A 576,716-nucleotide genomic window follows, 5' to 3' on the forward strand; every position below is an offset into this window, starting at 1 on the left:
GGCCTCTATTTGGATTCCTGGGCTCTAATTATTTTCCAAGACTACCAATACTCTTAAGTCCTCAACCCACTCCTATACTCTCAGATGTAACAGGCCTGTAATCCTAGCTACTGAGGCAGGAGGATCACAAATTCAAGAACTTCTTAGGCTAGAGAGTGAGTTCAGGGCCTGGACAAGTTGGTACTAATGTGTGCCAAAATATAAAGTGAAACAGGACACATTTCTCTATGTTCTGGGCTCAAGCCCTAATACTGTGCTGAGAAGAGTTTCAGATTGTGTTAACATGGACAAAAGACAAGTTAAAAATGCCACCCACAATACCTAGAAATGCAATATGAGATGGCAGTGTTCAGTTCAGTAACCCATACAATCTATTCATAACTGGTAGACAATCTGTGAAGAATATGTTAATATTCACGATGATATCTTTTGAGAAATTATACTGCTTGTATTCTTTTTAATTATTCAAAATGATTTAAATTTAGCAAAAAGTTTCAGAAAGGTATACATAATCTTCAAGCTACCCTACATATAAGAGCAACTTTTTAGGAGAATGCTTTTTGTGCAAATGATATTGTTAATTCCAAAATTTTACCGTGAAGAAAATGCTGACTTCTTTTTCCGAATCAGCAGGGCAGCGAAGATGAAGCTGTAATGTGATATGGTGTGGTCATTTACAATAGCACACCAGCAATACTCGCTTAATCCAAAACACTGTCGCTCACTAACTAATTTCTAAAATAAATGTCAGGTTGCCCACGTCTCTGCATGGCTGAATGCTTTACAGAGATGAATACCATTTTCTTCCTTGATATTGCTTCTCTCTGGAGCAACTCACAGACTAATATTAGGCAGTTATGAAAATTCCAACTCAAATACAGGAAACCATGTTTTATATTAGACTAGCAATATAAGCACTCTTCTGCCCTCTGCTCAGGAATTTAGGCACTTAGTTTCTATTGTACTCGAGTTAGGGAGAGTTATGCATGCTGATTCCCTCCATTCAAATGTGATTACTCCCTCTTCGTGTGGGTAGTAACTGGGTTTGTCATTTGGTTAAACCGCAGAGGGTAAGCATGTCTCTTTGCAGAAGACTTTCTGCTCTGGTGGTTTGTAGAAGCTCTCCATCTAATAGTTTTTCAGCCTCTTAAGTGGAAATCTGTCTCAGGAAATTAAGGGGGGAAAGGAGAGCAGACAGTAGTGGATGATAAGCTATTGGGAGGCGCAGTAAATATCGGAGGGAAGTGTAACTGAAAAGAGGGGGATCATTTAGTGCTATTAGGTGACAAATCCACTTGGACAGAGAGCTATTATACCTGCAAATATAGAAAAATGATAATGTTGACATCTCTTCATCACACAATCTGCGTCATTAATAAATGATGAAGGATAGAACGAGTGAGAGAAATAATGCCAACACTACATCACAGTAGCACGGAAGCTCTAGGGAAAACTAGCCAAAAATGAAGGCTCAACTTAGCACCACTGTGGCGGGAAGAGAGTTCATGCTATGCATGAGAATAGCTAGATAACTTTATATTATCAGAGAAAATCATCGCAGGAGGAACAAATGCTCAGGAAGAGAAGAGGCTAGGTCAGGAAATGTTGAGAACTGTTGGAAGTGGTGATGGGGGAGGAGGGTATATTTAAACAAACAAAACCTTTGCTCTTACTATAAAGACAAGCCGCCTGCACCACTCTAGGGTACAGAGTGGATCAAGGTTATATACTTGCCCACTTCCTAGTCCTGAAAGAAATGACACTACATTTAAATTCCCCAGAGGATTTTTATCTTCTAGAAAACTTTCCATAGCTACTCTATCTGATTGTCCCTGAAATGCTTCATGGGATTGTAAGTCCAAGTTAAGAAAAGAATAAAAGTCTAAATGGGACAGCCTGTGTCTCTGTGAGGACAGGATCGGGTCAGTGAAGCTCTCCAAGGCTACACAATTTAAAGAACAGACTGGGGTGGCTGCTGCAAGAGCATTAGGTAGCAGTGTCCTACCATTCAATGCTTCAGTGCTGGGATGCCTAAGACAAGCTGGGCATGTGGCTGCTAAAGAAGATGGTCGCTTCCTTCGACTAGATTCCAGCAATGGAATATATCCAGGAGAGTCAAGACACACCCACCTCTCTACTCCATGCTTCTTCTAAGGCAGGGATACAGGAACAAAGGCTGAAGTCCTTGGTGCCATCTTCTTGCCAAGCAACAAGATCGGAACAAGTCACGTGGGTTCAAGTGTCCAGATTTTGGGCTATGTTTTAGGGTTTCTATTCCTGCACAAAACATCATGACCAAGAAGCAAGTTGGGGAGGAAAGGGTTTACTCAGCTTACACTTCCAAATTGCTGTTCATCACCAAAAGAAGTCAAGACTGGAACTCAAGCAGGTCAGGAAGCAGAAGATGATGCAAAGGCCATGGAGGGATGTTTCTTACTGGCTTGCTTCCCCTGACTTGCTCAGCTTGCTTTCATATAGAACCCACGACCACCAGCCCAGGGACAGCACCACCCACAATGGGCTGTGCCCTCTTAGTTGAGAAAATGCCTTACAGCTGGGTCTCGCAGAGGCATTTCCTCAAGGGAGGCTCCTTTCTTTGTGATAACTGCAGCTTATGTCACGCTGACATAAGAGCCAGCCAGCACAGGCTACTTTGGGCTTTCTATTATTTAAAGACAAGCCTAATCTTATAGAAACATGCTATCAATTCCTAAAAGATAGAACAGCAATCAGAATTTTTTATTTTTTTTATTTTTGGTCCAAAGGGCGCTCAAAAAAGTGAATTGCTAACCCTGGTTAATGCCAGGTTGATTTCTTTCAACTCCCACAATCTTAGCCTCTTACACTGAGTACAAATGAGGTTATTGATGATACATTGGTAACCGAAAGACAAAGGGTGGAATTCATTGTGATTGGTTTCCGTACATTTGCGTATGTGGAGGATGAAAGACTCAGAAGTTATTTCTGAAAATACATACCCCGACATCATTGGGTGACGCCTTTTTTTTTTTTTAGTATTTTTTTAAAAGATTTATTTATTCATTTTGTATATGAGCACACCGTGACTGTCTTCAGGCACCAGAAGAGGGCATCAGATCCCATTACAGATGGTTGTGAGCCACCATGTGGTTGCTGGGATTTGAACTCAGGGTCTCTGGAAGAGCAGTTGGTGCTTTTAACCACTGAGCCATCTCTCCAGCCCGGGTGATGCTTTTAACATGCCAGGTCTCTGGCTGTCAACTGACCAGAGGGCTCCTGACTCCACAAGACTCTGGATAATGGAACTGAAACTCTTAAACAATGAGGGATAAAATAAGGATCATTCTTATCTTCAAATAGAGCGTCAATTTCCTTTTCCTCTACTCCAAAGTAAATCACCCCTATGGATAAGATAAAAATAAAATAACCTTTTAAGTTAGCAAATTAGAGTCCTCTTGAATTTTTAAGTTTATTATTGTAATTAGTGCTTACTCGTGATGTCTGTGCTTGTTTGTTTGTTTTGTATGTGGGGGCATAGTGAATGTGGGGGAGCCGTTTCTCTTTCTGCCTTTTGAGTGTTGCACAGATCAAACTCAGGGCAGACTGGCAAGCTCCTCACACACTGAGCAATGTCTTAAGGAAAAGGAGTCTGTAGGTGTTCGCTGGAAAGGAAAGGCAAGTTTAACTACTCACATCGACAGAATGCAGTGTAGACGTACTGTGAGGAAACTGGTATGTGCCTTCCGATGTAAGACCGGACTAAGAAACTCTACTAGTATCATTCTTCTGTAATTGGGAGGCACATTAATAAAATGTTAGAATGTTATTGTGTCCTTGCAATGTATTTCTGGAATTCTTTGTACCATCTACTTGCTGCCAATATTTCATTATTTCTTCTCTCTCTCTCTCTCTCTCTCTCTCTCTCTCTCTCTCTCTGTGTGTGTGTGTGTGTGTGTGTGTGTGTGTGTGTGTGTGTCTCCCCTGTTCTCTTATATATTATACCCAGACAGCAGTTTCTCCTCACTCATTCCTCCCAGTCCCTCCTCGACACCTCCCATCTCCCCAACTCTTCCCTTCAGAAAATAGCAGGCCTCCCAGGGATATCAACTGACATGGCCTAACAAGTTACAGTAAGACCAAGCACAAACCTTCATATCAAGTTTGCACGAGGTAACTCAGAAGGGGGAACAGGGTCCCAAAAGCAGGCAAAAGTGTCAGAGACACCCTCCACTCCCACTGTTAGAAGTCTCACCTAGAAGAACACCAAGCTATACAACTGCCCGACCTGCGGGGGTTCAGTGGAGACCTGGGAGGGGGAGAAAGAATGGGGACAGGAGGCACAAAGAAGGAGAGCAAGTCTATGGTCTGATCAAGCTCTCAAACTGTATTTCTGGGCTGTGTCTTATAAAGACAAGCAAGCGAGAAGGCCACACAGGGCCCAGGACCAATTTCTCTACTTCACCACTTTCCCATTGTTCTTTCGGTTCCTGTAACCCTAAACTTCAAACTGTAGGTGTGCTGATGAGAACAGATAACTGGCTAGGTTTCTCAGTGGGCTTGGCTCCCGGCATACAACCATAACTATATACAGAGGACCTAGCTCAGATTCATACAGGACCCCTGATTGTCACGTTAGCCTATGCAAGGCCGTATGATTCCTGCTTAGTGAATTCTGTGGGTTCTTCCGGCGTCCTCCATTCCTCTGCCTTCCTCTTCTTCCTTGGGGTTCCCAAAGCTTCACCTAAAATTTTTGATGTTGGTCTCTGCATCTGCTCCACCAGTTGCTGCATGAAACCTCTCTGATGACTTTTTTTTTTTTAATTGAGAAGATATCTTGTCATATAAGCCAGGTTTGCCTTAAAGGCGTGGTCTCTATCTCATCCTCCTCAGCTTCCTGATGTTTGGACAATGCCACTACAGTCAGCTATTTTCATAAAGCGTCGCCAACCGTCGCATTCCCATAGTCTCTTCTGGAACGATGTTAGAGAATATAGAGTATGGAATCGGTCGGAGAGCAGTGAAGCTCTAAGGAGCAAAACTGGATAAGACATACATGCTCCCAGGTAGGAAGAGCTCACAGAGCTTAGGGTTTAGTACTTCCTTCCGGTCTCAAGTTCTCTGAGTGACAGGCGATCTTGCATCTCTTTAGCGGAGTACCAGCTATGCGCTAACCCAGTTACATTCAAAAGGAGGCTGAAGGGTCTGATCCATAAATGGCGGCGAGATGCAGAGGAAAGGCAAGGGGGTAAGCATCCTAGCCACAGTCATCAATGAATGGCAGCAATACTTGTAGAGAAATCATCTTGTGTATTGTATGGATGCCTCACCTGTCAATCAAAAGGCCTATGGCCTATGGCTTAGGAGAGAATAGAGGTGGGACATTGGGAGGAAAAAGAATTCTGGGAGAGAAGGAGGCAAGGAGAGTCCAAAAGGAGCTGAGGAACAGTCGCTCGGTACCTGAGCACAGGTAACCAGCCGCATGGCCAAGTGTAGGTTAAAATAAATGGGTGTCTTTAGCTATATATGATCTAGTCAAAGTAGAGCCCAGCTATATGGCCAAGGTGTAAATATATTTTGAGTCTGAGTCTTATTTCTGAGAGCATGAGGCTGGGAAGAATCTGGGACCGACTACAAGAAATATTCAGCAAGAAACATGAAGCTCAAAAAATACGAACATTACTTAGAAAAGTTTGTGCTGCAGCCAATTAGCTTGGGGTAGCCAAATCCCCAGACAGCTCCATAGCATTTGCTATCACCCCATGTTTCAAACTGAAAGCTCAAAAAAAGAAAGGGGGGGAGCGGTTTTAGATCCTCTGCTTTGTTGGGGGAAGACTGGGAATTTGCAAAGAGCAAGGTCTTTTTTATTTAGATGTATTTATTTATTATATATAAGTATATAAGTACACTGTGCTGTCTTCAGACACACCAGAAGAGGGCATTGGATTTCATTACAAATGGTTGTGAGTCACCAGGTGGTTGCTAGGACTTGAACTCAGGACCTCTAGGAAGAGTGGCCAGTGCTCTTAACCACTGAGCTATCTCTTCAATCAGAGCAAGATCTTCATTCCCTGTAAATGTCATTGGGTTAGCTTGAAGTGCTGGGGACATCCAACAAACAGTTTGACCTCTTCACAAGGTGTTTGAAGTCTGTGTTGTACGATGCACACTTAAATAACAACTAACTCAAGACAGCACTGTGTAAACCTCGAGACCCAATGTAATAGCTGATCCTAAAACTAATTTGGAGTTTGAAGTTGTGTCAGAGTGTGGGTTGCAGAGATAAGGAAGCCTTCTGAGAGGCTCTGCTTCTTTTCTTAACACAACCCATCTCCTGGCCACGCTCTAAGAAGCAGAGGCCATGGCTTGCCATAGGTGCATGTTCTGCTTGCTGAGTTTCCCCAAAGCTAAACTCTGAAAACAATAGAGGAGCTGGCACGTTTTAAGTGGCTCGATTTTACTTTATGACTTTCTCTGGTTACTTCGATCTTCTATCTCTAAGTTCGTTTTGAAGAAAATCAATTTGAAACACCTTCCTTGGAAAGACACAGTGCAAGCCCGGCCTTCAAACTCCACACCTTACATTTGGCTAAATGGCCTAATCACAGTCTTAACATAATTCTCCATAAACATAATTCTCAAAAATCATAAGAAAGCGATGATATTGTTGTTACTGTAAATAAGTGTATTACAATGCTATTTACTCAAATAGTAAGTGATCTTTCTAGTTCCTCTTGATATATCCCCTAGTTAATAATGTCAATATTTTCTTAAATTATCACTGATTTAATTTAACATATTTTATAACATCTATTTAAACATATTTATTATATTAGTATTTATATTAAACTAGGTATTAAACTAGGTGCATGCTTATAATTTCACAACTTGGGAGGTCCAGGCAGAAGGATCAGGAGTTCAAAGCCAGCCTTAGTCCATATTTCACAATGTAATGACAGAGGTTAAATTAAGTAAAATACCTAACTGCAGAGCGAGTGGTGGATAACATGGCACTCTTATGACCTGGTGCTTCGCCCTTGGCAGGAGAAAGGTCGGATAATGATTTTGAATGTGCCGAGGAAGAAAATAGCCCCTTGGCCTATCTTTCTTTTGTTTTTTCTTTCTTGAAAAGGTCTCAGTATGTAGCTTTACTTCTCCTGGAACTTCCCAAGGAGGCCAGACTGGCCTTGAACTCATAGTGATCTACTGCTTCTGCATCCTGAGTGCTGGGATTAAAGTGTGGCCCACCACGCCCAACAGAGCCTTGAACTTTTTAATGAAAAAATAAAATAATAATGAGACATATAATGCCTCTCTGCATAGGGAAAATATAAAATCTTCCTTCATTTCAAAATGGAAATAAAGTCAGGCATAGTAGTATATAACTGTAATCCCAGGCCTTGGGAAACTGATCCAGGAAGATAAGGAGTTCAAAGCTAGTCTGTGTTACATAGAAAATTGGAGGCCAGCCTTGGTCTACACAATAAGACTGTGTTTCAAAACAAACACATGCAGCCGAACAAAACACACTGAGGTAAAAGTGGAACAGTGTTAATACATTGTATCAAGGTATACAAGGACAAACTCAGAATCCCTGGACTGGGGAGACAGCCCAGCCAGGAAAGTGCGAAAGTGCACACTGCACAAGCACGAAGGACCGGAGTTCCGTCCCCAGTACCAGAGGATGCTTGTGTTTGTCCTCTGGCTTCAGCTGCACATGCACACATGCCCTCAGTCACCGACAAGATGGACACTGGGCTTGTTTTCCAGACTGAAGATTTTCTAGAGCATTACTTTGATCTGTTCCAATGGGAAGGCTTTAATGTGCCCCAGGAGACAGCAGTCGGCTGCAGAAGTAGATATGGAACCTGCTGCCACCTGAGGGACCTCTCTCTGCTTATAGCTTTCTCAAGTTAGACCACATGCCCAGATTCCTCTCGGGTCATAAAGAATACAGGGTCAGGACGTTACCTTTAGAAGCTTTTAAGCAGCAGGCTTAAAAAGGGCAGGGCTGGGAGTGAACTGCGTGGCTCTCTCAGCTAACATTCTACCTTATTTGTGGTAAGGACCCAGATATGCCATCAGCCTGAGCTACCTGGCAAAGTGCACTTCAATTTCAAGCTGATGCGTTTACTCTCCTGGTCTAAAATGGTTGTCAGCAATTTTATTTTAAATAGAACTTGCAGTTGCTGGCCTTTTAGAATATTTCATATGAACATCCTAAAGTGCTGTATGAAGATCATTTCATTTATCCTTATAACACCTCTGGAAGAGAGAGTAGGCCACAGTGCTCCCCCTGCCCCAACATCAGCATGATTGAAACAAAAGTGCACAAAGGCCCAACACCGATCGATCGATCGATCTATCTATCTATCTATCTATCTATCTATCTATCTATCTTTCTTTCTTTCTTTCTTTCTTTCTTTCTTTCTTTCTTTCCTTCTTTTTTTCTTTCTTTCTGTCTGTCTGTCTTTCTGTCTTTCTCTCTCTCTTTCTTTTTGGCAGTTTTTTTTAATTGTATTTTTTTTATTTACATTTTAAATGTTATCCCCTTTCCTGGTTTCCCCTCCAGACACCCACTATCCCATCCCTCCTCCCCCTGCTTCTATGAGGGTGCTCCCTCACCCATCCACTCACTCCCTCCCACCTCCCTGCCCTGACATTCCCCTACACTGGGACATCAAGCCATGACAGGACCAAGTGCCTTTCCACCCATTGATGCCCTTCAAGGCCATCCTCTGCTACATATGCAGATGGAGCCATAGGTCCATCCTTGTGTTCCCTTGGGATGGTGCTTTAGTCCTTGGGAACTCTAGGGGTTCTGGTTGGTTGATATTGTTGTTCTTCTTATGGGGTTGCAAACCCTTCAGTTACTTTAGTCCTTTCTCTAACTCCTCCATTGGAAACACGTTCTCAATTCAATGGTTGGCTGCAAGCATCCACCTCTGTATTTGTCAAGCTCTGGCAGAGCCTCTCAGGAGGCAGCTATATCAGGCTCCAGTCAGCATGCACCTCTTGGCATCCGCAATATTGTCTGGGTTTGGTGTCTGTATATCGGATGCATTCTCGTGTGTGGCACTCTCAGGATGGCTTTTCCTTCAGTTTCTGCTCCACACTTTGTCTCCATATTTCCTTTTGTGAGTATTTTTGTTCCCTCTTCTTTTTTTTTTTTTAATTTATTTATTTATTATATATGAGTACACTGCAGCTGTCTTCAGTCGCACCAGAAGAGGGCATCAGATCTCATTACAGATGGTTGTGAGCCACCATGTGGTTGCTGGGATTTGAACTCAGGGCCTCTGGAAGAGCAGTCAGTGCTCTTAACCACTGAGCCATCTCTCCAGCCCCTTGTTCCCTCTTCTAAGAAGTTCTGAAGTATCCACATTTCGCTCTTCCTTCTTCTTGAGCTTCATGTGGTTTATGAATTGTATCTTGGGTATTCTGAGTTTTTGGGCTAATATCCACTTATCAGTGAGTGCATACCATATGTGTTTTTCTGTGATTGGGTTACCTCACTCAGGATGATACTTTCTAGTTCCATCCATTCGCCTATGAATTTCATGAAGTCATTGTTTTTAATAACTGCATAGAATCCCATTGTGTAGATGTACCATATTTTCTGTATCCATTCCTCTGTTGAAGGACATCTGGATTCTTTCCAGCTTCTGGCTATTATAAATAAGGCTTCTACGAACATAATGGAGCATATGTCCTTGTTATATGTTGGAGCACATTTTGGCTATGCCCAGGAATGTATAGCTGGATCCTCAGGTAGTACAATGTCCAGTTTTATGAGGAACCACCAAACTGATTTTCACAGTGGTTGTACTGGCTTTCAATCCCACCAACAATGGAGGAGTGTTCCTCTTTCTCCACATCCTGGACAGCATCTGGTGTCACCCGAGTTTTTTTTATTTTAATCATTCTGACTGGTGTAAAGTTGTTTTGATTTGCATTTCCCTGATGACTAAGGATGTTGGACATTTCTTTAGGTGCTTCTTGGCCATTCGATATTCCTCAGTTGAGAATTCTTTGTTTAGTTCTGTAGCCCCCCCCCCCTTTTTTTAAAGCTCATTTGATTCTCTGGAGTTTAACTTCTTGAGTTCTTTGTATATACTGGATATGGGCCCTCTATCAGTGAAGGTTTGGTAAAGATCTTTTCCCAATCTGTTGGTTGCCGTTTTGTCCTTTGCCTTACAGAAGCTTTGCAATTTTATGAGATCCCATTTGTCGATTCAAGATAATTTCTTGATGACCTGGCCAAAGCTCATGCTGGGCTGTAGAACAGGGTTGGGAGAATTGTTGGTTGTCTGTCTGGGGGAAATACTTTCTCAAGGGCAACAGAGTTAGAGCAGGGGAAGAGAGACTCCAGAACTAGTCTGCAGTGATAAGCTTCCTCCTGTCCAGTTCTGTCTTTATCCAGTTCTCCAGTTCCCTGTCTCTTCTGGAAGGGAAGAGGTGAAAGGAAGGCTTAGAAGACAATGTGGGGGTTGGGGATTTGGCTCAGTGGCAGAGCGCTTGCCTAGGAAGCACAAGGCCCTGGGTTCGGTCCCCAGCTCTGAAAAAAAAAAAAAAAAAAAGAACCAGAAGACAATCCGTGCCCAGGAAAGGTTGGTCCTGCAGGTTTGAAAGACCCTGGGTGTGGTGGAGCACAGCACTTTAACCCTAGCACAGAGATCCACAGAGGCACTCACCTGGTCATTCAGAAATATATTCAGTAAGCCTTTGCTTTATTATTATAAATGAAAGGGAAGTGGGGGAGAGAGGGGAAAGGGAGTGAAGTTTGTCTAGAAATTTTGAGACACCTAGAGCTCTTTGAGGTGACCTCAGATCATGTTACTGATAGATTTGGGGAATTGTGATTCTCTTACTCCCTTTAAAGTAAGTTTTTGTTTCAGGAAAACAAAACAAAACAAGAAACCAAAACAACAGCAACAAGAACCCAACTTCCTGAAAGTCATATAAAGAAAGAAAAGTAAACCCCAGCATCTGGATCCCACCCAGAACTTTCTATCCTAAGAACAAGAATATTTACCAGGGGGCTGGAGAGATGGCTCAGTGGTTAAGAGCACTGACTGCTCTTCCAGAGGTCCTGAGTTCAAATCCCAGCAACCACATGGTGGCTCACAACCATCTGAAATGAGATCTAATGCCCTCTTCTGGTGTGTCTGAAGACAGCAACAGTGTACTCATAATATATAATAAATAAAATATTTTAGAGAAAAAAAAAGAATATTTACCAGGTGTGCAAATGAAAGCCAAGTCACCACTTGCTTGAATTCTTGTTTTCTCCACTGTCATTTATTGGTGGGATCTGACCAGATCAGAAAGCTGACAAACAATTTCCCTTACCTGTGTAAGGGTCCATGATTCACCCAAATGATATCCCCAACTCAAATAGTATAATGCAAGAAAAAAAAGAAGTTTTATTCTGCAGAAGTCCAGCATGCTGGGGTCTCCTTTACCAAGATAGAGAGATCACCAAGTGAGCTCACAGGCTTGATTTAAGCACATTAGGGAATTCCAGGGTAGGTGACCTCTATGCTAATCTGTTGGGCCAACTCTACTGACATTCCAGAAGTGGGTGGGGTGGAAACCGTTGCTGGGGAAGACTGGAAACTGCTGCTGGGGAAGACTGGAAACTGCTGCTGGGGAAGTCTGGAAACTGCTGCTGACCCATTGTCCTTGCCTCAGGCCAAGTGGCAGGGCAGCTTCTGATGGCCGAGCAGTAGCTGCCTGAAGCCTGGGGGGGGTGGTTTGTAACTGACTTGCCATCTCCCTTCCTGGATTTGTCCAGTTCTTAGGCCTAGTCTTCTAAACTGCCAATTTGAAGCCTGTCATGGAGTCAGCCTAGCCTTCTCATCTGCTCAGTGACAACAAAGTGCTTTCAAGTTTCAAAGGTTTCCAGGACCACAGTGTTGACAGTCACTTCTTCCTCTTTTGCTTCTAGCTACTGAGGTCAAGCATAAAGCATGATGTTACTTTTCAAGTGGGTCTCTTGCATCTCTGTGGCTACCACCATGCCTTCTATATCACGTTTTTGACCAGCTACCTCAGGTGAAGCCAAACCTCAGGTGCTTCGCTTACAATGAGTCAGCAGCTCTTGGCTTATTGGACTGTGTGGTGGTTTGCGTTAGAGTGGCCCCCAAAGGCACATAAATTTGAATGCTCATTCAGGAGGGAGTGGAACTCTTCCATAGGATTAGGAGGATTAGGAGTTAGGAGGTGTGACCTTGGTGGAGAGAGTGTGTCTCTAAAATGGGCGTTGAGGTTTTCAAAAACCCTACACCCCCAGGCCAATGGGGTTTTTTGGCCTCTGGCCTCTGGCTCCTACTAGATCGATCTCTCTCTCTCTCTCTCTCTCTCTCTCTCTCTCTCTCTCTCTCTCTCTGCGTACAGATCAAGATGTAGCTTTTTTCCCCCCCATCTTTATTAACTGGAGTATTTCTTAATTACATTTTGATTGTTATTCCCCTTCCCAGTTTCCGGGCCAACATCCCCCTAACCCCTCCCCCTCCCCTTTTGTATGGGTGTTCTCCTCTCCATCCTCCCCCCATTACTGCCCTCCTCCCAACAATCACAGTTCACTGGGGGTTCAGTCTTGGCAGGACCAAGGGCTTCCCCTTCCACTGGTGCTCTTACTAGGCTATTCATTGCTACCTATGTGAGGTTGGAGCCCAGGGTCAGTCTTTGGGTAGTGGCTTAGTCCCGGAAGCTCTGGTTGCTTGGCATTGTTGTTCATATGGGGTCTCGAGCCCCTTCAAGCTCTTTCAGTCCCCTTTCTAAGATTCCTGGCCTGCACTTCTTTGCTTCATCCATCTTATCTAGTTTGGTGGCTGTATATGTATGGGCCACATGTGGGGCAGGCTCTGAATGGGGGTTCCTTCTGCCTCTGTTCTAAACTTTGCCTCCCTATTCCCTGCCAAGGGTATTCTTGCCCCCCCCCCTTTTTTTTTCTCGGGAGCTGGGGACCGAACCCAGGGCCTTGCGCTTATTAGGCAAGCGCTCTACCACTGAGCTAAATCCCCAACCCCCTTGCTCCCCTTTTAAAGAAGGAGTGAAGCATTCGCATTTTGGTCATCTGTCTTGAGTTTCATGTGTTCTGTGCATCTAGGGTAATTCAAGCATTTGGGCTAATAGCCATTTATCAATGAGTGCATACATGTGTGTTTTTCTGTGATTGGGTTATCTCAGGATATTTTTCAGTTCCATCCATTTGCCTATGAATTTCATAAAGTCATTGCTTTTGATAGCTGAGTGATATTCCATTGTGTAGATGTACCACATTTTAACAATTACTCCAGCACCGCCTGCATGCCACTGTGCTCCCCACTATAACACCAATGGACTAAACAGACCTCTGAAACCGTAAGCAAGCCTGCAATTAAATGCTTTCTTTCATAAGAGTTGCTGTGGTGATGGTGTCTTCTCACAGCAATAGAACTAAGCCGAACCGATTCCAGGCTCTTTGGCATAAAACAGTAGCCCTCTAGAATCAGTCTGCACCTTCACATTAGCTAGGATTTTGTACCTGAGGGTACACTCCACAGTGGCAGAGAAGGCACAGTGGTGGTAGTGGCTTCAGCCTGTGATAGCACGAGCATGAAGCTCCTTGTTCATAATTGGGGGGACATGGAAACAGAGAGTGATGTTTCTCAGGTTGATTTTTTTCCCCTACCCCCCCCCTTTTTTTCTATGCTCGACCACTACCTATTTTACATCCACAATAAGGTTGCCTTCCTCCCCCTGGTTAAAGGGGGAAACCTGGAAATGCCTTCATAGACACATCCAAAAACATGCTTCACTAATGCCTTATGTATTTCTTTTTATTTTATTTTATTTTTTTTCCTTTTTTTCGGAGCTGGGGACCGAACCCAGGGCCTTGCGGTTGCTAGGCAAGCGCTCTACCACTGAGCCAAATCCCCAACCCTTTATTCTTTTATCTTAGGAAAAAATTGTGTGTGTGTGTGTGTGTGTGTGTGTGTGTGTGTGTTTTCTTTTTGTGTGGGCATGTACATGTGGATGCCAGAAACATCTTTCTCAATTGTTTCTCTTCCTTCCTTCCTTCCTTCCTTCCTTCCTTCCTTCCTTCCTTCCTTCCTTCCTTCTGTCCTTCCTTCCTTCCTTCTTTCCTTCTTTCTTTCAATTTTATTTATTTTTACTTTAAGTAAATGGTGTTTTTCTCCATGCATGCCTTTACAGTGTGCATAGCTGGTGCCTGTGGAGGCTAGAAAAGCATGTTGGATTCCCTAGAACTGGAGCTACAGATGGTTGAACCCACCATGTTGGTGCTAGGAACTGAACCTGGTTCCTCTACAAGAGCAACGAGTGCTTTAACCATTGAGCTTTCTCTCTTGCCCTTCATTTATTTTTTGAGTCAGAATCTCGTACCAATTGGGCAAGTTCAATCATTTGTTTATCTATCAAGTCCTGTGAGTTCTCTTGTCTTGGCCTACTCACCTGAGCTTACAATTGTATGTTGCCATACCCTGCTTTTAATATGGCAAGGGTTAGCATTCATATTGGCGGGGACTGCATGGCAGCAGATGGCCAGAACAGAATCAGAGATCACATCTTCAACCACAAACGCAAAGGGGCTGGAGGGGGAAGGAGGAGGAGGAAAGAGTGCAGACTGGAAATAGGAAGAAGGCATGACTCTCTTTTTTTCTTTTTTTTTTTTTTCCGGAGCTGGGGACCGAACCCAGGGCCTTGTGCTTGCTAGGCAAGCGCTCTACCACTGAGCTAAATCCCTAACCCCGATGCTAGTCTCTTCTTAATCACCACTAATTTCTTAGTTCCAGCTAACCAGCATCATTTGTCCCAGTAGTTTCCTTCTCCTCTTGACTATAAAGCCAGAGACACATGGCTGAAGCTGGCTGAAGCTGCCAAGTTCTATTGCTTGTTGGGGCTGGAACCCTAGCACTAGCTTCCTCTTTTCCAACTCCTTCACAGCCTAAGCTCAGCTGCCCGATATCTTCCTGTATCTTACTCTGTAGGTTGACCTAGAACTCAGAGATCTGTATGTTGTTCCCTAGGATTAAAGTTGTGTACCACCATGCCTGGATCTAAATTTAGCTGGGTAGGATCTTTCCCCAAAGTCCCACTCCCTTATTTGTTATCTCCTTGAACACAGGATTCAGCTCCATTCCACTTCTTGGTATCTTTAATACTGACCCATATATTTTATATTTTTCCTTTCTCAGTTTGATACGCTTGTTTAAAATGCTCTTCATGAGACTTAACCAGAGAACGAAGTCCATGATGGGAGTGTCTGAGACCTCCTTTGTCAGTGCAATTAAACTGAGTTTCTTTACCTTAGCCTCAGGAAGACTCTTCAGACAAGGGCAAAAAGTAGCCATGATCTTCACCAAAATATCACAAAAACAGTCTCTGGGCCACATATTGAAATTTTCCACTGAAACCTCTTGGGCTAGGTCCACACAATTCAAGTCACTCTCCGTAACAAAACCTTCCATATTCCTACTATGGTAGCCCATTAAGGCCTATTTAAAGCATTCCACTGCTTTCCAAATCCAAAGTCCCAAATTCTACATTCTTCTAAATAAATTATGGGCAGGACTATACCCTAGTATCCAGTACCAACTTCTCAGTTAGGGTTTTACTGCTGTGAAAAAACACCATGACCAAGGCAACTCTTATAAGGACAATATTTAATTAGAGGTTCAGAGGTTCATTCCATCATTATCAAGGTAGGAGCAGGCACGATGCAGGCAGAGCTGAGAGTTCTACATCTTCATCTAAAGGATGCTAGTGGAAGACTCACTTCCAGGCAGCTGGGATGAGGGTCTTAAAGCCCACACCCACAGTGACACACTTCCTCCAACAAAGCCACACATCTCCTAACAGTACCACTCCCTGGGCCAACCATCACAGCCAGCTTTCCTAAGATTAGCCGCATGTCAATGTTAGCTGATATGATGCTGTATTCCTATAATCCAAACACATGAGGGGCTTAGAAAAGGGTCCGAAGTTCAAGGCCAGCCTGGGTTAGACAGTGAAAACCACTTAAGCAACCTCCCATTCCTAATAGGAGTATGTCCACAGGTGTGGTAGAGTAGTCCTTCTCACATAAGAAGAAATTGTGTTGGATACAATAACTTTATTTTGGTGAAGCAATTTGAGAGACTCTTTGTTTGGTTTGGTTTTTGAGACTGGGCGTCATAAAGCCCAGGCTGTGTAGCAGAAGATGACTGAACTTCTGATCTTCCCGCCTCTCCTTCTGAAGTGAAGGATTACAGGCATGCACCAGCACCCCCAGTATCCCACAGTGCTGGAGTCCTAATGGGTGTATGTACTGCATGTGCTCCTGATGCCAGAGGAAGTCAGAGAGGGCATCAGATTCCCTGTAAGTAGCATCACAGAGAGACATGAGCTGCCTCATGTGCTCAGAACAGACCCTGTGTCCTCTGCAAGAGCAGCAAGTGCTCTTAACTGCCCAGCCGGCTCTCTAACCCCTGTCATTTGTGTTTTAAAACTGAGTGAAATGCGCTTTCCATAACAACATTTCTACGTTGTGCCGAATGCCCAAAGAGAATGAGCCATAGCCAGCAGTTCCCCGGACCACAGTCAGCAGCCACTTCAAGCTCATAGAGCTGAGGACTTTCTTCACTCCAGTCAGAAGAGAAAGATGGCTCCATTTTGCCAATGCTGTTTCTGGTCTCCATCACACGGCTCTGAGATTTGCGTCCAGCAGCTGAAAGCAGCACAGAAATGCATTCAAAGTCATTGTGTGGGTTTGTGCCTTGATTTGTGTTTTGAAGTTGGAAAAACGGTTTAGAGCTCCATATCTCAGCTTGTAGATAGCCTCATTTTTTGGTCCTGAAAAAAAAAACACCCAAGATTACATATCACAAATGTAATATCAATAAATACAATATCATTAACGGATTATACTGATACATGATACCTATAGTCTACATTTTTTATTAAAAAATTTGATTCAAATTAACATATCAAACCATTCAGGTACTATCTCACAGGAAAACCAAGGCTGATTTCTGGAGAGCATAGTAATTAGCACACATTTCCTCTGAGAAAAGTTTAGGGTCATTTTGTCAGGTATACCTCGTTACTAGGTTTTACTCTCACACTGTAGCCCAAGCCCTGAACCACAGGTTAGAACAGCACCAACGGCATAATTTAGCACCAATCCCATTATTTCCCATACTTTGTCTTTCTTCAAATTAGACAAAGACAGTAATCCACCTACTCTGACTGTTACCACAAAAAGCCTTTCTGAAGAGGCACTAAATATTTTTAAAAGCCTGCTATTGTGATGAGGTGATCCCTGGTATAAATAGCTCTTCATCTCTATGTCTGATAAAACAATCTCGGGATACAGCTGACGTGTACCCCTTTAAAATAAATCTCCTGTCAGGCCGCTGTGTGTGCACAAGGGAAGGAGCCCCATGAAACACCCGGAGTAATCAGTGCACACAGGCGCACCCCCAGCAAGCTGCGGACTCATGTCTGGCTGGTAATTTAATGACACCTCCAGGCATAAACAAAGGTTTATTAGAACAGTAAGTAAAGGAGTCCTAAACACTGGTTCGCTTTGAAAATTGTCACGTTCTGCTCTTGCAAGTTAAGGAAGTTTGTATCGGGATGCGGAAAGGTGATTGATGGCAAAGCAGCTGTTAGCACCACTGAATTCAGAGCCTTACCATCACCCCAAGCAAGTGAGCAACTTATGTTTGAATTCAAAGGTCTTTATTTTTTTATTTCTGGGAGGAGCATTGCGACTAGTGATGAACAGCGCCCCCTTTCCAGTTCTTTTTTTTTTTTTTCCTTTTCCTTTGCCTCCTACTTTTATTTTCACCCTCTTTATACACAGTTCCCAACACCCTTTGGGATGGTCAAATACCACTAGGGGTTTTATTTTCATGAGAAAAATAACCAGTGGATGCACTTTCATGTAAGACGGGCAATTCCATGACTCTACTTGAAGAAGCAACTTTGCAAAGTTTGGGTAAGGTGGCAAGAAGTTTAATATGGTATCCCCTGCACCTGGGGTGGATGGGTTGGAGTAGCTGTTCACTTTAATCACTGCTCTTGGGCTGGAGAGATGGCTCAGTGGTTAAGAGCACTGACTGCTTGCTCTTCCAGAGGCCCTTAACTCAATTCCCAGCAACCACATGGTGACATGGTTCACAACCATCTGTAATGCTGTTCGATGCCCTCTTCTGGTGTGTCTGAAGACAGCGACAGTGTACTCAAATAAATCTCTTTAAAAAAAAAAATCACTGCTCTTAGGGTCACAGAGGCTTAGTATGGTCACAGTAGCTGTACTTTCGATCACAGTTCCTTCACTGGGAGTCATCGCTCCACACGGGATCATATAACTGGTTTGGGATAATTGGCCAACAATAAAAGGATTGTGACTGTGTGACAACTGAATGTTAATTCAGAATCAAATGCATAAGGGCTCTGAGCTGCTTCTGGCAGCACTTGCCCGTGGTGTCTAACAACTTCACTGCAACCTCGGTTCTCAACATACAACATGCAGGCTTCATTCACACTATGCTAACCAACGATGCCTGAAAACTCCTCGCTCAGCTTCGACCTGAGACTTTCCATTCCATGGTAGGGATTGCAGTGTTTTTACCGTACATATAAAATCTTGTGCTTCACCGTTTTCTGAACATTCATTCAGTGAAAAGCAACGAGAGTTGACTACATACCTACAACACGACTTACCTCAATTTCCTCCAATCACCTTCTCTACGGCACGCACACCCTGTTTCTTTATCGCATCGATGCCCTTAAGTCCTAATCTCCTTGAGGTAAAACTGAGGTTTGCCCTTGTCTCTATGTGACTTATCTTGCAAATGCACACGTTTTTGCAAAACTCATTGCTTCAGTACTAGGCATCAATCTTGACTCGGCAGTGGTGGCCTGGTTGGCTAATAGGGTACGGATAAGAAGCATCCTTAATTTTCAAAGAAAGACTCCGAGGCTGTTACCAATATCATTGCATGTTTCTCTCTTCCTCATGCATATGTATGGTGCATGGTGTATTTGTGTACACAGGCTCACGTTTGTGCACGTGTGCATGCGTGTGTGGGCATGTACCTGTGAAGACCAGAAGTTGACATCCGATGTCTCCCTTTGAAGCAAAGTCTTTCACTGAACCTAGAGCTCATAGATTCAGTTAGACTGGCTGTCTACAGAGCTCCAGAGATCCCCCTATCTCTGCCTTCCCCCTTCCCCAAGTGCTGAGGTTACAGACATACAGAACCATTTTTACCTGGGTGGTAGGGATCTGAACTCAGGCCCTCATTCTTGTATAGCGAGTCCCTTAGTAACTGAGCTCTCTTTTGATCCCCAGTGGAATAATGGAATTTCAGCAGATAGACCATATATCTTCCCTAGGAGTTGACTTGGGAATTGTGCTGCAGTATCAATAACTCACCAATAGGGGCAGGTACCATCAGCTGTGTCTCTGGTCCCTCTCTCCCCCATGAATGACAACACAAGTATTTTTGAAAGCTCTAGAATTCATTGTTGTTGATGTTCTCCTAAAAACCTACCAATCTGATCAAAAGCTAAGCCAAAGAAGTAATTTATTTATAAGATTTTTTTCTGTGGGTTCTGGGAGAACTACTTGACTGTGAGACAATATATTGTACAGTGCTCAGCATATAACTGGCTAGCTTTTTAGTAGCTTTGTCTTAGTTAGGGTTTTACTGCTGTGAACAGACACCATGACCAAGGCAAGTCTTAAAAAGGACAACATTTAATTGGGGCTGGCTTACAGGTTCAGAAGTACAGTCCAGTATCATCAAGAAAGGAACATGGCAGCATCCAGGCAGGCATGGTACAGACAGAGCTGAGGGTTCTACATCTTCATCTGAAGGCTGCTACTGGAAGACTGACTTAAGTGGTCTTAAAACCCACACCCACAGTGACACACCTACTCCAACAAGGCCATACCTCTAAATAGTGCCACTTTCTTGGCCAAGCATGCTCAAACCATGACAAGTTTAAAGGGTTATTTTAGTGACAAACTTTCCTATAAATCTTTTTTTTTAAGATTTATTTATTTATTATATATAAGTACACTGTAGCTGTCTTCAGATACACCAGAAGAGGATATCAGATCTCTTTACAGATGGTTGTGAGCCACCATGTGGTTGCTGGGAATTGAACTCATGACCTCTGGAAGAGCAGTCGGGTGCTCTTAACCGCTGAGCCATCTCTCCAGCCCCCTATAAATCTTTTTCTTTGTGGTAGTTTACAGGGACTTGCACAGCAAGTCTGTTTTCCCTGGGGCCCTATTTCCCTGCCTTTAACAGTTCTAGCTGTGGGTGCTGGAGAATCACTTTGAGGCATGGCTGCTGGATTAGTGACATTTTTTTTTGACATAAGAGAATCTAAAGACCTCTGAGCAACATCTTCTCTGGATCTTCTAGGCTAATATTTTAATCTAAAACATTTGAGTTAAATATTCTCTAAAGGCAAATATTGTTTTCTCATGTTAAAAAAGAATATTCCCTCTGAATATCCAGAAAGCTGTACTGGTGGCCAGAATGGTAGGTAGTGCTTGGCTCCTATATTTACATATATATACATATATACTTCTGTGTGTGTGTGTGTGTGCCAGTGCAGGTCTCAAAAAGAAAAAAAATTGCCCTAACATGAGAGTAAAGGTTAATTAGGGGAGCTCAGCAGTGCCCCGGTTTATAAAACTCATTTTATTAAATTTATGTCCCATATTTCCACCACAGCATATTGCTTTCTGCACTTAAAATCCAGGCACGAAGATATGAAATTATTTTCCCACTCCACCATTGGCTTCAGGGGACAGGGTCCTGATTTCACCGAGGTCTTTGGTCTTCCTGCCCTTTTGTGCCTTATTCAAAATTTTCAGCAAATTTGACCTCTCAGGAGATACAATTTCCTGTTAGCTTCCTACTGTGCATCTCTGTTTACATGGTAGGGCTCCGTTCAGAGGTAGGAAGGTGCAGAATGGATCTTAGGTGCCGAAGCAATATCAAGCAGAATTTTAGCTGCCTGCATATTTTACAACAGGGACAATTTCCTTGTTTGAGTCTTAGCATCTAACTCTTATTTTGGGGTCAGGAGGTCCATTCTGGAATGACTTGCTTATAAAGCATGGTCTATGAACTAGTGTGAATATTATTTGGTTAATTCTATAAGATGCCTTTGTTTCCAACATTAAATTATGTTACTAAAGGGGGAAAATGAATAAGTAAATAAATAAAAGCCAAACAGCAGAATTCAGAAGACTGAGTTGTCTTGTGGGAAGGTGGTTATCTACAATGATAGAATGCAGGAGTGCCCTCCTCTCTTTCATTTGTGTTAGCTCAGCCAGCAGGAAAGTAATGATGTTCATGAAATCATCCTTTCTGAGAATGATGTTCTCGTGTGGACTCTGTGGTCCTGGAACTCACTGAGTAGACCAGGCTGGCCTCGATTTCAGAGATTCACCTGCCTCTGCCTCCCAAGTGCTTTGATTAAAAGTGTGCACCGCCAGGCCTGACTTCATTTATAATTTTTGAATCGTGTTTCAAAGATACATTTGTTAGGTAGCTGCTCATAATGTATTTCTCAATACCAGCATTGTTAAAACTAGAGGCCCAATTGGAAAATGGGTATTTTGAACAAGCCACATCACATTCAGTAAAATAAGCGAAATGGAATATGCATGACTTTAAAGGATTTCAGTGGCCAGAGGTGATAAGAACCCTCTGAGGAAACGCAATAGCCACTGAGTGTGCCCACACCCATCCTGCCCTTCGCTTCCCTTTGTTGAACTAGTTCAGTGTTTGTGAAAGACTTAGTTTTTGGAAGGACATCAGGGTGTGGTCCATGACTTGTTTGCATAACCAGGTGCTAACTCAGAAGGTAGGTGACAGGAAAGATAGGGTGATGCATTGAGTTCTAACTCAGTTTCATTCTTAATTTCGTGTTGGTGCTTCCGGAAGTTGGTGAGGGTCTTGGGATGCTAGGAGCATTGTTGGTGAGGAGAATGTGTAGTCAAGTCAAATGGAGAGTCAGGTTACTAAGCCATTCTTATTACCTGCTTGCCTCAGTTTTACCGTGCTCTCCTTGCCCTGATGTGTTTCTTGTCTCATCAGAGGTCCCAAAAAGGCAAGTTTAAGTGACTGACTATTAATTGAAATCTCCAGGTTTCTGAACCAAAATAGATCTTTCATCTCGGTAAGTTAATTTGTGTCCTATTCTGCAACAATCACACAAAGCTGGGTAACAGAAGTTCAGAACCGTATCTTAGGAGACTGAGTAGCTTGAAAGAGAACAACTGTGGCTCCACACTGCTCCCCTTCAACATTGATTGTCCACTTGTGTCCTGAGGTGCTTGTGGGCTCATAACTACATTATTTCCTTGAAAATTCAGACACATTAAGAGAAGTAGTGTAAGAGACAGAGAGGAAGTGGAAGGAGTGAGGGAGAAAGATGCTTCTGGCTACTGGGTTGGAAGAATAGAGAAAGGGGGAACAGATTTACTTGATGAATATTTGTTCATGTCATATACCAAGAACGGTTAAAAAATGGCATTTTTTTAAAATTTTGCTTGTGTTGTTTTTCTTCTTTTTTTTTTTAAAGATTTATTCATTTATTATATGTAAGTACACTGTAGCTATCTTCAGATACACCAGAAGAGGGCATCAGATCCCATTACAGATGGTTGTGAGCCACCATGTGGTTGCTGGGAATTGAACTCAGGACCTCTGGAAGAGCAGCCAGTGCTCTTAACCACTGAGCCATCTCTCCAGCCCCATGTCATTTAAGAAGAGAGGGTGAGATGGAGTTCTTATTCTCAAGAGTTTATGTCCTAGTGGGGAGAAATATAAGCAAGCAAGTAGACCTTGTCTATGGAGGTAATAACCTGAAGCCACGCCCCGCAGCATGGACCTGGTCTGTTCCTGGCTCCTGTGTACAGGAGGATGCCTTGAGCTCAGAGTTTGATAGTGAGACACTGTCCTTTTTATTATTAATTACATTTGTTGCGTTTATTCTTTGACAACAGAATACATGGTGTGTTCTGGTTGCTCTCTGCCATCTTTCTTATCTTTCTTCCACCCTTGTCAATCCCTTCCCCAAATCTTTCCCTATGTTCTTTCTTTGGATTGTTTGCTTTGTTTTGTCTCCATGACCATAAATTTGGAACTATTCATGGGAGGCTGGTAGACCCACAACTACGGAGAGTGGCGACTCCATTCCAGTTCATCAGTGCCAGGGAAGGGTAGACACACACAAGCCTTTCCTGGTTCATGACTGTTGACAGGGCCAGTTGTGTGCAGGCCCACTGTGGGGGAGATAGCGGCTGTGAAGTCATGACTGTAATGGCTGTGTCATTCCAGACGATGGTATTTCCAGCCCTGTATGCTTTGTCAGGTTCTTGACATTCTTTCCAGCTCCTCTTCTTTGGTGATGTTCTCTGAGCCTAAGAAAGAGCTGATGAGACCCTGCCTCCTCCCCCTTCTTCTTCTTCTTCTTCTTCTTCTTCTTCTTCTTCTTCTTCTTCTTCTTCTTCTTCTTCTTCTTCTTCTTCTTCTTCTTCTTTTTTAAAAAGATTTATTTATTATATATGAGTACATGGCAGCTGTCTTCAGACACACTGGAAGAGGGCATCAGGTCCCATTACAGATGGTTGTGAGCCACCATGTGGTTCCTGGGATTTGAACTCAGGACCTCTGGAAGAACAGTTAGTGCCTTAACCACTGAGCCATCTCTCCGGCCCGACCCTGCCTTTTTTTTTTTAACTTATTGATTCTTTGTGAATTTCATACCATGCACCCCGATCCCACTCACCCCATTGTCCCTCCATATTCACCCTCCACTGCTGCAACCCCCAACCTCCCAAAGGAAAAAAAATTCTCTCCATGGAAGCTGCAATGTGTCATGGTGTGTCACACAGTACAGCCTTTTACCCAAATAGCTTTACTTGCAAATATTCATTGCAGTGAGTCATTGGTCTGGTTCGAGGCCTCTGGCTTCTACTTCATGATCAATACCGAATCCTTACTGGGACTCCTCTCGGATATCCTGTTGTTGCCCTGTGTCATGGAGATCCTGCAGTTTTGGATCTGCAGGACTGGTCCCTTTGCATGCTCCAGCAGTTCTTAGATGGGGTAGATGTTGACCTGGGCCAACTCCAAGCCTAGATCTGGGCCTGGATGCTAACTGAGTTGGTCAGCCAGCCAGCTCTCCTGCACCCACATATTCAAGGCCAAGAGATCCTGTCTTTCAAAAAAGGAAAGATATATAACCTGCTGGCCAGTGGTGGTCCATGCATTTAATCCTACCACTGGGAGGCAAGGGTGGTCAGATCTCAGAGTTTGAGGCCAGTTTGGTCTGCAGAGTGAGTTCCAGGACAGCCCAGGCTACACAGAGAAATCCTGTTTCAAAAAACAAACAAAACCAAGCAAACATGCCCCTCCCCACCCCACCTCCTCAAAAAGAAAAAGACGGAAAAATAAAAGGACACTAAGCCTCTAAGAAGCAGGAGATGTAAAAGACGCTTATGTGCCCAGTGGTATTGGTGGGTTTTGTTGACAGGGCACAGCTTCAGACAATGGGAAGGAATGAGCTGACTTGTGATGGGAGAGGGCCTAGCCCATTCTGGCTGATTCTATCTCTGGGATAGTGGTACTGGGTTCTATGGAGAAGCAAGCTGAACAGACATGAGGAGCAAGCCAGTGTACCCTGCATGATCTCTGCATCAGCTCCTACCTCCAATGCCCTGACTTCTTGGGCGATGACTGTATGGACTATGGACATGTGAGCGGAACAAGCCCTTTCCTTCCCAGTTTGCTTTTGGTCATGGAGTTTTATCGCTGCAATAGTGACCCTAATTAGGACAACATCCCAGGATGAAGTGAGTTGGAAGGCCCTGGAGCCAGCATAGTCGGTGAGTTGGAGCTTAGCTGGAGTTGAGGCAAAGAGAGAAAGGAACAGGTGAGGTGAAGTGTGTGGTGGTGGTCAGATAATGCTGGAACTTTGGAGTGACTCTGAGAGCCAGGCGGACGGACCCTTGAACCCATAGAGACAGGGTCTTGTGTTCAGACAGGCAGGAGCCAGAGGGGAGTTATGAGGCTGTGGGGTGGTTCAGCCAAGAAACACTGATGGCTGAAAAAGGTGAGAACGGCGGACTGCTGAGAAGCGGCCTACACATTGTTTGAAATGAGAATAAGCAAGATTCATAGATGAATTAGATGTGGTTATCAGGAGAGAAGCTCAGAGGGTAAATACTCTATGTTCGTGTAAGCTTAGGAGTGTCGAACTATAGATGAAGTGTGTGTGGGAGAGCTCAGTAAACTGGGGTGATGGCATTACATCCATCGCAAAATGGGGCAGGGATGGCTGAGTGGTGATGGTGCACCCCTTTAATCCCAGAACTCAGGAGGCAGAGGTAGGCATAGCTCTGTGAGTTCTGGGACAGCCAGGGCTACACATAGAAACCCTGTCTCAACAACTACAACAACAACAATAACAACAACAACAACAACAGCAGCAGCAGCAGCAACAACAGTAGTAGTAGTAGTAGTCGTCGTCATCGTTGTCATCGTAGTAATTTTTAAAAATTGGGCAAGGAACATACAGGAAAGGAGGGTTCTAAGTTGCCTGGGACATTACACACATGAGAGACATCATTCCTTTGTATGGTGCAGGAGGTTGGTCCTATGTGTTTAGAGTCCTAAAGGGAGGTGTGGGATATAGAGCAACATTTGGAGGCTGTGCAGGGAGCAGTCATTTAAAGCCAAATAATAGAATTAGATCACCTGAAGAATGGATGGGTGTAGAGGAGAGGTCTGAGCACTGAGTGCTTTGAGGCTTTTGAGTGAGGACATCTGTCATGTAGGAGGAACAAACAGGGATATGGCAGGAGGACCTAGGGAGACCACAAAGAGGCCATCAGAAGTGACTTGTCAAGACACATGTTGCCCATCGTGGAGGAGACGCAGGAGACACAGGTGTCACCATTAGTGTGCATAAGGTCCACAAGTGTCACTGGTACTGGTCCTGGAACTCCCAGGGTGGGAGTACAGACAGCAAGTCCGGCCCACAGCTGGGAAGGTCTTTATAAAGGAAAGCAGAGAAATCAGTACTTGGAAAAGTGCATGCAGCAGAGAATAGGAACAAGTTTGAGTGATGGGGAATGGGGGTCACATGGGGACTGTTATGTCCTGGAAGTTCCCCTCAAAGGAGCAGAGAGTTTGTTCAGTGTGGGGAAGGAAAAAGCTGCATCTGCACTTAAGGAGGGTATGAGAGTGGTCCATCTGAGCACCTCTGACTTCTTAGTCAAATCGTGAGTTAGCTCGTTGTGGTGAGGGTAAAAAGAACAAAGACAAAAGTTGGAAGAAAGGAAGAAAGGAAGGAGGGAAGGATGGAGGATGGAAGGAAGAAAGAAAGGACGGATGGACGGAAGTAAGGAAGGATGAATGGATAGATGGATGGAAGGAAGGAAGAAGAAAACACTTCTGGGGAAGAAGGGAGAAATATATCCAGCATAGCAAAACTCTATTTTCACTGTCAGGCCCTACTTGTCAATAAACAAAGGGTAGATTTTCTTTCAGTGAATTTCAACAATTCAGGAACAGGTGGGGAGGGGCGGAGGTTTGAATGTAACTTGAAACAAATACATTTTGGGGTAGGAGAGGAAGGACTGAGTTGGGATCTGCTGTAGTGATCACCGTATTGAACGAGAGAGACTTAATTACAGAGAGTTAGCCGAGGATACAAGTGGAGGATAGATTGATTGGTGAGTGTTTCTCCCATGGGGATCAGAGTGAGCTGGAGGGTTGAGGGTGGTGGGAATGTGTGTATTTGGAATTGTCATTATAAGGAAGGTGTTACTATGAATAATGACGAGACCCAGGTATGACTGTGGAGCAGGTTGGGATGGCATAAGCAAGATAACATCAACAGCCTGCGTGCGAGATTCTTGCAAAGCTCTTTTCAGTGGTATTGACATAGCCCATAATTAGATTACCATCGGAGAGGCTGTGCTTGTGGGTATTTGAAGAGTGGGAAGAAGTTACTCGGATGTCAGTCCACTTGATAACAGAAAGTGCGTGCTGTGTGGAAGAGCATCTGAGCTCGAAAGTCTAGGGAACAAGTGACTGGCAGCGAACACTCATGGCTGAGAGACAGAGAGGTATGGTATGTAAAGAAGACATCGAGGATACATGGACTTTTGATGGTAGAGTGTTCCAGTGGAAATGGCAAAGCATCTACATGGTAGGGAAATGTCTGAGACTGGATCTGGCAAAGAAAGACAGAGCTATGTGGGGATGCACCCTATAGCAAGAAGTGGTAACTATGGCTTCTCTTTGTGTCTGAGATGAGTCAGGCGTCTTTTCATTGAGGAGAAACTTCCAAGACAGAATGCTGGGTTTTGAGACTAGTGTGAGAGAATGTAGCTTGTACACAGGCTTAAGTAATTTTAGAGACTTAAAAGAACATGGCCAGGAGCTGGAGAGATGGCTCAGAGGTAAAGAGCACTGACTGCTCTTCCAGAGGTCCTGAGTTCAATTCCCAGCAACCACATGGTGGCTCACAACCATCTGTAATAAAATTGAATGCCCTCTCTGGTGTGTCTGAAGACAGCTACAGTGTACTCACATAAAATAAATAAAATCTTTAAAAAAGAACATGACCAGTAGGTGGCGGTGTTGGCCCAAGATAGTCTGGTTGCTGGTTGTTCAAAAGTAGGCAGAGGAGGTCACAGACTGAGTGGGAGGGAGAGAAGGCGATGCTCTCAGTAAAATGAAAAGGATGGTGGCAGGTTTAAGTGGTCTTGCTTTCTGAATAAATCTTCTACTCTTAAGAATATTTATTTTCATTTTCTGTGTATGCGTGAGTGACTATATGTTTGTATATATACCATGTATGTGCCTGGAGCCCATGGAAGCCAGAAGAGGGCACTTTATCCCCTGGTACTGGAGTGGCTATCCGCTGCCATGTGGCTGGTGAGAACCAAGCCCAGGTCCTTAAGGGCAGCAAAGTGCTTTTAGCCATTGCCCCATCTCTCCAGCACCCTCACACCCCTTAATAAATCTTTCTTAGGATAGCAATTACACATTTTCAGAAGTTCTGTGATGTTTTAAAATATTTGAGTGAGAGATAATTACAGAGACATACAAAATGCAAAGAACAGGGCTTTCACTTTGTATTTTGAAAATAGGGGAAAAGAGAGGAAAAACCCTGAGGACCTGCATGGGACAATCCAGAGGCTTGACTGGTGAAACTGATTTCATTTGGTTCCTGAAACCACCCTGTGTACAACAGATGAAGACATTAGAAATCACCAACCAGTGCTGGAGAGATGGTTCAGTGGTTAAGAGCACTGATTGCTCTTCCAGAGGTCCTGAGTTCAAATCCCAGCAACCACATGGTGGCTCACAACCAACTGTAATGGGATCCGATGCCCTCTTCTGGTGTGTCTGAAGACAGTGACAGTGTACTCACATACATAAAATAAATGAAATAGAAGAGGGGGGCAGAGGAGGAGAAAAAAAGAAAACTAGTCACCACCAACCAGAGGCTCAGCAGTTAAGAGCACTGGTTGCTTCTCCAGAAGGCTTGTGTTGGTTCCTGGCACTTAAATGGTAGCTCACAACCACTCATAACTCCAGGTCCAGGGGATCCAGTACTGCCTTCTGATCACTACAGCACTGGGTACACACAAACATACACACACACACACACACACACACACACACACACACACTCATACACACACTCACACAAGACGCTCACACGCTCGCACACACACACTCACACACACTCACACTCACACACACACTCACACACATACACTCACACACACATACACACATTCTCACACACACTCACACACACACTCACACGAGCACATACACTCACACACACTCACACATGCACATACACTCACACAAACATACACATACACTCACACACACACACACTCACACACATTCTCACACACACTCACACGAGCACATACACTCATACACACACTCACACACGCACATACACTCACACAAACATACACACACACTCATACACACACACACTCATACACACACTCGCACACACACTCACACATGCATATACACTCACACAAACATACACACACTCACACTCACACACTCATATACACACTCTCACACACACAGACGCTCACACGCTCACACACACTCACACACACTCACACGAGCACATACACTCATACACACACTCACACACGCACATACACTCACACAAACATACACTCACACACACACACACTCAAACACACACTCGCATACACACATACACACACATGCATACAGTCATTCACAAACGATAAAAACAAATAGATCTTTAAAATTTTTATTATTTTTATTTTAATTTTTCTTCCAGTGTAATATTTGTATTAATTATTTGTGAATTTTATTCAATACACACCATCATGCTTGCTTCCCAGTCCTCCCAGGCTCACACTTTCCCTTGCCCTCCCAAACAAAAACAAAACTGGGAAAACCCACCAAGTTCGATTGGTGTTACTCATATACTCCCTGGAGCACGAGCTCCCAGTGGCCAGCTCCTTAAGAGGAGCTGAAGTCCGTCCTCCACCAGAATCGGTTAACCGTGAAGAACTGCACTTCAGCAACTTTTAAGGATTCTCTTCAAGAGCTGGACTGTGAGTTCTCTGCACCCAAATCCCGTGGGAGGGAGAGCTAAACCTTCAGAGAGTCAGACACGCCTGGGAAACCAGAAGAGACTGCACTCTGTGCACATCCAGACGCCAGAGGAAAACACCAAACGCCATCTGGAACCCTGGAAAGAGCGGCGCAGATCTTCCCGGTTGCTGCCGCCGCGGAGAGGACTTAGGCAGTACCCCACGAACAAACTTGAGCCTTGGAACCACAGGTCCGGCACTGCAGTGTCCCAAGATATCTGCTGGGTATTTTGCCAGAAGTACACATTCCAATTCTGTGGCTGTCCAGACAAGCCACCTCAGACTCCATTACACTTAGATCTAAACATAAAAGAACACACACACACACACACACACACACACACACACACAAAAGTTACACTGTACTACAAGATCAGATTTTTTAAAATGTGCTCTTGGATTTAGTTTGCAAGTATTTATTGAGTATTTTTACATCTATGTTCATGGGGAAAATTAATCTGTAACCTTGGATATCAGGGTGACTGTGGCCTCATAAAATAAAAAAAAATGTTCCTTCTGAAAAAAAAAAAGAGCTGGACTGTGTGTGTGTGTGTGTGTGTGTGTGTGTGTGTGTGTGTGTGTGTATCCCAGAAGCCTTCAGTGTCTCTCATTCTTGGTTTTAGTTGGTAGTCATCAATACCACTGTAAAAGAAGTGTCCTTGCTCATAGCAGCTGGATCGTGGACGGGACATTCTTTCTGATGGCAGCATGGTTGATGGACATGGACATGAATCACGGACCAAGATATCAACCAAGTGCCCCAGGAGCATGGGTCATGAGTGTCATCTTTTCTTTCTTTCTTTCTTTCCTTCCTTCTTTCTTTCCTTCCTTCTTTCTTTCCTTCCTTCTTTCTTTCTTTCTTTCTTTCTTTCTTTCTTTCTTTCTTTCTTTCTTTCTTTCTTTCTTTCTTTCTTTTTCCTGGAGCTGGGGACTGAACCCAGGGCCTTGCGCTTGCTAGGCAAGCGCTCTACCACTGAGCCAAATCCCCAACCCTTTTCTTAAGTCACGGACTATTTTCTCATTGCCTGAGAACACATGCTGTTAACACATTTCATTCTACTTGCTCTAACAAACGTGCAAATAAAAACATGTCCCTCTTCTGTGCGTTTGACTTGGGATGTAGAAGGCTGAGCATCAATGGTGGAAGCCACAATGACTTTCTTTCCAGGAGACTTCTCTGGAGGAGGCTCAGAGGACTCATGAGCTCTAGTTGTCCATTACCTGAATAGGGCAGGAACAGGTAGAAAATCCCAGATACCTTTGAATAGCTCAAACATTTCCATTCGAATGTTTCTACGGAGAGCTAGCTAGCTAGCAAGTCTCCCTTCACCTCCAAGCAGGAGCAGCCCTTGCTCATTGACGTCTTAAGCATCACCCACAAGATCCCAACGGACTTGTTAGAAGAATTGTCATGGTCTCTAGCCATGAATAAGAATGACTTCAGATACGGTCTTTCTCTTACCCTCTGTACTTCATGGGATTAATTGAACTGAATAGCCAGGGTTGTTAAGTGGTTGCTAGTAACAAGTAGAATTCTTAATTTTTAAAGGATCCACATTAAATACATTCAATTCTGACATGCTGCTTTTATTTAAATGGTTGGAACTTTTTTAATATTAGTACAGGTATGCCTTGATTAAATATCCTGACAGGGGTAGGGAGATCTCCTGGCAATGAAATTAACGTATAAAGAAAATATCCTACAGCTACCACACACAGCAGATATGCTCGGTGTCTATTTGAACACTTGAAATGGCACATTGCATATGATGCCATACCCCGGCACACATGCATTCAGCTACTTGGAGGATGAATCAGGAAGATAATGAGTTCTGGAATTCAGGGCTAGTTTAAGGTCAGTTTGTGGAATTTTGTAAGACCCTGTCTCAAATGAAAGCACATTGCGTAAGAGTATTACGAGATGAACAAAGCCAAAGAGGTATGATTGGCAGCCTGTCCTTGTGGGAGTTGCTGATGTTGTGAATCTGACGTTACATCTTGGGCAGATGATCGAGAAAGAGGCTTTGAGTGTGTTAAGTAAGGAAGTCAATGCTCCTGCCCAAGATAAGCAGAGCGTGGTAGGTTCATGGGCAGTTAGTTATTTTATGGTGGCCTTGAAGCTCTTACCAATTTGGCAGCACTGAGGCCTGGGAAGATTTTCACCAGGTAGGTCAGTTTAGGGTAGAGTGTAGGAAGTCCACACGACCTTCACCAGCACGGGCAGAGCAGCTCCCTCCATTCAAAAGGGTGAGGTAACAAGTGTGTCTCGTCGTATCCACTCATCTGTCCCACAGGGCTGGAGGACAGGACACACATGATTCCTCCTGAGTATCCAGGTTGACCAAATGCCTAACTGAAGCAGACATTAAAGAACATTGTTTAAGAATCTCACCTTTGTGGCTTGGGTTAGAAAGACAGATAGGCTAAGTTGGCAACCTTTCAGGGAGCGTGGGGTGTTTACCTCAAATAGATGTCCCTACGGCTCGTGAAGATGGAGGTGACATTCAGGGTTGGCCTTCAAGGGTCTCCTGGTCCATGAGACGGCACCTGTGGCTGAGTGATCTCTCCACAGGGTTCCACTGCTGTCGGGGCCACCCACTGCCTTTCTTAACGTAGCTTCGTAGCTTCGGCAAAGAAAAGATTAGCTATAAACCGAGGAGTTTAGGGCCATGAATACCTTCCTTTCAGGGACAGAGACAGTCAGGACGTGGGGGAAAGGAAAGCCTTTGAGGGGAAAGGAAAGCCTTTGAGGGCAAAGGGGGGCAAGGTAGGATTCCACTCCCTCTCTCCAAAACAGAGAGGGCTTCAAGCCTCCTTTCCCCGCAGAGTCAGATAAAGTGATACAAGGTCCAGCTTTTTCCTCCAGGCATCGGAAACCATCAGGGAATGCAAATGAGTCCTCTCTGACTCAACTCAGTGAAGAACACTGTCCGGACCACGTGTAAAACCGCCCAGTCGTGAACAGGCATTTCCTCTGAGCACTGTGGGCAGGATCTATTCCAGCAGAAGAAAGTTTGACTTACAAGGTAATTAAAAATGAAAGCAATATTTTTTAAAGCATTTTCTCAAGTTAACAAACAAGATTGAAATTGGTTTCAGTTGCTGAATTTAAAAAAGAGAGAGACATTTAAGTTGGTCGTTTAGGGAAAGCAGTGTAAATAGTGGGGAGATGGTTGTGCACTCTGATCACATTGCTGGGAAGCCTGGATTGACAATTTTTAGGCATGAGTCATCTGCCTACATGCAAATCGTAGGATCAAAATGTTTGTTTACTTGTAAGCCCTTAAATGACTGCTTAATGGGCAGGACTGGGGAGATGGGGCAGTGGGTAAGAACACTTCCTGGCAAACATGAGAACTTGGGTTCAGATCCCTAGCATCATGTAAGAAGCTGAGTACAGCACCCCTGAAATGTCAGCATCAGATTGCAAGAGGAGACGGGAACATCGTTGGGGATCGCCGGCTATCATCCTAGTCAAATAACCAACAAGTTCTAGGTTTCTCGAAAGAACCTGTCTCAAAGGGAGCTCTGAGAATCTAAGTTGGGAATCACAACATCTATGAGTTCTGCAAACACACGAGCACACTGACAGTGGTTTGGGAAAACTAGCTTATTTTTCCCTTAGAAATAATAAGAACAAAAGTTTCATGTCAGCCAGCAGAATCTTGGGCTTATTCTTGGGAGGAATAAAAGCAGAGTCTCATATATTTGTATGTCCCAAAATAGAGTCAACACATGAACAACCAAGATGTGGTATTTATACATAATGAAATACTATTCAGTTTTATAAAGCAGTGACATTCTGACACCTGTTACGACATAGGTAAGCCTAAATGGCACTGTGTAAGTGAAGTGTGCTGGTCACACAGCCCACAGACAGTATGATTCCATTCTATGCAGCACTTAAAGTTGTTAAATTCTGAAGCAAAAAAATGGATGATGGTTACTGAGGGTCAGAGGAGAGAGCAGAATGTGGAGCTAGTGTTTAAGGGTAGTGGGTAGAGAATTTCAGCTCAGATGACAAAAATGCTTCTAAGTGTGGTTTCTGGTGGCAATTGAACACCAATGTAAATGTGCTTAGTACCACTGAACTCAGTACCACCAAGCTTAGAAGCACTACATACAAAGAATGGAAAGTTTTGTTACATAAAATTTACTATTAAAAAAAAGGAGGGCAGCCATCTTCTAGTAACTCACCAAAATGACGAACACAAAAGTAAAGAGGAGAGGCACTCGGTATGTGTTCTCTAGGCCTTTTAGAAAACATGGAGTTGTTCCTTTGGTCACGTACATGCGACTCTACAAGAAGGGTGATATTGTAGACATCAAGGGAATGGGCGCTGCTCAAAAAGGAATGACCCACAAGTGTTACCATGGCAAAACCGTTAGAGTCTACAATGTCACCCAGCATGCCGTGGGCATCATTGTAAACAAGCAGGTTAAGGGCAAGATTCTGGCCAAGAGGATCAATGTGTGGATTGAGCACATCAAGCACTCGAAGAGCAGAGACAGCTTCCTGAAGCAGGTGAAGGAGAACGATCAGAAGAAAGAAGAAGCCAAAGAGAAGGGCACCTGGGTTCAGCTGAGTCTCCAGCCTGCGCCACCCAGAGAAGCTCACTTTGTGAGGACTAATGGAAAGGAGCCTGAGCTGCTGGAGCCCGTTCCATAGGGATCCACGGCCTAATGGACAAAATGGAAATAAAGGACCCAGACTGAAAAGTGTTTTCCTTAAAAAAAGAAAGAAAGAAAAGAGAATGAGCATGTTAGTTTTTGGTAACTGTAACAAAATATCTGAGGCAACTGGCTGAAAAGAACAGTCTCATTTTGCTCACAGCTGAGGAAGTTTCAGCCTGTAGTCCTTTGACCCCATTGGCTTTGGGCCCGTGGTATGATCACACCATGGTAGGAAGCATACAGTGATGACTTACTATACCTCCAGGCTGCATGTGATATTGAGCTACCCAGTTATTCCAAAGAATCAAAGGTTTGCTAAGTAGTTAAATTACAAATTGAGGACAGAGTGTTGTTACTGTTATATCTGAGGATGTGAAATTGATGTGGAATTTAGCCTCCTTAAAGCAGTAGAAAGTAAGAGATGATGTGGTGGGACTGTTCGTGACAAGGTTCATCTTTGAGTGTGAGAATTTCCTGATGGAGAGGAAGTAGGTCTTTTAGCCAAGGGTAGTGATTCACAGAAAGGAAGTGACAAATTTGGACCATATAGCAAAACTTTGACTCTAAATAAATATATGTACAAGTTAGTGTGGGTGGAAGGAAGGGCTGTGTGCATGCGTGTGTGTGTGTGTGTGTGTGTGTGTGTGTGTGTGTGTGGTGTGAGGGTGAGGAGAGAGAAAACGAGAGAGAGAGAGAGAGAGAGAGAGAGAGAGAGAGAGAGAGAGAGAGACTAAGCAGAAGGTACCCCTTAGGCGCTGTCACCTTGTTTAGAGATGGAGCCTTTTATTAGCTGGCTCTTGCCAATTTGGTAGGCCTGTGGGTCGGTGAGTCTAAGGATCCACCCGTTCCAGGGTCCTGCGCTTTTTAAAATGAATTCTAGGGATCAAACTCAGCTCTACATGTTTGCACAGTAGGGCCTTTACGAACTGAGCCATCCCTATACCCTACACCTAGAACTTTCAGTGAGAGAAACTTCAAGTGTGTTGAATTGCTGACATCTCAGATTTCTTGGGCCATCTCCTCAAAATATTTGCTCCTTTATGAACTCTCCTCCAAGTGTTATTTTGAGAAATCCTGTATATTCGGGTATATTTACAGAGTTGAATAATATTTCAATACATTTTTAAAAGACAAATGTGTGGCCTTTGGCCTCCCTGGGCATGGATGTTATCATGTTCCAATCAAATAAAAATATCTATCTTACTTGAAAAAGAAATCTTTCATTTTAAGCTCTCTGGAAAAGTTTAAAACAGAAAAATATTATTTCCTTAGAAGGGCTAATAAATAATTCAGATCAGCTATGAATTGTGACAAAAAGTTTTCCTTTTTGGAGAATCTCAGCCCTCTTCCTGTCATGGATTAGAGTTGTTTTGTGGTTACCTCACACCTAATCATGATGCCTTCCAGAGGTGTCTCAAATACCCCTCTCTCTTCCCCTTTCCTTCCCTCTCCTCCCTTCTCTTTCTCTTCTTCTTTTTAATTTTAAATCTTTGTTGTTTTGGTTAAATTTAGTCTACTCTCCATTCTAGGGTTTACCATTGACTTCTAAGTTTGGCCAGTGAAGACGTAAGGAATTATGGTTGGTTAAAGGATGGGCATGTGATCCAAATGATGTGAATTATATACAGTCTCTCTCTCTCTCTCTCTCTCTCTCTCTCTCTCTCTCTCTCTCTCTTTCTCTCTCTCTCTCTGTCTATCTTTGGACATGAATCAAGGACTTCACACATGCTAAGCCAGTGAACCAGAGATCTAGGTAGGGACTAGGGGAGATAGAGGCCCCAAGGCCATGCTCCCAGAAATCTATTTCCTTCAGCTAGTCTCCAATAAAGGGTCTAGAACTCTCGAAGCAGCCACTGCCAGCTGGGCACCAAGCTGTCAACACATGAGCCTTTGGGGGAGGGGCACTTTATACCCATCCCTAAGAGCTGGTAATGTCATTACTGTACTGGTGCTTACTGGAAAATTGTTATTATTTGGGATGCTGGGGGTTGAACATGCTACTGACCTATTTTTTTCAGCCTAAAAACATTTGTGTGTAATAGTGTATACATGCAGAATGACATATATTCATACCTTAGAGTACATGGCAGCATCTCGGTGGCTCTTCCTCCTCTGTCGAACTTTTTGTTGTCAGCATTAGTATTTTGGGTGCTGTTTAAGTAGAAGCCACAGGCACAGGAGCGAGCTTGGAAAAGCCATTCTGGGCTACAATTCTCTCCTGTGATCCCGGAAGCTATCTCTCCCCTTCATCAGTACATGATGTCTTGCTTACTTGCTCATGCCAACTCCTTGAGTAATGAAATTATCTCTACAGTTTATCCCTTTATTTCCAGCACCTCGCACAGCGACTACCACAGTGTATGCTATAGTAGATATTTTGTGGAATAAATAGACGTTATAAGTAACGAATGTTAACTAAAGTGTTAGTTACAAATAAAATGAATATACTGTATCAACACTATTATTTATTATTTTATTTTATGTGTGTTTATTTTTTGTCTGTATATGCGTGCGTGCATGTAGACCATATACATGCCTGCCTGATTTCTGTAGAGGCCAGAAAAAGGTGTGGGATCTACTGGAAATGGTTATATGGGTGCTGGGAATTGAACCTGGATTATCTGGAAGAGCATCCAATGCTCTTAACTGCGAGCCATCTCTTCAGACTCCTGAAGCCATTACTTATTATTTCACGCTGTCCATGGCTCTACCAAGACCAACTTCCAAGTGCATTTCTTTGCCTGAGGGTTTTCTCTGACCATCTAGGTCTCAAATGAGAGGGAACGAATGGCCACAGCCACCACCGTTAGTCACCTCCCAATAGTCAGGGGATATTCACGTCATGTGTCTAGGGGCCACTCTCAGGTGTTCCCAGGATTTCAAAGCAGGATTAAGCCTTAGGTACTTATAATGGTAACTTACTTGAAAATACAGGGGGTATAGCTCAGTGAACTGCTTCCTCTACTGTGCTCAAATGCCTGGGCCGAACAGCTGTGGACTGAGCCTCCAGGACCTGGGCAGTAAAGCAAAGCCTCCCTACTTAGAGTCATTCTCTCGAGCCTTTTCCTGAAGCCATAAGAATCACCCTTACTCCCACGGCAGCAGTTTCCTTCACCGCTGCCAAATACGGCTAAGCAAATGTAGGATCCAAGCACAGCTGGAGCCAGGTGAGCCGTGGCCACACACAGGCTTACCTGGACTTTAACGTGGTCCAGGACGTTTCAACTCAACCCATCCCACCCTGTGGCGCTGGTTTCAGGAGGTTTGCTGCCTTCCAGGTTGGAGCAGCAGAAACCAGTAAAGCGCAGTCTAAGGCTAGATGCGTCCCAGACTCTCAGGGAATGGGGAAGAGGCTGGCTGCATATCCATCCAGCTCAATGGAAATTGTCAAATTTAGTTAATTATCGTGAAATGGATACAGCTGCCACCATGAGTCCGTGACACTGGCTGACTGTTACGAGCTTTCACTCGTTATATCTTATATCCGATTAATTGAATATGTTCATGTATTAATTGGGTTAATAAACCTTCAATCTGTTTTCTCTGTTTGGAGAGTCCCACAGAGCAGAGTGGTCTCCCTTGGTGAGCTTTCAGACTCCTCCAACAATCATCTGTTTTTTAGATGACCATGCTGGCACCTGTCTACCCCATCAGTGTGCCTTAGGGACCCGAGCCTCATTATTTCTTAGGGCGAGCTGAAGAAAATTATGCCTCGGAACTTGCCGCGATAACACAGGACCTCGGACACTGGACCCACCGTGAGCAGCATCTTGTGAGGCCCTAAATCACATTTCTATTTTATTTCGCTCTACCTACAAGCACGTGACTTGTGCAGGTATGCACCGCCGTGATGGCGCACAGCCTTCAGCGGAAGCCCGCCTCATCGCTCCTGTCGAAGGCTGCTGTTCACATAGCAAAGCCCACAGCTGCCTGAGGATGCCATAAATGCTGTTATTCCATACTAATTGCTTCAGAAATTTGTGCTTTTCTTTCAGGAAACTGTTCTGCAGAGATCTTTCTGCCTATCCATGATGATACTTATTTTCCCTTCAAGTTACATTATCTGATCAACTGTGCTTCAAACAAACAAGCAAACAAACAAAAGTCAGCCACATTATGTGAGTTTAACATATATCATTTCACCCATGTTTTTATATTTTGATTATATATCCTTGAACTTATAAACAACATTAGATGGTGTCTTAGTCACTGTCCTACTGCTGTGAAGAGATACCAGGACCAAGGCAACCTTTATAAAAGAAAGCATTTAACTGGGGATTTGCTTACAGGTTCAGAGGCCTAACTATTATTGTCATGGCAGGGAGCATGGTGGCATGCAAGCAAGGGATGGAGTAGTAGCTTAAAATTCTACATCCTGATCTGTAGGCAGAGTGGCAGAGAGCCTGGGCTCGCCATGGGCTTCTGAAACCTCAAAGCCCAACCCCAGCACTACACAGTCTCCAACAAGGCCACACCCACTCCAACAAGGCCACACCCACTCCAGCAAGGCCACACCCACTCTAACAAGACCATATCCATTTCAACAAGGCCACACCTCCTAGTCCTTTCAAACAGTTCCAGTCTCTGGTGACTAAGCATTCAGATATATGAGCCTATAGGGCCATTATTATTCAAACGACTGCAGATGGCTTTATAAAAATTTTTATTGTGAGAATAATAGTAGTCTCTATATTATCCTATCACTTGCCTTGCTGTTTGCTCAAGGTTATATATGTTTCCTTGGCATCTTAGTCACATAAGGGAGTGCTTACATTGAAAGTTCTAATTTGCATTCTCAGTTATGTTTCTCAGTCATCTTAAGCCATTCGCTGCCCCTGTCCTCCCCTTAAGAACATTCAACTCTGCTGGAACTACGTACTAGTTCAGGCTGGGCATATGTCAGTGGTAGAATACTGTTTAGCATGCACATGACTCGGGTTTTATCCCCACCCTAACATTTTTTTAAAGTTAATTTTTGTGCAAGATAAGGGATAAGGGCTTACTTTTTTTTTTTTTTCGGAGCTGGGGACCGAACCCAGGGCCTTGCGCTTGCTAGGCAAGTGCTCTACCACTGAGCTAAATCCCCAACCCCAAGGGGTTACTTTTACTCTACTATATGTGGCCACTCAGGGGAGAAGAAAAAGTATTAATGGTCTTACCTAACTGTGACTCCTATGACCTACAAGACCAGTGTGCCGGGTAAGATGTACAGTAGTGGCATTACTATTAGTAAACAGTTGTTCTTTGATTAGATAGTCCACAGGAGGGAATACGTACCTACCGTTGTAAACCTGGTTAAAAACCTGTGTCAGGGCAGATCACAGACCCTAGTGGGAATCGAACACCGTTGTTTAGCTGAGATCACATAGCACTGAGTTGCCTTCTCAACATTTATGTTTATGCCCATAGATACATGTTACCCTCCGCAATAATCAGACAAGCCTCTCCTCCCGGTGGTCATCGGTGAGTAAAGAGACTCATGGCTGTAAATGGTGCTGAAAATAAGTGACAGATGAGTGCTCAGCTCTAATAAGACACTTAGACCATTTAGGGAAGATAAGGGGAATGGTGAGGAGTCAGCTTCTGGGCAAGACTGTGGTTGTAATCACAGCTCACATCAGCTGAGGGAACCTGGTCCGGACCTCAGTACAAATGGGTATGTCCATGTCCAGACATGGAAGGAAGAGGGGCTCGGAGGCCTGATCTTTCTCTCCCCAACCATTTGCTACCAATAGATTAGGGTGAGGGACTCATAGTCTTCTACTGTGACCTACAGATGACTTCATCAAACTTCATTAGAAAGCTCCAACCCAGTATTCTCACAGACTGCATGGTTAATTGAAACAGATCTTAAAACATGTCCGTGTTCCAAACAACACTGTTTCACTCTGGCCCTCTTCTCCCTCTGGCTCTTATAGTCTTTCTGCCCCTCTTGACCGATCATTCCTAAGCCTTCAGGGGAGTGGGTGTGACATAGATGTCCCACTGGCATTTATTCTCTAGGCAGCTCTTTTAAAAGAACTGTGTAGGATTTCTTCCTTCGGAAAGGCTTCTAAATGGGAACCTTCAGTGAACAAAATGTGTTGCCTCTGAAGCTTCTTACAGGCCTCCCGCCATTGCAGAAGACTCGAAGGCTGCCAACTGCTGCAGGCGTACATGTTGGTTCTCAGAAAGGACATCTCCACCACCTTCCTTTCTCTCTTGCATTGCCAGAACAACTGGGACAGGAGATAGGAACAGATATTTGGCAAGATTCTCAAGTTGCCAGAGGAATAAAGGATGAGACGGAAAATTAAAATTAATTTACACCTGGGAACGTTGTAACATTCCTTAGTAAAGGGAAGGAAATTGCAAAGAGGTAATTAAGCATCTAGCCCTGATGGGACCAAACCCTTTTCTCTGTGTTCACATACTTAACTATTGAGTGGGTGCACACAGTGTCTAAGGCAGTCTCAGAGAAGTTTTACCGCAGCGTACAATGAACTAAAGTTTAAGAGGATAAGGACATCCTATTTCGATGTATTTTTTGGGAATTGTTACTGGTCAAAATAGTATTTTAAAGTTATGTACTTGCACCCATTTAGCAGCCAAAAGAGTTCAAGGGAGAAATAATTAAGAGCATAAAAGTAGGTACTCCACATCCTGCTGGGAGAGATCTGGTCTCCCAGGAGCGCTGACATACAGGCTTGCACTGTCAGGCCACTGTCAGAAAGAGCAAGACCAGCTAACACCAGAGATAACCAGATGGCAAGAGGCAACTGCAAGAACCTAAGCAACAGAAACCAAGGCCACTTGGCATCGGCAGAACAGAGTTCTCCCACCACAGCAAGTCCTGTGTACCCCAACACACCGGAAAAGCAAGATTTAGATTTAAAGTCACATCTTATGATGATGATAGAGGACTTTAAGAAGGACATAAATAACTCCCTTAAAGAAATACAGGAAAACAGGTAGAAGCCCTCAAAGAAAAAACACAAAAATCCCTTAAAGAGTTACAGGAAAACACAACCAAACAGGTGAAGGAATTGGAAAAAGCCATACAGATCTAAAAATAGAAATAGAAATAATAAAGAAATCACAAAGGGAGACAACCCTGGTGATAGAAAATCTAGGCGAGAGATCAGGAGTCATAGTAACAAGCATTACCAACAGAATACAAGAGATAGAAGAGAGAATCTCAGGGACAGAAGATACCAACCATAGAAAACAACACAACAGTCAAAGAAAATGCAAAATTCAAAAGCTTCTAACTCAAAACATCCAGGAAATCCAGGACACAATGAGATCAAACCTAAGGATAATAGGTGTAGAACAAAGTGAAGACTCCCAACTTAAAGGGCCAGTAAATATATTCAATAAAATTATAGAAGAAAATTTCCCTAATCTAAAGAAAGAGAATAGAATAGATTGGACCAGAAAAGAAATTCCTCCCATCACATAACAGTCAAAACACCAAATGCACTAAACAAAGAAAGAATATTAAGAACATTAAGGGGGGAAAAGTCAAGAAACATATAAAGGCAGACCTATCAGGATTAAACCAGACTTCTCACTACAGACTATGAAAGCTAGAAGATTCTGGGAAATATCATACAGACCCTAAGAGAAGACAAATGCAAGCCCAGACTACTATATTCAGCAAAACTCTCAATTAAGGTAGTTGGAGAAAACAAGATATTCCATGAGAAAACAAAATTTACACAATATATTTCCCCCCAAACAGGGACTAAACAAAGCTGCCCACTCTCTCCCTACCTATTCAATATAGTACTTGAAGTCCTAGTCAGAGTAATTAGATAATAAAAGAAGTCAAAAGGATACAAATTGGAAAAGAAGTCAAAATATCACTTTTTGTAGATGATATGATAGCATACTTAAGTGACCCCAAAAATTCCACCAGAGAACTCCCACAGCTGATAAACAATTTCAACAAAGTGGCTGGATCTAAAATGAACTCAAACAAATTGGTAGCCTTCCTCTACTCAAAGGATAAACAGACTGAGAAAGAAATTAGGGAAATGACACCCTTCACAATAGTCAGACATAATGTAAAATACCTTGGCGTGTTAAACAAGCAAGTGAAAGGTCTCTATGACAAGAACTTCAAGTCTCTGAAGAAAGAAATTGAAGAAGATCTCAGCAGATGTAAAGACCTCCCATACTCATGGATTGGCAGGATTAATATAGTAAAAATGCTCATCTTTCTAAAAGTAATCTACAGATTCAATGCAATCCCCATCAGAATCCCAAGTCAATTCTTCACAGGATTAGAAAGAGCAATTTGCAAATTCATTTGGAATAAAAAAAAAAAACCAAAAAACCAGAATAGTGAAAACTATCCTCAACAATAAAAGAACTTCTCGGGGAATCACCATCCCTAACCTCCAGCTGTATTACAGAACAATAGTGATAAAAACTGCATGGTATTGGTACAGAGACAGGCAGGTAGATCAATCAAATAGAATTGAAGACCCAGAAATGAACCCACACACCTATGGTCACTTGATCTTCAACAAAGGAGCTAAAACCATCCAATGGAAAAAGACAACATTCTCAACAAATGATGCTGGTTCAACTGGAGGGCAGCATGTAGAAGAATGCAGATCTATCCATTCTTAAATATTTGTTTCTATTTTTAAATATTTATTTATTTTATTTATAGATGGTTGTGAGACACCATGAGGTTGCTGGGAATTAAAGTCAGGACCTCTGGAAGAGCAGTCAGTGCTCTTAACCACTGAACCATCTCTCCAGCCCAAATCGATCCATTCTTATCACCCTGTACAAAGCTTAAGTCCAAGTGGATAAAAAGAAAAACCAGATACACTCAAACTAACAGATACTAACAGATACTCCACATAAAACCAGATACACTCAAACTAACAGAAGAATAAGTGGGGAAGAACCTCAAACACATGGGCACAGGGGAAAATTTTCCTGAACAGAACACCAATGGCTAATGTTCTAAGATCAGTAATCGACAAATGGGACCTCATAAAATTGCAAAGCCTCTGTAAGGCAAAGGACACTGTCATTAGCACAAAACAGCAACCAACTGATTGGAAAAAGATCTTTACTAATCTGATAGAGGGCAAATATCCAATATGTACAAAGAACTCAAGTTAGATTCCAGAGAATCAAATAACTCCATTAAAAATTGGGTTACATGTGGGTGTTGCATGAATCATGCATGGATGATGAGTACAACTTTTCGAGTCTGAGGTCCACATCAAAAAAAAATTGGGCTACAGAGCTAAACAAAAAATTCTCAACTGAGTAATATTGAATAGCCAAGAAGCACCTAAAGAAATGTTCAACATCCTTAATCATCAGGGAAATTCAAATCAAAACAACTCTGAGATTCCACCTCACACCAGTTAGAATGGCTAAGATCAAAAACTCAGGTGATAGAAGATGCTGGTGAGGATGTGGAGAAAGAGGAACACTCCTCCATTGCTGGTGGGATTGCAAGTAGGTACAACCACTCTGGAAATAAGTCTGGAGGCTCCACAGAAAATTGGACATAGTACTACCTGAGGACCCAGCTATACCACTCCTGGGCACATACCTGAAAGATGCTCCAACATATAACAAGATCACATGCTCCACTATGTTCATAGAAGCCTGATTTATAATAGCCAGAAACTGGAAAGAACCCAGATGCCCTTCAACAGAGGAATTGATACAGAAAATGTGGTGCATTTATACAATGGAATACTATTCAGTTATTAAAAACAATGATTTCATGAAATTCATAGGCAAATGGATGGAACTAGAAAATACCATCCTGAGTGAGGTAACCCAGTCACAAAAGCACACATCATATGTATGCACTCACTGATAAGTAGATATTAGCCTAAAAGCTCAGAATACCCAAGACAGTTCACAAACCACATGAAGCTCAAGAAGAAGGAAGACCAAAGTGTGGATGCTTCAGATCTTCTTAGAGGGGGAACAAAACTACTCGCAGGAGGAAATATAGAGACAATGCGTGGATCAGATACTGAAGGAAAGGCCATCCAGAGACTGCCTCACCTGGGGGATGCATTCCGTATACAGACACCAGACCCAGACACTATTGGGGATGACAATAGGTGCATGCGGGCAGGAGCCTGATATAGCTGTCTCCTGAGAGGCTCTGCCAGAGTCTGACAAATACAGAGGTGGTGCTTGCAGCCAACCAATGAACTGAGCATGGGATTCCCAATGGAGGAGTTAAAGAAAGGACTGAAGAAAGCTTGCAACCCATAGGAAGAACAATATCAACCAAGCAGACTCCTGAGAGCTCCTGGGGACTAAACCACCAACCAAAGGGTACACATGGAGTGATCCATGGCTCCAGCTGCATATGTAGCAGAGGATGGCCTGTTGGGTATCAATGGGAGGAGAGGCCTTTGGTTCTCTCAAGGATCTATGCCCCAGTGTAGGGGAATGTGAGGGTGGGAAGGTGGGAGGGATTGGGTAGGTGGGTGAGGGAGCACCCTCACAGAAGCAGGAGGTGGGGGGATGGGACAGTGAGTTTCTGGAGGGGAAACTGGGAAAGAGGATAATGTTTAAAATGAAAATAAAAAATATCCAATAAAAGGAAAAATAACATTAAAGTATTACCAAATCCATGTTAATTATGTTAGAAAAATGCTGTATAAAAACCCATATTCTAGGACTTTGGACTCACAGAAGAATAGCTATGATTCTAAGGCAATATTTCATCAATAAAAAGGAAATCCACAAGATGAGTATCTTACCATTGACATAAAAAAATTACAGGTTACCTTCAAAAGATTCTGAGAGCCACTAGCTACCTGGATGATGAGTTTATGTAAAAGTTGAACAATGAGGACCATAAAAGGGATCAAAGATCCTGAGAACGGATGCCTGGGGTTCACTTTACTCAATACAAGCTTCTGTGCATGAATCAACCATGTAGCAGGACAGCTCTGTTCAGTGAACTCTCCATCGGCATCAGGAGGTTCAGTTGGGCAATGTCTTATCTCACTTTCTTAGAGTCCTGCCTACTCTTCAGCAGCATAAATTTGTTCTTGTGGCAGTTGAGTAGCTGGTATCTTTACCCATCCTCCACTGTCTCCAGACTAGCATCTTAAATCACTACAATGAGCCTTATAGCCTCTGTGTGTTCTCCCTGCCCCAGTCAGGACCTCTCTCATGCCTCCGTCCTGTTCTTTTAGAATTTATTTTCATGCATGTGGATGTTTTGCCTGTGTGTATGTCTGTTCACCAAATGTGTATCCAATGCTCTTGGAGGCCAGAGAGGGCATCAGATCGCCAAATTGGAGTTATAGACAGTCGTGAGCTGCCATGTGGGTGTGGGAATTGAATCTAGGTCCTTTGGAAGGGTAGCCAGTGCTCTTCACCATTGAGCCATCTCTACACCCTCTCTAGCCCTGTTCTTGGTTCCTTTTGTTTTCATAAACACATACAAATTTTTTATGAGTAGTGCTGCACCTTTATGAACTTGCAAACTGCTTTCAGGATGGCACGGGACAATGGCTACGAGAAATGATAGGCCTGTCAGGCTACACTCGATTGCTCCCTAACCGTAAGTTTGATCAAGGGTGGTAATAGTTGAATGGATTGCATTTAAAACCGACTCAGAGCAATGTCATACTCTGACTATAGATTTCTTATAAATAGACTTTTATGACGACTAAGGAAATTTAGACTGTATGAAAGAAAATGTGTTCTAAGCTAAAGTGAAATGTGGCATGAATCAACAGCCCTGAATTTTGCAATATGAATGCGTATAGCCAGTGATTCTTGCTAGAAGCTGAACCTTATTCAGGATAGCCTCAGCCCCTGTCTGTCTTACTTGATATCTCTCAGATGTAAGGGTCTCGGAAGCCCACACAGTGCAGTTCTAGATCTGCACATACATACAAATATTACTCAGTAAAGGCTGGATCTGGAGCCAGAGTTGCCTGGTCTGCGTTTACTGTCAGGCTTGAGTAAGCCTCTCCTCTGTCCTATGAGTTTCTCTGTGGTAAGATGGTCATTATATTTATTTATTGTGCATTGCAGAAATGAAGCATGGGCGAGTTTATCAAATATCAGTGTAACTGGTACACACTAAACTCTAATTACATACTGTAATTATACCTATATCTATGATCGCCATCACTGTTTAGAGCAGGGAATGGAAAATGATGGCTCTTGAGCCAAATCTGGCTTATCCAATCTCTATAATATGCAAGCCAAGAATGATGCTTACATATTTAAAAGTTCATAAGCAAGAATAAGAGGGAAATAGCCATCAAAGATATATGTGGCCCATAAGTTAAGAATCATCTGTTAATTAAGCTGGCCATTTTCTTGACCAGAGGGTGATTTTTTTTTTTTTTGGTTCTTTTTTTTGGAGCTGGGGACCGAACCCAGGGCCTTGCGCTTCCTAAGCAAGCGCTCTACCACTGAGCTAAATCCCCAACCCCCAGAGGGTGATTTTTAATTGGAATCTATTTACAATTAATGCAATTACTGGTCCAAGGTTTAAAACATCCACATGACTATTAATTTTGTTTATTACCTGAGAAAATTGTTCCCCATTACTAACTCTCAAGTCTTCTTTGGAGTTCACAGGACCTGTTACATTTTCATTTTTTCTTAAAAACCAACAAACAAACTCAAGCCAGGTGTAGTGGCTCATGCTTTTAATCCCAGCACCCAGGAGGCAGAGGCAGGCAGATCTCTGTGAGTTCAAGGCCAGCCTGGTCTACAGGGTGGATTCCAGGACAGCCGGAGCTATGTGGAGAGTCTGTCTCAAAGCAAAAGCAAAACCTGTTAGTAGTTATCTCAGGATGACATCATGAGCCTAAACATAGTGGAGTTTACTGAGCATTAGTACTGTGTCACCTCTGCATAATGATACTCTCAGAACACTTTATTTAATGCTGTCTTAGCCTTCTTTGCTCTAGTTATAATAGATTTTAATTCTGTATAGAGTTTTGTTTACTCCGTATTCATTTTTTTAATGCTCTCTGTGCTCCTCAAACTTCAGGGCCTGACTTTTAGGCCTTTTCTTTTCTGAAGAACTTCCTCTAGAATTCCTTTGGATTTGGTTTGGTTGCTGAGAAATTCTTTCCAGATTTGTCTGGAGCGTCTTTCGTCTTCGTTCCAGAGTCTATCGTTCGGTTACTGGGTCACAGATGGCAGTCACCGTCTTTTAGTGCCTCACACACACTGAACACATTGTTTTTGAAGTTTCCTGTGAGTCTTGTTGTTCCTTTGAAGTTCCTGTGCTCTTTCCTCTGGCAATGTTAAGATTTTCTTTGCTTTCAGAAGTGTTCCTGTGATTGCTTAAGTATTGTTTCTCTGTTTTATCCTGAGAGCTCGTGAAGCTGTGGTTCTTTTTGTATCTTCATTCTCTTTTCTGGTTAGTTCAGATTCATATTCCAGTCAAAAATTTTATCTACTGCGTGGCCTAATTTTATACTAAATTTGCTGTTTCATGTACTATTCCACTTACTTCTAGAATTTTCTTTAGTCTTTTAGGGATTGAAGCTGGCATTTAGTTTTTTAATATTTATTTATTTATGTATATGAGTACACTGTAGCTGTCTTCAGACACACCAGAAGAGGGCATGAGATCCCATTACAGATGGCTGTGATTCACCATGTGGTTGCTGGGAATTGAACTCAGGACCTCTGGAAGAGCAGTCAGTGCTCTTAACCGCTGAGCCATCTCTCCAGCCCAGGCATCTAGTTTCTTAAACCACATTAATTATGTGTATTTAAAAGCCCCTATCTGTCTAGGCGTGATGTCAAGAACATTTAAGCCAAGCTTTTGGGAGGTAGAGGCAGACAGATCTCTGTGAGTTCAAGGTCAGTTTGTTCTTCACAACAAACTCCAGGACATCCAGGGTTGCATAGGGATACCCTATCTCAAAAACAAACGAAGTAAATAAAAGCCCATACCTGATCATTTAAATACCTGGACTCTTATTGTAGTTAATTTTATCATCTATTACTATTTTCTGGTTATTTGGCCCTATTTCCTGACATGGATGATAATTTTTCTTTAAGTTCTTCAGGACTTCCATATGTCATTTTCAACTTCTATATTGGCTATTCCAGGCATCATCTCCCCCCCCCCCCCACATGTTCAAGCAGACCATATGAGTCTCACGTATCCTTCCACTGGTGGATGTGGAAGAGAGGCAATTCAGGAGGGCACCAATTATGTCAGAAGAGAATTCCAGAAAATTTATTAGGCATAAAATATGTCATTTGCGTTTATTCTATAAAATTCTGAACAGTACATTGAATTCTATCAGGAAAAAAGTGGCACATTTTTATGCACGCCACTGATAAACCCTGCATTTGACATTGTTGTTAACTAGACATGCTAACAGCATTTGAGAATGGAAGCAGGCCTTACAGCTAGCAGGGTGGACGGCATGGGAGCTAAAGCAATGGTGCAAGCTGCATGAATAAATGGTGCTCTTATGAACACACACAAGACCGTGCAGAGATAAGAGCGTGTACGCTCTTTGAACGCTTGACGGTGTTCCAAAAGCTGCTCCATTCTTACAGCGGGGCTATGAAACCGGTGAGGAACAGTCATGAACAGGAGGAGTAGGAGGTATTGCCAGCCTGTGTAAAGACTGGTTCCATACACGCACAAGCAGGCAAGTATCTATCCTAAATCCCTGTCAAGAAATCACTGTGCACCTCCCGCGGTCATGATTTTATAATAACATATACTTCGGGATCAGGTTGGCTGTGCAGACAAAGGCTATGCAGACAAAGCCCGCATATTGGTTGAGCGATCCTCATAGGTTTCTCTCTCCTGTTGGCAGAGTTGAGCTTTCAGGGGTTTGAAATGCAGCCTTTGCCTTTTCACCAACGTGAGTCCAGAATCTGGCAGAACTTCCAGTCTCAAGATTATAAGACAGCAGAATATTTTATTCTGCTCTTCTGGCCCAGAAAAAAAAATACACTGTTGTATGGGGGGAAAACAGCCTCCCTCAAAAAATCAAAACAAAATAAAACAAACAAACAAAAAAACAGAAAACAAAACCAAAACAACTATGGGCTTGATATCCTGAGTTTTACATGAACAGTCACAAAACTTCTGGCTCCTCCTCCCAGGCATGCCCTGTGCCTGATGATGTGTCAAAGGGTTTCAACTTATGCCTCAAATCACCAACATTCCAGGTGGGATACAAAAGAGCCTTTGACCTTAGCTTAGCTAGAAACATCACTTTTTCTAAAGTTCACAGTTTCCCCAGCTCACCATGCTCTTTAACACTTTCATTGTTTTCTAGTTGCTTTTTGCTTGTTGTTGATTTCGTTTGTTTTGGTGGATACAAAAGGCCCCAGAGGCTCATATATTTGAAAACTTAATCATCAGAGAGTGGCACTGTTTCAAAAGATTAGAAGGATTAAGAGATGTGGCCTTCTTAGAGGAAATATGTCACTAGGGGTGGGCTTTGAGATTTCAAAAGCTTGTGGCAAATCCAGAGTGTCTGTCTATCTGTCTGTCTGTCTGTCTGTCTGTCTGTATCTCTCAGAGGATGACCTGTCAAAGGCTGTGTGGGGGTGTGGGGAGGGGAAAGATGTACTCATGATACATTGTATAATTTTGTGAAATTGTTAGGAAATAAATGAAAATATTACTTAAAAAAGAGAACAAGAAAGAAGAATGTTTTAGTCTTCCAGGTTCCTCCATGATGCATTTCAATTTGAAGAAATGTAACCAATTGGCTTAAATGTAACCTGGACCAGCCAGAGAGCAAGCATTCACTGAACCGAGGCCCCTTACACATTTGTAGCAGATGTGCACCTTGGGCTTCATGTGGGTCCCCTAACAAATGGAGCAGGGACTGTCTTTGACTGTGTTGCCTGTCTTTGAATTCCTTTTTCCTGCTGCACTGCCTTGTCTGGCTTTAGTGGGAAGGGATGCGCTTAGCGGCACTTGCTGAAGCTTGATGTGCCAGGGCAGATTGGGACCTGTGTGGGGCTTTCCCTTCCTGAGGAGAAGGGGAGGGGGTAACAGGGCAGAGATTTATAAGGGTGGAGTTGGGAGGAACGGAAGGAAGGGGGTTAGGATTGGGATGTAAAGTGAATAAATACATTTAAAAAATGTAACCTAGAGCCAATTATTAATGAAAGGACACTAAGAAATGTTAGAGAATGAAATACGGCTCCCATCAGTCCTAGATCAAAATGAGGCAGGCAGCTCACGTGAATGGCTCACTGCTCATGCTTCCTTCGGCTGATGGAAGAATGTAGTCCACACCAGGGCAGTTTACACCTTTACCCTGAGGTATGACGGGATAGCTGAATTCATATCTGTAAAAGAAAACGAGGCAGAAACAGTGTCCTTCCTGGACACTCATGGGCGTGAAATGAGTGCCTTCCTTGAGAGTGAAGTACTGTGTGTCCTGCCTCCATTTCAGTTTCCTGTAAGTGACATGGAACGTGGAGCCACCGGTCTTCCTTCTCTGCCACCAGGATCTGCTTCCATAGCATTTTACCTGACCATGTCATGTGTCTCAGCTGAAGGACGGTCAGAGTGGCACTGCTGGGCCACCTAGAGTATGAACCCAACTGCTGAACATTGTTTTTAATTAAAACATAGTAGTGTTTAAAAATTCTCCAAGTAGATGTCATTTAGGAAATAATTTGGCTGGTAATAGAGATGCCATTTTAACTTTCTTAATAATGTGTCACTTTCCTTTAAAATAACCGAACATCCATTCGTTCTGAAGTAAACATCAGGGAGAGAGAGTGAAGACAATGCCTGATATCACAGCTCTCATTCCCTCCTCTTACCCGTGGAAGCATGTGGTCAGCAAAGACAAAGGGAGATTTGCAGAAGTGATTTAGCCTGTATTTAAAGGGTCATTTTGTGGGATGCCTAGCTAAGCATGTGGTAGTCAAGACTGACTCCTTTTATGAGCTGGTGAGCTTTTCTGCATTTCAAAGATGCACCATAAAACCTAGATGGCAAAATGCCCTCTGATACCTGTGAAATATCATTCCAATCTGTGAGTATTACCACGCTCGTCACAGTGAATGGGTTCAGCTGGTGGGTCAGTTATTTACAGCACTTTAAATGAGAGACGCCATGAATCTTACATGACAATCACACACACACACACACACACACACACACACACACACACACACACACACCTACATCCAAATCTAAACATGTATCGAAGTCTGGTACTAAGGAGACTAATGTTTGTTGTTGATAGTTTATAAAATTAATCTTAACACTGTCATGCATTAACAAATGAAAACCAATTTTCATGATTCGGACAACAGCAAACGCCACATTGTTTTGCTACATTTGCTTCCCCATTAAGCATTTCCTCATGTTGTTAAATGTTCTCCGAAAGGGCCGATAGTGGCCGAGCATTCCTTGTTAGCACAATTGCACTATAAAATGGGTTCTAGTCCGTTTCTGTATTTTTTTTTTTTATTGGTTCTTTTTTTCGGAGCTGGGGACCGAACCCAGGGCCTTGCGCTTCCTAGGCAAGCGCTCTACCGCTGAGCTAAATCCCCAACCCCCCGTTTCTGTATTTTACACGTGTAAGTTGTCTCAATTTTATACAGCTAGGAATACCTTTTGTCCTTTTAGCTTATGTTTTCTTATTTTTATTTTTCACGACTTTTATATATAGAGAGTAGCACTCTATTTATAACCAAGACTTCTTGGAACCTTATAGCCCAGGCTAGCCTCAAACTTATAGTCCTGCTGCCTGTGTCTAAGTGTTAGGATGACAGATGTGACTCACCAAACCCATGGCTTAAACAACAACAACATCATCAACAACAATAATAATAACAACAAAAAGAAACCCTACTTCTATAAGAAGGTCCCAGAAAAACACTCAGAGGGAGAAGTGACCTCCTAAGGTCTATGATAGGTTTTCTGTGGTTGTTTCTCAGTGTCCTTCCTGTCAGCCAGTAGTGCATGTTTGCTATGGTTTGCATGGTGGAATCTCCCCCACACTTCGTGTGTTGAATGAACTTAATAGCTGATGTAATAGCATTAAGAGGGATGATGCTGGCCTGGATGTGTTAATTCACTTGGTAGAGTGCACAAGGCTCCAAGTCTAATGTCAGTGCTGCAAAAAGAAAAAAAGTAGAAAAATGAAAGAGAGATGAGCCCTTTGAGTGATTAAAATGACTGGTGATCATTGAAACAGGGAGCCATTTCCCACTTCCTGTGCACTGGGGTCCTCAGAGATGAGCCATTATGATTGGATGAGGGAAACTCAGGAAGGCTGTGAATGGTGAGTTGACTTCTCATCCATGTGAGGACACGGTGTTCTTGCCCTCTGTCCTCAAACCAGACAGACCAAAGTGCTCATGTGTCAGCACGTGATTTCGGACTTCCAGCTCCTAGAACCTTGAGAAAAGACTTCTGTTCTTTATAAATAATCTGATCTAGTTATTTTGTTATGGTAGTAAGGAGCCTCTAAGGAGCTGAGTATATTCTTCAGGCTTATATGTTACATATACATAACTTTATGTTGGATGTACCCAAATGTTTTGTGTATATGTGTATCAGTGTGTCTTGCATATATGTTATCAATGTGTTTTGCATGCATGTTATCGGTGTGTTTTGAGTGTATGTTTATTATAGTGCTCAGCCTTTTAAGACTATCCTATATTTTCTTGGGTTATGGCTTCTGCCTGCTGCCTCTACCTCTTTTCCATGTTAAGCAAGACTAAGCTGACACATATGCAAACTAGCAGTAAAATGGGCTTTCACGATCATTTCTACTGAAGACTGTTAGCTTGGTTTTGCAATGACCATACTATAAAGGTATTGATATTATTTTACGGTTTGTCCATCATATCTCCAATAACTACTGATGTGGTCTGCCTTCTCGGTTTTAAAGAGACTATTTATAAAGTGGTCCATCACTGTTTTAATTAGTACTTGTCTAATACTTGGTAAGATTTGGAATTTTCCCTAGCCTATCTAGACCTTAGCTTTACCAAACCTGTAAACAACTACCGAGTTCTTTGTTGGGCTTTACTGTTGGATCTCTTTTTATGTTGTTTTTCCAGAATACTTCATATAATGAAGGCTTTTCCTCATGATTTTCTTCTCTCCATTTGTCACCTGAGTTCATTCTTCAGAAGAGAGCAAGCAAGCTTTAGAGTGACTTTAAGACTTGACATTCATGTCCTTTATCAGAGCCACCATTCAGTCAGCCTGCAGCTACATATCAGATACCTTCCGCACCCAGGGCCTAGTGGCAGCCTGTTGAGTTCACAAGGGGATGTTCTTACTTTGTCTACAGCAGCCTAGAGGAGACACGTCACTGGGGAGCTGGCCTTGTTTGATGGACAAGAGCAGGCGGGAGACCTGGGAGAAGAGACGAAGCCTGGTTTAAGGCTTGATCTGCTGAGGGTGGCCTGTCTCTCCTGTAGAGATCAGATGCTGAGCTGCATGGCAGTCTGTTTCAAGACTGAGAGATTGTTAGCCTTCGGTCTCCAGAGGCTGCTGCTGCTGTGGGTATTGTCTGGTAGCTCTCATTACATGCTTAGTAAATACAAGGACATATGCTAAGCCCTTTGCGTGCAGCGTGCCATCTAATCCACTTGATAACTCTGAAAACCAAGAGGCAACGCTGACACCTGTCTTCCTTCACAGAGTCAGAATCTAATCAGAGTCGACTATTGGCTGGCAAGCCAGAGAATGTTAACTTTGGGGGGAAAATGCCACAAATTTATAACCTAAAGGGTTATTGGTACCCTACAAGACAGCACCATGAGAAGGAACTTAGGGAAACAAATGACCTCGGCAGAGGTTAAGAAATGATTGTGTTGGGCTGGAGAGATGGCTCAGCGGTTAAGAGCACCCGACTGCTCTTCCAGAGATCATGAGTTCAATTCCCAGCAACCACATGGTGGCTCACAACCATCTGTAAAGAGATCTGATGCCCTCTTCTGGTGTATCTGAAGACAGCTACAGTGTACTGATATGTAATAAATAAATAAATCTTAAAAAAAAAAAAAAGAAATGATTGTGTTAAGAACACACGGAGAGAGCTAGTGAGATGGCTCCGTGGGTAAGTGGACTTCTTCCAGGGGTCCATGGGATGCTTGCCAGCAACCACAAGGAGTCTCACAACCATTTGCAATTCCTGTTCCAGATTCAGGAATACCCCATCTCAGAAGCCTACAACTGTTGGCTCCAGAGAAATGACACTCCTCTTAGATTCACAGTCACTGGCAATGTGAGCTCACATTCCTGTCTCTCAGTCCCAGCTGTAAGTCTTAGAAACGTAACAGCCTAAGAGAGTCACACCAACAGTGTGGTGCGGGTGGCGAGTGTAAAGTCTTTATTACATACATGAATAATACATATGTGATATGTAATATGTAATATGGGATATGAAATTAGAATATAGAATTATATGTACTATAGACTACAGGCAACGGAATACAGAATAATATATTATATAATGTGCAATATGTATAATGTGTAATATATAATATGTAATATAATATACAATATATATCACAGGTCACAGCTTTGAATGAAAGTAACCTAATATTTTTACACTGCCCAGCAAAATCAGTAATCACTTGACAAACGTGGAGAAACATGGAAAAATACAGGATCAAAGCAATTAAGGTGTTTCAAAGAGACATTCTAATAGTAACTGCTTGTGCGGCTTAGATTAGGTATATAAATGGTAGCCAAGATGAGCAGTAGTGTAGCAGGATAGAAATATATCCAATGAGCACAACCTTGACTTTGGCATCGAAAGAAGGACCATAGTGGGCCCGAGACATCACAACCTCTATCGTAGTAACACTGAGGATGGGCGTCTTTCATGCTTTTATGTACTGCATGCTTGTCAGGGCGCTAAAGTAAATCCACGCTTTGGACTCCTGTCATGCAAATCAATTCAGATACAAACCTGCAGCTTCACTTGGCAGTCATGCAGCTAAATCCCATCTTGAGGATCTGCACCGTACGAACATCTGTGATGGAGAGAAAGGAAGAGGGAGACAGTAACACTTTGGGGGCATACAAATATAATTTTGTTTGTTTTGTATACTTATGCATGGATGAGATTTACAGGGATATCATGAGACATACTATGACATATCGAAAAAAGAAAATGACGGCCTGGCAAGATGATTCAGCCAGCAAAGACGCTTGCCACCAAGCTTGAGGACCAGGGTTCGGTTCCTGAGACTCACATGATAGGAGAGAATCAACAGCTGAAAGTTGCCTGCCAACCTCCTCACACACGAAAGGCAAGTGCACACCTGTGTGCACGCACACAATAGCTAATACATAGAATGTAAGAATATTAAAAAGGAAAAGATAAATGTCTAAGGGTGAGTTTGTCATCGATTATAGAAGGAGGGGGGGAGAGAGAGAGAGAGAGAGAGAGAGAGAGAGAGAGAGAGAGAGAGCGAGCCTACAAGCAAGTGAACATGTTTTATTCACTTACTTCATATTTATATAGCTGAGAAGTATTTATAATCTTTGCAGCCATCTTATTAGCATTTCTTCTTAGGTGTCTTCTGTTTCCTACAGAATGTATGCTGCTTTGTTTCTAAGCCATCTGGGGATGGGAAAGGAAGGAAGGAAGGAGGCTTCACATCCTTCAGATGCGTGCGATTTGACATGGGCTGTAGTCCTCTATTTCCTGGTGGCTTCCCAGCAGATGTCGCAGTCATGGCTTTATTCAATTCCTGTTGGATGTCTGCAAATCTCTCCTTTTGTAAGTTTTTCCTTTATCTCTGGGAAGAGGCAGTGAAGTTTGCTTTCTGCCAGGTGGCTTTGATTCCTCCCTGAGCCTGGGACATCAACAGAGCTCCGGGGGCAGTCCCATGTGTCTCCCTAGCAAAATAAAAAAAGAATACACAGTGAGGGGGAAAAAAAATCAGAATCGAGGCACTGTGTCTCATTCCCAACACCCTTACAAAAGGTCTGGTGCATGATTAAAGGTTTACAACCTGATTATCTGTGAAGAATACCACTCTAAAGACTTTGGAGACCGAAAGAAAGAAAACCATGCTAGCACTAAAACAAATCTGATACAAGGAACAGAAGAATGCATCCACGCAGTGAAAATGCATGGTGAGGCGCGCACAGATTCTGCAAGGCATCTGTGAGTAAAAGATCAGGTTGAGCACAGGGAACAAGCTACTGCTTTTAAAGGGCCATTGTTTTTGTGAAATCCTTGAGGGGTGGGTGAGGCAGCTGTCCAACCAAAGTCTGTTACAGAGCAGCGAATCTTCCGGACACCTGTAGGTACGCATCCCGCAACACAGGAGCCATCTGATGCCTGTGCTCCTCAGTTGACACTACTCCAAAGAAGTTGCACAAACTCAGGCACTGGGTGCATCTATAGATACGAGAGGAAGGTCTGGGGGTGTTTAAAGAAGATGTGGGTTGGGGTGACGAGGAGAACTGTGTCCTTTGACAAAGGCACAGCCTCGAGTTGGCTTCTCATTGGCAGGCTGCTCACATCTCACTGTCATTGAGTGGAGTGTGTTTCCTTTGTCTAAAGCGTTTGAGTGGTTATGAATAGTAAGAGTAGACCATCTGTAATTATTTTTTAATTATTAATGGTTTTGTTAGATCCTTTCCCTTTTACATTCCATTTCTGTTAATGTAAGTTAAATCAAATGTACTTCAGTTCCCAAGCTGCTCCCCAATGTGTTTTTCATTGTTCCATAACACTACTTCAGCTGTCTGCGAGGTGTCTCTGAAAGAGCCTGCCTCCACAGAGCCACCCTTACCGTGCTAACAGAGCCAGGTGCCATCTCAATGCACATCCAGTATGTCTAATACACAGCATTAGTCTTGATCAAATCCTCAAATTCCCAGTGGTGTCCAGCGTCAGAGTCATGGCATGTGCAAAAGCTTTCGGCTCTTAGCCACTGTCTCAAAGGTGAACACAGGAACATCTATTTTTATTTGGAGCCCTGGGTGAAAGGTCTTTTTAACAGTTTACATGTGCAAAGGTTTGTTTGTTTGTTTGTTTGCTTTTCACTTAACTGGAAGCTAAGTGAGGAGAAAGGGGTAAATTTGAAAAGAATTAGAGGGAACAAAACTGGTGTCCGAGTTTAGTGGTCTGACTAAAGGCTTGGCCGAGTAATTTAATCAGAATAAATACTTTACTTAGTATCTGGAAATTAGGAAGATAACGACACTGAAGAATGCGCGGGAAAAAGCTTTCCTTTGAGAGAAGAAGAAATCCACCATTTAATCAATTTTTCATCACCAGCAGAATGGCTTTTGATGGCACATTATCCCCTTGGAGAAGCAGTTCAGGGCCTGCTATTTACCATGGGACCTGGCTTCAGATCTACTCTTAAACATCCAACAAATTCAGGCACAATAGTCTCGGTGAACAAAAGACAAGGAAGAGAGAGTGGGTGAGATTTTAAGTTTTGTTTTATTCTATATAACACTCAGCCTGAAGATTGCAGTCTAGGAAGAAATGGTCAGGACTGGTCAGGAGGCAAGAGGACTGAGGAGAATGAAAGGTCTGAGGTGGAGGAGGGCAGTAAGCCTCACGGAGTCTTACTTGTAAGGGGGCAGCTATGTCTCCAAAAGCACACAGGTAACATACAGTGAACCGAACACAAAAGCTACTAAAAATGACCGGATAAATTATGCAAAGGGATTTCTGGATTTCTTTCAAGTAATTAAGTTTCGATTTCTTACATTTATTTTTGTTCCATGAAACACAAGGCACCAATGACTGCAAAAGTCTAAATTGATTGTTCCAATACTTTCTGTTAGATTTCGTGACTGGACTTAACTTCAAACAGAGGCAAATACGCTAACTAGACCGTGGAAATTCCCAGGGATGAAAAATAGTTTACCTGGACGGTAGACCCAGGGGAGTCTGCAGGAGGTTAGGAAGAAGGACTTGGCCTCTGCCCTTAAGTTTTCTGGGAGAGGAAGGAAGGGGCACATACCTCTCCTCCCCCCCCCCCCCCCCCCCCGTGAGTGAGTGAGAGTGTGTGTGTGTGTGTGTGTGTGTGTGTTGAGAGTGTATTCAGAGGTATGTGGATTCACACCAGCTCTTTGCACAGTTGATAGAGGAGGGGGTCCTCTCTGCCCACTCCTGGCCTCCAGTATTAGTCTTGTCAGAGGATCCAATCAGCATCCCCTCCTGGTCACTCTTAGCGGCAGCAAACTCACTAGCGGCAACAGCAGGGATGGACCCCTGGGAGGCCCAGGGCTGCAGGCTACCCTCCTCCTATTACCAGAGAGGGCTTTTCTTGAAACTCGTCTCTTTCCTCGCCAATTAAAGGGAGGGCCGTTGTTTTCATTTTCTTTTTCGTCCCCCTTTCATCTTGTAGTCTTCTGTCCGGTATAGAAGCCTTACGTTTGACTCAGGCTCAAACCTCCTAGCCACCTGAGTTCTCAGTGCTAGCCCCGCGTAATTTTGACCTCCTTTGCCCAGTGGGTTCAGGAGGTGGGGGATGGAGGAGGTGAGCTCTTTAGAACCTTCTGGGAAGTGCCATATGTGGAGAGATCTGAAGGCGGCTAACCTCTAAGGGGAAAATTAACCCAAAACCCTAAGAGCTGTGTTGAACAAGGGAAGGCATCTCGGTGAAACAATTGACCTCTCTTTCAACATCTAGTACCAGAAGTGTCCTTTCCTGGCGTTTTCACAGATCCTTGGTGTCCCAAGAACTCTAGTTCTTTCCCTCCTTCTTTTCTTTTTTTCTTTTTCCTTTTCCTTTTTCTTTCCAGGTACAGCCAAGGCTCAGGAGTTTTATCACTCCCCGACATCTCAAGTCAGTGTCCGGTGAGAGTGTTGGGGGCCAGGGTTCGTCATCCTGCAGAATCTGAAGCAAGTTGGTTGATCACCTTGCATTTAATGACCTGGAAAACGGGACTTAAAGAGACCGTCCTCTCTTCCCATGCTCATTTAACTCCAGTGTGTTGGTGCACTCAATAGGGCAGATTTGTCTTTTGAGAAATCTTTCTTGTAGTGCATTTCAATTCTGTTTGAGATACAAAGAAATCACACTGCCCTTAATAAATTAAATTTTAATAAAACACATTAAGTCCAGTAAAATATGAATGTGCTACTTAAAATTTGAATAGTAAATTAAGACCCAGGAAGGAGGAGACAGTGGTTTGTCCCCCTGGGATGGCTTCAGGCATCAGTCGATTTCTGGGTAGGGGGTGGGATAGAACTTCAGGGACCCTGCCTGCTGCTGCTGCCAGGAATCCTTGGTGGACTCCTCTTCGCCTGGAGGGAGGCAGTTCACATCTGTCTGCACCTGGCAGCGGATGGGACAGAAGCTACTGTCAAACAAAGAGGCTGGGTGGGAAGGAAGAGAGAAACCCTGGGTCTAATCACACAGCTGATATACTTCTCAACAACAACACCCACCCACTTCGATTTGCCTAAGTAGGTGTGTAGGTTGGCAGACATAGAGTTTTGGGCAAGAGGGTTTACAGACGACTGTATCTTAAACAAGTTTGTAATCTGGGTCCAATTTACTGGCTAAGGAGTGGGTAGGGTGGAGTTGGGGGTGGGGGTGGGGTGAATCTGGATTCTTTTTCTCAGAGCAGCTCCCACATTCTACAGCTGCTGAAGTACTTTCCAGCAAAGCTGGTGGGCAAGACTGAAATGGGTTTTATTGATATGACCATAAGGATGTTGGTATTTTGGACACTCCTGAAGGGAGAGATGGCAAGACTGGCAGTCTTGCCCATGAAGGAAGACTCGCATTTTCTCTCTAATGCAAGGTAACCACTTGCTCATTTTTCACCTGGAGTAGGAAAAGAAGTGAAACTCTGACTTGACTCTTAAAAATGCACGGGTTTTCTAGAAGGAAGGAGACAAGGGGACCATTTCCAAGAGACAAGAAACAATTTCTCTCCAGTCACACTTTAGTCTCCACTTGGTGATTAGTTAACAGAGGTGTTTCCTTTCTTGTCTGCAATTAGAGATAACACTAAAAATATCTCAGAGCTGAATAGTTATTTAAGACTAGCTTAATGAGGTATGGAATCCAATCATCAGAAAAATTGTTTCATGGGAGTTTTCTTGCTCAAAGAAATAGTTTAGCCAATAAATTTCACATTAAGCAAAGTTTGTCCAGTCAGTTCATCAGTACCCTCTCTATTTCATGAATTTATCACACTATCTTATTTACCATATAAAGTGGTGACAAGTGTTTAGCATTTTGGAGATCAGTTGTCAGTTGGTATTAAAATCAAGATTAATTCACATTAACGATATGCATTTCTCAATACTCCCAGATGACAACATACATTAATACAACTATTACAAGTGATTAAACACAATGAAAGAGGAGGGACAAAGAGAGGTTCAAAACACCCCAAATATTTGATTTTGCAATTCAAGTTCAGCAGACTGTTGCCACAAATAGTGTTTGGGCAACTCCTCAGGGCTGCTTTTGACTTTACATCTAATTAGACACCTAATGAAAGAGAAGAATTCTTTCCCCGTGTGGTTTTCCTCCTTAGTATCTGTGTGCCTTTATTCATACACATAAACACACTATTTAGGAGTTGAAATACCACAAAGTATTTTTCCCTCTTTCTTTCTATAATTCACTCACTGTAACTATCTGGGGGAACTAGATGGATGAAAACATTTGTCTTCCTGCTGTTTCCTACTCTGCCCAGAGTTTCTTTGGGCATGTGGTCCTTACTCAATATGGAGAAAACACACCCACATCTTTTAACGGATTTTTATTAGGCATTTGAGATGCTCAACAGTTTATACTAATTAGACCATCCAAAGCCTTTTGAAGATTAAGCAAATTGGACAACCCTTGTTAATTAGAACATAATTTGAAGTTTGAAATTATATCACTGATGAAGTGGTCTAATTAGTATGGCGATATGTTAATGGACCAGTGAGACACCAGCAGTGGAGTTTGGCATGGACCTCTCTGAGGCACGCACAAAAATTCTCTCTCTTCTACTGGCATTAATAAAAGATTTCTATAGACTCCAGCTTTTTCACGATGACATACAATTTATATACACACAATGCCCACAGTGCTGTTCATTTTTTCACTATTATGAAAACTAATAAATTCGTCAAGCTGAATTAAGCATACAAATCAGACGAGGCATAGCAGATTACACGGTGAAGCTCGGTGTCTCCCGAGCCTAAATGAAATTTCAATCTAATAATTCCTTCCTGGCTGGGTCATAATTTGTTTAGAGATGCTGTTGTACTTCTTTCAAAGCGCCATTCACACTATAATTAAATGATACTCAAGCTTTTAACTTTGATTTATTTCATTTCGCGAAGCTTGAGACAGTGAGAACTGCACAATGTTATTTTTTTTTTATTTCCTTGAAAATTACCTTGGCTGCTGAGGTAGAAATTAAACACCTAAGCACTTACTTGAACAGTCTTGCACACAGCCACGTTCTTTCATGTCAACGCCCCCCTCTTTGAGTCCCGTGCCCAGGCTTCTCAGGGCTCTCAGTGGAGAACAAGGCTCGTAGGAATCCCCTTTGGCTACTGTTTATTATTTTCCTTTACGCAGGGGAAGAGAAAGGCGGGCTCCAGACTGGCGAAGAAAAGCGGCAGAGATTTAAGCACCACGGACAGATCCCGACGCGCTGTAAAAGCTGAGGCTTTCTTTGGGGGGGGAAACTCCGACCACTGCTTTCCTAACTTGAACCTGCCAGCCTTAGCCTGGATGAGGTCAGGGGAGGATCCGCGGTTTCCTGCTCGCCGCTACCGCCGCAGGGCTTCCGGGTGCTGACTCCCGGAGGGCTCTCCTTTCCACGCTTGCCCTCCACTTTGTTTTTGTCCTAGAGCGTGCCAGTGCCTCTTAGGCCTGCCGCCTCCTCTCGCACCTGCTGGCCTTCCCAGGCTCCCACGGCCTGCACCTGCTCCGGATCACCCCTGTCCGGGACCAGCCACCCGCAGGTCCTCACCGTTGTCTGCACCTAGTGTCTTCCGCGCCCTGGAAAGATGAGAGTAGCCCCAAACACCGCAGGACGTAGAGGAAGGATGGGAACGTGAAGGAGAGTAAATAGGTTGTGTTTGGGGGGTTGGAGCTGGGGAGTGGGCCACACTGTCTGCTTTTGAACTGGAACTCAGAATGTGTGTTCACTTCCAGGAAAAGTGGTTTGCACTAGCACAAAAGTGTAAGCTAAAAATAACCTCTGCACACAGCGATTGTGGAAATGAAGATAAGTGGGACTTACGCCAGCCTCTCTGTGTGTGTGTGTGTGTGTGTGTGTGTGTGTGTGTGTGTTTGTGCGCTTGCGTGTGCGCGTGTGCCTGTGTGTTTGTGTGTGTGTGTGTGTGTGTGTGTGTGTGTGTGTGTGTGGTGGTGGTGGCATTCGGCAGCACATGCGCTCTGTATTGCTGGCCCTTCTCTTCCTGTCAGTTGCGCCTTTCCCTTTGATTGTAGTTAATGAAGAATAATACATCCAGAGTCAGGGTTTGCCAGGGGATCCTCCCAAGTCCCAGCTCATCCCGTACTGGACATAGGGAGGAGGTGGAAAAAGAGAAGGGGGTGGGGGAAGAGGAATCTGTACATGTGTTAGAGGGGGATATGCCCATAAAGGGGGGAGTCGCATGCGCACACACGACCCTAACGGGCTGTGTGGCTGTCCAATCCGCTGAGAGCTGAGGGAAATCGAGGGAGAGAAAGCCCTGCAGCCGGGCAGACCCACGTCTTTCTGCACTAGGCACCCGCCGGGCGGTGGGATGCGAAGCCCGGGGCTGACCTCAGCACCCATCAAGGCGGGAGCTCAAGGCAGAGCGGAGGACCTGGGTCGCCGCCGCAGCGTCTAGATCCTCATCAGTGGCCCGCAGCTGGGGAATCGGGGTCACTGGAGCTGACGGGAGGGGAGGGCCCCTGAAACTTAGTGGTAAGCAGAAGGCAGGAGAGCAGGTCGCCAGGTAAGGTGCACCTCACAGTACAGGGCCAGTCGCGTCTTGGAACGCAACTTTTAGGGGGAGTTTCTTCTTCTAGTGAGGCGGAAATCTGGCAGAAGCGGCGGGAGGGGCTGGAGGCTGGCATTTAGGTGACTGGCACTGTCGGGTGACCTGAAGCACGGACCTGGCTAGTTGGGTGGGGTTGAGCTGGGGCGCGATTGGAAGCAGGAGTTGCAGGCGCGGCGTAGGAGTGGTAACAGCTGAGCGCGTGCCGGGGCAGGGAGGGCAGCGATCCCGTAGCAGAGAGAGAGGGGGGGGGGGCGGTGCAGGGAGAACTGAAAGGACCAGAACCTGGGGGGAGTCAAGGGGGAGCCAGGGCGGGGAGAAACCCACCCAGAGCTAGTGCTTCCTGGCAGGGGAGGGCGGGGGAGGGAAAGAGAGGGGAGGGCGGGCGGGGGGGGGCAGGCGCGGGAAGAGGGGACTATAACTCCACGGCCTCGACGAGCTGGGGCACTTTGGGGCGCTGAGGTCTGAAGCCAGCGCCACCCGGAGCAGGGCAACAGCTTGAGCAGACCCAGCAGGCGACACAGAAGCGGAGCCAGACTGGGAGAGCCGAGCCTGGAAGCGGTGGCCGCTGAGCACAACTTTGCCGTGTTGTTCCCTCTGCTGCTCCCGCCGGGTACTTCTCCGGAGGGTCGGTAGCTGGGACCAGAGTGAGCCAGCGACGAGCGCGCCGCGCAAGGAAAGATGATGATGATGTCCCTGAATAGCAAGCAGGCGTTCAGCATGCCTCATGCCGGCAGCCTGCATGTGGAGCCCAAGTACTCGGCGCTGCACAGTGCCTCCCCGGGTTCCTCTGCGCCCGCGGCGCCCTCGGCCAGTTCCCCTAGCAGCTCCAGCAACGCTGGCAGCGGCGGCGGCGGCGGCGGCGGCGGCGGCGGTGGTGGCGGAGGCCGGAGCAGCAGTTCCAGCAGCAGTGGCAGCGGCGGCGGCGGCGGCGGGGGCTCGGAGGCGATGCGGAGAGCTTGTCTTCCAACCCCACCGGTGCGTATGTCTGCATAATCACCGCTTAAAGGCACATTTTGACAGCCTCCTTTATCTGCTTGATGTTTTTTTCATGTCTGCACAGCAAATCACCCCACACCTCCAACCAATCCCCCCCTCTCTTAAGTATTCAACGGGTCTTGCCTTTCATATTAATTTTTATGACCTGGGATGCTGCCTGTGCGCGTGTTGTGTTGTGTTGTGTTGTGCTGTCTGTGGCTCACTTTCCTCCCCCTGCACATTGGCTTCTCGCGCAGGCTTCTCTTCTCTTCTCCCGGCCGAGTTTCAGGATCCTTGTCGTTATTATTATTTTAACGTTCTGGGAATGCTGTAGGCACGGTGGCGGTGGCGAGCCCTGGGCCGGGGGCTTCCGGAGAGAGCGCGCACAATTCCCTGCTGAGCGTAATGTGTGCCTTCTACTTACAATTGCAGAGCAATATATTCGGCGGTCTGGATGAGAGTCTGCTGGCCCGTGCCGAGGCTCTGGCCGCCGTGGACATCGTCTCCCAGAGTAAGAGCCACCACCACCATCCGCCCCACCACAGCCCCTTCAAGCCGGACGCCACTTACCACACCATGAACACCATCCCGTGCACGTCTGCCGCTTCCTCTTCATCCGTGCCCATCTCGCACCCGTCCGCTCTGGCTGGCACCCACCACCATCACCACCACCACCATCACCACCACCACCAGCCACATCAGGCTCTGGAGGGCGAGCTGCTGGAGCACCTGAGCCCCGGGCTGGCCCTGGGAGCCATGGCGGGCCCCGACGGCACGGTGGTGTCCACTCCGGCTCACGCACCGCACATGGCCACCATGAACCCCATGCACCAAGCAGCCCTGAGCATGGCCCACGCGCACGGTCTGCCCTCGCACATGGGCTGCATGAGCGACGTGGATGCAGACCCGCGGGACCTGGAGGCGTTCGCCGAGCGCTTCAAGCAGCGACGCATCAAGCTGGGAGTGACCCAGGCGGATGTGGGTTCGGCGCTGGCCAACCTCAAGATACCGGGCGTAGGCTCGCTCAGCCAGAGCACCATCTGCAGGTTTGAGTCCCTCACGCTGTCGCACAACAACATGATCGCGCTCAAGCCCATCCTGCAGGCGTGGCTGGAGGAAGCAGAGAAATCCCACCGCGAGAAGCTCACCAAGCCCGAGCTCTTCAATGGCGCGGAGAAGAAGCGCAAGCGCACGTCCATCGCGGCGCCCGAGAAGCGCTCACTGGAAGCCTACTTCGCCATCCAGCCAAGGCCCTCCTCGGAGAAGATCGCGGCCATCGCCGAGAAGCTGGATCTCAAGAAAAACGTAGTGCGCGTCTGGTTCTGCAACCAGAGGCAGAAACAGAAGAGAATGAAATACTCAGCCGGCATTTAGGGACCCTTCTCCAGGGATGGCCCTTTCCCTTCGCCCTCTCTTTTCTAACCCCCCTCTTGTCTCTCCTGCCTCTTTTCTTTCTACTTTGGCTATCAGAAACAATTCCGGTAAATGTGAACCCAGACCAAGTCAGGAGCAAAGAAACAAGCAGCTGAGCCCAAATCAGAAAGATTGTGAATTGATTTCGCAAAGTGAAGAAAAAACAAAATCACAAACACACCACAAAAGGAATTTGTCACGTTGTAACAGAGCTGTCCCTTTTAAGCGCACCTCGACTGCTCAGCTTCATCAGAGGAAGTGTGGAGCTGGTTGTCAACAGGAAGACAGAGGGACAAGCTTCTGAAAACCCCGCAAGAATGAGCAAGTAAGATTTGTTTTTATTCTTACAGACGTCACCTTGTTCACGTTTAAAAGTACACTTTGCAGCTATTTTTCAGAAATAGAAATTGATTCAGGACTGAAACTCGAAGCTAGAGTTGATGCTTAATGTGACACGATAGAGACGCCTCTAAAGTATTTTGAATTAAAAAAAGATGGCAGATTTTCTGCATTTACACTGTATATTATATATATATTTTTATTGTGGTTCTTATCGCTTTCTTCCTTCTCTAAAGTGTTAATACTTACGAAGGAGTTGCGCCTGCTGTGTTCACTGATCTTGACAACTATTATTAGATTATTGCCGTACAACCTTCTGTAAATTATTAATTTATCTCTCTGGCAACTTAATTTTGTGCACATCCTAACTAACTAAACTTCTTTAGTCTGAAAAATAAAACCGGCGGATACATATAGGTAGTGATGCTCAAATGTTCTTTTTTCTTTTTCCGTCTGATGAGTTCCCTGGAGTTTCACAGCTTTCCCGCTTAGACTGTGTTCTCTTCGGCCTAGTTGTATATTCTCACTTTGAATGAAGATTGTTTCCTCCCTTTGTTTTTAACTGGTAGCGTTCTAATTTGTGAGCTGACACTTGATAATGGATGTCTTAATCGTGTAGATCTGATTCACTGTCCGAAGTCTTGTTTACTTCCTTCCATATTTAATGGGGATTCCCACATTGTCCCCCGCAGCACACGTGCTCTCTCACTCACTTTACAAGCCTACACACAGACACACAGTACACGTCTCTAACAGAAGAGAAGGGGCAGTTGGAGGTACGACTGATAACCAGTGTATCCTTTTCCAGCCTAGGTGCGTTCTCCACTTGGTGCTTACTCTGCTGGACTCAAAGATTTCACCCAGGTATTTCAATCTCCCAGCTTTTAGTTGCTTTGTGGCTACATTTGACCTTTATAGGATCCTTCAGTTTTTCCTTTTAGGATGTTTGTTTGTAGGGGAAAATTTTGGAACTATAAGAAAGACAGTGCACTGCCTGTAAATTCACAGTGTTTGGTAGAATCCTTTTGGAGCACACACACAAGAATAGGTACACAGCGACTGGTACCTTCTCTATTGTAAATATTTCATTCAAAATGATGCACATATAAATATATTCTTACAGAATTTGCTGTAATTGTTGATCCATTTGAGGCTCTCCAAAGTTCTGAGTTCTGTATATGACCTCGTTCCTTGTTTTTGTTAATGAATTATTTACTATAGTAATGTATTAAGTTATTTTGGGTGTTGTTTCATTGTCTTTCATCGAAGAGATGATTTTAATGTTTTATTGGCAAAGTATGCTACTTTTTTCATTAAAATATGCTATTAATATTAAATGACTTTTAAAACGTGATGCAGTTTTTAATCATTTATGTGGGAATTATTTTGGTGCTGATTCTTTTAAAAGACAGGAACACAGAGAGTGGCTGCTATTAAAATGTGGCTTGGACTTTGTAAGAGGCAACTCCCTGGGAAAGGCTAAAAGAACAACAGGGTTTATAATATCACATTAATGGTCAGAGCTCATCTCACAGGGCACTTTGCTTTTTAGCTCAGATGAAATCATGATGTCTGGCTCCAGATAGCTCCTCTGGAGTCCTTTCTTCAGACTTGAAATAATTCTGTAAAGAGAATCTTACAAAGCCAAGGTCAGATGGAAACTATTCCAGCCCTTCTTTCCCACTTCCCATGGGGCAAAGGAAGAAAGGAACTCAGCCCACATTTCAGTAGCTGTGGGAGGGTGGGTGTGGCAACAGGGGGGGGGCAGGACTTGGTAAGCAAGGAGAGAAGTTCAACCCCATAGTTCTCAGTTCCTTAGCCTGTCCTGGAGATCAACACACAAGTCATAGTAGAAAGCACCTGGGGTTCTGGCAGGTGAATAAAGTCTCTGTCTTGGGGTTCTCTGTCTCTGTCTTTTTCTATCCCCCATAACCTTTAAGGAAACTAACCTTATTGCAATAGACAGGGTGTGGCTGAGGAAAATCCTGGGTAGTTAAAAGGAACAAATTTTTGTCCCTTTTTGTGACTTTGTCTGGCACAGGAGCTGGAGTAAGCCTATTAAACATTGATGTGGCCGTGGGTTCTGCCCATTTGGCACAGTCACTTCTTTTTTGAATCCTACTTTAAGACAATTCCTCTCCCATTAGAATAATTTTCAGGTCCTTCACAATAGTTGGGCAATGTATTGGGCTTTCAAAGTTTATATTTTCTAGTGAGGCTATGATTTGTATTTTTACACCATCTATAATTCATGGAATTAATTGGCAAGGAAACATTATATTAATGTATAGATTAAACAAGAAGAAAGAAGCAGGTACTGACCTGTCCTGAACACACTCGCTGAGGGTAACTCTTGTTAACTATATTGGCCTTCCCCACATGAAACTGCCACAAGATGCCTCTTTATTAGGAAGAAGCTAAGGAGACAGCCCACAAATGTATGAAAATTGTTACACTGGCCCAATTTGGGATTAAATGCTTCAGTGGAACTGATTATTATTTCCAGACAGAACAAAAATAGTTATAGAAGTTGGGTGGTACATGCGTGGAGAGACCATTTCTTTTATAGCTGAAACAAAGTACGTGTCACAAAAACAAGATCCAAGTGTCCATTTAGAGATGCACTTACTCCATAGGTTTGGAAGAAAACATGGACATATAGTGTTTTAAGAAAAGAAACTGTAAATGTAGGCACAGTGCCATTGGTGGTTTGGTTTTAGTCCTGTGTTTAGGAGGGCAGAAAGTTCTGTCTTTCATTTCTGTTCTCATCCTCGGTTTCAGGTTTCCTGAAACTTTTTAAAGACAGCTCTAAAAGTCTCAGTGGTCTGCGAAGAAACTTCAGCACCATGGCCAGTGACCGTGGGCTGAGAAGGCGGTGCTGCTCCAACAACTGACCAGCTAAAGAACTTTTCACTTGTTTTTATTTATTTATTTTTCCTCCACTTCGGACCAGAAATAATGAGAGCAATAAGTTGAATGTGTAGCATGCCACACTTTATGATATGAACTAGGAGTGATTTCCATAAGTAATAATTTTCGTCTTCTCACATGTGTGGGTTTTAAATAATGAAGGTGGAGATTAGCTCACCAAGAGAAGAATTAGATGACAGAAGATTGATTAGTGTGCTAGTGTCTTCGAACGACAATAAGCCATCTCTCAGTATAATCACACAGAAGCACTGAACACAAATATTTTTTGAACAGAGATAAAATAGGTATTTATTCTTCTTGGTTCATTTTGAAGTATAAAGCAATTTACACATATGCTTGCATGGCCAAAATTCTTATGAATTGGAGAACTTTTCACTTCGATAGTTAAGACTGAAGTCCTGCATTTCCCTCTAATTTACCAAGTTCGTATATTCCTGAATTTCAACTCATTTATCCATTAGTAAGAGACTGCTTCAATGTGTGTTTTATTGAAAATTAGAATTTTAAAAAAGCAAACATATTCTGAAAGCTTTTATTAGTGAGAGTTGCAGAGATATTCAAAGCCAAAGATTTGGAAAGAAGAAAGTTGGGCTTAATAAAGGATTCAGAGGTAAGAATAGACTAAATTAAGCAAATTCTTGAGAAATATTCGTTTGGTATTGACAGCAGAATCTGTCTGAAGGCTTTGCTGTATCAATCAAAGCCATCAGCATTCATGACTAATTTTTTTTATTTTCCCTCAAGACCACAATTGCTGTCTTATGCAAAGAGATATATTATGGATTGACTTAGCAACCTTAGTGATCCCAAACCTATGTATCTAGTTTCTTTTTGTTAACTTCTGTAAAAGCAAATGATTTGATCTTTTTGTGTATATGACCACATAAATCCACATTGGAATGAAAAAAAATCACTAAAATGGGCATGATGGTGCACCCTGTAATTATAGACCTCAAGAAAGTAACATGGAAAATCAAGAGTTCGAAACCCACCTGGAATACATGGAGTTCAAGGCCATCTCAGGCTCCCTAGTAAGATCCTGTTGCAAAAAGCAGAAAACAAAGCAACATCACACACACACACACACACACACACACACACACACACACTCACACACTCATTGATATCTAAGTACTCTAAGCCATACAGTGTTATACTGTCCTGGTGGAGGTTATCGATTTCACCAACACATTACTTAAGGAAAAATAATGAAGACATGAAGATTTGAGTAAAGTAATTAAATTTAGAAATCCCTCTGTTATTTATGTGAAATACATTTGTCGATGAATAACAGGCATGATGATGCCTTGCACTTATAATCTGTTCGTGTGTGCAGAGCTGAGGCAGGAGCGTTGCTGCAAGCTTGTGGCCATCCTGGGCTACTTAGTGAATTCCAGGTCAGTCACAAAACCCAACTTCAAAACAAAATGAAGCAAATCAATAAGAAAATAACATTTAAAGTAAAATAAATAATAGTATATTGTAAGTTTTTTTTTTGCATCATTTAGTTTCTGTGCTTCTTTCCAAGATAATTGAAGTGGAGGTGTGATAAGCTAAACGGCTTTATTTCAAACTCCACATGGAATTATTAATTTTTCATGTATTGGGAAAACTCTTGAGGGCGGGACAAGAGCAATGAAGGACAAAAAGTCCCGCCCTGTTTTATAAAACATTCTGTTTAGAGGGTAAGCCTCAGACTTTCTAGGCAGGTTCTGATAAAGGCTTAGAAACTTGTTTCTGTAATTACTTGGCCCAAGTGATGTCTAACTTTAGGCAAAGAATTCACACTACAGCGCTCAACTTCACTTTCTTTTTTTTTTTTTTTTTTTTTTGGTTCTTTTTTTCGGAGTTGGGGACCGAACCCAGGGCCTTGCGCTTCCTAGGCAAGCGCCCTACCACTGAGCTAAATCCCCAACCCCTCAACTTCACTTTCTATTGTAGCTGGCTGCGAAGGGAGGGGCTGCCACAAAAAGTCGGTCTAGGTGGAGACTGCTCCCGCACAACAAAAAGGGGGATGAAGGTTTCTGGTTGGCTGTGATATCTCTGAAATCTACATTTGTCAAGAGACAGATTTATAGCATTGAGAAAAATATTGCTAAATTTCCCCTGCTTCGCCCCTTTGGAAGAGTCATTCCCAGTACTGAAAGTCTATTATGAGCGAATTAATAAATTACACAGCGAATTATTAAATCCAGATAATTACCAGGAATAAGTAAGTAATCATTAGTTATCTCAGCTAATTACTGTGGGTCAGAGTCAGCCAGAATGGAAACCCTCCCCGGGAATTGAAATTAACTTTGCACGGCAAGTCTCTCTGCTTGACACCCTCACTCGGCAGGCGCACGGCAGCTCCCCTGTGAGCCAGTCTTTCTGTTTAACTTGGAGAGAATAGAAATAAAATTAAGTGGCAATGTGATAATAGGAAACCGCTCAGAAAGCAAACTGTGGGTTTTATTTCGTACTTCCGTGCCTGGAGAGGAAAAGGTTTATTTACACCAGTTTCAAAAAAAAAATTTTTTTTAAGCACCCTTGTTGAGCTGTGGCTCCAGGAAAACACCAGCACAGACAACTACAGTCTCTCTCTCTCTCTCTCTCTCTCTCTCTCTCTCTCTCTCTCTCTCTCTCTCTCTCTCATACACACACACACACACACACACACACACAGAGAGAGAGAGAGAGAGAGAGAGAGAGAGAGAGAGAGAGAGAGAGAGAGAGAGAGAGAGAGAGAGAGAGCGCTGTGAAAGGAGGTGCAAAGAAAGATAAAATTGTTACTCTTTTCCCTTTTATCCTCACAGTGGTGGTGGAGGGATTGGTGATGAAAATGCCACCCAGGTATAATAATCTGCGTGTTTGGGTAACAATACACTTTCCTCTTGCTACAGGAAGACCCAGTTCTGTGTGCATGTTGTCTCTAGTTCATCTCTTCACCATATGCTTCATGAACTGGCGTCACTTTTTTTTTTTTTAAATCTAGCATCACCTTCTGTATCCAGCCTCTCCTACTCTCCCCACCCCCTCTTCCCACCAAGCTCCTAGGCCTTCCAAAGAGCAGAAAAGAGGGTGAAGCCTGGTGCCTGTTGGAAGGTAGAAATGAATCCGTGTGATAATGTGACTGTGTGTATCACAGGTCTGGGAGAGCCCGGGTATGTGAAGAAAACGGCTGTTAATATATTAAAATGAGGGGGAAATCTAAGAGGGCTCTCTAGCTCGCTCTCTCTTTTTATCAATTGCAATTAGATGGACGGTCTTTCCGCTCGTTCCCTGCTCTAGTCTGGGATGATAATAAAAATTTAATGAAGCCTGGGACGAGTCGAGAGCTCTGTCGAGGGACCGTGGAATAGAATATTTTAACTGTACATTTATACCAACTGTCTAGCTTCAAAGACGTGACTGCTTTTAATCTCGAATTATAAAACCACAGACTTGAAATTAAATATTAGATACCCTCGGATCCCCTTCCTTTCTGAAATATTGTCACGACTCTGTTTTCCTCCATCGCCTCGGAACACACGTTATCTTGGGTCTCCAATTACATTTCCGTGAATAATAGATGCCTTTGATAGGGTATTCTAGAGCTTTGTGTGTGTGTGTGTGTGTGTGTGTGTGTGTGTGTGTGTGTGTGTGTGAAAATAGAGTTGATGCAATATTAATTGGCTGTAGATGTTATAAAAATGCACAGCCCCCTTTGCAGGAACAAATCGATGGGCTAGGGGTGTGGGAGAAGATGATGAAGGCGAAGGTTTCCCCCAGCGTGGGTCACTTCTTCGAGAAGGGGACTTTTCAAAGAGCCAGTAAGTAAAAAGACGCCCTAACTTCCGGAACCAGCAGCCTCAAGCGAGGTCCAGCGGCCAGGACAGAGTAGAAAAGGTGGGAAGAAGTAGCGGCGCGCTGAGCAGCCACTAACCGAGGCTTTCTTTTCTTTTCTAGGTTAATGCTTGGGCGCCGAGGAATCAATATCCTCGCCCCACTCTGTGGGCCGGACACCTTACTGTGTGCGCCTGCTGGCCTTGGGTTGTCTTCTTGTTACAGGGTTCGGGGATGTGCGGTGGCAGACAGTTGGGAGCGGAGGGAGGACAACGAACAGAGCCACCCTCCAGTGGCTAGGGAGCCTTCACTAGCTCTGGGCAGCCTCCCCAGAGCACTGGGTAACCTTACCAGGCGCACAGCCAGAATCCCGCAAGAAAGAGAGCCCCAGATCCTAGCTCCCTTGCATTTTACTAATCACGTCTATTTAAATTCTAGCGCGGTCTGCCTTGCTCTCCCCGGGAAAGCTCTGGAGAACTGGACCCATCAATTATTCTGAAAAAAAAAAAAAAAAATCCCAGACTCTGCGAGGCTTCCAGCCAGCCAGAGGGAGGCGGCGGGAGGAGGTGCCCACCCTCGTTCCCACCACGCTCTCTCCTCTCCGCCCCTTCCAGGCGACCCTTGGGTGGACACTTAACTTCAAGGCTCTGGAGTCCCATGGGGCTTGCGCATGGTCTCTGGGGGCGGAGGGCGTTCGCACTTATGTGGGCCGAGAGGGAAGGTGGTACGAACAGGTTGAGACCCGCTTTGTTTTCCCTTCACCTCAGTGGCCAGGTGTCAGTCCTCTGCAGAGACACCCAGCTCTTCGCCCGCACCTCCGTCTGATGCTCAGTTTTACCAAGTCCCTCATGCTCCCTTGGTGGTTGGGGACTGTCGGGGAAGGGCTTAGGGACTGCGTGGCTGCTCCTCTGTTTTACCACTCTGCCTTGGGTACTAGTTCAGAAGTCTTTTAGGAATGTCGGATTAACGCTCCCTAGCCTGCTCCCCACCCCCATTCAGTCTGTGGGATGCCCGGAGGCCGAGCAGCAAAGCAGCAATCCCTGGTGCGCAGCTGGATGCGCAGAAAGAACCCGGGTCCTTGTAAAGTAGAGAGGCGGGTGAGCTTGGCTAGTAATTACTGCTCCCCATCCCTGCGCAGCCTCACCCGCCCCCACTCCTCACTGGGTCTGCAACCATTACTCCACCTGTCACTTGGCGAGAATAAGCTCCCTCCCCCCACTTGGCTGTAGCTGAGAGCGTCAGTGTCCCTTCACCCTCACCCTTCCACTGGGTCTAAATCACATCCTTACTTTTTTTCCTTATGTTTATTAGTACCACATTTCTCTCTATCCTCTAACTTTTTCAATTTTCTGACCATGGGAGGGGACTCAAAGTCTTTTGTTGTTGTTGTCGTTGTATTTTTTTGGGGGGGGATATATTGGTGAGTGGTTTTGTTCTGAGCATCATTAGCAAGGGCTTTGGTCCTTTGCAAGTCTTCCTGAACAATTTGAAAAGGGAAGACAATGAGAACTGTCGTCCTATGAAAACTGATATTTTTATTTTTACTTATTTATTTATTTATTTATTTATTTATTTATTTATTTATTTATTTATTTATTTTTGGAGCTGAGGACTGAACCCAGGGCCTTGCGCTTGCTAGGCAAGCGCTCTACCACTGAGCTAAATCCCCAACCCCGAGAACTGATATTTTTGAAAGGAGCCAGCTTACTTCTGAAATGACTAGGAGGTGCCATTCTCCCTCTCCAAGCTTGAAAGCAAATGCGTTTGTAAATTATTGAAAGGCTTAAAACTGTAAATCAACACACCCACCAGTGTGCTTCTCTTACTGTACAGTTTGTGCACTTGGAAGATCTTGATGATGAAGGTTTCCAGGCTTAATCAGTGGGAGAGGAAAGACTGACAGCCACCAGGCTTCACCATCCTGTGCCCCTTCTTGGCCGCTCTGAGAACTTGTCGGTCTGGCATGGAGGTATAAGTGGTGGAAGAACCCTTTTGCCAAAAACTGATCGCCTTATGGTGAAATTTCAGTGACACCCGGGGCCAGGATGTAAGGGCTTTCCTGCTGACACTTGTCCAGACTGTGCATCTTTCCTGCTGCATTCCTGGTGCTTGGCCTTCCTAGTTATCAACTCCAGGGGGCTCTGATTAGCTATCCTGGGGTGGGAGTGGAGTGACTGTCCCTGGTGGTGACTAGTCAGCCTCATAGTGTGACACAGTCAGGCCTGGGTTGTAGAGGTGCTTGAGCCAAATCACTTCACAAGAAGTAGAGACAGGATGCGTGTTTTACATGGTGTGGAGAAGGGACAAAGTTTGCCAAATCTTTTGCAGGCTTGGATTTGAAGTCATTCAGAGATTCAGACACTCAAAGCCTCGACTTCAACTCCTATTTTCACACACAATGCTCTCCTACAGTACATTGTAGGAGGATGGAGGCTCATGAGTGTAGCCTGAGAGAACTCCCCCCACCTCTACCCCCACCTCTACCCCCACCGTGAAAGTTTAGACTCGCACGGAGTCTCTTCTCATTCTAACCAACACCCCTCTTCTCTAGTGAACACACTGAAGACTCAGGTCTATTTCTACCTCTTTGTCCCCAGTGCATCTGCCGGTTTTGACTTTATCTGTTACAGGCGTTCTTGCTCAATCATTGGTCCTTATTCAGAAACCAGCGGTGACGTCTAAGTGCAACACCTTTTAACTCCAAAGGTGAAAAACATCCCTGCCTCTCTGAAAACTGGAAAGCACTGTTGGCCATTGTGATCAGCAGGGATGAGGGATCTCAGTTAGCTCAAGGGTTCTTTTCAGCGAACTTGATTCAGAGCTTCAGGGCCCCCCCCCCTCCACAAGTTTATATTGCCTTCCAGGGAGGGCAGGCTGGCTAACATGTTGCTTCTGGTCTTATTTACCAAATGTGAGAGTCTTATCAACAGTAACCAAGGTGGCTAACTTCCTTCGGTTCCTGAAGAGGAGTCCTTCTTCACCTGATATCAGGATGAAGGCAGCTGCTTTTCTCCCCTCACCAACATTCTGGAGTCTGTAAGAGAAGGAGAAGCTGCCTCTAACTGGGCATTTGGTTCCGTCTGGGAGAGCAGTTTCAGGGGAGCCTGTGCTGGTGCTCTTAAGTAAGCTCTCACCTTTCTTAAGTAGCGCAATAAGTGAACTCAGAGAGACTGCTTGGTAACTTGGATTTTCTTCTATCATTTCTTCACCTTGCAGTTTTGAGAGGTTTTAATCACAGCATTGTTGGAGGGATTCCTTCCTTCCTTCCTTCTTTTCTCTTTCTTTTCTTCCTTCTTTCCTTCCCTTCTTTCTCCCTCCTTTCCTTTCTGTCATCCTTTTCTTTCCCCCTCTTTCCCCTTCCTTCCTTCTTTCCTTCCTTCTTTCTTCCTCTCTTTCTTTCTTCCTTTTGTTTTTTTTTTTTTTGAGACACGGTCTCGCTTTGTAGCTGAGACTGGCCTTGAACTCATGGAAATGCACCTACCTCTGTCTCCCACCTGCTTGGATTGAATGTACCACCATCCCAGCTTATCCTTCCATTTCTTAAATAATTTAATTTTCCCTCAGCCTATACTGCTTTTCTTTCTTTCTCTCTTTCTCTTTCTTCCTTTCTTCCTTTCTTCCTTTCTTCCTTCCTTTCTTTCTTTCTTTCTTTCTTTCTTTCTTTCTTTCTTTCTTTCTTTCTTTCTTTCTTTCTTTCTTTCTTTCTTTCTTTTAGTAAAACATCCCCCTCTAGGATTCACTCAGAGATTCTGAGCTGGATAAGAAAGAGGGAGAACTTGAGGAGGCATGGTACAGAATCTCTACTCTCCCCAAAGGGACTGTGGGGGGTATGATCCTTCTTCTACCTCCCTAGGTTACTATTACAATGGAAAAGAACAACAGGGAAATAGTCCCAGTGATACAGGGCTTCCCTGCAGCATGCAGAGGATCCCGTTTCACCAATATTGTGAGGAGAGGAGCCAAAATGCTCCCTCCCCCATAAGTTGTAATTAGTTTTGGTAATAAGTGTTGATTTGCTGTAAAGAAAATGATGTCTCCAACACGATGGTCCATTAACTGTAGATGTTAGGAGGAAGGAGGATTTCTGAGCTAAAGTGTCACAAACAGTTGCTTCCCACTGGGAAAACTTAGCCACCTTTCTTCTTGAAACCAGGTGAGACCAGAATTCCATGGTTTTGCTATTCACATTGTGATTTAAATAACTATTAGCTTTCTTTTTTCAAAAATATGGCTTCCTTGTCTGATTTTGGCACCAGAATACAAGACAATCCAAGGCAGAGGGAAACTGGAGATTTTCCCCATTGCTACAAACTTAGCAGCTTAGAAATTAGTGGGTGGAAAAAGAATGTCAGGATGTTTCTCCAACATCCTTTATCAGGAGAAATAGTTGTAATTGGGGTCTGGGGTTTAGAAGGCAGAGCAGTCAGATTGAATGGAAACTCAGAGCAGTCATATTTACTGGGCCTCAATCGGAAGCTATTTCACAACTTAGTAATGATGGTCAGAAGCAACCTTCCACCACAACACTTAACTATGGCCACTAGGTATCCGTTACTGCAAGACAAAATGATTTAATCGGACTAGAAGTCTCTTTAGTGCCTAGTCCCTCACCTTTCTCCTCCCCTCCCCTCTTCTCTCAGATGGATGAGGAAATCTTAGAAGCTTCTGCCACTTATTGAAACAGAATTTTGCCATCAGCTTTAGTGTCATTCATGAGTTGCATATAAAACTGGTCCTGCCCAAGTCTACACTGAGTCATTTAGAAGACAGAGAATCCACATAGAGATAGCACTGTTTGGCTTTGCAGCTGGGGTAAGGTCAGGATTTTGTTTGTTTGTAATTTACAATCAACAGGCTGTTGACAAGGCCAAGCAGGCAGGCTTTCCGGGTTTTGCAAATCCATTCGTATGGGTCCAGTTCTCCAGTGTTTTGCCTTCTCCAGGAGAGGGTAGTATCCTTGAAAACTGAAGCCAAATGAACGAAGTGTCAGGAAGTCTAGTTTTAGACATAACCTCCTTCCAACACATGGCTACCAGCAGAAACTGGGTGGAGAGAACAACGTAGAGTGCCCTTCCCCACTAGCTTCCCATAGATCATCAGAAGAGGTTAGGAGGAACAAAGAGCTAAGAGTCTGGTCACACAGCCATTCGTGGTGATACCTTAAGACTTATTGTATAGTGTCTAAATGCAGAAGAACAGAGCAGGCTACGTGAGGGAATGAGCCTGAGGGCTCCCTCACTTCTTTGTCTTAGATTTCTTCCGGCCTTTCCCATAGGCATTACTCTCAGATTTTTGTTTCTCCTCCCTCCGCCTTACTACTGCATCTCCATCTTCTTTCTCCTCCTTCCCACCATTCTTTCCAGCACACTTTTACAGACTGTGAAATTTCGTGCCAAGCTAGGGGGAAATGATCTCAAGCAATTTCACATTAAGCAAAATCTCACCGGATCCTGAAACGTGATGCGTGAAGCTCAGATCCCAGCTTTGAGGGGTGATGTTGGTTGGAAAGCACGTGAGACAGATTGGAGTTCTGGGAAAGAGATTAGAGTTCCAGAGAAGAGCAGAACTGTGTGACTATCCTGGGTCTTGGGTTTAGGGTGTTGGGAAAAGAGAAAGGAAGAATGAACAAGATATTCTCGTTCTGTGACACTCTTAAGCTTAGTCGAAGAAGGCACCAAGGACTCTCTTCTTTTTCTTAGAGAAACACACATGGATATGGTTTTATATTCACTACTCAAAGACCCTGACTTTTGGGTAGAAATGCCATCAGTTGTCTCTGCCCAGCTCTTTTGCAGATGTATTAATCATAACCACAAGGATTGCTAAAATGGCAAGGCTCTCTTCGCTTTTCAGTTTATACAGAACAGAATCATTTACATAAAGTCCTTAAGGCAAATAACTGTTGGGGCTCTAATTTATATCTGATCGAAAATTAGCCGTCATTATGCGCTCCATTAGCATCGTCTTTAATGTGCTTCTAAGCACCATTTGTCAAGCGGCTTGTTAATATCCTTCAAGTCTTTAAAGTTGAGAGCTCATTAAAGAGTGCGCTCTGTTATTGATGTAATTTAGATGAGTTTGGAAGAGCAAGCACACCATGCCTTGAATGGGCAACCTCCAGAAACCAGGGCTAAGGGGCATTTGGTGACCAAGTTCAGAATCAATGATTTCCTATATGGCTCCTAGTTCCCTGGACAGGAGCAGCTTTAAGCCCTCTAAGGAGTCTTCCATGGCCCACTCCCTGTCTGAGAGTCCACCATTCACCTCTCCAGGAAGACCTGTGTTGCTTTGAATTGCCTTTTCTTCTCAATTTATTTTGCTGAGCTCTCAAAGAAGGAGACTGTTAAATGGGTATCATTTGTGGGAGAACTCCATAGTGTAGTTTCTTTTTTTCACAGCTCTGCCCCTGTTTAGCACCTACTTAGGAGATAGACCTCTTTATTCCCCATTGAGAGAACTCCAGGCCTGGAGACAAGATGTTGCCCTTGAACCTATTTTGACTGAGGTATAGCAAACCCGCTTAATTATGTACATGTTATTACATTATCTATCAAAAACCCCATCAGAAGAGCATAAAGGCCAATAAATTATCCCAGTTATTCATCTAAAAATCCATATATTTTGTCATTTTCTTTCAGGAGGAGATTATGTTAGTGTAACACAATAAAGAAAACCATTAGCACAGCTAGAAAATTGCAACTGAGTGCAACAATAATTCCACGGGCAAGAATAAATAACAGTTAGAAAGTGGCATTCCTGCCTTAGATTTCCTCGGGTGGAGGCTGTAGACGCTTCCTTTCCATGCCAGTCTTGACTTTATCAGTGAATCTTGCTACCAGAGGCTTAGTTACACCTCCCCTCTAACTCTTACATTAAACAATTAAACCCCCATAATTTCTGAATCCCCTCTTCTATTTCTACTCTAAATTCATTCCCCCTCCTGAGACCTTCCCAGGACTCAGAGATTAATGCAGATAATGAAAGACATCAGGAGTTTTATTCTCCCCTCTAAATTTCTGAGATTCCTCCAGCTTAGAAGGTTGGGTGCCAGGAAGGCTCTATTCTGCTAGAGTGGAAATGAAACCGTAGTTTAGGCCGTGGGGGAGGGGCGTCCCAAGCCCTCCTGCTCTTCCTCGCCCCTTCTTTCCCTCCCTCTGTAAGAATAATCTTTCTCATCATTTCTGGAACAGCGTCTTCTCTCGCACGTCCACACCTTAAAAGAGTTCATTACACACACAACAGAGACGGAGAACGGAGAAAGAAAGATATAATAAGATCAATTTAAGGACATATTGAGGTCATAGAACAGCACAAATACTCAAGTGCTCTGTATAATGTGCGGCGGGGATTTTGGGCAGTTTTATTGTGTGGTTAGGATCCTCATCTCCGTTGTTTTTTACAGGATTCCTCCAGGCTAAAGTAATAAAGCGAGTAATTAGAATGCTAAAGACAGATGTAAATAACAGGAACGAGACAGCGCTGACAGATGAGCGGCTGGGTCAGGAAAAGAGCCCAGTTGGTGGAAATGACACGGCTCCACACTCCCTCCCCCGCCCCCCACCGTGGGCCTCTGCTCTCTCTGGCCGTGGCCTTAGGCGGCCAGCTGGGGACACAGTGGTCAAAATTGCACTGGGAGGTGAGGCGCTAGGGGGTGTGTGAGCCTCGGGAGTCACAGCCAGGCCACTGCTCTGCTCTGCGAGGAGGACGCAGCGTGGGGCTCCCCGGACAGTCTCGGGTCTCCAGGTCTCCCAGGTCACCACCCTGAGCCTCGCCTCGGTCCAGCTGCCTTCTGCTCTTTCTTCCCAGCCAGCTCGCAGCAGACCCCTCAGTCCAGCTATAGCCCAGATCCGAGGAAACCACCCAGGCGTCGTCGTTCCACAACCCTTCCATTCCCTTCCCTTCATCGCGGAATCCAACAGTTTCCACAAGTTACCAGAAATCACAGGAGAACTCCCAAACCCTCACCTCCCCTCTGGCCCCAAAAAGCAATCCTTGTCCCCTTTGAGCAAAAGGTGTAACCAAATCTCTGGCTTTTCCAAATCTGACCCAGCGATTACTCTGGAAGCAAGTGGAACGATTTCTAAGAAAGTGAGTGAATTTCGTTCTCTACACAATCTGGGTGGAAGAGCAGCAGGGGCTCAGTTTGTTACTGAAATTTTACAAAAGGGCCAGAGCTACTCAACCATTTTAATCTCTGGCACCAGAGGATGAACAATGAGATCTGATTAAAGCCTCATGATGAACAGGTCCTCAAGTCTCATGACAAAACCCCTTGGGCCATGTTCAGAACTGGTGTGTAACTGGTCTCTTATTTCCTTTAGAAGAGCCTCAGTGTAGACACGGAGGCCTGTTAAGGTGTGCTGCTTTACCTTAAGGCTAATTCCTGGGACACTGCTGCCAGTGGGCGTGGATGCTGTCTAAACAGACTAGCTTTACAGCATGAAAGGCTGTCTAACACTCTTTATAAGCAACAGACCCCAGAGGGAGCCATAGTCTACCAGAGAGCTTCCCTAGTATCTACTGAGAAGGTTGGTACTGGGGTGGATTCAAACCTGCTTGTGAAGCAGAGCCTTACACAGCAGTCCAGAAATCCCTGCATGTGGTCTAAGTTAGAGACATTAGCTATAAATTCGGTGGAGAAAAAGAATCCCAACACTTCACCCTATTCTTAGTGGTAGGGGGTAGAATAATGGGTTGGGGTAAAATAAGGCAGGGTAACTTGAGATCCAAGGATGTTTTTGGGTTTTGAATACCTAATCAGTCCATAGAGCTTTCTCATTTCCTCCCATCTGTTACAGATGCACTTCTCAGTCCATTCCCCACCTACCTCAGACTCTTAGCATCTCCTCTTGGTGTAACAATGTTTGATCATCTCTTCCTTATAAGACCTAAGGACCCAATATGAGCGAACTCTATATTTTTGTCTCTCGGTGTTGACCTTAACTTCCCTCTTCTCTTTAAGCAAGCAGAGCAATGGCTGCAGTGTGTCCACGCAGCTGGCGAATGCTGACAACGTTCCACTGAGACTTCTTAGGTGTGCACAGCCACTGCCAAATCGCTGCCTTTCAGATCACTGTAACTAGGACGAAAACTACATTAGTACGGTCAGGTGAGATGGAGAAATCACAGCAGCATTGGAGGAAAATCGGTAGCCTCCTTTGGACAATCAGTTCCTGTCCTTACCAGGCTGGCCAATGGCAGACACTCTGACTTGGATAGGACTAGAGGACTTAGGACTAGAGGACTTCACTGTGCTCAGGGACAGACAGTCTAGAGAAATCTCCAGTTATCACATTTGATTTTTGAGAAAAAAATGATGAAATAAAAAACCCCAGTGAGTTTTAGTCTGAGGATCTAAAATACAAAAGATCTATGATCTAGAATTCTTGTTTTGCTGTCTTTTTTTTTTTTAAGATTTATTTATTTATTATATACAGGTACACTGTAGCTGTCTTCAGACACACCAGGAGAGGACATCAGATCTCATTACAGATGGTTGTGAGCCACCATGTGGTTGCTCGGATTTGAGCTCAGGGCCTCTGGAAGAGCAGTCAGTGCTCTTAACCGCTGAGCCCTCTCTCCAGCCCTCTTGCCTTCTTTGACAGCAATCTTTGTTTATGCTCACAAGGACAAGCAAGCTTCAAGCTTGCTATCTATAAACCAAGTCCTGGCGATGGTAGAGGGATGGCAGTAATGCCTTAGAGGAAGTTGCAATGCAAATAGAGTAGCCACTGGTAGGTAGGTGCACATTCCTAGGCAAGCTGACTACTCCACTGGGTGTAAGGTCACACACAGCCAAGGTCATCCAGGGGAGGCTGTAAGGAAGAGTTAGCAGTCCATGCAATTGCTGAAAGTGTTTCCTCCTTTGTGAAAGGTTCCTCTTCTCTGGGGAAGGTATTTCCTGTGTGCAGAAATTCTGTCTGCTGTGGAAGTTCCCAGCCCTAGGTTGTGATTTAGTGATTGAAGAACACACTTTGAAGGGTAGAAAAGGAGTAATGCCCGCAGAACCCGAGTCAGAGTGTTCTCATGCCGAAGCTTTGGTTACAGTGTGGTGCCTGCTTTCGTTGGGCTGTGGCGTACAGTGTATTTCTTTCTGTGTGTTTTAGGGAAAACACTTAAGAATGCACTTTGTGACCAGCCTTCAGTGAGAAGTCTTTCCGAGTCCCACCAGCCTTGCTGATTTATCAACGTTTTGTTCCACTTGAAACTTTGTGCATTCAACACTTCTTGGAACTCTTAATGTCACCAGCGTATTTTATTCTAAGGAACTGAAACTCCTTTACAGGTGTATATTCTAGGCTGCTTGAACACTTCATGGTCTCTGACTCGGTTTTGAGCAAATATATCACCAACAAACGTAGTTAGCTACGTGTTTAATTAAAGCAAGTCCCTCTCAGCTCTAATACTTCCTCCCCCCTCCTTCCGTCTGTCTGTCTTCCTTCCTTCCCCTTCCTTCCTTCCTCCCTCTCTCCCCCCTCTCTGTTTTTCTTTCTTTCTTTCTTCATTAGAATCATTTCTCAGCCTGTTCTCTCTCTGAGCGCTAAACTCTCTCATGTTTCCTATTGTTGCATTTCATTGTACTTTGGAATGCTTATCTAACTCTGGAAGGCACACACACACACACACACACACACACACACACACACACACACATCCTGAGAACTATAGCTAGAAGACTGAGGTAAATTAATCAATGTGCCTTTTGACCAAAAAGATATAACCTCTAGCAACTCACTTTTCCAAAACCTGATCTAGCAATCCAGAGGGAAGGCAGAAGGCAAATACTGCAATTCCTGAGTAACCTTCACTTTCCTTCTTTCAAATTAAATCGCTGAAAAGCCTGGTTCTAGTTTGCTTGTGAAAATTAAAAAAAAAAAAGGTCAATACTGTGTAACCTCTGTCTCTGCTACAAGACGACAGCTAGGTCTGCTGTGGGTCTCCAGATGGACGGGCCCTTCAGGTGCTAGAATCTCACAGGCAACACCGGGAAGAGCAATGTCTTCCCCTTCTCCTTCAAGACATTCTTAGGATTAGTCTTGGCTGTGCTGGAACTTGCTCTGTAGGCGAGGCTGACCTCAGTCTGGCTCTAGATCTGTGGGGCCAGCTGCCATAACAGCTGCATCTGGTTCCGGCAGCAGAGAGCAGACAGCATCAGGGAAGCCCCGATCCTCGAATCTGCCTGCATCCAGTCCTAATGCAGCTCACAGTGACACACGGCCACTCAATCGTTGACTGAAGGCTGAGCTGAGCCACTTACAGAGTGACCTGACAGTCAGGTGCTTTTCTTTCTTGATGTCAAGAACTCATGATGGGGAAGGAAGACTTAAAGTTAATAATCAGACATTCCTGGTCAGAAGGTTGAGGTACCCTAATGAGACTATTTGGGGAAAAAAAATGAACTGAAAAACAAACAAACGGAAACAAACAGTAAAAGCCTGATGATTGAAGGAGTTAAAAGCCTGTGTGATAGCACGGCTTTCTTTGTTTCTCTAACGCATGCTGTTTGGATCCTCTGTAGCCTGAAAGAGGCCCCTGTAAAAGCAGTTATAGGAAAATAGAATTCTCTGGAAGAGGTTCAGTTTCTGACCTACACAAAAACTCGATGGGATGTGTGAGTTATTTCTTCTTCTGGATAAATGGGGAGCTCTCTTTTTATTGGATAAATGAGGGCAGCAACCCCTGTAAATCTCCCTCTCTGCCTTGCCTGAGGTTTAGGTTAAATTATAACAGTTTTTTCGTCCATTATGGATCTTATCAAACACTTACCAGGTGGTAGTCTAGTGTTCTCAGCTTGCTTTTTCCCACTCACTGCCCCCTCCCTTCAACTTGCTTTAAAAAAATGGTTCTACATCATTACTTTCTATCTGCTACCTGACTCTATCACACTGTGATAGCCTAGCTCAGAGGGCGTGGCATGCGCCATCTTGGATCTTGATGGACCTGAGTTCAAATGCTGGATGAAGTCAGATTGGAAAACTTTCTAGTCATATGATATCGCAGGGGAAAAACTCTCTATGAGTTGTTATTTTTTTTTATCTCCAGACTTACAGTGGTCACTTTCCTTATTGTTTCAATTATCATTTGAGACATCATAGTGTTTAGTGTATGTATGTATGTGTATATGTATGTATGCATGCCTGTATTATGTATGTATTGATTCATTTAGAGGCAGGGTCTCTCTATGTAGCCATGGCTGTTGTGGAGTGCCCAACGTAGATCAGGCTGGTCTTTACAGAGTTGTTCTTGCCTCTGCTAGGATTAAAGGCTACCATTCTCAGCCCTGCATGAAATGGTGCATTTCTAAATATTAAATAAAGATTTGTGTTTTTCCTTTTTATTTTTTCCCTTTAAAAAAAGTCTTTATTTTATTTTTATGCATGTGAGTACACTTGTTGCTCTCTTCAGACACACCAGAAAGGGAGTCGCAACCATGTGGTTGCTGGGATTTGAGCTCAGGACCTCTGGAAGAGCAGTCAGTGCTCTTAACCACTGAGCCACCTCTCCAGCTCAGTGCTTTCCCTTTTTATTTTGACCTTTGCATAGTGGAAGTGTTCTGGATGGTGATTTTGTGTTGCCTTTTGAGAACATGGCAAAGTAATCTTATTTTCTCAATTATTTCATCTACAAAATATAGGCAATAATAATTGTATGTCCTTTTATAAAATTTCTTTATGAAAGACCATCAGTGGGCTGGAGAGATGGCTCAGTGGTTAAGAGCACAGACTGCTCCTCCAGAGGTCCTGAGTTCAATTCCCAGCAACCACATGGTGGCTCACAGCCATCTATAATGGAATATGATGCCCTCTTCTGGTGTGTCTGAGGACAGGTACAGTGTACTCATATAAATAAAATAAATCTTTAAAAAAAAAGACTATCAATGGATATACAATTTTTAGCAATATTCGTGTATTACCTAAGAATCACTTCAGAAGGGCACACGGGTCTCCTACAAAAGATGGCTCAGGAGGCTGGGATACCATTTCTAGTTTGGGTGATCAGCTTTTTGCAGCAGTACCTCTAAAATGTAGAATTTTACTAATGTTCTAGGCATAAACTTAACACTTATTTCTTGAGGAAAGTGAAATTAAAATAATTTACCTCCCCATTCTGCTAAGTGGTTCTAACGCATATAGAAAAATGTGAAGTTGGTTGCCACTTTGGCTTCAGGGGCACGGTGCTGACCTAGGCATATTGGCTGGGTGAATGGAAAGCTAAGATCTAAGCAGTGGCTGCTTGCGTCTGGGTGGTGAGGCACCCACACAGCATAGCCAGGCTCCGGAGTCCAGCCGAGACTCCAGGTTGCAGGGGGCTGGTACCCTGGGAGGAGACGCTGACATCAGAAAAAGGCAGGGGCTGATGTTGCAGGGGTGTTTCACATGTGTTCCCACCCCAGGGATGAAATGGACAGAGGATCTGTCCCTGTTTAACTTTTGCCTTGTGAACTTTATATGGATTTTGCAGGTGTGGCCTGGAAGGATTTGTAGATTAGGGCATTCACCCATTAAGTACCTGGTTCGAGGCCAACATTGTCTTTCATACTTAGTGATGCTTTCTCTTTTATCCAAGATTTTTAGAAAGGTTATATTAGTAAGGGAAGCCCCGATCATAATTCCTTTCCTTGAATTTCAGGGAGCTAGAATGGTTATATTCGTAAGGGAAGCATTTCAACTACGTCTGTTGACTTTCATTGGATTTCAAGTATTCTGAAACATGTTGGGAATGAAAAACACACCCTAACTTTGAAAATCTAACCGTTCTTTGGGAGAAACACAAAGAATAATTTAAGGATGCTTGTGTGCCCACATTCTATGGAAGTAGAGTACAATTAAAGCCTGTTGGTACCTGTAGGCTGGCATCATGCACCTCGAATTAATATAGGCAATGGAAGATTTTTTTTTCTCTTTCTTCCTCCCCTCCCTTTTAGGATACAGGTTCTCTGTATGCAGGCTGGTCTTGAACTCCTGATTCTGCACCAGACATTCCAGTGCTGAGATTACAGCCACCATGGCTCTGTTAAATTGTAACTATTCGTTGAAGTCACCAGACTTTAAATACAAGTGACAGACTCTCAGTAATTCTGTGTCTTTTAAGGTTGACCCTGAACTAGAGAAGACCAATAGTTTGCCTCTTAAGTTAGCACATATATTCCATTTCAATCAATGTATTTTTTTGTTTAATCAATGTAGTTTTCCATACATTTGCTCAAGAACTTTACTCACATTAGTAGCAAATATCATCAGCTAAAAGGAAACATAAAAACTCTACCCTTCATCCTTTAACGAGGACAGACAGACTGTAGTCTTGACTCACAGAAAACAGTATCGTCACCGGAAGATCCAGGCTAATGGTTCTGGCCTACAATCTCAGTCACTTGGGATGTGCAGGCAGGGGGATTCCAACTTCAAAACTTGTTTCATCTGCAGTGAATTCAAGGCTTGGGCCTTTAGTGAAGCTCTGTCTTAAAATGGAGAAATGCAGACCGGGGCTGGAGAAAAGGCTCAGTGGTTAAAGGCATGGATGGTTCTTTCACAGGACTCAAGTGCAGATCTCGGCACCCACACAGGACAGCTCCCAATTGCTCCTAACTCTAACTCTAGGCGGAATGCCACACCTTTGCGGGCACCCTCACGCAGGTGGGCATAACAGCATGCGTACCCACACATACGGAGCTAAAAATAAATCTTAGTATTTCAAAAGTAAACAGAAGGCTGGGAACGCCACTCCGTGGTAGAGCGCTCGTTCAGCATGTCCTAGACTTTGGGTCAATCTGTAGCACAGAGAAAACAAGAGAACACAATGAAAAGCGGGCAATAAATGGTTTCCGCTCTGTTCACTTTATAAAGCTGGTATCGTTTCAGTTGATGTAGGTGCTGGGGATGAAGGCCAGGACCTTGCTGGGGCTGTTTACTAACCTGCCTGCTAAGCTGTACCGCAGGCTTCGGAGGGAGTCAGCAGTCAGCAAGGCAGGGTGCTGTTTATCCTTTATCCTTCTTGTGGAGCTGTGTGATCGCATTTCCTGTCCTGTTCGTTCAAAGATATTTCTCTTTTATTGTTTAAAAAAAAAAAAGAAAGGTTAGTTCGTTATTTTGGGGAAAATCTCTCATCTGGGGGAGACTGGAGGTGAACGCTTGTTGCTGTGCACAATGAGAACCGTGCAGCACCGGTGATGACGCGTACTCAGTGATGACGCATACGTACCGTGGTACAGTACCGGCAAAGCTCAGTGATGACGCATACTCAGTGATGCTGCATACGTACGGTGGTACGGTGCGGGCAAAGCTCAGTGATGACGCGTACTCAGTGGTGACGCATACTCAGTGATGACGCATACGTACCGTGGTACGGTGCCGGCAAAGCTCAGTGATGACAGGTCAATAAGTCCCAGAAGCTTATCTATGCCTCACTTGCTTCTACAATGAAATAATTTGGCCGCTGAATTTGCTTCACATTCTTTAGGACTTGGCTGGGGGCCAGGCCACTAAAGAAGGCAGCATGGAAGCCAGGGAGGGAGAATTAGTTAAGCTTTTTGCTAATCTACATTTTACTTTTAGAGGGATGTATAGAGAGATTCCCAACATCTGTTAGACGTCAGCCACTCAATCCCGGCCACTCAATCCGGGCCACATAGCACCTGTACCTGACGAGGCTTAAAGCCACATTTACGGAGCCTTGAGGACGATGGGATACACAGAGTGAGCCTTAGCATAGACGGAGCTGAAGAGCCTAAAACAATTCGCATAGACCTGGAGGGAACAGACACCTCAAGGGGCTGAATTTCACTCCGCTCTGTGTAGCTCGCTGCTCTGGTGGGCCTGGAAGGCACAGCCTCTTATTACTGAAATAACCGAAAGGCATTCAAACTCACTCAACTCACGTGTTTGCCCATAGCTTAAGCCAATGCATCCATTCAACTTACGCCTGCAACTTACTGCCCTTTCGGGGTCTTTAGTAGGTATAGGTAGGCTCATCCATAAAACCTTCCTTACAGTTCCTACTTCTCAAAGATCACAGGTGTGTGTGTGTGTGTGTGTGTGTGTGTGTGTGTGTGTGTACATGTATGGTGTGCTCACCTGTACAGAATCTGTGAGGACCTCATCTTTTTGAAATGTAATCTTTCACTAGTGCTCACTCAGCTAGTCTGACTGACCTGTGAGCTCATGGGATCTGCTTGTGTGTATGTGTGTGATTGTGTGTGTGTGTGTGTGTGTGTGTGTGTGTGTGTGATTGTGTGTGTGTGTACATGTATGAGTGTGTTCACCTGTACATGACCTGTGAGGACCTCACTGTTTTGAGATGTGGTCCCTCACTCAGCTCATCTGGCTGACCTGTAAGTCATGTGCCACTGCTCAGACCTTTATGGAAGTGAGAGAGCTCTGAACTCGGGATCTCATGTTACAGGCAGATGGTTTTGTCAATTGAGCCATTCTCCAGTTCCTCCATTTCCTAATTCTTGTTTTGTTTTTAAGGCAGGGTCTCACTTTGCAGTTGTGGATGTTCTGGAACTTGCTCTGTAGACCAGGCTGGCCTCAAATTTGCAGAGATCCACCTGCCTCTGCCTCCTGAGTGCTGGGATTAAAGGTGGGCACTCATTTTCTAATTCTTCTGTGCCACAGTGTGAGTTGTCATCTACTGAAGTGGCCACTGTCTCCAAAGCTAATGCTTAAATAAAATACTGCTATCACAAAGCAAGGAATGCTGAGTGTGGACATCTCAAGTTGCAATCAAGAGTAAAAGCAGCAGCTTACCTGCTGGAGACACGAATGGAACAGCTTATTGTCCACGGAGCGTGATCTATCTACCCACAAGTAATAGCCATTTGGGTCTTGGGCTTTTCAGTAAGTGCAGACCACACATGGTGCATGCCATGAAGTAGACAGTCAAGGACTCGGCTGTCAGCAAAGCTCTCACCGGGTGATGTTTGTTCTGTATTCTATTGTAATGAAGGAGGGCAGAAGCATGGACACAGGGAAGGGCTCTACGAGCTGTCTGGAGGATTTATTATGATTGGAAAAATGATACAAAACAGATGTCCAAGTTTGTGTGTTTTTCAAATGACAAAGTTTTAGTGACTCATTTCTTTTTCATGTGTGTGTGTGTGTGTGTGTGTGTGTGTGAGAGAGAGAGAGAGAGAGAGAGAGAGAGAGAGAGGGAGAGAGAGGGAGAAAGAGGGAGAGAGAGGGAGAGAGAGGGAGAGAGAGAGAGAGAGAAAGAAACAGAGGCAGAGACACACACAGAGGGGGGAGAGATGGGGGAGAGGGAGAGAGAGAGAGGGAGAAAGGGAGAGAGAGAGGGAGAGAGAGAGGGAGGGAGGAAGAGATAGAGGCAGAGAGAGAGAGAGAGAGAGAGAGAGAGAGAGAGAGAGAGAGAGAGAGCTCACTTTGCAGTCAGGCTAGCTCTAAACTCAGAGCCTCCTGCTTCTGCCTCCACATGCTTGGCATATGTGAGGGTTACTATGTCTGTTGAGGTGACTCTAAAATCCAGTTCCTGTGTTGTGGGACAGTAAACAACTCCCTTGGGCTTTCCTTCTGCTTCTTCCTCTTCCCCTCCTCAAATGCTAATTTCTGTATCACAGTCTTCACAAAGTTTCCCCCTTAAACTCCCTTTCATGTCCCCACATAGACGATCAGAAACCTATTTTATGCTACCATGAGTCTTTTAATTGTGCCTACATAGCTAAATATTGTTTCTGTGAAAATATTAAATGAAAGTGATTCTTTTTGTTTTTAGTGCTAGCACTTTGATTTTATTTATTCTTGAGTTTGAAGAATTAGTCTACATAATAAGCACATGGATAAACTGAAAAATTTCAAATTCCATCATGCAAGAAGGACCCCAGGGAAAGAGAGTTAGCAAGCAATAGCAAAGGATGTTAGATTCATTGTGCTCTATTTTTGAAACGTTTAGCTAAGGCTTGGTAAAAAGATTTCCATAGAATAATAAAACGTTACAGCCAGAAGAAGTTTGAAAAATGGTTTACTCAGAAGTTCTGTTACAGGAGCAGAGACTTATCTCAGGTCATGTAGAAAATAAGCTATACCGTCAGTCCTAGACTTCAGGCACAAGGAACCATCATTCTATGACAAGCTCATAAGGAGTTAATCAGGGCAACATACAACAAAACAAATTATCCCAGACATCAGCCCCCACGTTTGCACGTCCAGCAGTCAGGTTTGAAGCAGCATTTCATGACTCTGAGGGACATGGGGAGCTTGATGCAGACGGAGCAAGGGCTGGGATCCTGTGTCCCTGACATCGTCCTTTCCTCCTTTTCCCACCTGGCCTGGTAAACCTCTGGACTAAAAGGTATATTTTTTTGTCGTTATTTTGTCCTTCTTTTTCAAGATAAGATTTCTCTGTGTAACAGCTCTGGCTGGTCTAGAACTAGTTTTCTAGACCATGCTGGTCTCGAACTCACAGAGCTCTGCTGCCTCTGCCTCTTGAATGCTGGGATTAAAGGTGTGCATCATCACCATGCAGCTAGAAGTTAAGTTTTAATAACCCTCTCCGTTCTCGAGAGTGGACCCCGAAGAGTAGTTTGACTCACAATGCCAAGAGATTGTGTTTAGTCTAGAACAGAGAGTGTGTGGAATGAAACAGATGGGGTCAGGAGATAGGAAGTCTAAAGGGTGGATACGGCTTTGGATCTGACTTTAGTCGTTCAATGTCCTAGCTGTTTTTGTCCCATTCCACATGATTTAAAGTCTTCCTTACGGACACCGCTGACATGCTGTGTGCTGTTAATGGTGCTGATCCGCTGTGGCTCAGTGCTAGACCACCAGGAAAGCACTTGTGAGGGTGCATGAGTTCATTGACTCAAGCCTTACCACTCTAGCAGCAAACATATATAGTATATGTTTTCATTCTACCTTACATTGATGCTAAGTATTAATTATGCCTACATCAGTGTTTGGCTACCATGGATACCATGCTTAGAATTCCTAAATCGGCTATAGGTTTCTAGAATCAAGATAAATAATAATAATATAAAAACAATGATAAGTGTATTGCTTTTCTTCTCCAAAAGCATTTTTAATTATTGATTCTAGAATACTAGGGTCAAATTACTGTTTTTTCTTTTCTTTCTTCATCTTTTTTTTTTTTGCTTTATTTTGTGTTTTTGAGACAGGATTTCACTGTGTACCCCTGACTGTCCTAGAACTTTCTCTGTAGTCCAGGCTGGCCCTAAACTCACAGAGATCAAAGGGCTGGGATTAAAGGCATATGCTATCATCCCCCCCCCCCCCAGCTTTTTTTCTTTTTCTATTATTGGCTTGTTGGCTAAATCATGAAAATAATCTTGTACTGGGGCTGGGCATGGTGGTACATTCCTTTAATCCCAGCACCTGAGAAGAGAATGTAGGTGGGTCTCTCTGAATTCAAGGCCAGCCTGTTCTACATAGAGAGTTTCAGGCTAGCCACAGCTGCACAGAGAGACCCTATCTCGAACAAACAAACCAATCAATCAACCAAGCAAAAACCCCTCTAAAATCTATATTTATTTCCTCTTAGAGTGTTCTGTGTATTATTTAATTTATGCAATGCTTGTATTTTATGTGGCATGTCATTTGAAGATATGTTCAATTTATTTCAGATTTCCTGGGCTGCTTGGTAGATAACATTGGTCTGAATGTCTCCTAATCCCACCTGCTCAGAGGAGAAAGGGTTTGGGGTTGGGGGCTGAGGATGTGGGAAGGATTGTGGGAGGGGGTGACGGGAAAGGGCAGGGAAAAACATGTAAAGTGAAGAAGTAAAAAGTAAAATTAAAAAAATGTAAAACTCTTCCATTATAGGCCAAAAGAGAGGCAGAAGTAACATTATTTCACTTAGTCTTTCAACAGCTGTATGTTCCGTCCCAGACAGAAGCTGATGAATAAGATTTGAGCTATACTATGTTTCAGTTTCTGGTGCCAAAGACTTGTTTTGGGGCATCGGCAGTTGGTTCTGTAAGAGGTGTCAACGGTGGTCATCACGCCCTCGTTCAGTGCTAATTGTCAGTCAGGTGACACAACAGGAAACAACGGGCAGAAGATGTGAAATTGAATGGAAAAACGACAGGAGCCTTGTCATTGGTGGTCGTGTGATTGACAGGAACAAAAAGCCCTCCTATCCCAACCCCCTCAACCCCTCCATTCTTGCTTCGCCATACTTTATACTTTATACACTTTTTGATACTGTTAATCGAGAAGAATGGAGATGCGACACAATCGATTTTAAAGTGTAGTTTTAAAATGTGCTTATTTTTGGTGCTGAGAATGGAACTCAGGATTTCACACATGGAAAAGTCATCATTTACCACTGAGGTACACCACCCAGCCTGCTTCACAAGTTTCATCAGGAAAAAGATGTTTGAGATAACGATTTCTGTTTTGTTCATCTTTTATTTTCCTAACACTTCCAGGAAGCTTCCACATCAGCAGCGTGCACTAGGGCAAGACTTAGTATCATATTTAAAACCCTCGTTTTTCTAGGATCCCTCCACCTCAGCCTATCTCTACATTGTGGGAGCAGGAGACGTAGCTCTGCCCCCTTATCTTCTGTAGCACTTGGGAGAGCGGGCCTGCACCTAGTCTGGGCAAAGGCACAGATGGGCCAGCTGGAGGGTGTGGAAGCAGGGGAGTTGTCTTAGTCCCTCACAGGCTGTAGCACTTGAGAGAGTGGGGCCCTCACATTGACTGGGCAGCACAGTGGAGCTGGCTTAGGAGGTCTGGGTGCAGTGAGCAGGCCCCGGGATGTGAGAGCAGAAGAGCTGGCTCTGTCTCTTGCCAAAGGCAGAATTGTGTGGTCCAACAGAAGCAGTGCTGGAGAGGTTGCCCTGGTGCTGTGGATATAGGAGAGACGGCACATTGAGCTCTCATCCAGGCCCACATCCAGGCTCTGAGTTGGCCCATCCCCCAAATCTGTATCATCTGTGAATGGTTGGGACAAATAAGGGTCAGTTCTGCTGTTCCAAAGTTGCAAGATTTCCATGGCACAGGGCAACAACAAGATAAATGGGAGAAGTCCTGATAAGGATCTAATATTGATGGTGTCACAGAAGCCGGAGACCAGAAACCAGAGCAATGACTCATTGCAAGGAACATTCACAAGTGAAGATGTATGGACAGAGGGATACACTGTGGGACACACTGTGACACACTACAGCTTCCACCATGAGATGTTTTTTATGTGTTGGGGTGTGTGTGTGTGTGTGTGTGTGTGTGTGTGTGTGTGTGTGTGTTTTGGGAGAGGTTGTAAGGGTAAAGGGCAGATATGAGGGATGAGTGGAACTGGGGTGCATGATGTGAAACAAAGAATCAATAACAAGTTATGTGTCTATTAAATGCTGTAACAGGAAGCTCAGACCTTCCCAATAGGGAGTCTTTGCTGCCTGTTACTTGGTGTTCTTTCAGTGTCAAACAGCTCATTGCTGATTAGATCTGACTTAAAACTGCAACTTTTTTCTTCAGAATACAAAGCAGATAGGTTCTGAAAGAGCTTGTTGCCTTGTTCTGACAAAATACTTATTTGCTAGTGGATTTAGCAAGTGAGGAGAGAGGACAGTGAGCATGTCGGATCATGGATGTCCACGAGTCAAAGGGGTTGGCAAACCGCGTTTGTGCCAACACACTGCCTTGGATTCCTTTTCCCTTTGCAGTCGGGGAGCTAAGGAATGATTCCGGCTGGTTGCACGATGTCTCCTCAAATGGATGACACACACAACACAAGCATGCGCATCTACACAGAATACCCTCGCTCACAGTTTCCCCTCTGGCTCTTCTTAAAACAAGCAATTTATTCTCAGCAGTTTTAAATGTAAAATCAATATTTCTAACAAAATAGTTTTACACTTTTCATTTTTATGTATGGACACTCATCAGAAGAGAATCCAAATGAGTTTAAATTTAAAGATGAAACTATTAATAGAAACATTCTGGGGACTGGGTTTATAGACTAGTGAAACTTTTCCTTCATCATCTAGATTTTAATTAGCAGGTTCGCTTTCAGGGAAAGAAAGCAAACCAACTGGTCATATGAAAAAAAATGCACCTGGAGGTCGACGAGATGTCTTAGTGGGTAAAAGCAGTTGTCACCAAGTCTAACCTTGAACTCAACTACAGGAGTCCACAAAATGGAGAGAGAATAGACTCCTAAAAGTTGTTCTCTGATCTCCACAGGAACTTTGTGCCACTTGATCCCTGTCCCCAATAAACAAAGTGTTCCAAAAAAACATTTTTAAAAAGCATGTGACCATTGGGAAATAGTTGGAGCAGTTTGGTGCTTTTCACACAAACACTGAGAGTTGGTGTGTGTGTGTGTGTGTGTGTGTGTGTGTGTGTGTGTGTGTGTGTATTTGTGTGTGTACACATCTAGGGCCTCTTGCATTGTAAACACATACTCTCCCACTTCTTAGCACCCAACACGGAGCCTCAACGCTGATAGCTGTTCATGGCCTGCTTTAGTAGAACACAAGCTAAGAACCTTGTGGGGTCCAGAATGCAGGCATCCACCTTCCACAAGCTGCTCGAATGCTTACAGTGAGCCATCATGAAGATTGTTTTCTACAGACTTGGAGAAATGGGATGGTGAATTTCTGAAAACAAAAAATTGTAACAGTTTACAAAAGTGACGGTATGAAGTTAACTGGCTTTTTCAGTATGTTACAAAAATTTAAGGAACTGACTAAGATAATTGTGCCTACATTCACATCTGGGCCTTTATCCCAGCCCTCCCTTCACTCTCACTAGAGTTTGTTGCCCTTATCTCCTTCATTGTTCCCTTGTGCAAACACAAGCAGTAGGATCACATGTTTTATTTGTCTTCTATCATGTATGGTCTTCATTTGTGCTGCTTCAGAGCCTGCATTCATGTGCATGTGTGCAGGTGGCTACAGAGGCCAGAAAAGCAAGTTCAGAGATCTTCCTGAGCTGGATCTACAGGTGCTTGTGAGCTGCCTGCTTGAGTGCTGAAAACAACTGGAATCCTCAGGAAGAGCCCGGAGCATCCTAAACCCTAGTGCTGGCCAGTGAACACCTGGTTCCTAGGTCTATTCCTGAATGGTTGAAAGCAAAGGGAGAGGGTTGTGTCTGAAGTTCTCATGTAAGACATTAATCCTGCCCAGAAGAGCAGGGTCCTCGTGTCACAGTCTCTTCTTAGAGGTCCTGCATCTAATTATGGTGATGTGCAAGCACATAAGCTTTAGAGAGGACACAGGCATTCAAGCACAGAACAAACTATGATACTGCTCTTCATGCACTTATTCTTTTCCTCTGAAGAGCGTGTGTCCTGGTCAAGAGGCCAAGTAAGTTTGCAAGATCATTCTCAGTCTTGTCTTGGTCACCTTGTCTTTGCCTTTCTTTCCTTCTGCCCTCCCCACTTTTGTTTATTACTGTGCAGTACCACATTGTGTGAACTTACTACTGCTTGTTTAACACTTTTTCTGTCAGCATAAACTCTGGATCTACTTAATAATATTGTAAAGTGAACTTATGTGTGTGTAATTTCTCATTTCTGTAGGCTTGTCTATAACATGCATTCCTGGACTAAAACCAAAACAAATCCATGGTTTATACATGAGTAGTTTTGGAAATAGTAAAACATATCTTTATGTTACAGAATATTTGACCCTGTTTCTGGTTAGGGTGTGACTCAGCCCTTAACACACACCTTTATCCCCTCTGGCTGGAATACAGACACACCCTTAGCACACACCTTGAATCCCAAACAATGAAGGTAAAGTTAGTTTATAGAAGGGAGGACCCATTTTTGAAAGTGGTGTCTAGTTGAGTGGTAGACAAAGTGATGAATCAGAGAAAGATTTGACAGAATAGGATATGCCTAAGTCTCACTAGAAGAGAGAGGAAAGGGAAGCTACTTAAGGGAGAGACAGTACAGGAAGGAGAGAGTGCAGCACAGGAATACATGGAGAGCAGCACAGTAGAGTTGTTGAGAGAGGGGTAGAGCAAAACAGAGGAAAGAGGCACTTTTACCAGGACAATTGTACTGAGACAGAAGAGAGAGAGAGAGAGAGAGAGAGAGAGAGAGAGAGAGAGAGAGAGAGAGAGAGAGAAACAAGCTAGACACAGGTGAAGACAGAATGAACCAGAGAATGAGAAGGAGCCAGCAGATTAGAATAGATTGGCAGAGTTGATACATATGAGGCAAGCAGAGCGATTCAGGAGAGGCTGAGAGGGAGAAAGCACATTGGATCAGTTAGCGTGGAGAAGAATTTTGAGCCGGAACAGCTGAGTTGACCAGCCAGCAAGAGATCAGAAAGAACTAGGAAGGGGTGAGCTTATTCAGCAGCAAGTCTCATAAAGAAAACATTCTAGGCCTAGATAAGATTACATGGAGTCTAGAAACTTCCAGGACTGGGACTAGATTAGCGGACTGAGGCAGTAAGTTTCAGAAACATCAATTAAATCAGGTGAGTTGTTGGGGTCTGAGACTTGTTCAACAAACCACACATTTTTGTCAGTTAGACATGGATGGTTTATTGAACGCACACCCAGATACTGATCAGATCAGGGGCATTTCTCAGGGCAGCCTTATAAAGGAAAAAATCCCACAAACTCCACAATGAGCTCACATGCAGGTGTAGGAAATGTTGCCCGGTGGTCAGTTCTGACTCAAGGTATTTTGGCTAGCTAGTTAGAACAGTTCTGACATTTATTCTGACTGGTCCTAAGGGGAGCTTATGGTTGTGGATTTTTTTTTTTTTAAGATTGTCAAGTTTCAGAACATACAGAACCTAGCAGGGGACGTGGTCAGCATGGCCCTGCTCTGAGTCATTATTTCTGTGTTAATGACTCAGAGGCATAGTACAGCAGTGATATGAAATAGCTGGCAGGCTTGGAACAAAATGGCTTCAGCTCTGTGGGGACTGGGGCAGGGGGGAAGGGGGTGGGCTCAACAGAACAAAAGTTACTTTTACACTTTTCATGAAAGAGAGAGGAGCAGGAAATAGTAAAACATACCCTTTATGAAAAAGAAAGGAGCAGGAAGTAATAACAAAAAAATCCACAAGTCACAGTTGGTGTGGCTAAGTTCATGTTTACAGCTCTAGGAAAATGTCACTGTTATTTGCTGTGTTGATACTTGTACCAATGATGCCTAAAGAATGACGGAAAAACCATGGGCAGACGGCAATAATCAGGATAGGCATAGAAAGCTATAGTGGGACAGCGGTCAGCATGGCTGCCTTTGAGGCTGCCTTTGAGGCTGCCTTCAAGGCTGTTTATAGGCAAAGCATCTTCCTTGCTTTGTACCCAAGGTCATCAAATAAAGAAGCCAGTTACCATGAAACATGAAGAGTACATGGATTTTGACTGAATCTGAACTCTTGAATTCACTTCACAGTGTGTGCTGTGTGGCAAAATGTGGGGTCTGCACAGAGCGCCCCAGCACCAGGAAGCCGAGTGGGAATCTGGGCTGTATGCTAAGCTCATCCCCTCTGTTTCCTGTTTTACTTCAAAGAATGAGGAGCAGGAGGTGTGTGGCAGACGCTTTCTTCCAGATGAACAAAGTGAGCTTGTCACTTCAAGAAAATCAGTTATCTCTCTTTTCTTTTTGCCAGTAATAATTTGAGTTTTCAAATGAAAAACGAATCAGAATTTTGGAAAACATTTTTCTTTCATCTTGAGCTTGCAAGCTTCAAATCACTTTCTGATGAGGTTGGTAGTGATATTATTGACTGCAATTAAAATATTGTACAAAGAAGTTGGTCAACATTTGAAAGAGCTGCTTAAGTTTTTGAGTCAATATTTTCCAAAGGATCAATGCTTGCTGTTATAAAAATCGTGTATGGCTGGGCTGGGGATGTATGTATGTCTGTATGGCTGGAAGAGTGCTTGCTTTGCACGCGCCATATCCTGAGTGAGTGACTCTTCAGCACCATGTAAACCGAGTGTGCTGTTGAATGTCTGAAATCCCAGCATTCAGGATACAGAGGTGGGAAGATCAATCCATTCTCTGTTACTCAGGAAATTCTGATCCACCCTGGGATAGACCCTGTCTGAAATAAACAAACAAATAAAAAAAAACCCCATTATGCATGCTTTAAACGCAAAGTAAATAGGGAAAGTTTACTGCTGTGGCTTCAAATTTTATTTTGCAAACGACATTTAAGAAATTATCACTCCTCCACTGCTGGTGGGATTGCAAGCTGGTACAACCACTCTGGATGTCTGATAGTTTCTCAGAAAATTGGACATAGTGCTTACTACCTGAGGACCCAGCTATACACTTCTAGGCATAGACCCAAAATGTGCTCCAACATATAACAAGGACACATGCTCCACTATGTTCATAGCAGCATTATTTATAATAGCCAGAAGCTGGAAAAGAACCCAGATGCCCTTCAACAGAGGAATGGATATAGAAAATGTGGTACATCTACACAATGGAATATTACTCAGCTATCAAAAACAACGACTTCATGAAATTCTTAGGCAAATGGATGGAACTAAAAAATATCATCCTGAGTGAGGTAACCCAGTCACAAAGAACACACATGGTAAGTACTCACTGGATATTAGGCAAAAAGCTTAGAAAACCCACGATACAACTCACGGACCACATGATGCTCAAGAGGACGGAAGACTGAAGAGTGGATGCTTCAGTCCTACTGAGAAGGGGGAACAAAATAATCAAGGGAAGTAGAGGGTGGGAGGGGCTTGGGAGGAAGAGAGGGGGAGGGGCAGGATCAGGCGCGGGAGGAGATAGAGGAGATGTACAAAGGGTTAGGGAATTGAACAGAAGTGTGTAGCAATGGGGGATGGGAACCAGAAAGTCCCAGATAAAGCAAGCGCCTCCTAGGACCCCACAGGGATGACATGAGCTGAAATACTCCACAAAGGGGAGGGAGAGCCTGTGAGAACTGTAGTTAAGTGTATATGGAGGTGAGGGCCGGCACAAAATAAGGCAAGGCCTGTGATTGGCCAGTGAAAAAGTAAGGTGGGGCTAGAGTTTTTGTGAGGCAGGAGAGAGGGAAGAAAAAGGAGAGAACCAAGATGGAGGAGAAGAAGATGACCCAGATCTGAGCGGCCTTAAGGGATGGAATTTTATAGGACAATTTGTCTTATTTAGGTGGCCAGATTATATTATTATCAAGTGTTTGTGAGCTTATTGTGTGGACATTTTGTGGGCTGAGGACTTACTGATAGAAATCTGATTGCTAAATTACAAGCTTATTGAGTTCTGATTTTAACAGGTTACTGGGAATTTTACTATAACCACAGCGGGTGGATGCTGGGAATGTGAGCAGAGTCCGCAGTGAGAGAGTTGCAAGGGGGGCGGCTGCTGCTGGGCTCAGAGAGTAGCTGGCATAAGTGAGATGGCGAGTTCGGTTGAGACGCTTTGCTCTTTGAGATGAAAATACCCAACAGATGCCATGTGGTCCACTGGAGCCGGCACTGGCCTGGGTTAATAGAAGCGTTTTTATTATTTACCGCTACTCCAGAGGATAGGCACGCCCCCTCCCACAGAGGGAGGGGCCACCCACCCATTTCCAAAATTTTAATCCAAAATTGCTCCTGTCTAAAGGAAATGCAGGGACAAAGTGTGGATCAGAGGCTGAAGGAAAGGCCATCCAGAGACTGCCCCACCTTGGGGGATCCATCCCTCATGCAACCTCCAAACCCAGACACTATTGCCGATGCCAAGAACTGAATGCTGACAGGAGCCTGATACAGCTGTCTCCTGGGAGGCTCTGCCAGAGTCTGACAAATACAGAGGTAGATGTTTGCAGCCAACCATTAGACTGAGCACAGGGACCCTAATGGAGGAGTTAGGGGAAGGACTGAAGGAACTGATGGGGCCTCATCTAACATCAATGGGAGGGGAGGCCCTTGGTCCTATGAAGGTTTGATGCCCCAGTGTAGAGGAATGTTAGGGCAGTGTGATGTGAGTGGGTGTGTGGGTCGGGGAGAACCCTCATAGAAGCAGGGTAAGGGGAATAGGATAGGAGGTTTGCAGAGGGGAAAATGGGAAAGGGGATAACATTTGAAATGTAAATAAATAAAATTTCCAATTAATAAATAAATTATCACTCATAAAATTGGGGGTTGTATTGAAGGAGATGTTCAGTGACACCTGAAAAGCTTTTAAATAACCCACCCTTCTCCACTTGCCTGTGCTCCCTTCTCCAGCTGCCAGTGCTCCCTTCTCCAGCTGCTAGTGCTCCTGAGGGTGCATTTTCTTTACAATAATCCACCATGAGCAATCCTTTACAGGAGTGACTGTAGACAAATGTGACCTTGAACTCACAGATGTCCTCCTGCCTCTGAAGTAGTGACTTTTATTTTTTCATTTAGGATCCACCAGGAAGCACATTTTCGGCAGTTCCTTGGGAGCTCTTCCAGTGGGGAACACATTGGAGATGACTTTGGATGGGTGGGATGGTGGCCTGAGATTGCCCGTCAGTGTTGCAAGTAGCAGTGGGTTATAGGTAAGAATAAAGGGTCAGTGTCAGTAATGTCAAGGGAAGCCAGAACACACAAGGACATCAGCTCAGCTCAGCTCTCATCACTTTAGACATGCAAAGTAAAAACTGCAGATGAGAACATAGGTGTGGGTAGACATGGATGCAGCATTAGCTTCTGTGGAAGAGGCAGAAGCCTAGGTCTATGCTTCCTTTTAAGAATATGCCTTAGGATCTCTGTGAGTTTGAGGCCAGCCTGGTCTAGAGTGACTTCCAGGACAGCCAATGTTGTTACACAAAGAAATATGTCTTGAAAAACCAAACCAAACCAAACCAAACCAAACCAAACCAAACCAAACCAAAATGACCAAAAAACCCTCCCCAAACAACAAAGACCACCCCCCCTCAAAGAAAAAGGGAAAGAGATTTGCTGTCTTAGGGTTTTACTGCTGTGAACAGATACTATGACCAAGGCAACTCTCATAAGGACAACCTTTAACTAGGACTGGCTTACAGGTTCAAAGGTTCAGTCCATTATCATCAAGGAGGGAGCATGGCAGCGTCCAGGCAGGCATGATGCAGGAGGAGCTGAGAGTTCTACATCTTCATATGAAGACCGCTAGGAGGAGACTGCCTTCCAGGCAGCTAGGAGTAGCATCTTAAAGACCATGCCCACAGTGACACACTACTCCAACAAGGCCACACCTTCTAACAGTGCCATTCCCTGGCCCAAGCATATACAAACCATCACATTTCCTTATTGGGATTTTTTTTTTTGCCCTTGTTCTAAAGCTATGGCTTTTGTAAAAAAGAGCTATTTTAGCTGACATCCAGAGACATTTTGCAGGATCTGTGGTACAAGTGAAAAGCTTACCATCTCCCTGATTCCATGCATACGCTACACATCGTTGAGCTGAACAGTCATTATGAAATAGAAATCTGCATTCTCTCTGTACTTCGTAAGGGAAAACATCTCAGTACATTTATAATGCTGAAAGGCTACTGTCTGTTGGAAGAGTAATGCAAGCATTCTAAGAATAAAATACAATAATTAATAATGACTGTGAACACTTATAGCTTGTTATACCAAGTGATTTGGCCTTTCAAATTATAAAGGGAGAAGGCAGCAAATTAAAATTAAAGGATAGTATTCACAGAGCATATATTAGGTAACTTAACTATTATTATGTGGGCATATATATATACATATATATTCAAAATAATACAACACGCAAAGGCAGAAACATTATCACAACGATTAAACTTAATGCTTGGAGTTACTGTGGGAACATATAGATATGAAAGAAAATAGCCTTTAAAACTATGCTTATAATTTGAGAGAAAATTATTTAATTCTATTTAGTTCATAAGTTGCCCCTTCCTCCCCGACCCTGTCTTAGCAGCCCTGGTTGCCTGGGACTCACTGTGTAGAGAACCATTTGCTTCTGCCTCCCCAGTGCTGGGATTAAAGCTTTGCAGCACCAGACCTGGCTAATTTATGGACCTTTCCCTCTGAAGGCCTCTTAGAATTTTTTTCATATTGGAAAGAATGAATATAAAGCAAAATGTTAACTTTGCCTGTTAGACTTTCCCATGGCTCTGATGGTGACAGCCCAGGCTAAAGCATTCGGGATTGTTCAGCACACAGCATCCTTCATGTAGGGTGGACACTTACGTCAACCTAGCAACCACTGCAATCTCTGTGAGGTTGGGGGCTAGCCTGGTCTACAGAGGGCGTTCCAAGACAGCCAGGGACACACAGTAAAATCCTGTCTCGAAATTTTTTTCCCCCTATGTCAAGAAAAAACTCAAACCATGTACGACATCATCTGTGATAAATCACCTTTGATCTAGATATTAGACAATATAAAAAAATAAGAACAGGAAACAAAGAACTCCTATGGCATCATAATCTATCAGCCTCGTGACAGAGAGAAAACAGTGGGTACGAGAGGCTGGTGTGTGTGTGTGTGTGTGTGTGTGTGTGTGTGTGTGTGTGTATGGGGAGGCAGTTGGAGTGGGGATGAAGAGATTAGACAGCTGTTTGTTAAAGAACACAACATTTCAGTTAAATAGAGGGAATGAGATCAAAAGACACCTTCTGCATTTCAATGTGCAGAGTTGAAATGTGCCTATAAGCAGGAGCCACATGTACACTGGAAAATGGCTGAGTGGACTGTGTTTCCTCCATGAACAGTGAAAGAACACACAGGTTGAAGAGCTTGACTGAGCCATTTCACAAGGAACTCATGAGCCAAAACAGGGTGTGGCACCCTATGAATAAATACTTTCATTTGCTAATTCAGGACAAAAAAGATGGTGCAATTTCCCTGAATAATTTCCTTCTTGAAGAATTTACTAAAAAGTGTATCAACTGAGCCTGCTGTGGCCTAGACTGTCACTCCTTCAGGCAGAGGCAGGAGGACAGTGGATTGAAGACCAGCTTGGTCTTCCAAATAGAGACAAATCCATAGACTTTGAAACAAAACAAAACTCTCATGATAGCCTGGAGTTAACTTGTTTTATATATTATTTCTCATAAAACATGCAATTATCTTTGAAAGTTTCTAATTTAATCACAACAAAGATACTTTGACTTTGAGGCTAACACAAAGAAATTCAACCAAAGGGGAATGAAATTAAGACAAAATTATAAAAAGGAATGTCTTCTGATTAGAGCCTGGAAAAATGTGAATTTCTTTTATGCAGTAAAGTTATTCTTGTCACATTTGGAAGCCGGAAGCAGGAGAATCTCAGGTTTGAGGCCAACCTGAGACATATATTGAGTTCAAGGCTAGCTTGGTCTACATAGTGAAACTCAGTGTGAGAAACAAATAAATCAACAAATAAACCAGCAATTAACACCCTCTAAATTCTTTATTGTGCATTTTATCTGCTGTTTGGAACGATTTGCCTTGAGAAGCTAGGCAAAAACATGTGCCTTAAAAAAACAACAAAAAACCCCATACCCTCCCCCCCCAAACAACGACAACAAACAGAAAACGAGATAAGTATGTTTTTAAAGATGACTTTTTATTTTTACTTTATGTACATGTGTGTTGGATGCCCCGTAAATGGAGTTATAAACACTTGTGAGCTGCCATCTGGGTACTGGGAATTGAACCTGGGTCCTCTGGAGGAAGAGTCAATGCTCTTAACCACTGAGCCATCTCTCCAGCTCCCAAGAAAAAGTAATTTAAAATTAGGTGGTTAATTATTAAAAATTGTTTGGAGAGAGGGTCTCACTGCCTAGTCCTACTTGGCTCCATTTTCTTGAAGGGTTAACTGAGGGATAAGATCCTTTCCGCAGTGGGCAGTGTCTTCTACCTGCAGGCAGGATCTACAGAGATCGGAGAGAAAACAATGCTGGTTTTGCCTGCTTTCCTTCACCACTTGCTGGTGAACACATCTACTCTACAGTTTCTACTGCTGCTGCTGCTGGAGCACAGCTTCTTCAGGCTTTCTACACGGGTGGAAAAGCAGTGGCTTTCCAGGCCTCAAACTCCAGATCGGGACAGCTGAGGTGGCCAGCCTCGTGGACTAAGCAGCTACTGGGCTCTCAGCTACACAAACATGCAGATAGCCATGTTGCATTACCCAACCTGCATCATTCGCATTGATCCAGTAACTCTCCTTTATAATATATATTTGTTATATTAGCTTAAGCTCTCTAGGGAACCTTAATATGCTGTATCTTCACGTTTGAACATTCTTTTCTAGAAAATCTTACTTTCAGAGTTGTGGTTTGAAGTCAGGGCTGAGCACATCCTATACTACTCCACAACTCCAGAGCCAACGGTTGTCTACTTTTTCTTTTTCAAGAGCTAGGGACACATCATATTTGGTAAGCAGTTCATCTCTGAAATCGGTGCAATCCTTTGTGACTTGATTGTCCTTTGATGGCTTGGATTTCAATGTTTTCCCAAAGCCTACACTAAATGATTAACCTTAGCCTGTGAGAATACTGAGTGTCCTTCCAGCCCATGCCATCCACCTTCTTTGAGGTAGGCTCTGTCTTCGGCCTCCAATTGGTTCACTAAGGCTAGACTAGCTGACCTCAGGGATCCTTCTGTTCCTGGCTCTCAAATGCTGGGCACACAAGGACACAGCACCATTTCTGTTTACTTTTACATAGGTTCTGGGAATTGAATTCAGATCGAATCATCAGCTGAGCCATCCTACTAGCCTTAAACCAGGAAGAAGAAATGAGGTGTTTGCAGTACTAAATTGTTATTTAAAAGCTTTACAAAAGGATAGGGGAATCCTTAGTTTTTAAAATTATTTTTGTATGTATTATTTAAAAATATACACATACGGGGGCATGTGTGCAGAAAAAATTTAAAAATACAAAAATATATTAAGATATATTTCTAGAGATATGCAAAGCTCATAATTGAATTTGGGTCATTAAAATCCTCTTTTTAGAATAAGCATGGTGGAAGACACCTTGAATCTCAGGGTGGCAGAGACAGGAGAACGTTTGTGAGACTCAAGCCATCCTGGTTCACGTAATAAGTTCCAGGCCAGCCTGAGCGCACAGCAAGAGCCCATCTCCAAAAGGAGAAAAATATTTAAAAGCTGATATTTAATTTATCACTACCACCACCACCAGCACCAGCAGCACCACCATCAGTGTGTGTACATGTGTATATGCGTGTGTATTACAGGTGTGCACACGCCACAGTACATTTGCTTGTTGGTTCTTTCTTCCCATCATGTGATCCAGGGATCAGACTCAGGATGCCTGCTTTGCGCAGCAAATGCTTCTCCAGTACTCAAACATCTTGCTGGCCCTAAGAATCCTTTTGTCCCCTTAATATGTGTAAACATTTGTAAATAATCACAAGCACAACACTGTGTTCAGTCTCTATGTGGCCGAGCTGAACCTACCCTGCAGTCACACACTCATTTTCGTTTTATTTAGAGTCAGGTTTACTGATGTGTAATTTGCACTGTAGAAGACACCCTCCTCCATCTGCGTACAATCTGATTAGACTTGACAAATGTTCAGCCCTCGAAGCCACCATCCCGCCCATCCTGTTCTCTACCCTCTGCTGGCTACGGGTTTCATGGTTTTTTGTCCCATTGTTTGTCCTTCCTAGAAGGCTTTAGAAGTAAGCACTTTGGTGGCTGGCTTCTCGTGCGTAGTGTGGAGCTTTTGGGGGTCATCCTGGTTTGTTCACACATGGCTTCTTTCATTTTCACCATGGTTTTAGTTTAGTTTTGTTTTATGAATGTCCACCAATCTGATTACTCATTCAGTGTCACGGACAGCTAGTGCCAGCTTTTAGTTATTATGAATAAAACACTACAAACACTCACATAGAGGTCTTGATTGTAGGCGCATATTTTCATTCCTTCTGTGGAAACATCTCGAGTGGGGCTTTCTGGGCCACAGATGCGTGCTTAGGTTGTAGGGAACCACTGAAGAGTTTTCAAGAGAACGTGTCATTCTGCTTTCAGACCCACCACTTTCTGAGCCGTCCAGTCTGCACGAGTCCTTGTCAGCACTTGCTGTCGTTAACTCTTTGTTTAGCTATTTTAACAGACCTGGAGTGACATCTCGCTGTGGTCTGAATGCACAGTTTCCCAGTGACTAAAAATGATGCTGCAGAGGTCTTCACAGGCTTAGTTACCACACAGGTATGCTCTGTGGGGAAATGGTACTCAAAGTTTTCCCTTATCTGTTACGTTATGTCTTTTCTTATTATTGGATTATAAAAGATCTTTATATATTCTCAATTCTAGTTCTTTATCCAATGGGTGTTACAAATAACTTTTTATTTTTATCAATGTGGGTTATGCCTTTTTCTTCATTTTTTAAATTTTATCTTTTTTGTGTTGTTTCTCTTTTCCTTTCTTTCTTTTCCTTCCTTCCTCTCACCTCCCCTCCCCTACCTTTTCCTACCTTCTTTCCCCTTCTTTTGCCCTCCCTCTCTCCTTCCTTCTCCCACTTCTTTTTTTCTCTCTTTCCTCCCTCAAATCTTTGTTTTAATTTATTTGAATGTATAGATGTGGATTTTTGGATCATATGACAATCACTCATGCATGCACACATGCACACAGACATACACAAACACACACAGACACACACAGATACACACAGACACACACACAGACATACACACACATAGACACACACACACACACACACACACACACACACACACACACACACACACACACATGTACCTGCCATACTGTTTCCCCCAGATGGCTCTGTCCCATGTCACCAGCCAAACACAGGTGGCTAGCTTGGCTCCTGTTTCCTGTGTGTTTTCTCAACTCTATTTTCTTTCTTCTTTGAGTCAGGTCTATGCATTGTCTGTTTCCTGTTAGATTGTATCTTTTTATCTTTTATTTAACTTTATTAAATTGTAATTACTGTAAAATATGTTTTTGTAACACAATCCTTTTGCTGTTGTTACCTTTTCTCCCACTCTGTTGATTGTCTTTTAATTTTATTTTATAAAGTTATTTGTTTATGTCTTTAAAACAGGGTCTCACCCTTGTAGACCAGGCTGGCCAATGTAGAGCAGGTTGACCTTGAACTCTTAGTTGTCTTCTTGCCTCTGCTCCTTGAAAGTTGGGACAGCAGCTGAGAGTCACCAAGGCGGGCGTTTTACTTAGTGACCTTTTCTAATTAGCCACATTTGTAGTAGTAGTCATTCCCATGCCTGGCCTTAGCTTTATTATGTTTTAGAAAGATCTTGCGTGCCTGGGCTCACAGAGACTGAACTGACAATCAGGGAGCCTGCGTGGGTCTGACTAGGACCTCTGCACATGTTACAGCTGTGTAGCTTCATCTTCTCGCATGACTCCTAACAGTGGGAGCAAGGGCTGTCTCTGACTCTTTGCCTGGTTTTGGGACCCTTTTCTTCTACTGGGTTGACTCATCCAGCTTCATGAGGGGAGGTGCCTAGTCTTACTGCAAGAGGATGCTTGATACCCCTGGGAGACCTGTTCTTTTCTGGAGGGAAAAGGAGAACGACTGAAGAGGAGTGGGCTGGGGGGGTGGGGGAGGACCGGAGGAGAAGAGGGAGGGGAAACTTTGACCAGAATGTAATGTATGAGAGAATAAATATGAAAATTAAACCAGAAAGCTGTTTCTCAATCTGTGACTAGAAGGGTGATTTCTCTGTTCAGCTGTTTGTCTATAGTTCTTTTTCTCTTTTTTGAATATTTTCTTTTTAAGCTTTATTTACTTTATTTATGTGAGTACACTATAGCTGACTTCAGACACACCAGAAGAGGGCATCAGATCCCATTGGAGATGGTTGTGAGTCACCATGTGGTTGCTGGGAATTGAATTCGGCCCCTCTGGAGGAGCAGTCAATGCTCTTAACTGCTGAGCCATCTCTCCAGCCCTGTCTAGAGTTCTTATGCAGATAAGAAGATCCACTTATGCAGTTTCAGAGCATCCACTAACAAGTCGGCCATCTTTTATTTCATTTTTTTTCAGACAGGCTTTTACTATGTAGCCCTCCCTGGAACTCTCTGTGATGTGTGCCTTTTTAGATCTGGAACTCACAGAGATTTCTCCTGCTTCCCCTTCCCGAATGCTGGGATTAAAGGCACAGACCACCAACCACTTTCAGCTTACCATCATTTCAAAGTGCCTGCTTTATTACATGTTAAACATTTTAATATAAATTGAGTTTTCTTCTCCTGGTTCACCAGTTTGTCAGCATCCATTTTAATAGGAACAAATAGGACATTTTTGGAAAAAGACGACCCGATTTCTCAGGAAGCTCTAATGTCTGTGATTGCTAAGTTCTCAACACCTCTGCCCTTCTCCAGGTCTCATCCTAGTGTCCTGTAATTCCCATCCGCTGAAGGCAGACATCTGGGGCAGACTCAGAGAGGGAATTACATTAGATTCTGTTTTTAGGGTGAGAACCAGAAGACACAAGAGACTGGGATGTTGTGGAAATTGGCTCACATCCCAGGAGAACCCACTCACCTAATACACCGTAACTAAGTGTTTTAGTGTGGGCACCGACTCATCTGTGTCACAGTGCTGCTGAATCAACCCCCTCCTGGGCTGATCACAGCACCTTTGTACACCTGAATGCTCTCTGAACGCTGCATTGTTCCAGGATTAGCCTCTCTGCAACTGCAAAACGGAAGGAAAATGCCCTGACCGTGTTGAAAGGGAATAAGGTCTTTATTCTTGGTAATGCACTACCTTTATGGATTCACCTGAGGGCCTCCATAAGCTCCAGAGGCAACCCTCTCAGCTTCAGTCTTTCAGTTGCGAGCACACCAGCAAAGGTCCCTGAGACCGATGGATTTTCCACTGTCTCAGTGCACATGGGTATGTCAGGCTGTGTTCTGTCAGCCAAGCACGCCATGAATTTAAGTTTCCTCACATAAAGCAAATGGAGCAGCATTTAGCAAGCCAAGCCCAGACTGCTCGTGGCCCTTTGTGTATGCTGAGGTTTCCTTGGGATTTTAGCAGACTATCGTGTATGTATTCAGCGTGAAAGATTTCTTTAACTCGTAAATATCTTGCAATCAAAAACAACTTAGATTAAAACTCCTGGAGTTCTTGAGTAAAGTGTATGAGGAGACATTCTAGAGTTTATTTTATGAGTAACTGTTGATCGTTCTAATCATTTAAGCTGTACTTGATCTTCATAAACTTGCCATAGTCACGGCAGAATAAAATTCAATAAAAGCAACCCTAATCTTTTTTATAACTCCCTATCACTTGTTTCGTGCTCCTATCTAACGAGGTCTAAGGCTATAGCTAAGTTTCTTCTTGCTCTGATGTTGAGTCACTGGAGTTTCACTTTATTGATTTTCTGGAGATCTGAAATAAAATAAATGATGACATTGACTTTTGCATTATGATAGAAAGTATAAAACAAGTCGCTGTGAGAGAGATGTTGGCATCCCATGTACACAAACATTCCTTAAAGATGAAAATCCCTCAAAGTACAAGCTCCAGAGCAAGTCTGTGGTGGCTCAGGAGCAGCATTTCAGCCTTAGTTTAGTAAGCACTAGGTCATGTGTTATTGTTGCTAGGAACAGACTGTGTTTGGCGGGGACAGGTGGCTCAGCAGTTGAGAACATTGGCTGCTCTTATAGAGGACCTAGGCTTGGTTCTGGGCACCCACATGCTGGCTCCCAATGGCATGCTACTCCAGTTCTAGGGCATAAGATGCCTTTCTCTGGCCTGCTAGGGCATCAGGCATACTCATGGTGAACAAACATACATCCAGACAAAACACTCACACACAGAAACAAAATCAACCAACCAACCATTGAATCAGTCAATAAAAAAGATAATGTTCAGTATCCCACAAAAGTTGAAACTTCATAGAAAGTACCTTCTTGTTTCCTCCTGAGCGTCTGGGAATTGATATATGTTGTCTTCCGTGGCTTTTCTAGCCTCCCCTAAAAGAAAAGGAAAACAAATTCAAGCTCTTTCCTGGATGGTTTCTATTTATTGTGCGCTGGTGTTAATCCCTCTGAAGGAGAGTAAAGACCACGGACAAGTATTTTGGTCAAATTAGGCTTCATTTTCTCTCAGACAGGGCTATATTCCTAGAGTTGGCTTTGAGAGAACAGCCCTGAACGCAGGAGAAATGCAAACCCAGGGGTTTCTGAAGGTTTTTTGTTATGTAGGACCTTGTCAGAACATCTCAAAATTATGTGGCAGAACCCAGAAGGTAGAGTGAAGGTTATAGAGTGTGGAACATGCACATTCCAGAAGACGGGTCCAGCTCTGGCCGAACAAGTTTACAGACAATGTGAACGAACTTAGTCTGACCTTGTGACACGATGGCTTCTGATCTTACGATGCAGGCAGGGAGGTCCATCATTGGAAATGCCTTTTCAGTGAACGCAATCCTTAGCACTTAAATAATAAGGCTGCACACATCACTGGAGCAGGTTAGATGGTCCAAAGATGGCCACAGCTGTACCCCACCCCCCAATTCAACAATCCTACAGCATGACCTTAGAAACCCTTCACCAAGAAACACAGTCTCGTTCATCCTTTCTTGAAATCAAACTATCCTTCAAATGTATATATATTATATAAAATTATACATATATATGCATAATTTTGTGTATGTGAGTACACTGTTGCTGTCTTCAGACACACCAGAAGAGGGCATCAGATCCCATTACAGATGGTTGTGAGCCACCATGTGGTTGCTGGGAATTGAACTCAGGACCTCTGGAAGAGCAGTCAGTGCTCTTAATCACTGAGCCATCTCTCCAGCCCTCCTTCAGGCTTTAAAAAACCAAGAGTTTTATTAGAAGTGACTGTGTGCACAGCTTCCAAGACTAGTTCAGGAGAGGCCTTCAGTTTCAACCCGCCTGTCTTAGAATGCTTCTTTCAGAGAAGGCGAGGTCAGCGTATGGGACGTTCTTCCATCCCGAGGCTGCTTTGCGGGGCACTCTGGGTCCAGCAGAGAGTCCCAGATAGGCCCAGCCGCCTTGCTGACTACAGAGTTGCAGAGTGTGAGAACCAACCCTTGGCTGACCCTTCAAATTGCCCGGTTTGTCATCTGTGATACAATAACACTGGATGGGCCACTGTTGTTGCTAAGATGACTTGTTAAAATGATACTCAAACACTGTTAATTTGGGGAGCAATGTAAGTTACTCAAACAATAAAGTCAAATATGGCAAGTCTGCCTGTGTACCAGTCTGCCGAGCTCTGTCGATTGCCTACGTTTCTTCCATATCTTTTCCTTCTCTTTTGACTTGAATCCATTGGGACGAACCTAGAAAGATGCTCTATCCTTGGCTGTGACGGTTTTCAGGAGGCTCCCAATTTCCTATGTTCTATTTTCGAATATGGGGAATGTGAAGCTTGGCATATTAATAGTACCCCACTTTCTGTCTTCCCCCTGCTTCCTGAAATTCCCTTTGGGTTTTTGAGAGTCCAGAGACCCTTTTTGTCCCCGTTTTTGCTGATGGCTTTGGAGATGAATGTGGCCTCCATGGGCCACCTTTCCTTTAGCACACTTATCCTCTTTTATCTTCTTAACCCCTTGTTGACAGACTGTGCAGCCAACCACTCGTGCTTGGCTTTCTCCATCGATGAGTGGGATGGTTTGTCCTCACCGTACTTGTGTTCCTGATTCCTTGGTTCTATCCTTTACTCGCCGCAGCCATCGCTTCCCCTGGCCATCTGTAGAACTGACCATTACCGGCTCGCTCCAGTCTCAATTTCTGGCATCAGTGACTTAGCTGCCATCTTTATTTTTCTGGATTTTCTTTCTCTAACTTCAGCAATCCTGCTCCACAAGGCTCTGTAGCCCCATCACCTTGTCATTGCTGCTTAGCATTTACCACCTTCTCTCCTCTCTTCCTACAGTTTCTCTCTTCCTCGAGGCTACTCTTGAACTCTGTACCCACTTCCTGCTGTATCATGTCAAACCTGACACATTGTCACCTCTAGTCAAATCAACTTTCTGTCCGTTCCACTCCATGACTCGCTCGTTCCATGCAGCTGGAGCAAACGTACATTCAGGCAGAGAAAGCTCAGGCTGAGTTTGTGGGCACAAACAGAAGGACCACTTATTGCTGCCAGACCTTCCTATTAAACACTCCTGATCGGATACTCTGTCTCTGTTAGACAGCTCTTTAACTCTCGAAGTTTTTCAGCCCTCGTGCTGAATATTCATTCTCGTTCAGTAACTTATTTTCCAATTCCATATTAGAAATGAGTCACACTAGGAAGGACATTCTACAGGTTTTGTTGCCAGAGTGAGCCTCAGACCTGCATGTGCTCAGTGCCTTCTGTTTTCTTCCTGCTACTACAGTGGAACTGCTTGCACTCCTTCTGAGGTTGTATTACTTGACACCTACCCTACATTCCTTCATTCCTTGTCCACACAAAACATGGCTCCCATAATCCCTTCTGCTTCTTACTTAGCAAGTTATTTTTTTTTTTTAATCCCCAACCCCCAGCAAGTTATTTTTTGTATAAGATCCGATACCCGACACTCCTATGAAAGAATACAGCTTGCCATGGTGGGTGAAGGCACGGAGGGGAAGTGATTTGTAGTCAGGAAGTAGAGTAGATAGGAAGTGGGGCTGGACTATAACACTGTAAGGCCCACCCTTAGTGACTCACTTCACTCAGCAAGGTTCCTCCTCCTAAAGGTTTAATAACCTTCCTCAACAGTACAACCCACTGACAGGAGCAAGTGTGCAAGCCGGAGCCTACCAGGGACACATCACTCTCAGGTCACAGAGCTCTGCTTTCTAATAGGTCTTTTCTATCTGTGGATAAATATGAAACAGAGTTCAGATCTCTAGGTTTCCAGGAACACACACAGACAGGGTTGTGTGGACTGCACCTGGGTCTGGTGTTAGACCCCAAGTCTGGTATTAGACCCAAGGTCTGGTGTTGACCCCCGGGTCTGGTGTTGGACCCCCGGGTCTGGTGTTAGACCCCCAGGTCTGAGGTTAGATCCCCAGGTCTGGGGTTAGACCCTGCAGATTTACTTCTCCTTGCATCTCTACTCTTTCTTGGTCTTTTTATTTATTTTTAAGTGATACAGCCTTGGCCCCTGAGCTCACAGAGATCCACCTGCCTCTGCCTCTGCCTCCCAAGTGCTGGGATTCAAGGTGTGCCACCTTTTCCTTAGCCTGGAACCTGAAATAGTTACTCTGTCGCTCAGATCCAGTCATGCAAAGATTAGCAAGACTTTGATGCAAACATTCTTCCCTGGAAGAGGGTGACTTTGTCCTCACACAGGACATTTGGAAATGTCTGGAGATGCTTCTTTTGTTATAACTGACAGAAGGAAGTGCTACTGGAGTTTAGCAAGTAGAGGAACTGATGTGCTTTCCTCAGGATCTAGTGACGCATGGGGCAGGCAAGACCTACCTCTTCCCCATAGATAACCCTTTCTGAAGAATGATACCCAGACTCAAATAGTATGTAAACACAAAGAGTGTTTTATTCTGCACAAGTCCAGCACGCTGGGATCTCCCATTATCAAGACAGACAGACATCCAAGTGAACTTGTAGGCCTGATTTAAAGCACATTAGGGAATTTCAGATTAGGTGACCTTTATCTGTTGGGTCTATCTCTGACATTCCGTTACCGGAGTGTGGGGCCTGGAAACTTGCTGGGGCAATCTGAAAACTGTTGGCTGAGGAAGTAGCTGAGGAAGTCTGGAAACTGCTGCTGACCCATTGTCCTTGTCTCAGGCCAGGTGGCGGGCAGCCTCTGAGGCCTGGACTTGCCTGGAATTGCCCAGTTCTTGAAAACAGAGATTTAGGTCTAGTCTCCAATTTGAAGCCTGTCATGGAGTCAACCTAGCCTCCTCACAATAATATAAGGCTGAGAAACCCTGTCCCAACCCTTATGCTCATGGGAACATAAGGTTAAAAACCATCATCTCCGTGTGCCCATGTGTTTTTGTCCTGCGTTAACAATGCTCATGTAGAACGCTCACTGCAGGACTGGGGGATAAGGAATGTCCATAATCTTAAGCTACTGTACTTTTAGGCTCCCTCTAGTAGGAGCACAGCCTTCCTCATAACTAATATGCCCTGCTCTTCTCTTTGAGGCTGTGTTTCACTGTGTACCCCTGGCTGGTCTTGAACTCTCCTATGAAGACTAGGCTGGGCTTAAACTCAGAGATCTACCTGCCTTGGTCTCATAAGGCTGGGATTAAAGGTGTGACCACTGCTCCTCGCTGCTTTATTTTAGATAAGAGCCTCCTTTGGCTTTACAGTTGAATGCTTTCCTTGCTCCACGACATATGGAAACACCCAAGCCTATCTCAAGCTAAGTTAAATTTTCTAAGATAGGGTTTCAAGCAAGGCAAGCACCACAGGATTGGGGTCTCAGGGCTCCATCACTCCCGAAGCTCTCATTTCAGTCCTAATCCAGCTCAACCCTGCTATGTGGCCAACTCTTCAACTTCTGATCCTCCTGCTTTGACTTCCCAAGTGCTGCTGGGATTATAGGTATGAACCCCCACAATGGATGGGTTCATACGGGGCTGGATTGAACCCAGGATTTTGTGCACTCTAGGGAAGCACTCCAGCAACTGAGTTACATCTCCAGTTTAGGTCTTGGATTCAGCATTCCTTTTAGTGTGGTGAATGCAATGGTGCTGTAGGCTGCAGAAGCCTTCCTTGGAGTGGTCCAGTTTGTTTTCAGTCATGTGGTATCCACTTCCCAGATGCTGAAGGAAGATGATGTTCACTCTGGGATACTATCCATAAAGGTTCTCTGAGAAGAATAGTTACACACGTTGCTACTGATATTCTCCTCCACTCGGCTATTGCTACTAGTGGAGCACAAAGGCGTTCCGTGCTGTCTGTGTTAGGAAGTCTTGGCAATGGCTAATTCACATATGGAACACACTTATCCCTCAGGTTTTCTGATCATCTTTTCACATGGACCAAGGTGAGCACCATAGGACTGAGGATTCCATCGATGCTGAAACACTCTGCTTCAGGCCCAGGCCAGGTTTTGGGCTGTGAGTCTGACTCAGGGAGTGACTCAAAATGTTTGACCTGCAGGGCTTCGGAGATAGAAGATTGAACCAATCATTGACAAGAGGCTCCCGGAAAGCAATAGAAAGTGCAGTGGTGATATTTGTCCCTGTCTTGTTCCATTTCTGGGGAAACGAGCAATTCTCTTTTGATAACAGTGAAGGAATCCTTATGTGGTGGATTCTCTCAAGCAGGCAATGGGGAACATGTATAAGTCATTATAACATCATCTGCTGTTTTCTGTGACGGAACAAGCCAAACAGTGTTGAATTGCAGGCATCTTGCTGTTTTGTCCCTTTGTTTGAAGGCAGTGGTGTATAACCTTCATGCTATGGAGGGTTGGGTATATATGAGACCTTGAAGACCTGCTCTGTGGATAGGTTTGGACTGAAATGGAATGGACACTCCCTGGCAGTTTGGTGACTAGATAGGTAGATTAATTTTTAAAATTTTGTCATGCAAAACATTTTTAGTGGCCATATTCTAGAAAAGGGTAAATCATAACTCACCCGTAAAGGTTGTGTCAGGGTTTATAGACTAGACCCCTGATAATAGATTCAACCTTTCCACAACAAATCAAACGTATTGTTGTATGCTCACATGAATATACAGTAGTCATTACCTTAAATTTAAAACTCACTGTAGGCGGCAAACCCAGACAGCAGGATGTGAAGGCTGCATTGTATCAGTGTGGTCTGCAGAGAATTTCTTTGTGTGGGTTTTGCCGGGTTGAAATATATGCTGCAGTTCAGAGCTAAAGGGATTACTTTTGAATAGTCATTGCTGGGGTTGATTACATTCGTCGATCATATTTAGCTGGACCCTGCAGGCTATTATTCCATTAGCTAGGCTGGCCCTGCCATTGTCAAAAAGTTGATCACCTAACGTTAAAAGACCATGCTTTCTGTTGACCTTATCCAAATGCTTTATCAAAAGGTTTCGTTAAAGGAAACTTAGATTATGTGTTATGGGGCAGATTAAGGGCAGATACTGTGTATAAAAATGCCTTTCTCATTGCTGAAGATTTTTTTTGTCTTTCAGCACATTTTATTTGAAAGCACAGACTTCAGGAGACACGGCAACACACTTTCGCTGATAGCAATGTCTTGGAAAGGGATTTCTCAGAAAGGAGTCCTTTTCTTTCCCAGCATGCACTTACCTCACACAAAATTAACACAGTAAAAGGAAGCTAGTTCATCAGTGGCAACAGTGAATCCACGATGCCATGAGGTCAATATGATTTCGCAAGATAGTTTCCCTGGAGAGCCCGACTTGCCTTGTATTTTGAGAAATATATGTAGGAATTGAAAATTTGCCACTCATATTTGGTAACCAGAAAAGAATTTGAAAAAATATACAGACTTCTATCTGTTTATTCCTTCTTTAATGGTTGTATATCTTCAGTTATTTAATTACCACAGTTAGATGATTTTAATGAAATAAATATATATTTTATTAAATTAGAATCCCATCATCAGTATAAGGCACATTTTGTTAAGCTCAACTTTTAGTGTATTTTATTATGAATTATCCACTAGTAAGTAACAAAACATAAATATATCTTTAGAAAAATATTGAGAAGTACAGTTTTAGTATTTAAATAATATAAGTATAATTTTTCATTCGGATCATATAAAAGCTGACTCCTAGGAAGAGAGACAGCCAGGAAAGCATCACATGAACAACTAGGCCTTGAACTGTGATCTCGGAACTGGTGCTGGCTTGGCACACTCTGCAGGTGCTCTCTGGCATGGTGTCCCTTGTAACTGATGGTGTGTGAAATGGCTGGTCAGCGATACAGGCTTGGCCCCTTAGCATTGTTCTCCAATCAAAAGAACTTCTCAGTACACAGAAGTTCCAAATGGTTCTTACTCTTGATTTTTTGTTTGTTTTTGTTTTGTTTTGTTCTTTGCCTCTAACTTGACTTTCACAGTAGAGAAATGGCAGTCAGTCAGAAAGGAAGAGATGGCATGTCCAATTGGAATTCTGACAACTGTTTAAAAAAGTGTTATTAAGAGATAAAGGCAAGATCCAGGATCTACCAAAGGATATCAAGGGCCCTATGTATAGTGCAAAGAAAGATACAACCTTATTATCACCCCTAGGGCTGACTGGTAAAAGGAGAGGTTGAGAGACAAAGATTTAGAAAAAGGATCACCTGAGAGAATGCAGAAGGAGGAGTTAGAAATGAGCACAAGTGGAGCCTGGGCTAACAGCGGTCAATTGCCCTCTCTCCTGAGTCCCCTTCTGAAAACACATCAAGGCAAATGTAAACTCAACGATGTTTGAAGACAACGATTATCAAGAACAAACCAGCGATCACTGATTGGCAGAATGCAGGCCGTGTGACCCTCAGTGGCTCAGGCTCTCTTTGAATTTTCTGACTTCAGGGTGAGTGAAGGAAAATCCAGGAGCCCAGCCCAGCTCCGAAGCTAAAGAGATAGATGGTCTTGAGATTCTGGGGATACCAAAGCAACTGGAGTTTGTAACCACTGCCACAGTGTACTGAAAGTTGATGTGTCCTTAGATATCTGAGATGAAGCCTATTCAAGATGAAGGTTTGAAAGACGCTCAGGCAGAAACTGACAGCACTCTGACCTTAGACCTCCTGACTTTCAAACTGTAAGAAAAAAACTCATATCATATCATATCATATCATATCATATCATATCATATGCCTATGAGATTAAGGCCCTCTGTAACATGGCAGCCAAAAGAGACTGAGAAAAGGGTACCAGAGAGGAAAGAACCAGAGACGAGAAGTCTGGAGATCTGTGTAGGTAAATGAAATCTCAAGTATTTACCCAAGTACAAATCGGAGCCTTTTTTTTTTTTTTTTATTAACTTGAGTATCTCTTATTTACATTTCACGTGTTATTCCCTTTCCCGGTTTATGGGCCAACATCCCCCTAGCCCCTCTCCCTCCCCTTCTTTATGGGTGTTCCCCTCCCCATCCTCCCCCCACTGCCGCTCTCCCCACAACAATCACGTTCACTGGGGGTTCAGTCTTAGCAGGACCCAGGGCTTCCCCTTCCACTGGTGCTCTTACTAGGATATTCAATGCTACCTATGAGGTCAGAGTCCAGGGTCAGTCCATGTATAGTCTTTAGGTAGTGGCTTAGTCCCTGGATGCTCTGGTTGCTTGGCATTGTTGTTCATATGTTGCACATATGAGCCCCTTCAAGCTTTCCAGTACTTTCTCTGCAAATCAGAGCCTTTAATCTGAGGCCAGAGAAAGAAAGCACCGTGTGGATACAGAATAAAGTTCATGGTGTCCACAGAGCTGGGACTATTCACTCCGATCAACAGCCATGTCAGGAAAGTTTCCCAGGTCTTGGGACTTGCTTTGCTATGGATAATAGTCACCCCAACATTAGGCCTCACTCAGACCCTATGTAACAGATCATGAAAGATCTTTAAGACCAAAATGCTCCTAGGTGACTTTACCACATCAGACCAAAGCTCAGAAATATTTATGGGAATAGAAAAAACTACACAGCACCAAAAAGGGGGTTAATGTTTGCGATGCCTGGGATCCAGGAAAAACAAGACAGACAGATAAAATTACCCACGTTGACTCAGTCAGGGCTGAGGGAGAGGCATTTAAGATGATCACTGTAATTATATTTTAAACACTTAGAGTGCTTAGAAATACAGAATGCATAAAAGAAAACATTTATGAATGGGAAGATAGACTGACAGGAATGACTCAAAGAGGGTTAAAATAGGAACTTATTTTGTAAGCTGTAGGACAAGCTCACGCAGCCTAATAGAGTTTTTTCTGCCTGTCCATGTGAATTTATTCTGTGATCCCATGTTAAAGCCTGGGTAAAATGTTAAGGCCTAGGTAACTGTTGCCTGTCTAGCCTGCCATTTTGTGCTGTTACTAGCAAACTTTTTCATGCTCTAGTTGATTGCAGATTCTGTTATGTTCTGTGCTTTGGGTTTATTGAAAACTAATCACAACAGAGGTCAGTTAGAGTTGCTTTGTGTAGTTAGCCATAGTAAGCTTGGACCTGAGCCAACTGGCAGGAAGCATTTCCTGCACCGTGTATGAGCTTTTATGGGTTTTTGCTTTTTTAAGCTGCTCCTGGGATGGACCCCAACATAAGAAAGACACGTGCACCAATCTAAGAAACCATTTGGAATAAGACTTCCATTTTGAATAGTGGTTGAATAAAATCTAAGTTCCCAAGACCTCCCTGGGAACTGACATCTGCTTGACAGAAAGAGACATGTATGTGGGTAACTTACGTTCTGGTTGGCAAGTCAAGTCTCCTGCCACAGCTGAATACCTCAACCAATGAGAACAGGATACACGCACAGCAAAGACATGTTCCTAAGTTCCCTATCTGTAAATTCTGATTGGTGAAACAACTTGGCACAGATGTTTGTGGATTTCAAGACTTAAGAGATCTGTAGGACCCTGGTTCACTGTCACAGCAGCTCCTGAGTCTGACCTGTGGCCCTGATCGACCAGCCTTGGGGTGTGGTGTTTAATAAATCATCCCCATTTCACTGAGATTGGTGTCAATGGTTTGTGAAGTGGTCCCAAGACTTTAACACCCAGTACTCCACACCCAGAGAGTACTGACCCTACATGTTCCGAGCTGCTAAAAAGAGTGCAGCACGCTCACGTATAACATGGATATGCTGAATCAAACAAGATGGCGTGGGGCCGCACCAAACTTCACCCCATCACCTAGAAGACAGAATGTAAAGGAGAAGAATTCTTCATGTCCGAAGTCTTTTCTTTTAATATTTTTAAATGGTAGTTGATCACTGGCAATGGAAGCAACACAAGGTAAGTACTATACACACACTGTTGGAATTCTGGAAGAAGATGGAAGGATACTTGAAAATATTTTAAGAAATAACAACTGAAAGAATTTCAAGATAGATGAACTTCATAAACATACAGCTCTAAGAAGGTCGCCAAAAAGAAAAAAAAAGGTAAAAAGGAAAGATTTGTCTGTCTTAGAATTCTATCCCTAGAGAAAAAAACTTTCAAGAAAGAAGTTTCAAAAAGGACCTTTCAGATGGACAACAGCTAAAGCTATTCATCTCCAGGAGACCTGCCTCACCAGAGACAATAAGGTCCCCAGGCAGACAGAGCATGGTGACCAGTGGGAATCTCACTCTGGACAGAGGACTGGTGAGTGCCAGGAAGGCCGAGTACATGAGAAGTTATAAAAGAAGTTTTAAAATGCATTAAAGAGCAACAACAGGGGCTGGGGAAATGGCTCTGTTGGTAAAGTAAGGGACTGAATGTGGATGCCCAGCTGTTTTTAGTGTTGCGTCCCAGTGATCCCAGTGATGGGAAGACAGAGAGGTGGATCCCTGGATCTCTCTGGCCAGCTAGCCACAGTGAACATGTGAGCTCTAGGTTCAGTGTATGCGTGGCATGGGTACGCACACGTGTGTGCGCGTGCACCACACGCATGTGCACACAGATGCACATACACATGCATGCATCCCTAAATACATACATGTGCATATAAAAATAAGTATACACATATACTACACACAATACGGTGTGGTGTGAGATTTGTAACAGACATAAACACCAAAGGCCCAAGAACAGTAGTGCCAAGGTGGGCTGGGGAGAAACACAAATGAGGGCACAAACCTGAGTCAACGGGAAAGATCACACGTGTAGTTGTTATGACTTTTGCCTTTACACTTTAGCTTACACATTTCAATTACTTCGGTTAAAAAGATTTGCAAATTAACATTCCTCCGATCTGAAAATGAGAAACTCTGTCTCTAATTCAAACACTGATTTGAAAATTCACGTGTTTTCTGTATTTCCCAGAAGCTCAAGAATGAGCCAATGAATTCAAAGACTGTTGCAGTCTTATCCATAATTTGCCCAGACAAACTGTGGGAGGCGTGGTCCACCCATATGAGGTCAAGCTTTGCTAGCTACAGTTACACTTTTCTGGTTTCATTATGAGAAACAGAAGTTGGAAAACACATGAATCCCATGGCTGTGCTTTCACAAATAGGCTGTTTTAGAGTAAAGTATTATCTAGAAGATTTTTCAACAGCTACTTATGAGGGTTATGACTACAGTACAGTAAATTTACACAGCCTGATGAGTTTGGAAATAAGTGGGTAACTGAAACCATTAACACAGTTTATGTGTAAACACATCCATCAAGCAGATGTTGTCTTTAGTGAGTAATCCAGAGATGTAGAATGAAGCTCAAAAACTGAATACCCCAATAGGCAGCAGGATCCTCATTGAAAAGCCACTGTCCATACAGTCTCTGGTCCCAGTAGTCATAGTTAAGTAAACTGGACCTCAGGAGCAGAGAGTGGTTCTTGGAAATGCCTTTCCCTTTGAAAACCAAAATGAATTTCTACCAAAACTAAGTCAAAACCTTATAGATTCCTATTTACTTATTTATTTGAATTATTTGTTTATTTTATGTATCTGGGTAAACTGCAGCTGTCTTCAGCTATATGATTGCTGGGAATTGAACTCAAGACCTCTGGAAGAGCACTCAGTGTTCTTAAGCCATCTCTCCAGCCCCACCTCTTTATTACTTATTTTTTCATAAGAATGAATGAGTCTATGTAAGGCAATGCCTGTGGTAAATTATGAAGAAAATCCATCGTCTGGGCAATGCATATTTTCTGTGATCTAAAGCAGTGCTTCTCAACCTTCCTAATGCTATGACCCTTTAACATAGTTCTTATGTTTGGTGACTCCCCCAAACCTAAAACTATTTTTGTTGCTATTCATAAATATAATTTTGTTATTGTTGCGAATCCTAATGTAAATATCTGTGTTTTCCAATGGTCTTAGGCAACCTCTACAAAATGGTTGTCCAACCAACCCTCGAAGGGGTCACAGCAGGTTGAGAACCACTGATCTAAAGTGTGGCCTCCAAACAAGCGGCCTCATGTTATTTAGAGATTTTTAGCGGCAGAATCTCAGGCCAGGGCCTGTAGCTCAGCTGACAGCGTGCTTGCCTAGCACACACGAAGCCCCACGGTGATCAGCACCGAGAGGCAACACCTGCAGTCCCAGCACTCCAAGGTGGACTCCAAAGGCCCGGGAATTGAAAGTCATTCTTGTTGACCAAGAGTTCAAGGTTAGCTGGGAATACATTAGACCCTGGTGCAAGACAGACAAACAGACAGAAAACTCTCAGAGCCCAATTTTAATGCAGCAAATCAGCATGGCATCCTAAGATAGTCAATCGGCAACTTCGTGTTTGAAAATTATCATAAACTAGCTCTCAACTGCCTAACTTTGGGGGAGGATAGTGCGCTCAGGAAAAGGTGGGACAGGAGATGCAGGCATCCCAGGAGGCTTTCAGAGCATAGGTGCTAAGAACATGTTCTAGGAATCAGTTAGCATTTTATTTAAACCTCGCAGCCCCTACAGGCGTTGTTCATTTGCAGACAAGGGACACAGAAGGCCGGTGGTAGCGTTAACTTCAAGTCTCACATGGCTGATAAAAAAGACTTGTTGGACATTCAGACCTATGTCCAGCTATTCATGTCGCACCCATGAACCCCCGAAAGGAGAACGAGAAGCCACAGAGCCGCTCAGGTGAGTAAGCTTTAGCTACGTTGATTTATGTGACTTTGTGGCAAGAAGAGCTGCCAGCAAGCTTATTCAGGTCCTAACTGTCTCTTAATTGTTTAATTTCTTGTGTTTGAGAGGCTACTACAGCACTTACAACACCAACAAGAGCAAAGCCCAGACTCAAATCAACCCTTTAAAGCCATCAGTTTGCCATGGCAGCAGAGCTAGGGGGACGCCTAATCCCGGGTTGCATCCTGTAGCTTACCTTTGTTTCATTTTATGTTAACTCAGCTTCTGATGGATTCAGCGTCAGGAAGCCAGAAGAGGAGGGAATACGGCAATTTATTCACGCCTTCACTGGAGTTTCACTGCAGACAGGAAATTTCCCTGAAAATGCAAATCACTTGGTGCCACACAAGTGTGACTCCAGCTGAAGCACGCACAGGAAAGTGCCGTCCCAGGCTAATGTTTTTATGCTCTGTGATCGAATAAATCGACCCACTTATCACACCATCTTCACCTAAGTTTTATTTTTAAGCCCTAGACGAATGTGTCTAGGGGTAGTGGGGGCTTTTCTCTAACGCTCAGAAAATGAATTACACTTGTTAATTTGACTTTCAATCCTAGATATATCAAAATAAATACCATAAACAAGCGTTGAAGAAATCAATCTAGATCTGTTCAATATAAGAATGATCAAAAAGGGATTTAGGAAGACTCTCAGATGTAAAGCACTAATGTGCACACTAAGCCCTTATGTAATATGACTTTTTGACATGATCAGTATAAGGATGAAGGAAACGATTTCTGAAGGCAGAAATGGCGAACTTTTGTTGCATTAAGGAACAGTCCCCTGAAGGCCCACCTACACACGGCACTAATGTGGACAGGTGTCCCTGAAAACATCTCGTCTTTCATCACGACATTCTTCTTAATTCACGGGGCATCGTATCACAGTTTTCCTATGTTACACAAAGCAGCAATTACACACAACAAGTGTAGGGTTAGTCTTTAAATATGGATGAAACACATTCTCAAAGCTGGGATAACATGAGGGAGCGCGGTCCTCTATTTTGTTTCAGAGAAAGTTAAGGAGAAATAAATGTCATATACAAAAGCTTCCAAAATGCATTACTGCCATTTCAGACTTGGGGCCCAAGTAGCAAAAGCCAACTTTTTTTTTTTTTTTTTGGCCTGAGCATTTTTTCTTACAATTTCATTTGTATTAGGATGAATAAGACAAGAGTTTTCTCACTACAGCACAACTGAGAGACAGGACTCACTTTTCCAGCTGGGATGTGGGTTGTGTTGACTAGGTTGTCCCATAGACGGTCACGGTCACTAGCTGGTCTCATGTGGTATTTCCCATCCACTCCTCATCCATTCAACAGCCGGCCATTGAGCACCCCCAGGGAGGAAAACGCATCTGTTCCACAGAGGACCAGCTCAAATTGGATGGATGCAGAAGCTGATGTGTGGGGAAACTGAGACCCAAGTCAGCCATCTTAGATCAGGGCATAGACTTCAGGAAAGAAATGAAATCTATGTGCTATGAATTTTAACTGTTAAAGTCATTGCATTCAGCAGGCAGCTCGGATTTCTAAAGCAATTACTGACTTTCACTGAGTTCAGATAAATGCTCATCTCCTCTGAGGAAGAGCACACCTGGGTTTCCCACTGGGATCCAAATGCTTTGATAGCGTGGATGGGTAAAGAGTTTTAAAAGAATCACAGGAGTGATTGATTAGAACATCCAACACCCATTTTATATCTGTTATGACTTTATTTATGGATAGATAAGAAGTGGTCATTTAATAAAATATTTTACATAATCTTTAATTCTGTATATGTGTGTGTATCAATGTGTTGGCATGTACCCGAGAGTTTAGATGTGGGCATCCTCATGTGCGTGTGAGTGAGTATCTGTGCATGTGCTTGTGAGTTCCGATGTGTGCAGAGACCCTCAGTATTGGGTTCAGAGCTTCAGTTACGGTGTCTGTAAGTCACTCAATACGGATGCTATACACTGAGCTTATGTGCTTGGAAAAAGCAGTAGAAGTTCTTAATCACTAAGCCGTCGCTCTGGCTCCACTAGAGGCCACTTAAAAATGTTTTCTGGCTTGAACACTGACTAATAATCAGTGTTTTGAAGAAAACCTTTCAGATTATAGATGTTTCTGCTTTTAACTATTATATTGACCTCTCCACTTACAGTACCTTGTACAGTGTTTTAAATACTGTATAGACTAGATTTTTTTCTTTTTTTTCTTTTTTTTGTGGAAACAAAGTCTGCCTATGCCACTCTGGCTGGTCTGGAACGTGCTGGGTACACCAGGCTGGCCCCAAACTCACATTTAATTAAAAAGTGAATGCGGTTTATAGTTTATTACTTGCTTTAAATGTACTAAAATATTGAACAACACGTATCAAATGCTCACTAAATAAATGTCTGTTGAAAGACAGAATAAATATGTCTATTAAGATTTCAGACAAGAGTACAAAGTTGCATGAGAAAAACAAAGCTCTTAAAATTTTGCTTGAGGCAGATTCTACATACAGTCTGGTAAGTGGGTAAGAACAGATTTAGTCATGTGTGTGTTTCTCTTCTTGCTTTTGTTACAGACTCTCAGTATGTGGCTCAGGCTGGGATCCTTCTGCTGCGGCTTTTGACATCAGGATTACAAACACAGGCACCAGGCTTGACAGGAGGCAGGTTGGAGAATTTGTTTTTTTCTGTTGAATACTTTATTTGGTAATTTTACAGATAGGTGAGAAAATGTCTAGTCCCAATTTCTGAAGTGCTTCAGAGAAGAAATGGTGGTTTTAATGTTCAACTTTTTCGAATAACTTACAACAAGGTTTTGCTTTCTGTCATAACGGAAGAAGGCCCCAGACTCACTAACACCTCCATTTTCATCACCCAGTTTCTTTAAAGGGTTAGGAGGTACTGAGGCACCTTCCACAAGAACTAGAGGTTGCAGTGTGTGTGGTCATATGCAGGAGGAGGAAGGGACACCAGGGGTTGGATGATGGCTGACCCTTCCTATGACTGACCTTCTTTGACCTTCTAAGATTTTGTTACATCATGGTTCAGAATGAAAAGTGTTGTCTCCAAAAACCAAAAAATACTTTTGTATAAAGACATTATACGAATTACAGTCTCATGAATGGGATGGAATTACCAATTCTAACACACTGCATTCAATGCTGACAGCTAAGGGAGGATGACTTTATAGATAATCTCATGCCAATCAATTAAGCTGGAGAAAAATTTGATAATGTTTTAACCCCAAGAACGCCATTATATTTATATTTCCATCCCTCCCGTCTTTCATTGAGATGATGGCCTGTATCATTTTACCATTCTGTAATCTGAAAAACTGGGAATGAAGACCTGAACACCAGGGACAGGAGGGGAGGCTTAGCAGTTAGGAGCACTGGCCTCTCTGTCAGGGAACTTGGGCTCCCAGCAAACACATGGCAGCTCATAACCACACGTAATTCCAGACCTAGAGGATTCAATGTCCTCCTCTGGCTGCCACTGGCTCCTGTACATATGTGGTGCACAAAACCACACACAGGCACACACACACACACACACCAAACTTTAATTCCTGATTAAAAAAACCCATGTACTAAATGTAGTTTAAATTTCGGTTCATATGTCCCCAAATTGGAGCATTTCACCACACTTATTAGGGAAGAAAGTAAACTGAGTGATAACTTCAATGAAAGCCCTTTTATTTATTTATTTTTGTTTGTTTGCTTTTTTTTTTGTTTTCTACTTTGAATCAGTTAACACTAGGATAGTGCCTACTTATATTAGCTATAAGGTGGGAAATGTCATAAGAAATGAACTTATAAACTCAACTGAAAAGACATTCTAGGAAATGTTAGAGCTTGAATAGTATAGAAAATTAGAGTATATCCATGTAAACCACAGTGTGATGTAGCAGACTCACACATCATCTAGGTCACGTGGTAGTGGGAGGTGAATTTCTGTCAGAGATCTTGAGCAAACAAAATTCAGTATAATATAAGAATAGCCCTTTTATTTTAATATCTAAATTATCCTTAAAAATCTTTTCCTTATACAGTTTCTGATTAGTTATACTTCTTACTCAGGTTGGCCTGTTCTTTAAAAAGTATTTATTATATTTAAGCATATTTCTGTTATCATTTTTCACATTTAACTACCACTATAAGATTTTTCCTTTTTCTTTGGCATTTGTTACCTTGCTCAGGCTTGGGTGGTATTTTTCACTACGATAGCTTACAAATTTATTTGGAATAATGTTAAGTGCCTACTGCTTTATCCAGACCACTGGGGACTCTGTGAGGCCGCTCTTGCTAAACTATATGTCATACAAACAGTAAAGGGCTTTGAACTATGGGAAGAAAATGAATAGAATAGTCCCTGTGTATTGAAATTATGGAAAAATTTTATTAGCCCTTTTATGAAAGAGTAAACAGTGGTCCCTAGAAATCAGTAATTACCCCTCGTACATCATATGCCTTGCTTTCGAGGGTAGTTATTGCTTCTGTAGGTGAGGCACCTGCATGGGACACTGCTTCTAAGAGATGGCGACTGAAGAATGTGAACGTTTCCACCCCCAGCTTCTTATTGTTTCTCCCCTAGAGGCAAACACTGCTGCTGTTTGAGCACATTCTTTTCAGAAACAGTCCGTGCATTTTAAAAGGATAAAGAATCTATATTCATATCAACAGTAATATGCATGCTTTCTATTTGCACAGATGTCAGCACGTGATGCTCCTGTTTCTGCACAGATTCACTGTGTTTTGGGCTCTCTCTTCCTAAATGCACCATTTTCTTTTGAGCCATTTAGGTTCGCAACAAAATCGAGCAGAAAGAATTCCTTATGCCCTATCACATACATGTGTCCTATCATATACAGCCACTACCGCTCCCCAGAGTGGTCCATTGTTCCGACTCACGGACCCACACTGATATATCGCCATCCCAGTTCTATAGTTTAGAATACACTTTTGGCCATTCCCACATCTTGCCTTCAAATTTATTATAAACCTCAGTGTGTAGTAGGCACGGAGGTATGCCTGAATGATGTGTGGGCGTATGCTTTCAACCTACAGGTGTGCATGTCCATGCCTAGAAAATCATAGGAATTTTACCTAAAGAAAGAAGAGGGTACCTACGTGGTAATTTCTTTAATGTGAAACCACCCAGTCATGTTGCTGGGGCTCAATATGTGGATAATTTGAACACTTAGTATTTTAAGTATAACATGGTTTTCAGCATTCTTGTGAGTTTCTAAAGATTCTACTTCTTATTCCCAGGAACCTAAAATTAATTTACTGGCAATTTGGACAAAGTAGGAACGAGGGTATCAGAGAAAAGGGAGCTGGAAAGGAGACAGGGTCAGCTGACAAGGGTTAGGAGCCCATACACTGTTGGAGTGAACCAAGGGGAACAGTTTGGAAGATGCTGGAGAAAGACTGGGGCACTGTGCAGTTATAGGCACTAGAAAGGCCCAGGGTTAACTAACTATGGGAATAATTAAATGAATATGATAGGAGACCAGACCAGTGAAGGAGACAAAAAAGTGAAGAGTAACCATGTAGATTTTTGAAGGTATCCAAACATATCAGGCTGACTGATGGAGTGGCAGTCAACCACGGCTAAGAGCTTCAAGGAGACGGGGTGAGGTAGCTGGGTACAACCAGAAACATCAGGATTATACAGATTTATAGAGAGCTACAGATCATGTCTTAGGCAGTCAGAAGTGGTGAATAAGGTCAAGGTTATATCCCAAAGGACTTAAGAACACAGACAGAGATGCTTCTGTGGGAGCTGCAGAGGAACAAAGACTTCAGGAGCCAGCCAGGCTCTCATGACACAGGAGTGTTGGGAGTAGGGAGAGGGTATCATTTTGTCTGACCACGAGTGGCTGACTACTCATGGGAAGTGTCCCCATAGGTGAGGATTTGGGAGAAGGGATGAGTAGAAAGGATATGCGGATGAGATTAGTCAGAAGAGGCTGGGGAGATTAGAGTTTGTCCGTGTCAGCGTGCAATGCGTGTCAGCGTGCAATGCTTGTAGGGACCACAGGACAATGAAGGCACAGGTGGCAGTGGACCTATATTCTGAATGATCTACTTCAGAATGGACTTGACATGCTAGGAAGTTTACCATTATATTTTGATTAATAGTTAACTATTTTGATAAAATATGTGCTTTGAATACTTCTGTAAAGCTGGCATGTGGAGCCTGTGTAAAATAGCGGCATCCACGACTTGTTCATTTCCACCCATTTTCTTTGAAAATATAGTAGGTTAACAGTTACATAGGACTTCAGTGAGTATATTTAAAATATTATTAGGCCTATTATTTAAACATACTTGTGCTGACTTTAAAATATTTTAAAGTTTGTTTGTTTGTTTATTTATTTATTTTATTATTTTTTTGCAACAGGTGGAGACTAGGAGATTCACAATTGGTCAGAACGTGGAAGTTAAGTGAGCCTGGGGTTCTCAGCCGTGAATGACACATGCTCTGCCTACATCTAGATGCAAGCTCTTCAACTAAGGCTCAGGGGAAATAGAAGAATACGGAGTGAGAAGATTCAAAGAGCCAGAAGGCCAGGATGCCTGTGAATAAATCATGCTCCTTGGACATGACTTGGAAAAGGCACCCACTAACTCTCAACACTATGGTTGCCTGGCCAAGACCACCACACCAGCTGACATGCCAACTCGGACAGAGACAATTTCACAGGGCTCTACTCCTAGGTGAAGAGCCATAGGAAGTCAATCAATATGCAGAGTTTCAAATCTCTACACATGACAGAGCTGCTAAATGCTGGTGTCACAGTTTGGACCCCAGGTCACCTGACCCAGCCGTTAGCATTTTGGATTACTTTGTTTGCTGAATGAGCTCTCCCTCCCCACACTTCTGTCTGTGTCTTTCCCAAACTCTCCTCAGGGGAGTCTGAGCATCCAGCTGAAGGGAATACTTTTTCTTCTCTTAGTGAAACAACATCGTGTTTCATATTTCCTATAGAAACTGCTAAGAAGTGAAGGCCAGTTATGCTGTTCTCCTTTCTCTAGCTGAGGAGCCAGTGAGGGTTCCAGGGTAGCCTTTGGGTGAAAGTGGACACACATCGAACTCAGCTGGTCAAAGTCTGACTTCTAGGTGCTGACCGAGGGCACAGCTCGGTGTGCAGCTCGACCTCCTGCATTTGAAAAGCAACAGCAGGGGAGGGGGAGTTACAGAACTCAGGAACACACACACACACACACACACACACACACACACACACACACACACACACGGGTAGGCACATGCAAACTCTGGGGAAGAGGGCTCTTAGCATTCCTCTCTTTCTTTGAGGGCAACTGACTCCTTGAACATGTCAGAGCTGGGATGGTATCAGTATGTGTGTGCACGTGTGCGTGTGTGTGCGTGTGTGCGTCTGCAGAATATACATCTCCAAAAGTGAAAGGCATACTTCAAAACATTGAAACAAATCTTTTATAGCAATGTGACTTCCTCCTCCTCCCTCTCTTCCTCCATGTTTCCTTCTTTCCTTTTCCTCTCCCCCCTTCTTCTTCTCCCCTTAATGTAAACAAGTCGATTGTAGTAAAGTGAAATATCGGAATTATTAGACGAGGCTGCATTTGCACAGGGTCTCCTAACGGCGTCATCTCCCTTTTTAGAGAAATGTTAATGGAAGCATAAAACCAACTAAGATAAGTAGATCCCAGTGGAAAGCGAGTTTGCCTAAAGCCTGAGCTAGCTCCTAGCTTGACCTCACAGACCGCTCACCCCTCAACTCCTGCTGCCCTTCGCTCTTCACCAACCTTAGTCACAGACTGTTCCTGGCAGGAAGAACCAGGCAGCATCCCTGAAGATCATGTGGAAAACATGCCCTGAGACACAGTTAAAATGATAAACATGAGATGTTTGTTTTCCAGAAATAACAGGAAGTTTCACCCGTGAAGCCTCAGCAGTAGGACTGCTTAAAGAAGACCTATTGAAACAAATACAGCACCAACGGGTGTGCTAACATGGGAAGGGGGAGCTCACTGGGCCCTACCCCTAGACACAGAACTAGAGGCAAGGAAGGAATGATGAGTGGGGAGAAATAATCCTCCCCAGGGGCGAGCCCCCTAAACAGTCATCGGATACCAAGAGGTCAGCCCTGAAGTCATATCCAGGCCAGCAAAACTAAATGGGGGGGCAGGTTGCATTTGTATATTTAAGCATTTATACAGAAATAAAGAGAAAGAATTTGAGTGGGAGCACGGTGGGGGAAAGGGATGGGAGGAGCTGGAGAAAGGAGAGGAGGAAACATATACAATTATATTTTAGTTAAAACAATACAAGTAACTTTGAAAAAACATGTCCTAATTGGACTTTGTAGAATGAAGGGTGGGAGTGCACAGTCGATTTCACGGAGACTGACGTTTTATTAGAATGTTTCAAATGTTTCAAACGCTCTGCAAGGGGAAATTCCTTTCACCTCCTTTACAGATCACTGAAAATAGGAGGCAGGCCTGGCGCCACCCAGGGTTCAGCCGTGCCGTTTTCAAGCTCCAAACAGATATTGATTTTCATTTCAAACTCTAATGCCAGAATTAGCAGTGTCAGGTTGAATTAGAGGTGGATGGTTGGGAGCGCTCACAAGCAAACGGTGGGCACAGCCAGCCTGCTTCTTCTGGCCATTCCGCCCCCTTTCATGCTTTAAAGGAAACGAAGCACAGGACACAGGACCCCCTTCAGGTTTACTGCACCCAGAGAGGCGTTTAGCTCAGCTCCACTCCTAGGCCTGTGTAGTGAGTCTCTCCTCCAGGTTCACCAAGGGGTGAGTGTGCAGAGTGTGGGTCAGCCTATTGATGGGAGGTAGCCATGTTTCATACTCCTTAGGAGGAAGCTTGCCTGCATCACTGTTGATATGAGCAATCTTGTGTCTCTGGAAACTTGAGGTCTTCTGATACACAAAGACGGCTTTTCTGCCTGCCCTCCACTGCCTCTCTTGTTGTATTAATGGTTTCCATAATTTATATGTCAGCACAGTCAAGTATCCACAGAGTGGAGTGGGTGAAAACTACATGGTATTTTAAGGCACATTGTGCAAGATTTACTATTAAAATGTTAATTCAAGGTCGGTTATAGGCACAAGACAGGACTTCCTGCTCCTGTACCCGCAGTACCAGGCTCTATTGACAGTACCTCAGACAGGACAATGTCATTTCACAGTGGATTCCTCCTTTCATGTAAAGAATGCCACAACAGGAAAAGCCATTTGCAAAGAGATTCTTTGCTTTCTGTACTGCAGTTGGGAAGCACAGCTAATTCGCTCTGTCAAACTCCCAGCTCAGCGATTGATGTTGGAGAAAGCTCAGTCTCCTAGAGTGAGTGGAGTTTACAGACTAGCCTTCAGCTTGCAGATCCTCTGTGCCAGCCTTAGGGGAGGACAGATTTTATAAATAAAATATTGGCGAACAGCAGTAGTCACAATATTATTACAAACCTAAAGGAAAAAAAAAAGATATCAAAGGGTTTGGCTGCGCGAGCCAGCAACAAGTCAGTACTGACATCTCTGAATCAGTCAGGGCTGGAACAGAATGCAAGACTAAATATTCTCAAAGAGAAAGTTCTGGATCAAGAATTAGGGGCATGAAAGATGTCGGAGTCTAAATAGACTTAGGACTGATTTTTTTCCACTGGACTCAACATTATGCTGTTAGGTATTTTATTTGTGAAGCAATTACACACTTTGAGGTGAGCACTAGATTCTGAAAATTGAGCTGTGATCCTGTTTTCAATATGTAGATATAGCAAGATACTGGCTGATCCGTTAGTCCTGGGTGATTGTAGTTTGGGTGACAATGTTCATTGTGGTAACTTTTCCTGAAGCAAATGTGTGTGGGGGTGCAGTTACCCTCTCCCCCAATCCTGGAGGAAATGTGGCTATGCTGACAGGGAAGGCCCACACATCTCCAATTTCACAGCTCAAGGTAAACATGGCATCTCCTAGGAATGACCTGAAATTCAATTTAGTCTCGTATCACAGATGGAAATACAGTTCAAAGACTGACCAGAACCACGTGTCCACTATCCTAGAAGTGAGTTTCCTTCTGGGAGCTGTCATCCAAAGGGTCTTTGATCTGAAAATGAGCAGCGATCTCTCAACTCATCTCATTGGAGTTGACTGAATTTCAACTTGTGTTTAAATAGAGTCAGACCCTGCAGTTTTTTTTTTTTAGCAGACTTTAGTCTGGTTTTTATGTCTATTCTAGTATTTTTGTGTGTGTTTCTATTATCCATGAAGTTCAAAAGATACTACATATCAAAACCAGAATAAAAACTGTCTATCTGGAGTTGACCATGATTTTGTGCAGAGTGGCTGGAGTAAGAAAACCAAAGATCCATTGCTTGTGGAGGCAGACTCAGGACTGAAGGAATAAGTCCATTCCTGTTAGGATTAAGAAGGGCAGGCCCAAGTGGAGAGATGGCTCAGGGGTTAAGAGCACTGGTTGTTCTTCCAGAGGACACAGGTTCTATTCCCAGCACCCACATGACAGCTCACAACTACCTGTAATTCAAGACCCAGGGAACCTGATGCCTTTTTCTGGCCTCTGATGGCACTGCACGCATATGACAGGCAGACATACATATACATATACACACACACATATATATATATATATAAAATCAAAACAATGATATACATGAAAAAGAGAGAGAAACATTGTCTGTCCCTGAATAAGCTCATGTACAATGAAAGCTGTCTCCTAAAACAGTTAAGTGAAATCATACTTCTAGGCGGTAGGTGTCTGCAGACTGTTTTGATCACTTTTCATGGTTTAGGAAATAACCCTCAATTAAAAAATTTAGAGCAGGTCAATTAAAGAGCAGAGGGGAATAAGGTTTAGGCTGATTATTCTCTTTGTCACGTGAATGGAAAAGAATTCATGTGGTCCTATTCTTCAGTAATTGGCCAGCGTTCTTGAGCACTCACACTGTCCATTTTGTATACTGCACATAAAATTAGTTTGAGATGAGACCCGGATGTCAGTGTAGGATACTGAGCTTGGAGGTCAACACTGCCTTGTATTCCTCTAGCTAAGAGGTGAACTTTGCAGATATTAGCTGTGCACTGTCTCTAAACAGATTTTACTTTTATAGGTTTGTTTCCATTGCTCCCTTTACTTAGTCTTTCTTGAGTGTGGTATAACATACATAATTTCAATAACCAGAGAATGTCTCTGTACTCAAAGCCACTTGCTGGCTGATATTAGGTAATTAATGGTGATTTATTTGAATTATAATTTGAGTGGAGCTGATTGGTTTTAGGACAATTGCCTTAAAATAATTTTATTGTTGTTGTTTTTGTTTGTTTGTTTTGTTGTTTTTTGGTTGAGTCTTGGGCTCAGATCATTGTTTTCTTTTTTTCCCCCTCTTATTCTCTTCCAGGCTTTCTCACATCTGGTGTCTTACATTAAAATATTTTAAGCCTTCTTTTATAGGATGTTGACTGTTTGACCAATAACAGTTTGATCTCGGATCTATAGACCTTATCACATAACAGCAGATTTGTGAGCCACCATGTGGTTGCTGGGAATTGAACTCAGGACCTCTGGAAGAGCAGTCGGGTGCTCTTAACCGCTGAGCCATCTCTCCAGCAGCAGATTTGTTTTAAGCACATTTATGTCCCAGTGCTTGATTGTGTGAATTTAATGGTGGCACATCGTATGCAGCAGGAGCAAAATAAGGCTCTCAGCAGCGTCTCTACTCTATTGGAGCGATTTCTTTCTCTTTTTAAAAAATGTTTTTAAACCTTTAGTTTTATTTATGTGAATGGATATTTTGCCTATGTGGGTGTTGGATGCCCTGGGCCTGGAGTTACAGATGGTTGAGAGCTGCTATGTAGGTGCTGGTAATTGAACCCAAGTCTTTTCTGGACAAGCAGCCAGTGCTCTTAACCCCTTAGTCATCTCTCCAGCAGCTGCTCTCTGTTGCTCTCTCTCCACGTCTCTGTCTTGGTCTCTATCTCTGTCTCTGTCTCTGACTCTCTCTGCTGGTCTCAATATCTCTAACTTAGAAAAATCTATATTCTGTAAAAACCAGCGATCTCTTTTGTCCCGATGCTGATACAGCACAGAGAGAAGCCTCTTCCCAGGCAAAGTATGTGTGTACAATTACTGAACACACAATTCGGGTTTGCGAGAGCTGTGGCTCCATAATTTGTGGTATGGTTTACCTTGATTTCCAGAAATCATGAAGTAATTAACTTGTGTGCCTGTCAAGACTTGGATTCAAGAGCATTTTCATGGGCCAGACCCCTCTCAACAGAGATTGTTCAAGTAATAGCAAGATGTATATTTTCAATTTCTGTTCATAAGTTCACATATGCCTTGTGAGGAACAAGGCACTATTCAAATGTATTTATATGTATTATGATAGTTAAAGACTTTAACTACTAAAATAGTCATGAAAGAATTCAAAGTTAAAATGCAGATGATAAATTTGTCTTCTCAGCGGACACAGACTTAAAGGTTGACTGACTTGTCTAATATTAAGGCATACAACTGAAGAATAATTTGCCATGTTTTTCTGATATGCTTTCAAAATAGAGAACACATGCACACACACGTTATCATCACAGATATGGCTTAACAACAGTGAGCGTCCCTGGAAGGCACGAGGCTCTGTGATCAGTACTACATGTTATATGTTTATATACATGTATAAATATTTGTGTGCATAGCCATACAAGCCTTATATAGGCACAGGATCCACATAGGTTACCAGAGTTGACAATCAAATCCAAGTTTCGCTATCATCACTGAGCTGTTCCTCTTTCGATGGAGTTACTTTTGTCTCTTATGACTGAGGAGGAGATGAAGTTTTCACAGTGACCCATCTTTGCATCTTCAAGAGTTCAGCTCACCTCCTTGGTTATCCAGAATTAGGACATCAGGCACTCTGGTTCCTCTCACCTACTTTTTTCTTATCCATGTGACTTTCAGCCTCTTACGCCTGAGAGACCACTCAGTTTTTCTGTTCTGCTTCTGATGTCTGCCCATTCCTCAAGAATGCATGAGCTAAGTTAAGCCATGAGATCTTCTAAATCTCTTTATGTTGAAATTGGTAAAGCTATCTATCTCCTCTTGGATGAAGATTTTCCTGACACATCTGTACCCCAATTTGTTTTCTCCTATTTTAGATCTTACTAAATGCAAAGATTCTCATTGCTAATACACTGGCTCTGAGTCCAGCTTACCTCATGGAGGTTGTAGACTCCAGTTTCTGTTATCTCCTCAAAATGTGGAACAGAGGACAGTAATTGTCTAATGCTTTTCTGATGGATTTAGTTGAATGCTAGGTCTTAAAAATATATAGTCATGGGGCTGGGGATTTAGCTCAGTGGTAGAGCGCTTACCTAGGAAGCGCAAGGCCCTGGGTTCGGTCCCCAGCTCCGAAAAAAAGAACCAAAAAAAAATATAGTCATATATATATGTATATATATATATGATCATCAATTTCCACTTTACACACACATATATGTACTAATTTTATGTGTACATTTGCCTGCATGTCTGAATGTGTTATATGTGTGCCTGGTACCTTGAGAGGCCAGTAGAGGGTGTGGAGCCCCATCATGTTGGATTTAAAGATGGTTGTGAGCTGCGATGTGGGTGCTGGGAGCCAAACTGGGTCCTCTACAAGAGTGGCAAGTATTCTTTTTTTTCTCTTTTCTTTCTTTCTTTCTTTCTTTTTCTTTTTTTTTTGGAGCTGGGGACTGAACCCAGGGCCTTGTGTTTGCTAGGCAAGCGCTCTACCACTGAGCCAAATCCCCAACCCCGAGCGGCAAGTATTCTTAACTACTAAGCAACCTTTCAGTTCCTAAAAAGTCCTTTTGGAGACTAGGTAAAAGAGGACAGGGGGCACATGACGAAGACAACACAGAGGCAGCATCAGGTTATCTTGGTCACCATCTAAGTAAGGTGAGTCACAAAAAAGGAAATGGAAGTTGGACTGTAGGCACTGACTGCCCAACGTGCACTCACAGATTTTACTAGGATGCGTCTGAGTTTCCTCTGAACATATTTCATGTTCACATATAGGATCTTCATTTTTTATAGGTTGAGTCCATGCAAGTGCTAAACTTTGTTCTTGTGAAAGATCCCACTCATTGGCAGAGCTGATGACTGCTAAAGCCACATGTCCAGATGAACCCAATTAGTTCTCTGCTTGTGGCCCGCCTGGGAGGATGAAGCAACCCATTGACCTTTCAAGAACACAGATTGGAGAAGCCTCCTCAATAGGTCCCTATGTTGACACATATGGCTGTGAACTTCTCATGATTTCTAACACGCCGAAGGAGGGTTTGCAGGAAGCATTCAATCACATTATGGTTGGTTACATTTCAAGAGTGATAGAGAGGAGAAAATAGACTCCCATTCGTAGCTATTGTCTTGTGCCCGATTCTTATTAAAAACAGCACATTCCTGTAGCCCAGAGGGCTGACAGGTTCTCCCTAAGCAGGAGTGCTGCTTGAAGCTAACCTCGAGGGGCTACTGAGAGAGTCAGAGATGCTGCCTGCCCCTCTCTGCGGGGGCCTGGGCGGGAGGGGCAGGGAACATGTGATTCTATCATGTTGCCAAGCCTCCGTCACCCCAATAGACAGGCTTTCTTAAGACTGCTGACTTCCAGCTCTATGATTAATTGGTTTCTAAGTGCGCCACTAAGAATAATTGATCCGAAAGGGAAACGCCTTTGAATCAGTGTGTGAGGTGCGTACACCCTCAATATGTTAGCTAGCGTTTTTCCTGTTTTGTTTTTATCATGTTCAAACATAGGTGTCGCTTACTTCTATTTCATCACTTGGGCTTGACATTCTATCCAAAGATGATCAAAATACAATACAAGGATTGCTGCCAGGCGAGGGTCTTAACAACCTTGAGTGAAGTAGCGCTTGGAGACACTGCTAAGGCGCTGAATAAATTCAGTTCAAACGAGACGCTCGTGTCCTGAGGTACCGCTAATGCGCCTGCTTTTTTATTATTGTCTGAAGAAAGTGACAGCGAGTGTGAAGACAGGGTTTTGTTCTTTGCTTTTCCACGAAGATCGTCAGTTTCCACTTTACCGCCTTCACCTTTCATGGACGAGATGCTAACTCTAACATCAGCAGTCCTTACGTGCTCCTGTATGACAGAACTTCCTTCGCAAAGCCTTGACTAATGTTATATATCTATTTTGTCTACTATCTCATCACATAATAGGCTTAGAAAATCCAATGAAGTTAGATTTACACAGTCAGGTCGAGGCCAGCATCAACTGAGCCTTTTGACACCCTATCTAAAAAAATTAATAAACAAACAACCAAATAAAGACAAAAATGTTCAAGTTTGGAAGAATTTTGGGCTTACTTAAAATGTTTTGGGAGCTGGAGAAATGATGGTTAAAAGTACTGACTTTCAGAGGATCCAGGTTCAATTCCAGTACCTACATAGCAGATCACAACTGTCTCTAACTCCAGTTCTAGGGGATCTGACACCCTCACACAGACATACATACAGGCAAACCACCAAGGAAAATAAATAAATCAATAAAAAATACAAAATAAATAAAAATAAATAAATAAACAAATAAAATAAAATATACAAAAAAGTGTTTTGGTCTTACATTGGGGATAAGGGAGAGAGAGGGAGAGAGAGGGAGAGAGAGAGGGAGAGAGAGAGAGAGAAAGAGAGAGAGAGAGAGAGAGAGAGAGAGAGAGAGAGAGAGAGAGAGAACACTAACGAACCCTGGTAGGCTCTGGTATAATGTAATTCTGAAGATTAAGTGTGAGGCTGGGCACAGGCCAGACAAACGACCTACAGTGAGCTATGTCATCAGCTCTTTATTCTCAGCAGAGATGACAGACATACAGAGTAGTTCCGGGAAAGCCAGGGCTACGTAGGGAGTACCTGTCTTAAAGAAAAAGGACAGGCAGGTGTGCTGGTGCTCGCCTTTAATCCCAGTGTTTGGGAGGTAGAGGCAGGTAGATCTCTTGAGTTCAAGTCCAGCCTGGTCTAGAAATCAAGCTCCAGGCCGGTCAAGGCCACCTCGTGAGACCCTGTCTCAAAACAGGACAACGGCCACAACAGGGAAAGAGAGCTAGCAATCCAATTTTCACAGAAGTAAATTATTAAAACAATTGAACCATAGTTTAAATGCCCACTCATTTCTTTAAAAGAAACAAGAAGTCACAAGGAAATGTGTTTATAAAGTGCGTTAGACTTTCCACTTACCATTACCTAAATCGAATAATGGAATGAATTTGGTGACAAAGCTCTAATTTTTACCTCGTGCACAGTAAGTACAGGATCGCTCAGTGATGATGAAGGATTCTCGTGTCAACATACTTGCTAGCTTGCACTCCAGTCAACTGTGTGTGTCATGTGGCCCTAAATCAAGAGCATCTGGGACAGACAAGGTCCAGAAGATGGGCAGACCTGAGCTTCAGCTAGGACTCACCATTTCAAATGATGATACTACTTTCTGGCAAACAGATGCTTGGTTGAGGAGGGCAAATTCAGAGATAAAGCAACTGTCAATACTTTTGACTAGAGTGTAAAGCGCCAGCCGGCGGGAGGGCTCTGCTGCTCAGAGCCTCGGCCACACACATGTGCAGGTCAGTAGCTTTATCCTTGGGGTGGACAGAACACTCAGGGAACGTGTGAACGAGGACCAGAGAGGGCGGAGCTGTAGTCTTACTTAAATCCAGTCTCTTTGCATATCTCTGGGGAAGAAGTGGGAGGGGAGGGGAAGGGAGAGGGGAAGGGGAAAGGGGGAAGAAAGGAAAGAGAAAGATATAACAAGCAAGCAGATGGTCACACAAATGTTTGCATTTAAAAACTTATGTCAGTAAACTTAAAGAAACACCCACTTGCCAACTCTCCAACTTAGACCATGGATGTGCAAGTAGGTAGTTTTGTCACAGGAAGAAATGCATTTGGTCAGGTCAGGATCACCATGTATAATCTGGGTCACCTCTTCTTGCTTTTTGTTTTTGTTTTTATTTTATTTTTTTTGTAGACTTATTTTTTTATTCATCTCTCTGTGAGTCTGCATGTATGTATGTGCACACCCATGTAGGTGTCTTTAGAGGCCAGATGAGGGCATCGGATCTCTTGGAGCTGGATTAACTGGCATTTGTGAGCCGCCTACCGGATACAGGTGTTGGACACCCAACCCTTAGACTCTGCAAGAGCAGGAAGAACTCTTAGCTGCTGAGCCATCTCTCCAGCTCCTTGAAGCTATTTTTCATGGTCATCTCTCTTGATTTCTATACCAATACATGTTGCTAAATTGAAGTTTTCTAATCTCATCTCCCAGTATTGATGGATATGCAGGGGTATGTGAAGGGGACGGGAAGGGCCAGGTACTCAGAAATGACTACATATTGTATAGACTTCCCATCTGGTAAAAAGAACAAAAGAGGAAGACTGGATTGTTAAGTCCCACTGCAGCGATTTTCAGAACGGGTGTTAATGGCTTTGGGGACAGGTAGACCTTTGTTAAGAGCGTAAAATCATTCCCTGGATACAAATGGCAAATATTTTTTTCTCACTCTGTCTAAGGAAAACCTCTAGTTAGGTTAGAAGAGATCTTGTAAAGGTTGGGAATTGGGAAGAAGTCAGACAGCGGGCAGAAGTGTGCCTTAAAGCTAGACATTCAGCAGCGACTAAGGCAAAGGCCAGTGAGGAAAGCCATTGGGAGGTCCCTCAGAATCATTCGCTAATCCCGATGCCTGTTAAACCCCAAAGACCGCAGATGACCAGCCATTGTGTTAGCAACATGACATCACAGAACAACTCTGCAGATTCCTGGGAATCTCTCAGAGCACGAATCACCCCCAGCTACAGTCACCACGATGGAATGTTCTCTCATGACCCTAGAACAAAGATTAGTGCCTTGGTTTTTAGTTCTCTGCGTGTTTACGTGTGTGTGTGTGTGTGTGTGTGTGTGTGTGTGTGTGTGTGTGTTTTGTGCATGTTCATGTGTGTGTGTGCAGAGGCTAGAGGTTTACAGCAAGTGACTTCATCATGCTCCACCTAGCCTTTTTAGGCAGAGTCTCTTGTTGACTGGCTCACTGGCTGGCTAGACTGGATGGTCAGTAACATCCCTCCCCCTGTGCTTGGGTCCCTTTGTCTCCATCTCAGGGGAGTGTGGCGCCACATTCAGCATTTTATTTGGGTGTGGGGACCTGCACTCAGGATTTACACTTGCAGAGTCACACTTTGCCTGGCTTCACTGAAAGGGTAGGTCCTGTGTCCTCTCAACCTCTGGTTGGGACACTGTGGGGAGATTACTTAACAGCTCCAAACCTTCTCTCTCTTACTGAGAAAGAGAGCTTCCCCACCCTTCATATTCTTTGTTCTGTGTTGACAACTGCACTGCATCCCACTAGTTCTGTTCCAAAGGCCAATTCCTGATCGTTCTCTGCCTTTCTTCTTCTCCAAATGAAAACTGAACACTTTGTCCCATTGCTTCAGGCTTGGCAAATATGACTGCCCACTAATAATTTGCCTCTCAGACAATAAAATGCCTTAATTCAGTGGAAGCAGACACGCCTTCTTAATCACAACCCACATTTATATAAAGAGTGTGGTTTACACAGTGAAATCTCAGTTAATCCGTACTAAGTAGGACCCCACTGCCTACACTTCCTGGGTTAGGGGTGGTAAAACCAGACACGTGACTGTTTTCTCAAGGATGCAGGCAGAACTTGGGACTCAAGTCCAAGGCCAGCTACTGCTAAGTCCTGATTGTCATTACTGTTGTCATTACTAGGACGCAGAGAGAACACTGAGAAATACAAGAATTTCCTAGTTGGTGACTGATACCACTAAATTAGCCATGGAGAGGTGCTACTTGACATTCACAGATGTGTGTGCTAAGGCGAGCTATTTAACTTGCCGAGGTCTCAGTGTTTTGCCTTTACAATGGAACTGCTGGACAACGTAACGCCTTGGGCCCACTGCAGTTTTCAGATGCTATGATTTGATGAACACATAGACACCGTCCTTGCAGGTTTTAATGTCAATTTCCATTTTCCTTTCATTTTGTTTCAGGTGTACAAGGAATTTGTAGTTACTGGAGAAACCCGACAGTTTCAAAAATGTTTTATAACATGTCAAGAAAAAAAGCAAAAATAGAGACAATCGAGGATTCGACGGTGAGGATTTAAACAGGCTGAGTTGTGTCAACAGAGCAGCACCTCCCGAGTTATTGTGCTGTGTCTCACAATGCTTTAGGATGGATATATGGTAGGGAATTGGTGTCAACATCCGACCATCCCAGCAGCTGAGTTAGCCTGAGCTTTCAGAAGTGTCACCAGTGTGGAGACACCAGCATCGACAGAACATGGATTAAACTGTAAAAGTCCTATGTGAAGCAAAATCAAGCCATGCATTCAGTACAGACATTGCCCAAGTTCAAGTTCTTCTCTCTGTTTATTATTATTAACCGTTGGATAAAATGCAGTGCGATATCAGACAACAGGCTAAGGGCAGAGTTAAAGGAAAAGATGCTGTTTCAAACTAACCGCCCCCTTCCCTTAACACGAGGCTGGCCGAGCTATGAGATTGTGATGGAAATATTTGAGCTGGTGTGTCTGGAAAAAAAAATACTGATCATTTCACTCTTCCTGGCTTTTAATGCTCCAGGGTTTTGGAGACGAATAGGAGTAATAAGTTCACTTTGCAGGATTAATGCAGTCATTCTTTATCATAAGGGCAGAGCATTACCTCAATCTGATTTTGCTACAAAATGGTTCAAAGTCTATTTTTAATGATGGCCCTAATTTGTTAACACCTTTTACATTATTAATCCCCTTTATATCCAAGTAGTTATTGCATGTCATAACAATGTATCTATGCAGGGAATTTAATAGTGTTTTCTAGATGTCAAGAAAAGGCTTGTTCCGCAAAATGCTATTAAAACTGATAATGAGCTAGATATTTGCCATACAAACACTGAAATTACTATATCAATCAGCATTGGGCCCTCTTATTCAATAAACAGAAATTAACCTATTAACTATGCCCAACTTTCAGCCACAAAATGCTGTTTTCAGCCCTGCTTTCCAGTCCTACTCTTTACTTTCTTAAAACCATGTTTTGTCCTAAAGTCTCAGAGTTTTGAGTAAAATTTCCGTGTTAATGCTGGTGGTGCAGACCCTGAACAGGACATGAAATCGTGGGTACTTTCACAGCGACCGTGGCTGTGAATGTTTTTAACTTTCTTTTAAGGTAGGCACCTACTTACACACAAAAAATTAGATTCTACCAGATAAAATAACGAAACACGCTTTTAAATTGTGCTTTCAGATTTTTCTAGATTTCCACCACTTAAGATGAAGATTCCTTTAGTAATTATAGATTGTGGCTGCCGTATCTCTATAAAAAATTAGGAAAGGTGGCTGCCCAATATGGCATTCAGATGTTAAGTCAGAGACAGAGCATTTATTGCTCATAGCTCCAGAAGAAAGCTGTGTATTCCAAGATACATTGTATAAAATCAGAGCCAAAAGAAGGCCTCATTCCTACTGCGCCTTACGCAGCCCTGGGTAAGTGGTCGGGCAGCTCCTTCACTGCGCAGATTCAATTACCCTCTTAGTGACACTCAGTGGCACTGGGCTAAAGATCAATGCTGTACAGCAGTGTATTGGAAACCGGGGTGAGTTCTGACAGTACTCTGCAGGTACCTACAGAGAGCTTGCACGTCTTTGATTGTATTTGTGATTTCTGATTTTCTGGGCAACATGACACTACACATCTTATGCCACTTGGAGTCGGGCAATGTTGATGTTTAAATCTTTTTTTTTTTTTTTTTTCGGAGCTGGGGACTGAACCCAGGGCCTTGCGCTTGCTAGGCAAGCGCTCTACCACTGAGCTAAATCCCCAACCCCAATGTTGATGTTTAAATGGTGAATTGAGAGATTAGATGGTTGATTATGTGCGTCAAAAATACTATTTTGTGTTTGCGTTCCATCGTTTGCAGAGCTTCGGGGATCTGTTTTCTACAGGTCCTTTGGGGCAGGCAGAATGTACAGGGTTTCTATTGAGTTAAAAGGCAGATCTAGAACAGTTAGCTGATTGGTTAAGTCAGTATGGGTATGAGGGAAAGGGCCTAAGACATGGTATCCCCGCTTATTATTAAAGAGGCTCTCAGTTCTGGTTACTTCCTTGATCCACTAGGGGAAGCTGATACATTGTTGCAATGTCGCTCAGTTTGAAGCCTACACCCCTTGGTATGAAATCTCTCCATCATATTTTTAACATAAAGATATGGGGTACCCTGTGACACTTTTGACACGTGCACATAGTATATACTATTCAAGTTAGGGTAAACGTATCTATTTCCTCCAACATGCATCTTTTGTTTGTAATGAAAGCATTCAGTTTTCTTTCTTCTAGTTTTAAAAATGTATCCATTCTATGACTGTCCTCAGTAGTCAATCCCTTGCACCCAGGAATTATAGAGGGTTTAACCAGGGCAGAGGGCCCAGGGATCTTGTTAAAAAGCATACTGTGGTATGCTCTTGGGGAACCTGAGAGTCTGTTTCAAAAAGGCTCCTGGACTCTAACAGGCAGAACTCTCATGCCGAGTATCAGATCACCCTTCTTTAACACCAGGACTCCATGGAGACCTTGATGGGTGAACAGCCTATCTCCAGGGGCTCTTTCTGATGTAACAATGTACTTCCTTGGTTGGCCCTGTAATTACTTTGACTTCATTGGATCATGTATGGCTTCCCAGAAACACATTCCATTTGATCCTAAACTTCAGTTCGTTCCAAGTTAAATAGTCTTGTAAAAGCATAGTCTCTAGTTAGAACATTTGGGAATAAGGATCAGGTAAGGCCTAAATAGGAGTTCTAAGAATAGATTTACGAACTAGCTTAGGGCCAGATATACCGGTTCAGTCAGACACTAGTACATGACCTCGTGTGGCTAAGCCTTGGTTCTTTAGTGTGTAAAGTGGGAGCAGTGTTAGTTGCTAAGTACATCCAAACCCTGTGTATTTGAGAAGAGCAGCCACCTCACCTACAACCAGCACCATGTCTTTGTAGACGAGACAATGATGCTTGCAAATTGCTAGGCATCCGGCTGAGCCTGGCGTTGCAAGGGCTCTATAAATCTTAGTCATTATTTTGTATTAGTGCTAAAGTCTTATCTGTTATTATGTCCAATTAGTACATGGCGCCCTGATTTGTTGATACCCTAATAAGGACAGGAACCATTGATTAAATAGACTAATCATAATCTTGGGTGAGGGAACAGGCCTTAGAGGCACATTATGAGAATCTGCCTAACAGCAAGGAGCAAAGCTTTCTTGATTAAGAGACACACAGACTTCGGCTGTCAGTTTTATGATCAGTTTTTGGTCAAAGGTCCCATGTTGTTTGTAACAAAACGGACACATCTGCCAGAGTGATGTGCAAAGTTAAGTCATAGCAAGATTGCAAAACATTAACTATATCTTCCTGGATGCCAGTTATTAGTAAATGTTCTACAGCAATCCATTCATTAGCTTTGGGAATTGCTCATTTGGTTAGTATTTTCTTTTTCTTTTTTTTTTTTTTTGGTTCTTTTTTTTGGAGCTGGGGACCGAACCCAGGGCCTTGCGCTTCCTAGGCAAGCGCTTTACCACTGAGCTAAATCCCCAACCCTAGTATTTTCTTTTTAAAGAGATTTCCTCCTTTTTGTATCTTAAGAGATACATTTTTGTTGTTGTTGTTGTTGTTATTGTTAAATTTTGATACTGAGCTTTGGAGCTATGGCTTCAGGCACGCTAGGCAGTGCTCTCCCCCAGTTACACTCCTAGAAAGTCGTAAGGTTTTAAGTGTGTATAGCTTAAACTATATCCTCTCACATGCAAAACTTAACTGTGGAAAGGATATAAGGAGATACCTTGCCTAAACAACCCCCAGGGAGAGAGATGCACACAGGAAGAACACAGGACTGAAATATAAATGCCAGGTCTTGCTCATGCCATACTTCAAGTGTCCCAGGCCACTTTGGTCCTAGGAGACTCTGTAGAGGCAGGGCAGGAAAATGCCTTCTTTCCACATATATGATGAAAAAAATCTATTTTAAATTATGTTTTTGGTTTGCACTTCATTCTGCATCCTTCCTGGATGAATAACTAGTGTACTCTCTTCTGCGTCCCATCTCTGAGCACCCCGCCTCTATAAGAAAGTCCTTCTGGGGCTACAGGAAGTTTGCTCCCTGTTGACACAGAGGGAAATAGGCACATAATACCATCAGCTCATCCAACTCAGAGCCAGGACCAGAGACTCAAACTATTGCTCCTGCCCCCTGTTCCTTCTTATGTCCAACCAGGGAGGAGGCTACATCATTCTTATTTTTGTGTCTTAGATGGTCTTTTAAAATTGAATTCATTCATTCATTCACTCATTATATGTACAAGTGTGTGTTTCTGTGTGTATGCGCACAAGTGTGCGAGTGTTTGTGTGTGTATACCTGCGAACATTTCACAATGCATCTGTAGAAGTCACAGGCTGATCTGCAGGGGTTGGTCTTTTCTCCCTCTCTATGGGCCCACGGGAATAAATTTAGATTGGCAGGCTTATCGGCAAAAGTGTCTTCACTTGCTAAAGTTCACTTCCATTTTGACATTTTCTTTCTTTCTTTCTTTTTTTTTTTTTTTTGAGAACCTATTTGCAGAGCATTCTAAATATTTCTTATTCGAAGAGAGAAGTTGTAAGACAGAAAAAGAAAAGAGGTTGAGTTGTAATGCCCAGGAGAGCTTCTAGACGCATAGAGATGCTCTAACATAACCTTCCTGTGGCCTTGGTGTTGCTCTCCATGAAGCTGTTTATGACGCATTTATCTGCACCTCATGGGCCATCTGTTTTTCCAGCTGTAGTTTTCTAATCCTGGCCCTGCCATACCCCCACTGCAGCACCTTCGACATGTTTGCTAAGTTTGGGCATGCTTAAAAGTTCACCAGAATGTTTGACAGTGTGCTTGTGAGGCTCTCCATGTTACAATAGGTCCTGTAATACATAAGCGATGGGCTAGCCAGCGGGCTTCGCACTTCAACTGGACTCGGGGTGAGAGAACAGACAGATGTGAAGATGACCCCATTCTGTTGCTTTTGGAAACTAGAAGGATGTATAATTGAGAGGAGTTGGTTGGGTAAAAATCAGAAAGCTCCATTGGTTTTCAGATGGTTGTAAAGTGTCTCAGTGAAGAAATGAGGTGGACAGGAACCTTGGGGACCCACCTCCACACACACCTACGCACATCTGGGTGGCACCTATTACAGGTTCCTCTTCAACGTGTAATGAGTTTCCTTCAATGTGATCCTTTTCTTTATCTCTCCTCTCTTTTTCTTTAGAATTGGGCCATTACTCTAATATTTTAATTTATATATTTAGCGCATTAATTTGTATACTACTTTACTACCAATATTTATTTAGAGTTTTAATAATCTGTCAAGAATTGCTTTAGTTAGCTATTTCCCTGCTTTTGATATTTTAATATCTTCAGATCTATTCAATTATAGGAATTTTCTCTCTTCCTTTTGGGTCTTCTTTTGAGGACCTCTTTATTTATTTTTAATCAACTATTTATTTGAAGCATTTTAATTCTATTTTAGGCAGATTCATTTGATACAAATCGCATAAATTCTGTTCAGGGTTATTTCCTGGGTGCCAGCTTTTCAAAATGTCTCTTGTGTTTGTTATTATCACAGAGACCTGTGGTTCTCAGCCTTCCTAATGCTGCAATCCTTTAATACCATTGGGAGGAGATAAAAGGAACCTGTCTTAAGTACTGCCATTTTGACTTCGGACTCCACTTTACCTAAGCTGACCAACCCCCTCTCTAAGCAATGATAGTTACCCAAAACATAATGACTGTACTTAACATCAGAAAGAAGAAATGAATTTGCTTGGTTGGGCAAAAACACTTATATTCAATGTCAGTTCACAATGATGGAACCCTAGGGAAAGTCCCTAGTTCCCGAGTTCTGATTGGTGAAAATTTTAAGTGTAACTTGGCACCGAGGCGTGAGGGTTTTATGCATATAAACCCTACTTTTATGCTTCAGCCCCTACTCAGGGTTGCCAGAAGAAACAAGGCTCTGGAGTTCTTGTCTGGTGGCCCTGATCCATCAGCCACTCTGCCTATGTGGAGGGAATAATAAAAGGTTTTATTGTCTCAGGAAACAGCTGGAGTTTTCTTGCCCCTTTCCTTGTGGCCCACAACAGACACAGTGTAACAAATGCAGTTCTTCAGGATGTGGTAACCCCAACCATCAGACTATTTTTATTGCTCCTTCATAGCAGTAATTTTGTTACTGTTATGCATTGTAATGTAAATATCTGTGTTTACCTCCATGAAAGGGTAGTTTGACCCCCACAGGGTTTGTGACCAACAGGTTGAGAGCCACTAGTCTAGATGGTCCCCACTGTTTAATTGTTGTTAATTGGATTTATTGTCTTTTAAAAATATTTTTTGAAATTATACTATAATTGCATCATTTACCTCCTTCCTTTTTCTCCCCTAACCCCTCTGATGCACTCCCCTTGCTGTCTCTCAAATTCATACCCTTTAACCACATTGTTAATACACACACACACACACACACACACACACACACACACGTGCACACATACACGAACACTCACACGCACACACACAGGCATACAAGGATGGATTTATTTTGTAGTACTTGTTCTTGGCACTGTCATCTCCCACATATGGTACCTTTGAAATTTCATGGTAACCTTGGCATATCTAAAATTTTACCAGAATTTATGATAGTATGCTGGTGGGATTTGGGTAAGCAGATTGTTTCCACAATTTTTAAAAGCTCATCTGATTAGATTCATGGCTTATCTGAACAGGATTCACTGACTGTCCACATCTACTTTAGATTGGGCTCATCCTTTTTCTCACCACCTAATTTCATTTTAGACCTGTCCTATGATTCCTTCATCTTCGCATTTTAGAATCTACTTCAGTGAGGATCACTTAGCCAGTTGGCTTGTTTTCCTGCAAATGTCTTTACCCTACCCATGGTCTTAAGGTTTTCTGTGTTTGCCATTCAGGGTTGATCGTGACTTCTCTTGTTAGAGGGGCAAGGTCCATGTCCTGACATCCATTACTGTCATTTGATAATGTGTCATCTTGTCACGCTCTAGTGAAATCTTTGCCTTCTGGCTACTATTCAGATCTTTGCTTTCTTCGAAGTTCTGCAGTTTTACTCTGAGGTTTCCAAATTGTGGATTTTTTTTCTCTTTGCTTTAACTGTGCTGTGAACCTCATTTCTTGGCCCTTTTCATTCTCAACCACTGGACTATTGGGCATTGCTTTTCTCCCCTTTTCTCCGGGTGTAGCTCCCCAACTTTTGTATCACAAGTATTTTTAATTTTTAAAATAGGATTTATTTATTTTTATTTGTATCTGTACTTGTATGTATGTATGTATGTATGTATGTATGTATGTATGTATGTACATATATGCACACTTGTGTGCCTGGTGCCCACAGAGCTAGAAGAATCTGTTAGATTCCTTAGAACTGGAGTTAAGGATAGTTGTGAGCTGCCATGTAGGTGCTGGAAACCAGACCTGGGTCCTCTTTAAAAGCGACAAGTGCTCTTAATGCCTTAGTCACCTCTCCATCCTGTACTGCATGTTTCCTGTCTCGGGTGGTAACTGTGTGTTGGCAATATCTTTCCTTCTGTCCAGGAATGGGCCCCATTTTTACGGCAGGTTTTTTTCTTTATCAGCTTTCTTTCCATTTATCTGGGTCCCATCTGAGGCTTAGCGTATCTGAAGGCTTATTAAAATTCCTTTTGTATTTCATTGTTTATCATATCATCTTCTCTTTGGTATGAGCTCTTAATTCTTTCTTTTGGTTTTTGAGTATTAACTTAGTGAATCCAAGCCTGCTTTAGCCTGGATGTCTTCACATTTTGAACTCCAAGAGCGCCTCCCTTGGAGGAGAAGCGCCACAGAAGCTGATCGATCCTTCCTTAATCAATGGCCACTGTCTCAAGTGGCCCCTTAGCGTGGCTTTGGAACAGCCATCTACTGTCTTAGCTCACGTGCCCTCTCATTCTAGAAGATAGACGGTTGTGTGTCTGCCACAGTTTGGACCTTGCATGTCCTCTAAAGGGGAAGTCTTCAGGTGATTTAGGCTGTCTGTTCTTAAGGAGACTGTAGGATCCTGGACCTGTCCTCTTCAGCCCATCTGCTTTGTGGCCTTGAGATGAATGAGTTTTCCCACCTCAAACTCCTGCCATGATGTGGTCCATCCCCCCCCCCCCACTTCATGCCTGGCTGGGCCCTAACAGCAGCACATCTGCCTGGATGGAGCCTTCAGAACCGTGAACACAATGCTTTTCTCTTCATATGCTCGCTGATTGTCTCAAGTGTGTGACATAGTAGCAGAAAGCAGACTAACACAACCTTCTGTCTCTCAATCTGATCTCTACGGTGATGTTTTCCCTACTGCACTGTGGTAGCTGACACATTTAAAAGATGACTTTGAGAAACATCCAGTATGTCAGCTCACCTAGCTTACCTTGAACCTGCATTTCGGTGTGAATGGAGATGTGTCTGTCCATGCTCAAGGCTAAAGCCAACACCGCTACTCTTAGGTGTGTCCCATCTGCCGTGCCTCAACAGAGACATTTCACTTGTGAGTCTCTTCTCTGTTTAACTGTACTTTCTTCCATTTCCATTGGCTCTTTCTCAAACCATGGCCACCAACCCTGGGACCTTTTCTCCTGCCACCGTGCTTCTGATTAGGTTTCTCCTCTGAAACCAAGCTGACTTCTTTTCTGTTTTGTAAGCATGCAGACACTGTGGTTTTCATTGAAGTTATTTTTCTTTGAAGTTCTGCATTTTAGAAGCATTCACCATATTTCAATGGGAATCAAATGCCCCATGGTGGCAATGGTTTTCCTGTGAGCCACCACACTTTCCTGCCCTCTTCCCTCAGGAACAACTCAGAACACCACTTATCTTCCTTTTCTCACTATACTCAGGCATTTTTCATAGAATATCACAGATTCTAGTACTATGCATAAAGTATATCCCCACCCCATCTTGAATGTGATCCACCAGAAAGCCTTGGTCCTGAACACAAACATGTCTCAAATCTCTCTGTTCCTCCCTACCTGACATTACGTTAGTGTTACTACCCTGTTGCCAGCCAAATTTTCAGAGGAACAGTTTCAATATGCTGTTTAACCTTTTTCCTTTCTATTCATTTTTCTTCTGGTAGGAATGAAGTTGGGATGAATCCTTTCCAGTTTGCACTCAGGATTTGCCATGCTGCTGTTCTGACAGAAGCATCCACAAGTACGCCGAACAGCAGCTCCCGGGGTAGGGACAACGCTCTGTGGCAGAACCTGGGCAAAGTGGGCAAAGTCCTGTGTTCATCCACAGAACCACAAAAACCAAATAAAAAAAACCCCAAGCAGCCATGCTGCCATTTCAAACTTAATCACGTCTGGTGTTTGTACCTGTATGTGTATGGATATACATTTCTACATCCAAGAGGACATGAGCTGAATTCATCTCTAGAAGTGTCGAGAAACTGAGTAACCATGCAGAAGCATTTAGAGACGCTGTTTCAGTCTTTCTTATGGGCAACTGCCCTGAACAGAGAGGGAAGACCTTGGTCCCATTACCACTTGCTAAAAGTTAACTTAAAGATAGTATACAAAAACGAAATGGGGCTGGGGATTTAGCTCAGTGGTAGAGCGCTTACCTAGGAAGTGCAAGGCCCTGGGTTCGGTCCCCAGCTCCGAAAAAAAGAACCAAAAAAAAAAAAAAAAAACCGAAATGAACATCTAACTTCACAATTGTTGTGTGAACAGTTTAGAGAAAGATTTGGTAATAATTGGTCTTGGCACTCTGTCAGTGGGTATTGCTGTCCGGTTTGTGCTGTTTCCTCTACGGTCTGCTTTCTTCCAACTCATTTCCGAAGTTTTCTGAATCATTTTTACTTTTCCTAATGTTTAGGTGGGGCTTGAGGACGTAATCGAGACTGATGCATTTTTAAAAGACATGCGCATAAGCTCACAGACAGCTTTTGAGATACGCTATAAACTGAACTCAAGCAAGATCTAAGGCATCTTAAACTGTCTCCGCTGCTTAAAATCTTAGAGCCATGGCACTGGTTTTAATATTTAGCCAATGACCTAGGTGATTTTTAAATAAAAGTAGATTATCTGCTTCATCTTTGTCCCAATGTGCTGCCGAGGTCTAGGGTTGGAGACCAGGTTCTAATTAAGGAGATTAGGCACCGTATGGCTGAGTCTGGCCATCACTCCATTCATGGTAGCTGGCTCCCAGCTATGGGGAGGCTGCCAAGGGCTCACTTTACTTCCTTTACATTGGTTCTGAATCTTTACTTAATGGAAGACTAACCTGGAAGCTAGTCAAAAATCAGACTGAGTTTATAGGTTTTCATGGAGACTGGAGCCACCTGCTATATCTACTACCTCTAGAGCTCCTTATAGCTAGGGCTAGAGAGCGAGTCTTAAATTCAAACAATCTTTTTGGCTGATAAAGTGTTATGTTTTACCCCTACCTGGGCTTAGTAATGACAGTGTAGCTACTTGGGATCCTAGACCTGCAGAGATTCTTAAAAACTGGAGTGTTTTACAGTTTGAAACTATTACACATATTTTATGTCTGTGTGGAATGCCAGGAGAGTACACACTATCCTAACAAAATTTTTTTAGCCTTAAAAGAAAGCAAGGAACATTTAACTAAGATAAAAATAGTATCAATTTTTCCCCCCTTCCCCAATAGTATCAATTTTTAGCAAAGAAGATTAAAAAGAAAATACTGTTTAAAACACAGTTATCTACTGTCTTCTAAAACCCCCTTACTTGAAACAAGTCTGACACTACAGTTTGCGGTAAATCTTTGCAAATATTTCAATTAAATTTAAACAGTTGTGAAAGGGTAGTATTAGAATTATAAACTTCCCATATGTTCTTCTGAAACTGCTAGAACCTATGTTTCTCCCCAAACTGAGCTTTGTGGAATTCTTTTCACAGTGCTCCTGGGGAGCATATGTAAGGGAAGGCCACAGTGTTAGCCGTGGAGGATGTGGGCAATTCATCAGGCTGTCTCTCTTTAGGACAGAGTATGAGCAAACGAACAGCACTTTCTGAGTTTCACGTAGTGTTTGTATGCATGTGTGTGTCACAGAAATCTTCATTTTTTATTACAAATTCTTATACAGCTTGAATGGCTAAAATGCTTCACAAACACGAAACGCAATGTAGCACTTTCCACTTGCCGTTTCTAGGGGTTATCGCTTAGACTTGTGAAAAATGTACTAGCAGCATGTATATAAATTATCATAGTTCCAAGGCTCTCTTACTTACTTGTTTCAGGGTTTTTCTGTTAGTGTGTTTTCTGTTGCTATACTGGTCATTCAACTGTATGTAATGAACCATGGGCCACTAAGGAATGCCGAGAGCAGGAGAAACAGTCTTCCCCAGGGAAGAGAACAACACCACCAAATGGTCAGCCTGAAAACATACGGACAAGTAACATTCTGAGACTGAACAAGTTGTATTTACATATTTAGGAATATATTTATGTGTGCATGTTTGTGTGCATGTATGTGTGCATGTATGTTTGCATGTGTGTGTATATGTATGTGTGCATGTATGAGTGTGTATATGTAACAATAATTAATGAAAAAAGAGACTGACTTTGAAAGAGAGGAAGGAGGGGTCTAGGGGAAGGTTTGGAGGGAGGAAAAGGAAGGGGAAAATGATATTACTTATATTAGAATCTCCAAAAATAAAAGAAATAATTAAAAATTACCAAAGGCTGGGTTCTTTATAAGGAATGATATTTTGGAACAGTATTGGTTCAGCTTCTGATAACGGCCCATCTGGTCTGCATCAGATCATGGCAAATGGCTTCATGGTGGGCACACATGTGAGAGGGAAAGATGGCCCAGCGAGACAGGAAGCCAGAGACACAGTGGCCAAGTCTGCTTTTTTTTTTTTTTTTAAATAAGAGCTCACTCTTCTTGGAACCAATTGTGGCCTAAGAGAACCTTAATGCCCACCTTCTCCAAGGCTGTTCTCCTTGATCTAACTGGGTCCTCGCCACCTCCTTTTCTAAATGAGCTGCAGAGGAGATGAGTCTGGTCAGACTCTGTCCCTGTCCACCCAGTCAATACAAGTGACTTGTTCGGTGACAAATCAGAAAACAAAAATCAGATGGCCAACGATGATAGGATTGCAATTAGAGTTCACGACTTCGTGTCTCCCTATAGATAACTTCTTGTTTCCTTCCGACTGTGGCGTTTGTGGATTTGTGGGTCTCACAAGCATCACAATGCCCTAGCAACTTTGTTCAGAAATACACCTGCCGGTATAACAAAGAGTGCGACAGAATAGAAACTGACAACCCTGTGTGATAGGAACTGCTAACTCAGAAAATGCACCACTACAGGGCTTGGCCCCACCCAAGCAAGACATGCAAACAATATGAATAGTTTGGTAATTTCACCCTGAAGCGAGTTAACTTGAGAATCAAGCAAACAAATTAGGAAAAGGAAGTTAGTCACAGAAAGTTTCCTTTTAAAAAGACTTCTGAAATTGAGATTTGGAAACCACAATAAAATATATGGCTGATCCTCATAGTCCAAAAACATATGATGGTTGAAAAAATGGATTTGGAGTTTAAGATTAAAATCCTGAATTGCATGTGCCAATCCGGTAGAATAAAATTAACGTGAGGACTGTGACATGAAAGATTTATTCGATACAAGCGAGCACTGTATAAGACAAATTCTCTATATTTGGGGTTTGGTAGAACTTCATTACAGGTGAAGTCAGAAGCATGCTATTCCTCAATACTGCGTTAGCTCAACTTATTCACCTGTAGTGTAGGTATTCCAGAAAATGAAATTTTATCACAGCAGTACTTGGAAATGTTTTGCCTTTGGTATCTTGAGGAAATGAAATCTTCCCTGCTGTGTGCCAGGAAATGCTGCAAAAGCCATTTTATGCATGTAGAGACTGCTTAAGGAACTCTCCAAGACTCATAGAAATAGAAAGAAGATTTGCTGGTGAAACTGAACTCGATAAAGATTCCAGCAGTGAAGGGGAAACCCTGAGTTTTAATTTTCGGAGAACAAAAATACAAAACAAAAGCCACGGGCAAACCTCAAGACCAGCAGGCGGGCGCATTCAGGGCAGTGCCACTCACCCAGGAGGCTGCACAGACCGTGGAGACGCACGCTGTCCAGTGACATCTGGGACACAATACCTTTATCCATGAGCCTCAGGGGATGATAGTGCGTTGCAAGTCTAACTTTATTTTTATTCTATGAATCCATTCCTGAGAGTTACTCCATGCCCATGGAAGATACTTCACTGTCCCTTGCTCCCCTCCCTTTCCTCAATAATATTTTTCTTTTTTACACTTCTCCTCTCTATGGTATCTTTATGCAGAAAGAACAATCTTTACGTTGTATTTTGACCTAACTTGTGTTCCCAAGTTGGGCAGCCGCAGGGAACACCCATGAGTATAAGGATTTGAGGTTTCAATCTTTCCTCATGGTTGGATTTCTGAAATGTACCAGGCTCTGCAGCTCAGATGAAGCTCATCCAGAGACTGCGGGCAGGGAGAGAAACACCCTCATGGTTTTATTAACATGGGAACCAGCGATGTTTGTCCTCTACGCTTGCAGAAATAGTGCCATGTCTTAGGCTACAGCTTGGCAGCTTTAACAAGTTCTTTCATTTTTTTCTTTTACGATAAAAAGAGAAAGATGGGCCCACAGATTGGTGAAAATTTCAAAAAGTGATTAAATTAGGTCTTTACCTTTACACAATGCATATAACTGGCAACTTAAGACGTATAATCATTAACCTTCCTCAAGACTCAAAGACTCAAAGAAATTAGATGCAGCCATTAGCACAGGTGCTTCAGCCAGCTCTCCACTGAGAAAGGACTGAAATCTCTGTCATACATAGAATGATGTGACACAGAATATAAACAGATATTTCATGTAATATACATGATACCATGCACTATGTACATCCTATATTCGCCATATTATTTGCTATGTAATAGAGGGACACTGTTTAAACCACATCATGTATACAAAGACAACACACAGTAGTAACACAGTAATACAGTCTCCCATTACTTTCCAGGATCTTGTGAGAAGACAGCTGGTAAACATTTTCAGTAACTTAAATGTATCTTTGTAACTACCAACATCAAAACAAAACAAGGAAAAAGGCAGATGTTGGGGAGGTTGTGGGTGTGCTTCTGAAGTGTCTTTGAGTCCTTGGCAGGAGCTGTGGCCTCAATGTTCCTGTCCCCAGACGCAAAGTTGAAATCCTAACTCTCAAACTGATTGTGTTCAGAGTGGGTTCTCTGGAGGGAGCTAGGCTACTCTTCCTCGCAGACAAGGGTAGGCACTAGAATACCTCTTCTTTGCTAAGTTTGTTCCATCCTTCCAATCAAGGGCAGATTGGAAATCAGGGCCTTTTGTATTATTACTAGCGTTCTACATAAGTGTTTCCTTAGATTTCCCCTTAAACAGATTAACTAAATTAAAAATTTCCCATGTAGTTGAGGGAGGGACACCAATAGAAAACCTGTGTGATGTAACATGAGGCCATGGAGTTTGCAAGGACTCTAGGTTCAAGCCCACCTCAGACGGGTCAAGAATTCTATACACTTGGATGGGCAGATGAGGAGCGAGCAAGTAGAACGAGGAGAGACACTATTATTTTCATCTGCTTACTGACTTTGTCAGTGAGTTTACAACTCATTGTGGGGCAAATAAATACATCTACGAGAGACAGCAACAGCAAAAAGAACAGGTTGGGCTGGTTGAAGCCACCAGCATGTGATGGATGGACAGGGAGGGATTTCTACACGTTAATAAACAAGAGATCTTAAAAAAAATAGCCTCTTGTGCTCTAATTGCCAGTCTGCTTGCCTCAGTCGCATCCTGGGAAGAGATGGAGAACAGCTGTTAAAGTCTCCTTTGCTTAATGACGCCTCTTTGGACACAGCTATTGGGTCATTAGAGAGCCTTCCTTTCCCACAATCTGACTCAGAGTCACAACCTTTGCTCGTGTGTCCTGTTTTCCAAATGATCAAACTTTATTATAATTCTCAAAATTGTTTTTAATGATTTTTTGTTTATCTTTTGAGTTGTCTGTTTGCAAAATCAAAACTGTGATCAAATAATAAAACCATTACCATTTAATTTCACATAAGGTAACAGCAGTGCTTTTTAAAAAAAAATGGCTAAACTAAGGTCAGAGTTTAAGTATTTTACTGAAGGTCAGTAAGTGGGTATAACTGAGAAAAATCACATTCTTCCCAACATTGTTAAAGAACAGATGCATGTGTGCACATATGTGCCTCTCACACATGCGTGTGTGCACATATGCGCCTCTCATACATTCTCTAGGATAATAAACTGGGATACAAGGAGAGCTTTTTCATGAATTGCTTTCAAGCCTTTATCCTGTTTAAGATCGGCTGAGAAGACACCAGGTGTTAAAGCAAGATGGCTCCCCTCTGTCCCTCTGCTGCACTGTGACTGTGAGCTTCACTCCCTTGCAGGTATGTGTGAGGTGTAATGAGTGCTTGTGTCTACTACCCTAGAAAATCATGGTATTGCCAGGTTTACATACATAATAAGCCTATGTTTGAAAAAGTGCTTTAAATGAATACCAAGTCAATTTGTGAAACTGAATCCATTCCACTCACACTACTTAAAAAGAGCACGTAGAGCAGTGTTTTTCAACCTGTGGGTCCATCCCCCTTTAGAGGTCAAACAACCCTTCCACAGTGGTCGCCCAAGGTCTCCGGAAATGCAGATACTACATTATGGTTTGTAGCAGTAGCAAAATTACAGTTATAAAACAGCAAAAGAAACAATTATATGGTTGGGGTCACCACAACATGAGGACATGTATTAAAGGGTCACAGCATTAGGGAGGCTGAGACCCACTGAAATGGAGGGGCCAGGGAGATGGCCCAGGCAGCATAGCTTTGTCATACAAGCATGAGGGCCTCTGCATAATCAAGGGTGACTACAATACTCATGGGAAAGGTTGGGCATGCTGTCATGCACTTGTAAGTACAGTGCTGGGGAGGCAGATATGGGACAGTGTCTGGGGTTCATTAACAAGCCCTAGATCCCAGTGAGAATCTGTCTCTAAACTAAACCAAACAAATAAACAAAAAGAGAAAAACAAAAACCACTGTCACACTCAAGACTGACATCTACGTATGTACACACACACACACAAATCTGAAAACTATGGCTGCTTATGTCCGCCTTTACAGACACGGATGTAAGAATAGCACCATGTTCTGCTCCTCTGACTAGCTTCAGTTCAAAATGTTCCCACTGCCTGTGGTCCCCTGAGCTGTCCAGTTCTTACTGCTGGGGGGGGGGTCCCCTGAGCTCTCCGGTTCCCACAATAGCAACTGTCCCACAAGGAGTCCAGTCTTGAGCATCTGAGATTCTGTAGGCTCCCCAACTCTTCTGGTCATTGATTTATCGTCAGAGAAAAATGTCCTCTGACTTCTATGGCTTATTCTAATACCTGGAGACCTTTGACCAGTTCTATGAGCTATTTCCTGGAATAGTAGAGATGAGTGCAAATCAATTATCTGAAAAATCTGCATAAAATGTAGACGCCAACATGTAAACTCAGAAGACTGTCCTTTGTAAGGCAAAAATAGAAAATAAAAAACCTGGGAATTTCATACTAACACAAGACAGGTACTGTGTTTGCCAATAAAGACCTAGGATACGGCATGAGTTTGAGCATCTCCAAGCTTAACTAGCCAGAATGCAGAACTTTAAAACAATGTGAAGATCCCTGCATGTGAACAGTGTCTTACTGTATCGGATACAGCAGTCCATTCGGGTTCTTTGAGATTATTCCCCAAAAACTTAAAAATGGGACTAAAAGAATTTTACTCAAAATACTGCTCAAAAAATTATGTGAGATAGCTGAATACTCACATATTATAATTTCCACATTGTCTTAAAAATAGTGTGTGTGTATTTAGAGATAGCCTATCACTAGTTAAAATATTTAAGGCGAATATTCGAGTCATACTCACTAAACTGGGGAAACTGGTCTACACATTTGTTTGCTTAGGCTCAAGTAAGTCCCATATGCTGAGGTTTTCTCCTGTGTTTGTCGATTTTTGACAGCTGTCAGTTTCCAGGTCTGACTGCTTTATCTCAGCCTTGCCAAGGCCACATTAGTATCTTCTGAAAATGGGGCGTGAAACCTGCGGTTCCCCTGTCCCAAATCAATTACCGCATTCTTAAACTGGCAGTGGTTCATCTGTGGGCACAGAGGCAGCCGGCGGGGCGCTCATCGGAGTATAATGTCATGTGTAGCAGGGGAGAGAGGAGAGTGTTTCCTGCTTAATGGGTTGGTATTAAGTAGGTGGGAATGGCTTCTAATTAGCCAACAGTTGCTGTGTTTTCTTGGTCCCCTCCTCCTGCCGGTCACCAGCTGCCAATTGGCCCTCGGTTCTGGATTGTTTTTTCTCCTTTTTTTTTTTGAGTTCATTGCTCATTGCGGTGGAAGCCTTTGTCTAAGAAAGAGGGCTTCCAGGGTCTCAGCTGCCTGGGTGCAGCTTGCAGCCTACGATGAGTAGCAACTGTCAGTTTATTTTATCTCAACCTTTTCATCATCCTGCTGAAACTGATCGACTGAACCCACCTGAGAGACCTGAGGATTCAGTACCTACGAGTCATTAGCGGGACGATGCAGGGGAGTGAGTCAACGCAAGGCCTCCTGAAATACAGTCCACCTTAATCCCATGTTGCCCCTGGAAAACACGAGAAATCTGGCCCCTTTGTGGTTCAAAGCTGAACTGAAAGGAAATGCTTCTTTTCACATACATATATTTTGCTTTGGCCAAGGTTTTGCTACAGTGATCTCGCTATGGGGAGAGGACATATACAGTATTATTCCAGCCACAGGTAAAGCAAATATAAAATTGGACATTTTACAGAATGACTTTATAACATGAGGGATTAAACCCCACTCTTTACAAACATCCAATGAGTGGGACTGGAATCTTCTTTTGTAAGCTCGTGATATATGATGTTGTTTTATTTTATTTTTTATATTTATTTAGCATATAGTGTGTACAGGTGCACACACACACACGCATTCACGCGCATTCATGCGCATCCACGAGTGTGTGTTTGCATGAGTGCCACAGCACACATGTGGAGATCAGAGGACAACTCCCAGGAGTTTTCTTTCAATCTACTGGTTCCAGGGATTGAACCCAGGAAGTCAGACTTGGTAACAAGCACCTTAATGTTAACACTGAGCCATCTCTCTGGCTCTGATGTAGCTCCTCTGTGGGGCTTCCTGTGTTTCATTTTACTACTAACAGGGGATGATTCTCCTGTATAAAAATCATTCCCAAAGGAACCATGGAACCTGTGGTGTGGTGAGTGCATTTAAAGAGACTAGCTGTCAAGACAAGAAAACCCCGCTGGTACAGTGGGGGATAGAGCACAGGGAAAACCAGTGGCTGGCCAGACTACTGCACGTGGTAACACGCAGAAGTGTGGCATGGCAAACCGATCATATTTAGCCACAGTCAACATGAGCAGAGCAGCTTCTGAGGGGGACAAAACTGTGTAGAGAAAAGCCGATCATGTTAGGTAAATTGGGACGTGCGGCAAGTATGGACTCCGGATTGGATCTGGAGGTGGCAAGTGTTCCGGGAACCCCACACCACAATCAGATTGGCTCTGAGTGGAAAACAGATGAGATGCTTGAGCACCTAAGGCAGCACGTGTGAGAACAAAGGCACTGACCTGGGGGGGCTTGCTACATCCCACCTGTGAACTGCAGTCACTTCCTGTAGAACCAATCTGCTAAGGGATGCTATCCTTCTAAGGGAAAGATCCAATGAGCTGTATACATTTAACAGAGGGAATGAGTCTGGAGACGAGAAAACCTTGTTCAAATAACTAGTACATGGGTTTATATATTTTAGTGAAGTGGCGTATTGTCATGAGGAAAATTTAACTGTGTGATCAGCTAAGATATTAAAGAAACTTAAGAACAGTTCTCATATACAAGAATCAAGCTTGAACAGAGAGGAGCAGAAAAGCAGGCTGTTATATCTCACCATTAGAAGTCTGTATCTGTTAATTCCCAGGGCCCCAGAACACTCATAGTAACTGTATGCCAGTCCTATAACCTTGGTACAAATGACCCTTGCATTCAACCTTGAGAAACTGCCCAGGGCTAACGTGAAGTTTAAGTTTTCACAGGTCATCTTAAAATGCCACAGATTGTCCTGGCTCACCCAGGGACATTTTTGACTTTGATGCTGTTTACTTGTTTGCTTGTTTGTTTGTTTGTTTTTTCATCGATAGGACTCTCCTTCTTGAAACGAGAAGACCTGAAGGGGAACTACACAACAGAAGAATGCAGACTGCTTTACAGGTAGCATACAATGTGCTTCGTTTGTCCAAGGTTTGGTTCAGTTCCTTGTTCTAGTCAAAGCTGCTCTTCCACAGAGCAGTGCAACCAGTCTGTTTGAAAAGTCAACCAGTGTGGTGGCCTCCCACCTCTGGATATTTTCTCTAACATTTATTACAAAATTCATAACATTCACTGCGGTTTACAAGAACGATTGACCAAATGCCCCAACTCCCTCCCTTTCCCCCTCTCTCCCCTCCTTCCTCTCTCTCTCCCTCTCCTCTCTTCCTTCTCATAGACCTTCACCTTCTTCCCCCTTTGCTTCCTCTCTTCCCTTGCCCCTTTCCTTCCACTCACTCCGTCCTCCTTCCTCCTCCATTCTCTCCCTCTCTTCCTCTTCGCTCCTCTCTCCTTCTCCTCACTCTTTCCTGTTCCGTTCTCCTCCCCCACTTCTTCCCCCGCCCCCGTCCATTCCTCTCTGGACTTGCTCCAGTCATATTGGTCATCTTGCTGATCCATGAGCTAGCCTAGCCTAGTCTTCCCTGGATATGACCTTCCCAGAAGAGCTTGGTTTTTCCTTTCCCATGTCTGCTTTGGGGGACTTCTTGGAAGTTTCTATCTAGAGCAGTCCCCTGCACCACTGATCTCTCCTCCGCCCCCGCTGACTTTATGCACTTGGGTAGGAGGTATGGAGATATGCTCACTGCATGTGTTGGAAAGAGACTCACTTTCCTACCTTACCTGACAGGTAGCAGGACTCTTCCCAGTCAAGATCCACCTGTCTGCTTTGTGCACACTACACTTTGTGTCAGGAGCCAGGGACCTGAGTGATGTGGGGCTATCAAGACCCCAGTCCTGTGAGACATGGCGCCAGGTGGGGCTCTGTGCTGTAAAACTTCCTTAGCATTTCCCATGACAATAAACTAACCCACCAAAATATATACACCGTTAAAAACATTTTCCTGTGGATTCCTTACTGTTATATAATCTTGGATTTGATACTGCAAACCTGAAAGATTTGCTACCTACAGTTTTGTTTGGGAGTCACTCTCTTAGATCCCGGTTATTAAGTCTGTATACATATTTATGCAGACCTAGGCTCCCCTAAGTGTGATTATAATTCTATGTAATTGTTGAGTTATCTCTTCACTTTGATTTATTCATGAATGCAGGTTTCCATTCAGAAGTATATTTAATTTCTATAGATAGCATTTATTTTATTTTGTTTTTCTTTCTTCAAATAGGTTTGCAAAAGAGTCAACGGGAAACCTTGCCGATAATCTTATCTTTAATGAATTACATTTTACTGAGAAGGCTACTCAGTAGAAAGTAAAAGTTTTAAAAAAAAATTCTGTGTCGGATATACAAAGTGACAAGATTATGCATAATTATCTATGAAATTACACTTGCTTGAGCTTGAAGATTTTTAGCCAGGAATACTTAATAACATTGGCATGGTTAAATGAGACAGCAGAAACAATAGGAAAGGCCTCAGGGCACGGTCATCTATTTAACCATCCTCTTGGATTTTCAACATAATTAGTCATATAATTGTGTGCCTAAACTTAGTGGATCCATGTAAGTAATTATCAATTATTAAAAAGCAGTGCTTGTAATGTTTTTCTCGGCGTCCTGCCAATCAAATTACCAAGGAATATACTAAGTTCATGTTTCATCACAAAAATTTCCAAGTAAAATGGACTCTGAAGCCTTGGGTGGCAGTGAATGAGTGGCGGGTCTGTAAATTCATTTAGATGAATGGTAGCTAATCTGGCCTCGTGGACATCTGTGTTTCCAGGGAGCATTCTTGCTGGCCAATCCTAACATCATTGGAGGACCTGCCAGTGGCACATGGTACCACAGTACTTCTGAGGGTTCAGGAAGAAGGTGCGTTCAAGTCCAGGTATGTCCATAGTGACTGCAAGATGCGTTTCAGCAGCACTGACTCTGTCCAGGATGGACTGGGGATAAAGGAAGGGATATACATGCATTTTGTCTTATTATATTCGGGACCGGTGTTTCCTTTATGGTTTACATTGTGCTCAGCCTCAGGAGGCTGCCATCATCCATGAGAAGGTAGATGTAAGACCATGGATTGATATTCAAGTCAGTGTCATTTCTTAAGTGCTGTAAGAAATTGCTAAAAGAGAAACTGCCATTAAAGACATCATCTTGTTTTCTAGTAATCATGCCAGAGTCCAAGTTAAAGAGCATTCACTCCTGTCTGACAGATAAAATAGTCCTGCTGGGAAAGAGCATGCCAAATGGCCAGCCTGGAAAACACAAACAACATCATACAGACTGGATAGGCTATATGTATGAATATAGGAACACACACACACACACACACACACACACACACACACACACGCACACGCACACGCACACGCACATGCACATGTACACATAATAACAGTTAATGAAAAAAGAGGCCACAATTTGGAAGAGAGCAAGGAGGGGTATGTGGGAGGCTTTGGAGGGAGGAAAGTGAAGGGGAAATGATGTTATTATAGTCGTCAAAAAATAAAAAAAAATTCATGCCCAAGGGGGATGGATGTTATATTATGATTTAAAAATAAAAATACTGTAAAAAAATTTAAAAGCTAAGTTAAAAAATATACGATTTTTTTTTAGATATTTAGATATATTTTAGTTATTTAGATAAAGGAAATTTAAAGAAGAGTAAATTCTAGAATTAGGTTATAATTCTAAAGGTGAATTCCCAGATGGGGAAAGTTTGGGAAGAATTAGAAGCCAAGGAGCAATGGTGCTTTACTTCTGTTTTCCAGAAAAAATTCTGAAATGACACAGTAACAGAATTATCCCAACAGAGCTTCACCAAAGTGGGTGACCTGTACCATGTTCCCAAACTCTGCCAGTGGTAGAAGGATTTAGCTACATTCATAGGATGTCAGACGTATGGCCACAAGTCCAGGGACAGAGCTAGACAGCGGAGACTAACATTTCTCCAGCAGTGGAACAAGTAGGACAGGTAACAGTCAAATGCACACTTCCTGTTCTGGTATTAACCCTGGTTTTGTATGGTTGAAATCACCCAAAGACGGTCCACATAAGGTTCTCAAATTACCAAAAACACGGCAACCAACAGATTGGGAAAAGATCTTTACCAATCCTACAACAGATAGAGGCCTTATATCCAAAATATACAAAGAACTCAAGAAGTTAGACTGCAGGGAGACAAATAACCCTATTAAAAAATGGGGTTCAGAGCTAAACAAAGAATTCACAGCTGAGGAATGCCGAATGGCTGAGAAACACCTAAAGAAATGTTCAACATCTTTAGTCATAAGGGAAATGCAAATCAAAACAACCCTGAGATTTCACCTCACACCAGTGAGAATGGCTAAGATCAAAAACTCAGGTGACAGCAGATGCTGGAGAGGATGCGGAGAAAGAGGAACACTCCTCCATTGTTGGTGGGATTGCAAACTGGTACAACCATTCTGGAAATCAGTCTGGAGGTTCCTCAGAAAATTGGACATTGAACTGCCTGAGGATCCAGCTATACCTCTCTTGGGCATTTCCCAAAAGATGCCCCAACATATAAAAAAGACACGTGCTCCACTATGTTCATCGCAGCCTTATTTATAATAGCCAGAAGCTGGAAAGAACCCAGATGCCCTTCAACAGAGGAATGGATACAGAAAATGTGGTACATCTACACAATGGAATATTACTCAGCTATCAAAAACAACGGCTTTATGAAATTCGTAGGCAAATGGTTGTAACTGGAAAATATCATCCTGAGTGAGCTAACCCAATCACAGAAAGACATACATGGTATGCACTCACTGATAAGTGGCTTTTAGCCCAAATGCTTGAATTACCCTAGATGCCTAGAACAAATGAAACTCAAGACAGATGATCAAAATGTGAATGCTTCACTCCTTCTCTAAAAGGGGAACAAGAATACCCTTGGCAGGGAAGAGAGAGGCAAAGATTAAAACAGAGACTGAAGGAACACCCATTCAGAGCCTGCCCCACATGTGGCCCATACATATACAGCCACCCAATTAGACAAGATGGATGAAGCAAAGAAGTGCAGACCGACAGGAGTCGGATGTAGATCGCTCCTGAGAGACACAGCCAGAATACAGCAAATACAGAGGCGAATGCCAGCAGCAAACCACTGAACTGAGAATAGGACCCCCGTTGAAGGAATCAGAGAAAGAACTGGAAGAGCTTGAAGGGGCTCGAGACCCCATATGTACAACAATGCCAAGCAACCAGAGCCTCCAGGGACTAAGCCACTAACTAAAGACTATACATGGACTGACCCTGGACTCTGACCTCATAGGTAGCAATGAATATCCTAGTAAGAGCACCAGTGGAAGGGGAAGCCCTGGGTCCTGCTAAGACTGAACCCCCAGTGAACTAGACTGTTGGGGGGAGGGCGGCAATGGGGGGAGGGTTGGGAGGGGAACACCCATAAGGAAGGGGAGGGGGAAGGGGGATGTTTGCCCGGAAACCAAAGAATTATTATTAAGTATTAAATAAATTAAAAAAAATTACCAAAAACAGCAGCAACACCCAGAACCAAACCAAACCAGAGCACAGGAGAGGTGCACTGAGTGCTTTGGAATGCTAAGCCTGGTCACACCAGCAGCTACCAAGCTCCGTGAGTGGAATCTGAAAGAGCGATAGTTTTTGTCGTAAAAATCAAGAATTCTCTTTTATTGAACCAAGGCAGCAATAGAGGAGATCCTCATAGTGGGGGAAAAAAAAACCCAACAAAACCCCCACCTCTCAACCCAAGGGAGGGGCAGTCACACTAGTATTTCCCAGTGAAGTGCGTTTTCACTTCTGAAGAAATACTTTATTCTTTAGGATGTAACTTGTTAACTTGTGTTGTAGGTAATGGACAAAGGCTGGGGATGAGTGTTTGAATGAAGAAACTGAAAATTCACACTCAAACTCTTCCTTTTCCCTTTAGAATTTGCTTACAATTAAGTCTTGGCTTCTCTTTCTTCCAGACATTCCCCACTTGGGGATTATGCTTGTTTTGTTTAAGTCACAGAAGGCACTGAAAAGCTTTTTCTAAAGCTCACAAGAACCAGATTCATAGGATTAATTTAAGGAAGGCGAACGGAAGGAGTGCATTCCTGGTTTTCTTCTTCGGATGGATTTTAATGCTTTTATCCCATTTTTCTCATGAAGCTTGCTTGTTGTAATTACAACTGAGAGTAAAATATTACAGGCATGGACTATAAACTCACACTTTGCAAACTGTCCTACACAGAGATGACTGCCCCAAGTCTTGGAAGCCATTGAAAAAGATCCTAAGGCTTCTGGAGTCAGAGGGGGCTATGGACACCTATGTAGGGAGTGGAGATCAGGATCCTATCCATTTTCTCCTAAAAGCCATGGGTTATTAAAATCCCAGGACCAGGTGCAGGGTATCTTATGAGTAAGGGAAATCAAAAGATCACCTCACAGCAAAGCCCTCCACTCCTACTTGCTCACCAGAACTAGATGACAAGACCCCATTGCTAAAGGTCCCATACTCTTTGACTACAAGACAGGTTAAGCTAGAACGAACTGGAAGCTTCCCTGCTGCTCACCAACTCTCGTGGTGCCAAAAGATGCTATGCAGGCTGCTTTGGGAGGAAGGGCATCAGCAGTTTCACCCAGCTGTGAATCCTATAAAGCACAATATCATCTTGTCACACAAGGTATATGGATTGAAGCAACATCAGTACGGCTGTTACAGGGGTAACTAAATGGTTGTTGAGTAGATATGAGGCTTGCCCCTGGTGGGGGAATCCTTGCTTGATAATGCAAATGCTACCACATTCATGGTTAATGAGACCTTCAGCCTAGTGGGGTTGATTATGACAATCTATTTGTCATAGCACCAAATTGCCTTCTAAGTATTTGTTTATACCATACACAAGATGCTTCTCTTTGTACTGAATGATGTAGCAGCCTGTCTGCTCACAGTGCTGAGAATAGGTGACGGTTGAGTACTTAGCCCTGAACAAGATATACCACTCCCTCAAAGGTTTAGGAAACATGGCAGAAGAGGGTGCAGAAAGATCGTAAGAACATGCAATAAGGAAGCGCTGTGAAATGCTAGCCTCTGGCACGATACCAACAGCATAATCACGATTTCATAGGAGCTCTGGCTGTGTGCAATCAGCCTGTCAGGCTTGGGGAGGTCCAACCTCTCCTTCCAGAACTGTTGGTTACTGATGGACTCTGGAGGAGGGGAAGACATCCTTTGCAGTTAGTTAACCACTGATAAGTCCACTGACTCCAGGGGTTAGTTCAAAACCCATCATCACAGAGACAGCCCCGGTTAAACTCGGTGTCTCATAAAACAAACGACACAGAAGGGGAGATGTGGGGACAAGGCAGGAATTCAAAGAAGGGAGGGGTGAGGACAACCAGAGTATGCATGTATACAGTTGTCAAAGAACAAATTGAAAGATTTCTTTATAACCCAGTTTGTTAGCCTGCTAGATAATTCCATGATTATCTCTTCATAATTATGGGTAATAAGCTATAGAAAAAGGATGCAATCCAAGTAGAATATGAAGGCTTTGTTATGAATGTGACCTTTTCGTATGGCTTAAAAGGGTGAGGAAAGTTCAGGAATGAGAAATGCAAACAACATTTAGAGTAGAAAATGACTTGATACCAAACTCTGGGTGCAAGGTGAGGCCAACGTGAAGCGAGAGCCAAGAGACCAAAGCACGGCATTGCTTGTTTTTCGTAAAGAAAATTGCATGAGTTACAAAACCAAGATGGCCTTTTCATCCATGTAAACCTTGACATGACATCACATGGAAGATTCAGTGTGCTTGTGTTCCAACTAGCTGGTGTGCTCATGTACTTTGGTGCTCAGGATTATTTCTCTCATGTAACTTATGTTTGGCCTCAATGAGAAGGTGCATGGAAACCCTCTTACTGATACAATTCTCGTCACTGATGTAGCTCACAGCCTGGGCATTTATTAGTGTATATTTTATGTATTGATTTTTCAAATGTTATCCACTTTCCCCCTCCCATTACCCTCCCCTGCTTCTATGAAGATATTCCCACTCCTTCCCGCCCATTCCCACCTCAACACCCTGGCACTCCCCTACACTGGGGAAATGAGCCTTCACAGGACCAAGGGCCTCTCGACCTATTGATGCCAGACCATGCCATGCTCTGCTACAGATGCTGCTGGAGCCATGGGTCCCTCCATGTGTACTCTTCAGTTGGTGGTTTAGTACCTGGGAGCTCAGGGATGTTTGGTAGGTTGATATTGTTCTTCCTGTGCGATTACAAAGCCCTTCAGCTCCTTCAGTCCTTTCTCTCCCCCCTTCCCCCCAATTAGGGTGCCTGTGTTCAGTCCAATGGTTAGCTGCAAGCTTCCTCATATGCATCAGCATGCACTTCTTGGCATATAAAAGTGTCTGAGTATGATGGCTGAATATGGGTGCCTGCTCCACCCTTTGTCCTGTATTTCCTCCCGTGAGTATTTTGTTCCCCCTTCTACGAAGGACAGAAGCATCCACATTTTGGTTTTCCTTCTTCTTGAGCTTCATATGGTTTGTGAATTGTTTCTTGGGTATTCCGAGTTTTGGCCTAATATCCACTTATCAGTGAGGGCATATCATGTGTGTTCTTTGTGACTGGGTTACCTCACTCAGGATGATATTTTCTAGTTCCATCCATTTGCCTAAGAATTTCATGTAGTCATTGTTTTTGATAGCTGAGTAATATTCCATTGTGTAAATGTACCATATTTTTTATATCCATTCCTCTGTTGAAGGACCTCTGGGTTCTTTCCAGTTCTGACTGTTATAAATAAGGCTGCTATGAACATAGTGGAGCACGTGTCTTTGTTTTATGTTGGAGCATCTTTTGGGTATATGCCCAGGAGTGGTACAGCTGGGTCCTCAAGTAATGCTATGTCCAATTTTCTGAGGAACCACCAGACTGATTTCCACAGTGGTTGTACAAGCTCACAATTCCACCAACAATGGAGAAGTGTTCCTCTTTTTCCATATCCTCGCCACATCTGCTGTCACCTGAGTTCTTGATTTTAGCCAAACTGGTGTGAGGTGGAATCTCAGGGTTGTTTTGATTTGCATTTCCCTGATGACTAAGGATGTTGAACATTTCTTTAGGTGCTTCTTGGCCATTCAATATTCCTCAGTTGTGAATTCTTTGTTAAACCCCGTACCTAATTTTTTTTTTTTTTTTTTTGGTTCTTTTTTTCGGAGCTGGCGACCGAACCCAGGGCCTTGCGCTTCCTAGGTAAGTGCTCTACCACTGAGCTAAATCCCCAGCCCCCGTACCTAATTTTTTAATAGATATTTGGTTCTCTGGAGTCTAACTTCTTCAGTTCTTTTTTTTTTTCTTTTTTTTTTCCTTTTTTTTTTTTATTAACTTGAGTATTTCTTATATACATTTCGAGTGTTATTCCCTTTCCCGGTTTCCGGGCAAACATCCCCCTCCCCCCTCCCCTTCCTTATGGGTGTTCCCCTCCCAACCCTCCCCCCATAGACTAGTTCACTGGGGGTTCAGTCTTAGCAGGACCCAGGGCTTCCCCTTCCACTGGTGCTCTTACTAGGATATTCATTGCTACCTATGGGGTCAGAGTCCAGGGTCAGTCCATGTATAGTCTTTAGGTAGTGGCTTAGTCTCTGGAAGCTCTGGTTGCTTGGCATTGTTGTACTTTTGGGGTCTCGAGCACCTTCAAGCTCTTCCAGTTCTTTTTCTGATTCCTTCAACGGGGGACCTATTCTCAGTTCAGTGGTTTGCTGCTGGCATTCGCCTCTGTATTTGCTGTATTCTGGCTGTGTCTCTCAGGAGCGATCTACATCCGGCTCCTGTCGGTCTGCACTTCTTTGCTTCATCCATCTTGTCTAATTGGGTGGCTGTATATGTATGGGCCACATGTGGGGCAGGCTCTGAATGGGTGTTCCTTCAGTCTCTGTTTTAATCTTTGCCTCTCCCTTCCCTGCCAAGGGTATTCTTTTTCCTCATTTAAAGAAGGAGTGAAGCATTCACATTTTGATCATCCGTCTTGAGTTTCGTTTGTTCTAGGGATCTAGGGTAATTCAAGCATTTGGGCTAATAGCCACTTATCAATGAGTGCATACCATGTATGTCTTTCTGTGATTGGGTTAGCTCACTCAGGATGATATTTTCCAGTTCCAACCATTTGCCTACGAATTTCATAAACTCGTTGTTTTTGATAGCTGAGCAATATTCCATTGTGTAGATGTACCACATTTTCTGTATCCATTCCTCTGTTGAAGGGCATCTGGGTTCTTTCCATTTTCTGGCTATTATAAATAAGGCTGCGATGAACATAGTGGAACACGTGTCTCATTTTATATGTTGAGGCATCTTTTGGGTATATGCCCAAGAGAGGTATAGCTGGATCCTCAGGCAGTTCAATGTCCAATTTTCTGAGGAACCTCCAGACTGATTTCCAGAATGGTTTTACCAGTCTGCAACCCCACCAACAATGGAGGAGTGTTCCTCTTTCTCCACATCCTCGCCAGCATCTGCTGTCACCTGAGTTTTTGATCTTAGCCAATCGCACTGGTGTGAGGTGAAATCTCAGGGTTGTTTTGATTTGCATTTCCCTTATGACTAAAGATGTTGAACATTTCTTTAGGTGTTTCTCAGCCATTCGGCATTCCTCAGCTGTGAATTCTTTGTTTAGCTCTGAACCCCATTTTTTAATAGGGTTATTTGTTTCCCTGCGGTCTAACTTCTTGAGTTCTTTGTATATTTTGGATATAAGGCCTCTATCTGTTGTAGGATTGGTAAAGATCTTTTCCCAATCTGTTGGTTGCCGTTTTGTCCTAACCACAGTGTCCTTTGCCTTACAGAAGCTTTGCAGTTTTATGAGATCCCATTTGTCGATTCTTGATCTTAGAGCATAAGCCATTGGTGTTTTGTTCAGGAAATTTTCCCCTGTGCCTATGTGTTTGGAGTTCTTCTCCACTTTCTCTTCTGTTAGTTTCAGTGTATCTGGTTTGATGTGGAGGTTCTTGATCCACTTGGACTTGAGCTTTGTAGAAGGAGATAAGAAAGGGTTGATCTGCATTCTTCTGCATGCTGACCTCCAGTTGAACCAGCACCATTTGTTGAAAATGCTATCTTTTTTCCCACTGGATGGTTTTAGCTCCTTTGTCCAAGATTAAATGACCATAGTTGTAGTTGTGTGGGTTAATTTCTGGATCTTTAATTCTATTCCACTGATCTACCTGCCTGCCTCTGTACCAATACCATACATTTTTTTTTTTAAAATCACTATTGCTCTGCAATACAGCTTGAGGTCAGGGATGGTGATTTCCCCCAAAAGCTTTTTATTGTGAGAATAGTTTTCGCTATCCTGTTTTTTGTTTGTTTGTTTGTTTGTTTTTGTTGTTATTCCAAATACATTTATTGGAATTTTGATGAGGATTGCATTGAATCTGTAGATTGCTTTCAGCAAGATGGCCATTTTTACTATATTAATCCTGCCAATCGATGAGCATGGGAGATCTTTCCATCTTCTGAGATCTTCTTAGATTTCTTTCTTTAGAGACTTGAAGTTTTTGTCATACAGATCATTCATTTGCGTAGTTAGAGTCACATCAAGGTATTTATTTATGACTACTGTGAAGGATGTCATTTCCCTAATTTCTTTCTCAGCCTGTATATCCTTTGAGTAGAGGAAGGCTACTGATTTATTTGAGTTAATTTTATATCCAGCCACTTTGCTGAAGTTGTTTATCAGGTTTAGGAGTTCTCTGGTATAACTTTTGAGGCCATTTAAGTACACTATCATATTATCTGCAAATAGTGATATTTTGACTTCTTCCTTTCCAATTTGTATCCCTTTGACCTCTTTTTGTTGTCTGATTGTTCTGGCTAGGACTTTGAGTACTATATTGAATAAGGAGGGAGAAAGCGGGAAGCCTTTTCTAGTCCCTGATTTCAGTGGGATTGCTTCAAGTTTCTCTCCATTTAGTTTGATGTTGGCTACTGGTTTGCTGTATGTTGCTTTTACCAAGTTTAGGTATGGACCTTGAATTTCTGAACTTTTTAAGACTTTTATCATGAAGGGGTGTTGAATTTTGTCAAATGCTTTCTCAGCATCTAATGAGATGATCATGTGGTTTTTTCCTTGAGTTTTTTTTCTTTTCCTTTTTTTTTCCAGAGCTGGGGACTGAACCCAGGGCCTTGCGCTTGCTAAGCAAGCGCTCTACCACGGAGCTAAATCCTCAACCCCGAGTTTTTTTTTTTTAATATAGTAGATTACATTGATGGATTTCCGTATATTGAACCATCCCTGCATCCCTGGGATGAAGCCTGCTTGATCATGATGGATGATCATTTTGATGTGTTCTTGGATTCAGTTTGTGAGAATCTTATTGAGTATTTTGGCATTGATAATCATAAGGGAAATTGGTCTGAAATTCTCTTTCTTTGTTGTGTCCTTGTGTGGTTTAGATATAAGCATAATTGTGGCTTCATAGAATGAATTTGGTAGTATTCCTTCTGTTTCTATTTTGTGGAATAGTTTGAAGAGTATTGGTATTAGGTCTTCTTGGAAGGTCTGATAGAATTCTGCACTAAACCCATCTACTCCTGGGCTTTTTTTGTTTGTTGGGAGACTTGTAACAACTGCTTCTATTTCTTTAGGGGTTATGGCACTGTTTAGATGATTTATCTGATCCTGATTTAACTCAGGTACTTGGTATCTGTCTAGAAAATTGTCCATTTCCTCCAGATTTTCCAATTTTGTTGAGGTTAGGCTTTTGTAGTGGGATCTGATAATTTTTTTGAATTTTCTCAGTTTCTGTTGTTATGTATCCCTTTTTATTTCTAATTAATTTTGTTAATTTGGACACTGTCTCTCTCTGCCCTGTGGTTAGTGTGGCTAAGGTTTTATCTATCTTGTTGATTTTCTCAAAGCACCAACTCCTGTTTTTGTTGATTCTTTGTATTGCTCACTTTGTTTCCTCTCGATTGATTTCAGCTCTGAGTTTGATTATTTCCTGTCACCTACTCCTCTTGGGTGTATTTGTCTCTTTTTGTTCTAGAGCTTTCAGATGTGTTGTCAAGCTGCTTGTGTATGCTCTCTTCAGTTTCTTTTTGGGGGCACTCAAAGCTATGAGTTTTCCTCTTAGGACTGCTTTCATTGTATCCCATAAGTTTGGGTCTGTTGTGTCTTCATTCTTATTACGTTCTAAAAAGTCTTTGATTTCCTTATTTCTTCCCTGATCGAGTTATCACTGAGTAGAGTGTTGCTTCCATGTGTATGGGGTTTTCTGTCGTTTGGTTGTTATTGAAGACCAGCCTTAGTCCACGGTGACCTGATAGGATGCATGCGATCATTTCAGTCTTCTATCTGTTGAGGTTTGTTTTGTGACCAATATCGTCACAATATGGTCCATTTTGGACAAGGTACCATGAGGTGCTGAGAAGAATGTATATTCTTTTGTTTTAGGACGAAATGTTCTATAGATATCTGTTAAGTGCATTTGGTTCATAACTTCTGTTAGTTTCACTGTGTTTCTGTTTAGTTTCTCTTTCCAGGACGTGTCGTCCATTGATGACAGTGGAGTCTTGAGTCTCCCATTATTATTATGTGTGATGCATGCATTTGGGTGCCTTTGCATTTGGAGCACAGATGTTCAGAATTGAGAGTTCATCTTGGTAGAGTTTTCCTTTGAGGAGTATGAAGTGTCCTTCCTTTTCTTTTTATTTTTTTAATAACTTTTGGTTGAAAACAGATTTTATTCAATATTAGAATGGCTACTCCAGCTTGTTTCTTGGGACCATTTGCTTGGAAAAATTTTTTCCAGCCTTTTACTCTGAGGTAGTGTCTTTCTTTGTGACTGAAGTACATTTCTTATATGCAGAAAAATGCTCAGTCCTGTTTATGCATCCTGTTAGTCTATGTCTTTTTAATTTTTTAAAAGACTTTATTCATTTATTCATTTATTTTATGTATGTTGCTCTCTTCACCACCACCACACCAGAAGAGGGCAGGCATCAGATCTCAATACAGATGGTTGTGAGCCACCATGTGGTTGCTGGGATTTGAACTCAGGACCTCTGGAAGAGTAGACAGTGCTCTTAACCACTGAGCTATCTCTCCAGCCCCTATGTCTTTTTTTTTAATTTTATTTTTCTTGGATATTTTAAGTATTTGCATTTCAAATGTTATTCCCTTTCCCCCCTTTCTCATACTTCATCCCCCTGCTTCTATGAGAGTGCACCCCCTCTCACCCACCTACTCCCACCTCAACACCCTGGCATTCTCCTACATTGGGGAAACAAGCCTTCACAGGACCAAGGGCTTTGCCTCCTATTGATGCTGGACATGAGTTCCTTTGCTACATATGCAGCTGGAGCCATGGGTCCCTCCATGTGTACTCATTGATTGGTGGTTTAGTTCTTGGGAGCTCTGGTGGGGTCTGGCTGGTTGATATTTCATCTATGTCTTTTTATTGGGGAGTTGAGTCCACTAATGTTAAGAGATATTAAGGAACAGTGATTGTTGTTTCCTGTTATATTGTTGTTAGAGGTGGAATTATCTTTGTATGGCTATCTTTTTTTGGGTTTGTTGAAAGAAGATTAATTTCTTGCTTTTTCTAGGGGATAGTTTACTTCCTTGTGTTGGAGTTTTCCATCTATTATTCTTCGTAGGGCTGGATTTGTGAAAAGATAATTGTGTAAATTTGGTTTTGTCATGGAATATCTTGGTTTCTCCATCTAAGACTATTGAGAGTTTTGCTGGTATAGTAGCCTGTGCTGGCATTTGTGTTCTCTTAGGGTCTGTATGACATCTGTCCAGGATCTTCCAGCTTTCAGAGTCTCTGTTGAGAAGTCTGGTGTAATTCTAATAGGTCTGCCTTTATCTGTTACTTGACCTTTTTTCATTACTGCTTCTAATATTCTTTCTTTGTTTTGTGCATTTGGTGTTTTGACTATTATGTGATGGGAGGAGTTTCTTTTCTGGTCCAATCTATTTGGAGTTCTGTAGGCTTCTCGTATGTTCATGGGTATCTCTTTCTGTAGGTAAGGAACATTTTCTTCTATCATTTTGTTGAAGATATTTACTGGTCCTTTAAGTTGGGAATCTTCACTCTCTTCTATACCCATTACCCTTAGGTTTTGTCTTCTCATTGTTTTCTGGATTTCTTGGATATTTTGGGTATTATCTTTTTGCATTTTTCATTTTCTTTGACTATTGTGTTAATGTTTTCTATGGCATCTTCTGCCCCTGAGATTCTCTCTTCTATCTCTTGTATTCTGTTTGTGATACATCTATGACTTCTGATTTCTTTCCTAGATTTTTCTATCTCCAGGGTTGTCTTTCTTTGTGATTTCTTTCTTATTTCTATTTCCATTTTTAGATTCTGGATGGCTTTTGTTCAATTCCTTTACCTGCTGTTTATGTTTTTCTGTAACTGTTTAAGGGATTTTTGAGTTTCCTCTTTGGGCTTCTACTTGTTTACCTGTGTTCCCCTGTATTTTTTTTAAAGTGAGTTATTTTTTCCTTCTTAAAGTTTTCTATCATCATCATGAGATGTGATTTTTAGTCCAACTCTTGATTTTTCTGGTGTGTTGTGGGTATCCTGTCCTTGCTGTGTTTGGAGAACTGGGTTCTGATCATGCCAAGTAGTCTTGGTTTCTGCTGCTTAGGTTCTTGGGCTTGTTTCTCTGGTTATTTCTGATGTTAGTTGGTCTTTCTTTCTCTGGCTGGAGCTTGTCCCTCCAAGGTCCCTTGGGCCTGTGAGCCTGTGATCTTAGGAGTGAGAGGACTCCTTGGATACCAGCTTTTTCTGGGCAGGTTTTGGGTCCTGAGGGCTGTGGGACAGTCTTAGCTTTGGGCGCAGATGGAGACTGGAAAGGTCCTGTTCTAGAATGTTCTGTGGTTCCTGTTCCCTGTGTACCTCTGGTGGGTCCTTCTTTGGACAGTTAGTGGAGGGAAAGTGGGGTCTCACCTGTGGGCTTATGAGTGAGAGCACTCCTGAGACACCAGCTCTCTCCAGGCAGGATTTGACCCCGGAGGGCTGTGGCACAGCCTTAGTTCTGGGTGCAAATGGAGACTGGAAGGTTTATAGCATTGGCATTTAAACAGCTCCAGCTTCATGCCAGGCTTGACACTGTGGGGAAGCCGGATATGGAAAGCTTTGGTTTCTACATTTCAGTGTCTGTGATTACAACATGAATCACCTTTCCCCACTAAAACAAACATTTATCTGACTGATATCTTAGCGATATCACAGGTATGGGAAGGAAAGAATACTCTGGAGAATTCAGTAGAACTTTGTAGGCCTTTGAGCCTCCCAGAACCAAATAATTAGAGTTGCCTCAGGATTGAATAATTTCACTGAAGTGTAATAAAGTTTATTTTTTTACCCTCTCAATTGTTAAATTTGGGAGATTCTTAACGTAGAAAGGGGAGGGCAAGCAGTATCAAATCATGCTGATCATCTCCTTGTATTCTAAGAGTCTGTTCTTGCCGGCCGTGTTCTGTTGGCCAGGCATGAGATGACAGTGGTTGCTGGTGAGTCACCAACGTGTGTCATCCTCGCACCTTGGGTTCTCATGCTCAATTCCCTTAGGGGGTCATGTTCTCTGCTTAAAAGAATATTGGCAGTTCTTTGAGCTAATGATTTGTTTGGAGGATGGAAGTCTCCAAGGTGCCACTAACTGCACAGCTTTCATAATGTATCTCTCAGGTCTTTGATCTTTTTTTTTTCTCTGAATATGTGGAACCTTCAATAGCAAGATTAAAGATGCCTCTTCCTACAAGGAAGGCAAAAGTTGAAAACTTAAAAGCTGCTCAGGTTTCCAAATAATATTTTTGTACTTTTTCATTTTGTCAACATCATGTTTGAGGAGCACCATCCTTCATTCATGTAGCAATCGGAACAGAAATCTAAATAGTGTGGAGTCATAGGCTTCCCAAGGAAGCACTGAACACGTTTAAAAAGTGCTTAGTACAAACCAGCTTGTGGGCAGGCTTAACGACTCATCTTGAATTCTATTTGATTCAAATATTTACTTGGGACTGTGTAGGTGTCAAATATCATATATCTTTTCCAGAAAGTATCAAGAATTTGGAATGTGTGTTTGAGAGACCCAAGCTAACTGAGCAATTAATTTTGAAAAAAGATCATGGTACAAAATGAAGTGTAATGAGTGTGTAGGGTGGGGTGTGTGTAGGGACGGAGTGTGTGTAGGGGTAGGGTATGTGAATGGTGCGGTGTGTGTAGGGGTGGGGGTGGGGTGTGTGTAGGGTGGAGTCTGTATAGGGGAATGGACTGGCTTCAGAAAGGTCAAAGGACCTTTAATCAGAACCCAGTGAAGAGCTAGTGAGGAGTTTTAAGCAGAATAAAAAAGAAGAATATTCTCAAAGCACTTTAAGCCGGATTTTAATGTACTTTGACCTAAAAGCACACATATGCAAAAGGGCTGTTTAATAATTTCCTATCAGTTTTATATCCAAGCAGAGAAGCTTGACACTATGAAATGTGTCTGTGGGATGGGAACCCAGTGCTTGTTTATAAGTGTGGGAACAACGGTGGTGACTTCTCGCTTCCGCTGGGATGTAGCTCATCCCTGCACGGAGCTCTGAATCATGTGAGATGAAGCACAGATGGATTGGATTTCTACAGCACTCCGAGGAAGGCTACACCCCCCACCATGCAGACCATGCAGAGACTTAGTATCTGAACCACACTGGGGAATGCATGATTTGCTTCTGCTCCTGAATCTTCTAAAGAAAATATAACCTCTCAGAAAACCTAAAGAGCTACACATTTAAGAGGTATGGATGAGCAAAAGCAGAAGGGTTTTCAAAAGCAGAAAAGAAGGAGTTGACAGACAGACCTGGATGTTATCAGAGGATGGCTCCCCTCATCCATCCCCTACCCGGAGTATTTTTTCACAGTATCATCAGGATGGTGAGAGTTTATTCAAGACAAACCTGAGATCCTGAGCTGCTCAACTTACCCTCTGCAGACTGAACCTTTACCAGCTAACTGGGAACATTTCCCAGAATTAGTTCCTGATATCCCAGGTAGAAGACATCAAAATCTAAGATGCAGGTAATTTACTACATCTTAGTAATTCACTGTTTTATTCTATGGCGAGACAAGCACAGAAAAAACCTTTCCCCTTTTCAATGGTTTAAGTTTCATATTCAGGGTGGGCAAGATGGCTCAGTGGGTAAAGGTGTTGGCCCCTCCGAGGACCTGAGTTTCATCCCTCAGGTCTAATGATGCTAACTTTCCAAGCTGACTCCTACACACACCCTGGTTGTTTATAATAAAAATAATTTAATTATTCCCAAGACAAAGTAGTAGAAAGAGACACTGCTGTAATATATTTCCCAAATATCCAAAGTCAAGATAATAAAAACAATATTAAGTACTATCAGTAGAGTAGATCATATACACTAGTGCCTCAGTCTAGATGCTCTCATCTGTATGCTGTATGACTGGATATTATTAAAAACCATAAGTTGATTGCACATGCCTTATTTCTTGCTTTAAATTATTCCTCACAACTGTCTGGTGCATAGTGTGGCCTCTAAGATTGCTGGGAATTACCCGAGACAGATTGGTTGGTAGGGCCGACCACGTCCACAATTTTATGCGTCTCTTAAACGTTGCCAGCACAATAGGACATGAGAGTATGACCAACTTCCAAGTAGTAATGAGTGAACAAAGACAAAATTACCAAGCAAGTTCAAGTCACCAACATGTGAATAAACCCGATAAAGGCCTTAGCCACTAAGAATGACACAAAATCTAAAGTGTTTCTGGAAACAGAAACCTTACCCAGAATGGGGTCATATTCGACTTGAGTTCTAGTCTCCTTCCAGGACAGCAGGCAGTTGAGGCTGTTCATGTCAGCAGATTCGATGTAACCGTTCATCGTCAGCATCATCTGGTGGGCTCTGGCTATCCCATAGTGGACTTTGGTTTCATCCATGAGCGTCGTTTTCGTGACCTCCATGGCGGTGCTGAAAGCTTGTTGGAAGTAATCGGAAGCCTTGTTGTATTGCCCCTAGCGAGAAAGAGAATAAAGTCACCTTTGTTATTTCTTACCTTACCCACTTCACAGATTACGTCACCTTGCCTCGGCATACCCATTTTTGAGGAGGATGAGCTGGGAGGCTGGCTTTTCATCAGAAAAGGCTGCCTTCTGTGAGCAGTGGCCACTCGATGGGCCGGATCTTGTAATTAATTCAGTCAGAAAGCTGATGGACAGCTGAAACACAGGAAAGGCAGAGGCAGGAGGAAGTAGCAGGAAAAGTGAACTGATTGCCACTGATTTCAACAGAATCTTACTGATTCTGTCACTGTGTTTATCCAGTGAAATATATGTCTGTCTTCTGTTTTCACTTGTAGCACGAGGGTGTTTGATGTGAAGCCAGTCACAGGAACTGATGACCACATGCATGTCTCTATTGCTTCTGGTCACCGTTTAGCTTTCCTAAATGCACCTGCATTGTTTAGCTGAGAACATGGGAGAATCTACATTTAAAACATATGATCATAATATAGGACCGAAACAAAGGAGAGGATTGTTTAAACGCCTATGCCTTTGGTAAGTTCACTGTAGCATTTCAAATTTTAGAAATTTAAGATGTTTTTCTTTTACCTACCCAAAAAACTATTGTTCAAATAATAGCACTTGCCTTGGGAACAGAAGTGCCAAGGCCAGGAGCAAGTGCTTCATATACGTCATTAGCTGTCACATGTCACCTCTGAGGACAACGAAAGAGCATCTCCTTTCTCCTCCAAGCCTCCTAAAAGTCTGCACACATGGTTTTCCCTAAAGGAGGAAATTGCTTCCAGTTTGACCTATACCTGTGGAGACTCTTAAGGATAAACTTCTATTTTTCACAGACTTAAGGTGCTTTGGGGGGTTCCTATCTCTTTCTCTTCACCAGTTTCCCAAGTTTCTACTTCACAGCCGTGTGTGGAGCCCAGGTCGAGTTATCCACCGGTTCAGCGTAGGGTTCTACAGCACAGCAGGAGATTGCCGCTCCCACAGCCTGTTCTGCACTGGGCAATCATTTGGAAACATTCAGAGGCTCCACATACACATACAAAGCACCGATGAAAACGAACGTTAAGCTCCTGACGTGGTCATTCAACAACTGCCATGCACTAAAAGACCCACACTGTAAACATGTATAAAACCAAATAAACAGAGGGTCTGGGGAACACTCAGTGGATAAAGTACTTGTGTTGCGAACAAGAGGCCTGGAGTGTGAGTTCCTGGCACCCAGAGAAAAGCTACAGCCTGTCTGTAATCCCAGTATCATAGGATGGAGGCAGGCGTTCCCCAGAAAAGGCTGGTTGGTAGAATAATCAGATTGTCCAAGCTCCAGGTCCTGGCAGAGACTACACTTCAGTAAACCATGTGAGAGAGACTGAGAAAAACACAGGACTTCAACCTCTGGCCTCCACATGCATACACACACCCACACTAAAAGGAGATGTTTAAACCATGATTAAACACTCCTTTCAAAAGAAACCTTTATAAGGAACACCGTTTTGCAATAAAGACTTTAAGCCATATTCCCATACCTTGTAAAAGCAATGAGAATTAGAACCACCATGAATGTGTCGTCACCCTCCACGCCAGCAGACGGAAGCAGCTTCAACTCCATAGCCCTCCATGCCATTTTGATGAGCAGTCGTAAGGAGGTCTTTGCCAAGGTGAGGAGTAGCTACTCTCAAATGCAGCATGTGTCACGCTGTAGCTCCTGTGTCCACAGGGCAGACTGGGTGGACCCCCTATTTAACTGTCCCTTCTGCCAAACTTGCTGACTGATGTGGAGCCCTTTTTATTGTGTAAGTAATAATTGCTTGTTGCTGTAAGCGATTCAGTCTTTCATTATTATCGTAAAACGGGATTTATAATGAGCGAAGATTTGATTAAAACCATGTCAAAGGTTGCATCTGTGTTCCAATAATGTATGATTGAGAACCATAACAAATATTAAGGATGCTGAAGACACAGATTATCTTGATAGATACCAGTGAGATTCGATACAGGAAAAGCCGCAATTCTGCAACTGATACCCTTAAAAAGCAAAAGACGTGAGGTTGAGGCGTCTAATTGCTCCTGCCATATTTCTGAGCCTTGGGCTGTTTATTGATTTCAGATGAGAGTTTGAATTTGGAAAAACCAAGGACTATAAATTAAATGGCCATATATTTAAACTTCCAGGATTTTTCAAAGCATTGTGCATTCATTTTCTCAGACACGGGACAACCACTGTGGGTGAGCTTTGGTGGCAGCCCCTGATGCTCAGCAGCAAGAGGAGGAGGGGAAGGAAGCATAAAGCCTGAAAGGCTGACGGGGCCATGTTTAACCCAAGTGCCTGTGGTCGCTAAAGCAGGATTCCCCTTAGGTAGCTGTCCTCACTTCAAACTGGGCCTTGTATCCCACCTTTGGATGCACAAACAGCTGTTATGAACCTCTACCAATGAAGAATCCTCTAAAACACTGCCAAGCACATGTAATATTCATTCTTTTCAGATGTTAGCATTCTTAAAAACATACCTTTGGGAATGAGTTTTCCTTAATGTCTACTATATTTCCAGATTCTTAATTCTTTGAAAAAGCTTACTATGTAAATTTAGTCTCCTCTAAAACTCTGTACAACCGTCTAAAGTTCATCTTTGTTTTCATGTCATCTCTATTATAAATGTACTATATTTCCAGATTCTTAATTCTTTGAAAAAGCTTACTATGTAAATTTAGTCTCCTCTAAAACTCTGTACAACCGTCTAAAGTTCATCTTTGTTTTCATGTCATCTCTATTATAAATGTACTATATTTCCAGATTCTTAATTCTTTGAAAAAGCTTACTATGTAAATTTAGTCTCCTCTAAAACTCTGTACAACCGTCTAAAGTTCATCTTTGTTTTCATGTCATCTCTATTATAAATGTTTAATGATTCTAGAAGTCAGTTCTGACAATCTTAAATATAAGCTTAGGATTGTGCTGCAAATTCTAGAGGTACCACTGCATTCATGAAAGGAAAACTGCAAGAAATGCTCTGAAAATCCCTGACAATTCCAGAGTTCCGTCTCAGTGACATCATAGACCTGGAAACAAAGCCTATCATAGAATTCTCATGCATTATTCTGTTTCCTACCAGATCCTCCTCCTCGTCTAAAAAGTCACCTGCCCAGTAAGCAAACTCAAAATAAATGAGTGTTTTCTCAGTAGTCAGGGCAACATCCTCTCTCTCTCTCTCTCTGCCTCTCTCTGTCTCTCTCTCTCTGTCTCTCTCTGTCTATCTCTGTCTCTCTGTCTCTCTGTCTCTCTGTCTCTCTGTCTCTCTGTCTCTCTGTCTCTCTCTCTGTCTCTCTCTCTCTCTCTCTCTCTCTCTCTCTCTCTCTCTCTCTCTCTGTATGTGTGGTGTTTCTATGTAACTGGGCTTGCATACATGTGGAGTTGAAAGAACAAGTTTGAGGATCAATTGTTTTCTCCCACCTTGGTTTGGAGGATTGAACCCAGATTCTCAGCTCGTGAAGAAGTGCTTTGGCCTGTTAAGCCATCTCACTGATTCTTTTCTGCTGCTAATTTAACATAGGAACTACTGTTCTTTTAACTGTGATTATTTTTAGATCTTATGGAGGAGTGAGAAATCTTATAAGGGCAGATACTTGATTATGTCCCCAAAATTCTCTCACTTGGCTACTTTATATTAATTACATATTTTCAATTAACATTCCATCAAAAGATCACATATAGAGAGTGGCATGGGTGGCCCATTCTCCCTGATTATGTAATAAAATATTAATTAAGGAAAGAGTAATATTATTTATTGATTTTATTATATCAATTTTTTGAGACAGGGTTTATCTGCGTAGACCTGTCTGTCCTGGAACTCACTCTGTAGACCAGGCTGGCCTCGAACTCACAGAGATCCACCTGCCTCTGCCTCTTGAGTGCTGAGATTGAAATCGTGTATCACTATGATAAAGACTATTTTTAAGATCACTAATTTAAATTATAAAAGCAAGACCATAATCACAGAATATGCCAATTATAGTGCTTTTCAAATAACAGTTTTGCCTCACAACTTCTGTCTTACAACATTATATTTTGGAACTTGTTGCTAATAACATCATTAAAGATGTTATTTTAATTGAGAAGTGAGAGAACGGGCAATAAAACAGTAACTGCAGAAGGGATCTCACCTCTTGTGATATATCACGAATGTCCAGAATCCTCCAAGTTTTATAATGGTGATAAACTGATACAAGTTAGCTTTTAGTAATTGATGCCATCTTTTGGTATAAAACTCTTCTTTGAGCATCAAAGTATCAGATAATAAATCACAGTTGTGACATCAAAAACACTTGGCAAAACTTGAGAACATGAAGTTATTACTCCTGTTTGTCTCATAGTCCCTGTCTTTCTGACCCGGGAGGAACAGGCGGACACTTGGCATTTGTGTCATATGGCATCTCAGTGTTTAGTGTTTGGTGGATGGTAAAGTCATAGCATTCATAATCTCTGATATTTCTGAAGACCAATACTTTAAAAGAGTCTGTTGGTGTCTTTTGATTCAGTGTGTCAATTCAGCTATGGGGAGGATGCAGTCCCCTCTTTGATGAATCTTGGCATCCCTGCCCACCACCACTTTGTCCTGAAAAATAGACTAAAGCTCAATGTGGAGGTCAACAGAGAAGTGGCAGAGGCAGCGGATGAGGCATGATGAGACAGAGGAAGGTCCTGGGGGATGGACATGGAGTGCAGACAGTGGAAAAGCAAAGTGGGAGACAGAGGGAGCAGAGCCAGGCAAAGATGACAGTCCTGAAGGAGGAGGCAGGATAGCAGGGGAAAGGTTAAGGGGGCGGGAATGGAGAGGACAGGAGGCCTTAAAAGCTCCTTCCACAGGATTTCCACAGCGGTCTCTGGGCAACAAAAAAAATGGTGTTATGGTCAGCACATTGGCTACTTCTGGTGTCTTTGTGCTGTGAAAAACCCATTCTGAATTGCCCTTTAGAATCGCTGCTGTGATGGTGGCTTCTTCTGGGGAAGGCAGAGGAACTAGGGGAGCAACAGCGGACTGAGAGAAATAAGAGGACATGACTGCTCGTAGGAATTATTCCCAAAACAGAAAAACCAAAAAATGACTTTCATTCATTTGTATGAATTTCAAACTCATTTCCCTAAAACACAGTGTAGTGGTTAAAGTGTGGGTTGGACTGTTACGAGGGCTTTGAGTCTGGAGGACTTGAAGTGAGTTGCACTCTTGGGGGATCTGTAACAGGGAACTGGTATGATTGTGAGCAGTCATAGCAACACTCACCACACTTTTCCTGCTAGACTCCTACAATCCAACTTGCTCTCCTTACTAACTCAGTTCCCTTTTCCCTCAGTATTTACACTGTGTACAGTGTATGCTTGTGTTCACATGGATTGAGCACCTGTGCATGGATGTGTGTGAACATATGTGTGGAGGCCAGAGAGCAACATCTAGTTTCTCTTGTGACCACTTTCCACATTTTTGTTTTGAGGCAGGGTCTCTCTTACTGAACCTGGGGCTCACTGACTTTGCTCGGAAGATGAGCCCCAGTGACCCACCCATTACTGAGGTTTTAGTCATGTGCTACCTAATTTTTTTTTTTGAACATGGTGTGGGGGATCTGAAATCAGGTCTCTATGCTTGCAAAACAGACACTTTAATGACTTAGTCCATTATTTATTTATTTATCATGTGTGTATGTGTTTGTCTGTGTGTATGTGTATGTGTGGTATATATATGTGTGTGTGTGTGCATGTGTGTACATGTATGTGTATGGTGTATATGTGTGTGTGCCAGTGTGCATGTATGGTGTGTGTATGGTGTGTACATGTGTGTGCATGGGTGTGTATGTGTGTCTCTGAGTGTGTGTGTATGTGTGTGACTATGTGAGTTTATGTGTATCACCTATATTCAGATGGCTGCAAAGGCCAGAAGATGGTGTCAGATCCCATGGAGCTGGAGTTATAAGTACTTGTGTGCTGGGAAGCGAGCTTCTTTTGCAAGAGCAGCAAGGACTCTTACCCTTTGAGCTATCTTTCAAGCCCCCTAGTGCTGATTTTTTTAAATTAACATTTTTAGTTGCTATATAAAATAATGGCTTTCATCATGACACATATACTGTTGCACCTTGTCATGTTTACTGCCCTGCGCTATCCCCTTCCCAGCCCCATGAAATGAAAAATCCTTGCAAGATGAAAAAAAAATTCAAAGCACCTAGAAGTGTAAATAACTTGTCCCAGGTCCCAGATCTTATGAGTGAGGGAGCTGGGCTTGTCACCCAAGCGGTGGGATACCACAGTGGTGCTTTTAATCACAGAGCACTCAGATTAACACAGAGTGCATGAACACAGTTGGAGAATATAATTACCCTAAAAAATGATAGATCTGACTCATGATCAAAATAGCAATTATAACCAGAGAAACTGGCTTCTTCCATACGGTTTCTAAAGGAGACCCTGGGCAACTGAAGATATTAAAATTGATATTACAACCGGTGCGTTTACGAATCGTGGTTCCTGGGATGCTGTAAACCCCCATCTAAATTCCCTTTGTAATCATTCTCAGGACTTTCTTTTCTTCTCCAGTTGAGGCTTACTAAGGAGTATCCCAATTGGATTAAAAAAGAAAAAGAAAAAGAAAGAGAATTTGGACCAAGAGAGAATGTCAGAGTGAGCTGATAAGAGTCAACAGTTTTCACAAAGTGCCTTTGAATTTATTGCATTGTTCCTCACAGTCAGTTACTTGGTACACCGAATGGCAGTGTCACCTGTACCCAAGACAGCTCTGAACGACAGATGGAGGAAAGAGATCTTTCTAGTTCCACTCCTTGCCTTGGGTCTGGGCTACATCCTGCAGTCTCAGGCATTTTCCACACTGACTTTTGGGATGGCGGGTTTAAACTGAGAACAGACTTCAGCCTCTGCAAGCTTTTCCACACAAAGGACACAGCACTCACCTTTTCATTGTAGATGTCACCCAGCATCGTGCACGCTTGAATCACATCCAGGCTTTTGAAGTTGTTTCTTGCAATTACGACGAACTTCTCCAGGTATTTAATTGCTTCTGTCATCTCTCCTTGGCTAGGGTAAAACAGGAAACTGTTAGTGTCCATCTCATCATTGTTGTGAAAGGAAGGGGTTTGTGTCTTACCTGGAGAGAATGGTGGGTGTTGGTCAGGATGGTGAGACTTAAAACACACACATTTCTTTTTTTTTTAAAGATTTATTCATTTATTATATATAAGTACACACTGTCGCTGTCTTCAGACACACCAGAAGAGGGCACCAGACCTGATTATAGATGCTTGTGAGCCACCATGTGGTTGCTGGGAATTGAACTCAGGACCTCTGGAAGAGCAGTTAGTGCTCTTAACCGCTGAGCCATCTCTCCAGCCCACACACACATTTCTTTAGACCCCACTAATCTCTGTTAAAGTATGCAATGAGCTAAAACACAGTTAATTTTAAGGTAATTTTTTGAATTCTAAGTACAGCAACTCCTCCTCATCCTCTTCCCCACTCCAACTTCTCCCATGTCCCCTCCACTCCCTCTGAAAATTCACATCCTCTTCCTCTTTAATTATCATTAGACACACACACACACATGCACATGCATAAGCACAGGCACACACACATGAATACACACGGAAACACTTGGGCATGCACACACATGCACACATACATGTGCACACCCATGCACACATATATGTGCACACATACATATGCACACATGCACATGCACATGCATAAGCACAGGCACACACACATGAATACACATGGAAACACTTGTGCTTGTACACACACATGCACACATACATGTGCAAACACATACACACATACATGTTCACACACATATGCACACATGTACATACATATATAGCCTGCTGTGCCCATTTAATGATGCTCATATGTATCTTTTTTTAGGGTTGACCACTTGAGATTGGCTAACTAACCTATCTAGGGGCTTGTCCCTGGAGAAGGCTGATTCTCCCTCTCAGCAGCCTGCATCTCTTCGTTTAGGGTGGGGCCTTGGAAGCTTTCTCTCCCATCCATGTCAGCATGTTAGCTGGTACTGTCACTCTTCAAGTCTTTTTTAAGTGATCATAATGTCAAGATTACATGGGTGTAGCTTCCTTGTCATTTATGGAAGACACAACCTTATAGTAGACATCCTGGTCCTGAGCCTTTCCAACCTCTCTTCGATGATGCTCCCTGAGCCTTAGGTGCAGATGTGTTGAAAACTCAACCTTGTAAAGCCTTAAGGGTGGTTGGCATGAATGTGAAATGGCACCACAGCTTTAGAAAACCAACAGTTCCTCAAATGCTGTAACACAGAGTTAATGCAGGATCTAGAAATCTGGCTCCAAGATAATGCAATCAAGAGAAACAGTGATGTGTCCACACAAAAACCCACACATTGATGTTAGAGCAGCATTTTGAATAATAGCCAGTAAGTAGACAGTACTGAAAAGTTCATCAATTAGATAATGACTCGGGACATGGTAGGTCCATATAGTGGAATATTACTTTGCCATGAAGATGAAGCACCAATACACGATAAACCAAGTAAAACTTGAAAATACTACATGAAAAGAGTTAGACTCAGAAGATTATATATTGTGTATTCATTTTATACCGTGTGAAGAATGGACAAATCAACAAAGACAGAAAGTAGGCTAGTGGCTGCCAGAATCTGAGGGAGGAAGATGAGTAACTAATGACCCACACAGGATTTCCTTAAAGAATAATGGAGAGTTCCTGAAACAGAAGGTAGTCATAGCTACCCAATTCTGTGCATGTATCACAACCACTGGTTTGTGGGATTTAAAAGAAGAATTAGTATAGTTTTATGAACTGTCTCAATAAATCTTTTTTTTAAAAAACTTCTAAAAAGTGAAAATGCTAGATGTACCCTCCTTTAATTCCCAGAACTTGGGAGGGTCTCTGTGATTTGAGGCTAGCCTTGCCTACACAGTAAGTTCTAAGTAAGGCCACACAGTGTTACATAGTGAGTGACGTAGTGAGTGAAGGAGTCAGCCTCTCTCTCTCTCTCTCTCTCTCTCTCTCTCTCTCTCTCTCCCTTCCTCCCCCCTTCTCTCACCCATGCCCCCACCACAGAGTAAATATTGTTTTGTAAGTGTCTTTTGGCAGCAATATTTCAGGCATCACTAAAGCAGCACACATAAAGTGGTTTATATTCTAGCAAAATGCTTAAGGAGACCCACACCTTCTAGCCAAGTCCACAGCATAGGGTAGTCACTCACATACTTTTGCAGGCAGGCATGGCTGAAGGTTGGATAGAGGAAAGACAGAGTCCACAGGAGAGCTGAGCATCAAAGAAAACCAGTCATGTGGATGTTTGGAGTTCACGACTAGTTTTAGTCAGGGACTTAATGAGATAAGGATGTAGCTCAACTGGTAGGGTGTCTGTCTGGTGAGATCAAAGTTCTGGGTTGGATCTCTAGCCTCTCACCAACCATGTGCCATCCTAGTACTGGGGAAGTAGAGATGGGGGTGGGGGCATCAGAAGTTCAAGGTCATCCTTGTGAGTTACAGGGGGTCATCAGAAGTTCAAGGTCATCCTTGGGAGCTACAGGCTGGCCTGAGATACATGGAGCAGTGTCTCACAAGCAAGCAGGCAAACTCTGAACTTTAACAGTCTAGCGGATGTCTTATAACAGAAAGGCTTCTCTGTCAGCTTGGTGGGCTAAATGTAAAGCCATATGCGGCTTGAGCTGTGACAGTCACTATGAATGACACAAAATAGCTAGAATCCTGCAGTGCCTTGATTTGACAGTCTGTGTATGAGCAAGACTGGTAGTGGAAGGGTAAATTTGCTCTTAAAAGGCAATTAGAGGGAATTTAAAGTCAAATCTCATGAGCACAATACTAACTGAGTATTCATAGAGGTCATAAACTGTAATGCACACTGAGGGGCTGCCCTTGCATGTTGAACTGTAGACAACGGAAGCGCAGTACACTGTTTAACTCACGGGCCATTGCCTCCTCCTCCACCCCCACCTAGGTCTTGCACACACAGTGAGGGGGCACTACCGTGAATGATCCTAGATTTCCCCACCCAGGCCTTGCATAATGATCCCAGATTCGTTCTCCAGATGTTTGTCCTTCTCATTCACTGTCCTGCATATCCTGACAATCTCTGCTCTCTCCTTTTGCCTACATAGGTCCTTTGCTTCTGACCTCACCCTGACACTGAGCCCAGGCAGAGCTCGCTCCCCCCGCCCCCCGGAGTTCCATGCAGCAGTCTTGCTCCCCCAACAATGCGTGGCTGTCCTGGGTGTATCTGTAACAGCACAAGGTGTGACCCACTGTGCACCAGTGTTTGGCAGATCTGTCCTGCTTGGGTGTCCTTTGCTTGCCTCTGGACTTCAGACCTGCCTTTCCTGTTTCCAGCTACTCTTATCCTACAAAGGAGGCAGGCCCCTTCCAGTGTCAGTCTCAGGGCAGCAGCACCTGCTGAGAAGGCAGATGATGTTTATGGGCGCTTATTAGGGAATTCTGTCATACCACAGAGGGAAAAATGTTTATTAAATAAATTAGTGAATTTTGCCCCACGGTAGGATTATATGTAGAGATTTTTTCCTTCCTTCTTTTTTCCTTTCCTTCCATTTTTATCTGTTTTCCTTTTCTTTTTTTATTCTCTCCCTTTTAAAAATGCTCTTTTCTAAGTATGACTCCATTTTCCCTCTTTAAAATGACTAAGTAGACCTCCAAATGTGCGATGAAGTGCTGCTATTGGGGTGATTCAAAAGAATAGGGAACAAGGCTACCGTAGAAGCCTTGCTGTGAGTGCCTGTTTGCAACAGGCCGTAGGAGGGAAAGGCTCTCGTCCTGCAGGAGCTTGCCAGCTCTGGACAGTTTGTTTTCATCGGACAGTGTGTTGCTAAAGCAGCCAGATGATATTAAAGCCAGGGGGCATCCGTTAGGAGCCAGGGCACAGGCACACTTGGTAGGTCCTCTTTGTGTTCCTCTTTTGTTTTTTTAGATGAGGAATTTTGATAATATTAAACTTCTAGACCTAGGGAAAACTCTCACTTCTTCATCTGTAACATGATCGTGAAAGCTCAGATGTGGAAGTTGTGTAAATGAGCAGTTGGGTATGTGGCAGGATCCTGCAGTGACCGTCGGCAACGTAACAGGTTACTGTCCATGGCCCTGCTGGACACTACCATGAGAGACAAACCCAGTGTTGCTAAGTATCCACGGTGACAATGCCCACTACACAATAAAGTAGTGAATGCTCAGCCCAATAGACGCATGAAGCCCTGGCTGTTAGAGCCGATTGAATACATTCTTCCCTCTTGTTGATAAACCAGTGCTCACAGGGCAGAGATAAGATGGGATTTCATGCTCCCCAAAGTTGCGATTCCTGCCTTTCGTGACTCCATGTCTCCTTTTTTCATACCAGAATCACGAATCATCTTCCGGACTGGGGGATGGGTCGATTTTCTAGAAAACTCATGCTGTTTATGGAATATGCATTAAAGTATAAAGAGAGGCTATTTTAACTCAAACGTTTGTCTGCGTGTATGTTCTCAGGGAAGAACATTTGGGATTGAATAGCCAACCAATCTGTGTGCTTTTCCCCGGGGAAGAATATTTCTTCGGATCTCAGCATTTTTTAGTTGCTTGTGGTTCTTTGTCTGGGATTGCTACACTACACGAACTGAGCAGGTTGCATTGTGTTTAGGAATATGTATGTACAGACACACGCACACACACAGATATGCAGCCACAATTAAAGACAGAGCAGGGGTGGGTGGTACATGGGAGGGTCTGGAAAGAGGAAAGAGAAGGAGAAAATGATGTAATTATATTATAATTGCAAGTTTTTAAAAAAGTATTTAACAAATTAACCGTCTACAAAAACTAAGGTGAACTGGAAAAATATTGATAAATCAAACAAGCATAAAGTATATAAGCCAATAGAATACAAATTAATAATAGTAAATATAGAGTATAATAATAATAATATTTCTATGTTTGAGACTATTTCAGCACACGATGTTAACTCCTCAAGCTCGTTGGCACACTATGACATCGCAATAGAGAAGGCGACATCTTTACTTTAAAAACCGTAGGAAAATTCACTGTTGCCATTTATCTAAACTAGATCAGTAGAGCTTATGTATGTTTAATGTTCCTTAAAAACTGGGTATGCTTTTGGATAGAAGTACAGTTTTAGATTAGGCTTGGCCAGTTGAGGATAGTTAAATCATATTGTACTCAAACAGCAGTCCAAAAACAAGTGTAGCGGGAAAAACACAACACAGTATAAATATAGTGACTACTGGGCATTTAGAATTTCTTTCTCTCCAGTCCGCCACGAGCAATGATTTCCCAAACCCGCAGAATCATCCTGGACTTTGTTCCAAAGCAGTGGTAGCGAAGGTCCTCTGGTTGCAAGTTATACTCTCCACTCCGCGAGTGTGCAGCCCCACATCGAGGCCACCCATCCAGCTACGGAGACATAAACAACCAGGGTGCAGAGAAAGCTTGCAAACGTGGGCATTAACAGCAGAGTTAGGAGCGAGTCTGTCCTTGGCGCAAGGTGGGAATCAATTTCTCTTTCTAAAGGAAGGCTACAGATTATTTATATAAGTTCAAAGACAAGGTTAAAATGTTAGACAAATATTAATTCCAGTTTTCCTATATGCAGTGCACAGGTGCAACTTCAACAGCAGATTATATGATATAATCATTAAATTCATTGAAGCAGACCTCAGAGAGTTAAAGACATATATTCCGAGGACCTGGACTCCTCGGTCCAAAGGATGAAAATGACACAGGGCAGAATATTTGTGTATCAAGGTGATTCCAGTTTCCAACTGGGAAAACAGGACCGTTAACACCCACGTTCCCCTGACAACTGTCCAATTATGTATACCACACTTGGCCTAGTGTTTGCTGAAGAAGTAATCAATAAAGGATGTGGTTGACTGAGCATAGATTTTGGTTGAACCAATGCATGAAAACTTAATCATTTACTCAGGGAGAAGAAATCAAGGAGAGCAGAGAGGAACGGCCACAGAGGGCTTTGTTGATTGTGCCACCAAGTTTGTGGGCCACAGATGAAAGTAATAAGGCCAATGGGACCCGCACAGGAGGGAATTAGAAAAGCCATTCTTAATTCCGCGAATTAATAGAAATGTTTCTCGTGGTCTTTTTTTTCCCGATGTCATTTTTAGCAAATTTCACTCCAAAGCCTGGATGTTTCATTTTCGAGAATATATGAAAATTACTAGGGCGTGTCGTCTCTCTCAAGCAAGGAGAAATTAATCTCTGGCTATAACAGAAAGGTAATTTTCACACTGGAAACTTTGCTGGAATTTATTTGAAGATCTCCACTGTGGAAAGTTTTCCAGGAAATCATTTAACTCAAGTGTGTGAGAAAATTTACAACGGGCATGGAATAAACCCAGAAGCAGGGTGGCTGTGCCCAACTCGAATGCGGCTCTGCAGGATTCCTTCTTCTCTACATTCTCTGAGGGAGCTATTCTGCTTCTGTTGAAGAGCTGTGGCATCTCAACAAATGGAGTAGTTGAGTAAGTGAGAATATACAAGCATATGCATTCCATAAGGAAAATCAAGGGTTTTCCTGCTTTGTGTGCACGTGGACAACCTCTGGCTACGGTAGTAATGACAATGACGATAAATAGTATTGGTAATATCTCATATCCCCTTTCCTTTATGAATCACAACGGACTTTCAGAGTAGTGGCACAAGGCTCTTTGAGAATTGACTCTTTTCTTCACTACTCTGGCAAGTAAGGAAGAAATGACATTGCAAATTTTTTTATGCTGCTTAAGCCCTTATATAGCAGATATTATTTTCACTAATAGCCAAAGGGTTGCTCACTATTGAAGCTTTCCTTAATAAGTCACACCAGTCTGGCTTGAGCATCGCCAAAGGGTAACTTCATATGTCCAAATCCTATCCTGAGAGAACGTGGTGTGTTTCCCAAATGAAGGCTTAGTATAAATTCTTGTAAGCACTTTAGAAGCTTCCAGCTTATAGACCTCGCATGCACACTCAGCTGAGGGCCTCGGACACCCACTTATCCTAGACATGGCATCCTCCTCTGTTTCTCAGAGAGATAAAATATGTTTATAGATGTAGGGCTGCCATTAGCGAACTGTTCCAATCATGCAGGTTAGAAAAGAAGAGATTTAGGGAGATGCTAAGCTTCACACACAACCCGATTTATTTCTCAGCCACTTCGGCCATGATTTCTTCTATTTTGCCCATGTTACTTCTTGTGCGTGATACTGCTAAGCACAGAGGGAGAGTTGAGTACTGTGAATGGATTCAACATGTATGTACCAATACACGTGTGTAGACGTGTTTATCAATTTCTTTAAAATGACCACGAAACGTGCAAAGCTTTTGACTTTAATAGGCTGGTTTAAACCAAAGATTTCCAAATAGCAATGCTTTTTGTGTAGAACGTTGTGTTTGAATGAACACTGAAGAAATGTTAATAGGACATAATTGCCCATGACCTGTGTTCCTCTGAGCCAGAGCTGCAAACTGGCAGCTCTGCCTTGGGGAGATCATGGCCTGGGACATTTTCTCCTGTGACTGCAGAAGAAGCATGCCTGTGCACTCCCGCGTTCTACAGGACATTACAGAATTAAGGATGCTTGTCTGTCTGTGCACAAATCATCACAATCTTTACTGTACTTTAGGAGAGGGTAATTTCTGTAAGTGGAATTAGTTTTGTTTGGCATAAAACAAGATGTGAATCTGTTTTTGTCTCTTTGTCTCTCTCTCCCCTCTCCTTCCCCACCTCTTTCTTCTATCTATCTATCTATCTATCTATCTATCTATCTATCTATCTATCTATCTATCTATCTATCTATCTATCTATCCTTTCTTCCCCCTCCCTGTGTACATGTGTGCATGACTCTGTGTGTGTGTGTATGTTTGTGTGAATGTGTGTGTATGTATGTTTGTGTGAGTGTGTATGTTTGTGTGAGTGTATGTTTGTGTGAGTGTGTATGTTTGTATGTGTATGTATGCTTGTGTGTGTATGTTTGTGTGTGTATATGTTTGTGTGAGGGTGTATGTTTGTGTGTGTATGTATGTGTGTGTCTGTGTGTCTGTGTGTGTGTGTCTGTCTGTGTCTGTGTGTATATGTGTGTGTGTGTGTGTGTGTCTGTGTGTGTCTACCAGAGGACAATGCTAGGAGTCTTCCCCAATTGCTCACCACACTATTTTTTTGAGACAGGGTCTCTTATGGAACTTGGAGCTCATCAATTAGACTAACTCTCCAGTAAGCCCCAGGGTTCTGCCTATCTTGCCCTCCACAGTGCGGGATTACAGCATGTAGCACCATTCCTGGCCTTTATGTGGATGCTGGCAGTCTGAACTCAGGTCTTTATGCACTTTCTCAACTGGCCCATCCCCAGAGCTCTGTTTTCCATGCTGCTGAGAATATAAAAAAAAAACTTCCCTCACTCCTGAGAAGCTTCCCACCTCTCGGCCTGTCATGGACAGGTCCAGCCTTTCCCACCTCAAACATGTGATTATCTGTGCTTTCAAAGCTGCCACATTGTTAGGATTTTACACTGATAATCTGTCCCCTCAGCTTTGACTGGACAGATGAGGAATTTGAATTCTGAATTACAAACTGAAATATCCCAGATGAGACATACAGTGAACCTTTGTAGATAATTTGAAGCCAACCTTTAGCATCTAAATGTTTCAAAAACATGTTTATCTTGTGACCTAGCAAAAGCTAAAGGAGGCTTTTGAAGGGAAACATTCCTGCGAGGGTTTCACCTCTTGAGCTGTGTAGGATGTAATGGCCATTTTGTTTTGTGAGAATTATTTTATAAGCATGTGAAGGAACACAGAATATCACTGGGCAAACCTAGGTCAGGCTTGTCATTACAAAGATGAGGAGTCCAATGATTTTCTGGGGAACAGAAAGAGAGTACAACAGGAAGAGTACTTGACTGCTGTTTTAGAGGACCAGGGTTCAGTTTCTAGCACACACAGGATTCCTGACAATCCCATATAACTCTAGTCCCAGAGGATCGTACACTCTCCTATTCTGGCTTCTGTGAGCATCAGACATACATGCAATGCACACACACTCACACTCACACACACACATACACACATGTGTGTACACATATGCACACACACTACACATACATATACAGTAACAAACAACACAAGAAAACTCCTTATACATACATATACATCCACGAATACAACAAACCCAACTGTTTTCTGCTGGCTTGGAACAGGGATAAGACCCAAAGTGAGTAGTTTAGTAGCTGAAATGAACTAGACAGAGGAGTGCACAGGGACACTACGTCCAAACAGATTAAGTTGGAGACTAACTGATCTCATATTAGTTGCTATTTGGAGAGTAGAACTTTCAAGAGAAGCTGGGTTGGTCTTCTGGGGATTGGTTGCCATGTATATTAAGAAGGCCCACTGACAGACTGCTTACTTCCCTTACATGTGGCTGGCCCTGATTCTCTCCAGTAAATGTCCATACTCTCATCAGTATGCTGTCTTCTAAGACGTTTGCCCAACAATGACCATGTTTAACTGATATTATATAGGATACCTTCCATTTCATGGGCACTGGCATTTTAAGGAGTGATTCTTATCTTTATAGTCTTTATGTATTTAGTATCATGAATGTAGTATTTAGTATTATGATTCTACTTTTAGTTCATGAAGCATATAGGCACAATGTCTTTCAATAACACCACACCTTTTCAGACTGCCCTGTATATATTTACAATGAAAGATTAACTTGAAGTTACATTGTAGCACATTTACGCCTGCTACCATTACGATTATTTTGAACAGGCTACAGTTTGGATCTAAGTTAACTATTGAAAACCAAGACTGCACGTTTGGGGACCTTTGGTATTGTGAGTGGCTTACACACAGTTATGCTTTATGATGAATAATGGCTGTGGTACAGGAGGTGAGGGGCAATCAGGATATTTTCCACTAACAGATACCTATCAGAAGCTGTTCCCAGAGACTGCTGTTAAACAGTCTTTTCTATTTCAAATAAAATGTTTGCACCCAGCTGTTAATCCAGGTTTGTGTCACAGAAGGAGCCTGGTGGAAGTTTAAGTGGAACTCTGCCTGAAGAGCTCAGGAAAGGTTAGGCAAGTCACGGCACTGAAATGCACTGCCTGGCACTAGGCTCTCTGAGCTCCGGGCCTGTGAGATATGGTGACCTGATTTTTTTCTTTCTTTCTCTGGTTCACTCAAGGTCATCACTAAACTCACAGAAAACCAAAAGGGAGCTTACACAACAGACAAAGAAGACTTTGGATACATCTTTTTACAATACCACACCAGTTTAAAATAACTTCCGACCAAAGGGTCACTTAAGAAGGGCACTGCTTAAATTTTAAGCAGGCAGTAATGGAAAGCGACAGACCTCAAACAATTTAAGTCTTTCACAGCTGGGTGACTCCACAGAGACAGCAGGACCACGCTGCGCTGGCTTACCTCTGCAAGACCTTGGCCATCGCTTCGTAGGCTCTCCCTAGGCTAAGTTCATCATCCAAGCTTGTGGAGATCTCACTGTATCTATCGAGCACCTATGGGGAGAGGAACATGCTGAGTGTCTAGACTGTCCACATCTGAGGAGGATGCATCATAACAGAGAAGATGAAAATTAACAGTTTCCAAAAGGTCTCTTTTTGTTGGCTTGGTTTACATGGGACTGTGCTATGGTTTGTTTCATGGATACATCTTTGAGCCACAACAGGGAATTCTTCCTTTTGTAAAAATGCTCCCCCATCCCAATTCTCCAAAGCATCCCGTGTATATAATGTAGCTGTGAATGAATAATTGAATAATTGAATGCTTTACAGAATTATTTTAAAACACGGAGACGATTACCTAAAGTAATGTAAGTGCTATCATAATCTTCTACCATGGTAGTCAAATATCAATGTTCTTTCTATATATAGCTCTTTGAAAAGAATGAATTTAGGCAATAGACCTTTTCTTAATCTGTCATTTCAGAAGAGCCCTGTCTTGCAGTGTTATGTGTATATAGCTCACACTAAAAATATTTCTTACAAATGTACTTCATTACCAGCAATCTCCCCGATAATCAAAAGCTGCCATAGCCAAACATATGATCTTAATTTAATTTAACACTGACATCACTGTGCGCTGTCATTTTCTTTTTCTAATTCCCACCCCCCACCCCCACCCCTCTATTCCCAGGTCAGGGGAGGAAAATACAGAAACCAACATCTCCCCCACCCTCTCTTCTTCCTTATTGTTATTCGACCCAACCTATTACACACATGAGGACACAGGAAGTCTCCAAGGACCTTCATGGAAATCCTTTTTGCACATTTTCTAAGCCAGAATTAGTGAAAGTCACTTTATGGCATTTGAGAGGGCGAGTGGGTGGGGGTGGGGCATCCATCTGCCTGGTGTGCTCTGTCTGAGTTAGACAGCAGGAAGGTGGAAGTCCTAAGGCAGGGCTTGTATTCGCTTCTCTCCTTTTCCCTCCTATTTCTTGTATTTGCCCACCCACGTCTCTTCCCTGGAGCCCCTTTCCCCACTTGTGTTGTCTCTTTCCTTCCCACGCCCCCGTCTGTTTTTATGTCACATTTATCTTTATTTCTTCCAAGTTAACATTTGGGAAATGACTCCAGTGAGACCCCATGACCCCTCATCAGAAGCAGATCTGTGGTTTGTAAGGGATCACTCAAGCTAAGACCTCTCTGTGGGTCCATACCAACCCTGGTTTTGAGTCTTATTGAGCCCCCAAAGTCCTAAATTTTGAAAACACGTTCAATAACTTTAATTCACATGTAAGGATTGCATTTATTTATAAGATATAGTGTCATGGTTTATCCTGTGTATAAATGAGTACTCCACTAACAACTTTCCAACTTGCTAATGTTTTATGCTAATGATGTTCAAAAAAACAAGCAAAAAGAATGCATATATTTTCATCATTTTTTTTGTCTGTGTGTGAATGTGAGTGGGGTGTGTGTGTGTGTGTGTGTGTGTGTGTGTGTGTGTTCATGTGTGTGATTGCGAGCACACACACTCCATGGCATGAGTGTGGAGGCCAGGGGCCAGCTGCAGGTCTCAGAGCTCTCCTCCACCCTGTTCTCACCATGTAACACAATCAGGCTGGGCCACGCACTTCCTTGGACTTGCGCCTCTCATCTTGCCGCAGGGATGTTGGGCCTACAGATGCACTCTGCCACAACTGGCTGTGCGTGGGCGCTGGAGGTCGTAACTCAGGCTCTTACATTTGCTCAGTAAGCACTTCACCTACAGAGCCACATCTCTAGCCCTCCCTTAGCAATTTAAAAATATACAGTCAGTAGCATTGATCCTTATTCTGAGGCCTCTTAATGAAGCTCCGTAGAAACCTGAGGACATACTGTTCATTCTGCCTCACAGTCGACAGCTCTCTGGCTAACCTGAGATGCCTTCACAGGAGCTGTCCTGAGGTATGAGATGGAACCACTGAACTTTTTAAATTTGTAAGAAACCTTGTTGAGTTAATGTATAAAAACACCTTGGAAGAGACTTTATTTTGGTCCGCATATTTTTAGGTGACATTCTAAAATCTCAAATTAAAGGCTAATTATTAATATATTTTATACCTAAAATAGTTCATTTGCTTTCTTTCAATAAGAACTTCCACCCTGGCCCTGGCCCTGTTTTACAGAATCTTTACGGAATCTTATAATGGTGACTTGTTTGCAGCCCTGAGAACATTTATGTGTTAGTGCAGACAAACTAACATGTATGTGAATCAGCAGTAACCTGAAGCAGGTTTCTCTAGGGCATGAGCCCGGCTCACACAGCAAAGCTCTCTCATGGTCCCAGTTATCGTGTGGCTTCTTCATGGTGGTAGAGAGGGTCTTCTGGGGTGAACACTAACCTAAGTGTTCCTCCTATGTCTTGTCCAATGGGATCTCACTTCATTCCCAAGCTGGCCCCATACCCTGGGCTCAATCAACCCTGCCTTAGTCTTCTGAGTAGCTGGAACTACAGGCCTAAGGCCCAGCAACCAACCCCAGGATAGGGAGACCGAGGTAATACAGGCCTCAGCTCTTCTGTATCTGCCCGGTATTCGAACATGCGGGCCAGGAGAACTCTTTGTACTTAATTTCCTCCTTAAAGAAGAAGGCCTCCCTCTAAAAGCTGTCATGCAGGTACTGTGATTTCATATGTCAGTACTAAATAGTCTACACACTATACAACAAGAATTCTTAATCTCTTCCTCAACCTCCAGGAGCAGCCCAGTGCAAGAGTTTCCTGCCCCAAAGTAAAGATTTATTTTGTGTCGAGATGAATCTGATATTTCTTTAAACAGTTGCCTGAGAACTAGTAGCTACATAGGCAGTTGAAAAGACATGATTTTTTTTTTTTTTTGCCAAACAGAGAAGCATTCAAGTACACGGGAGCCACACTGGGTGTCTTGTGGAAGATTTGCTCTAAGATGGTCTACCTACCTAATTCCTACCAGAAACGTGAGCTCAAAAGAAGAGACACGCAAGTGGGAGAAGTCTAAGGACAGAGAAAATAAGTTTTGTTAAAGTAAAAAGAAAAATACGACTAAGTAGAAAAATAGGGTAAAATGATGAATTCTGTGGAACACAGGAGTGTTTTATACTAATTTGTGGTAAGCTAAGGTGATGATTAATCTCATCACCTTAATCCTATTAAGGGGTGTTGCAGGATATTTGGTCCACATTATGAACCCAGAGATTGTAGTTTTTCTGGAAAACAAACAAACAAACAAACCTGTTTTTAGTGGTGGTGAGGCTTAGCCCTTAGCACTCATCTTTAATCCCTCTGGCAGATACATTCTTAGTATAATCCTTTAATCCCAAACAATGAACGTAAAGCTAGTTTGTAGGAGGAAGCACCCATGTTTGAAAGTGATGTCTAGCCCACACCCGCGGATCCCGGCCCGCAGCAGCTCTCTGCTCCCAGACCCGGTGAGAGAGAGACCCAACCGCCTGGTCAGGTGGGCACTCCTGAGGCTGCAGAGCGGAAGAGACCACCAACACTGCTCACCCCTGCCCACATCCCTGGCCCAAGAGGAAACTGTATAAGGCCTCTGGGCTCCCGTGGGGGAGGGCCCAGGAGCGGCAGGACTTCTGCGCCTGAGACACCGCCGGAACCTGAAAGAAACAGACCGGATAAACAGTTCTCTGCACCCAAATCCCGTGGGAGGGAGAGCTAAACCTTCAGAGAGGCAGACAAGCCTGGGAAACCAGAAGAGACTGCTCCCTGCACACACATCTCGGACGCCAGAGGAAAAAGCCAAAGACCATCTGGAACCCTGGTGCACTGAAGCTCCCGGAAGGGGCGGCACAGGTCTTCCTGGTTGCTGCCGCTGCAGAGAGCCCCTGGGCAGCACCCCACGAGCGAACCTGAGCCTCGGGACCACAGGTAAGACCAAATTTTCTGCTGCAAGAAAGCTGCCTGGTGAACTCAAGACACAGGCCCACAGGAACAGCTGAAGACCTGTAGAGAGGAAAAACTACACGCCGGAAAGCAGAACACACGGTCCCCATAACTGACTGAAAGAGAGGAAAACAGGTCTACAGCACTCCTGACACACAGGCTTATAGGTCAGTCTAGCCACTGTCAGAAATAGCAGAACAAAGTAACACTAGAGATAACCTGATGGCGAGAGGCAAGTGCAGGAACCCAAGCAACAGAAACCAAGACTGCATGCCATCATCGGAGCCCAATTCTCCCGCCAAAACAAACATGGAATATCCAAACACACCAGAAAAGCAAGATCTAGTTTCAAAATCATATTTGATCATGATGCTGGAGGACTTCAAGAAAGACATGAACACACTTAGGGAAACACAGGAAATCATTAATAAACAAGTAGAGGCCTACAGAGAGGAATGGCAAAAATCCCTGAAAGAATTCCAGGAAAACACAATCAAACAGATGAAGGAATTAAAAATGGAAATAGAAGCAATCAAGAAAGAACACATGGAAACAACCCTGGATATAGAAAACCAAAAGAAGAGACAAGGAGCTGTAGATACAAGCTTCACCAACAGAATACAAGAGATGGAAGAGAGAATCTCAGGAGCAGAAGATTCCATAGAAATCATTGACTCAACTGTCAAAGATAATGTAAAGCGGAAAAAGCTACTGGTCCAAAACATACAGGAAATCCAGGACTCAATGAGAAGATCAAACCTAAGGATAATAGGTATAGAAGAGAGTGAAGACTCCCAGCTCAAAGGACCAGTAAATATCTTCAACAAAATCATAGAAGAAAACTTCCCTAACCTAAAAAAAGAGATACCCATAGGCATACAAGAAGCCTACAGAACTCCAAATAGATTGGACCAGAAAAGAAACACCTCCCGTCACATAATTGTCAAAACACCAAACGCACAAAATAAAGAAAGAATATTAAAAGCAGTAAGGGAAAAAGGTCAAGTAACATATAAAGGGAGACCTATCAGAATCACACCAGACTTCTCGCCAGAAACTATGAAGGCCAGAAGATCCTGGACTGATGTCATACAGACCCTAAGAGAACACAAATGCCAGCCCAGGTTACTGTATCCAGCAAAACTCTCAATTAACATTGATGGAGAAACCAAGATATTCCATGACAAAACCAAATTTACACAATATCTTTCTACAAATCCAGCACTACAAAGGATAATAAATGGTAAAGCCCAACATAAGGAGGCAAGCTATACCCTAGAAGAAGCAAGAAACTAATCGTCTTGGCAACAAAACAAAGAGAATGAAAGCACACAAACATAACCTCACATCCAAATATGAATATAAAGGGAAACAATAATCACTATTCCTTAATATCTCTCAATATCAATGGCCTCAACTCCCCAATAAAAAGACATAGATTAACAAACTGGATACGCAACGAGGACCCTGCATTCTGCTGCCTACAGGAAACACACCTCAGAGACAAAGACAGACACTACCTCAGAGTGAAAGGCTGGAAAACAACTTTCCAAGCAAATGGTCAGAAGAAGCAAGCTGGAGTAGCCATTCTAATATCAAATAAAATCAATTTCCAACTAAAAGTCATCAAAAAAGATAAGGAAGGACACTTCATATTCATCAAAGGAAAAATCCACCAAGATGAACTCTCAATCCTAAATATCTATGCCCCAAATACAAGGGCACCTACATACGTAAAAGAAACCTTACTAAAGCTCAAAACACACATTGCACCTCACACAATAATAGTGGGAGATTTCAACACCCCACTCTCATCAATGGACAGATCATGGAAACAGAAATTAAACAGTGATGTCGACAGACTAAGAGAAGTCATGAGCCAAATGGACTTAACGGATATTTATAGAACATTCTATCCTAAAGCAAAAGGATATACCTTCTTCTCAGCTCCTCATGGTACTTTCTCCAAAATTGACCATATAATTGGTCAAAAAACGGGCCTCAACAGGTACAGAAAGATAGAAATAATCCCATGCGTGCTATCGGACCACCACGGCCTAAAACTGGTCTTCAATAACAATAAGGGAAGAATGCTCACATATACGTGGAAATTGAACAATGCTCTACTCAATGATAACCTGGTCAAGGAAGAAATAAAGAAAGAAATTAAAAACTTTTTAGAATTTAATGAAAATGAAGATACAACATACTCAAACTTATGGGACACAATGAAAGCTGTGCTAAGAGGAAAACTCATAGCGCTGAGTGCCTGCAGAAAGAAACAGGAAAGAGCATATGTCAGCAGCTTGACAGCACACCTAAAAGCTCTAGAACAAAAAGAAGCAAATACACCCAGGAGGAGTAGAAGGCAGGAAATAATCAAACTCAGAGCTGAAATCAACCAAGTAGAAACAAAAAGGACCATAGAAAGAATCAACAGGACCAAAAGTTGGTTCTTTGAGAAAATCAACAAGATAGATAAACCCTTAGCCAGACTAACGAGAGGACACAGAGAGTGCGTCCAAATTAACAAAATCAGAAATGAAAAGGGAGACATAACTACAGATTCAGAGGAAATTCAAAAAATCATCAGATCTTACTATAAAAACCTATATTCAACAAAATTTGAAAATCTTCAGGAAATGGACAATTTCCTAGACAGATACCAGGTATCAAAGTTAAATCAGGAACAGATAAACCAGTTAAACAACCCCATAACTCCTAAGGAAATAGAAGCAGTCATTAAAGGTCTCCCAACCAAAAAGAGCCCAGGTCCAGATGGGTTTAGTGCAGAATTCTATCAAACCTTCATAGAAGACCTCATACCAATATTATCCAAACTATTCCACAAAATTGAAACAGATGGAGCCCTACCGAATTCCTTCTACGAATCTACAATTACTCTTATACCTAAACCACACAAAGACACAACAAAGAAAGAGAACTTCAGACCAATTTCCCTTATGAATATCGACGCAAAAATACTCAATAAAATTCTGGCAAACCGAATTCAAGAGCACATCAAAACAATCATCCACCATGATCAAGTAGGCTTCATCCCAGGCATGCAGGGATGGTTTAATATACGGAAAACCATCAACGTGATCCATTATATAAACAAACTGAAAGAACAGAACCACATGATCGTTTCATTAGATGCTGAGAAAGCATTTGACAAAATTCAACACCCCTTCATGATAAAAGTCCTGGAAAGAATAGGAATTCAAGGCCCATACCTAAACATAGTAAAAGCCATATACAGCAAACCAGTTGCTAACATTAAACTAAATGGAGAGAAACTTGAAGCAATCCCACTAAAATCAGGGACTAGACAAGGCTGCCCACTCTCTCCCTACTTATTCAATATAGTTCTTGAAGTTCTAGCCAGAGCAATCAGACAACAAAAGGAGATCAAAGGGATACAGATCGGAAAAGAAGAGGTCAAAATATCACTATTTGCAGATGATATGATAGTATATTTAAGTGATCCCAAAAGTTCCACCAGAGAACTACTAAAGCTGATAAACAACTTCAGCAAAGTGGCTGGGTATAAAATTAACTCAAATAAATCAGTTGCCTTCCTCTATACAAAAGAGAAACAAGCCGAGATAGAAATTAGGGAAACGACACCCTTCATAATAGACCCAAATAATATAAAGTACCTCGGTGTGACTTTAACCAAGCAAGTAAAAGATCTGTACAATAAGAACTTCAAGACACTGAAGAAAGAAATTGAAGAAGACCTCAGAAGATGGAAAGATCTCCCATGCTCATGGATTGGCAGGATTAATATGGTAAAAATGGCCATTTTACCAAAAGCAATCTACAGATTCAATGCAATCCCCATCAAAATACCAATCCAATTCTTCAAAGAGTTAGACAGAACAATTTGCAAATTCATCTGGAATAACAAAAAACCCAGGATAGCTAAAGCTATCCTCAACAATAAAAGGACTTCAGGGGGAATCACTATCCCTGAACTCAAGCAGTATTACAGAGCAATAGTGATAAAAACTGCATGGTATTGGTACAGAGACAGACAGATAGACCAATGGAATAGAATTGAAGACCCAGAAATGAACCCACACACCTATGGTCACTTGATTTTTGACAAAGGAGCCAAAACCATCCAATGGAAAAAAGATAGCATTTTCAGCAAATGGTGCTGGTTCAACTGGAGGGCAACATGTAGAAGAATGCAGATCGATCCATGCTTATCACCCTGTACAAAGCTTAAGTCGAAGTGGATCAAGGACCTCCACATCAAACCAGACACACTCAAACTAATAGAAGAAAAACTAGGGAAGCATCTGGAACACATGGGCACTGGAAAAAATTTCCTGAACAAAACACCAATGGCTTATGCTCTAAGATCAAGAATTGACAAATGGGATCTCATAAAACTGCAAAGCTTCTGTAAGGCAAAGGACACTGTGGTTAGGACAAAACGGCAACCAACAGATTGGGAAAAGATCTTTACCAACCCTACAACAGATAGAGGCCTTATATCCAAAATATACAAAGAACTCAAGAAGTTAGACCGCAGGGAAACAAATAACCCTATTAAAAATGGGGTTCAGAGCTAAACAAAGAATTCACAGCTGAGGAATGCCGAATGGCTGAGAAACACCTAAAGAAATGTTCAACATCTTTAGTCATAAGGGAAATGCAAATCAAAACAACCCTGAGATTTCACCTCACACCAGTGCGATTGGCTAAGATCAAAAACTCAGGTGACAGCAGATGCTGGCGAGGATGTGGAGAAAGAGGAACACTCCTCCATTGTTGGTGGGGTTGCAGACTGGTAAAACCATTCTGGAAATCAGTCTGGAGGTTCCTCAGAAAATTGGACATTGAACTGCCTGAGGATCCAGCTATACCTCTCTTGGGCATATACCCAAAAGATGCCTCAACATATAAAAGAGACACGTGCTCCACTATGTTCATCGCAGCCTTATTTATAATAGCCAGAAAATGGAAAGAACCCAGATGCCCTTCAACAGAGGAATGGATACAGAAAATGTGGTACATCTACACAATGGAATACTACTCAGCTATCAAAAACAACGAGTTTATGAAATTCGTAGGCAAATGGTTGGAACTGGAAAATATCATCCTGAGTGAACTAACCCAATCACAGAAAGACATACATGGTATGCACTCATTGATAAGTGGCTATTAGCCCAAATGCTTGAATTACCCTAGATCCCTAGAACAAACGAAACTCAAGACGGATGATCAAAATGTGAATGCTTCACTCCTTCTTTAAATGAGGAAAAAGAATACCCTTGGCAGGGAAGGGAGAGGCAAAGATTAAAACAGAGACTGAAGGAACACCCATTCAGAGCCTGTCCCACATTTGGCCCATACATATACAGCCACCCAATTGGACTAGATGGATGAAGCAAAGAAGTGCAGACCGACAGGAGCCGGATGTAGATCGCTCCTGAGAGACACAGCCAGAATACAGCAAATACAGAGGCGAATGCCAGCAGCAAACCACTGAACTGAGAATAGGTCCCCTATTGAAGGAATCAGAGAAAGAACTGGAAGAGCTTGAAGGGGCTCGAGACCCCAAAAGTACAACAATGCCAAGCAACCAGAGCTTCCAGGGACTAAGCCACTACCTAAAGACTATACATGGACTGACCCTGGACTCTGACCCCATAGGTAGCAATGAATATCCTAGTAAGAGCACCAGTGGAAGGGGAAGCCCTGGGTCCTGCTAAGACTGAACCCCCAGTGAACTAGTCTATGGGGGGAGGGCGGCAATGGTGGGAGGGTTGGGAGGGGAACACCCATAAGAAGGGGAGGGGGGAGGGGGATGTTTGCCCGGAAACCGGGAAAGGGAATAACACTCGAAATGTATATAAGAAATACTCAAGTTAATAAAAAAAAAAAAAAAAAAAAAAAAAAAAAAAAAAAAGAAAGTAAAACAAAAAAAAAAAAAAAAGAAAGTGATGTCTAATTGAGTGACAGACAAAGTGATGAATCGGAGAAAGATTTGACAGAATAGGATATGACCAACTCTCATGAAAAAGGAAAGAGAAGCTGAGATGGGGGGGAGGGGGAGGGAGAGGGAGAGAGAGAGCGCGCGCACAGGAGGAAGAGAGTACAGTACAGGAATACAGCACAGTGAAGTGGAAAGGGAGAGAGATGGAGAAGGAGGCAGCTTTACTGAAAGTGTTTTACAAATACAGATTGAAGAGAGAACAAGCTAGACACAGGTAAAGACAGAATGAGTCAGAGAATGAGAAGGAGCCAGAAGATTAGAACAAATTGCCAGAGTTAATATAAGGCCAGGCAGAGCAATTCTGTCAGAGGCTGAGAGAAGCCAGATTGCAGCAGTCATCTTGGGGAAGAGTTTGAGACAGAAAGCTGAGTTGAACCAGCCAGCGATAGCTCAGTAAGAACAAGAAGGTGAACTTTTTCATCAGTAAGTCTCAGAGCTCAAAACATTCTAGGACTAGATAAGATTGTACAGAGGCTAGAAGTTTCCAGGACTAGGCCTAGGTTAGCAAAGAGAGGCAGCAAGACAAACTTAAGTTGGGTGAATAAAAGCAACTTTTATGGCAGGGGTGTCTAAGAGACTAGTAAGTATATCTCCAGGTATGTATGAAGGGCTATCTCTAGAGAGAATGGGCTAGCAGGGGCTGACCTACCTTGTACATGGCAGCACCACTCCACAGACCAAGTAGGCTTGTGGTGGAATGAAAGAGGAGAAAGAGAAAGTCCTTTAGTGCAGACGTCCCTTTGTTCTTTTCTGGCTTCTGTGACACGGACTGTTCTGCAGCTCCTTCCTTACCAGGACAGGCAGAAGCTTCTAAAACATATGGCCCCACATATGCTTCCCTCTTCACAAAAGTATAATGTGACCCCTTATCTTCTTTTGGAAGCAGATAAGATGTGATTTACAAATTGACAGGGAGTGAGCAAGTCCTAGTTAACTGAAATCAGTGAGGGAAGCCAGACAGAGAGTGGGACTGTTTTCACAAGACACACCATGGAGGAAGGTGCACGGGAGTCTAGCAGCATCTGTGGATGTCTGAGGGACACTTGGTTGAACAGACTCGTGCTTTGAATATGTCAGACACATATCTGTAACCTGGACGGTTAAAATCTACCAGCATAGTTCAGGGAAGTGGGAGCAAAGAACTGTTAGTGTCAGAGTTCTAGTGGATGAAGATGTCTTGCCTTTCAGATTTATAGTCAGGGGAGCTCATGAGCCTGGAAGGAAGAAACACTGATCTGGTGTGCTGCTGTGTCAACTCAATGCCACCAAAGTGATAAGACGTCCCCCAAGTTCCACAGGTGATGTCAGGTCAACCAATGAACTGAGTGTCCTGTGTCAAGTGACTCCATCTCTCAGAGCCTATTTCCTCAAGTGTGAGTGGAAAGTGGCAGAGTCTATGAGGGAGGACTGTTACCTGTTCCTATGTGACGTGGTATTGAACATGCTCACTCAGGACTGAGTGAAGCAACACCCTGGCTTCACCCATGCTCACCTAACCTAGCTGTTCTCAAATGGAGGGGCATCTGCCAACATCTGAAGACACTTTAGTTGTTATAATCAGGGAAGGGTTGCTATCCCTGTGGTACACATCACAAGCCCCCACCCCACAACAAAGAATTATCATCGGGCTTAAAATGCAAGTAAAGCTACCGTTGAGAAACCCCAACCTGGCTTCCACTTAAACAATCTTCATGACTGGACACTAAGAAGCTAACCACACAATCACTAGAAAGCTCGATAAACAAACTATAGGTTGGGTTGATGTAAGATCTGCAACTCCCATGTGCTTAGCCAAAATTCTGTCTTGTGGGGCAGCAAGAGGACTCTGCCCATCTCTATATAACAACTTCTAATCCCGAGACATGACTGTTTTCTCCATCTGGTCATCAGCAGGTACATAGTCATCAAGGACGTTCAAAAATAAGAAAGGGCAAAACCCCTGCTCTTGAGCCTCATTTAAACACTTTCCCTCTATGTTTGTCCACAAATCTAAGAGGAGTGGAAGAGTCAAGATAAACCCACTTAGATCAGTCACCACCTATAAAGCCATAATGGAAACTCAGCAGATAGGTCTACAAACAAGAAGTTAGGAGTCCACAGCTCCTATATTTTATATTCCCTGCCACCACCATCATAAAAAGGCAGCACACCTGGCATTTTGTCATACACACCCCAAAGAAGCCCCGAACCATCTATTCATAACAAGAGTTAGGCACTAGTCTCCGTTCACAGCTTTTCTTTGAAAGAAGGAGAAAACAACAACATAATAATAAACACAGACAATTTAGAAAGTCAGGTTTGCCACCGTGAGCTTGAAATCATTTGTCAAATCTCATTGGAAATACATTTATTCTGATTTCTGGCACGCTAGGCCCCTTCAGCCACCTCACAGTTGGCGAGCAGAGAAGGCGCTTCTGCGTCATTTACAGTGTCTGAACCCGATGCACACAATCAGCTGCAACATTAGTCAAAGAAACCGGTGGCTAATGACTTCTGACAGGCACTGTAGTAACAGGCTGAGACCAGCCAGGGCATCACCAGCATCCAGGGGGATCTTCCTGGAGATGGAGAGTCATTGCAGGCCTGGCTAAGAATGGGGGGAGGTGTCTCACACCACTTGAGGTTCACACACGCTTTCTTGGAAAGGCACAGCTTCTGATGTGTTTATTAACAGTGACACCTCATAGAGCCATGGGATCCTGAGTGGACCATCCAGCCATCCGAGTGTGTGACTTTGTGAACATAGCAAATGCAGCTTCACTCTTCTGTATCTCACCGTGTACCGAACGTTCCAAAATTCCCTTCTTCAGTTAGAAGTAGCCTACTTTCCTGCTTCTAACAGTGATCATTTAGAGGGTGCCTTCTTTGTCTTTGAAACCCATTATTCATCATTGAGCCCATTACCACATTTTGATGGCTTGTACTGTCTAGCATACACACCAGAGGCTGTGTGGTGTGGGGCAGGAAGGACTGAGTATGTGCTCGTTTCTTCTGTCTGAGCAGCTCACTGTGTAACCTTAGTCAAGAAACTTGGTTCCTCTAGGATTCTGGTATATGACAGAGTTAGAACAAATGGCCTAGAACTCTCCCTTCCAAAAGTATAGTTTGGAGTTTAGGACGCTAGAATGATGTGTTTAGTCATTTAAGATATGTTGTACTTGTTTTCAACAATTTAGCTTTAGGTTAAGAATTCCAGATCAGAGGGCAAGAAAGACGACTCAGAGGTTGAAAGTGGGTACAACTCTTCAGAGGACCCAAGTTTGGGTCCCAGCATCCACTACACGTGACCTGAAACTTTAGCTTGAGGGAGTCCAACATCATCTGGCTTTTTCAGGTTCCTGTATACACGTACACACAATGTACATAGGAGCACATTTAAAATAAAATGAATTATTTTTTTAAAATATCCCTAATCAGGGGCTGGAAAGATGGTCCAGTGATTAAGAGCTCCTGTTGAATAATCTTGAGTATTCCAGACAAATTGAGCATCCTGAAAACACCTGTAATTCCAGCTCCGCGGGGTCTAATGCCTTCTTCTAGCCTTCAGGTGGGCACAGGCACACAGTGTGCCTGCAGCTGTAGAAACATATACACAAAGAAATGGAATGAATCTTTCAAAATGTCCCAAATGGAATTACTGTTTTTCTTTTTTAAAAAAAAGTCTCAGGAAACAAAATAGCGAACCATTTCAATTCAGTTGAAATCTTTACACTTTCTCTTCAGCTGAAGAGTCTTGAAAAGTCTTGAGCTGGTAACACTGTCACTGTGTTACAATAGCAGTTAGCAGAAGTGTTACGTAGTAACCAGTTAATCTGAAGAGGCCATTAGCACATGCTGTTCCTCAGAACTTGTAAGCATTTGTTTTGCAGCTTCAAGAACTGGCTGGAAGTTCAAAGTCACCCTTACACTTAGTTCGTTAGTGCTGAATAATCCCGGGGATGCTGGAGCCTCACACTATACTCTCAACAGCCTTGTAAGGATAGATATATGTTCCAGAACATTTCTAGTCCTTCACCTAAAACTCCTCTCCCTCTGTAAATCCAAGATGCAGAAGGTGCTCAGCCTCAAGACGATGAGCTTTGCTTTGCACATGCAAGTAGAAAGCAGTTTTCCTCAGTCCTGATTTGAAGCGCATTGCTCCAAACTATTTCCGAAGTTGCTCGTTACCGTTTGTACTAGGACAATACTAAAGCTCCATCCGAACAGCGCCATTGTGCTTCTCAGTTGTGAGTTTTTTTATCGGAAGTCTGAAGGCCCAGGGATATCTACCATGGGCAACCCAATCATAGCGTGAGTTATGTTATATTTGCAGTGCCTTGAAAGAAAATATCTCCCTGCCCTTGACCTATCGCAAAGAAAACCATTAGAGACTTGGCTTTATATTTTGTTCAGAGGCCCTTGACCAAGGGGTAGTTAATTTACAGGCCGTCTGGCTCTCAGTGAGGTAGTCAGATATAAAACTTGCTGCTTGGTGGAAGATAAGAATGATAACTTAGTTCAATCACAGCCTCATAGGACATTCAGACTGTGGAGCAGTGAGGGCGGGTGGAAGGGGGAGGCAAATGCATCAAGAGAGGAGTCCAGTGAGTCAGGGGAAGTGCACTGTGGCTGGCTGCAGAAGCTGTAGGGGAATAGGAAAACTCAGTCCCCCCTTTCCCACGAGTCGCTCCATTTCAGTGGGGTACACTGTTGTTCACTGTTGATAGGGATTCCTAGGGCTCTGGTCTGTGAAGGACCTCAAGCATTTTACATTCACCCCTTCTCCTTGGTATAATGAGTGGATCTTTCTTGAAACAGAACGGAGAAATTCTTCGAGACAAAATAGCCATCTAGAGCTGAAGGGACAGGTTAATAATTCTAGCTTCCCCCACTTTTTGTCAGTGACAAACACTGTGAGGCAGACTCAGTGTGGAAGACACAGGGAATTTCGTGATCAGAATGAGCTAAAGATGTCAAGTGTTGGGGGGGTTCCGTTCCATGTATAGCTGTACGGAGGAAACTGCCAACTCTAGTAGGAAGAAGAGTGAAGTGTGACAGATGATCAGCCTGCACGTGGTGTGATGACGTCAGACACGATGCCACTTCTCGGCTACTCACCAACGTTGGAGATGGCTGGGGCAAGCAGCCATGGTTAGTGCCAGTCAGATCTGTAGTTGCTGGCTGCTAAGCACTTTGTTCATGCAGCTGTGACAGCATTTACACGTTTGCTGGAGTGCAGGTCTTTACTCTAGCCGTGCAGACACCAGGTCAATCACTACCCTGGTTCCCTCACTCAGCCTCTGGACTCGGGAACTTCAAGGCCCCGAGTCTGCACTGCTCTTTCCTGCTTTTCTCTTGTTTTCCCAGAGCTTTCTCACAGGGAGCTCTGCCCTAGCCTCGCTCCACTCACACTGTCCTGTGTATCTAATTATTAGTATTTATGAGTTGGTGTCACATGGACAGGAACCCTATCTACCTTGTTCTCCATTGTACCCTTAACTCAAGCCATGTTAGCATTGAATGTGGTTGAGTAGATACGGTGGAATCTGAGTGAAGAGCCTATGGAGACACTGATGTCGTTGTGACAGGACCTGCTGTGGACTGACATTTACCTTAGCTCCGTGCAATAGAGAGTAAGCAGAGTCAGCATGACACCTCATGCCTACGGCCAGTGGAAGGAAAGTGGGTGAAGATTCTCAACGGGCAGCCAGTCTGGAGAGCTGAGTCATCGGCAAGTAAATGTAAAAGGATATAGATGAATTTTGAGATGACACAAGGCTCCTTAGCTAAATGTGTGATTGTTTGTCCTGACGAACTAACGACAAGACCTGGTAATACTGAGGACTTAGTCAGACTGGAACAATGCAAGAACGATGGCCCCAATCTTGCCCTATCTGTGAAATGAGTGGAAGGCGTTTCCTTCTTCATTTTACTTAATAATGAGAGACAGCTTAATGTGAATGCAGCTCCTCTCCTCATAGGTAACAGAACAAGTCTGAGGGAGTGTGACACAGAGAACACATGACAAGCCAGGAGCTTGGTGTCCCTTGGATGCCTTGAAGGAAACCACAGTTGGCTCACAGGAAAAGGTTCTGGAAGGTTCTACATTTGTCAGAGATTTAAACAAGCACAGATACTGCAAAGGATTCCATATTCTTGCCTGAACCCATTACCAGGAGATTTCTCTCTTTCCCCTGGTGGAAGCCATCATCTATCGGTAATCCCTTGCACTGGATTTCCCTCTCATAGAAGGCAAGATTCAATAAAAATTCATTCTCATTTCCCCTTCTAAGAAATCCACGGTTGTCTTGAGAAGCATTTTGAGCATAAGCTCCGTGGACAGCACAGTGTCCTTTCTACCTCAGGCCATTATTCTGGTAAAGTCAGTAAACCCTAATTTATGTTTGCAATGTCATGCTTTCCTGTCGGCGGCATGTGAGAACTGTATCCTTTCAAATAAAACATGGTAGGAAAGGTTTCCTCTGATCACTTTGTCCATGACCCTTCCTCAGTGACAGGAGAGACAAGGAAACAATTTATGAGCCATTTCCATTCTAATGGGAAAGGCGATGGCACTGAGAGCTTTTATCAAGTAGGTTACAACAACTAGTGAGAAACGTAAATAATAAATGGTTGGACTCCTAGGGGATATGGTGGCGATAGGAAGCCCTTTGGGGTACTGCAGATGGGGTGCTAGTAGCCTTGGAATTCCCTGGCTCCCCAGTAGAGTTTGGCCTGACAATAAACAACGGTTTAGTACTTCATCTAATCTCAGGCAGGAGGGGAGTGCGCCAAGCAAGCTTTTGCAGATGTTCACATCCAATAATCTATCCATAATTGATGAAACAGGGAGGTCAGATGTAATGGCTGCTGCTATCCCAGCAACAAATAAATGGTTATTGACAAAACAAGCCAGTGTGGCACAGAGGGCTGGGCGGTGACAGGAGGGGATGGCATGGAGGCAGAGGCAGGGGACCGCAGGCCTCTTCATTGGTGGAATTCCTCAGCAAGCCTGTGGTGGAAGGACGGCACTGGCACACAAGCAGACAGGACTGGCTTATCCCGGGGCATGGAGGAAGCTGCTGGAGTACAACAGAAGATGACCGGCAGGCAGAGAGGGAGGAAAAGGAGGAGGGAGACAAGACAAGGCAGGTGCTCGGTGAGTGCAGATGCATGAATAGTTCAGAGACGCCTTGGCATGCTCCTGTGATCCAGATGTCTGAGTTGCTTTCACCTCACAGCAGCTCCTCTGCTCATCGGCTGAGCTGTCAGGCTGTGCAGACCAGGTGAGTCCAGGGCGGAGTGGTTGATGCATGGGACATTTGGGGGACCCAACGTCTCCTGATGCTCAGGGGTATCCAGGCATAGATGTTCCATTGATGTTGTGCCCCTCCACCAAGTCTTTAAAACACACCTGGGAAAACCACTCTTGCTAGGTATCAAATCAAGAAGTTAGGAAATTTGCTTGAACTGGAAGGAACCTGAAGTGCACGCTGCTTAGAATTAGCTACAAAGGATGAGTGTGAGGGAAGGACCCAAGCCTCACACCGTACTTTATTCACCTCGACTTACGCAAAGAGAACAATAAAGCCTTAATCGAGGGTACTTTTATTGACTGAATAAAATTCAAGATGTTTAAACATAAACAAGCAGCTGCACTCCTAGACTTCTGTTCTAAGGCGAAAGCATGCGTTTGTAGCCAGTTTATTGTGTAATATTATAAAATGAAGGATGGTGGGATGGAACTATGGTTATTATTGCTGTAGTTGGTCATAAAGATGCATCGGACACAGATGTTTTAAATATTAATACTCCCTCAAATAGCTTAAATCAATTTAACACTCTTTAGCAGTTTGTTTAGAAGTGCGATTTATTTTATTCTTTGCAACCGATGTGTTTGATCAGTTTTGGGATAACATCCGAGCTGAGAACAAATGAGGAAACCAATAGCTACTGAGCGCCCTTCTGCTTTAGGTTCTACGGCCTACGCAGAGCTTCCTTGGCAGCCGCATTTCCCAATTGTTTATCAATACATAGTCACCGAGAATCCGGAAGCTCAGAGGGATCCTGGGATCTTCATGCAGTGTTTGCCAATAGCTTCTCCTCCGTTCTCCCCAGCTGAGCCCCTGCCTATGACTACAAACCTTAAAGAGGCTTGGCATCTCTATACCTCATAACATCATGTTATGAACTTTAACCCTTGTTTGCAGGACTGGACCTTGGCTCATTCCCAGCCCCTGGGGTTTCCTTCTTTCCTGTCATTGGCTGCTTGCTTCTGCTTTTGGCCCTTGGCTCAGTCCTGCCCTCCTGAGATCTATATGCCTGTGTCACAGAGTGTCACCTTTGGGCTCCAGGCAGGGTGGCTCAATGGCTGCCGCTAGCCCATGACAGTTGCTACCACTGACTAAAGCCTACATGTGCAGTGTTTCTCTGCTCACCGTACGTTTGATCTTCATGAAGCCCTAGAGATAAATGTGAATATTCCCAGTGTGTAATCAAGAGAAACAAGGCACAGAGAGGCCTAGTGTCTCATTCTAAGAAGCACAGTGAGCAGGAGGCAGAAGGGTCTGAACTTGGTTTACTGGCTGTCAGAGCCAGCCTTTTAAGCTTGGCCGTCACACTTGAAGCTGCACTGTCCCAGACAGGACTGTGCTGACTTCTGTCTTCACTTATAACTGTCATCCGTGCTTCAGTCACCTTAAGCCAATTCCCTCATTGCTCTCAGTGAAGCCGCAGCAGCCCCAGGTCTTCTGGGTTCTAAATGTTAGCTTTCGGGTCATGACTTTGCCTTCACCTGCAGCCATTTTATCAAGACTGTTCAATTATAACCACTAAAAGTAGCCAACAGAGAACTTTTATGTCATTCCTTTGCCTGTAGCCAACATCTTTTATTATTTTTTTTTTAAATTATTTATTTATTATATACAAGTACACTGTCACTGTCTTCAGACACACCAGAAGAGGGCATCGGATCCCATTACAGATGGTTGTGAGCCACCATGTGGTTGCTGGGATTTGAACTCAGGACCTCTGGAAGAGCAGTTGGTGCTCTTAACCACTGAGCCATCTCTCCAGCCCCAACATCTTTTATTTTTATTAATTACTATTATGGTACTGTCTTTTTCTGGAGTCTGGATATCATGTATCCCAGGCTAGAACTGGACTCTCTGTGTAGCTGAGGATAACCTCGAACTTCTGATTATCCTGCCTCTACCTCCCAAGTGTGCGTACCACCACATACACCACCACACTGGTTTTATGTGATGCTGGTAGGTCGGTCCTAAGGCTTCATAGTTCTAGACAAGCTCTCTACCAACTGAACTGTATTGCCAGTCCTAAGTAAATTTTTTAATCAGAAAAAAAAAAAAGGCCTTGCTTTTTACCATGCTTCCCCCCATGTTCTTTCTACCCATCCTTAACTTTCCTGACCACCTCCTACTGCCCCTCCTTTGGCTTGCTGAAGCCCCATTAGCACATTAAACCATTCTGTCTCCTGAAAACACCGGGCACAGTATTACCTGAAAGTGAGGACCCTGAGACACATAGAGATGAAGCTTCTGAGCTACGTTTAAGCAATTGGGCAGTGGTCATGTGCAAGGAGGGAGGAGCCTTCTCACTTCAGAGCGGAAATAAGCTAGGCAGAGGAGGAACTCTACAGGCAAGGTTTTGATTTCAGCTATGGCTGCAGAGAGCTGTCATGAGTCACGAGAGAGCACAGGACTAGGAGACAGCTCACCTGGTGAGAGGCTATGCAAGCTAAGAATGGAGCTTGGATCTCCAGCTGCCACACAAAAGCCCAGCACACGGCAAGCACCTGCAACCCTACTGCCAGGGTGGTGGATACCCATCGTGTTCTGGCCAGCCAGTGAGAGAGCCTATGTCTTCAAAAGTAAGATGGACAGTCATTGAGGCAGTCACCTGAAACTGACTTCTGGCCTCCATCAGAGGTGCACACACACCAAGGAGAAAGGGAGGAGACATTAGGCCTTTCCACAAACAGTAGTAGAGGTGGCCTTTCATCCAGTCACTTTGGTAAGCTTGCCTCTAGAAATTTCCCAGCGTTCACTTGTATGACATTTTTCCAAGACATTGCCTCCTAGTATAAGACACAAAGCTGTAATCCGCTCATTTTTGGAGACATTACGATGTTACCCTATTAGTTACGGTGCATTTTGGTCTAACAGTGTGAGAAGTGGGTAAGGAGAGACTCAATGCTTACCCTTTAAAAAGGAAGGTAGGGAAGGGACTCCTACCCATCCCTTTAATGGGTAGCAGGCTGTGGGTTAAAGCCCAGTCACCTCTTGCTCTGTGGTAGTCACTCACGATGGAGGTGATGACCACACTCAATAGCGCTCCTGTCTAACCCTCTCTCCCACCTCCCTGCCAAGATGGTGCTTGATGCTGCTCCAATGGAGGCTAGGTCCAGGCTTCTGAATCTTTCTGTACGGACCTGTCAATTAGCCAAGATTACAACAATGGTGTCACGCAACAGTGCCATTTAGGGGACAGAACAGAATCTAGGCCAAAGAGCACCATGACAAACCAGAACTACAATCCCAGACGCCTGAGCCCCCAGTTTGAAAGTATTTCTGATACTTTAAAAGCCAATTTTGAAGCCTGCAGTGACTGTAGAGATAGTAGAATTGTATTCCCATGTCATCGATTACTGTAAACAATTAAAAAGTAATTTTAGCTTTGAAATCTTGTGACAAATATTAATGTTTATTTACATAATGTTTTTAAAGGAAAACATTGATTTTTAATATCTATGATATTATAAACATATAAAATGTACATAATAAACACTTGCTCTGCTGTAAGCTAATATAAGCTCATAGGGAAAATGAATATGTTTAATTAAATTTGGGAAAAGCATATAGTTAAATCACTTGTGGTACCAATAATAAGGACCAATAAACCATTACCTCCTTACTGTTCTGCTGGAATTTCATCAACACGCTGTATTAATAAACATCATCTTCGTTTTACAAAGCAGAGGGTGGGGCTGGGAGGGTCCTTCAGATCCCAGGAGTCAGCAGAAACAGGAATGCCACCAGCCTCATGCTGACCCAGCAAGATCGTCCTTGAACTGTTGCATAGTGCAGGGGTCCTGAGCACCGCACCGGCCCCAGCGCTTTCATTTGCTGTGTCACTTCCGCCTCGCCACCTCTTCGAGGGGAATTGGGAACTCCTGTAAGACTCATGCTGCAGGAGAGGAAACTGAGGCACGAGGGAAGCTGGTGAGCTCCAAGGCCACAGGATTTACAAGTGGTGGGATCAGCATTTAAAGTGCTCTGACTCCAGAGACCAACCTTCAAACTGACATCTCACTCTCTGATAGCTGAGGTGGCAAGGAAGGAAGCTAGGATCTACATGAAGCACCTGTCCCTCCCCTCTCCTCCTTTTTTTTTTTTTTTTTTTTTTTTTCAGTTGAAAATTCCAAACATCGTCTCCTCTGAGAGAGTTCTTCAACTGAAAATGTAACACCTGGCACTTTAAAGGAACTCCATCACGAGTGGCTTGTGGGTAGCAGACCTGTGTCCGAATCAGCACGGAGAGCCAGCGAGGGGCGGAGCAGTATGCTGAAGACAATACTTTTGAAAAAGATTTATACGCTAGCCTGATTTAGATTTGTATTAACTCTAATGCACTCGGGGCATTGACAGAAAACTGAAGAGAAAACCAGGCGGATGGGCTGAAAGAAGCCGCTGCTGGACCCCTGTTTACTGTATGGTAGAGAGGAAGAGGGAGGCAGGGGCAAGAAACAGGAAGTGGGTGTGCCTGATGTCCCTTTCCAAAGAGACTACAAAGTAGGGATCCATCAAGACACCCGCTCTGCTTCCTGTGTTCTTTCCCGTGTGTCGCTAAACTGTATTGATTCTCAGCGGGTCTACCCAGCAGTACACTGGATTCTGCTCTAAGTTTCAAGTGTTATTAGATAATATTTCCTCCTGGGCAATAATAAAAAGGTGTTATTCGCACTGTAAATTGTTCAGTAAGGAGAACAGATTTGGATTCTATTAGATATTTATACAGGGATCCAGAGAGAAGGCTCATTGGTTAAGAGCATTGGCTGCTCTTCCAGAGGACCTGGGTTTGGTTGCCAGCACCCACATGGTGGCTCACAACCATCTGTAACTTCAGTTCCAGGGGATCTGATGCCCTTTTCAGTCACCGGGCATGCCTGTGGTGCACAGATGTCCATACGTGCAGGCTCAAAAGTAACAAACATAAAAATAAAATAAAACAGTAAATCTGAGTAGCTGTGAAAGCATGATAGTACCAGCTTCCTCAGATGCGACAGGAACAGTTTACATCAGCTGGAGGGCGGGCTGCAGGAGGGCTGGATGCTGGCTGGCCTGGTCAGCAAGGACAGGGATCTCAGCTGTCCTCTCCTCCGCCTCTCTCCAGCAACCCCTTCCCCCAAGTCGGCCCACTTCCCTGACATTCTAGCCCCCACCTTCATCTTGCTCTCATCTTTAGATGCCTTTATTACTGGCTAAGTACTTAATAATTCTCTTTAATGTTTTGGGCTGAGTTGAGCTGTTACCATGACTAAATGCTGTGACCAGTGGTACCCTGAAGAATTTTACTATAGGCAGCCTATGTAGCCCTATTGAAAGCATCAATTAAGACCATTACATTTCAGTGGAATGCAGAGGAATAATAGCCTGCTTTTTTGCATAGCTCTTTCTCTTTTAAAATATAAAATCAATATGTTAATTGTGGGAAATGCGGCAAATATACATCCCATTGTCTGTACCCCAATAGGAAATTAAAGCCATTTGTTATTTCTATTTCCACCGATTATTGTGGAAAACAACTTGATGTTTCTAGTATCTTCTATATATTTATGTAGTGTTCGTATATATGTTTGCATATATACATATGCAAATGGGGTAATAATGTACAGTGTTTTGTAACCTATTTCTTTACCTCAACCTATCAATAACGTTTCTATTGTTATAAATGTTTGCTGTTTAATTCCCGTTGTCTGTGCGGGGTGCTCAGCAGTGCTTTAAACAATTTGTTGTTGTTTTACATTAATTTTGCTTATGGATTTTCCACCATGATAAACAGTGGTTATAAAATTGTATATAAAGGTCACAGCTAGATCTCTGTATATATCACATATGCAGATGACATTATGGCTAAATGTTTGTACGCTTTAATACTTATTATGTCCAAATTCTGAAATGATTACTCCTGAATTAAAACATGTACAAATTCATACACATCCTTTTAGAAAAGGTAATATTTATTGGTTGTTTATGAGATAGCAGAAACACTATCTCTTTAGCTTGGTTAGTCTTACTGTAACTTTACCTCTCGGTTTTACAGGTATGGAAAATGCGGCTTAAAACTCAAAGGGGTTGCATAAGCCGCCTGCCTGTGCCCCTCTGAGAATCTCAGTAGCCTCAGGCTGCTCTGGCCAGCCCTGACCCCTTGCCTTGGGTCATAGCAACCTATGTGCAGAGATAGGCCGCCTGGGAGCAGCTCAGTGACCGGTGAGAGCTGGGAGGAAGAACTCTTGCTTCCTCATCCATCTGGCTTTCATTTGTGCATGGTGGCAAATGTGTGGCAGAATCTTTGTGTGGGCTTCTGCCAGAGTCTCCTGCCTACAGAATTCCTCCAAGCTAGACACTTGTACTCAGATTTGTGTCTCAAGGTTGGCTCCCAGAGAAACTCAGAGTTAGTTCTATAGTCGTTAGTTTCATAGTGTGAAATTGCTTGCCTTTCATGGCCCACACTTAGCACAGAAGCTCAAAGTTTGCCCTGTAACATTTTAGAAAATATCTAAAAGTACATATTTGAGCAAGACCAATCCAACAACTCAGGCTGCAATTCAAAGTAGTCCTGGGTAAGCTGTCTTGTGTTGTTTATTGTGAAGAGTCAAGTCGAGTTAACCACAATTCTTAGAGTAAGCCATGGTTTACATCACGGATCCCAAGGACTGGTTGCACCAGCATAGTAGGAACAGCACACAGCGTGTCCTTTCCATCGTTTTCAGAACGACATTCCTAACTGGACTTTCTATTTTCTCAGATCCTCACCAACCTTCAATTCTATTTGAGTTGCTAATTTTGTACCTCTAAGTCATGATTTTATGCAGAACAGTATTAAAGTCCTTCTTAGAATGCTCACAATGGAAGCTACGATACATGATACATGTCTGCATAATCAATTCTCTGTCGATCAGGGACAGGAGAGTTTTGTGATTGAGAGTGTTCATTACTTTCTTCTCCTTTTCAGATTATCCCTGGCTGCTACACACACACACACACACACACACACACACACACACACACACACACAAACAGACACACACACAGACACACACACAGATACACACAGAGACATAAACAAACACACACACACAGACACACACACACACAGAGACATATACAGACACACACACAGACACATATATGCACAGACACACACACACACACAGACATACACAAAAGCAGAAAGATGAACGTTCAGTCTTAAACAAGAACTCTTTACTAGTTATTAATTAAAATTATGGGTTTATGAATGTAGTTATTGAATAAAATAAAATGTTACAAATCTATGAATTAAGTATTAGGAATATAGAATGGATGCTCCATTCAAATATTAATGTACATTTTTATTGAGCACTAATTATTATGGACATCTAAACTCAATATTGCTATTAAGTGGAAGGTAACCAATTTCCTCTGTTCAGATGCATTTGACATATTTTCTTGGGTTCAAATTTAGGTCCCATGAGGAGGCAGGCTTTACCTTTGAGCTGTACCCTATAACGCTGGATGACGGTTGGCACTGGAGGACTGAGAACTCGAGGTCAGTTTAGCTATGTGGCAAGCTGCAAGCTAGACTCTGCTACACAGAAAGACCCTTACTAAGGAAATGTTCCGTTACTCTCCTCTGTGATAACTCCTTGATCCGTCCAATCTTACAATGACAAATCCTGAGCCATGCACTATCTCCCCTTACCCACTCAGCCTCGTAAGCATCCCCTGGGTCTCCAAGTTTGGTGCCTCTTCTTTTGCAGCCTTTAGAGCACTAGCATTAACATCTGTGCCTCTGTGCCTTTGCCTCCCAGTCTGTCACACAATTTGTCTGGGATCTTTCTTGCTGCCTAGAACACCTTCATATGTGAGCCCTTAATGTGCAAATTGTGCTGCTCTTCAGAACAGGCTATTAGAGACCTGATGCTCTTTTTTTTTTTTAAAGACACAAATAAAAACTCTTATCCTTCTATTTCTATTTATCTGCTCATAAAATTAATATCAGAATCTTTTTGAACTATTTTATAAAGTGGGAATGACTGGAAGCTAAAAATTCAGCATCTCTGTAAAGAGCCCATAGTAGCAATTGTTTAAAAAATGAATATGAAAGACAGTCATAAGGCATTGGCTAATTGGTATTTTAGCTCTCAAGGGAATCTAAAACTGTTCATATTAAAAACACACACAGTGGTGATATGGGTTCAGGAGAAATGCCAGGCTGACCACTCAGCTACAACTCATGCTCAGGGTTTTGAGCGGCCTGTCCCAGCACTTACTCCATCTATGAACCTCAGAGCTCATAAAGGAATCAGTCCTGCAGGGTCTCCATGACACAGGACAACAACAGCATATCTGAGAGGAGTCCAGGCGAGGATCCAGTACTAATTGTATGACGGAAGCCTGAGGCCTGAACCAGACCAATGACTCATGGAGATGAACGTTTGCAAGTGCAGCAGTTTGGGCAAAAGTGTGTACTGTGTAACACACCGCAGCTTGAATGAAGATTTTTTTTAGGGCTTTTTTTTTGAGGGGGGGGCAGGCAAATTGCAAGGGTGGAAAGTTGATACAAAGGGACAGGGAGATGAATGAGATTGGGGTACATGATATAAAATTCACAAAGAATCAATACAAAGTTTTTTTTTTAAACTCACAAAATATATTATTACCAGGAAATTAATTTTTATTTTAATTTAGGCCATGAACTTTTTTCTGACATAAACCATTTCAGAATTTTGATGAAAATTCAAGTTTTTAGTTTATAGATCCATATTCAAAAGTTCAGTTTCTCAGAAGCCTCAGAGATGGCCCAATGGGGAAAATGCTCACTGTACAAGTGTGCCAAGAGACCTGACTTCAGATCCTCAATATACAAGGAAAAAGCCAGACATTGAAGAATTGCCTGTAACCTCAGTGCTGAATGTCCAGTCTAGTAGAATGATAGAGAACCAGGTTCAGTGTCAGACAATGTCTCAAAAAAGTACAGTGGTGAGCTATAGAGAAAGACACTTAACACTAGCTTCTGCCTCCACATGTACACTCACAGTGTACATCAGCTAACTGTGCCCCATATTGGGCTCCAGTGTAGTATTCGTGGTGGGGAGGACAACTGTGGTTCTTCAGTTTCCTCCTCTCAGAGAATCTAGATTCCACTGCATACCAGGTTGGAATGATGGAACAGAGTCTGGAACAGGTAGGATTCTGGAGGATCTCAGTCTGGCTGGGAGTGAGTGCTGGGGGCGGGTGGTTTTAGAAAGCCTTTTCCAAGGATCTTAATGTTACAGCTCTTTTAGGTGAAGGCCTTCTCTGATGATCTTCAATGAAACAGTTCTCTTAGATGGTCTTAGCTTGTGTGCATACCTTTATTTGGGGTGAACCAGGAAAATACACACACCACACACACACACACTTTGAAGAGTGGGAAGGAGTTTTCAGGGTAGATGAAAATCATTAGATAGAGTTTAAAATTCTGTGAATCCCTCATTTTTATGGAGAGGCATTCCAGAAATCTCAAGTACTTGCTGGGCAAGAAAAGAAGTCTGTAGGTCTGTCAAAGACTGCTAAACCTACCCCAGGTAGAGTGTGTGGGAGTAAGAATCCCTAAACAAAGTCAGAGAAGGGGAAGCCCTGCTGGTAAAGGGACTTCTCCATTTTGTGCTGAGCTCAGATGAGCTATCTGGTCCACCTCTTTAGATGCTTCTTCCCTTCACCCTCTCTGCTCTAACCATCTGTCTTTCCTTGCCAACTTGGTAAGTGCCCTCTCTTGTGCTCTTAGGTCTGCAATGCCTTCTAGGATGCTTTGCACCTAGGAATCTGTCTCTCTGACTCCAGGACTCTGTTATATGCCGACACTTACTTTGTTTTCCCCCTAGCAGCTTCCTGCTAACTCTGGAAGTTTTTCTACATCCTCATGGCCTCTGACACTGGAACCTTGTCCCTCAAGGCTACACTGTTCTCTGTCTCTCAGCTCCCTCTTGAAGATTACTGAAACCCTCTCTGTGGCTGAGTTCCTTTTGTGACTCTTCTTTCTTTTCTTCTCAAACTCAATTCTTCCATGAATTCAGAGATTTTATTAAAGCCTTGTTGTCTTACCATAAACAGCTTGGCCTCAGTACAGCTTAAAGGTGGCACACTAAATTTCCAAATTCTCACATATTATAACAACTTCTGTCACTATAATGATCCCAGAGAAAATGATCCCAGAGTCTCTTATCTCTAGGGTTTTACAAATATCCACCTTAAAAGTTCTTCTACATCTGTGGTTTCTCTGTGCTCTACTTTGAAGAAATCTTTAAGACTCTAAACAGTTTTTATCTCAGAATTTTTAAGGTCATTGAGTGTGGTAAAAAAATCTATAAAATCTGCAACAAAATTTGGCTTAAAACTTATAATGAAAACTATACATAGGATTTTTAATTTTATATATATAATATATATATTATATATATAGTATAATATATACTATATATACTATGTAGTATATATATAATCTCTCTCTGTGTATATATATTATGCTACAGCATACTATAGTGTGCTTTGCTTAAAGCATACTATATGTGTAACTTAGGTCAACTCTTGTTTAAAAAACAGATATACTAAGAAAATAGATGTTTTAAATAGCACTTTGTGACTTGCTTTCACATTGGCTGATGACCTCAAAATGGAAGCAAACATGAGACTGGTGGCCATCTTTACTGAGGTTAAGAGGTATATGCCATGCTACTTTACCACCATCTTGGTTAGAGTGATCACATTGTATAAAGCAACTGAAGCAACAACCATAAAACTTCTCATTGAGCTTTTGTTTATCATTGTATCTCTTTTTAGAGTAAGGGAGGTCCCCAAAATATTTTGGATTAGGATGAGTTTTTGTATGATAATAAATTCTTAACGTTATAAAGATCTACTCAAATTAACAAAAATTGACATAGAGATTGATATCTAACTCCTATGTCTTTGCTAACTGCTCAGCACCAGACTTCTAGAAAATTTTAAATTTTACTTTAAAAAAAATCTGCCTATCTATCTGTTTTGAAAAGGGGGTTATAAATTCCTAGTCTACTTAGGTTCACAAAGCATTTATCTTAGCTCACTTTGTTAAGCTCTAGCTCTTGGGTAACCTGAGTCATACAAGAAACTGTAATATTCTATAATGCTGCACTATAAAAACAGATCAGGAAAGTTCCCTGTTTCTCTAAGGACTGCATTTATGGTTTAAGGTTTACAGTGTTGTAAAATCGTACTTTTCTAAAAGCTACTAACTTGTAAACTGTTTTGTAATTCATTTAGTGACAAGCTTTGTTTAGTTAGTTTCCTGTATGTGTTTTCAAGGTTAAGCTTGACACAAGTAAGTGAAAACAGGTAAACTTTGTTTAAATCATAAATTCTTCAGAGATCTCCTGAATAATAGGACATTTAAAGTATTTAATAGAATCACTTCCTGTGACAGACAGAAAGGCCAATTCCTAGAGGCGATGCTAAGGTCTCCAGAGAAGATGATGGGGCACAGATTATTCTACCCAGAGTACCACAATGTTGACCACTGGGATAAACAGCCCCATGCCTTGCCACCAGGGTCCTGCCTAAATTGTAGACACTTTTGCGTTAGTTGCCCAACTTAGCCTGGCCAATGGAGGTCAATTTCCCCATGTTCCTACTCCACAAAATTTCTGAGGCCTTCTGGGCCTGTCAGTCAAAGGCCAAAGTCCCACATAGCAGCTGAAGGCAGACTATCTCTGCCCCACAAAAAGACCACGGAGATTACCATCCAGGACTTGGCTGGCTATGTCCGACATTTCACTTGATGCAGAGGCCACTTGGATTATACTTCCTGCTACAATTTACCCTTCTTGGTGATGGTTTATGTTGACAACAGCAAACAAGGCAGCTCCTCCCGCTAGGGCCACAGATCCCCGTTCAGCTCATTTTATAAAACTAGGCGCCAGGTCTCTTGTGAAGAAAGGCAGACACTGTTTACCTTGCTACCAGGCTTCACAAAGCATAAACTCATAAAACAGGTTTAAAAATGGTTCAGATGCCTCTCCCCCACTGTGCTTTTGTTACAGCGAAACTTCAAAAGTTCAGAGTTTTAACATTAATCTGTGGAGTTCAGATAAGCTCTCTAATGTAGCCCTGGTGAAGCACTGATGACTACCTTAGTCACAAGCTCAATTTTCTGAATTTCCTTTGGTTGTTTTCTAAACATAGAGAAGAAGTGCTTCTTATGGTGTAGACTTGGTCCAGTCTGTATGTCCGATCATTTTGGAAGCCTTAAGCTTCACTGTGACGCAAAGGTGTGATCTGCTGTTTTTCCTGCAGTGTGGACTTCAGTACAGATTACAAGCAGTGGTGATGCTAATGTGTAAAACTCTTATTTCTCTTTGTAAACTTAAACAAAACCATGAAAGCTTCAGGGAGTTGACTGGAACCCACCTCTTGCAGATCAAAAGGACTCTCTATAAGAATCCCTAAATATCTGCACCTTCCTATTCCCGAGGGCAAAATTGACCCCTTTCCTTGGTCTTGGGATTCCCTTCCTCCAACTACCAGGACTGTGAGCCTAGAAGTTTCAAAATCATATCCAAGATAAAAAATGTTCTCTAAACGTCCTAACTTTACCTTCTGTTCCTAGTCTAAGTTGGGGTCTGAGAGTTACGCCACAGACCACACAAACATTGATTTCAGTCAGAAAGGGATGGTTGGTTGAACAGACACCCTAATACTGACCAGATCAGGGACATGGCTCAGAACTGGGTCTGGGGTTATGGCAACAAACGTCTTTGTCAGCTTATAAAAGAAAAACATACAAAAACTACAAAGAGCTCATATGCAGAAGCAGGAAGTGCTGCCCAGTGGTCAGTTCTGATTCTAGTCATTTTAGGCATAACAGTTCATATTGACCTTTAATTTGATGTGCCCTACGTAAAGCTTTGTGAGATTCCTTAAGATTAACAAACCTCAGGACATACAGAACATAACAGGGGATGCGATCGGCGTGACCCTGCTCTGAGTCAGGTTACTTCTCTGTCAGTGACTGACAGGCGTACTACAGCAACAATATGAAGTAGCTGGCAGGCATGGAACAAAATGGCTACAGCTATGTTGAGGTGTGTGTGTGTGTGTGTGTGTGTGTGTGTGTGTGTGTGTATGTGTGTGAAGCCACAAAAGTCTATTATCTTTTCCAACAGATTTCCAATCTACTGAAGACAGAAAACTACTCAAATATACCAGCTCTAGATGCTTCTGGTGGAATTTCTGGTCAGCCCGAGCCCCTGCAGCCTAGACTGCTCCTAATTTGCCTGCACTTTACTAGTCCCAGTCCCAGGTAGTCTCATGGAGCCCGGCAGTGAGTGAAGCTGATGTTCTCCAGCCTCTCCTGATTATCATTCCAGCCTTCCTGCCCCCTCCCCCAACGATGATGTCCTGATCTCAACAGAAAGTAGCTATACAAGAGATTGTGCTGCCCCTTTACCATCAACAAAATGCTGGGATGTTAGGTCTCAAACCCAGGACAAGTCTCACTTAGTAGCTGTGGCCCCTCCCAACACTTCTCACCCCACTCCCTACACTAAACCTATCTGCCAGGGGCTGGGCCTCACCTTCCTCTCCCAGCCAGATCCCTATAACTCAGCCATTTTGCCTATGCCAGTTTCTTGCCCTTGGTCCAGGCTACCTCTTTGTAGGCAGTTCCTCTCTTGCTCTCCCCGTCTCTCCTTTCATGGTCCAGTTTAGTCTGCTGACCATGTTCAGCCTGCCCCCCCCTCCCCCCACGGCTATGATAAAAGTCTTCCCACACTTTAGGAGAGCTCAAGTCTTCCTCCCTGTATTTCAGTTTTCCAAGCATTTCCAAGGACATAGAGCCAAGAAAAAGAAAACAAAAAATGCAAACATTATTTTCTAAATCTATTGACAGTATTGAAAACTACTATAGAGTTTCATTCAAGTAAAAAAAGCTCCTAGGGTTACACACCTTATTAGTGAGGTGTGGTTTGCCCTGAAGTTATCTGTATTTTGATGTTAATTTTACTGTCGCAAGGACAGCTGCCTAGTCAGGAATCAGGTGACTTCACCAGAACCTTTTCCCCCTTGAATTTGTAAAGTACAGGTGAGGGGCAGGTACAGGATAGAAGGAGGCCTGTCATTGGAGGAGAAGGAAGGATGGGCAGGAGAGAAGTGCGAAGGAAGAGGAGGAGGGAGACAGAAGCCATGGCAGGACAATGGAGCCTGAAGTAAAGATCTCGCTCTGTGTATTTACAGGTGGTTATCAATGTTCTTAAGGGATGGACGGTACCGGGCTTTGTATGTTTAAGTGGGCAATTATATCTTATCAATTAGATCTAAGATTATTGTGTTGTGTGTTCTTTTATGTGAGGGTTTGAGTGTAGGAAAGTGTGTGGTGGTTGGAGACACTGGGCCGCTGCAGAGTTGGGATATATTTCTGCCAAGATATCTAGCAGAGGTGTCGAACCTAGCAGGATAAAAGATAACCCAATACTTTTTTTATTTTTTATATTTTTACAACAACAGTGAGGAAACTAAAAGTCCTAGGATCTGATATGATCTATGTTTCTGTGCTACGGGTATTTCAGTAATTATTATAAATTTACCTGGTTTAATGTTTCAGGAAGGTTATAACTTTAAATACAAAGAGAAGACCAAAATTAACCATAAATCAGTTGCCTTTCCATTCTCTAAATTATTAAGACAGATTTCTTTTTTAAAAAGCCATTTTGCACATAAGGCTAACTATCCAGAAGTCATTGTGCTCATACACTGAACTTATGTCTGAGGTCACTGCTAAGTAATTTTGAACCATGCTATTTCCACGAAGTCCCAAAATGAACCCATGTTGTTATTGTTTTTTTTTAAATTTTTTATTATATATTTCTTTACTTACATTTCAAAGGTTATTCCCCTTCCCAGTTTTCTGTCCATAAGTCCTCATTCCCTCGTCTACCCCCCCATACGGGTATTCCCCCTATCCATCCCCCTTATTACCCTCCCCCATATTCCCCTGCACTGGGGGTCCAACCTTGGCAAGACCAAGGGCTTTCCCTTCCACTGGCTATTCTCTGCTACATATGCAGTTGGAGCCCTGGGTCAGTCCATGTATAGTCTTTCAGTAGTGGTTTAGTTCCTAGAAGCTCTGGTTGGCTGGCATTGTTGTTTTTATGGGGTTGCAAGCTCCTTCAACTCTTTCAATACTTCCTCTAATTCCCCCTAAGGGGGTCCTATTCTCAGTTCAGTGGTTTTCTGCTAGCATTGACCTCTGTGTTGGACATGATCTGGATGTGTCTCTCAGGAGAGATCTATATCCGGTTCCTTTCAGCACGCATTTTTTAGCTTCATCAATCTTATCTAGTTTTGGTGGCTGTGTGTGTGTGTGTGTGTGTGTGTGTGTGTGTGTATGGGCCACATGTGTGTCAGGCTTTGAATGGCCATTCCTTGAGTTGCTGCTCTAAACTTTGCTTCCATATCCCCTACTATGAATATTTTTCCCCCTTTTAAGAAGGAGTGGGAGCATCTGCATTTTGGTCATCCTTCTTCTTGAGCTTCCTGTGGTCTGTAGATTGCATCTTGGGTAATTTGAGCTTTTTGGCTAATATCCACTTATCAATGAGTGTGCTTTTCTGTGATTGAGTAATCTCACTCAGGATGATATTTTCTAGTTCATTCTATTTGCCTATGAATTTCACGAAGTCATTGTTTTTGATAGCTGAGTAGTACTCCATTGTGTAGATGTACCACATTTTCTGTATCCATTCCTCTGTTGAAGGGCATCTGGGTTCTTTCCAGCTTCTGGCTATTATAAATAAGGCTGCTATGAACATAGTGGAGCATGTGTCTTTGTTGTATGTTGGAACATCTTTTGGGTATATGTCCAAGAGAGGTATAGCTGGGTCCTCAGGTAGTGTAATGCCCAATTTTCTGAGGAACCTCCAGACTGATTTCCAGAGTAGTTGTACCAGTTTTCAATCCCACCAACAATGGAGGAGTGTTCCTCTTTCTCCACATCCTCACCAGCATCTGCTGTCACCGGAGTTTTTGATCTTAGCCATTCTGACTGTGAACCCATGTTTTAAATGGGGAAGTTTCACTACTTTCTTTTTTCACCACTTTCTACAAGTCCTTTCTTAGACTTGTCCGATACTGGGTGTTTTGGACATTTATTTAACACCACATATGGAAAAAAAGTGGTATTTGAATGATGACAGGTGTGTGTGTGTGTGTGTGTGTGTGTGTGTGTGTGTGTGTGTGTGTGTGTGTTTGCAGAACACTGCCAATCAGAATAGACTGAAGGGCAAGGGCTTGTGGAACTAGGGTCTGTGAGAGTTGCTTCCTGTAGAGTTCTCAAGGTTGCTGTTGGGGGTGGAGCAGTGGGAGGGCAATTCTTGATACAGTAACGAAAGCTTCTGTGTCAAGTAGGGGAAGAGCTGCTAGGTCCCGCACTCACACAGACACAGCACAGGCTGCAATGTGAGTCAGAGTTCTCATGTTTCCCAGACTTTAAGCAAGGATTCCTAGTCATAAGTAAAGATAGATACATTCTGTTTCATGGACAGTGAAAGATATTGCATTTAAAGGCATGGCTCAAATCCTTTTGTGGGAGGATGCCTTTTTTTTTCTCAAAGAAAAGTTATATGAATAGTTTTACACAAAAGGTTACCTTATTTTCATTATAAGAATGAATGCCAATCAAAAGGTAAATGCATGTGGTTTGTAAATTCATACTTGAGATTAGTAAATGATAGTTAAGAGAAAAAAAAGACAGAGTTGGTGCACTCGCTCAGTGTGTTAGAACACTTGACACCAAGGCTGATCCAATGAGTTCACCCCTGGGACCCACATGGCGGGAGGACAGAACTAACTCCTTCAAGTTCTTTGACCTCCACACTCCTGCAATGGCATGTATGTGTGCACATGCACACACGCACACATACGCACACGTGCACATGCACATGTGCACATGCACACAGTATTTTTTTTAAAAGGAATTTCCTTGGCAGATAATGTCACTTATTAAAGAATCTCAAAAGGAACTTTGTCCTATGTATGTTGGCCCAGAATCTATCAGTGTATGCATGCCAGCCAGACTGGCAACAGCTTACTACTCTAGGGAGTGCAGACAGCAACTAAACAGGAACAGTTAAGAGTTATTTCCTCCTCCCAAATTTTCTATCCGTGAAGTGCTACGGAAAGAACAAGTCATTCTTTGTGAGGAATGACTTTTATATATATCTTGCATCTGTTAGGTTTGAAGGATAAATAAAATTTCACTACAGTTACTTAATGAAATCCTAAGAATGCCTTATAAATATGATTAATACCCTCTATTGTTAATGGATATAGATCAAGCAAGTTGTAGGTTGCCGGAATATTAATGTCACTATTTTTTTTCGGACATACGGTATGTACTTGCATTCTTTTTATGTAATGCCACTGTGTGGTGATGGAATTACAGGTCAGCCATGCATGCAAGTTAATAGCTTTCTATGTCCTCATAAAGATGCTAACATGTTACATGTGGAGATGGCTACATCAGCAATGTGGGATAATTAAATCATAGTACATGTGATGATGAATCCTATCCATAAAAGCAAATGAAATGAATGACAATCTGATGAATTTTTCTTTCCTTTTACACATTTAAAAAATGACTACTATATTTATCCCCCCCTCTGTGTGTGTGTGTGTGTGTGTGTGTGTGTGCGTGTGTGTGTGCGCGCGCACGTGCGTGTAGTGTCTGCAAAAGCCAGAAGAAGATGTCCCAACCCCTGGAGCTGGTTACAGGTGGTGGTGAGCCACCCAGCGCAGGTGCTGGGAACAAAATTCAGGTCCCCTAGAGGATTGCATTCTTAACCACTGAGCTATCTCCTTGTATAAGCTTTCTATAAGACCCAGTACAAATTTGTAATAAATTACATTATTACTGAACAATGGAAACCAGGTTATTCACAGAATGAAGAACTGAATAAAGTTGGTTTCCAGTAACTGTTAAGGTGAATGAGGTTTTAGGAAGGAAGGAATTCACACAGCCAGACAAAAGGCCAAGGGGGTGGGGTACACTTCTTTTCTTTAGGGTTACAACATGAATGGTTCAATGTGCAGAAAGCCTTAATTGTGACTTTTAGTAAAACCCACTTATTTTTCAAAGAAATACTATCTAAAACTCAGAATTGCATTTTTAAAATCCTTGACAAGTCAGAAGATGTGGACCAAAGGGAATTTCAATTCCTTTTCTTAGTGCCTGACATGAAGGTCATATTCTCCCCTTGATGGTCAGGGTCTCCATGGCTTTTTACCAAATGTTAGTAAAGCAATCTCAGCTTCTCTTAGCCAAATACCCTTCCCTCATTAACATCTACTTCAGCCTTAATAAAAGTTCAGTTCAGCTCTGTTTGGCCATTCTGGAAGGAATGAGAAGTACCAGGGATGTAGTTTGTTCTCTGTTGCTATATCTAAACACTACAGAAGGTTTTTGATTGTTTGTTTATTTGTTTTTAAAGAGAATGGAGATTTGTCTGTCTTACAGCTCTGGAAGTGCATCCGGTCAGGACTTCTCTCTGGATTATAACACAGTGGAGGGCCTCACAGAGCAAGAGCAAACATGCTACCTGGGGTAGCTCCTCCTTTCTAGCACTTTTACCATCATGGAGACTCGTGACTTTATCTGAGTCTTCCTACCTCCTGAAGCTCTCACCAGCAAATACGATTAGCATATGGCTTTGGGGATTAAATCACTAACAAATGCATTTGCAGGGACACCCCTTCAGAATTGTTGAGTAGAAGTATTTTTTTGAAAAAGACAGGGTAGGATCATTAAATAGATGAGTAGAAGGGAGAAATGTGAAAGAGGTTGAGTACAGGGGAAAAGACTAAAAATTTGAAGATATTTCAGCTTAGAAGATAAATTGCAAGTGGCTGGATAAAATCCTCTGGTTTCAGTAATATCAACTATGTTCACAGCAGGCTGTCTCTTAGGGGTTCCAAGATGACACAGCTGATATGGGGGCACCTCACTCACTCCTGTCCCTAGTCAAAAGGATGAGACAGTGTCATTGCTTTAAAAGCATGAAGGTTATTGATGAGACTGTCAGAGTACAATTTACGAAGGACTTCGAAGAGACCACAGAGACAACCGCTGCACGTTGTCTATCTAGCTGTCAATCATCCATCACTTACCTGTCTACCTGCCTTCCATCATCATCAACCATCTACGTGTCTGTCTGTGAATGGCATGAAGGAATCAGGGGACAATTTCAGTGGGAGGGGACCAGTAGGAACGAGGAGAGCAGCGAAGAGGAGAGCAGTGAAGTTCAGTGACGCGCACCTACGGCCATACTGTCATTTAACCCATTATTCTGTATGCTGATTTTGATGGTCAGTTCTGTCTGTCAATTTGACTAAACCTAGACTCGACTGGGGAAGAGATTCCTAATGAGGAAGTGTCTAGATCAGACTGGCTTACGGTGACGTCTGTGGGGATGAGGGCTGATATGCTAACCTTGTAATCCTGAATCAAGAAATACTACCAGAGAGGGAAGAGGTAGGTCAGCATTTCCTCCCAATGCCATCGTTGGGGTCCTGATGCTGCCTGATTTCCAACTCCTGCCCTTCACGTGGTCCTTCTCTCTGTGCTGTCTTTTGTTCCTCTGTTTCACATCCTCTTCTGCCCTTTAGAACCCCACCCCAGTCAATCCAGGACAATCATCTTATCTCAAGGACCTTAAGCTAATTATGTTTGAATTCACTGGTTCCAGGGATTAGAAAATGGCTGGGGGCCAACACCATTTAACCTATTATGCTCAATAGAGTAAGCCTACTTATTACTCCCACAGGGTACATGAAGTAATTGAGATGTAGAGAGCTCAAGGGACTTGCCCAAGGTTATCTAGATAATAGGCTGTGAACATGAGATTCATATTTACTTCTAGAAAAAAAAAAGCCACTTTCCTGAAAATAGCTTCAAGAATTTTCCATTTGGATGTCAAATATAATTTTTTGATCCATTTTTTACTGGACTTTATCTTATACCACTGACAACATCGGATGCACCAGAATTCCCCACTTAAAGCAGTAATTCTATAGTTAAATTACTCACGCCTTATAAGGCTGCTTATTGTATACTGTATTAGTAATCTTTTTTCATGGCTGTGACAAAATGCCTGACAAAAGGGGGAAGAAAGGTTATGGCTTATGGTTTCAGAGATCCCCACTTATGGTGTTGGCCTCCATTGTTCCTGAGACTGTGTACAGAGAGGCAGAACATGACAGTAGAGGACAGTGGTGAGACTCACCTCACCTCATGATGGACAGGAGACAGAGAGAGACAAAGATGGAGCCCAGAACAAAACAGAGCAGGAAATGGACCCCAAGAACTCACTCCCACATCCTGAGACACCTACTTCCATATTTTTATTTTGTTTTACATATTTATTTATTATGTGTCTGTATGTGTGGACATATGTGCCACAACACACATGTGAAATTCAAAAGACAACCTGTTATTAGTTAATTATTTCCTACTCCATGGGTTCTATGATCCGATTTGGGTCTTTGGGCTTGGCAGCAAGTGCTTTTGCCAGCTGACCTGTCTCATTGGTTCTCCTCCTCCTCCTTTTCCTCCCCCCTCCTCCTCTTCTTCCTCCCCCCCTCCCCCTCCTCCTCCTCTTCCTCCCCCTCCTCCCCCTCTTTTCCTCTTCCTCCTCTTCCCCCTCCTCCTTTTCCTCCTCCTCCTCCTCCTCCTCCTCATCATCATCATTTTATTATTTTTACTTTTGTTAAGGTTTCTTCTCTCTTTTTTTTCCCTGTGTTGTTATGAAACAAGGTCTTACTCTGTAGCCCAGGTTGGCCTGGAACTCCTGGTAATTTTCCAGCTCTCGAATTTCTCTGGTATTAGCATTACAAGGGTGAGTGTCTTACTGAGAATTACTATAGCTATGATGAAACACCATGACCAAAAAGCAAATTAGGGAGGAAAGGGTTTATTTGGCTTACACTTCCATGTCACAACCCATCACTGAAGGGAGTCTGGGCAGGAACTCAAGCAGGGCAGTGGCTGATGCAGACACCATGGAGGGTGCTACTTACCCCTTGTTCCTCATGGCATTCTCAGCCTGCTTTCTTATAGAACTCAGGACCACCAGCCTAGGGATAGCACCGCCCACAGTGGGCTGAGCCCTCCTGCACTGATCACTAGTTAAGGAAATACCCCACAGACGTGTTTATAGCCTGATTTTATGGAGACATTTTCTCAATTGAAGTTTCTTCCTCTCAGACGACTTTAGCTTGTGTCAAGTTGATATAAAACTGTGCAGCACAGCAAGCCACCATGACAAGTCCAATCTATTCTTTCTAAGTTCTTGCCTATAAAGTTTCAACTACCTCCCAAGTATGGCCCTGGGTCGCCAAATCTTAGCTAGATGTAGTCTAGTAGTGATGGAAATAAATCCGCTATCCCATCACACCGTAAAACCCCATCTCTGAACATTGTCCTGGGGACCAACACATAGGAGGCTTTAAAGGGGATAATTTTATACTCAAGCAATAACACATAATTTACAATAAAACTTTATTGAAAATAACCTTAATGGCCTCCTATAAGAGGCCAAATCCTCCATGGTCCATCCATATGAACCCGTCCGTGCAGACCTTTTAAAGTGAAACATCAGGAATTACACTTGATATTTTCTAAGAGAGTAGACCTTGAGTAGTCTCAGAAAAATAAGGTGTGTTATGGAATAGAGGACTAATGAGTTTGGTTGTGACAATCATTTTCCAGTCTATGTGCACCTCAAACTAGCATGTAGCTGTTAAATGTTTGTGCTAAGCATCCCTTGACAAACCTGTAAAAATGACAACTAAAAGGGAAGCATGCCTGAACTGGTGTGAACAAGTTCACACAAGGTCCAGAGCTGTGTGTGTAAACTGCAAGTGTTTCCTACAGAACAGAAGAGCACATATTTATGTGCAGTTACATGTGGTGCACAAATGGGGTGCTTAACAAAGCAAAGTCATAAATTTGTCTTTGAGAGAAAGAATCATGCAGCCAAGTGTGGGGATGAAAGGGAGATTTCCTGTTGTAAATGATACTGGGTTGTTTGAAGTTACCCTGCTTCCTCCTCCTCCTCCTCTTTCTCCTTCTCTTATCCCCTCTTCCTCCCTCCCCCACCCGTCCTCCTCCTCCCCACTCCTTCTTTTGAGACAGTCTTGCAGTGTAACTCAGGCTGGCCTCTAACTCAAACGATCCTCCTACTTCAGTTCCCAAGGCTGGCATACATCACCCTACTTTACTTATTTTTTTATTGTCTTCTCTTAATACATTTTGTCTTTCCTCAGCTAATTGCTGAGGAAAAGTATACACATGTGTGCACACACATGTGTGTACATGTATGTGTGTGTGTATTCATGTGTACCATTCCATCATCATCTTTGTGTGTTCTCTACATATAGAAACCCACTGCTCCACTGTCCTCTTGTGTAACTTCCCATATTTTCAATGTTGGAGCCTACCCCCTCTTCCTTTCCCTCACAAGCTCCTTGTCTACACTACTCTGAATTATGATCATGTTTCTCAGTTGGTCACTTTCATTAAATTAGCTCCTGCAGGAAAGTATGCATCTTGGGGGTTGTGTGCTCTCCAAGCAGCAGAACAGAGCTTTGCTGAACACATATCACTGACCAAGAAATTTAAACGGAAAAGCCATCTAGGAAAATCTATGTTTTCTATGATGGCCAGTTTCTAGGGAGCTAGAAAATAACATGTGGCCCAAATATATGAATCCTACTTAGCATAAAAATCTAAAAAAACCAACAAGATCTCAAAGCCAAGCATTAGACCTGTACAATGTACCAAAGTGAGGTAAGTGTGTGAGATGTAAATACCATTTTATAACCATTGCGGATAGCATAAGGGAAGAAAACTGATTTCAATCCTAATGAAAACACGGCTTTTGCTGCCTTGACTTGTGTCAACAAGCAGAGTGGATCCAGTTACACACTGCGTGAGCGCTAATTCTGTCGAGGAGCACTGTGTGTCAAAGATAGGAGCTATCAGCCACTCACTGTCCCTGGTGCACACCCTCTCCACATCAATGCAACTCGCACTAAGGTTTAACAGATGCCTCCTCTCCAAGTGAATGGTCCCAAATCACATTATAAATCCACCACACTCTCACTGCATATTCTTCTTTCATTTAAAACTATTTTCCCTTGTTTTGGGCGAATGGGAGTAGAGGGTCCTATCGCTCTATGTGTGTAAGGTCCATGTGTCTTGTGGCCTTTCATAGTCATTGACTGTGTCTCAGCTTCGAGAGTCAATGGGGCTACTTTTTCAGGTTTCTAGGATACCGTCAGTTCTGATCTCCAGAAATAGGTACACTGATGGCAGGCCCAAGCCATTTCTCCTGACCTTATGATAGCATCAAATATTTTAAAATGATGAAGAAGCAAAGATTAAAATTTTACTTCTACTTACTGATAGTGCGGTTTCATATTCTCCAGAAGCCAAGTGGGCCAAGCCCAGGTAGTAAGAAGCCTCTCCTTCCATGCTTCTGTCATTTCCTGAAGTGAGGATGTAGAGAGGTTACCATGGCATTTTGGGGATGGGCTCATCAATTAAGACAACAGTCAGTCACTCTTTAAAAACATACAGAAATAAAAATGATTCTTTAAGAATTGAAAGACAAGCGCTCTCTCTCTCTCTCTCTCTCTCTCTCTCTCTCTCTCCCTTTCTCTCTCTCTGTCTCTCTCTGTGTGTATGTGTGTGTGTGTGCGCATGCGTGTGCACATGTGTGCGCACGCGAGTTAACTAAAACTTATCCTGATCTCAAGTGATAGGTTAAGATACTTTAGCAATATAATTGTAGGAAGTCCCCTCTTTATACACCAAACAGTATATACGTTCCACAAGTCTTAGAATGTTTATATTAGTTTGGCACATGTAGACCTACAGTCATCCAGCATGTCTGTAAAAGCTTACACGAAACAGCAAGCAACAGGTAATAGCTTAGCTGGATGCATACCCCTGCCGTTATCCATGTTTCTGACAGACACATTATGACTGACTGCCTGGTCACGGAATCATATGCTATCAATGACCCAGGGTCATCGATCAGCATGATCAGTTGCACCTAATTACACAGGAGCAGGATACTCACTAAAGAGAAGGCAAGAAAGGTAAATCTACCCATGACGTCCCACTGTGAACGGGCAAGGAACATCAGTTCTAAGGATATACCAAGGAATAGCAGTTCTAAGGATATACCGAGGAATAGCAGTTCTAAGGATATACCGAGGAACATCAGTTCTAAGGATATACCAAGGAATAGCAGTTCTAAGGATATACCAAGGAATAGCAGTTCTAAGGATATACCGAGGAATAGCAGTTCTAAGGATATACCAAGGAATAGCAGTTCTAAGGATATACCGAGGAATAGAAGTTCTAAGGATATACCGAGGAATAGCAGTTCTAAGGATATACCGAGGAACATCAGTTCTAAGGATATACCAAGGAATAGCAGTTCTAAGGATATACCGAGGAATAGCAGTTCTAAGGATATACCGAGGAATAGCAGTTCTAAGGATATACCAAGGAATAGCAGTTCTAAGGATATACCGAGGAATAGCAGTTCTAAGGATATACCGAGGAATAGCAGTTCTAAGGATATACCGAGGGATAGCGGTTCTAAGGATATACCAAGGAATAGCAGTTCTAAGGATATACCGAGGAATAGCAGTTCTAAGGATATACTGAGGAGTACTACTTTTGAGAACTTGTAGGCTGATGGCTAACTTGGCAGTGGGGTGCTCATGTGGGAGCCATCCCTGGCTCACGGAATGAATACATGAATGAGTAAATGAGCATCAGTTGGCTTTCAGACATGGCAACTTCTCCTGCTTGTTCACTGGGACTGCACTGTGATAAAATGAAAACAGTGGAGCAACAGGAACACATCAGTAACAACAAGAATTGACATTATAGCGAAAGGTTGGCGTGGTTAGAACTGAGTGACAGATGGGCCAATGGGATGGAGTCAGAGAGTGGACCTGTTTGGTGAGATGCAATGAGAGGTGTTCTGGGGGACACAGCAAGGTAAAGGGAGCATGGGGCAGTGATGGGGAGAGCACAAAGCAGGTCTCGGTTCTGAATGGGTTTGTTAGAAAGATGTCACTGAGAAGACAGCATCCACAATCAAGTGGAATTAGGAGTGTGGAGCAGAAACAACCGGGGACCTCACTGCTATGTGGAAATTAAGCACAGTGCTGAGTAACCACAGGGCAAAAGGAAAGAAACCACAAGGTTAGCTACAGAGTGCAGAGCATGGTGAGAGGGGCAAACCTGAAAAATAAGGCAACCAACAGAAGGGGATAAAGTAGCAGATGGTGGAACAGATAAAGTCACAGTGTAACAGATAAAGTAATAAAGTAAAAAATAAAGTAACAGATACAGTGATAAGGTAACAGATAAAGGGACAAACACACACAGGTGACTTATGAATGCTATAGGTGTCAATTGCTATGATAAAACACTATGACCAAAAACAACCCAGGAGGGGGTTTGTTTCAGTTTGTACTTTATAGGTCATCATGAAGGGAAGTCAGGGCAGGAGTTCAAGGCAGGAACTGGAGGCAGGAACTGTTGCATAGACCATGGAGGAGTGCCACTTACTGGCTTGTTCCCACGGTTTTATCAGTTTTCTTTCTTACACAATCCATGACAACCTGCCCATTATACTGGGCCCTCCTGCATAAATCATCAATCAAGAAACGGCACAACCACAGAGTTGTTTCCAGGCAAATATGATGGAGAGATTTTCTCTGTTGATGTTCTCTCTTCCCAGACATCCCATGTTAACAACAGCATCAGGACCTAACCAGCATGACGGCCATATGCATCTATACCCAAACAGTAGGAAGATGCTTTCCTGACTTGCCAAAAAGATAGATAGAAATGACAAAAAGAGAGGACAGAGTGGAAATGAAACAGAGGGAAAAAGGCAACAGAGGAAATCAACCAATCAACTTTATGATTGGTGAATCATAAAGTTAACAAAATATCAGCCACACTGACATGAAAAGAAGAAACACTCAAATGCTCACAATGGAATCAGGAATGAAAATGGAAATGACTACAGACCTTGATTGTATGAGAATTATGTGAGTATGCTTATACTACCAAACTCTATAAACTAAAATTAAAATATTCCAGAAAGACACAAACACTGACATTAGCTGAAGGAGGGGGAGGGAGAGGAGGAAGAAGAGCAAGATGGAGGGGATGGAAGGGGAGGAAGAGGAAGAGGAGGAAGAGGAAGAGGAGGAAGAGGAGGAAGAGGAGGAAGAGGAAGAGGAGGAAGAGGAGGAAGAGGAGGAAGAGGAAGAGGAGGAAGAGGAGGAGGAAGAGGAGGAAGAGGAAGAGGAGGAAGAGGAAGAGGAGGAAGAGGAAGAAGAGGAAGAGGAAGAAGAGGAAGAGATGGAGGAAGATGGAGGAGAAGGAACAGGAGGATGGAGGAGGGGGACAGAGGAGGATAAGGAGGAAGAGGGGGATGGAGCAGGACAGGGATAGAGGAGGAGGAGGAAGAGGAGGAGGATGGAGGAGGAGAATGGAGCAGAAGAATCTTTGATACAATAAGCTAAGCAACTGAATGTGATTATGACTGAAAACATCTTACAAAGAAAAGTTCAGTCACAGTTACCTTTATTGAAAAATGTAAGAAGAGTTAGCACCCATCAGGTATAACTTCTTAAAAGCAGCCTATGGGAAACATTTCCCAAAGCGTTCTGTGAGGTCAGTCTTAACGCTGAGACAAAGACACCACTAGAGACCAAATCAAGAAGCCCTGACAACAGCAGTCCCTACTGATACAGGGAGAATAATTATGCACACAAAAATGTAGCAAAGCAAATCTAGTGACATAAAAAGGATTGTAAATCATTATCAAGAGGCATTTGCTCTAGAAGCCTAGGTTGACTACCACCAGGAGGTAGAAGTAACCTCACTGCATGGGAGGAAATGTTTTCAAATCAGATATCTGATGAAAGATTCACGTTACCAATCATAAGGGATTTTAATAACCCAATGATAGACAAATAACACAACGGCAATGTGCAAAGATGTCAGGGATGGCCGGCGAGATGTCCCCTTTGCAAGCTAGTGATCCTCAGAAAGTGAACATGGAGTGGTCACGTGACTCAACAATTCTCCTGGGTATGCACCAAAGAGAATTCAAAATGTACGAGTAGCTCCACTAGGACAACTCAGATGTTTATCAGATGATGAGTATATGAAGAAGGTGTGTGTGTGTGTGTGTGAAAACCTGAAAACCATTCAGTGAAGTGTTATTTGGTGCATGTATTCATGCTATAAGTTGTGTGCGTGCGTGCTTGTGTGTGTGCGTGTGTGCGTGCGTGCCTGTGTGTTCTATATTTATTGCAATCTGAGAAACCATTTATTGCTTATAAATTCCTTATAGTCAGATACTTGGGAAAGTGTGATAAATGTTTAGTTAGGAGTAACAAGGAAATAGCACAGCAACATATCTTAAATGTCTTAAAGCACCATACTCCACAACTTGCACCTTCCACCATGGTGCCCTGAAGAAGGATTTGGGCCTTAGTGAATGTGCATGTCTCTTACATGCTATCTAAAGCCCACATGGGAGGCACATGCTTCCTGATTTCCATTCCTTTCTCAACTCTCCTACCACCAAATGCAAAACTAAAGTACGCTATCTTCTAGTGTGTGTGCCTTTCTACTGAGATTCCTGTCCACACCTTCTGCGTGGTCACAATTTGCTTGTTGACACAGGTGCCCGTGCTGTGATCTGCACTCACATTTACTCCCCTAGAGAAGACACGGGCCACCGTTTATGCAGAAACAGTTCATTTGATGGAAATTATCTTTCAGTGATGGAAATTTCCTTTAAACATTTCGACTAAAGTTATTTTTTGAATGAAAGATAGAAAGAGTTCAAATGCTTACTTTCCCTCTAAACTAAATTAAAATCACACCCTAAGGCCAGTCCTATTCACCTCAAATAAGCCATGAACTACTTAACAAATGAATTCATTAACAATGTCCATGAGTCAACCCTGCACCTTCCTCTCCCCTATCATGGGAAAACTGCTCCACTAGAAAATGACTGCGTGGTGACGTGGTAATGCAAGGGGTATTTTCCTTTGTGTTATAAATTAAAAGTTTTTTTTTAAATTAACTTGAGTATTTCTTATTTACATTTTGAGTGTTATTCCCTTTTCCGGTTTCCGGGCCAACATCCCCCCTCCTCCTCCCCTTCTTTATGGATGTTCCCCTCCCAACCCTCCCCCCATTGCTGCCCTCCCCTCAACAATCACGTTCACTGGGGGTTCAGTCTTAGCAGGACCCAGGGCTTCCCCTTCCACTGGTGATTCTTACTAGGATATTCAATGCTACCTATGAGGTCAGAGTCCAGGGTCAGTCCATGTATAGTCTTTGGGTAGTGGCTTAGTCCCTGGAAGCTCTGGTTGCTTGGCATTGTTGTTATAAATTAAAAGTTTATAGTGTATGCTCCATTTCCATTATGTCTCATACAGAGAAAGATGCTGTAAGATATTAAGGATATGAGCTGCTTTCCCCAAAGCATTTTTTCCTGCTAAGAGTGTGAAGGAGAGTCACATGGGCATCCTGTCAGCTTGCAGTCTCTGATGCTGCCATCAGGGTGGGACAGACTGTGAAAAAATGCTGCGTTCTCTCCTCCTGAAGCTGATAATGCAGGACCAATGGCTGAGCTGTGAGAGGCAAAGGCCCAACGTGGACTGCAGAGCTATTTCCCAGTTACTCCTGACTAAACATTTATAACAATTTCCCAAGTATCCTATGAGAGGAAATTTATAAACAATAAAGGGTTTCTCAGATTGCAGAAAATACAACACACACAAACACACACACACACACACACACACACACACGAGAAAGAGAGAGAGAGACAGAGACAGAGACAGAGACAGAGAAGGGGGAGGGAGGGAGAGAAGGAGAGAAAGAGGGAGAGAGAGAGAGAGAGAAGAGGCAGAGAGACAGAGAGACAGAGACAGAGAGGGGGAGGGAGAGAGAGAGAGAGAGAGAGAGAGAGAGAGAGAGAGAGAGAGAGAGAGAGAGAGAGAGATGACCCTATCTTCTCTTTGTGGGTTCCCTGCTTTACAACAGTACCCCCAGTGGATTGTAATTTTGGAAATAAAGCTTTCAAGAACTAATGGATTTCTTGTCAGCACTGAGGCCTCCCTCTGCCTTACAGCGGACTCTGAAAGCATGTTGATGGCTTTTGTCTTTGCATTTCATATGAAACAATTACCTACGACTTGACAATTTTTACTCCTCTCCTGGGAGAGCCAGTGGCTGTGCACTAAAGAAAGCACTGTGCGAGCAGTGTTCACCACTCACCTTCTCCGGCTGTCCACCAGGGAAAGCACCGTGTGAAGACTCACCACTCACCTTCTCTGGCTATCTCGGAAGCTTTGATGAGGATTTTGATGGCCTGTTTGTAGTCCCTGTTTTGCAGCATCCTGTCTGAGAGCAGTCTGTAGGTTCTCACGAGACTTTCACAGGCTATCAAGTTGAGGAACTGACCCGTCGCATCCTTCCATAACCGTCCCTGTGTCAATTCATGGAATGCTTCATAATGCTCTGCGGCTTTCAGAAGCTCACCTGAAGAATAAAAGCCATTCATAAACATGAAAGTGTCAGCCAGAACGGGTTTTTTAAAGGTCCGTGTACTGTCAGTTGCACTCACAAATGGCGAGAGCTCTACTCGGTGGGTTACATGTGTTGGAATTGCTTTCAGCATTGCTCTTAAAGGGTGGGGACAGAAGCAGAGCCACGCAGTGCAAAACCATCAGAAATGAACAGGATCTGCCTCGAATAGGACCTCAGAGTCTCCTTACACACCTTCAAGCATGGTGAACTCAGCAGTTGAAGGGACTGCCATTGTGCATGGTTAGAGACAGTGTGAGACAGTGGGAAGGCCCATGCATTCCCCCAGTGAACCACCAAACAGTCTCCTGGGGCAGAACTCATATGGTTCCATTTTACAGAAGAGAAGGTGGAGGCTCAGCTCAATGTTGCATGCTTAGGGGCAGCACAAGAAAGGCTTTCCAGAGGCTGTGCCAGCTACCTCATTGCTTTCCCGAGACAGCAACTGCCTCACTCTTAGGGAGCATTTAGATACCATGGGAATAGAATGCACTGGCACAGTGGGCTTGAAGATTACTGCTCAGAACCTGAAGGAACCACCTCCACATTCCCCAGTGACAAGAACCTCATTGAACTGCAGTTCTGGATCGATTGCGTCTTATCTGTCATTCCCAAACTCTGAATTAGCCTCAGACCATTTCATCCCTTCAAATATGAAACAATGTTCTTCTGGGAGAGCAGTCTGCAGTCCCATGCTGTGGACTATATCTGACATGTAAATTCCCTTTGGAGACCCTCCTGCTATCCTGTAATGCAAGTAGTCTTTGAGGCATTAGAGTGGCACTCCTCATCCCGGACATTTCACGCCTAAGGGTTTCAACTGTAGCCATTAAAAGTGGGTGAGGGTTTCAAGCAGAAGACCTGTTTCTTGTTTTGTTTGTTTGTTTAGGCTTACACTGATTGCTGCCCCCTCTATGCCTTACTTTATTATTCTGCGAACTAAGCATCTACCGTAAGATTTAGAAATTAATTACTGCATGTTCAGTGTATTATGGAGTTAGTGTGAAATAAACATAGGGGCGTTATCAGTTGGCATAGTAATAGCATTTCTACAATAACTAATGGCTAATTGCAACATAGTCTCTACATTTATACTCTATATCCAGTGTATCCTGCAAGAGATAAGAGTTAGTCCTTCTAACAAAATTACCAAGACTGGTTGAATTAACCTTTGCAGTTCATATTAGGATCAATACATTTCCACAAATTGTTTCATTGCCCCTGACTGTACAATCTGTCCCCATTCATTATGCTGACCATGTTATTGAGATGACTATTAGTGACGACACAGACCAACTAAGAGGGTTGGCACACACTTATATAACACCAGCACTTGGGAGCTAGCATGAAAAGACCAGAATTATAAGTAGGAGACTGTCTTAGGTAAGACAGGGTTTCTAATAACACCATCAAAATAAGAAAGCGAAAGGACATGGGGAGTCCCTAGCAGCAGGTGGTAGAAAAATGCAGTAAAATCACGGCAGTGTGAGTCCTTACTGTCTGTGCGGGGTGGGAAGAAACAAAGATATAGAACCCAAGGAGAGGGGTTCTGCAGAGCTGCTTAGAAACGTATACAGCTTTGGAAGAGAGGAGAGAGCACACCCACAAACTGGTAATACCAAAGAATGTTTCATCTCATAGGCATTTACAGTAACCGAAAATATCAGGAAGCAACTATAAGTAAAGCACTCTGTCTGGGAGGAAGGGGTATGGGCGGCAGGTGGTTTGGGTTTTGCTTTTCTTTTTTCATGGTTTTTTCCTTTCCACTTATTGGAATTTTATAGAATTGTTATTATCAAAATGTTTATTTTGTAATATGAAATACACAACAGAATTCATTTTTAAATAACACCCAAACTCTTTTCGCTTTGCTACAAGTGCAGAGGGCGGACACCCCTGCTCCAGGCTGTCTTTCCTTGCAGCTGATCCTTTCCGTGGCTCCTGGGAAGGCCAGCAGAGTTTTCCATCTCTGACTTAGAGTGCCTCTCGTCAGAAACACCTTCCTGAAATACCCACCACCCTCTTTTTTTGGGGGGGGGTTGGATTTCCAATGGAGCACTGGCGTGTATGTGTGTTATGTTTCCTCTGCCAACTGTATTTCTGCCCACAAACGATAGCTTCCTAACTCTGGAGACACATGCACAAAACTCCTTTTTCTTCTCCAGTGCCCATCTATTCATGAAGTAGACACACAGTTTTCTGTTTTCTTCTGGGCCATGTGATTAGAGAATAGTGGATATAGGAAACTGAGAGAAACCAGGGAGTTCCAGCAGGTGTGCGAGCGTGCGTGCGTGTGTGTGTATAGAACTATAAAAGAGCTGGCTCTCTAGATTACACAGTTCATTTAAATTAGATGCAAATGAGGCATAATGGTTTAAAGAATAAGTGAGAGGAGAGGTCTTTATACAAATTTGGGAGTGGAAGTTGAAGGCAGAGAGAGGTAGAGGTGAACCGAGGATGGGAAGCTGGGAAAGAGTAAAGATACAATCTCTGTCCTCCCTGTGACAGACTCAATGTGTGTGAAAGAATAAGATCTGGGAGGCTTTTGGGACACTGGTCACTATGAAGGACCATCTTGAGGTAATCAGAAATGGTCTTTTTGTATGAATTCAGAGTTTCTTGAGCTTTTGGGGTTAGTATCAGTGGACAAGCTAGTTCAAGACTGTCTGGGATTCAGGTCTCAAAGGTTAAAGGACAGATTTGCAAACCACATTTAAATTTCTTATGATTGGAGGTTGAACTCCTGATTCTTAAATTTCCATAATGGTTCTACCACATCAAATATGGCACCACCGACAGGCCAGGAACTTCAGTCGCCTCACTTAACCCTTGTAGGCATCCATCTCTCAGGTGAGAAGCAATGCTAGAATTAATGTGTACTAGTCTCTTCTAGGCCTAAAATATTGCCACTCAACTCAGGCCATTAACAAAAACCCACCACGAACTTCTGGATCTTCCTGAATACCCAGAAATAGAGTCAGCTCCCTCAAAGCCCCGTTTCCCCTCAGCTGCCTGGGAACACCTCAAGGACTCCTGGAGTTCCTTGCATGTCTGAGATGTAGTGTCTTCTGCCAATCAGTCCAGGCTTCAACCCTACCTTTTGCTGCTTTGGCACAGATGAGGTTGATCCCTAAGTTTCTGTTCAGAAGAATTTTTATAGAAGTAGACTCTCTTAGTCCTTCCCCAATCTAAGGTTTCGTTTCTTAATTTATGTCATACAAGTAAATAAGACAGGAAGGATTTGATTCTAATGATTGTCTAAAGACTGGTCAGGACTTGAGAGCACACATTATAATATAGCATAACATTTGACTGAAAATATTAGAAGCTATGCCTCCACTATGAAAAGGCTATAGTAGTTTAAATAGTTACTGCCTTGAAGCAGTATCGACAATGGTATAATTTCTGTCCAATCTCTGCCCAATAGGGCCCTTTGTAATCATTTTACGTTCTGAGTGTCTGTTGCTGGTTGAATAGGTATCTATTGAAATACAATGCATATTGCATTTATCTGAAAACTTTCATGACATTACTAAAGTACTGGGAGAGGTCATAAATAACAATCACTTTGACAAAGCGGTGTATTAGTTACTTTTTGTTGCTGTGATACAGCACCAGGACGAGCTCTAAGAAGGAGGAGTTTATTTGGGATTATGGTTCCCGGGGACAAGAGTCCATCGTGGTGGCATAAAGGAATACAGAAAGCCAGTAGTGGGCACGGTGGTTGGAGCAGAGGCTGAGAGTTCACAGCTTTAGACTCAAGCACGAAGCAGGGAGAACAAACTACAAATAGCTCATCCTCCAATGACCCTTTGTTGTTGTAAAAATATAAAAAATAAAAAAGCTGTCTTTTATCCCACTAGGAACCAGAACTGCGGTGCCCCATGATATCTGATAGATATCTTAATTCTCAGTCAGCAAAGCCTCTCACCTGCTCTGCTCAATCCCATATCACACTGCCGAAGGCCTCTCTCTGAGCCTGGCAGCAATCTCTCTACCTGTCTAGTTCCCAAGGCAGGTTTCCATGCCAGAAACACACATCCCAACTCTGTGGCGGCCCAGTGTCTCCAGCTGCCGCACACTTTCCTACACTCAAACTGTAATATAAAAGAACACACAACACAATAACCTTTGACCCAGTTGATTAGATATAATTGCACACCTGAACATACAAAGCCCAGTAGTATCCATCCCTTAAAAACATTGATAACAACTTGTAGACACACAGAGCGGGACCTTAACGTCTCCTTCCGTGTTGTCTACCGGCTACTCTCTCTCTCTCCTCCCCTTCCGTTCCCGTCTCCTCCTCTTCCTTCAAACTTTTCTCCCGCCCATTCTCCCTTCTCGTCCAATGACAGGCCTCATTCTATCTTGTATCTGCCTCACCTGTGACATCATCCCACAACCCTTCACCACCAGAACTTCCCAAACAGCACCGTTAACTGGAAATCAAGGGTTTAAATGCTTGAACTGTTCCTATATAATCTAGCCTTCATTTTCAAATAAAATTTAACACATCAGATCTAGAGAGTGCTTTCTAGATCCCACTGACTGTCTTTTAGGAGAACAAGAATGAGTCGTGTGTGTGTGTGTGTGTGTGTGTGTGTGTGTGTGTGTGTGTGTGTGTTTTCTTTTTGTTTGGTCTTGTTTTTGACCCTTGTTTGAATTCTCAAGTGTGGACATTATTTTCCACTGAGGAACAGTAAGAGAGGGAGGAGAAATGATCGAACCAGGTACCATAAAAATTAAACTTAGTGGGAGCCTCATATCCATTAACCGTCTCTGAGGGGAGGGATTTTGATCACGTGACAGCAGGATCATTAGCGAGCCCTCAGCACCATAATATCTGGGTAGCAGTCTGTGAGTGGTATACCAAGCACTGCTGAGCTCAAAGCATGGGTTGCACGGCTCCACGACCAAGTGGAAACGTACCGTGCTACTTCATGTGAGTCAGGAAGAGAACAGGACCCAAACGTCTCACTGGAGGGAAGAAAGGGGTCCCTCCATAGATAGACCAGTGTCCATTTTCCTATAAAACCATGAAATAGCATTGTAAAACACATCTTAGGTGAACCTTGTGGACAACTGGCTGGGGCAGGGATATGTAGGGATAGACAGAGGTGGTCCAGACTCGGTTTTATTTTGTTGGCTTTTAACAATTCTATGACATCTACATAAGCAATGAAGACTTCCATGTGCTTTTATAGTTTTCACCCCAAGAAAAGTGTGCTCCTACCATAAACATACTCTTAGGGTATTTCCTTATATCCAAGGCTCACATGAACAAGAAACCCATTCACTTACTTAAAAACACCAGCAAAACCCAGGCAATGCTGCTGTAAACCGCACAGTGCTTGGGAGGATGTTAAGACGAACACACTGTGGAGAAAACACAATTTTATACATTTGGATATTACCCAAATTGTGGCTTCTCCTTTTCTGTACGCCATTTCTGAAAGTTTATAGATATTTGTTGTCTCACAGCAGATGTCTAGAACAAATATTAAGCAAAGGGAAATGTATATGATCTCTCCCGTTTTAGCTTTTTTTTTTTAAAGTAGGAAGATTGACTAGATATTAACACAAATGGGTTTAAATGTGGAGCTGCCATAAAGGCAGGAACATAAATGTAATTCTCCCAGCCGCTATTTTGATGCACATTTTTGATTCCATGAATATTTTATGAAATGGCCCAAACTAAAGCCATATAACATTCCTGCATTACTGATGCCTGCGCCCGTAAGCTACGAACATTAGAGGCATGATTGAATGCATTAAAATGAACTCATTCAGCAGTGCATTGATTACTTGAAGGGGGAGGGAAACAGGAAAGAGAGAGAAGGAAAAAGAAAGAAAGGAAGAAAAAGAAGTTGCACTTCAGGAAACCAGCACATGCTGAAAGACAGTGGGGCGAGGGCACGTCCGAATTCAGCAACACTTCATAAAATGTGACTCATGCCAGCCTTGACATTAATTAGGCAAGGTGTTAATTATGCCCAAAGATGGCTGTGGTATTGTTCAAATAATTTAAAATGTCACAGTCCTTAAGATGCAGAGACCTGGACTGCTTTAGCTCCATATATCAGCAAGTCTGAGAGTAACTAATTATTTCTTTTTCTATCAACTTGTACATTTGCCAGTGAAAACAACTGCAGAAACAACTGCTTGAGAATAATTTGACAGGTCCATGAGGCCCATTTCCGTGGCAGCGCCAGCATACACGGAAAGCATATTTAATTCTAAACTGTGCACGTTTGTTGAAGACTTTAGGGAAATATTCCACTTTAGTTTAAAACAACAACCCAAGGAACAATAAAGCTTTATGTATATTATGTTGTGTTTTAATCTGGAATGACTGGCCATCTTTGGCATAAATTACTATCCTGTACAATGTAGACACAGAACGTGCTAGAAGCAATATTGAGCAGTAGCAAAAAGAGCGAAATGTTACTGCTCTGGTGTGAAAAACAAAAGACATTGGTTTCCATTTTGGCTTAACTGCAGGAGCAATTTACATCATCTTTCCATATTTGCATTCAATTATAATCATTACAACAGCGCTACAAGTGCTGACATAGCTGAACCTCACCATCCTGCCAACGGGAAGGATTGCTTTCCGTCGTTTGTCTCCTGTTGTGGGGAGAATTGCTGTGTACTTTAAGACACTGTACACTGTGGCAGAATGGAGTGCTGGAAGGCAAAGGTTTACATCCATAACTCAGTAACATCTCTAATAAACAGGGCAGAAAATGTGTCTGTAACTTTCAAGGAGTTACCATGGGATACGCGGGCGGCAGGGGCGGGGAGACGACTTTGACGGCTGTTTCTTTTCAACACAGATTTCAGGTGGGCTGTGGGAGCGCCACCATCCACTAGATAAAGACTGATGCTGACTAAAGCAGACAGTGAAGCGGGTTCTAGGGAGGCAGGTGTGTGTGTCTGTCTGTGTGTGTGTTTATGCCTATTTGTGCCTGAGTGTATATGTGTTATGTGTGTTTGTGTATGTGTGTGCTGTATGTATGTGTCTGTAGGTCTGTCTGGGTGTTGTACGTGTGTGAGTCTGTGGGTCTCTGTGTGTTGTAGGTGTCTGTTGTCTGTATGTGTCTGTGTGAGGGATGTTGGAGAGTGAGTCCAGGAGATGCACAAAGGTCTTTATTAGGAGGCCTGGAGCAGGGTAAAGCCTGCCTTGATCCTCCGAGCCCTTGGAGGAAGCCCTGTTAACAGTTGCTGTTCGGATATTTGTGTAGCCCAGCTATAGTTTGTGCCCAAGCTTAACTGCTAAATGCCAACAGTTGGTGCCTGAGTTAGGAGATCTGAGGTGATGGGCTCAGTGTGAAGAGCTTCTCTTCTCCCCTAACGCTTCCTTATTAGCTGTTGACTTTGGGTAAGAGATGATTTGGGATCTGCCCTAATCAAAATTGGGCCCCTTGGGGGAGTCAGGATCTGATAGTATTATTTGGAGTCAGGTCCCCGGGGTTCACGGGAAAGTTACATCTTGCCCTTGGTCCCTACTGTCTTTTCTCTGCTTCCTGTCTTTCTTGAAGTGAGCAGCTCTGCTCCTCTCCTCCCCCTCTAGCAGGAGGTCTAATCTCACCTCAGGCCCAAAATAGAGAAACTTCTGCAATCATGACTGGAGACAAATCCTCACCTCCTTGAACTGTTTGCCACAGCTGTAAGAAGTCTGAGTAATAAATTTTCTTGGTTCTTAAACATGTATAAGCTGAAGATAACAGATTGTCTCAAAAATTAAAATAAAAATATGTAAAACCTTGGGTTCAAAACACTGATATGGTGGTGCACAGCTGGAATCCTAGCCTGTGAGTGGCAGAAGTAGGATCGTGAGTTCAAGGTTATCCTTAGCTATATAGTGAGTTTGAGGCCAGCCTGGGTTACATGAGACTCCATCTCAAAAACAAAGGTAAAACCTTTATTGAATTTATACACATGAAAGGAATGCCTCTCATTAATAAAACTTGCAGATTTCAAATTTTCTTCATATAACATATTATTTTACTGTCATGTTTTTACCTTATTTAAAAGTCCCTACTGTAATATTTAAGTTTAATCTAGTGATTTGTGCATACTGGGCTAGCACTGGATCAATTGTTGCTCTACAAGTGCAAGTACTCAAACATCCCAAGTAAAAGATGCTGCTAGGTGCACAGGCCTGCAGATCAAGGCCTGATCCTGACTTTGGCACTAGTGAGAAACTAATGAGAAGCAATTCAGACCCCGTACCATCACTCTCCCGCAATCCATGTCACTCATAATTTTAAATAAACCACACTCTGCCTCATTTGAGTATGCTTGTATGAGCAAAGAGAAAGATGTGGATGGCTGTCTGTCGGACTCATTATCAACATGCCGGTGAGGAAAGAGGGGTGCCTTCTCCCCTCCACATCTTCATTTAGGCTGATAAGGAAGGTTTTGCAAAGGGAGAACCAGCTCACCAGCTAAGAATGTTCTATTTAGGTGAGCATGAGGGAGATAAACTACATTAGTTGAACACTTGGTAGTTGTCAACCAGAATAGTAAATGATTCTAGAGATTCGTTCTCTTCCCACCCCTTCCGTCCTCCCTTCCCCTCCCTCTCTTTCCCTGAGTCCTCATTTGACCCTGAAGTTTTAGCATCTGTGTGTCAACACCTTAGAGCTACAGTGACAGTCTTTGGGACTGTCCTGCTGGCTGCTCCTGGGCAAGGCCCTTGTGGAATGCACCACATCCTTGATTTCTTGGTGTCAGGTTACAACCGCCCCTTTCACAGGAGCCTACTGAGCTCCATTCAACTTGGCCTGACTCAGTTGAGCTGCAGCTCTGGCTAAGGCGCTGGCACGAGCCCCAAGCTGACAGCTGCACTTCCTGGAAGCTCAGTAGCCTTGGTGCTTGGTTGTCCGAGTTTTAATTTGTGTTTTGTTAGTTTCCCCTTCTTTTTCTCCCATTCCCTCCTCCTTTCCCGTCCCTCTGCTCTACACCCCTCCCTTCCCTTCTCTCTTTCCCTTTCTTTGATATGGAACTGAGTCCCTTGTCCCATTGAAGGCTGTTGACACAGTAATTGGTCAGCATTTGCACTCCTCTGCAGACAGTTTGGGGGCAGCGCTTCTTGGCAGCAGAGGAAATACTGGCCCAGAGCAGTTACCCACTACACAGACTGCAGCAGCCTTGGTGCAGCCAGCCAAGGCCTCCCTGCAAAGCTTTCAAACAGAAAACCCTGCTGCAGAGCCAGCACCTCTGAACCAGGCGGGGCTGCCTCTCTGTGCTACTCATTAAACAGTAAATAATTAAAACCCCCTGAAAAAGGCAGGTAAAATACAAGCCACAATGTCAGTAACACAGACATGAAAGAGAAAGGGGAAGAAAATGAATTTAAAAAAAAAGCAGTGAAATAATTCATTTTGAAGCTATAATAAAGTTTCATTTGCAGTCTTGTTTAAAGATATATCAGACTTCAGGGATGTAACCCAATTACATTTTTATTCTAAGTTCCATTCAAAGATCTTGGACTTTGATTCTTTAACACAGATCAAACATGGTATAATTTTCTCCTGGTTATCAATACTTAAAAAGAAGCACTTCATTAGATACTGTAAGGTCTTACGTGTGTGTACACAGAGTAGGTGGATAACAAAATGAGATGACCCAGAAAGGGGACAGTTACAGTCTGCACAGAAGCAGCAGTAGGATCCACTTGGTTTCTTTAGGAAAGTTTGAGTGACTGAGTCCACGCTTACAGAACTGAGAATGCCTGAGTTTCCATCGAATCTGGTCAGGCGGCTCTTGGAAAATACATGATAGGTGTTACACCTCCAATTAGTTCCTGGGGTTTATGGTAGAAATGGAGTGTGGGACTAAAGAGCTTGAGTCGTGCAGTGTCACAGCCATCCCAGGGAGGGGCCTCAGACATAGTTTTGGAGCCCCCCAATAGCTCATTTCCAATGCAGAGCTCTGCTTCTTGTCAGGCCTCCTCCTCTGGAAACAGACTCTTCCTGACAACTTTCCTCCAGAAGATATTGAAGACACACCTTCAAAGGTGGTTTAGAAGCAGACATGTGCTTCTCAGTTATTTACTTCTTTGGAGGCTGGGATTGAACCCAGCTAGGCAGGCACTCTTGTGCCTTATATCTCATATCCTTATCTTCTTATATCTCAAGTCCTTAAAAAAATTATATATATATATATATATATATATATGTATGTATAACGAAGGGAGAGAAATTCTGCAGGAACAGGTGTTGCTATGACTCAGCTATGAAGCTCTGCATGGGGTTCTGAGAGGGCTGGGTTTTGTTTGTTTGTTTTCCCATTTGCTTTTGCTCGTCATCCAGAAGTCTGCAGTGCCCATGGACACATTCATGTTTTCAAGACTAACACTTTGGTAAAAAGGCCTTTGTTACTCTAAGTGCCATTTTCTCTTGCAGCATCTTGTATTTAGGGGAGGCTTCGCTGTAACAAATCTTAAAGCCGATGGCATTTTAGATGGAGAATAAAGTCTTTTGAAGCCTCCAATACTCCGATAATGCTTGTCAACAACCTATTAATGGCAAACAACAAAGAAGAGAAAGACTCTCGCCAGGGTTAACATACGAATAAAATACCAGGACTTAGGAAAATGTAACATAGGGTGACCAGTTCTAGAAAAACAGATGTTTTCAAAAACGTATCAGCAGAACTGAAACTCTTGGGGGAAAACCTTTAGAATTTTGCTGACGATGACATCCTCATCACCTGAAATCTACTTAGTTTGCTCACGTTTCGCTTTGTTCTTTTCTGTACACGTTGGTGTTTTTACACAGTTGTGAAGAATGGACGTAGCTTTCGCCTGATCCTCATCATTTTGCAAGGACTACTTCTATGCTGTACGTTTTCATAACAGCATTGTGAAAGCCTGTATATTGGTATATTACATTCCAAAACCATTTCAGTCCTGTTGAACTTAGGGACTGATTCTTCTGGGGTGCCATTTGTAAAAATAACTTATAAGCACATTTAGAAATTATTTTTATACACCACTGTCAATATGTGCAAATAGTGTTTCAAAGAATCACGATTGCTTTTGCTTTTTCTAAGTAAATAAGTATCAAATGGCTTTTCACGATTAATCAAATTACCTTTTTTTTTTTTTTTTTTTTGGTTCTTTTTTTCCGGAGCTGGGGACCGAACCCAGGGCCTTGCGCTTCCTAGGCAAGCGCTCTACCACTGAGCTAAATCCCCAACCCCTCAAATTACCTTTTAAGCTGCTGATTCTCCTGCGACCCCAATCTATTAGTTCTTGGGTTAATTGTTTGAGCTTTTCCTAAGGAGTCAAACCATCAGAACACTTTCTTGGGTGATAAACTTTTCATGTGGAATTCATGTACACTTTCTCTCTCATAGATATTGCACGCATGGTTTTCGTGTACTTTCCCCACAGGCATCTGAGACTAACTTTGCTCCTCCCATGTGGCATCCACATGATGTTGTCCCTTCACATTTCTTGTGTCTTATAAATCCCTACATCCACACTAGTTTCCCCTGCTCTGGATTACTCCATCCACAATGAGTAAACAGCCTAATTTTCACTCAAGTTTCAGGGCAGGACAGGAAACCTTGTCTTCCAGAGTAGGAAGCCATCCATGCCCCCGTGTTCCCACTGAGAAGCCTTCCAAGCTCTGTGTTTCTCAGTCTTTCTCTTCCTTTTTGCTCTCTGTCTCTGGAAGGGCTCTGTGTTCTACAGATTTTCAAAGAGCTAGCATTCATGAAGAACCACTTTTACATTTCTATGATTTATTGCCTCATTTCATGTGTTCAAGGGTTTTGCCTGCATGCATGTATCTTCACACCTAAGTACAGTAAGTGCACTAAGTGCAGGGGTCAAAAGAGGGCATCAGCATCTTGGAAATGGAATTATAAATGGCTGTGAACCACCATGTGGGTGCTGGGACCCAAACCTAAGTCCTCTGCAAGAGCAACAAGTGTTCCTGACATTGAGCTATCTCTCCATTTCTTGAAAAACAAAGAAACAAACAAGACTTTTGTGAAGTACCATCTGGATGGTCTGGAGGGCAGTGCGGCTTGAGGAATGAGAGGGATTCACCCTAGTGCCTGGTGGCATGGTTGACCAACCAGCAGATGAAAAAGGATTTGGAAAGTACAACAAACCATTTACATTCTTAGCTTTACCTGGGACTCACCTCTCTCAGACACTTTTATTATATTTTATTATAATTTTTATAAGCATAAATCAAGAACATTTGCACAGGGAGGTGGTGGAGGCCAAAGGAGGAACCGAGCCTGAAAGCTGAAGACTCAGGTTCCCATCCTGGTTCTGACAGCTTTAGTTGATATTTTTAAAGCTTAAAAGTGAAGGTGACCCAGAGTATGTATGTAGCACGGATGAACCCTGAGGACATCATACCACGAGAAGATGCCAGCCATGGAAGACCAGAAGCTGCAGTTCTGTGTGCAAAAGGAATCAAACCAGGCAAACCAGGAAGCAAAGAGCAGAACAGGGCTGGGGGAAGCAGGGACCCTGTGGATCAACAACCAATAGGGACAAAGCTTCACCCATGTAGGACTCAAAGTCCTAGCCACTCTATAGGACATTATGCCTATAGTTTACAAGGCCGTTTTATAAATTCATCTGCTAAGAAACTAGATCTTACATTTAGCATTAACTGCAATAAGTAAACCTACAAAAAATATTTGAAAAGAAAGTGTCAGGCTCTCATTTTCCTGGTATATGCATGTGGGAATGGTACTGCCTACCTTGTGAACAAGGGAAAGCATGGAATGTATACATACCAGCGTCTATGCCTCTGTCCTTCTGCATACTGCAGATACATCTGACTTACTCTGCTCAAATTCTAGTCTTAAATCACTTGGAGGAAGCAATGTGTGTATATTTATGTTGAGTATGACAGTAGAGAAATGAAAAGGAATAGAAAGAATTCTGAATTCGAGTCTGTAACCAGCTACTTCCACACCACGTAGGGGTGTATGATCTGCTCAGTTATTCCTTTTTGTCAGAGTGGCCTTAGAGCTAGATTGCTCTCAAGATTTGATATGTCACTAAAATTCATTCTTCTAAAGGAACTAAGGCCATTATTTCTCACCCTGGCTTTAAGCAATAGGGCATTGTTTACTACATTCATCTCATTGTTCTTTTCTAGAAAGCAGGTCTCCTGACCCTGCTAATAACCTCATGTGTGGGATGATGTCATTATGCAGGTGAAGGCAGGTACAAGATAGATCGAGGCCTGTCATTGGACAAGAAGGAAGGATGGGCAGGAGAAAAGTTTTAGAGGCAGGAGGAGACTGAAGCAAAGGGAAGAGGAAGCAGCAGAGAGAATATGGAGGCTGATGTTAAGATTCTTCTCTGTACATTTACAGGTTGTTATGAATATTCTTAAGGGATGCATGTGTACAGGGCTTTGTATGTCTAGGTGAGCAATTATATCTTATCAATTGGATCAGAGGTTATTGTGTTGTGAGTTCTTTCATGTGGCAATTTAAGTTTAAGAGAGTATGTGGTGGCTGGAGACACTAGGTTGCCATGGAATTGGGATGTGTATTTCTGGCATGGTGTCAACCTGCCTTGGGAATTAGATGGGTAGAGATTGTTGCCAGGCTCAGAGAGAGGCCATCGGCAGTGTGATATGGGATGGAGCAATGCGGGAGCAATGCTGACTGAGATGAAGATGTCTACCAGACATCTTGGGACATTGTGGTGCCAGACCTAGTGTGGGGGGTAAAAGACAGCATCGTTTTTTAAAAATTTACAACAACATTCATGTCTCCTCTTGAGCATCAGCTTTGAGAATTCCAGGTCATAAAAATTAACTGTCATAAACAATTTCTCCTTCTTTCACCCTGACTACCACCTGTTGGCTCATTTGCAAGCAACTGTCTAAGACAACATGAGACAAGAACAACATGCACAAAAGCCAGCAAGCTCCTGAGGCAGAGGCAACTGTTCCATGTGCCTCCTGCCACAAAAAGTCATGCACACAGCAAGATTGCCCTGTTCTACATGCATGTGATGTGACCAGGAAAAGATAAGATTTCTGGAATAGAAAGTGGAGCAGATTTCTGCCTCTTCATGGAAGACAGAAGCCCCAAAGCTCACATGGACATTTCAGCATCTCTCTACATCACTTCATGAGGATGGACACATCTAGGTAAGATGTAGACCCACTCTTCCTGTCTCCATCTGTGCCCAGAGTTGGGGCTTTACCATGGTCCTCGGACACAAAACCTGCCCACAGAGAGCTGGTCTGCCCGGAGCACTCTCCCTCCTAAGCACTCAGCCTACAGGTGAGACCCCACTTTCTCCTCATTGACTGTCCAAAGAAACACACATGCCAGAAACACACAGGGCACAGGAGCCACAGGGTGGCCTAGGACAGGACACTTCCGGTCCCCATCTCAACCTAGAGCAAGGGCTGTCTCACAGCTCTCAGAGCCAAAACCTTCCTACAGAGAGCTGGTCTGCCAGGAGCACTCTCACTCCAAAGATCACAGGCTCACAGGCTCACAGGCCCACAGGAGGGACAAGCTTCAGTCAGAGACAGCAAGACCAACTAACATCAGAGATAATCAAATGGCAGAGAGGCAAGCACAAGAACCTAAGCAACAGAAACCAAGACTACTTGGCATCCTCAGAACCCAGTTCTCCAGCCAAAGCAAATATTGTATATCCAAACACACCGGAAAAGCAAGATTTGGATTTAAAATAACATCTCATGATGATGATAGAGGACTTTAAGCAAAAACATAAATAACTCCCTTAAAGAAATATAGGAGAACATAGGTAAACAAGTACAAGCTCTTAAAAAGGAAACACAAAAATCCCATAAAGAGTTACAGGAAAACACAACCAAACAGGGAAAGGAATTGAACAAAACCATCAAGGACCTAGAAATGAAAATAGAAACAATAAAGAAATCACAAAGAAAGACAACCCTGGAGATAGAAAACCCAGGAAAGAGATCAGGAGTCATAGACACAAGCATCACCAACAGACCACAAGAAATTAAAGACAGAATCTCAGGGGCAGAAGAATCCATATAAAACATTGACACAATAGTCAAAGAAAATGCAAAAAGCAAAAACCTCCTAACCCAAAACATCCAGGAAATCCAGGACACAATGAGAAGAACATACCTAAGAATAATAGGTTTAGAAGAGAACAAAGATTCCCAACTTAAAGGGCTAGTAAATATCTTCAACAAAATTATAGAAGAAAACTTTACTAACCTAAAGAAAGAAATGTCTACGAACATACAAGAAGCCTACAGAACTTTAAACAGATCGGACCAGAAAAGAAATTCCTCTTGTCACATAATAGTCAAAACCACTAATAGACAAAACAAAGAAAGAATATTAAAAGCAGTAAGGGCCAACCAGAGCTTCCAGGGACTAAGCCACTACCCAAAGACTATACATGGACTGACCCTGGGCTCCAACTGCCTAGTAGGAGCAACAGTGGAAGGGGAAGCCCTTGGACCTGCCAAGGCTGAACCCCAGTGAATGTGATTGTTGGGGTAAGGGTGGTAATGGGGGGAGGATGGAGAGGGGAACACCCATATAGAAAGGGAGGGGGAGGGGTTAGGGGGATGTTGGCCTGGAAACCGGGAAAGGGAATAACAATTGAAATGTAAATAAGAAATACCCAAATTAATAAAGATGGAGGGAAAAAATCAAATATTTAAATAAAAACTAAAACATAATTAATGCATAACAAAAAGCAGTAAAGGGGTTTGGGATTTGGCTCAGTGGTAGAGCGCTTGCCTAGGAAGCGCAAGGTCCTGGGTTCGGTCCCCAGCCCTGGGGGGTGGGGGTGGGGAAGCAGTAAGGGAAAAAGGTCAAGCAACATATAAAGACAGACCTATCAGAATTACACCAGACTTCTCAAGAGATACTATGAAACCTAGAAGATCCTGAACAGATATCATACAGACCCTAAGAGAACACAAATGCCAGTCCAGACTGCTGTATCCAGGAAACTCTCTGTTACCATAGATGGAGAAACCAAGATATTCCATGACAAAACCAGATCTAATATCTTTCCACAAATCCAGCCCTACAAAGAATAATAGATGGAAAACTCCCACACAAGGAGGGAAACTACATCGTAGGAAAAGCAAGAAAGTTATCTTCTTGCAACAAACCCAAAACAAGATAGCCATGTAAACATAATTCCACCTCTAACAACAAAAATAACAGGAAACAATCACCATTCCTTGATATCTCTTAACATTAATGGACTCAACTCCCTACTGAAAAAGCATAGAGTAAAAGACTGGATATGTAAACAGGACCCAGCATTTTGCTGCATATAGGAAACACATCTTAGTAACAAAGGCAGACAGTACCTAAGAGTAAAAGGCTGGGAGAAATTTCCAAGCAAATGGTTCCAAGAAACAAGCTTGAGTACACATTCTAATATCAAATAAAATCAACTTTCTACCAAAAGTTATCAAAAAAGGATAAGAAAGAACACTTTATACTCATCAAAGGAAAAATGTACCAAGATGAATTCTCAATTCTGAGCATCTATTTTTCCAAATGCAAGGGCACCCATATTCATAAAAGAAACTCTACTAAAACTCAAAGCATACATTGCACTGCACACAATAATAGGAGACACACAATAATAGTAGGAGACTTCAACATTCAGCTCTCATCAACGGACAGATCATCAAAAAAGAAAATAAATGGAGATAGTGAAACTAACAGAAGTTATGAACTAAAAGGATTTAACAGACATCTATAGAATATTTCATCCTAAAACAAAAGAATATATCTTCTTCTCAGCACCTCAGTACTCTGAGGTACATTCTCAAAAATTGACCATATAATTGGTCACAAAACAGGCCTCAATAGATACAAGAAGATTAAAATATTCCTATGCATCCTATCAGATCACTGCAACTAAAGCTGGTCTTCAATAACAATGAAAACATCAGAAAGCCCACATATATATGGAACCTGAACAACACTCTACTCAATGACAACTTGGTCAAGGAAGAAATAATAAAATTAAAGTCTTTTTAGAATTTAATGCAAATGAAGGCACAATATATTCACCAAACTAATGGGATGCAATGAATGCAGTGCTAAGAGGAAAACTCATATCTCTGAGTGCCTCCAAAAAGAAAGTAGAGAGAGCATACACTAACAACTTGAAAACACACCTGAAAGCTCTAGAACAAGGAGAAGCAAATTCACCTAAGAGGAATAGACAGCAGGAAATAAACTCAGAGCTGAAATCAACCAAGTAGAAACAAACAGAACTGTACAGAGATCAACAAAATAAGGAGCTGGTTCTTTGGGAAAATCAATCAGATAGATAAACCCTTGGCCAGACTAACCAGAGGGCACAGAGACAATATCCAAATTAACAAAATCAGAAATGAAAAGGGAGACATAACAACAAAAACTGAGGAAATTAAAATTTATTAGATTCTACTACAAAAACCTATATAAACACAACTGGAAAATCTGAAGGAAATGGACAATTTTCTAGACAGATGCCAGGTACCAAAGTTAAATCAGGATCAGATGAACCATCCAAACAGTACCATAACCCCTAAAGAAATAGAAGCAGTCATTAAAAGTCCCCAACCAAAAAAAGCCCAGGAATAGATAGATGCATTTAGTTCAGAATTCTATCAAACCTTCAAAGAAGACCTAGTACCAATATTCCACAAAAATAGAAACAGAAGGAACACTACCCAGTTCATTCTATGATGTCACAATTACACTTATACTTTTACACACAAAGACCCAACCAAAAAAGAGAACTTCAGATTAATTTCCTCATGAATATTGATACAAAAGTATTCAAAAAGATTCTCATAAACCAAATCTCAGAACACATCAAAACAATGATTTGCCATGATCAAGTAGGCTTCATTCCAGGGACACAGGGATGGTTCAATATACAGAAATCCATCAACATAATCCATTATATAAACAAACTGAAAGAAAAAAACCATGTGATCATTTCATTAGATACTAAGAAAGCATTTGACAAAATTCAACACCCCTTCAAGATAAAAGTCTTGAAAAGATCAGGAATTCAAGACCCATTCCTATACATAGTAAAAGCAATATACAGCAAAACAGTAGCCAACATCAAACTAAATGGAGAGAAACTTAAAGCTGTCCCATTAAAATCGGGGAATAGACAAGGCTGCCCACTCTCTCCCTACCTATTCAATATAGTTCTTGAAGTCCTAGATAGAGCAATTAGACAACAACAACAACAACAACAACAACAACAAAGGTCAAAGGAATATAAATTGGAAAGGAAGAAGTCATATGATATGATAGTATACGTAAGTGACCCCAAAAATTCCACCATATAATTCCTCAACCTGATAAACAACTTCAGCAAAGTGGCTGGATATAAAATTAACTCAAACAAATCAGTTGCCTTCCTCTACTCAAAGGATAAACAGGCTGAAAAGAAATTAGGGCAACGACTTCCTTCACAATAGTCACAAATAATTTAAAATATCTTTGTGTGACTCTAACCAAGCAAGTGAAAGATCTGTATGACAAGAACTTCAAGTCTCTGAAGAAAGAAATATAAGATCTCAGAGGATGGAAAGATCTCCCATGCTCATGTATTGGCAGAATTAATATTGTAAAAGTGGCCATCTTGCCAAAAGCAATCTATAGATTCAATGCAATCCCCATCAAAATTCCAACTCTGTTCTTCACGAAGTTAGAGACAGCAATTTTCGATTTCTTCTGGAAAAGCAAAAAACCCAGGATAGCAAAAACTATTCTCAACAATAAAAGAACTTCTCGGGGAATCACCATCCCTGACCTCCAGCTGTATTGTAGAGCAATAGTGATAAAAACTGTAAGGTATTGGTACAGAGACAGGCAGATAGATCAATTAAAGACCCAGAAATGAACCCACACACCTGTGGCCACTTGATCTTTGACAAAGGAGCTAAAACCATCTAATGGAAAAAGGACAACATTTTCAACAAATGATGCTGGTTCAACTGGAGGTCAGCATGTAAAAGAATGCAAATTGTCCTATTCTTATCTCCTTGTACAAAGCTCAAGTCCAAGTGGATCAAAGACCTCCACATACAAGCAGATACACCCAAACTAATATAAGAGAAAGTGGGGGAAGAGCCACACATAGGCACAGGGGGAAAGTTCCTGAATAGAACACCAATAACTTATGCTTTAAGGTCAAGAATCAATAATTGGTACCTCATAATATTGCAAAGCTTCTGTAAGGCAAAGGATACTGTGAATAGGACAAAATGGCAACCAACAGATTGGGAAAGGTCTTGACCAATCTTACATCCAATAGAGGGCTAATATCTAATATATACAAAGAACTCAAGAAGTTAGACTCCAGAGAATCAAATAACCCTATTTAAAAATGGGGTAGAGAGTTAAACAAAGAATTCTCAACTGAGGAATACCGAATGGCTGAGAAACACCTAAAGAAATGTTCAACATCCTTAATCATCAGAGAAGTACAAATCAAAACAACCCTGAGAAACCACCTCACACCAGTCAGAATGGCTAAGATCAAAAACTCAGGTGACAGCAGATGCTGGTGAGGATGGGGAGAAAGAGGAACACTCCTTCATTGCAAGCTGCTACCACCACTCTGGAAATCAGTCTGGAGGTTCCTCAGAAAATTGGGCATAGTACCACCTGAGAACACAACTATACCACTCCTGGGCATACACCTACAATATGCTCCAACACATAACAAAGACATGTGCTCCACTATGTTCATAGCAGCCTGATTTATAATAGCCAGAAGCTAGAAAGAACCCAGATGTCCTTCAACAGAGGAATGGATACAGAAAATGTGGTACATTTACCCAATGGGGTACTACTCAGCTATCAAAAACAATGACTTCATGAAATTCATAGGCAAATGGATGGAAGTAGAACATATCATCCTGAGTGAGGTAACCCGGTCACAAAAGAACACATATGGTATGCACTCCCTGAATAGTGGATATTAATCCAGAAGCTCAGGATACCCAAGAAACAATTCATAGAATATATGAAGCTCAAGAATAAAGACCAAAATGTGGATCCTTCAATCCTTAGAAGGGAGAACAAAACAGTCACAGGAGGAAACACAGGGACAAAGAGTGGATCAGGGACTGAAATAAGGTCATCCAGAGACTGCTTCACTGGGGGATCCATCCCATGTGGTGCCACCAAACCCAGTCACTATTGCAGATGCCAAGAAGTGCTTGCTGACAGGAGCCAGATATGGGTGCCTCCTGAGTGGCTCTGCCAGAACCCCACTGATACAAATGGGGATAGTTGCAGCTAACTACTGAACTGAACACGGGGACCCCAATGGAAGAGTTAGAGAAAAGACTGAAGGAGAGGGGACAAGGGACATATATTGAAATGCAAATACATAAAATATCCTAGAAAAATAAAATTATATAAAAAATATGTAGATCCACAGTGTATCTTGGAGCACTTGAAAGCAGGGCAAAGGTTCTTAGACAGAAATGGAGTATCAGGAGACGCCATCGGAGATTGGGAGATGCTGAAGGCAAGAGCAGCAGATGCCCAAGCAGGAGAGCAAGGTCCTGCAGGCACCTTTGCCAGCTGTTGCCTTTGGCCTCTACTCTTTCTCTGAAGACTTTCTCAAACTTCAAATGCTTTCACTGAAGCTGGGGTTTTTAGGTCCGATGCTGATTTTCTCTGATACCCTACACCCTGCAGAGGCAGGGTTTCAGTGGCAGACTCACCAGAAGACAGGCACAGAAATGACCCGAGAAAGGGTGACATGATCAGCAGAGCACCAGGGCAGCTCTAATGCTGCTTCCTCTCAAGTGCTCTCTTGGCAATCAAGAGAGGCATAAAGAGGGTTGGAGAGATGGCCCTGTGATTAACAGTGCTTACTGCTCTTCTAGAAGACCCAAGTTGAGTTCCTAGAACCCATGTCAGATGATCAACAACAGCCTCCAACTCCAGCTCCACAGATCCAGAGCCCACTCTGCCCTCCATGGGTAAGCACACACATACACAACACACAATATACATCTTTTAAAGATCACTTGCAACAAATGCCAAACTGCTGTGCCTCTTCACCAATGATCCTGATCACTCTCACAGTTATATTGCTACAGAACAACGACTGTAGGCATTGATGATATTTTTATCACTTTACAAGACTTTTAAGTCTTATTTGTTATGGGTCTGGATTAGATTTTTGTCATTGTGACGAAATATCTGAGGGAATCAACTTAGGAGAAGGGAAGGGTCTTTGGCTTTTTGTTCCATTTGGTTCTTTGTTTTGGGTTCTGTGACTTGACAGAACATCAAAAAGGTATTATTGAGGTAAACTGTTTATCTTGTCGCATGGGAAGCAGAGACACAGAGGAAGAGGCCAGAATTCCCAAACAGCTTAACTTTCTCTACTAGGTTCACCTCCTAAAGGTTCCACCAGGACCCAATAGCACCCTAGGCTGGTAAACAAGCTTCCAACACTTGCTTTCCAAGAACATGTCTGTTGGGCTGAGTGCTTAACCTGTGACTGTGATTACAATGTCTTTGTCCAGTTCTGATGGGACATTGTGGTAGCCTGAATTCTATTTAGGAGGAGGTGGGGATTTGGACACAAAGACGGCCCCATGTAGAGGGGAGATGATTGAAGACAGCTCTACAAGGGCACAGTCTACAAACCTAGGAATGCCCACAAGTATGGGAGGCTGGGAAGGGCCTGACGGAGGCCTCTCCTTAAGATATTCAAAGAACCAAACGCTGCGGTAATCTTCATTTTGGACTCTAAGCTTCTACAACCATGAGTTCACTTGATTCTGTCATTTGGGCCACCTCGTTAGCTGTACTTTGCTGTGGAAGCCCCAGAAAACCAATATAACACAGTAACAAGGACTTCTGTAAGTAACAGAAGATATTACTTCAGGGAAAAGCAATACGCCAGATATCTACTCAGGGCGTATGAAGGATGCGGGGCTCATTTTAGAAATGCCCAATGATACCACCATGTGGAGAGTGATCAATTGAATAGTATCTGAAACAACGCAAAATGACTTTAGTGTCTCATATAAATAATCCCTTCCTAGCATTTTGGCTTTTTATTTTAGTACATATTCTGTTATAAATGTAATTTTATTTTTATTCTTTAGCATTTGAAGTAAAGTTGATTATCATGGTATTCAGCTCTTAAAAAAAGGTAAAAATATAAGCATTTAATATAACCAAAGATGTCACATCAAAATTGATAGAAATTTCATTGTAATTCCTTATTTGTCATGGGATAACATTTGCCAGTTTATTAGAAAAACAGCCTTAATAACTGAAAGACATGCAAAGGATATATCAGTTTTTAGTGTGGTATTTTATTTTCTCTTTCATTTTATTAAAAATTAATAGAGATGTAAGCGTTGTTGAGAGGATTTAAAACCCTTCAGATAAACAAGATCTCAACTGGGGCGGCCTCTAGAGAAGGGTACTGAAGCAGTGATGGAAACTCACTTTGCAGGGTGTGCCCTTTCCTCTGTGTGTGTGTGTGTGTGTGTGTGTGTGTGTGTGTGTGTGATATTTATTTTTCAGTTAGAGTAAAACCAGCCAGTTGAAAACTCTGAGACACTATAAAAAAGGATAGAAGGTTTTGAGAGATAACCAGTGGAGACTGAAGAACCATCCCAGGTCCCACTCATGAGGTGGGAAAGTGCGAGGCTGAGGTACCAGAAACAGGAAGTCCACGTGTAAACTGAATGGTTTTCACATAGCAGAGAAAGACTGACTTTGAAAGGATTTGAAGAGCGGATGAGAATTTGAAACTAAAACAATTAGAGGGGCTGGTGCGATGGCTCAGCAGTGAAGGCAGTGCCTTGCCACTAAGTCTGAAGAGCAGAAATGAACCCGAGGACCCCATGTAGGGAGGGAGGACTAACTCTTCTAGGTGCCCTCTGACTGCCACACATGTGCATGGCATGTGCGTATTCACACAAGCACACAAACATGCTTTTTAATCACTGCAAACCTGAAAATTCATACCAGGAGGTTTAAATAGGTGACAGTTGAGAGATACTGAGTGAATGCCCTGGTTGTCTTCTTACACGGCCTCAAACTCAAAAGTGAGGCAGTTGACAGAAGGTTTGAGTGGAGCAGCACCTTGAGCGTCTCTCCTGACGCTCGGCTTACTTATTCGCTTTGGAAAGTAGGGAAGTTGTACATCATCACTGCATGCGCTGACATCCTTGTCTCCTGGAGTACAGTATCTGCTTAATTCATCTCCCCATTTCTATGGCTATGGAAAGGCCGCTATTACAAAAACTGTGTGCTACCTTATTTACTTATTTGGATAAAGAACACTTTTGTGAGAAGAGGAGATGGAGTTTTATATTAACTTCGTGATGCTTCTCTTATTTTTGACATTTTGGGATTGTTTTTTAAGTTTTCATTTGTGTCTATGTGTCTGTGTGTGTGTGCAGCTCTCAGGAGAGGGCACACCCTTAGCCACTCATTCATTTCTACAGTCCCACAAATTACTTTTAAAAAAAAAATAACATGCCCTTAAAGTTTTTGAGTGGTTTGCTTTTTAAAATATACGAAGTTGGGGCTGGAGACAGCTCAGTGGCTAAGAGTGTGGACTACTCTTGCAAAGGACCCGCCTGTGGTCGCCAGCAGCCATATCAACTCTAGTGCTGTGACTCCAGGCTCGGGGTGTTCATCACAGCATGCCTCTGTATTCACGGTGCAAACAAACGCAAACACAGACGTACACATTCGCACAGATTTAAACAAACTAAAAAATATAATTAGCATCATTTTCCATGTTAATTGTTTGGTAAAATTCAATGATTTTCTTTTAAGTATTTCCTTAGTTCTGGTTCCTAATTAGAGGCATTTATCACCAATTGGTAAATGTCCTTTAATTAAGCATGGTGATTCATGCCTATGCTTATTTAAAATAGGCTCTACCTTTGTTTAATGAATTTGAATTGGGCCTTTAAAAAGCAATTTTAAAAATTGCATATCAAATTTCTTAATTTTGTTTCTGTTAGAGAGACCTCGACTCCCTCTTCTAGCCCCACAGGGAAAGGGACATTTTCCTTCTCTCTTCACTTGTAGCCTGAACGACAGTGCAGATCTTGTTGGTGAAGTTTTTAACTCTTGTTTTATCCGCATTCGGTCTGTAGGTGTGACCTCTGAACTCCGTGCCAAAGTACAGGGAACGGCTTTGAACCGGACAGCCGGGGTGGGCTATCTGCAGGGGCTGGAGGTTAAGATTAATTCCTCAGATACCGGAGAGATGGGTCACCAGTTAAGAGCACTTGCTGGTCTTGTTTAGGGCCAAACACCCACATGGTGGCTCACAATCGTCTTTAACTGTGGTTCCTTCTGATGTACTTTTCCAGACCCATAGGCACCAGGCATGTACATGGTACATATACAATGGGTGTGTGTGTGGGGGGGGGGTGTGAGTCTGTGGGTGTGTTTTGGAGGTTTTTCTCGTGAAAGATAAATAAATATATAGCTATATATCCTACCTGTTCTCTATCGTTCATTTTAAAATGTTTTTTGTACAGTTTCATTTTGAAATAAGATAGATTTGACATACTCTAAGGATATGTGTCAAGGATTGTATCTAATGACTTGTGTTCCTTTTGTCTGGGATATTTGGTGTATGTGTATGTGTGTATATATGTCTGTGTGTATGTATGTGGTATATGCACATGCTTGTATGGGCACAGGTGTGTATGTAGAGGTCAGAGGTTGACAGTGAGTGACTTGGCTGATCCTTCAACTAATGGACACTTTAGTTTCTGAGAGAGTCTCTCACTGAAGGTCATCAATTCAGCTGTGCTGGCTGGCCAATGCTCTCCAGGTATGCCCTGGTCTCTACCTCCCCTAGTGCTAGCATTACAAACTTGTGTGACCCAGATTTTGCATGGGTGCTGGTGCTCTGACCCCAGGTTCCCATGTTTGCCCTGCAGGCCCTTTACCCACGATCCACTCTCTCAGCCCCAGTTTAATCGATGATTTTAACACAACTGTGGCCATGGACCTTTGAAATATCCGAGTGATTCTGTTTGAGGGAGGGGGTTAGAAGGCTCCACCCATCTGAGGAACTCTTGGCAGTTGATGGTTTCTGGAGGAGGAGAGTCACTTTTCTTTGAGAGTACGGGTGCTGGTCAATTGTCCCACACCCATGCACACATGAGTAACATTAACTGAAGAGGAAGAGAAGGCTATGAAGTTGGGAGGAAGACACACTGGTGTTAATCTGGGTGAGTAAGAGAAGGGTGTGATCCAAACTGTACACATATGAAATTCTCACAGAATGAATGCAGCCATACTCAAACGATTCCGTTCGCAGGGAAAAAGCAAGCTAATGTTTACACTTCCCTTTGTATTTTATTTATTTTCTCTTTTCCATAGATACTTGTTTAAAAAGATTTAAAAATCATTTGGCACTTTGGTATGTCATCCAAGTGTAAAAGATTAAATAAGCTAGTGGGGCAATCAATGCTGCTTCCAAACGTTTGGTAAATGTGGAAAATCATAAAGAGAAAATTAAAATTATTTTATTTTACTATACTTAATTTTTATGTGTCGTCTACGAGAACCATTTAAGTTCCTTTTGGTAAATACAGTTTTACAGTTGCGTGGTTTGAAGGTTTGAGGCTAGTTCGTGTGCACGAGGCTTTCCCTAGTCGTGAATGTTTCATTTGACCTGTTTGGTTTTAGACCACAGTGCACATGGAGGGTGGGTTCCTGGAGTCTTTAACCTGCAGCTCTCTAGGCATGCCTTCCTCTGGGCGTGTGGGAAAGCCAGAACACGGTCTGTATGCTCTGCCCTTGAACACATTTCTCAGGCTTACAGCATCAGTCTCCTTTCCTTCCCACTAAACTGCCCAGTCTGCCTTTTTTGTCTTCTGGTATTTGTGATAAAACTGAGCTTGGTGTACTTTCTGCCTCAAGGCAGGCTGTGTCCTCTCTTTGCCTATAGGTAGATCTCTCTCTCTGTGAAGTATTCAGGAAAACTTCCAAGAAGTTACCAAAATGTGGATCTCTTTATTAATTTTGACTGCAGCAGGAAGGCTATTTTAATTTCAGTTTTAAGATACTTTTAGGGTCAATAAAGCTTTCTTGTGATAATTCTGGATATTGTTTTAGTTCCCGTTATAGAGTGTTCTTCCCTAGAGACTCTAAATTTATCACAGTCTCGTTGCCTTTGTCTGTCTTCTTCTTGCAGTTTAAGGCATTTATTCAAGTTTGTTGTAGACATCACAGATGCAGACTTGCATTGAACCATTACTCTCTTTAAGGAGAGCAGTCCTTATGCAGAATCCCCGGGTGTAGCATAGAAAGATTAACATGGCAACAGCCGACCCCTGCAGGCTAGCTTCTCAAAAAGGCGTGGTCTTTTGGAAGCTGCATGGAAACCCATTGGGTGCTGGGGCAATTGCTCTTTCTCTATACCCTGTCATTCTCTCCTGCCAAGGACAGGTTGGTGCTTTCCAACCTCTGACAGCCTCCATAGTTAAGTCTTGCTGTCTAGATGTCATCCCCCAGGACTGTAAGCACATACTGTGCCCCAGCACTTGCCCCCAATCCTCCTGCCCCCTTCAGTCATGCAGGAAGTGGGAGTGAGGTTGCATAAATCCTGAATGCTAGGGCGGCTGGCATCAATGCTCTGCTATGTCCAGTTGCTGTCATGGTGGTCATACTTCCTGACTCATACAGCAGCCAGTAAAACAGAGGGGCCTGAGCATGCGCTCTTCTTCCTGACTCAGTGAGGCCCTTCCCTCTCTGAGGGACTTAGCAGTAGTAAGGTGTTACCAGAATAGTTTACCGTGGTCTCCTGCTAGTGTGACAACTGTCGTAGCAAACTAATCATCTACCAGGAACACAGCATTCTTTTGCAAGCAAGTCCAAACTAGTATCAGCTAAATTGTCCAAACCGGAGTGACAAGTGGCCATGTATAATGTGACTAGCTTTCAGGAGCCACATGACTCTTTGCAGGCATCAGCAGGAGGTTAAGGTTCTCACAGTGGAATTCTTTGTGTGGGAGAGAGGGAGTGGAGGCAGGAGAGGGAAGAACAAAGAGTGGAAGAGAGGGAGAGAGAGGGAGGAGAGGAGAGGGAGAGAGGAAGAATGGGGAGGGAGAGGAGAGAGGAGATGAGAGGAGGAAAGGAAGGAGAGAGAAGGAAGAAGAGAAAGGAAGGAAGGAAGGAAGGAAGGAAGGAAGGAAGGAAGAAGAGAAAGGAAGGAAGGAAGGAAGGAAGAAGAGAAAGGAAGGAAGGAAGGCAGACAGACAAATGGAAGTTACTTAGGACTGACTGGCAGACTGCCTGACTAACGGAAGTTACCTAGGGTGTGATAGATACTTTAAAGACAGGAAGTAAAACCACACTGCCCTTGATAAAATTCATGATAGATGAGTCACAGTTGGGGATATTCTGCATGATTGTTAAGGAATGGGGGGCTGAGAGGTCATACCAGCTTGAGGACCTGACTTTGTGTAAAAAGGTTGGTCCTGGGATCTGGGGAGATAGTTCAGTAGGTAAACTGCCACCCAAGTCAGAAGATCAAACTTTAGATTCCCAGCATTGATGTAAATGTCTGGCAGCCATGGAGGCTGTCCTCTAAGCCCAGTGCATAGGAGGCAGAGGCAGGGTATCCTTGGAGTGAGACAGCTGACTAGACTCACTGAATTGGTGAGTTTTAGGTTCATCCAGCTCTGACACAGATGTATGCGCACACACACAAACCTCCCTCCCCAACACACACACAAACACACACACAGACAAAACTCTCTTACACCACACACACACACAATCTCACACACACATCCTCTTACACACACACATACACACACACCCAGACACACATTCTTTTACACACACACACACACACACACACACTCTTATACACACACATGCACAATCTTACACACAAACACACAGAGACACACATTCTCTTACACACACACAATCTTACACACACACACACACACACACGCGCGCGCGCGCGCGCGCGCGCGCGCTGCGTAAAGTGGTTCGTGCTTGTAATCTCAGCACGGTGGAACCAGAGACAGGCAGATCCCAGTTTTCCTAAAGTTCCAGGTCAATGAGACACGGTCTCCAAAACTCTAGTGGAAGAAACCTGAGGAACAGCACTGAGGGTTGACCTCTGGCCTTCACATGCATGTGTATGTGCATACACATATGTACATCCCCCCAAACATACACAAAAAATAGAGGAGGGGGTAAGGAAATGTGACAGATCTCTCAGTATCAGAATATAAGGATAAGTCAGAATGGAAATCCTACCTCTTCTCCATGAAATAAAAATGGTAAAGAGAAAGTCCCTTAGCGGCATGACCTCCCCTACCACTACTGACAGAACTTCCTTTTGCTCCTGGATGAGACAGGAACAAGCTAGTGGTCATCCTAGTGTGTTTTCTCCTTTTATATTGGATATTTTATGTATTTATATTTCAAATGTTATCCCATGTTCCCTTCCCATTCCCCTCCCCCACACCCACTCCCATCTTAACACACTGGCATTCCCCTACACAGGGAAAGTAATCCTTCACAGGACCAAGGTCTCCTCCGATTGATACCAGACAATGTCATCCTCTGCTACATGTGGGACTGGAGTCATGGGTCCCTCTATGTGTACTCTTTGGTTCATGGTTTAGTTGTTGGGAGCTCTGGGGTGTCTGGTTGGGTGATATTGTTGTACTTCCTATGGGACTGCAAACCCCTTCAGCTCCTTCAGTCCTTTCTCTAATTCCTCCATTGGGGTCCCTGTGCCCAGTCCGATGGTTAGCTGCAAGCATCCTCATCTGTTTCAGTAAGGCTCTAGCAGAGCCTCTCAGGAGACATCTATATCAGGCTCCTGTCAGCAAGCACTTCTTGGCATCAGCAATCGTGACTGGGTTTGATGACTGCACAGGGATGGCTTCCCAGGTGGGGCCTTTCTTTCAGTCCCTGCTCCACTCTTTGTCCCTGTATTTCCTCCTGTGAGTATTTTGTCCTGTCTTCTAAAAAGAACTGAAGGATTCACATTTTGGTCTTCTTTATTCTTGAGTTTCATATATATTCTATGAATTGTTTCTTGGCTATTCTGAGCTTTTGGGCTAATATCCACTATTCAAGGAGTGCATGCCAAGTGTGTTCTTTTGTGACTGGGTTACCTCACTCAGGATGATATGTTCTACTTTCATCCATTTGCCTATGAAATTCATGAAGTCATTGTTTTTGATAGTCGAGTAGTACCCCATTGGGTAAATGTACCACATTTTCTGTATCCATTCCTCTGTTGAAGGACATCTGGGTGGGTTCTTTCCAGTTTCTGGCTATTATAAATAAGGCTGCTATGACCATAGTGGGGCATGTGGCCTTGGTGTATGTTGGAAAATCTTTTGTGTGAATGCCCAGAAGTGGTATGTCTGTGTTATCAGGTAGTAATATGTCCAATTTTCTAAGGAATTACCAGATTAATTTTCAGAGTGGTTGTACTAGCTTGCAATCCCATCAATAATGGAGGAGTGTTCCTCTTTCTCTACAACCTTGCCAGCATCTGTTGTCGCCTGAGTTTTTTATCTTAGTCATTCTGACAGGTGTGAGGTGGAATCTCAGGGTTGTTTTGATTTGCATTTCTCTGATGACTAAGGATGTTGAACATTTCTTTAGGTGCTTCTTGGTCATTCAGTATTCCTCAGTTGAGAACTCTTTGTTTAGCTCTGGACCCCATTTTTTTTCTATTAACTTGAGTATTTCTTATATACATTTCAAGTGTTATTCCCTTTCCCGGTTTCTGGGCAAACATCCCCCTCCCCCCTCCCCTTCCTTATGGGTGTTCCTCTCCCAACCCTCCCCCATTGCCGCCCTCCCCCCAACAGTCTAGTTCACTGGGGGTTCAGTCTTAGCAGGACCCAGGGCTTCCCCTTCCACTGGTGCTCTTACTAGGATATTCATTGCTACCTATGAGTTCAGAGTCCAGGGTCACTCCATGTATAGTCTTTAGGTAGTGGCTTAGTCCCTGGAAGCTCTGGTTGCTTGGCATTGTTGTACATATGGGGTCTCGAGCCCCTTCAAGCTCTTCCAGTTCTTTCTCTGATTCCTTCAACGGGGGTCCTATTCTCAGTTCAGTGGTTTGCTGCTGGCATTCGCCTCTGTATTTGCTGTATTCTGGCTATGTCTCTCAGGAGAGATCTACATCCGGCTCCTGTCGGTCTGCACTTCTTTGCTTCATCCATCTTGTCTAATTGGGTGGCTGTATATGCATGGGCCACATGTGGGGCAGGCTCTGAATGGGTGTTCCTTCAGTCTCTGTTTTAATCTTTGCCTCTCTCTTCCCTGTCAAGGGTATTCTTGTTCCCCTTTTAAAGAAGGAGTGAAGCATTCACATTTTGATCATCCGTCTTGAGTTTCATTTGTTCTAGGCATCTAGGGTAATTCAAGCATTTGGGCTAATAGCCACTTATCAATGAGTGCATACCCTGTATGTCTTTCTGTGATTGGGTTAGCTCACTCAGGATGATATTTTCCAGTTCCAACCATTTGCCTACGAATTTCATAAAGCCGTTGTTTTTGATAGCTGAGTAATATTCCATTGTGTAGATGTACCACATTTTCTGTATCCATTCCTCTGTTGAAGGGCATCTGGGTTCTTTCCAGCTTCTGGCTATTATAAATAAGGCTGCGATGAACATACTGGAGCATGTATCTTTTTTATATGTTGGGGCATCTTTTGGGTATATGCCCAAGAGAGGTATAGCTGGATCCTCGGGCAGTTCAATGTCCAATTTTCTGAGGAACCTCCAGACTGATTTCCAGAATGGTTGTACCAGTTTGCAATCCCACCAACAATGGAGGAGTGTTCCTCTTTCTCCGCATCCTCGCCAGCATCTGCTGTCACCTGAGTTTTTGATCTTAGCCATTCTCACTGGTGTGAGGTGAAATCTCAGGGTTGTTTTGATTTGCATTTCCCTTATGACTAAAGATGTTGAACATTTCTTTAGGTGTTTCTCAGCCATTTGGCATTCCTCAGCTGTGAATTCTTTGTTTAGCTCTGAACCCCATTTTTTAATAGGGTTATTTGTCTCTCTGCGGTCTAACTTCTTGAGTTCTTTGTATATTTTGGATATAAGGCCTCTATCTGTTGTAGGATTGGTAAAGATCTTTTCCCAATCTGTTGGTTGCCATTTTGTCCTAACCACAGTGTCCTTTGCCTTACAGAAGCTTTGCAGTTTTATGAGATCCCATTTGTCGATTCTTGATCTTAGAGCATAAGCCATTGGTGTTTTGTTCAGGAAATTTTTTCCAGTGCCCATGTGTTCCAGATGCTTCCCTAGTTTTTCTTCTATTAGTTTGAGTGTGTCTGGTTTGATGTGGAGGTCCTTGATCCACTTGGACTTAGGCTTTGTACAGAGTGATAAGCATGGATCAATCTGCATTCTTCTACATGTTGACCTCCAGTTGAACCAGCACCATTTGCTGAAAATGCTATCTCTTTTCCATTGGATGGTTTTGGCTCCTTTGTCAAAAATCAAGTGACCATAGGTGTGTGGGTTCATTTCTGGGTCTTCAATTCTATTCCATTGGTCTATCTGTCTGTCTCTGTACCAATACCATGCAGTTTTTATCACTATTGCTCTGTAATACTGCTTGAGTTCACAGATAGTGATTCCCCCTGAAGTCCTTTTATTGTTGAGGATAGTTTTAGCTATCCTGGGTTTTTTGTTATCCCAGATGAATTTGCAAATTGTTCTGTCTAACTCTTTGAAGAATTGGATTGGTATTTTGATGGGGATTGCATTGAATCTGTAGATCGCTTTTGGTAAAATGGCCATTTTTACTATATTAATCCTGCCAATCCATGAGCATGGGAGATCTTTCCATCTTCTGAGGTCTTCTTCAATTTCTTTCTTCAGTGTCTTGAAGTTCTTATTGTACAGATCTTTTACTTGCTTGGTTAAAGTCACACCGAGGTACTTTATATTATTTGGGTCTATTATGAAGGGTGTCGTTTCCCTAATTTCTTTCTCGGCTTGTTTCTCTTTTGTGTAGAGGAAGGCTACTGATTTATTTGAGTTAATTTTATACCCAGCCACTTTGCTGAAGTTGTTTATCAGCTTTAGTAGTTCTCTGGTGGAACTTTGGGATCACTTAAATATACTATCATATCATCTGCAAATAGTGATATTTTGACTTCTTCTTTTCCAATCTGTATCCCCTTGACCTCCTTTTGTTGTCTGATTGCTCTAGCTAGAACTTCAAGAACTATACTGAATAAGTAGGGAGAGAGTGGGCAGCCTTGTCTAGTCCCTGATTTTAGTGGGATTGCTTCAAGTTTCTCTCCATTAGTTTAATGTTAGCAACTGGTTTGCTGTATATGGCTTTTACTATGTTTAGGTATGGGCCTTGAATTCCTATTCTTTCCAGGACTTTTATCATGAAGGGGTGTTGAATTTTATCAAATGCTTTCTCAGCATCTAATGAAATGATCATGTGGTTTTGTTCTTTCAGTTTGTTTATATAATGGATCACGTTGATGGGTTTCCATATATTAAACGATCCCTGCATGCCTGGGATGAAGCCTACTTGATCATGGTGGATGATTGTTTTGATGTGCTCTTGGATTCGGTTTGCCAGAATTTTATTGAGTATTTTTGCGTCGATATTCATAAGGGAAATTGGTCTGAAGTTCTCTTTCTTTGTTGGGTCTTTGTGTGGTTTAGGTATAAGAGTAATTGTGGCTTCATAGAAGGAATTCGGTAGTGATCCATCTGTTTCAATTTTGTGGAATAGTTTGGATAATATTGGTCTGAGGTCTTCTATGAAGGTCTGATAGAATTCTGCACTAAACCCGTCTGGACCTGGGCTCTTTTTGGTTGGGAGAACTTTAATGACTGCTTCTATTTCCTTAGGAGTTATGGGGTTGTTTAACTGGTTTATCTGTTCCTGATTTAACTTCGGTACCTGGTATCTGTCTAGGAAATTGTCCATTTCCTGTAGATTTTCAAGTTTTGTTGAATATAGGCTGTTATAGTAAGATCTGATGATTTTTTGAATTTCCTCTGAATCTGTAGTTATGTCTCCCTTTTCATTTCTGATTTTGTTAATTTGGACACACTCTCTGTGTCCTCTCATTAGTCTGGCTAAGGGTTTATCTATCTTGTTGATTTTCTCAAAGAACCAACTTTTGGTTCTGTTGATTCTTTCTATGGTCCTTTTTGTTTCTACTTGGTTGATTTCAGCTCTGAGTTTGATTATTTCCTGCCTTCTACTCCTCCTGGGTGTATTTGCTTCTTTTTGTTCTAGAGCTTTTAGGTGTGCTGTCAAGCTGCTGACATATGCTCTTTCCTGTTTCTTTCTGCACGCACTCAGCGCTATGAGTTTTCCTCTTAGCACAGCTTTCATTGTGTCCCATAAGTTTGGGTATGTTGTACCTTCATTTTCATTAAATTCTAAAAAGTCTTTAATTTCTTTCTTTATTTCTTCCTTGACCAGGTTATCATTGAGTAGAGCATTGTTCAATTTCCACGTATATGTGGGCATTCTTCCCTTATTGTTATTGAAGACCAGTTTTAGGCCGTGGTGGTCTGATAGCACACATGGGATTATTTCTATCTTTCTGTACCTGTTGAGGCCCGTTTTTTGACCAATTATATGGTCAATTTTGGAGAAAGTACCATGAAGAGCTGAGAAGAAGGTATATCCTTTTGCTTTAGGATAGAATGTTCTATAAATATCTGTTAAGTCCATTTGGCTCATGACTTCTCTTAGTCTGTCTACGTCTCTGTTTAATTTCTGTTTCCATGATCTGTCCATTGATGAGAGTGGGGTGTTGAAATCTCCTACTATTATTGTGTGAGGTGCAATGTGTGTTTTGAGCTTTGGTAAGGTTTCTTTTACATATGTAGGTGCCCTTGTATTTGGGGCATAGATATTTAGGATTGAGAGTTCATCTTGGTGGATTTTTCCTTTGATGAATATGAAGTGTCCTTCCTTATCTTTTTTGATGACTTTTAGTTGAAAATTGATTTTATTTGATATTAGAATGGCTACTCCAGCTTGCTTCTACCGACCATTTGCTTGGAAAGTTGTTTTCCAGCCTTTCACTCTGAGGTAGTGTCTGTCTTTGTCCCTGAGGTGTGTTTCCTTTAGGCAGCAGAATGCAGGGTCCTCGTTGCGTATCCAGTTTGTTAATCTATGTCTTTTTATTGGGGAGTTGAGGCCATTGATGTTGAGAGATATTAAGGAATAGTGATTATTGCTTCCTGTTATATTCATATTTGGATGTGAGGTTATGTTTGTGTGCTTTTCTTCTCTTTGTTTTGTTTTGTTGCAAGACGATTAGTTTCTTGCTTCTTCTAGGGTATAGCTTGCCTCCTTATGTTGGGCTTTACCATTTATTATCCTTTGTAGTGCTGGATTTGTAGAAAGATATTGTGTAAATTTGGTTTTGTCATGGAATATCTTGGTTTCTCCATCAATGTTAATTGAGAGTTTTGCAGGATACAATAACCTGGGCTGGCATTTGTGTTCTCTTAGGGTCTGTATGACATCAGTCCAGGATCTTCTGGCCTTCACAGTTTCTGGCGAAAAGTCTGGTGTGATTCTGATAGGTCTGCCTTTATATGTTACTTGACCTTTTTCCCTTACTGCTTTTAATATTCTTTCTTTACTTTGTGCAATTGGTGTTTTGACTATTATGTGACGGGAGGTGTTTCTTTTCTGGTCCAATCTATTTGGAGTTCTGTAGGCTTCTTGTATGCCTATGGGTATCTCTTTTTTTAGGTTAGGGAAGTTTTCTTCTATGATTTTGTTGAAGATATTTACTGGTCCTTTGAGCTGGGAGTCTTCACTCTCTTCTATACCTATTATCCTTAGGTTTGATCTTCTCATTGAGTCCTGGATTTCCTGTATGTTTTGGACCAGTAGCTTTTTCCGCTTTACATTATCTTTGACAGTTGAGTCAATGATTTCTATGGAATCTTCTGCTCCTGAGATTCTCTCTTCCATCTCTTGTATTCTGTTGGTGAAGCTTGTATCTACAGCTCCTTGTCTCTTCTTTTGGTTTTCTATATCCAGGGTTGTTTCCATGTGTTCTTTCTTGATTGCTTCTATTTCCATTTTTAATTCCTTCAACTGTTTGATTGTGTTTTCCTGGAATTCGTTCAGGGATTTTTGTGACTCCTCTCTATGGGCATCTACTTGTTTATTTATGATTTCCTGGAATTCTTTCAGGGATTTTTGTGACTCCTCTCTATGGGCTTCTACTTGTTTATTTATGATTTCCTGGAATTCTTTCAGGGATTTTTGCGATTCTTCTCTGTAGGCTTCTACTTGTTCTCTAAGGGAGTTCTTCACGTCTTTCTTGAAGTCCTCCAGCATCATGATCAAATATGATTTTGAAACTAGATCTTGCTTTTCTGGTGTGTTTGGATATTCCATGTTTGTTTTGATGGGAGAATTGGGCTCCGATGGTGCCATATAGTCTTGGTTTCTGTTGCTTGGGTTCCTGCGCTTGCCTCTCGCCGTCAGATTATCTCTAGTGTTACTTTGTTCTGCTATTTCTGACAGTGGCTAGACTGTCCTATAAGCCTGTGTGTTAGGAGTGCTGTAGACCTGTTTTCCTGTTTTCTATCAGCCAGTTATGGGGACAGAGTGTTCTGCTTTCGGGCGTGTAGTTTTTCCTCTCTACAGGTCTTCAGCTGTTCCTGTGGGCCTGTGTCTTGAGTTCACCAGGCAGGTCACTTGCAGCAGAAAAGTTGGTCTTACCTGTGGTCCCGAGGCTCAAGTTCGCTCGAGGGGTGCTGCCCTCGAGCTCTCCACGGCGGCAGCAACCAGGAAGATCTGCGCCGCCGTTTCCCGGAGCTTCAGTGCACCAGGGTTCAGATGGCGTTTGGTGTTTTCCTCTGGTGTCTGGATGTGTGCAGAGTGCAGTCTCTTCTGGTTTCCCAGGCGTGTCTGCCTCTCTGTAGGTTTAGCTCTCCCTCCCACAGGATTTGGGTGCAGAGAACTGTTTATCCGGTCTGTTTCCTTCAGGTTCCGGCGGTGTCTCAGGTGCAGGGGTCCTGCCGCTCCTGGGCCCTCCCCTACGGGAACCCAGAGGCCTTATACAGTTTCCTCTTGGGCCAGGGATGTGGGCAGGGGTGGGCAGTGTTAGTGGTCTCTTCCGCTCTGCAGCCTCAGGAGTGCCCACCTGACCAGGCGGTGAGGTCTCTCTCCCATGGGGTCTGGGAGTAGAGAGCTGCTGCAGGCCGGGATCCGCGGGTGTGGGACTCCAGGTAAACACGTCTGGACCCCATTTTTAAATAGGATTATTTGGTTCTCTGGAATCTAGCTTCTTGAGTTCTTTGTATATATTAGATATTAGCCCTTTATCAAATGTAGATATTAGTCAAGATCTTTTCCCAATCTGTTTTGTCCTAATGACTATGTCCTTTGACTTACAGAAGTATTGCAAGTGTATGAGGTCTCATTTGTCGATTCTTGATCTTAGCACATAAGCCATTGGTGTTCTCTTCAGGAAATTGCCTATGTGTTTGAGGCTCTTACCAAGTTTCTCCTCTATTAGTTTCAGTGTATCTGGGTTTATGTGGAGGTCTTTGATCCACCAGACTTGAGCTTTGTACAAGGAGATAAGAATAGGACAATTTGCATTCCTTTACATGCCTGACCTTCAGCACCATGTGTTGAAAATATTGTCTTTTTTCCACTGGATGGTTTTAGCTCCTATGTCAAAGATCAAGTGACCATAGGTGTGTGGGCTCATTTCTGGGTCTTCAATTCTATTCTATTGATCTGCCTGCCTGTCTCTGTACCAATACTATTCAGTTTTTATCACAATTGCTCTGTAATACAGCTTGAGGTCATGATGGTGATTCCCCCAGAAGTTTTTTAATTGTTGAGAATAGTTTTCACTATCCTGGAGTTTTTGCTTTTCCAAACGAATTTGCACATTGCTCTTTCTAACTCTATGAAGAATTGAGTTAGAATTGTGATGGGGATTGCATTGAATCTATAGATTGCTTTTGGCAAGATGGCCATTTTTACTATATTAATCCTGCCAATCGCCAATCAAATAGCATGGGAGATTTTTCAATTGTCTGAGATCTTCTTCAATTTCTTCCTTCAGAGACTTGAAGTTCTTGTCATACAGATTTTTCACTTGCTTGGTTAGAGTCACGCCAAGGTATTTTACATTATTCATGATTATTGTGAAGGGTGTCATTGCTCTAATTTGTTTTCAGTCTGTTTATCCTTTGAGTAGAGGAAGGCTATTGATTTGCTTGAGTTAATTTATATCCAGTCACTTTGCTGAAGTTGTTTATCAGGTTTAGGAGTTCTATGGTGGAATTTTTGGGGTCACTTAAGTACACTATCATATCATCTGCAAATAGTGATATTTTGACTTCTTCCTTTCCAATTTGTATCCCTTTCATGTCTTTTTGTCGTCTTATTGCTCTAGCTAGGACTTCAAGTACTATAATGAATAGGTAGGGGGAGAGTGAGCAGTCTTGTCTAGTCCCTGATTTTAGTGGGATTGCTTCAAGTTTCTCTCCATTTAGTTTGATGTTGGCTACTGGCTTGCTGTATATTGCTTTTACTGTTTAGGTATGGGCCTTGAATTCCTGATCTTTCCAAGATTTTTAACATGAAGGGGTGTTGAATTTTGTCAAATGTTTTTTCAGCATCTAATGATATGATCACATGGTTTTTTCTTTGAGTTTGTTCATATAGTGGATTATGCCAATAGATTTCTGTATATTGAACCATCTCTGCATCCCTGGGATGAAGCCTACTTGCTCATGGTGAATGATCATTTTGATCTCTCCTTGGATTCAGTTTGTGAGAATCTTATTCAGTATTTTTGCATCAATATTCATGAGGGAAAATGGTCTAAAGTTCTCTTTGTTGGGTCTTTGTGTGGTTTAGGTATAAGCATAGTTGGAATTAGGTAGTATTCCTTCTGTTTCTATTTTTGTGGAATAGTTTAAAGAGCATTGGTATTAGGTCTTCTTTGAAGGTCTGATAGAATTGTGCACTAAATCCATCTGCTCCTGGGCTTTTGTTGGTTTGAGACTTAAAATGACTGCTTCTATTTCTTTAGGGGTTATAGAGTTGTTTAGATGGTTTATCTTATCCTGATTTAACTTTCATACCGTCTATCTGTCTAGAAAATTGTCCATTTCCTCCAGGTTTTCCAGTTTTGTCGAATATAGGCTTCTATAATAGTATCTGATTTTTTTAAAAAAATATTTTCTCAGTATCTGCTGTTATGTCTCCCTTTTCATTTCTTATTTTGTTAATTTGGATACTGTCTATGTGCCCTTTTGTTGGTCTGGCTAAGGGTTTATCTATCTTGTTGATCTTCTCAAAAGAACCAGCTCCTGGTTCTGTTGATTCTTTGTATAGTCCTTTTTGTTTCTACTTGGTTGATTTCAGCCCTGAGTTTGATTATTTCCTGCTGTATACTTCTCTTGGACGAATTTGCTTCTTTTTGTTCTAGAGCTTTCAGGTGTGCTATCAAGCTGCTAATGTATGCTCTCTCCAGTTTCTTTTTGGAGGCATTCAGAGCTATGAGTTTTCCTCTTAGTACTGCATTCATCGTGTCCCATAAGTTTAGGTATGTTGTGCCTTCATTTTCATTAAATTCTAAAAAGTCTTTAATTTCATTATTTCTTCCTTGGCCAAGTTATCATTGAGTAGAGCATTGTTCAGCTTCCATGTTTATGTTGGCTTTCTGTCATTTTTGTTGTTATTGAAGATCAGCCTTAGTCTGTGGTGTTTTGCTAGGATGTAAAGGATTATTTCAATCTTCTTTTATCTATTGAGGCCTGTTTTGTGACCTATTATATGTCAATTTTAGAGAAGGTACCATGAGGTGTTGAGAAGAAGGTATACTGTTTTGTTTTAGGATGAAATGTTCTATAGATATCTGTTAAGTCATTTAGATTCTGTTAAAATAACTTCTGTTACTTTCACTGTGTCTCTGTTTAGTTTCTGTTTCCATGATCTGTCCATTGATGAGAGTGGGGTGTTGAAGTCTCCCACTGTTATTGTGTGTGGTGCAATATGTGCTTTCAGTAAAGTTTCTTTTATGAATGTGGGTGCCCTTTCATTTGGAACATAGATGTTCAGAATTGAGGGTTTATCTTGGTAGATTTTTCCTTTGATGAGTGTAAAGTGTCCTTCCTTGTCTTTTTTTTTGATAATTTTTGGTTGAAAGTCAATTTTATTCTATATTAGAATGGCTACGCCAGCTCGTTTCCTGGGATCATTTGCTTGGAATTTTTTTCCAGCCTTTCATTCTGAAGTAGTGTCTGTCTTTGTCACTGAAGTATGTTTCCTGTATGCTGGGTCCTGATTATGTATCCAGTCTCTTAGTCTATGTCTTTTTATTGGGGAATTGCGTCCATTGATATTGAGAGATATTAGGGACCAATGATTATTTTTTCCAGTTATTTTTATTGTTAGAGGTAGAATTATATTTGTGTGGCTATCTTCTTTTGGGTTTGTTGAAAGGAGATTATTTTCTTGCTTTTTCTAGGGTGTAGTTTCCCTCCTTGTGTTGGATTTTTCCATCTATTATCTTTTGTAGGACTGGATTTGTGGAAAGATAGTGTAAATTTGGTTTTGTCATAGAATATCTTCGTTTCTCCATCTATGGTAATTGAAAATTTTGCTTGGGCTGGCATTTGTGTTCTCTTAGGGTCTATATGACATCTGCCCAGAAACTTCTAGCTTTCATAGTCTCTGTTGAGAAATCTGGCGTAATTCTGATAGGTCTGTTTTTGTTACTTTACCCTTTTCCTTTACTACTTTTAATATTCTTTCTGTTTTGTGCATTTTGGTGTTTTGACTGTTATGTGATAGGAGGAATTTCTTTTCTGGTCCAATCTATTTGGAGTTCTGTAAGTTTCTTATATGTTCATGCACATCTCTTTCTTTAGATTAGGGAAGTTTTCTTTTATAATTTTGTTGAAGATATTTACTTGCCCTTTAAGTTGGGAATCTTCACTCTCTTCTATACCTATTATCCTTAGGTTTGGTCTTCTCATTGTGTCCCAGATTCCCTGGATGCTTTGGGTTAGGAGCTTTTTGCACTTTGCATTTTCATTGACTGTTGTGCTGTTTTCTATGGTATCTTCTGCCCCTGAGTTTCTTTCTTCAATCTCTTGTATTCTGTTGGTGATGCTTGCATCTATGTTCCTGATCTCTTTCCTACGTTTTCTATCTCCAGGGTTGTCTCCCTTTGTGATTTCTTTATTGTTTCTATTTCCATTTTTAGGTTTTGTTCAATTTTTTCACCTGTTTGGTTGTGTTTTCCTGTAACTCTTTAAGGGATTTTTGTGTTTCCTCTTTAAGGATTTCTTGTTTGTTTACCTGTGTTCTCCCTGTGTTTATCTTTAAGATAAATATTTATGTCCTTCTTAAAATCCTCAATCATCATCCTAAGATGTGATTTTAAATTCAAATCTTACTTTTCCGGTGTATTGGGGAATCCAGGACTTGCTGTGGTGGGAGAACTGGGTTCTGATGTTGCCAAGGAGTCTTGGTTTCTGGTGCTTATGTTCTTGCTCTTGCCTCTCACCATCTTGTTATCTCTGATGTTAGTTGGTCTTGTTGTCTCTGGCTGAAGCTTGTCTCTCCTGTGGGCCTTATGATCTTAGGAGTGAGAGCACTCTTGGGAGACCAGGTCTTTCGTGGATCCAGAGGGCTGCGGGACAGCCATTGCTCTGGGTGCAGGTCCCTAGTGTGTTTTCATCATGGTCCTATAGATGTCTGGTCTCCAGGCAATCTGAGACACTATCTATCCATCAGAATGACAGTTAGCAATCAATTCCAGGACTTGAACTGAAGTGATTATTGCATGGCGACTCTCTCTTTCTTCCAAAGTTTCCCAGTCACTGGAAGAATTTAAGGTTAATGTTGTAAAGTCCAATTATTCTTAACTCAGTGTCTTTGCTGCCATCATGGCTTGTGAGATTTCTGGACTGGAAAACACATCCTTCCTAAGTATTAACTCAGAAATATCAGAGGGGAGTTTGTTAATCATGTGTAGGTTTGGAAGTGACCCAGCCACTGAGCTGTTCAAGGCATATTAAAATATAGGAGTGCATGTGTATCTTTCATTCGAGGACTCAGAACTTTGGGGTGGGTAACAAGGAGCTCTCCTGCCTCCACCACTGAGGTTAATTAGAGTAGCATTAATTGGGATCAGTAACATTACTTCTAGTTTCCCTGGCTTGTCTATGTGAACATTCTCAGTAATGAATACTCGCCACTCAGGAGAACCTTGTATTGCCCTTCCCATCTCCTATGGCGGTCAGTAGCTAGATTGAGAGTCTTGAGTGAAGTGGAATGAATTCCTGAATGTTGGCAAATGGTCCTTGGTAAAACATCTATGAGACCTGGGAGAAGAGGCAGGGCATGGAAAGTAAGATGGCTGAAGTGGAGGGTTAACCTGCTCAAAGCTCACGTTCTTAATTTAGTCCACCAAAAAAGAAACGAGTGTCCACAGGAGTCCATGGAGACAAGCTAGTCTTCTTGCTCATGTCTAGTGGGCAAAACACAAGACTGGGATCAGTTACTAAGTCACTGGGGGACAGTGGAAAGGGCTGCTGTTTCCTCCACCAAAGCTATTGGTTTGCATCGCCCCCAACCCCTCTCCCTACCAACAACACTGCTACAACTGCAAGCTGGGCCAGTCATGATGACAGAGAAAAGGCCAGTGTCACCACATTGGGGATGGAAGTTAAAGATCGCTGTGTCTTGGCTTTAGGTCATCTGTCACTTTCCGCTGGTCATGTTCTCCCAGGTCTGACTCATGGTTTGTCTAGCCCTCCAAGAACTACTCCAGAATCAATGAGCACGTCTCCTGTTGCTCCAGTGCCTGGGTGCTTTCTGCAATGCCCACCAAATGCAGTGTGGACACTCCTTGCTTCTGCATCCTGGCTACATGAAAAGATTCTTATAAATAAGTTCATGCTTCTAAAAGAAGATGTGGCTGGCGACTTGCTATAAGAATTAGTCAGTACCTGATTCCTCCATGTTGACCAGTAATGCCATACCTCTGCAAATACTTGCACTGAACAATGAGCTTGCCTGCCCTTGAGCCAATGGGAGTCAGGGCACACTTCAGCCATCCTCAGCAGAGTGGAGACTTGAGGCTCTTTGCTTGACTTGGCCAAGAGGCTCTAGGTAAGAACTGGTCCCATTTGTGCCTTTGGGCTACATATTACTCCTCACTGCAACCGTGTTCCCAGTCTCTAACAATGGCATCTGCTTTTGTTCCTCATTTGCTCTATGGTTCCCCGAGGGAGCTGGAGCCCTGCCCTGAACCATAGCCTGCTTGGTTGGGCCCTAACAACCCTCCCATTGCCATCTGCCGGCTAGCTTCCTCTTTAAACCTGAATGGGGGCACCCATGGAATCAGGAGGCTACCACCTGCCCCGGAGCCCAGCTGCTGCCTAGATGTTGCTGTGGGGCCTCCATTTGCCTGTCGGGACCAATCAGATCAGATGAGTGGAAGGAATCCTACACGGGTGAGCCCCTCCATTCTAGCTGTGTGTATCGACACTATGTGAGTTTGCTTTTCTCGTGAAAATTCTACCCCAGGCTGCAGGAGCTGCAGATAGTTCTCTCTGTCAATAAGCACGCAGTCTCTAGAATTAGCACCAAGGCTGGCTTACTGGTCTTGCTACAAATAAAATGGTTCTGGTGCTCAGGCAGTGTTCGAGGGCACAGATCCCGTAATTTTAGTTCTGAGAAAAGGCAGTTCTGAAACAAACCAACAGACTCCAACTTGAGCATGGCTTCAAAGGCAAAGACCTTAAAATATTTCAAAGACAAACATTAACTTTTCTATAGAACTGGTATGTTTTACGGTGACATAGGTTGGCATTTCTGTGTGTGAGCAATCCAGAGAGCTGAAAACGTTACCTTGCAGCAGCTCCACTGGGGTCACATGCCCTGCGCCCATCTTGGCACAGCCTCAACGTCTGTCACCAATGAGTGACCAAGCGCAGTGCTGTGGCTGCTTCATATAGGGCTGCGGACACTCCCGAGAGTTGTGATATGAGTGAATGAATAAACAAATAAAACAGTAATGTTCGTGATGCATACACCTGGTGAACAAAACTCACTCAGAGATTGTGAAATCCGGGAGGAGGGAGTATGGGCACAGAGCTATTCAGCAAGACAACAGGCTGGAGGTTGGTCAGTCAATGGTTGGATTTACTCTATACAGTGGGCTGTAGACGTAGAAACATTTGGGCTTCAAGATTACCTGGACTTGGTCTCTTCCCTGTCCTGCCCTGGGCACAAGACTCTAGACCAGTATTTGATAAATGTGCTGATACTTTGATTACTGAATGGATTTTGCTCAGTTGCAAGTTCATGACCCCATTGTAGTCTGTGGCAGAGAGTTGCTTATTTAACTAACCCTCTAGTTTTGAGATATTATGAACTGTAATGGTAATGGAATAGAGCAATTCATTCCCTTTAATACCGCTGTCTCCTCCTGAGCTACATCATCATGGTGGCAGCTTCTTAGCCACACCCCTTCTTCCCACAGTTGGCATCTCAGGAGGACTTGAAAGGCATAACTTTCCTTGTCCGACTGTACAGAGGCTAACACTTCTGCCTCTCCTCTTAGCTGAGATTCCCACTCAGAGCAGTTGTCCCTCCTGCTCCTCCGGCAGCCATGGCTCCTCTCTCAGAGCATGGGACTCTCATTCATACATGTCTAAATGCTAGCGATATCCAAGTCCTGTCAATACTTCTCCACTTCATCATGCGTCCCTTAAATACAGTCTGCAGGATCTCTTACCACAAGCTGACATTGTCCAGATTTGCTGGGCTGTTTGCACTACATGACCCTAATCACACTGTAGTGTCTGTCATGCCTTAGGATACATCCAACTTAGCTTTCCAGATCACAGAAACTAATATTTATTTACATTTGGAATGCTATCCCCCTTCTCAGTTAAATCGCCTATCGCCTCCCCCATCCTTCCTGCTTCTATGAGGGTGCTCTCCCACCCATCCACCCACTCCCACCTCAGTGCCCTAGCATTCCCTGAGAGGCTGTGCCAGAGCCTGACCAATACTGATGTGGATGCAACGCAGTTTATATGTATCAAATATATAATATATGTAATATATATAAATATACATGTATGTATCAACAATCAACATTCACAATCACACACTAATTATCACAATGTTCATTACACAATGACCATCACACAGTGGTCATCAGACAGTGGCCATTAGACAGTGGGTATATATATATATATATATATGGATATAGATATAGATATAGATATAGATATAGATATAGATATAGATATAGATATAGATATAGATATAGATATAGATATAGATATAGATATAGATCAATTTGACCACTGTCCCAAAGAACCAGAGTGTTGAAATAGCAGGTTCATAAATTATTTTCATCTTCCCTTACATACCTTTTGCATTTTCTCTGCACACACCCTTTCATAAATTCCCTCACTTGCCCTGTGAAACCTTAATCAGTCATCATAATAAATGTTCTTGACCATTCTGCTGTTTGTGTTTGATTTGGGGTTATCTTATTATAACATTAAATACAAAGTTTTGTTTAAAGAAGCATTTGCTTCAGCAATTATTGTAAAACCACAGCAGGGCGGAGTCTGATATGTGCTGTTTTTAATCTTCTCGCCTGAGGAGGAGGAGGAGGACTAGGAAACTCACAAAGGGAGCTTTTTTTCCAAACAGTTCTGTAAGTGAAAATTCTATCACAAAATAGATAAAGGGCTGGTATGAAAACATCAACATCAACAGCAGCAGCAGCAGCAGCAACAACAACAACGCACCACAAATAGAAACAGGATGTAGCGCGTGACCTGAGAAAGGCGGCAGAGGATGTGTGGGCATGATTAAGGAAGCTAGCTGGCTGTTCCGGACGCTACTCCTGCCGGGCCAGCAAAGACTTGTGTGGAGAGGATTCATCACTGAACACTGAAACGGACTCTGGCCACTCACTTTTGCTTTTTGACTGCAGTAATACCTCCTTATATTCAGGTCCTTTTCTTAACTTTCATCTTGGTTTGGCCTTGGGAGCCCCCAAAACATCCCCAGAGAAGGCCGACTCACCCTCTTCCTCGTAAAGAAGACCCATGTGGGCCTCTGCCTCCGCTTCTTTCTTCCCACCGTCAACTTTGATCAGCTGAGCAATTTTGAAACACCGTTCGTAGAAGTGATTCCTCACCCACTTGTCCTCAGAGTTATCGAAATAACAGGCCAGCGCATACAGGTTGTTATACACCTCTTCATAGTACCCTTTACAAAGAAGAGAAAACAGTGCATCAGAGACTCGGCTTAGGACACATGAACAGGATACTGTAGATTGCTTCTATATTTTTCTTAAATACACGGCCAACTGTCTTGAAAATGAAACCTAATGCAAAACGTCATTTATTTTAACTATTAAAATAATTAATCAAAGAATATGGGCATAAGACAGGCAACAAACATCTTTCCAAAAACTGCAGATGCACTAGAAACTGAGGCATAGTTGGTTGAAATATGACTTCTTTATACAACGGAGAGTATCTGTTAGCAAGGTTCCCTTTCTCCTGGAAGGGGAGGATAGTGGTGTCACTGAGAGAGGGGAGGGAGGGGAGAGGAGGGAAGGGAAGGAGAGGGAGGGGAGGGAAGAGGAGGGGAGGGGAGGAGGGGAGAAAGAGGAGAAGGGAAGAAAGTGGAGGGAGAGGAGGGAAGGAGGGGAGGGAGGGGTGGGAGGGGAGGGAAGAATGGGGGGGGGAGTTGGGGAAAGCGGGAAGGGGAGGAGAGGGAGTAGGAAGGAAGGGGAGGGAACAGGGAGAGGAGAGGAGGGAGGAGAGGGACTATTCCACATCCCAGAGATGGGTTTAAAAAAACCTGGTGAGATCAATGTTTCTAAACCATGACAAAAACTAAAGCAAATGAAAGAGAAAACAGGAGATGGAAGCCCTAAGATATCTTTACCCCAAAAGGATATAATATGGCTGACATGTACAGGAGACCTAGGTCAGGATGACAGCATGCTTCATCCATTTCCTACCAATGTTTCTAGAAATAGAAGTGTGAAGTGATGCTAAAATGGGAGTCTGCAATGCTTCTGTTTGGGGATTTTTTTAAAGTTGAGAATGTGTACAAACTAGCCACTCTTTTCACCCAAACTTCTGGTAATTTGTTATGAGCATCTCTGGGCTTTGTGCATAGATATGTCACCCCAAGAGTGTGCTACTAAACTGTGATGCTCTTTTGTGAATGATGCTGCCATAGTGAACTTGAGCAAAGATGTCTTTGTGGTAACAAACTGCGCCGTGATCCTGTAAATCAAATGTCCTCACGAGCCTCAAACGTGGTCTTCTTCCTCCTCTGCCCACCACGACCTGACATCACAGGAATAAGTTACTGCATTTGGGACTAAATTTCACTTAAACAAATCGTTATGAACAGAGGTCACTGATACCAACTTCTCACTATCACTAGTGGGGTCAGCTCCTAAAATGAGCATGATTGTGGGTAATATTGTCTGTTAGTATGCTGTATGAAGTTAAATAAGAAATCCCAGAAGAACTATCCTGAACATACAAAAGGTTGCAGCCAAAAACTGTAGATAAGTCACTTCATTCTTTCAGAACCATTTCTTTGTGTGTACATGTGTGAGTAGAGTGGGGTGTGTGTGTGTGTGTGCATTCATGTGCATGTTTGCAGAGGCCAGAAGAGGCGTCTTCCTCAGTTGCTTGCTGCCTTATTTCCTTGAAGTTGGGTCTCTCTCTGAAGCTGGAGCAGGCTTGCCTGCTTTGCTATGCCTAGGATGGCTGGCCATTCACCGTGATCCTCTCATCTCTGCCCCTACCTAGCACTGGTGTTATAGCGACGTTCAGCCATACTCGGTATCTTAGTCAGGGTTTCTATTGCCGAAACAAAACATAATGACCAAAACTTAGCTGGCGAGGAAAGGATTATTTGGCTCACACTTCCACCTCATAGTTCATCACTGAAGGAAGTCAAGACAGGAAATCAAACAGGGCAGGAGGCTGGAGGCAGGAGCTGATGCACAAGTCATGGAGGAGTGCTGCTTACTGGTTTGCTCATCAAGGCTTGCTGAGCCTGCTTTCTTATAGAATCCAGGACCAGCAGCCTAGGGATGGAACCACCCACAATAGACTGAGCCCTCCCTCCCCCATCAATAATTAATTATGAAAATGCTTTATAGCTAGATCTTATGAAGGTATTTTCTCAATTAAGATTCCCTCTTTTCAGATAACTCTAGCTTCTGTCAAGTTGACATAAAACTAGCCAGTAAACTTTGGCTACCGTTCTCTATTAAGAAACAGAAATTTGAAGAGTTCAAATATACTGGTGATGCTGGGAATCTTAACCTAGACCTTTATTCTTGCTTTAGGCAAGAACTCTCCACAGAGCCATTTTCTCAGCTCTTCAATCAAGACGCTTCTAAAAACCACACCTTTCTTCTTAACAGAAACTTCCTACAGAAACTTCTCACCTCATGTGCATAGACTAGTAAAGTATAGTTTATCAAATGTTTCATTTTTACTGATTAGAGTTTCTATTTACAGACTCCAGTGGGTAAGATATGTCAACTTTCTATTTTTGCCAATGTGTGTGTAAATACTTTTGTTTTTTAGTAAATTGAACTGTAATTTAATATATTGTCATCATTATATATACAGAGTATTTTTTAACGGAATGAGTTGCAATTATGTAAGTTCCCAGTATTAATGTATTTAAAGAATGCCTATAAGCTGAGCTATTTTTCTTTAACCACATTAGTATCCTTCACAGTCTAAGTAGCCTGTTCTCCTCGAGTGAGTCACCAGGAGGCATCATGGGAAGATGAAAGATCACTGTGGGTTTGTTATTCAGACACTATGACTTCTAGCCTAAAGAGGGGATTCTCTGCTAAAGTAAGTTTGAGAAATACTCTTGCTAATTTTCTCCACTTAGTGAAGCAGCACGATAACAAAGGTGTATAAAATGCTCGGCTAAGTGCTGCGGAATCAGGATGCGTAAGCCCAGAGCCATCAACCGGAGTCCTCCAAACTTACTTTACTGGATGATGTCTCCCATTTTTCTACTTTGCATAAAACTTACATTGTGTGAGTGTCCACTTGGGTCCCACAGATTTTGTGTGTATAAATGACGGTTGCCAGAAGGCAGCATAGCTACGCAGTGCTCAACCACAATTTACCAGTCAAGTGTAAGGGGTGTAGAGACTTTAGAATTAGCTTGACTTTCAGCTTGTTGTCACCAGTAGTGCTAGTTTTCCCTCAAGACGCTAAGAATAACATTCCAAGTGGCAAGGAAAGGACTCACAGTGGGGACTGTGAGATATGTCTGAGACAGTTAACCTAGGGAAGATGACCCCGAAAGGAAGAACTCGGCTGCTTTAAAACAAGTTTGGTATAAAGCAGTGAGTGGTGTTGGTGATTTAAATAACGCTAATGTTACTGCTGTGCACATCTGCTGAGGCTCAAGTAGTTCAGACAACTACTGCTCATACCACAGATGAGGCAGCACTGATGTGGATGACTGCTGATACTGCCACAGCTTGGATGAAATGAGCTTCACCATGATGGATGGATGGATGGATGGATGGATGGATGGATGGATGGATGGATGGATGGGTGGATGGATGGATAGGTGGATGGATGGGTGGATGGATGGATGGATGGATGATGGATAAGTGGGTGGGTGGGTGGGTGAATGGGTAGATGATGAATAGATGGATGGATTGGTGGATGGATGGGTGGGTAGATGAATAAATGGAAAGATGGATGGATGGATGTGTGGATGGATAGATGGATGGATGGATGGATGGATGGATGGATGGATGGTTGGGTAGGTGGATGGGTGGGTGGATGGGTGAATGAAGAAGTAGTGAGGACTCTTAGAGACATATTATTTCAGCATCACCTTTTCACATCCTGAGACCACACACTGTGGACCTTGAAACACTCCTAACAGAACTTTGCATTCTAGATGCACAGATACATTCCTTAAAACATACACAGGTGTTTTCAGAGTTAGGATTCATTCTAGCCATTTTCTGGAGTAATTTTTATTCAGATCTCAGTTTTCCTCTGATAAATTTCAGGTGTGAAGGGAGAAAAATAATGTACAATGTTCTAAAAACTGATTATACTTTGGGCAATAATTCTAATTTTCTATATTTCTTTAAGGCAAAAGCCATGGCACCTCATAGGAGATAACCCTCTGGGTGAGCTATTTTGAGCAAAGGTAATTTTGCCTATTTAATAAGTATGACTTTATTTCTCAGACATGCACAATAAAGCATACAATGCCACTTGAACAGGAACTCACTGGGACCTGGTCTTCTGTGTGTTCATTTCCTTTAACTTGAGCATCTGTGACTCATCATCCCACAGGTGCTTTATGACAGACCGAAGCAGCACTGACACATCACAGCACGTCAGGCACTTGGCTCGCATTTATGCTGCTCAAATGAATGCCCCCAATTTAAACTGATAATGAAATTGAACCTTATAAAATAAATAGGGGCAAAGCTTATCTTGGCTAATTCTATTCCCAGTGTAAGTATCAATTCAGGAGTTTGCTCTGGCAGTAGAGTTTGGAACTTGGCTTTTGTTTGTTTTGTAATAACATGGCATATTTTTTTTATAATAGTCAATTTCTCATGTTTAAATTGTATTTTGAAAATTCATCCAAAGACTGCATTTTATGTGAATTCTGCAGTTAGAATGCTTCCCATGCTCTAGAAGACCCTCTCGTACCTTGGGTTTTGTGTTCACATTATGCCCTTATCTTACAGTCTTATGGCACTGAGCTCGCTATGAGGGCCAGGACTTTGGCTGGCCCCTCTGCCTGTGTACCTGTCTTCACAACCACAGAAGCAAGCACGGACAGGAAGCGTCGTCTACTGACCATGGAAAGGCGCCGAGTGAAAGATCATGCTGCCACATAGAGAACTGGCCTTTCTTGTCTTTCTTTATCTATCTTCTTGTGTGTTCAATCAGAAGGATGCAGGAAAATTTGGAATACCAAATTTTAGAATTGTTTTTCTCTTTTCTAATGAAAACAACAAATGCCTAATACAGACCTAAAAATGTTAAATGGCTAAGTCCATGCAATTTTATCTGAGATTTTCTTAATACTTGATTTTTTTAATACTTTAAAGTATTAAGTACATAATACTTTAAACAAAAAAATACCAACTTTATTTTAAAAAGTGTTAAAATATGGCAAAAGAATGCCTTAAATTATTTTGTGAAATATAGGAAATTAACTTTTGAAACCACAGTTGTGGATTGTATATTATTTTACCCTTTCTTGTAAAATAGTATCTCACAATGTAGTTGAGGCTAGCCCCAAACTCACAGTAAGCTGTCTCTATGTCCCAAGTGCTGGGATTATGGCTTTAATAACAACCTAGAAATTACAAGCTTTTCATATCTTAAATACTATCATTTCCTGATCCAAGTCAACAGGATCTCATGACAAAACTTTCAAAGTTCATTACATACATGCTAAACCAAACTGAATCTGTGTGGTTCTCACATAACAGTGCTTTGAGAACACGCCAATATTCATACAACGCAGAGACATATCAGGATGTGTTCTTGATGATAGGAAAGGCTTATACCTGTTGGAAACTTCTGGAGATGTTTGGTAGAACACTCTGTCTTCCCAGGCTTGCAATGACATCTGCAGAATGTCTTTGGAGCTGGTCCTTTAGTCTTTAAAGCTACTCAGTGGACCAGGTTGAATCGTGCAATTTGTCTTAATGTATCAAATTCATAGGGCAACATTTTAGAATCTTCCCTGGGGTGCCTCCCCGCATCCCAGCGCCTACCTTTCCTTTCCGCAGCCTCGGCCTTGGTCAGGTAGTGGTAGAAATTGTCCAACTTGTCTGGCTGGTCCTCCAGAGGCCTCTGCAGCCAGAAGAGGGACCGCGCCTGCGCAGCTTCCCGAAGCTTGTCCCACTGTTCCATCAGACTGAAGAGCTCGGTGAAGGACTTGTGGAAGCCATCTCGCAGCATGTCCACGCAGATGCTCTTCTTGTATGAGTTCCTGTGGCTGGGAACACAAGCAAAACACCAGCCATTTTAGACCAGAGAGAGGTTCCCATTCTCTAAAATCCTGAAGTCTAAGCAGGCTTTCTTACTCATCTTCCTCAGCGAGAGCATGAAAACTATCAAGAGATCTTTGCAGCAAACCAAGCAACTTCCGTTTAAGAAGGATGCTGGGAGTTTACCTAACATTGTTATGTTAATGTAACCACACCTCTGGAAAGGACAAATATGTTACTTAACTATTCAAAGGTTTTTCATACTCACATACATATGCACACACTTCCTCCCTTCTTCCCCCACCTACACCTACTTACACCCACCGTTGCTCAAACCAACCACCCAAACTATCAGCAGACCAAACACACCTGCCAGCCCAGACAGAAGACCAAGAGGAAAAAAAAAAAAGACTTGTTACTAAATATTTAAAAACCTTTAATTTCTCTGTTACATAGTTTTACAATTTATTATTAGAATTTGACCGTCTTCAGACAATCGTGTTTCTGCATTTAACGTTTTAAACAATTCCTGAAATACCATAGCAGATATATACATAACTATTTACAGGTAAGATCAAGTGAATGGTTTGATAATTCAATTATCAAGTAAGTAGATAAGCAGATAGAAATTCACTTCCTAGTGAATTTGGAAACTTGGAAAGCTGAGACAGGAGGATTGTTCATTTGAGTTCAGCCTGGGCTACATAGTCTGAGCCTGCCTCAAAAGACAAAATCAAATAAAAACCTCCTAAGTCATACTTTATGGCAGGGATAAAGCAACAGATGACTTTCTGGTTTATTCCACAAATCCATCCTGGCTTTCTCATGATGAAATATCTACTTTTCCCATTCTCTTCTGTGTGTTGTGTGCATATCATATGTGTCTGGTGCGTATGTGTGCAGGTACAAATGCATGTGTGTACCTGCAGATGGAGGCCTCTGGGTGATGCGAGTCCATTATGATCACCTTTGAGCCTGGTTCTTGGGGGAAGGGTCTCTAAGTCTGACCCAGGTCTTATAGATACAGACAGTTTTACTAGCCAGTTTTCTCTGGAGACTCTGAGTTAAAGGCAGTTAAGGGCCGGTGGGTATACTCCTTGGCTTATAACCTCTGAGCCATCTCCTTAGCCCCTCCTGTCCCCGGGGATGTATTGTTCTAGGCCAAATAGATTCAGTGCCCTCATGAAATCTGCATGCCTGCCTAAGGAGACGACACCTATGCAGACACATAACAAACAATGATTGACAGTCTTCACTTAAGAATTAATGTGCTGGCAGGCGTGGTGGCACCCGTCTTTAATCCCAGCGCTCAGGAGGCAGAGGCAAGCAGACCTCTGTGAGTTTGAGGCCAGCCTGGTCTACAATGCTGCGTTCCAGGCCAGCCAGAGTTTTGTAGAAAGATCCTGTGCGAAAACAAACAAACAAACAATAAACAACAAACACACATACACACACAAATGGAAAGAAAGAAATCTACATGCTTGTGGAGAACAACTATGGGGTAGTCACTGTTTTACCAAAAGAACAATTTAGGTGCTGAAAGATATAGTTTCATGTTAATTACATATGTTCTTTCCTTAAAAGGAGACAGTTCAGTGTTTAGGACAATTGACCTGATGGGGCAATATAGACTTGAGGGTCAGTGGAATCTGTCTGATCACTCAGAATCAGGAGTCCTGAGGTGGAGTAGGACATACTCCAATATCCTTCCCCTGACATCCCTGAGTCCCACTCCTTTCCCTGGGTAAAAGCCTGTATTAGCACCAGTCCTAAGCACATTACAGGACTTCTCTAGGAACACATGAGATGAAGTGTGTGCAAACTCTGGGAAATACCAGCCCTGTGGTAGTTGATTTTCACCATCTAGCTATGCATCGGGATTTACTGGTGGAGGTTTGATTTTGTCTGTTTTTTTTCCCACCTCTAGAGCTGGGGACCTAACCAAGGGCCTTGCGCTTGCTAGGCAAGCGCTCTACCACTGAGCTAAATCAAATCCCAACACAATAGTGCAGGCCCCACCTACCAAGAACGTCTCCTGCTTAGGTAAGAGGGAAACATGGCGGCGTGATGAGACTGAGAGATTGCTAAGGCCAACAGCAACAGAGCTAGCTGCTGAGGAGGCGGATGCGGCTATGTTAACCGGACGCACTGTGGATAATTATTATTGTGATGTTGGGGGTGGAACTCGGGGTCTTTGAGCCTGCTAGGCACACATTCCATCCCCAGGTCCCCCTGCCTCCCATTCACATGACTGTACTTGAGAAGTGTCTGGAAGGATCATCCTACATGAACTTGAATTTCAGCCCTCTCCCACCTGACAACCAGATCGTTACAGAGATCGCTGATAGGGAGTAAAGAAACCATCTTCTTACACCAAAACAAAACAAAACAAAACAAAACAAACAAACAAACAAAACAAGGCAAGAGCCATTATGTGATTCTAGGAGCTTGAAAGAGAAGACTAATGCATGATTTCTGCTTCTTGCCGCGTCCTCTGATCCCGTGAGAAGGGCACAGAATGGAAGGGTCAGGAGCGAGACTGTGAATGAGCCACACCCCCCCCACCCCCACCGCCAAATACTAGGCAAGCTGGAAATGGAGCCTGACTTCCTATAACGTCCAGAAGAATCAGGGGTTGGGGGGGACTGTAGCCTTCTCTTGTGGGATTCGTGAAGGTAGGAGGCTGACAACCTCCTTGCCCACCTCTCTGAGCAGAGGGCATGAGGAAACAGCCAACTGTCAGGAGGTTCTAAGCAGAAGATGGCTGGCCCTTTAATTTCTCAAGGACCTAGGACAGTATGAGGAGCACGGTAACATCCCCGCTCTCTGTGTGCCACACTGAAGGTTTTGGACAAAGAGGGCCACAATTCCTGCCATCATAATTTCAAGCAGCAGCAAGGTTTGTATGCAGAAAGGCTGCTCATGAGGACAGACAGGAGACACAGCTGCACTGGCGAGCTCAGGCTAGCTCAGGCCAGCTCATCTGCAGAGCTGATGGTGAAGCTCGGCCAAGTGCATTAAAATGACCACCTCTGCAGGACCATGTAGCTCAGGTGTTCATTCAGTAAGAGGGTTTCCCTTCCAGTAACAGAGAATCAAAGCTTCTAGATTTTTGTTAATGGCGGAGAGCAGGTCTGGTTGGGTGTACGGTGGAGTCAAGGCTAATATCTCTGGGGTTGTCTGGTACTGTGTGCCCTGCTGTTGTCTATCAATCAGGCTGCCACAAACCACTCTTAAGACGAGAAGAAAGGAGACTGTCTGCGGCATGGCGGCCTTTCCTTTTCTGTGGGGACACAAAACCATTCCTATAAATAGCAGCTCCTCCCGCCCCCATTTATGCCTCACTGGTCAGAACTGTGTCAAAAGCTACCCTGCTATGCTGCAAGGAGGATGCAAGCCAAGGCTGCCTTTGGTTGTCATCTTGCTACATCAGATATACGACATCGAAAGACAAGCTTCCGACATTCTGGAACTAAAACTGAATTTCCATTCAAGGGATCCAGTAATTCCACTTCCCTATGGCTCCCACAGTGCATGCAATGTTTTCACTGTTGTTCATTTTTATTTTTCGTTATAGGAGCAGAGTGAGGGGAAGAGTGAGAGGAAGAGGCTTTTGAATTTTGAGTTATCAGACAAAGATCACAACGTTGGTCTGGCTTTATCTGAGCCACAAGGCTAGCCTTTAACACTGGGGAGGATTGAGGCTGAGGGTGGGAAGTAAAATGAGGTTATAAAGACGTAAAGACTTTGAGTTCGAGACTCTGAACTTCATTCACACCTGGTCCAAGAGAAGGGATGGAGGAGGTCAAGCCTAGAGTTCCAAGGGGAGATAGAGGGCTCTGCTGGCCACGCATGAGAAAGGCTGTGGGTCTGGAACCAGGGTAGAGGAGGTAGGGGAAGCTGTCGGCTCCAAAAGGTATTTACTTGTTGGCATGTAGGTGATTTGGTGAAGCAGGTTGACAATGGGTCATATTCTAAAGGAGGGAAACAAATGGTCAAACAGACTTTAAAAATTATTAACTGGAGTTTGGGAAATCTGAGGGTATGTATGATTGGCAGCCCAGAAGACAGGATTAGAGAGACCTCAGAGGACAGAGGCTGGAACTCCAACCTTTCTTGAAATAAGAGATGTCGCCTTTGTGTGTTGGTGGCTCTCAGCATGTGAGTGAGGAGGCCTGGGTCAAGCATAAAGTGAAATGCTGGCTTTAAATAGTGTTTAAATAGTGGCTGGCATCTGGGAGAGCCTAGGCGGAACATCTGGGAGGACCAATCCTGGGAGGTCAGGAGAGAGACAAAGGGCAAATGCAGACAAGCATCCTGGGCCTTCTTTGTTGGCCCTGAGAAGTGGAAGAGGCTCATTTGCTGGCGGTGACCTCCCCTCCACAGCTGTCAGCATTCTAGAGTATGTGAGATAACCATCCCAGTGGGGATGTCTGTGGAGCAGGAGTTTTAGCAATTTTAACAGGGCCCTTTAGTAAAAGGATGAGTACTGAGGTAAAGTGCTGACCCACAGACACTGTCTGGGAACCAGGATGTAAGCAGGACTAGGGCTCAGTCAGTGAGGCAGCAGCTTCTTAGGAACACTGTTGGCTATTCTTGCTGTCCACCGTCTGTCTGTTAAGGGCCCTATGACTTGGCCTTTCCTCCTGGACCAGGTTCTCTCCTAATTTCCACCTAATTAGTTACCAAATATCCTTCCAATAAGGCCACTTCCGCCTAATTTAATCAAGATCAGTTGCTGCTCCCTAAGGCCCCAAGTCCTGAAGGTGCATCAGAAGGCCGGACTGAGATTACGTTTGAGACAGCGTTCAGCTTCCAAACATTCACAAACTACAACTAACGTCCATTTCAAAAATATCTAGTGGATGCTTAAATGCCATTCTTCACAAAGATGCTCTGACAGGCAGTGTTTCAGTATGTATCTATGCTGCTATTTCGATTTTGCACATATGTTAATGTGTAAACATACATATCATAAAACTAGCCTTGTTATTAATACCCAGGATAAAGAAAAATCAGTGACGCCAGTTTACTCAATAGGTTCCTACTCAGACCTTCACAGATGATGTAAATTATTTACCTGCCCCAAATCCTTATTTATTGACATGCCTTGGTTTTCTGGAAGTAAAAAGGTACAGCATTTTTTTTTTGCCAGTATATTTGAACTCTTCAAATTTAGTTTCTTAATAGAGAACCATAGCCAACGTTCACTTGCTTTGCTAAAAATGTTTATTTTTTTTAAATATAAAGAGAATAGTATTTTATCATTGTTTTAATCCTTTTTCCTTGGGATGTGATTGCTTTACTCCTCAATTTTAGTGACACACCAAAAACATTTATGAATATTGGTCTAAACTAAAATATTGCTTTTAGGCATCAGAAGAAAAATTTACACAAAGGGGAAAGGAAAATTCTGGGAAATCTCATGAAGGATTTCACATTATGGAATTTGAGGGCAGTGCTCACAGAGCACAAGTGGTATATAAAAAATGTGAGGCCATTCATGACCGCACCAACCACCTATAAAATGTGCTCCAGGAAGTGATCACTGGAGGCACATGAGGCTTTTGTGACATACCAGTTACATCAACGCAACAAAAACTAGAGGGTCATCCAAGACGGGAAGCCTCAGCTGAGCAAAGCCCTCTGTGAAACTGGTCTGCAGGCAAGGCTGTAGGGCGTTTTCTTAATTAGTGATTGATGTAGGAGAGCCCAGCCCATTGTGGGTGATGCCACCCCTGGGCAGTCTTGAAAAGCAAGCTGTGGAGAGGAAGCCAGTAAGCAGCATCCCTCCGTGGCCTCTGCATCAGCTCCTGCCTTCAGGTTCCGCCAACTTCCTCCCGTTTGAGCGCCTGCCCTCACCGCCTTCAGTGATGGACTGTGATGTGGAAGGCAGGACCAAGTTGACCCTTTTTATTTAAGTTGCTTTTGGTCATGTGGTTTCCTCACAGCAATAGAAGTCCTAAGATTCCAGGATGGGATCTGCAGATGGGGAACAGGTTTTAAACCAGATGTAAGCTAGTTCTGCCTACGTGGGGTCTACTGCTATGTAAAGGCACCACTCAATGGTAATCTGGGTAACTATTTTAATTTGCATCAAAAATCCTCTAAAATATCTGTGTTGACCAAAGTCATAGAAGCTTGCAAGGGGCAGACCAGAGATTCACACACAGTTCTCTCTGCCTCCTGATTCATAATTCTTCCCACTCCCCCACATTGCCATCAGTTACATGGACAACTTTACCCTTCTTCATCCTTGCTACAGTGTTCTGTTTGCATTGTTTATTTAAAAATTTGCTATATTTTGACAACTATGATGCAATTTCCTGTTTGAATCACACTGCTTTTGTCTGAACTAATCTGTGTTCAACTGGGCCAGGAAAAGTGATCAGAGTCATTCTGAGACCCTCCCAGATGATCCTTCTTCTTAAAATGAGGGGCAGGCAGGTGATAGCCTCCACGACAAATGGATTCGATAGCTGAGTCTCATTGGAGGGTAGAAAGGAAGTACACTGGCAACCATTTAGTAAGGCTGAAAACCACACCCTTCTACAAACAGAACCGGTAGAGGGAGGAGACGGGCAGGCACGGTCTGCTTATTCCTGTGTGTGCACATGAGTGTGTTAGCTAAAGATGGACTTTTAAAACCTGAGTATTAAGACCTCTCCACATATGTGGGGAATACATTTACCGTATTCTTTATGGGCTGAGCTAGAGCCACACTATCAGAATGAACCTTCACATTCAGAGATCTGGAGCGCAGTTCGATAAGAAAAAAACATACTTTAAAACAAGATCATAAAAATTTTATTTAATTCGACAGAGATAAACTTGAAAGATCTGTAAGAGCTCATCAAAAGTCAGGCTAATACTTTTATTCCATTAAGTTAATATTTATAAGCCACTAGTGGGATATCTGTGCCGGTTTTAACAGTCTTACACTCATATTGGAGGGATAAATGTTATTGGAATCACCTGCGGGATAAGCACACTGGCTAATGAATACTGAAACAGCTTCAGTTAATATAATTTCCACGAAATAAAGTGAACCGCTATCCTTACCTCTGCTTTTCAGTGTAGGGAGATATCGCACAGGCTCAAAATGAAACACTGTGTTTCCATGCATACGAATACTGATAACAATCGCTTCAGTGCCCTGACTCTGTTTCAATACTTTTTACTCTTGCAATTTTTCTCCCAAAGCTAAACAACAACAGCAAACCCTGGGAAACATTTCTCTACATAAAGCTAGAGGAAAGAGAGGAAATCAAAATAAAATTCTCAGCACTTAGAATGAGTTAGAACTCAGTTACTTTAAATATAGATGGAATCTCAGTGAACAATGACAGCCTTTATTATCTAAATGCTTTAAACAATTCTTGGTCACAGTGATGATAGAAAATCATCCAATATGGTCAATACACACTGGGAAGTAATACATGAATGGGGGCTTTGCATTTTTAAGGGCTTTTATTTTATTTTCCACATACTTCATAATTTAGTCAGAAACAAAGTTGTAACATTAAACAACAAACAAACAAACAAACAAACCAAAAAGCAAACTGCCCAAACACCCTTTCTTTTATAAAGAAGGGCTTCCAGTGAGTTGACTGGTCTCTGGGGGCATCTACTGGAAAGTCAGCAAACTGCAGTCACATCATGCAAATCTGGTGGCTTGGTTCTTCATCTTAACACAGATTATTATTTTAATTGATATGCAAACAATGTGCACCCAAATAATATACGGACCCAGCTGACCCATCGGGCAAGAGCAAAGGAGAAAGCTGTCTGCGAGAGCAGCGAACAGCACCCATTGCTTCGGAGGCACGCTGATTGAGGAGCACATTAGGTCAACGTTTTCAGATCATTTAGTTGTCATGTGTGGGAGAATTGGGGCGCCGTAGTAAGCACCCATGCCTAATAGGAGAAGGCAAACACTTTCCAACTTGGACGGTTTCTCGGGAACCCACATTGCAGCGTATCTGTACAGCCACTAATTACACGTTCACCACGCAGTTTAGTTTCTGTATGGTTAAGTTTAGCTCTTCTGTGTTAATATCTTGAAAAGCAGAATTTTGGTATACTTATATTTAAAACTCTCTTTAATTATGACTAGGCATTATAATTTGAATTATTTATTAGGATTAACATGACTGATTCTTCTAGACATTTCAATAAGGGAAGAATAATGCGCATATTTTTAAACATACATTTCAATAAAGAACTTTTCATGTTATTTTATTTATGACTAATCATGCGGTAAGAATTTTAATGACAAAATTATAATCACAATCTCTATTCTTTATGAAGTTTAAGGATATGTATCTAAAATAAAGTGTTTTTTTTTTTTTTTAAAGCCGGTAGAGCATTTTCTTTTTTTTTTTTTTTGGTTCTTTTTTTCGGAGCTGGGGACCGAACCCAGGGCCTTGCGCTTCCTAGGTAAGCGCTCTACCACTGAGCTAAATCCCCAGCCCCTAAAATAAAGTTTTAAAAATAGTTTTAGATGTTTACGTATCATGCTGTATCTTCTATCATTATATATTTGACATGTCACTATAATTTTGGGTAAAATTCTCTTTACAATGATTAAAATAATTAGCATCTAGCATGTATTAATTTATGTGTTTTCTGAAAATCTCTTCAGAATCACCACCTAAATAAGTGTGGTATTATTTATTATGTAAGCTTTTAAAAAATGAAAATAAAATATTACAATTAGAATATAGACATTAATAGAATATTTCATTTCAGTTTAAATTTAGACTCAATTAGGTATCTAGCTAAACCTTCTAATTTAAAAATAAATAAATCTACCACATTGACAGTGAATAGAATTGCTATGTAATTCTTTAAGCAGTTAGAAGTTTACCAATTTGAATCTTTGGAAAAAGTGTTACACATGCAAGTATATTTTTTGGAAAATACAAATTCATATCTATTAATAAAGTAGAAAGCATAAAGTTTCAATATTTTCACAGCACAGGTACAAAATATTATTTGAAAAATTCTACTTAACCCAAGCACATCTTTTTTTCCTTTCTAATTTTTTTTAAGAAACCAGTAATAAAGTGGGGCTATTACTAATATAGTCCTTTTGATGGATAATACAACATTTAAAGACCTAGTTAACGAAAAATTCCTCCCAACAAGAATTTATTTCAAGACAGGTAGATTCATTTTAGAATACATAAAATATTTCTGTAGCATGAAGCGAGTTAAGCTACACATTCCATCAATAGAACTAGTGTTTGGCGTTCATTGTGGTGACTCTGGTGAGACCAGAGATTGTTTATAAACAACAATGTCTTGCTGACCATGATTACTGGGTATCACAGAAGGATGGATTTGATTCAGCAAGCAGCACAGGACAGCAGCCCTTCGAATGGCTTTAAATAGTTCTCTTAATAATCTAAAGGCATTTAAAAATTTGTTTATCACGCTAAAAATGATTTACTCAAATGATTTCATTCACTCAAATCTTTGAACTACAGTGGCCGCCATTGGTTGAGCATGAACAAACAATGCACCTAGCAGGATAACACTGCACGGAACTAGTTAGCCACAAAGCTGTCACACAGAGAACTAGTTAGCCACAAAGCTGTCATACAGAGAACTAGTTAGCCACAAAGCTGTCACACAGAGAACTAGTTAGCCACAAAGCTGTCATACAGAGAACTAGTTAGCCACAAAGCTGTCATACAGAGAACTAGTTAGCCACAAAGCTGTCATGCAGAATTTTAGAAGCATACACCTTCGCTGAAAAATAAAACCTCAAAACTTACAAAATCTCTGGAAGTTTCATATAAACTGGAAGAGAACCCTTATATAAGTTTCCAGATTTATTTGCAATCTACCTACTTCCAAACCTTCCTGAAAGGGTCAGGGTCCGACTCCCTCACAAAAGAGCAGCATCTGTGGAAGACCAGGTGAAGAGAGCTGTGCACCGAGTGCCATTTTAAAAGAAATTTTCCAGGGAATGAAAACCTTTGGGTAAAAGGAGCAGCCACAGAGACGCATGGCATTTTGTTTTTGTTTGGTTTGTTTGTTTTTGTTCAAATGATGCTGTAATTTTTAACTCTTGGAAAGCCAATAAAGAAGTACAGTTTTTAAAGTGACTTTTAGTGAGAAAAAAGAACTCTGAGTGGGTAATATAATTTTATTATTTGTGTCCTGATAAACATTGAATATGAAGTAAAATTAATTGCATATATCATGACTATAAACACACAAAAGTATTAACACTGCTACGACAACTGAATACTTTTGCGTAAATTAATATGATAATTTGTGTTAACATAAAACTCCACAGAATATTGTAGCTACTATATTTTAAATATAATTTGTTGTGTCCTGCACAATTTTTGAAATTGTAAGTTTTGAGATTGTTTTTCTCAAAAAAAGCTACCCCTAAACAAAAACCCACTTTCTTTCTTTAAGCTTTCATTTTTGTAAATAAGACAATTGGTCTTCCATGTACGGTGAGTGAAATATGACAGTGGGAAGCGAAAGCCTGAGAGTTAATCTTAGGGAACAGCCTGTGCCTCACAACAAAGACACGGCCTTGCGCTAACCTTGTTTTCGGGGTCCTGCCTGGCTGTTTTCAGGGAGCACCCCTCACACTTTGCCTGTGTCGGAGTTCCTGAGTTTTGCAAGTAAAATTCCGTTTCTTGCACTCTTGCTGGGAGTCGTGAGAGTCTGTGGTTTGCACCTTCCCATTAAAAATGTATTGTATTTTTTGAAATTATTCACCCCGCCTTTTATCCAGATCGTGCCTTTGAAAGGAGGAAGTAGATGATGAATGGAATAATTCATGACTTCCCATTAAATATGAAACTTTCTTTTGCAGAGTTTAGAAAATGAAGTTCTACATAATGTACAGAAGTTGATTAGAACTTTTTCTACATTTTTTTTGAAACCTTTCACATAAAACAACTACAGGAAGAGGCTTCTTCCTAAAAGGAAGAACAGTCGATTCTTCACACTGATGGTTTCCTGCTAACTGTTCTTGTGTTTCTGCCTCTAAACACACACTCACGCACACTCACACACACACACTCACACACACAGACACACACACACACTCACACTCAGTCATGCACACACTCAAACGCATACTTCTTTAGATTACTTAAAAGGCATTAAAATAATGACAGGAAATGTGTACATGTGGCTCTTCGGTTGACAAGTATTTAAGAGAAATGTGACACCCTTAAAACACAAAAGGAAAACTACATAATTTTAAAAAATGACAGCAAAACATTATTCATGCTCGTTAGTATGAAAATAAACAGAAAAACTTGCGTTTTGATATTCCATATTATGACATTTCTTCTAGTGAGGTGATGACATTTGTCATGAAAACTAAACAGGGCCTCCTCTCTTCAGACCTTCTTCTCTCCCTCAGCTGTCTCTCCCTCCGTCCCCCTCTCCCCCGGTACTCTGCTGGCCATACCATTGTTCCTTCTTTCTTTCTTCCTTTTCCTTTTGAAAAACTGAGTTCATTTATGAAGTTAGGCTCATTTAAGCACTGTTGTCTTATATTTTTGGATGAGAAAAAAAAAAACCTATGTTAAGTTGAGTAAAGAGACATGCTACATCCGATCTTTCAAGGGCAGCTGCGGATCTCATTTTTGAGTTCTACCTCACCAATGCATGGCTTTCATTAGCGTCCTTTTACCTTCTTCTACACGAATGGTAAGTTCAGGGTGTATTTTCCCTGTCGAATTTAAGGACAGAGTTATAAGGCACGTGGAGAAAACCTTCCTATTTTGTGCTCGTTGATTTTCCTTACAAAGAGATGAGTGAGTATCAGAGATAGAGGTGAACGCTCCTCAGACGCCATGCATGAGGGACCAAACTTCCAGAAAGCAGTGGAAACAGCAATGATGAAAACCACAGACCCTGATCATTCTGAGCTCTGCCGAGACAGCTCTGCCTAGACATCATGTTGGCCTTATCGAGGCTAACATGAATACTTAGAAAATTGCTAGTTAGGGCTAACAATATTTAAAATTAAGTTCTGTATTAACAAGAGTGTTGTAAAACAAGGAGGAGGTATTTTTGAGAATATAAAACAATGCCGAACTCAAAACTAAAACAAAACCTCCGTAAAATAGATAGCAGGCAGGGAGCGAGCTCGTCGGTCGCCTCTTTCCAGTTTCCGTCCAGCACTGAGCACGCTAACAGAGCAGGCACCAAGCCTCCGCAGCATGATCAACAGGAACAGAACAGAGTTCAAGCAGAGAAACAACGAACCGAGCGGAAGAGCAGAGGTTTATGAATGGATTGATTGCTGAGAAATAGGGCAGGTAGGGAAAAATGCACCAGATGCCACAGCCTCAAAATGTAGAAAATCAACAGGGCAATGGGGTGAAATTGATATGAATTTACTCTCAGAAACTTACAGAAAAGGTAAAAGAAAAATTCCGTGGCTATCGCATACCCGGGTGGAGGGAGTAGCAGACTAAGCAAGCTGGCGAGTGGATCCCAATAGCTATGTCTGCCAACTGTCCAGCCAATTAATGTAGAATATGCATGAGTTTCTAAAACATATAAGATTGCCTTTATAAAAATTTCCAGCTACACTGGAAATTTCATGAGCTGATATCATGCACGGCGTATCATCTGAGCAAAGGTTCCCTCCTCAAACCCTCATCTCCACTGAACGAAAGCAACAGAAAGCAAACACACAGAAACCATGCACCTGCAAATGCATAAATAAATCTCTAATTTATTCACAGCTTCAAAGCGAAACCCTTTATGGACACTTGACATATTTGGGGTTTTAAAGATGCCCAAACATCACATCCCTGTGAAGCTAGCATCCTCAGGTCAGAAGGAAGCTTCCCACAGGAGCGAAAATAAAAAGAGTAGCCGTTCTGAGCGAGGAAGGGGCTCTCAACTCGGTGTGACAGAACAAAATCTAAGGAAACAGACACAATGAAATGAGCCCAAAGACAGAGCAAAAGAGAACACATCAAGAGTAAACTGAAAGATAATAGAATAGAGGGAGGGGGGGTCTCACAAAACAAACAGCTGCTTAGATAAAAGACAGAAGTCGCTGCGAACCTCATCAGGAATGAGGCAGGAGCACAAAAGCGGATGCAGCTGAGCACAGCAGCCACCCAGCGCTAATTACAGCAACAGCCATAGCCTTTCATGTACAGATGCTGCTCGCAACGCTTGGCATGTAATTATCCGATTTAAACCTCCCAATGTTTTCTATAAAATTGTAGGGCAGGAAAAGAAAGATTACAGGTTAACCCTATGATTTAGATGAAAATGCACACACACACACACACACACACACACAGAGAGACAGAGAGAGAGACAGAGAGAGAGACAGAGAGAGAGACAGAGAGAGAGACAGAGACAGAGACAGACAGAGACAGAGACAGAGACACAGAGACACAGACAGAGACACAGACAGAGACACAGACAGAGACACAGAGACACAGAGAGACACAGAGAGAGTGAGGAAATTAGAGCCACATCATGTAAGTAGGTTTTACCCCAGAATTGAAGGATATAGTCCAGTATTAGAAAATCTAGTAACTTTATTATCCTCTCAGCAAAATTTATGATCACCTCAGGAAAAAAATAGAAAATTATTTTAAAATGTTAAGAGCCCATAATGTCTAAAAAAAAAGGAGAAATAAGGAAACTTTTGGTTGGCAATGTGTTTCTATTAAACACACATGGGGAGAAACCCTTCACATTTTGCAGTAGGCTGGAGAAGCCTCGAGTCAGGTATATGGAGGAATGTTGCTGTCATTACACCCACTTAACTCTGCTGAAAAGCACAGTTCCCGTTGGTGTGGGGCTCAAGACTTTAATGATATCATCTCTTGTAGAATAACATTTAAATTTGGTGCAGTCCTCACTGAAACCCAATGATATTTTCCTAACTCTTGACAAGATAATTTTAAAATCTGTACTAAATAGCGATATGCAAGGAAAGCATTCGGAACAAAGGGGGCACTTCTACAACTGTACCCACGAAGAGGGCCGTGGTACCAACCTCAGGGCAGGCCAACACACCGGTAGCACCGTGCTCAGAAGTGTGTGGGGCATCAGAAAGCACATGTGAGAACCTGACATTGAATGTAAGAGCTACTGCAGTTTGGGGAAAGACTTGGGGACAATTGATTTATTTGCAGATTTTGAAGACTGTTTCTTAACATTGGTGTCTTGCACACACAGGTAACGCTGCATATGCTATAGTACCCTTCTGCACTTAAAAGTGTACTCCAGACACTTAAATCAGTTTCTAATCACCTCCTTGTCCATTATGCATGATAGGTTTATAGTAATGTGATCACCAGTATCTTCCAATGCGTAAGCCTCTCCCTTGGTAGAGTGACTTTGTGGACACTTTGTGAAGTTTGGACTTCAGCGTTAGGAACTGTTTATTAGCTTGAACGGTACTCACTGTTTTCTTCAAGTCTGTATCTTCCCATTCCACTTGTGTGGCCATGTATGAGGGGAGGGTAAGGAGGGTCCAGAAAGGTTACATGTGTGCACATGTGCACCTGTGTGTGCATATGTGTGTATACATATGTACATGTACATATGTATATGTGAGTTTGTGTGTGCATGTGTGTAAGGACATGTGTAAGTACATAGGTATGTGCATGTGAGTGTATGTGTGTAAATGTGTATGTGAGTGTGTATGTGTGCATGAGTGTGAGACTGCCAATGACTGTGTGTGCGCGCATGTGTGTGTCTGTGTGTGTGTCAGTGTGTGTATGTGTGTGTGACTGTGTGTGTGCATGAGTGTGAGACTGCCCGTGACTGTGTGTGTGCATGAGTGTGAGACTGCCCGTGACTGTGTGTGTGCATGTGTGTGTGTGTCTGTGTGTGTGTGAGTGTGTGACTGTGTGTGTGCATGAGTGTGAGACTGCCTGTGACTGTGTGTGTGCATGTGTGTGTGTGAGTGTGTGACTGTGTGTGTGCATGAGTGTGAGACTGCATGTGACTGTGTGTGTGACTGTGTGAGTGTGTCCGTGTGTGTGTATGTCAGAGTGTGTGAGTGTGTGTGTGTGTGACTGTGTGTGTATGAGAGTTCGACTGCATGTGACTGTGTGTGTGTGTGTGTGTGTGTGTGTGTGTGTGTGTGTGTGTGTGTGTGTGTGTTTGAAGGTTGTCAGCTTTGGCATCAGCGTTAAATGACTTTTGGTTGATGATCTACTTGGCTGTCCCATCCTGCCGATTCTTGTTCTTCTTGACTTATTGTAATATTTCTTTCTCTGTGCTAATTTGGAATCTCATCTTGGTATTTTTTAGTTTTATAGAAAGCAAGCTCAGCGTACTGGTTTGTCACTATTAACATAATCCTATAAGTACTCTGAGCCCAGCCTTCCCGTCACTAAACCCGTTTTCCAGATGAATAGGCTGAGTTACCGGAGGTTAGAAGTAAGTGATCCAAAACCAGCCAGTGCTTTGTGAGTCTAAAACTGGAAATCAAGTACAGAGATTCTTGCTCTGAAATCTGTGCTCCGCTCCGCTAAGCCTGGCAACCTCCACTGTTGAGCCTCACTGAGTACAGTGCTCTCTCTTCTATTTTATGGTTCCCTCTTTTTATTTTTAAAATGCTGGCTGTGATCCCCAAACTAATGGGTCATAACCACTACTCTCTAATGGGTCACAATCTATAGTTTATTAAATATTAATGCTTGGGGAAATAAAGCTCATGTTTATGATGGTCCACAGTTATTCAGAGAGCAGCAACAGGAGCTTGCAATTCTACTGTGTGGGTGAGAGTAGGGCAAAGGATGCCTCACACAGCGAGAAACAGGTAAACCAAGGCTGGAGGAAGGAGGAAAAGAGGCTTATCTGGTGCACGAGGCATGAGAGGGGATGGGGGGATGCCAGGTGCCGGGCTAGAGAGGTGGTGGGCAGTCACTGCTTCACCCCACCTGTGAGCTGTGCTCCTCATCACTACCAAAGCTGCACAGAGAAACAACACAGCCCTCTCCAGCCCCAAGAGGAAAAGGAAAGGGTGGAGGGGATTACAGCACAGTGGCAAGTTTACCTGAGAGAACTGAGCCACTTAAGAACAAAGAGGAACCAAGGCACAGTCTGGGGAAGAGCGGCAGTGCCCTTAAGATGGGGGATGAGAAGGATGCTGACTTGGTAAAGATTCCGGGAACTCCAGAGTCAGGATGGCATGGGGGAGCAAAGGTGTGTGGCACCGCTGGAATGACAAGATCCAAGGTCAGTCAGTTCCTGTGCCATGCCTGGGTAGCCTTGGTCAAGTAACTGAATACCTCTGTACTTTCATTCATGGTTGTAAACAGAACTGACAGGTATTTTTCTCAGGATTAAAAGAATACAGATAACATACGTGAAAACATCTGGATCATTTTAAGTGATCATTATAGTTCTTATTTAAAAAACATTCAGAATGGGAAGGGAGGGAATTTTACTGGAAAAGGTGGGCATGTGCATAGGTAAAACCACCTGAGTAATGGGGACATTTGTTGTGTACCTAATGTATACTGCATCTTGTTGGAGGAACTGGGGACTCGGCTGGGAATAAGACGGAGCTCCAGCTGCTCAGGTTGGTTCCAAAGAGTCGCCGCCTAATTTTTCCTTTATTCATCCTTACATCCATTCTGTCGCCATCTCCAATCATCCCATCTCCTTAAATTCAATCGTTTAAATTTAGAATTTAATGTTCTAAATCAGACCATGTGTTATAATTTCCTGTATAATTCTTTGTATGATTACCCACACTGGTCAGGCCACTCTCAACTCTTACCCGGGACTGCTCCAGAGTTGGGCGCACACAGTGCAGGCAGTCTGGAGCTCAAATTAAAACAAAGCCATCTCATGTCATTTCCTTGTACAAAAGTATTCCAAAAATGTTTCCAACATATTTAGAATAAGGGTTAGGCCCCTCAGAAATTATTCTAAGTCATATCTGCTCCCTCAAAAACAGCACAAATGGAATGAGAAAAAACAAATCCCACACAAAAGAAAAGGGGAAGGATTCTTTCTCGTTGATCACCTAAAAATTTTGGAAGATACTATAGTGATTAATTAGTTAATTAATTAATGACTAAATGCATATATAATTAATTCACTTTAATTAATTCAAGGACATTTTATTAAGTTTAATTAATTTAAGGGCCGAGGGCATCAACATTGGTGAATTTTCAAACAATAAAATTTTCAATACCAAAAGCTAAAGCGAAACAAATACTAATAAGTGGAAAGCATTATTGCCATTTCCTAAGCCATATGACTCTTCTCCTGTCTCAGGGACCAGGGAAGGTGAGCAGAGCAAACTCCTGTCACTAACTCCTTACTCCATGATGATGTAATGCAATCACATTGAAAATGGCGTCTCCAATGCCCAGTCAATTCTCACCTTGCCAGTGAATTGCTAGATACCTTGGCCTTGCAGTGATGGCTAATCCTTCTGGGACTGACTCTGTGAATTGATACTTCATTGCTTTTGATAATATAAATAGGAAAAACAGGCTTCTGTGGAAAACACTTTCAAGCTTATTCAATTAAAACCCTTCTGATTTCATCTAATTTCTAATTTGACTGTTTGGTCCAGCAATGGATTTGCCTTCTTCCTTTTTCCGGATAGTAACATAGCACAAGCCATTTCTTGAGCATTTTTTTAAAAGGCATGTTACCTCTGTGTAGATGTTGGTTAGCCTAACACTGATACCTTAATCAGTGGACTGTTAAATTTTGCCTGGGCATGAGGATCATGAAGAAAAAGATGTAATTTGCCTTTTCTGTGTTTTCTGAGTGTGTTTAATTTTAAGATACTTGTTAATCTGAAGAAGATGGTCAAAGTAGATGATTTTTGCCTAGTGGTATGTAGAAAATAAATGCTATTGATTAAAGCACAAGTCTGAGAATTCATATGCATGTACCAACACACAACGTATACACAATTACAAACATGTATTATACGTGTGTGTGTGTGTTTTGATAATTATCCTCCAGATCAGGAGAAATTGGGGCGTTTCTAAATAACCTAATTAAAAACTGGAGAAAATATTGCCTTAAAATTTCTTCTCCTTATCTCTTTAAGCATATCATAAAATATTCTTGCTTCAAAAAAACATTTATTGTTGTACTTTTTACTCTATAGGGTAGAGAATCCCACTATTGCACTGACTAGGGAAGACCTTGATCTAGATATTTCTGTGGAGACTCTGGAGTATGCCAGAGTATCCTCATGAGCTTACAGTCTGGGTTGCTTTAAGCACTGAGACATTCCGTGGTTAATATGATACCACATCCACTTTCCAATATAAAATACAGCAAACATGTAGGCCAGGAGAATGGTAGTGCTACAATATCAATATTTTAGGGATTGGTTTTAACCATAATGGAAATCTAAAAGGTTCTGAATAGTTTCAAGTCTCCCCTGTTCTAATACTGGCAGAATACAATATCAAAGACGAACATGATAACACCATCATATAACCATTCACCCAGCAACTGACTACGTTGGAAGTTTTAATTTGCCAACTCCCTTAGAGAGTTTATTATTTTACAGCAGCGAACAGCGTTTAAAAGGGGAAACAAGATGATTTCACACTGGCAGACAATGAACAGAGCAGAGGACGAACACATCTGGGAGAGTTTAAATTCCCACAGCATGCTCGGAACTGTTAGATCCGGAGTAAACATCTGCTCACTCCACCTGCCTAGAGCGCCTGGCCACTGTGCAAACTCAACTTCTGGATTTGTTGGTTACCTGATTGGTGGGCAACCGGCAAATGTGAAAGACACATCTAATAGAAGGTTCCAGAAGAAAACCTATTCCTCAGTGCAATGCTAATTTATTTTAATCCAGTAGGAGTTACACAACTCAGAAGAAAGAAGATCGAGGCTATAAAATATGTGGTGTTTGTTGTTTGTTTGTTTGTTTGTTTGTTTGTTTTACGCTGTTCCTTCATCAAACTGGGATTTACCAGTTATCCAACTGGTTGGCCTGTGAGCTCCGGGGACTCTTTTGTTTTCCTTGCTGGGAGTGCAGTTGCTTGGGGACACATCCAGCTTTTACCCGGGTGTTGGGGTTCTGAACTCAGCTCCATGTGCTTATGCACCAAAGCACTTTACCAGCTGAGCCATGTCCACAGCCCTGGTTCTTGGTTTTGTTACAGCCCAAACAAAGTTGCTGGATGTGACAGTCCTCCTCCTTGCTCAGGCTCAAAGACAGATAGATCCCTTCAAAGAAAGCAGGGTCTCGGGTTGGGGATTTAGCTCAGCGGTAGAGCACTTGCCTAGCAAGCACAAGGCCCTGGGTTCGGTCCCCAGCTCCGAAAAAAAAAAAAAAAAAAAAAAAAAAAAAAGAAAGAAAGCAGGGTCTCAGAGACGTACACAGGTCTAAACCTTCTTTACTCACACACGGGGATTTGGGGTTTGAAACAGAAACTATTATGGAGCAGGTTAACATTATCTGTCCCCAAAGTGATTTTGCTCATCTGTATCTCCACATACATTGTTACAAAAACTGCCGCCAGAAAATTTTATTTGATTCTGTAAGTGACACTTTTATTACTTAGTTTCTTAGAGTAATTAAGATATTATAATGAGTGATATTTTAAGTGCTTTTTAGAAAAAAACAATAATGCATTCTGATAATATACAGAATTAAAAACCCAAAGTGTGCCAAGAGTTGTGATTCAACAATTTTCAACATATCGTGTAGACCTATGAAGTAAAGTCGAATCACTGTCAAATGCGAATGTATCTTATTTTGATATTGTAATGTTTAAGATATAGCAAAAGGCACACTTAAAAATTAATGAGGTAGGGACTGGGACAACAGCTTAGCAAGAGGAGTACTTGTTGCTCTTGCAGGGAAGCCATGTTTAGCTCTCAGAACCCACAGTGGGTTCACAATCACCCTAAGTCCAGGTTCACGGGATTCAAAGTCACGGTGCTCTCTTTTGGTGCCCATAGGCACCTGCAAATGCATGCTCGTCCATAATTCATACACAGAGACATGTACATTAAAAACAGCTGGGTATGGTAGTGGGTGCCTTGAGAAACAGAGGCAGATCAGTCAAGAGTCACCCTCCCCTTCAGAGGCGCGTTCAAGACCAGCCTGGACTATAAGAGGCCCAGTCTCAAGAACTAGGTGTTAAGAACTAGGTGCCTTCATGATGCTGGGAGGTGCTGCACGGGCTGTTGGGGGAGAAGGCCATCAAGGGTCTTACCCAGCTGACAGCCCTGTGGTTTACAGCATCAATCTGTCAAGCAAAACAGTGCGATGGGAACAGCCAGCCTCTGACTGGTAGGTGGTGTGGTCTGTCCCACAAGCTGGAATGTATTCCTGGTACTGCACACCTAGTTAAAAACCTGTGGCTGAGGTTGTCTTAGTCCCTGGGAGTAAGCTTAATACTGTTGATTAGCTAATTGTCATGGTCTCGAGCTACTTAAATAGTTGTGATTATCCCTATTAGACAAGTGCTACTTTAGTCAGAGAAGCTCCTCTATGCAACGAGTATTAGTGGATGCAGGGACAAACAGCTGCTCAAGGTGCTGTGGATAAGCAATAGTTAAATGGTCAACCCTAAACGAGACATGTGTATGCTCCCTAGCTAGTCCATGAAGCTAACACGGCAGAGGTGGGGCGGAAAGAGCTTAAGAGCCAGAGAAGAAGGGGGAGGGGGAGGGGGAGGGGAAGGGGGAGGGGAGGGGGATGGAGGGAAGGGAGGGGGGAAGGGAGGGGGAGGGGGAGGAGGAGGGGGAAGGGGAGGTTGTGGGCATAGTCACCCATCACCTCACAGCAGCTATGGTTGCTTGCAATTGATCAATATAGGCCTAGCAACAGTCAATCATGGGAGAGTTTAAAGTACTCTACCCTTTCCCAATGGCTATTGGTGAATTCTGGGGGAGGGACAGTCATTGTCTTCAGCTGTATACCCACTGAGAAGCCACCAGGCTCCAGCGATAGTTCCAAAGCCACTGTCACACAGATGATCCTGGTTAAACTCGGCAACTCTCAAACAAAAGAGCAGCAGCAGCAGCAGCAGCAGCAGCAGCAGCAGCAGCAGCAGCAGCACAGACAACGCGGCCGTGAGTGTAAGGATGGAGAGGATGAGAGGAAGGGGGTGGGTACTGAGCGATAACCATCGTTAGAATGCACATGATACATGTACGGTATCGTCAGGGAACAAACTCAATAAAGGCTAAACAAATACTCAAATTCCTTCTGTACATAAAGATTAGATAAAGCCTGGGGTCTTTGCCTTTGAGCTCTTACCCATTCCCAAGCAAAGCAAAACAGGTGGCATGGAGCCCACTACTGGGTTTCTGCAGTAACGACTGCATTCACTTGTCCTGCTTGAGTATTATTTAAATTGTACTGGGGAATGGGAAAGAGTTCCCAAGGATGGGCACATTCAAAGTGACAAACTTCAGGACAAGAAGGAGCATTGGCCATGAGGCCAAGCTGCAGGAATATATGGTTGGAGAAGCCAGCAAAGCCACAGCCACACCCAGCTTCAGGCCTGCTGCATTTATATGCATCATAAAAGCAATGGGCTCCTCTTCAGAAAGCTGTAGAGAGAAGAGTGTCTCAATCCTTTATTATTATTATTATTATTATTATTATTACTGTTGTTGTTGTTATTGTTGTTAGAGTTTCACTCTGCAGCTAGATTTGGCAGAGTACCCAGGAGTACTCCGGAGTGGAAGAGTAACTAGATGGTGCTGGAGACTGGAGGGAGGCCACAGAGAGCAGTACTGGGGCTCAGGATCGATTTTCACCTTGCATCTGATAGAGTACATGGGGCAGGGCCAAGGGAAAGGCTGCCTTGGGGAAAGACCATAGGGAGACCCCTGGAGTGGGTCGCAGGAGAGGAATATCATGGAAACAAGAACCAGCTTCAAGTTGCTGCAGCCTTGTGATGTGTATCTTTTGTTTTAAGTAGGCCCATCAAGAGGCAGTTCAATGTAAAAGTCTTGGAGCCTGGTAAGCTTGATGCTGGTTTTGCCATTGTGATGACCATGAGATCACCCTAATCCTTATGGCTGAGGGTGGATCCTGTTGAGACAACAGCTGGAGAGGGTTGCCTAGGACAGCACCCTCAGTTTTCTTTCCAATGAGAATTTGAGAACAGATGTCATCATCAATGGAGGTGATGATAATACATCATCATCATCACCATCATCACCATCATCAACATCATCACCATCACCATCACCATCACTGTCACTGATGCAATGTAGCCTAGAGGACAACCATCCAAGACTTAGCAAAAGCCACAAGAATGAAACAAAAGTGCCCCACTGACAGATACAGCTCAAAGGAAGCATGGTGGAGGAAAAGGAGAAATGTCAGTAAGCCCAGCCACTGCAAATGCATTGGGAAAATGTGAGATAGCACTTGTAGGACTTCAGAAGACCAGAAACACTAAAGGAGGTTTAAATACAAGTGCCACGTGCTGATTCCATGCAGACTGGGAACTTGATGACGCATGCCTGAAGGAGAGAGCTGAGAGGGAGTTAGGTGGAAGGGGAGAGGGGTACTTAGACCAGAAGTAAGGCTGTCCTTCCCTACCCATCACGATCTGGAAAACCACAGTACACATTTACATGCAAATTGGTTGCTATTCGAAGCAGGACCAAACATCACAGGCTATTTGGAGACCCATGATAAGAAGTCATTTGGAGACAAGACAAAGAACATGAGCAAATTATGAGATGCTAAACGTAGTGTGTATTAAGTGTCTTAGTGAGTACGGACAAATATTTTAGCATCTTGAGTAAATGCAAATATTTTAGCATCCTATTGAAGAATATGGCAGCAGAGAGGAGGATTTGAGGTGTATCTTAATCTACCCACTTGAAAATTAGATTTGTGAGCCACTGCACTTTAAACCCTGTATGCCATTATCAGTGACTTACTGGTCAGATCCCTTCAGTATGCTAACCATATGTGTGTTGGTGTATGTATGTATGTATGTATGTATGTATGTATGTATGTATGTATGCATGCATGCATGTACATATTCCTTGAATTTTTCACCCAGCCATCTCTGTCTTTTCTGCTTTAGCCTTGGTCTCTTGCCTGCACCTCACAGTACTTCAGTACTTGTCCATTCCATATCTGTTGCATATAGGTCTTAATATCTCAAATACATGTTAAGACGTTGGGATAGGATCAAGTACCTTACAGTAAAATATCACTGTCTCTCCCGGTGTGGAAAAATCTCATATTAGATTTAAGGTAAGTAATTGGTACCTACTTGTTGACCAATTTATCTTTTTGGAGTTGAATGACTAATAAGATGCTTTATGTAGCAATTCCTCAGCTAATAGAATATGCACAATTCCTCTTGGCACCTGCTGGGCATTTCTGGGGGATGCTGAAATCGTTCATCAATTTTCTCCTTTATGTGTTATTCAATTAGTTTGTCTAGGGTGCAATCTAGAATAAGCATCAATCAAAAGCATAATAGCAAGTTGTGTGTGCGCTCTCTCTATGTGTGTGCTGTCTTTACACTAGTGGTTTGCATCTGGGTCTCACAGAAAGGGCTCTTGTCCAGATAAGCATTAGATTCTCCAGTCATGCTCGTGGTGTGCTTTAAGATTGCAATATGAAAGACTCAGAATTTCTCAGTGCAGTTACTGTTTTCTGTAACACAGTGATGAACTTGAAATCAATTTGATGGAAAAAATCATATTGCTGCTATAGTTAGCATAGTCTTGAACACTTCAATTGAATAGTCTGCACTGGGTGCTTTGGTGCCCAGAGTTTCTAGTTTATTGGTCTTTACAAAGTGTACATTTAATTCTGAACACTTAAGTGCAACTAAGCTATTTGCATATAATTATACTTAAGTCATAAAGCAAATACCACTTACATATATTTCTTATAATTAATAACCATGCTATCATACAATAATGATCATTCACTTTATACAACAGGTTACCACGGCAAGTTAATGAGTTATCAATCCAAATAACATTTGATCAAACATCCCAACTGCTTCGTGGAAATAAGTAACATTAATTATTACAATTTTTAAGGGTTTCTTGATAGGGTCTCAAGGTAGCCCAGGCACTCCTCCAGTTCTTGATGTAGCAAAGAATGACCTCAAACTCTTGACCCTCCTGCCTTGGTCTTCTGGGTGCTGGGATTAACAGGCACCATACCCCCAGTCCACTTGCTATAAAATGCTATCATTCTATCCTGGAACTTGTGAAAAGATGAACTACTTTGTTTGCCTATACAATGCACGCATGAGGATAGATCAAATCAGACACAATGAGAGGTACTGAGACCTAAATATTACACGGTATGCAGCCTGGGATGCAAGCATCATTAGGCGTGTTTCCTAATTAGCATTAGGTGATTTGCTATTGGATTCATTCTCTTCTTTTGCTACTGCTTTCCTTTCTGTATTTGCAGAGTCCACTCGGTTTAGATGCCCCTCTTCCATGCTCAGGGTGATTCACAGTGGTTTTGTTTTCTCTCCACGCAGGGATATTGTTGTTTCTTAGCTGTGCTATTGGATTCTCTAAAAATATTTACACTAACGATGACAGTGGATATTTATGAATTCGGGGCGATGTATGTACCCATGGAGATTTCCTAAAGAGTAAGCCTGTACACAAGCAACCTTAAGCCTCTACAGCCTCTACTCTGGATGTAGAGAATAGGTATAAATAAGACATAATTTCTATCCTTGTAACAGACATGGAATTTTTTCATACTGCCATTCATCCTACAGATTAAATTCTACTTGGTGATGAAATAGCAGACAACTTAGAAGTATTTTTACATTTGACAATGAACTGGAATCCATTGATATCTTTAAGTGTTCTTGGACAGAGAGAACAAAATACACCACTGAGAACTATTTTTTCATTGTTTTAACTATCAAGAAAAAATACACATATCTTTCTTTAAAAACTCTGCTCTTCTCCACAGAGGCAACATTCTCTAAAATGGAGATTAATAAGCAATTAATGGCTCGGACTTAACTCAATAATTGCAAATGTGCTAGTATAATATCTTGATAAATATAAGAATTTTGAGAGTCCAAAAATTAAAGACTTTGATGTGTGTAAGATCAATAGACGTGACTTATCACTATTTAATATCAGTTTTAATTTTTAAATGCCATGTTCCAGTGAAAAAAAGTTTACTGCTCGGGAAAATTGAAATTCCAAGAAAGAATCCAGACAAAAGAAACAAACTTTATATTAAAGTGCCATTAAGAGGCCACACTTACGCAGCAACCTCTTCCTTCGACAGCCCTTTGATATTCTGCTCCAGGTAATAATCTATGTCATCTTTCTCTTTGATCAACTGGGCCCTAAATGGGATAGAAAGAAATAATATAGTACCGTCTGACCAAGTTGAAAAGCTCCCAAACACACAGAATGATACCAGGAGTGAAGACACATTCAGTAGACAGGGGTGTCCGGGGTGAGCACTCCGCTACAGCTGTACCCGTACAGTTTTTGGATCATTTCTAAATAACTTGAAAGGCAAAAGACAGGGAAGAGTAATGTGTTGACAATGTATGGCCACAGGTGGCAGGCTGTCCTACTGTCTTCCAGGTCACTCACAGAGCTGGAGAACTCTGCTTGCCTTGTTTTTTGGTAGAGGACCTGGAGTCAAGGACAGCTGTGCAATTCAAATGTATCAAACGTGCTTACTCCAAACATTATTAAAGTTTCCCCTGGAATGCTGTTGAAAAGGTTAGTTTTTTCTCAATTGTTCCATTGTTTTGTTTTTCAGATGACTCGCTCTGCAGCCCAGAGGCAGGCCCTGTCAATTACAGGTGTGCCTCACTGTGTCCTACTAAAATCCTGCTTGTGTTTTTTTATTTTTCCTCAAATCATGCATGGATCTCAAATTATTGAGATGCAAGATGCAAAAAAATTAAAACAGATTTTATTGAAAAATGGGTTCATACTAATATCCTCTCTGTTTGCAAAATTAAATACAGATTAAGTTCCCAGAATCCTGTGCACATGGCACTAAACATCTCTAAATATTCTTGTTTTTACTTACAGAATACTTAAGGAATGATTGTAAAAACTTTCACCCCAGATAGTAATAATAAAGATATTTTCTTTAACAACATTCTTTTCAAAAAACCTATCTGTTCTTAGGGAAGTGACGATCAGTTGTGTTTGCTGCTCATTTCGAAAAGAATATGTGATCTTAATCGGGGCAAAAAGACAAATCAAGTTTTTCGGGCCTTGTAAGTATTTCAAAAATTAAAGAACATACACATGTATGAGTGCATGTGCACGAATGGCGCACTTATCAAAAGCTAAGGGAATAAACCCTTACTCGCAGCTAAGAAGGTTTGCATTGGTGGTGTTATGCATTTACTTTGGTCCAGGGGCTTCAGTCTTTCCAGACTAAAAATGCAAGACAAGAACAAAGAAGTCTCGTAATAATCTGACCGCTATACTTTACAGGAATTGACATAAATGCACAAAAGAAACTAGCCCAAAGTACATATGCGAATTATTTCTAGTCATAAGCAATATGTGTATTCCTGAAAGTCAATTCACTGGCAACTTCAAAGTATCTCGGTACTGTTAATATTTGCAAATATAAATGCATCAATTTCTTGTTCTGGATTCTGTGACAACTCCAGTAGCTTGGTAGCCAGGTCAGGAGCAGCAGCTATGTGGAGGAATTTTCAGGTTCCATTGTCATTTTACAAGCTAAGACTTGCCTGCCAAGCTATCCCAGTAGGAAGCATGCATCCTACTAAGAGCATAGCCCCCCAAAACAGAAGTCAGTCAGGGTTTGAGACTTTGTGAGCTGAAAGCAATATATATATGCTCCGTCTTAAAGATTCTCCTTTAGTCTTTCCGTGCATATTTTTAAAAAATCTTGGAGTTCTATAAAAATTATAAAATAGATTCATAGGAAACAAAAAAATTAAATGACAACCAGTTTGGTAAATAAATAAATTGGTTATACTTAAGTGAGTCTCACAAAGCCTTTCAAAACAGTGAATTTGAATATTTGACTGTAACAATGCTATTTCTTTCCTTTCCACAACTGCAGTCTTTTAGAGTGCTGCTGACGCCAGTGGCTGCAGAACTGTACTCTGTAGGAAGCAGGGCTGCATACCTTGGGATTGATTTTGAAGAACACGGAAGCTTCTGCCTGGCTAAGACTGCAAGCTTTGTACGAGTCATGGAGAGTGGGGGAAAGGTGGCCATTGGGGGCTGCAAAATATAAGCAGAAATGATGGTTATGAAAGGATAAATCTTCAAAGACTCGTTGAAGATAATATATCATTAGCAATGTCCTGGGTATTGTCTGAGGTGAGGGTGTCTCTATATTCTTCAGGTTCTGTCGCTCATCTCTTCTACTGTGTGTCTTTTGGACAACTGTCTGAGTCTCTACACCAGAGTCATTTAGGAGAAAATACATTAAATGCACTGATGGTTCAACTTTGTTAATAGATTTACCTGAGAAGCTCAAGTAACCCCGCTAGGGAGAGAGCTAATCTCCATTTATTTATCAGGTGGCAGGGGCTGACAGAGCTATCTTCCAGAGCACATGTATGTAGTATGGTCATATATCTTGGGTTTTCTCATTGTATAGCAACCCCAGGTTTTCTCAGGATCAACAAAGGGCAAGTATTTGAATGAACTGTCAAGAAACTGAGCCTCTCTTAGGTCTTATCCTGTCGTGATAAGTCTGTCCCCACACAAGGCTTGTGAATACAGAACCATCTGCCTGAGGGAGATTTACACAGTGACACCTGAAGAAGAGAATTCTGGGTAGGAGAGATGATGGTAGCCTTTTTCTGAAATGCATTGTGTCATGAGTGTTAGCATTGAGAAAGGAGAGTTAACAAAGTTATTAAAACTATGTCTCCCCCAAAAGCAAGGTGGATCTTGGTACCTGAAGGACTTAGAGAAAGGGTGTCTATGATGACAAGGCTGTCAGCTGCAAGAGTCCACCTTTTACCTAAGTAAGGAGACATTGAAAAGGCCGAATGTTCCTGACACCATCACTGCTGTGCACACCAGCTTTAACTCCTCCCTTCCTCAGCGACCCGAAAGGCTGCCTCTAAGTTTCAAATCACTTGTCACCCACATTTTATATGTGTGTGATCTGAAGTAAAACCATCAACTCAGGTCCCAGTAGTCAACAGATTATTCACGGAGCCACTGCTTTGTGGCTGGCACTGTCCTAGGTGCTGAAGACACACTAGCAAAAAAGACGAAGATCTCTGACCTCATGAACTCTCCACTATGGGAGTGGATGCTCAGAAAAGTAGACCACAGTTACATAAGCAAAATAAACAGAACAGCGTATGGTGATTAAAAAAAAAAGACCTCATAAAAGAAATACAACATGAAGGTTAAGCAACAGTGGAGGGCACATGGCACAAGGAGACGATGAAATTAAAATTAGAGAGGCACAGTCTTGAAGCTACTGTAGAAACTCTAGCGTTTTCCTGATTGACATGATACTCTTTCTACTATAGGTCTTCCAGATACCATGATCCACCCTGGTTCCTTTGGGGTGACACAATTTCAGCTTCACTTTGAAAGGTTTGCCCTGATTCTTTTGAGATTATGCCACAGGGAAAGGAATGCCAGGCTGCAGAAGGGCTACTGTTGAGGCATCTGTGAAATCTGGCAGGAGAGGTAGGTGGGAGGAGACATAGTCAGACCTGAGACAGAGCCATCTACAGACAGTGGAGTACTAAGATACCCAAGGGCCTGGGGTATGTGGGGGAGACACCAAAACTTCAGAGGAAGTCTTGTGAAAGTCAGTATTGATAGGTTTGGTCTCATGTTTCTAAGAACAATTATCACATTAGACTAAAGCATTTTTGCATAATTAAAGAGATAATTTAAATACAGATTAGTATTTTATTTCTGATACATTAGAATCCTATTACCCTGTTTATGCAGACACGATTAACTGCATGAATCATAAAGAAACATATTCTCTGCTTTTATAGCATGTGTATATTGTCTGCACATAGCCACACAGTTAAAGCACACAGTCTGAATAGAAAGTAGTTTTTATTTCTGCAGAATAAGCAACAGAAGTGAATGGTAATTACAAGGGGTAACTTCATAATAAAATAACTTTGTAACTCAAAAAGACTTAATTTTTTTCTGATCAAATGTTATATCAAGTCAGTTTATCTGGATGTCCAAAATTTATTAACTCAAAGTCTTAAACATAACATGTGTTAAGAAACTTTGACTAACAGAGGACAATCGTCATGGATGTGCTTAAAGGAACACCAAACGGCTCCCCAAACCCACCTTCCAGAAGCTTACTCTAGAATTCGTGAAGCCATCATTACAGGGTGTACAGCATTACAGAGTACAGTGGAATGAATTCAGGTGTAACCCCTCACCTATCTTCCGCTAATGGCTTTCTAAGGGGAATGAAGACAATGAGAGATGCTACACCCTCCATTCAGCATGCCCTGTGTCCCACGAGTGAATACATCCTGAGGCCCCATTCTGCTTTCCAGGGCATAACAGGATGGGCCCTGGAGCCAAGAGCAGCTGTAGATACACTAGGGAGCTTCTCACATATCAGGCAGACTTAGTTACATGCAGGCTATGGGGCAGTGTCACGAGTTCTGATATGGCCTGCTTAATCCACGCTGCCACCCCTCAGAGTGGGCCTTCTGGTACGTTATACGAAAACAAGTGGGCTAGCTGAATTTTTCCAGAAAATGTAAGCACGTAATGAAATCAAACGCTAAGGGTATACTTAGAAAAGAACGTGTCTTCTTTGTCACACAGATCAACTGCGATTTTTTTTTTCAAATTGTAAGTCAACGTTTCCCACCATTAAAGTTTCAGCTGCCAGCTTCTTCATTTTGCTCTCCTCTGATCTGAGAGCATGAGCAGCGGGAACACCTTTACTCTTAAATTTAGTTTAATGTAAGTACTGTAAGCCCTGCTGGCAAGCCTCAAGGCACAAACTCTGAATGAGGGGTGGTCAGAGCTGAATTATAAAGTGAGGAAAAAGTTATTAACTGCATGCTGGAAAAACGTCACTCAACCCATCTGCCCCGGGAAGTTGAAGCTAAGCATTAGGGTGGATGTCTAGCGGGCTCTCTCCTTGTTCCCCACCCACATCCTACCTTGCCTATGATTGCTAAGCAAAGGTATTTTGTTTCCCATAATCAATGTGTGGCCACCACTTCGTCTATTTATACAATAAAAGTATGTAGTTTGAATTACATGCTTCATGTGGAATTTGAAATACACTCAATATTCAGTGTCATCTTGCACCAAATTATCTTCCCAAGTAAGCGTCCTCCCTCTGATGCCTTCTAAGTTTGGGCTTATGTATGTTTTTATTAAAGCCGGTGGCAGCTACATTCTCATAAGTAACAAGCATTCTCACAAGCAGCTGGGGAAGTAGTGGGAGAAAAAGCCAGTGTGTGAAGGAAGCTCTCATTTCAGAGTTTTGTTCTGTTTGTAAAGCCTCATGTTCACTGTTAACATGACTTGAGTCAATTTTCCCATGATTCCCAGTCCTTGGTGTTCTAACCTCAACTCAGCAATAAGGAATTTAGTCCATTCCTGCTGTGCACTATCTGACCTAGGCCAGCAGCAAAACGGAAGCCATCCTCAACCTTGGCCATCCATCAGGGTGTACCCCAACTCATCCCTACAGAAGAAAGCTGCAGGAAGGCAGTTGCTCAGTGAGGGAGAGGGAGGGTGCCTCTCAGGCTGGTACCAAAATGTGCTTAGCCCCTGGAACCCAGGCTGAAGCAGTGTGCTAGGGAGGACCCAGGGGACATTTTCCCCCTCCCTTCCAATGCCAGCAAATGGGCAGTGCTACATGTGGCTGAGGCAAAGATCAAAAGGCCGCCTGGAGCCATTCCACAGTTGGTATTCAGAAAAGATTTGGCACATCCTTTGATCTGCTGGTTGGCACTCACATCAGCTACAGTTACAGCCTCTGAGTTTGGGCCCCACGTACAAAGAGAAATGAGAATGGGGAAGCAGGGGATAAAGGTTTGAGAGTTCTGGGTCAGGCTGCATAGGTCCCATGGTGGGAGTTCACATTTCTGGCCCCCAAGTGAAACTCTTCAAAGAGTAACCCTTCTGCACACTCCCCCTTGACATGTCTCCAACAGGAACCACAAAAGGAGAGCAGGTGACTGTGTCCTTCACAGTGGCAGTTTAGAGAGGGGCTGTGTCCCTTATATTTCCAGGTCCAATCACTGTGACAGTGAAAGCCGAAACGAGAGAAAGCCAACAGACCCAGCAAATTGATTATTGTGCATCACTGAGAAATTTGAAATGAGTATGATTTCCCCACCGATGGCACAAAGTCATTTTTTTTAAAGTCATTTTTATGATTAGGAAGATGAAGGGAACCACAGGATACATTTAGTCAGCTTTTCTTACAAGATTGAAAAACAAGTTTACATAAATAAGTTTGAAATTTGGGGCACTCCCAGCATGTCGTGGTGGACAGCTGGATGGGTTTCAAGATAAATAGTAATCACACATTTCCCACCACCCAACATTTAGTAGTGAGTAAGTCAAAACATCAAGTAGGGAAAGCCTTAGAAGGTAAGACGCATTTCATCCAACTTACATTTGCAGATAATCGACTGCTTTGGGCTCTCAGACTCCTCTGAAAAATCAGTAAGAAAAAAGCAACAGCAAAGAAAAGAGAAAAAATTAAAAAGTGCTTAGTGTCAGAATTCCTCTGTGCTCCCCAAGTTAAGAAACAAGACTTACTCAGACCAGAGGATATATAACAGTATTGTGTACCCAGCATACAGCATTTATTTAAATGAACTACAAAGTAAAACGTCCCAGTCAGACACTGGGAAACTAATCGCTAATTCAACAGAATGCCCCAAACACCTGAAACTCCAATACGGCTCAGGATAGTTCTTTCTCTGACATTTGTGAGCATCAGCTGTTAATGACAGCTGAAAACGGAGAATGCCTTCTTTCTCTCCTGTTTCCACCTACCTCTGAGCAGGTCTGCTGTACCTATATACGTTTTTTTCTTGACGGACCAGGTAGTCTAAGGGGGCAAGAAGAGCACCTTCTGCTCCTCTGGGGAGGGGATTGATTTTGGGGGGTGAGTGGAGAGGGAGGGCCCTTTCTCTCAGGAAGCTGAGGCCCAGGTAATGGAGGAATGGGTTCTTGGGAAGGAAAAGCAGCCCACTCTCCGGGGAGCCGACCAGGTCCTGTCTCCAGCCTTGCCCCACAAACCTCAGAAAACTGGCTCTGGGACTGTGGTTCTGTGTCCCCTGACTAAGCTCCTGCAGGCGGTGGGTGCTGGACAGGATACTCTCATCCAAGGTTGGTGCCCTGGCTGGGTGCAGACGCCGAGAGCGTCTCCAGGGAAACAGAGAGGGCACGGCGGGACAGATGGAGGCGGAGTTAGGCTAAAATGGGCTTTGGGATTGGTCAGCTTCAAGACTCTTCAAGCGTGGGGGCGGTGCTTGTAAGGGGGCGGGGGTTGTTGATGAATGGGAGTAGTCTGCTAGAAGATCTGGTTCCTCCAGTAGGCCCGCCAGAGAAATTCCCACAATCCAGAAGTTTCTGAATGCCCCTGAGTTGTTACCTTTAGGGTGCCGCTTTTCCTCAAGTATTTTTTAGTATTTCCGTGCATTCAGTTATTTCTCATGAACATGCAATTGATCATTGTGACTACCTGTAGCCAGCGCCACCTCTGGTTTACACCAAGAGAGCCTCATCTGTTCTCATGAATTCATTTTGTAGCTTTCAAAACCATCTTTAAAGTAACTCCATCTGACCCGTGTGGATTCTCTCCCAGAGTCTGCTCTCTACCGATTTTCTGCACGGGTGATTTGTGAGTTCTATTTGCTGTCGTCTCACAGGTAAAGACCTCTGAGTCAGAGGTTCAGAAAACTCTATCCTGCCTGTGTGATTTGTTCTTCCAGCTTACCGTCCCTAGCTCACTGGAAAGTCTATGACTGGTCCTCCTGCTGAACACGACGTTCTTTAGAGATAGATTTTTGCAAATGATAGAAAACCCAAACTTAAAAATAAAGGGGGAAACAGTTTCCTCCACGTAAAGCTTTCGGGCTTCAGACACCCTTTCTCAAGGGACTTGGGAATCTACCAAAAGCATTGATGACTTAAGGACATGCCTATCTTTATCCACATAAAATTAATCTCGCCTTATTCTTTTCACTTATAGATGTCTTTACTATGAGCCCATCTTCCCTGAAAGTGTCAGCTATGTGTGTGTTTTTGTCTTTCCTTTTCCTTGTCTAATTTCCTGCAATAGCATGAGGACAGGGGTGTGGTGTGTATTCACACAGGTTTTGAACTAACTGAATGAATGACAGGACAGACAGAAAGTCCTCCAGTTGATTCTCTCTCCCCCATCTAGAACTCAAAGGGGGAAGGGGAGCAGATACAGACAAGCACTTCAAGCTGCTACTGTCTGGCTACATCCAGAGCGTCTTCTGATCTGGGTCCTGAAGATGGGTATTTAGGACAAAACTCCCTTCAAATGCAAACTTGAATCCTCCAGTGGATGCCACTTCATTCTAGCCACTCCCCATATTAGGTCTTAGTGTGGTTTTAACACCCTACTCATCAGTTCCAATAGGAAGTTTTTCCGGAATCTTATTGTTTTGTCTCAGGTATTTTATTGAATGTGTCCCCCTGCAACACTGAAGGAAGAATAGTCTATACACTTTAAGTTCTTTCGGGGATGACATTGTCTGACTTTCCCCTACAACCATTGGTAAAGTGTATACCCTTGATACTTAGAAAGTTTCCCTTTTCATTTGCTGGTCCCGGCTTTCATGATGAGACCCCACACACCCAGTTCCTTTTCCCTCCTGTGTAGGTGATCTCCTAAGAAGATCCACATTGTCTATGTCAATCACAAGTCTTAGTTGCTAAAACATCAAAGCCATTTCTGAATTATGCTATGTGCTGTCCCAAGTCAGCCTTGAGTTCTGCTCTGTACTACTGTCACAGAGGCCTGGACTGAAAGGACCGCCACTGGGATGTGCCTTGCCACCAGGGAGTGCCTTGCCTGTGGAGAGAGATGATAATGGAAGGAAATTGCCCATTGGCCTCAAAGGCTTCATCTGGAATAAAAGCAACAGCTCTCTCTCTCATCTTCTATTGGCTACAACTCACATGTTCCTGCTCAACTATAAGAAAGAAGGAAGTTGTCACCTTACCATTTGTTTTAGAGAGAAAACAAGCACCTGCAAATGACAGGTGAGATAGTCACAGTGGCTCTCTTCAGTGAGACCTTTTGTAGCTGAAGCTTCCCGGGAATTCCTGATCCTCCATAGTACAGGGTGTATAGGTATGCTTCCTCAGAGCAGGTAATTCTGTTTTATGCTTTTTGTCTAGACAGTTCATTAGGTTCTTGAGGAAGAGCCCTTCAGTTGACATCTTGCATATCCTTCCTTTCATTTACATAACGGCAAGCTATTACTTTACTAGTAGTTTTCTTTGAAATATTTTCTTCTACGATTCTGATTATTAATATTGAGCCCCTGATTTGAATTTTTAACCCCTAACAAATACATTTCTTCATTTTCATTCTTTTTATCATTTGTTATATATTATCTGTAAAGTTTTTGAAAATATTACTTGTCAGCTCCTTATTAATGTTCTTGTATATGGAAAGAAGCCTCTCTTCTATTACTAGATTTATTTTCACAATGTTGTGTGCGTGTGTGTGTATGTGTGTGTGCGTGAGTGTGTGTGTGTGTGAGTGTGTGCATGTGTGTGTGTGTATGTGTGTGTGCATGTGTGTGCATGTGTGCACATGTGTGTGTGCATGTGTGTGCATGTGTGTGCATGTGTGTGTATGTGTGTGTGCATGTGTGTGTGCATGTGTGTGCATGTGTGTGTGAGTGTGTGCATGTGTGTGTATGTGTGTGTGCATATGTGTGTGCATGTGTGTGTGTGCATATGTGTGTGCATGTATGCATGTGTGTGTGTGTGCACGTAGCGGTAAGAGAACAGCTTGGGTGAGTTTGCTTTCTCTTCTTCCATTTTGTGAGGCCCAAAGTTCCTTGGGCTTTGAGATAAGTGGCCATCTTGCTGGGTCAGGATAGGCTTCTAGTTGGAGGTGCTGGCCCCATGGAGCGTTGTACATGCTAAATACACACTTCACCACTGAGCACTGTCGCCACTGTTTTTTAGTACATTCTTTTTCATGAACAGAATTTCTCCTCAATTATCACTGAATATATCATATTTTAAGACTATAATTGTTTTCTATAAATTGTGTTTGCCTACAGGAAAGTTTTCTTTGTTCAATGTTGACATTTTCACATAGCCTGCTATGCTTGGCTGCCACTGTACTTATTAGTAGGTTTGGCTTTGGGTAACAGAAATCAACAATAAGAAACCTGGACCATCAGTCTGAGGTTCCCAGCATCCAGCATCTGTTTTACAACTTAACTGGTTGTGGAGCCCATTGTCGAGGAAGTCTTCCACAACCCAGCCACAGCATCTGCGGAATCTGAGGAATACACACACAGGAGAACAGCATCGTCAAGCCAAGAGGAACCACACATCACTGCTTTATCCCACCATCCAGGGCTTCAGCACTTGCCACTTCAAGCCTCAAGGACAGGTAGGGAATGTCAGCCATATTTGAATATCCACATGCAGAGACAAAGAGTTAGGGTTGGTAGCTACGGCAAAGAGGAAAGAGTGGATGATGGGAGTCTGGGCATCAAAGCTCCTGGTACTCGCCATCCTAGGAATTAGCTGCAACTATGGTACAACTCACCTATTTTCTGGATGGGATTAGTTTCCCCAAAGTTTTCTCTGGTTACAGTAGGCACTTCTTTTAGAGGACTACCTCTCAAGCTGTGCCCACTGAAGGGACATTGGCCAGCTCAAGCATGACAAAATGGCTCCAGTAGGCCTCATCCTTCTCTCCCACCCCTTCTGCCTTGCTGAAAACTATTAGATTACATGCATTCCTGAGGTGAACCTCCAGGGTCCATTTCCTTATTTGGCTACTTCCTCCTCCTGAGACTGTCAAGGTCCAGCTATCAAAGTATTGATGTCAACCAACCAAAAGCTCCCTTTGGTTTACCTAATTAACATGACAAATTAAAGTAAGCACTTCACCATAGCACAGGGTTTCCCCTTTAACCTATATAAACTACCATTTGTGTATGGGTCCCCACTGTCTCCTTTCTAGCCAGAGGCAGCCTCTGTTGTGCTGAGAACTTGGTCTTTGCATGTCCTGAGCCGATGCTGATCCTTTTTACCCACTACACTAGAGTTAACAAGAGATCTATCCAGATGTGTCGACAGGGAGATCTGGAGTACACACACTTTCCTGACAGTTCATTTGGTGTTGTCCAAAACAGATATGTAATTTAAAGTCTACTTCCTGCTCTGTGTCGAAAGGAGAGGCAGGCCAATAGAATGCAGACTAGCTGGACACTGTACTGTGCTCAGGTCTATGTTTTCCCCGTGTTCAGGCCTCCTCCACCTGCTTCATCTTCTTCACCTGCAGACGCACAGCAGTGACATCAGGGGTTGGGTTGGGAGGCGTGGCTTGGTTTGCCAGGCCCATCCTCCTGCCTGCTTTCTTCTGCTTCTGCCCCAGGGCCTCTAAGCTCTCACAGCCATTGGCATTTTCTGCTCTGTTTGCATTGTATGTGTTGTTACATTGATTTATTTATTATATTTGTAAATTTGCCACTGAATATGGAGATGGGAGGGAGATAGGCATCTTCGTTTGTCATAGGTTTTTCTGGATCTTTCTTAAGAAGGTAAAACAGGAGAATTATGGAGCAAATAAAAGGAAGTTAAAATATGGAACAAAAAATGGGAAATGTAGTGAAAATGACAGAAAGGAATTGGTCACTGATTCGCAATCACTACGTCATAAACTGTCATAATGTGTGCTGTGGCAAGACTTTTCCTGGAGACATGCAAGCACAGTCTACTCAGTCCAGATAAGGAGCCCATGGCAGACTACAGTACGGATACCACAGAGTCCAATGCAGGGAATCAGTGAACTTTATTAAGGATATTTACAGGAATGTGTGTGAGGGGTTACCTATAAGGGCAGAAATGATTTACAGACAAATGCGTCACCAAAGCCCACTCCAGCATGGGTGACAGCTCACATTAGCTGGGAACCTGGCCCAGTGCACAGCCTGCAGGCAGCTCAACAGGCCAGAGGGTGTCCCTTCTGAGTGACTCAGTTGATATAAACCTCCTCCAGGGGGCTCAGCTGGTTTTTGCTTCTTTTAGGCAAAAAGTTGGTCTGGCCTCTGAGTCTTCGCAGCTTGGGTCATCTGAGAGGAATGCTCAGTAGCTTGGCTTGTTTACTCGGAGAAGAAGGGGCTTGGTGAATCTGGTCAGTCTAAAGGACTTCCTGACGCTAATCTGAGTTATTTACCTTCTGGCAGGAGGAAGTTTTCTGCAGGATGGAATGTTTCGTTCTGAGAGGAAACTTTTGTACAACAAACAGCTAAGTTGACTAATTTACATTTCTAAAATATAAGTCAGACAAAGCTGTTCGCATATAATTTATCTGCCACATACCTCCCTCCTTCATATCTTATAGTCCTGTGGAGGAACAAGATCATGACAGAGGCCTAGTGAGTTTTAGGTGTTGACCTTGGAATCTGAAGTCTGAATAGCAAAGCAAAGCAAAAGCAAAAACAGCAGCAACAACAACAAGCTTAAAATATTAAATATTAAAATAATATTTGTCATGTATTCTGCAGTCTCTTCAGGAGGTAATTCCTGGCCAAAAGTTGCTATGATGACTCTGCTTGTCCTGTTCTCAAGAGTCTACCTTAGTCCCTGCAGTTCCTAGACCCAACTTTTCAAGACCTTATCTCTTTCCCTTAGGCAAACTCAACTGTTAGGAATTGCTCGCGAAGAACCATATGTTGGGTCCACAGACTGCATTGTGGATCCAATATATATTAAGGTTAAGTCTATTTACTGGTTCTCTCTTTCTCTCTCTCTCTCTCTCTCTCTCTCTCTCTCTCTCTCTCTCTCTCTCTCTCTCTCCCCTCTCCTCCTCCCTCTCCCTCTTCTTTCCTCTTTCTCTGTGTGTCTGTGTGTGTCAGAGAGATACAATAACAATTAAAGAAGAGGTCATAGATGCGAGAGAGAGTAGGCTCATGGGATGTGTTGGAGGGGAGAAAATAATTGGAAGTGATACGTGTATAGTAATGGCATTCGCAGTTCTCAAAAAATTAAATGCAAAACAAATACCATTTTGCTGGGGAAATTCAGACATAACAGTGATGAACAATTCCTTGAATGGTCACATATATAATCTCCAGGTCTGCTGGACAAAAGAGATGGAGAGAGACCGGTTAAACTGATGGTGACTGACAGTCTGACCAATGGTGAGTTGGACAGTGAGCCTGAAGGTGACAACCTACAGGTGATAGCTTCATGGTGACTCTAGTTGTCACGGTTTCTGATAAATCTTTCTGATGGAGCAAGGTCATATGTAGCATATACTGTTTCCACCCATATGTTAATAGATTAGATGAGAACAATTTGCTTTCACCTAGGCAGGGCTAACTATTTTTATTCTTCTAGGAACCTGTGAACTCTGGCCTTTTGGTTCTACAAATTAGGTTATAAGAGATTTAAATCTCTGTTTCTGTCTCTGTCTCTGGTCTCTGTTGCTCCTCCACACTGACAGGTATTTTAAAAGGCTGAAGAGTAAGAAATAGCAGGTGTCTTTCGTGTGTATTGTGATACAGTCTTCTTTTGTCTCAATGATGTTTGTTAACGGGTGATGCTCAGAAGACTGGACATTACAGCCTAGAGGTCAATTTGCCACAGTATTGTTGTCTAACCAAAATGCTTTAATTACCTGGTTTTGTTGTTGTTGGACTTGGTTTTGTTGATTCTTTAAAAAAGAAATACATTTTGTATTGTGTATATGAGGTCAGCTCTCTCTTACGACCTTGTAGACCTATGACTTGAACTCAGGTCATCAGGCTTGGCAGCAAACTCCTTAACATGCAGAGTCATCTCACTGGCCCCTATTTGCCTGTGTTTTACCTTTGGTGGCCCCATATGAACAATGGCCTCTTGCCGTTTTTGCAGCTGTAACCTATCATGAGAAAACTATGTTCTTGCTTAAGATCTGCCTTGTTAGCTGCCTCTGACTTCACAGTGATTTAGCAAGCAATACCACAATATCATTGATTCAGATAAATGACTTGGGAAGAGAGTCCCAATGAGGAATTGTCTAGATAAGGTGGCCTGGGGTGTGCCTATGAGGGATTTTCTTAATTGGGTTGATTGATGTAGGATGACCCACCCAGATGTGGCTGGCTCCATTTCAGAAGCTGGCCTCAGACAAAGTATACAGGAGAGAGCCCCCTGAGCACTGACAAGCATGCACACATCTATACTCGCTGTGACTAGATGCTCAAATTCCTGCTGCGTCATCCTTCTGGAGCGATACTAGGACTGTGAGCCCTTTCTCCCCTAAAACACCTTTGTCAGTGTATTTTATCATAACAAAAGAAAGGAAACTAGGTACTAACTTAATAATATTAATTATTAAATAATACAAATGTAATCGTAAATTTAATTTAAAAGCACAAACTTATATCGATTAATTACAGGTAATATTTTTGCTCACAGTAAACATCTAAGAGTATTGCATTTCTCCTAAAGTAAAAGTTGAAACCATACAATTTTATTGAGAAATGGCACAGTGATTTAGTAACACCTAGTCTTAAAAACTTGAGGCTGAAGTCTTTCATTTACACTGTACCAAATCTTGGGGTGTTATTGATCTGACTGAAAATATCGTGGTATATTTTTGAGGTTTAAACATTTTGCATTTATATGCTAAATCAGATGGAGAAGTCTAGTCGATACTTATTGATCTGCCATGAAGTACAATGAAGTAGTTATTTGATGGTAAAACAAGTCATTTGCTTATTGATGTTTGAAAGTAATTTTTGCACTAAACTCAGAGCGTAAAGACCTTGATAGGTTTTACCGATGTGTGCAGTACTTTTGTAATTGTTGTAAGTGCCGTGCAGTTAAAAGGACTTACAAAGTAGAATTTAAGAGCTAATCAAATGCAATCAGTAGAGACACTCTCAAACTTCCCATTGCTTGATGGGACCTTGAACAATGAAATGGACGAAGAAAGAACAACAGCCTGGTACACAGTGCTGACACCAGTGTTAGGAGAGGGCACATTCAAATGTTGCGGGTTTCCGACATGACTTTCTCAAAGCTCTCACAACTTACGATGCCCTGGAAAGTCTTCAGGACTTTCGCTAGTGTGCTATCTAATCTGTACTCCTTGGTTTAAAGTGGAAACCAGCCACTTCTTAAAAATAATACCATTTGAGCTAAAACACTCAAATATGCATTCTTGAAATTTTATATATAGTTTTGTGCCTTTCTACAGTGGGTACAATTATGATAGAAACTTTCTTCCAAATGGAGATTAAGCTCCACAAAATTCAAATGTTTGAATACGTATACAATCTCTTTAAACCTTAATTATGTATGAACATGCAAAGTCGTCAACTTTTGTTACAATCAATACATGAGAGAAATCAACTTATAAAGGGGAAGACTCGCTTTGGTTTGTGTGTTCAGGGGTTTTAGTTCATGGACACTTACCCTCACCACTTTGACCTTGTAGTTACAAGTGCATCACGGTAGAAGAGGACTGTGTAGAGGAAGGCTTTTCATTTCATGGTATTCGAGAGGCAAAGAGAGAGGTAGGAAGGGGCCAGTATGCTCTGCAAAGGCATGTCCCCAGTGACCAAACTCCCTTCCATTAGGCCCCTTAAACTAAGGTTCTACAACCTCCCAATAGTGTCACAGGCGGGAAAACAAGTTTTCAGGGAGGACGCTCAAGAGCCACCTTTCGTGGCACAATAATAAACTATGACATGTGTAAAATTCTATCCAGTGACTTACATATCAGGAATGCCATTCAGAGATATTAGGAAACATGTTAGCATTTTCCTTACATAACAGAACTGCAGCTTCTTATTTCTCCAAATAAATGTTTCTCCAAGAAAAATTTCTCCAAGAAAATGTTACTGTGTGTGAGCAAGGGGAACTCTAAATTCAGAAAAAGGATGTAGAATATAATGGTGTTTCTCAAGGACTGTTATAAGAAGTGACAAACATCACATTTGGTAAATTTCTGCAGTATCTCCCAGTATGCCACACAAGAAAACAATTTGTTAGGGATTAAGGTACCAGCGTAAGCTAAAATAGACATATAAAGGCAAAAATGGGATGATGGTGCCCAGCATTGAATTTGACCATATCACTGTGGCTTCAGCAAATAAGGTTTGGGTAGGATAGTATATCAGTTTCTTTTTCTGTTGCTGTGGAAAAAAATGATCAAGAGCAACTTCTAGATGAAAGTGTTTATGTTGGGTTATAGTTCCAGAGAGCTAAGAGTTCATCAAGGCAGGGGGCATGGTAACAAGTGGCAGGCATGGTAGCAGGAAGCTGAGTCGGAGAGGCTGTAATCCCTCAGAGTCTGCAGCCAGTGATGTGCGTTCTCCAGCAAGGCTGCACACCCCAAAGATTCCATAAAACAGCACCACTAGGCCTCTGGGGACCATTTCTTGTTCAAACTGCAGGCGGGACTATCAGGTTGGGTTATTCAAGTCTAGGAATGAAGACGGATGAGCACAACAGACGCTCTCTGTTTGTTTGTTTGTTTGTTTGTTTGTTTAGCTCTGTCACACATCTGTGTCAGCATCAGGGAGGAAGAGGCCTGGCTTTCCTAATGCTATAAATAACGGGCTTTAGCTTTTCCCAGCCAGCTCTGCACCAATTCAGCACCCTGATCAACTCTTAATCTCTAGGGACTAATCTCTGGCCTCTCGGTCATTCAAACCCCACTAGTTATCTGCTTCCCATCCCTTTATAGCCAGTTATACCAAAACCTGGCACAGGACAGATCACTGCAGCAGACGCTCCCTGTCCCTGGACCACAGTGCAGCACAGTGCTTCAGGGGTGGCCTCATGTCACTGCCCTGAAGAAGGATCACACAGCTATAGCCTTGGGCTATACGGAAGTGTGGAAGTCATGGAAAAGTACATAGAAGGAATGGTGCTTGTAATGTGCACTTTTAAACCCTGAACAATGAGACAAACTCCGCCTGAAATATTGAGGGGAACATAATAGCAGACTCACATAGCTCTCTTATCATCAGCTAAGCTAGGGAAGATGTAACCAGCCTCCAAACAATGGAGCAGTACACCACTGATGATCCAGTAAAGATCATGAAGACTTGTATAGATTATTTATTTATATGTATACTAGAGAATATTAATTTTTCTTATGTTTTTGAGATATTACATATTATTATTATTATATCATGTCTCCTTTCCCTTTCTTCTTCCAGACATTCGTATATTCCTTCTTGCTCTCTTTCAAGTTCATGGCCTCTTTTTCCATGACTATAGTTACATGCATATATATATATTTATAATACATATATAATATATATTATATATACATATATTTGTGTATAAACATTAAGTTATTTAGTATTATAATTAAAATAAGTAGTTATCTTACAGTATTTTATGGTCCAGACATGGTAGAATTATGAATGCTCTTATAAAAATTAAAATGAAGTCATTATTTTGAAATAAAATGTTTTAAAGCCATGGGGTTCTTGATAGGTAGTCTCAGTTACCTTCAAGAGCATTGAGTAAAGATACTTGGTCTGCTTTCTCCAAAGCATTTCTGTTCCATCACCATCGTTACTTAGTTTTCTATTCCATCACTGTCTCTATTTAGTTTTGTTTTCTCTCATTTTGCCAACACCAAGCAACCACATCTTTAATTTTCTCCTCTGTGTAGAGACTCTTCAGTTGATAGAGGTAATTTTAGTTAACTGAAAGTATGGGCAGATTAAATATTTAAATTCTCCTAAAAGTTATTATTTTGACAATAAATTAATTGATGTTGTTGAACACTTGGTCCCCAGCTTCTGGTGCTTCTGGGGAAGGTTCTGAGACCTTTGCAAGGAAATGGAACCTGGCTGGAAGAAGCACGTCACTGGGGGTGGACTTTGAGGTTTTGCAGTCTCGAACCACTTCCTATTCTCTATGCTTCCCATGTACACATGAAATGTGATCCTACCATCTTCGTGTTCCTGCCACCATGCCTGTCTGTTGCCATGTCTTGTCTGCCGTGATGAACCATATCCCCTCTAAAACCATCCACTAGGATGAGCTTCTTCTTCCCATACTATTTTGTGCACACAAAAGTAACTAATACAGTCAGCATGTGTGAATTTGGTTAAAGCCTTTAGTAAGATGGATTCCTGAACACACTACAGAGTTTCTAGATCTGGTGAGCTCCTGTCTGACTGGAGTAGCCAAAACAGAAAGGACATTCTAGCAGAGATAATTCAGGACTATTGCCTTCACTTGGTGTTATCTATCTTAGACTTCTGGTTACTGTTGTGTAGTTTCTACTGCCCCAATATAAGGTCCAGACATCCTGTGCTACTAGCCCTGTCCAGGTTCCCTTGGATTCTTGGATGAAAGATACACACACATTAGCTTATTTTTAATATGTTTTTTAGATCAATGGCTGGGCATTTGTAAGCCTCCCACAGCTAATGGGTCCTTCTCTTCACTCCCAGCTCAACACCTCTAATTCTTCCTTCGACTTTGTTGCTCAGTTACCTTTAGTCCTAGCTCAGCACCACAAATCTGCCCTCAGCTTAGACGTTGTGTTTCTAATATCCTGTCTGCTACATCAGGCCCAGTCAGGGAAGTGGGCAATGACCACTCCACCTGAGATCTCACATGGCTGGTGACTCTCCACACCCCCTTCCCTCTCTCTCTGCCCCAACCCCATCCCCTAACCCCAGCATAGCGAATTCTCTTTTCTCCTCCTGCATCTGCTAGCCTGCCTTCGGGAACCTGGAAGTCCTGCCTATTCTGCTCAACCATTAGCCACAAGCATCTTTATTGATCAATCAAGAACCAATTGGGGAACAGGACCTTCAGTGTTCACATACAGATTTCAGATCAAAGTATCAGAACCACCCCTTACATACTATGATAATGAGGAATATATGAGATGCATTAAAACTTTTTTGAGAGTCATATGGAACTGTAAAAAAATGAAAAGGATATCAAATGAACTTAGCAACTCTTTTTGGTCTGTCTGTGGTGCCTTTAAAAATATTGCAGAGCTAGAACATTTATAAATAACATTTATTTCCTACAGTTCTGGAAGTGAGAAGTCCAAGCCCATGGTATAAGTGTGTTTAGTCTATGGAGAGGGCTTTAGAGATGCCTCTAAGGTTGTGCCTATATCTGAAACCTGAATGAGTGGAAGACATGAACCCACTTCTTAAACTCCATTATAAGAGCCATTCTCACATTCAGAAAAGCTCTGCCTTTGTGATTTAATCATCTCCTCAAAACCCCATTTCCTAGTACCATCATATTGATGATGTTTCAAAGCATGAATTGAGGGGCGCATGTACATATGAATTAAGTGGGGGATGTTCAGACCTCAGTAACTTATCTAGAAAGGAAGACTTTTGGATTTTGAAAGCCAGGATCAAAAAGTAACTTTAGTTGGTTTATGAACAATTTTATCAATAATGCAATTTTTCTGCTAAAGTTAGACAACTGAGTACCTGTTGCTTATCTCATTGGGTGTGAGAATGTTCTCCACAGGTAAGTAAACACTGGGAGTGTATTTAATGAGAGCCCCAGGAACTATGTTTTGAAATGTCTGCCTTCTTAGCCTCCTTTAGATTGTTTCTATTCAGTGACTATAAAAAGCAGGGGACATTGAGACACCCTGGCATCTCAGGGTACATTTAGGCCATATTTAAGTTAAGGGTTCCTCTGTGATTTTCTTTAACCTAGGAGTATAGCAAGCACTCACTTCTGCTTCTTTTAATTTCGTTTTCACTGGGAGTCAAAACTTATCAATTTCTTGGCCTTCTTCATGTTTTAATTTTCTTCCAAATAGACATTTCTTTAAATAAAACTCTTGCATTTTAATCCATGTATATATCAGCATCTTGAAAGACCCTAGTTATTTCATTTAAAAACTTTCCCAAATTCTCTTCCACATTTTGTATCATGGTGTGCAAAGTCAGAGTTCCCACCAACAGGGCCCATCTCTCTGAGGAAGAGAACATTGAATAACATATAATTTTCTTGAATTGGTCTATTAGCAGTTTGTAACAGTGAGAGGTTCCCTTTTTCTTTGCAATACCCTTTACAATAGTCATACATAATATTAAATATATTGGTGTGATTCTAACTAAGCAAGTGAAAGACTTGTATGACAAGAGCTTCAAATCTTTGAAGAAAGAAATTGAAGATCTCAGAAGATGGATGACCTCCCCTGCTCATAGATCGTTAAGATTAGCATAGCAAAATGGCCATCTTACCAAAAGCAACCTATAGATTCAACACAATTCCAGTACAATTCTTCACAGACCCTGAAATAACAATTCTCAACCAGATTGGAAAAACAGAAAAACCCAGGATAGCTAAACAATCCTGAACAATAAAAGAACTGCTGAAGAAGATGCATATAATCTTACTGCAACTTGACATGCCAAGGTTGATTGATATTTATGAGAAGTCTCCTCTTTTCTGAGGAGAAAGGGAGTATGGGTGGATGGGGGGTAGGTGAGAGGGAGAGACTGGGAGGAGAAGAGGGAGGGGCAGCTGCCATCAAGATATAGAGTAAATAAATAACTTAATCAACAACAAAAGAAAAAAAAAGAAAAAGAAAAAGAAAAAAAGGACCGAGGATCTTCTAAAGGGAAGTGAAACATACTAAGGAAACAAACAACTTAATATTTTCATGAAGTTCCTGAAACTGATCAGATTTACACTGACTTTTCCTCTTTAGGTTTATAAGCAAGAAGAACTCTTAAGAAACATACTCTGCCCGGAAAAGGCAGAGACCAACTGAGCTACATATTATGTATTTAATTCCAACTTTCTAGCTTTTGTGAGCCATCAACAATGCTGGGGTAGCCCTCAATGATACAACTATATATGCATGGTTTCTATTCCCTTACCTTTCTTCTGTAAATAAATCCCCACCCCCCACTTTGGTGGTATCATTACTTGGTCTATCACTGATTGACTGTTTGGGGTAGGTCGACTTTTCTTCATGTTTCCCTAGGGACAATGTTTCACAGCAGCTGTGTGAAGCTACCTTTGCATGTGTGATGTGTACACAACTCTGATGTTGCTTCAGTTCTCCCAGTAGGAAACCCATAGAGCTAGGATTTGTTCAGGCATTTTTATATTAGGCGTTTATTCCCCAAATTCTATGACCCTAATCACTAACCTGGGCCAACAGGAGTTCATAATAGAGACTGAACTGTCAACCAGAGAGCATGCATAGGATGGTAGGGCTTATGGTACAGACTCAGCTAATCATGTCTCCTGACTAGGATGGTAGGACCTATGGCACTGACTCAGCTAACCATGACTCATGACTAGGATGGTAGGACCTATGCCACTGACTCAATTAATCATGTCACATGGGAAGAAATGGTCCCAAGAAGGTAAGCAGCTTCCTCTGACATTTTCAAACCACATTATTAAGTAGGACAACACCTAGTGATAATATCAATCAATATGATTGGCAAACTATGTTTATGGTTGAAAATTTTAACCTCCACCCTAACTAGCCTGTACTTCTCACACCATCAATGTGATACTCATATCACCTCCCCTGGAGGGACATCAGTGTATCTTTACTAATACCTTTTCTCTCTCCAGAAAACAAAACAAAAATAATGAAGCGCTCAGCTACCTGTTCAAGATGGCTTCCGCCACTTGGATTCTTCTTTTTTCTCCTTCCAAAGTTCCTGCGGTGCCTCTTCTTGCTCAGGGTCACTCTTGCCAATCCTGGCAACTGAACTAACACATCTTATAGTTTATTTAAAAACTTTTTTGAGACAATGAAAAAGTATGTTTGTGGGAAAAAAGAGATCCTTGAAATGTATAAGATATCTTACTGGGAGAGTTTAGCCTAAATAAGATCTTATAAATAAATGGTCCCCCTTCCACACTTAATTTTGCACGGAATTTATAGAGAAGAAGCATATTTTAATATTAGCAGAGTCTTGCTCTGTTGATGTTGCATTCTGATTTCCTAATAGAGAAAAATAATGGTTCCAATTGAAAAACATAAATTTTAAAGATCATCAAATCATATCAGCCTTTGGGGAAACAGTTCAGAATGAGAGATGGGACTGGGAGAGCTGAAGAGGAAATCAGCTACCGTTGTAGGCATTAACGACAGATGCAGTTCATTCTGCGAGTCATTAGAGGAGCCATTCCAGAAACGCTCGTCTGTGTCACGCCTCGCTTCTCCAACAACACACTGCAAGGGAATAAGATGTTTCCAGGAAACTTGACAGACATCCAATGTATTTATTTCTGACTTTCTATCCTCCCTTCCATCACTTTCTGCTCCAAAGAAAGAAGTTGAAATTATGAGTGAGGATGGTGTTTTCCAATAGCCTATTCTTCTGAATATTGATGAACCTTTATAATGAAAGCATTTTCCGTTGTCTTTACCTTATTAGTGCTACCTAAACTAGGAAGTAGATGATTATTTAATAGAGCAAAAATCAACCTACACAGTGAGTTCATAGAAAATGTATGTGTCTAAGAGGTTATGGAGAGAAAAGTGAAAAGAAAAAGTTTTTTGAGTAAAACTGAAAAACATAAAAATTGAAAAAATAAAGGTGGGAGGGAGAGAGCAAATATTGTAAGCAAGACTGTGAAAATAACAAAGTGTGAGTTGTCTTGTAAATTGCCTCCAGGGGCTTAGAGTTATAAAGACCTGGTTGTTTGCTGGAGGAAGTAAGTTTATAATCAAATTGAATAAGTATAAGTTATCTAGAAGACATAATATCATAACTGGGGAAGGAGAAGCAGAGGGTAGAGGATGAGTCTGTCTCTGGCAATACCCACCAGCAGCGTGCAGAGAAGCCAGGGCCAACTCCAAAGGCAAGTCTAGCCACAGAAGCCACTCACCACAGAGGCCCAGTGCTCTGTCTTTCCAAGGCCTCTGACTCTTATAATTCCTTGCTCACCATGTAGACTTTGTGATATGGGACTGATTTTCTTTATTGAAAAGAGAGTGAGGGCTTTGATAGGATGGTTTTTGTTGTATCTTACTATATTTGGGATTATCGAGTCTCAACCCACTTTAACTAAGAAGTTCAAGATAAAAGCAGCAGCAGATCTGGTGTCTCCGGAGGGCCCACTTTCCTGGTTCACAGATGACGTTTTTCCGTGGATGTCACATGGTGGAAGGGGATGTAACATGCCCTCCAGCCCCTTGTAGAGAGACACTAATTCCATTCATGTCAGCTCTACCACAAAGGCCTACCACATAGTCCCTCAGGGGTAGGCTTCAACACGAATTCCAGAGGTACCCAAACATTTAACCACAGCACTGTCTTACTCATCAGCTCCAGTGACACCCACTCATGCCTGTCAGTTTAACATGGATTATGGTTAAAGAGGCAAATGAATTAGTAATAGTAAATTAAGATTTTACAGAAGTGTGATTGATTGTGGTAATAGATACAAAGAGAGAACTCCACACTGATATATTTTTTTCCTTACTGGAAGATTTCTTCTCAAGAACAATTCTTATCTTTCTTTCATGACTGTGAAAAAGCCGGAGCTTAGGATTGCCTCGGGCAAGTAAGCTTGAAGGTCTTCTTGGGATTGAGTGAAAGGTAATAACTGAAATCTAGGTCAAGATACTATTTATTCTGTAGAGAATTGTTTAAGATAATGCTTAAAATTTAAGTTGGAACACATTTTAATCTATGATTCATACCGTGCCTATCAGATATTCTTAATGACTGCACACATTGTAATCCTTTCCTGACTACTTTGAGGAATTTCCTAACATCAAGTAGAACAGCCATTAAATTATCATTATAAAGATATCAAGCTCTCTTCATAGCATCTAACTATCTCTCAAGGCACATGGATGAAGTATGTGTCTGGAGAGCTTTGGAAACTTCAATCCATCTCTTCAGAGGGAGAAGGAAAACAAAGAGTCTACGGGAGAAACAGTAAAAGAGAATAGGAAAAGAGAGAGAGATGGCGCTCAGTGCATAACGAGGAACAAGATGAAGCCACCGATGGTTCCAGCAAGAGATACAGACATGTCTAATTTCATAATAATTCTCTTAAAAATCAGTGAAAACATACTTGAGAGTAAGATGGTAAAGATTGGTACTGAATAAAAATAGTTATACATTGCAAATAGTTTTTTATGGAAGAAATTAAACTACTGTGCATGTGACTTAATTTCAGACAAAATCACTCTCATTCACACAAAATACCAAAGGATCATGTGATATTGGAGAGTATGAACTTACATACATAGTGATTTACTCTGAAAGCATTTTTTTTTTGTCCAATTCCTTCCGGCAGTTGATGATGAACACTGCTTACATATGAAGAAACATACCTCATAGCATAAATCTTAGGACAAAGTAAAAAAAAAAAAACACCTCAAATTCAGAGGCAACTGCTCAGCTAATATCCATAAAATGACAACAGAACAACGTTTCCTTTCTGGATAAAGATTTTCCATAGCAACAAAAACTTTTAAAAAACAATAAGGTGTTAAGAAAGGTAGAAATGCATGCTTACATTATTACAGGATAAGAACGAAGGTTTTGTGAGAATACATGTTTGAATTATATAAGAACAACAGTTAATGTTGGCATACTTTGAAGTTTAGAGATGGTTGCCAATGTCTGAACTCTGTGGTTATATACTCACAATAAAGGCCATGTATGTCTCGGCATCAAGGACAGGAGAGAAGGCCATGTGAGATCACACAGTCTGAGGTGTGGGAATTGTGACTGGCTGGAGGTTTGTATGGAAAGAGAGGATGGGAGGAAGAAGGAACTAATGAGATATGGGGCAGATTTCTGGCTCTATTTTATACCTCAGAACTTGCTCTACCATCCAGCTATTATCCTTACAAAATATAGGGACATGGTCACAAGGAGGCTAGACAGGACTTTTAGCTGCAAGTGGATTTTTTAAACTGCCAGTGACTGAATCACAAGGTCTTTTTCTCCAAGGCAGGTGCAGAACAGACAAATTTTAGCTGAAGAGATAGAGGTCTGAAGAGAGAAATGGTCATGCAGGCGAGGAGAGGAAGATGAAAACCTGACAGCCAACACTCACGACACACTGGAAGGGCAGCAGGCTCTCTCCTTGACAGACAAGCTGGATCATTGGCATTCACAAATACGCTCCAATCTGCCTTTATAGTCAAAATGTCCAACTTTCCCCCTAGCAAAAATCAGAGAGAAGTAATCTGGCCTAATTGATGTGAGTTTTATCTTCCTGTATTTCCTCTTTTATTTCTTGTGATGTTGCTAGTAAGGAATGAAATAGCCAAAAAAATCAGAAAGATAGAAAGCAAAGGATGCTGGGAAGACAGAATGACTAATCAGCCTCGTGTAACGGAGCTGCGGCGCTGGGGTGTTCATCTGAAGATCAATGGCTTCCCCTACGATCCAAACTCTCAAAGACCACAAGTGGAGTAGGACCTAGTCAACATTTTATGTATAATATTCTAGAATATTCTTCCAGAGTGGGCTGAAATTTCATTATCTGAAACAGACTCACTGTTGTCCGCATCGCAAAATAAAAGTGGTACTTCTCCCCTGGCCCCACCCCACCCCACCCCAACCGGACATCTTAGTGAGACTGCAGTAGTTGACACTACTCTCTGAGTCTAACTAGTCCCCTCCCCTCCAAGGACGACAAGAAGAAGGAAGATGCCTGAAAGTCGGCCAAAAAAGACAAAGACCCAGTAAATAAATATGGTGGCAAAGCCAAAAAGAAGTGGTCCGAAGGCTAGATTTGGGACAAGCTGAACAGTCTTGTCCTGTTTGACAACAAACTCTGTAAGGAAGTTCCCAAGTGTAAGCTTATTAATCCAGCTGTGCTGTCTGAGAGACTGAAGATTTGAGGTTCCTTGGCCAGGGCAGCCCTTCAGAAGCTACTTAGTGTGGAGTTGGTTTCAAATCACAAAGCCCAAGTAATTTACACCACAAACACAAAGGGTAGTGAAGCCCCAGCTGCTGATGAAGAAGCATGAACACATTCAATCAGCTGTAGATTTGGGAAAATAAAATTACATTGAATCAAAAATAAAATAAAGTGGTATGACAGTGGAGGGTTCTCTTCTCATGATTCTGTGTCTTTTTCTCTTGTCCTTTAGACATATGTGGAGGAGAAGGGAACAGAGGGCGAGATGTTCCCTCTGACTTCTTAATGCCCTCTGCATATCTGCAAACCCTTTCCTTTCTGTCTCCAGAAGTGGAGTGCTGTTACTCAGTGCACACCGATATAGCCACAATCTGAGGACAGGAACAGTTAAAGGTGATTTTCTGTCAAGCATGGTTGACACATGCATGTAGTTACAGTAGTTGGGAGGGAAGGGCAGGAGCTTAAGGACTTTAAGGCCAGGGTCAACTACATAGCAAGCTTGATTCCAACCTTGGCTACATTAAACCTTACCTCAAAGAAATAAACAACAGCAAAAGAAAAGATTTGTACTTTGTTAACCCATGCTACTGCCCTTTACAGGCCTTCAGTCCCACTGTCAAGCCTGACATGCTAAGACTCATCAATGACTACCACTGGGCCCCTTCTTCCCTGGATGCTTTCTTTGCTTCTATCCCTCCCTTCTATTTTGTCCTAGTTCTGAGATCTGAAAAATCATTCCCTCCTGTCTAAGACTCTTTAGATTACTCATCATCTCCATAAGTATGGTGGCCATCCTTGGTTGTCTTCTTGACTATGTATAGAATTGAATAGACCCACAGAATAGAGGGACACACCTATGAGAGATTTTTGCTTAATCTGTAGTGGGAGGAATCACTTTGAATCAAGATCTTTGAGATGTGAAGACACATCTTTAATCCAGATATTTTGTGATGGGATGACACACTTCTAACATGGGCCATGCCTTCTACAGAAGCTTATACAAGGGCATGAAAGAAGGAGGAGGGGAATCTTGTTCTTTGCCTGCTCACTCCCACCTGGACAGCAAGTCCATTCCTTCACTGACATTAGAACTTACTTTTTTGGGATTCCAGTGTATACTGAAAACTAGCTGAGGCACAGACTGAACAACTACTAGATTATTGGACCTTTTCATAGGCAGCCATTGTTAGAATAGCTGGACCACAACCTGTATGTCATTCTAATAATTCCTCTTTCTATATATAGATTTTCAATCTGTACATTCTGTTACTCTAGAGAACCCTTACTTTTTTTTTTTTATTCGCAGCTGGGGACCGAACCCAGGGCCTTGTGCTTGCTAGGCAAGCGCTCTACCACTGAGCTAAATCCCCAACCCCTAGAGAACCCTTACTAATACAGATTTTGGTACTAGAAGTAGTTCTACAGCAACCGAAGTATAAGGGATTAATCTTGTAAGTATCTGGAATCGGCTTTTCAATTTATCAACACCCACAGTTACTGAAGCCTCTCTAGTTATTGAAGCCTCTCCTGGAACTCAGAGAATACTGAAAACCCATGGTGTAAACTATTTTACACACTTAAGGAGATAAATGAATTTGCTTATTTTGATTCACCAATTGTGAGTGGCATTGGATTTTTTGACAGTTTGTGGGAACATAAGGAAAATGATAACGTTGGTCGGTTGCTCCTAGCATCGCTACAGAAGTTGACAGGGAAAGAATGAGCTTTACGGTAAAATAAACCAACTTCTATCATCTTAAAAATGGTGAAGGAAAACCATTAACTAAGGTGATAAAAATGATTGGCTGTAGATGCATGTAAACAGTTTAATGGTTTCCAAGTGAGCCCAGCCTCAGTGGGTGTGGTGGTTAAAGTAAGGCCATTAATTGGTGAAGAATAGAATCCTGTAACTTGGAATAGGAATAGGTGAGAGGACCCCTGCATGCTCAGATTCTCAAGGATTTACCTCACCTGAGGAAACAGTCTCTCCCCCGTCAGCAGATGTTCTCACATCCAGACCATAAAATACCCTTTTTGACTTAGAAAATCCATCCTTCATTGTCTGCCAAATCAGCCTTGACTTTCACCAGGCAGACAATACTGATGTGTTTCAGGGTCCACCAATAGTTATCTCTAGATTTATATCCAGACTTAAGGCTCAGTAGGCCTTAAGGGGAGGAAGAAAGTGTGGTCCATGAGGAGGTGCACTGCACTGCTACAGAGCTTAATGAGTTTGCTAATCCACCCAAGTAGAAGCCTTGGGAATAATTTTAAGGAAGCATTAGGTGGTTTAAAATACAGCAATATAACTCTGAGAGGGTTACTCCAAGTTTCTTCTTGCCTTGCCAAATGGTTTCCATTCTCCAAAAGCATAACTCACGCTTCTGTTCATCCCTGGAGAGGAGAGCCCTCAAAATCTGTCCCCTGATAGGAAATGTTGGCGCCAGGCTGAAGATTCAAAGTCTTCATCTATTCTTTTTAAAGGTTATGGGACAGATGACACTCGTGGCTCTGTGTGTCTTTAGGAAGTACCCTTTCTCATAGCTTGCAATGTTAGGTTTCCTCGGTGACAACTGTGGCTGTTTTAACTGTCAGAAATACATGTCCACATCTAAACCCAACACTGACAGTGTAGATGTCTTCATTCAGGGTTCATTACTACATTTGCCTTTCTATCCAGTCAAATTTGTCCCCTAATTCTAAGCAGAAAGCACCACACTTATGGGAGAGACTTTATCTACTAAATGTTCATTATTTTAACTTCTAGAATATTCATCTAGTCACCCCCTCTTGTTTTGCTTTGGTTTTGTTTGTTTTAACATATTCATTTATTTTCTTCTCCAGGTTACAAATAATTTGTATTTCACTTCTGTATTAAATTGGGTAAGTCATGGTACCCAGATAATTGACCAAATACCAGTCTAAGAGTTGCCATGAAGACATGCTAAATGTAGTTGAGATAAACATTTAAATCAATACACTTTGAGGGAAGAGTATCTGATATGTGTTACAGGCGACAGCCCAAGATGTTTTCTATCAGTATACTTTCAACACATTTATGATCAACAAAACTTCCGTGGGTGGGTGGTTTTGCTAACAAGCAATTATTGGCAGAAATTACTCAAGCACCTATAATTAAATTTGATTTTCATACTATCTATCTAGAGTTACAGTTAGACCTCTGGGCTAAGGACTCAGTTCTCTCCCCAAGTCTAAGTCTAGAACATCTAACCAATCAGGTATCAGCTGGAGGCTACTACCACATTCGTCCAGGTTCAGTCCTTTGCTACCATGGCAAAAATGCTCAGAGAAATAGTTCTTTAAATTCACTAGATTATGACAGAGGAATGATAGGCAGGCATAATAGTGCACAAATGGAATCTCTGTTTGTTAGGCTGAGGCAAGAGAATTGCAAGTTCAGGACTGGCCTATGCTCTAGAGTAGGTTCAAAGCCAACCTGAAAGACTTAGCAAGACCCTGCCTCAAAATAAATATGTAAAATGAACTGCAGATGTAACTCAATGGTAGAGTACTTGCTTAGTGCATGAATATTTAATACTGCTAACAAGAAACAAGCAATAATAAAAGCAACAATGTCTCTGTCTCTGTCTTTCTCTGTCTCTGTCTCTCTGTCTCTCTGTCTTTCTCTTTCTCTCTCTCTCTCTCTCTCTCTCTCACACACACACACACACACACACACACACACACACACACACACACACACACACACACACTACTCATACAAATGAGGAGAGGGAGAGAGAATTACAAAAGGATTACAAAAGGAATTGGAGTATAGCCCAGTGGGAATGGCAGCGGTTAAGCTAATCAGGAAGGGCTGTGTGCCATCTTGCTCTTAGTGACCTGAAAGGAAGCTCTCCAAAGCCAATGGCTGTGGCGGTTTTAACGGAGGCATCATCACAGCAGCCTAGTATTAGTCAGGCTTCAGCTTTCCTCCCCTTGAGGCATGGGACCTCAAAATCCCAAGCTTCCGATGATGGCTCTGTCTGGTGGCCTAAGAGTGGCTTCCTTGCAACAAAGATGCTTCTGTCTCTGGGAATCTCGAGGAGTTGGAAGCTCTGCATCATGAATGATGATGAGAGAAAGCTAATGTCTGAAACATACTTTCCTTTTCATCCTCAAATTACAGGAACCTAAGGAGCCCTGCACCAGGATCCAGGATGAGTAGCAACCAAATCAGGGATGAGAACAGAAATACAGATTCATTTCACGGAGCACAATATCACGTTCCTGTACACACTCCAACAGCCCATGGATTCTGTCCCTCTTGAGAACCCTCTCAATTCTACCTGGGCTTACCCTCCTTCATGACACCGCTTACCTTTTCTTTCTTACAGACAACAAATGGAGGCCCTGCCAACATTCCTTATACGTTGTATGAATATCAGACTCTCTTATTAATTACCGCTGATTAGCCAAAAGGCAAATATTTAATTAAACCTTGAGAGATAATGAAATTGCACATGAATTATCTATCTAAGAGCACACAGGTCTGTACGTTTCATTAAAATGCTTTAGCTAATAATCGCATCTTCCATACCCAGTCTCTGTTAGCGTAAGTTGATTTTTTTTCCAAGCATGTTTCCCTAGAGTGATGTCCCCTCGACCCCTCTCATCCCTACCTCCAGGAAAGCGGTGTATTTGTTGACTTGCTACTTTGTAACTCATCCGTGTCCCGTTAGAGCCACTGCTAATCACACCATCACAGGCAGACACGTTGTTCATTGTCTTTGAATGAATATCGTCAGGAGTAGTGACGACCAGTTTGGATAACAATGAAGCTTCTAAAAAGATTTGTCTGAATGATGAACAGTGCTCAGGTTTGGGTCAGTTTTCATATGTTTCTGTTTTCTAATATTATGTTTGATGCTTCTGGCTGTGGATTTATACAGGGCGAGACAGGCACTGTGATGCTCACTGAAAGGGCTTTTACTGCTTAACCCAGGTATGCACATGGACTTTTATTTGGTTTATTAAGGATTGTGTCAGGACTTTTCACTGCTATAACTAGTGGGAAAAATGTATTTTAGAGATGATTTATTTTAGTTCACATTTTCTGAGGTTTTAGTCCATACTTAGTTGGCACCATTGATTTTAGGCTTCCAGTGAGACAGAATATCATAGCAGCAGGAATATATGGCAAGAGCCAGCACTTCATTATGGACAGGAAGCAGAAGGTGGCGACTTGGGTAAGGTTCAATCTCAAAGGACCTTTCCTACAGTGAGGCCCAACTCCTAAAGCTTATTCCCTCAAATAATAACACAAGCTATAAAGGAAACCCTTAACTAGGAGCCTGAAGTAGGGAAGTGCAATGTTAATTCATAACACATATGCATTAAAAAATACAAACACCTCCATTGTGCTTAAGTGCAAACAGAACTGAAGGAGTTCTGAGAACTCCAATGAAGGCCTCAAGAGATTGTTTCTGAGGAGAATGAGCCAGAAAGCTTCCAGGGGAACTCCCAAGACAGAGCAACCAGCCTCAGGGCTTAAAAAAGAGAAGCAATGGCTGTTCACTTTTGGAATTGGTGAAGCACCACTCTTTCTACCACTTCCTCTTGGTTTTACCCTAACCCATTCTTCTTTTTAAGATGCCAGAAGTTAATAATAAAGGGGATAGGGCATGTTAATAGTCCTACCCTTTATATATCAGAGTCCCATAGTTTTATATATGGACTCTTCTTGTCCTTTGGGTATTTTGTCTTAGGAAATTCTAATGCCTGGGCATGCTGGCCTACACAGGTTTCCTTCCTACATTTGATGATGCTCTTCCCAAATTCTGGCCACTCTTCCTCTGCTGCTGCTCAAATGTGTATTTATGCAATGAAGATTTGGGGATTATCAGCTTCCTAAGTGGCTGTCTATCCCTGTGTCCAGCTGGCATTGCTGGAGTACTTGACACAAAGTTGATCTTTGATGCCACAGAGCTAGGTAGAGTGGATGCTGCACGTGGTCCTCTGCTGTAGGGCTTATTCCTCCACTAAACAAACTGGTGAAGTGACCTTTAGGTCGGCTCTCAGGATTGTGCAGCATGGGTCAGAACTGTCACTTTACAGAATAAGAAGTATTAAACTGTTAATTGAGCTAAAAACAAAACCTCAATGAGGCTCGGAGTTTGCCATATTCCAACTCATTTAATCAAGCAAGAAGATACAATCACATGCTACATACTCACGTACTGGGCAATCATAAACTACATATGCCACATCGATCCCTTAATAAAGCTAGTAATGTCTTAGTTCACACAAGCACTTTAAACTGAGATGGCCATAGCTGTCTTAGTTCACACAAACATGCTCTTATGTTTGCACAATAATAACATTGCCAAGCTGAACCCTCAGACCATGAGCCTATCTTTTTTTTTTTTTTATTATCTTGAGTATTTCTTAGATACATTTCAAGTGTTATTCCCTTTCCCGGTTTCCGGACAGACATCACCCTCCCCCCTCCCCTTCCTTGTGGGTGTTCCCCTCCCAAACCTCCCCCCATTGCCACCCTCCCCGCATAGTCTAGTTCACTGGGGGTTCAGTCTTAGCAGGACCCAGGGCTTCCCCTTCCACTGGTGCTCTTACTAGGATATTCATTGCTACCTATGGGGACAGAGTCCAGGGTCAGTCCATGTATAGTCTTTAGGTAGTGGCTTAGTCCCTGGAAGCTCTGGTTGCTTGACATTGTTGTACTTTTGGGGTCTCGAGCACCTTCAAGCTCTTCCAGTTCTTTTTCTGATTCCTTCAACGGGGGACCTATTCTCAGTTCAGTGGTTTGCTGCTGGCATTCGCCTCTGTATTTGCTGTATTCTGGCTGTGTCTCTCAGGAGCGATCTACATCCGACTCCTGTCGGTCTGCACTTCTTTGCTTCATCCATCTTGTCTAATTGGGTGGCTGTATATGTATGGGCCACCTGTGGGGCAGGCTCTGAATGGGTGTTCCTTCAGTCTCTGTTTTAATCTTTGCCTCTCCCTTCCCTGCCAAGGGTATTCTTTTTCCTCATTTAAAGAAGGAGTGAAGCATTCACATTTTGATCATCCGTCTTGAGTTTCCTTTGTTCTAGGGATCTAGGGTAATTCAAGCATTTGGGCTAATAGCCACTTATCAATGAGTGCATACCATGTATGTCTTTCTGTGAGTGGGTTAGCTCACTCAGGATGATATTTTCCAGTTCCAACCATTTGCCTACGAATTTCATAAACTCGTTGTTTTTGATAGCTGAGTAATATTCCATTGTGTAGATGTGCCACATTTTCTGTATCCATTCCTCTGTTGAAGGGCATCTGGGTTCTTTCCAGTTTCTGGCTATTATAAATAAGGCTGCGATGAACATAGTGGAGCACGTGTCTCTTTTATATGTTGAGGCATCTTTTGGGTATATGCCCAAGAGAGGTATGGCTGGATCCTCAGGCAGTTCAATGTCCAATTTTCTGAGGAACCTCCAGACTGATTTCCAGAATGGTTTTACCAGTCTGCAATCCCACCAACAATGGAGGAGTGTTCCTCTTTCTCCACATCCTTGCCAGCATCTGCTGTCACCTGAGTTTTTGATCTTAGCCATTCTCACTGGTGTGAGGTGAAATCTCAGGGTTGTTTTGATTTGCATTTCCCTTATGACTAAAGATGTTGAACATTTCTTTAGGTGTTTCTCAGCCATTCGGCATTCCTCAGCTGTGAATTCTTTGTTCAGCTCTGAACCCCATTTTTTAATAGGGTTATTTGTTTCCCTGCGGTCTAACTTCTTGAGTTCTTTGTATATTTTGGATATAAGGCCTCTATCTGTTATAGGATTGGTAAAGATCTTTTCCCAATCTGTTGGTTGTCGTTTTGTCCTAACCACAGTGTCCTTTGCCTTACAGAAGCTTTGCAGTTTTATGAGATCCCATTTGTCGATTCTTGATCTTAGAGCATAAGCCATTGGTGTTTTGTTCAGGAAATTTTTTCCAGTGCCCATGTGTTCCAGATGCTTCCCTAGTTTTTCTTCTATTAGTTTGAGTGTGTCTGGTTTGATGTGGAGGTCCTTGATCCACTTGGACTTAAGCTTTGTACAGGGTGATAAGCATGGATCGATCTGCATTCTTCTACATGTTGCCCTCCAGTTGAACCAGCACCATTTGCTGAAAATGCTATCTTTTTTCCATTGGATGGTTTTGGCTCCTTTGTCAAAAATCAAGTGACCATAGGTGTGTGGGTTCATTTCTGGGTCTTCAATTCTATTCCATTGGTCTATCTGTCTGTCTCTGTACCAATACCATGCAGTTTTTTATCACTATTGCTCTGTAATACTGCTTGAGTTCAGGGATAGTGATTCCCCCTGAAGTCCTCTTATTGTTGAGGATAGCTTTAGCTATCCTGGGTTTTTTGTTATTCCAGATGAATTTGCAAATTGTTCTGTCTAACTCTTTGAAGAATTGGATTGGTATTTTGATGGGGATTGCATTGAATCTGTAGATTGCTTTTGGTAAAATGGCCATTTTTACTATATTAATTCTGCCAATCCATGAGCATGGGAGATCTTTCCATCTTCTGAGGTCTTCTTCAATTTCTTTCCTCAGTGTCTTGAAGTTCTTATTGTACAGATCTTTTACTTGCTTGGTTAAAGTCACACCGAGGTACTTTATATTATTTGGGTCTATTATGAAGGGTGTCGTTTCCCTAATTTCTTTCTCGGCTTGTTTCTCTTTTGTATAGAGGAAGGCAACTGATTTATTTGAGTTAATTTTATACCCAGCCACTTTGCTGAAGTTGTTTATCAGCTTTAGTAGTTCTCTGGTGGAACTTTTGGGATCACTTAAATATACTATCATGTCGTCTGCAAATAGTGATATTTTGACCTCTTCTTTTCCGATCTGTATCCCCTTGATCTCCTTTTGTTGTCTGATTGCTCTGGCTAGAACTTCAAGAACTATATTGAATAAGTAGGGAGAGAGTGGGCAGCCTTGTCTAGTCCCTGATTTTAGTGGGATTGCTTCAAGTTTCTCTCCATTTAGTTTAATGTTAGCAACTGGTTTGCTGTATATGGCTTTTACTATGTTTAGGTATGGGCCTTGAATACCTATTCTTTCCAGGACTTTTATCATGAAGGGGTGTTGAATTTTGTCAAATGCTTTCTCAGCATCTAATGAAATGATCATGTGGTTCTGTTCTTTCAGTTTGTTTATATGATGGATCACGTTGATGGTTTTCCTTATATTAAACCATCCCTGCATGCCTGGGATGAAGCCTACTTGATCATGGTGGATGATTGTTTTGATGTGCTCTTGAATTCGGTTTGCCAGAATTTTATTGAGTATTTTTGCGTCGATATTCATAAGGGAAATTGGTCTGAAGTTCTCTTTCTTTGTTGGGTCTTTGTGTGGTTTAGGTATAAGAGTAATTGTGGCTTCATAGAAAGAATTCGGTAGGGCTCCATCTGTTTCAATTTTGTGGAATAGTTTGGATAATATTGGTATAAGGTCTTCTATGAAGGTTTGATAGAATTCTGCACTAAACCCGTCTGGACCTGGGCTCTTTTTGGTTGGGAGACCTTTAATGACTGCTTCTATTTCCTTAGGAGTTATGGGGTTGTTTAACTGGTTTATCTGTTCCTGATTTAACTTCGGTACCTGGTATCTGTCTAGGAAATTGTCCATTTCCTGAAGATTTTCAAGTTTTGTTGAATATAGGTTTTTATAGTAAGATCTGATGATTTTTTGAATTTCCTCTGAATCTGTAGTTATGTCTCCCTTTTCATTTCTGATTTTGTTAATTTGGACGCACTCTCTGTGTCCTCTCGTTAGTCTGGCTAAGGGTTTATCTATCTTGTTGATTTTCTCAAAGAACCAACTTTTGGTTCTGTTGATTCTTTCTATGGTCCTTTTTGTTTCTACTTAGTTGATTTCAGCTCTGAGTTTGATTATTTCTTGCCTTCTACTCCTCCTGGGTGTATTTGCTTCTTTTTGTTCTAGAGCTTTTAGATGTGCTGTCAAGCTGCTGACATATGCTCTTTCCTGTTTCTTTCTGCAGGCACTCAGCGCTATGAGTTTTCCTCTTAGCACAGCTTTCATTGTGTCCCATAAGTTTGGGTATGTTGTACCTTCATTTTCATTAAATTCTAAAAAGTTTTTAATTTCTTTCTTTATTTCTTCCTTGACCAGTTTATCATTGAGTAGAGCATTGTTCAATTTCCACGTATATGTGGGCATTCTTCCCTTATTGTTATTGAAGACCAGTTTTAGGCCGTGGTGGTCCGATAGCACGCATGGGATTATTTCTATCTTTCTGTACCTGTTGAGGCCCGTTTTTTGACTAATTATATGGTCAATTTTGGAGAAAGTACCATGAGGAGCTGAGAAGAAGGTATATCCTTTTGCTTTAGGATAGAATGTTCTATAAATATCCGTTAAGTCCATTTGGCTCATGACTTCTCTTAGTCTGTCTACATCTCTGTTTAATTTCTGTTTCCATGATCTGTCCATTGATGAGAGTGGGGTGTTGAAATCTCCCACTATTATTGTGTGAGGTGCAATGTGTGTTTTGAGCTTTAGTAAGGTTTCTTTTACATATGTAGGTCCCCTTTTATTTGGGGCATAGATATTTAGGATTGAGAGTTCATCTTGGTGGATTTTTCCTTTGATGAATATGAAGTGTCCTTCCTTATCTTTTTTGATGACTTTTAGTTGAAAATTGATTTTATTTGATATTAGAATGGCTACTCCAGCTTGCTTCTTCTGACCATTTGCTTGGAAAATTGTTTTCCAGCCTTTCACTCTGAGGTAATGTCTGTCTTTGTCTCTGAGGTGTGTTTCCTGTAGGCAGCAGAATGCAGGGTCCTCGTTGCGTATCCAGTTTGTTAATCTATGTCTTTTTATTGGGGAGTTGAGGCCATTGATATTGAGAGATATTAAGGAATAGTGATTATTGCTTCCCGTTATATTCATATTTGGAAGTGAGGTTATGTTTGTGTGCTTTCATTCTCTTTGTTTTGTTGCCAAGATGATTAGTTTCTTGCTTCTAGGGTATAGCTTGCCTCCTTATGTTGGGCTTTACCCTTTATTATCCTTTGTAGTGCTGGACTTGTAGAAAGATATTGTGTAAATTTGGTTTTGTCATGGAATATCTTGGTTTCTCCATCTATGTTAATTGAGAGTTTTGCAGGATACAGTAACCTGGGCTGGCATTTGTGTTCTCTTAGGGTCTGTATGACATCTGTCCAGGATCTTCTGGCCTTCACAGTTTCTGGCGAAAAGTCTGGTGTGATTCTGATAGGTCTGCCTTTATATGTTACTTGACCTTTTTCCCTTACTGCTTTTAATATTCTTTCTTTATTTTGTGCGTTTGGTGTTTTGACAATTATGTGACGGGAGGTGTTTCTTTTCTGGTCCAATCTATTTGGAGTTCTGTAGGCTTCTTGTATGCCTATGGGTATCTCTTTTTTTAGGTTAGGGAAGTTTTCTTCTATGATTTTGTTGAAGATATTTACTGGTCCTTTGAGCTGGGAGTCTTCACTCTCTTCTATACCTATTATCCTTAGGTTTGATCTTCTCATTGAGTCCTGGATTTCCTGTATGTTTTGGACCAGTAGCTTTTTCCGCTTTACATTATCTTTGACAGTTGAGTCAATGATTTCTATGGAATCTTCTGCTCCCGAGATTCTCTCTTCCATCTCTTGAATTCTGTTGGTGAAGCTTGTGTCTACAGCTCCTTGTCTTTTCTTTTGATTTTCTATGTCCAGGGTTGTTTCCATGTGTTCTTTCTTGATTGCTTCTATTTCCATTTTTAATTCCTTCAACTGTTTGATTGTGTTTTCCTGGAATTCTTTCAGGGATTTTTGCGATTCCTCTCTGTAGGCTTCTACTTGTTCTCTAAGGGAGTTCTTTATGTCTTTCTTGAAGTCCTCCAGCATCATGATCAAATATGATTTTGAAACTAGGTCTTGCTTTTCTGGTGTGTTTGGATATTCCGTGTTTGCTTTGGTGGGAGAATTGGGCTCCGATGATGCCATGTAGTCTTGGTTTCTGTTGCTTGGGTTCCTGCGCTTGCCTCTCGCCATCAGATTATCTCTAGTGTTACTTTGTTCTGCTATTTCTGACAGTGGCTAGACTGTCCTATAACCTGTGTGTCAGGAGTGCTGTAGACCTGTTTTCCTGTTTTCTTTCAGCCAGTTATGGGGACAGAGTGTTCTGCTTTCGGGCGTGTAGTTTTTCCTCTCTACAGGTCTTCAGCTGTTCCTGTGGGCCTGTGTCTTGAGTTCACCAGGCAGGTTTCTTGCAGGGGAAAAGTTGGTCCTACCTGTGGTTCCAAGGCTCAAGTTTGCTCGTGGGGTACTGCCTAAGTCCTCTCCGCTGTGGCAGCAACCGGGAAAATCTGTGCCACTCCTTCCGGGAGCCTCCGTGCACCAGGGTTTCAGATGACGTTTGGTGTTTTCCTCTGGCGCCTGGATGTGCACAGAGTGCAGTATGAGCCTATCTTTGAGCAAAGCGCAACTATATTTAATATTGTGTGTTTTTAATTATGCATGTCACTTTAATTGTATAAATAGCTCTGACACCTTCTAATATAAAGGTGGCATCAACATGTTAAAAACATTTGAGAACACAACTGAAAAGGATTTTTGTAAGAATAATGCTCAAGATGAATGCTAAATTTGTGCTTCTTCAAGGCTCCGGTTTTTGTGTCAGTTACTCTGTTGTGTGCCTTAGATTGACATCACCAGTCTACACTGGACAGTTAAAAGACATAGAATAATAAGTCCTTTTTCTGTTGACCTGAGACAGAGTTTTGCCATGTCGCTCAGGCTGACCTCAAACTTGCCATCCTGTTCCTCAACCTCTGGCATGAGTCACACCTACTCCCTATCATAATTGGTTTTATTGCCACTGTCCTTACACATCTCTGGTCAGAGTTGAGTCTTTACATACAGTCTTGGCCAGAGCAAACAGATATATCACAGAAGGAAACCAACCCTACCACCTACTAGCAAAGCTGTAACGCTAACAGAGATAATGCTTCTACCTTTCCTTTCCTGTCCTCTCAAAAATGTGATAAGTTAGAAATTCTGAGAGGTGTCCACTGGTTCTAACTGTGGGCTTGACAGAGGGGTGACACTTCAACAGCTTTGCTGTGACTGTTCTCATTGATCTGTGACTTCCGAGAATGAGCTATTTCATTAAACGGTTCCTGTTTGAACAGAAGCTCACAACCACCACAGTGGGAGCAAATACACAAATGTGGAAATCATGGTTCATCTGCAATATTTGGAGATGAAGACTGAAAAGGCCCCAAAGCAAAAATGTGACCATTTCCAGAACAAGGTAAGTGCAGAGCGGAGCTGCTTTCTGGGTGACCCCATCCTGCTACCAGGACAGAGTGCCAGGGGAGCCCAAATGAGCCTCCGACCAGCAGGAGTCCCTCAAGTTAAATGCAGAGACTTGCATTCTGAGTGCAGTTATTTAGACTGAAAATGGAAACGTGTGACTGCAAGGCAGATCTCATTCATGCATAATTGAAGCACCCAAGGGTAAAATACCGAGGCACAATAGCTGACATCTGATAAAAAGAGAGTAGGGGAAAAGGAGAAGTTAAAAACAAGGTACAAGACCCTGGGGACTGTGGAGAGGAATGCCTGACACAGGCCAAGTAGTCTCAAATAAAAATATCCAAATTATCAGACAATGCAAACATAAAGACAAATGCATGGAGGAGACATGAGGGCTGGGGAGACAGAAAGTGCTTAGACTATCAAATGCTCGAGGAACATGTCACCAGTTAATGACACTCTTACTCTAACAGAACGCCCCTGTAATCATATTCAGGAAGCTGGGTCATGCAGAGTCACACCCTGTTTAATAACAGGGATGCATTCTGTGGAGTGTGTTGTCTGCTGATTTCTTATTGTGCAAATACTGTACAGTGTCCTCATATAGACTAAGACAGCTACAGCATCATTGGGCCATATCATCTCATGGGACCACCAGAATTTTCATGGACTGTTGTTTACCCAAATATAATGCTGTAGCGTATGACTCTGTGGAGGAACTAAACAGAATCAAGCAAAATTAAATTAAACCCTCAAATCATTGTGTTTGATTAAGCGATAGCCAAAATGGCAGTACACTATATATTATAAAGTCCATGGTTAGTCCATGGGGCATACATATGCATAAATATAATCATTTTCTTAATTTACTTTGAGAATAAATATGCTACAGTCTATAGGCTCTACTATACTGGAGAAGGTCTAATTCTCTGTATTGTAACTATTTAAAACAGTCCTTTTCATCTGGGAACCAAATGGAGGAGACTAAGTTGAGAAAAATAGGTCGCCTTGGTTGTAATATGATTAATAAATTTTATATTCAATTGAACCTCACTGGTGGCCAGCTTTCCCGTCTGTATGGGAAGAGACATTGGCTTCCAATCTTGACAGCCATTTCTAGCAAGGGAATTCTAAGACTTAGAGATACTATGCTCACACTCAACAATTTCTTCCTACCAGTTTCATAAAGCCTTCCCCCCCCCCCCCCGGTTTATTTTGCTGGTGTCCATGAACACCAAATGCCCACACCCATCTGGTGCCAATGCCCACCCAGTACCCATGCCTGCCCACCATCCATGTTCATCAATGCCATGCTTTTGTAGTACTCATGCCTGTGAGTTTACATCAGAAACAAGAACAGAAGAATCAAGGCAGTGACTTGTAGCCTTTCTTCCTTGTGTAGGATCCTAGAGCAAACAGTTAACAGTGCCTAGGTTAGATGATTAAATATCCCTCTGCATGCCTCTTTCCCTGGCAAGTTTTCTAGAAGAGTTCCTTCTAGTTTTACCTGACTTGTATTCAAAGTTACTCTGAGGACTTATACATTTTCTTGCTCCCTTCCCAGCCTACATGACCTAAAAAACAGTCTTGACTTCCTAAGAATAAAGTCCTCATGTTGACATCTGCATTTGCAAAAGATTTTAATGGCAACAAATCCAGGTGAGGGGAGGAGGGAGTTCCTGCAGGTATTGATCTTAAATCTTAATTTTCTAGTTTCCAAAATGAAGGTAAGAATGTGCTGTTCAGCCAGGCGATGGCGGCACGTCTGTAATGCCAGAACTCGGGAGGCAGACACAGGTGGATCTCAGAGTTCAAGGCCAGCCTGGTCTGGCTGAATTCCGGGACAGCCAGAGCTACACAGAGAAACTCTGTCTCAAAAACAAAACGAAACAAAACAAACAACCTCCCCCCCAAGCAAAACACCAAAATCAACAACAAAGAATGAGCTCTTCTACAATATGCGTGCAACTTGTGATAAAGTAAATTAAGGCAAGTTTTAATTCTGCTGACCTCCCAGGGGACACTTGGTGAAAACATCCCCAGTTGAAAGAAGATAAAAACTCTTTCCTCCCACTCTTCCGGTGACAAGCCTACACCCGGGGACCTGGAAGAAAAGGTTATTCAGAGCTCTGGTAACTAGAAGAACTCAAGAAAATGGGTAAGTTTACCTCACTCCAAACATAGCACCTACCTCATAAGTTAGACCTAGTGACTGCCATGTGCCCTGGGTCTCCTGACAAGTGATGACCGTGTGTCCTCTCTTGTATGAAGCTGGCATCACTGCTCACATGATGAGTGGCCAAACCTTCAGCAGTAATCTTAGTGCATGAGTAATTGTGGGTCAATCCCTAGCTCCAGGTTCCTGGCAATATAGGAGAGGAAAGGGAAAAGAAGATGGCGTAGTGACTCTTGAAGAACCTAAGACATACATAAGTAATCTCTTTCACCCAGTGAGGACGTTTACTTAACTGTCTTCAGTGAAGGCCACTTTTATTTAAAAAAATTTTAAAGGCAAAAGGTATCTCTTAGGAATTGATCCCTAGGATTTCAGGACTTCTAGACCCAGAATACATACATACATACATACATACATACATACATACATACATACATACATACATACAGCCAGCCACACACACACACATACACACACACACACACACACACACACACACACACACACACACACAGACAAACAGAATTTGTAAGCTTGAGCCAGAATTTGTAAGCTTGGGTTACTACTTTGACTCTCTGATCAAAAAGAAAGTATCATTAAATGCCTACTGTATTCATTTGTAACTATAACTTTTAATATGCTAAATATAAAATGATTATTTGCACACATATTTATCTTAATATTGTTGGAATATATTATTTTATGTAAAAAGAATTATTTTTAATGTGTGTTTACATTCTTTCTCCTTTCAATTTTCTAAAATCCTATGGGCAAGTTTTTTTAAATTTAAATCAATGAGCTATTAAATTAAAATGCAATAAATGTCCATTGATTGTCCACTGAAACCATTAGAGCATAGTTCTGTAAGAAATCCTGTGTAATATTAAGAATGTAACAGTTGTCTGGGTCCAGGAAGCACACAACAGCTTGTGAAGTCCCACATAGTGATGGTTCTTAGACCGAATCCAACTGAGATCTCCCAAAATAAATATACTGGGTTCTAAAAATTGTACCCAAGGCCAAGAAAGCACCGGGGAACTTCTTCGTTAATAAATGCATTTGTCTAAAATCATGTTCTATAACACAATGGAACATCCATATTGAAAACTCAACCTGTAGTGGGAGGAGGGAGATGGCACAAAATGCAGTGGGTGATCAGGCATGAAAATGTTCACAAGGAACTGGCAAAGAGAGAATGCTTGGGGTCAGAAGACCACGCTCGTGGCCATGTATGAACTGGACTGGAGAAACAAACAGTACTCTATTAGTTACCAGGACTCCCCTGAGAACCAAAGCACAAAGTACATGAAGACATTTATTAGGCTACGTTCAATCGTACAAGACTAAACCCGCCACACGCCTCCTAAAGGCTGCAGAGCCAGGTGAGCCAGTAGATTCTCAAAAGAAGCTCGACATCTTAGAAGAAGAGAAAGTCCAACGATACAACATCTATCTGAGACTGAACACTCTGTGGAGACTTTTGGATTCAAATCCATATTCAAAGGTTAAAGAATCTGGAGTCTGATGTACTTGGGCACTAGGAAAAAAATCCATACCCACTCAACAAGTGTAGACACAAGAGCTCCCACGAAGTCCGTAGCCCCTTGGAAAGCATGAGTTACATTTGGAATATGTCTTCTTATCCTGTTTGCTTTAGCATACATCTATTTTCTCTAGAAATACCATTGCAGCTAGCCACAGTGTCCATTTACATGGTTCTGGGCAGTCTACAACCCAGTCAAGTGGGCAGCCAAAACTGACCATCAAAACCATAATCTACAATTCATCACTTATAACTATTATACTGCAATGCCAGGTGATGGTAATCTTCAAAATTCCATTGATAAAATGGAGAGATATTTTAAGAAGGGGAAGAGAAAGATGGCCACAGGTCTCTAGGTAAAGCTTTTCCAACTCCACTAAGCATTCCACCCTTCCTCTTCGAATTCATCTGCTCTTGGGCAAGACAATTAAAATTTCTAAATCTCAGTCTATTTACTTACACTCTGAGGTTACTAGGAGTTGGTATGTAACGATGGAAAGAGCAGTCAATAAAAGAATTTGTATTAAGTACTGCCTGCATAGTAATTGTTAAATCAAGGGAGAGATCATGTCTAAGAATAGTATGGATTAATAAAAGGAAAATTTTTATTTGAGTTAATGAAATCTTATTTCTAAAAAAGTAAGATGCTGATGCTAGAGAATGACCCCATTTCCGTTAAATGGATAGTATTGGGTCTTTTGAAGAAATCTTAGAATGAAAGGGAAGAAACTCAGGACAGGAGAAGAGTTTAAAATCTAACATTTATAGACTTGAATGTTAATAGCCCATGGATTTACCGTTAAGTAGGATCAAAGCTGTATCGCCCATAGAGTAAAAGATGCATTTACAATGGGGACAGAAGAAGCTAAGCCTCTTTTCTAGAAGCCATCTGACTGTAACTCTGGCTGCTGAGAGAGTTCCTTCCCAAAGTCTGAGTGCTGTCTGAACCATTAGCTCAGACAGCCCAGCTCTGCCCCCCGTGAGTTTGGGGAACAAGAATAAGGCAGATCTGGTCATGAGATGGTGTGTGGGATCCATAAACACTGCCTTTGATCTCTTTCATACAAATATTTCCATTACCATGGAAGACTGAACCTGGAGCGTCTGAATCTTTATGTCCAGATAAAGTCAGGACTCTACCACACTCTGGAAACCAGCAAGAACTAGATAAAAATGTCAACCTTAGTCACTTGCTAATTCGTGGTCTCAGTTTTCTCTTTGGCAAAACAGTTACTAGCACAAAAGCAACCTCTGATCCCTTTCTCATTCCTCCTCATGTATCCGTGTCTCAGCCACCTCCTCCTGTTCTAGAACAGCGCCAACTACTTGACTTTATATAAACTCACAGGGAACGTACGCTTTGACCTCCTTTGGGGCACTCTCCTTTGAGCATCAAACTGCATCTCAGTCTTGCTGACAGCTGGGAGTCAAGCTCGTCTACATTTGCGAAGCATCCTAATTTGCTTTCTGTTTTGCAATAAAACACTTGGCTAAATGCATCTTGAGGAGCAAAAGGCTTGCTTGGCTCACAGCTCTAGATCACAGTCCTTTAAGTAGGAAATCCAAGGCAGGAACCGAAGCAGAGACTCTGAAAGGAGCACAGCTTGCTGTCATCTTTCCTCAGGATCAGTTCTAGATTTCCACAGACAAGAGCCCACCTTCAGTAGATGTGTGACTCTGGCCAAATTACAGAGATTCAGCCAACCACTATCAAATGCTCAGACCCTGAAAAGGTCGCTTCAGAGCTGGGCAGTGTGCTTGCAACACCAGAACTTAAGAGGCTGACGCAGAGAACTTAAGAGGCTGACGCAGAGAATTGAGGGTTCGAGGCTAACCTGTGCTACACAGAGAGAATGCATCTTAATGATAGGTCTGGTTCGCTTTCTGATGCCTTTTATCAGCCTGCTGTTTCTTCCTCTTTGCCTTGGGACTCCAGACTTTCAGTTTTTGACACACTGATGTTTTTATAGCCTAGTTATCATATAGGTCAGTAACCACCCTCCCCCTTCACCTGACTCTGCATGGACACTGGACACTGCATGGCTTTTACCCGGAGAGCTCTTCTGAAAAGAGAAGTGCTTTTCCTTCTTTGTAGGACTCTGTGTGTGTGTGTGTGTGTGTGTGTGTGTGTGTGTGTGTGTGTCTGTGTGTCTGTGTATGTGTGTGTGTGTGTGTGTTTGTGTGTTCATGTATACAGAAGCCTGTGACTACATGTGCAGAGGCAGAGGGGATTTTAGGAACCCTTCCCATATGGTTCAGCAAACTTGACTTATAGCTAGAACTGCAGCTACAAAGAGGTACTAAATTGTACCTCTTCCTGGAAGCCAAATTCTACCCATGTTTTCACTGATTCATTATCAGTTCTAGAAAGACTCATTGGGTGTTCATGCCATCCTGAGTTTGAAAGTGAGTTGACTTAGTGGGGCACAGGTATGCAGACTGTTGTTCTTATGAGCTAGTCAGATTGCTTAGTGGACACAGGTATGGAGACATCTGTCCCTATGAGCTAGGCTGTATAGAATTGAGAGCCCAGATAAAGGTGTGGGGTCAAGAGTCTCACAGTTTAAGGGTCTATTGCTTCCTATGACCAACCTCTCTCCTGAGATTTGGATTTGAGCCCCATATGAAGAATGTTTAAAGAGCTAAGAAAAAATGTTTCCTTCCCCCTCCTCTTCTCCTTCTTCATCCCGGGGATCAAATCCAGGGTCTCATACTAGGCACAGACTATTAGGGAGCCATATTTTTAACCCGAGAAGAATTATGTTAACAAGACTCTGTAAGATATAGGTATGTGGGATTTATATTAACATCAGTGTGTAACCCAGAGTGGAAAATGGAAATGTTCTCACAATAAGGTGAAACATATGTGGGTTTAAGTCCCTTTAAAGTACCCAGTGGTCATACCCCTGGAGTGTTCCTAAGAAAGTCTGGGAATATTAACACACAGTATTTATTTGTTTGTTTGTTTGTTTATTGCATGCCAGCATTGTCACAACAATGTCAATGACAGCCAATCAGAATGGGAGAGAGAATGTAGACAGCACAGAATGAGAAGCTGAAGACTTAGTGCTGGAGTTCATGCTTGGAAGGCACTTGAACCCTAGTAATACACAGCTCCACACACGCATATACCTGTGTGTAAGGCCTGCTAGTGTGAGCAATTCCTTACCTCATGGAAATGTCCCTGAGACTGGTTACATGTAATAACAGGTTAATTTGGGTTAAGAAGACTTTACCACTTGGAGAATTATCAGTCTGCAGCCATAACGTTATGTGGTTTCAGCAGTCTGCTTTTTTGAAGCCAAACAAGAGGTGGGCTTGTAGATTCTGAGTGAAAGACGGGAAATGAAAAGATTTTGGCTGCCGTCATCTCTTTTTCTTCCTTTCAAAGGGAGGGGTGGCCTACACATACCAAGAAATTGTAACTACTTGCACAATCTTTGTGCCATACAATGGCAGCAAGCGAGATGGAAGTTAAAGTTCTAAAATGCTGAGAGCCGCCTGCAGGAGTGTAAGCAGGCTGAGGTGTGAGCGTTGAGAGACCACGCCCCCCGCCTCCCCACCCCCCACCCCCGCTGAGTGTGATTTCTGCCTCAGGGTCTTCTATGGCTGGCTCTGCCTTCTGAGCAACTACCCCTCAGTGCTCAGGACACTGAGAAAATGGCAGGTGGTAGAGTGGAAGGGAGAGCTGAGTCTGGAACCGGAGTCATTGCCCCCTCGATTGCCATCAACTGACCAATTTAACTGGGCACTGCCATTTGGCCTTATCCCTCCCCCCACCCCATTTCTTCTGACTTCATGACATTTCATTTATAACACGCGTGCGCATTCTGCAAGCAGTACCAAAGAACAACATCAGACCCAGCCTGAGAGAGGTGCGTGTCCACACTCTCCCCATCCCGGTATTGGTTAGTATTGGCTGTGCATGTGTACAGTGCATGCGTACAGTACATGACAACACCCACCCACCACAGGTTCGAGAGGCAATTTGGCTTCTGTTATGTTCATTCAAATGTTCCAATTAGTTTACTTTTGTAATTATGTATAATTCAGTTTGCATTTATGCATGAAATGTTTGTTTCCATAATTGTAACAAGCACTTAAATTAATTACACTATAACCTCTCGATTCTGTGGGCCAACTGTTGAGTGTTTTTCTTACTATTTTAGATTCGTGCCGTCTCAGTTTTGGGTTTCCCCTCTCCCTCGGAGGTGTTGTTTCTGCTCCTTGTTTGTCATCCTCAGTGGAACAGCCTTGGAATCATCGTGTAGTTTTCTTTTATGATGGAAACTTTGCATTTTAAGTGTTGTCTGAGGATAGGTTCTTCCTTGTAAAATATCAGTTTTAATAACAGGAAAAGAAAACTGCTGTAAATCTGTACTAACTGAGCAAAGCCGGGGTCTCTGAGAGACTGATTAACATGGAGGCTCTACACGGGCTTTTCAGTAATTAGAGATGCGCTTGCCTGGAACTGCGACTGCACTGGCCTTGAAGCTATGTCCCAGGGCAGCCAGCAGTTATTAGAGCCTGAAGAACGTTCTTACACTCTACGCCTCTAGCTATTGAAGCCCTTCTACACTAAAGCTCTCTTAATTTCACAACAAGTTAACATCACCCCAGATAAGCCACACTTTCCTGCTAATACCTTTGGTACTGGGTTGGGAGAGGACCCTTGGAGAGAAGGCAATTAGAAATTCCTAATTTGTTGCCCATCCACCCATAAAAGGTTAAGAACATTCTGGTCTCTGATTATGTGAACTGAGCAAAAGGCAGATCCAGCCTCCCACAGAGCCCTAGCTAACCACCCTCCCTGTCAACAAAGGTTTCTGACAGATCTCTTCTGAGTAGAGGAAAAAGTTGGCACTTTAATTGTGGGTTTGGTACTTACTTATATTTATATTTTCGTAAGTTACAGTAGCAAATATGGCTCGGAAAAGATTGTCATTTTTCTCCTTTGAGGTACAGTCCTTAGCAACATATGAGTGCACAATGAATGCTGAACACTGATTTATCAGAAAACCATGGGAAGGCTCATCACCGACAGCAACAGCACTCCTCTTCTGGATGTCTGATTGACAACTGGCCTTGGTATAATACGGCAGTTTATGCAAATAAGATGCCCATACACTGTGGGATACTTTGTAATGTTTAGTTACTTTATATCAATTGGGTGCTAATGAAATCTGACTTCATGGTTAAACTTACAAACCCATAAGGCTGCTATAAGCAGGCAGCCCCATTCTATAAATGAAAAGAGTTCATGAAGCAAGCCCATGAGGTAGTTGACCCACTGTTTGGTTTTTCTACTTTGTTCTCCATGCTCCTCTGTCTACCACTTAGCCTGGCCTACAAGTACATGATGCCCAGAAGGACTGGCCTTAGTGAAGACACAGGAAGACTAAAGAAAGAGCTTGAGATCAAAGAAGATTGCTGGCGTGGGGCAAACTTGAGCACCTTCAACTGTTTAGATGGGAAAGAATCCTGTCTTGGGTTAGAGCAGAGAGAGCTGCACTGATCAGTTAAGCCCGCCCCACCCACTGTCCCATGTAGAAGGGAGTGAGAAACATTAATTTTTGTCACTTTGAGGAATTAAAATCATCCACTACAAATTGCATTTCAATACATTGGCTGTAAATAAAATCCAAATTATTACATTTAAACATTAGCATGCCAAGTCGTGGGATTTATCATTCCTTTATTCAGCTCTTAGCCCTTCCCCCCCACACTGGTTTTCTTCCTTCCCACAGATAGCCCCCATGTCTGCCTTCATGTCTCATGTATCTGTTAACCTCTCTAGATCCCGCCACTTGGCTTTAGGTCGCACATTGGCACTTCACATCATGGGCCCAACAATCAGGTCAGTTTAGGAAAGGCTACTTTCGGTTTTTGTCCATCCAAAAACTTGGATTCAGTTCACCACGTCTGAAAGATAGTTATGATAATTTGTGTTTAAATTCATGTGCTGCACAGCTCTATGTCCACTGAGATTAATTACTAATTATGATAGATATTTCTATGAATATAGAAGATATGAAATTCCCCTCTGTGTGAGCTGAGCTGATGATAAGAGGGCGTCTTTTAAGAAACGGGGGCCGAGTATCCCAACCTCACGTGATCCGGGAAAGTTACGTAAGCTCTACAGCTCAGCTTCTATGTTTGCAAAGCAAGAAGAGTTCTCTTTGTTTCTTTATCTTCCAGAACTGCTAAGAGTGACTGGAAAACAAGTGGCCTGAAAACAAGACAGAATTCTGAAAATATAACCAGCTGTTATCCTCACCATACAGAAATGCTCAGTGCCCAATATGGGACCAGTTAAATGGATATTGGAAGAAAGGAGGGGCCAGCTACGGGTGCACTGGTCACGGAGCGCTGGCTATGGGGCATACTACTGATCACGGAGCGCTAGCAATGAATCTGTTGCTTGTAGTTTCCATGTGTTTTCTCATATCCTTCTGGAGAATAAAGCAACTCTTGAGCTTTTGAACTGAATACGGGCAGTTGCAAAATCTGTGCTCTTATTTATAAGCGAGGCTAGGTAGCGGCGGCTGCCAGTTAAATGTACTTTATAAGTTAATAACGTCTTCAGGGTAGGGGCCACAGCTGGTCTGTAGTCCCCACTTAAACTTCAAACCTGACGTGTTCAGCAAAGTGGCCCATGTAAACGCCGCTTACCATGGCTGAAGATAAATATCATTTGAACAGTTCAGTTCATTTCCTGAGGACAAGCAGAACTCTGCCCTCCCAGGACCTCATAGTCAAGTGAGACCTTGAACTCCTCAAATGAATCTCACTCTGCTTTCTTTGTTTTTTCTTTTTTTTTTAAAGACAACTATTAACCGATTATGGACTTGTATTTGTTGCTCATTAATAGTAAAAACAATCCTGAAGGGTAAAGTTCACTGATTTATTGCATTTCAAACGCTCTCCCAGGCTCTTGCTTACAATCAGAGGAGACTGGCAATTAGAATAAAATAATGTAATTTAGGTGGACCATATAGTTTGCTTTGCTTTTCCGTAGTCATATTCAGGGATATTAATAATTGAAAGAAGATGAGGCTAACTCCTCACACTCTCTTCTGTTCCTGATTTTCGTGTCTGATTAAATGATCTTTCATAATACTGACACAATCAGACTAACCGGCCAGCGTCACGTTGGTCCTGTTTTACTGTAGACCCAGAATGTCGCCCAAAGGCTGATGTTTTGAAGGCTTGTTGGCACTAGTTGGGAGTATGGTACCTTTAAGAGGAAAAACATCTTCAAAAATGAAGGCAAAGTTATAACAACTTCAAATAATCAAAATTGGAGCGCTTTGGTCCACATGAGACTTGAATGATAGTAAAGTCATTCCATACACGTGAAATCACATGGAGACATGGATCTCCATGAAAGAGGTTCTGGAAAGTACTGGAAATTGAGAGCACAAAGGTAAATTAGAATTTTTTTGTTTGCATCCTAATTTCTTTAAAAATCAATCAACTGCCAAATAGTCATTATACGCAATAAGGTTTATTACAATACAACTAATGGTCGACCTTGGCAAGTGGAAGTGTGTGTAAGAAGTTGAAGTTGAAGTGATATGAAATAACTCAAGGCCGGATAGACTGAACTGAGCTGACTTAAGACTACCTTAAGCACCACAAGCACGAGGACCTGAATTTGACTCCCCAGACGCGATTCTAACACTGGTGAACCAGCAACAGGCAGATCCTTGGGGATCACTGCCTAGCCAATCAAGTAAGTGAGCTTCAGTCTGCAGAGAGAGCCTGTCTCAAAATTCAGGGTAGATAGCTCTTGAGAAATGACACGGTGCCTGTGTTCTGATGTCCACATGCACCCACAGATACATGTGAAACACTCACTCCTAAACAAAAGAGACACATCCAGAAATCCAAACACAAGCCAGGAGAACTAAGAACATGCTTGTGCATCATAGTTTTAAAATGGACTTCCGGCTGTCTGTGGTGGCACATGCCTTTAATGCAAGCACCCAGGAGGCTGAGGCAAACACATCTGTGAGAATTCAAGGTCAGCCTGGTTGAGATTGTGAGTTTCAGGCCAACCAGAGCTGCACAGTAAGACTCTATCTCAAACAAGTAGAAAGAAAATAGACGTATTCAGAAATAAGGAAGAATTCCTATAAATCAATTGTTAAAAATAAGTACCTCAATCTAAAAATTGGACAAAAATCTTCAACATACTTCCCAAATAAAATATAGAAATGCCAATAAACCCATGAAACGCTGTTTAATGTTGCTAGTGGTCATAGAAATGCAAATTACAATTGTAATGAAATATGGCCTCCAACTCATTAAAACCAGTCAGAAGTTTTACAAATCAAATAACACAAATATTCATGAAGATGTCAAGCCGCTGGGATGCTTATCCATTGCTAGCTGGAAAGGAAAATCATTCAGCCACTCTGGGAAAAACCTTTTTGCTATCTCAGATAAAACTAACAACCTGTCTTACAACTCAGCGACTCTAATTGACAGCGTTTACTCCAGACAAACGAAGATGTGTCCGTGAAAGTGTGTGCAGAATCTTTGTGGTAATGTTTGTATGCATTTCAAACTGGAAACAATTCAAATATCCATCAATTTAAGAATAGATGAGTAACGGGCTATTCATATGATATATAAATTGGCAATAAAAATAAATGAAGTACCGAGCACATTCAGTAGCATGTATGAATTTCAAAACCACATCCGACGAGAGGTGGCAGAGTTAAAGGGGGCTTAGCTGTGTGACGCTGAGTCTATGCAGATTTAAAACGTGTAAGACCAATCTGTGGTGTGGGGATCCATAATGAAATGGCTCCCTTTGGATGGACATAAACAAGTGCTGATGAACACAAGTGACAAAATGGAAAATGTGTGACTTCACAGGCGTATGCACTTGTCACGCGTCACCAAAGAATGTCTATCATGTTTATTTTACTATATGCAGATTTACCTCCACAAAGCCAAGTGGACATTTCAGTTAACAAATACCAATGTTTTAACATCATGTGTTTTTACATTTATATTTAGTTTGTAGGTATATTAAAATGTTTCTTGAGACAAATCATGCATTAACTTTTAATTGTGATTATCATAAACGTATAAGTACACATAACATGATTATAAGGTTTTGAATCTCTGTCCTGATCTCTGTCCTGACCTGTTCCTTTTCCAACTCTGTGGGTCCTCGGCTAGCCAGTTTCCACCAATCAGATGCCTAAGGCAGGGATTACGCAGCCTCAGTGCCGGTCTTCCGGCTGGGTTAAGGCTTTGGCCGAGGTGGTAGTCAGCAGATGCCTGCGATGAGCAGCACAGGAAAGAGAGCTCTGCTCCGGCTCACAGCCTAGGGTGTTCCAGTCCAGTCCGTGATCTGTTGACCCCATCACTCTGTGCCGGGGACAAAGCAACAAGTCATGGTGGGGGCACACGGCAGGGCCAGGAAACAAACAAAGGGAAGGGAAATAGGAAGACCCAGATCTCATCGTCTAATCTGGAGACACACTCCATCCATCTCTCTTTCTCACAGCCCTATTTAAAGCTTCTACCATTTTCCTGTAGATCCAACTTGAGTGCCAACTCTTTAGCTCATGAACCTTTGGGGGACATGAAAAATCTATGTAGTTTTCAACTATTGCTTCAATGGAGCAATGGCAGGTTGTGCAATCAAAACAACTTCATATTTAGATAAACTAGCAGTTTATTCTCATGGGGACATTTTCCTTGTGTATCAATGTGGATACCTCTGTTAAGAAAACCCCTCCCCCTCCCCTTCGATATTGGTGTTCCCCTCCACATCCTCCCCGCATTACTGCTTTCCCCCCAACAATCACGTTCACTGGGGGTTCAGTCTTAGCAGGACCCAGGGCTTCCCCTTCCACTGGTGCTCTTACAAGGATATTCATTGCTACCTATGAGGTCAGAGTCCAGGGTCAGTCCATGTATAGTCTTTAGGTAGTGGCTTAGTCCCTGGAAGCTCTGGTTGCTTGACATTGTTGTACATATGGGGTCTCGAGCCCCTTCAAGCTCTTCCAGTTCTTTCTCTGATTCCTTCAACGGGGGTCCTATTCTCAGTTCAGTGGTTTGCTGCTGGCATTCGCCTCTGTGTTTGCTGTATTCTGGCTGTGTCTCTCAGGAGAGATCTACATCCGGCTCCTGTCGGCCTGCACTTCTTTGCTTCATCCATCTTATCTAGTTTGGGGGCTGTATATGTATGGGCCACATGTGGGGCAGGCTCTGAATGGGTGTTCCTTCAGTCTCTGTTTTAATCTTTGCCTCTCTCTTCCCTGCCAAGGGCATTCTTGTTCCCCTTTTAAAGAAGGTGTGAAACATTCACATTTTGATCATCCGTCTTGAGTTTCATTTGTTCTGTGCATCTAGGGCAATTTAAGCATTTGGGCTAATATCCACTTATCAATGAGTGCATACCATGTGTGTTTTTCTGTGATTGGATTACCTCACTCAGGATATTTTCCAGTTCCAACCATTTGCCTATGAATTTCATAAAGTCATTGTTTTTGATAGCTGAGTAATATTCCATTGTGTAGATGTACCACATTTTCTGTATCCATTCCTCTGTTGAAGGGCATCTGGGTTCTTTCCAGCTTCTGGCTATTATAAATAAGGCTGCGATGAACATAGTGGAGCACGTGTCTTTGTTATATGTTGGGGCATCTTTTGGGTATATGCCCAAGAGAGGTATAGCTGGGCCCTCAGGTAGTTCAATGTCCAATTTTCTGAGGAACCTCCAGACTGATTTCCAGAATGGTTGTACCAGTTTGCAATCCCACCAACAATGGAGGAGTGTTCCTCTTTCTCCACATCCTCTCCAGCATCTGCTGTCACCTGAGTTTTTGATCTTAGCCATTCTTACTGGTGTGAGGTGAAACCCCTGAGACATTTCTAAGATAACAATCTCTGGGCATACCCACCCCAGAGATAGTGATAAAGTTAGTAAGAGGTACAACATGGCCATTAGATTTTTTTAAAGTCTTGCTGGGTGATACTCAGGTGCAGCAAACTTTGAAAATAAACCAGTCTTTAAAAAGGAAGAGACACATGTTCATAGGAGGTGGGGATTCCCTCTATGTTGGAACCTTGAAATTGCCTGAAGAATTTCTATGAGAACTTTAACTGTGACTCTATAAGGTTCGGCTGGAGGAAAAAAAAAACAGGACTGTTATTCTGAATTTAAACGGAAATGATTCTGGAATATTAAGTGTCTTGCAAATCACAAGGAAGGCTCAGATATCAGATTGTTAATTGAGTTTTAGAAACAACTTTGGGAATCATTTATCAGAATTGAGCTTTGAAAGAACTCTCTTGGCTCCCAAAGCACAGAACCACAGCAAGGAGGAGAAAGGGAGCCCCCAGCATTTGCTGTGGTTGGAAACCATTGCAGAACACATCGGCACTGAAAATCAGGCTCACAAGATCTTTTCTTCTGAGCTGAAGTTCCTGGAGGGAACCTGCAGTGGCTGTTCCTGGTTGTCAACTTGACTGTATCTGGAGTGAACTACAACCCAGAATTGGAAGGCTCACCTCCGATCTTGAGGCTGGGAGATACAAGTTTCTGACCTGGATCATAGTATGGAGATCTTGAGGCAAAGTGGCTATGAATCCCAGGAGTTTAAAGCAAGGAGATCTCTGAGTTCAAGGTCACCTGGGACAAAGCAAGTTCCAGACCCAGGTGTGGTGGCACACACGTTTAATCTGGGACACCCCTTCTGCTGGAGACCTACATGAGGACATTGGAAGAAGGAAGGGTTCTAAGATCTAATATAGTGATGTGTTCAAGGTCATAGTCAGGCTGTCTGCTTCTAGACACTATGCTACAAGTCAGGAATGTTCTTTAGCCTGTTTGTACTACACGCGTTCCATCGGTGCAGTGGAGAGAAATAAGCGCACCATTCTCACAGAGTTTCTGTAATGATTAAATGAGTTAGGACTGTAAATTCATTCCCTGGGAATCCATCTGCCATGTCTGACAGAGAAGAATGTAAGCCAGCAAAGCAGCAGGTAGGCAAATGTCAGATCCTTACTCCCTGTGGTGGTTTAGACACACATGGCCACCATAGACTCATGTGTTTGAATGCTTTGTTGATAGGGAGTGGCGCTGTTAGGAGGTGTGGCCTTACTAGAGTAGGTGTGGCCTTGGAGGAAACATGTCACTGTGGGGGTGGGCTCTGAGATCTTCTATGCTCAAGCTATGCCCAGTGCGGCACACAGTCTCCTTCTGCTGCATGTGAATCAAGATGTAAAACTCTCAGCTCCTTTCCCAGCACCATGTCTGCCTACATATTGCCATGCTTCATGGTAATAAAATACTGAACCTCTGAAACTGTAAGCTAGCCACAATTAAATGTTTTTCTTTATAAGAGTTTCCGTGGTCATGGTGTCTCTTTGCAGCAATGGGAATGACAACTTAGTCTTCGTCTAACCTTCAAAACTTCTATTCTCCTCCCTGTTCTGTAGCACACTAATTGCTGTGGCTTCTTCTTGTTCTCTGTCCCCGTTCCCAGAGTACTAAGCAGGTCCTGGTGAAACACTCTACTTTCCTGCCTCCTGTGAACCCCCTTAGCCTCCTTTCTAGTCCACCCCCAATTCCTGTATTGTGAGTTTCCAATACCTAGAATGGTACCAGGATACCTCAATAGCTATACGTGGCAGAATCCCAGAAGCTCTACCTATCAGACTGTACAGAACAATCACACTCTCTTAGGAATCACAGAGGGCAACAGAAACCAAGGGAAAAAAAACCACCTACCCCACAAAGTCAAGACCAGATGTCAACATATAGAACAACAATCATCCCAAAGCCAGACACATAGATGGCAGACACAAACAAAATCAGCAAGAGCCGGGACATGTCTCCGCTGAGCCCTGCGACCCTACCATAGCAGGTCCTGAAATTGCAACTCAGCTGAAGCACAAGGCAATGACCTTAAATAGCTTTTATAAATATGAGAGAGGTCCTTAAAGAGGAAAGTACTAAATCTACTAATGAAATCTACGAAAACACAAACACCACAAATGCACAGTGGAAGGAGAAGAGTGGAACAGTTCAAGAGCACAGTGGAAAAATCAATGAAGAAATCCCGTCACTTTTCTGAAGGAAATCTGGAATTGAAATATTTGGAAACTTGAACAAGAACCTCAGAGGAAACCCACACCAACAGACTACAAGAGAGAATCTCAGGCATTAAAGGCAAGATAGAAGAAATGTATACCTGGGTCAAAGAGAATGGTAAGCCTAAGTGACCCAAGGTACAAATTATTCAGGGAATCTGGGACAATATGAAAAGACCAAGAGTATGGATAGTATAAATAGATAAGTAGTAGAAGGAAAAGAAACCCAGGTAAAAAGTAAAGAATACATTTTCAAAAGAAATCTTAAAAAGAAAATGTCCCTAAGTTAAATTAGGAGGTACCTATCAAGGAGCAAGAAGCTTACATAACACAAAATGGACTGGACCAGAAAAGAAATTCCCTTCAGCATATCATAAAGGTACACTAAAGGTACAGAACAAAAAAAATTAAAGCTGCAAAAGGGAAAAAGACATATAAAGGCTGTTAGAACAGCACCGACTTCTCAACAGAGACTCTGAAAGCAAGGAGAACCTGAACAGAAGTTCAAAAAACTCTGAGAGACCACAGATACTAGTCAAGACTGTTATACCCAGCAAAACATTCAATCACAACAGATGAAGAAAGACATTTTACTTCCACAATAAAACCAAGTTCAAGAAGTATCCATATATAACTCCATACAGTAGAAGAAACTAGAAGGAAAACTTCAACCTTAAGAGCTTGGCCACACCCAAGAAAACACAAAAAACAAGTCATCCCAAACCAACACCTCAAAAATGGGTTGGGGCATCCCCTTTATGGAATAATTGGAAAAATAACTGGAATTAACAAACACTGTTAATTTATAACTCTTTATATCAATGGTCTCAATTTCCCAATAAAAGACAGACTAAGAGGGAGTCAAGGGAGGGAATTTTGGGGAGAGACAGCTAAAATTAAGGGACATTTGAGTGTAGTATGGAAACTTAACACACTAGAAGCTTACACACACACACACACACAGAGAGAGAGAGAGAGAGAGAGAGAGAGAGAGAGAGAGAGAGAGAGAGAGAGAGTGGCCTAAGTGAAATTGCCCACTGGATATCTCTTCTCACCAAAGGAAGCTTCCTATATTAGCACTGGCTTGCTTCTAATTGAGTTGTTGGCCAAAGGGGTCCCATGGGAATCCCCAAACACCCAGGCTGTAAACTAGCAGCAAGGCCCTATTGCTCTGTGTAAACTAGCAGCAAGGCCCTATTGCTCTCTGTAAACTAGCAGCAAGGCCCTATTGCTCTCTGTAAACTAGCAGCAAGGCCCTATTGCCGAGAACAATCTTGCACAACTCATTGAATACGGACAAGTCAAGCTGGTGCCTACGTAGAGCCTTTACCCCTACGGCTAGTGCTCTTGATGATGGAAGGCACTCTGAAGCTACCAAAGAAAGGCTGCTGTTTACCAACTTAGCTACAGTCCCTTTGATCTACAATAGGGTCCTGCCTGTACGATAGGCTAGTGTAGAAGTGGCAGAAAGCTTGTGGTAGTGAGCCACCAATATCTGATTTGATTTTAGGTTTGATCCATGAGATGGAATTCACACCTGGTACTACTTGATGATCAAGAACTTCATAGTCCATAGCCCAGGGACCTGGGGAGAACTGAATACTACTGTCTACTAAAGAAATACAACAATAAAATATCTCCTAATGAAATTCTTCCACACTCATAGGTCAGTGCCTTGCTCAGCCATCATCACAGAAGCTTCCTCCTGCAGCAATGGGAACAAATACAGAGACCCACAGCCAGACACTACGCAGAGTCAGAGACCTGAGAACACTCAGCCTCCATCAAATCTCTCTCCTCAGAACTAAGGAACCCTGTGGAAGTGGAGGCAGAAAGAGTATAAAAGTCACAGGGATTGGAGGACACCAAGGAAAGACGACCATAGAGACAGTCTCTGAGCCAGGGAGGTCTTGGGTATAGGTGATTTGCTCAGTGAGATGATTCAAGAGATGGGTTTTAAGAGCAGGGCAGGAACAGAGCAGGAGCAACAAGATTGGGAGAGCATTGTAGCGTTCTGACACTCAGCGCGTGCTGGAAGGTAAGGCAGACTACCTGACTTGTGCTGTCAAACCTTGTCACTTCCACGGACTTGTCACGCAGCCATACTGACTCAGTCTCCCTTTGCAAAGTGTAGTAGACAGAACTTGCACCTCTGCCTTAAGTGTTTCTGGAAGGCTCAGCGGAGGTGAATTATTTGGAAGTCTTCCTTTAAAATTAAGATCGCCTTAGCAGGGAAACCATTAAGCCAATCTCATATTTAAGCCTAGAGAGTCTTTTGTTTCAGGATGGAGAGGCAGGAATGGTCTGGGAGATAGAGGCAGACAACAAAGGGAAGAGGAAAAGGCCATTTGGGTCAGCGGGAGGCAGGCAAGGTGGGAAGGAAAGTGGTCCCTAATTCTTCAGCAGGAATAGCATCAACAGGCAGCTTTCTTCCTCCTGGCAGGCACAACGCCCACCATCCAGCCACTGTGGTCTCACAGTCAGTTCTGCAGAGAGGCCCACTGCAGCTTCTTCCCTGTGAAAGTATTTCCAAAGCCACTAATAAAAAGGTAACTCGCTCTGTGCGATGAGAGATGACAGGCGCGCCTTGGGATGAATGATGGGTAAAGAATTGTCATTTCTCTTCTCAAAACCAGGCTATTATCTACTCATGGCGCTTGGCACTTGTGGCTTGTTAGCAATTACACAGTGGAAGGCAGCCCACTCCAAGTTGCCCCCCAGAGCCGCTTCTCCTGCAGCCTCGCTTCAGCCTCCCTCTACATGGTTTCTGGGCAATCCAAGGCAGATGCGAGAAGACGGTTTAAGATCGGCTTTATTGGGCTGGGGATTTAGCTCAGTGGTAGAGCGCTTACCTAGGAAGCGTAAGGCCCTGGGTTCGGTCCCCAGCTCCGAAAAAAAAAAAAAAAAAAAAGAACCAAAAAAAAAAAAAAAAAGATCGGCTTTATTTCCCTTTCATACACTTTCTCCTATTTCAGTTTTAAGTGTGACCTCAATTAGCGTTTACCCCAAGTTTCAAGAAGCCACGAGAGTTGCAATTTTGATGGTAGAGTTTGGACCAAATGATTCAATACTGATTCAAATTGAAAAAGTTGCTCAGACCAAAATAGTGCCTTTTTTTTTTTCAATAAGCAAGGCTAACAATAAAAGCAAAGATTGTGGTTTTAAGTTAAAACATCCCACACGTTTTTCCAAGTGTCTCGTGTGAATTACTTCCTTTATTCTTCTATGTAATGCTGATTGCTCCCATTCTACATTTGAAAAGAAAAAACCAAAAACAAAACAACGACAAGGACGAGTTACAGAATGTTAAATAAGGTCTGGAGAGATGGCTCAGCAGTTGGGAGCACTTAGAACTCTAGCAGAAGGCCTGGGATTGGCTCTTAGAACCTTCCAGGCAGTTCACAACTTCCTGTAACTCTAATTCCAGGAACTCTGACGCCCTCTTCTGGCCTCTGTGGGCACACATGTGGTTCACATAAACCTGTGCAGGCTCACACACACAGAAACAAAGAAAAGTTTTAAATACAATGAAACAAGTAAAGAGTTAAATAATTTAGGCCTTTGATATGTGGCTATAAGTGCTCCTATCTTATGAAATTTAAATAATTCTACAAACTTTTGACTAATTTCTCCATAAATCATAATACTTCGTTTCTAATTCCTTCACCCAGAATACTCCACAACTATCCATATCCTAGGTTCAAGTCTCCCAAACACTGGCACTCAGGTCCTTCTTCAGGAGTCTTTTCCTGTAATTTCTCAACAGATCTGTCCCAAACTAGGGCTGGTTCTAGCAGTGGATGGAGACATCTTGGGCTGTCTTGACTTAGAATGCTTCTGGTATCTAATAGGAGGACATCAATAAAGCCACCAAACCTTTTAAAACACATCCAATATACCTCTCGCACAGAGAAAATGAACTGATCCTAACTTAATAGAGCGGAGAAAGATGGAGAAAACCTAAGACTACTCAGCCCAACTGAGTGATGGGGTCTCATGCTGTAGCTCTGGCTAGCCTGGAGTTCGTTATACAGAGCAGTGTGGCCTTGAGCTTACCCTCCCACTAAAGCTGGGATTATAGGCATATGGTGTGTGTGTTACAGTGTCTATCTGATGTACCCATGTGTGTGCATGTGTACATACGGTCTGTACAATGTATCTTTTTTCTACTGCTCACCACTTCTTTTTCTTTTTTTTTTCTTTTCTTTTCTTTCTTTTTCTTTTTCTTTTTTTTCTTTTTTTTTTTTTGAGACAGCCTCTTACTAAACCCAAGGTGCATAGCTTTGTCTAGACTGGCTGACCAATGAACTTTGGGTATCCTCTGTCTCTGTCTTCAACCCTTCCAGCTCTGGAATCCCATGCACAGTTCACTACACATGCTTTCTGTGTGGGTATTTGACATCTAAATTCTATTACTGAGCCATCCCTTTAGTGCCTCTGTTTCTGTCTCTCCCTGTCTCTGTGTCTCTGTCTCTGTCTCTCTGTTTCTCTGTCTCTCTCTCACACACACTATATATATATGTATATATATACACACATACACACACACACACACACACACACACACACACACACACACAGTTTTGGAGGTGATGGCAGTAAGTCACCAAATTTCCACTCAGTACATTGTAGCATCTGAAGAGGAGAGTAGCCCTTATGAAGTGCTGCCAAGAGCCAGCCAGTACATCAGAGGCTCAGATCTCAGCAGAAGCCCTTCATGCTTCCTCCAGTGAACTCAAGTCAACACTTTTAATACTTTAAAATGCTTTATTGTAAAAGTAGACAAGTCTTTGTCAAGGATAAATATACTCCTATCAGGTAAACAGAGTTCTTCTTAGTCATATAGAAGAAACTTACAGAAAGAAAAAACAGAAATCTGTGGATTATGGTGGGCCTTAACAATGACAATGAATGAGAGTGAGTAGCCACAAATAAAGGGAAATGGCCAGCATAGTTAAGTATTCTGTATTTAAAGGAGTAATTCCATATTTGAACTGCACACTCCACCACCCCTAAAATATTTCTTACTATGCCTACACTTGCATGTCTTGGCATGGTACCAAGATTAGAACCAGGATGTACATCATACAAAGCTGCCAAGATCTGACCCTCCTCTCTTGATTCAGGCTCCTAGATATCAAAATGGTTACATTTTTATAGGTAGAGTATGTACATGATACATGGCTGTGCTGGCTGTGTCTATGTCAAATTGATACAAGGTTGAGTCATTTGAAAAGAGGGGACCTCAATTAAGAAAAGGCCCCAGTAGCTTGGCCTGTGAGAAAACCTGTGGTGCTCTCTTGACTGATGGTTGGTGTGGGAAGACTCAGCTCACTGTGGGCAGTGACCTCCCTGTGCTCCTTGGTACTACAAGAAAATAGACTGAAGGAACCATAAGGAGCAAGCCAGTAAGCAGTGTTTCTTCATGCTGCCCACTTCAATTCCTGCCTCCGGCTTCATGCCTTGAGTTCCTGCCCTGACTTCACCTTCATGATAGTCTGTGACTGGGATATGGAAGCTGAAATTAACCCTCCCCTCTCCAAGGTGCTCCGAGGTCACAAGTTTTATCACAGCAATAGAAACCCTAAGACCATGAGTCAAATTGCTCAACAAGAATCCTAAGACATATTAGTGCCCTATAAACTGAGTCTCCTGGGAATTGCCTACTCATCTCAGTGCCCTGCAGCATATGATGCTGCCTCAAACAGCTCGTTCGAGGTTGCTTCATTAGAGACTTGAATGCATCTATGGAGAGAGAAGGCATCGTGAAGGCGAAAGAACACTTGGAAATCAACTGCTAGAACATTAAACATGGATTGTATGAATTAGTACACACGAAGTAGCATAGTGCTGGTAATCATGACACTTGTAGGGTCCTTGAGGTCAGAGTGTCTCACATCCGAGTGTCCCTAAGAAGCACAAGGGTGCTTATTATATATGTACCCATAAATATCCCTCAAAGTGCATTAGGTGTGTGTGTGTGTGTGTGTCCTCATGTATATATGGGTACATGTGCCTCTGTATGTGTGTGTACACGCATGTACATGTGCATGGATGCACATGCATGGGTACATGCATGGAGGCCAGAGGTCAGCCATGGATGTCATTCCTTGGGTGTCATTTACTCGTGTTTTCTGAACCAGGGTCTCTGGATGGGATCTGGCTTGGATTCCACTGCTCTGGCTAGCCAGTATCCAACACTGGTTACAAATGAACATCTCTGTATCTTTGTTTTTAAATGGGTACCTGGCATTAACCTCTGACCTGATGCTTACATAGCAACCATTTTACTGACAAAGCTGTCTCTCTAGCCCTAGATCTTAAAATCCTGGTGTTTATGTAAATCATCTGAGATTCATGTTAGAATGAATCTGGTAGCTGAGAAATTCTGCATGGGTTCTTCAGCCAAAAGCTACTGTGTTCTCAATGATAAGAGTATGATAGTCTTTACCTTGCTGAATTGCCTAAGGAATTGAAAGATTCTTGTCCAAACTTCTAATTCCCTAAGATTCTTATTCAACTAAAATGAGGATGTTAAAAAGCTCCATATGTAAGCGATTTGAAGAGAAAAATGGAAAAAATGGAGGCGGGCTTTAATTAACGAAATCAGATGGAGATTCATATAGAAGGAGGGTAAAAGGTTGTCTAAAAATGCCATAAGGAAGCATATTATTATCAACCTAAAGTTATATCTAGTATATATGCTGCAAATGCATATCTATGCAAATATACATAATAAGCTAATATATATATATATATATATAGATAGATAGATAAATGATATTAAATTAAACCACTATCTGGACTGACAATAATCCCTAAGAACCATAGACTATCTAATAAAAAGCTAACAGCAGGCATGAGAAGACTAGTTTTGAGTCATTGGTAATGAGTATCCAAGAAATTTCTCAAACCTTACAGGCTGTCACTATTGGCCTTGGTTGTCTCCAAGTGACTGAAGGGAAAGGAAGTCCCAGGTGCTAAAGACACCATGTACTTCAGACACAGAAACCAGAGGATCCAAGCTGGATCTTTCCTGAAAGCCTCCCTGCAGAGGACCAGGTTTCATGGTATCTGAAAGCACCACACAGGCTTCCAAGAGAGAGATGCAGACAATAGTTCTTCCCAGACATGATGTCCATGAACCATAACAATGACCAACAGTACAATAACCATAAGTACTGGTTTAGTAACAGCACTGTGACTGTAGCCAATAGCTCTCTAATTGGACGTAAAGCCTGCACAGTAAGGGGGATTCATGCTTGGTACTGTAAACTTAGTCAACTTCCTCAACCTAGGCAAGTCATGGACCTTAGAAGAGAGCCTAAAACTTCTACTTTACAAAATCAACATAATCCCTAACTACATTCTGAATACTTGTCTTTATACCCACCCATAGGACTCATTCTCACTTCTCATCAAAGGAACTTTTTCTTTTGTAACAGAGAACACTGCAGAAAACCACAACCAATCAAAATGCAGAAATCAAGAGACCTTGTGATGCCAGCATCAACTGAGACACCTACAACACAGTTTCTGCACCCAGAGCTCACAGCTTACTAAGGAAGAAGGAGCAGAAACTTTGTGGGAGACAAAGGAAGAAGCTTGTAGTGAGATTATATCTCCTAAAAATGTCAAAGAAAGTACAACCATGAAGTCTCATCAACATGGCTGCCTAAACCAGACTGGACAATGTCAAAACCAACAGAAATGGTAAGATGGAAATGGGGAATGCTCTTGAGGCCTCATCCCTAGACAAATAACTATAGGTAAATAAGGAATGCTGAGAATAGGAAAAATAGTCTTTCTTAGGGAAGAACCAGCACCCCAGTTCTTTATCCAACACCAAGTGGTCAGCCCTGGAATTATACACATCCAAGTAGCATTATACGGAGTGAGCAGGTTGTATTTATATATTAAGAATGAACATATATGGGGTTGGGGATTTGGCTCAGTGGTAGAGCGCTTGCCTAGCAACCGCAAGGACCTGGGTTCGGTCCCCAGCTCCGAAAAAAAACAAACAAACAAAAAAAAAAAAAACAAAAACAAAAGAATGAACATATATGCATTATATAGCAATAATGAAGAAAAAGGAGACTTCATTGAGAGAGATCAAGGGGATATATGGGAGAGTTAGGGAGGAAAGAGAAGAAAGGGACCATCTCTTGTTCTCAGAGTCACATTTCTACAAACATGCAGGACCAATGTAATTTCGTATTACAGTGTTTAAAGCACATGGACAAGAGCAGAGAAAACTGAGGTGAACTGAGAGAACATACCTGAAAAGCAGGTGTTTCCACATTTACTACTGACAGTGGGGCATGTGAGCGTCCGGATGCTGGCGTAGAGTGGCAGAGTCTTCACCATGGTAACCCAACACTCTTCTGGGCAAACATTGTTATAGCTTACTGCAAGATCACGGGAAAGTGCTGACACAAAATTACCCTTCGAATGGGAGGTAGAGCATTACAGTCATGGTTAGTCACGATTAGATCTTGAGGCAGGAAAGTGTTAGGAGAGAAAGAGCATACCACCAGAGGCAGGGTCTTGAAGGGGAACCTTCCTTTCTTGAAAAGGAGATTCTCTGGGAAACGCTGCAGCTGCGGGTAGCATAGTAGGAGTTCTGAAGAGAAAGAAACTTCAGTTCCAGGTTTTGATTCATGAATCATTGGAGAAATCACTGCTACATACTGCAGGTTACAGGCCTGACTGCATGCGGAAGTACCAAGACAGGACAGCCCTAGATAGAAATCAAATTACAGTTCAAAGTTGTGGTTGGCCTAAGGATTAGAGGTGTGGGTTGCTCAGAACTGAGGGAGAGGATTGAGCTCTTCCTAAGGAAGACTATGAGGTCACATCAATTGTCCCTACCAACTCTTCAGAGAGAAAGACTTTGTTGAACTATGGAGTGATTCCTGAGACAGCACGAAGGACAGCTAAGGGTCTGAAATCAGAGTGACCCACTTCCTGTCAGTAAACTGGCCCTTTAGTGTCCGTGTCTATTTTACAATGTTTCTCATTTTACTATGCATCGGTTGTTATCATCTGAATGTCTCCCAAAGACCACGTGCCAAGTGCTTAATCTCCAGCCCGTGGAGCCACCAGACAATGGTGGAAGCTTTAGTAAGTGAGCAAAGGGGAAGGAAGTTAGGTCATGGGCCACAGCCATGCAGGAGTTAACAGAACCGTGTCCCTTCCTGTCTCTGTCTCATTTCCAGCTTCCTTGAAGTGACCCCACTTTGTGCTCCCTGCAGTGATACACTATGCTACCCCAGCTCCCAGACAAAACAGCCACCGACCGACCGTTGGCTGAAGCCTTTGAGATGCTGGTCCCCAAAGAGCCTTTCCTAAGTGAAGTTTGATTACCTTAAGTATTTTGTTATGGTAACAGAAATTTGACTAACATACTTGTTCGCTGGCTTTAGAAGTATTACAAGACAATGTTGAAAGTACACGCTAATTGCACCAAATCCAGCTAGGACCGCCAGTGGCTTCACGGCACTCTTAATCAGGAGACCCATCTTTGCAGACAATGCCACCTGTAGTAGCATCTTTTCTAACTTCCCTGGGTTCCCTGGAAAAGCAATCATGAAAGTGACTCCTGAAATCTAAGGCCTCAGGCGTCATGTATGGAACGGGGACATTTTCTGTTGAATTTTTAAACACAGTTCATGGGGCTCCCTATAGTCAGAATGAGATTCATGCTGAGATCTTATTTTTTTTTCTTCTCGAGTAAGTTTAGAGCCAGCTTGGCAGATAATGAGGACACTTTAACATGCACAACAAGGAGGAAGTTAATGTCTCCGGCTGACATTATCTCCTACAGAGAGGAATAGAGTAGAAATGAAAGATTCCATTCTGTATTCCTGTATAAGTTTTATCCTGGAAGGAAAATATTACAAGAGGCAAAACCCAAACTTTCCTGATGATTCTTTAAAAAAAGATTGCTTCCTAAATATTATTCTAATTTTGAATATATGGGAAGAAATTAAGACTTTCCCGTTGTCGGAAGGTGACGTCCAACAAAGCTACCTTCTGATCATATTGTCCTACTAGCTTGTTAAGCCTCAGCAAAGGTCACCTGACACCTTGTCGTCTATTCTCTTTGAGCATGAAGGCTTGAAAGAAGAACTTGTCACAAAACACAAAGTTCCTTTCTGTACTGTCTGGTCTCAGTGAGATGCTGTAAATAAAACATGGATGAACTAAAACACAAGCAGATAGATCTTTGGGGATGATCTGGAAGAAATCTGGATAACAAAGAATTGCTTCTGGGGAACCTGGCAGGACACATCACTCCATCCTGTCCTAAGGATCAGCCACATAAGAAACTGTCAGGCATAGAAACAGGGAGCGATACCCCACAGCTCCTCCTGCCCCCTGAGATCGGATGCTTACACAAATCAAAGCAAACACACATGTGAACAAAAAATACACACAAGGTAGGTAGGTCCTCAAGGTGTTATTGCCAGAACCTTATTTTGTTTTAGTCTGTGAGGCTGCTGGGCCTTGGAAACTGAATGCCATGCATAGGGTTCGCACTCCTAAGAACCTCCTTTAAGTCTGGATGGCTTCTCTCTTCCTCCTTGTTCTTCTCAATGCGCTTTATTAAACATCATCGAGTGTGAAATGGCTGTCTCCCCGCACAGCACGTCATTCTGAGTTTTCTTTTTCTGAAAACAGTAAACAAAGGGCATTCTACTATTCACCAGAGTACTCTGCATTTTAAAGTCACGTGACTTAATATACTTTTTTTTTTGGTGAGTGCGTGAACATGGGCATGTGTGCAATGTTTGCACGTGTGCAATGTATGCATGTGTGTGGGTGTGGATAGCCGTGTGCACGCTTGCAGAGGACACTAAAAGAGTTGTGTGTCCTTCTCTATCACTCTCTGTCTGGCTCCTTTGACATGGGTCTCTCATTGAAACTGCAGCTGGGCTGGCGAGTAGCCAGCGAGACGCATTGGCCTCCCTGTCTACTCTCTTCAGTGTCGAGGGTACAGGTGCCCGCAAGAACACACCCAGCTTTTTACCTGGGGGCTGGGGATCCAAATTCAGGTCTCTGTGCTTACAAAGCAAGCACGTTTGCCTGCTGAGCCATCTCTCGGGCTCCCCATCCCCGTGTCTTAAGTGGATCTGCTTGTGTCTCTGAGCCCTACTAGCAAATGACCAGAAAACCAGATCATTGTGCAGAACTCAAACTCCCCGGTAGGAACAGATGCCCACTAGAGTCTGAGTTTATTTAGCTGCTTTCCGAATAAGAGCGGTGGTACACGGGAGCGTCCCCTTCCGTGCTTCTTGCTTCATGTCCATGGACCTGTCTTGTAGGTCCTAGAAGATAGTTTGTTGGTGAAGCATCTTGCGTGTGTGTGTGTGTGTGTGTGTGTGTGTGCGCTCGCGCGCGCGCGCACCACAGTGCATTACCAAAAATGAAGGGTGGAAATCATCCTTTGTTATCTCTGTGTTATTTCTTTCCTCCTTGTGTATTTGCCAGGGAACAAGGTGAAGTCAAGTTCAAAGCCTGGAGCCACTTTATAACCCAGGGAAGGCCTGGCCCTCATGCCTTCACCCTACAAAGCCAAGTGTGGGAAATTGAGATGACCAGCAGAGTGACCGTAATGGCTTACAGTGAGCCCAGCATTGGGCCTGTCGACATGGACAAACTTCCCTCTCACTCTCTCTTTTCCCTACATCAGGAAACCAGACAATTTCCCGAAGCTTACTTGCTTTACATCAGCTAATTGTGTCAGAAATAGCTTTAAGAGACACTCAGCTGAGGCTGGAGATTGTGGTTGATGGCCAAGGATCCCTGGGCTCAGTCTAGGTCGACTTACTTTGAATTGGAGTCACCTGCCGATGCCATGAGCCACGGTTGGAGCTGCCCTTCTGTGGAAAGGCATCGGCAGCAGCCACCAAGTGTCTCATTTCCATGGAGGAGTTTGTTTGTTTAGTGAGCTCTGTAACTCATTTCCAAAAGTACCCAGACAGTTTAAATTTTTATAAATTTTGCATTCACGAGCCACTTCCCTTGAATAGCTAAGGAGGTGGCAGTAAGGGCTAAAGAGAACTCTTCCTGTGAATGTGGTGTCTGTGGTAGACTAGCATCTGCCTGCTACACTCACATTTCCCTAAGTTTTCAGAAGGTCCCAATTAGGTCTGGCACATCGCCATCAGTGCAGACTCCCGGTAACAACCCTATTCAGCTCTGTTGATGTCTGGTGAAGTTTTTGAGTAAGTTTCTCAATCAGCAGGGTAGACAAATCCCCACTTCAGCATCCCAACTCCTCCCGGCAGCCCATTGCAAACTCCCATCCGACTGCCCTTAACGGTCTGCTAACTTCAGGCCCAACCTGTGGGTATCTGTCAAGAGGTTTTTGAACTTGATACCCAGAACAGTACCCCAATCAGACAGAAACAATCATTCTGAAAGCCCACAGACTCCAAGCAACAAGTCAGAAGTTGGGAGAAAATAGCCTCTTATATGTTTTATGTATTTGGAAATATTTCAAATACACCAGAAGGGAGCTCCAGAGAGGAGAAATAACATTAATGAAGTCATCAGTGTGCCTTTTGATGAACAAAATTCCTGCTCAACTGGTTTTTTTTTCCTCTGAGTCAGTATTTTATTTTTTGCATTAAGACACGCCCAGACAAACAGGAGCCCCCAGAACATTTTTGCCTTCTTTGCCGGAATTCCCTGCCGTGGTCCCGTCACGATCTGAGATAGTCTTATTTGCTCATTCAGGCTTTGAGTCGTCCTCTGCTGAACTATTTCGAAATGCTAGACTGCACTGTCCCTGGAGGCATTTAAATAAGTTGCCTTGATACTTGCCTTATACATTAGAGGGCATGGGGGATTCTCATGTTTAGTCTAACAAAGTCCAGGTCCAATCCTTAGCCCACAGAGAAAGGTAATGAGGCAGAAGCAGAAGTCAATGAGAGCTGAGTGAGGACGTGCCCGAGAGACGTCCCGAGAGCAGTGAGACGAGTCTTCTTGCTAGAGACTTCTGCTAAGAATTTCATAAGAAGGAATGTGTTCTGTAAGCATCTGGGCTTAACAACCCAAGAGGACGACTGGTGCAAAGGTCCTGAGGTGAGAGCAGGTTTTGGCAAATAGAAGGATTAGGAGGAAACCGAGTCTGTCAAGAGCACGGACAAGGAGCAGTAAGAGCTGAAGCAAAGGAGGGTTGGGCAGGTACTAAGGACATGGGGTCAGTATGAGCCAGGGGAGGAACTGTGAGTGCCGCAGGAAGCCAGTTGTGTTGCGGGGGTGGGGGAGATTGAAATAGCTTGAAATGTTTGTTTTGGGCCGTCTGTGGAGGACAGGCATCGGGGGTCAGGGGAGGATAATGGAAGCCCGTCTGTGGAGGACAGGCATTATGGGAGATAGTGGAAGCAGGAAGGGCAAGTGTGAAGCTGCAGCTTGCATCAGAGCTAGGAACTGGACCACAGGAGTCTCAGTGAGCACAGAAGGAAATGGAAAGAATCTAAGACACATTTTTGTTATTGCACATTCATTGTAGAAAGTTCTGGGTTTTATAGTGACAATGTTTTTCCACTGTGTCACCAAATTTGGCTTCTTCACTACCCATTGCCCTCTTCTCCCCCTCTGCTATTCTCCTTTCTCTTCCCAGTCATTTTTGTTTGCATGTCCTGTGTGTGCGTGCGTGCGTGCATGCGTGTGTGTGTGTGTGTGTGTGTGTAAATAGTGCTAGAATTCTATGTTACTATCCTTTATCCTATATATTCCCACACGGACTGTGTACAATCCTTTGTCCTATCTCCTAGTAAGCATTATTAGACTCTGTGCTCCAGATTCCAGGCAAGCGAAAAGTGTCACACTGAAAAATGAATGTCAGCCTCGTCTCCAACAAAGCACTCTACTGCGTCTTCAGCACAAAACCTTCCCATCCCAAGAAACCACTTCTCCAGGAGCTGCTAAAATGTTGCATAGTGGGGACACCAAAACAAAGGTTTAAAAGTTAAAGCTAAGAAAGCTCTAATTGTGAGTTTCAACATTCTGCATGTAACACACACCCCCATTTCACCATCCTCCCTCCTTTTATTTCTTCTTTTTTTCTCTCTTATTACTTCTTATCAATGGCTTTCCATCCATCTTTAGCCTATTGGGGACCAAGTAGAAGCCTCTCTCCGTGTGTATGCTGTGACAAGCTCTGCTCCAGTTTACCATTCGTCCAATGATCTCTGCTCACGAGACAGAATGAGGTATCAGGCATCTTCTGTTGGGCTCTGCTCTTAGCATCTGGTGGCACCACCTCCTATCTCTTTCCCTAAAGAAACTCATTTAATCATCCAACTTCTGCTTTCACAAACTGAGCTCCTATTCTTATAGTCCCAAGTTGTACTTAGGATTTCAAAATAAAAATAGTAGTATTCCTCAAAGTAAAGCAGACAAAACTTAGGGAGTGGTTGTAAATCCCAGGGCTATGTGGCTCAGTTGGAGAGTGCATGGCTGGCGTGCTTAAGGTCATGGGTTCAACTCCTGGGACTGCAAAGATACACAAAGAAACACAAACAAACCAACCAGTCAACTAGCCAAGCAGCCAACCCTGGCACACAGGGTCCTGGAGAAGATACTCAGCAGTTTAGAAGACTTGTTCTTCTTGCTTTGGTTTCAGGACCCACATAATGTCTCACAACCCTCTGAAACCCCAATTCTTAGAGATCCAAGACTTCCACACTTCTGGGGTAACAGGCACACACATGGTATACATGCATGTATGCAGGCAAAGCACTTAATTCAGACACATAAAATAAATACATAAATTTTAAAACCAACCAAACACACACACACACACACATACACACACACACACACACACACACACACACACACGCATGAGAGAGAGAGAGAGAGAGAGAGAGAGAGAGAGAAATGTGACAATCCAAAGTCAGATATAATATAAAGAGCTTTCTAGAGCTTCCTAGATATGAAGAAAATTGATTTCAAATTCCTGTATAAATTCTTTGCGGAGTAGGCAATGATCATTTTCTTCCCATTTTACAGGGAAGTAAATCTTTTCTGTAGACATTTCTGCCTTCCTATGGATTTTACAATAAAACCCTCCCTATTATTCCCTGCTTTCATAATTCATAATATGGCTCATTCTTTACTCACAAGACCACGGTTCGTTTGGACAAAAACATTCTGAAACTTATGTCCATGTTATTTACAGCCGTCAGTGAAGAAAGGGGGCAGACTACCATGTGGCCAGGGTACCATTTTCTTACCTGATGCCTGACTCCAGACCAGACCAGGGCAGGATTTTGCATAAGAGTTCAAAAGTGTTTCTTGAAGTTTCTCTGGAAGTGGTGTCTCTGGAAATCACTGGCTCCTCTTTTGTTCATCCATCTGACTGAAAACATGTTGGCATTGTTAAGGGTTTACCACTATGAGACATGTGACTAGACACGCACTTCCGCATGATGAAACCATGTGTTAGTGACAGTTGATTAAATACCACAGCTAGCTGGTTCTATCCCAGTATCAGCTTCTTTGGAAAAGCAACCTTGTATTACTCTGACTCTCAAACCTTTTCAACTCAAAGAACTGTTAAATGTCATAAAATAAATGATTAAAATACAAAGTTAAAAATAACCCAGTTCTTAATTAGATGGTTTTTATTAAAGTCTTATGCAAAGGAAACTTATGAAATATAAAATATAGGGGTGGGAAAGTTTTAGCAGAGAGCATTTCATTGACAGCTTTAAATTTTGTCAACACATTTTGGACAGATCGGTATAATTGAGACAGTCATGGCCCTTATTTATAATAGCCAGAAGCTGGAAAGAACCCAGATGCCCTTCAACAGAGGAATGGATACAGAAAATGTGGTACATATTCACAATGGAATATTACTCAGCTATCAAAAACAACGGCTTTATGAAATTCGTAGGCAAATGGTTGGAACTGGAAAATATCATTCTGAGTGAGCTAACCCAATCACAGAAAGACATACATGGTATGCACTCACTGATAAGTGGCTATTAGCCCAAATGCTTGAATTACCCTAGATGCCTAGAACAAATGAAACTCAAGACGGATGATCAAAATGTGAATGCTTCACTCCTTCTTTAAAAGGGGAACAAGAATACCCTTGGCAGGGAAGAGAGAGGCAAAGATTAAAACAGAGACTGAAGGAACATCCATTCAGAGCCTGCCCCACATGTGGCCCATACATATACAGCCACCAAACTAGATAAGATGGATGAAGCAAAGAAGTGCAGACCGACAGGAGCCGGATATAGATCGCTCCTGAGAGACACAGCCAGAATACAGCAAATACAGAGGCGAATGCCAGCAGCAAACCACTGAACTGAGAATAGGACCCCCGTTGAAGGAATCAGAGAAAGAACTGGAAGAGCTTGAAGGGGCTCGAGACCCCATATGTACAACAATGCCAAGCAACCAGAGCTTCCAGGGACTAAGCCACTACCTAAAGACTATACATGGACTGACCCTGGACTCTGACCTCATAGGTAGCAATGAATATTCTAGTAAGAGCACCAGTGGAAGGGGAAGCCCTGGGTCCTGCTAAGACTGAACCCCCAGTGAACTAGACTGTTGGGGGGAGGGCGGCAATGGGGGGAGGGTTGGGAGGGGAACACCCATAAGGAAGGGGAGGGGGGAGGGGGATGTTTGCCCGGAAACCAAAGAATTATTATTAAGTATTAAATAAATTAAAAAAAGAAAACCATACAACAACAACAAACAAACAAACAAACAAAAAAAAGACAGTCATGGCCTGTTACGCAGACCCAGTTCTGACAACAGGTGTAATTAAAGGACCTCAGCTAGGGGAGCCCCTTTTGAGCAATGGCTATGCCAAGACCAGCAGTTTGCCGCAGAAGTCCCTCTGTGAGATCACATGATGTGGTTTTGCTCGCTAGAGCACCTCCTGCATTAAAAGCTGTTTCCGTTTTTTGAGGCCGTGGTGCAAGTGCCTTGTGCCTGTCTTCACCTTTTATTTATTTTTTCTTCTTGGGGTTTATTTATTTTATTACTTCACATATATGGTCATTTTGCCTGTACATATCCATATACATGTGGTGCCTGTGAAGCCCGGAGAGGGCATCAGATCTCCCTGGGACTAGACTCACAGACGGGTGTGAGTGCCATGCGGGTGTGGAATGGAACCCCAGTCCTCTGCAGGCGCCACACAATTCTCAGTTACTGATCCATCCTTCCAGCCCACAACTCTTTTTTTAAATAAGCAGTCAGAGTGCATTGGTGTCAGACTCTGGATAAATGTGTCTCCAGGAATTCTGGTGCTGATGAAAGGAAAGCAAAACTAAAGGAAAAGAATGGGGGAATTTTATATGCTTGGTCCTAAGAAAGCATTTCAGAAACAGCCTTTAAATTGTTTCCACTGTTGCAAAGCAAGCAGTAAATGGAGTAGAAACACCCTTTTCAAAGAGTCTTTGAGCTGAGACAACAGGACAATAGGTCAGAGAACCAATGTATTTGCATACTATTCAACTTTGAGGGCATATGCACTTTAACCTTGACCTAAAGTACAGCTGTAGGAGCAGTATCAAGTAAAGTATCCATGTGTTTCTAAACATCATGCCTGATGTCATGGAATTAAGACCCTCAGTCTTCCTGTGGGAATAACTCTAGCATTTTGTCTGAGAAAGTGGCCTTGGTCACTTGCTTGCCCACTAGTAATTTCTATATTGTATGATGAAATACTTGAGGCTGGCTAAACTTCTAAAGATCACATCTAACACAGGGAGCCAGAGAAAAGACTGGAGTCTGAAAGTTCCCTGAAGTGAATTCCCTCATGGCAGAAGGACCTCTCTCTAAAGGGTGTATCTCTCAACATGGCTACACGGGGAACCAGCACATGAGACCTTGGGGGGACAGCCATAGTCCTAGCTGGATAGCTTACTGTCTTAGACATGTTGTGTAAGTCTTCTAGGGCATGCAAACTGTGGCATGGAGACAAGAGTAGCTAGAGATACTAGTCACATCAAAGACTGAAGAGAATCATAGACATGCCTAGTGTTCCAATCAGAGCTGGCCCATCCCCCTGCTCAACATCATCCCTCAAGAACAGTAGCACAGACCTTAGAGTTGCTGCCACCTCACCCACCCAGAACGTGTGCTCTATGATTAAACTTCCTCTATAAAGAAGGAAGTTAGTGCCACATCAGATTCAGACCATTGAGTTCATCAGTTCTCATTGCTGCTATGTTAGACGGGCAGTGAGCTCGATGGTGTCTTCCTTCACTTTTGTGTTCTTTCGAAATGTTACCGCATGAACACTTTCTTATCTGCCTTCCAAGAAATTCAGCTTTTGAGACAGATCTCCAGTCTGCATCACTTTCCCAAAATATGAATTGACAGGCCAAAAACTGGTGAAGAGCTACAAAGTTGTTTTCCTGTATCCCAAGCTTTCCTTCTCTACATCCATGTCCACACCCACAGACAGCTTCCTTGTTCCTGCCAGGATTCCGTTATGTTCTGCCTTTCAGCCAACCCTCCTGCTCCTTCTCCTGAGCTGCCTCACAGGAGAAAAGGCTATATGGTTGCTACACTTATCTCATAGAACTAGCAGAGTTGGGGGAGGTTAGACCAATGCCTCTGCTAAAGCTTGATCCTGTTCCTGCAGTGAGAACTTCACCCTAAGGCCTGATTCATCCTGCCCTCTCACACTGTAAAATGCTTCCACAGCATCAGGTGGTGGCTGCATTTCTATCATTGCTCTCTTAAGATGGACCACACTGCCCTGGCTAAAATGCTTGCCACAGGCATCTTGCCCTGTGAAGCTTTCCCGGCACACTTGTGAGAAGTTGGATGCTAGCCCCAGCCTGAACCTTGGCTATTGAACCTTGATATTTTGGGGGCTATTCCAATTTTAGACATGTCTTTGAGTTACCTCTAAGTGTAATTTCAGTTTGATACTCTTACTAAATAGGGTTTCAATTACACTCTTCGATTTTTTTTCACACAGCAAAGCATAATATATAATATGTAATCTATTATGATACAGTATAAGTATACACAGATATAAAATCACACATATATGTAGGATGGGGAGAAGTATGCTTTTACCCCCCCTCACCCCACTTAGTACACATATAAACGTCTACCTGGGCTGGCACCGGATTTAACAGGGGAGCAGACCATACTGACACAAGCCATGCCCTTTGCAATGCCAATCACTTTTACCTTTATTTATAGTTAGGTTACAACTAGCAACCATTTGGAATATTTCACTAGAAACCAATAGGCTATGGAAATAGATGGATTAAATCCCTCTATATAACTTGTTCAGGTTTTTGAATGATTTCTGATTGAAATACAAATAGCATCAGAGTATTTCAGTTGCACTTTAGACGTGCTACCTACAATTAATGTCTTGAAATAAGGAAAGTATTTCAGTAGTCATGTCTCATTTTAGTATGTTAACTTATATAAATATGAATCGGGAGAAGAAATTAGTTTAGGCATAATCAAGAAAGACGACGTATCAAAAAATGGCATAGAAATATTGTTTTGAAGTTCCTCAGAGGCGACTGTCAAATCTCTCATTGTTATGGCATAGTTGTGACTGCTCCAATGAGGATAGACCCCTCTTATCAGCTGAACTATCTTTGTCAGCAATTCTTACATTTATTAATAACTTCTGTAAGTTGTGTACATGACTCCAGAGGACAGGATGGAGTAGTTTATCCAGCATAAATTCTTACTAATCACAGGTGGAATTTTCAAACCTCTTGTAATCTTTTCAAAACCCTTAATCTTTGGGGACTGTGTTCATTAGCATGTTAGGAGTAATATGTTTCTAAGTATAATTGATTTCTTTTTTTTAACAGTGGTAAAATATACTTTTATTTACTTTGTTGAGTCAGAAGGTTGTAAAAAAATTATTGCAAAAGTAGATACCAAGCAAAACAGAAAGGTACTTTAGAAGTCCAGTTACCTTGGAGTTTATTTAAACGAAAGAAAAAGTCATGTTTTCATGCAATGCATACTTGGTTCTTTAAATAACAACTGTGACAAACAGCAGAAAGAATTAGAGAATGCTGCACTTGTGATCCATACAAAACATCAACATCTTGAGTTGTACATAATTAAAGAAACATCTCACTTTTCGAAATACTGTAATAGCCAATATATAGAGGCATGCCTTTATGTGGGCATAGGAATGCATTTAGAAAAGAAAAAAAATCACATGGGAACTAGTCAATTTCTTTAAAATCACTGAGCAAGAAAAGCAACATTGAACTTCCACACTGATTTTATGCAGCTTCTATACAGTATCTTGACTTAAATCCAAGAGCAAAGTTAAGACTCTCCTCCTCTATTTTTGGTAAACAATTGCATGATAAACTTAGATGACTTTCCCTCTGTGTTTTACCTGGGAGTGGCCTTTTTAATATTTATTTAAAAGAGGGCAGGTTTGGCACTTTTATACTGATGTCACCAATGTTAATATTTCTTGGGATCTCAGGAAGATTCATATTCTTTTATTTTTTTTCTTTTTCTCGGAGCTGGGGACCGAACCCAGGGCCTTGCGCTTGCTAAGCAAGCGCTCTACCACTGAGCTAAATCCCCAACCCCGATTCATATTCTTTACAGCTGATACAGCACGGGTTGGAGCTCCTGCTAAGCCAGCCTCAGATTTCTTCAGTTTATTTTGTGCATCAATTTGTGTGACAATCTCATTCATGTTGGTCTCCAATGCCATTCCACCCATTACCATTTCTGCAAGAATATTATGAACCTTGTCTACATGGAATATTAAATCCAGTTCACAGACATTTTCAAAACATTTGTCTAATGTTTCCACAAATACTTGAATTAGATCTAGAATGCCAAGTTCACTTTCTGAGGAATCCACACAGAAGACAAAATATAGTGTTACATAATGTCTGTAAATCAGTTTGTTGTCAGATCCTCCAATTAATAATCCTCCTTCTAGGAAATTATAAACATTCTCGTCTCGCTTAGACACCAGATGGAAAGTCTCCCTGATGTTGCTGTTGCATATCTTCACTACAGGGCTGGTAGAACTTGGAGAGCTGCGGCTTCCTGTGGTTGTTGAAGATGAGGATGGCCTTGATCATGGCTGGGCGGGGCCAACTGGGTGGGCGCTGGGGCCAGGGCGGGGGGGGGGCGGGCGCTGGGGCCAGGGCGGGGGGGGGGGGGGGCGGGCGCGCGAGCCTCGCCTCCCGGAGCTTGTTGCCGCTGCTTCCCCACCCGCCCCCTCCCGCACCTATAATTGATTTCTAATAGAAGCCATCCTCTAATAATCAAATGTCTCAGGACATCTATAATTTTTTTCATTTTCAAAAGAAACAAGATTTGTGTTTTATAAGCTTCAAAAGTTAAATGCCTTAAAGCTTCAATTTCTCAACATAATTTTGAATGGTTTCTAACTTGTGCAAAAGATCCATTTACTGTCACCTCCTCATTCCTACCCTCAAGCCCTTTCTCGAGGGTTAAAATTTAAGCCTCTGGGCGGAATGAGAGGATTAACCGGTTAGCTCTGTCAAAGCACACTTGGTTACTGCTGTTGGAGGAGGCAGCTGGCAAGACCTGCTTCCTGGGGCCCCGCCTAACACTGTGCAGTTCCCACTCAGACACCAACAACCACCTTTGGTCCTCACACTAACCCGGGAGGCTGGCAGCGAGCAGTCACCATCCCTCTGTAGACATGAATGGGTGGAGAGAAGCGCTGGATGGTTGTACAGGCGAACGTGCTTCCGAGCATTTCCGATTGCTGCTGAGACTGTTAATTAAGAAGCTTTCATCGATCTCTCTCCCATGAAAAAGGTTCTGCTTATTTGGACTGTATGTGGAACCGGAGATTTAATCAAAAGGCCTTAAGACGAGTGCCTTGTCAAAGCACAAACATTTTGAAATCCCAAGGAAAATACAGTTTAATGCATCCAGTTAAATTGCCTGAGAGGAAATCGTGAACACAGCTTTCTTCCAGTCTCTCCCCCTCAGGCCATTCACTAAGAAACTGGTCACTAACTGCTGGTAACAACCCATTTTGGAAGAATTGGTGCTATTATTGGCAGGCTGCGGTTTATGGCAACATGTTGTTAAAGACATGGGGGGCGATAATGTAGCTGGACTTGAGATTTCTGTGAAATTATCCTTTCCCTGTGGTTAATGGCCTCCCTTTTTCATTCCCTCCTGAATGTACTCAGGCTGAGCCTTGTTATCTAATGCATTTCTCGTTGCGTTAAGAAATATGTTCTACACCAGAGTCGGCATTCAAATCAATGGAGCAAAAATATAGCGTTTATTGTTAGTAAAATGGAATCATGCTGAAAAGGTTGAATGAATGCTTGACTTGAACCGGATGATAGAAATACGATCGCTTGCCACAAGCACTCTCTGGCTGACACAGGCTCATGCTATTCCCTTCCGGTGATTAATTGTTAGCAGGGACAGGCAAATATGCATTGCCAAATGGAGAGTGATAACCAAAGTTGTAGTATTGATTTTCCATAACCGTGGATTTTCATACCTAGAGGAGAGCATGTGCTGCTGGCTATAACTAGTTGTGCTCTAGTCCTTCCTGTCTGACAAGTTTCATTTACTGAGAGCAAAGGAAAGAAACAGCTTTGCGGAGGGATGGGCAAACGGCACACGCCGTGCAGGAAAGTTCTGGAGACTTTCAGAAATACTTCTGTCTGTTTCCAATAGCAAAATCAAGTCAGGAGCCTAAATTATAAGGCGAAAAAAAATTGGAGTTGAATGCAGATTACACCCATTTTATTCGCATAAGAGATATGATTTTTGCTTTTTGGAGGGGAGGTATGTTTCCTCCCATATTTTAATTATCAAAAAAAGTAAAAAAGAAAAAAGATCAGAACATATCATTAGCTCTGCTTCCTAGTGAAGCTGACTTTTCTCAAAAAATTTACATCTTTCTCTCATTTTCCGTTAAGGTTTCTTACCCTGTTTTCTCACCTAAAGAATGCTAATGAGCTGGAGCGATGAGATCTATTGGGAGAACAGTGGACCCAGAGACTAAAGGTAAAAGGATGATTGATGGTGAGGAATTACCATAAAAGTACAATCAGGATCAGATTTTAAAATGAATTTTTAAGCAGCCTAAGAGACACTCTTTGATTTGCAGTCTGGTGGAATGGGTAATGTCTCTTTTGGTGGATAGTTTCTCACTGTGTGACTTGAGCTTTTTCTGATCTTTCTGACTGGAAGTAAAACGGAACCAAAGTCTGAAGAGGCTGTTAATGCAGAAAATATCAAACACAATATTCTTAATGTCAGAACCCAGGCATAGCAGGTGAGGAAAGAAAAATAAATAGAATATTACTGTTGGTATTACTGTACCGGGTTCGTCTCTCAACAGAAAGTGGGGCAAAGCGTGCTTCCTTTTTGTTTTTAAAGGACAAACTTGTTTACATTCTGGGGAAAAACACAAAACTTAGGTAGCATCAGATTGTAATCTTTGCTAGGTACATAAAATGTTCCAGCTGAAATATTGAAGCAAAAATGCGTTTCTTCGGCTACATGGTTCCTACATAATTTTAAAGTTTAAATGCACATTAGACTAATTTTAGATTTACAGGAAAGTGGCCCAGCTCTCTGACTGCGTTCCTGAACACCACCAGTGCAGTTCCCTCCATTGCTAATAGCACGAATTACTGTCAGAATGACCAAAGTTAGCTGACAAAATGCAAGTGGCCCAATTAAACTTGCATTTCAGTTGGGAACAAAGCATCTCTCAGGATACAAATGACCCGCACTAACCCTAGGTGGTGAGGGTGTTTGCCACAGTGAAGGCACAGCAGGCTGACTGAAGGCTGGACTTCATGAGGATCTCACTGTTTGTCTCCTGACGCCTTTCTTCCCGTCCCTAGATCTCACGCTGGATAGTGACTGTATTGAGCAGCCATCCTGTCTCCTTTGCCTCCTTTGGCGCATGGAAGTCCGTAACCTTCCCATTTGCTCACCGGCAATCTAACTGGGCTGATGAACACTTGCTAGAGGTCCTCAGAATCCAAACGTTTGCATTTCATGGGTTGTAGAAGCTGCTCCTACGTTAATCATTTCAGTGGAATGTTTGCCCAACTGTAGATTACACAGTAGCAGAAAACCCTCGTTTGCGAGTCAACAATTTTCATCTTACCTTCAGAAAACACACATCTTGCGGGAACGTACCCAGCTACCCAGGTTTATTGTTGGATTGGAAATACCAGATTCATTTGAACATGATAGCAACGACTTTAATATAAAAATCGTTGCTGAAACCTTGAAAATCATACACTTTTCTTTTACCTCATTTAATTTTTCATCTCATCTGTCTTTCTACTTGACGCTTTTGGTTTTTAAAAAGGATGCTCAAAATAAATACTTTGTTTTCTAAGAATAAACTTGGTTTATGGCCATAAATACAAATGAACAATCAAGCCAAAACAGAAGCAAATAAAACTTCAAAGGAACATGGGGCTAAGTTTACACACACACACACACACACACACACACACACACACACACACACACACACATACACACACACACACATATTACTTGAAGCTTCCGATTCACAAATGAGGTTGATTGGTTAAGATCCCCGTTTTCAAGTGTTAAACGCTATGGAAATCTTTAGCACTGCAGACAGCTGCTTCCTGTGGCAGGGTGCATTTCTCCCTGTCTGCTGACAGCATCTATAATGACTTTAATCATAGATTCTGGAAACGGAACCGGCTATTGAATTGCAACACGCTCAGTGGTCAGTGTCTGTGTCACTTTTCTGGGAGCAGGACTTTCTGAGCATCAAGGAGCTCATTCCCAGCCTTCTGGAAGAGTGCTTAGCGCATTACCTCTCTGTCAATCACATCTGTGGTGTCTGAGCCAAATTATTATTATTTGGCTCAAGACGTTCTGTTGAAACGAGTTTGTGTGGTATTCTTATCTGTGTACCGTATATAACTAATGATGATTGTTTATGGAAAGGTGCCTGTCCAATTATTTTTGAAGAAACACAGGAATGCAGAATGACTGGAAGCATCAGGTTTTTGCCGGAGAATGCCTCAGGTAAGGGGAGAATGGCTGGAGGCTATGAGGAATCACAAGAGACAAGTCAGAGTGGTAAATTGGGAAACTGACATATCTCATCTAATATACTTGCTAACTAGGCCTTTAAAAACCTTGACATTTAACTAAGTTTGTGGAAAAGTTATGGGTTTTGTCCTTTTCTGTGGGCTCTAACTCATTAATCTAGTGAATTAAGGTGTTTATCACGAATACAACATTAGCAGGTTGGAAAGGGAGGTGTCGAGAGGCAGGTAAGCGTCTTGGGGTGAGCAGCTGTTTACACAGGCTGTGCCTGGTTCAAAGCCAAGTCAGTCAAAAATGATACTTCAAGTTATTTTCCCTTTTGGTACTTCAGGGCTTGCAATGGTGTGAAAGCAGCCTTTCATTTGGCAGAGGCATTTAAATACAGCTCCCAGACAGGCTGGTGGGTTTTGGGGGTGGGGCCCTTTGCTGAAATAAACAAGTTTCTAGGGGATTTTAAGAAACTGGGAAAGAAAAGCAACTTTTCAGCCCAGTTCCCCACCCACTTCCAGATCTCATGTTGATCAAACTTGTGTCATTGAAGGGCACAGGGATGGCTTGTGGCAAGAAGATCTTTGCCTTCTAATGTTAGTGTCTCTGAAATAGGTTTAACTTTGCCTGGCATTCTATATTTTTTAATTTAAAAAGGCATGAAGGAACAAGGCAGAACGCAGGTTATTTATAATCAGAAAGTAGCATGGGTTCTCCGGAAGTTCCCTCACAAGTGTGTGGGAAACGCCTGGGTTTGTGCTCAGAGTTTTATTTAGCGCATGTCAAAAGAACATCGTTAGGCTAAAAGCCTTCAAAACGAGGCACTAACTTGATTTTTTTACTATTAAATGTTTTACTCCAAAATCAAGCCAAAAGCCGTGTTCTTTTTAAATCGTGAGGCTTATGCTATCCATTTATTGATATCAAAAACCTAAAATGATGTGTAGAGGCAGTGCCAGCATCAGGACCACCTAATAATATATACAAAATTAATACCCAGAAGCCCCAGCGGCTATATTTTAACTCCCCCCTTTTTCACATTACTGAAAATCTTATGGATCTGTTTCCTTTTCTGATACTCATCTGTGGGTTTGAGGTTTGCCTCTCTTTTTTTAAAGGAGAAGTAGGTTTCATTATAGAATGATTATCTCTGACTATGTGCTGCTTGGGTGTTACCCGGCCATATGAAAAGGCACTTAAGATGTACATTTTAAAAGACATCTTTGAATTATTTGTGCCAGTTTCTCGGTTCTTTTTCTATCGGTTACGAGGCAAAGTCAATATCCGATTCATCTTCGGTGTGCACTTGGCACATTTTGAGAAAACAACTTTAGGACACCGTACTTTTGAGGCTCTAGTTGAGTGTGGAAGCAGATTATAGCATCTGAAGTAGTATGATGGATGAGAGCAGTGTGCACGATGAGTAATAGCATGAATAAATACTGGAGTGTTACTCAGGTATGGGTTTTGTCAATTTTCTTTTTGTTGTTCTGAAACATTTTGTGGTCGCACATACAAACAGACCTCTTTACAGCCCAAAGGCCGTCTGAAGACAGTGGTAGTTAGTGAACTGGCCAAGGATCGCCCTTAACAAGGGGAGTACCATACGTTGCAGTATGAATTTCCATGAGATGATAATTCCTACTTGGACAGGAAGATGCTCTTTTCATTAATCACTTTATTAATTATTCCTTTTATTTGCTATCTACCATTTATGCTTGTCTTAAAAGTTCTATTTGGTACATTTCATTGTTGAGACAATGTCTCTTGCAGCCCAGGCTTGCTGTGTAGTTGTGATTAGCCCTGAGCTCTAGAACCTCCGGCTCCTGCCTTCCAAGTGTGATCCTCCACTCTGTTTTCACTGTATTTTCTATGCCTACACTGTCAAGTACTGACTTTCTACATTTATACCACAAACTGAAGATTTTCAAAACAAATGGACAGGAAATTAATTATCATGGTTTTATTGTTGTTGATGGCCAACTTTTTAAAACAGCCACAAAACAAACAATAACAAATAGAACCACCACCACTACCACAAACAACAACAACAAAAACAAGAAAAAGTAAAAAACAAGAGAGAGTGCCACTGACCAGAAAGGTGTGGCCTCGACTGTGTTCTTCCTAAGACAGGCAGCCTTAGGCTGAGCTGGAATAACTTGGGCAAGCTTCGAAATCCTGGAGATGTCCTTATTCTTGGCCTAATGCTGGCTCCAATCGCATCAATTATGCAACAAAAAACACTGTGGTGGTGCCCATTCAGTGAGACCTCATTGGGATAAGATTGGCACACAATGTCAGAGCTGGGGAGCAGAGGCAGGCTCGTCAGGAAGGTCCCCGCATCTAGTCTTTGTGTCCTGTCTGACAGAAACTGGGCTGAAACAGATGGCTCCTGCATGTCTCACGTGTGCTGTAAGTGAACAGGAAACTGTCCCATGTTGGTTCGCTGTGTTACTATGTGTCACCTGGTGGGAACCCTAGGGAAAGGTGTTTGTGCACACATAAACTTATTCCTCGGGCAGAGATAGAGCCCGGAATTACATTACCAATGATAAGGGATAGCTGCTACTCCTCTTACCGGACTATCAAAAAGGTAGAGATTTGGACTCGGAATCTAAGAGGTATTTGCAAGGACTTCCCATTGCTGATGCTTTAAGCCGACTCATCTTGCAACTTGCTAGAAGAAAGGACCTAAGAGATCATGGTGCTGTTAGAGCTTGTGTTGCACTCAAGGCCCTCACCAGGGGCTTGAATCGAGGACTCTAATCTTGTAACTGCCTCTGCTTTTTCCATTCTCATCCCAGGTCAGCATCTGAGGTTCAAAGAAGCATCAAGATCAACTCCCCCTGTCACCGCGAGATGAGGGGTGCATCTGACCTTATATTTGGGGACCTGTTGGGCCTGGGTGAACAGTGGTCACTGCCTGAGACTAGTACTTTAAGGGTAGGAAAAAGAGGATCACAGAAACAACTAAACCTGCGCTAACACGAGCTGGGGGAGTTTCACAGAAGGGAACTGGAAATGACGCTGGCTCTCTAGAGGGAGGAGAAGAGTGTGGTTGGGGTCTCAAAAGCAGGTATGACCTTGCACCCTGCTGGTGTGTGGAGCAGCCAGGCTGCATGGAACTGTTGCAGTGTTGAGATGACAGAGAAGCGAAGGGCAGTTGTGCCACATAGCTTTTTTGAAGTAGGCTTGCCAGTAAATGTCCGTTGAAGTTTTTGTTATTGACCACAGGATGCCATGTGCTGTGATTTGGGTGTGAGCAGCCTTTGAAGGTTCATGTCTTAAAGGACTGACCCATCCCCTCAATATGGTGCTTTGGGGGAGTAGAGTCTTTAGGAGATCGAGTCTAGGGGGAGACATGTAGTTCACTGGAGGTGTGCCTTCTAAGCACACCAACTGTAGGACTTGAGCTTCTCTGTCTTCCTCTGGTTTGAGGTGTGACTATTTGGTCCTAGTGTTTCCCTGCCTGATGTGCCACCCTCTGCTATACTCATCAGAAGTCAAACCAATGGTTTGCACTTTTAGCCTCTAAAAGTAGGGGCTAAGCAAATGTTTTCTCTTAATAAAGCCAGTTGCCTTGGGCATTTTGCTTTAGTAATACAATTTGGTTGATAGATTATTTTAGGGAATTATGTGAAGATGTTAGGCCACAAAGTCATGTGATAAATGCTCACTAAATAAGGCTCCTGCATATACCCAATAATATCACTGGGTGCCCAGCTAGACCAAGTATAACCATGAGATCTTTTTCTGCTTGTTACTGTTGGAGACATGGCTAAAACTATTGACATATGCAAATACAATTATTTTAGGTGGAAAATAGCAAAGGCATTCAACTGAGTGAGTCCTGTGGTTCATCAGTAGGTAGGAGGAGGTACCAGTCTCGAATGCTGAGTGTCCTCAGTCAGCAACTGCTTCTGTTGTTTGTGTTGGGTTTCACAAAACGAGCAGATTGCTGGGCTGGCAGGTGGTCTGATGACCTCTCCTGTTATTTATCTCTGAGATTCTGTAGGCTAAGAGAGGAGTTATCAATTAGACAAAAGCCTAGTCCCTAGTGAAACACACCCTTGGAACTACCTTTCGTTTGAGGACATCTGCCTTTAAGACATACGATTGCCCCAGATCTATAGCACTGTGGTGGACAGTGAGCTGGGATTGGGAGGCCACATGGGTAATGCTGGCACAGAAGATGGGGTGGACCTAAGGAGGTACAGGGAGACACTAAGGTGTGAAAGAGACTCTAGCCTGTTACCTACGCCCCTAGCTGCATTCAGCAGATGGCAGTGTTCCAGCTCTTTAAGAAGATTCTGTTTAGGCTAGTGTTGGGGCCAGCATTGATGAAGCAATTTTATCACACTAATAACCGACATTACCTCATCATTTCCTGATCAGTTTATACTTACAGAGTTTAAATGCATGGATTAACTGGCACCATGAGAGAATTTTGTTTATTAGGTAGGTGCTCTCATCTTTCCAGGCATTCTCCAGCCTCGGGGCCTTTGCACTTTGTTAGCACGTGCAGTCTCCTCATCACCTCTCTCAGTGTCTGACCTAGCGTCATCTGTGAGGGAAGATTGCTCTGCTCTACCGAGCTGCTCTGTGGAGCTCTTTATTCTCTTGCTGTAGTACTTCATTCTCCATCATGGGTTGTGACATGAATCTATTGTGAGTTGTCTATTCCCCGTCTAGAACTTACTAGATGGTAATGGGGGCTCTGCTAGACTACGTAAGGCCATGTTCCTAGACATGCCTTAACTCCCTTTCCAGAGAAGTGGCGCAGTGAATTGTTATTGAGTGATGTCATCTGCATTTACAAGGAAGAAACTGAAGATTTCTCCAACTCTTGGAACTCCAGGAAGAATGGCACTGGAGCCCCAGGCTTCTAGGCCTCAAATCACATGCAAAAGTTGTGTGAACCCTAGTCTTAAGTCCCAGACTACTTCCTGACACTCAGGTCATGCCTCAGAATGGCCAAGATGCCCAGCATTCCTTAAATGCAGGTATAATGGACTGAGGTGTTCTTTCTGGAAGCTTCTCCATGTCTCCTGAGACAAACAATCAGAACTTGAGATTTCAGACTTCTGATTCCCGAGTTAGTGAGATAGAAATAAAAGGCAAAGCTAGGTTTCAGCAATTGACAGCAACAAGAACAGAAACTCAAACAGTGGATAGGGTGCTGATTGAAGCATGGTCATGGAAGTGAAATGGGAATTCTATTAGTGGATCAAAGAGCCATCATTCAGAACAAGGATGTATGAGTAAGATATTGTTGCCATGATGAAGATGCCTTAAAGGAAGGAAGATTACCTTGGATAATGATCTCACAGGCTTCAGTCACTCTGGCTGGCTCCTTTGATTTGAAGTCTGTGGTAAGGAAGAAGCATCACAGTGGGGGAGGCAGGAAAGCTGCTTCTCTCACAGGAGGCAGGAAACAGGAAGACCAACAGAGTCAAGGACAAAATACACCCTTCGAAAGCAGACACCCATTGACCTCCTTCCTGCAGCTGGATGGCACCTTCTAATAGCCATTCAGCTAAAGGTAATTAGCCAGGACCTAAGCCGTGGCTAAAGTTAGCAGCATCTGTATCCAGTCATCTCACAAAAGAACCATGAGATGGGAACTAAAACTTCAGTATGTGAACTTTCAGGACACAATTCATATCACACTAGGAAGAAGAGCCTAGGGAGGCATTCTAAGCTGTGTACAGATAATCACCACTATGCCTGATATGACCTTGTCGGACACGGAGGTTGAGAGAACATGATTTGCAGCACACAGTATCAGCTAAAGTGATATTGAAGTCACAGAGGCTGGGCTCTAATACGTAAAAGAAATAAAAGAGATTGTGTGTGTTTTTATTCTCCCCCAAATCCAAAGGAATGAAGACTCTCCTCCTCTTTATATCTCACTAAATTCCTTCATTTATTTAATAACAACAACATTGTTCTGGGTTAACTGTACCAGGTACTGAGTAACAATAGACTGAGGTGACTGTACCAAGCTTTTTCAATTTACGATAGAACTCTTTCAAAGACAAGAGACTCCTTGTTAAATACCCAGACTCACATTATCCTGTTCTAGAAAGATGTGGTTCTTCACATATTTTAACATTTTCAAAATAGAGAAAGATGCTTTTGATTTACTTCAGCCATATCAAAAACATATAAAAAATTACTGTGAAACTGTTTAATATTCAAGAGGTGATAATCTTTGCTCCAATGCTGCATATATGCCCTTCTGCCTACTCTGCTGCCTGATTTTCTGTGTCAACTTGACACAAGCTAGAGTCATCAGAGAGGAAGAAGCCTCAGTTGAGGAAATGCCTCCATGAGATCCAGCTGTAGGGCATTTTCTCAATTAGTGATCAATGGGGGAGGGCCAAGCCCATAGTGGGTGGTGCCGTCCCTGGGTTGGTTTGTGGTCCTGAGTTCTATAAGGAAGCAAGCTGAGCAAGCCAGGGGAAGCAAGCCAGTGTTCAGCACTCCTCCATGGCCTCTGTGTCAGGTCTTGTCTCAGGATCCTGCCCTGCTTCAGTTCCTGTCCTGACTTCCTCCAGTGATGGACTATGATCTGGAAGTGTAAGCTAAATAAATCCTTTCCTCCCCAACTTTCTTTTTGGCCATGGTATTTTGTTACGGTAGTAGAAACCCTGACTAAGACACCTACTGAGAGATTCTGAAGTGTGTCTGGGAAGCAATCTCTACTATATCCTAATCAAAGTGCACTGATTGGTGGCTCTGAAGCCCCTCCTACCCTCTGCCCCACCCCTGCTTTTTTTCTTGGAACATGGCCATTTTCTCTGTGTGCTGTTTTCCATTCAGAACTGTGCTGACAGGCCCAAGCTTCAAAACATTATCAGAGGTTGATTCTCCATCAATTATAGGTCAGTGTGGCTTCATTCAAAGCACAGGGACTTCTAATAAAACAGGAGAGTGTTGACTACACTTAGGTAGTCTACTGACAAATAGGCTTATTTATTGAGCATCTACATACTGTAAATACTTGTTAAATTATTAGGCCACATAATGTAACTTGAAGGCATCGGCATGATGGGCACCATGCTGTTACCTCAGAAAGTTTGATTAACTAAAATGGATGAAGCCTTTTAATTGAGTCTAATGAAAACACAAAACCCAAGATGCCCACTGGAATCCTAGTTTCATGTCATTTAGAAAGATCCAAAGTGGTCACTGGATGTCTTATAGAATAAGGACAGAGTCAAGTTGTCCCATTGATGGTTCCTACTATCAATCACTTTTTAGATATTCCATGGAAGATTTAGCATGAAACATGTTAATACTTATCATGATAAGTGGTCCTTAATTATGATACATGGACCCTGTATTTCCCCAGGACTTTCCTGTATGTTTCTCACATGTACTAAATTATAACAAGAAGAGTCTGAAAGAGTATTTCTCTCTAAACATGTTTTTTCATTAGGAGTATCATATGTGTTAAATTTGCATATACATTATAACATACATTTTACATTGAGGTCTGTCTCCCACCTCCATAAAGTTCTCCCATTAAATTATCTTCTCTTGATTAAATGACCTGCATAAGTTAGAGGTCAGCTCTGATAAAGGTATCACAATCTAATCTGCTGATATTATGACCCCAATTATCCCCAGTTACCATTTTAGGGAGGATACCTAACAGGCTAAGTGAACTTCTAAAGCTAGCACAAACCGCATTCGTCTTTACTTTCAAACCGTAACTATTGCCTGTCCTTTCTACATACACCCTAGCTCTGTATTAACACATTTTTATTTTCTCTTTGACAAAAGGTCAAGGCTCTGAAGGTCTCTTTTTTGACAACAACGATGGCGACGATGATGATATAATTCTTATTATTCTGGCATCATGTTTTTCCTCCTACACCAAATATATCAACCAAAAACACGTCCTTAGCGACAGCCTTTAAATCAACTTGGCCCAGGTTGGATTGTTCATCGTGAAGGTGAACTGTTGATAAGCCTAGAACACGATTGTGGGGAAAAGGAAATAAAACCCACACTGAACAATTATTGTTCTTCATTTTACAGCAATAGGAAATCTCACCTTGATTCCTGTTGGACAAAGGGAGTCTTCAGAGAGCACAAGAGAGGATTATGAGGTTTTACTACACAAAGTTCTCCTCTTTAGATCTGTACAAAGAGCCTGCTGTCCACTGCAAGGTGAAATGACCTTCAATCACAAGGTTCTGATCTGGATCTCCTTCTACCTTCCAGGCCTGTGCTCCAGGACTTGCAAGGACCACGTGGTCCTATCCAACCTCCTGTGTTCCCCTGGGGCCGTGTTCCAATCTGCTGACCCCCAGGACCCAGCTTCTCCCTATTCCACTACTCTGGCAGTCACTGAGTCTGAGCCCCTGGGGAAGCTCTGCTTTTTCTGTAGGATATGCTGATCTCTTAGCAGTAGCTTCCCTTAGAAGCACTGTGTCCCCTATACTCCTCCTTGGTCTGGATCACTAAATCCTTGAAGAAACAGTTATTTCTTCTAGAAACATCCGGCCACTAACAAATTTTCTTTTCTGCTACTACTGAGCTTCACATCTTAGTGCTTAACTTTGACATTTACTATATGCCAGGACTGTGTGAGACCTCGCACATTACATAATGTAGTCTGACTTTATGCTTATATAAACCTATCTTCCTAACTTTATTATCCCTATTTGAAATGCAGAATATCCGAATTCCAATATAAACAGCATAAGTTACATACACTCAGATTTTAGTGACTTGTTGGTCCGAGAGTTCAGGTTCTGAAGGCTGTATTGCAACTCTAAATAATACAACATTGTCATTGGCAAAATATCTACACAGCATCCACCGGCCTTTATTTCTTGTCAGATAACCTGGTACCTAGGACTAAGGAACCTTGAATAGAGTATATTACCTATTGTGTTGGACTGTAAAATGGTAGTTATGTAGAATCAACAGATTAATATGTGTAAAGAGTAAGAATAATGTGCAGCCAGTTAAGACTGTCATATGGGTATTAGTCATTGGTAGTAATAGTTAAAATAATAGTAGGAGGTACATGTGTCTGAGGGTTTATTATCTACCTTATACACTAAAATGAAAGATTCTCAAGGACAGAGACCGCTTTATTATTCTTTTATTCTCTTGTGAGAATAATGTCCCACACATAGTAAGAGCTTAACAATTCAGTGATGAATGAATGAAAAATGTAAATCACAAGAATGAGCATTCCATTATATTCATCCCTCCTCACACCAGGAGCTTACAATGTTTGCCAAGCCATGCCTTCCTTTACAATTCTCTTTTTCCCGGACTTGGGGACTTGAAGTTATGAGTCTTTGGACATAATTCCTGATGTCCAAGCTGGTCATCACCTGGTCCAACACTCCCACATACATCCCCCCCCTCATGCTGGTGGCTTTCTTCCTTGACCTTGTCCCATGGGCATCATAAGGTAACCCAGTCATTCTCCATTGCTTTTGGTTGTTCTTTAATCCCTGTCTTCACCCTTGAGCCTGTCCTTTATCTCATAGGCCCAGGCTACCTCTGGGTAGGCAATACGTAATTACACATTCATACTAACATGTTCTTTAAATTGTTCAAAAATCCACCTCTAAAATTCTATGACCCCCTCATCTAAGTGACTACAGTTATTACACAACTTTCTATGCATATGGTTGTGTTCATAGATTAAAAAGTATAAATAGGCACGCCTCTGTTGACAAATGCCTAAATCTTTGTACCTACTGTGGTAGAACTTAAGAATCAAATCTCATCTCCCTAGGAGAAGAGTTGGCATTGGGAAAGCCTGGAGAAATCCTTGTACTTTCCCGGCCCTCTGGCACTCTCTGCCCATTCCAACCGGCTTGGTGCTGGAGAAACATGGGCTTCATCTACGGTGTGGTAAGTGGAGATTTGACCCTTCCTATCGCCTGTGAAAAGTTAACAACCTTCCTTACAGAAAACATCAATGAATATAGCAAGCAAAAGCAAGCAAAGAGATGGAAAACACTAGAAATCTGAATGGGAGGAGAGAAATATCAATGAGATGGAGAAGAAAAGTCAGAGAGCTACCAAAGCAGATAGGAAAATGGAAAACCAGAGAGGCTGATCAAACTGTAGTGAAGGGCCAAAGATTCTGCCAGCCAACCTGAGATAACCAAGCAGGAAAGAGAACCTGAGCTAATGAGAAAACACACTTGGGACGACTCAGAGTAGGCACCATAAGTTACTCATGTGAGAAAGAACTGGTCCAAATAAAATGTAACTGGTATTCTACTAGTTAAAATGACTTATGATCTTTTAAGTTAACCATATTATAGAAACAGTATTATTACATGAAGCCAGTTATTTGGTGTGTGTCTAACAGAGGCGTACCTCAGTAAGGATATGGGTGCAGTATGCCTGTTAATCACTGTCTTCTAGAACACAGCAACTAATGAGACATTGCTGGGATCTCCTCAGTGCTGCCTTGTTATGCCGCGCACTGCCCTTGGCAATATGAGGATTCAGTCATGGAACCGTAAGCTAATTTCCACCATAAAATAAGGAGTGATTTAAGTTCCCATAAGGACATGTACGATCTTGCTCCTAGGCATATAAGCCTTATGTTCAAATAAACCGATCTTCATTCTCCCCTCTGAGAGGCTGAGATCCTTACCACTTCAAGCAGGTGATTTTGTCCTGCCGTCAGACTGGAGTGTTCTGCCATCAGACCAGAGCCCCCTTCTCTAGTCTCTAGGTTGCTTCTCCATACCCATGCTTCCTGTCTCGACACAAATTCTGCTTTCTATTCCCACGTACACCATTCCATGTCCTCGTTGTATTGCTCGTCCCCATTCATTAAAATTCATGTTATTATACTTTAATACTTGATAATGACTCACGTGCTTCTGGTTGGGTACACAGAAGCAGAAGCTATGTGTACCTGTGTCACATGCTTGGGTTCTAGCACACGAAAAGCATGAAGTACTCTGATTTTTTCCTTGGCCTACTGAAAGCTGAGGATATACAATCATTTTCTATTAGGAAGGAATCTAGGTAAAGTGAGGCATGAAATTGGGAGCAAAGAGAAGTAATCCAACACTTTGCATGGAGTGAGGCAGATAGGACTCTCCTCGTTGATACTGCCCCCTTCACAGCTGCCATTTTCATGCCAGTCACCGTCTCTTGTTCGGAACAAAAGAGTCCAGTGTATGTACTCATGAGCCCAGGCTGGCCTTTATGCCTCTGTAGATAACACTGAGCTTCTGATTCTCCTTTCTTCAACTCCTGGGATTACAGTCATGTTTTACTACAACTAGCTTATGCAGCGTGGGGATTGAACCCATGTACTTATTAAAATGGTGACTCTCTTCGGCCTTTCGGTGTTTCTGTTCTAAGGACTCTTGATGAGTCCTTCCTTGTCAATATTGACAGGAAGGTGTGGTCCCTGGCAGGCCAGTTTTATTGTCATGCTCCCGTATTTCTATATATTGTTTTAGAAATGAAGCTATTGACATACCCCCTGTCCAGTGGAATGGGACAAGGGAAGACTGTCAGGTCTTCCTGTGAGCTGTCAGGTCCAGACTAAGGGATGAGATAGAACTCTAGTGATTTTGTGATTCTCTTTTGGCAGCCATAGCTGCTTAGAGCTTTCAGAATCTGTGTCCACTGATGATTTTCTACTCTTGGGGCCTCTTATCACAAAGGGACATCATAGACACAATTATGTCTGCACTGGATAGATCAGCCCATGTCGATGTCACGTTTAATATTTAAACACATTTTACCGTGATTTTATGTTTCCTCAGTGGCCATCTGCAAAACCAATAGGAATAAAAGTGCAGCTTGTGGGGCAGGACAAATACACAGAGAATCAGGGGCTCAAACAGACCTAGGAGGAAGCTGCATCTATTCAAACACCTGTCTTCCCCCTCCCACCATCTGTGCGGCCCCTGAATCTTTCAGCCCCACTTCTCACCCTTACAATTATCCTGTCAAGATGAGGGCAGTTCAGGCGGCTTTGACATGCCTTTCATATGGCCACTTGAGTCTAATGACTTCCTTAAATAACAATGTTCTTGCTACACATTCACATCCGTGTACCCAAGTCGAAATGTGAGGACTCCATCTGAGGCAAGCACCAGTTTGTGGGTTCTGCAAAGAGGCTATCAAATATGTGAGACAGTAGACCTTCTAAAGCTATGACACCCAGAGGATGAGTAATTCACAGGTTACAGAGACGTTCAAAGAACAGGTTAGTACTTTAATGCATTACTAAGGATTCTTTCCTGCAAATTCTCAATCTGCATCTAGAAGTTGTCTACATAAAGCCCTCAAGGGAAAGAAAGAAGTGTAACCCACATCCGAGACCTCTTCGTAACTGGCTATGGCATGGTGCATTCCTTGCACTCTCCTAAGCACAGTTATTTAGGGTGAGTTTCATTCCACTTTTCGGAGCTGGGACACCAAACTCAGATTCTCACAACCCTGTGCAAAGGCTCTGCTGCTGAGCTACCCCATCAATCCCAAGGCAAGCATTTCTATAGATCAATGCCCTGGGGCCCCAGAACGTGTATCTCGGATTACAGCAGACCAAATCGTACAAATCAAATGTATGTGTTCTTTCCTAAGTGGTCAGAACACTTACCTGGTGACATCACTCCAGTGGGCATGAGTCAACTTCTAAGGCTTCAACTCACCATGGGGGACGGACTGTTTCATCTCCTACACAAGGCAAAACATAGAAACCAGGGCCGGAGAGATGAGCTGGAAGACGAGAACTTCCTATCTAGGAGCATGGCAACCTGCGTTCAAAATCCCTGCTACTCACATAAAATAAAACAAAACAAAACAAAAACAAAAACAAACCAGGCATGACTATATGTACCAGAAGTCCCAGTATTGGGTGGCAGCAGTATGTCAACACTGTGAGCTTCTGGTTCAGTAAGAAACACTACCTTAAGGCAAAAAGGCTAAGCATGATGGGAGAAGGTATTTACACACACACACACACCTCAGAGCACACTTGGACAAGACACCGCAGACATCCTACATGGAGTCATAAACGGGGAAGTTCATTCTTGTATGGCGGAGTCTACAACAGGGAGCACAGCACACGTGCATACATACGGCACTCTTGCCGCCTTAGACTTAGAGAACCCAGTACAAACAGGCGCTGCTTCTTGAAAATAATTTCTGAAATTTAAGGAAGGTTTTTAGCATAAGTATTAAAAAACAGTCAGGCTTAAAAGACATTTTATCACTTTTATTTCAAGCATGACTTTCATAAGTGGGAGACAGGCTGTTAAAGGGGAAAGCCCTAGTTACAGTTATGGTTTATACCTGTCTGCCCCTGTCCCCCACCTCAGGTTTGTTAAGTAAAGCCACAACTAGCCTTCTATGATGATACTCGATTGCTTCCAGGGTCCAGGAATTCCTGGTTTAAAATAGCAAGAACACAGAAGAATCCCTCAGAAGACCTAGCAGGTTGTGAGTCCCTGCCCACAGAAAACACTGTCTCTGAGCTGAGAGTAGAGATCGGACCGATGCTTTCTCACAGTAATGTTTACACTCGTGAGGTCAATCAACAAATTCAAAGGAGATACACTGTGTGTGTCACATCAATTTCTTTGCTGATTAGATGAAATGTGCTTTTGTGTTGTTCTCAAATTAGGCACTCATTATGCATAATTAGCCCCTTCCACAGAACAGCTGCTGGCTTTTACAATGCTTTCAACCCAGGCATGAGTGCACCCATTGCTGTGTGCAAACTTAATCAAATCTGTGATGAATGCGTCAGTTAATGTGATGATCAAATATTGAAAGGCATTGCTTAGAGAAAGCATGATATGTTCAGCTTCGCCCATGGAAGTTCAATACGAAGTCATTGCATTATCCTGAGAAATTATTGTCATTTTCAAATAAAAATATACTTATTTTATCTTAAAATATGATTATATGGCGGGTTCTAAAAAAATGAGAGAGACTGTGTTGCTCACTGAGGAGGCTAAAGGTTTGAAGATGCATTTGAATCTAGGTTGAGCCTCAAAGACCAACCAGGAATAAGGAAACCTTGGGCTTAGTTGTACCACTGAAACTATGTTGACACACTCTCTGTTTCTGTGGTCTGGAAAATGAGAAGACGATGACCAAACAGGCAGTGTAAGCCACTTTAAGACAGAAATCATTCCCCAAGACATGCAAGAGCACATTTCTAAATTTTAAACAGCGTACGGCCTGCATTTGCCTCAAGGTTGAAGATCATGTAGTGGGTTGAATTAGTGATGCTTTGGGGTTTTGAGGAGTTGGGTAAATGTGAGAGGATTTAACATGATGGTCACAGACACTGTCATGCCACATTCTCTTCTGTAAAAGCATATGTTTTTCCTTTATTCTTCTGGAGAGACACTGGAGTTGGAAATCACCATGTTACCAGGGGTATAAGTCAGGAAAGAGTGACAAACCCAGGCATAGCAAAGTGGATGAAAAGCCACCGCTGAGGATTCTTTACTCCTAACTCAATCTAGACATTAGATATGCAGAACCTTTATATGTCATATTTTAGATTACTAAAATGATAGCATGTGAGGAGCACCACACCCCCTTTTAAACTATAAAAGTACATTTTGGCCAAGACTATATTTAAATTTTAGCCGCCAGTAGCTGATATCCTTATTAAATACCTTTGTGCTATCCCGTGTGGTTTGGGGTGATGTACTTTGAAGAAGCTAGAGATTGTCTACATCCCCATGTGCATGCACACATACAGATGTGCAGGTATGTAGAGTGTTGTGATTCGAATGTTCAGTGTCCCCCATAGGCTCAAGTGCTTGAACACCTGGGCCCCAGCTGGTGGCGCTGTTGTGAAGGTTATGAAACCTTAAGGAGGTGGAATCCTGTTGCAGTCCATCACAGGGGTGTGTGTGGGGAGAGGTGGGTGAGCACTGAGCCTGGTTCCTCTCTCTACTCCCTTCTCTCCTCCCCTGCCTTGTTTGGGGGTACACTAGGATAGCTGGCTTGCTATTCCTTCTACCATGTCTTTCCTGCCTGTTGCCACTGACAGAGTGGACTCTGGACCTATAAGGCAAAATGAACCCTTTCTTCTCTAAATTGCTTTTTTCTGTTGGACTATCTTATCACAGCAACAGAAAGAAACAAAGATATACCTTAATAAACACACAAACAGTTTAACAGAAGTTTTTTGTTGATACACATTATATTTTCCACAGTGAGTCCACTTTGGAAAATTTTAAGTATAGAGTTAATACTCATTCAGCTGGTATCTAGACAGAGTAGTTAAACCAAATATTTAGTTGATACCTTTATTAATATATGGATACGGCAGGCACGTTCCCTGATTGGTTGATGTTTATATCAGATTAGCTGCTAAAATGTTTGATTATCACACTGAGTGTATATCTATAAAATATGTTGAACATAAACAAATGTATAAATAAAGCACCACCAGCAAAAGTTATCACCTATCCTGTGATCATTTCAATGTCCTTGGGGAGGAAATGCATCAGAAGCTCTATGCTTCTCCTCTGGTGCTCTAAAACACTGCTAATCACTATTAGTCAACAAATAACTAACATTACTGAGAAAACTATGCCAATATTTTGCATGAAAAACTTAATGACATATTACTGAAAGACAGAACTGACAAAAAGGAAAAAATTGTTATATTTAGGTCAAAGATACATAGTGAGGCAGGTTAACACTGATTATGTTGGTATAACTTAGCAGTGGATGAGGTCACAGGTTATGTCATATAGTTTAACAGTAGCTGGCGACTTGCAAATCTTGGCTTAAGAAGATGAACCAGAAGTTATTCATCCCATAGTATATAGGATGAAAAAATATATATATATATACATATATATATAATAGAATTATATACCAAAATTGTTTAGAAAAAGCCTTCATTTGATAAGTGTCTTAGGGTTTTTATTGCTGTGAAGAGACACCATGATCACAGCAACTTTTACAAAGGAAAACATTTAACTGTGGTTGACTTACAGTTCAGAAGTTTAGTCCATTATTACCATGATAGGAAGCATGGTAGCATGCAGCCAGTCATGGTGCTAGAGAAGTAGCTTAGAGTTCTACATCAAGATCAGCAGAAAGGAAGGAAGGAAGGAAGGAAGGAAGGAAGGAAGGAAGGAAGGAAGGAAGGAAGGAAGGAAGAGTAGGCCAGGCTTGAACATTTGAAACCTCAAAGCCCACCCCCAATGGCACACTTTCTCCAATGAGGCTACACTTCCTAATAGTGCCACTCTCTGGTGACCAGGTTCAAACATATAAGACTATGGAGACCATTCCTTTTCAAACCTCCACAGCAGGAAAAGTTTTAATCATTTTCAGGTTAAATGGATGATGTCTGTCTGTCTGTCTGTCTGTCTGTCTGTCTGTCTACTTACCTATCTATCTATAACACACACACACACACACACACACACACACACACACGATAATGTAAATCCAAAAGTGACATTTAATGTATTTAGTCAAAATTTATTCCAAAGCAATATTTTCCACTAGCATTTTAGAGATGAGTTTTTAAGTCAAATATTCTAAATTTTAATCTCTTGTTACCTTGTTGGGCAAGCATTTCTGTTATTTTTATATACATGGCCTTTACTAGTTCTTTGATGTTGCTATGACTGGACTGGAATAAAAATAATCATTTGACCACTATTCTACAAGGAGAACGGCACTGTTAACTATTCTCTTCATAAACAGCATGTGGTTGCTTGACTTCAGCAAGCTTCAGAAACTATTCGATTTCACTCCACCTGGTTCTTCAAGTTAATTTGAACAGGTTTATGTTCAAGACCTTTGTTTCCTTTTTCTCTTTGTTTTCTTTAGTCCTGAAAAAGTAAGGAAATGATGATAGGGAATCATAACCCCCTGTTTTCTATGTGCAGAGGAACAAATACCACTTACCACTAGGGCAAGCAAATCCCCCTCTGAGGTGCAGCTGGCTCAGGCTGTGCCTGAGTACTGCACTCACTGTGTTAGACGGACGCATTGTCTTCACAGGTTGCCTTTTCTGACTTATCCCATAGGTAAAGATGCGGGAGCCCTGAATCTAAAAGTTTGTGGAGAAAATCTCTTACCATTTCTTGCACTGACTTCCTGGATTTGTACTTTGTGATGTCCTGTGGTTCTGTAAACTCATTTTGAGGACCAGGCAAACAGAACCCAAGTAAAGTCCTGACGTAGTGCATCAAGCAGCTGTAACCACAGTGCCCCCCGACTGGGAATAGAAGGAGACAAGAGGATCTACTGAAGCTAGTGCGCTGGATAGCCTGATAGGCTGAGAGACTGTCTTAAAGGAGAAGGGAACGGGAGGGCTGCTGCCCTACGATTGAACTCTGACCTCCACACTGTAGCAATAGAATCTATGCCTACGTTCTTATGTCTGTCTACTCCTATGTACACACACACACACACACACACACACACACACACACACAGACACGATGTGTGTGTGTGTGCGTGTGAGTGTTTATGGTATAGATAGATAGATAGGTAAGTAGACAGACAGACAGACAGACATCATCCATTTAACCTGAAAATGATTAAAACTTTTCCTGCTGTGGTGGTTTGAATAGGAATGGCCTCATTATTTAAATCTGATGCCTTCTTTTGGTGTCGCGCCCACCTCGGCCGGCAAGGAAGACGCAACACAGTTGGATTCTTCTCAACAGCCTTTACTGAAGGACACCTTCATTGCTGATACGGGGACCACGAGCGGCAAAGTCGCTCGCCTTATATACACAACAGTATGCTAATAATCTCTCAGGGATTGGTGGGGCACGAGTCACCCCACTATCACCCCACTGTCATCCCAGCTACTTGTCCTCCAGAGATTGGCGTGGCACGAACCACCCCATTAGCATAGTACCGCCCCAGCCAGACTGAGACCAGGTGCAAAACCCCGCACATGCGCAGTACTGTTGTTCACCACAGGAGGGCGCCGGATCACCTCATTATCATACGGCCGCCCTAGCAAGGGGACAAGCCTGCACATGCGCGGTAAGTTGTTTACATTCAGACTGGACTGGATGTCAGCACCAACTTTGTTTTGCCGCGCCGCTCCCTACATTCTGGCAAGCATGTGTATGTGCATATAGAGCCCTCATATGCAGAAAATAAATAAATAAATCTTAAATCAAACAGTTAAAAATATTGTTTATCATCATCATTATTATCATTATTATTTATTACTACGTGTGTGTGTTTGTGTACATCAGAGTAGACAGACATAAGAATATAGACATAGGTTCTATTGCTAAAGAAGGCATCAGATCACATTATAGATGGTTATGAGCTACCATGTGATTCCTGGGACTTGAACTCGCGACCTCTGGAAGAACAGCCAGTGCTCTTCACTGCTGAACCATCTCTCCAGACAATGGATAATATTTTTTTCATTGCTAAGAGTTATTATTAAGAGTCCTAGTGTCCCCACTGTCTGCAGTTATATAGCTGAAGCTTCAGTGATCTGTAACCACATTCTCCACTTCAATTTTCCTCCATTTTGTTAGCAAAATACTTCAGGTTTATTCCTGGAAACCACAAAAGAAAAATTACTTCACTATGCAAACACATGCACATACTTAGAGAGGGACAGTTTAAAACCATTTGCTTTTGTCAATCAAAATCTACAAAGGTTTTCATTGACACATTATAAATGGCAGATCAAACAGGTATAACAATGAACAAAAAAAATCAGGATACAAAAAGCTATTGGGTCTTCTTCATGAACTCTAACATTCACGTTGAACCCTTTTATTTCAAGAACAAAGAGTATTCTGTTGGTGCTAGAGGTGAACCGTTAATCAATTTGGTTTACTTTTGCAAACTGATGTGTTTCGTGAAGTCAGTTGAAGACAAGGACTACAGAAGATGCAGAAGAGAATTCTCGGTGAGAAGAGGTCCATGCCCGGGATGCGGTTTGTTATATTTATATATTTATGCTCGGACAGCTAGTCTTCCTTCTCTCTTTAATTTTATTTTCACAGGGATACCTAGATATAAATTTATAATTACAGTCTATTGGGTCCATTTAATGTTGCTCAAATGCATGCAGTTATAAGACTGATCACTTGCTATAGGATAACCAGCTAGGGGCTTAATCCCAGGAAGGCTGATTATCTGTGTCTGAGCAAGTATGAGCTGCCCATAGATCCTCATCTGGAGATGAGCCCATGTGAGATTTCCTCCGTCCGTGCTGGCATGTCAACCAGTATTGTCACTGTCCAGGCCTTAATTATGCTCTTATTCTCTCTCTCTCTCTCTCTCTCTCTCACTGCTTATGCCACTTGGGGAGATAATGAAGAGCTATGAAGTCAAGACAATGATGGAGCCAGGGATACAGCTTCAGTGGAAAGCACTCATTTAGCACACGGGCAGCCTTACGCTTAAACCCCTACACTGTAAAGCAGTGCAGAAGCGTGGCAGTGGATTCCCCTGAACGCAGACAGACAGTCTATGCAGCAATACACCAGCCACATGTATTCTCTATGAGCAGGCAGCTCAGCCACTGGGCCGCCCTTGCCCTCTGTCTCTGTGATCTGGGGATTAGAGACTCACTCTCCAGGTGTCTCTGCTATGACTGTGGACAAGACCACATTCATGAATGTATCACAGAGAACACACGCCCAGGTGAGCCTGGAAAGAGCTTTCAAAGAAATCTTTTTTTCCCATTTCTAAATAAAATAAATGCACAATTTGCTCTCCTGTGGGCAGATTAGCAGCACCATTTCCAAATGAGGAACAGAAACTCTTACTTTTTCCTGTTGATGTAGATTAAGGAGGATTCAAAATCAAATATCTGCAAGGCTGTGCTTTGTAATAGCGTTTAAGCAGCGTGCTTTAGAAATAGTTTTAAACAAGGTTCTACTCTAAATATAAACACACATATTCCTGAACACTGTCTCCTGGTATACTTCATTTTTCCAAAAGTAGATTTTGAATCTCAAGCATAAATCAACAGAGAAGGTTATTCCTCCTCCTGCCCCAGCTTTGGTGGGGGACAGATTTTCCAAGCTTTTGAACTTGCCCATGTTCTTTTGGGAGTGAAGTCACTGTACAGGGAGGATTTGAAGACACTGTTTTGGTGAACATGGTTCACCTATGCTTCCCTTTCTGCCTCCTCTGTTTATAGGCACTGGTGTCTGAGAGAGAAAATGGAAATCATTTTCCTTGAATGTAAGCATAGCTACGCTCTCTTATTTAAACAAACAAACAACAAACCCCTCGGGTCTGCAGCTCTGAGGCTTTCACCTGGCCTGGTGGCTCATGTCCCTCTGCCGTGGTGTCCCTGGAGGGCACAGCCATATCTGCATGCAATAATGCGTCAGTAAGAATTCAGATTCCAGCCTTTCATGGAGGGATAAATATGGAGCCAGGAGAACATGGCTGGAGCTAAGACCTTCCTTGTGGGTAACCATCTAATGTATGTTGCACGGGCTGGAGTTTCTGAGCAGATGTTTTTGTAAGAGCTGGCTTTCGCCTTTGTCCCTCACTCTGATTGTAGCATGCTGTTTAGGCTTGGCCATTTTCTAGAGTAATGTGTCCTAGGTCAGAATCATATGGTGGAATGTCATGAAGACAAGGAAGTTTTAATATCAGCCAGTGAACAGAAGTTCTTTTCTAAACACTGTGTCCTTGGGGTTTTAGAGTGAGACTGATTTGTGTCTAACGCTAATATAAACCTGCTTTGGTTTCTCCTCTTTTCTTAGTGAATTAAAGAGGTTTTCTCCTAACTCTACTGCTTTTGTGTTCCCTGTCCTACCTGGTGGCTCTAGAATGAAGCTTTTTGTTCACATAGATAATCAGCATCTTGAAAAGTAAGTGTGTGTGTGTGTGTGTGTGTGTGTGTGTGTGTGTGTGTGTGTGTCCAGGTTCCCATGGAGGCCAAAAGACAGTGTCAGGTCCCCTGGAACTGAGTAACCAACAGTTGTGGACCACCCAACACAGGTGCTAGGAGCTGAAACTGAACTTGGGTCTCTGTAAGTGCAGTGCCACTCTTCACTGATCAGCTACCTCTCAGGGCCCACAGCCAACTCCTCTCAAGTGTTTGCCCTTGCTGTGCCACTCTGCCTCTTGTCTCAGCTCCCTCTTTAGTTTGCATGCCCATGTTTCTTTCCAGGCCATTCCTTTTCCTCCCAACTACATTTTGCTGACTGCTGGGCTGGTACATCCTGGTAGTCAAGCACTCTCTCCAAACAGCCATCTTTCACAGCCCATCTTACCTAAGTCCCCAGAAGCAGCCAGGCTCTTTTTGGCTATGGCTCCTCTTCCCACTATCCCAGAAAGACATCTTCCACACAGCCTAGAACTTTCCGAGTTACTTAAAGCTCCTGGGCCGCCTCTTCTTGCCTCTTCCATGGGTATTGCTCGTGTCTTTAGAGCAATAGGCAGCCATAGCCTTTGGGTTTTGTCTGCTGGAAGATTACCAGTTCCTTGGGGTAGAGCTCTGTGCTCTTCAGAAAAACTAAAATATAGTTGTCCCTCTCTGCTGGGTCCACAAGGGCTTTCTTTCCTTCCTGCGTTCTTTCTTTCCCTTTTTGCTCCTTCCTTTCCTTCCTCCCTTCTATATTGTCCCTGTCAGTTAGCAGACCAAGGTTCCTGCCAGCTCTCTGTCAGGGCTTTGATTTTGTCAGCTATGGCCAGGTCCTTTTACTCACCGACTCTCTTTTCAGCTTTGTTCAGCTGAGCTCCACTTGTCTACTAATTAGCTCTTTGGAGATTTCCCTTTTAAAACTCACTATCACAGAGGACAGGAACCGTTCAAAAGTTTTGTGCCTCATAGAAATTCCATATTCATCTATACCCCATACAACCATATTTCTTAAAATTAGAAGTGGCAGGTCAGGCCAATTTAAGGTATAGAAGTAACATTGTGTGTAAAGGGACAGCTCCAGGTTCTTGATCAGGTATGTAGATGAGTGACGGGGAAGGGAAGGTTCACATCAAAAAACATGGACAGGCACAAATTAAAGACAAGCCTCTACTCCGTCTATCGCATTCACATTTTCTTTATCTTCTAGTGTGCAAATATTGTGCTAGCTGAATATAAAAGTAGCACAACTTTAGGGTACAAAAAAAAAACCAGACTGTAATAACATCAAGAGTGGTCTTACATCAAGGAGGGCCCTGAGGATGTCTTTGTTGTCAACTTCAGAAGAAAAGAGAGGAACAGAGGAGGAAACTGGCAGAAGGAATGGATGCCAAAAGGAACTCAAAGCATCAGGTCCGGGTGAGGTGATCGGTATTCGAAAAGAGTCTGCCTTCTGGCTCTGATCTGAGGGAATAGGCTGGCAGCCAAGCCAGAGGGCAAAGCAGCACAAACACACCTTCCGCACACTGCTAGGGGCTGCCTCAGTGCCTTAGAAACTGTGCTAGCAATTAGAAACAAGCTACAGCGGAGCGATAGGAAAACACTCTACTGAGGGAGAATCTCTGTGTTTTGCCTAAGTCCCGCCCGGCTGCCCCTTCCACCTAACCATACCTTCCCTCCGTCCTCTCTTCTTTTCTTTCGATTGTTTTAGCAAGCTCTTCTTTATGTTTCCGAGTACATTTTCCTCCCCTAACTTACTTCTGTTGGAAGTTGGGCTTACACCACATTTACACACCGCTAATGCCTGCAAGATGAAAGTAGAAACCTTTGAATATATTAATGCTATAACACAGATGTCTTACTTTTTACTTTTTTTTTTTTAGGCAAGCTGATGCGTCTAATAACGATGCAGATTGTGCTGGATGGGTGTGCAGATGAAACAGGGGAATACAGATTAAATAAGGATTTCTTCAAAGCTTCACGTTTGCTTCATAATTTAACTTCTGGGCTTCTCTCCGTGGTCCTAAGTGCGACCCAGCATCACAACATTGTTGTCAAACATCTCTGTGTCATAGGAAACAATCCTCCAGTGGGTCTGTCCTTCTGAGCTCAGGGAAACAAGATAGGAGCAATCGAGGTTCCTGGGGCTTTGTGCAGAGGTCCGAGGCACCGCTAATAATCGGGGCTCCAAGGCAGTGGGTCAAAGACTCCAGGCTCAAGAAGTGACCTGCTTATATGCTACACTTCGTTCTTCAGAGTCGAGTCACTCACAACCTCTAAATAGAGCATGAGGTATGGGCCAGAGGAGTCAGCATCCTCTGGAGTCATCCATGGGATGATTTCATTCCGAAGCTCATTTAATCAATGAATAAAGTGGGAACTGCTGATACTTGGCCTTTCATGTGTCTGTTTATCCGAGAATCCCTATTATGCCAGGGATTTTGCTCAGTCCCTGATAGGAGGAGAGAGAAGTCCATCCCGGCTCTCTAGGAACTCTAGTTCAGTGGGGCGGGGCATCTGTGTGCAGAAAGCCAGCAATATCATGGCTAGAGGAGCAATGGAAGTTTCTGTGCATCTCTGAGAAAGGAAGGGCACTGCTTAACAGGTCCCGTGAGGTAAAGTCACTTCTGGGGTTAGTGTCTTGAACAGCTGGATGAATGTGATGGTCTTATGTCCTTGGTAAGCTGCAGTGTTGAGAACAATGAAAACATCAAAATGGCCCAAATTTAGCATGACGAGGGGGTAGGAGGTTAAGGCACAATAAAGCCTCAGATGCCGAGGTGAGGTTTTGGAATGTTCCTACAGGCAACAAAGCCAACTGGAAGCCTATAGGAAAGGCCAAGAGCCGCCATTATATGTTCTCTGTGGTAGCTATGTCAGCTGTTTGGAAAGAATGATGAATATAGAGACTGGGAGACTGCTCAGGATATCTGTGATTCTCTGGACTCAGATGACAGTCAGCTAAAGACAAGGGACACCAGAGAGACTTCTATTAAAGGAAGAACCTTGGCTGAATCCTTATCCACCTCGTCCCTTGACTCTAGCTCTTGAGGGCAGATCTGAGGAAACCTGCCAAGAGCCTGAGGCTTCTTTCTGAGGGCAAGTAGCCCAGTTCCTAAGGGCCCAGCATTCTTCCTTCCTTGCCCTGTGGCCTTCATGGGGACAGTGCCCCACGAAGTCCTCTGCACTGCTTCCCTGTCATCCCCTAATGGAGCACTAGTGAGAATAGTCTTCATAATGTATGACTGAATGGCAGTGAGTAACAAAACAGACGTGAGGGGGAAAAACACCCCCATTGTTGTCGTTAATATAGTGGCTAGCAGGTTAAGACTTCCTTGGCATAAAAGAGTGACTACTGTGAATGATCACAAATTTACCCTCTTGTATTTGAAATCAGTGGCCATCACTGTGTAGAGATAAGACTAAGTCTACTACTGAGGTAGTGATCTGTAATGGTGACATCTGAGTCTCCAAAACCACACAGAGCATGACTGTGGTATCGGACAGGCTGGCTTCAAGGAGTGACTGCACAGGCCTGTCGTGGTTTGGAAGTGGTGAGCTCTTGATGCAGGAAGAGCCAAGAAGCCATTTCTGGCTGCTGACGACTCTACAGGAAGGCTAAGTAAATATAGCTGCCAGGAACGGGGCAGTGGAGAGGCTGTGCCCTGCAGAAGGAGGCCCTGCAGAGTCATTTCTTTATACGGTGAGTGCTGGTAAGGAGAATGAAAGACTTTAAGGCAAAGGGGCCAAACTGAAAAGACTACGGCAGAGACCAGATTTCTGGAGACTGACACAAACCCTAGTCTGCTCGGCAGACTTATCACTACCTTCCCAGTATACTCTGATCTGAATACCACTAACCATTTCTGATTCTTAGACCTACTCTTTCTTGTACACTCCACTCGACTAGATCCATTTAAGAGGGGGCTCAAAGGATGCCACATAGTGTATCTTTAAGCTCAGTTGACATGACCATCTGTCAAGTACTGAGGGTGTTTGGGAGAGAGTGCTTGCTACACTCATCTGGCCAACTGGCCCTCTGCTGGACCCTAATAATTACATTACCAGAGCAGGGACATCATCCAGGCTTGAAACTCCAGACACCCTTAATGGATGAAATGAGGCAGAGGAGGTCAGAGGGCACGGACAGGGGATGAGTTGGCTGTGACAGCTGTCTGATCTGCCCTGGAGACAGGACCTCACAGCTTTGAAGGCAGTTTTTGAAATCCCACATAGAAGAGTTCTGGCCACTAGACTACAGCATCCTCTCAGCCCCAGAGTAAGTCCCCTGGGCAAGGCCACTTCCTTGAAAGAGAATGAGCAAACTTCACACAAAAGTGCTTTGGAAAGGATGACAGCATTAACCTCGTGTTTGTGCTTTGCTTTTGAGCTTTGCTGCGAGGCCGGGAGTCCACAGAAGCTGATATTGTTTGTTAAATGTCTACCTGAGTGGAAGTGTCCCAGCAAGAACAGACCCCGGATGGGCAGCCAGTGAGAGCATCAATGAGCTTTCTAAGCGCAGCCCCCATGTAAAGAAAAGAACATGAAGGGTTTTCTGTCATTACAAAGTTAATAAAAATGTCTCCTGTGGATCACAGTTGACCATTGTCTGTGTAATTCCTAGAGGAGAAAAACGAAAAGATAGAAGATCACATGGGATAGATTTAAATAGCATCATCATCAACAACAAAAAGAAGCCCCAAACCACAAACACAATCTTCCAGCAAAAAGCACCCAGGCTCTCCTAAATTCCTTTGATGCTATGTAGGACTGGAAGTCTTAGTAAAGGAAACAGGTTTAGATGCTTAAATGTCTCATTCATAAAAATATCTATTCTCTGGAGCAGGAAAACGGTGCACTGCACTGAGATCGGTCGCCTGTTCAGTACGTGCGCCTTTTAATTTCACCCTCATGTTACTCCGATAATAGTCACACCAGGAATGAGATACGAATAGGCTGCACCGGTGGTGAGATTGAGAATAATGTTACCTTTAACCTCTAGGAGCAAAGGCTAAAAGGAGTAGAGCGCCCTGTAATGACCGCCATATAGCAATGCAGCGGAGGTGCAAACAGGCAGTCGGCGTCACAAATGTGTCCAATTCCAGCCTCCTCTCCCACTTTGTCTTTGAAGCTGTTCTTTTGACAGGTTGGCCTCACTTATAAACAGAAAGAAAAAAAAAGACCAAAAAGACAGGACTAAAGAACACGGGAGTTAAGAGGAAGAAAGGGCTCTGACCTCATAGGTAGCAATGAATATCCTAGTAAGAGCACCAGTGGAAGGGGAAGCCCTGGGTCCTGCTAAGACTGAACCCCCAGTGAACTAGACTGTTGGGGGGAGGGGGACAATGGGGGGAGGTTGGGGAGGGGAACACCGATAGAAAGGGGAGGGGGGAGGGGGATGTTTGCCCGGAAACTGGGAAAGGGAATAACACTCGAAATGTATATAAGAAATACTCAAGTTAATAATAAAAAATAAAAGAAAAAAATAAAAGAAGAGGAAGAAAGGGACTCCTCCTTCCAGAGCCTCTCCATTCTCATGCACAGTGAAAAGGGTGACCTGCTTTTTTCTCCTGGGAGAAGATGACTCTTATGCAAATCAAGAAGGTTCTTGATAGCTCCCGGGATTAACCGAACCTGCATGATCCCAAGAGGGCTGGAGGCTGGACAGAACCTGCAGGCAGCCAAGAGCCAAGCCCAGGCTTCCCGCCAGCAATCTGAAGTTCTTAGAGGGAAGTTCTCAGTTGACTTCACACACACACACACACACACACACACACACACACACACACACACACACACACACACATACACACACACACGGGGGGTGGGGGGAGGGAGAGAGAGAGAGAGAGAGCTCTACCACCGGACATAAACAGCCAGCAACTCATCTCGTAGTAGTGACCAACCGCTAGAAAAAGCCCGAACGGAATGGTAGCTGACACTCTAGATAGGCAGAGGCCCTCACCTAGCAGCTCTGCGTGAAATGAGTACGCTTACTTCTCTCGAAGAGCCTGCAGCAAAAGGAAACACTTAGCAAAAATGTATTTGAGTGTAAAAAGATCATGTGAATTCGGAAAAATCAGAACACGTAGAACCAGTTAGACCAGATACAGGAGCCCATGCTGAGCCCACAGACAAGACGGTTCCATTTAAAATCACCTCAGGATTTTACTTGCCAGGCACAGGCGTGCAGCTGACCCAGCGCCATCCACAACAGAGATCAGCTCGCTTCTGTCCCCCATTCTTTAGTAAAAGACAAGATAGTAATTGCAGACTTTGACCATGTCAGAAAGATTTAATTAAAACATCAAATCACCCTCTGCTGAATGTCTGAACACTTTTCACTCTATCTTTAAGTAATGTACTTGAAGACAACTCACCCACCTTTGGGTTAACTGGAAGTAAAAAGTATCGGGTCGTTATGCTAACTTCAGGATTTTGAAAACAGGAAGCAAGAAATTAGAAAACATTTTAATGGACTTTTCTCTTCTTTGAGAAAAATCAAAATTCAATGTTATCTTTTAACTGTACTGTTATTCTAATAGAGCATTTTAACATGATAGAGAGAAGAAACTGTGTCCAATTGTAAGAAATTATTTCCTTGTGGAAAACTCTGCCGCTCGTAACTGAATCTCACGAATATTTAAAATGAAGACAGATCCACAAGGCTAGTGTTTTTACTATGATGAAGACTTTTCTCCACATCGCCACGTCATCACAAACAGCTTCAGTTTGCAGCAGGAGCATTAGGGTAGTAAACAGGTAGCAATCACTAGGTTTGGTTGACGGGTATAGGGAGAGAAGCTAATTTCCAGCAGAGCTAAAGACCCCAGTGTCCAGACCAGCAGACCAATTCCCAGTCTCTATTTCTCTCGATTTAAAGGCAGGGGTCTTCCACAGCCCCAGGTGCCACGTGTGGAGGAGTAACCCCACTATTTTGGTCATAAAGAAACCTTTCTTGGATACACGTTGGCATATGCTGCAGGTGAAGCTAAGATTGAGCCTTTGAAAGCTGTGTTGTGCAACCTGACAAGGTCAAAGGGCATTGATGAGGGAAGGGCCTTCCATGAACTGAAAAGAATTCTGCTCACTGTATTAAGAGGGGACAGTGAGGACCACCTTTTCTTCCTAGCTCCCCTGACCTGGGAGCAGCACTCACTGTACCACAGCACAGCATGAAAGATAACACATTGTTCTCATTCTCTCTGAACACATTCATATGCGGATCCCTGCGAGCCAAAGCCTCTTTGCACACACACGTGTGTTTACAAATCCCTGTGCCTGACTAACACCTCATGTCCCTCGGAGACATTTTGTTCTCTAGCCTCAATTAAGACATGTAGCTTCATTTTTAGAAGCTGCTCTCTCTTTTGAAAAAGTAACAAGGCGCTAGGGTTCTGGGGAATTGAGTGCCCCTAATCACAATGGGGTGAGAGAAGGGAATCTTTAGCTGTGTTTGCAAATTCCCTGATGTCAGTCAGGTATGGTGAGGACCGGTGACTCCAAGCCAGGCAATGGACAGACGTGAGGTGTGGGGAAAGTTATGTTGCTCTTGGAAATGCTACCTGCGTGTTAGTTCCTCATGGATGACTAGAAGTGGTGAAGATTATAATTAGGAATTATGCAGGGTCCAAAAGAAAATGCCATTTCTGTGTCATAAAAGGAACGTGGGCTCTACCTGTTCCCTCCTGAGCTCAGTTGTTTGATCAGCTTTTCTCGGTCTCTGTGGATGTCCTTAGAGAAGTCTAATTGAAGGACTCCTGTTCTCTTTTTATTTTTGCTCTATGAAAAATGTATTGGAGATGTCTTATAATGAACTTTGATATGGTGAAATGATAATAATGTCCTAATTATATATAAAAATGTAATTACACTTGCTTCTATTATAGAAAAACTCCCTTATAATGAAGTGTTATGTTGGAAAAAGATTTTCATTACAGACGGACTCCTTGACTTGTTAATTTGAACTCTGATTCATCACTTTAATATTAAAAAAGTTCTTTGTAAGTTACTTTTGATGTGTCTCATTTATGGTTCATTTCACTTCCTGGGCACCACAAGGAGCCCACATCCAAACTTCTTTGAAAGACACTTAAAAATACATCTTTCAAAAAAGAAGTTCTATAGAGTGAGCCAGCAACCCCCGAGTAAAATATTACTGACTTGTGCTTGCACTGAGCTGTGAAAACTTTTGTTTTAAAGTTTGAAAAAGAGTCCTATATACACATGGCTTCTTGGAGCTTTGCAACACCTGTGCGTGAGATGGCTCTGGGGGTCCATTTAAGGTTAGTGCTTAGCCACTGACTATTCTTACAGGTGACTTTGTGACCGTCCAGTGGTGTGGACCTTTTTCTTTCCTTAGCATCACTCAGCTCATCACTTTGGCAAAATATTGACCTGAGCTGAACCTCTCAATCATTCTTTACTATTTATTACGAATCTAGTCAAAGTCTTGGTAGGAAAAATGACTAGAGCCACCGTTTTAAGTCAGTTTCAGTTTCATGGTATTTAGCTACGAAGCTGAATCTTTCCCCCACCATCAAAAGGAATATTCCTGACCGAAAAAGACAGATCTAGCTATGAACCCTCCAAACCAACAAGAATGCGTAATTGAAATAAAGAAAGCATTTAACATTATTAAATAATAAAAAAAGAATGGTCTAAAATCACCATAGAATGTTTACATTTTTAGGGCATCAACTTCTGGATTCTAAGTACAAATCGTTCATTAAAAAGATAATGTAGGTGAGGCTGGAGGGATGGCTCAGCATTTAAAAGACTGGCTGCTCTTCCAGAGGACCGAGTTCAATTCCCAGCAACCACATGGTGGCTCATGACCATCTATAAAGGGATCTGATGCCCTCTTGTCGCATTCAGGTGTACTTACAGAGCACTCACATTAAAAAATTAATTTTAAAACAGATAATGTATGTCTTAAAGTGACAGGCTTTTAGAATTAAGACGGGTTTAAAAGTGGGTTTTATGGTTGATTACATCAGAATCCTTACCTATGCTTGTTGATTATTTTCAAAATAAGGAGTAGAAATCTTGAAAGTCTTCGAGAACTCTACTCTTAACTTCTTGTTGAGTATTCCGTCTCTAGGAACTTCACTGTCCCTCGAATGATGGGATGGAAGGGAGTTCTGCGGTGCCGGGTTCCTCCCTCCTCATTGCCCTGGCCGCACACCCAAACCCTCAGTGAATGTTGAATATTGTGCTTCCAAACTCTTGATCCAACCTACGCACACTCACAGAATAAGGCTCCCATTTCTCTCTGGAGTCCTGGCAATGGACTCCTGACCTTTTTGCTTTGCATCCAATCTATTGTCCAAATATCAGCTGGAGGTCGAGCAATCCACGGAACACCGTGCCGCCTCTGCGCCCTCCTCTTTACTGTCCCTGGGCTTACCTGGAGCTAACACCTGGAAACACCCTCATTCCCCAGTCACCCCGTCTATCAGACCTTCCCGGTATACGCTTACAAACACCACATTGCTGTCTTCACTTGACCTTTTCCCAAATGGAGCTGGGTCTTCTCAGAGCTCAGTCTCATGGTTACCTTTCACGGCCTGGTCCCCAACCATACCTCTTCCTCAATCCCCTGCCTGTAAGAGTCTGGCTTCCGGCTTCACCCAGCATTGTAACGCTAGGTCCCGTCTTGGCATGCACTTGCCTTAGCATTTCTTGCCTGTCTTTCAGGACCTAGTTCAGTCGGCACCTCCTCCCAGAGAATTGTTCTTCCTGTATTTAGAAGGAATGTCTCCTTGAGTTTTGGCACCGTGACCTTTATGGTATTGCTTCCGCCTTAGTTTGCAGTGAGGTTGGTTCTATCTAACCTTCACCTTCACAACGTACTTCTGATTAGAGATTTTTCTCATCACACATTTATATTATTTTTAAGTTTTTTTTTTAAAATTTTAAGTGTTTAGCAAGTATTCTAGACAGCTCAGTCATCTTTCCAGATCCTCACTCTTAAAATTTTAAGCGTATAAATTAGAATCTTCTCCTTCCCTACCTGCCAGCAAAGTTTATAACTTAATTGGCAGATAGAATGTCCTATGACAAAGAGAAGAGAAGAGCCAAGAAAATGCACTTTTCTATTATAAAGGTAGGGCTTCTAATTATTGTAATAATATCTCTGATTAGAGAGCCTGCTTTATGTCCCACTGGGAAGAGTCAAAGTAGTGATGTTTTAAACTGGACGGTGAAGATTTATTCCTGACGATATATCACTACCTTTTAGATATTTTCAGTTTTTATTCCTCTCCATCTAGAGTCTTCCAAGGTGCCTCACTGAATTCTAATGGGATGGAGAGATGGGTATGGCTATGGGTCAACTTCCAGTAGCATCAGTGCTGAGAAGTACTATCACTTAACCTTTAACCTTAGCTACTTGCCCCAATGTTCTGGGTTCCTTAATGAAAGACTCACATGCAAACTTTATATTTTCTATGCCTTAAACAGCTCAATGTTTGGGCCACTTCCTATCCTTCATATGAATAATCCACCTCTTTCCGATAATCCCTAGTTATTACCAAATCCTATATTCTACCTTGCCTGCCCTGGACCCAGTAAGGCTACCCTCCCCTGGCTTCTACATGGTGGCTATGCTCTCTGTCTCTTACCTTCTTAGGTGTGGTGTCTCCTCTCCTCCACCTCTTCCAGCATGATGGATCTCCTCCCCTTTCCTCTCTCTCCCTGGACAGGGAATCCTCTGTCTGCCCCGCCCAGCCATTGACTGTTGGCATCTTTATTTATCAATCAGAACCAACTGGGGCAGGGTCCTAGAAGCTACTTACATACAGACATTCATGTACAAACAGTTTTGGGGACACAAATCAACATAAAAATGCATATGGCCACATCTCCCCTCCTAGCAAACATAACTTTCATTTCCATTCAAAATCTAGTATTTTATCATAACAATAGAGCATAAAGCAAAACTAATTGTGAAACTTCTGAAAGAGTTATGTCCAGTTGCCATGGAAGCAGGACCCAAGCTGAACTGTCCAGAAGAAAATGTAATTTTTCTGTTAAGACATTAGACAGTGGAGGCTTACAGGCTACTATTGGGGCAAAGCCACCACTAGATTCCCTACTTCTGTCTTCTATGCCTCGTAGCTCACTCTGGCTGCTGGAGTTCAACCAGCCAAGAGCCACATATAAGACAGGTAAGGAGAATATGGGAAACATCTCAGCTGAGTCAGATTGTGAAACAAGTTTTCCAGGAATCCTACCAAATACCTTGATATCTTCTGCTTATATTTTATATTATGTTGTTCAATAAAATCCTTGTCAAATGAATGTGCAGTAACATCAAGAAAATTAGTATTTGACTAGCAAACACAACCATGATTTTACCTGTGTTGTTATTTTGAGTGATGAGCTAAGCCTTACAGTTGGGAACTTTATGCGTCTCAGGGATTGGCCTTCACAAGGAGCCACCAACAGACTGTCTAGGTGGTCGGTCTCAGTCTGTAGAATGAAGAGTTTCTCTTCTTCAAGTAATAGAAAAGTGGCATCATCTGAAACTCTACCATGGACAGTTATAGTAGAAAAACTTCACTGAGCTGCAGACTTTCCCAGATGCTTCTGGAAGAGCAACAGTCAGACACGCATGTATATTTCACTACATCAAATGTTTATGGAGGATAGTGATTCTAAAACTCTTCCTTTAGTTCTCTTTCTTTTTTCTTTCTTCCTTCTTTTTTTCTTTTCTTTTCTTTTTTTGTGTTTTTGAAAGACTATACATTTTATTACTAGACAAACCATACGCCTAACTTAAACACAAACAAGTTTCCAGGTTAAAAATGTTCAACTCCATCTGTGAGGATTGATTAATGACCATGATTCAGTATAAACCCTCAGCATGGCCATTGTGTGAATTCTTACAGGATGCACCTTACTTCTTCTCTGGTGTCTTCTCTGAGAGCTACACCTGATTTCGTTCCCAGTTTTCTTCGGAATCCACTGAGGAATAGGGTGATTTTGCTTTTGTTCCGTGGTCAAGAATCACTTGATTCTGAACGTCTTGTGAGAAGACACAGCAAGAAGCCAAATCATGTATAAGGGTGCAGACGGCGAGGGTAGAAGACAAGTTTTTCCTTTCTAATATTTTCTCCGATATTCTCATGATATTGGTAGAAGAAAAAGAGGAAAGAAAATGAGAAGACGGGGGAAGGAAGAAGAGAGAGCTGAAATAAGAAAAAAAAAATAAACCCTTTGTGAACAGCAAACTTTTCCTTGCCACAGTTTGAGTTTTGAAATTTGGCGAATTGCTAGAAGTCTTTAGTCTCTGAGTTTTCACGAGTCTCATCAGGATGATGAAAGGCCTGAGATGAAGAAACAGTGCCACAAGGAGACAGGGCTCCTGTTCTCCTGAATTATTAAGCAGGCTGCATTCAGCGAGCTGCTGCCTGCCGGCCTGTCTTCAGCAGGTGGTGGCCTTCTGCCTGTCTCTACAGTTCAGCTGCTTGCTCACGGCCTCCCCAGAGCTCACAACCACCATTTGCTTGAGTTAAGACAGACACCATCATTACTCTGTCCAGAACTTCACAGAGGCCCTTCCTGGTAAATGCCTGGACCATCTGAGAAGCACCAACCGGCTGCTGGAGTCATTAATAATGCACCCATGCTTATCAATAGCTTCAGACAACTAATATTTAGAAGCTTTCTGAGAAGGACTGGGATGGATGTCTTGTTCACACCAGTTAGCTTCCTTCTGTCAGCTACTGATATTGACATTGTGCCCAGCTGTGCTTTGAGAACCACAGGTACCAACACCATGTTGAGCAGTTTGTTTCCTTTCTTTGGAGAGTGTCTTGACACAGCCAAACCATGATGCTTGGCCCACCATCTTTCTCCCAACTCTACCTTAAGGAAAACATTTCCTGGCTCCTTACCTTGCTATAGATTTTTAGTATCATGGGTACCTCCACTCATGAAGCAAACTGACACCTTTTCATCCTTTGAGTTGAATCAACATCCATAAGAAAGGCTCCTGCAAAGTTCAGCCGACTGCTTTTTTGGTAAACTCTTTGTGTCTTCCAAAAAGCTAAGTCAAAAGCAAGAGGGCACTTTGAAGCCTTTGTGACACCATTGGCAGAAAACAAAGCTATGAGGTTGTCACCTTGATTTTCTGTACTAGAGAGAGGAATGTATTCATATAGCAATTTTTTTCAATGTGCCAAATTATTTTCCCCAAGATTTCCTTGCCAAAGTTCATGCATCAATGTTGCTTGTCAAAATGTATAGCTATACAAATGATATCAATGGACCAGATATTAGAAGTCTCATTTTTTTATTAGAAAAATTGTGCAGAGTATTTTTCTAGAAACGCAACACACACGGCAGGACACATGTGCAAAGCATCCACCTGAGAATTGGGCAACCATGGATGTGCAACTCAGGCTGTATAAGTCATGAAGCATCCTTTGCTGTGCTGCATTTTTCCTTACGGTGATAAAGCATGTGGTAGACTGTGCAATGCTCACATCCTAACCCATAGAACCTGTGGTATGTCACAGTACAAACGAAGGTCCATTGTTCTTCCCTTTCTTCCCCTTCCCCATCAGTCAATACCATCCACAAAGACAGTGGGAGCAGAGATATGGAACAGAGGGTTCATAAGGCCTGTGAGTACTTACAATGAATAAACCACACCAGGACACACAATCTGTAGGCAGATCAACTTACTCAGGGTGATTGAAAGCTTATAAAGTTTTGGAGGACTGAGGACAGGGGCATGCAGGATGGGCAAAGGTCATTGGTTGGACTGGAACCTTAGGGCATCTGGAATACCTCATTAGCTCAGGGAAGCATTTGAGGAATCTCAGGTGTGGCTGAGCAGGTATTGCCAGAAGAAAGGAAATTGTTCCTAGAATCTAATTGCGGCTATGTGACATTCCTCAGGTAGAGGCCTCTGTGTAGGCTTAGACTCATCCTGACAAGGTCAGAGAAGGAGAAACCGTGCTAAAGAAGAAAGTCTCCCGTATTGTGCTGAGCCCAGAGGCTATCTGGTCATGGTGGACTTCTGCCTTAATGGGCAGAGTCTTCCCACAGAGATCACTTAATCGGATTAAACTTGTGTGGCAAATCATATGACCTTTGGTTTGTGATGATCCTGAATTATCCAGGTGGGTCTAATATGATCTCAGGGGACAGAAAGGGAGAAGAGTTGCCTTCAGGGGTGCATTGCTGTGAGAATGAGTCCTCTACTTGCTGAAGGCTTTACACATGGAAGAGCCACAAGCCAAGGGATACAGGCATCCCCAGAAACCAGGACGAGAAACGGATTTGCCAATAGAATTCTCCTAACCACTTGATTTTTAATAAAGCGAGACCCATTTCTGACTAAGTCAGCCAGTTTGTGTTTCTTAAATCCATATGGTTTGTGAACACATGTAGGGTAGCCACAGAAAACTAATACAGGTAGCACCACATTCTTAAGAGCAATATAGCTCTCTATATTCTCAAAAACAGTAACATATTTCCCGTGTTTCTTCATGAAGAAATTTATCTTCTTTGGACTTTCTTCAGAGACCATAGATACAACATCTTATACACACATGAGAAAGGATCTGTTCTAAAGGCAGAAAGCAAAAGTCTGCAACAATGTTGCACACGTTGAAATAAATTATGGAATATTGTCATTACAATGTGAAGAGAAAGTAATGTTCTGGGGGCTTCTCGGGCAAGGAAAGAGCTTTTGGTTCTTGACAGATGAACAGACACAGACAGGTAAGATCAGAGATAAACTTTCACAATAGTATGACTCCACAATGCAGAGAATAAGCATTTATATGTTATAAAAAAAACCCCACCAGTAAATGAGCCAATTCAAGCCAGATTAGACTATGCTAAAGTCAGGTTTATAGGAAAGCTTTTCTCTGGCAAGTTCACTGGCCCCAAGGAAGGAGACCAAAGAAGTCCTTAGGGGGAAGGGAGAGAGAGGAAAGGGGGAAGAGAGAGAAAGAGCAAGTCTGAGCCTGAGGGAGGAGAGGGAGAGAGAGAGAGAGAGAGAGAGAGAGAGAGAGAGAGAGAGAGAGAGAGAGAGAACACGAACTGTGGAACCAAAGGAAAATTCCACAAGCTACACCTCTCCCCTAAGAAAAATTTCCCTGCCAGGAAATTCTACCAGTTATACCTCCCCCACCCATTTGTGGTTTTATGACCTAGTTACACCCTGTCCTTGTGGTCTTATGACTGGCAGGTGGTAGTCTCATGACCAGCAGGACTGGCAGGGACTTTCCACCTCCTAAAACCACAGCATTGCTCCAGGCACCAAGGACAATGTGACCACGACATGGACCAATGAAGTTAAAGGGCAAATGGTTCCAATCAATCCTTGTGTGCCTCAATGTACCCATCTCCATTCCTGTGGCTTTTGTGGTTTTTGTGCTTAAAAGTAACCTGTATCTGTAGGACGTGGTTCTTTTCCTTCTCCTCCCACTTGAAGGCTGAGGAACCCCGGCGCGCTGAAATAAACCTCTTGCTGATTGCATCAAATCTCGGGTCTGGTAGTCTTTGGGGACTAGTGGTAGTCCTTCAGGTCCAACAGAACAAACTGGATTATGTAGGGAAGAGCCTCTGGGGAAAGAGCACCCCAGCACCTGGGCTAAAAAAAATGGTAGGCCTGGTAGGGACTGAGGGATACTGGGAGAACCTGAAAGCCAGGTCTGCTTTGATATGTAAAATATACACCTCAGCCCCTTGCCCAGGGTCTGAAACTAAATGTGGTATTTATATGTGTTTGCCAAAGTAAATGATGGAAAATATTAAAACCACACATATCATTTCCAAGATGAAATGTATTATTTTACTGTTCAAACAAGGCTGTCAATAATTCTACAGTGAGAACAAGTTGGGAAAAGTGATTTTTTTCCTGGTTCAAGATGAGGAGTTGGAGACCCTTCTTCCTGGGTCCAGCCTTTGCTTTAAAAAATGAGCCATGGAAAGTACTGACGGTTTCTGAGCAGTAAGGTAGATGTCTTTGCAGGAAGGAAGGTGGCCTGGGTCACAGATGGTAGATCCTGAAACCTTTCAACCCTGGATGGGGAAGGTGCTGAGGACTTTGTGCACTGCAGTACGGGAGGCCAGGGTATAAGCGGTGATGCCTGTCCTTCAGGTGCTGTCTGCCTTGCCTTTCCAGGCTTCAGTGGGAATTAATGTGGGCAAGCCACAGAAAACTCCTCAGACAGAACAAAGTGCTGTTGAGTTTCGTTGCTTGAATTGAACAATCTCCATTCCTTTGGATACCACCGCCTTTTATTTAAGATAATCAATAAATTTCTGGCTCACAAATGAGCCAAGAACTAGTTTTATTTTATGCTATTTAATAAATTAAGTTGGGCTTTGAAGAATTTTAGGCATATACATATCTGTTATATATTATATATACATACATATATATTACAAGTACATATGCAAAACATACAAAGCTCTTGTTGATTTATGGTAAAATATATAGAATTTAAGCTTTCAAAAGCTTGAGCACATGAACGTCTTTAAAAGTGATATTTCAGCATTGCTGTGACAAAAGAGACCTTGAGAGTTACACTGGTTTCTTATTGTTTGAAATGAGGAAATTTTTAAAAGGACTTTTAAAATTCATTTCTTCTTTTTCTCCACAAGAGAAAAGAAATTCATAATTTGATGCAATTTAAAAGTTTAAGTTTTAACCTCGTCGGCATAATTTTCCATGAACTAACATCTGTTTGTTTTGCTGTTTTTACTGTTTCTGCTGCAGGATTGTGGCTCCTCCCTCAATGGTGGACTCTCCTCCTTCAATGGAGGACTCTCCAGGAATGAGCTCTCTGTACTGCACTTGTAGAACAGAAGAGACACAAGTTAGCAGACAACAGAGGAAACATCCAGAATGGTTGATGGCCCGAGATAAAGCAAGTGAGAACCCAAATGAAGGCCCTGAAGAGAGCAATAAACCACACACTGAGTTGTTTCATTCACAACACTGATGAGGATTGGAGAAAAGTGGCAAGAAGGGGAAAGGAGTGGGGAAGAGGAAGGAGAAAGAGGAAGTGGGGAGGGGAAGGGAAGAAGAAGACAGAGAAATGATATTTGAGAATAAGCTGATATGTTCAGAAACTAGATCTGACAGGAAAGGCCAGGAAGAGAATAAGAGAGTTAGATGGTCAAGAGAGAAGTTAGGGAGAACTTGCTAGGATCACCCAAAAGGCTTTTGTGTGCTTCAATATACACCCTTATAATCTATTCTGGCAAAATTTGATTTTCATGAAAGCTGTCATTAGTTATTTTGCCAGTAAAATACTCAGGGAATGGTTCACCTTGTACAGAAGACAACCCCTAAGACAGATAGATAATTCAAAACACTTGGAAACCAAAGATACTTAATAATTCTAACCTTTTCTCCTAGTCTCCAACCTACACCTAAAGGAGTTGCACTGATAGTGAGACCAAATCTCCTATTTTAGTAGACACAGGGATGAATAAACTTTTATGGGATCATCAGGACCTGTGTTAACACCTACCTGCCTTGAATATGGTTTGATAGAGTTTTAAAGTTCTCAATGAATGTCTGCATATATTATACAGAGTTGGAGATTTCTAGACCTACCAATCAAGAAGCATTTCCTAAATATTTAGGACATATCTAAAACCCCACAGAAAGTGATAGACCACGTACACATAAGTTCATAAGCAATGACCATCATGTGTGCCTAAACACACTCATTTACATTTTTAGCAATATAATGAAGCTAAAGATTGTGCTGTGCAATTAGAATAGGTAAGCAAAGAAGTCAACTGTACATATAATAAATGCCTTTTCTCTTGCCAGTCATCGTTACCTCCCATTAGACCAGGTAACAGTCCGTTGGCTTCCTGCCTTCAGCGCTCCCATCACTAAATAATGAGGCAGAGAGTTCTGTCTGGCACAATGCCTGGCACAGATACAGTCTTAAGAAACACTTCTTAAATGAACAGATCTATCAGTGATCCTTTCCCATTATACACAAATAGTTTAGCGTCTCATTATTTCCTATTTATCTTCCTAGCCTTCTACCTCATTATATCTCATTATTGCTTATTACATTCCCAAGTTCCTTCTCCCATTGTTATCTCTTACTCTGTGTTTCCCTTTCTCTCAATGCATTTTGATTCCACCCCAGAAGTTTAACTCCCACATAAATTTTATCTTCAGCTCCTCATAGCTTACCTATAGTTTATCTAATATTACCACACTTGTACCACATTCTCTGCCAAGTGGTGTGTAAAGTTTGGGGTTCTTTGATGCAGATAACAGAATCCACTGTGCCTATTTTAAGCAGAATGACATCCATTGCAAGTTATTTTATAGCGCCTGGGATTTCTGTGCTGGCCAGCAAACCAAACTTTCGAAGAACTGTGGCTCTGAAAAGAACTGCTTGGCTATACTATGCGAATGAGATGCACAGAAATTCAATTGCTATTGCTATTGCCTCCCTTGGTTCCTGGTTCTTATGACACCAGGGACCCAATAGAATCTCACAGTTCTAATGCCTTGAGAAAATAAAATGTTCCTACTAGATATTGTCTGTCCACACGTGATCTCAGTTCTGCCCACCACTTTCATTTGTGGGTGTTTTGCAGGCATACAACCTGGAGAAGCCCAGTGCTTATGTGGAATCCTAGCTACACAAGAAGAGGTGGTAGAAGTGGATCGGTTAGGAGGGTATGGATTCTCCCCACCCTGCCACATTTACTAGTCCCACCAAGGATATAAGCCATGTCTAACCATCCTTGCTTCTCCTATTTGCCCATGGGAGGGAACCTCCCCAGTGAGTATGTGGTCAATGACAAGACAATGAGTGAATCTGCAGCAAACATACGAGGAAAAGCCTATAGCAGAGCAGACCTTAGAAAGTAGCAGCAGAGGTGGTGAAACCCTTGGTGTTTCTTTTATGAAACTGTTTGATTTAAATCCCCCAACTACCACCCTTTAAACTCAGTGACAGTTGAGTGCAAGAGGCTGGACCTTGTTGTGCTTCAGGAAAATGCAATGTGTTGAATTGTCCCTTCCTGAGATGAACCCTTGCTTAGAACTTCTGGAGTCTAAAAGTTTAGACTTTGCAGCTGATGATATTTATAGTTTCTAGATTTATAAGTCACTGGAATAGATTTCTTTACATTTTTGTCTTTAGTTTCTACTTAAGGGGACAACGTAATAAAATTGAATAGAATCCTACTCACTAGCTAAGAACATAGATTTCAGTAGTGTTCAAAGAAGAAAAAAAAAAAAACTCCATGAGGGTAAAATGGTGAGTGTTTGGTATGAATGATTACTTAGGCAGAAACTACTGATAATTGAAATTAACATTATTGAATTGTTGAAATAATTATCATCAGTGATAAAATCATAATGGCCATCATTGAAAAGGACTCCACTCTATATGTAACACACCAACCAGGGGTTATTGTCATCTCCAACTCCTCAGCTCCCCATTGAGTAGAGGCTGTTTGCTTAGTCTTTTCTGCCTTCCCTAATACGTTGGAGGCAGACTATCACTCCAACTCCAGAGTTATCAAAGAATCCAAAGGCATCTTCTGGCTGAGACCCAATGAAAGTGATAGCTACCAATGAATTGTTATTTTAATGGACACTATTGAAATACTTCAAAGAACTGTATAGGTGTATTTTTGCTTGGTGAAATAATAATTTGCTAAAAATTTAGTAGAGGAAAGGCAGTCCCTTTTGCATGGTCCTTGGCAACTCACCACAGTGACAACAATTATGAGAGAGGGTGGTGCAAACCCCAAGTCTTAAATTCTATGGCTCGTAAGTTTCCTGCTAAGGTTCCCGTGAGTCAGATCAAATAGACGGTTGATGAAAGCCCAGGCACAAGAGACACAACAGTGATTCTGCTCAACATACACAAAGATGTAAGTGACATTCCAGGGCCTGTGCCATGTTCAAGAGCTCAGTGTCACTTGAGATTAAGACTAAATGCCATCTAAGATCATCTGCCTCATCCTCAACACAGGTTCTTGTATGTTCTGTTTCTGTTCCTTCTTTCATTTGGATCAGATTCATGAGAATACTGGTGTCTGGGGCTGTGAATCACAACTGAACATATATCGCCAACATTTAAAAATGATTTGAAAGTGGATTTAGAATTGTGAAGTTATACATCTGTAACTTCTGATAACTAGCAGAAGCTTGGAGTCACTAGTGTGTTGTTTCTATCTTAATAAGACTCCTTATGTGTTCAAAATAGTTCATGAGAACTCAGAGAGGAGGGGAGTGAAGGCAGGAGATGGTTTACCTGGAGTCCATCAAAGTGTGGAATGATCAAACAAAACCATGCAGTGCTCAGGTGCCTCTGCGGTGCCCAATCCAGGAGAAAGCTTGCCCGCTTCACAAAATCCCCCATTAAATTCTGTGCCTTACGTTGGAGAGTCTGACGGTTCACTAAACCAAAGGCCCTCTTCACATTTTCCCTTAGAGTACATCATTCTCAGAGCTGATTGCCTACTGTTAAGGCAAGAGAATCCAATAACACAAAATTATTTTAATAATTTCTAAAGGAAGTTTAAACAATACGCACTCGATCAGGGTCGATGAAAATGGCCCCAGTGTCGAAGGGCAACAGGTTGCTAATAAATACAATAGTTTAGGAAAGTGCTGTTGCCGTCACAGAAAAACTATATTCTGGGGGAAATAATACCACTGTAATTCATTTTTGAAAGCTATTGAGACTTCTTGGATGAAGAATGTAGTTATTAAAGGCAAAAGTACACAATATGTTGTAATGAAATGTTTGTGCTTCACACTTCATTAAATGCTTTGTGGGCCTCTGGGGAAATTCCACCTCACACGCCCAGAAGCAGTGTTTGTACATGGTGTGTCAGTAGAGGCAGTGTGGGGAGCAGTGTTCAAAATATGAAGTTACTACAACTTCAACATAGTTCATATTTAAAACACTGAAATAAGACATGTAGACAATGTGCCTAACACAGGCAGATGAACACAAGAAACTCCACATTTCATCATGGTTTTGATTGGTCTCCTATTTTCCTGAAACTCATTTTTCCCCTTTGCTTAATTTTAAAAATTATAAATCATGGATTCTGCTTGAAGTACAAAGTGATTGAGAAAAGCGGATAATTTAAGCCAGTGAGATCATTTGAAAAGGTTCTGATTCTAAATCCTCAAACTACGGTCAGCTGGCAGCAAAACTAGGACTGAGAATTCAGAAGGTTAATGGCTTAGAATGTGCCCACCATCCAATTTACAGTAATTTGAAACTAACTATATTAAACTGAGAAGGCTAGGCTGATTCCATGACAGGCTTCAAATTGGCAGTTAAGACCAGGCCTAAATCTCTGTCTCCAAGAACTGGGCAATTCCAGGCAAGTCCAGGCCTCAGAAGCTGCCCTGCCACCTGGCCTGAGGCAAGGACAATGGGTCAGCAGCAGTTTCCAGACTTCCTCAGCAACAGTTTCCAGACCTCCCAGCAAAGTTCCAGCCCTTCACTTGGATAGTAGAATGTCCGTATAGATGGACCCAACAGATTAACATAGAGGTCACCTACCCCAGAGTTCCCTAATGTGCTTTAAATCAGACCTGCAAAATCACTGGTTGTCTCTCTGACTTGGTAATGGGAAACCCCAGGAAACTGGACGTCTGCAGAATAAAACACTCTGCGTTTACACACTATCTGAGTCCAGAGTATCATTCTTTGGTGAATTAAGTACCAAAGAGATAGACAAAGATATCTGATTCTTAGGAAATGGAAATGTTCACTCAGGAGAGCTATTCAAAACTAGCAGGCATGACTTGATAGGCTCATTAGTGACACTTTGCCTAAGAAATGGGAAGGAAGGTGTAAGGAACTGATGCTGCTGAAACCCTCCCCTGGCAGCACCTTGTTTTGTTTCCTGTATCTTTCCTCCCCTGGGCAGGAGAGTAGCTTCCCCATTTGTCTGATCTAAACATGCATATCAGTGCAGGGCTTCTAAGGAAAACAGAGCAACAAGATATAAAAGGGAATCATAATCAAAAACAACATCAACAGAAAAATACTAACAACGATGGACCCTGGTTTATAGCCCTCCAGGTAATGTATTAATGTCAGGATCCTTTGTAAAACACTATGGAAGATTTCTAATAAAGCATCCCTTTGCCTTGAGAGTAATTTTTTTTCTCCTTAGGAAGTGTCTTAAGCGTAATGGTTTTCTCTAGGGCTAGAATTTCATTTGGCAGCTTTACTGGGAATTTACTCAACAAGAGAAGTGTGACTGACTCTGGGATTCTCATTGAAAGCCACACCCCTTCAAGAATTCATCTGGCTAAAGCTTAAAAAAAAAACCCACAAACAAACAAGCAAACAATCTTTCAGGCTCTTATGTACAACATGTGCTGGTTATATGAAATCCACAAGTTGAGCTCGGGTGAACGTAGTACTTGAACATCCCTTTTATTAATTAACTGCATCCTTTATTGGACACTCAAAGATGTACAAAATGGCAGTGAAGGACCCTAGTTCTTACTAAAGTGTAAGAGCTATTAAGAGGCTTAGCCTGGTAGAAAGTAGGTAGGTTATGGGGACCCTAGGGCCTTTTGCCAGTTTTACAACCACTGCCACAGGTCAAGATTAGGCCAAGTACCAGCTTCCTGCCTCCGTCAAGGCTAGGCCAAGTTCCATTCTCCAACCATAATTCTTCAGAGGAGTAGGGACAGGGACATTCTTGAAAAACCGCAGAATGTACTGACTGGTGGTCACCTGATCTTCTGGTCCCAGATAAGAGTTTAGATGCATGTCATATGCTTGCTAGCCAATAGATTCAAAGGTAAATATGCTTAGCCAATAAGTTTAAACTATAACCTTGTTGATGCAACCTGCACCCCTAAAAAGTATAAAAACTGCTTGTTATAGCCATTCGCGATTGCCTTCTAGTCACTTGCCATGAGGGGACTGATTGAAGGTTGACCCCAATGCACCAGGAAATAAACCTCTTGCATTTGCATCGAACTCCCTTCTCCTGTCTCACTTGGTGGGGGGAGGTGGATGTCTCCCAGTAGTTAAGACTCACTTTGAGTCTTATAGCAGTTCTATACAAGACAGAGGATGCTCCAGGTTGCAGTGAGTCTTTCTGCTGCTTTGGTGATCCTCCTCCCTCCAGTCCTCCTCCCTCCCACCCTCCTCGCTCCCTATTTCCCTTCAGACTTCCTGCATAAATTGATCAAATCAAGGTGATATCTCCACACTCCCATTACCTGCTGCAAGTAATAATCGAATACATTATAGTATAATAGTTACTATGACAAGTCTTCCAGAAACAAACATTCAATTTTCTCATACCTTCCTTTATTTGGCTCCCAAGGAAGCCCACCGAGCCTTGTCGGGCAGCGATCCTGGCTTTGTACTTGAGAACCACTTTATTCTGGATTGTACTCCTGCTCTAGCTTTGCTGACTTGGTTGAGTTCTGAGTTTTGTAAAATGAGGAAAGGAATAAAACAACTTCTCAGGGTTGCTTTAAAAATCAGGTAAAGCATGTATAACGTGTGATGGGAGCTGTCCTATTCATATATGCTCTTGGATTTATCATGCTGCGTTCTTTATGGCTCAACTCTGTCCCTCTGGCTTCTCTGAATACCTCCACTAAGGCTCCATCTGGAGTTTTTCATATACTAACCGCACCCTAGTCTATGTGTGCACCACTCATCACCAACAGCCAGTAGATCAAGGGCAGAGATGTTCTGCTGCTTTGCTGGATTCCTCAGTCCACCACAGGGTCTGTCCCAGGCAGACGCTCCTAAACAAGATAAGAATAAACTTAAATTAGATGGAAATGTGTTATGTACTCTTTACATAATAAGAACACAAGATCTTTGTCCTTATGATTATTCGGGGGGGGGGGGAAGTAAAAGTTTTTTTTTTTTTTTTTTTTTTTTTGCCCTGTTAGAAAATCTGGTTTTGCTGTGGAAACCACTGCTGGGTATGAACTCTGATCTGCCATCTTCTATGTTCTCCCAAATACCATCTTGTATTTGGAAGTCCTCTGCAAGGTTATCCAGAAGACGACCACTCTGTCACCACTAGCAGCTCTACAACCCTTTGTTAGTCCTCCCTGCCCATGACCCAATTCTCTGACTTCTCACTGAAAGCCACTTCTAGAATATGAAATTGAAATTCCTCACCCTGACCACATGGGCAGGCTGCCTTCTCATGGTGACACTGAGATCCTTTTAAACCTTTTCTATTCTCTCTCTGCAGCTGTCCCCTGGCCGCAGTCCCTGCCTACTATTGTCTTTTCTCTACTGTCACACGGCAGAGTCCCCAAGATGGGGGTGAGAACCAAACTGTAAGCAGCTTCCCTACCTTTGAGCAGCTACCCTGTGTAAGTTACTAACATGATATACTATTTAGAACAAATAAGGTCCTTTTTTCCATCACTATTACCTAGCCTCATTTTATAGAAGACACTTTGTCCCTTAGAAATCTTGGCAATCAGTCACTATGGGCACAATGGTGTTTTGGAATGTGTCAAGCTCTTCAGTGTGCATGGGGATATTGGTGGTGGCAGTATTCAGCAGCCACATAGAGTGGAACAAAACCTATGACTGCCTTTGATGGGTCTTTTCACTCCTCAATACCCCAGTGGGTCCACCACTTCCTACCTTTCTCCCTCTGTGATGCTGCCTCATTTCATGGAATTCTCATCTATGGAATCCACAAGATGATGCCCAAAGTGAAAGATTTTAATATCAACTTTCTTAGTTATAACTAGAAATAGGTTACAAACAACATGAGCTGTAATAAATCAAAATATGCTCTTCGACCTTAACAGTACCCTTTAGGTCACTTGTAAAGCCTTTCTGTGCTTTCTGCAACTTCTATACCTTATAACGATAACTTCTACTCCTGCTTATAAAAGGCCACATACTCTCTAGTACACAAATTCAGAGTGAACTTTCTAACGGGTAAATTGACCTGGTGGCTAAGACTAGCACCAGTCATCCTTATGTGCTTCTATTGCAGACAAGTGCTTCTCAGGAGGACTGGATTTCCAAGCCTCACTGTAGTCAGTACTGCCCCAGAGTGTGCAGGACCAAGACTGTGGAAAGCTGATGATCACTGGACACACGAGGTGTGCATCTGTAACTTTAGTCTGCTCAGTGTGCATTCCTCACTCCTGTGTTAAGGCTTCTGTGTCCTCCCTTTAAAAGTCATGAGTCAAACATAATGGCCGGTGGGACCACATTTGGAAGCGGGGCCTTCCAGTGTACAGTGGGGGCACCTCAGGGACTATGATAGGGAGGACTAGCTGTAACTGTTAAAGACACTACCCTTTCTCCCACATGAGGATGCAGTGTTCCTCTCTTCTGGAAGAGAGAACATTTGAGAAATCTGAGAACCTCTCAGCAAACACTGAGCTTGACACGGCCTTTACCTTGGACCTCTCAGCTCCCAGAACTGGGAGAAATGTGTCTGTTCTTTCTGAATTCTGTTCTAGAGCACAGCAGACTAAGGAATCTTCTCTGACAGAGCACATCACAGTTGCCCGAGGATTTGCCTATCTCTACCAGTCCCTGGGCTGCTCACAGTGACTGGCTTGAGGGTGGATAAATTATTGTGTCAGTAATAGTGTGCTTCACATCGAAGGTATCTTACTTAGAAGGTTGGGAAATAGAATATCTATCTTGTTGTTGTTTTGTTGTTGATGGAATATGGGCTCCAAACTGCAGAAGGCATCTCTCCTACTGAAGGAAATCCAGTAGCACAAACTCTCCTTATATAGGAAAGTAGAGTCACATGACCACATGCCAGCCTGACATCTGGTGCTGTTTCTCAGTGTCTGGATAATCATTCCTGACCATTTTCTCCACACAACACTTCATAGGAAACTTGATTAAGAAGAATGAGAGTCCCAGATGATGTTGATACATTCCCCTAAGTGAGGGCAAGAGAGAGAAAGCAAAAGGTGTGTGTCATCTGAGGGACACTAAACACGGAGGGGTATGCAGTGGGAACTGTGCCTCTGAAGTTAGTTCTGCTATTACAAAATCGGAGTGCTGAGTTCTTGTGAGTCTAGCCAGTTTCTTTCCTCACTAGCCTAAGTGTTCATGGTAGCGTGTTGTATCGTCTTGTGATTGCCAGCCAAGAACAGAGTACTCAGATGACCAGTCCCAGTTTGAATTTCTTCTCCCATACACTGTGCACGCTCATTTTAGTATTTCTGATATTCCACTGTGTCCATTTTCAGGCCTGTGTGTGTCCTTGTGGGTTCTTTTTTCTTTTCATCTGTTTCCTTTTAAAGCTTTTTTATGGTTCATTGGTTCTTGGCCTATCCAGCTTGCCTGGTCTTCTAGCCCAGACGAATTCCCCAGCTGGGCCTTCAGGCTTCTGTTACTGCCACGATGTCAACAACTTTTTTCATTTTCCTTTCACCCACTTCCGGCTACTCCATGATTATATCCAGGGTGAAAAAAAAAAAAAAGATTGGCGTAAACAATCAACCAACCTTCAACCCCCACCAGCAACACCCGTGACTAAAGCTGTTTGGAATCCTTTTAAAGGACAGAGCAGTCCATTCCTGATTCAACTCGGATGTACCTCTTTGCCCTCTGGAAAACACCTAAACAGTAATACTAGAGAAGGGTCAAGGATTAACCTCATAGAAATCCCACCACTGATAGACCAGCATTCCCTAAATGATGAGGGGTTGCAGAACATTAAGAAGGGATGCCTCACTGGGAGGGAACACTCCCTTTGGTCTATAATGTTGTGTCAGGGCTCACATGTGTCTACTACATGGACTGACTGTGGTAAGAACTGCCTCCCACAAGTAGAGCTGGCAACGACAGCAGGAACCGCACTGACGATGCTCACCCTTCTCCTCACCAGCAAACACAGAGCAGTGGTTCCCAGACGTTCACCTTTTCCTGCAGTGTATTAGGCTGACCCTTTCTGTAAGCATTTTAATGCACCGTAAACCTACTTGGTGGTGAGCCTTAAAGGCATTTTATAAAATGAATGTGAAGGAAACATCATCAGTGAGTGAGGTTGGTCTTAATGACTCCTTACTCTGTTACCTTCTCCTCGCTGAAGGTGATGGTTCAGCAGTTCTGCACATCAAGCTGAACACAGCCCTGAGACTTTTTGGAGCCAAAGATCCTTTATCCTGGCAAAGGAACAGAGCCTTCTCCCCTCCCATAATGGACAAGTTGCGGTTCATTCTGTTTCCTCCACGGGATGGCCTGGAAGGGATTTTATGGCCGTAGGGTTTGTGTGAGCAATAATGACTCTGTGGCACATGTGTGGAAAGGAAATGCACTTGGTCCACAAGCTATAACTTCCATTTCCCTTCCTACCTGTCAGCCAGGACTTGGTCATCTCCATTAGACTCGAAGCCTCTGCTGAGAAAGCATTTAGACAGTTATCTTTAGACCACACTCATTTGTAGAGCAGACAGCACAGGCACTCCAGGGGGGAAGCCTGAACTCTTCTGTTTACAGAGTCACAGAGGTGAAGAAATCTAAGTGAGCGGAGGAGTCTGGAAAACACTCATCTCTCCTGTGCAAGGGGGAACTTGCTTTGAGGCCGTCTGAGGTGGGTGCCGTTGACCTTCTTTTGCTTGGCCTCAGGGTGAGCCATGTTTCTGAGACAGAGCATCCTGTGGAATTCTCCCTAAAAGATTGAGAGGCAGCAGTGAAGTGGAACTGTGTGGAGTGAATGAGTGCAGAGTCGGGGGATAAGCTGCCACTTTGTGGAAATAAATATGACCAACTTAAACCCACAGGAAACCTTTTATGGCAAGGACTTGGTCCTTTCAAAGAAGGGCCTGCACGTTTTATTTTTCAAAAATGAAACCTTAGATTAGTGAAACTACTGCCCACTGCCTCATAGAAATGATATTGCCTGTCGGGACTTCCTGGTGTTCTCCCGTGAAAAGAAAAATCAACCCCCAATACATAAAAAACTTTAAATTCCACATAGGTAAAATTATTCTTACATTCTAGTTCTCATCAAGGACTAATATATATAACACTTGAAGTTTTTCCATTTAACTGTTTTTGAATTATGAGTGACCAAAAAAATGTGAACAATTTGAAGAAGAAGAAGAAGAAGAAAGAAAGAAAGAAAGAAAGATGGAGATTTCCCAACCCTTGGCTGGAGAGTTATTTACATCACGGGCAATTCTGTCCACACTCTCCTGCCCGTGTAGCTATGGGCAGGGCCATTATTTACAAGTTGTGAGAGGGAAAACTTTACAGCAATGCTTACTTTAATCCATCAAACATATGTACCTACCAAGGACAAAGTTGAATGTCCCAAGAGCACAAAGCAGGAACTCTTGATAGACACCTGGGATTCTTTTCTTTAAAGGGAAGTGGGCAGGGGGTTGGAACGACGGCTCCAGAGTTACGGGCATTTGCTGTTCTTGAAGAGACCCCAGGATCAGCACCCAGTACCCACATGGAGACTCCACCAGCATTCCAGTTCCAGGCAATAAGACACCTTCTCCTAGTCCTAGTGGGCACGTGATACACTCACATCCATTCAAGCAAAGAGTATGCATACACATAAATTAGTTATTAGAACTTCTATAGAAGAGTCAGGTAATAAAATAAACAATGATAACAATTTAAACTTTGAAAATGTCCAGGTATTATCTTAATGGATATATTGATTGGTGATATTGATATCTCCAAGGTGAACGAGCTTTAGCAGTAAAAGTCAACGGTAGACAGGTAAGACCGGGAATTGTGAGTGGAGGCTTCTGTGCATGTGATATGCACAAATAGGTTTACAGGCATGCGTGAGAGCATGCCTACACACACACAACACACACAACACACACACACAACACACGGACACAACACACACACAACACACACACAACACACACACACACACAGAGACATGCATGCACACCACACACACCTACACAAAAGGAGTTGCTCTTCATTAGTCTTCACAGGAGAGGAAATAACTCTTGTGGATGTCATGCAGAAGCGGTAAGCCAGGTCTGCTGGATTCCACATGATCCAGCAGCTATGTCCCCGAGATTTTCTCTGAAATATGTGCTTGTTTTCAGTGGAAATTTGCAATCAACTGAGCTGGAAGCCCACACGAGTGAAGAAAAGGCAAATGTAGTTTAGAGTAAATCTGATTTTGGACTCTTAAATTTTTAAAGTAATATTTGTTAAGTTATAGGATTTTTTTTAGAAACAAAAATAGCGCTTAAAGGTATAACGATTTGACTTGAGTTATTTTAAAATAAGAAGCCAGAAGAAACATAGACTCACTCTCATTCATTTTTTAGGGAGAAAATGATTATTGTCTTATGAATTGTAGCCCTCTTGTCTCCCCCTAAATAATGCAACCTTAGTGAGGAAATCCGGGCTCTAAGACACATTGCAAACAGCTACAGACGTAGCAGCTGCAACATCCTAGTCCTCACTGGCAAGAAGTTCATTATAGATCTGGGTATTAAGGGGTCACCATTCACAAATGTGTGTGTTCTAACCCGACTGCAGCTGGATGGGAGAACGAACTCTTCCAGATGGAGATGGAGACAGTTCCTTTTCCATTTTTCTAAAGATAACATAAAGGCATGTTTGGGGGGGGGGTGTTTGTTTTGTTTTGTTTCTTTCTCGAGGATGTAAGAGTATTCCCTAATCTTTCTGAGTAGAGAGGACTGGTAAGTATAAGCGTCCCGGCTCTACAGCTTCGACCTGGTTTTAACTGTGCGAATGTTCTGTGGGTGCATTGCCAGTCCAAGGAAGCCGAACACGAGATACGAATCCTCATCTCCTTATCACTGGATCTCCAGGAACAGAAACCAGCTGACTCACTGGAGGAAGGAATGTTCCGGGCAGACGTTGAGCATTCTGTATGCTTGATGAGCAGGTTGGACAACCATCCTCTGTCCAGAGGCTTGGGGAGACTCCTTGTTTCCTCTGGTGGTGTCCTTGTCCTCCATAATGGAAGTCCGCTGCCTATCTGAGACCCCCCAAACCTGTGACTTTGTAAATGTTCCCCCAAACCAACTGCACCTGAACATTCTCAGGCCCCACCCCAGCTTGCTGAATCAGAAACCACACACATGACATTCAACAAGCTGCATTTTAGCAAACATACTTAGGAACTCCACCCGCAGGCTAGATCCTAAGGACCATAAACTCGGGCAAGGTAACCCTGTTGTAGTACACACCCCGTCCCTGTACGCTCTGCTATAGACACACACAGCCCCAGTGCACTCTGGTCTTCAGCTTCCTTGCCTCACTGTGTCAATTACTACCTTTCTGTCTGTTCTCCGTTCTTTTACTGGACCCACCACCAGTATTGTCCCCATTTTCTTTGTACTTTCATGACTTTTTTTTTTTCATTTCACTGGGCAATCAGGGAGGGAGAACCAATGGATGTCCCATATTATGTTACTTGCCTGTTTCTCTGATGTTCCTAATCTGCACAAATGTTTGTATGTGGCATTTTCTTCCTTTTACTAAAATTTTATCACGACAAAGTAGGCTGTGTGTGTGTGTGTGTGTGTGTGTGTGTGTGTGTGTGTGTGTGTGAGTGTTGTGTAGAGGGGAGAATGTTTTTAAAAATAGCAAAAGTTTGTTTCGCTGGTGGACCCTATTACCTCCTCTTTTAGCTTCAATAATTATTTCTTGAGGAGTTTTTCTTTTTTTCTAATTTCTACAATCAAGTATGTATGTATGTATGTATGTATGTATGTATGTATGTATGTATGTATGTATGTATTTGTGTTTCCTGAAGGTGCATTTGCCACTGGGCACAATTTTAGCTATTATAAGTTTTTTATATGTGCTATAATTTTCATTTCTAATGAAATTTAAAATTATGTTTAAATTGATTTTGATTTCTTTATGATTTGTTATTTTAAAGAAGGTTATGTGTCATCTATCTAACATCTATCTACCTATCATTTATCTATCATCTATATATCTAATATCCATGTATCTCTGTATTTATCTATCATATATCTATCTCTGAAGGGTGTAGGTAGTAAAGTGGGTAGGAGAGAAAGTGAACTCCTAAAACTATCAAAATATCTTTTGTAGCCTAAGATTTAAGATTTATGACCTTTTCTGTGCATGTGGTAACATCCCAATTGTGGTTTGGAGAACAAATTTTTACATGTGTCTCTTGGTCCAACCCTGTTCGCTGTGTAGGACCAGTTCAATTTGTTGAATCTGAGATAGTCATAGCTCCATTATTTTTATATCCTTTTATACTCCCATGCCTATTTTTATATATTTTAAACAATAAATATAAAACGATGAAGAATATAAATGTGCTGTCGAAAGAGTTAAGATTATTAAATTAGTTCCTATTATTCATTTTTATTTTAGTGATTTTAAACCTTGGATTCAACTCGTGTGACAATAACATCTCTATGTTTCTTTTTATTTTCTTACTACTTGCTCCATGTGTTTTTAATTCTCCTTTGGCCACATGCTACCTCACACAGAGAGCATGGGATTCCATGAGAGGTTTTTGCTTTTTCCCCCCTCTTAATTATTCTTCTTTCTTTTTGCCTTTCTTCTTTTTTTCTTCCCTTCTTTCTCTCTTTTCCTTTTTATTTTTCTTTTTGACTAGATCTTGCTGTTGAGACTACAGACAAGTGCAACTGTTTTGTTACGGTGTTGAAAGCCAAGAGCTAACACAGAGATGTTGCAAGGTAAAAATTTTATTAACAGTCAGGACAAACTTACAGTCTTCCTTGGTGGGAGCATGAAGTGGTCTAGACCGGAAGCAAGAGGACCCTTATATAACAAGCAAGCAAGTGATTACAAAAGTGTGATTCTGTGGTTATTTTTATGATCATGAGAAAGATACATGTTATGGGTTTATGATCAGACATTTAAAATCTCATTTTATGGTCAATCAGTTCTTGGAGCAATGGAAACAATTCACAATGTGTAATTCACAAGGTTGTTGAGGAAGAACACATAAAAAAAAAAAACCAAGTTGAAAAAAAGCATTAAAGTCCAGCATTATTTAACCAAAAAGAAAAATGGAGTCAGCTGTCCCTTAACAATAATATCTTACACTCCTTACATTAACTTTCTGACATGTTCCTTGTGTGTGCGTGTGTGTGTGTGTGTGTGTGTGTGTGTGTGTATGTGTGTGTGTGTGTGTATGTGTGCATCAGTGTTTATATGTATATATGTGTGTGTACCTCTCTCTGTGTCTGTGTGTGGGTACATGTGTATCTCTCTCCCTCCCCCCCTTCCCCTCCCCTTTCCCTCTCCCTTCCCCCTCCCCCTCCCCCTCTGTGTGTGTGTGTGTGTGTGTGTGTGTGTGTGTGTGTGTGTGTGTATCAGTGTGTATGATTGCCCAGGTTAGGTTACTTTTTTCTTCTCTTGGTTTGAAAGTTACCTGCTTTGTTTTCTTTGGTCTATTTATTACTATGAGTGTAGAAGCGCATCTGCTATTCTGTTTCCCCCGTCTTCCCTGCCCAGCCCAGCCCACACACTTCCTACAACATGCATACTGAGACACTTTTGTTCTATTATATTTTCATAAATAATAATCCAACAGCCACACACTTTATTTCTTTTTTTTAATTTATTTATTTTTTTTTTATGTATGTAAGTACACTGTCGCTGTCTTCAGACACACCAGAAGAGGGCATTAGATCTTATTACAGATGGTTGTGAGCCACCATGTGGTTGCTGGGATTTGAACTCAGGACCTCTGGAAGAGCAGTCAGTGCTCTTAACCACTGAGCCATCTCTCCAGCCCCGCACACTTTATTTCTTTGCCTATTCCTGCTTATCGAATCGTATATGCTGTTACTTTTTCTTATCTTTAAATTCCTTGCTGAAGCATAGCCTTTTCTCTTCTGAGAGCTCTCATACACCTATTACTGAGAGTTCCCTGTGCTAACATTTGAGAGTCCACATTAACTTTGTGTTAACTCTGATGTACCTAGACTGTGTGCTTTGTTCTTTCTGTTTGTCTGCAAGAGAAGTAACAGAATAAATGTCCATGCTTTATTAATTTCTCACTTGCTACTAATTCTTATGGTGGTCTTTGTATTTCTCCTATTCCTTACTGCAGTGCATACTGAGTAGGAGTGCTGCTGAGAGTACTATCTTCTGTGGAAAGAATCTTACTCCTACTGACACGGTGGGTTCCATGGCCCTCTGTCTGCGTCATTTCCGTTTACAATAGACTGCTACTGCACTGTGCTGAACAGTGGTACCGGAGAGGGAAGAAAAAGGTCAGACAAGAGTACAAGCTCTTTCTCCTGGATGCTAAGGACACTAGGCTATGCCTCCTGGTCACTCTCAGCCCTGCCATGGGGGAGGTTGCTGCTCTGCATGGTATTTTATGAACACTCTGAGCTAGATCAAGTGTTCTTTCAAACCCAATCACAGGACATACAGTAAGCAAACCATTTCTTTGTAACAAACTGCTTATGGCCAGCGATGGAGTCACATTGCAGCTTATGTCCACACACTCTCCTATAGCTACTGCTTGCTTTGGTTTGAGGAATTTGATTGATTGCTATTTCATGGTGACCAATTGGAGAAAATATATTTAAAGAACAAATGCATATTATTTGGAAACAAGAAATTGACTACCCCTGAAAATAATATTTTAGCAAAGTATAAGACATGGATACAGGGGACATTGTACACTTTTTTTCAAACAATGATTATGCAAAAGAATCATCAGAGAGGACAAGGGTTCTCAAAGTGAAGGTCTGTAACTTTAATTTTTTTCAATGTCTACTTTCAATAATGTTTTTCCCCATTGTATAAGAGTGTTCACCTTTATTACCTTTTGCTTTATGTTAACAGAATCACATTAGGAGTGATTTAAATTCAGAAACTTCTGTAGCTTTGTTCAAAATTAGAGGGGTATCATGTGTCTATTCAATAAACATGATTCTAGAAAATTTTAAATTACATCTTGATGAAATAGATTCTGTATTAATCCTCTGGTAAGACAAGGAATAATTTTGGTTTTTGTTTTTTTTGAAAATGAAAAATGACCTCCAGAAATTATTAATTGCCAGAGTCATCAGTATTACTAAAAGGGTGAATTTTCTTAAATGTGAATCAGCATTCTGCGTTTTAAAATCTCAACTATATGTGTGGTGAGGAAAGGAATTCCAATTTCTAGAATACATAATGCAAATTATAGTTTAGAGGGAATCAATAATGGTTCTTAAATGCTTTATCCTCCCTTTTTGCCTACCACCCAACAGAGGTGGAAAAGAAAGGGTTTGGGGGAAGTGGAGCTGTTTAGAAAGGTTCTTTGGAGCAACTCCCATCTGTGTTGTCAGGAAATCAGCAGTTCAGTTCACAGGTCAGCAGCGGCAGCTTGATTCACTCCCAGAGACTTCACAGACACATCCTCAGTCCAGTTCAGTCTGGTCAGGATAACAAGCGTGCATCAGCAGTGGTGGCATTACCCAGCAAAGATAGCCAAGCCTCAGCACAAATCAGCAGGAGGGACCAGGGCCAACAGGAATGCTGGGAAAAGTTCTCAGCTGTGCCTCTCTCAGTGAAGCGAAAATCAGCGAAGAAGGGACACCAACAAGCATTGCACAGCTGGCTCTATAGCCAAGCCAGGCTCTCTCTGACGTCACTGCCAATCACTCTGAGGCGAAGGAAGCAGCAGAAACCTGCAGCACACCACCAGAAGGGCTTTGGTGTGTTTCCTCTTTGGTGTCCGACAAAATGGAGCTCAACTACACAATGTAGGGCAGACCAATACCTGTAAAGAATACTTAGCATGTGTCCTTCCACGGGCTTGCTTTAGCAGAACACTCTTTCACTTCTGCTTGCTTCAGTGAAATGTTCCTTCATGAGTCTGTCTTAGCCTTTCACCAGTGTTCACTTGGTGTTTCCCCAGCAAAACACCACCCAACACAACTGACTTTCCAAAGAACCCTTACGTTTCAATTTCAAACGGAACTTTCCCACTCCCAGGTTGACCCAGGTGCTCCTGTCTGCTGTTCCTGGTGCCAGTACAGCCACCCTTAGAGAAAACTGGCCTGCTGACTGGACAAGGACAAGGCTAGGCTGTGAAAATTCGACCCAATCATCATGCAACTGAAGCAGGGGAGTGGAAGGTGGCCCAACCCCAGCCACTGCTTCCACTTGCCAGTGTTCTGAAAGAGAATAAAAAAAAGAGCATAAGAGAGAGGAGAGTGTGGGGTGGGAACCAACTCCAGTGTGAAGGGGCAGGTGGGTGGTGAGATTAAATCCTGCATGAGAAAAGAGAGATGCATAAGGTGGGAACCAACTCCAGCAAGAGGAGGGGGAAATTTTTTTATTGGATTTTTCATATCAGAAAAATTTAGATTAATAAATTTTAATGACATAGTAGGTCCAGGGTAAGAGACAGATTCTAAAATGCTTCACTGTCTTGGGGTGATGGGTTGAAGGTATTATTTAATTTCTATGCTCTTTATAATGTATAAGTAGCACACCATGTATTATAGCTATGGCTGCAGAACAAATGGCTCCTTTCGATATCAACAAAAATAACACATTCTGTACATGACGCAGTTTTCTTTGGCAACTCTGGTCAGTTGTGACATTATTGCCTGAGCTCTGTCTTGGGCCTTGGGCTTGTGTTGGGTTAGCAAAGGTATTGACCTGAGCTGGGGCATCCCGATCCTGCTGTCCTCCTAACGGAATGACTTCACACTGCTGCTGAAGTGACTTTAGAATCCTCCTTTTCTGGAAAAAAATGGTCAGCGTATCTTCCCCTTGTCCTACTAAAGATAAGTCTTCAGTTACTCAAAACATTTGCTAGAAAAAAATAATGACATGGGTTATTTGAGAAGTCTCAAATAGTGAGTTACAGATGTGCAAATGTTCGTTTTCCTAAGCTCTCTCCTGGCCTCTTCTCTGGTCTTCCGCACATAAAGGGTGAGTCCTCAGAAGGACAAAGGAAGCTGGAAAGTTCCCCTCATTTGATTTCGTTCACATGAAACCAATCTCTGAGTCCCTTACGGTGGTAATCAGAACCTCAGCATGAAGCTCTTCCTGATTTTGGACTGCAGAACATACTGGGTTTGTTTTCTGCTGTCAGAGTTAGAGGCCGATATAAGAATGTTGTAAACGGAGGCACAAGGCACTGTGCGCTTTCTACACAGAAAAGGCCTTAGTATGAGGAAGCGTTGAACACTGTGTTTATAAATACGGTGTCTCCACAAATAGCTTTTAGTTCAACATTACTGACCTATTTTCCTTTACCTTTTTTTTTTGGTAGCATCATTTTTTTTTTTTTTTTGCAAATCCATACAATTTATTGTAAGAGTTTAAGAGTAGCTTTATAGGTATCGATTAGCTTAAATATCAGGTTCTTTCTCTTCCTCAGCACCAAGAAACTAATGTGATGGGCTGTCTTAAGTTGGCTTCCTCTATCGGTGTCTTATCTGACAAGACACCTTTGGCAATGACAAAAGCTCATCAGTATGCTACTTTTCATCTGCCTGACACTGAAATCAATGGTCTCCAGAAGACATCCCCTACCAGCGTTGTCAGAAATGATCACCATGCCGGACCGAGCATGCCACTGACTTCACTAAGCACGCGTTCATTCCTGAAAGCTTTCTGTCCGCTGTTACAGCAATGACCCTGCTTGGAGGTCAGAGACAGAAATGCTGTACACTCAGGATGCTCAGCCAGTCTACAAAGGGGGCTCTCTCAGAGTGTGAGATGATATAACAGTCTGTATATCTGGCCCTTGGGAGAAATCACGTTTCCCATTTCTGAGACACGTGACCTACGGGATCTGCATTTCTGGGCCTGGAAGCCCTAATCTGTCACCAGTGACAGCTGGGATCAGAAGGTCGCCGCCAGCACGGAGGAAACAACTTGTTCAAGAAATTGGGCTGGCATGGTGATTTTTATAAAGAAACCTTTAAAACTTTAGAATACTATAAGCATAATTAGCTGAGTCTTCCGATGTTTACCCAGGCCCAGTAATGCAATTCAAGAAAGCAATTTACGAGATGCTTTTAACATAGTCACATAATTTGTAATAATCACCAATGCTGAGAACTATCACCTAGAAAACTGATTTCCACTAGAAACCATGATTCCCATAGAATTGAGTTTCTTTGATTCCTGAGCCACAAGGATTGCGTTTATTCCAGAAGAAAATAATATTCTAAGTCCCTACAGCTATTACCCTTAACTCTAACTCAAAACAAGATATCAATGGGAAGTTCTTGTTTCAGACAGTGGCGTCCAAAACCGGGTCTGACAGGTAAACAGCTCGACCAACCAGGCTTTTGATTGCTTTCTACTGGAGGGAAAAAAACTACAATAAACCAAAGGTCATGTCTGTGTTAGATGTCCCCATGGCTGGGATAAAATACATGGACAAAGACAACTGAAAGGAAATAAGTTTGTTCTGGCTCTGAGTCTAGCATGGCAGGGAAAGGAAGACAATGGGAACTTGAATGGGCTGTTTACCCTGTTCAACACACTGTCCACCACACTGTCCATCACACTGTCCATCACACCATCCAATACACTGTCCATCACACTGTCCATCACACCACCCATCACACCACCCATCACACTGTCCATCACACCTTCCATCACACCACCCACCACACTGTCCAACACACTGTCCATCACACTGTCCATCACACCGTCCAACATACTGTCCATCACACCGTCCATCACACCGTCCATCGCACCGTCCATCGCACCGTCCATCACACTGTCCATCACACTGTCCGGAGTTGCCAAGCAGAGAGAGAGATGAATGCTCCGATCTGTCTCCCTTCTCCTTTTTATTCAGACTACAAGCCTCGCTCAGGGAAGAGTCCTATCAACATTTAAGGAGAGGCTTTCATTTCATTTAACCTGTAGGTTGGGACCCCTTTTTAGGGGTTGCCTAAGACCATCGGAAAACACAGACATTTACATTATGGTTCATAACAGTAGCAAAATTACAGTTATGAAGTAACAATGAAAATAATTTTATGGTTGGGGTCACTACAACATGAGGAACTGTATTAAAGGGTCACAGCATCAAGAAGGTCGAGACCCACTGATCTAGACAACCCCTCACAGTTGCATCTAGAAGCCTGCCTCTCTGGTGATTCTATATCTAATCTTTTCTAGCTGGCAATAAATACTATCATGGTGTCTTAGAAGATAAAAAAAACCTTTTCTTTTTTTTTTCTCCATCTTTATTAAATTGGGTATTTCTTATTTACTTTTCAATTGTTACTCCCTTTCCCCGTTTCCAGGCCAGCATCCCCCTAGCCCCTCCCCCTCCCCTTCTATATGGGTGTTCCCCTCCCCATCCTCCCCTCATTACCACCCTCCCCCCAACAATCCCATTCACTGGGGGTTCAGTCTTGGCAGGACCAAGGGCTTCCCCTTCCACTGGTGCTCTTACTAGAATAGTCATTGCTACCTATGAGGTCAGAGTCCAGGGTCAGTCCATGTATAGTCTTTGGGTAGTGGCTTAGTCCCTGGAAGCTCTGGTTGGTTGGCATTGTTCATATGGGGTCTCGAGCTCCTTCAAACTCTTTCAATCCTTTCTCTGATTCCTTCAACAGGGGTCCTGTTCTTAGTTCAGTGGTTTGCTGCTGGCATTTGCCTATGTATTTGTCATATTATGGCTGTGTCTCTCAGGAGAGATCTACATCTGGTTCCTGTCAGCCTGCACTTCTTTGCTTCATCCATTTTATCTAATTGGGTGGCTGTATATGTATGGGCCACATGTGGGGCAGGCTCTGAATGGGTGTTCCTTCAGCCTCTGTTCTAAACTTTGCCTCCCTATTTCCTCCCAAGGGTATTCTTGTTCCCCTTTTAAAGAAGGAGTGAAACATTCACATTTTGGTCATCCTTCTTGAGTTTCATGTGTTCTGTGCATCTAGGGTAATTCAAGCATTTGGGCTAATAGCCACTTATCAATGAGTGCATACCATGTGTGTTTTTCTGTGATAGGTTTACCTCACTCAGGATGATATTTTCCAGTTCCATCCATTTGCCTATGAATTTCATGAAGTCATTATTTTTGATAGCTGAGTAGTATTCCATTGTGTAGATGTACCACATTTTCTGTATCCATTCCTCTGTTGAAGGGCATCTGGGTTCTTTCCAGCTTCTGGCTATTATAAATAAGGCTGTTATGAACATAGTGGAGGATGTGTCTTTGTTATTTATTTGAGCATCTTTTGGGTATCTGTCCAAGAGAGGTATAGCTGGGTCCTCAGGTAGTTCAATGTCCAATTTTCTGAGGAACCTCCAGACTGATTTCCAGAATGGTTGTACCGGTCTGTAATCCCACCAACAATGGAGAAGTATTCCTCTTTCTCCACATTCTCGCCAGCATCTGCTGTCGCCGGAGTTTTTGATCTTAGCCATTCTGACTGGTATGATGTAGAATCTCAGGGTTGTTTTGATTTGCATTTCCCTTATGACTAAAGATGTTGAACATTTCTTAGGTGCTTCTCAGCCATTCGGCATTCCTCAGCTGTGAATTTTTTGTTTAGCTCTCATCCCCATTTTTAATATGGTTATTTATCTCCCTGCAGTCTAACTTCGTGAGTTCTTTGTATATTTTGGATATAAGCCCTCTATCAGTTGTAGGATTGGTAAAGATCTTTTCCCAATCAGTTGGTTGCTCTTTTGTCCTAACAACAGTGTCCTTTGCCTTACAGAAGCTTTGCAGTTTTATGAGATCCCATTTGTCGATTCTTGATCTTAGAGCATAAGTCATTGGTGTTTTGTTCAGGAAATTTTCTTCAGTGCCCATGTGTTCGAGATTCTTCCCCATGATAAAAAACCTTTTCATTCATTCATTCACTCACTCACTCATTCATTCATCATTTTTATTTAATTTTACATCTATCAGAGTGAATGTTGACATGTGGCTAAATATTCTTTCCATTACATGTTAACCACACCACACACACAAACACACACACACACTGGATCTTGAAGATATATATTGTGTGGTCATCAAATTTTAAGGACTCAATGATATCTTTCCATTGCTGTTTGCAACAAAAGTGTGTGAAAATAAGGAGCCAACTTGTCATTCACAAGTAGCACTACCAACCACTTTAAGACACCTGGCCAATCTACATTAATGGTGAGGTATTATAACCTTTAGCAACATGGCAAAACTCCAAGCAAACGGGAAAATACATCCATAAGTAATAAATCTGGAGACAACTATCAAATTTTCCCAAGAGGAGATTAGTAATGTGAACTTGAGTGTCACTTTATGAATGAACTTGAGTATCACATTTTGAATGATTGTCCCCTGCAAAGGAAAACCCTCTCAAATCAAGAGAGCTGCATAGGGTCACAGGATACAGAAGCACAGTACAGCAAACCCAGAGGGACAGTAGTCACACTGGAGACTGGACATAGTGTGGCTCCATCCAGGTTCCCTACCTGGCCAGATTAGTCAGAGTCAAATCGTTAAATACAGAGCCCAGAGGAAGAAGGGTGAAGACCCCATAGCGTGAGCAGGTAAAAGGAGAGAGGCAGGCACTCCAATGATCTGATGGTTATGATCTCAAGGACCTACAGCTAAACTTAGAGCAATAGAGGGTGACATCATCCTTTGTAAGATTGTAAAAAAGGGATTCACCCCAATGAGGCTGCAAAGGAACTAGAACAAAAGGAGTCACTCAGTAGTCTGAGGTGGGCTTATTTCTCTTTGTAGCTAATGATGAGCAAAAGCTCAATGGCCTGAAACTTGTTGCCTCCAACACTGTGGGAATTGCTCCCATCAGCCCTTTTTGCTGTCGCTCAGTAGCCGTGTAGCTGACAGAGAAGGCTGACTGTATCAGTGAGCCTGTTCTGTACCTTGCAAGGAAGGGCCCCAACTCAAGTTAACGCCCCATTAGCGACATCTTACAAATCTTTCATTTTGGACAACGTTTTTACTGTCCTGGTCATTTAAGCACCTCCCTGTTCCCTGCTTGTCATACAGGACAATAGTGTAAAGTCAATCACATGCGGGTTTACATATAATTAAGTGTCCCTAACTGACATATGATGTGGAGCCTCTAGGACACTGGACATTTTAAATTCTAGAACATATCAACATATCATATCATATCATCCAAGAAGATGCCGTTCCTTCCTCTTTTCTCACCTGAATACGTTGTGACTTATAATATCCATCACTTTATTCAACTACTGTGACCTGTTATTATAAGCACTTCAGTTCTGCTATTCATAGAACAAGGCAAAATCTTTTTTTTTTTTGCACAACTAGACAAGCTTTTACAAAATTGACAAACATGAGAAGGAATAAAAAAATGATCCCCCACCCAAATCCAAAACCTCCTAAGTTCTTCTGAGTACTCAAGTCTACAGGTATGGTGCACACACTACTAGTCACAGTGCTCAGGTAGAAGGTGGCGGGCTTCTGTGAAGTTGAGGCTAGCTTGGTCTACATAGCTAGTTCCAGCCAGAGATGTATAATGAAAGCTGGTGTGCATGTGTGTTTCTGGTGTCTGGTGTCTGGTGTGTGTGTGTGTGTGTGTGTGTGTGTGTGTGTGCCTATGTGTGTGTTTACACTAAATAGAGAATGCTTCTGGTATTGACCCAGGAAAGAAAAGTAATGTATTATAGACATACTGCCTCCCTCAGAACTCCTTCCATATCCTCAACATCCTGTGCTCTTCTTCAAGCACTTGGTCATCCCAATTCCTTCATATCCCCATGGATTCACTGTTAACCAAGTCACCATGTTATTGCCCCTAGGATATGGTTGTTTGCTCACTCACTGAGTGCTTTGCGTCAGATGTTAAAGTACTAGGAGACATGTATAAATGAGAAGAGCTGGCTGCTATTCTCAGGGGTGCAGCCTCACAAAGCCTTTCATAAAGGCACGCTCCATTATAGATACTAAGATTTCCCAATTTAGAAGTGCCGAGTGCATTGCAAACTTCCTATTCCATATTCTGAGAGCCATCCAATGCGTTATCATCCAGCCAAGAAAGGCACTGGGCACACTCTTTCCACAAAGCACGCCCTCAGAGCTGGGCAGTGACAAGCCTCATGCCCAAACATAGTGTCCCATCATCCCACTCATACTCTACCTGTCCTGACCAGGGGCCATATTGGTTAATACATCCCACTGAGTCTCATACCTTATTGGAAAAATATGGCTTCTTGGATCCACTTTTCTCTTCCTCCTCCTTCTTTTTTCCCCCTTGGTCTGTTATAACATGGATACACTTCTACTCCATGCTATGGATTGGATGGATATGCTATGAACTCCCCATTAGAAAAGGTGTTGGCTGGATATGCTATAGATTCCCTATAGAAAGGTGCTGTGGTCCTAACTCACAGTTGTTCAATACCTCATCTTATGTGTAAATAGCACTGATGACAATTAAATTGTTTACACTGAATGGGGTGCTTTTGGTTTAATAGGAGCAGCATCTTCATAGAATTTATGTGGAGGGTGAAATCAGAGGCCAGAATGTTCCTTCTACAAGTCAACGATTTCCAGAGATATTCGGCATAATCATCACATATCAGAAATGACCATGACCAACAACATGGGCTTCTCCAAAAATACTATGGCAGTGTTTAAGCTGTATGGTTGATGACATTGTGTTACTTATGCAATCATTGTAAAAGAGTAGATTCTATCTACTGCTCCTGTTCCAACTTAAAAACAAAATTAATATTTTAACAATGGCTCCTGAAGTCCCCATTTTGTATTTAAGAAAGCCTCCCACATCCTTATTTTCTTCAGGAAACAGTCTCTCTCTACTCCTGGCACCGTCTTAGCAATGTGGTTTCTATCTCCACATATTCAGTTGGTAATCTTTCAGCTGCCATCTCTAAGGAGTTATTCTCTTGGTGTGCTGCAATGTGTTCTTACTCAGGAAGTCAAGCAATCGGATATCTTTTGGAGTCCTCGACCCTGCTGCTGCCCTCTAGGGAGCCAAGGGCCCCTGTGTCAGCTGGATCTGCTCTACACCCGAACACTTCCACCTCACACTGTGCAGCCATCCTCATAGCCCCCATTTCTTCATCGTCTAGTTGCTATCAAAGCAGTCTCTCTTGTTTTGGATGTGTAGAGCTCTCTAAGCACCCCAAGTTCATATTCTCCTGAATGATTAGACCGTTTCTTGGCTTTACTTCCCTAAGTTGAAGGCCCCTTATAATTGCTTACTAATCCATTTCTCTTCAGTAAAGATGGACTATGAGATTTTTGGAAGATGCTGGGATCTGTCACCAAAGACATTTTTGTGGGCTTGGGGTGACATAGGTCATTAGTAGAGTACTTGCTCATGATGTCTTCTCCCACCCATCTTTTGGCATGTTTACTTCTGGTCATCCTAACATATTCATGGATAAATTTGACACTAAGCGGTATACCTGTTTGTGTATTTGTGTACTGTGCATGAGGACCGGAAGGAGAGGAGAGCCAACAGAAGGCTGTGGGGTCTACAGTCCATTTGCATTTATTTCAGAATGTAGCAGCTACTGATCTCTGTTCCCATTTGCTGACACACAGCTCCTAAAGTCAAACTCTATGCCTCTTTGTACGCCGGGTTCATTAGTAGCAAGATTTCTTTATTTTTCTTCTTTTTTTAAGTAGCAAGGTTTCTAAACAAACTTAGGATAAGGGTTGATAGTAATAACATTGGAATTGTGACATCATCACCACCCTTCACTCTAGCATTTGGGTAGAGGCTGCAGATCCAGCGGGTCACCGATGGCCGATGACATAAGCAATCCTACTATGGACTGAAGCCTCCACAGAAAAAACAAAGGAGCAGAGTTCAGAGGGCTCCAGTTAGGAACAGAATATCGACATGTTGGAGTATGGACTGACCTCAAAACTCCACAAAGCACGCTCCCTACACACACACACACACACACACACACACACACACACACACACACACACACACACACACACCTTGTCTGATGTACTTTCACATCTGGCTACTCCATCACTTCCTGTGAGACATCCTTTGTGAAAGACAGTTGTCTGGAAAGTAGCTATTTCCCTGGGCCCTGTTAAGAGCTACAGCAAATTGTCAAACTCAAAAGGGTCATGAGATCACCAATCTGTAGCCAAATTGGACAGGAGTTGTGGATAATTTGGCAGCTTGCCTATGGCATCTGGCTTCCCAAGGAGCTGACCCTTGAACTGACATCTAACACTGTTGTGTCAGAATTCAATTACATGGTGGGTTGCCTAATTGATACACAGTGAAGGGGAGAATTTCGTGAAGAAGAGGTGTGTTTCCATTTGTCACAGGCATGTGTGTTAAGCCTTTGCTTAGCAACAACCAGTACTACAACCATTTGTTCTGCCCGTCTGGATAATTTTGTGTAATATTTTGATCATATCACTTTCAAGTGTTCTTCATCAAGTGTAGAAATGAGTTCAAACTCCTTGGGAGGCTTCCTGGTCACTGATAACATAACCTGGCATTTCCCTCCAGCATCCTGTCACAATCCTTCCTCCCTCTTACACAAACTATTCCTGAACTTTCGTATAGGCTCTCCCTGCAGGGTCCTCTTCTTTTGCTTACATGGAACCCACGCCGATCTTCAGCCTAGCTCATAATCAGTCGTCAAACCCCACTGAACACCCGAGACCTAATGCTATTTCCCCTTCTCGGGATCCTTTAGGAAAATGAATGATTCCTGTGGTTAGGTCTTTACCTTCTACATACTTCTACAGCTCTGTTGCCTTCCCTCCTCCTCCTCCTCTTCCTCCTCTTCCTCCTCTTCCTCTTCCTCTTCCTCTTCCTCCTCTTCCTCTTCCTTCATTCCCTCTCTGCCTCCCCTCCTCCTGTGTGTGTGTGTGTGTCCAGGTATACATGTGTGTGAATGCATCTATTCGACCGTGTGTGGGGGCAAGAGGTCAGCTTCAGGAGTCTTTCCTTTGGTGCTGTCTACTTGGCTGTTTTTCTACAGAATTTCTCATTTGCCTGGGGCTCACTGATTTTGCCAGAAAGCCCGTGTTGGAATTATAATTATAACCATGTATCACTGGGCCTGGCTTTTTTTTTTTATGTGGGTACTGAGGATTAAACTCATATTGTCATGTTTGTGCACTTAATCAATTACACTTTCTACCCAACCTGTTTTCCCACAATGTATCTTAACCGTAGCACAAGCTCTCTAGTGCCAAAGCTCCTCAGATTGTGGCTCAATTACTTATCTTACTGTTTTTTTAGGGTATTGTACCCTGAAGCACCTCTGGTCTCTGACCACCAGATTTAAGTGACCCCTTTGAAACTCTGACAACCAAAACCTCACCAGACATTTCCAATGTCCCCCTGAGGGGTAAAATGTCTCTAGTTGTAGTAAAAGCCACTCCAGAGTTGAGTCTCACTTTTTTTCCCATCTTATTAAACCCAGAAACCAGCACAAGGCCTGCCCCACAACATTCTCAGCCAACCCGTAATGAACCGATGTGAGCCTCAGAAACATGACACCTTTCCAGCAAATGCAGCCAGGGTCGCAAACATCGCAGACGGTGTCACACGCAGGTACTTCTAAATAAGACATTCGCTTGCTAAAACCCATGTTTCCATTCTAAGAAGGACAGAAGTATTCTAGACTTTTCTTTCTAAAAGCAAAGATTGTGTTTGAAAAACTTCTCCGAAGTGCTGCAGCCCGAGGCTATTCTTGACTGGGCAGTTCCTGAAAACCTGAGGCTCCTTCCGGCAGGCTCTTTGTCGCGGCCTTGCAGCTCTTCCGGCCCGGCAGTCTTCCTTCCGTCTGTCCATCTGTCCGTGAGACCTTGTCAGTGGTTCTTCAGGACTCCCAGCATGAGAGTAGAGACCCTCGTGGGCATCCCTCTGCTCAGGGACAGGCCCTCAGCAGACTGTGGTGCTGTGTGGCTGACGGCCAGGTCCACTGTCTGAGCTTCCTGTGCCAAGGCATTTGGCTCCTGTTCACGGGCTTTTATCTGCATTTATCTTTTCAACCAAATGAGTTTAAATCATGCCTTTATCTTTTTACTACCGAGTCTGCCTCAATTCTGTCTTAATATGACTTCCTAGTACATCCCATTTTCTTCTCTAAGAGAAGGTTGTAAATGCTGAGATGGGAAATGGACCGCTTCTTGTAAAGCAGAGAGAGCCCAGCCCAGTGCTGGAGGGAAGGCTCAGACTTCCCAGCATCAGGCACGCTTAGTGTTTTTTTTTCCCCTAAACTACCAAAGGCAACTCTTGAATGCTTTGTTTTGCAGAGCAAACCAAGACTGTATAAACAAATAAACAAATAGAAACAAAAACAATGATGATGATGATGGTGGTGGTGGTGATGGTGATGATGATGGTGGTGGTGGTGGTGATAGTGATGATGATGGTGATGGTGGTGGTGGTGATAGTGATGATGATGGTGATGATGGTGGTGGTGGTGAAGATGGTGGTGGTGATGATGATGATCGTGGTAATGATGGTGATGATGCTGAGTTAAGCTCTGACAAAATAGAAGGGAGAATTTCTTTTTCTTTCAATTAGGAGAGTGTGAAGTTCCTCCTTGCAGCTGACCACTACAAAAGAGAGCACCATCATCTGACCATGTTGGCCTTTTCTTTCCGCACTAGTTTATGTGAAATTCTGAAGTACAGTTTTGGGGCTCTTGTGCTTAAAAGTGTGAGTCAGACATTGTAGGCTGGTTAGTCAATTCCATTTCCCACAACTCCCTTTTCCCCAGAATCTGGTATGGTTGAATAGCCACTTGACTAGCATCTCCTTGTCTGGAAATGTTGTCTGTTTCTGCAGAAGAATTTTTCTGAGGAATTCTGGGAAAGTGGTTGCTTGCCTGATGTAAAAAATAAAAATAAAAAAACTAACATTGAAATAGATTCCCTTTCCTTTTCTCTGCTCTGTGGACATGTTGCCTGGAGCTGCAGTAGCCACATGTCGCTGGGAAGGTTCCTTCCAGGGTGACTGTTTGGTGAGAAAACTAAGCAACTTTCTCAAGAATTCAAGTGGACAATAATTCTATCATTTGCTACCGAGAGTATTAAAATGAAAACAGATGTCCTTAGACCCAAGCCAAGTCACTCTTAAAAATGGATGATGTGCTTTTCATAGCCATTCCTTCTTCCAGAGTAAGAACAGAATATCCTCAGGATACAGTAAGCTTCATGCCAAACCCACAGTCACTGGCAGGAATGAGAGCACTGCTGTCATCGTGATGGGTTAGAAGTCATGACCCAGATCTAGGACAAAAGATGCTCACTTTCTCCGAGCAGGCAGCATTGAGTACTCACAATGCGCAGAGCATTCTTTATGAGGGGGCTTAAGCACTCTCTGCACATAAGGACACAGTCTGCTATTTCTGAAATGCAGGAGATCATTCCTAGCTAAAGCAGTCTGCAGTCGTTACATTTTTACTTTAATTCTAGAGATACAAAAAAGCAGGCCTCATTTTCTTAACTAAGGCTCCCTGTTCAACATTGATAAACATTGATAACATTGTCTACTTGATAAAAATACTAACCAGGATTATGACCAAGCTGACTGCTAAAGGAGAAGGAATCCGGAGGAGGCCTTCTCAATCAACCTCCTACCTAGGACCTGCCTGAGACAAACCCATCATGGGAATGACACATAATTGCTTCTAGAAAGAGGATATTATCTATTTTCCTCATTTGCTGACATCTTTTGCTGAACAAAAGAAAGCAGCCCATGTGACCCACCCAAAGGCTTTCAGCAACACTGGAAGGATGTGAACCATGATGGAGTGGAGGGAAGTCTGCTGGACTTCAGGAAGATAGCGCTGACTATGTTCAAGTCAGCAGCCACAGAAATGAGACCTCACAACTTGATTATGAGATCTAGGTTGTAGTTCAACCTCCAGTCTCATGAATATAGAACCTTCAGTTCAGGATCACAGAACCCTTGACGGCCACGCCTGTGTTTCTGTTGTTCTAGGATGTTTTATACTTGCCTTGGTTATGATCATATATATATATATATGTATACATATATAATATAGTATATTATATGTGTTAATGTATGATATAATATAGTATAGTATAATATATTATATTTTATACAGACACAATATATAATTGCAATATATAATTACTCTCCAGGTGTAGTAGATTGAAAACAAAATTTACCTCCAGCTTTCATAGGGCCAAACTGGAGCTTCATGAAACCCAAAAATGTGAGTTAAGAAGACTAAAACAAGATTATTCTGAGGGAATCTCGGGGCCCGTTTGCAGTCACCAGGAAGAGCGCTGAGAAAACTGAAGAGTTGGATCCTCAGATACAGCATCGGCCTCCTCACAACACGAATGTGATGTGCAATTTCATTTATTGTTTCTCGAGCCAAAACAAACTGGAGAATCTGGAGCTTGTGCATAGTGGGAGCAATCACTGGCGTCCTCAGTCCCTTCCCGGAAGAGTGAGGCCCTCCACACCCGAGTGCAGGGGGTTAAGGACAAATAAGTGAAGTCTGACTTTACACGGAAAATAATAAACGCGTGGAGCTCATTACCACAAAGAGGTACAGGCGAGGAATATAAATGGATTCATAAAGGTTTTGACCAAATTTATGAATGTCAGAGCCATAAATGGCTACTCAGAGTACACCTAACCTTTAAGGTTAATGTCAGAGAGGAAAACTCTGTCTTTCCCTGGTGAATCCCTCCAGGCCTTAGTTGTCAACACGATGCTGGGCAGGAGGGACCATGGAGTTTGCCCAGCAGAACGGCGCCTGTGCTCTTTAGCTAATTGGTACGTGGCCAGATGAACATTTATGTCTTTGGTAGAAGTGCACAGGCAACAGTCCCCATGTCAGGAGCAAGTCAGAGAAACCATGTTGCAGGACTTAGTTCATTCATCCTGGGACATCCAAAGTCAGCCGAGGTTTAGAGCCAGGCTGTCACTCACACAGCCAACGAGGGACTTGCTCATCTTTCTGACGTGTGAAGTGGAGATAATGAAGTTCACAGAAGCAGCAGTGGGTAAGGTCTCCATAGAAAAAAGCATTCTGCAAATCAATTCTGCAAGTCAAAAGAATGCACACGCATCCGTGTGTGTGTGTGTGTGTGTGTGTGTGTGTGTGTGTGTGTGTGTGTATCCTGGCAGAGGGTGTGTAAGGCACAAGAGATTGAAACACCTCTTGCTTTGTTTTCCTGGGGAGAACTGGGAAGTCCATTCAAACAGTTCTTCACTGGCTGAGAAGATGGCTCTATGGTTCAAACATGTCCTGGGTAAGTGAGAGAATGTGAATGCCATTCCTTACCTCCCAGGGGTGCCAGGTGGGAATAGCAGCTCACCTATAATTGCAGCCTTAGAAGGTGGAGGCAGGGGAGCACTGAAATGAGCTGGTTAGAAGAGATCCTTCTTCAATGATTAAGTCAAAAGAGCGATTCGGGAAAGTTCCCTGTGTCAACCGAGGCCTTCCCCATGCACCAGAGCACACACACCAAAGGCACTCATCTCTCCAAAACAATTTCCTTAATTTCTGCAAAACCCAGCGAACAGGTTTGTGTTTTTATGTTCATCTTCTAACTCTACCCATGAACTTCTGGAAGCCGAGGCTCTGCCTTCCTCGGGCATTCTTTACACTTAGCGCAGTTCCTAGCATACAGCTGGCCATCGGGATGTGTGAATAAATCACCTGGGTGTAACTAACCTTGTTTTTATATAGAAGAGAAGAATGATCCAACTGTCCGCTGTAACAAACTGATATTAGCAGAGGGCTCGGCCTCAGCGGACCAAATCTCCAGGCTCTGACGCTGTGCTCTATGGTTGAAGAAGTACTAACTACTTGGTTTCCTTTGTGAGAAAGATAAAAGGGAAACCTGAGTTGGCAGAGTGACACTTTACCAGGTGCTGGTGGCTGGTGTCCTAAAATCACTTGTTCCTAAGCATCCCACTTATTCTTTAATGTAAGATTATAATTTGGGGACAGAATGTCAGAGTTCAGAGGCTACACAGGCCGGCATTATCGTCTTCAGCACAAAAACGGTCACCAGCAAGAGCCAGGAAAGAGACAAGTGACTGTAATGACATCTCATTTGAATCTAGAGACAAATGGGTTAAGAATTTCGATCTCACCCCCAGGTTGGAAGTGCTCTATTTTATCCCTAGTGATAAATTCTCAAGTATCCTTCAGGTACAAAAACCTTGACACATGACCTCCTGGACCAAGACTTGTTTCCTTTTCTAAAAGTTAATTCAGCTCTGCTTTACACACTGTGTTAAGGCCTCAGAATTCTCTCTCTGGTAGACACAGAAGGGTAAACAGAAGACGCATTGCGGCCCTTAGGTAAATTTAAATGTATGCAGATGCATATGTATGTGTTCTGTGTGCATGAATGCATGTCTGTCTGTCTGTGTGTGTGTGTGTGTGTGTGTGTGCGTGTGTGTGTATACGTATGCATGCAGGTACACATGCACAGGCATATTCATGTGTACGTAAGGGTATGTTTGTGTGTGAATGTATGCGTGTGTGTGTGTGTGTATGCATGCAGGTACACATGCACAGGCATATTCATGGGTACGTAAGGGTATGTTTGTGTGTGAATGTATGCGTGTGTGTGTGAGTCCATGTGTGTGAATGTGGATGTGTGCAGGTGCAGATCCATATGTGTGAGTGTGAGTGTGTGTGTGTGGGTGTGTGTATGCATGCAGGTACACATGCACAGGCGTGTTCATGTGTATGTGAGGGTATGTTTGTGTGTGAATGTGTATGTGGGTGTGACTCCATGTGTGTGAATGTGGATATGTGCAGGTGCAGATCCGTGTGTGTGTGTGTTCTCATCACAAGTTCGTTCACAACTGAAACCATGAACATAAACAGGTCAGTGAGCCACCTGGCACCAACTTTGCCACCATTGTTCTCAGAAGTCCGACTAGCACTACTTTGCCATCATAAAGTCCATCTCAAACCAGTGTGCTCAGTTTATTTCTTTCTCCAGTTTATGATGGTGTTTCCAAAGCTGATCCTCTGTTCCTTTGCATTCTGAAAGGCCACCCGCTAACATAACAGTCTTTCCTGTCAAAGGGCCTGTAACCAATTTCTCCTCTTCCTTAGCTCACCAATAGCCAGAATCACTTTGCAGCCTTAGCGTTCACAGCCCACAAGGCTGTTAGCACTCCCCTGGCCTATTCTGACCAAGTGCACACGCATGTCTCTTCCATTCCTCTGCATCACAATGCATCCTGCACTAACCTGATTGTCATTATTTCCTGCTGTCATCCACACTGGGACAGGCGACATCACTCTACTTTGTCTCGGTAAAAAGTTTATCCTGCAACTTTCCAGCTTCTTAGGTCTTCTGTGAAGGGCTGTGCTTAGCCCGTGTGTGCTTCTGGGCATCTCCAGGGCTCTGCATTTAGCTCCGTACTTCTAAAAGCATCTGTACGGAGATAATATTAATGTTATTGCAACAGACAGGCAGAGCCTCATTTCTCTCTGCGTTGACTGAAACTGTCTGTTCGTAGTAAAATTGTGCAGACATTGGCATTTTTGAGGGAGGTCTGAATGTGTGTAGGTCCAGTCACTGGTGGGAGAAAGAAGTAAGATACAAGATCCTGCCAGATGACTGTTTCTTTCTTTTATTTTGGTACTCAAAATGTGCTGGTGAGCCATAATCATCAAAATTATTTTTCTTGATTCCCAAGATGGCTCAGCCAATGAAGGCCCCTGTCACTAATCCCAGTGTCCCTGTCACTAATCCCAGTGACCAGAGACTGATCTTCAAGACCCACATGGTAGAAGGAAAAACACGTTTTCAAGTTGTCTTCTAACCTCCACTGTGGTCACACACACACACACACACACACACACACACACACACACACACACACACCCGTGTGCACTCACGAATGCACACTGATCATTGTGAAGTCAGAGCAAACTCCCCAGCTTAACTACGGCTTCTGACCAAGAGTTACTTCGAATATTGGAGGATTTACTAAGATCTACTTGGCTCCCCGGATATCTATTTAGCCTGGGTAAGTGGGGTGTTTAAAATTCTGAACTTGGCTGCCAATTGTATTTAAATGTTTGGGAGATCTAAATTGATAGCATAAAGGTAGAAAATACTGGAAAGTAATGTAGAATAAAATTTGAGGGGCTACCCCTAGTCTCAGTTTACAGATTCACAAAATAGAAGCACTAAAGTCTGTGCTGAGGGGTCACAAGATGATCTAAGATGACGTCGGAAAGCCATTCAGCATTGTGGAATCTAGGGCTTGGAGTCGGTGGGGAAAAACAGTTTAAAAGACATCCGTTGGGTAGGAGGTGGGGGTGCCCTGCAAAGGATCCCGATCCCCAGTTCAACATCTTTTCCAGCCTTCTTAGGCACCACCACTCATGAGCCACACCCACACGCAGACAGACACACCCTCACACAAATCCTTTTTTTAAAAATAACTAAAGTCCCTTTTAAAAATGATGTCTCAAAATGGGGCTGCAGGCATTGGCAACTTGAGTTTCTTCAGATCATCTGAGCTATGACTGTCCTGGTCTTGGTGTTTTTTTTTGTCAAGATAATTATTTCCTCATGCTTATTGCCCAGATAACTCCACCACGCCTCAGTCAGAGCAGTGATAATAAGTAATAATGATTATGGGAAAACAATTATAAAGGTTGCTTGGATTAAATAGGAAATCGTCTTGTTAGTCCTTTGTTTTCGCCCTGATACTGGGCATTGATTCTGGAACTTGCCCTCACTGGGGAAGCTCTATCATTGAGCTACCTTCTCAGTGTTTATTGACTTTGAATTTTTAGGCAAGGTCTCTCTAAGTTCCCCAGGCTGACCTAGAGCTTACTTTGTAGCCCAGGCAGGCCTTAGCTTTCTGAGCTTCCTTAGTGCTGGGATCACAGCAGAGCCATCATTTTGTTAAAATCGAGGCTCTTCATAAGCACTTACTCTGTCAGGGCCAGCTAGCACTGGAATGAGTAGCCACGACCCTGTTCCTATCCATCTCCACAGGCGATAACCTGTCGATAACCTTCAGAAGAATATGTTCAGAGCCACTTGAGTTTTGACAAAAGGCTATGAAACAAACAGCCAGAAAAAGAAATAAATTAAAACTGTGGACAAGCCGTGTTCCGCCGAGATTATGTGTTCAGACACGGACGGCCCAGAGAACTTGAGCAACAGTAAGAAGCTTTTGGAGGCAATTGCTACTCACAGTATCGGGAGCATCCAGCTATCTTATGTGAAATTCTTTTCATCTTCCCTCCACTCTCCTGTGAAAAGCAGGAGGCTTTCTGAGAGGCACAGACACTCTCAGTGTTTGCAACAAGACAGCTTTCTTGCTGGTTGAGCTCAGGAGAGGCAGGGCAATTTTGTGTTAAACAGACTCAGAAGATGACAGGAAGGAGGTGAGTTTATAGCCGGAAATCCATATGCAAACTGTCCCTTGGAAGGTTGCTTTTTACTGTCTTGTACAAAGTTAATGGAAACCAAGGAGCTACCATTCCAGAATCTTCGCCTCCTTTAATCCTTAATAACGAAATAAAAATGGGCAGCCTGTATCTGGAGGAGCTCTAGCCAGCAGACCTCTAGGAAACAAGGCTCCCTACAGACTTTCCCTTGATCTTAAAGCTCAACTTGAAACATTTATATGCACAGAGCACCTGGCCAGGAGATGTGAGAAGGGCCTTTTTTCCCCTCCACCTTGGCTCCATTTCTTTCTTTAATAATAAATTCTCAGTTTTCTTTCTTCCCTTCCTAGAAATTGATTCTATTCTAAGTAGTGTTTTTTGTTCTTTCTTAATAGTTTAAGGAAAGCAAGACAAACTTGAAAACCCCCCATTAACACCCGTCAGAGGCCCCGCCCGCCCACCGCTGGTATCATCTTTGTTTTGCCAAAGATGAAGCACTAAAGTCAAGTCAGGGTTGGTTAATTCTAATCAGGTTGAGGACTTCCTTTGTTTGAATTCAAAGGGCTTCCCATAACCTATTATGCAGTTTAGTGGTCAGGGCTGCTGAAATCTTCTTTTGCACCCCCTGCCTCATGAAGAAGCAATGAGTTCACAAACTTGTTCCGACTCCCCCACCCCCACCCCACTCAAGCGTGCAGGTGTGCACACACTGTCACACAAAGGAAGAGAGCTGGAGCTGGTCCTAAAATGTCCTCGTCCTCTGGGGTAGGTCCTTGCACTTTCTGGTACAATCACATTCAGTCCAACAAGGAAGTGTGTGTCAAATGCAAGACAGATACCTCACTTTTATTTTACAACAAAGTATTTAAAGGAAGAAGAACGATTTGCAGATGTCACTGGGCTGTGTTCCTTCTGTCTTTCTGTTCTCTCCTACTCCCGTGGCTTGGCTTCATTTCATGAAGGAGTTTAAGGAGTCAAGTGTAAAGGCCACAGTACAAAAGGATAAATAAATAAACCACTGCTATTGGGGCAGAGGGGATTAAAGGTGAGACGATGAACAAGGAAGACGTTTTCTTTGTTTATTTTAATTTTTAAAATTTCTTTATTTATTCTATATGAGTACACTGTAGTTGTCTTCAGACACACCAGAAAGAGGGCGTGGATCACATTATGGATGGCTGTGAGCCACCATATGGATGCTGGGATTTGAACTCTGAACCTCTGGAAGAACAGTCAGTGCTTTTCACCACTGAGGCATCCCTCCAGCCCCCAGGACTTTTCTAAAATACACAAATACAAACTGCTGCTCTGTGGGTGTAGCTTTCCACATCCTGCCATTCTAGGCCACGCCCCAGCATGGCTCTCAGGTGTCCAATTTACCTCTCTCTCTCATTCTCTCTCTCTCTCTCTCTCTCTCTCTCTCTCTCTCTCTCTCTCTCCCTCCCTCCCTCCCTCCCTCCCTCCCTTTCTAGGCTCATTCTCCATGACCAAGTGCAACTTGCGTTCAGCCAACGGATGCAAGGAAGCTCTCTCCTGCCCACAGTACTTAAGACTTCCCACTGAAGCCAGGATAAAGGTCCAGTTGCTCACAGCAGCATAAGGACTTTCCTAGCTAGACACTCTGCAGCTTCCGGGCTCTCTGATTGTCCCAGCCTCCCTTGCATACATCCTTCTGCCACCCTGCTCCTCCTTCAGCATGGAGAGTCCATCCCTCCCTGCACCACTGTGTCAGGAGGCTTCTCAGCCTCTCCCTCTGGGTTGCATTCCCCAGGCTACAGTAGGTGTTCCTGTGCAGGTTCAAACCTGTGCTTCTTAATCTTGGTACCTCCAAAGCTTCAGTGCGTGATAGCAGCACACTCTGGCTGGTTTATCATGCACCTCTGAGGGCTGGAGTCAGGTCTTAGATGTGTTTTGGTCTTTTTTTTCCCCTGAGGCCTGACTGGTACTATTGTTAATATATTATTGTTTGTGTCATAAATAGGTAACTGTGACAATCCAAGCCACAGCTCAGGAAGAGTGCTTGCCTAGCACCTGTGATTTCCAGCACCATAAATGACAATGATGCTTTTAAAGCAATGACAAATGTGCCAGCATGTATTCAGTGTCCGTGAGCAGGGTAAGGTTCTCTGCTCTATCTTCACAGTCTTGCCCACACTCCCCATGGTAGAGCAGGCCACGAGGAGGCTCTCATTACAGATGAGGTATGCATCTCTGCCTATCTGTCTATGCTGCCTTCCCTGTGGCAAATGAGTCCTTGGAAACTTCTAAACATCTCACCATATTCATTTTTCTCCCACCTCGTTTGCTACCATGCAGAGAGAAACCCTAGAACCTAGCAGTACAGGACTCGGTCTAGAGAAAACAGATTTTTCTCTTCAATGGCTACAATGTTACATCTCCGCAGAATCAATTCTGCCCATCTGTCCTCTCCTTGGGTGGGCATCTGTAAAGGGGACAGGCCCTTGTGTGTGCAACTGTGGAGGGGACAGGCCCTTGTCTATGCATCTGTGGGGGACACAGCTTGCCTTGCTCCTATTCTGGCATTGACAGTATGGCCCAACCTTTAACTAACTCTTGCAAGTGGCTGATGTAGGGAAACAATATAAAGTCTGTAGGTGACAAAAACTTCTTTTTTTCCTTGAATATGCTAAGAAAATATTGCATAGAAAATCCCAAAAAGTGTAGGATAAATGAATAAAGGATAGAATTAGACTACTTTCAAGCCATATGCTTGCTTCCAGAAAATTCTGTAGGTCAATGCTTCCAATTCTATCAAGCGGGTGATGATAAAACCCTATTTGTAAGGGAGGCAGTTTCACTGTTTCTTCGAGATAGCCACAAAATTCATCAATCTTGGTTTATACTATATTTTATGAATGAATTTTAAAAGTATATTCGGAGTTTGTTTTAATGAACTACTAATGATTTCAAGTCATCTCATTTTCAGCTAATCACTCCATAATTAGCGGATGATGGCATACTTAAAAATCACTGGGAACAGAAAATCGAACAAAGTGAGAAGCAAGTCCATACTTTAACTTAAAAAATTAAAAAGACAAACATATAAAGAATCTATATTTGGGTCCTAGCAAAATGTAAAGCCCCCCTCTCCCATTTATATAGAAAGAACAGTAATTATCTCATACGTATGGAGGGAGATTTAGGTAAGAACGTCTAGAGAAAGCAGTCCTCCAGATTCAGACAATTCTGTGCAGAAACAATGGGGCCACCTGGAGCAGGAAGAAGGAACAGAAAAGTGACAAGCCCTTAAAGGCTGCAGACCAGAGCCTCCAGGCCCAAGAACGGAGATTTACCTACTGTGTGCAAATGTCCTTACATCATGGCGGCTGGCCCCGCACTTTAAAAGCATATGCATTTATTTATCACGGCCCTGCTCATCAGTAACACACAGACTTCTCCAGTCTCCTGTGCTCTTCTCCTGCCAAGTTTTCTCCCTTAATGGCACAGCCCCTGCTCCAAGCGAGGCGGGGAGGCAGAAGCACATTTGCTTTTTTAGCAACCCGGTTTTTGAAAAAAAAAAAAAAAGAAAGAAAGAAAGAAAGAAAAAAATTGCCCATCCTCATTCCAAACTTTTGGATAGCTTGTCAAAATAAGGGACACTGGAAGCACAGGGCATAACAAACTGTAAACACCACGTTGAGTCCCCGGGAGAGAGACTCCCCAGCGTTCCTTGCGTGCTTCAGTCACACTGCTCATTAAACAAGCCATTTTAATGCACACTGTCAGGCCAATCTTCCAGGTGCCAGGATTTTCTTTTGAAGCGAGGAGGTACTCTGTGGGCCAGTTTTGCAGAAAGGTAAACATTTGAAAACCAGGACAGGGTTTGCTGGCATTTAAAACTCAAGAGTCTTCCAAATTCGGAGGCTCTCTCGGCACCCTTCCTCAACACCCCCATCCCTTTTAAAGTAGTTTTAAATTTTATCTTATTTTAATTTTTCAGTTTGCACAGGCGTAAGGTGCTGCAAAAACATATCTCAGGTGTCTTTTAAAAATTAAAGCGGGACTGATTGGCCGTGTCAGTGATCGCGGCTAATCAAAATCGCTGACACCTTTTCGGGAGGGAAGAGGTAGGGTTTAGCTCTCACCAGAGAGTGCTGCCTGGTTGGTCGGCTTTTTGATCTAAATCTGAATATGTGCCTGCAGATAATTCTCTTGCATTTTTTAAAGCGGAGAAACAAAGAATATAATGCTGAGAAAATAAACGCTTATTTGGGGACATTGATTCGGCACGCCTGACCCCAGACCTCTAAACGGAGCCTCAGGTCCCTCTGCTGGCCAGGCTGGGAGGGAGCGCCCTTCTTTGGAGTGGAATGGGCTCCCTCCAAACTAAACCTTCTCAAAAGATTCGTGCTGGTTCTTGCCCAGTAGCCAAGGAGCATGGCTAGAATACAAAGGAGGGAGAAACATAGGCTCCAATTACAAAAACAAAAGCAAACAGACGCCGCGACTCACCCTCCCCACTGTGGGTCTAACTCCAAAGCCAGCACACAACGCAAAGCTTGCCGCGTTTTCTTCTCTGTTTTTGCCACTGTCTTAAAGATAAGGGGTGGTTTTAGTAAACTAAGGCCCTAAGATTGTATTCTGGTGTTCTTTCTCCGGTGGAAAGAACGTGTTCCACAGTGTTAATGTAGCTTCCTTGTGACCTATTCAAGAAAGCGCCCTTCTTTGATTTGCTGTGGTGAGGCCCTGTACATAAACCATGGGGAAGGATGGTGTTATTTGGAAATACTCGTTTCTCAATAGCTTTGTGATCTATTGTAAGAAAAGTAAAGCACGATTGGATAAAGAAACGTGTGAAGTCTACTGAATTCCAAGGCAAATCATATTGAACAGATTGATTGGTCTAAGGCATTAACCAAAACCAATGTGTAAAGGATGATACAGAGTAAATAACAGGAAGGAATAGGACCCAGAGATGGGGGAGGGGCAGGGAGAGGTTACAGCAAGGAAAAGTTGTATGCAGCTAATGGGCCTTTCAAAAATTCCAAAAAGAACCGTAACTTTTTAAGTGACACATAAATCTACCAGCCCTCATTGTCATAGTCCTGTGCTGTGTCCCGCTATAAGGTGTGCAGTATCTTGGGTTGGTGGCTCTCTCACCACCTCAATGCCACCCTGAAGGTGCTTGTTTTGGACATACGGAAGAATGACCATCTCAGTTTCTGAAGCGCAGTTATTTTTACAGTGACCTGAGCTATTTGGCTACTTCTAGCTATGATGCATTTTCTCCCTCTCCCACAAATGTATGCATGTCCGCAGTGGCACCCACAAGCATACACATATGCACATGCATGCACGTACACAAAGAGTATATGGCAATTTTAAACTGTGTTTAAGTCCCTATGGTTTCGGTGATTCCATTGCCGGGGAAATTAACGGCACTTGAACCATGTCCAGCTTAGTTGATGTCCGGAAGTGCATGGAGGAAATGCCATCTAAGTCCACATTCCTGGTCCACAGCTACGGAGACTAAATTTCTGAAAAGCCCCGGAAACCTTTGTTTCCTTAACAGGACCCTTCAACTTTGAAAATCACTGCTCCAGATGTTGCAGAGGAGAAGGTAAAAAGAGCTGAGGCAAAGATTCCCCCAACATCTGCAAAGTCTTCTACACAGCCCAGAGGAGCTTGGGTAGCACCGTCTCAGTGAGCACCAAGAAAGACACAGACACCAGCCGGAAGAATACAAAGAATGCCGTGCTGTTTAGGACATCGTATAAAAAACAAATTGCAGAGCAATAAACAAATATGCTCTCCCTCGTTTCCATTTTAGAGTTACGTCTTTAAGTGACTAATTTTTCTGTTTTTAAAAATCGACTTTCAAAAAGAAATGCATCCTAATTCTAATAAAAGCTGTCACATAAAAGAACAATACTGCCATCTAGTGTTCATTCTGAAATATGACCGAATCAGACATTTCAAGTTGAAGGAGAAATCTCAGGAAAGAGTACAAACAAATTTCAGTAAAGACGTCTATTACAGACGGAAAGTCGAAAGACTAAACAGCACAGTTACAAGTCTCCCAACTCCTCAGCAGCTTTCCATCCGATTCTGCTGCCTTCCACAAGAATGCATCCCAGCTGACTCCAGCACAGCACTATGAGTTCCCTTCAGGGTCTCTGGGGCTCTGAAGCCATCAGACATACTAGCCAACCCCCAAAGTTCACCATGCCCTCTGGCTTGCTGCGACCACTCAGGCTGCTTGAGGCCTCTGTAATTGAGACTCAAAGCCCAGCTTTGTCTCCGATCTGCCAAAGGGCCATGCAGTTTCTCCATGTAGCTTGTCTAGAGACCGTTTTGGACTGAGCAGCTAGTCTCTGACATACAGCATCATCTATCACTCAGGTAACCTCATGAATAGACTTATCCAAGGTGATCAAAAAGGAAGTGTGTCAAGATGTGTTACCTGCTAACATTAGCTATCTTCAATATTTGGCATGGGGTAAGTAATCTCAAGCAGGTCAGGATATTTCATAAGCCCAAGTGTCATTTTAACTTTATCTTTGGACCTTGAAGCTAATAGACTGGTTTGGGGGGCACTGTATTTTTAAAAAATGTATAATGTTACTTTTCAAAAACTGAAACAATAAAATAATGCATTGTACATACTTGACAAAAATTCTTCTAGGACAAGGCAGATGGGATAAACACAGTAAAGGTCCCAGGAGCTTGTCAGAGGGGTTAGAGTTGCTGCTGACGATAGCTTGTTCCTTGTTCTTTTCACTTACAGGGACAAGAAAATGTCCCCCACCAAAAGGCATTTTATGCCATATTCGAGAATTCTCAAAACAACCCAGGGAAGTAAAGCCGCTTCCCCATGTGTAGATGAAGACACAATCTTGTGCTAGAATTCTATCTCGTATCAGGGTAAGCTTTACTCCTCCCCATTCAAAATTCCGGTATTTTTAATACTGGAAGGAAAGCATAAGTTCTTTGGGCTTTCGTTAGATGATAAAGTTGTACACGTTTGCACGAACGCTTTCTGAGGATCTACCACCCGCAAGGCGTGTTCTGGATGCTGTAGAGACGGGGAAGATAAATGACAGCCAATGAATGATCCACTCTGCAGATTAATATACGCGCATGCGCGCAGACAGGCGCATGCACGCAGACAGCCAGGTGTGTGGCTCATGGCTGTAAGGCAGTATTGAGGATGGGGAGCGCACTTGAAGTTTTGAATAAGGGCCACAAATATATGGCTCTAGGAGAAGGTGACTACACAAAGCCCTAGGGGACAGGGAAACCGTGGTGCAATGCCAAGATTCTCTTCATTTGCATGTAGAGGCACCTGCCCTCCAGATTCTACAAGTAAGGCTTGCGATGGAAACTCTAGGCAGGAGCTCCCAGTAGTCGTTTATGTCCTCCAATCATGGTAACCAGTTAGAGTTATGAAAACTAGCAACAAAGAACTGTCCTGTATTTCCTCGAGGGAGTTCAGGCTGCTACCCACAAGGGCACCTTAGTCGTCAGTTAGCTCACATGACTTTGGGGTAGATCTCCTCTGTCAATCAGATCCTTCCCAGGGTTGTTTGACATAAACCCACTTCACCTGAATTGGACTTAGTCACGGCACAGCATTCAGACATCTACAGAAGTAAGTTCAGAGTTACTCCAGTCTACCAGCAAATTACCCACAAGCCCTTTCACTGCAGCGGCAAAATCATTTCTGGTTAACTTAAGCAGAGGGGAGTTACACGGTTGTGGGAACAGACATCTAATGAGGCTCTTCCAGGGCAGGCAGAAAAGACAAGGTGCTCCCTAGTCTAAAAGAATTTCAACTTTTCAGTTCCTCTATTAAAAGTAAATGAAAATTAAGGCAGATGTGGTGAGTTGTGGGACTGTGAAAGGCAGCCTAGTTCTCTATTGAGCTAAGGCTTGAAACCTTGGTGACCCCGAAGGGACGGTAGGCGGTTCCACTGACTCCTGGGAAACCAGGCCCTGGTCACTAGCAACAGCCCTCCATAGATTTGTGGCCATTAGTCATACAAAGGCAATGTCCCAAGCCCCTTCACAGGTAGAGGATGTGACCACAGGTCACATAGGCTCAAGATAGATCTTCACTATAATGAGGTACCCAAAGGCCTGGAGGCTTAACCAATGAACTTTCCTTCCCAGACACTCCTTCCTGCAAAAGGTATTTAATCTCAGGCTCACCCTGAGAAGTAGGTATGGTTTTACTTACCCACCTTCCTCCATGACAATAAATGTCTTAAAACCACAGACTGTCTCTTTTCATCAAGATCTGCAGTGGGGAGTGGTAAAGAAGTCCTTCACCTACAGTGCCACTGTCTAAGCTCTGGTAGAATGCCTTTCTGCACTCTCAGCAAAGGCAGCTGCTAAGCCTAAGCATCAAGCTGTTAAACCAAGGACTTCCCCTGAGGGACGAGTGGGAACTCTCGCCTTTTTCTCCCTCAGCCCCGGGCTAGATCCAGCCTGTGGGCCCCCACTCCACTCTCAGCTCTTCCGTGGCTTCCAGTGGTGCTTGGATGCCCAAAAGCCTGAGAACCAGAGAGCGGCAGCTTCCTTTCAGGGAGCTCCAAGCCAGCTCTGGCTGTGTCCCGGTACCTCAGACTGCATTTCCCTACCTGAGGAGTGGGGAAAGTGTCTCAAGGCTTCCCTGCATTTCTGACATCTGTCCAGCCATGGGGTAAGCATGGTCAACGTCCACATCCTGCCTCCCTGAGCGGCCGAGCCCTGTGGATGCCAGACTCTAAAAACCCTACAAGTGCCTTCTGTTCCTGCACTCAGGAGGCATAGACAGCTACACATTTATGAGTTCAAGACCAGTCTGGTCTACATAGTAAGTTCTAGGCTGGCCAAAGACACATACAAAGACAGGAAATAAATAAGTAAGAGAGATTTCTATAACAAGCTTGGGTCAAGTAAGGGCTGACTTGACAGCAGTTGCATCTAGGCTGGATAAGAGGTAATTTCTGGGAAGAAAACTGTGTGCGAGATGCCAGACTGGGCCAGCACTCACAGATGCTTGTGGGGATCTTTCTAAATGAAGGTAGCAGGAAATTCATACACCCACAGTGTGAAAGCACGGTGCACACTGTCCCTGGAGATGCCCTTCCACTCCCTCTCTCTCTCCCTGTGGAAACCCTCCATCCCTCTGCCTCTCTCCCTCCCTCTCTCCCTTTCCCTCCCTCTCTTTTTCTCTCCCTCCCTCCCTCCTCTCTCCCTCCCTGTGGACACTCTTCCATCCCTCTCCTTCCCTCCCTTCCTCCCCTCCCAGTTCCTCTCCCCTCCCTCCTTCCCTGCCTCCCCCCTCCCTCCCTCCCTCTCTCTCTGTTGGTTCTCTTCCATTGCCCTCCCTCCTCATACATCAGTGATTCTTGCCCACTACCACCAGCAAGCAGCACATATACACCATTACTTCAAAAAGTCTACATATTGACCCATGTGAAAAACAAAACAAACACTATCTGGTCATTTTTAAATGGTTTTTCTTATTATAAAACTTACATATAGGGGTAGTGGAGTGGCTCAGAGGCTAAAGGTGCTTGCCACCAAGTCTGATGGCCTGTGTTCAATCTCCATGATCCCAGCTATCTACAGACACACACACACACACACACACACACACACACACACACACACACAGATACACACATACACAGATACACACACACCACTCAGAGATACACACACATACACAGATACACACACAAATACACACACATACACACACACTCACACACACATACACATATACCACACAGATACACACACACAGATACACATACACACACAGATACACACACACAGATACACACACACATATACACACACCACACATATATACACACACTCACATACACACACACACACACTCACACATACAGACACACGCACAGAGATGAGGGCACTCTGGCACCCATCCAATTTGTACATGCACAAATTAAGTAATTAATTAATGTGATAATAAATAAATAAAATTCGCATATAGAAAAATTGGAAGTGGCAGAAAATTACAAAGAAAACTAATAAAATCTAATATAGCGAAGAGGCAGGGACACAGTGGCTAAGAGTGCTTAGTGCTCTTCCAGAGGACCTGAGTTCAATTCCCAGTAACCCTGTCTGAAGGCTCACAACTACCTTTAACAGCAGTTCCAGAAGGGTCATATGCCTCTATCCTCAGTGACATTGGCATTCGCATGCATATTCCCACCCACCAACTCGCTTGCATACACATAACTTAAAATAACGAATCTTTTAAAAATCAGCTGATAAGTATATCAGAGGTAGATCTCCTTTGAAGATTCTGCTATACTTCCTACCAGGTTTTATGTAGAGATTATAGCTTTGTCTGCTTATCTGTATAACAGTGTAAGCATTAATTTATAGGAAAAATATATAATTTGGGCCAAGAGGCCTATTCCTTTTTTTGAATGCTTTTCTTCATTTTACATTGTTTTTTTTTTTTTTTTACAATGAACACTTCCTAGTCATTTGTGCAAGGTCTTCATTTTTCATTGTTTTGTCTGCATGAGTTATACACATGTGCATTCTATATGAAGTAGGCATGTAGAAAGCACACACAAAAACAACTATGACCCCACAGACACCCTGGAGAAAGATGCCACCAAGCGCTGTGGCTAGAATCAGCCTGAGCTTGTCAGTAAGCAGGAGAAACACAGGAAGTAGCAGGAGTTAAATGATAATATGAGGGGAAAGATCACCAGGAGCCCCAAGCTATTCCCCTCTGAGGAAAAACAAACAAACAAACAACAAAAAGAAAAAACAAACGAACAAACATCAGGCCTTAATCTTCCTTGTACCTGAGGCCATTGCCACTTTCTGTTCTCGTTTCCATCCCGACCTAAACCAGTATGTTTCTGGTGCCTCTAGATCCTTCCAACACCCAAAGAGGATCTCTTTATAACTGTGGGAGCTCAGCTGAGTCCAGCCTGAGCGACATTCGAACCCTGATGGTGGGAAAGTCTGTCAGACGGGCAGGTGCTGCTGGAGGGCAAAGGGGAAGCTGATGAGTCGGGAGAGCCAGCGTCCTGGAGTGGCCATGGTTAGGAGACAGCTACAGCTTCCCTCACACTCACTGCTCAGGCCTGTGACCCAACCAGAGCACAGCACATGTGTGGATGCCGTATGGATTGCAGCTAGGGGCCGTGGGAGTGGGCTTCAGTGACCCCATGACCATAGGGATATTTTTATTTGCTGTACATTTTCTACCTCTTAATTATTTATACTGTTCCCTCATAACCAATGGGAATGTATGTATCACAGGGCACTTTCACCAAAAGTTATTTTCATAAGATGGGCTCCAGATTGACTTTTAAAAATTGCCCCATATAAATATTAAATAAACAAATACTAATTTGGCTGTGCCGGCAAGAGAAAGCTGAAGTCTAATACAAGTTTCAGCTTGCTGGATGCTAGGCTAAAGAACTGACGTCATGTTTTCCTGAGAGGAACTCGAGCTGTCTTCCCATTGGAAGCCACTGAGTTGCCTTTCTGGAGATTTTATTTGTTTAAAACAGGGTTTCGCTTCCTATCCCAGGCGGTCCTGGAACTCGGTTTGCAGCCATGGAGCACCTGCCTCGGCTTCTGGGTGCTAGGACCACGGCATGGACTGCCACACCCACCTATGAGCTGCTTTGGTGAATTAACAAAACAGATGTTAACGCCGTGTTCAGCCGGCTGGACGAGGCTAAGCCACCATGGCACATGTGTCAAAGCCATCTCTCCTCAACCTTGCACTGTCCTCGCCTGCGAGATCCTGAGCTCAGCTCCTGGTTATGATAGCACAGGGGGGATTCGAATGTATTCACACTACAATCATAAGAAAATGTACATTATCTCCCCCTTTCACAGAGTTTTTCCTTCCAAACCTCCCCCTGCTGGGTAGTAAGAAAGATCCCTTCAGTCGGGGGGTGTCCACCTTGGTGACAGTGACTCACTCAGGCCGAATGGGAGCACTGGTGTGACAAGGGAACCTGTACGGGCTTCAGAGTCCTCCTGTTGCAGGGCTCATCTCTGCCAGGCTGCTCTGTGGGGTTCCCTGGACTCCCTGGGGCTGCTGCGTGGTGCAGGGTGTCAGAAGCTGAGCCTCTTCGTTCATACGCCCTTGCTACGAACAGTGCATCCACACTCGAGAGGCCCTCTCCTTTCCCACTCGCTTCTCTGACTCACTCATTCACTACCTTGGATGTCCCGGGCCTCTTTTTTGAGCCCCATTCACATCCAAACCAAACCAAAGGTGCTTCAAGTTTGTTCCTCCTTCTACTTGATCCTACCAGTGACTAAAATAGCCCGTGATTCCCACCTCGGATCTGCCGTCCCCTACAGACATTCTTTGATGTGTTGCAAAGTAGCCAAATGATGCTTATCCTCAGACTGTCGGCTGCTGACATCACCTGCCACAGCTGTCCTCACAGGAGAACAAAAGATGGCACCTGTGTGCCTCTCTCAGCCTCTCTCATGACCCAATCCTCCTACCAGTCTCCCTGGTGAGAGGCTCCATCATACATGGCTCAGGTGAACACTGCAAGCTGCCAGTTCCACTTCCTGAAATCCCTCACAGCTTGGTGACTTCCTCAGTCTTGCTTTCCACAGCCTGACTTTCCAAAGCTAGGCTTTCTGTAGGAATTTTAGAAAACCGGCTTGAAGTTTTAATGCCTCTAGGCCATCGGTTCCTACAGAGCGTTGCACCACATTGGAGAGAGAATTCTGGAAAGTTACAAGGTTATTTTTGGTTGACAGTAAGACTGGGTGGGATTACTGGCACTTGGGAGATGGATATCAGGAAGGTCAGAGTACTATAATGAGGGAGGGGCAGAAATAATTTCTTCTGAAGTTTGCATAGGTAAAAAAAATGGTAATTCTGAGTTTAGAATCCGATTGTAGCAAAGTATTTTTGTATGATTTAAACACAAATTCCACATTTGGTTTGCATAAACCAATATAAAATTCCCAGTGAAAGAGATTCTAATAAACTCAGAAGGTCACCCTGTTGTTTAAAGACCGCTTTTCTAAAGGTTACCGAGACCAGAACTTTCTGTTTGTTGCATCTGAGTCACAGTTAAACCAGCCTCCTTGGTGAGTGGTCACACTCAAAACAATCCTGTAGAAACAGAGATCCACCAAATCCGAGCCCACAGGCAGGGCACAGGTCTTGCCTTTGAATATTGCTGGAGCCAGCCTTACATGCATACAATTGTACCCAAAGTTAGTTTATGTTCTTTTCATTAACAATTAGAATGTAGCATTGCTTTTAAAATCATGTTGAATCTTGCTGATTTTCAACTCTGAAAATAATTTTGAAGCAGGTAAGAGGATGGAGAAGAGATTGGTCAAAGCTATAGAGTAAGTCTGAGAGAAGTGACGTCGCATTTGAGACAACTGGGATTTTAAGGGTTAAGTATGCATTTCTTAAATAGCTTGACTTAGCCATTTCCCTAGTGTCTGCATATATCAAGCATGGTGCTGTAGAACATATACACGTACAGTTTTTACTTATGGATGAAGCATACCTGTCCTCTGATGGGGGTTAGTATAAAACAAAACCAGGTGACACTGCACAGGGCAGTCTCCGGTCTCCTCTTCAGTCAGAGCACTGCCTACTCATGTGCCTGCTGCTCAATCTGTGTAAAGACAGCTCCATTGGCCTGCTCTCAGGGACCTAGCAACCACCCCACCTCTCTGAGTTCCCTCTCCCTCCCCCTCTCTCCCTCTCTATCTCTCTCCTCCTCAGCTGTCTACCTGCCTACAGGGTCACTGTCTGCCTCTCTCCCTTCCCCAGGTCCTCACTCACTTCCCCTAATAAACCTCTTTACACCAGTTCTGTCACATGGCACAATTTCTCAAGGGTATGCCTTGGCATGGGGCCACCAAAGGTAACCCCTACACACACAGGTTTTATCATAGCAATATGGACCTTCTGCTTCCTAACTGGGCTGGGTAATCACATGTGTCAACTTGGCTGGATTGAGGGATGCCAGGAAAAGAGGTAGAGCACATCGTTGGATGTCTGGGATGGGATGGTGCCTTAGTCTGCATCCAGTGGGCACATGCAGGGATACCCAGAGCTAGACTCCCACTATGGCTATCCATCGAGGAGGGCCTGTGGGAGCTTCAGATAAGCCTCCTAGAAATAGTTGGCTTTACATAGGAAGTCAGGTTCTAGATACTGTCCCCAGTTCTAGATACCATCCCCAACAGGTTAGAATTTGGAGTGTGGTAGTCTTCATGTTACTCCACTGGTGGGGAAGCCAGCTAATAGGGAAAGACCATGCTGAATGAAATGGGCCAGTTAAAAAACTGCCCCCTCCTTCTCCCTTCCCTCCTTCCCTGCCGGCCTCTTCCCCTCTATCCTCTCTCTTTCTGTTCTTCTCTGTCCCCCTCTTTTCTCTGCCTCTACCCCCTTCCCAGGTTCCCTTCCCATCCCACCAATAGCTTTCTTCATATTAGATCAGTCCACGGCTGACTCCTCAGAGGGAACACCTTGGCAAGGCCCACTGGGGTGCTCCCCCCTCCCACACGATACCTCCACATTTCATACAACACAGCAACAATGTGGATTATTGGTAATCATGTTTTTACATTTTTAAAAATAATTATGTATGAGTGCTTCATCTACACGTATGTGTCTGTACCACATGCACATATGGTACCTGTAAAGGCCAAAGGATAGTGTCAGATTCATGGGAAGTGCAGATACAGATGGTTGTGAGCTATCGTGTGGGTGCTGGGAACTGAACCCAGGTCCTCTGAGGAGCAATGATGTTCTTATCAGCTGAGCCACCTCTTCAGCCCCATAATTACTTTGTAGTAAACTCTTTATCTAAAGACATTCATACATTAGTCTCTATATGGAAAACGGTTGTACTTTCCATACACGTGTTCACTTCCATTTAAACTCTCACAGGAAAGTGGGGTCTCATAGCAGGGCACCTAAAAAGAGCAAGAGGCACACCCCATTTCAGGAAAGGGTCTTTCTCAGAAGTTGTGATGCAACAGGGAACTTTAGCTCACAAAAATCAGGGCTGTCCTCCGCGTGCCTGCTACATGCCTGTGACCTTACACTTTAGGTGTGTTATTTTACCAGCCTGGGATTATGCTGGCTACACTCAGCATGTTCACGAAAGGTTGCTCTTCCTGGTTTCTTAGTGGCAATAAGTGCAGGTGCATGAGCCCAGCACATGCTGTCATGCTAAGCCTCTTCACCGCTCACATGCGGGGGGCTTCCAGGCTCTTGTAGGAACGTGTGGATCCTGACGTGGTTATGACGAGAGAGTGTGTTGTGAGTGGAGAAGGTATCGTTGTTGGAGCTTCTAGCTGCGTTTGGCCCACACCTAGGATGTCTAGGTTCTAGGAACTGTTTGCAACAGATTGGAATTTGGAGTGTGACAGTGGTCACGTCAGGCCACTGTTAGGAACAGTTCTTGGGAAAACTGCTAGAGACAGGAAATCTTGAGAAGACTCTAATGACATGCAAATGACATGGTGGGGACTTCCCGGAATGGTTTCCCACTTCCCCATCCTGTTCTCAAACGGTTTCCATTTTGCGGTTAGATTGTTCCCACGTCCTCGGAGAGTCAAGCCATGGGATCATTCTCAGAGGGTGTGCCGGCTTTCCGGTCCTCAGCCCCTCCTCCTTTAACTTCTTCTGAGACAGACTCTGAGAAAGCTAACTTGAAAACAGTAGAAAGATAAATAAAAAAGCAGCAGCCACTGGGTGTCACTGACTTTCCACTCGAGCCCGTGTTGTTCTACATTCCCAGAGCAGGGGGAAAACTGACTGTTTAGTGTAGCCCTCTGTGCTACAGTGCTTCCAGTGCGGAGATGCATTTAAGGTGTTTTAAACGTTACCTTAAGGCACTGAGAAGTGGAGTCATCAGTCTTCTTCCTTGCTCTGTAATAAATTATTCAGAACGCTAAGTAGTGACACTCCCATTTTAGCGATGGATACATCGATAACAAACGGTGGGAGGGGACAGTGCATATCCGGAACTCTTTTTAAATTAAGATCCCTAATGGCTGTATGATTTCTCTTTCAAGATCGTTCTCAAAATCCAGGAGCATGACGTCCATTACTTTGTTCTTTGAGCCACCCTCTAATTTTACATCTAAGGAGAGGAAAAGAAAACACTGTATTTCAAAACATCTTCTGGGAATTTAGAATTCAGGTTGCCTTTCAAGCTCCTAAAGATACTATGAACCTGGTCTTATGGCTAATTATTTGTCTTTTATTGGCAGTCTTGGTTAGGTTTCTTGATTGCCATGATGAAAAATTGGCCAAAAACAACTTAGGGAAGAAAGGGTTTTCTCTTCCATCACTGAGGTGAGTCAGGGTGGGGACCTGAAGTCAGGAACTAAAGCTGGGTGCTGCTGACTGTCCTTCTGTCTGTCTTCTGGTGGAACGGCTTGCTCAACATGTTCTTGTCCACTCCAGGACCACCTGCTCAGGGGTGGCACCGCCCAAAGTAGGTTGGACCGGTCCACATCAATCATAAATCACAGAAGGCCCCCAGACTTGACGTGGGCCGGTCCGGTGGAACCAGCTCCTCAGGTGAGGCCACCTCTTCCCAGATGACTCAAGTTTGGATCAAGTTGAGCAATCAGCCCATTTGCCTAAAATAGTCATCACAGTATCTCATTTAATCCCCACAACAAATCAAAGAGCAGGTTGTGATCATCCCAGGGTAAAAACACTAGATAGGAAAGGGTAGCCACTTGCGTGAAGTTATAAGCCAGCACAAATGAGCACTTTAGATTTAAATCTGTATTTTCAGTTGTCAGAGCCAGATTCCTTCTGTCTCCATGAAAATACTATCTGCATTTAAAAATTTTTAATTCAGCGTTTCCTGCATGGGCATACCATATTTGCAACATTTTCTCCCCTTTCTCTCCCCACCCAACTTCAATGTCCTCCCAACCATTCCATCCCCTCTAGAACTCATGACCTCTTCTTCTATAATTAGTCTTGCTATATATATAACTTGCTGTATATATAATCACTCACACACACACACACACACACACACACACACACACACACACACACACCACACAACTTAGTGTTGTACCAAACCCTTGGTTAACTAAAATGAGAGGTAAGAGAAATATTACAATCTATGATCTATGTCCACTAGGGAAGTAAGTCTCACTGATTTATGAAGCATCAGAGTCAGTCTAACTATGATAACTGTAAATAGTTATGGCTTGCCCATCAGTCCCGGTGCTAACATCTCTTGTTCAGAGTCTCACACTGATGAGAGAGTGTAGTTCATGGTTTTTAAACCTATAAATCATAAAATAGGGAAAGAAGAAAAGAGGGAGTAGAGCACGAAAGAGAACTATTCCACGAGATGTAAGTTGCTGATGACCTTGGTCTGTATTTCTCAAGAGCTGAGAAAACATGATTCTAATCCCAATCCCTCTTCCACAGGTCTTGTAGGTGGCAGAGACTTGCTACTCTAGGGAATTGAAAGGAGTGACTCTGGTGTGCTCTTCTGAACAAGAGCTCAGAAGTCTGCTTCCTGACAGAAGTCCCTGGATGGCACCCCCTATCTGCCAATTACAGTCGTGTCTGTAATGCCTGGAGACTGATTTTCCACACACAGGGCTTTCCTTGAATGATGGCCTGAGGCAGTGTGGAAGGCCCCCAGCCTGTGCTTACTGCAGTTGCTGGGAAGCCTATTACTGGCTTCACTCACCTGGAGACTCCACCAAACTCCTCATCACACTTCAGGAAACCTCTGTAGCTTGATTGGGCAGTGGCGCATACGATTCCTTCCTCAACAATCACCTCCTGGATGCTCAGGAACGACTCAGCTCAGGAACGACCTCAGCTTCCCATCCTTACTTCCGGCTCCGTCTGCACAGCCTGCTCTGTCCCTGCTCTTTGCATCCAAGCTGTTTCTGCTCCTAGTTGCACTTCTGCAACCCAGACTGTGTCTCCAGCCTTCACGGTGCCTGTGTTCTAGGGTGAGAGCTTTCTTGGCAGCCACCCCCGCACCTTGGCCCAGAACAACCAGTGGTGTATGGGCATGGGTGGGTGCTTTGCTTGCAAGAGAGAAAAAATCCCACCAAGGCACATCTCTTTTTCTTTAGTTCTCCGGGATGGAATTGACATCTCCTTGTCCCCATTTCCTCTGACTGGACTACACAAGGGTGCACCTGTGCATTTGCTGACCCAAGTAATATGCTCAATTTTTATTTTCGATCATATCCCAATAAATCTAGAAGAAATGGGTTAAATACGAAAGAGTTGTATCTTTGTTACTTAAAATATTTCCTCAGGCAGTCTCACTAGCCAGGGAGATAAATCAGCAAATTAAAACTCTTAGGCCCATGGTCTTGGGAATTGGAGGGGAGGGGAGGGTGGGAGCTCCCAGGACCAGAGAAAGGGAAACCGTCTCTGGACCCACAAAGCAGTGTTTAGGGAATTTCCCCCACAGAATGCTTAGAGTAGCATTCTGTCCTTAAATTTGGTACCTCCAAACCATGTGCTTTCTAAGCATGGTGACTTACCTCTGGCTGTGGAGGACATAGTTCAGCTCTCCTGTTTTTATTTGTTTGTCTGTCTGAAAATTACCATCTACCTGGGAAATAATATCCTTGTTTATGCTCAGGAATGGTAGAGAGCCTTGGGGCTATGTTTTCCCTGTAAGTACAGGAAGAGTTCGGTAGACTATACTACCGTTGGCTCTCTTACTTTTTCTGGTCAAGAGGATTGAACTGGGAGCCAAAGGCTTACCTCAGGCAGATAAAATAGCTATAACCCAAAAACTCCTCATCCCTAGACTTACATCAACAAAACAACTCAAGGTTTTGTTTTCTGCTCTCTTCCTCGATCCTTGAGGATATTGCTAATCTGGTCTTGGTGGGGACTTTTCCACTGACCTCCTGTCCTCTGACAATGACCTCACTATTTCAGATTTTGAGAACAAAGCAAGTTCAAAAAACATGATCTTTCCTTTTCTCCTCATTTTATAAAAATGCAATATTTAGTTCTCTCATACATAGCAAATCCAAAATGTATGGGCTCTTCTGTTACTTTCAATATAATTGCCTGGACATTTTCATCGAAACACACCTTAAAATCTCACATAAAACTCAAGCTTTCTCCCTAATGACAGTTTTGAAAACCAAGTTGGCAGATCAGTGTATGCTGTTACATGCACCTGCTTTGGGGTTGATCTCACTGGAGTGATGAGGAATGGAGAAGCCACAAAAACATGTGCAGAAAAACTGGGCTATGTGGGCCATGTTCAGTGATGGAGTCGACCAGCAGTAGTACAGAAACTCAGTGCCATGATTAAATATATAAAGCATGAACAAGAAGGAGGCCATCTTGGGAAGAGGACTGCAGGGAGGAGCAGTCTCAGGCTGCAGCCTCCTGAGAGGAGGAAACTGGGGTTCATTGTTTCTGCACACACTCTCAACATCCAGGACAAGGAAGTTGTAAGTGACACTTTTTGTACACACTGTTTAGAGCGGAATAAATGGTTGCTTAGCATGTGTACTCAGACCAGGGAAAGGCTTAGCTGTTCCATGAACCTGACCTGGGGAAGGCCTTGTCATTCCCATGGTTCCTAGACATTGAGGTCCTTCGCATGGCGATACTCATGTCAATGATACACACATCCACTCAGAACCTTATTTGTTGTTCACAGTAGAGGATATGCAAGGTTTCTCTTCAACATGGATGTTTAGGGGTGTGAAGATGAGTTGGTATTCTGCGACACATTACTCATGTGAATAAATGCAAAAGTAGCATTGAGTTTCTCTCTCTCTGGCCTGGATTTTTAATAGGCTTATAGTTGACCTTGCATTGGTTTCCAGTCTCTTGGACCCATTCAGACTCCTACTGCCTCCACCTATGTTCCTGCCAGTGATGTGTAGGGATGCTGTCCCAGCCCCATGAAGATGCTCTATGTATTCTTCCAGTGCATCTGTACCAAGTAGCCAGTGTATGCCAGGTACTGATCCCACAGAGCCTTCGACTGGCATGCCACCTCCATCTCAGCTGCAAAGAGCATGACGAGCTAAGTGTCTGTCCAAAGCACATAACTAAGAAAGAACAAAAGAACTCCTTGGAAGATGGAAACCTGAAGCTTAGAACTGAGTAGCACATCACCTACTAAATGAAAAAATAAAGTTAAGTGAAAACATGACTGCTCCTGAGACATGGATCGAGGAGGAAGTTTCTTGTAGATATGACAGCAAGAGGCATCTGGAAGGGTCTGGATTGAACCAGGCTACAAAAGGAGAGAGATGGGGAAAGAAAAGGGAGAGGAAGAGGAGAAAGAGAGGGGGAAAGAGGAATTGGAGATTGGGAGAGAGTCAGGAGACCAAGAGGTAATAGCTGGGTTATATAGGAACAAGAAGAAAGGGGCCAGGTCACCTGGGTGGGAGCCCCCTGGAAGCCAGGTCCTCGCTCGATTCGAGGTACTGCAGTTAGCCTCATCTGGGCTTTCTTTAAGCCCTAACCTATGAAATAGCACACTGCCATCACAGCAGTTCCCTTCTTTCACCTCACTGCTAAGTTTCTGAGAGAAAAGAAACCCACAGTAAACTAGAACACACTTCCTCAGGTAGTGACTGTCTGTGCAGAGAGGACTGATGGGAGGACATGAGAGCCTTTGTATTTTAATATTAATAAACACTGCTCCATTTTTAAAATATACTGTCTTATTAATTCTTTGAGAATTTTACACAAAGACAATGTATTTTTTAATCATTCTCCCAGGTCTTCCTTCACATTCCCACATCCCCTTCCAAACCCATGTCCTCTATTTTTTTATCTAGCCCACTGAGACTAGTTTGTAATACTCACATTACATACATATGGGTGTGGGATCATCTACTGGATGGCCATCTATTAGACCTAATGGATCATCTACTGCTCAGTTGACCTACAAGGGGACGTCCTTGTAAAGAAAGCTGGTTCTTCTTCACTCAACAGCCATTAACTGCCAGTTGTTCCTCAGCCAGGGGTGGGCATCATGAGACACGCCCACTCGTAGAAGCCATCACACCTGGCATGGGCTCATGAGTGCAATGATCCTGTCATGTCAAAAGGACGCCATCCTTCAAGCCCACCCGATCCTCCCCCACCTCCAATTCTTGCTGTATTTCAACCTCTTCCATGATTGCGACGATCCCTGAACACTTCATCAAATCTGATACGCATGTACTTCCTCTGCAAATGAACTCTAGCCTTTGGCCATTACAGAGATCAGAGCAAGGTCTTATCCCAGAGAATCCGTCTTAGAACCATGTATTCATTTGGAGCACACATTTCCTGAGAGCCGGCAGCAGACTTTGTGCCTCAGCCAGTCAGGGCTGGGATAATGGAAGAATAATTGAAAGACTCTTTAGCCCTGGGTTACCATCAACATTCTTTCACTTTCATAATCCACATTAGCAATTTAAAAAGGTGAGATTTTCCAAAAGTGAAACACAATAAGACGTTTTTTGTCTTCCAAGGACTAACCCAGAACCCTGCCTACATAAAAGGAATGGGACTCAAAATAAGCATTCGAAGATCATGCCCAGAGCTTGGCAGAGAAGAGAGGCTGTCTCTGGCTTCTCAATACAGTTTTCCTACTATAGTCCCAGTCAGAGATTTTGGAAGGGAACAACTCCCTCTGATGAGTACATGCTGCTCTCAAAGAGCAGCTTGTGTCCTAATGAGGCTATAAATGTAATGGTAAAATTAAGACATGCAGTCCATGGAACATTCTTATCTGACATGATGCTGCTCAGTTTTTCCAGCATAGATCTGTCCCTGCCTCATCCAAGGGTCAGTCATATGGGCCAAAGTAAGCACGGATGGTGGCGGTCAACTACTCTTCGTGGAATTCCCACCAACCAGGTCCTCACTGCCCTGAGCTTTCCCCATGGCTTAGAAGTCTACCACAGTTCATATGTATGACACCCCACCACCACCATACTCTATTCTGTTCATGGAGCAGGAAAGTTGTGGCTGGTTTTTGCTGAAGGCTGTTGGTCCTGAACACTGTTTTTTGCTTAAGGCCACTGTTCCTTAAAATATCGTAAACTAAAAAGATCACAGCCACCTGTAGACCCTCTTAATTTTGTCTATTTTTCCAGATGCTAGCTTGCCCTCTGTCACAGGGCCTTGGCTGAATATGGTACCACCAAGGTACCAACAAGTTCATTCCATGAAATGGCCAGAGAATTGTTCATGTGGGAAACAAGATCCACTCAGAGAGAAAAGAGAAAGGATGGCTGGGAGAGCAAGGAGCCACAGAAGGACTGTGACACCTAGTGATCTGAGCCAGGGATGGGACAGGGGCAGCTAAGAGTCCCTGGTAGAAAGTAACAGTTACAGACCTGATGTGGAAACAGGAAGAAGCAACATCTACGAGAGAGCTGCAGGAGAGAACCTGAGGGTCTCAGACACCAGGTAACCGTCACAGATTCTGGTAGCAAGTGACATACAAGTTGTAGATTAACATGGGATCAGGGAAGCACCAGCCACAAAGAGGAAAAAGAACAAACACATACTTCAATAGAACAAACAAATAGCTCCCACCAAGAGGATGGGTGGGCTCCAGGGGTAGCAATAGGGGACTGGGTTGGAGGAGTGTGGTGGTTTGAATAAGAATGGTCCCAAGGTGTGCTTAATCAGCAGACAGCAGCACTAATTAGAGATTAGCACTAATTCTAATCACAGAGATTAGAAGGTGTGGCCTTGCTGGAGGAAGTGTTTTGAGATTTTTCAGAAGCCCTAGCCAGGCCCAGTATCTCTCTTTCTTCCTGCTGTCTTCAGATCTAGACATTGAACTCTCAGTCCTTCTCCAGTACCATGTTTGCCTGGGGGCTACCATGGTTCTCACTATGCTGATAATGGACTAAACCTCTAAAACTGTAAGCAAGCCCCAAATGAATGCTTTCTGTTATAAGAGTTGCTGGGGTCCTGGTGTCTTGTCATAACAGTGAACATTAACTACGACAAGAGTGTAATGCTCTGGGACTCAGGACTTCTCCTCTTCTGTAATTGTTCCGGCCAGCTGCCATTTTGCTGCAATTGCAGTCTCCTGGGGATGGGGGGATGGGACGGGTGGGGATGACAGCCATGTAAGCAAGGAGCACCCTCTATTACAGGGCCAGCCTCTGCTTTCTGGTCAAAGGTTCCTTGACCTTCCTGCGCCTCTTCTCCAGAAAACTCTTAGCCACTGTTGCCTGTACAAAGTCATGTCTTTCCTACCCCTGAAACAGTAGTCCTAGCATTCAAAAAAGGAGGGAACTTAAGGAAATTGCTTATAATGCAACTGGCCACAAAAATACCACAGAAATATTGTCAACTAATAAATGTCAGAAGCCAAGAACAATTGTAAGTCCATGCCACCAGGTAAGTCCCTGCTAAGTACGCTTGGGTAATCCTCTTCAGAAAACAAAGAAAATGTATACAGTAATTGATTTTGTTTAAACTGCTCCCCATCACAAAACTAACAATAACTATTTTTTAATGTTTTGTAAGTGTTGAACTTCCTGCTTAATCTGTCCATAACATTCTGTACTGTGATACAAGGTAGACACAAAGAGTAAGAGTAGAGAGTTAAGGTCTAAAAGCCCCCATAGGATGAGGCTTCCAGTGTCATGTTCTTTAAGGAGACTGGTGGTATAGGAATAGCCAGGGTCAAAAGGACAAAAGGCAACACAAGCTGGAGAAGATGGAGAAAAAAGGAGCCATTGAACACTGCTGACAGGGATGTAGGCTAGTACAGCGGTGGCAAAACACACCAACAACAGTACAGAGGTTCTTCAAAACAGAGAGCTACTATATGACCTGGCTTTCCCACTACTGTGTGTACATTCAGTAGAAATGGCACGGGCCCTCTAGCGTTTGCTGTAGCACAATTCACAAGAGCCCAAAGACGGACCAGGTCTTCATAGCCATCAACAGAAAACTACTTGAAACAATCAGAAATATATCTCCACAGTAGAGTACTGATAAACCTGGACAGGAAATCCTGTCCTTTGTTACCATACAGATGAGCCTGGAGGGCATTCTGTTAAGAAATATTGTGTGTGGGATGGTGGGAAGAGTGTGTGTGGGGGGAGAGAGAGAGAGAGAGAGTCAGACAGACAGAGATGGGAGGAGGACTAGCTTTAGACTTCTATTCTCTCTTGTTCTAGTATGTTAATATAGGTGCCTCTCCTGCTTTACCTGAAGCAAAACAAAAAAAATTAAGTTAAAAATAAAGAAATAAAATAAAGGAGAGAAGTTAAAGTTTCTCCTCCTCTGTGGTAGTTTTCCTTCGTTGCAGTTTAAAGATGAGTGACCCAGAGAGCTGGTGCTCTTCTATGGAATTGCTAATGAACAATCAGCAGCTGTAGGCTTCAGAGTCCCCTCCCTCTGTGGCCCTTGCTCTGAGGAAGTCTGGAGCCAACTTGGCTTGAAGCAACACAAGAAGACGCCTAAGGAAGTCAGCCTCCCCAGCATCCAGGATACATTTTAAGAGAGCCTCTCATTACATTCCAGGAGTAGAGCCAGGCTTAATGATGCCATAAGAAATGGGGAAAGTCTTTCATTAGATCTGTTTTCCTTCTAAACACACACTTTCTTATCCCCAATGCAAGGTCTTCATAATGCTATTGGGTTCATCTGCACTCTGCCAAGATGCTGACCTTATTTGAGACCACGTTTGTTTGTGTTCAACAATATCATGTTCCTAGTTGGGCAGCCAGCTACTTATTTACAAACTCATATATTATAGGAATTAAAACTTCTGAAGGTTGAATCTTCAAGCACAAACATTTAGAATGATGCTGAAGTTCAACTCAAAGTCACTTTCCCAAATTAGTTGCCATTAGTTGTCATTGTACTAAAATTGTTTTACTTGTGATATCTACAAAGGTTTCCTTCTCTTTTTGACCGTCTTCTTTATGATAACACGTGATTCAGAATGCAATAATCCCGAAGGAATTCTCATTGCCAACATCAAATAGTAGATTTCAAGTCTTTTCAATAAAAGACTGACAGGTAAGTAGGCAGAATGCCTAGGAATTAAAAGCAACGTGAGGCATCAGACCAAATTAAAAAAAAAAGAAAACTATCAAAGAGAATCTTAACAGTCTTCCTCCACTGTGGGAAAAACCTGAGAAGGCCAACAGAAGGGAAGGATGGATCACTGTGGCCATGGTTTCAGAGGTTTGGGTATGTGACTCATCGCAGTCTGCATGGAGTTGCAACAAGAGAGAGTGACATACCCAGAGGGTATAGCAGGGCAACACTGTTCGTCTCAGGGACCGAGAAGCAGAGAGCCAGAGAAGAGTTCAGAACAAGATGCATGCCACCACGTGCTCCTGTGAACCTTTCTCCAGGTAGGTCCCACACCCGAGCAGCCAGCGCATTTAGCTATGAGTTCATCAATGGGGTAGTCCAGTTTACGGACCTCACGATCTCAGTAATGCCAGCAGGCACACAGAAAGCCTTCAGCACTGGAGTCCTTCGGGGACAACATCATATCCAAGACGTAACAACACTTAGGATGAAACAAAAGCAGATCAGAGCAGAGGAAAAAGAAGGAAGTCTTCATGCAAACTTCCTGGGCTTGCCATGCTGTATGTGCAAACGTCTGTTTCCTTCTAGAAAGAAATGGATCACCTTGTGAGAAATGCATAGATATGCAGTCACTTCCGTATATGGATATGATTGAACCTGCTGATGCCTGCCTATGCCTCAGAACCTACTGTCACATAGGAAGTGGCCAATAAACTTGATTTCTTCAGATAGCCAGCTAAACTCCTACAGCCCACATGAATGCTTGTCTTCCTCTGTTTCTGTTGTGAATTATTCAAAACATCCTCCACAGTTTGGATACAGCCCACATGCTAAACTAAGTTCACAAAATTATGTGTTTGAGGTGCCAATTTCTCCTTAATAGAAATATTTCCAGAAGCCTATAATGTCACCATCAAGCAATATTGGAACTCAGTAAGAAAGCATTTCTCAAACCCCATTTTATCCTAGAGAATTTCCTCTTTGCGCAGGATATCATGCAAATATTTATTTGAGAAGAATTCTAAGCATTTATCTCAAAGACCACCTACAAAAACAAACTAGTGGGAAGGTCTTAAAAGGCTTCCCACCCAACTGGTGGTTTGCTCATATTGCCCTAATTACTTTTGCAGATACTTTGTGTGCCAAGAGCTACATGAACCTGGGTTGGTTAAGGGGAAGTGAAGATGCGCATTATTAAAATACACCCTTATCAGTTTCTTTTAAATAGCTAAGCAACCTCTTACAGGGGCAAGATTTTAAGAGAAAACAAATAAGATAATAAAGGAAGAAGGAAGTTCAACTATCAGACCAGACCAGCAACCTAGACCTTCACCTTCAACCCTCTCTGAATGGCTGGAGACGCGTGTGGGTCCGATATTGGTTTATGAGCCAAATAAAGATGTCCAATGTCTTCCTCTATCAGTCCCTAATTTATCTCCTCGAGACCAGGCCCCTCCCTGAACCTGAAGCTCTCTGTTTCTGCTACTCTGGCTGAACAGCTAGTTCCCACTCCGAAACCCCCAAGTTATAGGTACATACACTCTTACTCCATTTTTAACTGGGTGCTAAGGTTTCAAACTGCTCAAAAATACACAAATTCTCCCTTGCTGCCTCCAAACACGCCTAATATGTCCTTTTGTTTTTCCCCATATTGTTTATTTCGATCTAATCAAACTTCTTTATTGCAATTGTCTGGATTTTGCTAAATCAAAGTGTTTTGGTTTTGTCTCTTTGGTTTCTCAGACATCTGGCATAGAGTGAGTACCTGAAGAAACATTGTTCAGTGAAGGAATGCGTGAAAAACAGATGTGGTTTCTACTCCTAAGTTACAGTCTACAGTGAAAGCCACAACTTTGAGCTTGGTATCTCTCCAAGACTAGAGGAGTGTGAAGGTGTTAGGGGATGCCCTGTGGTGGAGTAGGAAGATTACCCCTGCCACATATAATGGACCAGTGTCTTCAGAAAGAAGCTATTCCTTAAAGTCTGGATACTTTGTGGGCCTTTCTTTGTATGTTCCTTCAGAAACATATGCATTACTAATAACGTCTCATTCCAACATTTCTGCTTGCATTTATTTGTGCCTGAAGATTCATTAGAAATTGTGTATTTGGGATCTGTCCCCAGTGAGAATACAGCACCCTCTGAGGTCAGCCTGCAAACGAGTTGAAAAGGACTCTCCTTGGGAGGGCTGTGGGTGAGAAGGTAGATGCTTTACCCTACTCTAATACCCACTTTCAGAAGAACATTAGGTTGCTTTGAGTTTTTCTGGGGTCTCCATATGGCCCTTAGATTGTCCCATGAGCACAGACACCCATCTCAATCTTCCCTGCCCACCAGTAAACCTGCTTCTGATTCAACTTATGCTTTGCAGAAAGGTGAGGTCTTCTAATACACCTAAACTCGAACTTCCTGGAAGAGTAGTTCAGTGGTGGCTTACTCCAGAACTGCATTTGGTAGAGTCCAAAACCGGAGACAGAGATGCCCAGAGATGCCCACTGGCACCACACCAACGCTTGTCTCCTTACTTCCATTTCTTTACCTGGCCATTTCCAGTGCTATGAGGAAAGGAAGAGGCCCTGCAAACGGCATCAAATAAGCTGCCACAGGTCAAGTCTTTAAAAGTTATGTCATTTCCAAAGTTATTTCAGTAAAATAGTATTCACATTTTAAAAACAGAAAAACACCTGGTACGGTTTGGAGTTGCAATGTCTGCTAAAGTTTAAGTGTTGAAATTTTGTCCCTGGTAGACAGTGCTTCTGTGGGAGGATAGGGCCTAGATGGAGAGAGTGGAGCATATGGGGCATACCCTTGAAGAGCAGACTGTGTCTGAGCCCTTCTGCTCTCTCCTCTGAAATGGGCAGCCGGTGACCTCAGGCATCGTGTCACCATGCTGGAAATCTAACCCAATCTCAATAGCTTTCATGTTGGTTACATAGTGAAATACCAACGTGTTGGTTCTACATGGCTACATAAATACCTGGTTATTAATCTAAAAATATTATTTCAGTACATTAAATCCTATGTGTTAATGTTTTTAAGTCACTGTTTTGTGCTTCACTAATTTGGTAGAAGCAGTGGGCAAATGAGCACAGTATATCATTTATATAAAGAGGGAATTTAAAAGAAGTAAACTATTAGTGTCTATAAGCCATTAGCTAGTACAGATCTTTCAGTTCTTTAAAAAAGCTATTTTATTCCTCTCTCTCTCTCTCTCTCTCTCTCTCTCTCTCTGTGTGTGTGTGTGTGTGTGTGTGTGTGTGTGTGTGTGTGTGTGTGTGCGCGCGCGTGCACACATGGTCTGGGGTGGATGCATGCATGTCACCGCATGTTTGTAGAGATCAGAGAGAAACTTTGTGGAGTTGGTTCTTGTTTTCTACCTCTCCATAGATTCTAGGGACTAAACTCAGGCCATTGGGTTTATTTGCCAAGTGTCTTTACCTCAGAAGAATCATCTCACCATGGTGGATAACAGACCAAGCTCAATTCTAAATCCAACAAGGACAAGTGAGGGTTTATGTCCAAGCCACCCTAAGGAGATTTCTGCATGACGAATTACTGAGAGAAACATCAAGGCTGGGGATTCTTCCCAGTTGAAAGTCACCATCATTCTTGTTAAAGAACAGCCAGAGTCACATGATATGGAGGGCAAAGGAAGAAGTCACTGATCACATACAGAGGGTAATCAGGTCCCAATGGTGGTCATGCAGCAAAGCTAGCATTGCTAAGACTGGATGGTGGGGCCCAGCAACTGACCTCAAGGCCAGAGCCAGAAAGAAAAACAGCAGCTGTCCTGTTGGCTTCCTGTCCTAGCAACCTTGGACTACATCTTGTTGGTCAATATACTGTATCTCCATCAACAATATGAATTAAGCCTAGCTCTTCCAAACTCCCCTCAAGTCAAGGGAATTTTAATTCACTGGAAGGCTTTTGAGAATTTTTAGATATAGTTGTAATAAGTACACTTGTTTATGTGTAAGTGACTTTCTTCTCATCTGTCATTTTAATAATTTACTCCTAAATAAATTCTGAAGATCCGAGAAGAAATAAAGGCCTCGTAAGCCTGGCTACTCTAGAGGCTGAGGCAGGGGAGTTCCAGGACATCTCAGGCCACCTGGTGACTGAAAGTTTAGCATTTCACCAAGACCCTGCCTCAAAATGCAAAATGAAAAAAGGAGTGGCCTAGGGACGTAGCTCCGCAGAAGTCTGACCTAACATACATAATGCCTCAGGTTCAGTCCCTGATAATTTTAAAAGGGAATGTTGACTTAGTGCTTTCTCCTTCCCACCATAACGCCTGGGTAAAGATTCTTCTTGGTCTTCATTTTCTTGAAAGAGGAAGGCTCAGTTGTCCGTGGCCTGACTTGTTTGTATCTGGGCATTGCTCCAGGGGACTTGTTATTTTCCCATCAAACACTGCCTACAATTTTCTGGTGGCAGAACTATTTGAGATGCGGATGACAAGAGAATTGCAAAGGTGGATGAAGAAGGAGTAAAAAAAGAATAGTCTTATTTATAAAGTAATTATAATGACTGATGTGTTTATAAAAAATAAAGAGAGGGGAGGATATGTTCTGTGGTGGTGTGTGGTGACGTATGGGGAAGGGGGTGCCTCAGCGGGCTCATGTTGAGGCATCCCTTCCCCATGAGGGACCAGCCAGGGCATGGGAGTTAAAAAGGTAGTAGGACAGAGAAAGGCAGAGAGAGAGAGAGAGAGAGAGAGAGAGAGAGAGAGAGAGAGAGAGGCCATGAGCACGTGGGAGGGAATGGGGAGAGAAGGGACAAAAGGGGAAGAGGGGAAGAGCAAGAGAGAGTCAGAGAACAAGGAGGGGGCAAGCAGCCCCTTTTATAGTGCCAAGCATACCTGGCTGTTGCCAGGTAACTGTAGGGTGGAGCTTAGACAGAATGCTAACAATGACTGCCATTGCTTTATGCCTATCAAGTATATCTGTTCAGCAACCTTAAATGTTTAAATTAAAGTACAAACACATGTGTGTGTCCTTGAGTTGTGACTTGTAGTGAATTCCACCCGGCTCCTCCTAAGCTCATGCATTCACACTTGATTCCCCTGCCCGTGTGGCCACACTATGGGATTGTGAAAACTTGAGAAAGCACCGCCTAGGTAGAGGACATAGATCACTATGGAAGAGCTTTAAAGGTTGTTTCGGAACCCTAGTCACTTCCTCACTCTACAGTCCATCAGTCAGGAAGGGAACAGCATGTGAATGTTGCTTTATATTACCGTGGGCCCAGAATCCACAGAGCTAAGGACCACACACTGAAATCCCTTAAGCCTCAGGAAAGACCTAACCCTTCTCCCTCTAAGTTATTTCTCTCAGATGTTTTGTCAGAGTGACACAAGTGTTTACTCAATAAATATTTATGAGACTGCCCTCCTCAGTCTCAGTCTTCTTCACCACTAGATTTGTTTTGTCGTACAGTAAGCCCTGGAAACACCCTAATTTGAAATATTAAATCTACATCCATGAGGCTTTACACAACTAAGCTTTGGATAACTTCCAGCTCTAACTCTATTCAAGTAAAAAATTTCAAATCCAGGGCATTGACACTTTCAGAACTCCATCGCTCAAACCTCACTGTTAGCAAGCTGTGAAAGGCATGAGCCACAGGCCAGAGACAAAGCCAGCTTGGCAGTTTCAAAGTGAAAGCAGACCTTGGCTAGACCAAGTCATCTATCTTCTACCTTGAGATACAGTTTCCTTCTGTTGAACATTCTGTGGGTGGTTTTGAAGGAAGGTCATTTCTATTTTGTTTTAGCAATAGAAAAAAAATGTGCTAATTAGGCCTGGAAGCGAAAGGCTTTAACCAAACGGAATATGATGAGACCGTTCCCACACTAGCTAGATCAAAGTTTAAAACTGTGAGGCATAGACAGTAACCAAATGAATTCAAACCTTCCAAGGCCATTTTCTAATGTCTTTGGGCAGAGAGAAAACTGGGCAACCCCTCCAATGTCTATCAAGAACGAGGTCCTTGATGAGAGAGAGGACTTGTTTCTAGCCCCACTGGAGCCAGAATCACTCTTTCCAAAAGGACAACTGGGCTAAACTGCTATTTGCTAACCGAGGTCACTCTAAATTGTCTTCAAAACATCAAAAATAAATCATGTTCTCCTTCTTGCCTGTCTTTTCGCCAGTTCCTTCTTAAAACAAAAATGTTCATTTGGGGGTCGTGACAGCTAAAATAGAAATGTCGCTGGCATAAAGTTAGCTTTCTAGCCTGCAGGCAAAATAAAAAGTTGTTAAATTGGAGTGGACCAGAAAAAAATGGATGATAACATTGGTCCATGAAATTTCAGCTAATAGCAAACATTTATCCACGACACATACATATTAGTAATTAGTCTATGACAAAGCATGGGCATGACTGTCCCAAATGGTGGGTTTGGGTGCCTATAGCAGGAGAACTGAAGTTGTGACTACAAATGAGACTTGTGGCTCTCACTGAATGCTCTTTGTAACTAGGAAACATCTGGGGACACAGCTCTACAATGCCTTGGTTTCAGTTTTTCCTCCTCTGGAATTTTAAAGGCAGCATAGGCTGTTGTGCTATTCATTAAGTCGGAGGACAATTATGGGTTCTAGTTCTTGCTTAGATTAAATAAATTCTTCCCTAATGGCTGTACCAGTGATGTCCTCTGCCTCTATTTCTCCTTCACCCAGTAATTCGAGGAACTAAGAAACCCACTCGAAGGAGCAGGTAATGACGGCACAATAGGCTATGGATTTTGCTAACATAGAAGCTATTTCCTTTTCTGTGTTTGTTTTATCATATTTTATTGACTCTAAGACATTGCTGATAGAGACATGCAACATTATTTCATAAAATATACAGTAAACACTCTCCATGACTCAAATCCTACCAACCTCTTTGTGATTAGGTCCGAATTGGACTCTTGTCCTTCATGAACGTGAATGGCCCCTTTGTAGCAAGAACTCTGTGGTGATTATTTTTTACGTAAACTTGAGCAGAACTGGATCTGATTGCATGTCTCTTTCCCCTCTTGCAACAGTTCCTGGATGGATCTGTTTCTTCTCCTCAATCGCAACCACATAAAAAACGATACAGGCTCTCAATCATGTACAGGAATACCTGCTTAAGCCAAGCCTGTGTGGGCTGCAAAGCCTTCTGTGTCTGGAAATTTCTCTTTATTTACACCAAATAATTTGGCGTTTTCTCTTGCCCGTAGTTGTACTTCTTGGCCTTTAATAAAAATTCTTTCCACTTATCTCAGTAACAAGATGTATGAAACCTCGTAGAACTTCAAGGTTTTCTCCTTCTTAGGTTCCGGAAGCATATAATGGCTCTTTCCAAGGAAGGAAGGAATAACAGATGTTTCTGACAAGGGGCATTTGCTTCACTAACTGGTGCTGCTTGCTTAGTTTCCTGTATTTCTGCATATTGCAGTGATTGTGTGTGTGTGTGTGTGTGTGTGTGTGTGTGTGTGTGTGTGTAAGCTGAGTAATAAGGGGAATCATCTTGCTGAAGAAATTTTAAATAGCAACTACACTCAACTTCCTACACCAAACAGAGAAACGTGCTTAACAGCAATGTGCACAGTGATGACCAAGTAAGCAGACAGAGTCCACTTCTCCAGGACCAAGAGCTTTCAATTTCACAGATGCCAAAGTCTGAGGGAAAAGGAACGACATCACATTTATGGAATACTGTGTTGTCTGTTCCCTCACTACCCAGGACACTCAAATACCCATAATACCAACCCAGTTGTGGAGAGGATCTCAGTTCTGCATTAGAAACACGGGCTTCCAATGCTGTATCCTGTCTTTTAGCAGATACACAAGCACAAAGGAGTGTTGAAGGGCCTGTGCAAGGCACCGAGATCCTGCATTTGCTGTACAGTGGGCAGGAGCAGAAAACCAAGGAAGGCCTCTCTAGCTCAGGGCAGGTGTTTCCTTAGGAATTAGCTGTAGAACTTTCAATAAACTCCTGACTTTTCTAGATCATGAAATTTCTTAACAATTTATCCAAACATCAATGTATTATTCACACCACACAGAGGTGTGCAAGTCACTGGATGCTTCACTCATCAATCTGCCATCCGTGCAAGATACACCTAGCAGCGTCTACAGTCCAGGCATGATGGCGATTGTGTTAGAAGCATCAGTGCATGCCCCATAGTTACCTTTAATCCGGAACTATCATGACCAGGAAAAGTGGTCGTATGAAACTAACTTACTGACCCATAATGCAAAGGGATGCAACTACAGCCACTGGAAATACTAAACTGGAAAAAAAGTTTTTGGTTTATTTCAGGAAATTTTTTTGTAGCTGTCTACAGTCAAACCAAATTACTAGGGGGATTTGGAGACTGAACTTGGAACCTTGGAATGAGCAGCTCTTTAAATACAGACTCCTTGTTAGAGAGGCACATAGAATTTCCTTAAGAAGAACTGCTGCTCTGGGTTCTGGTGTGGCCCAATACTCCTTTCCATCTCTTGATCACCCCATAGACAGAAGGACAAGACGTGCTGCTGTACAACACCCTTAGCTCTCTTGGGACTGCTGGGGAAAGCCCAGCCTGGGGCCAGGAGACCTGGGAGTGCAGGAGGTGACAGGCTGCTCAGAAAGGTCCTTGGAATTATCTGTTGCTTCCCATGCCAGGAAATAATCATGTTTTTCTCCCTTTTCCCAGAAGAAGGGGTTTGAAAAAAGACATCAAGAGTGTGGCTCATCCCAGTACACACAGGCCCAGTTTAAAGGTGTGATTGGATAGCACAAGGCATCCTAAACGTGCCAGATGGATCTCATAACAGAAAAGGAGACAGGAGCGCTCCCAAGCCAGCACTCAGTCCTTGTCCTGTAAGTGGGCGGATAAGAGGACACAAGCTTCCCAGTGCCTAGAGACTGAACAGCATTGGAATGAGGTGGACGTGGTGGTTTGTATTCAGTCTTTAGGCCAGGCCTTCCATTGCATGGGAAAATATGATTTTACAATAAAAGGTACCGGGCTACTGGCTGGTAATGGCATGACGTGTGTGGCAGCCACTAAAGCTCTGACAGTTTGTGAGGGAAGTGCCCTCAGCATTTCTGCACATTCAAAACCATTCTCAGCAAAATGTAGAGCTGTTGCCATGTAAAATAGCTTCTGCCCACACAGCAAGCATCCTAGCAAGGCTGAGCAGGCAAAAGTACAGGTCAACTTTGGATTTTCTCTTCCACATAAGGTTTCGGGTTTTTTGTTTGTTTGTTTGTTTGTTTTGTTTGTTTTGTTTTGTTTTTTTTTTTTTTTGTAAGCTGGTGTGTGCCAAGAGGCGAAAGGTGAAGAGTTGAAGCATGAGTTTTAAAAAAGCTCATACTAGGGAAGGGGGCTTCATAGTCACTCAGTGTCAGACAGGTCCTGCCTAATGGAGTGTGGGCATGAGGGCTGGAGACACGGATGGAGGTTATCAGCCCATAAGGCTCTGGAAATCCAGAAGACTGAGGTTAGAATAAACACCACCATGTAAACCAGACACAATCTAACTACTCCTCAACCTCCAGTGATTTCCCAGCCTTTCTGCCTGAGCCTGTATGCCTTCTAGCCAACTTGTCCCCATCTCTAGACATTCTTGTCACACACAGGTGGGACGGGATAGTGATTACTATTCCAAAATTTTCCAACTCAACATCTTCAGTACAGTGTGTGTGTGTGTGTGTGTGTGTGTGTGTGTGTACTTTTTTTCCCCCTTAAACAGCATTGTTTTCTTACTGTTTTGGACACCACAAATCTAAGTTCAAAGAGTCAATAGGTTGAGTTTTCCTGAGACCCACCCCTTACCATGCAAATGGCTGTGTTCTTTCTTTATTCCCATGACCTTGCCTCTATAAACATATCCATAATCTAATGTAATATGCAGTATTTTATTTTATGTTTCAGTTAATACACAAAGTAACAGGTCTTTTCCTTGTAGTGTTTCATACATATTCTTTTTGCTGACCCTCCACTGTACCCATTTCTCTTCCCTGCCCCACTGAGTCACACCCTTCAAACTCCAGGATCCCCTTCTGCTCTCACATTACATATATTCGCTCATTTATCTTCCCCCTCTCTTGTGGGTCTCCTGACCACACTCAGCCCCCCACAAATATACCTATATAAACGTGAGAAGTTTAGATCTGCTGATAGATACCTTCTGCAAACAGCTGCTCTTGTGAATTCCATGTGGATGAACCAATGTACTTACACCCAAACACTTCTGAAGTTAGGGGATCTCCATAGTTCTGTGCTCATTCATAAACACTTAATCAATAAACTACTTAAGGGTAAGACATATAACAGAGTCATTTTGCACCTTGGGGAAAATCACTGTTACCCTATGAGGAACTGTGATATGGATTCAATAATTGGGGGAAATGGAAACAATCTGATCGTGCATGGTAAGAGCATGTGACAGTAAGGCTGGCTCACTGTAGGGTAAAGATAGTGAGGGTTTGTGTAATGCGATAAATCAGATCGTGTGTTGACAGATGCTCAGATTTCCAGAACTTGAAGGCATTTCACAGGAAAGTTTAGAACTAATGGAGTCTGAGCAGTGCTTCTGTTTTCTCCATTTTGATTTCTATTTCTCTATTTTCAAACTATTTTTATAATAAAAATGTAAAAAAAGGCATCGTTGTTGAACCTCGTTGCTACGGCTAGCTCACCTGCACTGGGACTTGTTCCACATGAACCAGAGACGCACAACACTGCTGCTTTTGGGAGGGATGATTTTCTAGAAAAATCTGGTTTCTGTTTTGTTTTCTTGGTTGTTTTCAGACTCAAAAGAAGTAGCCCCTGATGTGGCTTTCATCAAAACTTTCCTCTTGCTACATTCCAACGAGCAAGGAATATGTACAGTAGCATGCCCAAGCCTCTCTACCAACTGTTTATGCCCACAGAACCCGGACAGTGGAAAACCGGCAGTTATCACTGTGGCCTCCCACTTTAACCAGCCTACGACTTAGAATGCTGCTTTGATATCCTAAGTCACGAGTTGGATTGAAAGAACCAATCTAATAAATGCAACAAACCCTACTAGTAACAAAGGAGGTGCTTGGAACATCTTGACCTCTGGCAAGGGCCAGGCTAGGCCTAAGTGACAAGCAAAGTCAGTGCTGCCAGCATGTCTGTTCCAGGTCAGCTGTGAAAGTGCATACACTTGCACTATCACATGTACAAATACACGCACAGATACCCTAATACACACTCCCATGCACACAGACATTCAAGCACACATAGACACATGTGCATATAATCGTATATACATGCACTGGGACACACACGGATGAACAACACACATCCAGACACCCAAGTACACACAGACACATGCTCATACCTGTATGCACATGCAGATACATACATGTACATGTTGATATATACATACACAGACATATGTGCATATACATGTTTTAACACAGGCATGCATACACACACATGCTTGTGTGCACAGGCACTACCTGTTTTCAGCCTTTTTATTATTCAGAGCCAAAGTGCTTTTCTGTAAGTGAATAGATTCTTAACTTTTCTAGCACATTTAACTGTTGACTTCTGTTTCTTGGTGTTTCCATTTTTCTATCTGTCTAATTTCTTCCATATTGTTTTTGAATTGACCTTAGGACATGTGTCCATTTTGTAGACAAGCCATGATAAACATTGCATTAGCCCAGTGTTCCCCAGTAACTGTCCCCTAGGACAGAATCCAGCAAAAGAGAGGACAGATAAGTATAGAATTTCATGACTGAATACAGTTCCCGCTTCAGAGCTCCCACAATGCACATCAAATCATCAAAGATTTTGAAAAGCACAAGAGTGATAGAAGAAGCTGTGAGCAGAGCTTGGGAGCCTCCAAACAATCACACTGTCGTTGATGTCCTTCCCTCAAGATGTAGGTCCTTTCCGAGGACCACACGTGGAAATCGGGGTTCCCATTTATCTGTAATTATTTTCAAAATGACCATCTTGCGTTTTCTTATTTACAAATGATTCCAATATATGACAGACATCAGAGAAGCTTGTGGAATTCAAATGAACACACCTCTGGCACACCAAACCACAGCAGGCAGTCCTGAAGGATGAGACTAGCCTCGCTCAGCTGCTTACAAATTCCCTATTTCCTCTAGCTCAGATGCTGCCCCTCGTGCTGGCAGCCAATGAAACCTTAATGCACATTTCTGGGAGACCTGACTCTCCTCATACTGCATGCTTGAGACATGTGCACCTAGATCAGTGTCTCCTGCTGTTGATCATGAGGGAAGTCACCATGTTTCTGTGAAGTGACATTTTTTCTAATTCATGACAGATTGTGTTTGCCATGTATACTTCAGACCACCCCTCCCCCTTCCTGTCATGGCAAGCCTGCTTGTTTTCCCTTTGGGTGTGGTGTGTTCTCTTAACAGAGGCAGCTGATACATCTTCAAGACCCTGCAGGTTCTTGTTAACACTTCTTTCAAAGGCCTTACCCTGTGCTGTGAGCCCTACTGAAGCCATTGGGCTGTGTTTGTTTTTCTTTCTTTCCCTCCTTCATATCGCTATGACTTTTACGACAGAATAATTTAAGTGCCAGGGTCTGGTCAGGCCAGGAGCAGCTTTACAAAGTCTAGGCGTTTTGCCAGAAATCTAAACATTGTTGAACTATGTTAAAAGGTTAAGCATTTCACAGAGTTTGGTCTCCTCCACCCTCACTGATCTCCCAGCCTCTGCCTTCTCCTTAAATTTTTTTTTTTAAAAATCCAGAAGTGCTGGAGGGAACACATTTGACCCTTACCCTGTAACTATGGTAGGGCTAAAAGCCTAAACAAATGTTAATCACACTTCTCTCCCTCACTGAGCGAGAGAGAGAGAGAGAGAGAGAGAGAGAGAGAGAGAGAGAGAGAAGCTGAGGACGCAGACTAAGTTTAGTCTGTTTTTAGATGAAATGTTGGATGCTTTCCATAAAATATTAGTTAGAAAAATCTCACTAATTACTTATCATAACAATTTCTATATTAATGGAAAAGTCTTCATAAAACTGAACATTAATGAATGTGACACTCTCTCTAGTCCAGCATGATTATAAAATACTGACTCCCTGCCCCTTCATTCTGAAACCTTCCCCATGGTGATTTCCTGCCGCACTGGGGATGTTCAGTCTTGGGTAGAATGCTTCTCAGCTTTCAAAGCCCAGAATCAACAAGTATATTAAAAAGGAGGAAAGTTTTCAAAACCATTCTGTGCGTGGTGCTCAGACCATTGCTTTTGAGAGATGGCCATTGATGACAGTAGGATTGTTTGGAAGCTCCAGAGTGCGCCTCAGAGTCCCCTCCCCCTACTACTTCTCAAAGTCTGTGATGGTTTGATGTGCATCGTGGGAGCTCTGAGGAGGGAACAGGCTGTCCACTGGTTCCCAACTATATTTAATCATGAAATTCTATGCTTATCTGTCTTCTCTGTAGTGTCCACATTCCAAGGGGACATTCGTGGGGGAACACAGGCATTATACAGTGTTCATCACAATCTGTCCACAAAAGGGACACTTGTGAGTGTAGGGGCAGTGACCTCTTGACTGTGTCTTCCATCTTCTGTCTCCATTCTCTTCAAAACATTCAAACTAAGCACAAGCTTCTTATCCTGCTCTATATGGCCACTATTAAGCCATCTCCTCCTTCCTTACCCAGTTCCTATCCTTTTCTTACTTTCCTGGAAAAAATAAAAAGTGGGAAGTCTAACTATATTCAGGAACCACTGGGAGCATGATTTCCCAACATGCATACCTAGCAGGCCTCTAGCTCTGAAGCCGGCTCCGTAAGGCAGCCTTCTCCAAGATTAGATCTTAACTTTCCCCTCACCCCCAACTCCCCAGCTTTTTTTTAAAAAAACTGAGTCTCCTTTTGAGATCATCTCCATGACTCTATCTCTAGCTGATATCTTTTCTGTGAATGCCCTGTTCGGTGGTCATGAGCAAGGTTGTATCTAGTTTGCTGGTGTATGCAGGCACCTCTCGTGTCCCTTACCCACGATGAATGAAGCATAGATACACAATGGAACAGGTAGGTAAGATCATAACTGAACGCCAGGTATTTATTGCAGCTTCTAATGGGTTAGGCTCAGAACATGATAGTAGGCGCAACTGGGTAAGGTCTAGCAGGGGTTGGACATCCCGAGAGATGTCTGGGGTACCACGAGCCTTGAGAAACTGAACCAAGGAAAGCACAGTTACTTTCATGTGCAGAGATTGGCTGTTTTTTTTTTTTTGTTTTTTTTTTTTTGTTTTTTTGTTTTTTTTTTTTTTTTTGTTTTTCTTTGGTGGGAAAATCAATGTCACCAGGCATTTCTTTGTATTTTTGTCATATTTGGGATTATTTCTTCAAAATGCTCTCAGAGAAGAAATCTTCTCATGCAGAAAATGCATGATTTTTATAAAGTGACTTAAAGTAAACCCTTGGGAGGTCTCTGCTAGATGGTCGTTAGTTTATAAGGTTTCAAATGCCATTAAATAACATGGTGCCCTCACTTCTTAACAAACAGACAATTCAGAAAACTCAGGCACACAAATTGACAATTATACGTGCTATCAAAAATCAGGGTCTCTCTGGAGAAGTGCCTAATGAATCTTTGGCTTCTAAACTGGGTTTCATCTGGAGCCAGGATTAACAAGGGAAACCATGACCACAATGGAATGTGAGGTTGGAGCACTGGGGAGCAGACGTCCCCAGGGCCTTGAACTGCCTTCCCTCAGCAGCCTGGGAGCCGGGCTTGTTCCACTCTTAGACAGTTTTCCTCTATATCTAGTCAGTGGAGTGGAAAGAAAACTAGGAAAAGAACCTGGGTGAGAAAGCAGTTCAAAATGTGCTTTACAAGATAAGGAAGAGAACATGCAAGATCACTTCCAAGAGAAAGCAGATAATGGAAAACTTATCAATCAATAGAAGAACCAAGAAGGTCAACTGGTCCCAGTGTTATAAATGAGAGGCTTAGAGAGGCAATGTTTTTCTGAGATCAGATTTCCACAAAAGCAGCCAAAGGAGTCTGATGAGTTACTGCTTAGCAGAAAGCTTCTCAATAAAATGCTGGCCTACTCCCGATCTTGCCCGATGATATAAAAATACTGTCATAGTAATGATACACAAGTATGTACTCATGACAAGAAAAAGTAGGTATAGGTGACAAGTACAGGAATTGCTATTCCTGATCAAGAATATCATGAAAAGAAAAATTAGAAGCTTAAAGAAGCTTTGATGGTTAGTGTTAGCTATTGACTCTACAAGATCTGGAATTACCTAGGAAACAAGCCTCCGGGCACACCCATGGGAGATTATACTTATTAGGCTCAATGAAGTAGGAAGACCCACACTAAAAGTGGGCAGTACCATTCCCTAGGCTTGGGTCCTGGACTGTATTAAGGGAAAGCTAATTGATGACAAGCCTCTCTTTATCCTCCTCCTCCCACCCCAATTTCCCTCTCCCTCCTTTCTATTCCTTTCTGATTATACATCCACCAGCTGCTTCAGGCTTCCCCACATCATAAGTGGTAGTTTGAACTGAGCCATAATAAGCCTTTTGTCCCTTAAATACCCTGCTTTAGTCAGGGTATCTTACCACAGAAAGAGGAAAAGAAAGAGGAAATGTATGTCTTGATTTGCTTATTCAGTAAGAGTTAATGGATGATATTTTTGCTTAGGTAATTGTATCTCATGCTTATAGGCAGAAAGCTTGATGACTGATCTCACAAATATGTGAACAAGTTGAAGTTCACTACAAAGCAAAATTTTAATGTTGTTCTGCTGACATGGTATAGCCCCACCTTGAAAGTGACCCAGTGACTCACTCGTTCAACAAACATGTGCACATTGCATGAGTGACAGCTAACTAAGCAATAGGAGAAGCTAAAGATAAGCCAGGTACAGCTGCCCTGTCCAGGGAAAATGGCAACTTAGTGAACAAAAGTAATAGGAACATCCCAAAAATATGCCGGTTTCCACAGCAGGCAGAGAGTTATGAGGACACAGTATCAGGAAGATGTAGGATGTCAGGAACATATTTCAAAGGTAACTTCAAGCCTAAAGATCTTCTACTAAACCTCATCCCAAATGTTCTATCTACAACCTGACACAGCCATCCTGGGGAGCTGGTCTGTAAATGGTGTCCTCTAAGGAATGTTCTGGATTCAAACTAGCAATGGGCCATTTATGTAAACACCGAGTGGGAGAACTTGGATATGGAGGAGAAAGCCAGTAGCTGCTAAAGTCTTCAGTAAACAGACTCACAATTGCATGAACAGGTAATATTAACACAAGGGTGAGAGACGTGGTCAGATGGCCTGAGAACCAAAGGCAGGTTCTGTGATTTCTGTGTCAAGATGGATGACCGGGGGTTTGGAAGAATCCAGGGAGGAGAATACTGAGCTTATTTTTCCATCCTGAGGAAGCCTAAGAAAGGTCTGTCAGTCCCACAGAAAATGTTCTGTTCATGGGAATGGCTGTATTCCCTGCCCAGAGGTGGACAACACTTAGGAGCAGCAGCAGCATCTGTCCCTGCTGCAGAGGTACACAATGCTCAGAAGTGGCTACAAGTTCCCTTGATGGCCAGTCCTCCACACAGATTCACTCCTCATGACACTTGGTTGTGACTCTACCCCCACTCCCTTTCTCTCTTCATGAATGTCCTTCCAACTTTGGTCAAGCTTTGACCTAAGTCACTTACACTCTTCACAATATTCTTTTCCCAGCATGCTAGGATTCTGAGACCTGACACCCTGACATGGGTCATCTTCAATCTTCTTGGCTCTAGGTCACCGAAGTCCTTCTCCAACCCATAAACTCTAGATGCCTGCCTTATTCTGTCACACCTAAGGGAGCTAGGGCTACAGTTTTCAGGAGAGGATGAGAAAGACTCTGAAATGCAGTTAGCGTAGACAAAGAATGACCTCAGAGATGGCCACATCTTATGATTGGTGAGTCTTGGATGTTAATGGTTCTCATTCTTGTTGTTATGGTTTATTAATTCATATGACTTAAGTGGAGTTCATGGGTTCATGGGCACCTTAGAACATATGAAACCAGCTCTTCGCATATTCGAGGGACAAATCACTGTACCCATAGCTTTCTCCTATGAGAAGATAGAGTGCATCACACACAACGTCTTTGACCCCTTACAAAAAGGCCAGCATCTAGAAAACATGACAGCTGCAAACCCAGAGCAAAATATTCATAATTAACAGTAAACATGAGAGGCTGCAGTTTCTCACTTTATCATATTCCTGGCTTCAATTCCAAATGTAGTCAGTTGTTTAGATTATAGCTAATACTTGACAATATTTTTTCCTCTGTTCTTTCATTTTTAAATGTATCTTACGTGGAAGTTAGGGTGGAGTAAGAATTTGGATAACCTTTTCATTCACTTTTATAAAATTAGGAAATAAACTTAGAAAACTTTGATTTCAAACAAGGACCTATCCTCTTTCATTGTTGAGTGACCTTGGAGCAGGGATGTGTGACACAGGAGACTGAACACTTTTATCCTCCTGTGTATCATGTCAAGGCCTCCACTGATGTTTTCACACTTGAAGAAATATTTGTTCTGATTATCCTAAAATATTTTTAAAAATAAAAAATTCAACATCTATGCCTTAGATAGATGCACCGAATTTCCTTGTTTTAGGGTATGGAGGATGGATTCAAACACGACCAGAACAAGAAACTATTGACTTTCTGGCAAACATGAGCATTGCCAAACTTAATTTTTCCAGTGAAAGTTTTATCTTTTATCAAACCTGTAAGTGCCAATTAAAAGATATCTCTCGTCCCATTTCTGTGTGGCATGCCATTTAGAACAAGCAATGTAAAAATCTAAGCTAAACGCCACTCTCCTTCCGCAGACTGGTAATATCTCTTTCTAAGTAGGAGTGAAAGGAGCCGCATCCTCAGGTAGGAGACTTACTGCATTAAAGGGCTTTTCTGTTTTTCCAAAAGTACAGAGACAGTGTTACTTTTAGGATAATAGTTTCTTTGGGTCGATTTTTCAGAAATCATCTCTGTAAAACACTCTAAGTGAGAATACATGAAACAGAAAGATTCTTTAACATAACCATAACCTTTGGCGCTTTGTAACTTACTGGTTTTGTTCTGTTTTTAACAAGTGGTGCTGTGAACAGTGGTGACAATGGCTTCCACCCTCCTACTGTCTCAGAATCCCTGTGATCCTTCTCTTCACCTTTTCGACCCCTCTGATCTTAAAACAACACACAGTTTCTGTGAATACATAGATGGAATTCAGGATGAATTTACTTTTTGGCTGACATTAGAAAAGGAGGGCGGATGCGCACTGCCTGCTGAGTGGTGTGGGGATTTGCGTTCCTGGATGAGTGGCATTTATAATTAAACTAAGACTCCAGCTCCCATCAGGGCTTCTACCCCTGCAAGCATATTCTGAGGCCACGCCAACCTTGTGCATACCTCCTATCACTCTGGAGTCAGAAATGTGTGACAAATTTTCTAAATGCTCTGTTCTGAAACACATCTGGTACAAGAAATGAAGTATAACAGTTTTCATTTTCATTTCTCAAGTTATTCATTCCTTGGCTAAAACCGATCCTCTCACTTATAATACTTGAAGTATTACTCTCCTTGAAGGGACCAATGGAATCTAAAATATCATTTTAGGAGATACCCTGAAACTCCGAATTTTGTTTGCAATGCAAATGCACAAGCAACATCTTTATGCTTAAATGATATCACTGTGCTCATAGGTGATGGACATTATTATAGTGCAGATTTCTGCAGCCTGGCGTAGCCAATGGAAAAGAACAATTAAGAATAAAAGGTAATCTCATTTTTAAGTTTGGAATAGCAAAAGTTGATTAAATAAGACTTCAGGAAAATCAGGTTATATGTGTTCTACTTCTTACGAAATTTCCCAATTCAAATGGACGCACTTCCCCAAAGGAGCAGTGATCTCTTCTTCAGGTAAATCCTTGAATGCGTCTGCACTGAGCCCTCAGCGATGGACTAACCCCACCTTCAGTTCAGCTGCTGAGGGTTTTCAGAAGGAGCAGAATTTTAGGAGCTGGATGTCATTTTTAAAATGTGCATACTGCAGCTTGTGCTGCTGGCTTCAGTCCCTCTTTCAAAGCTACAATAAGGCTCTACACAAAGCAGAAAGATCAAGTTATGCTAATGAGAGTATGCTAATAAGAGTTATGCTAATGAGAACTGTTTAGTCAGCAGCTTGACGCTCATTGGACACTGTAACCAAATAGCAAGCTTTATGTGGCTTTTAAAACCATAAGATATGCAGGAATTTACCTCAAACCACTGTACTACTGAGCTGCATTCAGTCCAGAAAAGTGCTAAGTAACTTCTGCGACTCCAGATGGCCTAAGGACAAAGGGCAAGGGTTGCCTCTGTCCAGTGGTACTCTGCATATGATTGGGGGCTGGGTCAAGGAAACAGACAGGTAACTAACTTCAAAGGATTTCATAGTGGATTTGATGGGCAGGTAGGACGACGCTTTTGAAAACAGAACAGAACAAAATTTCAGCCCAGAACAGATGATGATATAAGACAATCAAGATTTTTGCCAGTTGTCGAAAGGTTGCTCAAAGCTTTCTAGACTATTCACAGGACCTCTTCCGAGTCATTCCAATGGTTAAACAATTGATTTTCTCAGGTCCTGCTTTTGAACGCCACTCATGTATATACGTAAGTTAATACCATTTCTTGGGAGGAGCATGGTGGCTCACGACTGTAATTCCAGCATTCGGGAAGCTGAGTCAGGAGGATTGTGAATTTGGAGTTAGTCAAGATAACAGCCTTAAAAACCAACCAAAGTGTGGGTGGGTGGGAAGGATACTGTATTCAAAGTTGGTATATAATTTCTAATGTGTAGATGGTAAGTGCTAAGCTGGGCATGGTGGCTCATATCTGCAATTCTAGTACTCGGGTGGCAGAGGCTGACCCACTCCGTGAGTTCAAGGCCAGTCTGGTCTATACTGTAGACCGTATCTCAGTGGAAAAATATCAACAACATAGACATAGGTCGATGTGTTAGGCAATGCACGGTGATTCTAGTGTGGCCTGTCAGGGACTCCAGGGAATCGTAAATGAGAACAGATTGTTATCTTAGATAGAGGGAAACAGTTTTAAAACAGTCACGGTACTGAGGACCCTGTGAAGTTGAAGAACTCTCTTTGTTCTTTTTCTGTCTTGGGATTAGTTTTGCTAGCCTCTGGCGAAGGATGTTTTTGCAGAATGATGATTCCAGCAACTGTCTGGTAACAAGAATAGAAAAGAGTGGACTCTGAGACGAGGGCACAGTAAATCCTCTGTCGGCAGAGTCACAATTCATGTGACCAAAGTAAAATTTATGTAATATTTACACAGCTTTGAAAACTGTTTAAAATAGTTTCATTTATTTGACCTTAAAGACTTCCTGTATTTAACCTTACTAATTTCCTATGACAATACCATTCTACAATGCAGTTTCACACATGCACCCACAACACACACTCACAGGCATGCATGTACATACACATACAGACACACACACACACAGGCATGCATGTACACACACATGCAGACACACATGCACACATACTCATAGACATGCATGTACACACAAACATGCAGACACTCATACATGTGCATACATACACACACACACACACACACACACACACACACACACATTTTCCCATTCGTCTGCTTTTTCTTTCCTGCAGCTATGCCATTTTAAGTGTCAGGGATTTATATCAAGCTTTAGTAACTGATCACGTCTTCTCCCAGCCATTACTTTTCCTCCTTAAAAATGCTGCCGCTTTTCCTAACATTAAGTTTTCTTGTTCAATCGAAGACTTGTTTCCCAGTATAAAAAGAAACTCTGGGCTTTACACTAGAATTATTCCAACTCATGAAGATCGGTTGACATATTTACCTGAGTAAATATCTCTAGAATAGACCAGGTCTTCATTTGTTCTACATCATTTTATACAGAAGGCAAACTCTCTCTGCAAGTATTCAAAGTTTTCTTTGCCTAAGGTCCATATGTTCTTTTTCCCACTAGTATTATTGAAATAGAGAGCTGAAAGAAAGAGTATTTAGTAGAAAAAAATCTTGTGACTTTTCCCATCGTTTGTTTCTGTATCAGCACGTGATCTATCTGCTGTGTTTATAAAAAGATAAAGACATGGGTGGGAGGATATGTTCTATGGAGGTCTGGTGAGGTACGAGTCAAGAGGATGCCTCAGCGAGCCCATGCAGAGACATCCCTTTCCCCTGAGGGAGCAGCCACAGGGTATAGAATAGAATAGAATAGAGTTTATTCAGAGCATTGGGGAGGGGAGTTGGGAGGGAGGGAGGGAGGGGGGAGTAGAGGAGTAGAGGCCGGCCATGAGCACATGGAGAGAGGAGGGGAGGGAATGGGGAGAGAAGGGACAGAAGGGGAAAAGGGGAAGAAGGCAAGAGCCAGAGAGCAAAAGAGCAAAAGAGCAAGAGAGTGAGGAGGGAATAAGGAGCCCCTTTTATAATGTTAGGCACACCTGGCTGTTGCCAGGTAACTGGGGCGGAGCATTCCTGACTGTTGCCAGGTAACTGTGGAGGTGGAGCTTAGACAGAATGCTAACACGACCCACGCAGGCAGATCTCCTAGATGACTTCCTCCGATTTTCTGGATTAATTTACATGATAATGATAACACAATTATGATAATCTTCCTTCTCTTTTATCTTTTATCATTGTTCAGTTCTGGCCTTGTGCTTTGTCCATTATATTGCTTTAAGATAAGAATGTCGTTGGAAAAAAATCGTTGGACACTACTGTTTCTTTTTTTTTCTTTTCTTCCCTTTTTTGTTTCTTCAGAGAACGATGGCAGTCTTTTGCCATCAAATATAATCTTGGTAAATAACTTGAGATGGTGCCAATTGCCTAAAGGAATACCCTTGATTTCTAGCTCTCACCTATGCATTATATAGAAATAGAGTCAATTTTATCACAGACTTTGTAATCTGTGTCCATCACATTAATCCTCTGACAATAATGATGCAATTTATAGTCTAAGAACTAAAATGTCTTTTTATTCTCCATTGGTCCAAGTCAACTACTCTTGAATGTACCAAAAATATGGTTTACTATAATTGCATTTGAGAACTTATTTCCCTATGCCTTCCTTAGAATTTTTCTGTGGCGATCAGTCAGCAAGAGAGAGTATAGGGCTCAAGAAAGTAGCAACCAGGAAAAAGATCTTTTTCAAGGAAACTTTTGTTAAAACATTGCACATCCTTTTAATGTCCCCAGACTATTGCCTTTAATATATAATATAAGAAATGGGAGCTCCTTAAAGAGCATAACAAACTAATCACAAAACATTCTGTATTCTAGAAACTCTTGTTTAAATTTGTTATCATTTGTAAAAGATGTTTATGAGTATTATTCTGTGTAAGGTTTCTATAAAACTGTTATGTTTACCATTTATTTTCACACACACACACACACACACACGTGTGTGTGTGTGTGTGTGTGTGTATCAACATTTAACTCTAGCTCTCTGCTAAATCGAATCTATTTTCATGCAATGGTCAAAATAAGTATTGTTCAAAAGGAGACTGGGGCCAAGTGACTCTGGAGAACGGAGTTGAGTAAGTTGGTTTTCTCTGGGGCTTCTCAGAGTTGAGTGGAATCGAGTGCTAGCGAGTGGGGTAGAGGGTCATTCATGTCTTCAGGACCATGTGCTCGACACAGTATATGTGTGGAGGTCAAAGACCTCAGGCACTGGCCTTGCCGCCCACCTCGTAAGCTGTTGTGTAAGCTAGCTCTGGGCTTCCAGGGCTTTCTTTGTCTCCTCCTCCTCTTGTGCTCCAGGAGTGTTGGGATTACATGTCATTAAGTGCAGTGCAGGGCTCTGAATATGCAAACTAAGCTCCTCCTCAAGCAAGCACCCCACACCAGGGAGCCTTCCTTCTCCCCAGCCTTGGTGTGTTTGAGGAATGCCCCGTGGCCGATGGTCAATCCATGCTCCTAATTCACGTCGGGTATAAGACACAATCTGTGAATCAGGTGATGTGGATACTCATGCAGCCACTGGCTGTGATGTTGACTCAATTCCTATACATTTTATTTTTCATTCTGTAAAATGAGATATTGTAAAAATGCACCCAATGATGCATACAAAGATGCCAGGCTCTGCTTAGCACAGCTATCATGAAGTATACTTTGGCTGTTGATTTTTCTGGTCTACTCAATGCTAAGAAACCCATGCTTATAAAACCAAGTATAACTGTCAAACTATTTTAAAATGGAGTATTAGTTTTCTTCAGCTATTTTGGGATTTCTGAACTGTGCAATAAATATACACACACACAAAATGATCTCTACGACATAGAATTGAACTCACGTATTAAAATCACAGAGTCCATTTAGCAAGCTTTCAAAGAAATTAATCGGGTTTTAGGCCCGATTTTGAAGCTAATCGTAGTAAAATGGAGAGGTTCTTTCTCCAGAAGGTAGCAATTCTGCCTGTTTGAAGTTAGGACCAACTATACACATGCTGAATAGGATTAATGAACTGAGTCTCAAAGGACAGACACATCACTAATTGTCCCTTTCCCAACTGGAGGCAATAACAAACACTGGTACCCACTGAATGAGGCGGTATCTGTGTAGAAGCAGAAAAAACTGTCACCATCCCTGTTACTGCCTCGGTCTACATCACAGCAAAAAGGTACACAGTTGGATGGACTCCGTCCGCCCTCTCTTCAACAGCTTCTGTGCGGCACACTCCTAGATACGGCTTTTGTTTTGCCTTATCCATCTACTCACTCATTTTGAAAATTACTTTTTATTAAAGCAAAGTAACAAAGAAAAATTAACAGAAATAAGCCAATGAACACATCACACATCATTCTACACACTAAACCATTAAAAACATACAAATATCTCGTGTGTGTTCCCATGATCATCATGTGAACTTGTATCCCTCACATCATAATGATAAATAAATATTTTTAGATCGTAACTAAATTGTATATGGTATCATTTATATGGTATCATTTTTGAAAAGAGGGGATATTTCATTTAAAGATGCTTTACCCACTATGATCTAAGATTTAGTGGTCTATTGTTTTCTGAAGTCTCTGGATATACATCAGTAGGTAGTGGTAGTTCTGCCGGCAGGGTGGTTTGCAGGAAAGCAATTTTTGAGAGTGTTGTCTCCAGAACATTTATTGAAATTGGTGTTTTTGGAAGCGGAGATATAAACTAATTCCTTGGTAGAGAAGAGGAAGGCTGTCTTGACGGACATAGAGGTAGTCATCTGATGCATCAGGAGAGTTTTCAAACCATTGGGTGCCCATCCCTTCACATGTGAAGCTGGGTGCTGTTTGCTGGCTTGCAAGTTTAGGGCACGGCCACTAGAGGGAAGAGTTTCACGTCATCTTGAATAGACAATGCTACTTCCTTTCGCACATACTCTAGTTTTCTTGATTAACAGAAGAGAAGAAAACCGAGAAAAGTAAGATCGCTGTCATAAGAGGAGAGCTGTTGGCACTCAGAAGGAATAAAAACCAAGAACTGAAAACATTTTGCAAATATGGAGAGAAAATAAAAAGCACACAGAGCAGTCTAGTGATCGAGATTGTATTACGATAGCCATCTCCTCCAAGAAGACAAAGGTGCAATAAGACAATACCAGCTACAGCAGGGACCAACTTGTATTGAATACACATTTCGTATTATTAAAAACTTGTTTTAGAGATGAAAAGACCAAGCACACAGTTCCGTAACAGCTTTTAGGAGCTTGGAAAATGTTTACACCTTCTGTAACCACAGCATCACATTTGAGGCTTTTGCCTGCCCTGCGTCCAAGAAAAAAAATCAAGTCCAGGGTCGGGGAAAGAGCTGTTGACATGAAGATGTTATACGGCTTCCCGGCATTAGTCACACCAGCAGGATTTAGAAGCAAACCAACTGCTTAATATGAGGATTACAAAACAAAATAGCATAGTCACTATTTGTCAGAATTATAAAGATTTTCTTATGAAAGGAAAAGAGAATTAAAGAAATATATTTATAGCATTAGAACTATATGGATCATACAGAAAAATAAAGTCCTAGAAAAGCACTTTTAAAACATTATCCAAGAGATCGTGTGAAGTTCGTGTGCTCCTGGGAGCCCAGAGCCTACACAAGCTCAACTGGATCCTTTAGTGAGCAGACAACTGCCATTGTCTGCCAACTTTCTGACTGGCCATATTTATGCTGGTGAACTTTGTCTCTCAGTGTGCCACAGATCCATCAATAATAGTCACCGTTCTCAGTGGCAGCAACAACACATCCGATACATGCAGCTTTAAAAAACATTGCTCAGCTACGCCGAGTCCGGTTTCTGGAGATACAGCGTCATTAGGAGTCATGTGATACCTCCAACGGAATGGTAACCCAAAAGCGAACAGAAAGGAAGATTCGGATGGATCTGGACTTCCAACAGAGCACAGGTCACTGAAATGGACACAAAGTCACAGAACACAGGAGGGCCAGTCATCTCAGGAGCTATGCGTAAAGAAAGACATCAGGGTTTTACAAGCCATCGAGAGTCACTTCTCTGCATCTGAGTTCCTTTTTCTACCCAGCTGCTCTCTGTGATTACTAAACCTCTCATGGTGATCTCTCGGGGAGAGATACCCAGAATCTTAGCCTAGTCCACAGAAGAACGGAATGGATGCAACCCCCCACCCCCACCCCAAAAATCCCCTACATTTTCCTAAAACTCTGCAAGTATTAAAACTGGGCGGTGTGTCTTTTTGAGAGCAAAGCTGGTGGTGTAGAAAACTGTGCCCAATCTTTAAAGCGTGTCCCTATAACTACACATAGGTGTGCCTTTCCCCAGTCAGGTCTGTTCCTTTAAGTGGTTATCCACCACTAGAAAAGAGGGAGCCAGCTAATCCAGGGAGCATCCAGCTGCTAGGCAAACCTCACAGCTGTCTTGCTTCAAACCTCCTCGTTCCCTGGTCCACACTGAAAACATGCAAGTTTAAGAGAGTTTTTAATTAGCGCTTCTTTAAAGCACCCTCACTGATGGCAGGGGATCATGACAGAAAAGCATTCCTAGCACCACAATGGAGTGGAGCAGAAAAACAATGTAACAATAGCATTCCCGTGTGGCTGAGTAAGGCAGGCAGAGGGTTTTGTTAGAGCAGTTGTCAGAAACCAGTAAACCCTAGGCAAACAGTGATAAAGACCGATCTTAGGGAGAACGCAACCCATTTACTCCAACAGGCTCTGACACATAAGAACAACATGCCGGCACAGCCGGCATAGGACGGTCGCAGTCTGGCACAGAGTGAACATCAGGGATCTCCTCAGAGAGTGCAGACCATTGTCTATATGCTGAGTACTGCTCTAGGTACTTGGGACACATTTGTAAGTGAAACAGACAGAAGGGTCTGTTTGTCTGGAGCTCACATTCTGTCAGGAACTCTTGACAGTGCAGGAAGAACTCAAAGCAGATCAGGATACAACCTATTTTCTTATTTACACGTCAAGGCAATTCTATGCAACAAAACGCTGGAAATCACAGCAAAACTCCAAATCTCAATCACACATTCCCTGCCATTCGTTTTATTTGTCTGTGTGGTTATGTATGTATAAACATACGTAAAATTATCAATCTACAGGTTTGACTACTTATCAAAGACTTTGTTTACTTTTTTTGTTTGGGTGGAAAAATAGGATTTACGTCACTCGCCCAGACTTGACGAGGACCTGAGCTTTGTCACTTTACAAAATGTTATAAAACGTTCCTCCAAGTCTGGTGACACGTATATGCCTCCACCTGGGAGAACCTTCCTGACCCTTAAAGTCAAGGTTCTGGCTCCTCGAAAGCCAAGCTCAGAAATGACACTCGTGAAGCTGGTCTCCAGTCTGTAGTCATGGGCTGAAGACAATTGCCACCACTTAATGGCATACAAGGTCAAGATCTTTTGATTCACAGGCTGACGGCTCTATAGGAGACAGTTTTTCACACAGAATTCCTTTGCAAACAAAGTCACCATCATGAGGAGAGAGGAAAGGAACAGCTGAGTGCACTGCTCACTCCAGAGACATCAGATGGTGCTTAATGCATCCTGTTATTTCTGGTGAGCATGCAATAGATCCTTCTGGGTATTTGTGGCAATTGTGTTCCAAAGTTAGTGACTGTTCTACCATCCTTCGCAGGAGAAGTGCAGGGTTAGGTGCCTGGAAGCCTCTGCTGTCCACTGCCCCCATCCTATGTACTGTCCATCCGCACCACATGGCTTTTTAATAAAGCTAGTCACATCCACATTGGAAAGACTCGCACAGGTACCATTTGGCCCATGAAGCATTTAGCAAGGTTTTAAATTTTTCTTTTGTAGTCTCTGATTGTGCAGAACCTGTCTTGCCTATACACCTAAAGGTTTCCACAACAGGTCACCCTTAGAAATGTGCAAATCGCAGCTGGGGAGAAGGCTCAGCGGGCAAAGGCTTGTCACACAAGTATGAAGATGTGAGTTCAGATCCCTATCACTACATAAAAGCCTGCACTGGACACAAGTGCCTGTAACCCAGGGGAAGCAGACAGGAGGCCCTGGGGCCCAAGTACTCAGTAAGCATAGGCAAACAGGTGAGTTCCAGGTTCAGTGAGAGAGCCTGTCTCAAAAAGATAAGGATAAGGGAAGGCACGAGGGAGCAAGACACGAGACTGACCTCACGCCTCTGCACTTGCACACACAGGTGTGCATACACGCACACATACACTCACATACACAGTCACTCTGATACACATGCAGACACACACAGTCACACAGTCATACATAGAGACAGACAGACACCCCCCCACACACACACACTCACACAGAGAGGAGAGAGAGAGAGAGAGAGAGAGAGAGAGAGAGAGAGAGAGAGAGAGAGAGAGAGCCACCACTGGCAGAGTGGGACTTAACTACTTTTCTTACTCGGATGATAGAACTAAATTCCTTTGACTTTAACTTCACAGCAATGCTGTTCGTGCACTTTCTTTTTTTTTTTTTTTTTTTTTTTTTGGTTCTTTTTTTCAGAGCTGGGGACCGAACCCAGGGCCTTGCGCTTCCTAGGTAAGCGCTCTACCACTGAGCTAAATCCCCAGCCCCGTTCGTGCACTTTCTAAAGTCAGTCCTAATCTCAGAAACCAGTAACTCAGGCTCTTTCCATCTTCTTTCCATCCTGTCATGCACCACAGATGTTACCTTACCACTTTCCAGAGTACACTTTTACCTGTAGATGGGTAAACGATCTTTTTTTCTATGTGTACCATATTGTAACTTCACCAATACTCATCACACAGCCAATAGTACCATATCTCATGTCTCAGTGAGCTTATCCGACAGGGTGGCCCCTGCCACATAGCACAGCCTTCCTGTGTTTAGGAATAAAGTCAGCGCTGCAGTGCCATGTCTGGGACCACGTGACTATCGAAGTAAAACAAGGCAGTGGGCAAGGAGGCAGAGCATAGCAAGCACTAAGTTGTCACCTCCAAGACGCCGGCTCCACCCCTGCCGGGGACGCTCCTGTCTACTGACTCTACTGTCTACTGATCTGGACTTCGCAGGAAGGAGTGGCAGATGGTGACGATAAAATGCACTTGGCAGTGCAGACATTCTTTTTCATGTTTCCAAAGAAGTGTCCTGTGGTCACACTGTGTGGAGCATCCTTCCGGGTATTGATTCACAGGAAAATGCTCAGACAATGGAAATTCAGGGGCTACATCAACATATGAAATGTGTAGGAAAACACAATGAACACGAAGCCGTCCTCAGAACAGGCCCTCGGCCCTTGTGCGTCAGAGCTTGCTCATGTCATGTTTGAAAAGCAATGGTTTGACCTCGGTCCCTGAGAAATAACGGATAATGGTTCTCATCATTCACTTTCGATAGCATCCTGCGTGTGCTTAGCCACCCACCTTAGATGATCAGCAGGTCCAGGGCCAGTCAGATCTGGTCCTCAGTAAGGCACTAGCTAGTTGTCATCGTGGTTATTGTCCTGATCTCAAAACTTGTAGACAGAGTCACTATCTCTACATGCTACCCTCCAAACTGTCCCCATGCTCTCCCCAAAAGACTGAGAAAACGTCTGAGCATGCGTATCTCTAGAGCACATCTCCATGTTCTCTCCATGTGGAGCTTCTGTAAAGACTTGAGGTGTGCACCTCAGTTACTTTGGCCCATAGTTCTCAACATCCTGGGAGGAAGTCCTATGAAGTTTCCATTTCTTACCTCCTCAAACTCAGTGACAACTGGTTTTCCTCTGAACTAACAGATCTTGCCACCTTTAGGGAATGGGAACCTCTTAAGGACATGGCCCTTTTCTCATCTTCAAATCCACTTCTCTGTAATTCCTCCTGAGACAGGAAAGCAGAGGAAATAGCTTAGTAACATGGGACTCCGCTGGGTTTAGTCCCGGTGTTATGCGCACTTCTGTTCAAATATTGCAAGTGACATTCTAGCTCCATCAAATCACATACCATGCATACACACCCATTTCTGAACAACGCACCTAGCAACCAAATAGCAACCTTGAACCCCAACTCGCATCAAGTGACATGTACAGCCCTCTCTAAACGATGGGATAAGTTACTTCTCCTTTTAATAACCCTTAAGCTTGGGAAATAGCTATACAAAGGTATTCTCAAAATATCCTGAGGGTTGGAGAAAGGGTGGGTCAAGAGTTACCCAGCCTGAGCTGGCAATAATCTCCTATTTCCCACCTTATGCCTATTCATAATTGGGTATGTATTAATTAAAGCCAGATGTATGATGTCACAAGACGTACACAATAGGAAAATGGTTATCTGATCCACTCTATCAACCAAAACAGAGAACCACCCTCACTGTGACCCTCAGTAAGGAAATTCCTCCTTCTCTCAAACTCCATAAAAGGAAGCACCAAACAGTAATCCGGGCCCTTTAGTATCCCCACTGACGTGTGGTCCATTCTCATAGTCTTCATAGTATATCCCATGACACATTCTGAGAACCACATGGTGGAGTCTGCATTTAATCTTCTGCTTCTGTGTCCTGTGTGCTTAAAATATGAGTCAAAGGTATTTTTTAGTACTTTGAATTTAATATACATTGTCAGAATATTAATAATATTATATTATTGTATAGAATATTCCATGAGAAGGACTCCTAAGCAGTGCAGCCTAGTAGTACAGCAGTACAGTCTGTTCCTCGGTATTGCAGGCATGAAAAGCTGGAGAAATAAATGCTCACCAAATAAATACTTACATTAACCAAGTTCATGGTGGCTGATAAAAATGCCCATCCACTCCTGTGGAGTAAACCACAGACTTCTCAATCCAGTAGGAAAGCTTAAATAATCAATTAGCACTTTTCCTCACTGGGGGTTGACATGGGGTGTCAGATAAAAGACCGGAAGGTGCCCAACAAATGACACATCTAAGGTAGAACCAGCCACAGAGGCCTGAGTGCTATGACAGCGGGACACTTCCCTAACCACCATGCACTGGATAGGAGCTACTGTAAGCTTCTGGCTTGTGTCAGCCTACCATGACATAGCCAACATCTCCCTTGTACACCAAGGCCACCCCAGAATAATGCAAATATTTCTGCTTGCAAGATGCATAACTCCATTATCGTTAATCCTGTTAATAGAATTAATATCGTTAATCCTCAAATAGAATTAACATACTCTAACCAAACTGATAAGATTTTTTTTTTTTTTTACTAACTGAGGGCCTATTTGTCTATCTATCCATTCACTCTAGTACAAGGGTTCACAACCACAACAACCCCACAGGTATCAATTAGTCTGCATTTTGATTCTTAACAGTAGCAAAATGACAATTATAAAGAGACAAAGAAGTATCTTATATTTGGGGGTCACCACATGAAGAACTGTATTAAGGGGTCGCAGCATTAGGAAGGCTGAGTACTGCTGAGCAAGTAATGTTCAGCAAATAATATTTAATGAGAATTGTCTTGTTACCCAGCATGATACTAGCATTGACTTAGACATTATTCTGTGGGTGAGAGTACCAGTTAACAAGACATATTGACTACCTCAAATCAAGGCAAATCTTATTCCAATCAGAGTCATCAGTGTGAAAGAATACTATGGAAATATTCGTAGCAGAAGATTATTTTGAAAGGAGAGGTATTTGAGGTTGATTGAAGATTTGGAATGAAACACAGGCTTTCAAAAGTGAAAGAAGAAACAAAAACTAACCTGAGAAAATGTATTTAGAAGAAAATAAACACTCAAAAAACTCAGCTAAAAAAAACCCCACAAAAAACACAAGACCCGATCATACCGGAAACAGAAAATTCTACTCTCAGAAAACAAGTCTCAATCAGTTTTAAGATTTTGTATATAGGTGACCCTTCACATGTATATAGTTATATACTGGTGTTTTTATTAGCCAATATAACTTATGAAAACAGACGCTTTTATGGCCCACACAGTTAAGTGCAATTAATACTCCCGAGAACAGAAGGGCACAGAACCTGGCACCCAGCTAATGGATAGCACCGGACAGCATGGCACCTGCTAATGGATAACACCGGATAGCCTGTGAGTGTGGAGGAACCCTGCTCGGACATTTATTTTTGAAGTCTGGGACTTTGCTATCACAATCCTGGATCTCAGAGCCTCCTCTAAAAATAAATGTAACCATCTTATGATAGAAATAAGAACTCCACGGTGGCCGGAAGGGAGCGTGCGTCTTCCTGTGAGTTACAAACCCAGCTCGTCATTAAAAAGCTACAGTATGCCATTGGCCTTTGTCTTTGCGTGTGATGAAATTTCTTGAAACCTAGGGGAACACAAACGTTTCAGCAAGGACGCAGTGGCAACTAGTTTTCCACAGGCACAAGGAAGCGTTGGGCGACCAGTGAGGCAGGACGTCACAATCAATGAGTCCACGATCGGGAACTTCCCGATCGATCTTCCCGTGTGGCCCCAGGCTGGACCTGCGCCCCACTGCTTTCCTTTGCTCCAAGAATGCAAGCGTTTCGAGCAAACCTTCCCTACTTCTTCCCCTCTCCCTCCCTCAGGCTCATGAAGGAAACCACCCTTTGAGAAAAATTAAGGTACTCGTGGTTTATTTATAAGAAAGAAAAAGTCGCATTGAAATCTTTTAGGCTCACGCTAGAAGGCCAGGTGAAGCAATTCCTTTAAGCACAGGCAAACTGGTACTCCGGGAACACCCAGGATACTTTTTACACCTATGACTCCCAGTTTAGGCTCAGTGCTAATTGATCCTGACATTTACGTGCTACATCAACATGTCCTTTCTCTTTTGCTCACTGGAAAACAGAAAGCATAAACTTACATTGTCCCCTCTTTCTCTGCTCCATGAACGACCAGAGAAAAACATGCACTTTCTGATTATATATCAGAGGTTATTTTTTTTTCTATCAGCCCATCTTTAAAAACTAATCTGTGGAATAGAGAGATGGCCCCGTGGTTAAGGGCATGCACGACTCTTCCAGAGGTCTTGCCTTTAATTCCCAACACCCATGCCAAGTGACTCACAAGTGCCTGCAACTCCTGCTTCAGAAAAGCCTCAGGTCTCCTCAGACGCCTGCACTCGTGGATATAGACATCCCCACACCCCATATATACACATAATGGAAAAGGAAAAAAAATTCATACTTAAAAACATTTCTTATGCCTATTTTTTACTTTGCCCTGCCAGGGCTCGAACTCAGGGCCTCACACATGCTTTGCAAAGCGCTCTTTGTCTGAGTTGCGTCGTCCCCAGTCGGCTTTCCTGTTTCTATAACCAGACTCTTACTCCCAACTGATGGCTGTGATTTCATCCCAAGCTGAAATCACCAAGGGACATAATGACACGCTGTCAGAGCCACACCCCCAGAACAAAGCATGTGGACAGAGTGGACTGCAGGCCTGTAGACTAAGCAAGCCTTTAAAACGCCTGTTCTTGCATCATCAGGTGTGTTAAAATAGAGTGTGCTGAGTCCCACCCCTTTGAACTAGTGGTTCCATGTCCCTCCAACCTGAAAGATCCTGCATCAGGGATGACCGTATCTGTTTTGTTTGGAAGCCATTAAAAAAAAACCTATCTACTGCAGTGAGGATTTTGGTTTCTTAAAAAACCCAGTTGTGTTATGTGAATGTTTTTGTTTTTATCTCCGGCTCAGGGAATGGGGCTGCTTCAAACTGTCCAAAGCAGCTGCCTATGAGTGTTTCAGGCTCTGGGAGGGGAGGGGCATGAATTTTGCCAGCTGCGGACAGTTTATGTTTAGAATTCTGGGGACTCTTGAGAGATACAAACGGGGTGCTGCTGCGGCCCTGCTGCTGTCTCCCTGTTGTTGGTCTCTGCTGCTAGAGGCTTAAGGATTGCTAGAACGCTTAAGAGGTCTATGCCCTCTTTCCCTTCTAACCTTCTCTTTCCTACCTAGGGTTGGGGGAGTTGGTAGGGATTGGGCAGGGAATAAGGGCTGGAAGGGAGGTAGAGAAATAACCTAATAAATTAGCCTCCAAAAAGAATGTCTACAGTCTACACTGCAAGAGCAGATAGCGGGGTGTTAATCTGACAAATGGAGATGGGGCTCCCTTGTGTCTCCTCCCTCACTCCTTATCTTTGGCAGTCACTGCCAGATTCTGTGCTTCTTCTGAGCCTCTGCCACCTGACAACCACTAGTTTCAGGCTAATTTTGGGTTTGCACATAAAAAAGTCAAGGTCTACAGGGAAACCACATGACACAAATTAGCTATAAAATAGAGGTAAATGTAAGTCATCTCTTTCCCACTGTCTTTTTTTCAACCCCTTCTTGCTTATACAACCTTAAGGGATTTCTCTTATTCAATTGGAATATCCAACCCCCCTTCTCTATCACTACCCACTGATGCAGGAAGAAAAGAGGGGGTGAATATATTCAAAAAGCTTCCCTTCTGAATTTTTGTGTCTCCTGGGAAGCAGCAGAAGATATCTTTTGTGGTAAATGTGGAGAATGGACTAACCCTCTGTGACTGCAGACAGCTGAGTTCAGCCTTTACCTATTGTTACTTCTAAACAACAGTAGAGGAAGCAAGAAGTTCATGCACAGGCGGTATCGGCTGTGAGGTCAATAAAAGCTGCACTCAGTCATGCAACATGGAAAACCAACCTGTTAAACCAGGAGATGTGTGTGAAACCTACCACACTTCCACAATCCTGTGGTTCAAATCGTACATAAATGTGACTAACACCTCTACATAAGAGTTAGCTCTGCGTACATACAGCTTAAATTTCACATATGCTTAATTAGAGTGAGCTTAAATTGCTCACTCTATAAGAGGTTTTCATTTATCATTCATTAATTAAATGAGTTAATCTATTTTCCATAAAAGATTAAGAATTACACATATGAATGGGGTTCCATATGATGGTTTAAAACTACAAAATTTAAAACTTCTTTTAGGTATTTTCCATACTGAAAATAGTTATCCTCTCTCATGTTTATGATGGCCATAGGAAAAAAAATAAATGAAAACTGGTAACCACAAAAATATATGTTCAGCCAGCCACACTCCTGTCCAGTTCAGTCTATGTCTCTGGGTTAAGCATAACTAAATACAGTTCAATTGAGGTTTGAACTGGAGAACCCAGAATATCTTGGAATGTATGTTTTGAAATGAGAAATGGCTCTGGTGTATAACAAGAGTGTATCGAGACTGTAGACTCTCCTGGGATGGGACAGTGAAATGAACTATTTAAAAGTAGCATAGAATTAAATACTAAATTCACTATGATATATTTTACAAACTTTTACTTCATCTCCAGGACAGTCCTCAGATAGTGGGATGAATATATGTCAACTTGAATAAGTTAAAGTTTTCTGAAAGGAGTGAACCTTAGTTGAGAAAATGCAGCCAATAAGGTCTGGCTTTGGAGCATTTTCTTAATTTATGATTGGTAGAGGAGAGCGGAGCCCATTGTGGGTGGTTCCATCTCTGGGTTGGTGGTACCAGGTTCTGTGAAAAAGCAGCCTGAGAAAGCCATGGGGAGCAAGCCAGCAAGCAGCACCTCTTCATAGCCTCTGCATCAGCTCCTGCCTCCAGGTTCCTGCCCTGCTTGAGTTATGGTCCTGACTTTTTTTTACTGATGAACTATGATCTGGAAATATAAGCCATGGAAGCCCTTTCCTCCCCAACTTGCTTTTTGGTCATGGCGTTTCATCACAGCCATAGAAACCCTAACCAAGTCAGAGAGATGGTCTCCTGGTTTCCAGGAATTCCATGTCCTGTTCCTATGATATTTGATAGCAAATGATTGTTTTGTCGTGCTGTTAAATATTTTAATAATGTGGTCTTTCACACTGCTTTCTTAAGCTATGAGTAGTTTCTCTGGTATGAATGACCCAGGAAGCCACAAGGAGAAACTGGGCTCCTGTAACCCACAGCAGCACCAAGTCATTTTGGTCAAAATGGACCCACATGGAGCCCTGCAACCTTCCCAACCCCACATGCGTAAGAACTTGGAGCTGGATTACATCAAGTCAAGTTTTAACTTCTAGGTTGCTGACCTTATATCATTGTGTGTAATACCAAAATTGACAGATTTTCAGAGAGACTGTGGTTAAACCCTTTAGCATAGGCTCTCCAACAGCTGGTTCCTCTGAAACCCAGACCCCAAGAGAGGCAACTTTTGTCCTCACATTTGCCTATTGTTTATAACTACAGAATACAAAGTAATATAGCACAATGAAACCAATCAGCACACAAGCAGTTCAATACCTGCTAGACACATGCAGCGCTCTCCTGTGGGCAGCAGGCTGTGCCCCCCTGTGGGCATCTGGCAGCTTCTCTTATTTCTTATTTCCAAGACCATATATGTACCGATGGGAAGCAGGAAAGCGAAGGGAGGTGGTGAATGGTATGTCTGAACAGCCTGGTCCCTGGCTTAGTGTCACTGAAATGCCACACTCATCACTAAAGTCTGTTGATAAGACCAACCATGCTTAGCAGCTTTTCCCAGCAGACTTCTATCAGGGGCCCAAGCTGCGAGTTAGCACATGGGGTGTCCTGTCAGCACAGAGGCTTTACTCCATGAGGAGATCTGAACAAGGTTCAGCTGGTGGAAGCAAACAAATGTCTAGGTCAGAAGGTATCATGGCTTGATTCCAAATCTTCGGTTACCGTGATGCCCAGTCTCCCAACAACATGAGGTGTTGTGTGATAGATGCAATGCTATTTTGAGGGGATTTTGCTGTGTCTTGGTGAGGAAGAAGGATTGTTTCTCATGTATTTTCTTAGAGCCACTTGGGAGAGCATCAGGGAGTTTAAACTTACATGTAGGATAGAGCATTATGGGATACAAATATTACCATAAGACAGCTAGGGACATTAAAATATAAAAACAAAAATCAAGCAAACAAAACCTCCCATTTTTCTGGAAACCTCATCCCCAGAGAATAAGCAAATGTCTCAGGGTGACATAACTTTGAAAATGAAAAACTGTGACTGAAAATAATGTGCCCATGGGATTCTTAAGTCATGGGACCAAATCCAAAGAAGTTGTTCATGGAAAAATTTTAAAACACAATGTAAAGTTGGGTAAAATCATTTTCACGTCATAAAATGCATACAAAATGGGCTAGAAAAAAGCCAGTATTTTTCTTTAGGGACCACCAAAAGGCATGATATTGTCCAAATATTTATCACAGTTCGTGGTTAATGGAGAACATGAGTGGAAAGTGTTTGATGAATAGAGTGTAGCACTCAGTACAGGGTGATGTGACATGCTTGTCCTGAGAACACTTCACTTTGAGAAGACTTGCTTTTGATCTCCTCCCCAGTCCATTTTTACGTGAAAAAAAATGATGACTTAGATCCATCTAGCACTGGAAGTGACCAAGTGATAGGGAATTCCAGAGAGCAAAACTTCTGGAAAAAAAACTAGAACCCAGGGGAAAGAGAGATAAAGGAACTTAATGCTGGCAATTTTAATAACTGACATATAATCACACCCATGGCATCATCTTCCTGAGGTCATGTGACTTCTTTCAGCATAAATATGATCTGCTTTCTACAAAAACACCTTAGTACTCTCAAGTGGTGTTCTCAATCAACGCAGAGGGAAAGCAGCGTCAGTGACAGAAACTATGGAAGAAGACTAGGGAAAAAGGTCAGCCATTAAAGTGCTTGCCTACAGAAAACAAGGACTGAGTACAGTACTCAGAACATGCATACACACACATGTGTATGCATGCACACACACATGCATGTATGCATGCACACACACGTGCACATACATGCCATGTTCATAAACACATATGCATAAATATGAACACACAAGGATGCACACACACATGCACACACATTTATAAATATGCACACACTTGCACAAATATATATTGTACACACAACAGAAAAAAGGCAACACATTAAGCCTGTGTTGGGAACATGAGGAAAAACACAGGGGACTGTTTTACAGTTAGGACACACTGCAAAAGATGCTGTGACTTTGATGGGCCAAGGAAGAATGATCTCTTCAAAGCTATCCACATTCTCGCCTCCAGAAGTTATGAGTATACTTCATTATAGAGCAGAGGGAGATTAAACAGAAAAAATGAGAGCTATTAATCCTCAAATCTTAAAATCAAGAGGTTGAATCATAGGGGTGCTTATAAAAGAGAAGAGACAAAAGAGATGAGGTCAGAGTGATGCAGCCTTGGGAGGACTTGACTTAACATCACTGCCTTCAAGAGAGTGGAGATGACCGTGAGGCAAGGAAAAGCGCCCTGTAGAAGCTGGGAAAAGGAAGGAAATGGCAATGTGTCTCACCAGAGCCCACAGAAATCAGCTGTGCCCGTCTATGCCTGACTTTGCTCTGTGAACCTGGGTAGGGTTTTTTCCCACCTCACCAACTTTAAGAGAATACATTTGTTTTTTTAAAGTCTACAAAGTTTGCAGTAATTTATGTTGGTAACCAAGAGGAGACTGGTATGGATCTTCTGGAGAAGGGAACATAGAAAGGCACAATGAAGACTCTACAAATAGTAGAAGGGTCTTTTCAGAGCCTCTCAGCTAGAGGCTGTGGAACAGGAAAGGTTCTGAAGAAACAGATCCTTCAAGTGTTCAGAAATAATTGCTCTGCAGGTCTCAGGGGCTATGAATGGAGCACACGAAAGGGTCAGGCTGAAATTATCTAAGATCTTAGACACAGAGCTTGCATCTGCTTGTTGGCTACCATAGAGTCCAGGCACAAAGCCACTGCTCACACACAATGAACATCTTCACATATCTGCTTACCAAACTTACCTAGTACTTGGAATCCAGAGCCCAGCATATAATAGGCACAATATTAATATTTGTCTAACAGAATTCAATACAAAATTGAAAACAATAATAAAGCTTATAATTTGTGTTCACAATGGGAAAACATTGCAATGTTATAAAATTTTTCAGTCTTAATCTGTAAATTCTTTTACTTCCTCATTCTACACACTGGAACTATGGATGTGTACTGACATGCTCAGTTGCTAATTATTTTAAAATATTTTAAAATAAATCTTATTTATTTATGAGGGAGGGGTAAGTGTGTGGGCCACAGCATGTGTGTGGAGGTCAGAGGACATCTTAAGAGTGCTTGCTGACATTCTCCTCCCACCATGGAGGTTTCAGGGATTGAACTCAGGTCGCAGGCTTGGCAGCCAAGTGTTTTTACTTGCTGAACCATCTCATCAACCCCTACCAATTCTCATTAGAGGAGGTTGTCAAAAATAAACCATGAAACTGTAGGTTGGGGATAGTTAGTATTTACTGCTTTTGTTTTTCCTTGGAGGATTTGGAACCGTGAGGTAATCAGCTAGGCTTTCACCCACAGCATCTTCCCCTCTGTTCTCCAGACTGGTTCCTCTGCATAATAGCTCCCCTACCGTCTTCATTTCACAGGTATGCCATGACTCTCTTCCAACCATAAAACAGCTTCCTCCTCATGATTGCTCAGCTTCTTGTGGATCCTTGGAATTTCTCCCCATTCCTTTGTGAAGTGTGCTCTAGTAAACATGGGAGGGGAGGTGTTTCTTTGACCTGCCAATTTCATTTTTACCAAGATGTATATCCAAAAGAAGTCAGTGAGAGAGAATAGTGGGGAAATAGAACAAAGTAAAGCATAATTTATGTTCTATATGCTTAAAATCAATAAAAACTAATTAATTAAAATGAAAAGCAAATAGATGTGTAATGGATGTGTAAAGCAAAATGAAACACTTACACACAATGTTTCTGCTGTATAGAAAAGAATGAAACCCAGTAACTCAGGTTAATATAGAGAGTGCTACAGAGCATATCTCTAGGAAGTAATCCAGGCACAGAAAGATGTTACCACATGACCTCACAAGTGCTTTCAATCTAAGGAAATTGAGTTTGTAGAAGCCAAGAGCAGAACCAGAGGCCAGGAGAGTAGACAGTAGAGGACAAGCAAAAGATTAGTTGAAGTCAGTTTAGAAGTAAGAAGTTCTCACTTGCATGTGTAGTAATTGTACAGGACAAAAAATGAACTATATGTTTCAAGTCAGCCAGAAGAAAGAATTATGAAAACTCCTTTTTAAAATAGTGTATATGGACTAGAGAGATGACTCAGATGTTAAAGGCTGGGATCCCAACCAAAATTATGAAACAGTGTATATTTAAGAAAATGGTTATATTTACTTCTGTTTAAACATTACACAAAATTTTCAAATATTGAAGCATCACATGCTACTCCATTTATATGTATGATTTTCGTGCTTCATGTAAGTTAAAATAAACTTCATTAGCAAAATACACCAATAAATAGAGATAATGTTAGTTGAACAGCATAGAGCATGTTAGTAGGGTGAAGCTGAAATAAAAGAATTCTCTGTTTTCTGAAACAAACTAAATCTTCTTAAAAAGTGAGGAGCATCATTGGCAATCATTGACATTATTAGTACTTATTAATTTTTACCTATGTGAATGATTCGATCTTTCCAGAAAAGAACTAAGGATCATGTTTTTTTAAACAAAAATAGACTTGGACTGAGAAGTAGAGAAAGGAATATCTTGAGTTCAGGGTTGCTGGGACTACAAAGTAAATTCAGGGCCAGCCTACATGGGAGAGATTGTATACATCCCTAAAAAGTGACATTGGATTTCCTACATTTCCGTGTGTGTGTGTGTGTGTGTGTGTGTGTGTGTGTGTGTGTGTGTGTGTGCGCGCGCGCACGCGCGCATGTGACCTGCACACATCTAAGAGGTGTTGTTGTCTGTAGCATCTTTATCATTAAATGTAGTCAACACCTGATGTTGGCATCCCAAGACTCCATGCTTACCTTGTAGAACATCACCTAACCACATGAGATTGGCAAAAACAAAAGTAGAGAAAAGCATCCTCTTCTCATAAAGAATGGACACACTCTGCGTGGCAAGGCTGTGGATATGCACATGATATTACTAAGGAAGTACACTTTCACACAATTCTGTCTCAAGTTATTCACCCTGTGTGAGAGTTATGCAACATCTACACTTTCTAGAGTCTACTAAGCTGCAGTTTTGATGGACTGTCACCTTCACTGGAAACATTTTACTTAGGATGGCCCCAGCTACCTTACATTCTAGAAAGGCAAAGTGGTCTCTTTTCCCTGCTCCCATTGCAAGATGCCTGTTACTTGCCTCTCATGGCAGTCAAGATGCCTTTACTGCTCAAGATAGGAGTCTGACACCCTTGCCTTCATCGATGCTCTCACCAAGGCTTTCAAACATAGTGGTTATCAGCTCTTTTTATAACCATGTTGAAAACACACATCTGAGTTAGCTATCAGAAGCTGGAGTTGTCCTTAAGTTAAAATGAAGTGATGCCTGGTTTTCTTACAAGCCACTCATTAAGGTACTGGCTATCTCTTTGCTTAAAGCTCTCATTTCTGACAGGCGACTGGAATGGTAATTAAGGTTACACAAACAAAAAGTGGGCACTCAATGTCTTTGGCAAGTTGTCCTGACTGTGGTGCAGCTGGAATAGTAGCCCTCCATTAACAAACCAAGCTTAGGAAGAGCCCAGGCCAGACTTCCAAGGGAATCTGCTTTCAGTTCAGGTTGTCAGACTGACTGGGGGACTTCCAGCCGGCTAGAAGGAACAGTTTGATGAAAGATATTGTTTTGTCTCATTTATGGGGCCGCAACATCGGAATTATGAGGAAATGTCCTTATTAGGAACAAATCAAAAGCCCAAAGTGCAGGAACAAAGACAAAGAAAGTGTTCCCTAGATAGTTAAATGCAGAAGACACTGATTAATCATGCCATGTGAAATGTTTATCTATTTGGCTCGCCTTCCATTCATGCTAAAGTGTGACCTCCAAAGCATACTGTTCATGGTACTGGAAGATATTAATCCCTAATCATACAATACCTAGAGGTGGAACTTAATATTAGGTATTTGTATTAGGGTAAATTCTTCATGATTAAGTCCTGTTGGCTTTAGAAGGAGAGAGAGAGAGAGAGAGAGAGAGAGAGAGAGAGAGAGAGAGAGAGAGAGACCCTGTAGGCACAGAAAATACATTACCACCAAGATGAGACGTAGTCCAGGGACTACATCAGAATTTGTGACATGCTGTGTTTTGGACCTTGTTCCTCCAGAACCATGAGCCTAAACAAATTTCCTTCTTTACGAAGCACCTTCTCTTGGCTATTTCGCTGCTGGATCTTAAAGGGTACCATTAAACTTACTGCTTACTTAGGTATCCTAAATTTACCATTTTATTGATTAGAAACCCAATTCTCCAGCAATGACAAGAAATTTGAGGAGATAAGTAGTGTGCAAATGAGAAGGAACAAGATATTGGAGACAACCACTAACTCACAGTGTCTGTTACATAACCTCCTAGAAATAGACACCCAATTCACAATATGAAACTAGTAATATATAGTTCTCAGGAAGATTTCAGAACTGAACAGGACAATACAGTTTAGTTGAGTTCCTAGCAAGAGACTGACACGAAGGATTGGGCTTGATTTATAAACAATGCAACATTGCTTACAATGACCTGGCACTTGTTATGTTCTGTGACACCGAGTTATGCTCTACATATGACTCCGAGCCATCTTCACCACTCTGGTGAGCAGTCAATTGCAGAAGTCATTCCTGAATCTGTTTACCCGAGTTTCCTGAAGTCATATTTTCTTCCCTAATATGGAAACACCACTGAAACGTCAACCTAAGAAACTGCGAAGCACTCTTGGCACTCCAGTTGTGCGAAATACCAACTTACAGATAAGAATGCACAAAAAACATGTACAAAAATTCACGCAACCCAAAGGAGCAAATCCAGTACCATCAAGTCTTGGGCATCAACGATGTTTCTTTAGAATACTTTCCAATTAAGATTTGGACCAAAGATGTATTTTAGTTCTTGGCTTTCTTCTCTGTTCTTGGCTTCTGTGCACAAGCTGAATGAATACAGGGAAGATGGTTAACTACAGTGCCTCACTCTAGCAGGAATCCAGAAAGAACTGGGGCTGGAGAGCTGGCTCAGCAGTTAGGTCCTTGCTGCTCTCTCAGAGGACCTAAGGTCAGATCCCAGCACTCACTCAGAGTAGCTTTCACTGCATGAATCTCACTCTGATGGATCCAATGCCTCTGACCTCCACAGGTATGTGCACCCACATGTACTTACCCATTCACATGTACACATATTTTTTTCAAAAGCTCTTTTAGGGAGAGCACAGAAGGGCCACCACCTAAATAAAGAGAAGCAAATTTACAGTGCTCTGTTTTGATAAGTCAGCAAGAACGACAAAGCTAAAGCAGTGTCTGATTCCTAGTGATGCTGGTTTGCGAGAATCAATTTTTCCTCTCTTGTCCTCACTGGACACAGGAAACAGCACCGCTATATGCTCAGGTGTACAAACTTTCCTGATGAGAGAAGAACATATAGAAGACTCTGCCGAGTCTTCCATAATCATTTTTATTATGTAAGCAAAACACAGTTAGTGAGAAAGACCAGGAAAGCCAAATGATCTGAAAGATTAAAGCCATCCACAATCTTACAATCTGAAATAGCTATTGTTCACACTCTGTTTCCGTTTTCTGAGTTTCCCAAACACACACAAATTCATGCAAGGGGAACACACACAGTTTTAAAAAACAAATTATACTATAATTCTTTACTCCAAAGGAAAAAGAATTGATTTTCCACACATATATTTATAATAATTATATTCCAGGTTGTATTTGTAAAGGATGGATGGTTCCAGACTTAGAAGTTTTTATTTAATGGTGGTATAAAAGCAAATTCAGTAGAAAGTGTACTTTGAATTTTGAACTTTTTCCATACTAACAATAAATGATCTATTACTGTGCATAGACATGTGTGTGTGTGCCAGTGCACATGTATGTACATATGTGCATGTGTATGTAGAAGCAAAAGTACCGCCTTGAATGCCATTCCTCAGTTTTTCTGGCAACACCGCCCCCTTTTGTTCAAATGGGTTCTATAATTGATTAGGGAACTAAGCTAGGCTGCTGGCCACTGAGCCCCAGTAACCTGTTTCCCCAGTCTCCCAAGATTTACAAATGTGTGCTATCATGCTGTCTTAGGGTTTTACTACAGTGAACAGACACCATGATCAAGGCAAGACGACATTTAGTTGGGGCTGGCTTACAGGTTCAGAGTTCAGCCCATTATCATCAAGGCAGAAGCAAGGCAGCATCCAGGCAGGCCTGGTGCAGGCAGAGCTGAGAGTTTTACATTCTCATCTGAAGGCTGCTAGTGGAAGACTGACTTCCAGGCAGCTAGTATGAGGGTGTTAAAGCCCACGCCCACAGTGACACACCAACTCCAACAAGGCCACACCTCCAAATAATGCCGCTCTCTGGGCCAAGTCTATTCAAACCATGACACATGCCCATCTCTTTGAGGATCAAACATACATTCTTGTGCTCAAAGCAAGCACTGTATCAATGTGGCTATTTCCCTGTCCTCCTATCTTGCACTTTCCCATGATGCCATAAAGTTCATCTTTCAGTAGAGAACCAATGCTCTGCTGTGCTCTGGGATTCTAATCTATGGTGTATGGGAGGATAAGTTGATCAAGTGGATCCTTTACTTAAAATATGTTCAACTTGTCATGGACCTGAGATATTACTCCATCATAACTGGGGAGCATATGCTGTTCCCCGGTACTCTGTTATGCAAATACCATAAGTGATTAGCCCATCTGCTATCAATGGACAGTGTAGCTGCTTCCAATTTCCTTGTTATAAACAATTCCAGTTCTATAAACATCCTTGTTTATATACCTTGACACACTTGATTAAATATTTCCTTAGACATTAAAAACTTCCTAGAAATGGAAGCACTAAATGAGAGACTGCATATTTTAAGGCTTGATGCTCACTTTGTATGAAGGACGTATTGTAATGTGTTTACATAGATATGCCCATCTACAGAATCAGTGTACTGATTCTCTCAGCAGCAGCTGTGAGGGAGTCTCTGTTGTCCTTTGATAATGACTTCCAAAAAGAAAAGACCAATGAGACAAGGAGACTCTCTTACTTCTGCCACATCACAAAGGACAAGGGGACAAGAGGAGATGACTCCTGGTTATCTGATGGGTAGACTAAGAACCTGCATGCACCATGACATCATAGGCCAGCAGAGGAAAAATCACCCAGAAATAGTAAAGCAGATGACCCTTTATTATTGCTAGGCCCGTTGTTTAGTAGATTTTCTTGTTACTACAACAAATACCTAAATGAAGTGACTTAAGGCAGGCCAGGCCTATTTCAGTGCACAATTCAGGGGCAACACTTAATTATTACGAGACAGGGAGGCCTCCATGATAGAAGATCATGGGGCAGTTCTGTCCATGGCTTATTCACATCTTATCAGAAGACAGAGAGAACTAAACCAGAATGGGAGGTGGGACATAGCACCTTGAAAGGTCCCTCCAGTCTCCTGAAACCCTTCCCCCAGTTGGTTCTGATTAGTAAATAAAGTTGCTGGTGGCCAATGGCTAGCAGGAAGACAGGGGTGGGACTTTTAGGATGCCTAGGCAAGGGACTGAGAGGGAGAGGGAAGAGGGAACCACCATGCCAGGATTGGAGTAAAGACCAGGCCTAAGAAACGCAGGACAGAGAGACAGTCAACAAGTCAGAGCCAGGAAAGAGCCGCCCACCCAGCCTAAGGGCAATGATGATGGAATATAGATTTTAGTCAATAACTCAGGAATATCAGAGGGGAGGAGTTAGCCACATGGAGGTTTGGGAGTGGCTCAGCCTTTGAACTGTTTAAGGCATATTAAAATATAAGGCTGTATATGTGTGGATGTGTGTGCATGTGAGTGTGTGCGTGTGTGTTTCTTTAGAGAAGCCAGAACATTGTGGCGGGCATCGAGGAATGCGCACCTCAGCTACCAGGACGATTTGAGTGGAGATTAATTGGCGACTGCAACAAATGCAAACAGCAACTGTCACAAGTTGGCCTCAAACCTTTCTTAAATTCTTAGCAAAGGTATTTTTTTTTGTTTTTTGTTTTTTGTTTTTTTTTGTGGGGAGGTGGATGATGTAATTTTTTATTAGAGTGCCTTAAATTGCATTTGCAAGCATTTAATACAAGGAGGAAACAAAACAGGTCTACTCCATTCTTCCCAATTCCTAAGGTAAAAACACCCAGAAAGAAAGATGAAGGGAGTCTTAGATGAAGATGAAGGCAGGCTGAGGTTTAAGGCCACTGCCTTACTCAGCCCAGTCTAGCCCCCTGCCTCTAGGTTCTGGATTTGCAAGTATGTGCCATTTATCCTGGCTCACACCAGAGGTACATTTATAACTTGATAAATGATTCCCAGACAGACCTTGGAGGGTGAATTATGACATAGCTGCCATCCAAAGAATTCTTGGTCTCCCACCACTCAAGAAGCTCAGGACACTTCTGGGATACGGCCTCAGAGACAGCTACAGAATGCTGCTGGTTGTCAGCCTCGCAGACTTCAATGGCAGACTGTCCATTGACATACTGGTGGACCTTCCCTGAAGTGTTGTGGGAGAAGGCTTTACCAGCCTTCAACTGAACCAACTGGGCGACTTCAGTGACCCCCACAGGAGTCTGCTGTGTGGCAGCCTCACAGACCTGCTCGGGAGCTGGCTGGGTGGCCCCCTTATGGACCACCATAAGACAACATTCAACTCTAGCCTCCAGAGCCTCCTTTTCCATTCAGTAGTGAACCACATTCAAGAGCATCTGAGCAACGTCCTTTGGAAATAAGACGGCCTGAATATCAAAATCTCAGCTCGCTTTTCAGGGCCCCACATGTTCACATGAATCAGGGATGTGCTCTCCATCCTTACCAAACATGATTTCCACTAGCAAAGGTTCCATATACATTCTTTTTGAATCTTCCAGGTACTCGGCATGGAACCATTTGGGCAGCTTGTGCTCTCAGATAATTTCAAATAAGGTACCTCAGTTGTGCTTCAGCTGATCCAACATCTGAAACTTCTTCAGAATGGCCATACTGTATTAGACTCACCACAGAAAGCCTGTACAACTTCAAAATCAGTGTTAACCAAAGGTTGAAGTGTGTTTTCAACACACAAGGTTTCTGCCTTCTTCCTCAATACTGTGTCCTTCCCTGGGTCTCTCTCTCTCTCTCCCTATCTCTCTCTCTCTCTCTCTCTTTCTCTCTCTCTCTCTCTCTCTCTCTCCCCCCCTCTCTCTCTCCTGTACTCTGTTTCAAGGACAGTAGATTCAAAAGACATAGAGTCAATAAGTACTCAATAATTTGGTAAGAGTGCAGAATAGGACAAGATTGACTAAACATTGGGAATTTGAGAGAAGTACTATCTTAACATTGCATATTAATACCAGGGATGGTTGCACACCTGTAATTCTAGCACTCAGAAACACAAGGCAGGAAGATGACTGGGTCCAAGCCAGCCTGATTTAGTGAGACCCTGTCTCAACAAATAAAAGGGTATGGCTGAGAAGATGGCTCAATAGTCTAAAACACTTGATGCTGTTTTAGAAGACCTGGGTTCTGTTCCCAATATCTCTACAATGCAGCTCACAATCACCTCCAACTCCAGTTTCAGAGGATTTTACGCCTTCTTATGACCTCCGTGGGGACCAGACATATACACTGTGCATACAAATACATGCAGACAAAGCACTGATACACATAAAATATAATAAATAAGTCTACAGGAAAAAAACAAACCCATATGAACCTCTCCCCAGTAGGGAAGACTCCCTTCTCAGAATAATTAGAAAGTTCAAGCATTTGTCACTCTTGAGCAATGTGAACTTCTGCTTTGGCTTAAGAGAAGCCAAACACTGGACACTGTCCTGGAACACCTGTGTAAGCTCAGAGCTCCAGCTTCCTTACCCGTTAATGATCACATCAAGTTTGTTATGGTTAGAGCAGGTTTACAAGGCATCCAGTAATGATGGCCAAAGGCTACCTGTTACTACTATTAAGTGAGCTAACACACTGGGGTTTTCCCAATATTTATGATATGCAGGAGCTACACACCCTATTATGCTTACAGTACTGATAGTCAGCTGAAGGGAAGCCACTGTCTATTAGCCAAAACCAAACTGGAAGAAGCCATGTTGCTCCAAACAGCCAGAACCTTCCAAGGGATTCCAGACATAGTCCCTCATTTTCTATTACATTATTTTAAGCACAGACTAATTGAAACAAGCAGTGGAGGGGCTCCACATCAGAAATGTATGTAAAAGGGACAAAGATAGACAAATGCTACTAAAAAAATACCTTTCCTGTGAGAAGACACATAACTACTTTGTGTGATAGAAAACACAACTCCAAACTTATTTGTACAGAAACCAATATTCTATGACCTTTAGGTTCTGTAGGAGTGCCTCAGGGATGGGTCAGCTGAGACTACTTAGAGAAAGTACTTTCCAGAAGACTGTACAGGAAACAGGTTTGCCTTCTACCTTCCCAGCTTTCTCATTTAGTGGCAGGCTGTTTACTTTTTTTTAAAACACAGCAACATCTGAGATTTAATTAGAAACAATTAAAGTATATTAATATTTTATTTCAATGTTCATTGAGCCTATTATTTTGAATTGATAGGCAGCTATTCACTCCTGAAGATACTGGGAGGAAGCTGCGTGGTGGTGGTACACACCTTTAATCCCCACCCTCAGGTGGCAGAGGCAGGAAGATCCCTGAGTTCAAGGCTAGCTTGGTCTACAGGACAGCCAGGACAGCCAAGGCTTCACAGAAAAACCCTGTCTGGAAAAACCAAAAACCAAAATCAAACAAAACAGAAAGATACTGGGAGGAGGCTGAAAATTTATCTTTCCACTCACAAAAACCAGTCTCTTAATAAAAATTTGGAACTTGTTCACATTTACAATTTGCTCCACTAACAGCACCATAACAGGAACGACCTGCAAACATTAGGTGCTTTTTCTCAGTATGCAGTGAGAGAGTACTATATTCAGTTCAGGACCTAGAACCTGACATGCAAAGCAATTTTTTCAGTGTACAATAAATTCTTCTAAGCACAGGAGACATTATGCTTGCTAAAGGTGTCACTGTGTATACAGTTCACCACTGGTGATTGTCACATAAGCTGCTTGAGAGACCTCTGAACTCTCCATGAGGTCATCATCACCCTGATGAATAATGTCTGAAATAAAAGGAAAAAGGACCAATCATTGACCAGATGAGGATTTGTGGAATCTACTTGTTACCTGGAAGGAGGCACTAGTACAGATCTTGTTACATGGGACTTTTGAAATATCCGGCAGCCTGCGGAAGCAAGGCTTGCCACTGTCACTCCATCTACATGTTTACTTACAACTTCTGAGAATAATACACACTGGCAGACTTGATCACTCCTTATTACTAACTACTGAAAGTGGCTGTCTGTAAACACATGATCAGAGAGCATCCATAGAGAAACAAGTAGTCATTTCTATAGCCATCAAAGGATAACTTTAGACTATTATTTAAAGTAACATGAGTTTTAAAGAAAATTATATTCAAGAGTCTTGCACTTGGATGCTGAGAAGATGGTTCAGTGGGCAAGAGTGCTTGCTGTACAGACATGAGGACCTGGATCCCCAAGACCATCATAAAAAGCTGGCTTTGACTACATATGTGCCCACATGATAACATGCTTGTACTCTAGCAGTATTGAGGGCAGAAACAGAAGGATCCATGGGGTTTGTGGCCAACTAAAAAATAGTAGTGAGAGGCCCTGACTCCAGGTGATAAGGCAGAAAGCAACAGAGCAAGACATCTGATATCCTCTCATTCGAGAAAGTCAGCTGTGATTACACTAATACTTAGTGTCCTCAAGTGTTGGAGAAAATGACCATTTATACATGGTAGTAAACAAGTGAGGCATTTTATATTATATATAAAGTACCTCAGTGTGACTCTAAGCAAGTGAAAGATCTGTATGACTCTGAAGAAAGAAATTGAAGAAGATCTCAGAAGATGGAAGGACTTTTCATGCTCATGGATTGGCAGGACTAATATAGTAAAAATAGCCATTTTGCCAAATGCAATCTACAGATTCAATGCAATCCCCATCAAACTTCCAACTCAATTCTTCACAGAGATAGAAAGAACAATTTGCAAATTCATTAGGAATAACAAAAAATCCAGGATAGCTAAAACTATTCTCAACAATACAAGAACTTCTGGGGGGAATCACCATCCCTGACCTCAAGCAGTATTACAGAGCAATAGTGATAAAATCTGAATGGTATTGGTACAGAAACAGGCAGATAGATCAGTGGAATGGAATTGAAGACCCAGAAATGAACCCACACACCTATGGTCACTTGATCTTTCACAAAGGAGCTAAACCATTCAGTGGAAAAAAGATAGCATTTTCAGCAAATGGTGCTGGTTCAACTGGAGGTCAGAATGTAGAAGAATGCAAATCGATTCATTCTTATTGTCCTGTAAGTCCAAGTGGATCAAGGACCTCCACATCAATCCAGATACACTGAAACTAATAGAAGAAAAAGTGGGGAAGAGTCTCGAACACATGGGCACTGGGGAAAATTTCCTGAACAGAACACCAATGGCTTATGCTCTAAGATCAAGAATTGACAAATGGACCTCATAAAACTGCAAAGCTTCTGTAAGGCAAAGGACACTGTGGTTAGGACAAAAGGGCAACCAACTGATTGGGAAAAGATTTTTACCAATCCTACATCCAATAGAGGGTTAATATCCAAAATATACAAAGAACTCAAGAAGTTAGACTGCAGGGAGACAAATAACTCTATTAAAAAATGGGGTTCAGAGCTAAACAAAGAATTCACGGCTGAGGAATATCGAATGGTTGAGAAGCACCTAAAGAAATGTTCAACATCCTTAGTCATCAGGGAAATGCAAATCAAAACAACCCTGAGATTGCACCTCACACCAGTGAGAACGGCTGAGATAAAAAACTCAGGTGACAACAGATGACGGCGAGTGTGTGGAGAAAAAGAACATTCCTCCATTGTTGGTGGGATTGCAGACTGGTACAACCTTTCTGGAAATCAATCTGGAGGTTCCTCAGAAAATTGGACATTGAACTACCTGAGGACCCAGCTATACCTCTCTTGGGCATATACCCAAAAGATGCTCCAACATACAACAAAGACATATGTTCCACTATGTTCATAGCAGCCTTATTTATAATAGCCAGAAGCTGGAAAGAACCCATATGCCCTTCAACAGAGGAATGGATACAGAAAATGTGGTACATCTATACAATGGAGTACTACTCAGCAATCAAAAACAATGACTTTATGAAATTCATAGGCAAATGGAATGAACTAGAAAATATCATCCTAAGTGAGGTAACCCAATCACAGAAAAATACACACAGAAAAACAGCACTTGCTGATATGTGGATCTTAGCCCCAAAGCTCTAATTACCCAAGATGCAATCCACAGACCACATGAAACTCAAGAAGAAGGATGACCAAAGTGCAGATGCTTCACTCCCTCTTAAAAAGGGGAACAAAAAGCAGCTCTCTGCTCCCAGACCCGGTGAGAGAGAGACCCAACCGCCTGGTCAGGTGGGCACTCCTGAGGCTGCAGAGCGGAAGAGACCACCAACACTGCTCACCCCTGCCCACTTCCCTGGCCCAAGAGGAAACTGTATAAGGCCTCTGGGCTCCCGTGGGGGAGGGCCCAGGAGCGGCAGGACACCTGCCTGAGACACCGCCAGAACCTGAAAGAAACAGACCGGATAAACAGTTCTCTGCACCCAAATCCCGTGGGAGGGAGAGCTAAACCTTCAGAGAGGGAGACAAGCCTGGGAAACCAGAAGAGACTGCTCCCTGCACACACATCTCGGACGCCAGAGGAAAAAGCCAAAGACCATCTGGAACCCTGGTGCACTGAAGCTCCCGGAAGGGGCGGCACAGGTCTTCCTGGTTGCTGCCGCTGCAGAGAGCCCCTGGGCAGCACCCCACGAGCGAACCTGAGCCTCGGGACCACAGGTAAGACCAAATTTTCTGCTGCAAGAAAGCTGCCTGGTGAACTCAAGACACAGGCCCACAGGAACAGCTGAAGACCTGTAGAGAGAACACTCTGTCCCCATAACTGACTGAAAGAGAGGAAAACAGGTCTACAGCACTCCTGACACACAGGCTTATAGGACAGTCTAGCCACTGTCAGAAATAGCAGAACAAAGTAACACTAGAGATAATCTGATGGCGAGAGGCAAGCACAGGAACCCAAGCAACAGAAACCAAGACTACATGCCATCATCGGAGCCCAATTCTCCCACCAAAACAAACATGGAATATCCAAACACACCAGAAAAGCAAGATCTAGTTTCAAAATCATATTTGATCATGATGCTGGAGGACTTCAAGAAAGACATGAACACACTTAGGGAAACACAGGAAAACATTAATAAACAAGTAGAAGCCTACAGAGAGGAATCGCAAAAATCCCTGAAAGAATTCCAGGAAAACACAATCAAACAGTTGAAGGAATTAAAAATGGAAATAGAAGCAATCAAGAAAGAACACATGGAAACAACCCTGGATATAGAAAACCAAAAGAAGAGACAAGGAGCTGTAGATACAAGCTTCACCAACAGAATACAAGAGATGGAAGAGAGAATCTCAGGAGCAGAAGATTCCATAGAAATCATTGACTCAACTGTCAAAGATAATGTAAAGCGGAAAAAGCTACTGGTCCAAAACATACAGGAAATCCAGGACTCAATGAGAAGATCAAACCTAAGGATAATAGGTATAGAAGAGAGTGAAGACTCCCAGCTCAAAGGACCAGTAAATATCTTCAACAAAATCATAGAAGAAAACTTCCCTAACCTAAAAAAAGAGATACCCATAGACATACAAGAAGCCTACAGAACTCCAAATAGATTGGACCAGAAAAGAAACACCTCCCGTCACATAATTGTCAAAACACCAAACGCACAAAATAAAGAAAGAATATTAAAAGCAGTAAGGGAAAAAGGTCAAGTAACATATAAAGGGAGACCTATCAGAATCACACCAGACTTCTCGCCAGAAACTATGAAGGCCAGAAGATCCTGGACAGATGTCATACAGACCCTAAGAGAACACAAATGCCAGCCCAGGTTACTGTATCCAGCAAAACTCTCAGTTAACATTGATGGAGAAACCAAGATATTCCATGACAAAACCAAATTTACACAATATCTTTCTACAAATCCAGCACTACAAAGGATAATAAATGGTAAAGCTCAACATAAGGAGGCAAGCTATACCCTAGAAGAAGCAAGAAACTAATCGTCTTGGCAACAAAACAAAGAGAATGAAAGCACACAAACATAACCTCACATCCAAATATGAATATAAAGGGAAACAATAATCACTATTCCTTAATATATCTCAATATCAATGGCCTCAACTCCCCAATAAAAAGACATAGATTAACAAACTGGATACGCAACGAGGACCCTGCATTCTGCTGCCTACAGGAAACACACCTCAGAGACAAAGACAGACACTACCTCAGAGTGAAAGGCTGGAAAACAACTTTCCAAGCAAATGGTCAGAAGAAGCAAGCTGGAGTAGCCATTCTAATATCAAATAAAATCAATTTCCAACTAAAAGTCATCAAAAAAGATAAGGAAGGACACTTCATATTCATCAAAGGAAAAATCCACCAAGATGAACTCTCAATCCTAAATATCTATGCCCCAAATACAAGGGCACCTACATACGTAAAAGAAACCTTACTAAAGCTCAAAACACACATTGCACCTCACACAATAATAGTGGGAGATTTCAACACCCCACTCTCATCAATGGACAGATCATGGAAACAGAAATTAAACAGTGATGTCGACAGACTAAGAGAAGTCATGAGCCAAATGGACTTAACGGATATTTATAGAACATTCTATCCTAAAGCAAAAGGATATACCTTCTTCTCAGCTCCTCATGGTACTTTCTCCAAAATTGACCATATAATTGGTCAAAAAACGGGCCTCAACAGGTACAGAAAGATAGAAATAATCCCATGCGTGCTATCGGACCACCACGGCCTAAAACTGGTCTTCAATAACAATAAGGGAAGAATGCCCACATATACGTGGAAATTGAACAATGCTCTACTCAATGATAACCTGGTCAAGGAAGAAATAAAGAAAGAAATTAAAAACTTTTTAGAATTTAATGAAAATGAAGATACAACATACTCAAACTTATGGGACACAATGAAAGCTGTGCTAAGAGGAAAACTCATAGCGCTGAGTGCCTGCAGAAAGAAACAGGAAAGAGCATATGTCAGCAGCTTGACAGCACACCTAAAAGCTCTAGAACAAAAAGAAGCAAATACACCCAGGAGGAGTAGAAGGCAGGAAATAATCAAACTCAGAGCTGAAATCAACCAAGTAGAAACAAAAAGGACCATAGAAAGAATCAACAGAACCAAAAGTTGGTTCTTTGAGAAAATCAACAAGATAGATAAACCCTTAGCCAGGCTAACGAGAGGACACAGAGAGTGCGTCCAAATTAACAAAATCAGAAATGAAAAGGGAGACATAACTACAGATTCAGAGGAAATTCAAAAAATCATCAGATCTTACTATAAAAACCTATATTCAACAAAATTTGAAAATCTTCAGGAAATGGACAATTTCCTAGACAGATACCAGGTATCGAAGTTAAATCAGGAACAGATAAACCAGTTAAACAACCCCATAACTCCTAAGGAAATAGAAGCATTCATTAAAGGTCTCCCAACCAAAAAGAGCCCAGGTCCAGACGGGTTTAGTGCAGAATTCTATCAGACCTTCATAGAAGACCTCATACCAATATTATCCAAACTATTCCACAAAATTGAAACAGATGGAGCCCTACCGAATTCCTTCTACGAAGCCACAATTACTCTTATACCTAAACCACACAAAGACACAACAAAGAAAGAGAACTTCAGACCAATTTCCCTTATGAATATCGACGCAAAAATACTCAATAAAATTCTGGCAAACCGAATTCAAGAGCACATCAAAACAATCATCCACCATGATCAAGTAGGCTTCATCCCAGGCATGCAGGGATGGTTTAATATACGGAAAACCATCAACGTGATCCATTATATAAACAAACTGAAAGAACAGAACCACATGATCATTTCATTAGATGCTGAGAAAGCATTTGACAAAATTCAACACCCCTTCATGATAAAAGTCCTGGAAAGAATAGGAATTCAAGGCCCATACCTAAACATAGTAAAAGCCATATACAGCAAACCAGTTGCTAACATTAAACTAAATGGAGAGAAACTTGAAGCAATCCCACTAAAATCAGGGACTAGACAAGGCTGCCCACTCTCTCCCTACTTATTCAATATAGTTCTTGAAGTTCTAGCCAGAGCAATCAGACAACAAAAGGAGATCAAAGGGATACAGATCGGAAAAGAAGAGGTCAAAATATCACTATTTGCAGATGACATGATAGTATATTTAAGTGATCCCAAAAGTTCCACCAGAGAACTACTAAAGCTGATAAACAACTTCAGCAAAGTGGCTGGGTATAAAATTAACTCAAATAAATCAGTTGCCTTCCTCTATACAAAAGAGAAACAAGCCGAGAAAGAAATTAGGGAAACGACACCCTTCATAATAGACCCAAATAATATAAAATACCTCGGTGTGACTTTAACCAAGCAAGTAAAAGATCTGTACAATAAGAACTTGAAGACACTGAGGAAAGAAATTGAAGAAGACCTCACAAGATGGAAAGATCTCCCATGCTCATGGATTGGCAGGATTAATATAGTAAAAATGGCCATTTTACCAAAAGCAATCTACAGATTCAATGCAATCCCCATCAAAATACCAATCCAATTCTTCAAAGAGTTAGACAGAACAATTTGCAAATTCATCTGGAATAACAAAAAACCCAGGATAGCTAAAGCTATCCTCAACAATAAAAGGACTTCAGGGGGAATCACTATCCCTGAACTCAAGCAGTATTACAGAGCAATAGTGATAAAAACTGCATGGTATTGGTACAGAGACAGACAGATAGACCAATGGAATAGAATTGAAGACCCAGAAATGAACCCCCACACCTATGGTCACTTGATTTTTGACAAAGGAGCCAAAACCATCCAATGGAAAAAAGATAGCATTTTCAGCAAATGGTGCTGGTTCAACTGGAGGGCAACATGTAGAAGAATGCAGATCGATCCATGCTTATCACCCTGTACAAAGCTTAAGTCCAAGTGGATCAAGGACCTCCACATCAAACCAGACACACTCAAACTAATAGAAGAAAAACTAGGGAAAAATCTGGAACACATGGGCACTGGAAAAAATTTCCTGAACAAAACACCAATGGCTTATGCTCTAAGATCAAGAATCGACAAATGGGATCTCATAAAACTGCAAAGCTTCTGTAAGGCAAAGGACACTGTGGTTAGGACAAAACGGCAACCAACAGATTGGGAAAAGATTTTTACCAATCCTACAACAGATAGAGGCCTTATATCCAAAATATACAAAGGACTCAAGAAGTTAGACCGCAGGGAAACAAATAACCCTATTAAAAAATGGGGTTCAGAGCTAAACAAAGAATTCACAGCTGAGGAATGCCGAATGGCTGAGAAACACCTAAAGAAATGTTCAACATCTTTAGTCATAAGGGAAATGCAAATCAAAACAACCCTGAGATTTCACCTCACACCAGTGCGATTGGCTAAGATCAAAAACTCAGGTGACAGCAGATGCTGGCGAGGATGTGGAGAAAGAGGAACACTCCTCCATTGTTGGTGGGATTGCAGACTGGTACAACCTTTCTGGAAATCAGTCTGGAGGTTCCTCAGAAAATTGGACATTGAACTGCCTGAGGATCCAGCCATACCTCTCTTGGGCATATACCCAAAAGATGCCTCAACATATAAAAGAGACACATGCTCCACTATGTTCATCGCAGCCTTATTTATAATAGCCAGAAAATGGAAAGAACTCAGATGCCCTTCAACAGAGGAATGGATACAGAAAATGTGGTACATCTACACAATGGAATATTACTCAGTTATCAAAAACAACGAGTTTATGAAATTCGTAGGCAAATGGTTGGAACTGGAAAATATCATCCTGAGTGAGCTAACCCAATCACAGAAAGACATACATGGTATGCACTCATTGATAAGTGGCTATTAGCCCAAATGCTTGAATTACCCTAGATCCCTAGAACAAACGAAACTCAAGACGGATGATCAAAATGTGAATGCTTCACTCCTTCTTTAAATGAGGAAAAAGAATACCCTTGGCAGGGAAGGGAGAGGCAAAGATTAAAACAGAGACTTAAGGAACACCCATTCAGAGCCTGCCCCACATGTGGCCCATACATATACAGCCACCCAATTAGACAAGATGGATGAAGCAAAGAAGTGCAGACCGACAGGAGCCGGATGTAGATCGCTCCTGAGAGACACAGCCAGAATTCAGCAAATACAGAGGCGAATGGCAGCAGCAAACCACTGAACTGAGAATAGGTCCCCTATTGAAGGAATCAGAGAAAGAACTGGAAGAGCTTGAAGGGGCTCGAGACCCCAAAAGTACAACAATGCCAAGCAACCAGAGCTTCCAGGGACTAAGCCCCTACCCAAAGACTATACATGGACTGACCCTGGACTCTGACCTCATAGGTAGCAATGAATACCCTAGTAAGAGCACCAGTGGAAGGGGAAGCCCTGGGTCCTGCTAAGACTGAACCCCCAGTGAACTAGACTATGGGGGCAGGGCGGCAATGGGAGGAGGGTTGGGAGGGGAACACCCATAAGGAAGGGGAGGGGGGAGGGGGATGTTTGCCCGGAAACCGGGAAAGGGAATAACACTCGAAATGTATATAAGAAATACTCAAGTTAATAAAAAAAAAAAGGGGGAACAAAAATATCCATAGGAGGGGAAAGAGGGGCAAAGTTTAGAGCAGAGACTGAAGGAACAGCCATTCAGAGCCTGCCCCACATGTGACCCATATATGTACAACCACCAAAACTAGATATGATGGATGAAGCTAAGAAGTGCATGCTAACAGGAACTGGATATAGAACATGTCAAATACAGAGACAAATGCTAGCAGCAAACCACTGAACTGAGAATGGACCCCCATTGGAGGAATTAGAGACAGAATTGAAAGAGCTGAAGGGGCTTGCAACCCCATAAGAATAACAATGCCAACCAACCAGAGTTTCCAGGGACTAAACCACTACCCAAAGACTGTACATGGACTGAACCAGGGCTCCAACTGCATATGTAGCAAAGGATGGCCTTTCTGGGCACCAGTGGAAGGAGAAGCCTTCGGTCCTGTCAAGGTTGGACCCCCAGTGGGGTTGGATTGGGGGGCAGTAAGTGATGTGGATGGGGAGGGAAATACCCTATAGAAGTGGAGGGGGAGGTTTTAGGGGGCTTGTGGACAGGAAACTGGGAAGGGAATAACATTTGAAATGTAAATGAACACTCAATTAAAAGATAATATACCGCATGTGGACTTTGTCCAGCATAGGCTGTGCCTTTCTTGCATGTGTATGTTGGTGCTCCCTTGTGTGTGGACTAGAGGGAGGAGACTAGAGCTTGATACTGGGTGTGTTCCTTCCTTTTCACTTCAGTGAGGCAGTATGTCTGGATAAAACGCTAGATATTTGAATCAGCTAGTCTAGCTAGTTAGCTTGCTCTGGGGTTCCTCTGGGTCTGCCTGGCCAATGCTGGGGTGACAGCAGGGTTGTCATGCTCATATGGGTATGTGTGTCTTGCCTGCACCCACGTGTATGCCTGGTGTCCAAGAAGTGAGACAGATTTCCCAGAATTGCAGCTAGAGATCTGTGTGCTTTGTCATCCGGGTACTGAGAATCAGACCTCCCCCTCTCCCAACTCTGACATCACTTGCAAGAACAAGTGCTCTTAACCAATGAATCTTTCCAGTTCTGCTCACTCATTTTTTTTGTTTAAAAAACAAAAACAAAACAGGTGAGGCAGTGTGGGTCTGGGATAACTGCTGGGGAAGCAGGGTGGAGGAAGTACAAGTACCACAGGTCCAGGACAGTCAACCTGAACACCAAGGATCAGCATCTCCACACAAGAGCCCAACCTGTATCTGCCAGGGAGGTCTCCCTTTAAGGAGTGTGGAACTTTTTAGAATTCCTTCGGGAATATGAATAAGATTCTTGTGATGTCGTTAGCCTTCATGTGATGGGATAGGAGATTATGGATCAATATTCTTAGTGTCCTGAAGGAAAAGAGCTGCATTAGATAAACGACCAGGAGATATTGGCTATTGCATTAATGTCTTAAATAGCAAATGGAAAGTGGATATATGCCATGAATATACTAATAGGTACAAAACAATGTGCCTTGGGTCTGTAAGACCTTAGAGAGAGCCTAGAGTGTGAATAGTAGATTTTACAATTTCTTTTCCCTTCCATTTCAATCTCCAATTCACATGAGACAGAGGAACTGTAGAAATATTGCGAGATTCTTCTGGATCCCTCTGAATGAATTAAAAGGTGTTGACTAAGATGGGCAGAGACAGTAGAACTTGCTTAAGTTTGAGTGATTCTTCCCAGAACTCGCAGGCTGGGACCTGTCTACACGCACTTTCTCAAATGATTACTCTAGCAGTGCAGATCCTGTGACCTTAACTGGAAAGAACAGGCTGCATACCGTCTTAGGAAGCTTGTAAACAAAAATAATCTAAGTTGGCTTGGAAGGAAGCAAGAACAGCCCCCTGGAACTGATACTGATGTAAACCAAGTGTGGATGCTAAGGACCACGCGAACTGTTTTTCTCATTTCTCAATAATAGCTCTGTCCAGAGGCTCACGTACACATAACTCCTGGGATGTGTCATAAACATTGCCATTCTCTGTGAGGTAATCACCAACTGTGCTATGGACATGGTGGGCCACATGAGGAATGCGATGGTTTCTGAAAGGAACACCCAGCCATACTGATGGACTTTCTGTAAGTGTGCCTATAGCATGGGAGATGGTCTGTAGGGATATAATTAGTGGTGCAAACCCACAAGTCAAGGAGAACAATACTATCATAGACTCCAGATTCTTTTCTTGCCCATGGAAATGGGATCTTTGTGTTGGTAACTTCCAAGCTATTATTATTATTATTATTATTATTATTATTATTATTATTATTACTATTATTATTATCCCGTGGAGTGATTTTACCTGGTTCTGTGGCATGGTTTGATAGGAATACCAGTTTGGAACTGTGACTGGCTGAATGATACACGAGCACAGAGGGCACTGTTTACACTAATTCAATGTGAATATCAGCCCTTACATTATCTAGTTATTACAGCTTATTGCATGATCGTCCATATGAGTGACTGCGGAGACCTGGTGACAAAGATGGCAGTGCCCTGGGATGAAGACGAGCCACTCCATGCATACAATGAGACAATGAGAGAAAGAAGCAGTTCATTGCTGGCTATACATACCATGGGCATCTAAACTCCATTTATTTCGGCAGCATTAGTCACAGAGCTTGATGAATTAACTATTGTTACCAACTGACCATGGTGACCACTCTTGATTGTCAGCTTGATGAGAGTCAAAATCACCATGAAAATACTCCTGGGCATGTCTGTGAGAAATTCTCATGGTCAAGTGAGATCAAGTCAGTTGAGGTGGGAAGGCTCACCCCTGACTGACATCATTCCATGAGCTGTGGTTCTGGACTATGTTAAAGAAAGGTGATTGTGTTGCATTCATCTTTCTGTTTCCTGACTAGGGATGCCACATGACCAGCTGCCTCAAGCTCCTACCCACCATGCCTTACCCACCATGGTGACTGTGCCCTCGAACTGGGAACCAAAAAAGTCCTTCTTTAGTCACAGCATGGGACAAGTAGCTAATACGTCATCAATAGAGACTATTGCTGTAACAATCTATAAAATGTGACCTGGTGAACAGAAAAAACTGACATGGCGGCTTGCACTCATGCTCTCTCATGTGATGGGGAAACTGGCTCTGAAGGTACCAGTTGTCCTTTCATAGATAAAGCACAGCCTGTTAAGACAAAGGTTCCTGGGGAAGAAAGTAGAGGACGGGGAAATCACTGTTAGTGTGTATGGGCCGCTCTAGGCTGCTCTTGGAGGGGAGTATAAGGAGAGGTAAGTCCTGGAAGATTGGCTGTTTGTGATACTGACATAGAATGTAATGTATGAGTCTGGTTTGGTGGAAACAGCAGGTTTTCCATACATCCACAGGGGTAGTCTGTCACAGTAAGCAGAATGACACTGTCTATTAAATCCAATAGCCAAATTCCACCCAGGCCTTTATTTTTATAACAATATAATCCATATTGTGTGGTGGGGGTGGCAAGGGCTTGGGCTAAGGACAAAAAAAAGGCCTTGGTGCAGGACTTCCCCAGGCTCTGGGAAGATAGTGGGGGCTATCTGCCATCCAATTGGAGTTGCTATGCCCCCTTGAATTTCAGAGAACCTTTGAATCATGTAGAGGAGAAAAAGACAGACCGTTATCTGACAGATTTCTTCTCGAGGCAGAGAATATGTAAATGCCAATGGGGTATTCAAGCTCCCTTGACAGATTGACTATAGGTTTTGGATAAAGGGACATGAGGAGTGTGATCTGGTACTAATTTCAGTGAGCTGAACTTAATTTTCTACTTAGGGAGGCAACACATAATAGTCATTGTTTAACATCATTCCACTTGGGCCTCAAAAAAAAAATCTCCACAAAAGAAACCTTATGTGGAATTTATGTTCTCCCAGTTTCTGCCAAAGTTCTAAAAAGGCTGACTGAGCCTGGCTTTGGTGAGCAGCGGAGTTGGTGTGCTTGTCTGATGGCTTTGCTCATCACCTGAACCCATGAGAAGCTCCGAGAAGCTGGTCAGAGAGAGACCCAGACAAATCACAGCAACGATATCTACCAATCCTAGAATCCAAGGAGTAGACCCTGCCTTGGGCCAGTCCATAAGGGACAACTGAGATGTAAAACACTTGGCGAATTAAGGCTTGGAGAACCACACAGGAAACGGACACCCATGGAATAAAAGTTAGGACATGACAGTTCTAAAATGGAATCCTCCACTGGTCAGATAGGTGATTTCTAGGGCCGCTCTCTCCATTTTGAGCTTCTACAAAATGGTCTTGGTGGGTTTAATAAGGGAGTGTGGATTTGAACACTTGGAGAATGCAGCAGCTGGCCTGTAGAGACTTGGGCCATTAATCAGTGTGGCTAAGACACAGGTGTTAAGAGATGACGGCTTCTGCAAGATGGGAAAGGTTGCCAAATTTCCAACTTCTTAAAGAGGAACTAGAAACAAGAAAAAAAATTTTTTTGTAAAGCCTAAATGTTCAAAACTAATTCGGTTCCTAAAGCCCAAATAAACAAACAAGAGTCTGTGGCTGTAACAGGATCTTGGGTTTGCATTTGCTTCTTCAGGCAGTCAGCAAAGTCTTTAAGTCATTTCTAAAACCCGTCTCCATCTTTGAAGAGAAAGATAAAGGAATTGTTCGACGAATGACCTTTCCTCCCTATGTATGATCTGTTTCTTCCTTTGCAGAGTGTTTGGGAATGAACTCCCATGCATTTGCCTTCAGCCCTGCAGATGCAGCTTCCTCCCCTCCTCTGCTGAAGCGATGCACCAAGGCCATCTGGCGTCTCCAGACCACAAGCTCAGAAGGCTTTTGGGTCTTGACTGCATTCCTCACCGAGGTGGAGTAACTAGAACCGTTAAAACATCACATTTTGTAAGCCAGTCTTTCTGGTTCCCACCTGTTTCTAATCCCCCACCTCCCCGCTAGATTCCGTTTCCTCTTTTACTTCTTTTCCCAAATGCGGGTGTTCCCTGAGGCCTAGTTCCCAGCCCTCAGTGATCTCTGAAACTTCATGCCCAGAGAGTTCATCCATAACTACAGTTGCAGACACCCCTTGATTCATTTACGTACACCAACAGCATCTAATCCATTTCTTCGCTCTCACCCTTTGTGTCTAATGGCCTCTTGGATATCTCTACTGCAACTAGCCTAGAATATCTACAAATCTGACACACCCCTAATTTTGAAATTACCCAGCATTTCTCCATGTATCCTGAGTTGGAATCATATTTATCTCTGCCTCACTCACCTCCTTCTCCTAGACACGATACTTGGAACGTCCATGGAAGCTCTTTTGATGAGGACTTCTGCTCCAACGGTTGTGCCACCTCCAGGCTAGCACAGACACCTCAAGGAGCAGTGCTGAATCTTCCCTGCAGTGTGAGCTAAGTCCCCTCACCTGGCCTTCAAAGCCTCAAACGTCTCTGCCTCAGAGCACATTGTCTAACTTCCCTCTTGGTGAGGAAACTCTCCTCCCGGCTGAACCAGTCTAATCAGCACTCCCCAAACTCCATGTTTCATCTGTGCTTAGACTATCCTTCCCATAATTCCATGTGCTCAAATCCTACCATAATCCAATCCAAGGATATTGTCTGAATTACTAAGCATGGTCTTATCAGCATGGTATTATACAAAGTGTTGCAAAGCAATCTCAGGGGCCAGCATGTGAGAGCTTTGCTGTATGGCCTTGAATACACAGGTCTTATATTCGTGTGGTGCAAAGGAGGAAAGCAGTTTCTTGGCAGGATTTCCCTAGGTGTTTGAAGTCTGCCTTCTTCTATTATTCTCCAGTACCAACTTTGTTTGGAATCAAGCATCTCTGATGTGAGAGTTGTGCCTTAGTACTTCCCAGCCACTAGAAAATATCTTGCAGCTCTTTTTTTCTTATTGACAATGAAGGGCAGCCTGCTCTTCCACACATAATTTTGAAGTCAGCTTGTCAAGTTCCCATCTCTCAAAAAGTTTCACTTCAGTTTTTGATTAATTTTAAACTATGCCTTTCCCCCTGTGATGCTGCTTTTCCTGTTTGGTAAAGCTTCCTTTCGTCCATTTGGGACTTAAATTGCTTTTTACTTTAATTTCTGAAGGTAAAATTTTGAATATTGATCTAAAATTTCCTTTAATACCAGAATTGAGTGGCTACAGATGTCTTTATTCATTGGTGAGGTGCAGTCTTAGTTTTTCAACATTTACATTTTGCATTCTTTTTCTTCCAAATATCTTCCCGTTTCCATTAGGAATTTTTTTCTCATCAGTTATTTAAAACTATGCACTTTCTGTTGTTTTTTCATATTTTTTATTATTTGGAAATTTCACATCATGAACCCCAATCACACTCACCTTCCCAGCCCTCCCAGGCCCACTCCCTTTGTGACACCCTCCGTCAAAAGAAGAAAATGTCCAATTTGTGTTACCCAGGTACTCACTAGAACATGGTTATACTCCCAGTGGCCAGGCCCCCACCAGAAACCATCAGTTGTGGGGAGCTACACTTGACAATTTTAAAAAGTTCTCTTTGATGGCTTTTGCTCTAGGCTATTACTTTTGAATGGTACAAAACTATATAATTTAATCAAATACTTTTAATGAGTATTGTTCTGTTACTGATTTTTTAGCTTCAGTGGTAGAAATTATTTATTTGAGTACACACTGTAGCTGTTTTCAGACACAGCAGAAAAGGGCATCAGATCCCATTACAGATGGTTGTGAGCCATCAGGTGGTTGCTGGGATTTGAACTGAGGATCCCTGGAAGAGCGGCCAGTTAAGAGTGCTCTTAACTGCTGAGCCATCTCGCCAGCCCTCAGTGGTAGAAATTAAACTGGAAGCCTGCTCAGTAAAACTTTAGCTTCTTAGAAATACTTTGTCAACTTACAGTTCTTTGAGACTCACTGAGTTGGCTTACTGAATCAGAATATGGCCGACTTGAATGAATATGTGTGATCAGTTAGGTGGAACCGACTGAAGTGTTACTACATCTTCTGTGTTTTTAATCACTTCCTCTGTAGTTGCTACATGAATTACTGAGGATATCAACATCGTCAAGTACAACTGGATTTTCTAGGTTCTATCCTGTTGCCAGTTCGTACTAACTCGGACTGCGGATTTAAAAGCCATTGACAACTACAAAGCTATTATAATACTCCCCAGTATACAAGAATTATAATACAATCGGTACCGGGTAAAATACAGCTTATTCTTGAGCCTAAACAAAGATTATATATTTAAAAACAATACAAAAATAGCTAAGCTAGACTCATCAATTAAATAATAGCACATTTGTGATTTTGTATGGACCCCAAATAACATGATTTAAATGAGAGCTGTTGAGTTTCTCTCCTTTGAAAGCTGAGTAAAACCAGTTTGTTTTGTAAAGGAGTTCTCTGAGCTGTCAGTTTTGTGCTTGAAGCTTCTCACACTTAAAACTCTGATGTCCAAGGACTGGGAAGGATTAGTAGCTAAGAATGTCTGCCGCGCATGCGTGAAGGCAGATGTGGTCCCACCTTGCCTGGGAGTGATGTAGGAGTATGGGAGCTTGGCGGCTGCAAGACTAGCAGACAAACACAAGCTATAGATTTAGCAAGAGATCCTGCCTCAGAGGCACAATGTGGGCAGTGAAAGAGGAAGCATCTGACACTCCAGACACAGTTCTGACACCCCTATACTTACACAAACAAGTGCATATACCACACACATATGCACCTTGAATACACACATACACACCATATATGTATATAATATAAACATGTGTAGAGACTATTCCTTTTTCAACAGATTTCTGTATGACTTTAGTAACAAACACTGTCTTGACACTCTGTACTTTTATTTATTCATCAGAAGCATAACTGAGCGCCTACTAGAACCACATGACAGAGAGCTAACTTTGAAAGGCACTCACTGTCTGTGTCTTTAATGAATTGACAGTCTCTGTGAGGCATACATCGTGGGACACTGTGTGATCTTTTCTAGTCACGACCAGCAGCAAAGGAACCAAACAAACGTGGATGAGTCTGAGTCAGCACAACAACAAAAAGTGAAAGAATGTTTAACTGTTGGCAACTTTGAGAGGCAAGAGCAACCTGTCTGAGACAGACGCCCTGGAGACGGAGAGAGGTGGCAGATTACACTTTCCCCTCCCCACAGGATTACGGAAAGATGTAAGGGTTAAGAAGTAATAAAATGGGAACTTTAACGACCGAAATTGTCAGGTCTGAAGGAAACTCCACTCCTCCCAAATTCTGGGCCTCATTTCCCCCTCATTGCCAGAAGGGACAAATGGTTGTCTGTGGTGACCACTAGCATGCCCAGGTGGTGCTGGCTTCCAGGATCCTCGTCTTGTGGCTCCTCTCAGCACTTCTTTCCCTTGGCTTTACCCTGAACCTCCAGCTTCTGGACCCTCCCCCCAGCTTCTCATTCCTATATAACCTGCCATTTCAGCCTCGCACTCTCTTCATCCTCTGGTCTTCCTCCTTGGGTCCCCTCTCCCTTTGTTCTCTGCTCTGGACCATTGCAGTTGCCCTTGGCTGTGCTCTCCCTCACATCTACAATAGAAACCTTCTCCTCAACTGTACTTGGAACCGCCTCGCCCTCAGATTACGCATCTGATGCCCGAGCCTTCAGTTTGTGCAGAAATGACTGGAATAAGTGAGGGTTAACTTTAGAACATCACATGATTAAAATCTACTTGAGTCCGGAAGGAGTGGATTTGACTCCTACTTACTGTATCTCGAGTCACAACTGAAACAATCACCTAGGGGCACACACAGTAAAGTAGTAATGGTGGGAACAGTCAAGATGACCAGGAGGTGGGAAATATATTCAGGATTTACTTAGAACACTGAACAAATCCAGAAGCCCATTGTCCCAAAAGGCTAAGTAATTTTAGGATTAGAATTCAGAAGCCTTTGAGGAAACTGGATTTAAAAGACAATCTGACTAAAGTGAGATATGCTGAGAGATCCCACAAGAGAAAGGGGGAGTTTGCCATTTTAGGAGACTGGCTAGATTAACTCTGCTATCTTCCCAGTACCCAGCAAGTTGTTTCCTGTAAGAAGACATTGCACTTTAAGGGGCTGCTGTTCTGTTTTTAGTTTTCTTGCATGTGCACATGTATAGTGAATTTGTGTGTGTGTGTGTGTGTGTGTGTGTGTGTGTGTGTGTGTGTGTGTGTGTGTGTAGGCCAGAGGTTGATTCTGAATGTCTTCCTCCTTCTCTCTATCCCCTCTATGTGGAAGGAGGGTCTCTCACCTGAACCTGCAGCTTATCAATTCAGCTAGTCTACTAGCCGGACCAGGGCTCCCCTATCTCTGGCTCTCCAACACTGAGATGGGGTTGTAGGTGGGTCTCCACTCACTCAGCATTTGCAGATGAACCAGGGATCGGAATCTAGGTCCAAACACTTGCACAAAAGGCTTTTATCCATGAGCCATCATTTTTAAAAAAATGGTTCTCGGGGTTGGGGATTTAGCTCAGTGGTAGAGTGCTTGCCTAACAAGCGCAAGGCCCTGGGTTCGGTCCCCAGCTCCGAAAAAAAGAAAAAAGAAAAAAAAATGGTTCTCTTGTTTATTATTTCATCTCTCAGACAATGCTTCTCTGAAGCAAAGAGCACTTATCGTTGGGTGTTCATGGAAGCCAACACGGATATCTAAACCCTAAATCCTGAGAAATATGCAGTTTTCATGTTCTCGGAGCACAAAAACCATGGACCGGGCCATTCTCCTGCCGTGACTCTCAGAAAATGTGCACCCCTCAGCACCAGGGCTCTACGGATATGGAAGAGAATCAAGAGCATTTCTGAGAATGTGTTTGACAGCCTATCACATCAACAAATCTCCAGCATCAACTTCAAGTTAAACTGGGGTATCAAGCTGACAGCCAGTCTGAGAACAGCCTAACATTCAGTCCAAAATGCTGAGTTCTGCCAGTCACTCTTCAGGTTTTTGGGATACAATAATAAACAAAATTCCATGATTAAAGAAAAAAAAACATGTCCACGAAGGCCATAGTCGACTGCACAGGGACAGGAGGGATTTACGAACAGTATAGCGTTCTCCATAGAGCTCTATGTATCAATGTTAGTGTACATTTAGCTACATCCCCTGGTGCATGGTGTAGAATACATAACCATAAACCCTGGCTCTGCAGGAGTATCTGGCTGGACATTTGCTCTGTTACTGTGATTAGCAAATAGGCAACGGAGAACTAGAAAGTCTAAAACCTAAGTTTTAAAACGACCCCAGCTTTGCCTTTGGCTTGGTGCATAAGTTAATTTGCTTCCAATCCATCGTAACAGAGGAAGAAAGAACTCAATTACTGCTCCTAGAAATGCAAACTGAAACATTTGTAGGTCGTCGGAGTGGGTCATTGGAGACATCTTGTACCCATAAGGAACATTGTTTGTACAGAAGACTTAGTCTGATGAGTGAAGAAATGTTCTACAATGATTGCATGTTACTATAGTAGAAATATAAGAAAACAGATTACATAAAATTCTTCATGGCTTCCAATTCAAAAAAGGAAAGATTACTAAGGTTACTATATAGGCCTTCAAGTTTTTGGCCAGGTGTACCTGCCTTTGACCCACAGACCACAGGAAGCTACCAGAGCATCCAAGAGGATGAACAGAGGGTGAGAGAATCTTCAACAACCAAAACTTCTACTGTCTGAGAGCAGTTTAGGTTACTCAAGTTCATAATTTATGAGTTTTGGAGCTTGTGCACAAGAAGGTAGCATTGACTAGGGGAGGAATTAAACTGTATTTTGTATCGTCTATTTACTCTAGAACTAGGGAGATGGCTCAGTGGGTAAAAGTGCATGTGCCCAAGTATAAGGACTTGTGCTTGAATCTCCAGGATCCACATAAAAGCCAAATGTGTGTCACAACTGGGGCATTCTGTAATTCCAACATTCCTATCAAGCAACAGGAGTCAGAGACAAGTACATGGTGCTTACAGGCCACCCAAACGGTACACAGCAGGAAAAACATGTCCCAGACAAGAGGAGACATTAAGACTGACACATGAGACTGTTCTCTGTCCCAAACATGAATATGTCTGCATCATTTACATACACCATGCATGCGTGTATGTGTGTGTGTGTGTGTGTGTGCGCACACACACACAGAGGCAGAGAGAGACAGAGGCAGAGAAACAGAGAGACCGTGAGTCAGAGTTTACTAAGCCAAAAGAAAAAAAAAAAAAGAAAAGAAAAGCAAAGAAAAAAGAAGGAAAAAAATCCTTACTAGATGCTGTGTAACTTTACATAAACTGCAAATGTGTTTGGGTTATCAAAATCTGTCTGGAAACTCAAAACAAGACTTTCTTTCTCAGAAACAGGGCCGAATCAAAAGGACATGCTAAACGCAAAGGATTTGGGGTAGAGGAACATAAGAAAGAGCAGGCGATCCTCTAGGACCCGTGGCCATGTGACCACGCTCTGAGCGTGCTGACAGCCACTGAAAGGGCTGGTGGAAGCAGCCCCTCCACTTCTTCAGCCTCAGTCAGGTCTCAGACAAGTCATCGCTGTTCTCCTCATGCAACGAAGCTTCATGGGATTTAAAGAAAGTCCAGGGTATAATCCTCGGGCACATGTGACAAGTGGGTCACTAACACTGAGAGCCAATTCTATCAAAGCTATTCATTCTTTCTTACTTAGTAGCATATAAGCAGTTTTCAGACAGTATTAAACCTAGATAAATTCTATTAATCTGATGACTAAATCAGGTAGGAATAACGTGATTTTACCTTGCTGCTAACGCTTTCTCCACATAGGAGCACAGAACAAAAAGTTCAGGAGGCAGCCAGCAGTAAAGCTAGTCTAAATGATTTCCCTTGGAATGCAGATCTCTCTCCCCCAAATAAAATAAATATTAAGATGTTACAAAGTGTCACCTTTTTCTTAAGACCTTTTGTATAATTTTTTGAATAGTGTTTAATTCTGCAGTTAAAAATACCACTGAAATCTACTAGCATATTTTCAACTTTAAAATAAGAAATTCTGACCTGTATTGTTAGGTGACTGCCTTGAAGTAGCTGAATTATTTAAAATAGACTTAGCATAGTCTTTCGTGAAGTATGCATACTTTTGCAAATTTAATATGTTTATTTATAAGTTAACATTTTAAAAGTGTGTGTGTGTGCACGCGCATACACACATACACACACAATGCATCTTTCTCTAAATATTTATGAGTATACTTCACTATTAAGCATGACCATGAATAGCATCCTAAAGACGGTGAATAGTTTTAAATGAGAATAGAAGACAGTCGATATCATAATTCTTGACTGCAGTTTAAAAATCTGTTGGTTTCGGGTCCACATTTCCAGTTAAAGAAATCTTTATGTCATTAATCAGCATAAAACATAGAGAAAGATGTTAGAGACTAGGTGATGCACAGAGGTGGGTGGACAAGCTACAAAGGACAGGAATCTTAGGACTCTTATCAAGGCTGAACTTGGTCAAGGTCTTGATTCAAATGCCCAGTTATTCCGGATTCTTGAGCATCTGGGTTGGAGAGAAAAGTCTCTCTCCAGTCTACCCCTTACTGAAGAGAAGAGCTGCTTTCGTAGCTATGTGCTTGGAAAAGATATCAGAAAAACTGTAGAAAAGATGCAGTCAGAAAGTATAGGGCAGATTCTCCATGCTTTTGCTTCCTGAAGGGGAAATGAGAACAGTCCATCCGCCTGAGTGGTTAAATGCTACTCTATATGGCTGCTGTGGGTGGAGGCACGATGCCAGCCTCTAGACTTACCATTTAGCTGTGATCTGTGGACTGAAAATGAACTCTGTTTAAGAGCTGATTTATATTCCTTAAGGAATATGATCTTCTGACATTTTCTTGCCATTTTCTACTTGAATAAATTATGGGGAAAGATCAACACAGTAAAAAAAAAATTCCAAAGCAGACTTCACATTCTTGGGAATGCAGAAGAAAGAAAATATGAACAATTCCCAAAGAAAGGGTAGATGAGGGGAGTGGGTGTTTTTCTGCTACATTGCTGCACAATTTAAAACTTTAGTTGGTTAGGATTGTTAGCTTTTATGTGTTTCATTTTTTCTGCATTTAATATGAAGGTCATGGGTATATATTTTTTTTATGTAATTACAGCTCACTTTCAAGTAACTCCCACTGCTAGAGACCTGAGCTGGAAAGTTGATATCGTTCATAGTAAAATATCGAAATGTCTTTTATTCTCTCCAATGTTGAGAAGATGCAGGAAGAGTAAAGACTGCCTTCCTTTGAATTTTATTTTTGTTATCATTATTAGTCCTTATCCTTTGAATTTTAAAATAAAATTTATTTTTAAATGATAGACAAAATGCAAAATTATTATGTATCCACCACATGATGTTTGGACATATATTTAACGTTGTAAAATGTTTAAAATCAAATTAAACATGTATCTCCTCTAGCATTTACCATTTCTTTGTGATGAAAATAATGTTAGGTCCTTTCTTCTAGCCTTTGTAAATATATAATACATCACTGCTCTCTCTCCTAAATGACTCAAAAAAAAAACTTAAAGCCTAGAGACTTAATTTTTTAATCTTATGTGTACTTGTGTGTGTGAATAAATGTATTGTATCAGGTATGTGCAGGTGAGTTGGTTTGAAACACAGTGATAGACTGAGAGTCAGCAATAGTGAGTCAGTGTTACATTAAGGAAAAGATTTAAAAGCATCTTTCCCTAGAGTGATCGAACCAAGAACGAGCCCAAATTTGATTCTCTACTTCTTTCTCCCTGCATAATCATTCTTATGTGATTCTGAAACTGTGCCTGTCTGAAGGCTGTCTTGAAAACCAGTCTGCTGCTGCTGCTGCTGGTGGTGTGTGTGTGTGTGTGTGTGTGTGTGTGTGTGTGTGTGTGTGTGTGTGTGTGTGTGTGTTTGTGTGTGCTTGATTATATGTGTTTGTGTGTGTGTATATACACACCTGAGTGTATGTTTGTGTGTATTCCTAACAAAGGGCCTTGCTCTCATTTTTATTGAACAAAACAGCACCACATGGAGAAGGACTAGAATACAGAAACCTATAACAGCAATTTTCCAGGGACTACCATAACTGACCCAGATACAAACAAATGCTGTCCACCAATCTCTCTGTTACTTTCAACATTTATGGCAGGTACTCACTTTATAAGATTGCTTTCATTCTCATTTGGTGTCTCCAGCATTTATTATTACAACATACATATGCATACATATCACTCAGGGTCGGGGGAGGGTATGGAAGAGCACACCATTTAAGATTACAGCTATGCAGTAGCTTAGGTTGTAACTTGGGAAATCCAAGGAAGTAATGTTGGTTGTTCCATTGTTCTTTTAATGGCAGGTTAAGCAAACAGGCTGGGTTTCACTCTAGGATAGCAGGATTAAGTCCTAAGTGACCTCAAAGTTTATTATTAACTTTGGCTATGAGGTCCAGCAAAAGTTCCAGTCTCTTGGGATGTGAAGGGTGCTTTTCAGATTACTGTATTGCCACACACGGGTACTCATGGAAACCAGAAGAGGATGCTGGATCCCTTGGAACTGGAGTAACAGGCAATTATGAGCCACCATGTGGGTGCTTGGTATTGAACCCAGGTTCTCTGCAAGAACAGCATGTGTCTTAAATCACTAAGCCATCCCTCCATCTTCCTCTAGTTTTACTGATAAATTACCCCCTAAAATGTCCCAGAAGCATATGAAAGCATTATTTTAATGTTGTTTTTATGAGTATACCTTTTTCCATATTATTAATTTCAATGATACTGTTACCTTTTATATTCATTAGTTTATTAAAAATGAAATTTAACTAGTGAATTTCTAGTTGGGGGCTATATACTAGCATAAAATGTTGAGGGGCTGGAGAGATGGCTCAGCAGGTTAAGAGCACTAGCTGCTCTTCCAGAGGTCCTGAGTTCAATTCCCAGCAACCACATGGTGGCTTACAAAATGTTGAACATTTTTAAAAAAATAGGTATTTTCTGAGGCTCTCCAGACCTAGCAGGGAGACCTTGAAGCCATTGATCTATCACTCAAACCATGTGGGTATAGCTGCATTCTCTCATGTAATTAACCCATAAAAGGCTCCAAGATTTTTTGTGCTTTGCCTAATTTTCCCCAATATTTTGGGAATGTTTCCCAGAAATAGTGAACCATCACAGCCAGCAAAGAGCAATCAAGAGAAACATAACAGAAAAACTAAAAGGCACATGGCTTATACCAGCCTGTGGATATGCCCTGGCCTGGAGAAGCTGGTTTGACAATCCAGGAGACACAGTGACACTCCTTCCCATGTCCCCAAGGTCACTGCTGTTTATGGGTATTGGTCTCATTGTGGAATTCCCTGAATGCACAGAGTCTAGACAAGTTCACTGGGCTGTCTTTTCACGCCTTCTCTTGGCACTGGACACTGAATCCCAGAATTGGGTGAAAACCATTCACCACAGAATTCTCCCCTGATGGTTTCCTCCTATCAACACCAGGTGCCTGCACCACCCACAGCCGCTGGCCAAGGCTGTTGCCTTTTGTGAATAGTTAGGTCACCCTGTCATCACAGTCTAAAAGTGGGAGCAAGGTTTGGAAGCCCATGAAGCTGGCTCGCTTTTCCCCAGCTTTTCCCAGTGTTTACCAAAGAGACAGACACAGTTGTTGAGTCCACTGGGCTCCCTCTTTGCATAGAATTCGTTTCTGCATACTCAGCTCTCTGTATGAGTATACATTCTAAGTGGTGTATTCCTTTACAGAGTATAATAGACACTAAATAATGAAATAATTCTTGAAAAGATATGCCCCAGTTTGCATAGACACCAAAAATGAGGACAATTGTCTCATGGGAATCAGAGATACTAAAGTTTATGAATATTCCTTGGTTTTAATTTAGAATCAGCAAATATCTTAATGATCCAATGCAGAATTTATCACTGTCCTCATGGTTTAGAAACAAAATGAGAACAAGCAAGATGGTAAGAAGGTAAGAAAGATGGTAAGATGGTAAGGTGGTAAGGTGGTAAGATGATGGTAAGAAAAATGGTAAGATGGTAAGATGATAAGGTTACAGTAAGGTGGTAAGATGTAAGTGGTAAGGTGGTAAGGTGGTAAGGTGGTAAGGTTGGTAAGGTGGTAAGGTGGTAAGGCGGTAAGGTGGTAAGGTGGTAAGAGGCAGTAGGATGGCTTAGCAGGTAAAGGTGCTTGCCACAAAGTCGGATGATCTGGTTTCAATCACTGGGACTCACATGGTGAAAAAACAGAACAGGCTCTCTCAAGTTGTTCTCTGAGCTCCACACATGTGGTGTGTATATATGCTTGTCTAGTACACGCGCGCGCACACACACACACACACACACACACACACACACACACACTAAGTAAATAAAGTAATTTTTAAAAATGAAATTGAGAATTCAGAAATATGACTTGTCCACATCTACAGCATTTGTGGAGATTGTGGGCCTGATCCCAGGCCCTTTCTGAACTTCACGACTTTGAAACGATCCTTGCTCAGGTAGCTCAGAGATACAAAGCTATTAACCCGTAGAATCAACTCATCATTTCTTGTCACACCTGCCACCGCCTGACCATTATTGCGTGGTTTAGATTAAACTTCAACATTGTAAGCAGTGAACTAAACCTTAATTAATTAAACTCAACTGTATCATTTTATCCCAAACTACAAATTGGAAATTTGCTCTCATCTTTCAAAAGAAGCCAACCAGTTAGTCACTGAACTACTTCGGTTCTCTGATGTACTCTTTGTTTATCTAGTTTTGTTCCAATTAATGTGATTGTGATATATGTTTAGCTCATTTGAGAATTTTAGAAAATCCATAACATAAAAGTTTAAATAGAATTCCAACTTCTTGTGGGTCATGAAATACGACTTAGGCAAACTGTGACTTTTAGGAGGGACATCACGACAAAAGAACAGTACCCCGTGTATTGTCTTCAGGATGCTGACTACAGGCTTCAAGAAATTGCTTACAAACATTACTCCCATAATAGCAGTGCATGTGGACATCTTCCAAACACACCTAATTGTGCTAACATTGGCTTGTGTAACCTCAAATGCTAGAAGAATATTGTGACTGTCAACTTTTGAGCTAATTAGCAAAAGGTTGGAACAGGAAAGCCTTTTAAATGGTCAGAAAAACTACAAACTGAAATAGACACACTCAGATCTGGAAACTGAAACCAACCATGGCATACAATGTCTCTTCTTCTGTGCTGGACTCAGGTATCCTGGAGCTAATCACCAAAACCATTTGCACTAGAAAGCTACATGACAGATATGGTACAAAGTAGCTCAGGCTAGCCATCTGGGGTGTGATTTGGGTAGTGATTGGGTAGCATACACAAGGCCTTGGGTTCAGTGTCCCATGCTGTTAAATAAATAAATGAATAATAACATGGATCACCAATTTGGAAAATTCAAGACATTTTTAAACATAGTTTTAACTGAATAGCAGAGGCTGGAGCTTAGTGCATAAATTTAAGTTTTACGGCTAAATTAAGTTGTTTCCTTTATCTTGCAGCTTCAAACCTGCATTGAAATGTGCAATGAGGAATAGGCCAGGAGACATCGATCTCATTCCCATATAGTTTCTGGTTAGATATATTTATATTCAAGATGTATTGTGCAAAAGAGAGATTAGGGAAACAAGTGAGAAAGACAGCGACTGTTCCCATGGCCTAGACATTTCTGCCAAGGAGCAGGGAATGTCAGGTCAGGCCTTAGAGGAACAGCAAGGCATGACCAAGGGGAAAATGTCGACTAAAACCCACCATCCAGTTCCTGCCATTTCCCACAGCATGTGATGGGATCCTAGGCTTTCTTTAGGCTGAAAGGGAGTCTGATTTTGAGAGCACTGCCCACAGAAATATGGTTATTATTCTTCAGAGACAGCCCTTTGCATTCTCCTCTGTTCTGCATAACTAAGATTTAGGAATTGTCTATAATTTTAAAAAGATTATAGTGGCACCATTTGATATCCTACAATCTAAAATGTTTTAAAAATACTATTGCTTTTACTTGTTTTAATATCAGGAAGTTCCACCCCAAATCACTACCTTCTATAATTATACAAAATTTACAAAGTAGATATTTTTTTCAAAAAGTCAAAACTGCGAAGTGCTAGCAATAAACACTCTTGGCATCTGCTGTACGCCAGCCTTAACTCTGCCATCCCCTAGCTGTGTGAGAGTTATGTCTACTGCCTATGCCAATATTCACTCTGTCCTCCTACCCACAAACGGCACAGAGAAAATTCAAAGAAACAAAGCTGGGATTCATCTTTAAAGTCTTCTAGTATTTGCTAGATTCTTTTTTTACCCTCAGGGATTACTAGCACCTGAACATAGAACACTGATCTTGTGTTCATAAATATTTAACAATTAAGTAATTTTATTTGGCTTTGCTTTTCAAGAGAAATAGGCAAAAGTTACTTACGAGTGTACATTTAAGCTAGGGCACCTATGTCAAATTCTACTCTTTGTTGTATGAAATGAGGACGGGGCAGAAGTACTAGAGATAGCTCATGCTAGCAACTAGAAAAATGGAGGCATCCCAGTGTGGGAACATTGGAGTTTTAACATTATAAATGATTTCAAAAATAAACAGTGAATAAGACAAAGTTTTCAAATCTTTAGGCAAGTTAACTTTAAATTAGTTCAGAAGACTCTTGTCATTTACTTCAATAATCCAAAGAAGAAAGAAAGAAATACAGGAAGGAAGGAAGGAAGGAAGGAAGGAAGGAAGGAA

General features: G+C 42.6%; 3 protein-coding genes and 2 pseudogenes across 5 annotated transcripts; 3 read left to right on the top strand and 2 right to left on the bottom strand.

Annotated features, from left to right (window-relative positions):
• Positions 1-33,769: 33,769 nt before the first annotated feature.
• On the top strand, positions 33,770-34,355 carry LOC102550668 (60S ribosomal protein L21-like). Its single transcript, XM_039098195.2, has one exon. The coding sequence runs from the start codon at positions 33,888-33,890 to the stop codon at positions 34,353-34,355; it is 468 nt and encodes a 155-aa protein (XP_038954123.1). The 5' UTR covers positions 33,770-33,887.
• Positions 34,356-63,729: 29,374 nt separating this feature from the next.
• Pou4f2 (POU class 4 homeobox 2) lies at positions 63,730-67,371 on the top strand. Its single transcript, NM_134355.1, has 2 exons — positions 63,730-64,266; positions 64,699-67,371. Exons 1-2 carry the CDS (start codon positions 63,970-63,972, stop codon positions 65,638-65,640), a joined length of 1,239 nt encoding a protein of 412 aa, NP_599182.1. The 5' UTR covers positions 63,730-63,969; the 3' UTR covers positions 65,641-67,371.
• Positions 67,372-109,297: 41,926 nt separating this feature from the next.
• Ttc29 (tetratricopeptide repeat domain 29) lies at positions 109,298-327,663 on the bottom strand. 3 transcript variants are annotated; one of them, XM_017601216.3, is made up of 13 exons: positions 327,270-327,656; positions 326,884-326,922; positions 322,408-322,505; positions 320,537-320,620; positions 295,095-295,318; positions 289,343-289,528; positions 243,947-244,159; positions 237,956-238,041; positions 197,260-197,351; positions 186,702-186,825; positions 179,519-179,747; positions 110,485-110,551; positions 109,298-109,964 (listed from the first exon to the last, which is right to left on the bottom strand). In XM_017601216.3, the coding sequence occupies exons 3-13, from the start codon at positions 322,497-322,499 to the stop codon at positions 109,946-109,948; spliced, it is 1,416 nt and encodes a 471-aa protein (XP_017456705.1). In that variant the 5' UTR covers positions 322,500-322,505; positions 326,884-326,922; positions 327,270-327,656; the 3' UTR covers positions 109,298-109,945. The 3 variants fall into 3 exon arrangements, with proteins under 3 accessions (XP_017456705.1, NP_001013912.1, XP_063133962.1); NM_001013890.1 differs by having other exon boundaries at positions 109,706-109,964; positions 327,516-327,642; XM_063277892.1 differs by lacking the exons at positions 109,298-109,964; positions 110,485-110,551 and having other exon boundaries at positions 179,372-179,747; positions 327,516-327,663.
• Positions 327,664-345,769: 18,106 nt separating this feature from the next.
• Positions 345,770-346,431, top strand: LOC108348881 (40S ribosomal protein S25 pseudogene; annotated as a pseudogene).
• Positions 346,432-396,297: 49,866 nt separating this feature from the next.
• Ap3s1-ps2 (adaptor related protein complex 3 subunit sigma 1, pseudogene 2) lies at positions 396,298-397,568 on the bottom strand (annotated as a pseudogene).
• Positions 397,569-576,716: the final 179,148 nt, after the last annotated feature.

Source organism: Rattus norvegicus, chromosome 19 (assembly GCF_036323735.1).
Source record: "Rattus norvegicus strain BN/NHsdMcwi chromosome 19, GRCr8, whole genome shotgun sequence".
NCBI classification, from domain to species: Eukaryota; Metazoa; Chordata; class Mammalia; order Rodentia; family Muridae; genus Rattus; species Rattus norvegicus.

Bases quoted from the DNA above. Each gene is read 5' to 3' on its own strand.
- LOC102550668 (XM_039098195.2), top strand. From the start codon at position 33,888: ATGACGAACACAAAAGTAAAGAGGAGAGGCACTCGGTATGTGTTCTCT.
- Pou4f2 (NM_134355.1), top strand. From the start codon at position 63,970: ATGATGATGATGTCCCTGAATAGCAAGCAGGCGTTCAGCATGCCTCAT. The intron at 64,267-64,698 runs GTGCGTATGTCT...TTACAATTGCAG, and splicing joins CTTGTCTTCCAACCCCACCG to AGCAATATATTCGGCGGTCT.
- Ttc29 (XM_063277892.1), bottom strand. From the start codon at position 322,499: ATGGCCACCTTTCCCCCACTCTCCATGACTCGTACAAAGCTTGCAGTC. The intron at 244,160-289,342 runs GTGAGTCGGCCT...TTTATTCTTCAG, and splicing joins TCTTCTTTACGAGGAAGAGG to GTGAGCTTCTGAAAGCCGCA. The intron at 197,352-237,955 runs GTAAGTAGAAGT...CTCTCCCCATAG, and splicing joins AATATGAAACCGCACTATCA to GTGCTCGATAGATACAGTGA.